This window comes from Xenopus laevis, chromosome 6S (genome assembly GCF_017654675.1).
Source record: "Xenopus laevis strain J_2021 chromosome 6S, Xenopus_laevis_v10.1, whole genome shotgun sequence".
In the NCBI taxonomy this organism is placed as follows: domain Eukaryota; kingdom Metazoa; phylum Chordata; class Amphibia; order Anura; family Pipidae; genus Xenopus; species Xenopus laevis.
In genome coordinates this window covers 133,910,685-134,487,400 of record NC_054382.1, presented here as the reverse complement: position 1 = coordinate 134,487,400, position 576,716 = coordinate 133,910,685, and the positions used below count along the sequence as shown (strand labels likewise).

General features: G+C 40.4%; 3 protein-coding genes and 1 pseudogene across 8 annotated transcripts; 3 read left to right on the top strand and 1 right to left on the bottom strand.

The window, feature by feature from the left end:
• The first annotated feature begins 64,411 nt into the window (after positions 1–64,411).
• LOC121395184 (activity-regulated cytoskeleton-associated protein-like) lies at positions 64,412–66,516 on the top strand. Its single transcript, XM_041568048.1, has one exon. The coding sequence runs from the start codon at positions 64,958–64,960 to the stop codon at positions 66,107–66,109; it is 1,152 nt and encodes a 383-aa protein (XP_041423982.1). The 5' UTR covers positions 64,412–64,957; the 3' UTR covers positions 66,110–66,516.
• A 10,377-nt stretch (positions 66,517–76,893) lies between these two features.
• Positions 76,894–80,907, top strand: LOC121395183 (activity-regulated cytoskeleton-associated protein-like). The gene is made up of 2 exons (XM_041568047.1): positions 76,894–80,365; positions 80,819–80,907. The coding sequence occupies exon 1, from the start codon at positions 77,444–77,446 to the stop codon at positions 78,593–78,595; it is 1,152 nt and encodes a 383-aa protein (XP_041423981.1). The 5' UTR covers positions 76,894–77,443; the 3' UTR covers positions 78,596–80,365; positions 80,819–80,907.
• A 37,334-nt stretch (positions 80,908–118,241) lies between these two features.
• On the top strand, positions 118,242–124,345 carry LOC108719770 (annotated as a pseudogene).
• A 112,513-nt stretch (positions 124,346–236,858) lies between these two features.
• LOC108695463 (adhesion G protein-coupled receptor B1) lies at positions 236,859–554,594 on the bottom strand. Of its 6 annotated transcripts, none has more exons than XM_041568042.1 (34): positions 553,578–554,594; positions 446,928–447,736; positions 386,932–387,090; positions 376,092–376,199; positions 371,300–371,485; positions 365,449–365,613; positions 365,062–365,238; positions 364,159–364,323; positions 361,694–361,795; positions 358,763–358,869; positions 355,634–355,828; positions 353,876–353,944; positions 348,057–348,165; positions 345,774–345,917; positions 341,180–341,249; positions 337,208–337,310; positions 336,562–336,605; positions 308,156–308,282; positions 291,144–291,247; positions 288,250–288,352; positions 287,603–287,753; positions 286,216–286,285; positions 277,151–277,217; positions 274,488–274,573; positions 271,004–271,102; positions 269,591–269,665; positions 254,550–254,721; positions 251,494–251,589; positions 249,814–249,879; positions 248,246–248,285; positions 242,793–243,442; positions 241,622–241,657; positions 241,006–241,104; positions 236,859–238,603 (listed from the first exon to the last, which is right to left on the bottom strand). In XM_041568042.1, the coding sequence occupies exons 2-34, from the start codon at positions 447,661–447,663 to the stop codon at positions 238,409–238,411; spliced, it is 4,875 nt and encodes a 1,624-aa protein (XP_041423976.1). In that variant the 5' UTR covers positions 447,664–447,736; positions 553,578–554,594; the 3' UTR covers positions 236,859–238,408. The 6 variants fall into 6 exon arrangements, with proteins under 6 accessions (XP_041423976.1, XP_041423975.1, XP_041423977.1 ...); XM_041568041.1 differs by having other exon boundaries at positions 271,004–271,123; positions 553,578–554,593; XM_041568043.1 differs by having other exon boundaries at positions 271,004–271,123; positions 371,300–371,461; positions 553,578–554,593.
• Positions 554,595–576,716: the final 22,122 nt, after the last annotated feature.

The window sequence follows — 576,716 nt, the reverse complement described above, 5'->3', positions numbered from 1 at the left end:
TAGTGATCATATCCCCCTTATGTATTTATATATAGTGATCATATCCCCCTTATATATTTATATATAGTGATCAGATCCCCTTATATATTATATATAGTGAACAGATCCCCTTATATATTTATATATAGTGATCATATCCCCTTATATATTTATATATAGTGATCATATCCCTCTTACATATTTATATATAGTGATCATATCCCCTTATATATTTATATATAGTGATCATATCCCCCTTATATATTTATGTATAGTGATCATATCCCCTTATATATTTATATATAGTGATCAGATCCCCTTATATATTTATATATAGTGATCAGATCCCCTTATATATTTATATATAGTGATCAGATCCCCTTATATATTTATATATAGTGATCAGATCCCCTTATATATTTATATATAGTGATCAGATCCCCTTATATATTTATATATAGTGATCATATCCCCTTATATATTTATATATAGTGATCATATCCCCTTATATATTTATATATAGTGATCATATCCCCCTTATATATTTATATATAGTGATCATATCCCCCTTATATATTTATATATAGTGATCATATCCCCTTATATATTTATATATAGTGATCATATCCCCTTATATATTTATATATAGTGATCATATCCCCTTATATATTTATATATAGTGATCATATCCCCCTTATATATTATATATAGTGATCATATCCCCTTATATATTTATATATAGTGATCATATCCCCTTATATATTTATATATAGTGATCATATCCCCTTATATATTTATATATAGTGATCATATCCCCTTATATTTATATATAGTGATCATATCCCTTATATATTTATATATAGTGATCAGATCCCCTTATATATTTATATATAGTGATCATATCCCCCTTATGTATTTATATATAGTGATCAAATCCCCCTTAACTGTCTCTTCTCCAGTGTAACCAATCCCAACTTGTCTTTCCCCATAACTGATCCCTTCCATTCCCTTTATCAGCAGTGATTGGCGAATTTGCGCCGTTTCGCTTCGCTGGAAAATTCTCGAATTTTGGGCGAAAGTCGCGAAACGGCGAAAAATTCGCAAAACGGTGTCGGACGCCGGTGTCAGTTTTTTCGTAAAAATTTTTTTTTTACGCCGGCGAATTTTTGCCGCGAATTTTCGTGGGCGTTTTGCAAATTTATTCGCTGGCCGCAAATCGCGCAAATTCACCGCAAATTCGCGCCTGGAGCATAAATTCGCCCATCACTATTTATCAGCTTAGTCGCTCTTCTCTGTACTTTATTTCAATATTGTCCATTCTAAGCATTTGAGATTATAACTAATATGTTTAATCAAGATGAGATGTTTCCATCATTTGATAAAGGGAAAGAAACATACGGAACATTTTGAATTGAAACTATAAAGAGCAAAACTATGACTCTACGTAGACAAACTTATCATGACGTTGCACAACACTAACATTGTATAGAATGGGAAACACTGGATGGCACCCAGGCACATAGGGGTTAAAGTTGGCTGCATATTTATCATCTGTATTTGGAATTGTTTCCTTCCACACTGGTTTGTAAATTAAAATTCCTTCAAACATAATAAAACTTTGCAGGCGGCATTGGATGCAATATTATCTTTTCCTGCGCTCAGCAAAAAAACGAATGTGATTACTTGTTTGCATTTACTATACTTTGCCAAACTGTTTTAATGGGGGAAATGGCCTCTTAATTCATTCGCACAAAATACATTTAAATGGATACCCACGAGATCATGAGATTTTCATTAACGTCGCATTCATTATTTTTATGCCTTTAGACACAACACGAGTAATACGTCGGGTAAATGAAGTGAGAAACATATTTATCAGCCTGTTTGTGTATGTCGGTGTATATTAATGTCGCCTGAATATTAATGAAGCCCGTTTGTGGCTACGGAGCGGGAATTCATCTCTATACCCACAGGGTTAAGCATCGTGTCCAACCACTGTCTCCATTTAACCCCAAATTCATCACGTCCAGGCCATTCTATTCTGAATTGTCAGCCTGTCGTTTTAATACATGCAACTAGTTTGTCCAAATGCATTAAAGTCAATGGACGTCCAAATAATTTTGATGCGAGATGATTTTTATGTGTGCAACAACTCTACGCTGGCGATTTTTTGATGCAGTTTCACGAAAACATTGGCGGATGACGAAACATGGAAATTTGCAGCGAATCCATGTCTGGTGAATAAATCCGCCCGTCACTTCTCTTTAGCTCATCTCCTAACGTGTATCTGAAGAAGTTTGCAGGCGCCTCAAAGGAACAACGGGCACCAGACGTGACACTCAGGAAGTTTCTGAATGTTGATGAAGAGAAAGACACTAGCGTTGCTTCTCACTCTAGCACCAGGCGAATTTTTGCTCTGGCGAATGGACGTTACTCCGCAAATTCACTAAGATGTGGATTTTACTGAACGTTCCCTCTTTTGCCAGACTTGTCTTCATCAACTCAGACCAGGAGAAGTGCATTGGAGTACATTGATATTCCTTAATCTTCTGTTACTTACATCATATTTTTATTGGAAAAAGTTTTGTCATGGCTGGCACCCAATACCAGAATAAAAGCCAAGGACCCTGGTCTCGGCTTCACCAGTAGTGTGACCACCTTTGGGCTTCGGGAGGAGCCCTCAGTTTAATTGGGTGCCACTTAGACTTAACAAGGGGTACAAGGCGAAGTGTTCTTGCTGGCAAAGGGGCACGACCAGATAGCAAGAGTCTTTGGGCAGAAGGTCAAGGACCAGGCGAATTTTTGCTCTGGCGAATGGACGTTACTCCGCAAATTCACTAAGATGTGGATTTTACTGAACGTTCCCTCTTTTGCCAGACTTGTCTTCATCAACTCAGACCAGGAGAAGTGCATTGGAGTACATTGATATTCCTTAATCTTCTGTTACTTACATCATATTTTTATTGGAAAAAGTTTTGTCATGGCTGGCACCCAATACCAGAATAAAAGCCAAGGACCCTGGTCTCGGCTCGGCTTCACCAGTAGTGTGACCACCTTTGGGCTTCGGGAGGAGCCCTCAGTTTAATTGGGTGCCACTTAGACTTAACAAGGGGTACAAGGCGAAGTGTTCTTGCTGGCAAAGGGGCACGACCAGATAGCAAGAGTCTTTGGGCAGAAGGTCAAGGACCAGGCGAATTTTTGCTCTGGCGAATGGACGTTACTCCGCAAATTCACTAAGATGTGGATTTTACTGAACGTTCCCTCTTTTGCCAGACTTGTCTTCATCAACTCAGACCAGGAGAAGTGCATTGGAGTACATTGATATTCCTTAATCTTCTGTTACTTACATCATATTTTTATTGGAAAAAGTTTTGTCATGGCTGGCACCCAATACCAGAATAAAAGCCAAGGACCCTGGTCTCGGCTCGGCTTCACCAGTAGTGTGACCACCTTTGGGCTTCGGGAGGAGCCCTCAGTTTAATTGGGTGCCACTTAGACTTAACAAGGGGTACAAGGCGAAGTGTTCTTGCTGGCAAAAGGGCACGACCAGATAGCAAGAGTCTTTGGGCAGAAGGTCAAGGACAGGGCGTCTGGCGTCTGGTGGAAATGGAACAGACTGGATCAGGACAGGCAGATAATAGAATCGTCAGGCCGGCAAGGGGTCAAAACCAGAAAATCAGACAGACTGGATAAGGCAGAAGGATGGTCAGACAGGCGGATATCAGAATCGTCAGGCAGGCAAGGGTCATACTGGGTTGTCAATCAAGGGGTTAGGATACAGAATGCAGAGTAGTCAGGAACAGGCAGAGTCAAACACGGATGATCAGTCAGGATAACAAATTCAGGAACAGGTAGCACAAAACTCAGGAAACAGGATATGATCCTATAACGGGCACTGGCTACAGGTCTGAATGGGCCTTAAATTGGGATTCAATTGGCGCCAAAACGTGCGCAATTTCATGCCGTTGCGTGCTGGCGCAATCACGCCAGCCCACCTGCGCCTTTAAGAGACGCGCAGGTGCGCCGCTCACCCTAGGAATCAAAGATGGCGCCGGCAAGGGCAGGACTGGATCAGCGCCTCAGGCGTCCATGCCAAGGACGCGGCATGGACCCCGCTGCCCACTAGACCACCAAAAACGCTGGTGTCTTCCTTTTTTCAGAGTGACAGGCTGCAAAAGTCCTTAACAATTTTTTTGGGTAACCGGGTTCCCGCATACATTTCCTAACATATGGAACATAAACTATACAGTGGGCTCATGTGTAGGGCAATATAACAACTCTATTGTCTTTATTAAGGTTCCCTGGACTTGTGTAATGTAATGTATTTGCTGCAACATATACGTCCATTCAACTTTATCATTTCCCGCCGTATGCAAATTAGCCTGAGCGAAGACCTCTAACGAAGTTGCGCTAGGCAGAATCGAACGCTAGCGCATCTTCTCTTTGATTGCCAAAGTAACGCTATCAAAAATTCGTCAGCATTCGGCACCCTGGACGCAACTACACATTTTGCTAAATTAGCGTTGTCTTAGCGAATTTTCGCCTGGTGAAGTGTTGCGATGACTGTGAAGCCATCACTGGCGAATTTTCGCCGCTTAGTAAATTTACCCCAAGGTCTGAACTGGTCCAGGCACTGGGAAATGAGAGGAATTTTCCTCCAAGAGCCTATATAAGTGGGTGGAGAAGAATAGAACTTCCATCTTGGCCTAGTAACATCAACAGCATCAACAGGCAGGACAGAAGAGAACATATGGGCACACCAAGTGGAAGATTGTAACCTTAATGGCTAGTGAGTGAAAAGCAATTTGGGGGTATATTTATCAAAGAGTTAAAGATCACCATAGTCCGCTAGAGTGAAATTTCCATGGGCTTTTTAAAGGCATATTTATCAATGGGTGATAGTGAAAGTTCACTATTTGATAAATATGCCTTTAAAAATCCCATAGAAAAGAATGGCGAGTTCGCTGACTTTGGCGTTCTCTAACTTCACTCTTTGAAAAATATACCCCTTAGTGTGAGCTCACTTAATGAATGAGAGGTAGAGAGGGTAGCAAGCAAGGTTGTGCTAACAAGGGAGTAGATTCACTAATGGGCGAATTTCCGCCAGCGTCGGCTTTGCACCTATCATACCACTTTGCCAGGCACAAATACATTACGAATATGCTAATTCACTAATATGCAAAGTTTCGTCCTGGGCGTTGAACCCTGGGGAGTTTTCGCTATCGTTACTTCGGCAGTGCGAGTAATTCATAGTGAAGATACGCTAGCGTTCATTTGTGCCTAGTGAAACTTCACGAGTGATCTTGCGCTTAGGTCAATTTGCATACGGCGGGTAATTTAAAGTTGTATGGGCATCTTTTTATTACACAAGTCCAGGGAAGCTTAATAAAGACCAGAGAGTTAATATAATGCCCACTGTAAAATTAATCTTCTATATGAAAACGTCTGGAAAAAAACGGCTACCCAAAAAAGTAAGTAAGGACTTTTGCAGGCAATCATGCTTAAAAAAGGAAAAGTCGCCAGCGTTTTTTGAACTTTGATGCATTTCTGACACACAGGATATGATGTAAGTGACAGAAGGTTGAGGAAGATCTTGCTGCTTTATAGCACTTCACTTGGTCTAAGTTGGTGAAGGCAACTCTAGCGAAAGAGCTAACGTTCAATACAATCTGCATATTAGTGAATTTGTAGAGTAACATCCGTTCACCAGAGCGAAAAGTCGCTTCGCGTTAGAGTGCGAATGACCGCTACCGGCGGTCTCTTTCACTAGCTAATTGGTGCCTTAACTCTCTTGTCTTTACTATGGTGAAAGAGGTAACGTTCAGTAAAATCCACATTTTCGTTAATTTGCGGAGTAACATCTGTTCGCCAGAGAGAAAAGCCTCCTGGTCATAGAGTGCGAATGGCCGCTAGCGGTGGTCTCTATCACTAGCGAATGCGTTCCTGCACCTGTTAGTGAATTGGCGATGTCCCTGCGGGTGGCAACACTGGTGATAAGTCGCTAGCCACTTTGCTCTTTAGTAAATCTGCCCCTAGGAGTTATATTTGGGTAGAGCCCTGGGCGATTGTGCGCCAGTTAGGGAATTGGGGCGTTCAAGCAAAGGTTAGAGAGGACTTACTGGAGCTTTAGTGAGGCAGCTCAGGAGAAGCTTGGACAATGTTGGACACATATATATATATACTAATACATGGCAGGCTTGAAAAAGAAATGTATTTCTATGGGTCAAAACAGAGAGAAGTGTTGCAAGTTTCATGCCAATGTGGGCCACTGACTCATAGGCTCTATTAGTATTTGTCCTGTGTAAATGTGCTTATGATTTGACCTACAGTTTAGAAATACATTTATTTTTTCAAACAAAGATAGATGTGCCCGCCTAACATGATTATATTAACTCTGCAGTTGAATAGGTACAGGTATGGGACCTGTTATCCTGAATACTCAGGGCCTGGGGTTTTCTGGATAAGGGCTCTTTCCATAATTTGGATCACCATATCTTAAGGGGCCGATTCATCAAGAGTCGAATATCGAGGGTTAATTAACCCTCGATATTCGACTAGGAACTAAAATCGTTCGACTTCGAATATCGAAGTCGAACGATTTAGCGCAAATCCTACGATCGTACGATCGAAGGATTATTCGTTCGATCGAACGATTAAATCCTTCGAATCGAACGATTCGAAGGATTTTAATCCAATGATCGAAGGAATATCCTTCGATCCAAAAAACTCAGGCAAGCCTATGGGGACCTTCCCCATAGACTTACATTGACTTCGGTAGCTTTTAGGTGGCGAAGTAGGGGGTCGAAGTTTTTCTTACAGAGACAGTACTTCGATTATCGAATGGTCGAATAGTCGAACGATTTTTAGTTCGAATCCTTCGATTCGAAGTCGTATGTCGAAGTAGCCCATTCGATGGTCGAAGTAGCCCAAAAAACACTTCGAAATTCGAAGTTTTTTTAATTCGAATCCTTCACTCGAGCTTTGTAAATGTGCCCCTAATTCTGCTAAAAATAATTTAAACATTAAACAAACCCAGTGTGGATTAATAATACAGGTATTGGACCTGTTATATAGAATGCTCAGGACCTGGGGTTTTCCAGATAAGGGATTTGAACATGAATTAAACCCAGTAGGACTGTTTTGCCTTCAGTAAGAATTAATTATACCTTAGTTTGGATCAATAGCAAAGTAAAATATTTGGATTTTTGGGATAAAATAGAGTCTATGGGAGATGGCCTTTCTGTAATTTGGTGTTTTCTGGATAATGGATACCATACCTGTATCTTAATTTGAATTAAAGGGTAAGTAAACCTTTAAAATAAGTGAATGTAAAATGGATGAGGGGGTTAGTTTAGGAAATTTTGCAATGTACATTCATTATTTTTTTTGTTTTTAGTCCAAGATATTTAGGGATACATGTACTGTTAATATGAATGAATTTTGTTACAACAGCGCCACCTGCTGGTCAGTTTCCCACCAGTCTGACCAGCAAGTAGTCAAGGAAGTTGTCAGGAGAAAGAAAGAGGCTGATGTTCTTCTGCTTAGGAATAAAAATAGAAACCTTTCTCACATCTTTCCTAAGCAGAAGAACATCAGAGCGGCCTCTTTTTTTTTCCTTACAACTTCTTTCAAATCTAAATAATTAAAATTGAGTCAATGGGAGACTGCCTTCCTGTAATTTGGAGCTTACTGGACAACAGGTTTCCAGATAATGGATCTTATACCTGTACTCTTTTTGTACAGATTATTTTTTTGTAGAAAATGTAAGTGAGCCTTTATTATACCAGGGACCACATTCATGTATTGGTAATTTACAGAATAATCATAATAAATGTGGTTAGTATTACCATTGTTGTTTATTATTATTATTATTATTATTATTATTATTATTATTATCATCAATAATAATACTTATAATAATTGTACATATAAAAATATAATACATTTATATAAATAATAAGCATAAGAATAACAATAATGTATTAATGGACTAATTATTCAGTGTTTCGTACTTTAAAACTTAACTTTGATTACTGTTCATTATGGGGGAGCTGCTCCACCATTAACATTTGAATTTTACTCTTGGCTATTGCTCGGCCTCCATTTATATTGGTCACACACAGACTAGTAAAAGAAAAGAAAAGCATGTGATGTAGGGGATCCCCAAACCTTAAACCCCAAACCTTAAATGGGACTTACCTTTATGTAGTAAAGGGAAAACCTGGGCCTCTCATAGGGGCAAATTCACTAAAGGGCGAAGTGACTAACGTGAAGTCATTTTGCAACTTCGCAAATTTACTATCAGTCACCCTGGCAAAAAAATCGCCAGCGATGATGATAGCCTAGTGCAAATTCGCACCCTAACGCTGGCGAAATTGCACTCTGGCGAAGGGGGCGAAAATACCCAAATTTACTAACATTGGTCTTTTTCTGAACGTGACCTCATTCGCCAGAGTTTACTTTGCCGGGTTAGAGCAGGCGAAGTGCAATAGAGTAGATAGGAGTTTTAAAAAAAAAAGTTGAAAAATTCCCAAAATAGTTGAAAAGTATCCAGCATGGTTAAAAATACTAAAATGTCCAGTGCTATAAGAAACAGTGTAACAATATTAACGTTATCAGTTTAAAAAAATGTGACTTATCAATAAACAATTTACATAGTATCCAAACATTTTAACCGGCACTAAGTAACACTGTTTCATAGTACACACAATCAGTTATGTTTGTAGCTTACCCTACCCGTATGGAGAGGAAAATCTTTCCCTGAAGCATATCAGCAAGCTCTTTATCTAGAAGAGAGAAGTTAAAGGGGTAAATAACAGTAGCAGTTACAAAAAACAACTCATATTAAATTCCTCATTTAACCCTTTTGGATGGCGTGTTTGTAAACGCCAAATCCAGTAGCATTCTCTTTGGAGCAATAGTTTCTTTTTATCCATGCCTGGTTTGGAAGAAACTTTTTCTAAAATCTGCCGGCGAAGTTGTGAAAGTTGGTGTGTCTGTGAGTGGAAGTGCTTTGCCAATAGCGTTTCGCTCTTTAACTTTTCTTTTGGCTTTTCGGTCATATTCATAATGAAATTCACTGGATTTATAGGTGGGGGTTGAAAGTTACGAACTACCGATTTATGCTCGTTTAACCATAACTTTATAGCCCTACTTGTGTTTCCTATATACAGTATAGCAATCCACAAGTAATGATGGGCGAATTTATTCGCCAGGCGCGAATAAATTCGCAAAACGCCCGCGAAAATTCGCGGCAAAAACGGGCGCCGGCGCCGGAAAAACGGGCGCTGGCGTCAAAAACGGGCGCCGGCGTCAAAAACGAGACGCCGGTGCCGTTTCGCGAATTTTTCGCCGTTTCGCGAATTTCGCGAATTTTTCGGCGAAGCGAAACGGCGCAAATTCGCCCATCACTATCCACAAGGACATTTAATGCTGTATATTACGTCCTTGGTATCACATGTGTGATACCCATGTATTGTATGTTTAGTGCCTTGATGGGGATGTGTTACATAAGCCCCTGGAATAATGGCATTACAGTGACCGCAATTCCTACAGGGGTAGGTGCCTTTACTGTGGGTCCCTAAGATTGTACCAACTCCTTTCTGTACAGTGGATTTTTTCTTTATAAGTTCTCCTATATTTTGACCCCTCCTTGCCCCATAGTCACCAGTGGCGATTTCCATTCTGGCTTTGGGTGATCATATTTTTTTTTAAATACATGAATTTGTCCTCGCAATAAATAATTGATTTGTACAACATATAACATTGTCTTATTTATTTATTTTTTGTTATTAATTAAATGATTTAAATATTTTGCCGTGTCAAAAGTCTCTTGAGATCCACTAATGATCCGACAAGGAAAACATCTCTCACTGTGATGATTGAATCCAATTAAAATCACTGATAATTGGTCATGACTATAGGATACATTTGCTGGGTTTATTCTTTTTTTCCTCTCTCCCTCCTTCTGTGAAAACGGCCTAAATCCAATTAGGGATACGGAATTGAGCCAAACGGCGTATTCATTTCATGCGGCGTCCCATTATTTTTTCTGTAACACTTTGTATGTGTTCCCCTTGCTGAATTATTCCGAATATGCCGCTTCCTACAGATGCCTTGATGTAAAGGTTATTCTGAGAAGAATTTTGTAGCCTAATTTAATTTCACTTTCCCCAAAGTGTTCCTTTTTCTTTAAAGGTGTAGGGATGTGTAAAATAGCCACCCCTAGTATTATGTGCAGGCAGTCCCTCAATGTAATTGGGTCCTAAAATACAGTTGGGAGGGGTACTGTTTGCTCTTCCTGCTCTAAGCTATACCCCTTGCTGCTATTCACAGTGACCAGCAGATGGCACTGTGCTGGGATATAAAGGCTCTGAAGCCATGCTTTCAGTGTCCATTTTGTGTTAGCTCTGACCTGAACAGGCAGGCAGAGCTCTGTGGAACCTAGACAGGTCAGGTCTAGTAAACCAGTTCATGTTTAAGTTATAAGAACCACTGGCGCCCAATTATTATACCCTGAATCCAGTTACAGTTGCACTACACCCTGCCTCCACACCGTTGCGAGGGCTCACTCCCTAAGATTACAGGTCTCATCCGGAGCACATTTATTGGGAGTGGAGCTCAATAGTGGTGAACAACACACATAATTTACTATAGCGCTACAAAGGGATAATACCTTCACCAGTATATGGTTACACGAAAAAGAGAAATGATTATAGTTTATTCCGTAGATTGAGACAGAAACTAGTGATGGGCGAATATTTGCTGCAAATTTCCCCGTTATGCCAGCACCGAATAAATTCACAAAACTCCCACAAAAATTCGCAGGCGTCAAAAAATTTTGGACTCGCATCCAAAAATTTGCTTGCCTCAAAATCGCCGCACGTCAACACTGTTTGGACGGCAATTGACTTTAACACCAGCGGCAAAGTTGACGAGAGTTTTACAAATTTTTGCTGAATTTTGCGGGAAATTCACGAATTTCGCGTCAAAGCGAAACGGGAGAAATTCGCCCATCACAAGACAGAACCATTTTAATTCTTCTTTTTATATTAAAGACATTGAGCCATTTGGTGCTTTAAGCTACTAAAATGCTCTCCCCTTTGAACAAAACAGGGATTGTTTGTCCGTATATTGCAATAATTTAAGATATCAACTACATCAAAGTCATCCCTGGTCTGGCCAGTTCTACACTCAACTTATTCTTATTCGTTAAAAATGATACCGCTTCATTCATATTCATTTTACACAAGGACTAAAGCTGGCCATAGATGTGCAATTTTTGCCTCGTATCCGCACTGTTCAATGTTCCAATTAAATAAAGTAGTAAAAGAACATATCAGAAAATGTTCTGGGTGTTACAGCAAACGTACGAAATTTATGTTCCACAAATAGAAGTGACAGTCACCTACTGATATCGTCAGACGGGCAATGTATGCAGAGATATTATCGTTAGCCAACATAAACCTTCTAGTCCAATCAACTAAACGACCAATCGCCATGGTACAAAAAATGTCTGGACAATCTACACATGGTCCGAAAAACATTAAAAATCGAAGGTTGGAAGTTTCTTAGAACTGATCATTCTATAACCTACTAAAAGTTAATTTAAGGGTGAACCACCCCTTAGAGGACAGCCTGACACACAACCGGCTCGCTGGTGCTTTAAGACTGTGAATGGGTCTCTGGAAGCACCGACTGTACAAAACACTGTACAAAACCCAGCACGGGTTAGTCAGACTGGTGGGATGTCAAAAATTCTCCTGCTGGTTTGCGCCAGCTTGAGTTTTACCTGCAACTCACTTGCTTTCAAGTTTAAAAACTCCCAAAACATGGTTGTCCTTTTATTGGCCACCTGTAAGGTTTACAAAGGGGAACCGCTGATACAATATTGCACTAGTGCAAAATAAAATTCCTCAGTTTCTAAAGATATGGGCGCCTTGGGATCTTCGTCTGCTTTAACTCCAGACAATGGGGCTATGGCTGGCGCTGCGGGAGTAGCGTGGGCTATCGGTAACAGTTTTACTACTTACACTTTATATTCTATTTTGCTATCCAGCGATACATGTCACCTTACAGAGTCTAACCTCAGTTTCTCTGATTTTTGTTTTTATTATTGTTTCTTTGAGATTTACGCAACTGTCTCCATTCGTGTCTATGCATTTATTGATGTATGTAATTGCGAAATACGTTATGTTAAGGCATTATGTGAGATATGTCGGTGAGATGTTTGACTGTGGACCTTTAATGCTGCTTTTGATGTAACCTTTGTACTTCATCTTGCCTGTAAATGCATCTTTTATTTTACTTTTTGAAAATAAAAATTTAAGTTACAAAAAAAACAAAGGGGAACCGCTGTAACCGAGGATAGATACTCCATGGGGAGTGGATATGGTGGAAGCCCAGGGGTGTAGCCATAGGTGATTGGAGGCAAAGACATGATGAAAGTACATTGTAGATTTAATGGCAGCCAGAACACAGAAAATAAAAATGCAGGAACAGGCAAAAAAGGCTAATCAGGGTATCCACAAGGTGAGGGAAAAATGGGGAACACAGGAACAAAAGGTACTCACTCAGGAACAAAGTACAAGGTATTCAAAGACAAGGTTTCCAAGAATGAAGGTTTCCAGGTTTCATATAACAAGGTTTTTAGGTAACAGGATTCAGGTAACAGGATTCAGGTAACAGGATTCAGGTAACAGGATTCAGGTAACAGGATTCAGATCAGGAACAAACAAATTACATTCAATGACTCCGCCCTGAGCAAAGAGTTTATGGGGCAAATTCACTAACGCGCGAAGCGCCGAACGCTAGCTTTAATTCGCTAGCGTTTGGCATTTTCGCTACTGCGCAAATTCACTAACGAACGCTGGCATAGTTTCGCTAGTGTTACTTCGCAACCTTACGCCAGGCGAATTTTTGCTAGCGACGAAACTACGCAAATTCACTAACTTGCGCAGTGTAGTGAACGCTACCTTTTACGCTAGACTTCCTTCGCCACCTCAGACCTGGCGAAGCGCAATAGAGTAGATAGGGATTGTTTCAAAAAAAGTCAAAATTTTTTCTAAGTCCCAAAAAACGCTGGCGTGTTTTCTACATGATGGCTGATAGGCTGAAAAAGATTGAAAAATTTTTGGGGCTCCCCTTCCTCCCCCCTACATTTCCTGACTCATGGCAACTTACCTAGACAGTGGGCACATGTGTAGGGCAAAATAAAAATTTTATTGGCTGATTTGAAGGTTTTCTAGGCATTTGTAGTGCAGATACGTATTCCTCCATTGAAATTTGAATTTCACGCCGTATGCAAATTAGCCTTCGCTAGCGCAACTTCGCTTTATATAGCGAATCAACGCTAGCGCAACTTCACAAACTTACGCTACCCCTATGCGCAACTTCGGATTTTAGTGAATTTGCGGAGCGCTGGCGAAAATTCGCCTGGCGAAGTGCGGCGAAGTGCGGCGAAGAGCGGCGGAGTTGCGCCTGGCACAACTTCGATTCTTAGTGAATTTGCCCCTATAAAGGGAAGGTGATTAGGAATGGGAGACACATGAGGGTAAAGGAGGTGGGTGGAAAACAGGGAGGAAACATACTGTGAACAGGCAGATAAACAGAAACATTAAACACAAGAATTCAGGATCAGCCCCCAGTGGCTCATGAGGCAAATGCAGCAAATGTCCAGAACCTCAAGAACAAGGGTTCTAGTCTCTGGCTGATCCTGACACCACCACTGGGATCCCCTGACCTGTAAAGGGTGGACGTTACAACATGGATCTGGCCACTGCTTTCGTATAATCTTTAACAAACAAGAGAAAGTTGTGCTCACCAATCATTTGAAAGCATTAAATGAGGGGTGCAATGAAGACACATGTGACTTCGTGATCTTTAAAATGTTGGCCAATAACTGATGTAACAAATGGATGTTCCTTGTGGTTTGTCTTTTGATCCAAAGATAAATAAGGCTACACAAGAAAACTGAAAAATATCTGAGAAATATGAAATGGCAAAGAAATATTCTCAGTGCACAAACCCGTAACTTATCTGAGGAGACCGACTGCCTGTCCATGAAACGATATCTGTGTATATGGCAGAACGCATTAGACTGCCCATTAAGAACAATTCGACTCGCTGATTCAATTTCTATCCCGACCACAAATCATTCAGTTGTTTTATTCACCTCCCTGTATCTGTTTATCCTTTTGTTTAATTACCCTTATTTAGAACTTGTTTGGATCATTAACTTTACGCTGGCAACTTTATTCCTTCTTCAGTTCAGGCTTTATTTATAGGTTTAGTCTTTCATTGCCACATTGTTATAATTACAGTATATTTGTCAGAGGTCTATTATATTTCTGACACCACGTTTCCATCAAGTTGTAGGTTCTAGAGTATAAGCAAATGTTGAGACTTGCATTCTGGTCATGGGCAAAAAAAGAAAGTGATCTCAAGTCAAGAAAAAAGGGGAAAACCAGGTTTAATGTAACATTTTGACACCACATGGCACATACTGTATGGCACAACATTAAACTAATTTCAAGGAAAAGTGTGTTGTCATTATCAACGGAAATAGTAGGACATGGTGAGACATCTAAGGCTCGTGTGCACATAAAGTTTGTCCAGTAGAGTGAAGCCTCAAAAAGTTAAAGGGATACTGTCATGGGAAAAATTTTTTTCCCCAAAATGAATCAGTTAATAGTGCTACTCCAGCAGAATTCTGCACTGAAATCCGTTTCTCAAAAGAGCAAACAGATTTTTTTATATTCAATTTTGAAATCCGACATGGGGCTAGACATTTTGTCAATTTCCCAGCTGCCCCAAGTCATGTGACTTGTGCCTGCACTTTAGGATGGAACTGCTTTCTGGCAGGCTGTTGTTTCTCCTACTCAATGTAACTGAATGTGTCTCAGTGGGACCTGGATTTTACTATTGAGTGTTGTTCTTAGATCTACCAGGCAGCTGTTATCTTGTGTTAGGGAGCTGCTATCTGGTTACCTTCCCATTGTTCTGTTGTTTGGCTGCTGGTGGGGGGGGGGATATCACTCCAACTTGCAGTACAACAGTAAAGAGTGACTGAAGTTTATCAGAGCACAGGTCACATGAATGGGGGCAACTGGGAAACTGACAATATGTCTAGCTCCATATCAAATTTCAAAATTAAATTAAAAAAATCTGTTTGCTCTTTTAAAAAACTGATTTCAGTGCAGAATTCTGCTGGACCAACACTAGTAACTGATGCATTTTGTAAAAAAAAAAACAGGTAACCAAAATCCCTTTAAGGTATTCTGGATAACAGGTCCCATACTTGTACTGTATATATCTTTTCACAAATTCTATCCAATTAGTCGTAGAAGAAGTATACAAGGCATCTTGTAGGTGTCCCCTGTGTTCTTCAGCTAAGCACAATAAAATCATAAACAAGTTCTAGGCCAGACACACTGGTGTCGGAAGAAATATTAATTCAGAAAAAGACAATTTCAATAGACTGAAGGTCAGAGGAGAAACACACAGGCAAAATGTAATATCTGATAAATAGAAAGCTGGACAGAAAGCTGGAAACATGTTATGGTTCTGCTGCACTAATAAAGCTACAGGGTTTGACATTTCCAACTGAAACAGTTTCACCTATAAAAGTTCTCCACTTTGAATTAAATTTCCCAAAGGGAAATCCATTCTTTATCATTCAGATCCGCCCTACTGAGGAGATCAGGACATTGGAAGTAGAACATCTTCTATTACAATGATCTGTGCACAGATAGGATCAGTTTATACAAAGTGCAAGGCCCTCTCCTGAGAATTCCTCATTGGCATTCCATGGCAATTTTTGAAAGGCAAGGAAAACTGCTTGTAGTATAGAAATGCTTCTCTTATTTCACCTTAAAGGGGGCCTGTCACACTAAACAATAATTCCTATTTTATCATGTTAGTCAAGCAATAAATAAACTCTACTTCCACTATATAAGTTATTTAAATCGTGTTCCCTTCAGTCTCGGAATTCACAATCACAGCAAGCAGGCAGGCGCCATTTTGTAAACACTATAACACTATAAGGCAAGTTTTATATCACCCCCAAAATCCTATTTATGTGCCAGAATGGGGGACCTGATGCCCATGTTGCAAAATTAGATGGTAAGGAAGGAGGGGGAATGTTTGGAGTGTAGTCAGGGGTGTAACTATAGAGGGGGGGGCCTAGGAGACATAGGGGGCCCCACGAGGCCCAAATAATGAGCGATTTCAATATTTATTGGTAAAACAGGGCAATCTCTGGATATGTTTGGGGGCCCTAAAGTTAATTTGCTCTGGGGCCCAGTAACATCTAGGGGGCAAATTCACTAAAGGACGAAGCACCTAACGCTAGCATTAATCCGCTAGCGTAGCGCATTTTCGTTAATTCGCCGATTCACTAACGGACGCTGGCGTAAATTCGCTAGTGTTACTTCGCACCCTTACGCCTGGCGAATTTGTGCAACGGACATAACTACGCAAATTCACTGACACGCGAATTATTCTGAACGCTACCTTTTACGCCAGATTTCCTTCGCCACCTCAGACCAGGCGAAGTGCAATAGAGTAGAAAGGGATTGCTTCAAAAAAAGTTAAAAATTTTTCCAAGTCCCAAAAAACGCTGGGTGATAGGCTAAAATATTGAAATTTTTTTTGGGGCTCCCCTCCTTCCCCCCTACATTTCCTGACTCATGGCACCTTAACTATACAGTGGGCACATGTGTAGGGCAAAATAAACATTTTATTTGCTGTTTTGAAGGTTTCAACCAGTTAAAAAGCATGGCTGAAGCCTTTTCAATATTTGGCCTCAAGGAACGTAAATATGGCAACCAATAACTTGGAAACCAACCCATGAATGATTATCTTGAATCCCATAATCTGGGCTGCTTATTGGTGCACATGTTTATCTGCCTTAATGGGTGACATGTTTCATGTTGGTACAACTATTGCCTGGCTTTCAGGTGCATCAGGGTTTCCTACACTGACACTCACTTCACCCATTTCTTTGCATTGTGCATTGCGGGTGTCATTTCTGGATGATACTATTTAATCTTCATAAATTGTATTTATAAGTATTGATAAAGTTGGACGTTTTGGTTGGCATTTATCTTTGACCAAATTATTGCATTGCAAAATTGACCGTGAAATTATTTTATTATTTATATGATTTTACACTATGGGAGTGTCCCGCTTTCTTTTTGTTTTATTATAGAATTTCTGGTTTTAACCAACACTCAAGGAGGCAGTGCCCTGGCAGCACTTCTGATATTCTATTGCTTCTGCTTATGGACTATTAGTATTCTAGGTAAATTTTTGTTTTCTGCTATTTTTTTCAATTGTGTTTTAATTTTATTTTTATGATGCAGCCATGTACCGGTATGGAATCCATTATCTGGAAACCCATTATTGAGAAAGCTCAGAATTACAAAAAGGCCATCTCCCATAGACTCCATTTTATCCATATAATCCACATTTTTTAAAATGATTCCCTTTTCCTCTGTAATAATAAAACAGTAAATTTTACTTGATTCAAACTAAGATATAATTAATATGTAATACTCTTTAATAAAATTAAGCCTATTGGGTTTATTTAATGTTTACATGATTTTCTAGTAGACTTAAAGGGATAAGCGATTTTTATGGTGTCGATTTATGTCTAAATGACACTGTTTACACTGCAAATAATTCACTGTACAATATATAATGTCATTCCTGAACCAGCAAGTGTATTTAGTTGTAATATTGGTGTGTAGGTGCATCTCAGGTCATTTTGCCTGGTCATGTGATTTCAGAAAGAGCCAGCACTTTAGGATGGAACTGCTTTCTGGCAGGCTGTTGTTTCTCCTACTCAATGTAACTGAATGTGTCACAGTGGGACCTGGATTTTACTATTGAGTGATGTTCTTAGATCTACCAGGCAGCTGTTATCTTGTGTTAGGGAGCTGCTATCTGGTTACCTTCCCATTGTTCTGTTGTTTGGCTGCTGGGGGGGGGAAGGGAGGGGGTGATATCACTCCAACTTGCAGTACAGCAGTAAAGAGTGATTGAAGTTTATCAGAGCACAGGTCACATGACTGGGGGCAGCTGGGAAACTGACAATATGTCTAGCTCCATATCAAATTTCAAAATTAAATATAAGAAAATCTGTTTGCTCTTTTGAGAAATGGATTTCAGTGCAGAATTCTGCTGGACCAACACTAGTAACTGATGCATTTTGGGAAAAAAAACAGGTTTTCCTGTGACCGAAATCCCTTTAAGGTATTCTGGATAACAGGTCGCATTCTATTTACAAATTCTATCCAATTAGTTGTAGAAGAAGTATACAAGGCATCTTGTAGGTGTCCCCTGTGTTCTTCAGCTAAGCACAATAAAATCATAAACAAGTTCTAGGCCAGACACACTGGTGTCGGAAGAAATATTAATTCAGAAAAAGACAATTTCAATAGACTGAAGGTCAGAGGAGAAACACACAGACAAAATGTAATATCTGATAAATAGAAAGCTGGACAGAAAGCTGGAAACATGTTATGGTTCTGCTGCACTAATAAAGCTACAGGTTTGACATTTCCAACTGAAACAGTTTCACCTATAAAAGTTCTCCACTTTGAATTAAATTTCCCAAAGGGAAATCCATTCTTTATCATTCAGATCCGCCCTACTGAGGAGATCAGGACATTGGAAGTAGAACCTCTTCTATAGCAATGATCTGTGCACAGATAGGATCAGTTTATACAAAGTGCAAGGCCCTCTCCTGAGAATTCCTCATTGGCATTCCATGACATTGCGCTCATGCAGAACTGCACATATGTCCCCATGTATTGACTATTGTCTATCATGAGATGTTCTTGGTTTGGCATTTTTTGAAAGGCAAGGAAAACTGCTTGTAGTATAGAAATGCTTCTCTTTTTCACCTTAAAGGGGGCCTGTCACACTAAAAAAATAATTCCAAATCCTATTTTATCATGTTAGTCAAGCAATAAATAAACTCTACTTCCACTATATAAGTTATTTAAATCATGTTCCCTTCAGTCTCGGAATTCACAATCACAGCAAGCAGGCAGGCGCCAGTATTAAAATAGGCCCTGGCATTTCAGGTACACAGAGGCCCAATCAGCCCACACAGAGGCCCAAACAGCCCCCACCAGCCCACTAAATACTGACTTTCTATGGGACCTTATAGCAGCCCCTCTGGCATTTGCCAGAACCCACAGATTGCCAGTCCGGGCCTGCTGATCACTACCACTGGCCTTATCCCTGAAACTAAATCAGAGAACTCTATTTAGATCATCTTTAGTCAATTTTTTCTAAATGCCACTAATTGTATTAAAGCCAAGGATTGAACAACAAAATCACATACAAATATTTTTTTCACAAGAATCTCAGCCTTCCCCACAATAAGTAGATATTTCATGATCCAGTAGTCTTTGAGTATTTTAAGGCATGATTGGGGTAACCAAGGATCTTATCATTAGTCACAAATAGAGAACATTGATTGTCTTGGCAGTGGGAGGTACAAAGCAACGCCAAGTTTATTATTTACTCAACAGTCGTGAGATGCACAGACATTGCCCCTTCTGTTATTTTCTTCATTTCGTGAACAAGATAATTGGAGAAGGTTGAACTGTAAACTGAAATGAACTGAGATTGTCACGCTCCGCACTGGAAACCAAGACGCCTGCTCGTTTTTTTCTCAATTATATATATATTTTAATTTTTTTATGGAGAAAGGTGTTTTCTTGGCAGACATCTGTTGTTTATCACAGTGACAAATGAGGAGCTCGTTATGTTTCTTAATAAAATTGATTTCTTCATAACCTCATGCAGGGTATGATTTTTGGATTTTTGATTTAAATAACCAGTTTGCTAATAGGCCAGATAGGACATAAAAGTGTGGAGACAAATAGCATCAGCTTCCCATTTGACCAATCAGATCTCGGCAAAGGGAATGGTGTGGCCTTTGTGATCTGCCTACATGTACATACATTGATTGCAAGGCTGGGCTTTTGGATTGGATGTAGCTCATATATAACGTTATGGTGAACAAAATTAGCTAAACCAATGACCGAATCGTTACTGTTGTTCAATCATTTTTGATCAGATAACCAATGATAAATAATTGCCTTTAGTGGCTGTTTTGAAATCTAAATTCTCTGTAATTCTAGAGGTATTTCATCATTGACTGTTTTTTTTGATGTAGGAGGGAGAAGAAAAGAGGATAAAGACCTTGACTTGGCCATATGATAGATGTTTACGAGAAAAGATCACCAAAACGCATTTGACCACCTCCTGTGGCTCATTGGTCAACACTATAGGTATAAACTCCAGCAATGTTGCTTCTTGTTTAATGTCTATGTGTGATACTCCTGTCTGGAGGATAATCAGATGGAGCATAATCCAAACTTGTGTTTGCAGCCTTCTAGTGGCATTTCATAAGACATTATATCTCCAAGCTCAGCAGGGGCATATATCTCTTGTATGCCCATGCTAAGCCTTTTCTGTAGAACACACTTTATACCCATTACCACCCTTGTTCTGAGCACCAAATTAAAACTTCTTCTGGGTCCTTCCAGCTCTGTATCACTCCTCATCAGCTTCCAGTTTCCCAGGCAAAACACATCTCTCCTTTACCTGGGGTCTGGGTTGCAAAGTGGAGGCCCATGCTTCTGCAAGGGATGTCTGAAGGACCACACAGATGAGAGTCAAGTAACCAGCATCCTTCATCAGGCAGCAATGATGGCAATATCAAGAAATGATCAGAATTTCTTGTCTGACCTCAGTGAAGCAATGAATGTTGTTGATATATTTTCCAGTTGCGCTGCCACAATAAAGCTTTAGTGTTCTTTTGATTTCACGTCCTTTCCCTGAGTACAGCTTCTGAGCTTAAGCCCCAGCATGCTATTGGATACAGAATCCAGAATTAGGTCTTGACTTTTCCCACTAGACTTGAGTCTTCTGTGCAAGGTAGACTTTACACCACCTCATTTCCTTATGGTTGTAGATTGTAAAAGTTTTTCTGTTCATTTTAATGTATAAACCAAGAAAAATCTGCCAGAGAAGATGTATTTGCACACAAGTATATGGACCAGTAATACAAAGCGTTTGCAGACCTGGAGCACATTTCAAAGATGTATATTTACAACGTTTCAACAAATTTACAAATGAAGATTTTTTTTTAACCCAACAGACTGCTGGTTATGCTTTCCTTGAGAATGTGCTTAGGTCAAAGAATAAACATACCCACGAGAGAATGTCTAGATATGACTCCTTGAAAGCAAAGCCCTGTGGAACCCGACCATATTACTGTGTGTGTGGCTGTATATGACATTGGGAGTAACAGTGACACAAGTTAATTACTACAGTAAGTATTTTGGCCCATAGGGTGATCAATAAGGACAATAAGTCCAGTGGTAGGAATTACTGGGTTTCAACTTCTGAACTCTATGTAGAATTACTCATGCATTTACCTGTTGTGCCACTGAAGGTTCTTAGTGTTGTCTTTCTCTGAATTCTTGTTGTACCTGTTGTACTCCTACCTTCTGCCTCATCTCTCTGCCAATCTTGTTATGTCCAATAACAATTTTGACCATATATAAGCCTGGCCCTGACCCTTGCTCAGTGCTTGGTTATTAAGATGTTTGCCATGATCTTGCCTCTGGTTCTTGTGACTCCAGATCTTGTGTTCCAGCATTTTTGTTCTCATATTCTTGCTCATGCCCAGTCCTGTTCCAGTTCCCTGTCTTGTTCCAGTGCTCCTGTGCCCCTCCTAGCCCTGCTTTTGGATTCCCTGGTTCTGACTCCTGGCCTGTCCCTCGTCTTCACTTGTCTTTTGCCAGTCTCAACTTTTGGCCTGATCCTAGATTGTATCTCTGCCTGCAGATTTCTATTATTCCAGTCTGTAAATCCATTGAAAGCACCGTTACTTGTGTAAGCACTTCTCTAGTTAATCAAAGTTCTCTTTCATCATTAATCATTTGCCTCTGACCTCTGTACTGCTGTATATGGTTACACCCTGGGTTAGCCAGTCTTTAGGCTTTCAACTTCTTGGATCTGGAAACCCATTATCCAGAAAGCTCCAAATTATGGAAAGGTTGTCTCCCATAGACTCAGTTGTATCTAAATAATCCACATTTTCTAATATGATTTTCTTTTTCTGTGTATTAATAGTTAGTTGATCCCAACCAATATATAATTGAGATCAAGCACAAGCTACTATAAGCAAAACTAGCCTATTGGGTTTATTTAGGGGGTTATTTATCAAAGTACGATTTTATCTCTCAACATTTTCTGCTACACTTCGATCAAATCCGCTCGGGTTTTCTACGCTTATTTATTATTACTTTTTCCCGAAAATTTGCTTTGCGGGAAAAAAAATCTGATTTTCATAATTTTTTGGGATTTTTCGTCCGAAAACTTGGATTTTTTATGGTTTTTGCCCGAAAACTCAGAAAACTTCAGGGTATTGCACGAAACCCAGCGCACATCAAAAAATCATTGGGACTTCTCCCATTGACTTATATGCAACCTCGACAGGTCTGAGATGCCGGATTTTCTGATTCTAACTTTTTCATCCTCGGGGTTTAATAAATTCCAAAAGATTCGTCATTTTTTAAAAGTCCGATTTAAATGAAAAAAAATCACAAATTTTTTGGGATTTTTGCATTTGGAGTTTAGTTAATAACCCCTTTAATGTTTACATGATTTTCTAGTAGACTTAAGGTATGAAGACCCACATTATGGAAAGATCCATTATCTGGAAACCCCTGGGTCCTGAGCATTCTGCATAACAGGTCCCATACGTCTCTTTTGGGTAAGACGTGCCATAAAGTTTGGCTTTCCCAGTTTAGCTCTCATTATAAGATAACTAATCTCTATTGGGGTTCCTTACACAAGCATGCACTCTATTCAAATATAATATATTTCAGCTTACATTGCAGCCTGTGAAAGTCACCATCTGTCCCACCCTCTCGTTATTTTTTCAGCAAAAAAACACCTGTCATTTAAAATATCTTTGCTTCACGCAATGCTTATGGCAAAGGAATATCCTTATATCTAGAAAACATTAGTTTTGCCTTAGGGTGGGAGTTAGGGGGTGCATCAGATGCACTTGGTTGGCCCTTGGGGTGAGCTTCTCTGGTGGGTGCCTGGTATCCCAGTTTGACACAGGGGTGATCTGAACTCTGTAGTATTCTACTAATGTAGTTAAATGAGCACAGAGAATTCCATTACGCTAAAGTATTTATTTACCAGGAGAGCATAACTAAATATGACGCTTATTCTGTTTTTTAACATTTTTCCCAGCATGTTTGATCTTGGCACTCAGCATCAGGTGTCAAACAAATTGAATGAAGAAATAAAAGAAGTCACAGAGTGACAAGGGCCAGTAAAACAATTTAATGGGCAGTTTTGGGTATCAGGGGGTTTGTGCCACGTTTGCCAGTGCATTAATACCATGAACATTAGGTTGATATCAGATACTGGGCCGCGCCTCTATACACTAGTATTAAGTGCATTTTTTGCCAGCATTTTGGAACTGGTACAAGCTTTAGAATCCATAAAAACAGTGTTCTCACTATGGGGGGAGCATAACTCAAGGCTGTGGGGAAAACCAGGGGGACAAGGGTTCCAATTATATGGAATGGGGTGACCTTTTATTTTGCTAGCAGTTTAACAGTGAATGGCTCAGACTGTAGAGTGAAGGCCCCCAAACTTTTTTTTTACCCATGAGCCACATTCAAATATAAAAAGAGTTGGGGAGCACACCAGCATCCATAACATTCCTGGAGGTACCAATTTAGGGCTGTGATTGGCTATTGGGAAGCCCCTATGTGGACTAGCAGCTAGTGATAAGCGAATCTGTTTCGCTTTGCAGAAAAATACGCGAAACTGTGAAAAAAAAAATCGCAAAATGGTGAGCATTGTAGTCAATGGGAGATTTTTACTTTATTTTTAATGAGAATTTTTACGCACGTGACAATTTTCTTGTTCCAAATCCATTAAAGTCAATGGGCGTTTTCCTTATGGGTATTTATTTTCTGCGGCAAATTTTTGCCACAGTTTTGCAAAAAAAATACGCAATTTCATCGCAAATCCATGGGTGGCAAATACATTGGCTCATCACTGCTGGCAGCCAATAGGAGACTCTGTTTGGTAGTGCACCTAATCAGGGCCAGACCTAGGAGTAGGCAGAAGAGGCACCTGCCTGGGGTGCAACGATAGTTAACTCTTAAATTATCTTCTGCCTACCCTTATTTCATTTTTTGCAGCCCTCTTTGGTTTTCTTCTCTCCCCCTCTGTCGCTCTCCCCTCCATCGCTTTCTCCCCTCTGTCTGTAAGAAGCGCCGTGTGATCCCCGGGACTGATTACCTCCCGGCGCGTCTCTCCTCGGACCTGCGGGCACCGGCGCTGACATCAGGAGGGAATTGACGCTGGTGTCGGGTTGCCGGCATGGACGCTGAACGTAATGACACTCACGTTTCGCCGCTGAGCATCATGATGTCATCATTCGGTGTGAAATTTGAAATATTAGCACCAAATTCCCTTTAAAAGTGCCTAAGCTGCCTTCTGTTTACAGATCCTGCCGAAGCCTTTATACTGTTTTTGAATTCCTGGTTTTTGACTTCTGCCTGATTATTGACTTTGATTCCTGCCACCTGCCTTGACCCTTTCGCCTGATCTTCAACTACGTTTTGTTTAATCCTTGCCGGTACCTCGTTTTTGGACCTGTTGTTAATTACGCACTTCTCCTTGCAGGTTCCACAGCAAAAAGGGCCCGAAATCCACAGGGTTGCCCTGTGCATCTGAGTGTACCCACTGCTTCTAAGTTTCCTAAACAGACGAGTATGTTACACCTTCGCTCTCCCCCCGCACTCCCCTCTGTCACTCGCCCCCTCCCTCGCTCTCCCCTATCACTCCCACCTCCACTCCATCAATCCCACCTGCCGTCAGTCGCTCTTCCACCTTTGTTGGCTAAGCACAAAGTTGCAGTCAATAGTGGGGTCGCCGGCCAGATTGCCTAGGATGCCCGGCCAGCTTGGCCCGGACCTGCTGGTTTTTATGCAACTTGCCTCCAAAACATGAATTCAGAAAGCAGCACCTGATTTAAAGTCACTGGGAGCAACATCCAAGGGGTTTGTGAGGGACATGTTGTCCATGAGTCATTGGTTGGGGATCACGGCTGTAGATTTGGGTGATTGCTAAAGGTAAGAGATCCAGAGGAAGTTGTCCATACTGTAGACCCCTTACATGTAGTGTAGTCATTTTAAGAATTATTAAGATTAAATGGAATTACCCAGCCAGGGTACTAAGTGTGGAATGATCTGAGTGTAACAGGGCTGTGATTGCCGAGATGACATTTATTGAGCTGTAACAGAAGGTATGTTTTTTGTGGCACGTGTTTTCTACTGAAGAATAAGGAACATGGAATATGAGCGGGTGGGGCAGATGGTGGCCTTTTTAGCCCAAAATGACAGCAGAAACAGATCCGAATGTCTTGCAATGAAAAATACAGCTTCAGTCAATTAACTGGCAGAACGATAATAAAGAAAAAGATGAAAAACAGTTAAGTGCAGTTGCAGGGTCAGTGGGAAGCCTGTGTGTTTGATACTTGATACTCGGTGATATTACAAGAGTTTCTCTTATTGGGAATAAAGTGTGAGCAGGTTTTCAGAAATGAAGACACATAAGAGAATGTCTATATAATTACGTATGGGCTATAGACACCAGACAGGAGGCAGAATCTAAAGGGCAAGTGAGAGCAGCTGAGAAGAGTAGGAAGGCAGAGCCTTATTAGATATCATGTGGAAGTCTCCGAAATAGGAATTGACATGTCTTCATTTATCAACATTTTCCCCTCTATAAAGCAGCCTCAACAAATTTTTATATATTAAAAAAAGGCTGCAAAGCCCTAATGGCGGATGAGAAGGTGTAGGCAGTAGATATGTGTTGCACATACAAGTTAAACAACTACACACTTTGCACCAGAAGCTCTTACTGCTAAACTTCAGCCTCACTGTATCTTATCTGCTTTTACTGCTAAACTGTCTCCTATCTACTCTTATTGCCTCACTCTACAATGAAAAAACGCCGGCAATAATCACACGCAGCAGTTCGTTTTCCGAAATCGCCCGAAGTTGCCTCACAAGAAAACTTTGGGCGACTTCGGAAAACGAATCGCCGAGTGTGGTTTTTTCATTTTTCATCTTGTTACTGATATCCTTAAGGGTCAGGCCACACTGGGCATTTTGGGGAGATTTGGTTGCCTGGCGACCAATCTCCCCAAACACCTTCCCTCACTCTGCGCCGGCTAAAATTAAAAAATGCCGGCGCAAATCACACTCGCCGATTCAGTTTCCGAAGTCGCCCAAAGTTTCCTCGTGAGGCAACTTTGGGCGACTTCGGAAAACGAACTGCTGCGTGTGATTAGTGCCGGCGTTTTTTCATTTTAGCCGGCGCAGAGTGAGGGAAGGGGTTTGGGGAGATTGGTCGCCCCAAAGATGAGACGATTAGTTGCCAGGCGACCAAATCTCCCCAAAACGCCCAGTGTGGACTTAACCTCACTGTCTCTTATCTGCTCTTACTGCTAAACTTGAGCCTTACTGTCTCCTATCTGCTTTTACTCCTAACCTTTACCTTGCTGTCCCCTATCTGCTCCTACTGCTTTTCTTCAGCCTCACTGTCTCTTATCTGCACTTACTGCTCACCTTTACCTTTGCTGTCTCGTGCTTGAGTTAACTGCTAACATTCAGCCTCATTGTCTTGTGGCATATGGTTGTATATTAAACATTTTCATTCTTACCCCTCCGTGTTCCTGCTGTGCTTCACCACTGAACCCTACTGTATTCTGTCTGCACTCGCAACAAACAACCTATCCCTCCCTCCCTTTTTACTGAAGTGTCTGTCCCTCCTGACTGGGCTCATAACCCTTATTCTTGCCAACCTTACCCCATATCTTACCCCATATCTTACCCCATATCTTACCCCATATCTTACCCCATATCTAGGATATCCCTCCTCCCACACACAAACAGGATTCCCTTGGATTTGCTTAACATACAGAATTTACAGTCAGACACTCGGTAGAAGTCCATTATGATTGGGGAATCGCCAGCGAGAGGGTTCGATTCTTAAGCTGAGTTGCTCAGAGAAAGACAGGGCAGGCGACTGTGCCTAAGTCCTACTAAGGGGCAGATTTATCAAGGGTCGAATTTCGAGTGTTAATAAACCCTCAAATTCGACCCTCGAAGTAAATATTGAATTTGAAGGATTTTAGCGCAAAAGCTTCGATTGAACGATCGAATAAAACGATAAAATCCTTTGAATTGAACGATTTTAAGCGATCAATCGAAGGATTTTTATTCGACCAAAAAAAGCTTAGAAAAGTGCTGGGGAAGGTCCCCATAGGCTAACATTGGACTTCGGTAGGTTTAAAGTGGCGAAGCATGAAGTCAAAGGTTTTTTTAAAGAGACAGTACTTCTATTATCGAATAGTCGAACGATTTTTACTTCGAATCGTTCGAATCATTCGATTCGATCGAATTTGACCAATTCGATGCTCGAATTACCCAAAAAATTACTTCAAAATTCGAATATTTTTTTATTTGAATTATTCACTCGAGCTTAGTAAATCTGCCCCTAAGTGTTGTAGATTTAGCAGCACCTAGACAGAGATACACCAGTAACCCCCTTCTCTCACACAACCTTGCATCGCTATACAAATATCATTTCCAAGTCCCTATTTTGCGTTAGGGAACCCCAAGTACTAACACTGAGGACTCGGAGATCTGAAGTGAGAGATTGTGAGAGGTGAGAGATTGTGAGAATTGAGAGATTGTGAGAGATTGTGAGAGGTGAGAGGTTGTGAGAGATGAGAGATTGTGAGAAGTGAGAGATTGTGAGAGCTGAGAGATTGTGAGAGATTGTGAGAGATTGTGAGAGATTGTGAGAGGTGAGAGATTGTGAGAGATGGTGAGAGGTTTCCTCTCTGTGTGAATCAATATTGTTGTTCAGCACCAGGGACAGCTCCCCAGTCGCCTGTAAGATGTAATAACAATTATCAGCTGTTCTTTCCCCCGACCCCCCTGTACTATACACACGGCAGCACCATCCCATCACTGTACCCCCTGGCACACAATTATTCACCCCTCTTTCCTGAGGCTATTTTGTCTTATTATGCACATGACCCCATTATCCTACACTATATAAACACTATCCCTTTCTCTAACACTCTCCTACATTACTACACACACTCTCTTCCAGATTTCCAGTCCCTGTCCAGGTGCAATTTTACCTGACTGTATTTATTGTCTTAGTTATCTTATTGCTTATTTCCCTGACACAATGTATTACTGTTATTATTATTACTTATTATATACACACTATGTTACCATATACAGTATATACCCAATCCCTACAGTTACCGTCTCTTTCCCTGACGCTCTCTTACTTACTATACCCACAAACTGACAATAAAATAATCATATTTGCATGACGGGTAATGGCTGGTATTCAGGACTACTAATATAAATTGAAGATCAAGACCCCTCGTCCTGGTACTTACAAAGGCCAGACCTAAGACAGATGGGGGGAAGGGAAGGCTGATGATAGGGGTCTCAGGTAATAATCATACAATGACATCAAGACCAAAGGTGAAGACTCTGCAGACAGAAGTGAAACAACAGTGAGATACACAAGTGTTGCTTCAGAACTGCAGACACCTATCCTGTCTCAGACATAGATTTGATGGTTTGTGTATGTTGGAATCAGGGAAACATTAAATGGTGTAACAGGTATTGCAATATTTCCTATAATAAGTTTACATGCCTTCTGATATAGGAGGAGGGCTTTTGACCATGGATGGTTTTTCCGTGTACCCTTTGCTCTTATGGTAAATACTCTGTACTAAAAATACCTTCAAAACACACACAATGTTCCAGTTACAGACCCTTTGCCTGACACCCTCTTGCCTCACTATTAGGAAAGCCCGACTCCAGGATTCAGTTCAGGATTCTGCCAGGATTCGGCCTTTTTCAGCAGTTTTCGGATTCGGCCCAATCCTTCTGCCCGGTCGAACCGTATCTGAATCCTAATTTGCATATGCAAATTAGTGGTGGGGAGGGAAATCACGTGACTTTTTGTCAGAAAACAAGGAAGTAAAAAATGATTTCCCCTTCCCAACCCTAATTTGCATATGTAAATTAGGATTCGGTTTTGGTTCAGTATTCGGCCAAATCTTTGGCAAAGGATCCAGGGGTTCAGCCGAATCCCAAATAGTAGATTTGGTGCATCCCTAATTACTATCCACACTTTCCCACAGTTGCAGCCCTTTCGTGTGCCTCACTATCCTATAAACCCTTCACAAAGGAATAGAGAGAGGTCGACCTATAACAACAGACCCATCAGCCCTTGCCTGGCCTTCCTCGCACACAAATCCATCATGTGACCTGAATACTGATTTAATTACAATACACAGTAAGCGGAATATTCAGGATGGATTCTCTTCCCATTCACAGACAGATGTCAGTAATAAATAAATGACACAGTCTCTTATATCCAATCACAACGTGTCAGACAATGCAGAAGAGAGAGAGAATATGGGGGGCAGCTGGAAGCTTGTGACGAGGGGTGACATCTATTTCATGAAAAGACACACAACGAGCCAGTAAAAAAGAGCAGCGATTATGACACCGTCTGCAGGAAGGAAGTTCCCCAGATCTGACCATATATGGACGCCTGCTTCCTGCTTCGCTCAGTGCCCAATATAGGAACGAGAGCAGTGGAGCTGTCAATCACATCTCGGCCATATCTCATATTCACACCATGGAATTTGGGGGGGGGGGATGAAAATGGACAATTCCACTAATTATTCCTGATAAGTATTCCTGATATTCTCACATTTACTACAGAAAAGAATGTAATGAATTAGGAAAGACTCAAAGAATGTAAATATGCTCACAGTGTATAGATTATTCATTTCATATTTTGGTTCTATTCCATCTTGTACAAACTGAGAAGGACAAAATCTTTTTTTATTAAGTGCAGCTGTAATACACTGAAATACGGGCACCTGATGTCCTCGGGTACATGCCACCCTCTTGTTCCGCCGGTGCCCTCGGGAATGATGGAGGAAAGGGTTACACAGCTGAACTGTAACTCACACTCATGGTATTAAAAGAAATGTGGGCTGTGCTGGTTCTTACACACAAACAACAGATTTTTGGATGATTAAGTGAAAGGAAAAAACAGAACCTCGCAGGACGCAGGGGTAATTGCTGTAGATCAGATGTCATGAGTGGGACCAGACAGATCCTTTACTCTAAGCCGAAACCCAAATGGAGGCAGAACTCAGAATTCTGTGCAGTTAAATCTCATCAGTACCAGTTTAATTAAATGGCTGCGTCATAGGGATTGAGTATTAACTTGGCCTTTCTGAAGGGTGTTGCCTTACCAACCCACACTGGCTCTTCCCAGTGGACCACATACTACCCACTCCTAGAGGATGCCATGACTACTACCACCCCCTAATTCATGGGGTCGCTGACCCTGATTTCCCTATGCTTACCATAGGGTTCCCAGCTTCTCCTCCATTACTGAGGCCTCCTCTTGCCTCAGGCCCCCATGCACATTCACCCCCTTTTAACCTGAAAGAGAGAAAACGATGGGATTCCCATCCTTTGATAGATTAGGCATTACCCATAATATTATTGGTAGGGTTTCCACTTTTCTGGGTTTGACCTGGGAGGGGTCTGGGTCAAAACTGCCTTCTCAGTTTTTCAGAACCGGCCAGAACCTGGCAATTAGGCTGTGACAATCTATTGCTATATCATAACCCTATCCTTGGTGTCACCAACTCCACCCCTTGACATCATCCACCCCTCCCTTTTTTACCCGTGAGCCACAATCAAATGTAAAAAGAGTTGAGGAGCAACACAAGCATGAAAAAGTCCCTTAGGTGCCACATAAGGGCTGTGATTGGCTATTGGGTAGCCCCTGGGTGGACTGGCAGCCTACAGGAGACTCTACTTAGCACTATACTTAGTGTTTATGCAATTAAAACTTGCCTCCAAGTCTGGAATTCGAAAATAAACCCCTGCTTTGAGGACACTGAGAGCAACATCCAAGGGGTTGGAAAGCAACATGTTGCTCACACTGCTCTAGACTAAAGCCTAAAGGTGGCAACCCTAATGCCTGGGTCAGTGGGTATACTGCCCACTCATAGAGCATAGATTAGGTCTTCTTCTGCTGAAACAAAATCTGGCTCATAGGAGGAGATGACGGCCCTGAAACCAAGAAAACATGGCATAAATTGTAATGCCAGCTGCAAGTTAAGCCAACCTTATGTATAAGATTGGAGGCCAATCCCCAGCAATGATGTTCCAACATCAAGTGGTAACCTTCCCAGAAGTGAAGAGGGTAAATGGAGGACCAGCTTCATATCAATGACCTTGGATTTATATTGAGATGCTCTACAGGCAGGTGTCCCCATACTTGTAGCCAGATAATGGGACACATATGAAAATATTTCAAATTTAGACTTAGCAAATTCAGAAATTCAATATATACTTACATAGAGCTAATTGTTCCTTTATTAGTGGCAGTCTATTTTAATTAGTTTCATAAGGAATAGTCTTGTGGTATTTCCGTTACTGAACAAGTAAAAGGCAGAGAAGTGTTCCGTCATGTGAGTTTGATCTGGGGGCGCTTGCTGTTCCTTTATAAACCATCTGGGTGACACAAATGGCACTTATAATACAAAACATGTTCTGGCAGAATTTTCAGAAGAACATGGAATTCCAATGGTAAAGTAAAGGGGGGAGCTATATAAAGTAGCGGGACATCAGGGTGCCTTTGGCAGCTCCCTCCAATTTCACTGCTCATAGAGAAGCCTGTACTGCGCTTTCCTCCGGGATGTGGGTGTCATTGAGAAAACTTGCCGGATTTCTAAGCCAGGGACTAATTGCTCGCTTGCATGTGCTCTTGGCATTCTATTCTGCACAGTTTTCTAATGATAGGGTGAGTTCTATAAATACATCCCAGGAATAACAGAAGGATGTGTTCTGAGCTTGTTTGGGAAGCTCCGGTGGCTCCACGGGTTTGTTTTTTTGTGCACAAGTCTCTGCTGAATGTTCAGAGATATAAAGACACAGTAATGACTATGTCGCTGCTCATACACTTTATAATATTCTCCATATCAATCTCAAGTGGTCCTAAATAAATGCCATCAGATTCCTGGTGCCACTGTGTTTTCAGGCTGATATTTTTAGTGTTTTATTTACATATTATCATCCTGTACTCTCCACCACAGTGTCGGACTGGCCCACCAGAATACCAGGAAAACTCCCGGTGGGCCCAAGTGTCAGTGGGCCCTCCTGCTTCTAACCATTTGACCTGTGACATGGTCATTACCTACTTCTATATGGGAATGAAGAAGCTAAAAAGATAGGATTATAGATTATTGAAAAGAAAGAAAAGAGACTTGGAGAACAAAGGTTGAGTAAGGAAAGGAAGAGGAGAAATAGTTTGGAGAGTGGCCCATGGTCTAAGGTTTTCTGGAGGGCCTCTGGCATCCCAGTCCCACACTGCTCCACCAGGTATTGAACAAGCAGGTTCAGGGGCCCATTTATATTCCATATTTATCCCAAGCTCTCCAGGCTCTTGCACATTCCTTGTTTTTCTCTTGAATTCTTTTCCATCGCTCTTCCCATCCTCAATGTAGATATTAAGTGGGACATTCACTAAGATTCGTAGTTGCGCCAGGCGTAACTTCGCCACACTTCGCCAGGCATAGTTTCGCCAGCGCTTCTCAAATTCTCTAAAATCAGGGGTAGCGCAAGGTTGCGAAGTTGCGCTAGCGTTTATTCGCGAAGCGAAGTTACTCTAGCGATGGTTAATTTGCATATGGCGCCAAATCCAAATTTCAATGGAGGAATATGTAGCAGCACTACAAATGCCTGGGAAACCTTCAAAACATCAAACAAAATGTTTATTTTTCCCTACACATGTGCCCACTGTATAGTTAAGTTGCCATGAGTTAGGAAATGTAGGGGGGAAGGAGGGGAGCCCCAAAAAAATTTCGATCTTTTTCAGCCTATCACCGATAATATAGAAAAAACGCCAGCGTTTTTTGGGACTTAGAAAAAAATGTAACTTTTTTTGAAGCAATCCCTATCTACTCTATTGCGCTTCGCCTGGTCTGAGGTGGCAAAGGAAGTCTGGCGTAAAAGGTAGCGTTCAGAACAATGCGCGCACTAGTGAATTTAAGTAGTTACGTCCGTTGCGCAAATTCGCCAGGCGTAAGGGTGCGAAGTAACACTAGCGAATTTACGCCAGCGTCCATTAGTGAATTTGCGAAGTAACGAAAATGCCCAACGCTAGCGAATTGACGCTAGCGGTAGGCGCTTCGGCGCTTAGTGAATTTGCCCCTAAGCCTTCCTTAAAGGGGTGGTTCACATTTAAGATCATTTTTAGTATGTCATAGAATGGCTAATGCTAAACAACTTTTCAATTTGTCTATATTATTTATCTTGTTTACTTTTTTTAATTACTTGCCTTCTTCTTCTTCTGAATCCTTTCAGCTTTCAAATGGGGGTCACTGACTCCATCTAAAAACAAATACTCTGTAAGGCTACAAATTGTTATTGCTACTTTCTATTACTCGTCTGTTTATTCCCTCCATCCCTCCCTTGAACTCTACCAACCAGATGGCTAAAATGGCAAACTGGAGAGCTGCTGGATAAAAAGCTAAATAACTTTATAAAAAGTGCTATTCTTTACCTTGCACCTCCTATTGTGATGTCTCCTGAGGACAATGTTCTATGGCTTCAGTGGAACATCTTAAGGTCACCCCACTATTGTTTTTAGATCAATCTGAGCATTTCACTGCTGAGCATTTCATAATTCCAGTAAACATATCTGTATAGCTAATAAGGGTTGAAGACAACTGTCTATCAAGTTCAGGGTCCATGGAGGGAGGAGCTCAAGGACCATAGAGCAGCCACCTCTTTCCTTTTGGTTTGGTGTGAATTTTGGATACATTTATGATTGTTTTATGCACCAAATAAACATTGCCATATGAAATACTGCCTAACATTTGTGTTTCTATTAACCGCCAACAGCTTTCTGGTCTCAGAGTATTATTGTAGCTTATATAGATATGTAATACACAGGCCTGGATTTGTGGAGGGGCCACCAAGGCCCGGGCCTAGGGCAGCAGGATTTTAGGGGAGCGGCAAGCTGCCCAACCACATTGCTTCAAAAACACTGGGGATGCGTTGGAGATACAATAATTTTTTAAATTTCCCCATTGATGATGAAAATTTGCACGAATAAAGGTGAGAAAACAGGGGCGACGAACGGCAGTGGATTTAGGGGCGCTCTCTATGTAAATCTGGCCCTGGTAATATGATTGACAAATGCATAATAGATCCTGTCTGACTATATCAAACAGCAGCAACATCAAACAGGGTACGACGTTATACAGGTTGAAGAACACGACAGGTGATAAGAATATAAAACACATGGCATTATATCTATATTTATTCCAAATTTTGTTAAGTGTACGCACTCTGTTTTATTGATTCTCGGGGTGCACGGTCAATCCATAGACATATCTTTCAATTAGGAATAATTCATCCCTGGGCCAGCACTTCCCTTTGTGAAATAATACATTTTTTATTTAATTACACATATCAGTGTTCCAATGTTTTGGTCCCTGTAGTCAGCTATTTAGCAACCCAATCCATCACTGGTGTTCTTGATTGGTTGCTATAGTTCTAGAGTACCCAGGGAACAAATAAGCAATCACCCAAATTCTCCCCCTACCTGGCTTTCAGACTGGGCCCCCTTAGCTCGTAACAAGGTTACAGATATATAGAAACATTGGGGTAACAGTCACCGTGCTATAGTTCCAGGGGTACCCAGGGCACAAATAAACACTCACCCCAAATCTCCCCCTAACTGACCTTCAGACTGGGCCCCCTTAGCTCATAACAAGGTTACAGATATATAGAAACATTGGGGTAACAGTCACCGTGCTATAGTTCCAGGGGTACCCAGGGTACAAATAAGCACTCACCCCAAATCTCCCCCTAACTGACCTTCAGACTGGGCCCCCTTAGCTCATAACAAGGTTACAGATATATAGAAACATGGGGGTAACAGTCACTCTGCCATAGTTCCAGGGGTACCCAGGGTACAAATAATCACTCACCCCAAATCTCCCCCTAACTGACCTTCAGACTGGGCCCCCTTAGCTCATAACAAGGTTACAGATATATAGAAACATTGGGATGTCACCCTGCTATAGTTCTAAGGGTACCCAGAGTACAAATAAACACTCACCCCAAATCTCCCCCTAACTGACCTTCAGACTGGGCCCCCTTAACTCATAACAAGGTTACAGATATATAGAAACATTGGGGTAACAGTCACCGTGCTATAGTTCCAGGGGTACCCAGGGTACAAATAAGCACTCACCCCAAATCTCCCCCTAACTGACCTTCAGACTGGGCCCCCTTAGCTCATAACAAGGTTACAGATATATAGAAACATGGGGGTAACAGTCACTCTGCCATAGTTCCAGGGATACCCAGGGCACAAATAAACACTCACCCCAAATCTCCGCCTAACTGGCCTTCAGACTGGCCCCCTTAGTTCATAACAAGGTTACAGATATATAGAAACATTGGGGTGTCACCCTGGTATAGTTCCAGGGGTACCCAGGGCACAAATAAGTACTCACCCCAAATCTCCCCCTAACTGACCTTCAGACTGGGCCCCCTTAGCTCATAACAAGGTTACAGATATATAGAAACATTGGGGTGTCACCCTGCTATAGTTCCAGGGGTACCCAGGGTACAAATAAACACTCACCCCAAATCTAACCCTAACTGACCTTCAGACTGGGCCCCATTAGCTCATAACAAGGTTACAGATATATAGAAACATTGGGGTAACAGTCACCTTGCTATAGTTCCAGGGGTACCCAGGGTACAAATAAACACACCTCAAATCTCCCCCTAACTGACCTTCAGAATGGGCCCCCTTAGCTCATAACAAGGTTACAGATATATAGAAAAATTGGGGTGTCACCCTGGTATAGTTCCAGGGGTACCCAGGGCACAAATAAGCACTCACCCCAAATCTCCCCCTAACTGGCCTTCAGGCTGGGCCCCTTAGCTCATAACAAGGTTACAGATATATAGAAACATTGGGGTGTCACCCTGGTATAGTTCCAGGGGTAACCAGGGCACAAATAAGCACTCACCCCAAATCTCCCCCTAACTGACCTTCAGACTGGGCCCCCTTAGCTCATAACAAGGTTACAGATATATAGAAACATTGGGGTGTCACCCTGCTATAGTTCCAGGGGTACCCAGGGTACAAATAAGCACTCACCCCAAATCTCCCCCTAACTGACCTTCAGACTGGCCCCCTTAGCTCATAACAAGGTTACAGATATATAGAAACATTGGGGTGTCACCCTGCTATAGTTCCAGGGGTACCCAGGGTACAAATAAACACTCACCCCAAATCTCCCCCTAACTGACCTTCAGACTGGGCCCCTTAGCTTATAACAAGGTTACAGATATATAGAAACATTGGGGTGTCACCCTGCTATAGTTCCAGGGGTACCCAGGGCACAAATAAGCACTCACCCCAAATCTCCCCCTAACTGACCTTCAGACTGGGCCCCCTTAGCTCATAACAAGGTTACAGATATATAGAATCATTGGGGTGTCACCCTGCTATAGTTCCAGGGGTACCCAGGGTACAAATAAGCACTCACCCCAAATCTCCCCCTAACTGACCTTCAGACTGGGCCCCCTTAGCTCACAACAAGGTTACAGATATATAGAAACATTGGGGTGTCACCCTGCTATAGTTCCAGGGGTACCTAGGGTTCAAATAAGCACTCACCCCAAATCTCTCCCTAACTGACCTTCAGACTGGGCCCCTTAGCTCATAACAAGGTTATAGATATATAGAAACAATGGGGTGTCACCCTGCTATAGTTCCAGGGTACCCTGGGTACAAATAAACACTCACCCCAAATATCCCCCTAACTGACCTTCAGACTGGGCCCCCTTAGCTAATAACAAGGTTACAGATATATAGAAACATTGGGGTGCCACCCTGCTATAGTTCCAGGGGTACCCAGGGTACAAATAAACACTCACCCCAAATCTCCCCCTAACTGACCTTCAGACTGGGCCCCTTAGCTCATAACAAGGTTACAGATATATAGAAACATTGGGGTGTCACCCTGCTATAGTTCCAGGGGTACCCAGGGTACAAATAAACACTCACCCCAAATCTCCCCCTAACTGACCTTCAGACTGGGCCCCTTAGCTCATAACAAGGTTACAGATATATAGAAACATTGGGGTGTCACCCTGCTATAGTTCCAGGGGTACCCAGGGCACAAATAAGCACTCACCCCAAATTTCCCCCTAACTGGCCTTCAGACTGGGCCCCCTTAGCTCATAACAAGGTTACAGATATATAGAAACATTGGGGTGTCACCCTGCTATAGTTCCAGGGGTACCCAGGGCACAAATAAACACTCACCCCAAATATCCCCCTAACTGACCTTCAGACTGGACCCCCTTAGCTCATAACAAGGTTACAGATATATAGAAACATTGGGGTAACAGTCACCCTGCTATAGTTCCAGGGGTACCCAGGGTACAAATAAACACTCACCCCAAATCTCTCCCTAACTGACCTTTAGACTGGGCCCCCTTAGCTCATAACAAGGTTACAGATATATAGAAACATTGGGGTGTCAACCTGCTATAGTTTCAGGGGTACCCAGGGTACAAATAAACTCAACCCAAATCTCCCCCTAAACTGACCTTCAGACTGGGCCCCCTTAGCTCATAACAAGGTTACAGATATATTGAAACATTGTGGTGTCAACCTGCTATAGTTCCAGGGGTACCCAGGGTACAAATAAACACTCACCCCAAATCTCCCCCTAACTGACCTTCAGACTGGGCCCCCTTAGCTCATAACAAGGTTACAGATATATAGAAACATTGGGGTGTCAACCTGCTATAGTTTCAGGGGTACCCAGGGTACAAATAAACACTCACCCCAAATCTCCCCCTAACTGACCTTCAGACTGGGCCCCCTTAGCTCATAACAAGGTTACAGATATATAGAAACATTGGGGTGTCACCCTGCTATAGTTCCAGGGGTACCCACCAGGGGTACCCAGGGTACAAATAAACACTCACCCAAAATCTCCCCCAACTGACCTTCAGACTGGGCCCCCTTATCTCATAACAAGGTTACAGATATATAGAAACATTGGGGTGTCTCCCTGCTATAGTTCCAGGGGTACCCAGAACACAAATAAGCACTCACCCCAAATCTCCCCCTAACTGACCTTCAGACTGGGCCCCCTTAGCTCATAACAAGGTTACAGATATATAGAAACATTGGGGTTTCTCCCTGCTATAGTTCCAGGGGTACCCAGAGCACAAATAAGCACTCACCCCAAATCTCCCCCTAACTGACCTTCAGACTGGGCCCCCTTAGCTCATAACAAGGTTACAGATATATAGAAACATTGGGGTGTCACCCTTCTATAGTTCCAGGGGTACCCAGTGTACAAATAAGCACTCACCCCAAATCTCCCCCTAACTGACCTTCAGACTGGGCCCCTAAGCTCATAACATGGTTACAGATATATAGAAACATTGGGGTGTCAACCTGCTATAGTTCCAGGGGTACCCAGGGTACTCACCCCAAATCTCCCCCTAACTGACCTTCAGACTGGGCCCCCTTAGCTCATAACAAGGTTACAGATATATAGAAACATTGGGGTGTCAACCTGCTATAGTTCCAGGGGTACCCACCAGGGGTACCCAGGGTACAAATAAACACTCACCCAAATCTCCCCCAACTGACCTTCAGACTGGGCCCCCTTATCTCATAACAAGGTTACAGATATATAGAAACATTGGGGTGTCTCCCTGCTATAGTTCCAGGGGTACCCAGAGCACAAATAAGCACTCACCCCAAATCTCCCCCTAACTGACCTTCAGACTGGGCCCCCTTAGCTCATAACAAGGTTACAGATATATAGAAACATTGGGGTTTCTCCCTGCTATAGTTCCAGGGGTACCCAGAGCACAAATAAGCACTCACCCCAAATCTCCCCCTAACTGACCTTCAGACTGGGCCCCCTTAGCTCATAACAAGGTTACAGATATATAGAAACATTGGGGTGTCAACCTGCTATAGTTCCAGTGGTACCCAGAGCACAAATAAGCACTCACCCCAAATCTCCCCCTAACTGACCTTCAGACTGGGCCCCCTTAGTTCATAACAAGGTTACAGATATATAGAAACATTGGGGTAACAGTCACCCTGCTATAGTTCCAGGGGTACCCAGGGTACAAATAAGCACTCACCCCAAATCTCCCCCTAACTGACCTTCAGACTGGGCCCCCTTAGCTCATAACAAGGTTACAGATATATAGAAACATTGGGGTGTCACCCTGCTATAGTTCCAGGGGTACCCAGTGTACAAATAAGCACTCACCCCAAATCTCCCCCTAACTGACCTTCAGACTGGGCCCCTAAGCTCATAACATGGTTACAGATATATAGAAACATTGGGGTGTCACCCTGCTATAGTTCCAGGGGTACCCAGTGTACAAATAAGCACTCACCCCAAATCTCCCCCTAACTGACCTTCAGACTGGGCCCCCTTAGCTCATAACAAGGTTACAGATATATAGAAACATTGGGGTGTCAACCTGCTATAGTTCCAGTGGTACCCAGAGCACAAATAAGCACTCACCCCAAATCTCCCCCTAACTGACCTTCAGACTGGGCCCCCTTAGTTCATAACAAGGTTACAGATATATAGAAACATTGGGGTAACAGTCACCCTGCTATAGTTCCAGGGGTACCCAGGGTACAAATAAGCACTCACCCCAAATCTCCCCCTAACTGACCTTCAGACTGGGCCCCCTTAGCTCATAACAAGGTTACAGATATATAGAAACATTGGGGTGTCACCCTGCTATAGTTCCAGGGGTACCCAGTGTACAAATAAGCACTCACCCCAAATCTCCCCCTAACTGACCTTCAGACTGGGCCCCTAAGCTCATAACATGGTTACAGATATATAGAAACATTGGGGTGTCACCCTGCTATAGTTCCAGGGGTACCCAGTGTACAAATAAGCACTCACCCCAAATCTCCCCCTAACTGACCTTCAGACTGGGCCCCCTTAGCTCATAACAAGGTTACAGATATATAGAAACATTGGGATGTCACCCTGCTATAGTTCTAAGGGTACCCAGAGTACAAATAAACACTCACCCCAAATCTCCCCCTAACTGACCTTCAGACTGGGCCCCCTTAGCTCATAACAAGGTTACAGATATATAGAAACATTGGGGTAACAGTCACCGTGCTATAGTTCCAGGGGTACCCAGGGTACAAATAAGCACTCACCCCAAATCTCCCCCTAACTGACCTTCAGACTGGGCCCCCTTAGCTCATAACAAGGTTACAGATATATAGAAACATGGGGGTAACAGTCACTCTGCCATAGTTCCAGGGATACCCAGGGCACAAATAAACACTCACCCCAAATCTCCGCCTAACTGGCCTTCAGACTGGCCCCCTTAGTTCATAACAAGGTTACAGATATATAGAAACATTGGGGTGTCACCCTGGTATAGTTCCAGGGGTACCCAGGGTACAAATAAACACTCACCCTAAATCTCCCCCTAACTGACCTTCAGACTGGGCCCCTTAGCTTATAACAAGGTTACAGATATATAGAAACATTGGGGTGTCACCCTGCTATAGTTCCAGGGGTACCCAGGGCACAAATAAGCACTCACCCCAAATCTCCCCCTAACTGACCTTCAGACTGGGCCCCCTTAGCTCATAACAAGGTTACAGATATATAGAATCATTGGGGTGTCACCCTGCTATAGTTCCAGGGGTACCCAGGGTACAAATAAGCACTCACCCCAAATCTCCCCCTAACTGACCTTCAGACTGGGCCCCCTTAGCTCACAACAAGGTTACAGATATATAGAAACATTGGGGTGTCACCCTGCTATAGTTCCAGGGGTACCTAGGGTTCAAATAAGCACTCACCCCAAATCTCTCCCTAACTGACCTTCAGACTGGGCCCCTTAGCTCATAACAAGGTTATAGATATATAGAAACAATGGGGTGTCACCCTGCTATAGTTCCAGGGGTACCCTGGGTACAAATAAACACTCACCCCAAATATCCCCCTAACTGACCTTCAGACTGGGCCCCCTTAGCTAATAACAAGGTTACAGATATATAGAAACATTGGGGTGCCACCCTGCTATAGTTCCAGGGGTACCCAGGGTACAAATAAACACTCACCCCAAATCTCCCCCTAACTGACCTTCAGACTGGGCCCCTTAGCTCATAACAAGGTTACAGATATATAGAAACATTGGGGTGTCACCCTGCTATAGTTCCAGGGGTACCCAGGGTACAAATAAACACTCACCCCAAATCTCCCCCTAACTGACCTTCAGACTGGGCCCCTTAGCTCATAACAAGGTTACAGATATATAGAAACATTGGGGTGTCACCCTGCTATAGTTCCAGGGGTACCCAGGGCACAAATAAGCACTCACCCCAAATTTCCCCCTAACTGGCCTTCAGACTGGGCCCCCTTAGCTCATAACAAGGTTACAGATATATAGAAACATTGGGGTGTCACCCTGCTATAGTTCCAGGGGTACCCAGGGCACAAATAAACACTCACCCCAAATATCCCCCTAACTGACCTTCAGACTGGACCCCCTTAGCTCATAACAAGGTTACAGATATATAGAAACATTGGGGTAACAGTCACCCTGCTATAGTTCCAGGGGTACCCAGGGTACAAATAAACACTCACCCCAAATCTCTCCCTAACTGACCTTTAGACTGGGCCCCCTTAGCTCATAACAAGGTTACAGATATATAGAAACATTGGGGTGTCAACCTGCTATAGTTTCAGGGGTACCCAGGGTACAAATAAACTCAACCCAAATCTCCCCCTAAACTGACCTTCAGACTGGGCCCCCTTAGCTCATAACAAGGTTACAGATATATTGAAACATTGTGGTGTCAACCTGCTATAGTTCCAGGGGTACCCAGGGTACAAATAAACACTCACCCCAAATCTCCCCCTAACTGACCTTCAGACTGGGCCCCCTTAGCTCATAACAAGGTTACAGATATATAGAAACATTGGGGTGTCAACCTGCTATAGTTTCAGGGGTACCCAGGGTACAAATAAACACTCACCCCAAATCTCCCCCTAACTGACCTTCAGACTGGGCCCCCTTAGCTCATAACAAGGTTACAGATATATAGAAACATTGGGGTGTCACCCTGCTATAGTTCCAGGGGTACCCACCAGGGGTACCCAGGGTACAAATAAACACTCACCCAAAATCTCCCCCAACTGACCTTCAGACTGGGCCCCCTTATCTCATAACAAGGTTACAGATATATAGAAACATTGGGGTGTCTCCCTGCTATAGTTCCAGGGGTACCCAGAACACAAATAAGCACTCACCCCAAATCTCCCCCTAACTGACCTTCAGACTGGGCCCCCTTAGCTCATAACAAGGTTACAGATATATAGAAACATTGGGGTTTCTCCCTGCTATAGTTCCAGGGGTACCCAGAGCACAAATAAGCACTCACCCCAAATCTCCCCCTAACTGACCTTCAGACTGGGCCCCCTTAGCTCATAACAAGGTTACAGATATATAGAAACATTGGGGTGTCACCCTTCTATAGTTCCAGGGGTACCCAGTGTACAAATAAGCACTCACCCCAAATCTCCCCCTAACTGACCTTCAGACTGGGCCCCTAAGCTCATAACATGGTTACAGATATATAGAAACATTGGGGTGTCAACCTGCTATAGTTCCAGGGGTACCCAGGGTACTCACCCCAAATCTCCCCCTAACTGACCTTCAGACTGGGCCCCCTTAGCTCATAACAAGGTTACAGATATATAGAAACATTGGGGTGTCAACCTGCTATAGTTCCAGGGGTACCCACCAGGGGTACCCAGGGTACAAATAAACACTCACCCAAATCTCCCCCAACTGACCTTCAGACTGGGCACCCTTATCTCATAACAAGGTTACAGATATATAGAAACATTGGGGTGTCTCCCTGCTATAGTTCCAGGGGTACCCAGAGCACAAATAAGCACTCACCCCAAATCTCCCCCTAACTGACCTTCAGACTGGGCCCCCTTAGCTCATAACAAGGTTACAGATATATAGAAACATTGGGGTTTCTCCCTGCTATAGTTCCAGGGGTACCCAGAGCACAAATAAGCACTCACCCCAAATCTCCCCCTAACTGACCTTCAGACTGGGCCCCCTTAGCTCATAACAAGGTTACAGATATATAGAAACATTGGGGTGTCAACCTGCTATAGTTCCAGTGGTACCCAGAGCACAAATAAGCACTCACCCCAAATCTCCCCCTAACTGACCTTCAGACTGGGCCCCCTTAGTTCATAACAAGGTTACAGATATATAGAAACATTGGGGTAACAGTCACCCTGCTATAGTTCCAGGGGTACCCAGGGTACAAATAAGCACTCACCCCAAATCTCCCCCTAACTGACCTTCAGACTGGGCCCCCTTAGCTCATAACAAGGTTACAGATATATAGAAACATTGGGGTGTCACCCTGCTATAGTTCCAGGGGTACCCAGTGTACAAATAAGCACTCACCCCAAATCTCCCCCTAACTGACCTTCAGACTGGGCCCCTAAGCTCATACATAGTTACAGATATATAGAAACATTGGGGTGTCACCCTGCTATAGTTCCAGGGGTACCCAGTGTACAAATAAGCACTCACCCCAAATCTCCCCCTAACTGACCTTCAGACTGGGCCCCCTTAGCTCATAACAAGGTTACAGATATATAGAAACATTGGGGTGTCAACCTGCTATAGTTCCAGTGGTACCCAGAGCACAAATAAGCACTCACCCCAAATCTCCCCCTAACTGACCTTCAGACTGGGCCCCCTTAGTTCATAACAAGGTTACAGATATATAGAAACATTGGGGTAACAGTCACCCTGCTATAGTTCCAGGGGTACCCAGGGTACAAATAAGCACTCACCCCAAATCTCCCCCTAACTGACCTTCAGACTGGGCCCCCTTAGCTCATAACAAGGTTACAGATATATAGAAACATTGGGGTGTCACCCTGCTATAGTTCCAGGGGTACCCAGTGTACAAATAAGCACTCACCCCAAATCTCCCCCTAACTGACCTTCAGACTGGGCCCCTAAGCTCATAACATGGTTACAGATATATAGAAACATTGGGGTGTCACCCTGCTATAGTTCCAGGGGTACCCAGTGTACAAATAAGCACTCACCCCAAATCTCCCCCTAACTGACCTTCAGACTGGGCCCCCTTAGCTCATAACAAGGTTACAGATATATAGAAACATTGGGGTAACAGTCACCCTGCTATAGTTCCAGGGGTACCCAGGGTACAAATAAGCACTCACCCCAAATCTCCCCCTAACTGACCTTCAGACTGGGCCCCCTTAGCTCATAACAAGGTTACAGATATATAGAAACATTGGGGTGTCACCCTGCTATAGTTCCAGGGGTACCCAGTGTACAAATAAGCACTCACCCCAAATCTCCCCCTAACTGACCTTCAGACTGGGCCCCCTTAGCTCATAACAAGGTTACAGATATATAGAAACATTGGGGTAACAGTCACCCTGCTATAGTTCCAGGGGTACCCAGGGTACAAATAAGCACTCACCCCAAATCTCCCCCTAACTGACCTTCAGACTGGGCCCCCTTAGCTCATAACAAGGTTACAGATATATAGAAACATTGGGGTAACAGTCACCCTGCTATAGTTCCAGGGGTACCCAGGGTACAAATAAGCACTCACCCCAAATCTCCCCCTAACTGACCTTCAGACTGGGCCCCCTTAGCTCATAACAAGGTTACAGATATATAGAAACATTGGGGTTTCTCCCTGCTATAGTTCCAGGGGTACCCAGAGCACAAATAAGCACTCACCCCAAATCTCCCCCTAACTGACCTTCAGACTGGGCCCCCTTAGCTCATAACAAGGTTACAGATATATAGAAACATTGGGGTGTCAACCTGCTATAGTTCCAGTGGTACCCAGAGCACAAATAAGCACTCACCCCAAATCTCCCCCTAACTGACCTTCAGACTGGGCCCCCTTAGTTCATAACAAGGTTACAGATATATAGAAACATTGGGGTAACAGTCACCCTGCTATAGTTCCAGGGGTACCCAGGGTACAAATAAGCACTCACCCCAAATCTCCCCCTAACTGACCTTCAGACTGGGCCCCCTTAGCTCATAACAAGGTTACAGATATATAGAAACATTGGGGTGTCACCCTGCTATAGTTCCAGGGGTACCCAGGGTACAAATAAGCACTCACCCCAAATCTCCCCCTAACTGACCTTCAGACTGGGCCCCTAAGCTCATAACAAGGTTACAGGACTTTATGAGGCTTTTAAACATTGAACCCCTTGGTCTTGAAACTGTTTGGAGAAAAGCAAAGGTGGACGTGTTCTGGCTCAATTTGTCCTGCATTTCACAGTGATTTAATACACAGTATTCAGTATACAGAGAAATCTATGTGGTGCAGGCTGGGATATTACATTGGGTTGGTTTTGGATCCATTCCTGGCCATTATCCTATAAGGGCGGTTGAGAAGGTCTCAGACAGATGAAATAAACAATGTTGGAAATCGACTTGCTTTCAACAACAGCTGCTGTGTGTGTGTGTTGTGCGTCTCATAGTGACCAATACAAAGTCACACATTTCTCACTGATACAGTTACTATACCGAGGGACGTAGGCAATCCACTCCCATCTATTGTACGTGGGCCCCACATACCTGCGTGGAATAACTTATGGCTCATCATCACTGAATCCTTGTCTGTCATCTTTGCTTATCCTAAAGCCTCCCACTCCTGACTGTGTCATTTGTGCCCACACTTATGTCTTACGTGTGATCTTTGCACATTCTCCCCTTCTCTTCAGATTTCACACTCGTTTGTCATCACTGATGAGACTTGTGTTCCAACGTCATGCGTCTGAGCCTCGGAGTGTTTGTTACGGTGGATTATGTGAATTAAGCATTTGCTTTATGTAACAGCCTCCTGAGTACAGTATTAGGCAATGAAATCATCAGCTTTAGACTCTATACACCACTAACCTGTCCTTCTGCTTCTCCTGCACAACACGGGGTACACTGGTTACCCACATGTGCACTTGCTGTAAACTGGAGGGGGAAATCACACACACAATAATCTGAGTGGCAGGGGTTCTTAAAGGGGAAATGCATCTTCGAGAGACGTTTTAATGTTAAAGAGAAACCTATTCAGGGGCGATCCTGGCCCCTCCGCCGCCTGAGGCAGCAGCAGTTGCTGCCGTCCCCCTCCCCCGTGCGCTTACCTTTTTGTACCTGAGGGGGTCCAGGAGGGCATCAGAGAGGGCCAGTACGCAGTGCAGAGAGCCGAACTGCGCTCTCTGTGCTAGAAGAGCCAAATTTCCAGTTTGAGAACTGGAAATTCGGCTCTTAAAGTACCAGGAGCGGCATTTTTGCTGCCCCTGGTACCTAGTGGGGCACTGCCACCCCAACTCGCCTCATTGGCAAAGCACCCCTGAACCTTTTCTAAGTAACCTTTCAGTTGGTCTACATTAATTATTAGCATCCTATTCTGCCAACTTCTAGCCTACAACTTATCCCATTAATGAATACAGTGCTGCAGAGCTGTATCCAAGAGCAGATACTGGAGGGGGGCACATAGGTGACCACCTTCCCATCCACTGCCTGTAACATAAATTAAGGAGCGCCAGAGTGAGGTGTCAGTTGCTGAGCTCAGTAAGACACAGGGTACAAGTACCTTTTGAATAATACACTACGGGGTTGTGATGTTGCTCCCCTGAAATTAACCCTTTAGTAAAAGTGGTCCTCCAAGGAGAACTTCATTATTGACCACATTGTACCTATACACTCTGCTTTACTAAAATACGTTGATCAGAAAGAAATTAATTATAGGATCAAGCCTATCATAAGCCTGTCTCTCTTACCCAAGTTCCACTGAGCTCCTCTGTTACCCCAAGAGTCTCTTTATGCCACCCAAAGGCCACACCTATACCTGACACAGACCGGCCATTCATCTACGGTTATTAAATAAAATGAGACCCCATAACAAAAGGATAAAACTTACATTTACCAATGCAAGTGCTAATGGCTTAAATGCAAGCAAAATCGTGCATGTTATTAGATTTATTCCCATACACACCTTGCTCTGAGCAACCATGCATCGGTTCAGTCTGCTTTAATGAATCCCACGTAACTGCACAAAGAGTGCAAAGCACAAGAGAGCACTTGTCTTGAGTAGAAGATTCTTCCTAACATGCTTCCAGCAAGCCACACTAACACATTTATTAAAGGGATACTGTCATGGGAAAATATGTTTTTTAATAGTGCCTCTCCAGCAGACTTCTGCACTGAAATCCATTTTTCAAAAGAGCAAACAGATTTTTTTTATATTTAATTTTGAAATCTTACATGGGGCTAGACATATTGTCAGTTTCCAGGTGCCCCCTGGTAACTTTACCTCAAAATGAATACTTAAGCAACAGATAGTTTATATCAAATTAAGTGTCATATTAAATAATCTTACTAAACTGGAATATATATTTAAGTAAATATTGCCCTTTTACATCTCTTGCCTTGAGCCTTGATTTAGTGATGGTCTGTGTGCTGCCTCAGAGATCACCTGACCAGAAATACTGCAGCTCTAACTGTAACAGGAAGAGATCACCTCACCAGAAATACTGCAGCTCTAACTGTAACAGGAAGAGATCACTTGACCAGAAATACTGCAGCTCTAACTGTAACAGGAAGAGATCACCTGACCAGAAATACTGCAGCTCTAACTGTAACAGGAAGAGATCACCTGACCAGAAATACTGCAGCTGTAACTGTAACAGGAAGAGATCACCTGACCAGAAATACTGCAGCTCTAACTGTAACAGGAAGAGATCACCTGACCAGAAATACTGCAGCTCTAATTGTAACAGGAAGAGATCACCTCACCAGAAATACTGCAGCTCTAACTGTAACAGGAAGAGATCACCTGACCAGAAATACTGCAGCTCTAACTGTAACAGGAAGAGATCACCTGACCAGAAATACTACAGCTCTAACTGTAACCGGAAGAGATCACCTGACCAGAAATACAGCAGCTCTAACTGTAACAGGAAGAGATCACCTGACCAGAAATGCTGCAGCTCTAACTGTAACAGGAAGAGATCACCTGACCAGAAATACTGCCGCTCTAACTGTAACAGGAAGAGATCCCCTGACCAGAAATACTACAGCTCTAACTGTAACAGGAAGAGATCACCTGACCAGAAATACTGCAGCTCTAACTGTAACAGGATGAGATCACCTGACCAGAAATACTGCAGCTCTAACTGTAACAGGAAGAGATCACCTGACCAGAAATGCTGCAGCTCTAACTGTAACAGGAAGAGATCACCTGACCAGAAATACTGCAGCTCTAACTGTAACAGGAAGAGATCACCTGACCAGAAATACTGCCGCTCTAACTGTAACAGAAAGAGATCACCTGACCAGAAATACTACAGCTCTAACTGAAACAGGAAGAGATCACCTGACCAGAAATACTGCAGCTCTAACTGTAACAGGAAGAGATCACCTGAGCAGAAATACGGAAGCTCTAACTGTAACAGGAAGAGATCACCTGAGCAGAAATACGGAAGCTCTAACTGTAACAGGAAGAGATCACCTGAGCAGAAATACTGCAGCTCTAACTGTAACAGGAAGAGATCACCTGACCAGAAATACTACAGCTCTAACTGTAACAGGAAGAGATCACCTGACCAGAAATACTGCAGCTCTAACTGTAACAGGAAGAGATCACCTGACTAGAAATATGGAAGCTCTAACTGTAACAGGAAGAGATCACCTGACCAGAAATACTGCAGCTCTAACTGTAACAGGAAGAGATCACCTGAGCAGAAATATGGAAGCTCTAATTGTAACAGGAAGAGATCACCTGAGCAGAAATACGGAAGCTCTAACTGTAACAGGAAGAGATCACCTGACCAGAAATACTACAGCTCTAACTGTAACAGGAAGAGATCACCTGACCAGAAATACTGCAGCTCTAACTGTAACAGGAAGAGATCACCTGACCAGAAATACTACAGCTCTAACTGTAACAGGAAGAGATCACCTGAGCAGAAATACCACAGCTCTAACTGTAACAGGAAGAGATCACCTGACCAGAAATACCGCAGCTCTAACTGTAACAGGAAGTGATCACCTGACCAGAAATACCGCAGCTCTAACTGTAACAGGAAGAGATCACCTGACCAGAAATACTACAGCTCTAACTGTAACAGGAAGAGATCACCTGACCAGAAATACGGAAGCTCTAACTGTAACAGGAAGAGATCACCTGACCAGAAATGCTGCAGCTCTAACTGTAACAGGAAGAGATCACCTGTCAGTATTTCTGGTCACAAAAGGATTTTTCTTTGATCATTTGATCGAAATAAATGCAGTAAAATCGAAGTCGAAAGATTTTACTTCGATGGTTGAATATCGAGGGTTAATTAACCCTCGATATTCGACCCTTCTTAAATGTGCCCCCAAATGTAGAGATAATACAATGAATTAGGGTGGGTTGTAAATAGTTCAGGAGTCTGGATTCAGTCAGGTAACATAGTGTGACATGAAACCTGACCCTAAATTAAGGCCCTGTCTTAATGTGTTAAATAACTCCAGACATTTGAATTCATAAATCTTACTTTCCTGTTCAGTTTTAAAGTTCCCTTTTAGAATTAAGACCTGCATGTCCTGAAGACTGTGATTTTGACTGCAGAAATGTTGCCCATGTCTGGGATGGTTCATCCCTGTGCCCAATTTTTGTCCTGTTTCACCAATGTATCTGCCTCCTGTAGAGCCCCCAGTACATGTAATCATGTAATCCACAAGGAAACCCAGGGCGACCCATCATCTCTGGTATTGGAACATTAACTGAGGACATATCTGGCTGGTTAGAAAACATCCTGAAGCCAATTGTAAGAAACAAGACACCACTGACCTTTTAAACAAACTGGCCAATATAGGTCCACTTCCAGAGGGCACCATCCTAGCTACCATGGATGTGGAGTCTCTGTATCCCAACATCCCACATGAAGACGTGTTGCAGTCTGCCAGCACTTCCTAGAAATAAATCATATACCCATAGTACCAACTGTACAACTGATCAGGTTTATACTGACACACAACTACTTCTCTTTAATGGATGCCATATACCTCCAACTGATGGGAAGTGCTATGGGAAGCAAAATGGCACCTCAGTATTCCAATATGTTAGAGGAAAATGACCTGGCTTCCTGAAACACCAGGCCCTTAACCTATTTACAGTATATAGATGACATACTTATCATATGGACAGCATCAGAAAAATAACTAATTAGCATTCCACCAAAGATTTAACCAATTCCACCCCACCATCAACCTTACCCTTAACCACTCTTACTCACACATCAACTTCATGGATACAACCATCTACATCAAAAATGGAACCATACAAACCTCCCTCTAACAAAAACCAACAGGCCGTCCTGCATATCTTATGCATAAAAAAATCAATTGTGTTTAGCCAGGCTCTGAGATACAACCAGATTTGCTCAAACCTCGATGACAGAAATAAACATCTCCATTCCTTACGGAAAACTTTTGTTAATCAGGGACAACATCCACAGGTTATTGATGATCAAATCCACAGAACAACTCAAATACCCAGAGACACACTCTTGGATTACAAAGAAAAGACAGAAAACAACAGGGTACCTATTGTACTTACCTACAACCCACAACTGAACATTATTAAAAAAATGACCTGCAACCCAAGCTCCATACAGATACCCGACTAAAACAAAGATTCCTGGAACTACCTCTCTTGTCGTATAGACAACCACCTAATCTAACCTAATCAAGTAGCAATTCTGAGTACACAAAAAGTCTACACATTCTGGACCACTATTCGTGTGCTTCATCCAATGTGGTATATATGATTACATGTACTGGAGGCTCTACAGGAGGCAGATACATTGGTGAAACAGGACTACAATTGGGCACAAGGATGAACCATCACAGACATGAAATCAACAGCAAATCATGTGAAACACCAGTGGGGCAACATTTCTGCAGTCAAAATCCCAGTCCTCAGGACATGCAGGTCTTAATTCTAAAAGGGAACTTTAAAACTGAACTGGAATGGAAGATTTATGAATTCAAATGTCTGGAGTTATTTAAAGGATAAGTAAACCTTTAAAATAAGTGAATGTAAACTTGATGAGGGGCTATTCTAAGAACCCTTGCAATGTAAGTTCATTATTTATTTTGTTTTTATTCCAAGATATTAAGGGATACATGTGCTGTTAATATGAATGAATTGTGTTACAACAGCGCCACCTGCTGCTCAGTTTCCCACCAGTCTGACCAGCAAGTAGTCAAGGAAGTTGTCAGGAGAAAGAAAGAGGCTGATGTTCTTCTGCTTAGGAATAAAATTATAAACCTTTCTCACATCTTTCCTAAGCAGAAGAACATCAGCCTCTTTCTTTCTCCTGACAACTTCCTTGACTACTTGCTGGTCAGACTGGTGGGAAACTGACCAGCAGGTGGCGCTGTTGTAACACAATTCATTCATATTAACAGTACATGTATCCCTTAATATCTTGGAATAAAACAAAATAAACAATGAATGTATGTTACAAAATTTCTTAGAATAGCCCCCTTATCCATTTTACATTCACTTATTTAAAGGTTTACTTATCCTTTAACATATTAAGACAGGGCCTTAATTTAGGGTCAGGTTTCATGTGACACTATGTGACCCGACTGAATCCAGACTCCTGAACTATTTACAACCCACCCTAATTCATTGTATTATCTCTATAATTGATCTCTATCTATCTGTAACGCCCTAATGAATTGCCCATGAATACCTGTCACTGATCTAACAGAATATATGCTGTACCTTTCTAGCTTTTATTTGTATTTTGCCTGACGAAGGGGCCTTGGTGCTCCGAAAGCTTGCAATCTATTTTTTTTTTATTGTTAGCCAATACTACTACAATACTACTACAATACTTTTTGTATGTATTTGTTTTTTTATTTGTTATTTTTGCTAATGGCTAACACGGTACCACAGATTTTGTTTTGTGCTTAAGAATATCTAGGACAGCAAACACATATTCACCCTAAATCTCAGCCTAACTGACCTTCAAGTTGGACATTCAGGTTCATCCAGAAAGCACTTGGTCATTCTCCCCAATTCTTGACTGGTTTTCAGGCTGAGCACCCCCTGCCACTGCTCCAAGACCATAAAGAGAGACTAGCCTCACATTTTGGAAACCACTGCAAGTCGCCCATATGCAAAAACACCACATCGATTAACAATCTGGCCATTTTTTGGCTTTGTGGTAAATTCTTTGAAGCCAGTATCAGGGACAAAGTAAAAACTGCTGATGTTAGTGTTTTGTTTTATATATATATATATATATATATATATATATATATATATATATATATATATATATATATGTATATTTGCACTTGAATTGTCTCAGTTCCTACATGATAAATACATAGTTGGAAATAAATGCACACGGGATACAAAGTAATTATATTTTTTTGCTGATGAGAGAAGCCATTCATCAGAGGAGCCCCCCATCTGTGCTTCCGGCTTGGGGAATCCATGCTCGAGAGCTAAATCAGAACATATTGCTGTGTCCTAGATAAAGTGTTTGCACCAAATAAGGACTTCCTTTCCTGCTGGTGACGTGGCTACTGCTGCTGCTGCTCTTGCCCATTCTCTCCTCACAAGCCTTTTATGTCCTTTCAGGCAAGAGGAGAGCCTGTGCCAAGCTTTAGTTCTGCCCTCCTCGTACACAGAGATGTCAATGCAGCATCACTCGATTGCTATTGAGATACAGACTCATCTCTATTCACGCTTTAATAAGCACTTGCATCCCACTGTGTGTCAGCATCCACTCAACACATACAGGTCACATCTCAGCAGGATTAAACTCACATTCACCGGCAGTCACACTCCACAATTCTGCATTGTACATTCATTCTATTCACATTATTATTATATTACATGTTGCAAATGAACACATCCACATTTCTATATGTCCAGCACTCAAAATATTCATCTACAGATGAGCAAAAGTTGTCACTATGTCCCACTTTATTACTGCTCCCCTCAGCCTAGGTGTTACCCCTGGTAAATGCCCCTACCTCTTTACTTACCCTTCGGTGCCGATTCTGTGCAGCGGAGTTTACGGGCGCCATCTTTTTCTCTTCGGTAATCATCGGGACTTCTTCCGTCACTTCCGCAATTTCTGTCCCTTTCGGCGCATGCACAGTTGTAGCGAAAACTATGCATGAACCGATACGCCGCTCTCTTCCCGAAGAGAAGAAGATGCTGCCCGTGAACTCTGCTGCACAGAATCTGCACTGAGTGGAAAGTAAAGAGCATTAACCTGGGGTAACACCTAGGCTGGGGGGAGTAGGGAGGGGGTCTATGTAGGGTTTAAATCTTGTACCCCTTTAACCAGTTTAGTTTCACTTAGTCTCTGCACTCTCTCCAGCTCATTTATATCCTTTTTAAGGACCTGATCCCACAACTGCACTAAATACTCCAGGTGAGGCCTTACCATGACCTACATCAACACATTCCCTTGAGTATTCAGACCCATACCAGACAAGTAAAATGTAAAGTCCTGGTTGTTAAGGGTTACTAGACTCAAGCCAACATAGGGAACATAAATAGTAACTATTGAAAGCTTATATGGTTCTGCACAGTTCCGTTTTGGAGAACTTTGGGTTGATGAATTAAGTGGATGTACTTCGCCGCAGAGTTCAATATGTCCTGAAAAAAATGATAACTGTCCTGATAAAGGTAACTGAGGGTACTGGGTGCTACCAAGGAGGGAGTTTGGACTCAATAACTAGAACATCTCCAGTAGATAATAAAAAAAGGCTTGGGATTTGTTATAGTTCAGTTGTCTTTATGTCTTTAAAAGTGATATTCACAGCAGTTTCGAGAAAATAATATGCCTGTTATCTAAATTCAAATGTTAATAAAGAGAAAAAGTGTTGCCTGGTGAGCCAGTCAATGTTTTTACTATTTTAATAAGCAGTTTCATATTTGTTGCCTGGGTCAAGAAGAAAAATTCTCTTGCTAGACAGATCTGGGATCAATATGATCACCAATAAGCCTTCTATCCTTTAGTGCTAAAACCATTATCCTCTTCCATAAGCCTATTGTCATGTCCTCCTCTATATTCCATGATTCCATTTTGCCTCCTGAACCCTTTTGTTAATCTCTCTTCTTGCTCCTTTGCCTGATGTTCAGACTTGTCTAAAGGGTCTACCAATGTTCTGAGCATTTTCAATATTATTTTACTTTTCTTTTCCACATCTGTATTAATAGGAGTGTTTTCAATAATGGCTCATGGTAATACTCTGATTAAGCCCAATAGCTCATTGCAATACTTTGCTACAGAACGTTATAAAACTATAACACAAAGAACTGTTCTACTGTTGAACCTGATGTCGTATGTTGAGCCCAATATAGTGTAAAAAAACAGCTTTATAATGTATAATTGTGTATAACAAAGCTTTGTATCATAGTATACAAGGCGGCTTTATAATCTGTAATCCTTTATAATGAAGCTTTGTGCAAGAGAAATCATGGGAACTTATCAGATCGATGAACTAATACTTGTTCTTTATTCTTATATATCATTATATATTTTCATATGTATTCTCTAATATGTGTATGATTTCTGAAGTCTTTATCAGACTCTTCTTTATTCTAGCTGGGGGCACAATATGCTATTCAGCTACCAGTTAGCCAAGATAAGATCTCTGCTTCGGATGTGCTTGTTGGGAGTCTGGCCAGATCCTGATGAGAGCATGGGAAGCAAGATCTGTTATTAACCAAATCATTATATCTTTTTACTAGATTACTATATTAGCTCATTGTTTGCTAAGCCTATATAAACTGGGGGTCTCCATTTGGTCAGTTGTGGAGTTTACGCGTGAAAACCACAAGGCCTATGGAATAGCCACAGGGTCTTTGGAGCCGTTTGAGCCTCGATCTGTGGACTGTTTTGTGGATCTCCCAGTCTTGAAGGCAGAGAGGTGCTGCTTGCATACATTGCTCACTCGGTAATGTATATCTTTTTCATTCTATGTATGTAATAAAAACCTTTGCTTATACCTAGCCAGTGTGTTTCAATTACTTCCGAGAGACTCAAAGAACCACAACTAAAACAACATCCCTCCTATCCTTATTCTCCAGTAGATCTTTCTAGATGACATGAGGACATCCCTACAGATTATAGGAAAGAGGGTTCATCTTAAATTATTAAATTATATTATATTTCAAACTTTTTTATTATTATCTTTATATTGAGTTTTACTCTACAAAATCATGCCCAACGTGGCTCAAATCTAAAATACAAAACAAAGAAAAGAAACAGGATTAAAAGCAAAAGGAATCTATTAACTTCCGGTAGCCAGAATATCCAAGATATACATCAAGAATCTATACGCCCTTTCTACAACAATAATGAACATAAATTAGTCAAAGTGAACAACATTAAATTGGCACTAAATCGTATTTCGGAAAAAATGACTTGTTGCAGAGGTAAATTACGTGTCCTTATCTTACCAGACTGAGGCCTGAGTTATTGTGCCGGAGTCTCTTGTCTGTTAGTAAGAACATTATCCACATAGTCCCATAGTATTATAGTATGTTGTCTTAGCCATAGGGTGTTCCATTGGGCAGATATATTGTATACTATCTAGTAATCGTTTCTGTGGGAGGTGTTGTGGATTTCCAGGCTTTTGTGATTGCCCCTCTGGGGACTGTAAGTATGCTATTGATTAAACAATGATTACAAAAATAATTTGTAACAGGGAGAGCTTTCATGTTCAGCAGTTGTCTCTCTGATCTGGTTGTACATTAGAAAGTTTCAAGGAAGTGTATCCAGAACTGGTTTAATTGAGCCAGGAAGGATTTTTGTTTCACCATATATCAGCTGGTTAGGCAGGATTCACTTGGACAAAGACATGAACTTTTTGAACCTAGTCTAATTTGTACAGTATTTAACTTCTCCTGCCACCTCTACTCAACCCAACTCAAATGTCTCCTCTATCCTGTCTGCAGATGCCCGGTATAATATTGTACTGTACCTCCTGTACAAGCCGGAGGGGATATATCGTGGAAGGCAGATATATATCCCCCTTCTTTAGGTTCTGAGCCATCCCTTTAAGAGTGGCCCTTTAAGAAATACCAGAGAGTAAACCACCAGCCGGTGTGTGGAGAGGTAGGAGCTACACGTGGGCACTGCCTGGGGTTTGACCTTCTGAATTGACAGAGACCAAGCCTGTTTAGTCTTTTCAGGTACATAAGTAAAGTAAGCTTTTTTGTTTATTGTTGGACTTTTTGTTGCTGAGTGAAGCTGTAGTTTCTATTGCCATTTATTGCTGCTTGAATCCTTTTGATTTTCCTTTCACTTTGGTGTGGACTGCATTTATTTTGCAAACCCTGCTGTAATCCCCCTAATCTTCACAGTCCGAATATCTATAAATTAGGACATGTGTTGTGTCATCTACATCACCTTTTTCTAGCCTACACTAATTTATGGTTTTCTCCCTATAAATACCCTGTCTTGCTGCAATTTCCCATTTTACATATCTATTCCCAGTTATTGTCTGTCTTCTAAGATCTTTCCTTTTTAGCTCTTTTCACCCTGGTACTTTTTTGTAATGTTTAATCATTATATTATCAGTGTATTTCCCAACTGAGAATACCGTACATGAGCCAACACTTATAGTAATCAGGCAGAAGAGAAAGCAGTAAAAGGTCAGATGTGCTCGTGGAACACAATGTTATTTAGCAAAATCACAAATCAAAGGGCTAATTTACGAATGTGGGTGCATAATAACTTGTATCAAGGGAGTGCACTTTTCTTGTGCTTTCTAACTGGGCCTTTACATTTCAGAGGTCCAATAGTTCCTCTGCCTTTTGTGCCTATTTCTTGTTTTCTGCCCACAAACCACTTTTAAGCAGGAATGTATAAGGTGTAACCATTTTTTAAATGTATGTGAAGTTTCTAATGAGCAACAATGTGTTAAAACAGATATGTTATATATTTAAATTTCACCCCCCAAAACAAAGATCTTCGTCCATGGCACTGCACCCCACTGTGCAAATTACAGCACATGGATTATGAGACAGCCTGACTATTCTATTCTAGCCTTTTCTATAAGACACCCACTCACAAATACTGTAAGTTCACAATGGAAAAAATGTTCAATTTTTTTGGTCAATTTGATGCTTACATTTCTCCATTAGTCTTTTAAAGTCTGCCATTTACTTGCAACCCAGGGTGTCTGACTCTTTCATGTTCTACCTTCCCACATGAAGTCTATGTTGTCTTTCTTTGTGGATCATATGCGTAAGCTCCCATTTACCACATTCATTCTTTTTGTACCAAGACTACGTCAGGGGATTTTTGTGTATCCTAAGATGTCAAGAATAATGTGTCTGGCATCTTAAGAGAAAAGAAACAAATATATTTTGTTATATATATATATGCCTCTACTACTGGACTATGATGCAACCCTGGTACTGTGTAGTGAATATACTTGGTCAATGTGGAGTACTGAAATCTTTGCTTTGAGGAAGCAAGAGACAAAAGGTTATAGGAAGAATTTCATACCAAGAGCAATGCTCCTCTTGGGTTTAGACTATATGACCTGGCTCCTAACGATTCATCCACCTATGCAGAATTTGTAATAGAGCTTCAGGGTGGGTAGAATCATGACTCATTGGGCTTCCCATTGCAGAAAAGACATCAAGCAATCATCATCATCATTTATTTATATAGCATGGACACGATACGCAGTGCTTAAGCAATCCATTCAGGACTTCAGTAAACACCATGCCCAAAACCTTTACTTGTCCATGATAAAGTCATGGCTCCTGGAATTCTAGGTTCACAGATGCTTCTTATTTCTTCTTATATTTCTGAAGCCACACCCTCCCTGGCCGAGTATCCTACCAGTCCTTCTTGATATTTTAGTAAGCTATCAGGTTGACCTTTGACAGTATGTTGTGCTTATTTGTTTTTATATCATCAAAAATGATCATGGCTACATCCTTCCCTTTTGTAGTTTTTTCCTTCTGAAAACCAATTTTCAATTCTAATTTGAAATTTTTCTCTAAATTTGGAAAGTGTTCCCTCGTTTGCTCCAGGGTTTTACATTGTTTCCTAATTCCCAAGTGTCTACTGTAAATGCAAAAGCAAAATAGACTCCATCATAGCAGGATGTGGATCTACAGGAGGGTCAGGTGAGGGTAGGCCTCAGTACAGGAGCCCAAGGTCAAGTACTAAGTCAATCCATAATGATGCCATGTTATTGAAACCTTGTGAATGAGGCTTTGCTAATCTTGGTTTTTAACCAAAATTAACGATGAAACTATTTATATCACACCGTAGGGTTAGTCAACAAGAGCAGTCCTGTGCTCCACCAATAAGAAATAGGGAGGGATTAGTATTGCCCAGATGACACCTGCTTTAGCATAGGGGCCACATTTCACTGTAAAATCCATCCAGTTGGGAAAACTACCCATTCATCCTATCTTGTCTCCATCCAGCTAGATTTGGGAGTACTTTATATGACCTGATATTGTATTGTTGGATCTATTGCCTCACAATTATTGTACCATAGGAGCAATGTAACAATGTTCTGCTGACTGGAAGCTACCAGGTTGGCTATTCCTTGTATATATACTGTAGCTTTTTCCATAAAGAAGCAGCACTTTCGTTCTGTATTTCTTCCTCTGTTATCAAGATATATTCCGTTGGTTCTTCCTTTACTACAAATGCTTTTTAGCCTAATCTTTGTTCATTCCCTTGACACAATGATGCAAATGTAACTTAGTTACAGTGTTCCAGAGTAAAGAATTTTAATGACTTTCCATTTTGCTTACTGCCGCCTTGTTAGTTTTGCCAATTTACTGCATGGCCAGAAATGAAGACCAATAAATGGGTCTAATGTATCAATTTTAGTATAACCGAGCATACATGTACAGATATTGTTGTTACATACAAGACTTCATATGATTTTTGGGCCGTGTGTGTCCAAGAACTGCACAGATTTTCTCATCCAGATTCTCTCATCCCATGGATATTGGTTGTTCCATGGACACATATTAATATCTGTTCATGTATATGGAGTCTGAGGGTAGTGACTGAGGATAGTGATAGAACGAGATGGGCAAAGGATGATATTCCTGGATGAAAGAAGGATTGTTATAGTTAGTGAGTTAGTTATTTGTTATACTTAGCTTTGTAATAAAGAAGCCAATGGAACACTAAGATATACTGTATAAGGTGCTTAAATATCTTATGCTGAGAACGATTTCTGGGGGGCTATGGATCCTTCTTCTATCTGAGGAAAATCTGAGTGGTACCCCTAGCCAATGTCTGTGTTTGGATTTAATGTCTTATATCAGGTGTGCAGTTTTAGAGTGTTGAACCATATGTGTAGACAATACATATCTCCATCAATACATCTGTGCACAGACTCCCTATTTCTTCTTGGCATGTTGTATGTTGGCCTATAATGTAGCATGTTGACCTTGCAACTGTAAAGAGATAGCACAGACATAGAGAGCTGCTGATGATAGCAGAGTCGGGAAACTTTTGCAGCTTTATGGCAGCTTTTGAAGCCCTCTTCTGTTAACACGATAACTTGAGGTCCTAGATATAGAGCTTCACGTTCACCCAGAGTAGGTGCTGAGTGACCATATCCTCCGCGCTGACCAACTTTTAGTTCTGTACAGGGCCCAGGAACTGTAAAATGGTGATGTCTTTTAACCCTAGGGCTAATCTCTATTACCCTCCTGTTAAAACCAGTATGTGCTGTAAAAGTTCCATTACTTCTATTTGCTTCTCTTTGAGCACATCTGGAGATCTGCTATATGTTGCTCTCTGAACTCTTGGCTAAACTTTATTGAGATACTGAAACCAAACAAGGCAGGTTTGTATTGAGAATAAAGTTTACTGTTCTTGAAAAGTAACGTGTGCGCAACATTTGAGTAGACTTTAAAGCAGACCATGTGATAAGTAAGAAAACACCTCCTGTGATACATACAAGGGCTCATGTATAGAGGGTCAGGGGTGTAACTTACACATTGCTGAAAAGTAATAAAGGAAAAAGTAGATCAAGAATTTTCAACAGCACTGAAGAGAATACGTTACCACAATATGATAGTGATTCCTGACCAGCCTAGGATAAGTGCTGCAGTGGCATAAAACTTTCCAGAGAGGCACCTCTGAATAAAGAGACCTTTGTTAAAGAGACCTTTCTTGTGTCAGCTACTGATCGATTCAAGGTTATATTGTATTAAATTATACTGAGAAATTCTTGAAGGACATCTAGACCCAGCAAATGATCATGTATTATCATTTGCTGATTGTGAAGATGCCTTTGGAAGAAAACCAAGCAAAGATATGATCTTAGATTACATAGTAGCTGTAACTGAAAAAAAAGGCACACCATTCCAATTCACCTTGATAATAAGAACTGCTGTGAGAAAAGATCCTTAATTGTGTGCCTGGTGTGCAGATGATCCCAAAATTCCATGCTATTAGAATGTTCCTCACTCATGCCAAGGACTTCACATACCAGTCATTGGAACTCAAGAAGCTGCTCGGATGAGTAGTGAAACGTCTTCAATAATTAATGAGCAAGTCCAGTTGTTTTAGATTGACCTATACTAGATATACCATGACCTGGATGAATGAAACTCTTCATAGTCATATTGCTCACTCATAGTGCTGTTATTTGGCTGGACAATGAAATTCCTAGAACTGTTACATTACTGCCATGACTCTAAGTGCTGAAAAGCACCAGAACCGGAGGTTTCACGATGAATTAAAGAAAGCTACATGAAGCTGTGTGTGTGTGGTGATTTCAGTCTAATTTCCCATGACAATTTTTTTTAAATGTTTGTTTTGGTTGTTCCTTAGCAGAGAAGGTAAGCATGTCTACATGAATGTCTCATATTCCTATCTATCTATCTATCTATCTATCTATCTATCTATCTATCTATCTATCTATCTATCTATCTATCTATCTATCTATATCTATCTATATCTATCTATATCTATATCTATCTATCTGCTATAGGTCTTTGTATATAAAGCTATCCATACAAGGGGCAGAAACTGCTGACTCACCAGACCAATTTGGCAGCTTATTGGTCTGTATATGGTGATGGCTCCGTCTACCCAAGCCCATACTGTATCTATTTGGCAGGTTTGAAAATCCAGTAGAAGGAAGACCACGTTGGGTCATTAACGCAGTCCTTTAACATTGGATCACCATTTCCCACCATATGATCCCATTGTTGGCCTGGGGGACAAATATTCAGGTTTGATTTGGCCCACCACATAGCTGGCCAAATTGGACAAAGATCATTTGGTGACCTCACCAAATAAGCAGATCCATCTATGTATGACTAGTTTGAGTTCATCTATCTGTCTATGTACATGTTCAATATATAAAGATGCTTATAGTATGTGCTGATAAAAGCATCTGCCTCAGATCATCAGTCCTCTATATGTTTGAGTTAAAAGTGACATTTTACAAAGAGAATTTGCAATTAAAATCAAATCATCTCTAAACGGTAATTGATTCTCCCATCAAAGCTTGCTGGGCTCGTTACAATGGAAACAGATGTGAAACAGAATTCCACGTCGCCTTCATCACAAGGAACCAGCCGCAATACAGGGTAATCCCCCTCTCCACCTTCCTACATCTAATGTGCCTCAGACGCTTAATTGACGTCCCACTCAGAATAATTGGAAGGCGGACTCTGTAATTTGTCACTTGTTTTGATAAAAAAAAAAGAAGAAAAAACTCACACCGTTCCCCTTTGCAGGGCATGGGGCGCTGGGATTCACAGTGAGCTGAGAGCAGAAGCCCAGCTTATAAGAATTCATGAGTCACTGGGAAAATGAATCAGTGTGTAGGAGTAGGGAGAGTGACTAAATAAGGCTAGAACTCTCCTTAGCGGGAGTAACGGAGTTCAGAAAAGAAAGAAAATGGCAAAAAAAAAGAGCTTGCTGGTTTGTTCTTTCTGACAGGCTCGTCAAACCCACACACTTCTGTCCAGAGAACGATTGAACTTCAGCTGCCAGGATCTCCAGCTCAATCAAAGGGTTCATATACCTTTATTTTTTAAACATCTATATTTTCATAATGTATAGAATAAATTGAAGGTACCACGTTTCTGGCTCATTCTAGTCTTTGACCACATACAAGATCCCAGCAGCGCTGTGGACTAGAAGCCCAAGGGACATGACAAGATATAACTGAGGACATGGTCGGTCAAACGTGGCTGGTAATGAATGTATGCAGCTGTAGCATAAGCAAAAACATACCCCCCTTATTCTTCTTTTATATGTGCAGAGAGAAACCATAAAACTAGGGCAGCATTTATATTCTCCTGTACTAAGCACAATTCAGCAGCTTTTATACTCTACAGAGAGATCCCATAAAACCATGTCAGCATAGGTATTCCCTTTTACTAAGCACAATTTAACAACACCAACCCCTTGAGTTTGCTCATAGCCTGTAGAGGAAAACATCATTAAACTATACCAACCATAGGTATTCCCTGTACTAAGCACAATTCAGCAGGAACAGTCCCTACGTTTGCTCATAGTCTGTACAGAGAGATCCCATAAAACTATGGCAGCATAGGTATTCCCCTGTACTAAGCAGAATTCAGCAGGAACAGTCCCTAAATTTGCTCATAGTCTTTACAGAGAGATCCCATAAAACTATGGCAGCATAGGTATTCCCTGTACTAAGCACAATTCAGCAGGAACAGTCCCTACGTTTGCTCATAGTCTGTATAGAGAGATCCCATAAAACTATGGCAGCATAGGTATCCCCTGTACTAAGCACAATTCAGCAGGAACAGTCCCTAAGTTTGCTCATAGTCTGTACAGAGAGATCCCATAAAACTATGGCAGCATAGGTATTCCCTGTACTAAGCACAATTCAGCAGGAACAGTCCCCTGTACAGAGAGATGAAAATGGTAGAGGTCTATTTTCATAATATAGACTAGTGCCTACAAAACCCAACAGTCAACAAAACTCATGCAATAACCTTGAGGTTTCATTTTGGAATATCCAAGTTGACCGACATGATAGATGCTCAAAGCATTTGCCTTTTCTCCAAAATGTAATTGGATATATCCTACAGACAAACCAAAGACAGAGCAGTTTATTCTCATATTACATTAGCTATGCCTATTGAAACATCCAGATACAAATGGAAATATTCCCCAAAATGAAGGTCGGTTGGGAATAAAACTTATTTGCTGTAGTTTTTCATGATACAATGACTTTATGTCCTTTTTATCATCTGTTATGGTTATTATCTGCGGGGAAGAGTGACCAAAGACTGTAACCTTGAGGGGTAACGTGAAATGTAAAAAGCCTGGCAACACAATGCAGCCCAAATATCCATGTGTAAGAGCATTGGGTTTAGATATTCATACTTGATACAACAAGGGGTTTAACTTTGCTTGTAGAAGCAGAATATCTAGAACAGCTAAACCTTAAAAAAGAAAAAGTAATAAAAAAAACCTTTGAATAACAGATGGCCTTTCACTGAGAGAAAATCTGTTCTCTAAAGGGCACATTGAAAGGCTGTCAGGTTTATTAGCCAATATCAGCATTAACCTCATAAAAATATTGAATCCACATTTATGCCCTTGGAGTGTAAGTTACTGGGAGCCTCCTCTCAAATGACGTGTGTTTGTGTTTATTTATTAGGTGGGTGTTGGTACAATGTGTGGGAGTCAATGAAGAGGAGGACATTGTCGCCCCCCCCCAGGTTCCCCTCAAGGGTAAAAAACCTTTTCTTTTGACAGTTCCAGGTTAGAGAAAATGTCTAATGTTCCGTGGGAGAAGTGTCTCCTGGCTTGTTCACAATTACGTGTTTCCTCATTTTCTCAGAGAGAGGGAATTACACATTCTTCCACAGCAGAATTGTTCAGAACTGTCAACGTGCGTTCGCTGAATCATAGGGAGGGGGGTACTGGAGTTGCATCCAAAGGCTGGTTGCCAGGGAGACGGCTCCTCCAACCAATCCGAGCCGAGCTCATAGTGTGGGTTTGCTGACTACTCACATGTACGGCAGAGTATAAATACTGCGGCTGGGAAACTATTCTCACAACTCACAACGCAAGCCGATAGAGAGTATCCCTTCAATTCCGAAGAGCCGCTTTCAAAGGGAATCTCCTCCGCCTGACTCTTCCTTTGCCTGGAATACTTGGGAATTTCCCTAGCTCAGAATTCGGACAGAAGTTCTTTGCCTGAAGACTTTGCATCATTTCAGTCTATTTTATGATCTCTGCCACTTCCATCTACTGACAGATCTGCAGGTGACAGACTCACTTTGCCCTTTCCAATTTCTGAAAGAACTTTTTGGTGATCTACTTTTTATTTCCTTCAATTACCTGATCTATTTCACTCTTTCAGAGCAGTTATTGTGTGTGCTGTAAGCTTTCCTGATATATGTGTATCTGAAGCCTTATTCTTTATTATATTGCATAAAAATGCTCTTAGCTTACTGATTTAGAAGCTAAATTTAAGTAGGGAGGTGAAACTGAAATACTTTTGATTGGAAATTTTTGACCGAAGTATAACAGTAATTGTCACCTTTTTGTGTCTTACATTGACACTTATTGCTAAACTTTTAAACTATTATCATGGCAATAACCATGGCTGCAAGTGGAATGCTTGTTCCTTCTCTAGCTGTCCCTGAGCAAACTGTGGCTCTTCAGATTGGAACATGCAGCCCAGCAGAAATGTTAGACCGGGTCAGAAAGACGCAGGTATATATCTTGTCTGGGATTTCTAGACAGGTTGAGAGTGAGCTTAAAGGTTTTAAAAAGTCAGTGATGAGGTTAAATTCCAACATGACTGAAGAAGCCGCAGCAGTGGGCATACAAAGATGGAAGCGTTCCATAAAGGCTTGTTTAATGAGGTGCCAGGATACCCTGGTGAATTTAGAAAGGTGGGTCAAGAGAGAAATGAATTCCTGGAGAGTGGTGTTTTCTAGTTTTGACAAAATGGCCAGCAAAACAGACCAGGCTGTATACAGGGCCAGTAAGGTGGAAGAAAAACCAAGAAGGTTTTTCCAAGGCTTTGGATTTTTAAGTGATAAAAAGAAGGAAGAAGAGTTATCCCAAGACATTGTAGACCCATATGCTCCCAGCCCAAAAAAGGAATGTGAACCACACCAATGGGTAGTGATCTCAGTTGACGTTCTCTCCCCTCCAGAGTTTGATGCCAAAATGTCAGAAGATCCCAGGGAGTTCATCGTAAACCTGGAGAAATATTTCAAGCGCAGTGGTTGGGATGAAAAGGTTTGGTTATCACAGGTTGATAATCACTTGAAAGGAGCAGCTAAGAAATGGTGGGAGTATAGAAAGGAGACCATAGACAGTTGGCATGATTTCAAAGTAGCATTCTTACAGTATTGTGAAAGGCTTTTGGTTAGAGAGGCCATCAAACGGGACTTAGATCTCCCTCAAAGACGCTGGGAGCCCTTAGAGCAGTTTGTATGGAAGAAAAGGGCCCTGTACCACAGGCTTTATGTAGATGCCAACGAGGAAGAGATGATTCGCTATATAATTAGCACCCTACACCCCGAGATCAGGCGTTTCTTGAAGCCCCCATTTCCCAAGACTGTGGATGAGTTAGTTCAGATGGGCAATGAAATTCAGTTTGAATTTGAACAGTCAGAGAAACAAACCCTCAAGGCAGCTTACTCAGATGAGCAAATTAGTACCAAGCTGAAGGTGATGGTCACAAAGGACCCTTATGATAGCAACAGTGTCTGTACTGAGAAAATGTAATTGAGGCGTATATGATCCAGAAACATGGAGGAACCTTCTAAAAGTTGAAACTTTATCAACTTTGAAAGAATCAATTCCCGGCAAGTGAGTGAAATTAAAGAAAAGTCTGAACTGAGTATAAGCTTCAGAACCGTAACTGAAGTTATAGGAGAGGGTAGAAAAAGCCGGAGTGTGTCTGTTTAAGGCAGAAGTTCATAGTAAAACCTAATAGCTTTAGGGAAAAAGTTACCGATTCAGTTTCTCTCGACCCATCTTTTTCATTCTGAAACTTTATTGCTGACAATCTATTTTCTCTGTTTTGCAGAAAGAGAAAGAAACAATGATGTGTATTAAAGCTAACCATCACTTACAGCTAAACAGAAATAATCAAACACGTCATTAGGACTCGTTAAATCTATTTTCTGCTTTGAAACAACCGGCTAAAGGGAAATAATAACTGTAGTTTGTCTTCAGAACCCAGTTTCATTCGACTTTGGGATAAAGCTATAAATGATATGATATAATTGATGGTTGGCTGTAAGTGACAGGTTGAACATGTGTTCACTTTTGAGAGCATTTTTATGATTTTGTAAATGAAAAAAACACACGTGTGATGTACCAAATAATGTAATAACTTAGATAATAAGCACTGAAGTTATTTTATTTTTACTGTATAATTTACACTGCAATATCTGTATTGTGCTATAAATAGCAATTCCTAGACTATATCTATGTGTATATAATAGTTGTTACAAGCAATAATGCACAACTATAACCTTATTTTCGTGCATGGCAAACCCATGGCCCTGAAGTTGTAATGACACTTTCAGTAAGAGTAATTTAATTGCAACTCAAAGGCCAACGGGGGTCGGAGACACCTGCCTTACTGATCAATGTTGTGATGAACTTGTATCTTGCATCTCAAACGAATGTGCGAATCAGTATTGTAGGGGTATTTTACATTCGCACGCGTGTTTTCTAAAAGCCATCCGTTAATACTGTACTGATGTGTATTTCTAAAAGTCTACAAAAAGTATTTTGATAAGTTGAATGTTATTAGGTACCAACAAAGAAATGATTTTTTTTTGGAATGTATAGAACTTATCAAATTGAATGTAATGTAGCATATATTTTTTTAACCGAACTAAAGATGTGATATTTAAGCACACGGAAGTGACTATGTTACAGAAGACACCACCATATCAGTTCCTGGGTGTCCTCCCTGAAGGCACCTGATGTTTCTTAGCATTGACTTTCTCAGTAGAAGAATAAGAGGCCTACAAGGCTGGACTTAATAACATTATCTCATTTGCTTCCACTTGATGAACTGCTCTGTAACTTGCATCTGAAGGAAAAAGTATTGGACTTTATCACGATTTGGAACCAAACAGAGACACATCAGGCATCTTCTGTACCTACCAAGTAGATATGTATGGCCTGCAATCAACGTTTTTGGCTATGCCAACTAATCATACTTTATAGAGTATAAAAGTAGGGGCTTTGTGGGATGTAGGAACAATGCTCAACTCAGGAATACCTGTGAATCTATTGAAATAATATGATGAAAGACCAACAAAGCTGCAGCTACAAAGACTAAAAGCTCAATCATATTGGACAAAGTCCTAGCAGGCACAATACAATCTGGAGAGAAGTGGACTGGCACCTACCTGAAAGACATTGACAATCAGCATCCTGAAATGAATTCCATGTTGGAAAGATATCGGATCTGGATGGTCAGATGTTTGGCTGCTACACAAGAGGCCTTCATAATACCACTGTAAGTTCATATAATAATGCATGTAACTATTAATTCAGAGCATACATGTAGATTAAGTTATAAGTTTAACCTATATCTATACATGTTTAGAGCTTTATTACATATTAAAAGTATCAATACATTCAGGATGGAGCCTTACTTTACTCTACTGCTTGTGCTGCATGACCCAAGTTGAGGTCTATTTGTATGATAGGTCTTATGATAGAAATGACTTTTTATCTCAGTAATGTGTTTAGGCATAATTCTCCCTGTGATGTTTATGAATCATACGACCCAATATGCCCTGACAGCCAGTAGCTCTACAATAATCTATCATGAACAGGTAGTCATTACAGGCAGTTGTTAATTTGCATGGCCAAGAGTTTGTAGAGTAGTTTGGAGTGTGTTAGCAATGCTACTATAAACAATAAGTATATAAATAAACTTATTTCCCATTGTTTCTTTATTTTGCAGATTTCCCATCAGTGGATAAAGGTGCATGGAGCTATTGGACACAGTCTTTGGAATCCATGGACTCTGGAAAGACCATGCAAAGTTGTTGGCTTCATCAGGATTAGATGTCAAGCATTCTCACATCCAAAATTTGCACTGATGGAAAAGAAACACATTTTCTGGAGCAGCAACAAAAAAAAACTGACTATGAAATATGAAAGCATCCCAAGAGTCTCTCCAGATATAAATAACAGTTGCACAGTCTTTCCATACCTTCCTACCTGGGTCATCGATTAGATGTCAAGTGACTTTGTGATGCCGTATTCCCTGCTGTCCTGGAAGCAGCTGAACTAAAAAGCCAACATTAAGAACATGTTAATTTCTCTTCTCTCTTTCCTACGTGGCAGTTGCATTGAGTATCAAAGACTGGTCCCGAAAATGCTGTGCTTATTGGGTTAAAAAGATACAGTTTAGCGTTGCTGCTGACTGAGCCGGTAATCTTGAGGTGGTTTTAGGGACCCCACAAAGGGATCGTCTGTCTGTATACATTGCATTTTATTCCAAAGAAAAACAATGACAGCATTAAATATTGAATGATGTATATTTATAAGGGAACAAAGTATTTGGTTAATAAAATATGAAACACATCCCTGTTTGATCTCTCTGTCTGTGTTGTGATGACAATGCAAGTATGGGGAGCAGAAATAGCACAAGTGCATGCTGGGAATACATGACATCATCACAATCGAATCCAATCGAGCCGCACAGGGAATCAGTCCCGTGTTTCCTGCAGAACCATATAAGGGAAGGATAAGAATAGGAGTCTCTGTATGGCACAGACAATACACTAGCCTTCTAAATTTAGCTCCAAAAAAAGGTTAGATGGTGCCTTCTGACTCCTTATCTGTTGGAATACTGGTCACAAAGGGCTTTAGAAAACATGACAAATAATTTGGCTAATGGGCTGGGGGGCTTCTTGCACACACTGTGCCATTGTAGCGGGACATTCTCTCTCATTATCCATCCAAAGGAACTTAAAGTCAATGGTCGAGTGCTGACATGTGAATGCAGGAAAGGGAAGGAGAGGAGGGGACACATATCTGAATCAGAGACCATTTAATTGCCCAGGCGATTGGACACTATTCATTGCTGCTTTATCAGAGCTGGACAACAAGTGGTTTTATTAGGAATTTTAATTTTAAGGATTCATTAAAATATTGACCATTGATCATGGCAACACTGTTGTCCCTGCTGCTTTTCATCTCCCGGCTTATTTTGTCAGCTAGTATTATTATACTGGTAATAGATAGCTGAGAATGCTGGGAATGGAAGTGTTGTTTACTATCAGCAGGGAAGCCATACGCTTAATGGATTTAGCTCAAAATGCACAGTTACTACATGAAAATCACACAGAATCTGCTGCTGACCTAGTTATGGTTATCAATGCAGACTATGGGAAAACGTAGGGGGCTGTTCCTGCTGAATTGTGCTTAGTACAAGAAATACCAATGCTGTCATAGTTTTATGGGATCTCTCTGTACAGACTATGAGCAAACTTAGGGGCTGTTCCTGCTGAATTGTGCTTAGTACAGGGAATACCTATGCTGCCATAGTTTTATGGGATCTCTCTGTACAGACTATGAGCAAACTTAGGGGACTGTTCCTACTGAATTGTGCTTAGTACCGGGGATACCTATGCTGCCATAGTTTTATGGGATCTCTCTGTACAGACTATGAGCAAACTTAGGGACTGTTCCTGCTGAATTGTGCTTAGTACAGGGAATACCTTTGCTGCCATAGTTTTATGGGATCTTTCTGTACAGACTATGAGCAAACTTAGGGACTGTTCCTGCTGAATTGTGCTTAGTACAGGGAATACCTATGTACCATAGTTTTATGGGATCTCTCTGTACAGACTATGAGCAAACTTAGGGACTGTTCCTGCTGAATTGTGCTTAGTACAGGGAATACCTATGTACCATAGTTTTATGGGATCTCTCTGTACAGACTATGAGCAAACTTAGGGGCTGTTCCTGCTGAATTGTGCTTAGTACAGGGAATACCTATGCTGCCATAGTTTTATGGGATCTCTCTGTACAGACTATGAGCAAACTTAGGGGACTGTTCCTGCTGAATTGTGCTTAGTACAGGGAATACCTATGCTGCCATAGTTTTATGGGATCTCTCTGTACAGACTATGAGCAAACTTAGGGACTGTTCCTGCTGAATTGTGCTTAGTACAGGGAATACCTATGCTGCCATAGTTTTATGGGATCTCTCTGTACAGACTATGAGTAAACTTAGGGGGGGAGGAGTGTTTGTTGGACTGTGCTTAGTGCAATGGAACGCCTATTCTGGTATGGTTTTATATCTTTAGAGAGGCTATTAGCATGCTGCCCAGTGGCTCCAAACTATTGGTTGCCCCCATAAGAAGGGTATGGAGGGTCTCAGCCTGCTCAGCCTAATTGGGGTAAGAAATCAGGAGAATGTCTATTTCCAGTCCTAGATACACCTGGACTTCCAGCTTAAGGGTCAGGGCACACCCGCCTCCTGCCGGCTAGAATGTAAATCGCTGCTTGATAGCACTCAGAGCAATTTGTTTTCCGAAGTTGGCTCACGAGGAAACTTCGGGCGACTAATCTCCCCGAATCTGAGCGTGTGCCCTGACCCTAAAGGTAAACTAGGGTGACATTTGGGAAGAAAAAGCAGCCAGGCCTCATATCCCACAATGCACTTCTCCAGCCATGTGACTAATGGAAGAGAGATTCTCCTCAGCAGTCTGAGCTTATATCCCACAATGCACTTCTCCAGCCATGTGACAAATGGCAGAGAAATTCTCCTCAGCAACCAGGCCTCATATCCCACAATGCACTTCTCCAACCATGTGACTAATGGCAGAGAAATTCTCCTCAGCAGCCAGACCTCATATCCCACAATGCACTTCTCCAGCCATGTGACAAATGACAGAGAGATTCTCCTCAGCAGCCAGGCCTCATATCCCACAATGCACTTCTCCAACCATGTGACTAATGGCAGAGAGATTCTCCTCAGCAGCCAGGCCTCATATCCCACAATGCACTTCTCCAACCATGTGACAAATGACAGAGAGATTCTCCTCAGCAGGCAGGCCTCATATCCCACAATGCACTTCTCCAACCATGTGACTAATGGCAGAGAAATTCTCCTCAGCAGCCAGGCCTCATATCCCACAATGCACTTCTCCAGCCATGTGACAAATGGCAGAGAAATTCTCCTCAGCAACCAGGCCTCATATCCCACAATGCACTTCTCCAACCATGTGACTAATGGCAGAGAAATTCTCCTCAGCAGCCAGACCTCATATCCCACAATGCACTTCTCCAGCCATGTGACAAATGACAGAGAGATTCTCCTCAGCAGCCAGGCCTCATATCCCACAATGCACTTCTCCAACCATGTGACTAATGGCAGAGAAATTCTCCTCAGCAGCCCGAGCTCATATCCCACAATGCACTTCTCCAACCATGTGACTAACGGCAGAGAGATTCTCCTCAGCAGCCAGGCCTCATATCCCACAATGCACTTCTCCAACCATGTGACTAATGACAGAGAGATTCTCCTCAGCAGCCAGGCCTCATATCCCACAATGCACTTCTCCAACCATGTGACTAATGGCAGAGAGATTCTCCTCAGCAGGCAGGCCTCATATCCCACAATCCACTTCTCCAACCATGTGACTAATGGCAGAGAGATTCTCCTCAGCAGCCAGGCCTCATATCCCACAATGCACTTCTCCAACCATGTGACTAATGGCAGAGAGATTCTCCTCAGCAGCCAGGCCTCATATCCCACAATGCACTTCTCCAACCATGTGACTAATGGCAGAGAGATTCTCCTCAGCAGCCAGGCCTCATATCCCACAATGCACTTCTCCAACCATGTGACTAATGGCAGAGAGATTCTCCTCAGCAGCCAGGCCTCATATCCCACAATGCACTTCTCCAACCATGTGACTAATGGCAGAGAGATTCTCCTCAGCAGCCAGGCCTCATATCCCACAATGCACTTCTCCAACCATGTGACTAATGGCAGAGAAATTCTCCTCAGCAGCCAGGCCTCATATCTGGTTATTTTATGTGAGGATGAGAAAGAGTTGACCCTGCAGCAAATGATCTCAGAACAGGTTAATAATTATACCCCCTAACCCTGATGTAGTGTTTCTGCCTGGCTGACATTTTCCAGTAATAATTGGGCTGATTTCAGAAAAGGTGGCAACCTTATACCTATATATTCAGCAATGCTGTATCATAACTCCCAACACTTTGGAAAAGAGGGGCAAAATGATTTGCCACGCCCATTCTGTGGCCACACCCCTAATTACCATCTCCATTTTACAAAATCTGGCAGGTTAAGAAAGTTTGAACACATTTCTGTGGTTTTTAACTGTAATTATAGTTTTGCTAATGAAAGTGAATTGCCCTTTAAGCTGCAACTGACAGTTTCCCCAAGAGATCTTGTTCTGTCCTCAGACGCCAGCGAGGACCATACACATATGAACTGTCTGATGGACGCATATGGAATGCAAGTCGTCTCGCTCCTGTTAGATATGACTTTGGAGAAGCTCCATTTGATGAAGGACATTTGCCTACTCCTGGGGGCACATTCACTAAGCTCGGGTGAATTAATAGAGGGGAAAAAGCTCGAATTTCGAGTAGGTTTTTTTGCTCCTCGACTATCGAATTGGTGTAAATTGCTTGCGTAGAATGATTCGAATAGATCGAGCGCAAAAACGCTGCGACTATTCACCCATTCGATAGTCGAAGTACTGTCTCTTTTTAAAATACTTTGACTGCCTACTTTGCCACCTAAAACCTACCGAATTGCTTTAAAAGCCTATGGGAAAGTCCCATAGGCTTGTTTTCCAAGTTTTTGATCGAATAAAAAGGCATTCGATCGAATGAAAATCCTTAGATCGAATATTCGATCGTGCGCCTATTCGCCTGGCGAATACTCGTCCATTCGACTATTCACCATCGCGTAAATTCGCCCGAATTGCCTATTCGATTCTATTCCCCAGTCGAATTTCGAGGTATTAAACCCCTCGAAATTCGAAACTTGATACATCTGCCCCCTGATGTCAACTGCAATATACCTGAAGAAAGCCAAGGACTATGTGATGTGAAGAATGCAAAATATTGCTTTAAGATCCATCCAAACTCCAAAAGGATGAATGACTAGTACATGTATCATTCAGAGATAGACAGATGATAGATAGATAGATAGATAGATAGATAGATAGATAGATAGATAGATAGATAGATAGATAGATAGATAGATGATAGATGATAGATAGATAGATAGATAGATAGATAGATAGATAGATAGATAGATACATAGATAGATGATAGATAGATAGATAGATAGATAGATAGATAGATAGATAGATAGATAGATAGATAGATAGATAGATCGATCGATAGTGAGAGATAGATAGATGATAGATAGATAGATAGATAGATAGATAGATAGATAGATAGATAGATAGATAGATAGATAGATAGATAGATAGATAGATAGATCGATAGTGAGAGATAGATAGATAGATAGATGATAGATAGATAGATAGATAGATAGATAGATAGATAGATAGATAGATAGATAGATAGATAGATAGATAGATAGATGATAGATAGAGAGATAGATAGATAGTGAGAGATAGATAGTAGATAGATAGAGATAACAGTTAGAGAAAGAGAGTGATAGATGAAAAATAGATAAACTGATAGATGATGGTGGATAGATCAATAGATATATAGATAGATAATAAATGATGAAAGAAGATACAGATGATAGATAATGGTGGATAGATAGATACTAGATAGAGAGAGAGAACAAGAGAAAGAGAGAGAGAGAGAGAGAGAGAGACAGAGAGAGATGAGAAATCGGTAGGTAAGACATTGATAATGGTGGATAGACAGATAGATGAACAGATAAACATGAATTTCTAAATTATTACTTAAAAAAAAACTTCTAAAATGATGCTTCTTGCAGTGTGAAACTATTTGGGGCAGAAGATCCGTCACACATATCTCACAATAACATCGCAATTGTATATTTAATGACAAAGCCATGATCGTATGTAAATACAGACATGAGGGATAGCCATTCACCTCTACAATAATCAAGAATGTGGATATAGAAATATAACTGAGTGGCAAAAAAACATTAATAATGGGTCACCTGATGCTGCACACTGGGGGCTCTTACACTAAGTACTGTGTGGGCTGGAGAGCTGAAACTCTTTCATTTCATATTGACAGACAGAGGAATGACCAGACACAGGGATTAATAAGAATGTTCGATTTATAGAAATTAGAAACAGACCAGGAACCGGCAGTACTTAGTCTGCAATCACCCTTTATTGGTGTATTATTGGTGTATTATTGGTGTATTATTGGTGTATTCTCACTCACGAAATGTTTCAGGAGCTAGTCCCTTTTTCAAGTGATGCATGACTACTGATCTGCTCAATAAATACTATACAATTAGTATGAGTATTAGTAAGAGAAAAGAGATTTACATTTGCTTTATTTAGATATTAATGCAATTTAACAAAAATATGTTTCTCTAGATTACAGAGAGATCCCATAAAACCATGTCAGCATAGGTATTCCCTTTTACTAAGCACAATTTAACAACACCAACCCCTTGAGTTTGCTCATAGCCTGTAGAGGGAAACATCATTAAACTATACCAACCATAGGTATTCCCCTGTACTAAGCACAAATCAGCAGGAACAGTCCCCTAAGTTTGCTCATAGTCTGTACAGAGAGATCCCATAAAACTATGGCAGCATAGGTATCCCCTGTAATAAGCACAATTCAGCAGGAACAGTCCCCTAAGTTTGCTCATAGTCTGTACAGAGAGATCCCATAAAACTATGGCAGCATAGGTATTCCCTGTACTAAGCACAATTCAGCAGGAACAATCCCTAAGTTTGCTCATAGTCTGTACAGAGAGATCCCATAAAACTATGGCAGCATAGGTATTCCCTGTACTAAGTACAATTCAGCAGGAACAGTCCCCTAAGTTTGCTCATAGTCTGTACAGAGAGATCCCATAAAACTATGGCAGCACAGGTATTCCCTGTACTAAGCACAATTCAGCAGGGACAGTCCCTAAGTTTGCTCATAGTCTGTACAGAGAGATCCCATAAAACTATGACAGCATAGGTATTCCCTGTACTAAGCACAATTCAGCAGGAACAGCCCCTAAGTTTGCTCTTTGTCTATACAGAGAGATCCCATAAAACTATGGCAGCATAGGTATTCCCCCTGTACTAAGCACAATTCAGCAGGAACAGTCCCTACGTTTGCTCATAGTCTGTACAGAGAGATCCCATAAAACTATGGCAGCATAGGTATTCCCTGTACTAAGCACAATTCAGCAGGAACAGTCCCCTGTACAGAGAGATGAAAATGGTAGTGGTATATTTTCATGATAAAGACTAGTGCCTACAAAACCCAACAGTCAACAAAACTCATGCAATAACCTTGATTTGAGATTTAATTTTGGAAGAGCCAAGTTGACCGACATGATAGATGCTCAAAGCATTGGCCTTTTCTCCAAAATGTAATTGGATATATCCTACAGACAAACCAAAGACAGAGCAGTTTATTCTCATATTACATTAGCTATGCCTATTGAAACATCCAGATACAAATGGAAATATTCCCCAAAATGAAGGTCGGTTGGGAATAAAACTTGTTTGCTGTAGTTTTTTCATGAAACAATGACTTTATGTCCTTTTTATCATCTGTTATGGTTATTATCTGCGGGGAAGAGTGACCAAAGACTGTAACCTTGAGGAGTAACGTGAAATGTAAAAAGCCTGGCAACACAATGCAGCCCAAATATCCATGTGTAAGAGCATTGGGTTTAGATATTCATACTTGATACAACAAGGGGTTTAGCTTTGCTTGTAGAAGCAGAATATCTAGAACAGCTAAACCTTAAAAAAGAAAAAGTAATAAAAAAACCCTTTGAATAACAGATGGCCTTTCACTGAGAGAAAATCTGTTCTCTAAAGGGCACATTGAAAGGCTGTCAGGTTTATTAGCCAAGATCAGCATTAACCTCATAAAAATATTGAATCCACATTTATGCCCTTGGAGTGTAAGTTACTGGGAGCCTCCTCTCAAATGACGTGTGTTTGTGTTTATTTATTAGGTGGGTGTTGGTACAATGTGTGGGAGTCAATGAAGAGGAGGACATTGTCGCCCCCCCCCCAGGTTCCCCTCAAGGGTAAAAAACCTTTTCTTTTGACAGTTCCAGGTTAGAGAAAATGTCTAATGTTCCGTGGGAGAAGTGTCTCCTGGCTTGTTCACAATTACGTGTTTCCTCATTTTCTCCGAGAGAGGGAATTACACATTCTTCCACAGCAGAATTGTTCAGAACTGTCAACGTGCGTTCGCTGAATCATAGGGAGGGGGGTACTGGAGTTGCATCCAAAGGCTGGTTGCCAGGGAGACGGCTCCTCCAACCAATCCGAGCCGAGCTCATAGTGTGGGTTTGCTGACTACTCACATGTACGGCAGAGTATAAATACTGCGGCTGGGAAACTATTCTCACAACTCACAACGCAAGCCGATAGAGAGTATCCCTTCAATTCCGAAGAGCCGCTTTCAAAGGGAATCTCCTCCGCCTGACTCTTCCTTTGCCTGGAATACTTGGGAATTTCCCTAGCTCAGAATTCGGACAGAAGTTCTTTGCCTGAAGACTTTGCATCATTTCAGTCTATTTTATGATCTCTGCCACTTCCATCTACTGACAGATCTGCAGGTGACAGACTCACTTTGCCCTTTCCAATTTCTGAAAGAACTTTTTGGTGATCTACTTTTATTTCCTTCAATTATCTGATCTATTTCACTCTTTCAGAGCAGTTATTGTGTGTGCTGTAAGCTTTCCTGATATATGTGTATCTGAAGCCTTATTGTTTATTATATTGCATAAAAATGCTCTTAGCTTACTGATTTAGAAGCTAAATTTAAGTAGGGAGGTGAAACTGAAATACTTTTGATTGGAAATTTTTGACCGAAGTATAACAGTAATTGTCACCTTTTTGTGTCTTAGATTGACACTTATTGGTAAACTTTTAAACTATTATCATGGCAATAACCATGGCTGCAAGTGGAATGCTTGTTCCTTCTCTAGCTGTCCCTGAGCAAACTGTGGCTCTTCAGATTGGAACATGCAGCCCAGCAGAAATGTTAGACCGGGTCAGAAAGACGCAGGTATATATCTTGTCTGGGATTTCTAGACAGGTTGAGAGTGAGCTTAAAGGTTTTAAAAAGTCAGTGATGAGGTTAAATTCCAACATGACTGAAGAAGCCGCAGCAGTGGGCATACAAAGATGGAAGCGTTCCATAAAGGCTTGTTTAATGAGGTGCCAGGATACCCTGGTGAATTTAGAAAGGTGGGTCAAGAGAGAAATGAATTCCTGGAGAGTGGTGTTTTCTAGTTTTGACAAAATGGCCAGCAAAACAGACCAGGCTGTATACAGGGCCAGTAAGGTGGAAGAAAAACCAAGAAGGTTTTTCCAAGGCTTTGGATTTTTAAGTGATAAAAAGAAGGAAGAAGAGTTATCCCAAGACATTGTAGACCCATATGCTCCCAGCCCAAAAAAGGAATGTGAACCACACCAATGGGTAGTGATCTCAGTTGACGTTCTCTCCCCTCCAGAGTTTGATGCCAAAATGTCAGAAGATCCCAGGGAGTTCATTGTAAACCTGGAGAAATATTTCAAGCGCAGTGGTTGGGATGAAAAGGTTTGGTTATCACAGGTTGATAATCACTTGAAAGGAGCAGCTAAGAAATGGTGGGAGTATAGAAAAGAGACCATAGACAGCTGGCATGATTTCAAAGTAGCATTCTTACAGTATTGTGAAAGGCTTTTGGTTAGGGAGGCCATCAAACGGGACTTAGATCTCCCTCAAAGACGCTGGGAGCCCTTAGAGCAGTTTGTATGGAAGAAAAGGGCCCTGTACCACAGGCTTTATGTAGATGCCAACGAGGAAGAGATGATTCGCTATATAATTAGCACCCTACACCCCGAGATCAGGCGTTTCTTGAAGCCCCCATTTCCCAAGACTGTGGATGAGTTAGTCCAGATGGGCAAACAAATTCAGTTTGAATTTGAACAGTCAGAGAAACAAACCCTCAAGGCAGCTTACTCAGATGAGCAAATTAGTACCAAGCTGAAGGTGATGGTCACAAAGGACCCTTATGATAGCAACAGTGTCTGTACTGAGAAAATGTAATTGAGGCGTATATGATCCAGAAACATGGAGGAACCTTCTAAAAGTTGAAACTTTATCAACTTTGAAAGAATCAATTCCCGGCAAGTGAGTGAAATTAAAGAAAAGTCTGAACTGAGTATAAGCTTCAGAACCGTAACTGAAGTTATAGGAGAGGGTAGAAAAAGCCGGAGTGTGTCTGTTTAAGGCAGAAGTTCATAGTAAAACCTAATAGCTTTAGGGAAAAAGTTACAGATTCAGTTTCTCTCGACCCATCTTTTTCATTCTGAAACTTTATTGCTGACAATCTATTTTCTCTGTTTTGCAGAAAGAGAAAGAAACACTGATGTGTGTTAAAACTAACCATCACTTACAGCTAAACAGAATGAATAATCAAACACGTCATTGGGACTCATTAAATCTATTTTTTGCTTTGAAACAACCGGCTAAACGGAAAAAATTTGTCTTCAGAACCCAGTGTCATTTGACTTTGGGATAAAGCTATAAATGATATGATATAATTGATTGATATGGTTGGCTGTAAGTGACAGGTTGAACATGTGTTCACTTTTAAGAGCATTTTTATGATTTCGTAAATGAAAAAAACACACGTGTGATGTACCAAATAATGTAATAACTTAGATAATAAGCACTGAAGTTATTTTATTTTTACTGTATAATTTACACTGCAATATCTGTATTGTGCTATAAATAGCAATTCCTAGACTATATCTATGTGTATATAATAGTTGTTACAAGCAATAATGCACAACTATAACCTTATTTTGTGCATGGCAAACCCATGGCCCTGAAGTTGTAATGACACTTTCAGTAAGAGTAATTTAATTGCAACTCAAAGGCCAACGTGGGTCGGAGACACCTGCCTTACTGATCAATGTTGTGATGAACTTGTAATCTTGCAACTAATTTGCGAATCAGTATTGTAGGGGTATTTTACATTCGCACGCGTGTTTTCTAAAAGCCATCCGTTAATACTGTACTGATGTGTATTTTTAAAAGTCTACAAAAAGTATTTTGATAAGTTGAATGTTATTAGCAACCAACAAAAAAAATGATTGTGATTTATTTTTGGAATGTATATAACTTATCTAATTGAATGCAATGTAGCATATTTTTTTTTAACCAAACTAAAGACGTGATATTAAAGCACACGGAGGTGACTATGTTACAGAAGATACCACCATATCAGTTCCTGGGTGTCCTCCCTGAAGGCACCTGATGTTTCTTAGCATTGACTTTCTCAGTAGAAAAATAAGAGGCCTACAAGGCTGGACTTAATAACGTTATCTCATTTGCTTCCACTTGATGAACTGCTCTGTAACTTGGATCTGAAGGCAAAAGTATTGGACTTTATCACGATTTTGAACCAAACAGAGACATATATATAAATCTCACCAGGCATCTTCTGTACCTACCAAGTAGATATGTATGGCCTGCAATCAACGTTTTTGGCTATGCCAACAAATCATACTTTATAGAGTATAAAAGTAGGGGCTTTGTGGGATGTAGGAACAATGCTCAACTCAGGAATACCTGTGAATCTATTGAAATAATATGATGAAAGACCAACAAAGCTGCAGCTACAAAGACTAAAAGCTCAATCATATTGGACAAAGTCCTAGCAGGCACAATACAATCAGGAGAGAAGTGGACTGGCACCTACCTGAAAGACATTGACAATCAGCATCTTGAAATGAATTCCATGTTGGAAAGATATCGGGTCTGGATGGTCAGATGTTTGGCTGCTACACAAGAGGCCTTCATAATACCACTGTAAGTTCATATAATAATGCATGTAACTATTAATTCCGAGCATACATGTAGATCAAGTTGTAAGTTTAACCTATATCTATACATGTTTAGAGCTTTATTACATATTAAATGTATCAATACATTCAGGATGGAGCCTTACTTTACTCTACTGCTTGTGCTGCATGACCCAAGTTGAGGTCTATTTGTATGATAGGTCTTATGATAGAAATTACTTTTTATCTCAGTAAGGTGTTTAGGCATAATTCTCCCTGTGATGTTTATGAATCATACGACCCAATATGCCCTGACAGCCAGTAGCTCTACAATAATCTATCATGAACAGGTAGTCATTACAGGCAGTTGTTAATTTGCATGGCCAAGAGTTTGTAGAGTAGTTTGGAGTGTGTTAGCAATGCTACTATAAACAATAAGTATATAAATAAACTTATTTCCCATTGTTTCTTTATTTTGCAGATTTCCCATCAGTGGATAAAGGTGCATGGAGCTATTGGACACAGTCTTTGGAATCCATGGACTCTGGAAAGACCATGCAAAGTTGTTGGCTTCATCAGGATTAGATGTCAAGCATTCTCACATCCAAAATTTGCACTGATGGAAAAGAAACACATTTTCTGGAGCAGCAACAAAAAAAAACTGACTATGAAATATGAAAGCATCCCAAGAGTCTCTCCAGATATAAATAACAGTTGCACAGTCTTTCCATACGTTCATACCTGGGTCATCGATTAGATGTCAAGTGACTTTGTGATGCCGCATTCCCTGCTGTCCTGGAAGCAGCTGAACTAAAAAGCCAACATTAAGAACATGTTAATTTCTCTTCTCTCTTTCCTACGTGGCAGTTGCATTGAGTATCAAAGACTGGTCCCAAAAATGCTGTGCTTATTGGGTTAAAAAGATACAGTTTAGCGTTGCTGCTGACTGAGCCGGTAATCTTGAGGTGGTTTTAGGGACCACACAAAGGGATCGTCTGTCTGTATACATTGCATTTTATTCCAAAGAAAAAAAATGACAGCATTAAATATTGAATGATGTATATTTATAAGGGAACAAAGTATTTGGTTAATAAAATATGAAACACATCCCTGTTTGATCTCTCTGTCTGTGTTGTGATGACAATGCAAGTATGGGGAGCAGAAATAGCACAAGTGCATGCTGGGAATACATGACATTATCACAATCGAATCCAATCGAGCCGCACAGGGAATCAGTCCCGTATTTCCTGCAGAACCATATAAGGGAAGGATAAGAATAGGAGTCTCTGTATAGCACAGACAATACACTAGCCTTCTAAATTTAGCTCCAAAAAAAGGTTAAATGGTTCCTTCTGACTCCTTATCTGTTGGAATACTGGTCACAAAGGGCTTTAGAAAACATGACAAATAATTTGGCTAATGGGCTGGGGGGCTTCTTGCACACACTGTGCCATTGTAGCGGGACATTCTCTCTCATTATCCATCCAAAGGAACTTAAAGTCAATGGTCGAGTGCTGACATGTGAATGCAGGAAAGGGAAGGAGAGGAGGGGACACATATCTGAATCAGAGACCATTTAATTGCCCAGGCGATTGGACACTATTCATTGCTGCTTTGCCAGAGCTGGACAACATGAAAGTGGTTTTATTAGGAATTTTAATTTTAAGGGATTCATTAAAATATTGACCATTGATCATGGCAACAATATTGTCCCTGCTGCTTTTCATCTCCCGGCTTATTTTGTCAGCTAGTATTATTATACTGTTAATAGAATGCTGGGAATGGAAGTCTTGTTTACTATCAGCAGGGGAATACCTATGCTGCCATAGTTTTATGGGATCTCTCTCTACAGACTATGAGCAAACTTAGGGACTGTTCCTGCTGAATTGTGCTTAGTACAGGGAATACCTATGCTGCCATAGTTTTATGGGATCTCTCTGTACAGACTATGAGCAAACTTAGGGACTGTTCCTGCTGAATTGTGCTTAGTACAGGGAATACCTATGCTGCCATAGTTTTATGGGATCTCTCTGTACAGACTATGAGCAAACTTAGGGGCTGTTCCTGCTGAATTGTGCTTAGTACAGGGAATACCTATGCTGCCATAGTTTTATGGAATCTCTCTGTACAGACTATGGGAAAACTTAGGGGGAGAGGTGTGTTTGTTGAACTGTGCTTAGTACAATGGAATACCTATTCTGGTATGGTTTTAAAGGAGAAGGAAAGGCTAAAACTAAGTAAGCTTTATTAGATAGGTCTATATTAATGCACCAGTAAACCCTCAAAGTAATGCTGCTCTGAGTCCTCTGTCAAAAGAAACAGCACATTTCTTTCCTTCTATTGTGTACTCATGGGCTTCTGTATCAGACTTCCTGTTTTCATCTTAAACCTCCAGGGCTAGGGCTTGAGCATGCTCAGTTTGTTCCTCTCTCCCCTCCCCTCCCTGCTGTAATCTGAGCCCAGAGCTGTGAGTGAGCAGGGAGAGACTAAGAAAGGAAGTGATGTCACACCAAGCCAATATGGCAGCTGCTATCCTAAACAACCAGAGAGCTTCTAGAGCTGTTTAGTCAAGTGTGGTAAAGCATTCTGCAGAATAAATATAGTGTTATAGCTTGCACTATTGTGGCTAATCTATTGGCAATAAACTGCTTCGGTAGCTTTCCTTGTCCTTTAAATCTTTAGAGAGGCTATTAGCCTGCAGCCCAGTGGCTCCAAACTATTGGTTGCCCCCATAAGAAGGGTATAAAGCAGAGGGGCTCAGCCTGAAGGCTAATTGGGATAAGAAATCAGGAGAATGTCTATTTTCAGTCCTAGATACACCTGGACTTCCAGCTTAAGGGTTGGGGCACACCCGCCTCCTGCTGGCTAAAATGTAAATCGCTGCTTGATAGCACTCAGAGCAATTTGTTTTCTGAAGTTTGCTCCCGAATCTGAGCGTTTTCCCTGACCCTAAAGGTAAACTAGGGTGACATTTGGGAAGAAAAAGCAGCCAGGCCTCATATCCCACAATACACTTCCCCACCATGTGACTAATGGCAGAGAGATTCTCCTCAGCAGCCCGAGCTCATATCCCACAATGCACTTCTCCAACCATGTGACTAATGGCAGATAGATTCTGCTCAGCAGCCAGGCCTCATATCCCACAATGCACTCCCCCCACCATGTGACTAATGGCAGAGAGATTTCCCTCAGCAGCCAGACCTTATAACCCACAATGCACTTTTAGGGATGTGTAAAATAGCCATCCCCAGTATTATTTAGCAGGCAGTTCCCTAGTGTTATAGACACCTAACTGGGTCCTAAAATACAGTTAGGAGGGGTAACTGTTTGCTATTCCTGCTTTAGGATATGCCCCATTGTGCTAGAGTATAAAAGGCTCTGAAGCCATGCTCGAGTGGAACCTAGACAGGTCAGGTCTAGTAAGAGTAGGCTACTCACCTTTATAGGTCACTTTAGGAGTGACAGACAGTCAGGATATTTAGCTGAGCAGCTTGAGGCTCCTCCGAGGATTGTGAGTGGGATTAAGATCCCGGTACTAATTGCCCAGAAGTAGGGACTAAGTGTACAGACCTAGGGTAGAGAGTATTCCCCTCAGGTTCCACTTAGGGAAAAAGCTGAAAGATGGCTGTACCTCCTCAAGGCTGCATACATTGTTCTGTTCACGAGGGAACTTATATTGATCAAAGGTGCTGTGAGTATTGCCTCTCCAATGTAATGTATGATCCTGTATGTTCTCTTTTATGTACACTCCACTGAGGATTGTATGCTCAATAAATCTGTTAAATGGTTAAATTATAAGAACCACTAGTGCCCAATTATTTGCTCCCTGAATACAGTTACACTACACCCTGCCTCCCCACCGCCGCGAGGGCTTACTCCCTAAGATTTTAAGGTCTCATCCGGAGCACATTTATTGGGAGTGGAGCTTATAGTAGAGTAAGGTGCACTCAATTTACTACAGCGCTACACACTTCTCCAACCATGTGACTAATGGCAGAGAGTCTCAGCAGCCAGGCCTCATATCCCACAGTGCTCAGTAAGGCTGTACAATACACCATAGTATAGAAAGTACATAAACAACATATACTACTACAAGGCTGGATGGGGTAGGATTACTGCAGATGGTGTTGTGCTAGCTTTGAACAGTATGAAGATGGCAGCTAGACTGATCATTTCTTGGTATTACACATGGTCACATGGTAAAGGTATGGTATCATAAAAAGGACATTTTTTTAACAATGCATAAACCAAACAACTAAATCACTAGATGTTACAACACAAACTATAAAACTAGAGGCATAACAGACCTGCTGATCTTAAATTGTTACAAATGTATCTGTGAACCTACCATGTATTCTGGGCTCTCTGTCAAAAGCCAATTAAGTTTTATAAAGGTATCTTTTTCTGGCTGTTCAGTGAAGGAGATCAAAGGGAAAGCCGGGAAGTTTCAGTAACAATCCTGGACTACGGACTGAGCTGTCAAAATCAGGACTGTCCCGTGAAAAATGGAACAGTTGGGAGTTATGCTGTACTTTATGGCAGTGCATCCAATAGGAATTCCATTCACACTGTTTGTTTTATTTTCTGCACTGGTGATTATAAGTACACACACAGCACTGACTGGGTAAAGTGATTGCATACCTCCAAACATTTTGTAAATAAAAAGAGGGACAAAAAAAAAGTTGGGGGCAAATGCAAATGGAGAAAATGAGTGAGAAAATGTGTGATTCAACAGAAGTCTGAAATGCAAGGCTTATATGGACAGAAACTTGGTGCAAGAAAAGTGCACTTTCAGTCTGGATCTTTAGTCAGAATTAAGAAACCAGGACTACTGAAACAAGGACAATCTAAATTTACTACACCACTTGAAGTGAGACGCCAGCGAGGACCATACACATATGAACTGTCTGATGGACGCATATGGAATGCAAATCGTCTTTCTCCTGTTATATATGACTTTGGAGAAGCTCCATTTGATGAAGGACATTTTCCTACTCCTGATGTCAACTGCAATAGGCCTGAAGAAAGTGAACCTATAAGGCATACTGAGAGAATCAGAAAACTACCTGCACAAACCAAGGACTATGTAATTTGAAGAATGCATAATATTGCTTTAAGATCCATCCAAACTCCAAAAGGATGAATGACTAGTACATGTATCATTCAGAGATAGAAAGACAGACAGGTAGATAGATGATAGATAGATAGATAATAAATGATAAAAGGTGATAGAAGATAGAGATGATAGATAATGGTGGATAGATAGATGCAAGATAGAGAGAGAGAGAACTAGAGAGAGAGATCGAGAGAGAGAGAGAGAGAGAGAGAGAAAGAGAGAGAGAGAGAGAGAGAGAGAGAGAGAGAGAGAGAGAGATTGGATAGAGAGAGAGAGAGAGAAAGAGAGAGAGAGAGAGAGAGAGAGAGAGAGAGAGATGAGAGATGAGAGATAGATAAGAAATAGGTAGATTAGACATTGATAATGGTGGATAGACAGATAGATGAACAGATAAACATGAATTTCTAAATTATTACTTAAAAAAAAAATCTTCTAAAATGATGCTTCTTGTAGTGTGAAACTATTTGGGGCAGAAGATCCGTCACACATATCTCACAATGACATCGCAATTGTATATTTAATGACAAAGCCATGATCGTATGTAAATACAGACATGATGAATAGCCATTCACCGCTACAATAATCAAGAATGTGGATATATAGTGAATAAAGTACCCCCTCTTGTAAAATATAAGGATATTATTAGTTACCGAGGAGTTTCATGACCATATAAAAGTACGAGGCCGAAGGCCGAGTGTTTTTATACAGGTCATGGAACTCCGAGGTAACTTCTAATATCCTCATATTTTACAACTGGGGGTACTTTATTTATTATAATACACAAATTTTAGTGAGTCATGTGACAGAAATGACATCACTACTCACCGTTTATAACTGATGACATCACTACTCACCGTTTATAAGGATATAATTTACAGGATATTCATGGCTTTTGTGTATTATAGAAATATAACTGAGTGGCAAAAAAACATTAATAATGGGTCACCTGATGCTGCACACTGGGGGCTCTTACACTAAGTACTGTGTGGGCTGGAGAGCTGAAACTCTTTCATTTCTGTAAGGGGCCCGAAGGCTCAGCAAGGAGTAGCGGACCAAGGAGGAAGCACCAGTCCAATAGTTCGAGGTACAGGCAAGGGTATAGAAAGAGAGTGGTCGAAGTCCAGGCAATAAGGTCAGTTCAGGCAGCAAAGGTTCAGAATACGAAATCAGGCAAAGGTCAATACACAGGATCAGGAATGATAATCACAGGAAGCGCACCCAGGAACTCACGAGGAAGAACCTATAGTAGGGCACAGTCTGCAGTGCTTCAGCATCTTTTATAGGCCTCCTTTGGTGCCAAAACAGACGCAGTGGCGTCATGACGCTGGCATCTTCGCGCTGGCGTCTTCACGTAGGCGTTTTGACGCCGGCGACCAATCTGATGCTGGCGGATATTCTGATGCTGGCGTGATGCCACAGAACTGCGACCAGAAGGAATCACATGGAGAACGCCGCCATCTTGGACTCCGCCATCTTGGGGCGCCAGGTAAGAACTCCTTAGGGCTGGGACACACTGGGCGATTTGGAGAGATTTAGTCGCCTGGCGACTAATCGCCGCGACTTTCCACAACCAATCTTCCCCGAATGCCTCCTCTCGCTCTGCGCCTGGCTAAAATGAAAAATCGCCTGCTCTAATCACACGCGGCGATTCGTTTTCCGAAGTCGCCCGAAGTTTCCTCGCGAGGAAATCTCCCCAAATCCCCCAGTGTGTCCCAGCCCTAAGAATGTATCAGACTCAGATACATGACTACTGATCTGCTCAATAAATACTATACAATTAGTAAAGAGATTTACATTTGCTTTTTTTTAGATATTAATGCAATTTAACAATATATAATAATATAATATGTTTCTCTAGAAGAAAAAAAATGCTGTAAAATCCGGGAAAACATAAAATCAGGGAAATTCATTATGCGTTATGTATTGATCGAACCTCAAAAAAAGGAGTAAAATTAAGGAAGACTTCAGAATGTAAAATTGAGGTTTCATGGTTCATGTATGGGACCCGTTATCCAGAATGCTCAGGGCCTGGGGTTTTCTGGATAGAGGATCTTTTTGTAATTTGAATCTTCATACCTTAAGTCTACTAGAAAATCATATAAATATTAAATAAACCCAATAGGCTGGTTTTGCTTCCAATAAGGATTAATTATATCTTAGTTGGGGTCAAGTACAAGTTACTGTTTTATTATTACACAGAAAAAAGGAATAATTTTAAAAATTTGGGATTTGCATTGGGAAATGGCCTTTCTGTAATTCTGAGCTTTCTGGATAAGGGGTTTCTGGATAACAGATCCCATACCTGTACATGATCATGATATTAACAACAATACGCATATAGTATTACAGGAATAATAATGAACATTCTCTGCTAGAAGAATAAAATCCCCATTGGCTCAGATACACCTTAAGTCTTTAGTAAATAAAAGTATCTCACTGTTTAACAATGGAGACTCAGAAGCTGTTGGGAGGGGGCACTGAACTATTAACCTGGTAAAATCATGACTAATGTGATGTTTTAATTAATGAGTGTTAAACGGGTCTTCGCCGACTGCAGGTGAAACACCAAGTTGCGGTAGATTCAGTGTAAAAGACCTGTAACCGCTGCTTCCGCTGTCCAATGAAGCATAATATCCAACATGAAAAGTTGTAGTTAATAATGGGTCCAATCGGCAAAATTCAAGTGCTTTATTGTGTCACATACAACACTTGAATTTTGCAGCAAAGTTCTGCCTATTCGCCTACTACATGTTGGGGTGATGTTGGGGCCCTCATTAGATTTTGTTGTGGGGTCCAGTAACTTGTACTTATTCCACTGTCAGTGGGTTATTGAGCCGTTCCTGCTGAATTCACTATCCTTCCATCCAGACTCTTGCTGCAGTTCTGCAACATCCCCTTCATCTGTCTGTCGTCCAGCAGCCAACGATCTGTCATCACAATTGCCTGACATGTAACTAGGCTTAACAGCTTGCACTCGCCTGGCAATTCACTTAGCTGCCAATTCAACTGCCCTTCAGCAAACTCTACAACTTTTAATAACACAAGTCAACAATATTAATCAAGCTCTCCCCTGCCTGCCCCTCTGCATACTAATATATAGTAATAATGTAATAATTTATACTTATATATACTAATAATATATACTAATACAGTATATACTAATAATATATACTAATGTATACTAATAATATATACTAATGTATACTAATAATATATACTAATGTATACTAATAATATATATTGATATATAGTAATAATGTATATTAATATATAGTAATAATTTATACTAATATATACTAATAATATAAACTAATACATATAGTAAAAATGTATACTAATACATATAGTAAAAATTTATACTAATATATATTAATGATATATACTAATATATAGTAATAATATACAGTAATAATATATACTATTATATACTAATGTATGATAATATATAGTAATAATATATACTAATAATATATATTAATACTATATACTAATATGTACTAATAATATACACTAATATATACTAATAATATATATTAATTTATATGAATAATATATACTAATATTTACTAATAATATATACTAATATATACTAATAATATATATGAATAATATATACAAATAATATATACTAATAATATATATTATATAGGCTGCAGGCTGAGTTATACAGGGAACTCTGAGTATCACTCATGTATTATAAGGGATAATGTACCCCCTACTGTAAATGATAAGGATATTAGAAGTCACTGAGGGGTTGTTCTGTGACCATATAAAGGCACAAGGCTGCAGGCTGAGTTATACAGGGAACTCTGAGTATCACTCATGTATTATAAGGGATAATGTACCCCCTACTGTAAATGATAAGGATATTAGAAGTCACTGAGGGGTTGTTCTGTGACCATATAAAGGCACAAGGCTGCAGGCTGAGTTATACAGGGAACTCTGAGTATCACTCATGTATTATAAGGGATAATGTACCCCCTACTGTAAATGATAAGGATATTAGAAGTCACTGAGGGGTTGTTCTGTGACCATATAAAGGCACAAGGCTGCAGGCTGAGTTATACAGGGAACTCTGAGTATCACTCATGTATTATAAGGGATAATGTACCCCCTACTGTAAATTATAAGGATATTAGAAGTCACTGAGGGGTTGTTCTGTGACCATATAAAGACACAAGGCTGCAGGCTGAGTTATACAGGGAACTCTGAGTATCACTCATGTATTATAAGGGATAATGTACCCCCTACTGTAAATTATAAGGCTGCTCTGATGTTCTTCTGCTTAGGAATAAAATTAGAAACCTTTCTCACATCTTTCCTAAGCAGAAGAACATCAGCCTCTTTCTTTCTCCTGACAACTTCCTTGACTACTTGCTGGTCAGACTGGTGGGAAACTGACCAGCAGGTGGCGCTGTTGTAACAAAATTCATTCATATTAACAGTACGTATATCCCTTAATATCTTGGAATAAAAAATAAATAAATAATGAATGTACATTGCAAAATTGCTTAAAATAGTCTCCTCATCCATTTTACATTCACTTATTTTAAAGATTTACGTATTCTTTAATTTACAGATTCCTATATAAAACATCCATGAATATATAAAACGCTTAGTGCAATTACAGCCGTCCATTCAAGGCATTAAGCTGCAAAGGGGTTTAAAAAGTTCAAGAGCCAAATGGCCTACACGGACCTGAAAGTCACATCACTTGTGGTTGCCATGGAAATCTTTAGAAAAGCTCAGAAATTACTGATGTTTGCCAGTTTAGTAAATTGCACTAACAAAAGATGAAGAAAAAAAATCCAGATTTCTGTCTGTGAAGTGGAAAATATTAAGGCGGTTTGTTGGGTTTATTGACGACTTGGTTTAAAGGCCAAGTAATATTGCCATTTGTGTAGTCTCACCCAAGCAGAGAGATCACACTCATGTTACAATGGTTAAAACACAGATAAAATACATGTTTTCTGTTTGATGGTTGGTGTTATTTAGCTTGGGTGTCTCTTTGTCCTGCTAATATAATAATGTCAACCTTGGTTAATACAGAACAATAGTTATATACAGTGAGCCAATGACTGGGGGGCCTGGGTGCACAAGCTTCAGACCCTCAGAAGCAGTAACAATAACATGCCTAACACTTACATATCCCATAATATGCATTTGGTAACAGGGATAGGCTCCCTTTTACTCAATGTTTCTGGATATTCAGTCACACTTCCTTCCTAGAGACTATTATCCACTGTTACTATAGGCACCATCTCTCCCTACTATACCTGCTATCCCACAGTCACACTCCCTTCCCAGAGACTATTATCCACTGTTACTATAGACACCATCTCTCCCTACTATACCTGCTATCCCACAGTCACACTCCCTTCCTAGAGACTATTATCCACTGTTACTATAGGTACCATCTCTCCCTACTATACCTGCTATCCCACAGTCACACTCCCTTCCCAGAGACTATTATCACTGTTACTATAGACACATCTCTCCCTACTATACCTGCTATCCCACAGTCACACTCCCTTCCCAGAGACTATTATCCACTGTTACTATAGACACATCTCTCCCTACTATACCTGCTATCCCACAGTCACACTCCCTTCCCAGAGACTATTATCCCACTGTTACTATAGACACATCTCTCCCTACTATACCTGCTATCCCACAGTCACACTCCCTTCCCAGAGACTATTATCCACTGTTACTATAGACACATCTCTCCCTACTATACCTGCTATCCCACAGTCACACTCCCTTCCCAGAGACTATTATCCACTGTTACTATAGGTACCATCTCTCCCTACTATACCTGCTATCCCACAGTCACACTCCCTTCCCAGAGACTATTATCCACTGTTACTATAGGACATCTCTCCCTACTATACCTGCTATCCCACAGTCACACTCCCTTCCCAGAGGACTATTATCCACTGTTACTATAGACACATCTCTCCCTACTATACCTGCTATCCCACAGTCCACACTCCCTTCCCAGAGACTATTATCCACTGTTACTATAGACACATCTCTCCCTACTTATACCTGCTATCCCACAGTCACACTCCCTTCCCAAGACTATTATCCCACTGTTACTATACACCATCTCTCCCTACTATACCTGCTATCCCACAGTCACACTCCCTTCCCAGAGACTATTATCCACTGTTACTATAGGCACCTCTCTCCCTACTATACCTGCTATCCCACAGTCACACTCCCTTCCCAGAGACTATTATCCACTGTTACTATAGGCACCATCTCTCCCTACTATACCTGCTATCCCACAGTCACACTCCCTTCCCAGAGACTATTGTCCACTGTTACTATAGACACCATCTCTCCCTACTATACCTGCTATCCCACAGTCACACTCCCTTCCCAGAGACTATTATCCACTGTTACTATAGACACATCTCTCCCTACTATACCTGCTATCCTACAGTCACACTCCCTTCCCAGAGACTATTATCCACTGTTACTATAGACACCATCTCTCCCTACTATACCTGCTATCCCACAGTCACACCCCCTTCCCAGAGGCCATTTTCTAATCACTACTGCTACTGTGAGGAGGTGTTTGGAGAGCTCTGTGGAGTTGTGGCTTTTTCCTAGGCCCGGCTGGGTCTGGGGGTTAGTATTGTAGACACTTCTGCTTTGTTTTTATTGCCTTTCCCCACTCCATGGGGAAGAAGGAGACTATGCCTGCAAGTTATTCAGTGAAGACCCGTTTAGGCAGTAGCAGGAGGGCTACTGATCCTAATATAGAGGTGACCGTGGAACGCACAACAAAGGGCAAGGTTTCCTGCTCCATTAAAGGAAAGAAAAAGAAAAGAAAAAGCTGTCCGAGAAGCGGCATGGAGAGTGACTCTGACTCTGTGGAACTGGAGGCTGGTGTTGGAGTGACTGCAGGGAGCTGCGGAGCTACAACAGAGGCAAGCCAGGAGGAGAGAGTGGAGTCTGATGGCTGCAAGATGGCTGCTGACAGTGAGGAGCCTAGGAGTAGTGTGGCCCTGGAGGTTGCAGAAAGTGCTCTGACCAACCAGGAGATGGCTACAGACAACATGGAGCCGGAGTGCAGTATGGCCCTGGAGGTTGCAGAAAGTGTTCTGGGTGACCTGGAAATGGCGGCTGCCAGTGAGGAACATGGAAACCGTGAGGCCCTGGACACTGAGCAGGTAATGACTGTGACCCCCATGGGGAAAGCAGAAGTGAGTGAAGGGAATTTTCCCAAAGTGACTGAGACTGTGATACAATATGACACTATTATTAAAGCATTGAAGGACTTGAGGAGTTTGGAAGATAAACAAAACTGTTTAAACAGAGACATTGATAATCTGATAGATGAACTGCAGTCGCTGAAAGGAGAGAGGAGAAACCAGGTTTTACGGGAGTTGACTTTCCTTGATAAGGATTTGAAGGAGACCGAGACTTACATTAAAGACATTCTGAATGTTATTGAGCCATGGAAGGAGCTTTATGGAAACCGGCAGAGGTTTAAGGAGATGCAGGAAGGCAAAGTGACTGCTGAGACTCTGCTTAAAGTTACTGAACTGCTTAATGAAACAGAGGGTTCAAAAACTGTTGCTGAATGTAGCAGTGCTACAGACATTACACAATATAATAGTGTTGGAAATAAACCTGATAACCATACTGATAATGTGTGTGCAGCTGCTGTGAGTGCTGGGGGCAGTGAGGTGCAGGTGAATGCAATAAATGCAATTAATACAATGCATGTGAGTGATGAGGCTGCTTTGGCTGAAGAGGGAGTGAGTGCAATGAATGCTGTGAGTGCTGGGGGCAGTGTGGAGCAAGTTGCAGAGAGAGGTGCAGCTGAGGTGCATGTGGTTGATGCAATGCAAGTGAGTGGGGGAGGGCAGGGAAAAAATGGTGTTTATTCTGCTGGGGAGAGCAATGTGCAAGGTGGGAGTGAGAGGGCTGCTGGGGGTAATGTTTGGGAAGGGAGGAGGTTCTTCGCACGTGAGAGGGAAGATGACTCTGATGATCAGAGAATAAATGTAGTTAAAATTAAGTGGGAGAATGAGAGAGAGGATTTCCCGGGGCGCAGGTTTGTTGCCAGAAACATAATTAAACAGTTGTTGGATTTCACCCCACAAGATATTTATGCTCTAACAAGTGTCACAGATATTGAATTTGACGTCAGTTTTAAATTATCCCAAGGGTTGGAGGAATTCTGGAGGAGGTATCATCTGAAGAAAGAGGCCAAGGAGTGGGAGGGGTTTAGGGTAATACCTGTTTCCAAACCTGAAACTAAAGTAGTGACTATAATGATGAAGAATGAGACGGTACATGAGCAGGACGTCCTCATATGGCTCAGGCGCCAGTGCACTGTCTTATCCCCCCTGGTGCGACTGTTTGATGAGGAGGGTTTCTGGACGGGGGGATATAAAGTCCAAGTTAAACTGCATGTAGAGAAAAATGTTCAGAGTCATCTCCCAAATTCGTTTTTCATTGGGAAAACAAGGGGTGTCTGCTTCTATGTGGGTCAGCCCAGACTATGCTATAAATGTGGGTCCAACAGGCATTATGCCATGAAATGTAATGTACAGAAATGTGCTTTGTGTGGGGAGACTGGGCACCCGAGCAAAGAATGTGTCCAGGCAATAAAGTGTAACCTGTGCATGAAGTCAGGCCATGCTTATAGATCATGCCCCGAAGCCTGGCGCAACATTCAGCGAGCTTGTCCCAATTTGGCACAGGAGATGAGCACCCCAATGCCAGGGGAGAACCTGCCACAGACTGAGACAAGGAGGGAAGAGAGAGCAGAAGGGGTAAGAGAAACAGCTAGAGGGCCCCAAACAGAGGTGAGAGGGAAGGAGGCAGAGAAAGATGGAAGGAAGAGTGACACAGGGAAGAGTGAAAAGACAAAGGTACTGATGTCCCATGAGAAGGGGAGACGAAGGGATGAGTGGAAAGTGGTGGGCAGCAAATCAAAGAAGAAAGTTAAAGAGAATAAGTGCCCTGGTGTAATTCCCATTGAAACTGAAAATAGGTTTGTTTTGCCAGGGGGGAAATCATGGGGGGAATTGGCAGAGGAAGAAGAGGCGAGAATAGAGGAAACACCTGAGAAAAGGAAAAGTCTCCCTTCCGTTATTTCCAGTAGGAAAAAGAGTAAGAGGGAAGAAATTTCTGAATCCCAGGAGGCAGATTGGGAGTCCCTTGAGGAGGAGGAGGAGGAGGAAGGAGGGATTGAGAGCCATGAGACAGGTATAAGGATTCAGGTGAAAAGATCAGGAAGCAAAAGTTTAGACAAGTCTTTAAATAAGAAACATAAAGATGGCTCCTGATATGCATTATATGAACATAACCAGAATGTTAAATCTTGTTTATGGGCTGATGGCGGAAACATGATGCTTTGTAGGAATGTTTATTTTCCTTTTTGATGTATTATTGATTTATTGCTTACTTCTGATCTGATTGAAATGTAATTGTATTTCTTTTGTAATTGTTTAATATTTTAATAAAATTCTCTCCCTACTATACCTGCTATCCCACAGTCACACTCCCTTCCCAGAGACTATTATCCACTGTTACTATAGGTACCATCTCTCCCTACTATACCTGCTATCCCACAGTCACACTCCCTTCCCAGAGACTATTATCCCACTGTTACTATAGACACCATCTCTCCCTACTATACCTGCTATCCCACAGTCACACTCCCTTCCCAGAGACTATTATCCACTGTTACTATAGGCACCATCTCTCCCTACTATACCTACTATCCCCACAGTCCAATTTTCTGTTACTAGTAATGACCCTGCAGTGTTAATCTGTTTGTTAATAGAGCCACTGATATACTAATTACTCTGTCAAAAGGTACATTTTTTATAACATCTTGAACATTCTCAACGTGTTCTAGACAGGGCTCTTGTTTTCCCAGATTCGGATCCTGCTTGCACTCAGTGTAGAGCTCTGGAATCTCATAATTAATGCATTGGCATTCGAGTTAAGATCACATTCAGACAGAAAGCTCTCTGACTCATTGCTACTCTATTATGTTGGAGAGAAAACACTTTACCTGTTCATGTTTATCATCAGCTTATTATCAACAGATGGTGCCTTAAATTCTTTTCTGAATTTGCTTCTCGGAGAGGCGTGAATATTCATTAGCAATTAGTCATGAGTTTGACTTTTCATGTTTCAACAAATTCAGATCAGCACGGAATGTGTAACTAAATAGATACAATTAGGAAAGGGCAAAAGAATCCACATACTGTAAAACTAAGGGTTATACATTAATCATTACTGCTGCTCTTATTTGTAATCTTCCTTAAATATATATATGGGATTGTTTCAACCTAATTAGGGTTGAGTTTACAATATAAATTTGTTGCCTGAACCTCGGGAAAACTCCAACAAACTCTTTAACACCAGGAACATTTTTCTTCCCCAAAATATACTCAGTATTTACTGTATACATTACACATAAACAACATCACAGGGGGTTGTTTACCAAGGTCCAAAATTTTCTCAAAATTGGCTGCTACAAACTCCGATCTAAGCCGCTCGGGTTTTTAACGCTTATATATTATTACAGTTTCCAGAAAATTTGCCTGAAACCTACTATTTTTCCCGAAAACTTCGGGCTATGGCACGAGACCCAGCGCACATCAATAAAATTATTGGGACTTCTCTCATTGACTTATATGCAACCTCAACAGGTCTGAGATTTTAGATTATGCATTTTCCAGCCTTAGGGTTTAATAAATTCAGAAAATTACGTGATTTTATAATATATATAAATTTTTCCTAATTTTTGCATTCGGGGCTTAGTAAATAACCCCCTTCATGTTCATAAGTAGTGATGAGTTTTGCTGCAAAAATGACACCCATAGACAATGGGTGAAAAAAATTTGACGCCCATAGACTTCAATTTTGGAGAATTTTTGCTGTTTCACAAATTTTTGTTAAAGTGAAACTGGTCAGATTCACCCATCACCATTCGTAAGATCTGTAAGAGGTTGTTGGTATTGGTTGTTACACAAAAAGTGGCTACTTGGATTATCTCTGCCAGTGAATAAAATTCCTATGCTCCTGATTTCTCCTGTGCCTGTTGCCAGTCAGGAAACATTGGCAAATATGACAGTTGTGACATTAGCTAAATAGTAATGTAATAGTGATGTGAGGGCCGGCCTGATATCCACGGGCAGGTTCGGGCCCACTTTGTGCACATTTTTCAATTGACTGCCCCTTTTGTGACATCATCAGAAAGGGCGAAGGAATGGTGTTGTGCAACTACACCTCACTTGTGCTGGTGACTAAATAAAACAATTAGACGCCAGAAGATTCTTGAAACAAACAAACAGCAACAGGCTTTATTCTCTTCAAGTGCAAATCAGGATTTTATACTCACAATCTATGAGGTTTATCACAGACATGTCAGATAACAACACAACAAATTCAGAGGCAGCATCTTGTGACACCCCTATGGAGGTAGCGTACCCCACGGATAGATGCACCATCAGGATCTCTGTACCATGACCTGGATCCCCACACATTGGATCAGGGAAAGCACTAACCCTCAATCTCTATCCCTACACTACTGGCCAGTGTTGCCTGAGGAGAGAGCTACCCCCTTGCTATCCCTCAAAGTTGGATCACAGGCCGCTCTTGCCTCATTTTAATTAAAAAAGTGCTGTTACAGAGAACTACCCTATCCTGACTGCACCTCATTCATGGGGTACCTGTATCCCCGACTTCACCAAAGGCTTCACCACCCTTAGGGTTTTGCCTTATTGAGACCTAAGTCGCAGGCTCCCAGCCCCATTCACTCCCAACCTGAAGTGGAAGGCAAAAGAAGAAGATCCACCCTCTGCCCAACACTATTCTGTGACAAGAAGAGGTCATCAGCCTCTGGGCCAGTAATACACACTATACTCATAACCCAAACTGGATAGATTTCCTTCTGCCCGGCAACTAACATGGAAGTAAAGACATTTAAAGCCATAGGGAGCATTAAAGGAATTGTTCAGTGTAAAAATAAAAACTGGGTAAATAGATAGGCTGTGCAAAATAAAACATGTTTCTAATATAGTTAGTTAGCCAAAAATGTAATGTATAAAGGTTGGAGTGATTTGATGTATAACATGTCAGTCAGAAACTACTTCCTGCTTTTCAGCTCTCTTGGTTTACACTGACTGGTTACCCTGGTTACCAGGCAGTGACCAATCAGAGACTTGAGGGGAGGTCACATGGGTCATATCTGTTGCTTTTGAATCTGAGCTGAATGCTGAGGATCAATTACAAACTCACTGAACAGAAATGTACCATGTGGCCCCCCTTATAGTCACTGACTAACTCAGAGTTATAGAGCTGAAAAGCAGGAAGTGGGATTCTGGCTGTTTTATTAGACATCTGTTCACTCAAGCCTTTATATATTACATTTTTGGCTAACTAACTATATTAGTAACATTTTTTATTTTTCACAGCCTATCTATTTACCCAGTTTTTAGTTTCACACTGAACTGTTCCTTTAAGCAGGGACGCCATCAGGGGGACACAGGGGGGACAGTTGTCCGGGGCCCGCAGGTTTTTGTGTATTCAGTGTGCTGCACAGCAGCTCTGTGCACGGAAGATTTTCTCCTATTAAGATTTGCTGTAACCTCATTGGTCCTTTTAGAATAAGTCCCGGTAAATCTGCATTGGGATTGGATCCCCTTATCCAATCCCTGTACAGCTTTACCGGGACTTATTCTTAAAGGACCACAAGGTTACAGGAGAAAATCTTCTGTGCACAGAGCTGCTGTGAAGCACGCTGAAGACAGGGGGGCCCGGATAATCAAGTAAGTGAAGCATGGCTGGGCCCCCCTTAGACACTAAACCCTGGCGAGCAATTTTTATTAAAAATTTGGGGGGATCTGGCCAATTTTTTTTTTTTTACTTGCAGATCACCAATGTTTTTTTTTTTTTTTTTTTTTAAAAACTTTTTTGGGTTCGGGGGGTCCTGGTAGCAAATGTTTTTTTAACTTATAGGGGGGGCCCTGATCACCAATTATTTTTTTAACTTGTAGGGGGGCCCTGGCACAACAGTTTTTTTTAACTTATAAGGGGGCCTGACCATTAATAGATTTTTTAGCACTGACGTCTATGTGGTCTTTTAACTGAAGTGTGGAGTGGGCGGTATCTGGGTTGGGCCCAGGGGGCCTTGAATATTTTGAATATTTCTAATGGTCGGCCCTGAGCATGTGTTCAGCAGAGTTGTTGAGGCAGGAGGGACATAAGCTCCTCCCACACCCTACTCATTATTCATTTAGACACCCAAGTTAGGGACTCATGGCCAGTACTTAATTCCTGCCCTATGGCTGCCACTAAGTAAGACTAGATTATTTTATGGAGCCAGTAGTGATGAGGGAATTTATTTGCCAGGCAAAAAAGTCGCCAAGACTAAATTGTCGCTGAGTCGAAATAGTCGCCATAAGAAAAAAAAAACGACCATTTACTTAGTTGCTGAGACAAAAACGTTGCCGAGAGAAAATTGTCGCTGAGACAAAAAAAACTCATTTTAAGAAAAAATGGCCATTGACTTTAAAGTATTTGGAGTGAGAAAAAATTGTTCCTCATGTAAGAAAGAAAGAGGCTGATGTTCTTCTGCTTAGGAAAGATGTGAGAAAGGTTTCTAATTTTATTCCTAAGCAGAAGAACATTAGCCTCTTTCTTTCTCCTGACAACTTCCTTGACTACTTGCTGGTCAGACTGGTGGGAAACTGACCAGCAGGTGGCGCTGTTGGAACACAATTCATTCATATTAACAGTACATGTATCCCTTAATATCTTGGAATAAAAACAAAATAAATAATGAATGTACATTGCAACATTTCTTAGACTAGCCCTCCTCATCCATTTTACATTCACTTATTTTAAAAGTTTACTTATCCTTTAAACACAGCCAGGGCGGGGGTCGTAGGCTGAACCTTTCCGATTTTTTGGTTATTTCAGCTGGGGACCCCTTATCACTTTTTTCCAGCGCTAATAATTGTAATATATATTGGCTTTAACCTTAATGTTCCTTCCCAGATATTGATGTTTATTAGCTAATTAATGTTGTCGTTAATTCAGAAGTCCGTCCATGCTAATGACAAAGTTATTGCTCCCTTTATATGTGCCGGCTCTTTGCTTAGTTGGCTGCTCTGCACCCCTGGTTCTCCCTGCGACTCCCAGACTCACTTTATACATGCAAACACAGCACAATTAAATATTATAGCGGAATCTTCATTAAGACTTTCTCATTAGCAGCCACTGCACTTGCCGGTGAATATCCCAGAGCCCCTCAGATTGTTAGGGAAGATTCAATAAATGTCAGTCCATTCCCTGCCTTTATTGAACTTTAAACAATATATTTTTATTGAATATAACTGAGCTCCCTACGGCTTCTCCCGCTCTCTGAATGGCCGTTTGTTTGAGAGGTATTACCTGATGCTATTTAAAGGGGATATAAACCCAAATACAATGTTGTAAAATGAAAGGAAATGTAAATGTAAAGCAACTTCCCAGCTGACACATTTTCTATGGGTTTAAAGGGGTTGTTCACCAAATTAACTGTTAGTAGGATGTAGAGAGGGATATTCTGAGACAATTTGCAATTGGTTTTCATTTTTTATTATTTGTGGTTTTTGACTTATTTAGTTTTTTATTCAGCAGCTCTTCAGTTTGCAATTTCAGCCATCTGGTTGCTAGAGACCAAATTCCCCTAGCAACCATGCACTGATTTGAATAAGAGACTGGAATATGAATAGGTGAGGCCTGAATAGAAAAGATAAGTAATGAAAAGAAAAATTAACACAATTTCTTTGACTGCTGACCACCATTTGACAGCTGGAAATCATCTGAAGGAGAAGGCAAATTTAAAACAATTAAAATGTATGCAAAATAAAAAATTAAGACCAATTGAAAAGTTGCTCAGAACTGGTCATTCTATAAAACACTAAAAAATAACTTAAAGGTGAACCGTCCCTTTAAACAGTGCTGAGGTTTATTATACATACGGCTGGCCATGTACAGGGATGAGTGGAATGTCCGGGATGCACCAAATTCAAAACTTTGGGATTTGGGACCCAATCCTGAATCTGTCATGAAAGATTTGGCCGATTCCAAAAAAAATTATGTAAATTAGGGCAAGGAAGTAGTGATGGCCAAATTTCTCCCATTTCGATTCTCCAAAATATTCACTAATTTCCTGCGAAATTCGCAAAATGGCAAAAAATCCTCAAAAAATTTGTGAAACTCGAAAATTGACGCCCGCGTCAGTTTTGGACGTGCATCTGAAAAGTTGTTTGCATCAAATTTGATGCCGGCGTTAAAGTCAATGGGCATCCGAAAAGTTTTAATGCGCTGCGATTTTGACATGAGCGACTTTTATAGGTCTCCTATTCTGTTATGTGTTATGTGTAAGGGGGGAATCTATAATAGACAAAGGGGTGTTGTTGACAGGCAGACTTTGACATGGATTGGAAAGTCAACTTTGACTCATATGGAAATGAAGAAGACTGGGTGGGTTGTTCTCTCCCTATGGTATTATGGGATAGGGAAGTCGAGGCTTACTAGGCACAGCTCAACACATGGTAATGTGTTGAATGTCAGACCTTATCATGATCGGGATTGGCTCATTTCAAATTGTCATAGAGTCTAGGCAAAGGGCTATGTGACTGACATTTCTTGTGATAGATGGGTGTGGGTCTTCCTATTCGTTTTTATGGAAGGGGCTAATCTATAATAGACAGAGGGCTATGTTGTTGACAGACAGTCTTTAACATGGATTGGAAAGTCCTCTTGTGATTGGTTAACTTTAACCAATATGGAAAAGAAGGAGACTTGGTGGTTTGTTCTCTCCCTATGGTTTTACAGGAAATCGGCGATGTCAAATTGTCATAGAGGCTAGGCAAAGGGCTGTGTTGTTGAAAGGCAGTCTTTGACATGGATTGGAAAGTCCTCTTGTGATTGGTCAATATTAACCGATATGGAAATATAGTTGGTTTGGTGGGTTGTTCTCTCCCTATGTTATTACGGATAGGGAATTTGAGGCTTACTTGGCACAGCTCAACACATGGTAATGTGTTGGAATGTCAGACCTTATCTTGAAAGGGATTGGGTGATGTCAAATTGACATAGAGTCTAGGCAAAGGGCTATGTGATTGACAGTTCTTGTGATAGATGGGTGTGGGTTTTCCTATTCTTTTGTATGGAAGGGGCTAATCTATAATAGGCAAAGGGCTATGTTGTTGACAGGCAGTCTTTGACATGGATTGGAAAGTTCTTTTGTGATTGGTCAACTTTGACCGATATGGAAAAGAAGGAGACTTGGTGGGTTGTTCTTTCCCTATGGTATTACGGGATTAGGGAAATTGAGGTTTACTTGGCACAGCTCAGCACATAGTAATGTGTTGAATGTCAGACCTTATCATGATAGGGATTTGGTGATGTCAAATTGTCATAGATTCTAGGCAAAGGGCTATGTGACTGACAGTTCTTGTGATAGATTGGTGTGGGTATTCCTATTCGTTTTTATGGAAGGGGCTAATCTATAATAGGCAAAGGGCTATGTTGTTGACAGGCAGTGTTTGACATGGATTGGAAAGTCCTCTTGTGATTGGTCAACTTTGACCGATATGGAAATGAAGGAGACTTGGTGGGTTGTTCTCTCCCTATGGTATTACGGGATAGGGAAGTTGAGGCTTACTTGGCACAGCTCAACATATGGTAAAGTGTTGGAATGTCAGACCTTATCGTGAGAGGGATCGGGTGATGTCAAATTGTCATAGAGTCTAGGCAAAGGGTTATGTGACTGACAGTTCTTGTCATAGATGGGTGTGGGTCTTCCTATTCTTTTGTATGGAAGGGGCTAATCTATAATAGGCAAAGGGCTATGTGACTGACAGTTCTTGTGATAGATGGGTGTGGGTTTTCCTATTCTTTTGTATGGAAGGGGCTAATCTATAATAGGCAAAGGGCTATGTTGTTGACAGGCAGTCTTTGACATGGATTAGAAAGTCCTCTTGTGATTGGTCAACTTTGACCGATATGGAAATGAAGGAGACTTGGTGGGTTGTTCTCTCCCTATGGTATTACGGGATAGGGAAGTTGAGGCTTACTTGGCACAGCTAAAAACAAGATAATGTGTTGAATGTCAGATCTTATCATGATAGGGATTGGGTGATGTCAAATTGTCATAGAGTCTAGGCAAAGGGCTATGTGACTGACAGTTCTTGTGATAAATGGGTGTGGGTCTTCCCATTCTTTTGTATGGAAGGGGTTAATCTATAATAGGCAAAGGGCTATGTTGTTGACAGGCAGTCTTTGACATGGATTGGAAAGACCTCTTGTGATTGGGCAACTTTGAGTGATATGGAAAAGAAGAAGACTGGGTGGGTTTTTCTTTCCCTATGGTATTACGGGATGGGGAAGTTGAGGCTTACTAGGCACAGCCCAAAACATGGTTATGTGTTGTAATGGCAGAAGTTATTGTCATGGAAGGTCTTGGCCGATTTTAATTTTCCATTGAGGCTAAGTAAAGGGCTATGGGACTGACTGTGCTCTTGTGACAGAAGCTTGTGGGTTTTCCTATTCTGTTATGTGTAAGGGCGTAATCAATAATAGGCAAAGTGCTGTGTTATTGACAGGCAGTGTTTGATATGGATTGGAAAGTCCTCTTGTGATTGGTCAACTCTGACCGATATGGAAATGAAGGAGACTTGGTGGGTTGTTCTCTCCCTATGGTATTACGGGATAGGGAAGTTGAGACTTACTTGGCACAGCTCAGCACGTGGTAATGTGTTGGAATGTCAGACCTTATCATGATCGGGATTGGGTGATGTCAAATTGTCATAGAGTCTAGGCAAAGCTCTATGTGACTGACAGTTCTTGTGATAGATGGGTGTGGGTCTTCCTGTTCTTTTGTATGGAAGGAGCTAATCTATAATAGGCAAAGGGCTATGTGACTGGCAGTTCTTGTGATAGATGGGTGTGGGTTTTCCTATTCTTTTGTATGCAAGGGGCTAATCTATAATAGGCAAAGGGCTATGTGACTGACAGTTCTTGTGATAGATGGGTGTGGGTCTTCCTATTCTTTTGCATGGAAGGGGCTAATCTATAATAGGCAAAGGGCTATGTTGTTGACAGGCAGTCTTTGACATGGATTGGAAAGTCCTCTTGTGATTGGTCAACTTTGACCGATATGGAAATGAAGGAGACTTGGTGGGTTGTTCTCTCCCTATGGTATTACGGGATAGGGAAGTTGAGGCTTACTTGGCACAGCTCAACACATGGTAAAGTGTTGGAATGTCAGACTTTATCATGTGAGGGATCGGGTGATGTCAAATTGTCATAGAGTCTAGGCAAAGGGTTATGTGACTGACAGTTCTTGTCATAGATGGGTGTTGGTCTTTCTGTTCTTTTGTATGGAAGGGGCTAATCTATAATAGGCAAAGGGCTATGTGACTGACAGTTCTTGTGATAGATGGGTGTGGGTTTTCCTATTCTTTTGTATGGAAGGGGCTAATCTATAATAGGCAAAGGGCTATGTTGTTGACAGGCAGTCTTTGACATGGATTTGATAGTCCTCTAGTGATTGTTCAACTTTGACTGATATGGAAATAAAGTTGACTTGGTGGGTTGTTCTCTCCCTATGGTATTACGGGATAGGGAAGTTGAGGCTTACTTGGCTAAGCTCAACACGTGGTAATGTGTTGGAATGTCAGACCTTATCATGATCGGGATTGGGTGATGTCAAATTGTCATAGAGTCTAGGCAAAGCTCTATGTGACTGACAGTTCTTGTGATAGATGGGTTTGGGTCTTCCTGTTCTTTTGTATGGAAGGGGCTAATCTATAATAGGCAAAAGGCTATGTGACTGACAGTTCTTGTGATAGATGGGTGTGGGTTTTCCTATTCTTTTGTATGGAAGGGGCTATGTGACTGACAGTTCTTGTCATAGAGGGATGTGGGTCTTCCTATTCTTTTGTATGGAAGGGGCTAATCTATAATAGGCAAAGGGCTATGTGACTGACAGTTCTTGTGATAGATGGGTGTGGGATTTCCTATTCTTTTGTATGGAAGGGGCTAATCTATAATAGGCAAAGGGCTATGTTGTTTACAGGCAGTCTTTGACATGGATTGGAAAGTCCTCTTGTGTAGGGATGTAGCGAACTGCCGTTTATGTGTTCGCGAACGCCGTTCGCGAACACCGGCAAAAAATGCGAACAGTTCGCGAACTGTTCGCGAACTTCGAACATTCGAAAATCGTTCGATTCGAACGATCGAAGGATTTTAATCGTTCGATCGAACGATTTTCGTTCGAATGGAACGATTGAAGCCATTCGATCGAATGATTTCATTCAATCCAATGGCTTCGATCGTTCGATTCGAACGAAAATCCTTCGATTTTAGCGATCGAAGGAATCGAATGGTCGAACGATTTTGACGCGAACGCCTATTGGCGAACGTCGCGCGACGTTCGCGAACTTGCGGCGGACGCGAACAGCCGATGTTCGCGCGAACAAGTTCGCCGCAGAACAGTTCGCTACATCCCTACTCTTGTGATTGGTCAATATTAACCGATATGGAAATAAAGTTGGTTTGGTGGGTTGTTCTCTCCCTATGTTATTACGGGATAGGGAAATTGAGGCTTACTTGGCACAGCTCAACACATGGTAATGTGTCGGAATGTCAGACCTTATCTTGAAAGGGATTGGGTGATGTCAAATTGACATAGAGTCTAGGCAAAGGGCTATGTGATTGACAGTTCTTGTGATAGATGGGTGTGGGTTTTCCTATTCTTTTATATGGAAGGGGCTAATCTATAATAGGCAAAGGGCTATGTTGTTGACAGGCAGTCTTTGACATGGATTGGAAAGTTCTTTTGTGATTGGTCAACTTTGACCGATATGGAAAAGAAGGAGACTTGGTGGGTTGTTCTTTCCCTATGGTATTACGGGATTAGGGAAGTTGAGGTTTACTTGGCACAGCTCAGCACATGGTAATGTGTTGAATGTCAGACCTTATCATGATAGGGATTTGGTGATGTCAAATTGTCATAGAGTCTAGGCAAAGGGTTATGTGACTGACAGTTCTTGTCATAGATGGGTGTGGGTCTTCCTATTCTTTTGTATGGAAGGGGCTAATCTATAATAGGCAAAGGGCTATGTGACTGACAGTTCTTGTGATAGATGGGTGTGGGTTTTCCTATTCTTTTGTATGGAAGGGGCTAATCTATAATAGGCAAAGGGCTATGTTGTTGACAGGCAGTCTTTGACATGGATTAGAAAGTCCTCTTGTGATTGGTCAACTTTGACCGATATGGAAATGTAGGAGACTTGGTGGGTTGTTCTCTCCCTATGGTATTACGGGATAGGGAAGTTGAGGCTTACTTGGCACAGCTAAAAACAAGGTAATGTGTTGAATGTCAGATCTTATCATGATAGGGATTGGGTGATGTCAAATTGTCATAGAGTCTAGGCAAAGGGCTATGTGACTGACAGTTCTTGTGATAGATGGGTGTGGGTCTTCCCATTCTTTTGTATGGAAGGGGTTAATCTATAATAGGCAAAGGGCTATGTTGTTGACAGGCAGTCTTTGACATGGATTGGAAAGACCTCTTTTGATTGGGCAACTTTGAGTGATATGGAAAAGAAGAAGACTGGGTGGGTTTTTCTCTCCCTATGGTATTACGGGATGGGGAAGTTGAGGCTTACTAGGCACAGCCCAAAACATGGTTATGTGTTGTAATGGCAGAAGTTATTGTCATGGAAGGTCTTGGCCGATTTTAATTTTCCATTGAGGCTAAGTAAAGGGCTATGGGACAGACTGTGCTCTTGTGACAGTAGCTTGTGGGTTTTCCTATTCTGTTATGTGTAAGGGCGTAATCAATAATAGGCAAAGTGCTGTGTTATTGACAGGCAGTGTTTGATATGGATTGGAAAGTCCTCTTGTGATTGGTCAACTTTGACCGATATGGAAATGTAGGAGACTTGGTGGGTTGTTCTCTCCCTATGGTATTACGGGATAGGGAAGTTGAGACTTACTTGGCACAGCTCAGCACGTGGTAATGTGTTGGAATGTCAGACCTTATCATGATCGGGATTGGGTGATGTCAAATTGTCATAGAGTCTAGGCAAAGCTCTATGTGACTGACAGTTCTTGTGATAGATGGGTGTGGGTCTTCCTGTTCTTTTGTATGGAAGGGGCTAATCTATAATAGGCAAAGGGCTATGTGACTGGCAGTTCTTGTGATAGATGGGTTTGGGTCTTCCTATTCTTTTGTATGGAAGGGGCAAATCTATAATAGGCAAAAGGCTATGTGACTGACAGTTCTTGTGATAGATGGGTGTGGGTTTTCCTATTCTTTTGTATGGAAGGGGCTATGTGACTGACAGTTCTTGTCATAGAGGGATGTGGGTCTTCCTATTCTTTTGTATGGAAGGGGCTAATCTATAATAGGCAAAGGGCTATGTGACTGACAGTTCTTGTGATAGATGGGTGTGGGTTTTCCTATTCTTTTGTATGGAAGGGGCTAATCTATAATAGGCAAAGGGCTATGTCGTTTACAGGCAGTCTTTGACATGGATTGGAAAGTCCTCTTGTGATTGGTCAACTTTGACCGATATGGAAATGAAGGAGACTTGGTGGGTTGTTCTCTCCCTATGGTATTACGGGATAGGGAAATTGAGGCATACTTGGCACAGCTCAATACATGGCAATGTGTTGAATGTCAGACCTTATCATGATCGGCATTGGCTCATTTCAAATTGTCATAGAGTCTAGGCAAAGGGCTATGTGACTGACAGTTCTTGTGATAGCTGGTAGTGGGTCTTCCTATTTGTTTTTATGGAAGGGGCTAATCTATATTAGACAAAGGGCTATGTTGTTGACAGGCAGTTTTTGACATGGATTGGAAAGTCCTCTTGTGATTGGTCAACTTTGACCGATATGGAAATGAAGGAGACTTGGTGGGTTGTTCTCTCCCTATGGTATTACGGGATAGGGAAGTTGAGGCTTACTTGGCACAGCTCAATACATGGTAATGTGTTGAATGTCAGACCTTATCATGATTGGGATTGGCTCATTTCAAATTGTCATAGAGTCTAGGCAAAGGGCTATGTGGCTGACAGTTCTTGTGATAGATGGGTGTGGGTTTTCCTATTCTTTTGTATGGAAGGGGCTAATCTATAATAGGCAAAGGGCTATGTTGTTGACAGGCAGTCTTTGACATGGATTGGAAAGTTCTCTTGTGATTGGTCATTTTTGACCGATATGGAAAAGAGGGAGACTTGGTGGGTTGTTCTCTCCCTATGGTATTATGGGATAGGGAAGTTGAGGCTTACTTGGCACAGCTCAACACATGGTAATGTGTTGAATGTCAGACCTTATTATGATAGGGATTTGGTGATGTCAAATTGTCATAGATTCTAGGCAAAGGGCTATGTGACTGACAGTTCTTGTGATAGATGGGTGTGGGTCTTCCTATTCTTTTGTATGGAAGGGGTTAATCTATAATAGGCAAAGGGCTATGTTGTTGACAGGCAGTCTTTGACATGGATTGGAAAGTCCTCTTGTGATTGGTCAACTTTGACCGATATGGAAATGAAGGAGACTTGGTGGGTTGTTCTATCCCTATGGTATTACGGGATAGGGAAGTTGAGGCTTACTTGGCACAGCTCAGCTCAGCACATGGTAATGTGTTGAATGTCAGACCTTGTCATGATAGGGATTGGGTGATGTCAAATTGTCATAGAGTCTAGGCAAAGGGCTATGTGACTGACAGTTCTTGTGATAGATTGGTGTGGGTATTCCTATTCGTTTTTATGGAAGGGGCTAATCTATAATAGGCAAAGGGCTATGTTGTTGACAGGCCGTATTTGACATGGATTGGAAAGTCCTCTAGTGATTGGTCAACTTTGACCGATATGGAAATGAAGGAGACTTGGTGGGTTGTTCTCTCCCTATTTTATTACGGGATAGGAAAGTTGAGGCTTACTTGGCACAGCCCATTACATGGCAATGTGTTGAATGTCAGACCTTATCATGATCGGGATTGTGTGATGTCAAATGGTCATAGAGTCTAGGCAAAGGCCTATGTGACTGACAGTTCTTGTGATAGATGGGTGTGGGTGTTCCTATTCATTTTTATGTAAGGGGCTAATCTATAATAGGCAAAGGGCTATGTTGTTGACAGGCAGTCTTTGACATGGATTGAAAAGTCCTCTTGTGATTGGTCAACTTTGACCGATATGGAAATGAAGGAGACTTGGTGGGTTGTTCTCTCCCTATGGTATTACGGGATAGGGAAGTTGAGGCTTACTTAGCACAGCTCAACACATGGTAATGTGTTGGAATTTCAGACTTTATCAGGATTGGGATTGGCTCATTTCAAATTGTCGTAGAGTCAAGGCAAAGTTCTATGTGACTGACAGTTCTTGTCATAGATGGGTGTGGGTCTTCCTATTCTTTTGTATGGAAGGGGTCCAATCTATAATAGGCAAAGGGCTATGTTGTTGACAGGCAGTCTTTGACATGGATTGGAAAGTCCTCTTGTGATTGGTCAACTTTGACCGATATGGAAATGAAGGAGACTTGGTATGTTGTTCTCTCCCTATGGTATTACGGGATAGTGGCGATGTCAAACTGTCATAGAGGCTAGGCTAAGGGCTATGTTGTTGACAGACAGTCTTTAACATGAATTGGAAAGTCCTCTTGTGAATGGTCAACTTTTAATATGGAAATAAAGTTGTTTTGGTGGGGTTTTCTCTCCCTATGGTATTACGGGATAGGGAAGTTGAATGAATGTGTTCGGGACTTTTAATGGGCAGAGAAGGTTCTGGGTAGAGTTAATTAGAGACAAAAATGGAATTGGTTGGACTATCTCATCCTCCCCAGTCCTTCTCAATTAGAAGCAACAAAGTGTACCTTTTTTACTCTGGTCAGCCTACTTTTTGTAGGAATTGTTACACTTTTGGACACACCAAAGATGAGTGTTCTACAGGGCTGTGCTGTCGGAACTGTTTTAAACCTGGACACAAAACCTCAGAGTGCCAAGTGTCAAGGAAATGCCATTTTTGTGGGTTTGATAAACATCTTGCCAGACAATGTACTAATGCTAAAACCTATGCAGATGTTGTTGCTAAACCTGTTCAATTGGCTCAAGATGCAGAAACTGAGTTTACAGTGGAGCAAATAATACACAGTGAACCTGCCTCTTTAAGCACTGTTGGAGTGGAAACACCTACCTCGTTAAGCACTGTTGGAGTGGAAACACCTGCCTCATTAAGTGCTGAAGGAGTGGAAACACCTGACTTGCTAAGTGCTGAAGGGGAGGATTCCATACAGACTCTGAGAGAGAAACCTGAAATCCCTCAGGAAATGGACATTGAAAAACAATCTCTTAAGCGCAAAAATGATCCAGAACAAGGGATTGAAATAGAAAGTGGTGCCTCTACTCCATGGAGTGAGCGAATCGATGACTTCTCCAGCTCAGAGGGAGTACCAGGGGGGATACTTCAGTGGCTTTTGATTCTGACTCATCAGCCCCCTCCTCATCTTTTTTGGACAAAGAAAAAGTAGATGAACTGACCCGAACTTTAGCCTTTCCTGAGACTGAGAACATTTTATCTAAGTCAAAAAAGAAAAAAGAGGAGCTCATGACTCCTAGTGCCAGATCCAAAGTTAAAGGGGTGGCAAAAAAGAAAAGTTAATTTTGATGTTTGGTTTTTTTTCTCCCTTTAATTTTTTCCTATGGTTCTTAAGATAGGCTCTATGAATGTTAGGAGCATCAGATCATTGCACAGAAGAACTGCATTCCTAAAAAAATCTGTTATCTTTCAATTTTGATGTTTTGTGTTTACAGGAGTGTTTCCTGACAGAAGAGACAAAAATTTCTGGATGGGAATCCGGATCATGTGTTTGGTCCACTAGAACAGAAAGAAACGCCGGAGTTGGTGTTCTGTTTAAAAATAAATAGTCCAAGGGAGAGCCCTATTAGTTAATTTTCTCTTTAATGACCAAGAATTTAAATTAATAAATGTGTATGCCCCTACAGATAAAAGGGAAAGATTTCAACTGTTTGAAAAACTAAAATATTTTCTCTGTGGTCGAGATAATTTTATACTAGTAGGCGATTTCAACTGTATAGTTAATCCTGGTGATAGAGAAGGTGGGAGGGATGGAAGTGGAGGCTTGGATAATTCTAGTAAAGAATTAAAAGATATCATAAGTACCTTTGGTTTCCAAGATGCCTATAAGGAATATGGTGTTGAAAATAAAGGGTTTACTTACTGATAGTGGAAATGTGTGTTCACAAAATTGATTTTTGTTTACTCAGATCAATCCAGGTCCAGCACTTTAATTTAAGAAGATTGCCTTTTTCGGATCATGCATGTTTAGAGTGTGTAGTAAGTATAAATGGTGAGAATGAATAAGGGAAGGGTGTATGGAAACTAAATGTTACTTTGTTGGATGATGTGGCTATTAAGAATGAGTATGAATTCATTTTCAAGAAATAGGAAGAGAAAAAAAATGATTTTGAAAATATTGTAAACTGGTGGGAATGGGTAAAGATAGAGACAAAGAGATTTTTTGTTAAAAAGGGGTGTGAGAAAGCAAAGAAAGAAAGGTATGAGTATGAAAGATGGCAATTAAGATTGGAATACTTGGAGGAGTTGAGACGGTTGGGGGAGGAGGTAAATGAGGAAATTAAAGAAGCTAGGCAAACTGTGAGAAAACTGTTAGAGGAAAATGGGAAGAAAATTATAGCTCAGGCTAAATTGACTGTTAAGGAGAATGATGAAAAATGTTCAAAATTTTTCTTTAAAAAAGTTTTTGGGAAAAGAATGGGTATGTTAAAGGTGTTGGATGAAAATGGGGAAGATGTAAAAGGGAAGAGTGAAATTCTCAAGACTGTTCAATGTTTTTATAAAAGTCTTTATTCTGAAAAAACACAAGACAAATCTCTTGAGAAAGATTGCTTGGGTGAAATTGTGGAATGTTTGGATGTTTTTAGATGCCATCATTTACAAGTGGGTAATCTCCACCCCCCACTTTCGACTGGACAGAGCACATTCCAAAGCAATTAGCTTTTAATTATAGTTTATATAGTCCTCCCCCACCCATTCCTCCTTGTTTTATAATTCAGCCACTTAGGGAGGGTCTTGTAAATGATGCCATCTATTAACCAGGAAAAGAAAATTTCGGTAAGTATGATATTAATTTTCTTTTTTCCCTGGTTAATATGGCATCCTTTACAAGTGGGATATATATAAGCAGTATCCAGGGTGGGTTGTAAGTATATAAATAACAGAAAACCATATTGCATTTGAACATGGAAAAAAATAATCTTTATTCTTTGTAAGATTGGACTGCTGACAGAACACTCTGTCCAAATTCCGTTTCCGCTGCCGATCTCACATCCAAACGGTAATGTTTCAAAAAAGTGGAGAAGGAACTCCATGTAGCAGCCTTACAGACCTCTTCTGGAGATATTTGTGCCTCCATAGCCCATGAAGCACTTACAGCTCTAGTGCAGTGTGCCTTAATCCCCTCCGGAATCTGTTTCCCCTTTGACCTGTAAACCTTCTGGATTTCTGTAATTATCCACCTACTTATGGTGGAGATGGCTGCCGCCTGTCCCCTCTTTACTCCAGAAGGGATAACAAACAATTGTTGAGACTTTCTCCAACCAGCTGTTCTCTTCAAGTAAACGGACAAGCATCTGACTAAATCTAAAGTGTTCCACTTTTCCTCCTGTTCACCTTGAGGTTTTGGAAAATATGCCGGAAGTACTACCTCCGCATCCAAATGGAACGATGTCAACACTTTCGGTAGAAACTCTGGATTTAATCTTAAAATAACCTTATCTTCCTGGATCACTGTGAAAGGTTCTTTAGATGACATAGCTCTTAATTCACTAACCCTTCTTGCTGATGTTATTGCTGTCAGCAAGACTGTCTTATGGGTTAGTATTGTGTCTGATACCTCTTGTAGAGGTTCGAAAGGATGTCCCGTCAATGCCTCCAATACTAGAGGTAGATTCCATGACGGGGAGATGTTTCTTCTAGGAGGTCTCATCCTGAATATAGCTGCCATAAATTGTATCATAGCTGGCTGTTGAGCCCAAGCTTTTCCCGTAAAAGCTGAAATTGCTGACACCTGAGACTTTAGGGTTCGTAAACTTAGACCCTTCTCCAGTCCCTTTTGTAAAAATTCCAAAATATTCGATATTGTCATTTCTTTTACCGAAATCTGTCTCTCTTTGAGATATTCCATGAAAACTTTCCATGTTCTTTGATATGCTTTATTTGTCGAGGATCTCCGTGAATTCATCATGGTCTCAACCACCGAAGATGGTAATCCCACTTCAACTAATCTGTCCCTCTCAAATACCATGCCTTGAGGGCTAGTGCATGGGCTTGTGGATGTCTCACTGGACCCTGTGTTAACAAATCAGGTATGTTTGCCAACTGCATTGGATTATCCACCACCATCCGCCTGAGTAATGGATACCATGGTCTCCTTGGCCAATCTGGGATAATCACCACAGCTTCTGCTTGGTCCTGTCTTATCTTCCTTAGTACTCTCGCGATTAATGGAATAGGTGGAAAGATATATAAAAGACCGGTGCTCCAATCCTGTGTCAATGCATCCGTTGCTATCGCTGCTGGATCGGGAAATCTCAAATAAAACTGATGTACCTTCCTGTTCTCTCTTGTCGCCATCAAGTCTATTACTGGTCTTCCCCACCTGTGTACAATCTTTTCGAAAGCTTGTTGACTGATCTGCCATTCGTGTCTATCTAACCGACTCCGACTCTAACTCTAACCGTCTGCTATATTGTTTTCTCTTCCAGGCAGATAGATCGCTGACAGATCTTGTAGATTGTTCTGTGCCCAAGTCATTACTGGTTCCAATTCCTTCATCAATTGTACACTTCTGGTTCCTCCTTGTTTCTCCAGATAACATCTTACTGTAGTGTTGTCCACTAGAACCATTAGCGATTTTCCTCTGAAGAAATGTCCAAAGTTCTGTAGGGCTAATGCTACTGCTCTCAGTTCTCGAACATTTGCTGGAAGTACACTCTTCTTCTGCGACCAAGTTTCTTGTGTTACTTCTGCTCTCCAATATGCTCCCCAACCTGTGGTACTAATTGACTTTTTTCCTGGTTGATGACCCAACCATGCTTTTCCAGAAATGTAATGACTAGATTTCGATGTATCTTCAGACTGTGAGGATCCTTTGCCAGGAGGAGAATGTCGTCTAAATAATGATAGACACTGATTCCTTGTCTTCTTAAATGTGCTATTAACGTAATAAGCACCTTCGAAAACACTCTTGGTGACGTTTCCAGGCCGAATGGCAGACAAGTGAATTGAAAATGTTGATTCTTTCCCACTGTGAAACGAAGAAATCTCTGGTGCGCTCTTGCCACTGGGATGTGTAAATACGCATCCTTCAAGTCTATTGACAACATCCAATCTCCTGGACTGATTTCCGGAATTATTGTGAACAATGATTCCATCTTGAATGGTTTCACCACCAGATGTTTGTTGAGTTCTCTCAGATCTAACACTGGCCTGAAATCTCCTGTTCTCTTTTTTAGCCTGAAAATGGGTGAATAGAATCCTGTTCCTTGCTGAGGCTCTGGTACTACTGTAATCGCCCCTTGCTTCTGCAACTGTTCCACATAATTGAAGAGAATTCTCTTCTTCTCCCTGTTGTGTGGAATCTCTGAAATAATTAATTGATCCTTCGGAGCAATCATCTTGAATTCTAGACAATATCCTTTTTTTATTGTACCTAACACCCACTGATCTGATATTGACTTTGCCCAAATCCCTATAAACTTCGATAATCTTCTGGGGATGTTTTGGATTTGGGCTGCCTCTATCTCAGAAATATCTTCTTGCGCCTCTTGTTGTTGAGCTTCTGCCTCTCTCAACCCTTGCAGATGTACTTTGACCTCTCTTCCAACTTTGTGGTTGATTATACTCTCTTCCCGTTCGATATGCCTTCTGATCCCTAAACGTTGCTCTACTCCGAAACGATTGTCTCTGTTTATCCAGAAAGGAATCAGTTGAAAAGTTCTGTCTGCGCTCCTGCGGCAAAAAGACGCTCTTACCTCCTGTTACCTTCTTTATGAGGTCTTCCAATCTAGCGCCAAAAAGCATATCACCTTCGAATGGTATATTGCATAGGTTTGCCTTAGAGGCTTTATCTGCATTCCATGACCTAAGCCACAATGCTCTTCTGGAGGCAACCGATAATGTTAGAGCCCTGGATGAGGTCTTTATTAAATCAATAGATGCCTCTGCTACAAAATCTGTAGCAATCTTGAGATCTGACATAGACTTGATCACAGTCTCTCTATCCACTCCGTGTTTAAGAAATCTCTCTATATTATGTATCCAGGACTGCATTGCTCTTGAAACTGAGGCTAATGCTATCGCTGGTCTGCAAGAAGCCGCTGTGGCTAAATAATTTCTTCAGCATAGTTTCCATTTTACGATCCATAGGATTAGCGAATGAAGAAACATCGTCCACTGGTAGCACTGTTCTCTTAGAGAGTCTAGCCACTGCTGCGTCCACTTTAGGGGTCTTTTCCCATATCTTCTCTTGATCTGAAGCAAATGGGTATAATCTCTGGATCTTATTCTGTATTGTAAACCTCGCATCTGCCTTCTCCCATTCTGCTGTGATTATCTCTTTTATTGTTTCATGTAGCGGAAAAGTTTGCCTTTCTTTTTTAAGGACCTTAAACGGGTTACTCGTAGAGGGTTGTGCCTCATGCTCCTCTGTTAGCTTTAATTCCTCTCTTACAGCCTTTATCAATGGCTCTACATAAATAAAGTCAAAGGTTGGGAATTGTTCCGTCACATCTTCCTCCTCTAACTCAGATAATTCTCCCTCAGAAGAGTCTCTTACAGGCGAGTCCTCTATAGCGAAACATTCTCTCTCCGCTACTCTCTTCCTTGTTTGTTTTATCTTCCCTGCAGTTGAGGCTTCTTTTATGCCTTGTGCTACTGCCTCCTTAATCCAGGACATAATGTCCACAGAATCCGCTGAAGTTTCTCCAGACAACTTCTTTGAGCATGCCAAACAAAATTTTGAATGTCTCACTGCTGGATTCTCACAAGCAGCACACCTTGGCTTTTCTCTTGTTCTTACTGGGGAAGACACACTGATGTAGTATCGAGAGAAGGCAAGAGAGGAGATGGATAGAGAGAGAAGAGAGAAAAAATTTTTTTACTTTGCTGACATTATACCCTTCTTTTTATTGTGAAAAAACAAAAATAATGGCCCACCTCCTTTCATCTCTGCAAGCTACCTCTGGGCTATGTGAGAGACGCGACTCCATGGCAAAACTGCTGAATAAATATATAAACGTGAGTATTCTCACCAAACACCATACCATTAGCTGGCTTCTATATCAAATGCATACCGCTTGAATATTCAGCCTCCTGTGCATCCGCTGCCAACCGCTTCGGTGAACAGCCACACGCCAACCTCCCAACTCAGGGTTAGTGCGCGTGGAATCCCTTTCCTGGTAACCGTCAGCGCGTCCGCAAGCCCCGCCTACTTTTTGACGTCACCGTTAACGTCACTGCGGGCTTCGCTACTCGCTCCGTTTAACCCTGTGTCAGGCGCCTTTTGCCTCTCAACCACCAGGTTTGAGATATAACTTGCGCGTCCCTGCTACCATTACCACTAGGTAAGGTATTTTGCATCCTTCGGATCACGCTCTCTATTACTTGCTTAACAAACCACCAGGCATGTATCGCAAGAGTCTATCAGTGGGAAAAGAAGGGTAAAAGAAAATTCCCCCACTGGATTTGGGAGCCAACCAGGGGTCCCGTGGGCCAAATAAAAAGTCAAAGAAATAAATAAATTAAAAACTCCGCCAGTTAAACTGTAGGACAGATGAAAAAAAGACAAGGAGGAATGGGTGGGGGAGGACTTATATAAACTATAATTAAAAGCTAATTGCTTTGGAATGTGCTCTGTCCAGTCGAAAGTGGGGGGTGGAGATTACCCACTTGTAAAGGATGCCATATTAACCAGGGAAAATTGCATTGAAGTACTAGGTGTCATTTTTGGAGATGATATGTATGGGAAAGAAAGTTGGGAACGTGTATATAAGAGAATAAAGAGAAAAACAGATTTTTGGTCTTTAAGATCTCTAACTATAGAGGGGAGGATTTTAGTAATTAAAGCTGTTTTGATTCCAATTTTACTGTATATCAGTAATGTTTTTCCAGCTCTAGACAAATGTTTAAAAAAAAATTTAAGATTCATTTTTGTATTTTTTTGGAAATCTAGGATGGAAAAGTTGAGAAGGATGAAAGTTACTAAGAGTAAGAGGAATGGTGCTAAAGGTCTGATGGATATTGAGAGATTTTTGGCAGTCAAGTATGTGAGTATATGTGTGAAGTTAAGTTTGAAAGAAGGTTTGTCAGGGTGTATGGTAAGATATGCAGCTGGAAATGTTTTGGGAAATATCGTTTGTGTGAAGTAAATTTGAGTAAACCTGTGTGTTTTAAGTCACCGTGGTTTTATGTAAGAGTGGATCGTTGTATTAGGAGAAATAATTTGGAGAACGTGGTAGTGAAAGATTGGTGTGAAAATAAGAATGTTTTGAAGTTGGTAGAAGAGAGAGAAGAAATGGAAAGAATTGGTGGCTTGACAGAAAATGAAAGTAAGAAAGTGTGGAAAGTTGATGAAAGAGTTAACAGTACAAATCCTAACTTTTAATATGATGTTATATGGGTTATGTAATATTGAAGGTAAACAAGCCAGAATTCTGTGGCTTTTGGTTAACTGTGTGAAAGAAGTTCTGTGGGATGTGCGAAACATTTTGATATTCAATAAAACTGTTATTGAAGTTAATGAATGTGTCAGTATGATCCGTGGGAAGTTATTTTTATATGTCTTATGTGACCAGAAAAGATTTGGAAAGATAGATGCAGAAGGGATATGGAAATTCAAAAAGTGGAAGTCCTGGATCCTGGATTGATAATTTCCTTCACGTACTAATTTCTTTTGAAATGTGTTTTTCAAAATGTTTTAATACATTTTGTACATGTATTGGAATATCCTGAATTATTTCTTGTTTTTGAAATATGCACTGAAATACTTTGGATTTTTTTTTTTTTTCTACAAATTGAAATGGAAATGTTTATTTTTTTTTGACAAATGTTTTTATGATTGAATTTTAATAAAAAATTAAAAAAAAAAAAGCTTGGGTGATATCAACTTGCTATAGATACTAGGCAAAGGGCTATGTGACTAACATGGTTCTTGTGTTCTTGTGACAGAATGGTGTAGGTCTGCCTAATCTGTTATGTCTAAGTGGGCAATCTATAATAGGCTAAGGACTGTGTTGTTGACAGGCAGTCTTTGACATGGATTGGTAAGTCCTCTTGTGATTGGTCAACTTTGACTGATATGGTATTATGGGATAGGGAAGTCGAGGCTTACTAGGCACAGCTCAACACATGGTAATGTGTTGTAATTTCAGATGTTATTATCATGGAAGGATTTGGGCTATGTGCCGGAATGTCTTATCATCGACTGACATTCCTGGATTGCTTCTCGGCCTTTGGCGAAGACCTAGTGTCTGAAGCTTAGATGTCCGAAGACATTGCCCTTTGGTCTTGTGGCATCGGTATTGCACCTTAAGCCACATGCTGCTTTTAGGGGGCTTTCTATTCTGGAAAACGAGCGGCGACCACCCCTTACTCCAGCGGAGACCTTCGTGGTGAAACTGGGAGTGCTGCGTTTTGTGACAATGGAGGAGAGCCTTGTTCTGGTTTATGCTCGGTTAAAGAACTTTGTTCGGATCATCGTTGAGGAGGACGTGAACGTGGAGAGTCATCTGCTTTACATCGCGGATATCATTCTTCGTGATGTTGGACGAGTCGGGAGAAAGGAGATCCTGGCGATTCAGGACTACCCCCAACAGGGGGTCTATGATATCACCTTCGATGGAGATGGTGTATACTCCAAATTTCTGAGTATTTGGAGAAACAACGCTGAAGATGAGCGACTGAAGGGATTCAAAATTCTTCCTCATTTCCCAGAAGAAGAGGTAACTTTTGTGCCTTTAAAGGAAATTGAGATGGTGCTGAAGAATCACTGCAAGAAGGTGTCGTTCACAGGGAAGGCTTTCAATGAAATAGGTGTCTGGGCCTCAAAATATAGGTTCTGGGTAAGTTTCAAAGAGAACTCTTTCCCACCTGCCAGGTTTCGCCTGGGAAATGCAAATTTGGATTGTTATTTTTGAGGAATGCCTGAATTTTGTAAAAAATGCAAGCTGTATGGACATGGAGCAGAGATGTGCAATACGTGTGCAAATTGTGGAAAGTCTGAACATCTGGCAAAAGACTGCACTGAACAAAAAAAGTGTAACTTGTGTCTAAGAGTGAGGCACTTATATGCTATGTGTCCCCAAAGAAAAACAAGAAAAGTAAGTATTGTATAAAAAAAAAAAAAAAAGAAAAAAAAAGAACAGTTGTTGAAAAAAATAGACTCATATGAAATGTTGGTGCAAAGTTCCCTTGAAGAAACCTATTCAGGTAATTTGGCTGAAGGTGTTGATGAAATTGGAAAACCTGCAGTTAAAAAGGAAGTGATTAATAGGAAAACTGAGCAAGAAAATCCCAAAGAGAAGAAAAGTCGTGCTCCAAAACAGGAAAAAGCACCTACAAAGGGTGAAGTACTTTTTGATTTCTGGAAAGAAAAATCTGATATAGAAATAAATAATTTTTTTCAGAGTTGGCCAGATGAAGAAAGAAGAGCTTTTCTAATGAGAAATGACTTTAAAAGAGTTTAAAAAGAAAATTCTAGAGTTCAAAATGGAAGTGATTAGTTTAAAAGTTTTAATTTGAAAAAATAAAGTAAAAAGTAAGAAATTAAGTTACTATGATGTTGTAGAGTGATTGTGGTTTATTCTGCAATTCCTTTATTACTGAGTCAAAAAAAAAAAAGGGTTTGGGCAATGTGACTGACAGGGCTCTTGTGACAGAAGGGTGTGGGTCTTCCAATTCTGTTATGTGTAAGGGGGCAATCTATAATAGGCAAAGGGTCGTGTTGTTGACAGTCTTTAACATGGATTGGAAAGTCCTCTTGTGATTGGTCAACATTGACTGATATGGAAATGAAGAAGACTGGGTTGTTTTTTCTCTCCCTATGGTATTACGGGATAGGGAAGATGAGGCTTACTAGGCACAGCTCCACACATGGTAATGTGTTGCAATGTCAGATGATATCATGGAAGGGCTTGGGTGATGTCTACTTGCCATAAAGACTAGGCACAGGGTTATGTGATTGATTGGGCTCTTGTTACAGAAGTGTGTGGGTCTTCCTATTCTGTTATATGTAAGCGGGCAATCTATAATAGGCAAAGGGCTGTGTTGTTGACAGGTAGTCTTTGACATGTATTGGAAAGTCTGCTTGTGATTGGTAAATTTTGACTCATATGGAAATGAAGAAGACTGGGTGGAGTTTTCTCTCCCTATGGTAAAACAGGAAAGGGAAGTCAAGGCTTTCTAGGCACAGCTCAACACTTGGGATTGTGTTGTAATGTCAGATGATGGCAACTTGTCTTAGAGGCTAGGTAATGTGACTGACAAGGGCTCTTGTGACAGATTGGTGTGGGTCTTCTATTCTGTTATGTGTAAGGGGGGCAATCTAAAATAGGCAAAGGTCTGTGTTGTTTGCAGGCGTTCTTTGACATTAATTGGAAAGTCCTCTTATGATTGGTTAACTTTAACCGATATGGAAAAGAAGAAGACTGGGTAGGTTTTTCTCTCCCTATGGTGTTACAGGATAGGGAAGACAAGGCATTCTAGGCACAGCCCAACACATGGGATTGTGTTGCAATGTCAGATGATATTATCAAAGAAGGACTTGCGTGATGTCAGCTTGCCATAGAGACTATGCAAAGGCTATGTGACTGACAGGGCTCTTGTGATAGAAGGGTGTATGTCTCCTATTCTGTTATGTGTAAGGGGGCAATCTATAGTAGGCAAAGGGCTGTTTTGTTGACAGGAAGGCTTTGACATGGATTGGAAAGTTATCTTGTGATTGGTTAACTTAGACTGATATGGAAATGAAGAAGATTGGGTGGGTTTTTCTCTCCCTTTGGTATTGCTGGATAGGGAAGTCGAGGCTAACTAGGCACAGCTCAACACATGGTCATGTGTTGCAATGTCCGGTATTATTATCATGGAAGTGCCTTGGCGATGTTAATTTGCCATAGAGACTAGGCAAAGGGCTATGTGACTGACAGGGCTCTTTTGACAGAAGGCTGTGTGTCGTCCTATTTTGTTATGAATAAGGGGGAAATCTATAATAGGCAAAGGTCTGTGTTGTTGACAGGCAGTCTTTGACATGGATTGGAAAGTCTTCTTTTGATTGGTCATCTTTGACTGATATGGAAATGAAGAAGACTGGTGGGTTTTTCTCTCCCTATTGTATTACGAGATAGGGAAGTCAAGGCTTACTAGGCACAGCTCAACACATGACAATATATTGTAATTTCAGATGTTATTATCATGGAATGGCTTGGGCAATGTAAACTTGCCATAGAGACTAGGCAAAGGGCTATGTGACTGACAGGCTCTTAGAAATTACCAGCAGCACACTGTTAGTCTTGCATAAGTGCTCAAGTGCAGATTTATTGTGTAGCCCATAGCATATAAAGGCAACGTTTCGGACCTCCCAGGTCCTTTGTCAAGGGGCTTGACAAAGGACCTGGGTGGTCCGAAACATTGCCTTTATATGCTATGGGCTACACAATAAATCTGCACTTGAGGACTTATGCAAGACTAACAGTGTGCTGCTGGTAATTTCTTGGAGTATTGATGTGACCCTTTGACAGGATTGGGGTCTTCCGGTTCAGCACCTGGCACAGCAACTGTGAGACGAGTTGGGAGGTGAGCGCTCCATATTTGTGACTGACAGGCTCTTGTGATAGAAGGGTGTGTGTCTTCCTGTTATGTGTAAGGGGCAATCAAATGGCTTTGTTGTTGACTGGCATGCTTTGACATGTTTGGAAAGTCCTCTTGTGATTGGTCAAATTTGACTGATATTGAAAAGAAGAATACTGGGTGGGTTTTTCTCTCTCCATAGTATTACGGGATGGGAAAGTCAAGGCTTACTAGGCACAGCTCACCATATGGTATGGTATTGTGTTGTAATGTCAGATTTTATTGTCATGGAATTGCTTGGGCTATGTTAACTTGCCATAGAGGCTAGGCAAAGGGCTGTGTGACTGACATGGCTCTTGTGACAGAAGGGTGTGGGTATTCCTCTTCTTTTATGTGTTATGTGTAAGGTGGCAATCTATAATAGGCAAATGGCTGTGTTGACAGGCAGTTTTTGACACGGATTGGAAAGTCCTCTTGTGATTGGTCAACTTGGACTGATATGGAAATGAAGAAGACTCGGTGGGTTTTTCTCTCCCTATGGTATTTCAGGATTGGGAAGTTGAGGCTTACTAGGCAAAGCGCAACACATGGTTATGTGTTGCAATGAGAGATGTTATTATCATGGAAAGGCTTTGGAATGTCAGCTTGCTATAGAGACCAGGCAAAGGGCTATGTGACTGACAGGCACTTGTGGCAGAAGGGTGTGCTTCATTCTATTATGTGTAAGGGGGCAATCTGTAATAGGCTGTGTTGTTGACAGACAGTCTTTGACATGTATTGGAAAGTTCTCTTATGATTTGTCAACTTTGACTGATATGGAAATTAAGAAGACGTGGTAGGTTTTTCTCTCCCTATGGTATCACGGGATAGGGAAGTTGAGGCTTACTAGGCACAGCTCAGCCCAAGGCAATGTGTTGCATTGTCAGATGTTAGAATCATGGAAGGGCTTGAGAAACTTTAATTTTTCATAGAGTCTAGGCAAAGGGCTATGTGACTGACAGGGCTTTTGTGACAGAAGGTAGTGGGTCTTCCTATTCTGTTAGGTGTAAGGGGGCAATCTATAATAGGCAAAGGTCTGTGTTGTTGACAGGCAGCCTTTGACATGGATTGGAAAGTCTTCTTTTGATTGGTCATCTTTGACTGATATGGAAATGAAGAAGACTGGGTGGGTTTTTCTCTCCCTATGGTGTTACAGTATAGGGAATACTAGGCTTACTAGGCACAGCTTAACATGCGGTAATGTGTTGGAATGTAAGATATTATCATAGACTGACAGTTGCAAGTTGGTTGCTGCTTGGCCTTTTGGCTAAGTGTGGTAGGTAGAAATACCGAAAACCTTGACTGAATACATGCTGCAATTGGAGAGGGGGCATTCCTCGGAGAAATGAGTGGCGATCCCTGTGTTCTGGTTTTGCTCCACACTGATGCTTAGCAAGTTGCAGAATTGTATTTTAGGCTTCATCTGCTTGCTGCTATTGGAGAAGGAGCATTCCTCTCATTAAACAAGCTAATTTTCCCAGTGAATTACACCTACTGCTGGAAGATTTGATTTCTGCCTGCCTTACATCATGGACGCAGATGCTTTTCCAGTCTACGCCAGGCTGAAGAACTCCGTGAGGGTCATCTTTAAATGGAGGTGCAGACAAGGGAGGTCTGAAATAAGTTGTGGAGGACAGCGGAGCGGAGATCCTGTGCATCCAAGATTACCCCCAAAACAGAAGTCTATGACATCACCTTCACCACCAATGGGATTTTCAGAGACTTTGTTTTCGCAAAGAAATCTGTTAAAGACGATCCTAAATTAACAGTTATTTCTGTCGTCGAACACTGCATCGACGAAAGCATAATCCTTGTGGTCAAGAAGATGTATTCCCCGTATGTTCCAGTACAGGTAATTACTTCAAGAACATAAAACTGTTGGGGAAAATAAACAATGAATTTGGTATCTGGATAATTAAATATAGATACCAAGTGACTGTTATTAGGGATCAAGATGGTTTTGCCAGCAAAAGACATCCTCCTTCCCGGTTTAAGCTTGGTACCATTAAATGAGACCTTTATTATGATGGGATGCCCATTTTTTGCAGGAAGTGTAAACAGCATGGGCATTTAAAAGACCAATGCAAAGCTAAATGCACAAACTGTGGGAGTAAAGACCATTTAGTGTCAGAATGTCGAGAGGCCTTTTGCAGACTGTGCCAAAAGGATGGACATACGTTTTGAAATTGCCCCCTTAGAGCCACTAAATACAACAAGCCTACTGTTTGTTCTGTTGTTCCTGTTGTTATTTCAGAGACATCTACACCTAAAGTTTCTGAGGAACCAGAGCCAGCTTTCCTGCCTCCAGCTAAACAAGCAATGGATGAGACACCACTTCAACCTGAACGCAAGTTGAATTCTAGACAACGCAGACGACTTAAGCGGAAACAAATGGTGGCCAGCGGGCAGCTGACAGGAATACTCCACCCTTTCAGGGGTTGCTGGAAAACTGAATGGAGCTGAACCAGCCACCACCACCCAAGTGAGTTAACCCCCAGTGAAGGAACCTGAAAGAAAGGCTGTTAAAAAGTGAAAAATTGAATGTCAGCAACTGGAGGTTTCTCTATCTTCTGTTGAAAATCCAGATGAAACCATCCATATACATGTGGTCCTGGCGACACCTGAAGACCAGCAACCGGCCATTCCCAGCAATGTTCCAGATCCTCAGCCCAATCCTGAAACCCCCTCGGAAGGGGGCCTGGAAGTTGGGGAGAAAGGTAATGTGATTATAATGCCTGTGGAAGAGGAGCCAGCTGTGTCTGTTTTTGATGTATCTGTTTTTGCTCCAGGTTCTTCTTATAAAGGCGGTGGCATGCTAAGTGAGGTTGATAGTTCTCCAACTTCTACACTTTTTACTGTAGGAGGCAGACTCGGAGGAGGCAGAAAATTCTTACGGCGACAATGCTTGTTTGGCCGGCTTTGATGATGACCTGTAATTCTTCTTCTTTTTTTCATGAAAATGTCATCTATTCATGGAATTTCTTTAAATGTAAGAAGTATAAGGTCAAAAGTACAGAGAGTGGCTTTTTTGAACTTTTTATCTACTTTTACGGCTACTGTTTTCTTTTTACAGGAATACGGCATCCCTCATAGTCTGTTTTATAAAAAAAAAACATGAGAAAGATTGGTCTTTTGGTCCCTCTGTGTGGTCAGGGTCCAATGAATCTTCCTCTGCTGGCGTTGCGATTCTTTTTAAGGGAAATGTTTTAATTGATTATAAGCAAGAAATTTTAGCAGGCAGGATTTTATTGGTTAAAGGTTTTATTGATGGTTTTTAATGCCAATTTTTTAACTTTTATGGGTCACCAGATAGGAATACAAGAGCTGAAATGTTAGAATTGTTACCTCTTTTTATCAATGACTCTTGTCCCTTGATTTTAGCTGGTGATTTTAATTATTCTTAAAGGTGAAAAACGGTTCTCTCAAGCAACAAGGCAAAACTATGATAAAGCTTCCTTTAATTGTCAAAACCAAATAAAATATTTCAAACTATAAAACTTCCTTTAAGCTTAAAAATAATGTTTTAGATTTTAATCTTTCTGATGTTTTTAAGTGTTGTTACAAAGATTTGTCAGAAGAAGAGGGGGTGACCTGGAGCAATTCATTGTGTAGCTCCAGGATCGATTTTATTTTCTCTTCTAAGCAATTTGAACCGTTTTCATGTGACCTTTTAACCAATGTTTTTTCTGATCATAAACTTTTATCCTTTTGTGTAAAAATTGGTTTTAAGAAAACAAAAGGGAAAGGTGCCTGGAAATTGAATGTTTCCCTTTTTGATGACCCTCAAGTTTTAACAGATTTTATTGATTTCTACAGGAATTTTAGAAAGAAAAGGAACCCCAACTATCCTTTTTGTGTGTGGTGGGAGCACATGAAGAAAAGGATAAAAGATTTAAGAAAGCTAAACAAAAATGTGAATTTTTTTCTTCCTTGCATTGTCGGTTACAAACCTTATATAAAATGAAAAGCTATGATATTGATGTTTGTAAAGAGATGGCTGAATGTAAAAAAGAAATCTCAAAATGTCGTGTGCAAAAAGGAAAAGAAATCATTTTCAATTCTAGGGTAAAGCACATTGAATAGAATGAAACATGCTCTAGATATGTCTTGAAAAAGATTCTGTAAAAGAAGTGAAACATGCTTTTAATGCAGAATCTCAAGAGTTTTTATCAAGACCTTTAAATGAACAAAAATTTGTGAAACTATTAAGAGTTTTAAAAATGGCAAAGTCCCTGGTTTAGATGGCATTCTTATTGAATTTTATATTACTTTTTATGATGTTTTAAAAGATGACCTATTTTTACTGTTTTCTGAGGGTTTTTTTTTTCAAAACAGTTACCAGGATCCTGGAAAAAAGGAGTGGTTTCGCTTTTACATAAAAAAGGCAACAAATCAGATCTACAAAATTGGAGACCGATTACTCTCCTAAACAGCGATTACAAAATTTTGGCCAAAATTTGCGTAAATCGCTTAAAAAAAAGCAATTCATTGTAACCAAGTTTGTGGGGTCCCAGGCAGAAGTATCTGGGATAGGGATGTACCGAATCCAGGATTCGGTTCGGGATTCGGCCAGGATTCGGCCTTTTTCAGCAGGATTCGGATTCGGCCGAATCCTTCTGCCCAGCCGAACCGAATCTGAATTTGCATATGCAAATTAGGGGCGGAGGGAAATTGCATGACTTTTTGTCAGAAAACAAGGACGTAAAAAATGTTTTCCCGTTCCCACCCCTAATTTGCATATTCAAATTGGGGTTCGGATTCGGTTCGGTATTCGGCCGAATCTTTTACGAAGGATTCGGGGGTTCGGCCGAATCCAAAAAAGTGGATTCGGTGCATCCCTAATCTGGGATAATCTGAATTTAATGAAAGACATTATTGAAGATGTAAACAATAGGTATTGTAAACTTGCTATTTTATCTGTGGACTTTAAAAAGGCATTTGACAGAGTGTCACATTTTTATCTTTTCAAAGTTTTAGAAACCATGGGTATACCCAGTTCATTTTTACTTTCACTTAAAGCATTTTTTGATAATTGTTCAAATAAGGTTTCAGTAAATGGTTTTATGACAAAAGATGTCTTTTTAAAATCAGGGGTAAAACAAGGTTGTCCACTTTCCCCTTTGCTTTTTATTTGTGCTGTGGAACCACTTCTGTGCGCTATCCATAAGGATAAACAGATACATGGTGTACCCCTCCCGGGAGAGGGTGGTAATCAGGCAAAGGTATGCGCATACATGTATGATTTGGTTTTTTTCTGTAAGGATACATTGTCTATACAAAAAGTTTTAAAGCTAATTGAATTTTATAATTGTGCCTCTGGTTTTAAAGTCAACCCTGACAAGAGTTCTATTTTAAATCTTGGTCATATGAATTTGAAAGATGTTCCTGTGTCTGAAATTGAAACTATAAAAATTCTGGGTGTAAATTTTAATCAAGCAAATGATGAGGTAGAAAGCTGGATTATGGTGGCAAACAAAATCAATCAAAAAATTGGTATGTGGAATATGAGGAAACTATCAATGGAGGGGAAAATATTGATCATAAAGATGCTTTTTACCTATTTTACTATATTTGAGTCTGGTGTTTCCTCCACCTAGTGATTTCTTAAGCAAAATGACAAAAACTTGCTTTACCTTTTTTTGGAGTTCCAAAGCTGAAAGACTCAAAAGAAAACATGTTATGAAACCTAGGGAAAGAGGAGGGAAAAATTTTACAGATTTTAAAGCTTTTATTTATATTAAGTTCTTTGTTTTATGTCTAAACTCCCTTTTTAAAAATCATGATTGGTCTTATTTTGTACGTTTTAATGCTGTTTTTTTATGAGGAAAAATGGGTGGTTCAAAACTGTTTTAAATTCACCCTATGATTTCAATTTGCCAGTAAACTACAAGATTTTGGAAATTTTTTTATAAAAATAATATGGAATTATGTCCTATTGGAAACTTAAATGAAGCCAAATGTAAAATTGTGTGGAAAATGGTTAATTTAAATTGTTTTAATACACAAAAAGATCTTGCTTGGAGTTGTGTTCATCAATGCCTCCCATCTAAAGCTTTCCAAGCTTAGTGAGCTCACCAACGTGCCCCCGGTAAGGATGTGCCGGAGATGAAACAGTAAAGCACAACCTATGGACTTGCAAATTTGCACAAAGCTTCTGGACTAAAATTTTACCTCTTTTACTTAAAATTACGGACTTAAAGGACTTGAACTATTTTACTGTTTTATATGGTTTTATAGAATGCCCTACAAAAGATCAAAAAGTAATTGGATGGAAAATAATTAACTGTGGACTATGGAAAGCAAGAAATATTTTACTGTTTAAAAAGGATGTATTATTAGTTAATGATGTTATTCATTTGGCTTTAAAAGAAATGTTTTTATATGTGAAAAATGTGATAATGTCAGACAAATGGTTGTTAAAACAATGGTCATTTGTATTATGAATATGATTATTATTGTCACCATATTTCTTTGTGGTTTTAATGTAAATTATTGTGACCATATATCTTTGTTTTTTGTCAAAACTACAATACAATAAATAGTGCTTACCTGAAAAGGTATAGCCATTTTAAAAAAACAAAAAAAAAAGGGCTTTGGCGATGTCAACTTGCTATAGAGACTAGGCAAAGGGCTATCTGACTGACAGGGCCTTCCTATTCTATTATGTGTAAGGGGGCAATCTAAAAGGGATGTGCTGTTGACATGGCAGTCTTTGACATGGATTGGAAAGTCCTGTTGTGATTGGTCAACTTTGACTGATATGGAAATGAAGAAGACTGGGTGGGTTTTTCTCTCCCTATGGTGTTATGGGATAGGAAAGTTGAGGCTTACTAGGCACAGCTTAACACATGGGCATGTGTTGTAATATCAGATATTGTCAAGAGCTTGGGTGATGTCAACTCGCTATAGAGACTAGGCAAAGGGCTATGTAAATGCCAGGGCTCTTGTGGCAGAAGGGTGTGGGTCTTCCTATTCTGTTATGTGTAAGGGGGCAATCTATAATAGGCAAAGGGCCGTGTTGTTGACAGGAAGGCTTTGACATGGATTTTAAAGTTATCATTTTATTTTTTTAGATGGGGTCAGTGACCTCCATTTGAAAGCTGGAAAGATTCAGAAGAAGAAGGTGAATAATTCAAAAACTATAAATAATAAATACTGAAGACCAGTTGAAAGGTTGCTTAGAATTAGTTATTCTATAACATAATTACATTTAACTTAAAGGTGAACCACCCCTTTAAAAGTGAACAACCCCTTTAAGACTGATATGTGGAGGTGGCTGTCCCAAGGGATTTCTGCTGGCCGCAAAGTAAAGGGAACCCAGTCTGGAAAATGACTCAGACAAGAAGCTATTCTGCTGGAGGGCATCTGGGCCACTAGCTGGTGTTGCATAACGGTGTATCTCAAGCCTAACAATGGAGAAAGTGGGGACATATCACCAGGAACTGAAATCGGAACAATTCAATTGAATTATGATTAAATTAGGACTAATAATGACACAAGTCATTGAAACCTACTGAAACCAATGAAAAGGGAAAATATCACCCCAGCTTAATTGGCTGATGCAGTTATTCAGGATATTGAAAAATATCTTAAAGGGATACTTGTCATGGGAAAATATTTTATTTTCATCAGCATCATGCATCAGTTAATAGTGCTGCTCCAGCAGAATTCTGCACTGAAATCCATTTCTCAAAAGAGCAAACAGATTTTTTTATATTTAATTTTAAAATCTGACATGGGGCTAGACATATTGTCAGTTTCCCAGCTGCCCCAGTCATGTGACTTGTGCTCTGATAAACTTCAGTCACTCTTTACTGCTGTACTGCAAGTTGGAGTGATATCACCCCCCTCCCTTCCCCCCCCCAGCAGCCAAACAACAGAACAATGGGAAGGTAACCAGATAGCAGCTCCCTAACACAAGATAACAGCTGCCTGGTAGATCTAAGAACAACACTCAATAGTAAAATCCAGGTCCCACTGAGACACATTCAGTTACATTGAGTAGGAGAAACAACAGCCTGCCAGAAAGCAGTTCCATCCTAAAGTGCTGGCTTTTTCTGAAAGCACATGACCAGGCAAAATGAGCTGAGATGCACCTACACACCAATATTACAACTAAATACACTTGCTGGTTCAGGAATGACATTTTATATTGTACAGTGAATTATTTGCAGTGTAAACAGTGTCATTTAGAAATAAAATCTACACCATAAAAATCCCTTTAAACTGATCATGTCAGAAACAAGGGTTTTAGGTCTTGGCAGCAGCTCCTGTTATAGTTTATGTATAATAAGTAGTATATAACATTTGGTTTCCCACTAAAACTTCCAGAACCAGCCAAATATTTACTTAACCCAAATGAAAAACTGGTTTTAGCTGACACAGCATAAGTGATACCTGCCAATAGGGATGAACTCTGAAAAGTCAACTAACATCTCCTCATTCTCATCAATTTCCAACTAATTAACTCACATTGGCTCTGATTTCATTGCAATAACTAATTACTTATACAGGTACTGTATGGGACTTGTTATCCAGAATGCTCGGGACCTGGGGTTTTCCGGATAATGGATCTTCCTTTAATGTGGATCTTCATGCCTTAAGTCTACTAGAAAATCATATAAACATTAAATAAACCCAATAGGTTGGTTTTGCCTCCAATAAGGATTAATTATATCTTAGTCGGGATCAAGTACAAGTTACTGTTTTATTATTACACAGAAAAAAGAAATTGTTTTGAAAAATTTTAATTATTTGGATCAAACAGGAGTCTATGGAGGACAGCCTTTTTTTGTAATTTCTGGATAAACAGGTTTCCCGATACCTGATCCTAAACCTCTTCTTTGTGCCTGGGGATGACAAGTGCAACACCAAGGGGTCTTAAAAGAGAAGGAAAGCTACAGAAGCAGTTTATTGGCAATAGATTATTATTAGATCATTCTATATTTATTCTATAATAATCAGCTCTAGAAGCTCTCTGTTTGTTTAGGATAGCAGCTGCCATATTAGCTTGGTGTGACATCACATCCTGCCTGAGTCTCTCCCTGCTCACTCATAGCTCTGGGCTCAGATTACAGCAGGGAGGGAGGGAGAGAGGAGCAAACTGAGCATGCTCAAGCCCTAGCCCTGGAGGTTTAAGATGAAAACAGTTAGTCTGATACAGAAGCCCATGAGTACACAATAGAAGGAAAGAAATGTGATGTTTCTTTTGAAAGAGGACTCAGAGCAGCGTTACTTTGAGGGTTTACTGGTATATTTATATAATTTTCTATATTACCCCCTAAATCACTTTCCCTTATAAAGCTGTTCAAAATCCTGCACATTTTTCAGATGAGAAATTATAATTTTCTCCTTTTTTACGTGCCTCTGACTTTTACTTTCAGTTCAATGCGTTCAAGCCAGGCAGCGCCAGTTGTCCAGACAATCAAATAGTAGTTGTGTTGAAAAATGTTATAATGTGATGCAGGACCTTATTTCCCCTTTCATCAGATACAAGTGTCCAATACATAGGCCTGTGCATAGAAAACTCAAGGCAATGGTCTGTGCAATTAGTAGCAGCAGATGGTAAGTACATGACATACAAATACGCAGATAATTAATGTCAGTCATGGGGTTACCACACACCTCACACCCTTGCCTTATCCTAATTAAAAACCAAGTTCATTACTCGGCTCTTAATCATCTTTATGGCACTGGTTCTCTAGTGAAATACAATATTGAGCACTAGGTGGCGTCTGAGCTCCGTCACGGAATTTGCCTGAATTTCCTTCCCTGATGATACAGATATTTAACTATCGCATGTGCAGATATGCTGTGTCTGTGCTTCTCTCATTCCATAGCTGCACTTTAGGTAGAAAACATAATGATTTTCATTTAAGTTGCTGTTATTATTTGTGCAGATGTGCAATAAACGTGCAATAAACGTGCAATAAACGTGCAATAATCGTGCAAAGTCAGGAGATGTGAAATAGATGGAATGTTTCCTGCGAGCCAGGGATGTTCATATTCATTAAGGACAATGAAACATCTCTGTTTTTGTACAACAACTCCGAGTAGTAACCTCAGGCAGCCATTGGAAATATTGTCCTGAGCATTCTGGATAACAGGTCCCACATCTATATAAATGCTATAAAACAGACTGAGTCACATGTACAGGTATTAAGGATCTAGAAGGACTCCTCTGGCACTGGTTCATCCCAAACACCCCAGAGAAGTTTCTCCTCTAACAATTGCTTTCACTAATGGAACCTCTTCTGCTCTGTGTTGTATTATATTTGTGCAATATTTCTATGAGCACATCATTAACTTGCAGGAATTTTGTCACATTCTGGTGTGAATGGAACCCTTTAGTTACAGAGTTCTGATCATAAGTTCCCATACCACGTCCCCTCTTTTGCATGTTTGTAGTAAAACTGTCCCCACACTTCCACACTTCCATTGTACTTTATTTGTATGTTGCTTAGCCTTGGAGTGCTCTCATAACCTACTTTGAGAATTAAACCCGGAACCTTGAGCTCTCTAGATGATTTTTATAACCACTGAACTATGAAGTCAGCCAGCCACGAGGTCTTTCATGAATCCAGAATTGTTTGTGGCTTTGCCATAGTAACACATAGTAAATTATGTTGAAAAAAGACACACATCCATCAAGTTCAACCTTAAGTCTTTATATAACCCATCTAACTGCCAGTTTATCCAGAGGAAGGGAAAAAAAACCATCTGAAGCCTCTCCAATTTGCCTCAGAGGGGGAAAGAATTCCTTCCTGAATCCAAGATGCAATGGGACCAGTCCCTGGATCAACTTGTACTATGAGCTACCCACCAGTAACTCCCATTTACAAGTCTATAGAAACTCTGTGATCTCTTCTGTTCAAGACTCTGACTCTTTGTGATTTCAGAATCAATGGAACTCATGTCTTTCACCTCAAATGATCTCCGGTAACTGAATTTCACCAACAGCACCAAACCCTGACCTGTATTTAATCCTGTTCTGACTTTCTTTGCTTCTCCTGGAATACCAGCTACTCTGAAGGAACCTTGGCCATGTGAGTAAGAGTCCAGTCTACTCAAGCAGGACTTTAGGGTGCTTTACCATCACCAGCTTCAGCTGGTTGGGTCAATTAACACTGAGCTATCTAATATAGGTCAATCTAAAAACAACTGGACTTGCTGAGTAATCAATGAAGACGTTATCTGGACAATGAATACCATGACCTGGATGAATGATTACTCAGCAAGTCCAGTTGTTTTTAGATTGACCTATACTAGATATACCATGACCTGGATGAATGAAAATCTTCATAGTCATATTAACACTGAGCTATTTAATCTATGATCTAAATTACAGAATAGAATAACAAGTGCTTGTTGTAGCCCATGTTGTAGCTTTGCTCAGTACTAGGAGTCTTACAGAGAATCTCACCTCAGGCAGCCAGGATAGCAAATATCAATACCCAGGAGAAATTACACGGCCTCTCAAAGAGTGCATGCAACGCCAAGACTGCTTAAAAAATAAAGTTCGACTCCTAGGTAATAGAGCACAAAGTTGTGTAAAAATTGAGTTCTTCACTTACTGCTTGACTGATCTTTGGGGAGTATGCCAGGGAAATGTTTCTTATAATTAACAGCAACACAGAGAAAGCTTCCTTAGAAAGCTGAGATGTGACCTATAAGAAATACGCTCAATGAAAAAAAAAAAGGTGATTTCTTGCAATAAATGAGCCTCGTTGATACTGTCTGATAGCTCTCAGGATTATGCCTGTTATATAAGAGCTGTCTAGATACCCATCTGTCAGGAAGAGGATAATTCTTCTCAGTACATCTCACAGCCAGTATTATTATAAGCATTACCTTCAGACAAACTACTCATGCAGAATTATTCTGGAGAAGAATGTTCCAAGCACAAACAGTAGGCTTCTACCTCCTGTAGTGGCTCTGTGCAAACACACAAATGATACCATTACTTTGCAGATGTAAAGTCTCCTTTTTTCTGTAAGAAAGTTTTCCTGCTTCAAACGATAAAGGCCCTGCTGCCTAATTGCCACCACTTTCTGCACGTGAGATTCAAAGGTCCGGGGCGAAAAAGTCCTTGTGGGCTGAAAATAGAGAGTCCCAGGGATCAATCAAGTCACGGAAGTATTAATTACTGCTGTGCTGAAACTCTGGTGGGAGTGAAAGGTGGATTGTTTGAATGCTAATTAAAATGGATAATAAAATAATTAGCAGGGTTTAATTGTTCTGTTCAGCAGCAGCTGACAATGTCATTATGCCACAATAAAATCTCTATTTGATGTAGCGATTAGAATGGAATCAAAACCAGCACCTGTTGTAATAAATAAAATATGGGGCATTGCTCACCGTAATATTTCAGTTACCCTTTGTATGTTGTTCAATTTCAAATCTGAGCATCCTCTGCTTCAACACTCTGTATTCTTGGTCGGCTACTGGTCACAAGATACTGTTTGGCTACACTTGAAAAGCTGTGACTATTAACTAATCATCACTGCACTACTTTTCAGGCTACTTGGGTTCAAGTCCATTTTCAACATTTGTTTAGGTTTCTTTGGCTGAGTTTTACACACTGTGCAACCAATGAAGGCCCAAAGTAGGGCACTAAGGCCAATGAATTTGACATTTAGGGTGATTGCCTTTTTTGCTGTCCTGGAAATTCCAGTAAGAACCTCAATGTTGGGCTTAAATACAGAGTTTAAATATTATTGTCCAGGGTCAGACCTGCTTCACTGTGGCTCCTCCTGTGCTGTCACTCCTGTGCTGCCCTGATTCTCCTGATTGCTGTGAAAAAACTATAAGGTACAAGCAATGAGGGCGAGAAGGGCCTGGAAGTGGGTGAGCAACCGGGGCCCCTAAGGTAGACCTCACACACCCTAGTCCAACCCTGCTACTGCCCAAGCACATTGAGCTACACACAATCTTGTTACAAAAGTTAGCTTGCAGTAGCATTACAAGAGTACCATGAACAGAAGTTTGGTAGATACCCAAAATACTATCATAAGTGAAGGTCATACTGGCCTCTCCTCCACTGCTTTTGGCCCCTTTGAGGGGGGGAATTTCTCTGTTACTGATATAGGGAGGAATGAAATACCTTATGATAATCTGTATGGATATCCAAGTGAGATTCACATTATGTGGTGCTATTGGTACTGCAAATGTTCTACGTGGTGGCTCTTCAAATTTGAGGTTCTAGATAATCTCTTGGATATACTTTTCCCATCTTATTAATGATCCTTATTAATTTGTTTGTCTTGACTTTAACCAAACTTGGTATAAATAGCAGGCTTCGTGGAGATGTCTGTCCTAGAAAGAAAATATCAGCAAAAGCCCAGGCCTACTATTGTCAAGTAATGGAAACTTCTATGAGTTCAGTCTACAAATATCATCTCTTTTACATGAAATTATCGTTCAAATTCACTTTTTCTTCTCTACCTTGGTTATTGCAGCTTTTTTGCACATTGGCTTTTCTACAGTCTATGCACAAACCAGCACCAGCCCTACAGTTTATTAGTCAATGGGGCCATGGGACCCCCCCCCCAAAACCTTGTGTTTCCACTTTTGACTATATAAATGTCTTCCCTTGTCATTCAAATACCTTCATTACAAGCATCTAGGAGCCTGTGCAGCATCTTCTTGTCTTTCCTTGGTGATGTCAACAAATTAGAGCCTTTGACTCTTCAGACCCTTGTAACCTGGAACACCTTGCCCCTCAATATTACTCAAGGAAGGAGTGGCCATACTTTTAGGAAACTTCTGAAACAGCACCTGGTCAGTCCAGCAACGACACTTCTGATGTCCACTGCAGCTAAAGGCTTTCAATAGATCTACCATGTAGACCTCTGGATTCTCTACCAATCTTTGTAGCCCATCATTAAAGCAATTGAAGGCTTTATTCGGACATCATGTTTTGTACCTTGATATGCTTAATTGTAAACTTTTCTTTAGAACTAGAATTGGGTGATATCTTTATTTATTGATCAGTTCATCAGATCGTCATTGTATATGACCTCTTGCAAGGAGGTCATCTTACCAACCCAAAAACCCTTCCTATATTGACTGTAAAATATCATTTCTACCAACCATAATGAATGTTCTATTGTCACCTACACCATCCAGCGAAAATAAGATAAAGTAGGATGATTATGAGCTGGACCTACATGTATACCAGCCTTGTACATATTTCTGTATGTTAAGCTGAGACTGGAAACACAACATCAAGTTCAAATTTTAGCTTACGGCTGATCAACTTTAAACATTATATTCGTATAAAAGTAAAAGCTGATAAAAGTAAAAGATGATAAGGCTTATAGATACAAGTAAAGTATGGGATATGTTATCCAGAATACGTGGGACATGGGGATAATGGATCTTTCTGTAATTTGGATCTTCATACCGTCAGTTTACTAGAAAATAATTTAAACATTAAGTAAACCCAATAGGCTGTTTCCCATAAGGATGAATCATATCTTAGTTTGTATCAAGTGATAACATAAGATACAATTGAGTCTATAGGAGACATTCAATGTTCCCTCTAAAGTGTGAGCTCATGCGTTCACACAACAAATGTTTGAGGCCAGCACACACAACAAAATGTGGGGCGCCCAAGGAATTTTGTTTTTGAAAACTGCACACACAAGTTTAACATGAGTGGATTTTCTTTGCGTATAGCTGAGAAAGAATTACAGGGAACATTGAAGATGGCCTTCCCGTAATTCAGAGCTTTCTTGATAACGAGTTTTCAGATAATGGATCTCATATCTGTACCCAGCAGGTAGGGTTAATATTCCCTCTCAGACAAGTTATTAAGTGACAGTTGAGAGAGGAGCTAGCTGGGAATGTAAAGGGGCTGTGTTCCTACACCTTAGGGCTTTCTGGACACCTCGTAGAGTGGAGGGAAGTGGGTGCTGCTGGGAGAGACAGTGCCTTACAGAAGGGCTCAGCAATGGAGTTCCAGAGACTGGTGAGCCTAAATCCCTGGAGGGGAGAAGAAAGGTTAAGAGACTAGTGGGGAGGGAAGAGTAAAAAGGGCTTAGTGAGAAGCCTGAATGTATGTGGAAGTCACTGTGTATGGGGAGATTCCCAGTGTGGGGAGAAGTTAGAATGAGTGAAGCTGCACCACTGATGAACTGATATGTTGGGAAAAGTCCTGAATAGTTATGGGCGAATTTGTCCCCTTTCGCGAAATTTCATGAAACAAGAATTTTGACGCCAGCGTCAATTTCAGTGCGTCAAAATTGACGCGCATTACAGTCAATGGCCATGCGTTTAATTGTCACAGGCATCGTAATTGTCACCAGCATCAGAATTGTCGCAGGCGGCAAAAAAAAAAATTTTCCCTGCAAATTCAAAAAATGTATTCGCAGCCAGCAAAACACGGAAATTCACCGTTAATTTGCGCCTATTGAATAAATTCGCCCCATCCCTAGTCCTGAATAAACCTGTGTTTTTGCCCCCTCGCTATGCTCCTGATTCTCTGCTTACCTGCCTACCATGTTTGAAAATCCGCTTAAAACTTTGAATAACTTTGAAAATACTAAAACTGCCACCTTGGCCGTAAAAACTATAATATACACAATCATTTAACTATAAGAATCTCTCTACCTTGTAAAAAATTATCTTTGTAGAAATATTTTTAAACTTTTAACATGCGGACTCAATGTATACCTCTGTATTCCTCGGCAACCCAATTATATATTTACTAACCCTTCTGATTGGCTTGTCCAAAGCACTTCTCTGATTGGTTTGCTCCCATTTAAATATCACTGTCTGTACAGAATACCCTCAGCCTATGACTAAGTGCCCACAAGGCACGAAACGCGTAAGGCTACCCCTTCAGATGTTCTTTTTTGTTACAATTGAATATAAATGTGCAACATTGCCTCCCCAAGCTGAAGGTCTGGGGCTTGAGCACCTGGACCCCCCTGTTAATATTGGTAAGTGAACTTTACTCCTTACAAGACAACATTACTAGATATTACTGATGGTGAATTTGCGCGAAATTCTCGAAAAGGCGAAAAATTCTCGAATGGCGAATTTTCACGGACGTTTCGCGAATTTATTCGCTGGCGGCGATTCGCGCTAATTCTCGTCTGGCGAATGAATTCGTCGATCACAACTAGATATCCATTTTTCCCTTTTTTTCCCTTTTTATTGTAACTAATAAATTTCCCTCAAAAAATTACATGCACATGCAGCCAGCTTGTCACAATATTTATATATATATATATATATATATATATATATATATATATATATATATATATATATATATATATATATATATATATATATATATATATATATTAAAGATTATTTGTTGGGGACATTTTTCAGCTCATTATAAAGAAAATGGTATAACGTATTACAAGAATTTTACTGCCAAAATATATCAGTTTTTCCCCCCTCAGGTCGTTTTGAATTTTCTCGTATGCAAATAACGAGTCGTTTCTAAAATTGAGAATTTTACTATATATTTCCTCATCTCTTGGATTAAGTGTCTCATAATAAGTGACACTGACACTTCCATTTATATTTCATTTCACACTTTGCATTGTCCTTTATAGTTATTCAAGTCTCGCCTTAGCTCAAGTAAAAGTCTGTAATGTGTGAAACAAACTCATTTATTGATAATTTATAGACTGAGGCTTAAACACGACTCGGTAACACATGAAGAATTCTCCAAGACTCACGGAAAAGTAATGTGTCTGCTTATTTATATGTAAATGAAACTCAAAAGGTCTTCGTTTGACGGAATGACTTTACACATGAAACAAGCACTTAATAATGAAGAACCTTCAATGCCCTTTACTGACATAGGTGAGTTTATTCAGAATATATACACGTATTTAAATATGATCTTTAGTCTTAGATACCGGATCCAAAGTAAGAAAAGTGCAAGTTTTCTTTAAAAGCCTAAGAAATAAATTATAATAAGATCAAAGACAGCAGAAGTAGCTCAGCAAAATGTATTTGTATTATTGTTTTTTATCCAGTTTAGAATATTGGAATTCTGTGACCATATAAAGGCACAAGGCTGCAGGCTGAGTTATACAGGGAACTCTGAGTATCACTCATGTATTATAAGGGATAATGTACCCCCTACTGTAAATGATAAGGATATTAGAAGTCACTGAGGGGTTGTTCTGTGACCATATAAAGGCACAAGGCTGCAGGCTGAGTTATACAGGGAACTGTGAGTATCACTCATGTATTATAAGGGATAATGTACCCCCTACTGTAAATGATAAGGATATTAGAAGTCACTGAGGGGTTGTTCTGTGACCATATAAAGGCACAAGGCTGCAGGCTGAGTTATACAGGGAACTCTGAGTATCACTCATGTATTATAAGGGATAATGTACCCCCTACTGTAAATGATAAGGATATTAGAAGTCACTGAGGGGTTGTTCTGTGACCATATAAAGGCACAAGGCTGCAGGCTGAGTTATACAGGGAACTGTGAGTATCACTCATGTATTATAAGGGATAATGTACCCCCTACTGTAAATGATAAGGATATTAGAAGTCACTGAGGGGCTGTTCTGTGACCATATAAAGGCACAAGGCTGCAGGCTGAGTTATACAGGGAACTCTGAGTATCACTCATGTATTATAAGGGATAATGTACCCCCTACTGTAAATGATAAGGATATTAGAAGTCACTGAGGGGTTGTTCTGTGACCATATAAAGGCACAAGGCTGCAGGCTGAGTTATACAGGGAACTGTGAGTATCACTCATGTATTATAAGGGATAATGTACCCCCTACTGTAAATGATAAGGATATTAGAAGTCACTGAGGGGTTGTTCTGTGACCATATAAAGACACAAGGCTGCAGGCTGAGTTATACAGGGAACTCTGAGTATCACTCATGTATTATAAGGGATAATGTACCCCCTGATTCCTCTATAGCTCGAGAGAAATCCCCCCAACCCTGGCCACCATCCAGACACAAGGGGAGGGATCCGACAGACAGGCGGAAAAGGTTGGTGAGGTGAGAGACATTGTGTTGCAGGGTCGGCCTGTTGTACTGTACTTACTCCACTGTTTAATACTTTGTTTTTATACCTGTGTTCTGTCACCTTCATCAGTCCAGAGAGTCTCCCTGCGCATGTGCAAATGCTTCATCAGTCCTGTCTGACAAGTTATTTGACTATTCAATACAAAATGAAATACAATAACACAACGTTTATTTTAATCATAGACTTGTTGTTGTTTGTGAAAAAATCACTTCAACCTTTTCACGTTCTAAAATATCGACCCGAAACCGCCTCTTTGTTCCTTTAAAAGACAAAAATGTTCCTGATGTGTCTCCAGATAAAGGAAGAATGAAAAAGAACTCGTCATTTTACCTCGCCGGTATCAATAAGTTTGTACAAAAGCGCCATGGTATACGAGATACAATTCTGGTATTACAAGGAACTATAATAACAAAATGGGATTTTCACAACTATTTCATCGACTCCAGAGGTGGTATTGACCAAAAAGCATCTGCTGAAACACAATCGAGCGTCTTGCAGTTTAACTGCTGCCAAGGTTCCATTTTTAGTTCCCATAAGTCCCTTGAACAAAAGTATCCAAGAGTATTGATGGGCGAATCTGTGCCAAAAAATTTGCAAATTTACAGCAAAATTCAGAAACGGCGAAAAACTTGCGAAACACATTGAAGTCAACAGGCGTCAAAATAATGTTGACTACAATTTTTATACCCACGGCTATTTGGTCCAAATACCTTAAAGTAAATGGGCATCCAAATAATTTTGTGGGGCAACAATTTTTACTTGTGCGCCAATTTTGACGTGTCAATATTTTTGGATATTGTGGATTTTTCGCAGGCGAATTGTCACTGCATTTTCATGGATTGTGGTGAAATGCGGAAATTGCCCACAAATTAGTGTCTGGCAAATTTATTCGCCCATCACTATCCAAGAGACTCTTTGTAAAATGGAAGGTAGACTTACAAGAACACTGAATTCTGTTTAAAATGTATGAGAACTGCCACTTGGGGGGAATGATAATAGATAGATCAAGAAAAAAAATCCCTTTAAAAGAGCTACATGAAACTGCTTAAACCATTATGGTGTCTACGAAGAAAAATTAAGTAATTTAGTGTAGCTACTGTATTATGATTTGGGATGTCCTTTTATTCCTTAACCAAGATTTTTTGTTCTACAAGAAAACTGCAAACATATTTATTTTGGCCAATGAATGTGGTCAGAATCTTTTTTCAAATTAGAATTAGAATCACTTTTTTGAACTTGGAAAAAAATAGCATTTATGAAGAAACTCAAAAACTCACTTAAAAACTAAAAAAAAAAACCTTGAACATGGTGAAATTACATTCCACTCTTAATTTCAATATGTCTACCAAATTTTCAATGAATCACAAAACGTCAAACTGAAAAATAGGTTGGATTTTGAAAAGACAACTTTAACATAATTTTGCCATTTTTTAAATGCCGGGCTTGAGTTTTTATAGGTTTTAAAAATAAATCTAGAACAGATTTAATCTATAACAATAAAGCTTCCTGAAACTTTAATTTGGCTTTTTAAAACTAAAATTACAGTAAAAACTTGAATTTGAAAGGTCCAAAACCTGCACCTAAATGGCACAAAAATGTGATTTCAAACTTTTCCACATTCAAGCTTTACAAACTCGTTTTTTTCCCATTTGTCCATCAAAATATTTGAAAAATTAGAATGAAAAAAAAAAACCCCTCAACCTGGCGAGCTTCAATAGAAGTCGGGTGTGCGGGTGGGATTTGGTGTATAATCTGCATTCAAGCTATTTTTTTTTTTTTTGAACAATTTTTTAATTGAATAATATTATTTTCAGTGCAATCTAATTTTTTGATAGCAAGTTTTTTTTTCCATAAATGATGAGAAACCACAATCATGGAAAAAAAATTTAAAGTAGTAGCTTTCCTTTTGTGTGTTTTGTTTTCCTTCTGTTTTATTAACTTTGAGAGTGGTCAGAAAATTTTCGTTTGAATTACCAGTGTATAGAATCATGAACCGTGAGAAGGTATTAAAAGTCAAATTCACTAATTATTTTTATTTTTCCATAGATAATTAAACTCGAAATTAAAACACTGACATTTTTTAATGAATGTATATTGAAAAACTGCTTAAATTTGCATTTTTTTTCATTGAACAAAAACCAGTTGTTGGTGGAGGTCCCCTTTAATCATAAAATAATGGAATGGAAACAATTCAGTTTCTCTGTGTTCTAAGTACTAGTGGACTTGCCAGACGCACAGACTCTTTGCAAGGATTTGCTTTTTCCATATTTTTTTAGATGGGGGATCAACTTCCCTTATTGAAGACCATCTATCCTTTAACCACTAGATGGCAGAAATGATAAATCAAAATAGAAGAATCTGTAAAATAATGAAAAGTTCAAATCTAATTTATTGCTACCAAGAGGAATAAAGCAAAATGCTGTGACCTTGGAAGGAAAATATTTTAAATCTGTAGAAATAAATCAAATCAACTGGACTTGTGGTTTTCTTGAAGACGTTTCACCAGTCATCCGACTGACTTTCTCAATTCAGAATAATTTAGAATTAAGATCTTTCTGGAATAAATACTCTGGATTGTTGATTCAAAAGGTGTCAAAGAAGAGATATATGTAAAAACGGAAAAACCAAATGTAAGACACAGCGGGAGTTCATCCAGCGTTCTTACCTCTAGGCGCATCTTTTCCGGGTTGCGGCGAAGCATCCGGTGATAATGTCACAAATCTTCCAACTGATGCTGGCATCACTGCAAGCATCATGACGCCATCATTCGGCACAAAATTAGAATTTTGGCGCCAAAGATTCCCTTTAAAAAGCCAAATCGCATTTTTAACAGTGCCCAAGCTGGCTTCTGTTTACAGATCCTGCCCAAGGGTTTCTACTGACTTTGACTTTGCCTGTTCTTTGACTCTGATTCTAGCCACCTGCCTAGACCCATTTGCTTGTTCTTTGTCTACGTTTTGCCTAATCCTTGCCGGTACCTTGCTTACCGACTTGTTAATTGGCACCTCTCCCTGGAAGGTTTGATAACACCTCAAAGCTCCAATCTTGCTAATATAATCAGCACCTAACCAGGGATGGGCGAATTTGACCCGTTTCGTTTCGCCAAAAATTCGCCGAAATGTCGCAGACGCCCATTAAAGTCTATGGGCGTCAAAAACAATTTGTTGCACGGCGAAATTATTCGCGCGTCTTTTTTTTTTTGACGCACGTCTCCATACAAGTGTATGGGGGTAATTTTTCCTGCGAAACGAGGCAAAAAAATTCACCCATCCCTACACCTAACTTCATGACATCCTTGCTGATTATGATGAACAGATTATGTTGAATGGAGCAACATTCCATTCCTTTATTTCTGAAAGATCTTATTTACAAGTTATTCTGAATTAAGAAAGCCGGTTGGATGACTGGTGAAACGTCTTCACGAAAAACACAGCATGTCCAGTTGATTAGACTTGTTTCTTCAGATATACCATGACCTGAATGAATGAGAATCGTCACAAACAAATTATTTTAAAGATAGTTAGATCCATTAACATATGATACGTTTAATCAAACAGTGAACATCAACACTCAAATGCAAATCAGTGATCCAATAATGGCAAGTATTTATTGGATTGGTATATTGAGAATCATCTCTTATCTCTCTCCAGGCAACACCTGCAAAGTCTCTTCAAGAGAAAAGGATCTGTAACCAGTATCGTACCCAAACATGTACAGTTATAGCTCGGCCTTGACACTGCGTAACTGGTTGAGGTAATTCCCCCAACATGGAATGTCTTCTCTCTCTCGATTGCTTTTAAACAAAGAGATTGCTTTTCTGTTGTACAAGACGTTCAGTCTGGTTACAAGCAATGAAATCTTGTCTTTTCTTGTCCCACTTTAGGCCCATGAGTATTGTTAGAGAGTTAATTTTGACATATAACTCCAAATATTGTGAGAATATCTTTTTTTTTTTGTTTAAAAAAATCTTACTTCTGACAGGGGAGATAGTGAAATACAACTTGATTATTTTAAATACGTCTGCTACAGGATTTATTAATTCATTATATTTAGAAAGTTTCTTGTATCCATAAGCTGAAATTTATATTAAAATTTAATTTTCCCAATAGATTTTTTTGTAATGTTTCAGAGAGTATTACAAGACTTACAAGAATAATCGTATTTTTGCATTTTGTGGGAGATTTCTTTCTTTGAATGTTCACCATAAACTTGCTCATTGCTTCATTACTACTTTACATGTCCAGTCACTTATGAGGTTGGTGCTTATGTTTAGGGATGAGTGAAATTTTCACCATAAAAATTATGCCTATAGACTCCAATGGGTTAAAAAAATTGTCATGAGACAAAAAAGAAAATTCAATGCCCATAGACTTTAAAGCATTTTGTCAAATATTTGCCGTTTCGCGATTTTTTGGTGAATCCAAACAGGTCAGATTCACCCATCATTACTTATGACAGTAACGATTCTACATCTCCAAAACCAAGAAAGAACAGAAACTGTTTGTTACTAGTAATGGGCGTATTTATTTGCCAGGTGCGAATTCGCGGCGAATTTCTGCATTTCGCATGGGCGATTAAATTTGCGAAATTGACGCAAAAATTCACCAGCGAAAATTCGCCAGCGTCCAGATATTTTTGACGCCGATGAGAATTCTAGGTGCCCATTGACTTTAATGGGCGTCAGAATTGTCGCCAGTGTCGGAAATCAAAATTCGGCAAAGCGAAACGGGAAAAATTCACCCACCACTTTTTGTTATGTTGGTTGAAATTTTTTTCTTTGAATTTTGCAGCACAAAAAAAGACTTTTCACATGGTTCTCACCCCTTTGCAGAGCCATGATGACAATGAACACCACCAAATCCCAATTGACTATACAAATTAAAATATTCTAAACGCATGTAGCGTAATTACACTGATCATTAGAACAATTCCGGCCTCAGCCATTCAGTCAAAAGCAAGTCCTTCAAAAACTTACTGTATGTCAAGGAAGGCAGATGTTTTTTTTTCTGCAATGCTCAATCCATAAAGACTTGGAGATGAATAAGACATATTCAAGACTTGGTATCAAAGCATAATTATATGACATGAAGTATTCCATTTTATATTCATCAGCATATTAACAAATCCCCGGATGTGCATTTCTAAAGAAAATAAGTTAAACCATTTGCTGATTGTTCCTACATTTCCTACAAGTAAAGCCAAATCCAGGCCAAATTACAGGTTAGGGAAGGAAGAGCCGCAGATCAGTAGATGTGCTAATGAGTCTAGTCATATCATTCTGCTTGAGTTCTCCTCTTTGATTGAAATGTTTGAGCTTCTTTACAGTCCATTGAGCAGAGCAACGTCAGTGCCCTTTCCATGTGTGATTTCTGATGGAACAACTGATTAGACTGTCATCTAGAAACTGCCCTTTCTTTTTTTTCTGACACACAACTTGTTCTAGCTTGTGGATATTTGATTTCTAAACTCTTTCTTGCAGATAGGCGCTCACACACAAACAATAAATCATTTCTTCAGAGCACATTATGTTTTATTTCTCCGGAATGATCCATTTCAAATTATTTCAGGGGCCGATTCACTAAATTCGAGTGAAGGATTCGAAGTAAAAAAACTTCGAATTTCGAAGTATTTTTTGGGCTACTTCGACCATCGAATGGGCTACTTCGACCTTCGACTACGACTACGACTTCGAATCGAAGGATTCAAAGTAAAAATCGTTCGACTATTCGACCATTCGATAGTCGAAGTACTGTCTCTTTAAAAAAAACTTCGACCCCCTAGTACGGCAGCTAAAAGCTACCGAAGTCAATGTTAGCCTATGGGGAAGGTCCCCATAGGCTTGCCTAACTTTTTGTTGATCGAAGGATATTCCTTCGATCATTGGATTTAAATCCTTCGAATCGTTCGATTTGAAGGATTTAATCGTTCGATCGAAGGAATAATCCTTCGATCGTACGATCGTAGCATTTGCGCTAAATCCTTTGACTTCGATATTCGAAGTCGAAGGATTTCAATTCCTAGTCGAATATCGAGGGTTAATTAACCCTCGATATTCGACCCATAGTGAATCAGCCCCTAAGTGTTACGCAAAAATATTGTCCTTTTTCTTAATCAAGTCTGATATCTCAGTGAAATATACTGAGCTTTGATTCAAAGAATTCTCTTGCCAACACAGAGTTTCTCTTGATACCGCATTAGTCTTTAATTGCAGGATCAAGGACCCTCCTTCTTTGAAAGTCTCTTTGAAAGTCTATTTTCATTCTAGAGTAGAATATCAAATAGTAAGAAATATAATATGTAGACCAGACTAAAACAGTGGCCAACAAGCCATTAATCAAAACTAAGATACAGTCTTTCAAATTCACTATTTAATATCAATGAATCCATTAATTATGTTTCAGGAATTCAAATTTTTACTTTTATATATAAAGTAAACGGACTATAAAACAATAAATAAAGCTTGTTGATGAATTAATCTAAAAATGTTGATTTCAGAGCAGTAGATGTTTTTGTGTAGGGCGTGTAGGTAATGTATAGAGATACATGGCAGTATCAGTTTAAGTAATAGTAATCACTAGTTTAGACTAATCCTATTTGAGATCAAGCCACCGCCTGCACATTGCAAGACTGCCTGCCTTACAGATATGTGGTAAAAAATCAGACAGATTTTTAACCCATTGGGTGAGCCCAGTCTAATGTGGCCCCATGCATAGTTGGCCAAAATGGTCAAAGATCCGCTAATCTTCATGGAATAAAATTAGAAACCTTTCTCACATCTTTCCTAAGCAGAAGAACATCAGCCTCTTTCTTTCTCCTGACAACTTCCTTGACTACTTGCTGGTCAGACTGGTGGGAAACTGACCAGCAGGTGGCGCTGTTGTAACTAAGTTCATTCACATTAACAGTACATGTATCCCTTAATATCTTGGGATAAAAACAAAATAAATGATACAAAAATGAATATGAAGGTATAGATAAGAAGTACTGACAGTACTGAACAGTACTGAACTTCCGCGTTTCACCGCCAGTGAATAAATTCACGAAATTGCAGCAACCCAACCACTGACCCACCAACTATTATTAATGCCCACCCCAAAAATTCCTACTCACAAAATACCTACTTTTTCTGACTAACCTGTGGGTATCTGACCCGTTATGGCACTCTACCTTTAGCCCTTACTTAACTCTATTCCAGTCTGCCTTATAATATTTATATAAATATATTTGTATGATGTAAGCGTCTTCCCCTGGAAACATTAAGGCCCAATAGTGTCTCTATGTCCTTTGTTCTTCAGCACAAATCAATTGCATAAGTTTCAAACCAGGGCTGAAAAAGCTAATTATTCATCTTGCCTTTGAATAATTTGAAATTCTTCTATTAATATGAGAAAAACAAGAACATTTGAATGTAACTCAAGTTGTTGCTTAAGACAATATTGGTTTAATAACTTGAGCTGCCCCAGATTTAATATTTCATTTCATTTCTTGGCGCTAATCATAATGTTAAATATTTGTGACATATGTTCTCAGGCATCAATTAATTAACAGGAACCCTTGGAGATTTCTGAGCGTAAAAGCCGATTGTGGAAAGAGCCCGAATAACAAACCGTTTTATTTTTGTTCCTTCTAAATGGGCTGCAAATTAAATTTCAATTGATAGGCTTGTGAGATTGAGCAATGTGAAAGTGACTGCGAGCCAGCGTAATGCAAGTCTCAGCCGATTCTGAACGGGTCGTAAAAGCCTACAACAAATATTTGCTGCAATTTGTTGCTTTTATTTATTTTCATTTATTTGTTTTTGTACGGTTGTGTGTGGAATGTGATTGGAGAGTCAATAAGCGCATATTACTCTTAATATCACAGAATAGCGGATAGTTGGAATTCCCAGAGGTGGTACAATTTTTAATAATATACAGTACAGAAGAATGACTTTACTTGCTTAAAGGACTTTTATAATTTTTTTTTTTACCAGGAACTTAGTTATAGATGCAATAGAATTGGCCAATGAGACAGCAGCTTGCTAGCACTGGTTATTATCCAACATAGGGAGAGTATTGTGTAATTTTAGCTTCCTTATATGAGGTTGGAATTAAACATCAGGCTGGAGGACAGACAGTCATTATTATGTGCAGTGTCAGACTTGGGGGCCCAGGTCCCACCAGGCCTGCTGCTTCAGGGGCCCCCGCACCACCTCAGGGGCCCCCGCACCACCCCCAGGCCCCCCCCAGCCCCAAATTGGCCCCACTGCACTTACCAATTCTTCACTGCAGTGAACAGGACAGGGAGAGAGGTCGGGCAGCAACAGCCTGGTCACGGAGGGATATAAAGAGAGAAACATTAGGGAGTGTGTCTGGTCTGGCGGGGCCCACAAGAGCCGGTTGCAGGAACAAACAACATGGAGACATATTTATACTGGAATTCTCATTGGAGCATTTGTTTGCATGTTAATGTTATAATTAGTCCTGGAGAGCTGGAGAAAAGGTTTATTGTGCAGAATTGCTTTAAGCCAGTGATCCCCACTCAGTGGCTCATGAGTAACATGTTGCTCACCAACCCCTTGGATGTTGCTCCCAGTGGCCTCAAAGCAAGAGCTGATTTTTGAATTCCTGATTTGGCATAAAAACTATGGGAACTGCCAAACAAAGCCTCCTGTAGGCTGCCAATCCAAATAGCCAATTACAGCATGTATTTGGCACCCCCAGAGACTTTTCATACTCTTGTTGCTCCCCAACTCTTTTTACATTTGAATATTGCTTACTTTAAGCATACTGTAAAACCAGATGATGCTGGACTACAACTTTCAACAAGCTTTAACCATCTACAATGCAATATACAGTACTTTGGCTGACCCAACCATGTTTAGACCCCATTTTAAAAACTATACCACTACAGGTATACAATTCAGAGTATTTAAGTGTATAGTAACTCTTGAACCCTTTTTTATTGTCAAATGGCCATACCATTCTGGGTCAGTGCTTTTCTAGTAGACACAACAGCCACTAAACTCTTACCCGGATATATCCCATCTCATTTTTACATGACCAGATACAGTAGCTAAGAGTAGAGTTGGGGTGTCAGGAGTCTGGTTAGTAGGGTAGACTTGCTTCCTACTGAATCCAAGGCATTAAAAATGAATTTGTTAAAAAAAATACATGCTAAAAAAAGATAATCTAATTTCAAGTAGGAGACTGGTTCCTGAGCGTTGTACCTGGCAGGCTGCTATTTCCTGGTTTAATGGAGATATTTTGGAAATTAAGGCAGAATCCACTGTCTGGATGACATATCTGTGTCCTGATTGCATTTAAGTACTACCAACAATATGTATTTCTCTCTCTTTAAAACATAGCTTAAAGGATAAGTTAAACTTTTAAATAAGTGAATTAAAAATGGTTAAGGAAGTTGTCAGGAGAAAGAAAGAGGCTGCTCTGATGTTCTTCTGCTTAGGAATAAAATTAGAAACCTTTCTCACATCTTTCCTAAGCAGAAGAACATCAGCCTCTTTCTTTCTCCTGACAACTTCCTTGACTACTTGCTGGTCAGACTGGTGGGAAACTGACCAGCAGGTGGCGCTGTTGTAACACAATTCATTCATTCATATTAACAGTACATGTATCCCTTAATATCTTGGAATTAAAACAAAAATAGATGTACATTGCAAAAGTTCTTAGAATAGCCCCATCATCCATTTTACATTCTCTTATTTTGAAGGTTTAAGTATCCTTTAAGGCCAGAGGGAGGTGTTGCATTCTCCCTCAGTATATATCATGAGAACTGCATAAATATGTCCCTCTGGGCCCATCAAAAATAATAAAGGTGAGTCTCCTTTAGTCTTCAATCATCTTGACTCTACATGATGGAGACAATACAACTGTTATAAGTGCTACTTCATGCTAAGTCAGCAGCATTGGCTCCTTAAAGGGGTTGTTCACCTATGAGATAACCGTTAGTATGAATTATAGAGAGATTCTCTGAGACAATTTGCAATTGGTTTTAATTTTTTATTATTGAAAGTTTTGAGTTATTTGGTGAAACATTTTGCTCATCACTATCTACCAGCCCTTCTCTATAGAAAGGAATCTAAAGATGCCAAAGTCTCTGATAATAAATTACTTGTTCCAACAGACTGAAGTCTTATATACACTAGGGAGGACCCATAAAACTCAGAGGCTAATAGTAACCTCCCCCGTTCCACAGGGCTTGCCGCCTACACTCACCAAGGGACTTCCCACAGCAGGAGAGGTTATAGAATACATTTCATACCATTACCATGTTTTATATTTTTTTTTTTGAGAGTTTATTCTTTGCATTGATGTAACATAGTAACATGTTAAGTTAGGTTGAAAAATGCCACATATCCATCAAGTTGAATCTTTTTAGTCTAAATATAACCTGCCTAACTGCCAGTTGATCCAGTGGAAGGCAAAAAAAAACCCATTTAAAGCCTCTCCAATTTGCCTCAGAGGGGAAAAAATTCCATCCTGACCCCAAAATGCAATGGGACCAGTCCCTGGATCAACTTGTACTATGAGCTATCTTCCATGTGAGCAGGTTGCATAGTAAACACGTATTATGGGAACCTAATTCCTATTTTCAAACCAGACATTGGAATGAGAAAGAGCCATCGATTCCTGATTATTTTATAAAACTGTGTCAGTGACTTCCATCGCGCACTGAAAAACAATTCATTTTCAGCACCTTGGGGACATTCAGGAACAGGTGAAGTTGTTATTTTACAATCCAGTTATGTAAATACCACATTATCTGCTTATTTTTCCACTTCAGAAGGCACAGTGCCTGATATTGATTGTCTGCCGTTTAAGATGTAACCGTTATTGTCAGCTCGAGTGTAATAAGTCAGATAACATACTAAACTAGTTCAATACGTTGATGCTTCTTCAGAAAACGGTATTATTAATTCATGTTTACTAAAACCTGGACTAGAAAACAAACTCCTTTGTGTGACATGTGTTCTGATGAGGAGAAATCAAGGGATTCCTACGAGGTGCTCTTATACATATAGCGGCACGGATATATCGTATTATGTGTAGGTCAATGAGCTAAGTGTCATTGGCACAGTCCACTATGTTTCTTTGTTCATTGTGCTCTTCCCTGTACAAAAGTATTGCTGTAGGGTCTTTTAGACCACAGATACCTACAGTAGGTGACCCCCACATGTGAATACAGAGGTTCCTGCTTTGGCTGCTCTGTGGTCATGGGAGGCAGACATGGTGAAAACTATGGCAGTTGGTAAGTAAAATGCCAGAAAAAGCAAGTAGCAGGTCAGCTTTTGGGTAAAAAATACAGGTTCCAGGACCTGTATCACTGGATAAGAATTTGGATACAGGTCCACTCAGTAACATCTGCCCAGGTAACTATCATTTGGTTGTAAGACCTCAAGCCAACTTTGTTTTGCATTCCTGTTGCATTTGGCTGATTCTTGCAGCATGAGAATTATATTATCCAATTAAGGTAAATATGCAGGTTCCAGGCTAAGTTGTGAGTCACTGGATAAGAATTTGGATACAGGTCCGCCTAGTAACATCCAACAGCCAGACCTTAAGAGGTCTTAAGATCTTTTGATCTTAAGACCTCAAGCCCAACCGTGTTTTGCTTTCCTGTTGCATTTGGCTGATTCTTGCAGCATGAGAATGATATCATCCAATTAAAGCATTACTGACTGTCATATTTTGCTTGGGACAGATTTTTATAAGAAAACCCTACACAACCCTACACAAGGAGTGGCATCTCAAACTTAAAAAAACAAGAATACCCCAAGATTTGGGGGTAGGGGAGAAAGAACAATGAAGATTAATATCAGTTATTGGCCAGAGTTTTGGTAATATTAGTTGGGTGGTGTTTGTTCCATTTGGCTTGATGAACCAAAATCCTTGTAACCCTCCACATAAGGTACTGCAAAGGCTAGGAGACCACACAAAAGTAACTGAATTGGTCCCCTTTATTGCTATTGCCAACCCTCTATAGTCTGTCAAGGAATGATGAAGTTTAAGTTCAACAGTAAACAGTATGTCAGTCGCTTACCTCGGGTGGCACCCCTGTTCTCCCTCCTGATAGTTTAGCTGTTATTGTGGCTGAGAAATCAACAACATGCGCTGTCTCTCTCGGGAGGTAGGGGAACCCAGGCAAATGTGTCGGTCGTGCTCTAAAACAGAACTTGAGTACGTAATAGTAGTTTGATAATTGTGTCCCAATTAATCGTGTTAACCAAGAGGAGCCACCCCCTCACTTTGTTTATCCCTTTCTATCCTCAAATGCTTCTGTTCTTTGGTGAGTAATGAGGAGAGCGTCTGGCACAGTTCTGCTGCCAACCCTCCAACAAGTACATCAGGCCTCTGTGTATTTCTCCTGTTCATAAAATGTATTAAGTAAGATCTTGAGAATGTCCACCCTGTCGTTCTTAATTGGCTTTGTTTAATTATAACGAAAGCTGCTAATTAGTTTGTTCTTATTAATAGCCTATAATACATCTTTGTATGTTTTTTTTTAGAAGCCTCCTGTACACCCACAGTGTTGTTTTTTAGTCATAATTCCTCTGTCAAGTTACAACCCAGTTGAGATCATTGACTCTGAGTAGTCCTTATAAAATAAAGGTGAACTGAGTTGTAACACTGATTTATAATTATTACGTTAGGTTATTATGCCGCCTACTGTTGTTTAAGAAATGTTTGGATTATTCATGCTAAAGGAAGGGTTGAGAGTATTGTGTGTCAAAATGTGGTCAAGCTACTCTTGGTAAAATAGCATGGCTACTGTTTAATGAGAAGAAATTACTCACCAAAGACTTTTTAGAATGGGCTACTCTTTCCATTGCACTGGGTTACCCTAGGGAACCAACCCCAAAGCAACCACTGCAATATGATTTAAAGGCAAGTAGACTCTTCTAGGAAGTCAGCACCTAGGTGCTAGAATGTAATGTCTATACAGTGTGCAGAATACAGTGCGTCTCTTTCATTCTGCAGGTAGTGCGAGGGCTTTATGGTTAAGGCAGTGGTTATCTGGCTTTTTTTGGTTCAAGTACTCCTTGGAGTTTGTATAATTCTATTATAGTAACATAGTAAGTTAGGTTGAAAAAAGACAAGTCCATCAAGTTCAACCTTTTAAATCTATATATTTAACCTGCCTAACTGCCAGTTGATCCAGAGGAAGGCAAAAACCCCCATCTGAAGCCTCACCAATTTGCCTCAGAGGGGGAAAAATTCCTTCCTGACTCCACAATGGCAATGGGACCAGTCCCTGGATCAACTTGTACTATGAACTATCTCCCATATCCCTGTATTCCCTCACTTGCTAAACACCATCCAACACCTTCTTATACCTATCTAATGTATCAGCCTGTACCCCTGATTCACTTCCCAGCTCTCCCTGTAAAACCCCTTTCCCTCCTCTAATCTCATTGGCTCCCTCCTGTCTGCTGGGAGGAGCTACTGGTGAATAAAGCATCCGACCCTTCCTTGTACCTATCTAATATATCAGCCTGTACCACTGATTCACTTCCCAGCTCTCCCTGTAACACCCCTTTCCCTCCTCTAATCTCATTGGCTCCCTCCTGTCTGCTGGGAGGAGCTACTGGTGAATAAAGCATCCAAACCTTCCTTGTACCTATCTAATGTATCAGCCTGTACCACTGATTCACTTCCCAGCCCTCCCTGTAACACCCCTTTCCCTCCTCTAATCTCATTGGCTCCCTCCTGTCTGCTGGGAGGAGCTACTGGTGAATAAAGCATCCGACCCTTACTTGTACCTATCTAATGTATCAGCCTGTACCCCTGATTCACTTCCCAGCTCTCCCTGTAACACCCCTTTCCCTCCTCTAATCTCATTGGCTCCCTCCTGTCTGCTGGGAGAAGCTACTGGTGAATAAAGCATCCGACCCTTCCTTGTACCTATCTAATGTATCAGCCTGTACCCCTGATTCAGGGAGACAATTCCACATCTTCACAGCTCTCACTATAACAAACCCCTTCCCAATATTTAGCTGGAACCTCTTTTCTTCTAATCGGAATGGGTGACCTTGTGTCAGCTGGAAAGACCTACTGGTAAATAAATCATTAGAGAGATTATTATATGATCCCCTTATATATTTATACATAGTTATCATATCTCCCCTTAAGCGCCTCTTCTCCAGCGTGAACATTGCTAATTTGGCCAGTCTTTCCTCATAATTAAGATTTCCATACCTTTATGATATACTGTACACCTGTTTCCATACATTTCTATAGCAGGATAGTGTACAAATAATTTATGTTCTCAGCGACTATAAAGCAGGAAAGTGAAATATATTAAATTGTTTCCTGTTTTGGGTTCTGTAGGGCAGGGTTATACATTTGTGGATCAAATAATTCATTATATTACATTACAAATACTAAGCTATAAGCTATCTATGTCATTCTCTCATGATTTCTTTACCAGTGTCCCTTTCAAAGGCTGATTGATGCAGAGATTGATCTCTCTACCACTGGCAGCTGACTTTTCCCTCTTCTCATCATTAGAGAAGTTCTGGTCACAAGTAAAGGCATTATTTCAATAAGCAAATGTGACACATTGAAAATGACAGAGGAAACATGAGTGCCAAACAAATTGAGTCAGAAAAACTGTATCGATGGCCAACTTTGCCTTGGCTAATGAGACTCATTCGCTCGCTGGAGAAAAATGACCTCCTTCTTCTACCACAAGGCCAGTTAATGATTTTATAGGTAAGTAGATTGTCGTACAAACTCAATGATAGTCTTGCGGTTTAGACTAATGGATTAGCTGAATGGACTGTAGTTTAGACAAATGCACGACATTCCGTATAAACCAATGTTGTCTCTGAAGTGCAGCCGAAGCCAAAGGTATGTCTATCACAGGCTACCCTATGTTGTGTTCATATTAAGCAGCATATCTAGGTATCAATGGGGGCTAGTCTAAAAGGGTTGTTCATCTTTGAGGTGATGTTTAGTATAGGTATGGGATATGTTAGCCTGAAATCTGTTATCCAGAAAGCTCAGAATTACGGAAAGGCCGTCTCCCATAGACTACATTTTATACAAATAATCCAAAAATATCCCTTTTCTGTGTAATAATAAAACAGTAGTTTGTACTTGATCCCAACTAAGATATAATTAATCCTTATTGGAAGCAAAACCAGCCTATTGGGTTTATTTAATGGTTATATGACTTTCAAATAGACTTAAGGTATGAAGATCCAAATTATGGAAATATCCATTATCAGGAAAATCCCAGGTCCTATGCATTCTGGATATCAGTTCCCATAACTGTATGATGTAGACTGTGTTATCTAAGACAATGTGTAATTGGCTTTCATTTTTTATTATTTGTGGTTTTTGAGCTATTTATCTTTTTATTTAACAGGGTCTAGGGTCCAAATTCCCCTAGCAACCATGTATTGATTTAAATACGAGACTGGAATATGAATAGAAGAGGTCTAAATAGAAATATGAGCAATAAAAAGTAGGAATAACAATACATGTGTAGCCTTACAGGGCATTTGGTTTTAGATGGGGTCAGTGACCCTCATTTGAAAGCTGGAAAGGGTCAGAAGAAAAAGGCAAATAACTGAAAAACTATAAAATACAAAAATTAAAGACCAATTTCGAAGTTACTAGGAATTGGACATTCAATAACATACTAAAAGATATTTCAAAGGTGAACCATCCCTTTAAGTAACCCTTAGTGGTCAAGTGGCTGCATCTAGAAATGATTTTGAGTCCAAATGTTGATATAGCATGCTAGAAAAATAGAAAAGACCCACACATACAAAGTACTATACTTGGTAATACATGGGGCCATATAATGTATCATAAAATGCTGCTCAACCTTAGGCAATCTAAAGAGCCTAATGATAGGGCAATGTCATGCTCATAGCATTGAAAAGCCTAGATATAGTTTTCAAAAGTTCTTAGGGATACCTTCTCAGTGAGGTGAAAAAGTGTCATATAAGATATTTATTTGGAAACACATATTCCTAGTAGCATTTGCCAGTGAAGAAACACTGTCCTCTTTACCACCACTGTTGGCCATACAGTATGTAAGAGATAAAGAGTGGCCAGACTGATTGTATCAGCAGCAATAGATAGTGACGGGCAAATGTCTTCGCAAAAAATCGTGAAATCGGAAAGTTCATGAAAAAAACGTGAAATTTGAACGTTTTCGCGAAAAAAACGTGAAATTCGAACATTTTCATGAAAAAAAACGAGACAATCTGAAAAATCTTGATAATTGGAAATTGACGCAGTGAAAAGTGTAAATTTGCTGCAAATTTGTGCCAGGCGAATTTATTCGCCCATCACTAGCAATAGTTATTAATGTAATGCAGCCTAGGAATAGAAACCTCTCAGGGATGCAGACTATGCGTAACTTTGCCGCACTTCACCGCACTTTGCCAGACGTAGTTTCGCCAGCGATTCGCAAATTCACTAAAATCCGAAGTTGCGCTCAGGGGTAGCGTAAGGTTGCGAAGTTGCGCTAGCGTTGATTCGCTAATCTAAGCGAAGTTACGCTAGCGATGGTTAATTTGCATACGGCGCGAAATTCTGATTTCGATGGAGGAATACGTAGAATCACTACAAATGCCTGGGAAACCTTCAAAACATCAAATAAAATGTTTATTTTGCCCTACACATGTGCCCACTGTATAGTTAAGTTGCCATGAGTCAGGAAATGTAGGGAGGAAGGAGGGGAGCCCCAAAAACTATTTCGATCTTTTTCAGCCTATCACCCATAATATAGAAAAAACGCCAGCGTTTTTTGGGACTTAGAAAAAATTGTAACTTTTTTTTTTAAGAAATCCCTATCTACTCTATTGCGCTTCGCCTGGTCTGAGGTGGCGAAGGAAGTCTAGCGTAAAAGGTAGCGTTCAGAACAATGCGCGAGTTAGTGAATTTGCGTAGTTACGTCCATTGCGCAAATTCGCCAGGCGTAAGGGTGCAAAGTTACACTAGCGAAGTTACGCCAGCGTCCGTTAGTGAATTTGTGAAGTAACGAAAATGCCCAACGCTAGCGAATTGACGCTAGCGTTAGGCGCTTCGGCGCATAGTGAATTTGCCCCATATGGCTCTTGCCAACATAATACACAACATAGCAATAGTTATAGTATTATTCTTGGTTTAGGTGCTGACATTGTATAACTCAGGTGTATACATTATGTGATACAGTTCCTTCAGGATAGTTGACTTTATGATACAGTCTGAAGAGTAATAGTCACATCTTCTCTCTTGCTTTTCTCTTGGAGAGCTACACATGAGTCTGTTGGTGCCATTTAGCATCAGAACTTTCAATAATCAAGTTCTCCTGATGTTAGGATATTCACCCTATACTAAAGCCTCTCTTCCTTTCCCTTTAATTAATCCATCAACCTGTAGGCAGTATGTAGCTTTGCCTTTTTAATGGGGTTTTAAACCGACATATGACCACTCTTGCTGGACACAACATTGCAGGCAGTAAGACATCAAAAAGTCAATTGAGTTTGCCATCCAAGATGCCATTACATGCAAAACATCTACAAAGAGTTATAAAATCACTTTCTTTAACATTAAAAATTAATGTTAAACATTATACCATCGAGATCAATTGAAAATTGCAACAGTTAAACACCCAAACATTGACTACAGTAACAATGTCTACTATTATTACTATGTTGTGTTACCATGGTACCTACCATAACTACAGCATATACTGTAAGCTAAGCCCTAATTATACGTCAGAACATACAAAATGAGCAGGAAGCTGATGGATCCACCAAGCCTTTGTTGGACTATAAATACCACAACCTCTACTGATAATGGTTGAGGAGCTCATAAGCTGAACTAGAGTTTAATGATGCATCATGGGTCACTTTAGAGCTGCATGTTGCAGATGAAAGCTAGTTGCTACAATGGATGCAAAGATGGGTTAAGTTGAGTAGATGCACCTTTGCATGATTGAGTTAAAAAGAGGAATTCATGGTGGACATAGTGGACATTAACAATAAAATCAACCATTATAGTGAACTTTGCCTTGCCAAATGGCTTTCCTTGAGCATCCACAGGATGATATACAGTAAGTTGCCAAGTCAGAAGTGTATTGGCCAGTGTATGTGTCTTGTCTAACTGCTATCAGACTGGTTAGAAAGTCTTGTTGGGCAAGGACCACACTGGGCAATAGATGAGGTCCATTTCTGATGCGCCCCACGTTATGAGTCAGTCATTGGCCAGGGACCAAATTATGGGATAATTCTTATTTGTTAAGTGCACAGGAAATATTTTTATAGAGCAGAAAAGGATGTTTCTACCAGAAAATTAAATTCAACAAGCGTTGAGCGGTAACATATACTGTAACCTCACCTGAGGCAGGGTCATCCTGGAGAATCTTTGTTGGCTCCGTGTTAGGAGAAAATTGGTCCTTTAAAGTGAGGTTAGTTTGGGCTGTCTTGGCACAAACAGAAGATTTCAGCCTCCAGGATTATATTTTAATCAATATTCTCAAGTGCTCTTCTCCTGCTTCCGGAACACTGTGTGATTGCAAAAGAGGCTGAAGTTAAGGGGGAAAACGCCAATTAGGAATAATAAACTTTATAATATTATTGACAGTCAACAAGTTGTTCTTTGGCAGAGAGAGCACTAATGCAGGAAAGGTATTGTTTTATTTTTCTTGAATTAAATTCCCTTTCAGTTTGTTTAAAACTAAACTAATTGCTTATCAAACAGATTCAAAATGAGGAGCCTTTGGCAATGTACATACAGAGTGTGGGGTATTCAGTGGATTCTCCAGCTAAAGATTGTGATTACTTTGAGATAAACAGAACTCTTGGCCAAACATTGTGTATTCCAGATGCTTCAGTTAGCCCTACTTCATATGCACATTGGCAATTTATTAGATTATGTTTGTATTGGCCATTTCTCTCCCTCTGACTTTTCATTATAATCCCTCACAAGGTTTGTAAGAATTAGGAACTCATGTTTGATTTGATCCTCATACTTACTTCAATCTCTGTTTCTAATTAGGTCCCTTTCTCTGAATCCAAGATATTGCTGCCCTTTTTCAATATCATAACTATTTGTAAGGATTGACCGACAGGAGCCAATGTGCTGTGTAACTTTTAGTTGTAATGAGAAAAAAAGTGCACACACACCTCTGCAGAGGGGTATAACAAGGCAGCAAAAACAAGTCCAAGGTCAGGTCAAAGATCAAGGGCAGGCGGCAAACAAACATATCAGGGACAGGTCAAAGGTCGGGACAGGCAGAGTACATACAGAGTCGATAAACAAGCCAAGGCCAATACCGGGAGATCAAAAATCAGAGGGAACAAGGATCAGACAGGAACGGAACAGGACAGGACATGAACAGGGAAAGATTACTGGAACAGGATCAGGAGCAGGATCAGGAACACAACTTCCAGATCAGGAACACGACTTCCAGATCAGGAACACGACTTCCAGATCAGGAACAAGGTCAGAAACAACACAACTAGAGGCTTGGAATAGGCGGTAAGGCCAATAATCCAGCACAGAGTAGTCTGGGATACAGGCTTAAATATTCCTTAAACAAGGAATTGCTCGCACCTGGATAGAGGGCATATATTCCTGGAAGATGGAGTTTCACAGAAGATTTTATATTTCAAGCTGTCACCACGCTGCCTCCTGTGGTACAAGAAGGAGGAGCAGAGCCTGGAATGCAACAGGTCCTTAGTTCAAAAAAATGTTTTTTTTTAACTATGGCAGTAAGATACTACAATTCTTGACATCACCTTCAAGCCATCCCTCTGACTGATGAAGTTGCAATACTGTTGTTTTTGTCCCATGCTGCCACCCTTTCCCTTGATGTTTTCCAATCATTGCAATCCTACTTCTTTCTTAATCAAACCCATTTGTTTAACATTACATTTCAAAAGAGACAGTGAGCTTCAAACTAAAACATACACTAAGGGGCCCATTTACTTAGCTCGAGTGAAGGAATGAATAAAAAAATAATCGAATTTCGAATGGTTTTTTTTGGCTGCTTCGACCATCGAATGGGCACCTTCGACTACTACTTCGATTTCGAATCGAAAGATTCGAACTAAAAATCGTTCGTCTATTCGACCATTCGATAGTCGAAGTACTGTCTCTTTAAGAAAAAACTTCGACCCCCTAGTTCGCCACCTAAAAGCTACCGAAGTCAACTATTGAACTATTTGCGCTAAATCCTTCGACTTTGATATTCGAAGTCGATGGATTTAACTTCAATGGTCGAATATCCCTCGATATTCGACCCTATGTAAATCTGCCCCTAATTATCAAAAAACTGAAGAAGCCTCTATCTGATCCACCCATATGTTTTATGTGCAGTTGAGAACCTGGCATCTTCATATATATAAACATTGACTGGTTGAAACTGAAGTTCTTCCAGCTACAGACCCAAGTCAGCAAAAGGCTGTCCTAACAGATCATTGTCTCTCTTATATTTATTAACAACAATTAATTCTCTTAGCCAGTAGCTCCCAAACCATTGTGGGCCTGATTAGTGATTAGGTAGACAAAGCCTACAGGCCACTTTGACTGATATTTGGGGAGATTACCTATTTGTAATTTAAGATGCATGTTGGATTATCATTAGGTACGGTATAGGACTGATTACATGATAGGTTGGACAAATAACAACAGACCTCAAGTAAGAGTATCATCAGCACTGAGGGGTATTGGAAGTTGTTATTAGTTATAGATTAATCAAGTTAAAAAAAATATAAATTATCAGGCACCTCCTAGACCAGTGATCATAAAGGTAACATGTTACTCGCCAACAGGGGCGATCCTGGCCCCTCTGCCGCCTGAGGCAGCAGCAGTTGCTGCTGCCCCCCCTCCCCCGTAAATTCGCTCTTAAAGGGGAAGGAAACCTAGTCGGCGCAAACCCCCCACCCCGCCACCCGTTTGTTGCCCACCCTCCCTCCTCCCCCTGGCCTACCCGTCCCGCTGGGCAAATGCCCCTAACTTGTTACTTACCTTTCTGCGCAGGTCCAATCCAGAGAGTTCACCGACGACATCTTCTTCCACGCGATCTTCTTCCTGCTTTGACCGGTGTTTTGGCGGGTAGGCCAGGGGGGAGGAGGGAGGGTGGGCAACAAACGGGAGGGGCGGTGGGGGGTTTGTGCCGACTAGGTTTCCTTCCCCTTTAAAGTACCAGGAGCAGCATTTTTGCTGCCCCTGGTACCTAGTGGGGCGCTGCCGCCTGAGACGACAGCCTCAACTCGCCTCATTGGCGAAGCAACCCTGCTCGCCAACCCCTTGGCTGTTGCTCTCAGTGGCCTCAAAGCAGGGGCTTATCTTTGAATTCCTCGCCTAGAGATTTGGTTTCATAAAAACCAGGTGAGCTGCCAAGTATGGCCCCCTTTAGGCTGCCAGTCCACATAGGGGCAACTAAACATACAGAACAAGCAATCATAACACTTATTTGGGTCTTTTTTCATACTTGTCATCAGTAGATGTTTAGAATTGAGAAGAATGGGAATCTAGGAGTATTTGGTGATATGTTTCTTTAAAGCAATGACTTATAAAGTGATCTCAGAAGTGACCTTCCATGTTTTAGCAGCCATATAAATAGTTTCATAAATCTACATTTTTATAAAATTCAGAAAAAACTTCTGTCCGCTCATAATTACTCTCAACAAATATTTCATTTGCAGCTCATAGTATGCGTACTATCAGATATACCCGTGGTGTAGTGGCATTTCTGAGCCACTCTCTGGCACCCGCTCAGCACGGCAGTTAATTGTATTCAGGCAGAAGTAATCATTAGCACAAAGGGCCTTTTTATCAGAATTAATTAGACCTAATAACCACGTCTGGAAAGGCTGGTTCCAGTCTAATCTCCAACAGCAGGTTCTTCAGTTCTACAAGAATGAATGCCACCTCACCTGTATCAATGTTTCCCATTCTGTGCGTCTATTGGAAAACATTACTCACTCGTTAGAACAGCCATGATAATTATTCTCTTTCTGATTAAATGTTTTACACAGTCTTACTGTAAAAATTCAGGCAAAATATTTTTTCCAGAATAAATTTGGTGTTTGGATCATTACTTTGGTAATAATGTATACAGGTATCTTTATCCTGGCTTTTCTCCAGGATCCGTTATCTGGAAACCCGCTATCCAGAGAGCTCCAAATTATGGAAAGGCATTTTTTTTCCAAATAATCCAAATTTGGAAAATGATTTCCCTTTTGTGTAATAATAAAACAGTCGCTTGTACTTGATCCCAACTAAGATATAATTAATCCTTATTGGAGGCAAAACCAGCCTGTTGGGTTTATTTAATGTTTACATAGACTATGGGGCAGATTTGCTAAGGTTCGAATGGTGATTTAGAATTTTAGAATTTTTTGGGGGGTCAAAATTCACAATTTAGATTTTAAAACCACCAACTTGAATTTGAATGTGAAATTTATGAAACCTCGACCCTGGAAACAGTTCTAATTAGAACATTTGCCGCCTAAAACCTGCCGAGTTCATGTAGAAGTCAATGACAAAGGTCTGTTGACCCTTTGAAGATGTTAATAGCCTTCCTGACATTCAAGTTTTTTTCGGAGTAAAACTTGATCTGAATTTCGTTCATATTCGATTTGAATACAAATCGAATTTTCAGGTTGTTCCCATTTAAGCTAATTCTACACGTTCAAGTTTTTTCATAATTAGCCTCCCTTTCAAGTTGTGAGTACATTCAAATTTATTATTTATAAGTATTATAAATTAACATAACTTCAACCTTTGATAAAGAACCCCCTTAAAGAAGAAGGAAAGCTTCAGAGGCTGTGCATTGCCAATAGAGAAGCCACAACTCTGCAATCTAGAACACCATTTGTATTCCCTTTTAAATCCTTTTCCATACCTGAGTAATCAGTTCTAGACACTGTCACTGTTTGTTTAGGATAGCAGCTGCCATATTAGCTTGGTGTGACATCACTTCCTGCCTGAGTCTCTCCCTGCTCACTCATAGCTCTGGGCTCAGATTACAGCAGGGAGGGAGAGAGGAACAAACTGAGCATGCTCAAGCCCTAGCCCTGGAGGTTTAAGCTAAAAATATATAGAAGCCCATGTGTACACAAAAAAAGGAGAAGGAACGGTTAAAAGTAAGTAAGCCTTATCAGAAAGGTCTATATAAATATACCAGTAACCCCTCAAAGTAATGTTGCTCTGAGTCCTCTGTCAAAAGAAACAGCACATTTCTTTCATTCTATTGTGTACTCATGGGCTTCTGTATCAGACTAACTGTTTTCAGCTTAAACCTCCAGGACTTGGGCTTGAGCATGCTCAGTTTGCTTCTCTCCCCTCCCTTTTGTAATCTGAACTCAGAGCTATGTGTTAGTAGGGAAAATACTATAACACAAAAAGTAGTGATACACAATCAATCTCACCACTTTTTGTAGAGTCAGGTGCCGACTGTGACTCTGCCCAGGTCCAATCCGAACTCCAAAACATATTTCAGCAGCACTCCAATACAGTGGAATGTTTTTATGAGTGAACAGGGAGAGGCTCAGGCAGGAAGTGATGTCACACCAAGCTAATATGGCAGCTGCTATCCTAAACAAACAGAGAGAACTGCTAGAGCTTTTTACTCAGGTATGGTAAAGAATTCTGCAGAATAAATATAGCATTCTAACTTCCTTTATTGCAGCTAATCTATTGCCAATAAAATGCCTCCGTAGATTTCCTTCTCCTTTAAGGAAGATCCAAATTACAGAAAGATCTCTTATCCAGAAAACCCCAGGTCCCGAGCACTCTGCATAATAGGTCCTATACCTGTATAGAAAGCTCCGAATTAGGGAAAGGCCGTCTCCCATAGACTCCATTTCTATCTAAATAATCCAAATGTTTAAAAATGATTTCCTTTTTCTGTGTAATAAGAAAACAGTATCTTGTACTTGATCCCGACTAAGATATAATTAATCCTTATTGGAAGCAAAACCAGCCTATTGGCTTTATTTCATTGGATTTATTCAATGTTTGAATTTTCAAAACCCCAGGTCCCAAGCATTCTGGATAAAATTTCCCACAGCTGTAGTTATAAATAATCTAATATAATTGAAACATTCTTAATTATCATATAGAGGATAACTGATCAAAAAATACATTTCAAATATGCAAATTACCAGTCACCTGTATATTAGAAGTGTTAATATGTAGGGTTACACAAAGGGTTACAGCACATTAATACTAAAGCACAGCATTAAATCAACCACAATATAGTTTAACTTTAAACGACCAAGAAATCCCCTGCAAAATTGGAAATCCGCGGCGATACCCCAAGATCAGCCATTTGTCTCAATTAATATTCCTTAATGCCGCATAATTGTAAATTCAATATCAGTCAATATCAGTCATATGCAGACAAATGGGGATTTTAGCTGAGTTCATTTCTTGGTTTTTATTAAAAAAGGGGAAAAGGAAACCTTATGATACAATTTATTGAAGCAATATGTTACAGGCCTTTGGCAATATTACTTATAAATAATTAGAAATGTTCCCTTACTGCTTGTCTTTCTCTCCCTCCAGCTTTAAGCAGTGACAATATATCATAAAACAAATTGTATTCAGCCTTTTACTTTACATCTCCCCCATGATAGAATTTATATCACCACTTTTAACCTTTCTTAAATGTGTGAAACTGGGGCTTTTTTTTTCCTTCTATGTTTAAAAGATTATTGTTATTATTAACATGTATTTATTAGGGATGTAGCGAACGTCGGAAAAAAAGTTCGCGAACATATTCGCGAACTTGCGCAAAAATGCGAGAGGTTCGCGAACGGTTCGCGAACCCCATAGACTTCAATGGGAAGGCGAACTTTAACATCTAGAAAAGACATTTCTGGCCAGAAAAATGATTTTAAAGTTGTTTAAAGGGTGCAACGACCTGGACAGTGGCATGCCAGAGGGGGATCAAGGGCAAAAATGTATCTGAAAAATCTGCCTGTGTGTGCTTGGAAGAGATAGTGTAGGGGGAGAGCTGTTAGTGATTTCAGGGACAGATGATAGTAAGTTTGCTGGCTAGTAATCTGCTTGATACTGCTCTGTATTGGAGGGACAGAAGTCTGCAGGGATTTGAGGGACATTTTAGCTTAGGTAGCTTTGCTGGCTAGTAATCTACTGTTCTCTTTAAACAACTGCCATACGTTGACCTTGTAGGCATTGTTTGCCCAGTTTTTTTGGCCACAGCCACTGAAGCACAGAGGCCAGAAAAAATATGCCATATAAATGCTGAAAATAGTCATTTTTTTGGTCGCAGCCACTGAAGCACAGTTGCCAGAAAAATTATGCCATATAAATGCTGAAAATATAAATTTTTTTTGGTTGCAGCCACTGAAGCACAGAGGCCAGAAAAATTATGCCATATAAATGCAGAAAATATGCATTTTTTTGGTCGCAGCCACTGAAGCACAGTTGACAGAAAAATTATGCCATATAAATGCTGAAAATATAAATTTTTTTGGTTGCAGCCACTGAAGCACAGAGGCCAGAAAAATTATGCCATATAAATGCAGAAAATATGCATTTTTTTTGGTCGCAGCCACTGAAGCACAGTTGCCAGAAAAATTATGCCATATAAATGCTGAAAATAGTAATTTTTTTGGTTGCAGCCACTGAAGCACAGAGGCCAGAAAAATTATGCCATATAAATGCTGAAAATATGCATTTGTTTGGTCGCAGCCACTGAAGCACAGTTGACAGAAAAATTATGCCATATAAATGCTGAAAATATAAATTTTTTTGGTTGCAGCCACTGAAGCACAGAGGCCAGAAAAATTATGCCATATAAATGCAGAAAATAGGCATTTTTTTGGTCGCAGCCACTGAAGCACAGAGGCCAGAAAAAATTAAACCAGTAGGGTTTGCACCCTAGTTTGTAACGGTGGCGGAGGGAGGAGGAGGACGCTAAAGGACAGCTGTGTGTGGAGTCATGAGGCTTGAAGAGAAGGACAGCTGCATAGAAGTCAGAACAAGTCTTCCGGCGTGCAGTAACCCTCCGAGATCCACCCCTCATTCATTTTAATAAAGGTCAGGTAATCGACACTTTTGTGACCTAGGCGAGTTCTCTTCTCAGTTACAATCCCTCCTGCTGCACTGAAGGTCCTTTCTGAGAGCACACTTGAGGCTGGGCAAGACAAGAGGTTCATGGCAAATTGTGACAGCTCTGGCCACAGATCAAGCCTGCGCACCCAGTAGTCCAGGGGTTCATCGCTCCTCAGAGTGTCGATATCTGCAGTTAATGCCAGGTAGTCCGCTACCTGCCGGTCGAGGCGTTCTTTGAGGGTGGATCCAGAAGGGTTGTGGCGCTGCCTTGGACAGAAAAACATTTGCATGTCTGACGTTACAGACTGGCCAAAGGGCTTTGTCCTTGCAGGTGTGCTCGTGGCAGGATTACTGGCACCTCTGCCCCTGGAATGTTGATGAGTTCCTGAAGTGACATCACCCTTAAAAGCATTGTACAACATGTTTTGCAGGCTGGTTTGTAAATGCCGCATCTTTTCGGACTTGTGGTATGTTGGTAACATTTCTGACACTTTATGCTTGTACCGAGGGTCTAGTAGCGTTGCGACCCAGTACAGGTCCTTCTCCTTAAGCCTCTTGATACGGGGGTCCTTCAACAGGCATGACAGCATGAAAGACCCCATTCTCACAAGGTTGGATGCAGAGCTATCCATCTCCGCTTCCTCATTATCAAGGACTGCATCATCCACGGTCTCCTCCCCCCAGCCACGTACAAGACCAGGGGTCCCCAAAAGGTCACCACTAGCCCCCTGGGAAGCCTGCTCCTGTTGGTCCTCCTCCTCCTCCTCCACAAAGCCACCTTCCTCCTCTGACTCCACTTCTGGCACCTCTCCCTGCGTTGCAGCAGGTGCCTGGGTTCGTTCTGGTGATTCCGACCAGAAATCGTGCGCTTCCAGCTCCTCGTCACGCTGGTCTACAGCCTCATCTGTCACTCGTCGCACGGCACGCTCCAGGAAGAAAGCGAAGGGTATTAGGTCGCTGATGGTGCCTTCGGTGCGACTGACCATATTTGTCACCTCTTCAAAAGGTCGCATGAGCCTGCAGGCATCGCGCATAAGCACCCAGTAACGGGGGAAAAAAATCCCCAGCTGTGCAGATCCAGTCCTACCACCCAGTTCAAAAAGGTACTCGTTGACGGCCCTTTGTTGTTGCAGCAGACGTTCCAACATAAGGAGCGTTGAATTCCAGCGAGTCTGGCTGTCAGAAATCAAACGCCTGACTGGCATGTTGTAGCGCTGCTGAATGTCAGCAAGGCGTGCCATGGCTGTGTAGGAACGTCTGAAATGGGCCGACACCTTTCTGGACTGGGTGAGAACGTCCTGGAATCCTGGGTACTTGGAGACAAAACGTTGGACTATTAAATTTAACACATGTGCCATGCAGGGCACATGTGTTAAATTGCCTAGTCTCAACGCTGCCAACAGATTGCTTCCATTGTCACACACCACTTTTCCGATCTGCAGTTGGTGTGGGGTCAGCCACCGATCGGCCTGTGACTGCAGAGATGACAGGAGTACAGATCCGGTATGGTTTTTGCTTTCCAGGCACGTCATCCCCAAGACAGCGTGACAACGGCGTACCTGGCACGTCGAATAGCCTAGGGGGAGCTGGGGGTGCACAGGTGTGGAGGAGGAGAAGGAGGACCCAGCAGCAGAGTAAGAAGAAGAAGAAGACGAGGTAGAGAGCGATGGAGGAGTAGAGGTGGTGGCAGAACCGCGTGCAATCCGTGGCGGTGACACCAACTCCACTGTTGTTGTTGAGCTACCCATTCCCTGCTTCCCAGCCATTACCAAGTTCACCCAGTGGGCAGTGTAGGTGACATACCTGCCCTGACCATGCTTGGAGGACCATGCGTCAGTAGTCATATGGACCTTTGGCCCAACACTAAGTGACAGAGATGCGGTAACTTGGCTCTGCACATGTTGGTACAGGTGTGGTATTCCCTTTTTAGAAAAAAAATTGCGGCTGGGTACAGTACCTTCCACTGCGGTGTCCCAATTGCTACAAATTTGCGGAAGGCCTCAGAGTCCACCAGCTGGTATGGTAAAAGCTGGCGGGCTAAGAGTGCAGACAAGCCAGCTGTCAGACGCCGGGCAAGGGGGTGACAGTCAGACATTGGCTTCTTACGCTCAAACATGGCCTTCACAGAAACTTGGCTGGTGGCAGATGACTGGGAATGGGAACAGGTGGTCAAGGTGGAAGGCGGAGTGGAGGGTGGTTCAGACGGGTCAAGGAGAGCAGAGGTAGAGCAGTAAGATGCTGGACCAGAAGGAGTGTGGCTTTTAGTTTGCCTGTTGCCTTTGAGGTGTTGCTCCCAAAGTGCTTTGTGCTTGCCGCTCATGTGCCTTCGCATAGAAGTTGTACCTATGTGGCTGTTGGGCTTACCAAGGCTCAGTTTCTGACTGCACTCATTGCAAATTACAATGCTTTTGTCAGAGGCACACACATTAAAAAAATCCCACACTGCTGACTTTTTGGAAGTGTGCGATCTGGCGGTAACAGTAGAAGTTGGCGGAGTTGGCGGTATTGGCGGCAATGGCGGGTGCGTTGGCCGGCTGAACACAGGTGCCGATACATGTTGTTGCCCTACTGATCCCTGCGGGCTGTCCTCCCTGCTTCTTCTAAGTCTTATTCTCCTACTGCCTCTCTGACTCTCCGTCTCTCCATCTGAACTACCCTCCTCTTGCTCTCTTCTACTAGGCACCCACAAAACATCAATCTCCTCATCATCATTCTCCTCAGATGCATCAATTTCTTCTGACACATCACAGAAGGAAGCAGCAGCGGGGACCTCCTCCTCATCACTCATTATGTCCATCTCTATCGTGTTCTCTGCCAGAATTAAATCTGGTGTAAGGTCCTCATCTCCTTCATCTTCTTCTGGCAATAATGGTTGCGCATTACTCAGTTCAAGAAACTCATTGGAAAATAACTCCTCTGACCCCAGTGAAGAAGGGGCACCGGTGGTGGAGGAAGTGTTACGTGGGGTGGCCATAGCAGTGGAGGATGAGGAGGATGTTGTGGTAAAGTTAGAAACGGTAGAGGATGGGGTGTGCTGTGTAAGCCAGTCAACTACCTCTTCAGCATTTTGGGAGTTCAGGGTCATTGGCTTTTTAAAACTGGGCAATTTGCTAGGGCCACAGGATTGCATAGCAGCACGGCCCCTAGCACGGCCTCTGCGTGGCGGCCTGCCTTTGCCTGGCATTATTTTTAAAAAAACAACAACAACAACAAAAACTCAGTTGGTTTTTCTGGAAACGATAATACACACAGCTAGATGGCGGGTTGAAGAAAACACTGTGCAAATAATGCCTACAAAGTCAACGTATACACTACTACAGCGGTGGATACGGATTACGTAAAATATATGAATGCTGCTTGAAAAAAAGTAACTCAAGTGGTTTTTCTAGAGACGATAATATTATCAATATTTAGACAAAATGTGAACAAGGTCACACAGCTCGATGGCGGGTTGAAGAAAACAGTGTGCAAATAATGCCTACAAGGTCAACGTATACACTACTACAGCGGTGGATACGGATTACGTAAAATATATGAATGCTGCTTGAAAAAAAGTAACTCAAGTGGTTTTTCTAGAGACGATAATATTATCAATATTTAGACAAAATGTGAACAAGGTCACACAGCTCGATGGCGGGTTGAAGAAAACAGTGTGCAAATAATGCCTACAAGGCCAACGTATACACTACTACAGCGGTGGATACGGATTACGTAAAATATATGAATGCTGCTTGAAAAAAGTGACTCCGGTGTTTTTTCTGGAGACGGTAATATTATGGATATTTAGACAGAATGGGAACAAGGTCACACAGCTCGATGGCGGGTTGAAGAAAACAGTGTGCAAATAATGCCTACAGGGCAAATAATGCCTAAAAGGTCAACTTATACACTACTACAGCGGTAGTAAAATAAAAAAAAGTAAAATAAAAAAAAATGAATATTAAAAAAAAAAAATTAAAGTTGGTGCTGCTGAACTACTAGGAGCAGCAGATTAGCACACCAGTCCCACTCCCCAACACTGCTAGACTAATAGCACTGGGCTCTTATAGTAGTAGTAGTAGTAGTAGTAGTAGTAAAACAACAAAAAAATAAATAAAAGCAGTCCTTACAAGGACTACTGTTATTGCAGCAGTCAGCAGATGAGATCAGAAGCAGGACAGCTGCCCACTGCAGCTACATACAGAGCACTGCAGTAGAAGGTAGATTACTAGCCAGCAAAGCTACCTAAGCTAAAATGTCCCTCAAACCCCTGCAGACTTCTGTCCCTCCAATAACAGAGCAGTATCAAAAACGATTACTAGCCAGCAAACTTTCAACTGTCCCTGAAATCACTAACAGGCAGCAGCTCTCTCCCTACACTATCTCTTCAGCACACACAGGCAGAGTGAAAAACGCTGCAGGGCTTCGGTTTTATAGGGAAGGGGAGTGGTCCAGGGGAGAGCTTCCTGATTGGCTGCCATGTACCTGCTGGTCTGGGGTGAGAGGGCAAAAAAAAGCGCCAACAATGGCGAACCCAAAATGGCGAACGTCGCGCGACGTTCGCGAACTTCCGGCGAGCGCGAACACCCGATGTTCGCGCGAACAAGTTCGCCGGCGAACAGTTCGCGACATCTCTAGTATTTATATAGCGCCAACATATTTCACAGCACTGTAAAGTAAATGTGTTTATACAACTAAATCACATGAATTACATACATAGAACATATGGAGTTACATACATCACAACCAATACCGGTACAAAAGGTGAGGAAGGCCCTATGCAAAAGAGCTTACAGTCTAAATGGAAGGGAAAGGACACAAGTTGTAGGAATGGGCAAGATCAGAATAAAGTGAGTGATGTTGTACTGTATGTGATATTGCTATGGTAGTTAAGCAGAGTGAGGGTAGGCTTCTTTAACTATGTGCGTTCTAAGAGATCTTTTGAAAGCAGAGAAGTTGGGAGAAAGTCGGACAGACCCTGGGAGAGAGTTCCAGAGGAGGGGTGCAGCCCTTGCAAAGTCTTGAATGTGAGCATGTGAGGAGGTAATGAGAGAAGAGTTGAGTAGCAGGTCAGTAGAGGAGCGTAGTAAGCGGTTGGGTGAGTATATAGAGATGAGTTCAGAGATGTAGGGTGGGGCAGAGTTATGAAGTGCTTTGAATGTCAGGGTCATTAATTTGAATTTGATTCTGAAAGGTAACGGAAGCCAGTGCAGGGATTGACAGAATGGCGAGGCAGAGGAGGAGCGGTTGCTGAGGTGTATGAGCATCGCAGCAGTTTTCATTATGGACTGGAGAGGTGACAGTCTCTGGAGGGGAGGCCAATTAAAAGAGAGTTACAGTAGTCTAGACGTGATATGATGAGAGAGTGAATAAGAATTTTGGCAGCATCTTGGGTGATAAATAGGGATGTAGCGAACGTCGGAAAAAAAGTTCGCGAACATATTCGCGAACTTGCGCAAAAACGCGAGCGGTTCGCGAACGGTTCGCGAACCCCATAGACTTCAATGGGAAGGCGAACTTTAACATCTAGAAAAGACATTTCTGGCCAGAAAAATGATTTTAAAGTTGTTTAAAGGGTGCAACGACCTGGACAGTGGCATGCCAGAGGGGGATCAAGGGCAAAAATGTATCTGAAAAATCTGCCTGTGTGTGCTTGGAAGAGATAGTGTAGGGGGAGAGCTGTTAGTGATTTCAGGGACAGATGATAGTAAGTTTGCTGGCTAGTAATCTGCTTGATACTGCTCTGTATTGGAGGGACAGAAGTCTGCAGGGATTTGAGGGACATTTTAGCTTAGGTAGCTTTGCTGGCTAGTAATCTACTGTTCTCTTTAAACAACTGCCATACGTTGACCTTGTAGGCATTGTTTGCCCAGTTTTTTTGGACGCAGCCACTGAAGCACAGTTGCCATAAAAAATATGCCATATAAATGCTGAAAATAGTCATTTTTCGCCATACGTTGACCTTGTAGACATTGTTTGCCCAGTTTTTTTGGTTGCAGCCACTGAAGCACAGTTGCCAGAAAAAATATGCCATATAAATGCTGAAAATAGTCATTTTTCGCCATACGTTGACCTTGTAGACATTGTTTGCCCAGTTTTTTGGTTGCAGCCACTGAAGCACAGTTGCCAGAAAAAATATGCCATATAAATGCTGAAAATAGTCATTTTTTGCCATACGTTGACCTTGTAGGCATTGTTTGCCCAGTTTTTTGGTCGCAGCCACTGAAGCACAGTTGCCAGAAAAAATATGCCATATAAATGCTGAAAATAGTCATTTTTTGCCATATACGTTGAGTCAACGTATGGCAAAAAATGACTATTTTCAGCATTTATATGGCATATTTTTTCTGGCCTCTGTGCTTCAGTGGCTGCGGCCAAAAAAACTGGGCAAACAATGCCTACAAGGTCAACGTCGTTGACCTTGTAGGCATTGTTTGCCCAGTTTTTTGGCCGCAGCCACTGAAGCACAGAGGCCAGAAAAAATATGCCATATAAATGCTGAAAATAGTCATTTTTTTGGTCGCAGCCACTGAAGCACAGTTGCCAGAAAAATTATGCCATATAAATGCTGAAAATATGCATTTTTTTGGTTGCAGCCACTGAAGCACAGAGGCCAGAAAAATTATGCCATATAAATGCTGAAAATATAAATTTTTTTGGTTGCAGCCACTGAAGCACAGAGGCCAGAAAAATTATGCCATATAAATGCTGAAAATATGCATTTTTTTGGTCGCAGCCACTGAAGCACAGTTGCCAGAAAAATTATGCCATATAAATGCTGAAAATATAAATTTTTTTGGTTGCAGCCACTGAAGCACAGAGGCCAGAAAAATTATGCCATATAAATGCTGAAAATATGCATTTTTTTGGTTGCAGCCACTGAAGCACAGAGGCCAGAAAAATTATGCCATATAAATGCAGAAAATATGCATTTTTTTGGACGCAGCCACTGAAGCACAGTTGCCAGAAAAAATATGCCATATAAATGCTGAAAATAGTCATTTTTTGCCATACGTTGACCTTGTAGACATTGTTTGCCCAGTTTTTTTGGTTGCAGCCACTGAAGCACAGAGGCCAGAAAAAATTAAACCAGTAGGGTTTGCACCCTAGTTTGTAACGGTGGCGGAGGGAGGAGGAGGACGCTAAAGGACAGCTGTGTGTGGAGTCATGAGGCTTGAAGAGAAGGACAGCTGCATAGAAGTCAGAACAAGTCTTCCGGCGTGCAGTAACCCTCCGAGATCCACCCCTCATTCATTTTAATAAAGGTCAGGTAATCGACACTTTTGTGACCTAGGCGAGTTCTCTTCTCAGTTACAATCCCTCCTGCTGCACTGAAGGTCCTTTCTGAGAGCACACTTGAGGCTGGGCAAGACAAGAGGTTCATGGCAAATTGTGACAGCTCTGGCCACAGATCAAGCCTGCGCACCCAGTAGTCCAGGGGTTCATCGCTCCTCAGAGTGTCGATATCTGCAGTTAATGCCAGGTAGTCCGCTACCTGCCGGTCGAGGCGTTCTTTGAGGGTGGATCCAGAAGGGTTGTGGCGCTGCCTTGGACAGAAAAACATTTGCATGTCTGACGTTACAGACTGGCCAAAGGGCTTTGTCCTTGCAGGTGTGGTCGTGGCAGGATTACTGGCACCTCTGCCCCTGGAATGTTGATGAGTTCCTGAAGTGACATCACCCTTAAAAGCATTGTACAACATGTTTTGCAGGCTGGTTTGTAAATGCCGCATCTTTTCGGACTTGTGGTACTGTATGTTGGTAACATTTCTGACACTTTATGCTTGTACCGAGGGTCTAGTAGCGTTGCGACCCAGTACAGGTCCTTCTCCTTAAGCCTCTTGATACGGGGGTCCTTCAACAGGCATGACAGCATGAAAGACCCCATTCTCACAAGGTTGGATGCAGAGCTATCCATCTCCGCTTCCTCATTATCAAGGACTGCATCATCCACGGTCTCCTCCCCCCAGCCACGTACAAGACCAGGGGTCCCCAAAAGGTCACCACTAGCCCCCTGGGAAGCTTGCTCCTGTTGGTCCTCCTCCTCCTCCTCCACAAAGCCACCTTCCTCCTCTGACTCCACTTCTGGCACCTCTCCCTGCGTTGCAGCAGGTGCCTGGGTTCGTTCTGGTGATTCCGACCAGAAATCGTGCGCTTCCAGCTCCTCGTCACGCTGGTCTACAGCCTCATCTGTCACTCGTCGCACGGCACGCTCCAGGAAGAAAGCGAAGGGTATTAGGTCGCTGATGGTGCCTTCGGTGCGACTGACCATATTTGTCACCTCTTCAAAAGGTCGCATGAGCCTGCAGGCATCGCGCATAAGCACCCAGTAACGGGGGAAAAAAATCCCCAGCTGTGCAGATCCAGTCCTACCACCCAGTTCAAAAAGGTACTCGTTGACGGCCCTTTGTTGTTGCAGCAGACGTTCCAACATAAGGAGCGTTGAATTCCAGCGAGTCTGGCTGTCAGAAATCAAACGCCTGACTGGCATGTTGTAGCGCTGCTGAATGTCAGCAAGGCGTGCCATGGCTGTGTAGGAACGTCTGAAATGGGCCGACACCTTTCTGGACTGGGTGAGAACGTCCTGGAATCCTGGGTACTTGGAGACAAAACGTTGGACTATTAAATTTAACACATGTGCCATGCAGGGCACATGTGTTAAATTGCCTAGTCTCAACGCTGCCAACAGATTGCTTCCATTGTCACACACCACTTTTCCGATCTGCAGTTGGTGTGGGGTCAGCCACCGATCGGCCTGTGACTGCAGAGATGACAGGAGTACAGATCCGGTATGGTTTTTGCTTTCCAGGCACGTCATCCCCAAGACAGCGTGACAACGGCGTACCTGGCACGTCGAATAGCCTAGGGGGAGCTGGGGGTGCACAGGTGTGGAGGAGGAGAAGGAGGACCCAGCAGCAGAGTAAGAAGAAGAAGAAGACGAGGTAGAGAGCGATGGAGGAGTAGAGGTGGTGGCAGAACCGCGTGCAATCCGTGGCGGTGACACCAACTCCACTGTTGTTGTTGAGCTACCCATTCCCTGCTTCCCAGCCATTACCAAGTTCACCCAGTGGGCAGTGTAGGTGACATACCTGCCCTGACCATGCTTGGAGGACCATGCGTCAGTAGTCATATGGACCTTTGGCCCAACACTAAGTGACAGAGATGCGGTAACTTGGCTCTGCACATGTTGGTACAGGTGTGGTATTCCCTTTTTAGAAAAAAAATTGCGGCTGGGTACCTTCCACTGCGGTGTCCCAATTGCTACAAATTTGCGGAAGGCCTCAGAGTCCACCAGCTGGTATGGTAAAAGCTGGCGGGCTAAGAGTGCAGACAAGCCAGCTGTCAGACGCCGGGCAAGGGGGTGACAGTCAGACATTGGCTTCTTACGCTCAAACATGGCCTTCACAGAAACTTGGCTGGTGGCAGATGACTGGGAATGGGAACAGGTGGTCAAGGTGGAAGGCGGAGTGGAGGGTGGTTCAGACGGGTCAAGGAGAGCAGAGGTAGAGCAGTAAGATGCTGGACCAGAAGGAGTGTGGCTTTTAGTTTGCCTGTTGCCTTTGAGGTGTTGCTCCCAAAGTGCTTTGTGCTTGCCGCTCATGTGCCTTCGCATAGAAGTTGTACCTATGTGGCTGTTGGGCTTACCAAGGCTCAGTTTCTGACTGCACTCATTGCAAATTACAATGCTTTTGTCAGAGGCACACACATTAAAAAAAATCCCACACTGCTGACTTTTTGGAAGTGTGCGATCTGGCGGTAACAGTAGAAGTTGGCGGCATTGGCGGCAATGGCGGGTGCGTTGGCCGGCTGAACACAGGTGCCGATACATGTTGTTGCCCTACTGATCCCTGCGGGCTGTCCTCCCTGCTTCTTCTAAGTCTTATTCTCCTACTGCCTCTCTGACTCTCCGTCTCTCCATCTGAACTACCCTCCTCTTGCTCTCTTCTACTAGGCACCCACAAAACATCAATCTCCTCATCATCATTCTCCTCAGATGCATCAATTTCTTCTGACACATCACAGAAGGAAGCAGCAGCGGGGACCTCCTCCTCATCACTCATTATGTCCATCTCTATCGTGTTCTCTGCCAGAATTAAATCTGGTGTAAGGTCCTCATCTCCTTCATCTTCTTCTGGCAATAATGGTTGCGCATTACTCAGTTCAAGAAACTCATGGGAAAATAACTCCTCTGACCCCAGTGAAGAAGGGGCACCGGTGGTGGAGGAAGTGTTACGTGGGGTGGCCATAGCAGTGGAGGATGAGGAGGATGTTGTGGTAAAGTTAGAAACGGTAGAGGATGGGGTGTGCTGTGTAAGCCAGTCAACTACCTCTTCAGCATTTTGGGAGTTCAGGGTCATTGGCTTTTTAAAACTGGGCAATTTGCTAGGGCCACAGGATTGGCATAGCAGCACGGCCCCTAGCACGGCCTCTGCGTGGCGGCCTGCCTTTGCCTGGCATTATTTTTAAAAAAAACAACAACAACAACAAAAACTCAGTTGGTTTTTCTGGAAACGATAATACACACAGCTAGATGGCGGGTTGAAGAAAACAGTGTGCAAATAATGCCTACAAGGTCAACGTATACACTACTACAGCGGTGGATACGGATTACGTAAAATATATGAATGCTGCTTGAAAAAAGTAACTCAAGTGGTTTTTCTAGAGACGATAATATTATCAATATTTAGACAAAATGTGAACAAGGTCACACAGCTAGATGGCGGGTTGAAGAAAACAGTGTGCAAATAATGCCTACAAGGTCAACGTATACACTACTACAGCGGTGGATACGGATTACGTAAAATATATTATGGCTGCTTGAAAAAAGTCACTCCGGTGTTTTTTCTGGAGACGGTAATATTATGGATATTTAGACAGAATGTGAACAAGGTCACACAGCTAGATGGCGGGTTGAAGAAAACACTGTGCAAATAATGCCTACAAGGTCAACGTATACACTACTACAGCGGTGGATACGGATTACGTAAAATATATTATGGCTGCTTGAAAAAAGTCACTCCGGTGTTTTTTCTGGAGACGGTAATATTATGGATATTTAGACAGAATGTGAACAAGGTCACACAGCTAGATGGCGGGTTGAAGAAAACACTGTGCAAATAATGCCTACAAGGTCAACGTATACACTACTACAGCGGTGGATACGGATTACGTAAAATATATTATGGCTGCTTGAAAAAAGTCACTCCGGTGTTTTTTCTGGAGACGGTAATATTATGGATATTTAGACAGAATGTGAACAAGGTCACACAGCTAGATGGCGGGTTGAAGAAAACAGTGTGCAAATAATGCCTACAAGGTCAACGTATACACTACTACAGCGGTGGATACGGATTACGTAAAATATATGAATGCTGCTTGAAAAAAGTAACTCAAGTGGTTTTTCTAGAGACGATAATATTATCAATATTTAGACAAAATGTGAACAAGCTCACACAGCTAGATGGCGGGTTGAAGAAAACAGTGTGCAAATAATGCCTACAAGGTCAACGTATACACTACTACAGCGGTGGATACGGATTACGTAAAATATATTATGGCTGCTTGAAAAAAGTCACTCCGGTGTTTTTTCTGGAGACGGTAATATTATGGATATTTAGACAGAATGTGAACAAGGTCACACAGCTAGATGGCGGGTTGAAGAAAACAGTGTGCAAATAATGCCTACAAGGTCAACGTATACACTACTACAGCGGTGGATACGGATTACGTAAAATATATTATGGCTGCTTGAAAAAAGTCACTCCGGTGTTTTTTCTGGAGACGGTAATATTATGGATATTTAGACAGAATGTGAACAAGGTCACACAGCTAGATGGCGGGTTGAAGAAAACACTGTGCAAATAATGCCTACAAGGTCAACGTATACACTACTACAGCGGTGGATACGGATTACGTAAAATATATTATGGCTGCTTGAAAAAAGTCCCTCCGGTGTTTTTTCTGGAGACGGTAATATTATGGATATTTAGACAGAATGTGAACAAGGTCACACAGCTAGATGGCGGGTTGAAGAAAACAGTGTGCAAATAATGCCTACAAGGTCAACGTATACACTACTACAGCGGTGGATACGGATTACGTAAAATATATGAATGCTGCTTGAAAAAAAGTAACTCAAGTGGTTTTTCTAGAGACGATAATATTATCAATATTTAGACAAAATGTGAACAAGGTCACACAGCTAGATGGCGGGTTGAAGAAAACAGTGTGCAAATAATGCCTACAAGGTCAACGTATACACTACTACAGCGGTGGATACGGATTACGTAAAATATATTATGGCTGCTTGAAAAAAGTCACTCCGGTGTTTTTTCTGGAGACGGTAATATTATGGATATTTAGACAGAATGTGAACAAGGTCACACAGCTAGATGGCGGGTTGAAGAAAACAGTGTGCAAATAATGCCTACAGGGCAAATAATGCCTAAAAGGTCAACTTATACACTACTACAGCGGTAGTAAAATAAAAAAAAGTAAAATAAAAAAAAAATGAATATTAAAAAAAAAAATTAAAGTTGGTGCTGCTGAACTACTAGGAGCAGCAGATTAGCACACCAGTCCCACTCCCCAACACTGCTAGACTAATAGCACTGGGCTCTTATAGTAGTAGTAGTAGTAGTAGTAGTAAAACAACAAAAAAATAAATAAAAGCAGTCCTTACAAGGACTACTGTTATTGCAGCAGTCAGCAGATGAGATCAGAAGCAGGACAGCTGCCCACTGCAGCTACATACAGAGCACTGCAGTAGAAGGTAGATTACTAGCCAGCAAAGCTAGCTTAAATGTCCCTCAAACCCCTGCAGACTTCTGTCCCTCCAATAACAGAGCAGTATCAAAACGATTACTAGCCAGCAAACTTTCAACTGTCCCTGAAATCACTAACAGGCAGCAGCTCTCTCCCTACACTATCTCTTCAGCACACACAGGCAGAGTGAAAAAACGCTGCAGGGCTTCGGTTTTTATAGGGAAGGGGAGTGGTCCAGGGGAGAGCTTCCTGATTGGCTGCCATGTACCTGCTGGTCTGGGGTGAGAGGGCAAAAAAAGCGCCAACAATGGCGAACCCAAAATGGCGAACGTCGCGCGACGTTCGCGAACTTCCGGCGAGCGCGAACACCCGATGTTCGCGCGAACAAGTTCGCCGGCGAACAGTTCGCGACATCTCTAGTGATAAATGATCGTATTTTGGATATGTTCCTTAGGTGGAAGTGACATGATTTAATAAGTGACTGGATATGAGGAGTGAATGACAGGGCAGAATCTAGGATAACCCCAAGGCACCGGGCCTGGGGAGAGGGGGTGATAGTGGAATTGTTAACTATGATGGATACTTCTGGGATGTTAATGATGTTAGTTGGAGGGAAGAGAACAATTTCAGTTTTAGAGAGGTTTAATTTAAGGTAGGTTTGTGACATCCAAGTAGAGATAGCGGACAGGCAGGAGGAGACTGGAGTTCTGGGATGAGATCAGGAGAGGAGAGATCGATCTGAGTATCGTCAGCATAGAGGTGGTAGTGGAAACCATAAGATTTGATTAGTTTGCCAAAGGAGTAAGTATAGAGGGAGAATAATAAGGGGCCCAGGACAGAGCCTTGAGGAACCCCAACAGGAAGAGGAAGGGATGAAGATGCTACTCCGTTGTAGGAGATGAAAGTCATCTGATGGAATCTCAAGTAGTCTGCTACGGTGCATGTAGGAGGTATGTAATTGTATATATATACACCCAATGAGGGAATTTATAATGATCCATGGGTTGTAGAATTTTGTTCAGGACATTCACCCATTAAACAGAGTATTTGGGTGGGAATGGCACCTTGGGTTGGAGCCAAGTCCTGACTGAGTAGATGTAACTTGGCCAGTGTTCGACTAGCCCAGTGGGCTCCAGCCCTCATGGGCCCTGCCAGCCCAGACCCGCTCCATTAAGCCTGATTTCCTCCCTCTCCACCCGCCAGATTGCATAAAGATGAGTAGGAACAGTATGTTCCGGCAAGGGGGGTAAGAGAGGGACAGAGGGGGTGTGTGACTAGGGAGGGGGGGGTTGTGACTCGGGAGGTGGGCCCTTGGGGGGTGTGGGGGCCCTGATGTGGCAACCCCGGTGGGCCCTGACCCCCCCCCCCAGTCCGACCCTGAACTTGGCCATCGGCATCTGCAAATTATTTTTCGCCAAGACAAAAAGGTCTTAAGAAAAAACTCCCTGTTACTTTAATGCATTTGGACAAAAAAGACGCTAAGACAAAAAAGTCACCACAACAAAAACACCCATTGACTTTAATGGTTGGTGTGTGTGTGTGTGTAAAAACATTTTGACTCCAGGATCAACCACTTGGATGGCAAAGACATGGGCAAAGATCTGGATGCTTGGTGCTTGTACACTGTAACAATTCATCATTTTCACTGTTGCACATTGGTGAGCAAAGATTCAATGTACTACCACCCCAGAAATACATTCAGCTGCTCAAAGCTGTCAAATACTGTATGTTCTGCCAAATGGACAGGTGTTGGCTTTAAAATCACTTAAAATCTTCCTATTCTAAATTATGTGTAAATAAAATGGTCATGAAAAAATACACATACTAAAATCAGTCAGATGAGAAAAAAAGATCAAAAAACATAAAATAACAAAAAAAAAAACTAAAATGTATTTCATCATATGGATGTCACCAGTCCCCTGGGTTTACGTGATGATTATATATATAGCTATAAACTCAGAATGATGTGACTATTGGCGCAATTCATTGCATTTACTAATGACAGAAGTGAGGCCTCCTTCCCATACTCCTTGCTTGTGAGGACCATACATTGATACAAGACTTCACTGAAGTTGTTTGTTGCATATTCACCTTATTGCACCTTCAATTATAGACTACTATAGACTGTCAGCTGACTAAACACAATAAGAATTGTGAACTGAGTCATCGTCTTCATCCCCAACATATACACTGACGTGGCACATGATAAAAAGTTTATAGACTCAAGTAGAGTCCTGCAGCAGGTCGGGAACCCGCGGGTTGTGGGTAGAAGTTCTGGGTATATATGCGGGTTGGCGGTTCTGCGGGTTTGCGGGTTGGACCACGGGTCTTTTTTCTGAGCACACCTACTTCCAATGATGTCACTTCCGGTTTACAATGACAGCACTTCCTGTTTTACTCCATTTTTTCTGATTATGCCTACTTCTGATGATGTCACTTCCAGTTTACAATGACAGCACTTCCTGATTCTTGATGGTCAGCGGGTCGCGGGTCTGGGTTGCGGATAAGGTACTTGTGGGTCGGGTAGCGGGTCCAAGCAAGTAAGAATGCGGTAAGGTTGCGGGTCTGGGTTGCGAATTGCAGGTTGCGGGTAAAATGGACCCGCGCACGACACATGTCCCATGAACAGCTCACACCACATCATTGCACCAAATGGCGTAAATGTTATCCTATATCCACCACAGTTCCCAGAAGTAATTATTTGCTCTTCAGGATTCAAACCATAAAAACTTCATGAGAAATAAAGTCCTGCCTCGATCCACTGGGTTTCCAGATACAAGTAGTACAGTATTTATGCAAAGGTGAAGTGATCACACTTGGTATAAATCAGGTCTGATTTATTAAAATTTGAGTTAAACATTTTTCAATTAAAGAAAATCAAGCCAAAAAACTCAAGCTTTAAAAAAAAATGTATATGGCAGCCATAGAGGGGTTATACAATTGTGGGATTATTAAATTGCCTTATAATATGAATTAAAAATGATGTAAACCTGTCCAAATATCTGAAATATCCAAATTATCTGCAATTTGACGTATCTCGGCATTGTCCTAGACATGATCCAATCCTAAAACAAATGTGACATGACCCTCAAATGGTAAAAAAAATTATAAAACAAAAATATTTAATAGTTACAACTTTTAAAGGCAATCCTGCTTTAAAATATGAAAAAACGCCAGTGTTTTTTGTTTTTTTTTTAATAATTATTATGACTTTTCGGCATACAGGATGTGATGTCACTGAGATGAGATTAAGGAGGATGTAGCTTCATTTTATCAGTTCCCCAGGAAAGGGAGGTATGTCTGTAAAATTCACACTTTAGTAACGAACATTCGACTGGCGATACGATTCAAAACTGCGCTAGTGATGGTCTTTTCCATAAGTGAATAGTGATGAGCAAATAAATTTGCCTGGCACGGATTTGCGCTGAATTTTCATGTTTCACCACCGGCGAATACATTCGTGAGTCTCCTGCAAAATTTCGCCAGCGTCTAAAAAAATTTCTGGACACCCATTGTCTTTAACACCAGCTTTAAAATTGATGTGATTGACTTTTTCGTCAATTTCCGATTTTCACGATTTTTCCGTGAAACTTTCAGATTTTTACGATTTTGTGAAACTTTTCCATTGAATTTTTAGCCGTTTTGCGAATTTCGAGAATTTCTCGGGAAATTTGCAAATTTTTCAAATTCACCCATCACTATTAGTGAATTGCCCTCTACGACTGTAAATTGGCGATGTCCCTGCGGATGGGATTTCTGGCGAATTTTCGCTGGTGACTTCTGTCTTTAGTAAATCTGTCCCAATGAATTTGAAAATACAGGTATAGGATCCCTTATCCGGAAACCCGATATCCAGAAAGCTCGAATTACGAAATGGCTGTCTCCCATAGACTCCATTTTATCCAAATAATCCAAATTTTTAAAAATGATTTCCTTTTTCTCTGTAATAGTGATGGGCGAATTTGCGCCATTTCGCTTCTCCGAAAAAACGGCGCGAAATTTGCGAAACGGCCCGTTTTTCAGACGCCGGCGCCCGTTTTTGACGCCGGCGTCCGTTTTTCGGAAAAAATTTTGACGCCGACGAATTTTTTCCGCAAATTTTCGCAGGAGTTACGCGAATTTATTCGCTGGCGGCGAATCGCGCAAATTTGCCGCGAATTCGCGCCTGGCGAATAAATTCGCCCATCACTACTCTGTAATCATAAAACAGTAACTTGTACTGGATCCCAACTAAGATATAATTAATCCCTATTTAAAGCAAAACCAGCCTATTGGGTTTATTTAATGTTTAAATAAATTTTTAGTAGACTGAAGGCATGAAGACCAAAATTACGGAAAGATCCGTTATCCGGAAAACCCCAGGTCCCAAGCATTCTGGATAACAGGTCCCATACCTGTACATTTGGCAAGAAAAAAAATTCAATGGCGTAAAAAAAAATGAATAAAAAAGTTACTAAATTAGCCCCATAATTTTAATCTTTCTGCAAATACAAAATAATTGCCTTTGTAAATGTAAATTGTTACAAGGTTAACCCAAGAGGAAAGTCAAGTTATAGCCCAAGACGTGGGAATTAATAATCTTTCATTATAAAGTATTTCTGCCCCTCTGGTGTCACCCCTGCACCCATAAAATCCCAATCACCTTCACTTGTCTGTTAGATATTTTTCTTTATTAGCGAAGCCAAAAGAAAAGTTTCTTCCAATCAAAGTTGAATGAGATGCTCCAGTTATCTCTCAGGCAGGAAGAAAGTGGAAAGATATATAAGAATTAGTGTAAGTAGCACTTGGTTGAGCTTATTAAATTGTCAGATTGGGCAGCAAAGAGCAATAAATCTTATGTATAAGTAGTCAGAGCCTGAACTGCTTCGCTTACTTTTTATTTTATTGGGGTTTTTTGCCAGACGTTCCAAAGAGCCGCTAGTTGTTCTATCCTTTGATTTTATCAATCTTTTGAAGAATAAAAAAAAAAAATAGAGAATTCTGTCACAGGGAAACCAAGTCAAAGGCTGAATGTCTAATTCTGGCCCAAACTTCAGAGGAAACCCAACAACTTCACAATATTTAAATACAGGAATGGATCCATTATCTGGAAGCCCATTATCCACAATGCTCCGAATTACTCCCATAGACTCCATTTTATCCAAATAATTAAAATGTTTATGTCTCTGAATCATTGATCACATTTCTTCCTGCTCTGTCTGCAAAAGCCAAGATGTCACTGCAATTGTTACTCTGCACCCATTTCGGTGCCCCTTGTAGTGTGTGTATTACTAGTGATGGGCGAATAAATTCAGCCGGCATGGATTTCTGGCAAATTTCTGCATTTCGCTGCCCACAAATGTTTTCGCGAAACTGTGTTGATAAATTCGCCAACGAAAAATCAGGCACAAAAAATTATTTAGACGTCCATTGATTTTAATGCATTTGGACAAAATAGTCGCACATATAATAAATTTCACAAATTGTTGAGCGTCAAAATTATTTTGACTCCGATCGACTTTTCACAAATTTTCGCACTTTCGCTAATTTTGAGACAGATTCGCCCATCACTATGTTTTACACATCAGAGTGTGTGGGATCACTGGGTGCATTGTCTTAAACTCTTAATAATATTGTTACTTACTTGGGATATTCACATCTATCAATATTCTTGATTTTTCTTTTGATTTTTTTTTCTTTATTTTCTTCTTGTGTTTTTAGTTAGAATTAATTTTCTTCAAGATGTCCCCTTACATTTTTTGCTGCGTTACTCAAGGTTCCTGTAGCTTATTGGTAAAGCAACTCAAACATCTTGGAGAGCCATTGCTTCATATGGATCTGCGCTCGCCAATTTCTTTTGGCAGAGAGAAAATGCAAGGGACGCTGATATGGTAAATGTTTTCATAGATCTCTGTCTGCAGGAGAACCTTTTTGCTCTTTAAAACAAACAAAAATTTAATCTCAACGCCAGGGACATCTCAAATGTCACGCCATTCAGAAAATTGTCTCACAGTTTGACATCAATGCATTTGGCGACTTATTTCCCATTTTGCAAATTTTTATTGAAGTGAAATAGATCATATTTGCCCATCACTAAGCTCATGAATAGGGTACAAGCTACTGTAAATTCTTGTTATTTTAAGTAGGAAATGTGATTTTTAAAAATTATTTATTACACTAAGGAACAGATTTACTAAGGTTCAAATGGTCAATTCGAATTCAAATTTTCAAATTTTTTTTGGTCAAAACTCACAAATTCCAATTTAAAATTACCAACTCGATTTGAATTAGAATGGGAATGGGAGATTTATCACACCTCAACCATGAAAACAGTCTAAATTCAACTATTCCCCACCTAAAACCTGCCAAGTTCATGTAGAAGTCAATGTCAGAGGCCCCTTAAACTATTTGAAAATGTTAGTAGTGATATGCCAAATTTGATGCCCCATCTACAAAAAAATATTGTGCGGCAAAAAAAAATATTGCGCGTAAAAAAAATTGAACTCGCAAAAGTTGAGTTTTTTCAGGGGAAAACTTTGATTCGAATTTTCGGGTCAGGACTATTTGATTGAATTTTCGATATTCTAATTTTTTCATAAATAACATACCATTCGAATAGTGAATAAAATTGAATTTATATGAGTTTAAAAAAATCACCATTAAACTAAAATAAATAACCCACTTCATTGGGCAAAATCTGAATTGAAAGTAAATTCACATTCTACTTCTTTTTGACAAAGAACCACAATCACAACAAATAGGCAGTCCATTGTATAATGAGTTGCTCCTTATCTTAAAGCCTAATAGGCTGCAGCTGGGGGAAGAGTTTCTCTTTACAAAAAAATTTAGGAAATATAATTATGAAATGCACTATGATGGGATATTTTGGGGTTTTAAAATTAATAATAAACAAATCAATTTTTTTAAATAAATGGTACTTTTCGGACCTATGGCAGCTGCAATAATCTTGGTGCATTAATCGGAGTCAGAGATGTATCACTTGAAATGTAACAGAGCCCAAGGGAAAGGAATTTACTGTAGGGGCAGAGCTCTTCGATTCAGTAAGGAATAGCACCTTATTGGAAATTAAAAAGCTTTAATTATTCCATGGCTTAGACAAAAAAAAAAACAAAGTTTCGAGTTATTCCCTGGCTCTTTTTCAAAAAAGTTTGAAATAGAGCTGTAGAATGGCTTGAAACATTGCTGCAAGAAGTATGCGCCAGCTTTTTGAAGGAGTGTTGTGCTCAGCATCAGACTGGGGGGGGGGGTCATAGGGCCCACTGGGCCTGCAGCCTCAGGGGGCCCCCACACCAACCCCTGGGACCCCCAGCCATAAAGTCCTTTCTGACACTGTCCCCTCACAAAATATCTTTTTTTTTTGGGTCAGCGCAAATGGGGGAGGTAAGGAGAGGGAGTGAAGGGAGCAGGTCTTGGCTATAGGGGCCCAAAAGAGCCGGGGCCCACCAAGTTTTTTCCTTGTGTCCTGCTGGCCCAGTCCGACCCTGGTTGTGACCAGCACTTTTTGGGGCAGGGGCCCTTGGCATAAAATGTTACTTGAATCAAATGATAATTATTAAATAAAAGAGAATAATTTCCCCTTTCTGGAAATAAATCTCACTCACATGTCGGCACAATCGTGTGTCATTGGGAGTAACATAAAAATACATATGAACAAATCAATGGAAAAATGCAGAATGGAATATTAACAGATTTGTACAGAATCGTTAGTATTCATGGCACAGAGAAACATATATTTTTCTTTATCTCTTATTCCTCCAGAGAAGGCAGATTTGGAGAATATTATTCTACATGTTTCCTGTGATATGATTCCCACCCCAGGCTGCCACTGATTAGAATAATCTTCAAAGAGGAATCACAAAGCAGCAGTTAACCAGTAGTTTCAGGGAGACACGAGGCCTTGGTCATGTCACAACAAGGCAGCGTTTAGCCCACTGCTGTCACAGGTAATATTGGATGTTGGAAACAATTGGCCAACCGCTGACATCCTTATAGGTATTGCAAAAATGAGTATATTGATTTTAGATAATAAAAGCATAGTGAAAGAAAACCTTACATTGGTGGTCCAGTGGCCTTCCCTGGGGGTCTAGTGGTTAGCGGCATAGAAGGAGATAGGGCGCACACGGCGGGTGTCCACGCCAGAGCTGCGGCATGAGTCCTATCTCCTTCTATGCCTGTTCCTCTATGGCACGCTTCCGGGTTTATGAGGACAATGGCGTGAAATTTAAACTATTTAAAGGGGCCTTTCATGGAAATTCACTGCCCGTTGTTAGGTTCTATTTGTAAAGTTTCTAGGTGTCTATTTCTATCTGTTATTACTGGTTTTGATCCTTGCCTGCCTTTTTGACTATTCTGATCCTCTCCAGTCCTGACCTTTGCCTGCCTGATTACTCCGACCTGCTTGTGACTACTCTGATGTCTCCAATCCGACCTTGGCCTGTCCACTGATTTCTCTACGTTCTCCAATCCTGATCTCGGCCTGTCTGATGGTTCTCTGCTTGTGTTGGCCCGGCCTGCCTGTTCCTGGTGTTGTTCTTCCTTCCAGTATCCTGGTGAGACGATCGTGCCCCTTTGCTCGTCCAGAGAGAGCCGTGACCAGGGAGCTTAGCTTGGGTTCTAGATATAGGGTGCCGAACGTGACACATAGAATATATTTAAAAGTGATGTCATTTAAGAGAAAGATTCTCCTTATGTTTTTTTTTATGTTCTAGCTCCATATGCAATGTCCCCACCCCAGTCATGTCAGCAACTGAGGAAACGAGACAAATGACTTATACTCAGTGGACAAATGCAGAGTCGTTCGGGGGATAGGGGCCCTCATGTCACTTAAGGTCCCAGGTTTGAGGCAGAGATATCAAAGTAGGAGCTTTAACATTGGAAGCTGGGTCAACAGGCTTGGCCCCCTTAGCTCATAACAAGGTTACAGATACAGTATATAGAAACATTGGGGTGTCACCCTGCTATAGTTCTAGGGGAACCCAGGGTACAGATAAACACTCACCCCAAATCTCCCCATAACTAGCCTTCAGACTGGGCCCCCTTAGCTCATAACAAGGTTACAGATATATAGAAACATTTGGGTAACAGTCACCCTGCTATAGTTCCAGGGGTACCCAGGGCACAAATAAACACTCACCCCAAATCTCCCCCTAACTGACCTTCAGGCTGGGCCCCCTTAGCTCATAACAAGGTTACAGATATATAGAAACATTGGGGTGTCACCCTGCTGTAGTTCCAGGGGTACCCAGGGCACAAATAAACACTCACCCCAAATCTCCCCCTTACTGGGCTTCAGACTGGGCCCCCTTATCTCATAACAAGGTTACAGATATAAAGAAACATTGGGGTAACAGTCACCCTGCTATAGTTCCAGGGGTACCCAGGGTACAAATAAGCACTCACCCCAAATCTCCCCCTAACTGACCTTCAGGCTGGGCCCCCTTAGCTCATAACAAGGTTACAGATATATAGAAACATTGGGGTAACAGTCACCCTGCTATAGTTCCAGGGGTACCCAGGGTACAAATAAGCACTCACCCCAAATCTCCCCCAACTGATCTTCAGACTGGGCCACCTTAGCTCATAACAAGGTTACAGATATATAGAAACATTGGGATGTCACCCTGCTATAATTCCAAGGGTACCCAGGGTACAAATAAACATTTACCCCAAATCTCCCCCTAACTGACCTTCAGACTGGGCCCCCTTAGCTCATAACAAGGTTACAGTTATAGAAACATTGGGGTAACAGTCACCCTGCTTTAGTTCCAGGGGTAACCAGGGTACAAATAAACACTCACCCCAAATCTCCCCCTAACTGACCTTCAGACTGGGCCCCCTTAGCTCATAACAAGGTTACAGATATATAGAAACATTGGGGTGTCACCCTGCTATAGTTTCAAGGGTACCCAGGGTACAAATAAACACTCACCCCAAATCTCCCCCTAACTGACCTTCAGACTGGGCCCCCTTAGCTCATAACAAGGTTACAGATATATAGAAACATTGGGGTGTCACCCTGCTATAGTTTCAAGGGTACCCAGGGTACAAATAAACACTCACCCCAAATCTCCCCCTAACTGACCTTCAGGCTGGGCCCCCTTAGCTCATAACAAGGTTACAGATATATAGAAACATTGGGGTAACAGTTACGGTATAGTTCCAGGGGTACCCAAGACAAGAAACTCTCAAGAAAAAAATGGATCAGTTCAAGAGTTTGGCAGCCACTTGGCCACTATGGAAATATAAAGGGAAAAAAACTCAAAGGAGAGGAACCCTTAACTGTTTGTAGTCAATCTATGGAAAATAAAAGGACATCATAAGGACAGAGGAGGATGACCAGAAATGCTCAAAGTTGCAAAGGGATCCTCTAGGTTTGTTATGGAAATGGAAAAGGTAAGGGTTTATACAATAAATAATAATAGTGGGGTGAAACTGGGGGGTAGAGGGAACTGGAAAAAAGGGGAAGATGAGAAATGGAATAGAATTTAAGATTAAAGAGAAAAGACAGAAGGAAAGACTAGTTCAGGTTCTTTTACTTAAAACCCAGATCATTCAAAAGCAGTGTGAATCCTGTCGGCTCTATATAAATAATGATGATGATGATGATTCACTGAGAGCAAGTGGAAGCCACATCCCTAAATCTACTTGTCAAGATCTCAAACCTGAGGTCCGTCAATGGGAAAGAATATGTGTGCGTGAACCTGACCCCAAGAGGTACATTTCTCAGACAAAAACGTGGGTCGGGGCCAAGAGTAGCAGTAAACACAAGCTAATTGGTGCAATTAATTCATTTGCTCTGAGACATTTTGGCATAGTAGCACTGATCCTGTCAAAAGCTTAAAAGGGTGAAAGATCTTTTGGTACCTTCTAAAGGAATTTTCTTTATTTTTCTAGGGAAACAGATTCTTTGTGTCATTTAAATTTTTTTACTCACATCACATTTATAATTCATATAAGAAGATGGGTAGGACTGTAATTTAACAGTGAGATAGTCTGCAGTTGGAACATATGGGATGGGGGATTAATCAGATCATCAGAGTGAATATTGAATATTATAAGAGCAGGAGGCTAAGCACTAGGGGTGCCACCTTTTGGCATGGTTGAAGCCGGGCAGGGGCATGGCCGTGACCCAATGGGGGCAGGGCTGTGAGGCTGGGGGTGTGTTGTGACATCAGGGGTGGGGCTATGGAGTGGCCGATCACTGCTTTAATCATAGGGGATCCTGCCTGGTTTTCCTAATTTTGAAAACTGGGCAAGGAATTTTGACCCGGGCAACCCTTCAAAAAGGTGGCAACCCTACTGAGCACCTGTTAAAGCCTGACAGCATTTGTAGGGTAAGAGTGGGGACCAAGGAGGAAGCTGCAATGGAGACAGAGATAAAAGTCCAGTTTGTGGAACACAAGGGGTTAAACAGATCCAGGGTGAAATCCAGGTGATAAGTCAAGGGCAGGCAGCAATCAGCATAGTCAAGATGAGAGCAAGAAGGTCAAATTCAAGGAATCAGTCAGTAACTAATTGTAGAGCACCCAGGAACTCTCAGGAGTAGAACCTATATTTGGGCATTGAATCTAGTCCTGATATCCATTTATTTTGAATTTTTATACTGAAACACAGAGCAAGGATGTCACATGCTGCCGTGTCATAATACAGAGCACCACTAATATCACTAAGCGGCCATGGGCGGTACCATCGTACTCTCCACAACAAAGCGCTACTGACAGCACCTCCAAAATGGACAAAACACATTTTGGCACTTGTGGGTCTATAGCAGATACCATTGTATATTGCTTTTGTTTTTCTGCCTGTGTAATGAAAACAAGGCTTTTAAAAAAAAAATAACTCTGATCTTGGATGGGGACAAATGATAAGCAAGAAAATTTTGTTGCTCAGGAAGTCCTGGTTCTGTTACCTAAACCCTCTGAAAGTGAGGTTTCCATAGTTGGCCCATGGGTCTAGTAACAAGTTCCTAGTTTATGTAATGGAAGGGCACTTCCACTTTGGTCTTCACCTAGTAGCAGAGGTTGATGTGCAGGGAACCAGCAGTTTAAGGGCCAAGTATCAACCTTTGGATCTTAAGAAGACCAGCAACCTTGGAAAATTTAGGGATCAGGGACCCCTTTTAACAAAGTAACATCAGTGGACAGCAGTTTCTATAACAGGAGTTGTAAGTTAGACAGACCAACTTGGCAAGAGCAGTGCTTGACTTCAGTACGAGTAGTTGTTTGGCATTAATACTCATGGACAACCTAAGTGTATGGACCAAAGGAAATAGTCCCTGATTATATAGCCCCGAGAAGCTTCCACTGGGTGCTGAGAATAAGCCTTCACAAGTTCTGTCTCCTAAGAGTACTGGTTCTAGGTCTTAGTCATCCAGGTCATGGTAGAAATAAGTCAAATCAACTGGAATTGATGTGTTTTTCTTGAAGACATTTCACGTCATCCAACTGGATTTCTCAATTTCTTCTTTAAGCTTTCGGTGCATAATGTATACCTGTTTTTCCACTGAAATTAATTGTGGGCCAAGGCAGGAACAAAAAAATCTTAGAGTGGGTTGAACGTTGCTGCAGACCCTGGTTCACTTGTAACAACAGGGGGAAGTGTGTCTAGCATACATTTTACCCTTTTGTTTCAATTCAGATATAGAGATAGTGAAATATGAAAGAAGTGGATGCCTCCAACTAGTTGTGTTAACACGTAGAAGAGTCTCAGTGGCAAAGAAGCTAAGTATTAGAGTTGCACTGATTTAATTAAAGATAGAATCAAATCCCATTCATATTTTCCACAATCTTATGGAAAGCTCAGCACTGCACAGAGCTCTAACAACCCTTATAATAGAGTACTATATGTTTTCTCCAAGCACCTGTGCCGTCTTTGATAAATGTGTTTATTTGTTAATTTCCTTTCATGACATTAAGGACTGTTTTAATAAATGTGGAAAATATTGAACTGCTGGCAATCCTTGAGCATTTGTAAAGACACAAAAAGAGAAAAATCTTTATTTACAACATGATCTCTATAGCCTTATGCATTTCATGCTTGAGAAACAGGGAAGGCCAGAAAGTCTTATTTGAAGTATTTGGAGCACAAAATGAAGGATTTAGAGCACATAACACTTAAGGCTACAGAGAAAATGTCTTAAAGGATTTTGAGCACAAAATGCGTAAGGCTACAGAGATTATGTCTTAAATAAAAGACTTTGAGCACAAAATGCATAAGGCTACACAGACCATGTCTTAAATAAAAGCCTTTGAGCACAAAATGTGTACGGCTACCAAGATGATGTCTTCAATGAAGGATCTGAAGGCCGAAATGCATTAGGTTACAGAGCTGATGTTTCAAATAAAATACATAAGAGTAAGAAACATATAAAGCTACAGAGCTGATGTTTTAAATGAAAGATCCGAAGCACCAAAATGCAAAAGACTAGAGAGATGAATGTTGTACTTTTATGAGGACTTGGTGGATTTGTTGAGTCTATATAGATTTCTGCTTCCCTAGCTCAGGGTCTTGGGCTGGAGCACATGGACCACTTCTCCTTTTTCATGAGTTTCTGGGTTTTTGGGATATGTTCCTGTGTCTTGTTCTTTGGCATAATCAATATCTGCCCCTGAATCTGGGGCACCACCAAAACTGTAGTTGCCCTTAGACGAGGATGATTGTATATTGTTGGACAATCTACATATATTTTATTAATAGATCATGTGCATGTATGCTTATCTTAAGACTTTTCCTGAAGCAACCACAATAGTCATGATGATGATGATGATGACAGGGGAGAATTTCTAAAGACTGACCACTTGAATCCATTGGTTGCACCAAGGAAATCAATAAGTGTTGCCTGTCAGGCCTGTTGCTAATGGTCACAACATAAGCGAGGGGTCTGCACAGAAAAAGGGAACAATACGGGGAGTATCTCAGCAACTAAAGAAAACGAATAGTAAAGACTATTTTTGTGACAGTTTACAGTACAAGTTGGCAGATTTGCTTTTATCACAATAAGAATTCTCCATTAAACTCTGACTGTCTCAAGAGCCAGAACAATTCATTGGCTTCAGAAGACAAGAAAATTACCCAAAAGACACAATATTTTTGCTTGAACTTTCCCAGTACTTACACTGAGTTTGGTTTAAGTATCAGCACTGATTTGCCATTACAGATGCGCTATTTCTGTTATTACTGCTTCCGAAATTGCTGAGACACATCTAAATTTTATTGTATTACTGTAATGGCAGATTTAAGGGAGATTTATGAACGGAGATCAATTGAGAAGTTCCAGGTTTGTAAAGTTCACCTTTTTTATTGATTGTCTCAGCAGATTCCCTCAGCACTGCTTTATTTACTGTAATAGGGGTTGAAGACTTTCCAAGCTCAAAGAGACAAAGTCAGCTAAGTGAGTACATTGTGGCACTTGAGAAGCTCTGTCTGTCCTTAGTAGATCACATCTCCGTGTGTTTTCATTTTTACGGATTCAGTTATACCATGTGAGTCAGAGAAAGAAAAAAGTATCCGAGACAAAAAAGTCACCAAGACAAAAAAATCATAGAGATAAAAAAGTTGCAGAGACGAAAAAGTTGCGTGCACAAAAATTTGTCAAGTGTAAGAAATTTTGACACCTATTGACTTGTGTTTCACAAATTTTTCACTGTTTTGTGAATTTTTTTTGCAATTTTTTGGCAAAGCTAAACCGGACAGATTCACTAATCACTACATGCAATATTTAGGGGGTTATTTATCAAAATCCAAAATGTTCGCAATATTTTCTGAAAACCACCCAAATTCACTTTTCCCCCTTTTTATCAATACATTTTCCCAAAAATTTCTTGTGCAGGAAAAAAATTGTGAAAAAATTAGAATCCTATGTTTTTTTCGGATTTGTCTCCAAGAACTGCAACTTTTTCGGATTTGAAGCCTGAAAACTGCGACTTTTTCAGATTTGACACCCAAAAACTGTGACTTTTTTAGATTATCGCCTGAATTATTATTGAATTATTGAATGAACTAAAGCGCAGATCATGATATTTTCTAATTGTAAACAGAACATCTGCCATTGACGTTTGTCTACATGACCTCGGCAGGTTTGAGATTACTTTTTTAATCGGTCTTTAAGCAGCATTGGGGTTTAATAAATCATGAAAAAAAATCAAGTTTTCCCCTTTAATAGTCTGACCAAAAAAAAATCGGACTTCAATAAATAACCCCCATAGTGATGGTTGAATCTGACCCGTTTTCGAGAAATTGTGAAAATTTGCCGAAATGCATTGTTCAGTCAATTTTTTTTGATGCATGACAAATTATGCAACAAATTTTTGATGTGTGACAATTTTTTTCACCCATTAGAGTTTATGATTTTTTTGCTGCGACACTTGGCGAAAAATTTTGCTCCTTACTAGTGATATATAATAATAATATTGTGTCATAGATACAATATTAATATTAACACTATGGGTATATGTCATGAACTGTCTGGCTTAGAACCAGTAATCTGCTGCTCCTCCTTCTTGACCTATATGAGGTGTTGTGGACCTGAGATATTCTATTCCTGTATCCTGCCCATCCTTGCTCCACCTGTGATCCATTTTCTGACTTATCTGTTTTGGCCCTTGGCCTGTTACTTGGACTTTTGATTCTGCCTTCATCAACCTTGTGCCTGAATTTGAACTTGTTTGCTTGGCTCCTGCCCCGACCTTTGTCTGTATTTGTTTTTTCTTGTTTTTCTATCCACTTTTTTGCTCACTAGGGTCCTTGTTTTTCAGTTATTTTGATTATTAAATCTTTTTGTTTAAACAGGCAGTTTCAGTTCAGCTAACACCCCCTAAGAGTAAGTGGGTGAACCCTGCAATAAGTAGTTTTATGTATATGCTATATGGCCAAAAGTATGTGGACAGCCCTTCAAATTACTGGAATTTAAGCCGTATCTGCCATGTCATCATTCATTGACATGACTGTTTATTGCTTCCTACTTTGTGGAACAGCTCGGGAAAGGCTCTTTCCTGTTTCAGTAACCTGGTCCATACACGGTTTGCTGAGATGGGAAGAACCAACTCAGACCAACTGAACTACTGCAGGTTGAACTGGAACCCTGAATGTGAGCCAGACTTGATCCCCAACATCAGTGCCCAACCTTCCTAAAGCACTTGTGGCTGAATGGAAGCAACTCCAACATCTAATGGGAACCTTCCCAGAAGAGTAGGGGCTGTTATAGCAGCAAATGGAGGGTCAACCTAACTGAACCCCTGTGGGATGAATTGGAACCCCCATGAACTTGATCCCCAACATCAGTGCCCAACCTCCCTAAAGCACTTGTGGCTGAATGGAATCAACTCCAACATCTAGTGGGAACCTTCCCAGAAGAAATGGGGCAGTTATAGCAGCAAATGGAGGGTCAACCTAACTGAACCCCTGTGGAATGAATTGAAACCACAACTGTGAGACTGATCCCCAACATCAATGCCCAACCTCACTAATGCTCTTGTGGCTGAATGGAAGCAACTCCCAGTAACAATGTTCCAACGTCTAGTGGGAACCTTTCCAGAAGAGAAGGGGCAGCTATAGCAGCAAAGGGAGGGGCAACTCAACTGAACCCCCGTGGGATGTATTGGAACCCTAACTCTGAGCTTTATCCCCAACATCAGTGCCCAACCTCACTAATGCTCTTGTCGCTGAATGGAAGCAACTCCCAGCAACAATGTTTCAGCGTCTAATGGAAGGTGTCCTCATCCAATATAAAATATTACAAATATTACTGACCATAATGTGGTGTTCTTGACATATAATCAGTGAGATTAGATTCATGCCATCCTGGCAGGGTACAGTCAAGTAAAAAAAAATGTGCTTTGTTGTTTCTCTTGAAGGATACTTTATAGATTTAAGTACTAAGAAAATCACTGATTTTATGAGCATATTTAATAACAGAGCCATAAACTGACTAATTGTAGTGTCTGGTTGCAAATCAGTTTTAATGGCACTTAAAATAAATTTAGCTGATTTTGAGAACATGGATTCTAACACTCGGTCATCATAAAACAGGTCCATCTGCAAATCCGTCACATTTATATCATCCGCCTGACATCCCACCCTCTTCCTCCCGCCGGCATTTATACATCCGCCAGTTTGAAAGACAACACAAATAGCAGCTCTGTTCTGACACAAATTAATCAGAATTCATCGTGCTGGTCAGTCGTACCCCGGGCCTCTCGCATGAATTGTGACTCATTGCCATAATAATAACTGAGAGAATTATAGGACTCGGGGGGGGAGTTAGAAGTCTCATAGACTTGTGTTCTATTCACCAATCTGACTACCTCGTGGATAGATTATTTGACTGCTTATTGCCGAGATGGAGGCTCACCCTTCTCTCCTTCTCCCTCCTACACACACAATAGCAAGTGCCAATATACTGTATATTCAAAGGGCTTTTGCTTTTGTTAATGGTTTATAATGTGCGCACTTTGTTCTGTCAATCCGACAGTTTCCATAGCTCAACTGCCAGCGCCTACTCTTTCAAATGCATTATATAGTGAGAGCTAAGTTGTGAGCTGGAGGCCATTGTGTCTAGTGGTGGTGGGTGATTTTGTTACCCAAAATGTTTTTTTAGGGAATATTTTTAAAACAAAGCAAAAATCTTTTAAAGCCTCCCCTCTCAACTTTTAAACCTTGTAAGGTTTGTAATAGAAATTAATTTGAAATTGAAAACACTAGTGATTGGCGAATTTGGGGCGTTTCGCCCATCACTAGAAAACACCATTATAAAACGTGCACCATAAGTGACACAATCCCCTGGACAAAAGTCTGCTCCAAAGGTAAATTGCATTTCAAGGGTCAAAAAATTAGGAAAAGTCAGCAGCATGTGGTCTCTGTCTATGGGTTGCCAATAATAATCAGACTATTATTAGGATGTTAAGACCATCAAAAAGTGGAAACAGTAATAATAATAATAATTCTTAAGTTAAAACTTATTTATTAGGACACTGATATCCTTATGCGTGCCTCATGGGGGCACTTACTCATAGGCTTACTCATCAGTGGTTGCGAGCACCCATCCTGAAAGGGGTGGTTCACCTTTAAGTTAACTTTTAGTATGTTACAGAACATACTTTTCAATTGGACTTAATTTTTTATTTATTTATTTTATTTATAGTCTTCTGACTCTTTCAAATAGTTGTCACTGATATGAAGTTTATATGACACAAGCTCTGTAGATGCTGAACTCACAAAGAGTCTGAGAGTTTTTATAGGCTTGGGATTTGGAAAATATTGGATGAGAACATACAAGTACAGGCATGAAAGGGAGTTACAGGTGGGAGATATTTCTCCACAGCACAAAAAACAAAGCTGTTACAGCCAAGCATGTGGCTCTGCCCTCAAGGCCAGGGTACTAGTGACTAAGGCAACTGCTCCTACAGCCAGGCAGGTGGCTCTGTCCTCAGTGCCAGGGTACTAGTGACCAAGGCAATTGCTCTTACAGCCAAGCAGGGGGCTCTGCCCTCAAGGCCATGGTACTAATGACCAAGGCAACTGCTCCTACAGCCAGGCAGGTGGCTCTCCACGCAAGGCCAAGGTACTAGTGACCAAGGCAATTGCTCTTACAGCCAATCAGGTGGGTTTGCCCTCAGGAACAGGGTACCAGTGACCAAGGCCTGCTTGTGAAGATAATCCATCTCAGCTCACAGGCAAACCTTCATGCATAGAATTTTATTCTCTATCATTATCATCCTTTAGGGTCCAAATGTTGCCTCTGCAAGGGAAAACCTCTGCCTTATGGGGAACTAACATAAGGGGCACAGACTATGTAGGTCTTGCTATGCACACACAGAGTTAATTCATTATCCTTAATACCTGTAAGAAAACGAGAAAGCCGGGAATGTATTTTTACCAAATGAAGGGAGACAAATAATTTGTGTGAAACCTGGAGAGGAAGTGGATTATAAGATTATGGGAAGCAAATGAGCAGCCTCCCTCCAGCTAACAACACATAAAATGATATTCTCCCACAACCAGATGTGGCTCAAACCATTCCAGCCGAGAACAAATTAAAATATGGTTAATCACAAAATTATTCCTGCTTTTTTTTTACAGCGGCTGAAAGAAATAATCATCCTCGTAATTTATTCCAAAAGGTAAAAATCGGCGCTGAGAATCATTGAGCGCTCTGTGCAGTATCTGCAATTTCATCTCCTGTTCATTTGTAATGCTTAATGCAATGTACAAGGACTGTAATAAATGAAAATTCAAAATATTGTTCTTTCTTTGTCATTTTAGCTGCTTGTACAGGTAATGCGTCTGAAATGCGGGAAGACAGAGCTTCCGTATAGGAGGGGTTTCTCTGATGCAGACATCCAAGTGTTAAGCCTACTGAAACACGTCGTAACAAAAAATAGCTACAGCTAATGTATACTTTATCCAGAAACCCGTTATTCAGAAAGTCCATCTCCCATACACTCAATTTCATCCAAATAATCCAAATTTTTAAAAATGATTTCCCTTTTCTGTGTAATAATAAAACAGTAACTTGTACTTGATCCCTACTGAGATATAATTGATCCTGGAAACAAAACCAGCCTATTGTGTTTAAATGATTTTCTAGTATCTTAAAGTATGAGGATCCCTTATCCAGAAAGCATTCTGGAAAACAGATCCCATACCTGTATAAATATATGATTGTGGATAAGGAGGTGTTATTATATATTTTCTCCTATTGTCAATTCATAATGACTAAATTGCAGGATTTTTTTAAGATCATGGGCGGAGTTATTGCCTTTTAGTATCCACCCACGAGGATCCATGCTGCAATCAACGCAGTATTAAAGTCAGCTGAATGGGGCACTTTTATTTCCTGATGTTAGTGACCCTTCATATACAATCAAATATTATATCCACCATGTAAATCCTTATATTTAAACCTCCAATGTGACAGTTTCCATCCGGCTGTAATACAGGGTTTTAATAACAGAACAATTATTTAATTATTAATTTTAAGTTTAAGCTTTTTACTGATTAGATTTACGTTTATGAGACTGACACGTTTGCAGTATACTTAAGAGTAACCTACTGTTTCATTTGCAGAATGACAAATCAATAGCGTCTTACTGTGGCAATTATGGTAATGTTCAATTTACTCTCCATGCCTTTCAGCTGGAGCCAAAATCTCCTCAAATGAAGCAAATCGTAGCTATGCCCGTCATTTTTATTTGTAGACATTGAAAGCAGATGTAACTCGGAGCTCAGTTATGATTACAATTATTTGAGGGCTGAAACTAGGCGTAGGCAAAAGAGGCAGCTGCCTTAGGCACATTAATAGGGGTGCACTGGGCAGCTATCTCTAAAATTGTTTTCTGCCTACCCCTAGTCCGCACCTCTCAGTTGTACTCCCCTTCCTTCCCTCTTGACACCCTCCCCTCTGTGTCTCACCCCTCCTCTCCGTTCCTCCCCTCCATCATTCAGTCCTCCCTCCATTGATACGCGCACAGGGGGCGAGGCTTGCCGGCCGAGTTGCCTGGGGCGCCTGACCGCCCTGGCCCGACCCTGGTATGGGTTAAAAACATGGTGATTTGCATCTGACATTGCAGTTGCTTTCATGAGTAATCTTGAGTGATCTTTAGGGTGGTGGCAGATGGGGAGACAAATCTCTTCTACTCACGAGGACATTTTGGGCGACTTTGGAAATTTGAAGCGTTTCGTATGCAATCCCACCAGCAATGGGAAGGCATTTCGGGAGTGTTAGTCACCCGAAGTAAAGAAGATTTGTTGTTGGGCGACTAATCTCCCCGTCTGCCACTATCCTTAGTTGTGTGTAGCATAGTGTGTAACCAGGGCTATTTCTGTTTGTATTGTGCCACGGACCCACCTGTACCTCCCCCACTCCCCACAACTCCCGGTACCTTGGATGCTCCCCTTTGCATCAAAAGATCCAGATCCAGAATTTAGTGTAATAATAGCAGAATCCCTGCCAGAGGTGAAATAAGCAAGATATACAGATGAAGCCACTTGGATTTGTGAGATAAATGCGTCATGACTCATGGTTAATTGAAGAAACTGCGTTATCTAAAGTCATCTTAACTCATTAAATGCATTTAACCTTTCCATTAGCATACCAAAGCACCATTGTGAACAATGGTGAATGCTTTAATTAGATGGGATGTTGTGACGCAGTTTTCTGTGTTAAATGAGATAAATGGGATATCTGTGTTTAGTTATTCTGTGTCAAACAGACAAACCAAAGTGGCTGCATCTGTAGTTGACCATACTCCTTGGGCCATTCCTCCCATAGAGTAGAACTCACCCACCGAAGTCCCTGCACTACTGGTTGATTCACCACAGGGTCCTAACCACACTATTCATCCTCATTGGAAGAAGCTGCTCACTATCTTCCCTGAGCTTTCCTCTTGCTCCTAGAGCAACTATAGCAAAACTAACTATGACTAGATAATCCTATATAAATTTTCACCAGACTGTAGCCCTTGGCCTGTAACAACCTCCCAGAGAGGTGAGGTCCCAGGAAAGACATTGAACACATGGGACTACACCCCTTTATATTTTTAAATGCTGCCACCTAGAGGGAAAACCTTGAAATAATAATGACCCAGGAAAAAGGACATAGCTGTCTGGGTTATTAAAGGACCACCTAGGTGTCCAACTACTATTTTGTCCAAATGCATTAAAGTCAATGACAGTCCGAATAATTTTGACGTGTGTCAATTTTTTTTTGAGATGGCAGATTTTTCACCGACGAATTGTCGCTGCAGTTTCGCAAATTAATTTGCTTGTGGCAAAACACTGTAATTCACTTCAAAATTTACGATACAGCATAAAATTTTCAAAGCACATTTAAGTCAATGGGCATCAAAATAATTTTTATGCACATCAATTTTGATGCAAGCGACAATTTTTATTAGGGATGCACCAAATCCAGGATTCGGTTCAGGATTCGGCCAGGATTCAGCCAGGATTCAGCCTTTTGCAGCAGGATTCAGATTCGGCCGAATCCTTCTGCCCGGCCGAACCGAATCCGAACCATAATTTACATATGCAAATTACGGGAGGGGAGGGAAACCACATGACTTTTTGTCAGAAAACAAGGAAGTAAAAAATGGTTTACCCTTCCCACCCCTAATTTGCATATTGTAAATGCAAAATCGCATGCATTTTTCACTGTTATACACATGCCCTACAACATTGTTAGAGGACCTCCTATCCACTATGATACAATTGTTTTTTTACAGAAAATTCTTCATGAGCTTCATCCTTTCACTGTAGGACAGCTTCGACTGCTTCCAACGCTGTACTTTAACATTTCCAGCATCCAACTTGTCTTCCCAGTTTTGCCTACCATCATCTCTCTTACCAAATTTAATCCCTAAAATTCTAATCTGAGTTTGGGCTGTTGAAAATTCCTGGAGTGGAAAAGCCGGCTCCTCATCGAAAGACCAAAAAGCTTGAGACTTATCCATGTTGACCAGAGACCCCGAGGCCTCTGAGTAACTTCTGATTGTCTCAGACAGCATCTCGCATCTTCCGGAGAAGAGACTGCTACTGTGACATCATCTGCATAGGCTACTGACCTGAGGGGCTGACTATGAGGAACAGAAAGACCCCTAATTCCACTAGCCTGCAAACACCTTAGAAAAGGATTGATTGCAAAAACATACAGCAGAGGGCTTAAGGGACACCCCTGTCTCACCCTGGCCCGACCTCAAAGTTTTCACCACGCCACCCATTGATAAGTGGAAAGCTTACTGCCCCTTTGTACAAAGCTGAGAGCCATCTAATGAATGTTCCCGGGATGCCATACTTTGCCAAATAGCCCACAGATACTCATGATCCACTCGATCAAAGGCCTTAGCCTGGTCCAGAGACAGAAAGTAACACCCAGTATTTTGGACTTTGCATAGCTCCAAGGCTTCCCTAATAGTAAGGATCGCCCCAAATATGCTCCTCCCTTTCCCCGTGCAGAACTGGACAGGAGATAAAGTGTCTGATAATTAACTCAATCTAGTAAAAAGTATCCGTGTGAGAAGCTTCCCATCAGTGTTGAGAAGGGCAATTAGCCTCCAATTCTCAACATGCTTTGGATCCTTGCCTTTTGACAGCAGGATCAAGGAGGATTCTCTCATAGAGGGGTGGTAAGATACCCCCTTCCAGGCAGTCTCTAAAAACCGCTATGAGAACCGGAGCCAGCTGATCTTTAAATTTTTTATAAAATTTGGCTTTAAGGCTGTCCAGTCCTGGAGCCTTCTTTTTAGTGAGGCAGTCGATGGCAGCTTTGACTTCATCCTCAGTGATCTCAGCTGTCAAAGGCTCTAAGTTCAAATTAGTTACATCAGGCCCTGGGGTTGCCTCCAGGAAGTATGAAGTCCTCCCCTTATCCAAAGGATCCACACTAAGCTGCCAAAGACCATTACCCCTTGCCGGAATATGTGAGGTCCCAACTGTAAAAGAAAGTGGGTATTCTACCACTCCTTCTCTCACATCAGTGAATTCTTCACCTGCCTTGACATAAGCCATGTCCAGATGGCTAGTCCTTTCTGCACATCTGTAGGTATGTATCGCCCTCTGGTCATCCCGGATGGCTACATCAACCAGGCCAACTTTCTGAATAAGCATGTTCAAATAATAGCTTTCAGATGTCCTCATTCTTCCAGAGCGATCTTCTGGTCTAAAAACCTGGTTAAAATTACCAGCCAGAATGACCGGGAGCTATGTGTGCAGAAAAGAAAAAGTAATGCCCCTCCTACCTGACATGGCCCATAAATGTTTTTGAGACAAAATTGTCTTCCATTTAAGGTGACATCTAACAATAAACAACGGCCAACCTGGATCTCAAGTAGTCTATGTACTTTAATATTGAGACCATCTCAAAACAATATCCCTACTCCTCCACATGGCTCCTCCGCTATGGACCAAAAAGAAGGCCCATGCTGCCAGTCAATCTCTGCCTTTCTTATATCTGCCTAAGTAGTAAGTCGGGTTTCCTGAAGGAAAAACACCTCTGCGCTTGAGTTTGCCAGACTTTCAAAATCCAGAAACCTAGACCTCTGGACTTTAATGCTACAAACATTTGAGGTAAGAAATCTAACTGGAGACAACCAGGCCCGGATTTGTGGAAAGGCCACCTAGGCCCAGGCCTAGGGCAGCAGGATTTTAGGGGGACGGCATGCTGCCCAACAACACCCACATTGGTTCAAAAACACCGGGGATGCGCTGGAGACAGTCATTTTTTAAATTTCCTGTGCACCAATCCCCAATGCTTCGGTCCAGATGATGAAAATTTGCACAAATAAAGGGGGTGGGGACATGGGTGATGAACAGCAGTGGGCCTAGGGGCCCCCACTATGTAAATCCGGCCCTGGAGATAACACCATCATGAACTTTTGACAAAATGTTATTCCTTCTTTCTTTTGCTGAAGAAACAGCCTTGTCTCCATATCTTTTTACCTGGGCCCAAAGGGAAACTGTCCCTCATCTGCATCACCAGCTAAACTTTCCACTGGATTTTGGGAAATATCTGCAGTGCCTCCTATACCTTTTTTTACTCACTGGCTGTTCACCACCTTCTCTAGTTCTCTTTTTTGAAACTAGTTGGATTTCCATAAGCTCAGGCTCCAACTCTCTTTGCTCTCTGAGAATTTATTCCCAGTACTGAGTGAGAATGTAAGTACCTCTGAGCCACCTTCCCCTGGATCAAGCTGATCAAGCGTATTTTTTTGTTTTTTTCTTTTGATTTTCCAACCTTCTCCTTCCACATTCTCTTCATTTGCAGCCTTAACTTCATACCCTCTTACCTTCTTTTCTGGCCTCTTTCCTCTTTTCTGACTATTTACAGGTCTTTGCTTTTTGGAAACACCTTCCTGTGATAGGGGGGGCTCTGTGTCCTGTTCCTTTTCTCTTTCTCCTCCCACCGGCTGCATTTCCCTTCTCATTTCCCGATCTATCTCAGGGAACAGTTTGACAATATTGTGGTAGGCTTCAGGGCACCTTCAATAGGAATGGTCCATTCTGTTGCACAAATTGCACCTGACTCGGTCCCAGCTTTCTGCCTCATGGCCTGTCTCATTACAAAGTGCACATTTTAGAACTTTACAGGATCTTGCCAAATGGTTTCCAGACCTACATTTAAAGCATTGGCGAGGCTGGCCAACATAAAAGCATGTACCTTTCTCCTTGCCTATGAAGAAAGAATTGGGCAGATGAGTTGGTACATTGCCTACTACTTCTAACTTCACCTGCGTGCGCCAAGCACCTGCCCAGACATTGTCTTCATCATATATTTTAACTAAAGGAGTCAAAACAGTGCACTGGTGCCCTAACCAAACCAAAATGTCCTCCAGGGGAATTGCATCATTTTTCATGACTATTGTTATATTTTTGGTTTCTGGCTTGGTCATCGGTATGACCACTAAATCATCCCAGTTTTGATGACCTGCTCTCTTTTGTACATTGTATATCTTCCAGAAATGGTCTAATGCTTGTGGCAATTATAATGCAATATCAAAATTAATCTGAATGTAGGATTGATTTGCTTCACTTAGGAAGTCTGGAACTGGGAACAACCTTCTTTTCGCCCAAAAGGATGCAGGGTTTCTTTGTACACTATCACCACCTACTTGGATTCTACTTCTACAGAAGCTGCCTCTGTCTGATCCACCTGAACTTGCCTATTACCTGCTAATTCCACAGCCAGTGTTGGGCCAGTCGCGGCACCTGTGCGCATGCGCGAATATGCGCTCGAGTGCGCATGCACAAATTCCTGCTCGCACGCATGCCCAGAAGCGCTGAGAAGCGCAAAGAGAAAAGAAGGGAACCGGACTTGGGGTAGGAGATAGAGAAGGTACGTGCCTGACACCCTCCCAGCTTTGCGCCCTAGGCACGTGCCTACTCTGCCTACCCTTAGTTCCGGCCCTGTCCCCAGCAGAAGGGTTACCTGCATTCCCACTCACTTGCACTTCCACTCTTTCATTCTTACAGCTCCTTTCTTGCACCCCTTCACCCATCACACCATTCAAACCACTCTCCACTGCACCACTCTCAATTGCGCTGATCTCCACTGTGCCTCTCTCTATTGCACCGCTCTCCATTGTGCTCTCCACTCTCTTTTACATTTGGAGATGATTTTTTTGAACCTTCCATTTCACTTTCTTCTCCTGCTTCTAGGGCTCCTTCATGCTGTTTCTCACTTCTCACAGAAGCAGACTTGCATGGTGACTTCACATTAAAGATGGCCATACACGGGCCGATAAAAGCTGCCAACAGACCGTGTCGGCAGCTTATTGGCTGTGTATGGGGCCTCCCGACGGGCTTCCCCGATCGAGATCTGGCCAAAAGTCGGCCAGATCTTGATCGGATGGGACTAAAAATCCCGTTGGATCGCGGCCGCATCTGTTCGTTGATGGGGTCCCGCGATCCATTACCATTCATTAGGATCCCTAGGTCCCAACGATCCGATCAGCCCGATATTGCCCACCTCAAGGTGGGCATATCGGGGAGAGATCCGCTCATTTGGCAACATCGCCAAAGGAGCGGATCTCTCCATGTATGGCCACATTAAGTTTGCCTTTAACCTTTGGTAAATCTGGAAAATCTTGATCCGATGATAACTCAAAAGTTCTTTCAGTCTGCAGATCTTGTTTCTGTTTATTTACTTTAAAGGTTTTAATTACAGATTTGCTCTTTTCCGGATTATCCACATCTTGCTGATCAAAAGCCATGTTTTGCCAGTTTACCTTTCCTCTGTCCCTTTGCATTTTTGGGGGTAACGGTTTGATAAACTCCGTTTCACTCTCGGATGAGCCGGGGCTATTGGATGTTCTTGGTGGGATTTCTGCAGAACAGGCTTTGATCCAGAACCACAGACATTAGATCCCATTGTTTCAAGTCGTTGTTTATTTTGGTAGATCTCTTTCCATGGACCGACATCTTTATACAGCTCACTTATTTGAAAATCAATCTCAGCAAGTTCACCCCTTAACTCATCTCTCTTCCATGTGTTTAATTGTTTCATTTTGCCTTCAGAATCTGCTAACACATTCGTTAGAGATTTGATTGACAACTGTAGTTTTTTCTTTTTATTTTGCAAGGTGGCTAGTTCCTTTAAGGCTTCAGCTATTTTTTCAGCAGTTAGCGTTTCTTTAACTTTGCCTGTAATTTTGGGTTCTTTTGTGTCTGTACCTTTAAGAGACAGTACCTTCTCTTCAGTCAACTCCAGTCTGTGAGCTTTGCCGAGTTTGCATAAACCGTGCTCCTTTTTCTGGCTCTTGTGCTTTACATAAAACTCCTTTACTGGTGTTATTATCAATGCTGGTACCAGGGCTCCCACCAGGGCTGCTGCCTTCTGAGCTCAGGGGATACAATGGTGCAATGGTGGAAACTGCACTTCTCCTCCCTCCACTGCTACAGGCGCTGTCTGCTCCATGGTCTGGAGATGTGGGGGCACCAGTGGAAGGTCTGACAGCTGTATCTGGGGTCCCAGTCACTTGGCAAGTCTGCTGTAACACATGCACTGAAGGGTTAATTGCTGCACCTGACTCCTCCCCTACCTGGCCAACTGATTCCAGCTCACACAGTGGAGCCTCTGCTTGTTTCTCAGCACAGCCCTGGATTCCCTGCTGCTCACAGGCCCCAGTCTTCTGCACAGTTTCCTTATTCTTTCCATTAATATCAGTTTGTGATACAGACACAGGTTGTTTCCCAGACACATCCACACTCACTATTGGCAGTTCATTTACAATTAAAGGTACAGATTGTGTTTCCATCCACAGAAGCTCAGTCTTTGCTGCTCCAGGGGGATTGATCCTTCCCTGTGGGGCACCTTCCACCTCCTGAGCACGAGCTGCTGCTGCGCTTCTTTGCTTCTGCCTCCTGCTCTCAGCCACAAACTTCTCCACCTCCATCTCACTCTCACTGCTGGTTTTCCCCCTGAGATGTTGTTGGGGTCCCAGCAGATGAGGATCTCAGTCTTGGCCTTGAAAGTTCAGCCACATGTCTAGGCCCCAAAACCTGGGCCTCAGTTTTCCTGGTAGCCCGTCTAGCCCTAGCAGGGCCTGGGCTTGTTCCAGACATTTACAAAGCTCACTGATACACCACCGCTTCCACTGGGGATCAGATAGGATCTGTGCAGCCACTGGGACAAAAGAAATTAGAAATATCTATTTCCCTGTTTATTGTAAATATTAGAAATCTAAATACAGTCATTTTTTCAAGAAAACCCCTGTTCCACTATTTCAGTTGAAGGGCTACAGATATGAATGACTAATCTCTGCTGTAGTTTCCAGTCGGACACATAAAACGGTTTAGCAAGGACTGAGATAAATATTCTGTTAAAAAGAAATCTCTGTGATCTTAAAACTTTGATCTAATGTAAGGTAACTGTAAAACCTAAAATAAAAAACATCAATTTGGAAGACAAATCCCATGAAAAGGATTAGATGAAATGCGGCTGTTTCATCAGAGCCATAAAAAAGCAGCACTTCTTAAAAGTAGTTTTGTGTGAGACTTGATGAGATATGGCTCTTTCCCCTGAGTAAATGAATTTTGGTAAATATGTTGTAAATAGAGCTGGTTATGTGCTTTCTGCTGACTCCAGACTGAGTTACCAAATTGTTGGCCAAGTGACCAATGTCTGGATAGTGGCCAGAACTCTAGAAACACAGTGACCCATTGATGATCCAACTTTCCTGCATAGTAAGATGAGATTTTTGTTCAGGAGGCCAATCAATTGGATTAGTCCAATTAGGCCCATTACCTGGTCAAACTAAGGTCCCTATTAACAATGTAAAACCATTTTTCCATATCTAATTGAGCCCTTTTTTTAATTTGGATTTTATTGATCAACAATATGATAATTGCCCTTTTTGGGACTGAGAACATGGAAGAGAACTATAATTGTGATAATAGTTCTGTTAATATCTGTTATGTATATGGCACTGGCACATTTACACATCTCTTTACACCCTATTGCAGTGCAGCTTACAATCTAAGGTCCCTATCGTATTCCCATAAATTCCTACCCATATGGAGCTTGCAATCTAAGGCCCCTTTGATATCCCCTCAGGCCCTGCCCCAGTGGAGCTTGCATTCTAAGGTACCTATCATATTCCCATCAGTTTCTACCCATATGGAGCTTGCAATCTAAGGTCCCTATGACATTCACATCAGTCCCTGCCCCAGTGGAGCTTGCATTTTAACGTCCCTGTCATATTCCAATCAGTTTGTGCCACAGTGGAGCTTGCATTCTAAGGTCCCTATCATATTCCAAACAGTTTCTGTCCACATGGAGCTTGCAATATAAAGTCCCTATGACATTCACATCAGTCCCTGCCGCAGTGGAGCTTACACTTTAAGGTCCCAATCACATTCTTAACTGTACAGCCAGTTTCACAGGATTGGATTCAATAGAGAAACAATAGTGCAATAGAGGGCCACCATACAATTTGACAGACTTCCTTTGGTTAGATAAGTCCTTTTAAATATGGGCATTGGTTTGGGCAATCTCTCTCTTTTAAAAGCCGCTTACTGGCGGGGGAGGATTCAGCCTTCAGACTGAAACCAATGTTCAGCACACACTGAATACAGGTAATGGTATTATGCAGAGAACCAAGTCTTTTTATACTATGACCTGAGATAAACAAGTTAGGGACCGCCATATGGGGTTTACCTTGACGTGGTATGGTGGCTTTTCAACTTTATGATCATAACTTTGTAATTAAAAACCCCTGTTTTATAAACATATACACTTGCATTTATATTGAATTATTTATGAGACAGGGGACCAGGGAAGTGCATTGTAAGTAGCACTTCCATTATACTGAAATGTACTTCAATTTAGCCTTTAGAGTGCTTCCACAACCCCCCGAAATTTGTATATTAGATAAGTCCTGTCAGAGCTTCCTTGATTTTTTTTTATTTTTAGTTGTAGGACCCAGACTTTAAGCATTTCCTGGATTCCCTCTTGGTGCTTCATGGAGATTTCACAAGGAACTCTTGAGAAGTTTCTGAACTTGTTAATCTGATCTTTGAGCGGTTTCCACCCAATGCTCCTGACATCTAGTTATCCCCATCTGAAAAGCAATTTGGGTTACGTTGAGATTTCTCAAGTAATTATTCTATAACTGCAGCTCAGCCAATGGGTGGAGAAAGTGAAAGTTGTGAATCTCTACTGACAATGAACACTGTCCAAGGTGCTGAACATAAAGCAGATGCTCCTTAAAGAGTTTACATTTAGTTAAGTTTAGTACAAGTGTAGTTGCATGTTCACATAGACAGTTAAAAGGGATTTAAACACAATATGCTCAACTGAACATTACCCAGATTTTGCTGGATTACTCATCCCATCTCTGGACCAGTAATATCAGGATTGTAACCTTACAGCAACATTACTCAATAAAATGTTCTCCAAATCTCCAGAGCCATCAACCCAATGCAAGAGAATCTTCTAATGAGAATCCCACCAGATCACTCACCTTCAATGGTAAACTGTATGGTGTCAACTCTTCTTATATGTAATTATAGTATAATATGGGCAACCACGGTAACAGTAATATGATAATAACAAAGTGAACGACCTAGTGCTGAACATGATTGCCAGGTGCATCCTGGGTCACTTATTTCAGAAAGATTAGGAGTACAGTGGTACAATTTTATGAAGGGCTTAAACCCCTTTAAATAATTAAGAAAGATAAATCTACAATACCAATTAGCAACGTATTGGAACCCCCTTGACCCCATTTTTGCAGTTCTTGTAATTTGTAATGCCCCACTGGTCTGCAACTCCTGTAGCTGACCATGCTGCCATGTTTGCAGGGCAGGTATGGTGAAGACTGGATCATTCAGGCATTTCAGGGCATTTCATGGACCTGGCTTGCAAAGATGATGGTTTGTCAGAACAGGCTCCAAAAAATCTGGTGGGGAATTACAGCCTAGAGGGACAAAAAAAAGAAGTTGGTGACTGGGTCCAAGAGGTGCCAGTCTACATATCCAATAGCTATTAGAGACTTCACTTTCCTTGCCTTTTAACCACTGTTTACAAAACAACCTAATGGCTCCATTGTGTTCTGAATGGGTGGCAAGTCAACATGCTTCATGTTGTTTTAAATACATTTTTTTATCAAATTTGCCCACAAACAGGGGCGAGTTGGTTATGAAAATTAAGTATCAAGTAATCCAATTAAACATTTTTTTTTAATGACAAATGGTCTATTTCAATGGATAACAATGGATTCAATGGAATTTTCTAACCTGTCCGATCGACCAAATGACCGATCTCCGCCGGACGAAAAATGTCGGGACTCTCCACACACGGTCTGAAAATCGTACAAATCCACGATTCGTATGATCGGATCGTTGCGTCTATGGCCAGCTTTACTCAATTATTCCAGACTATTAAAGTTACATAAACTCTACTGAAGAAGAGCATCACAACTAGCTCAAACAAATGACTGGCTGCTATGGTAACCGGCAACTCGTATGCCAACTTTCTCCGGAAAATGGTGCAAGACCTGTAATTGTCACAAAGACCCCGGACCCCCGTTTTTGCATGAATTTCACTGAATGGGTTACTAAGGCAACATTCAATGCAATGGCACAATAACCTGTAGTCTAAATAGCATTTTAAAAAGGTCACACTTGTTGGATAGATTTAATAACAGTTGAAGTTCAGTTAAAGTTCAGTTGTGCTTTATTGTAAATCTTTGCCTTTGACACAAGACACAGTTAGTGGATCTGCTTTGAAGACAATGAGAGATATTTTGCAGTGTGTTTTCTTACTTAGTAATAAACATTTAGAATTCTCTGAAGCCTCTTTCCAAGTGTGTCCTCGATGCCCAATGTACTCTGGCAGCTATCAGTAAGGTAATAAATACACAAACAGAGGCAATGAAGCATTAATGGTTCCTACAGGTAAATTGGCAGTTAACAGAAAGGCAATAAACACAGTTGGGCAGTTAAGCATCCACAATACACTCAGGCAATTTACAGTTATGAATTAAATTAACAGATTTCTCTAAGGTACATCCATGTTGTCCTTCAGCCATTGTGGGAATTCATATTGCAGCCTGTGCCCCCCCGTATGAGATATGGGGGTGTAGTTTAGCAACATGAATCAGATCAAGGCTTGGAAAATGGGGTTCCCTGAATATTTTCCCATTGCAGTGCTTTCCAAACAGTCAAGCTGCCCCTCCTAGATTGGTCTCGACCAGTGGATGGTGGGCTCAACCTGAAGGTCAATTAACATTAAAATGTCTAGTTTGCTCGGTTTAAAGTTAATACCTATATGTGTAAAAATGAGGGTGACTAGGGTGATTATTTGCAATTCTACATATTATGTGTAATTTTCCTATGAGCTTAGGGGTACCTTGAGCAAATGGTGGACCTAATGTGAAGTGAACAATACAGCGCAGTTGATCATGGGCCTATGAAGGCCAAGGTTGAACAAGAAATAAAATGCAATAGGGTAGGAGTAATGATACTTCCATTCATAAATACTAATTCCTGTGTAATTGACCAAATTTCACGAGACGGATATAGTGCATACAGTAACTGAGTACAAAGGAATGGTCCTCATTGGAAGTGCAGAACTTCTGTCTGGTTTGAAGATCTTCTGAAGGACTCTAGTTGGTGAAAAAAACCTGAGAGGTGGATGAATCCCTGAATGAGCCCACTGCAAAATATATGAATGATTGGTGCCCTCAAGACCGGTTTTAGAGTATCATCTCAAGGTACCCCTTGGGAGGTGTTTTCAGAATATGAATAGTGTTCAATTCAGAAGATGTGAGAATTGTATTCAACTTAGATTCTTGATTCACATCTACATCTCTAAGGCAACTTAAGTATTCTTGAAATGAATCACACCATCTTTTTTTTATTTTTTATTCGATAGATTTCCATGTATTTACGAAGTCAATATTCCGCTGCATGCTTGTGTAGTCAGAACAGGGTCGCTTGTGCAAATGATCAATGGAAAGTTAGGTTTAGATGCATGATCCATTGCGACGTGGAGTACTTTGATGTGTATTTGTGATATACGATTCTAAAGGTTCTTTGATGTTGTTTTGTATGTTGAATCCTTGATGTCAATAAGAAAAAACAAATTGTGTCACTGTCCCTCCAATCTCTCCCTCCTGACAGTGGTGCAGTGGTGTAATTAGAAGTTACTGGGCCCAACAGCAAAGCCATAAACCTTTGGAAAATGACATATTTTCAATAACTTTTATTTATTATTTGAAATGTTTATTAATTTTTCAAGGTACATTTAATCAACATTATGATCAACATTGAGATTTTAACAGAAATAACTGAGAAAGAGGAAGAACAGTAGGAAAAGGAAAGGAGGGAAGAGGTTAAGTATTTAGGGGTAGTTGGAAGGATAAACGTTTTTACTGCTTGGAAGGTCTCTGCTGCCATTGTCCTCCTGTTGTCTTGGCTATGTGTATTTCATGGTAGCTATGCATTTGGAGAGTTTGAGGGTGTTGTTTCCAGGTTTTCCATGCTTGGCGAGTGAGTCTTTGTGTGTTGGAGGGTGGTGAGTGAAGGACCACTGAGTTCTCATAGGATAGATTTGAGTCTGTTAGATTAATCAGTTCTTCTATGTTTGGGACGTGGTTGGATCTCCACCTTTTGGAAATTAGGATCCTGGCCGAGGTATGTATGTGGAAAACTACCTTCTGAAAGTGATAATGGTTCTGAAGTCCAAAGTTAAGTAGAGCTGGGGGGGGGGAGTTAGTAAGGTGGTTATTCCAGTGACTTGTTTTAAAAGTTGTGAGACCTCATTCTAGAAGAGTGCTAATGTTGGGCATGCCCACCAAATATGGAATAATGTTCCTTCTTCCTGATTACATCTCCAGCAGGTTGTGGGCACTGATGGGAACATGCAGAGAAGTACTGTAGGTGTGTTATACCATTTGCAGAGTATTTCCTTTGATTTTCCACATGGTTTGTACATTTGGAATATTTTAAGGATTAATTAGCTGCTTGGATTCATTGGGTATGTTGACCATGAATCTTGCTCCCATCTCAAGATGTAGTTTGTTTTATCCATGCGTAGGATCTTGTATATTTTTGAGAGGCCCTTCCTCTGCCCAGCTGCATAGAGTTTTAAAGGCCATTTAACCTGTATTTTTCAAAAGCATATACCAGTGCCCCATCGGAACTAGCTGGATCTTCATCCTCTATTCTTACCCCCCCTCAGCGCAGGTGTTTTAGTTACAACATCTAGATCTAGATAAAATAAATATTGAAATACTGTCTACCATACCAAAGCAAAAGTGCAGCTGTAGACTTAGTGGCTAATAAAGGGTCCTAGAAACATAGAAGCACCTTGCAACAATTATTTGGGTACGTTTTGCAGACTGTACTGACTAATTTTACAGGTGTACACTTGTGGTCCCTCTATTCCTTTTATTCACCCTAAAAGGAGTTATTTTGCACATTAGCACACCAGCATCAAAATCTTATGAGAAATACTGAATATTGAGGAGGGGACTGAGACTAACTGGCTTTACAGAAGGTGGGAAGGATAGTAGACACGTTTAATCCATAGGAACTACTCTACAGCTAAGAGTTTTAGACCTTGACCTTAACCTTGTCACTGACACTTCTTCTACTGTTACTACTATTGCTACTATCAGTAAAATCTCCTCATTTCAATAGGATTGTAATTGGTTTGCTAATCCTGGGATATCAAGTCTGCTGTAGACCTGCAAAGAGGAAACCCTTTCCTTGGATATCATATTCTATGTATTTTAATGTATTTTAAATACATTTGCTATCATGGATCCATCAGAAGGCCAATTGTTAAATGTCTTTCCCTTTAATGTATACCATTAACCACTGTTGATGTCCATTAGCCAAATTGTATCCATTGCAGGACCACCAAGTCCAATGCTAAACCTGCAACTTCCAAATCAACTTATTGTGCAGTGTGTTATCAAAAGCCTAAAGAGATATCAATTTACTGTATTCACCTTGGACTTCCACTTTGGGCAGCAAGTTGATAAGGTTTTCTGGCATGATCTTCCAGATGTAAATCCATTATGGATTGTCCTTAGAGATTCTATACCTGTCAATGTGGTACAACATTAGCTTTTAACCAGTCATTTAGTGACCAGTTACAGTCCTCAATTGTGACTACTTGCCTGAAGACCTAGAAATAAGGACTTCATGGGCAGCAGCTGGTAATTTCTGCCATCAGGTCCCTTTTATATATATTTCTAACTTCCCTTCTGCAAGACTTACAGATACATTTTAAATGATTTGAGGTGTATACAATACCTTGGATTGTTGGATGATGCCCCCTTTTTAATTAGTAAAGATTCCAGCCAACTGATATTAGTTATGCTAAGACCCTCAATCCCGAATCCTACAATGTGCCAACTATAATATTATGGGAAGTGTAAAGAAGCACCTCCCACAATAACATTTAATTAATACAGGTACAGATGTTTTAATGGCATCTTGGAGATAATAAGATTGTTTTCTTGGCCCATTCTGAATAAAACAAAAGCAGAATTATGATTTATGCCAGCCATTAAAAAAGTACGACTCGCTGTTTTGCCTTGTTCCATTCCTTAGTGTCTGCACTTGTCTCTAAATATTTACTGCCATCTGTATGATTTGGCAGTTATTAAAGAAATTGCATATATTCTGAAAAGTATAACAAATTGTTGTTGACAAAACTCAGTAACACAATTGGAAAAGATTATGTATGTACAACATATTTTGTATTTTGGAAAATGCAGTAGGTCTGGGAAGTCATCAGTTAATCAGTTTTATTTGTCAAAGGAACAGATTTATTTTTGGATAATCATTTAGTTTCATTGTTTTTTCCATATACTGTACATTTCTAACTATTCTTATATCAGTTACATATGCAGGAACATTTTTAGCTCCTTACCTAGAGGCTGGTTTCCAGAAGACAAGTCATGTTGCATATTTTCAAAACAAAGCCTCCTCTAGACTAAATCAGCAGCTTATTGGCCCATGTTTGGGGTCTGTCCAACCAATATCTGGCTGGAAATCACGTATCTATGAAATAGGTCAGTAAATCCATGGGGCAAGTACTGCATCGACTCAATGATGGGGTTCTCTTCTTGTGGGTCTATAAAGGCCCACAATATGATCCAGCCATTGACTTGGATGACTAAACAAGCAGATTAGGCCTATTCGTTCCACCACTAGGTGGCAAAACTAAGCAAAGATCTACAACCACACCAAATTAGTGGATCTTTACATGTATAACTAGCTTAGTTAGGAGATCCCTCAAACTTCAATTACAGAATTGTCTCCCACTTCAACATGTTAGAGGTAGATTTATCAAGGGTCGAAGTGAATTTGAGGGAATTTTTGAAGTAAAAAAATTTAAAATTCGAGGTAATTTTTTGGATAATTCGACCATCGATTAGGATACTACGACTTCGATTAAATTCAAAGTAAAATTGTTCGAAAATTAGACCATTCGATAATCAAAGTATTGTCTCTTTAAAAAAACTTAGACTTCAATAGTTTGCCAAATGAAACCTGCCAAAGTGCTATGTTAGCCTATGGGGATCTTCTAGAGCAATTTTCTAGAGCAATTTTCAGTTTTTGGAAGTTGAAGTAAAATCGATCGATCGATGAAATCCTTCGAATCGTTTCAACGATTTTACTTCGACCGCAAGTGGCCAAATTCGATGTATAAAAACTTTGACTTCGATATTTGAAGTATTCCAATTCGATGGTCGAATTTCAAAGCTTTTTCTACTTCGAAATTCAACCCTTGATAAATCTGCCCCCAGGTGTACCCAATCATGTAAGTTATGAAATTTTGAGAGAGGGAGTCCGTGGATGACAGAACTAAATATTATGCTTTGGATATTTTCTGCAATTTACCAAAAAAAAAATAAAAAAAATTAAAATGAAAGGTATAAATCAAACAACCCAAAACCTGTAGCTATGCCATGGAAGCCAATGGTCAGCATGGGAAGTGCATTTTCAACATTTTGGTAAGTTTTAAATTACATTTTCTGTATGGCTTCACCAGTTGAGATTTTTGCAGAATGCTTGAACATGTATGAATGATTCATGATTTGTTTCTGTGATTTGTTTTTGTTTCATAAATATGCAGAAACTCTGGGAAATGTCACAATATAGTGCATTGGTCTAATTCATATCATTACCCAATCACAAACTTGAGGTTATTGGAAGAGATTGCTCTACTGTGATGTGCAATATATCAATGTCCTATCTCTGATTCTTCTACCAAATTATCTGCTGTGTCTATAATTGAAAATAATGATTAATTAGTGATTTATCCTAAAGATTTTCTCATACCTTCCTGCAAATCTATGGTTTAACTCATTTCTCAGAGATTAAAATGCTCTTGGTTCCATGAAATGTTATATCAGCTAAGTCCTCGTGTGGGTGGAGAGGTTCTGAGTTTCATTACATCGGAGTTTTTCTTGACGAATAAATAAGAATGGCGGAAAGTCGATGAGAAGAAGGTTAGAGTTGATGGTGAGTTTAATAGAGAGATAATTATCTAGTTATTTACCTTATAATAATTAGATTTGACTTATTTTCTTTTAACTGGAGAGAAAATAGAGAAATAGAAATGTGATAGTGGCTCAGGAAGTTGAGTGATGTAAACTTCCTTTGGGCAGAGGACATCTCTGTCTTTGGTAAAACTCCACAGCCTCTCAGGATATCAATTCAAGATGGTATAATACAATCAGTCATTAAATAGCTCACAAGTAAGATATCTTGTTGGTATTGGATGAGTCAGGCTATTAGTAACCAGCAGCAAATAGTGCTTATTCAAAAATGACCAATCCCAAAGTACAAGGCCCTTGTATCTGTATCCTTCAGTCTGTACACTAGAGCACTAATTCTTCTACTCTGCTCGTTAGTGTCCCAGGCTGCACTGCTAACCACCTTTAGTCTCACTCACACTCCTAAAGGGAGCTATAATAAGATCTAACCTTACACTAGCTAATCCTGTATTCTCCTACTGAGACCTCTTACTTCATGTTCTCCAGCACCATCCACCCCTACCCTCCAGGACATGGGGTCCTAAGAGACAGAACTACACGAGGAATCTCCTTAAAGTGATCTTGTCATCGGAAAACTACTTCTGCTACTCCAGCAGAATTCTGCACTGAAATCCATTTCTCAAAAGAGCAAACAGATTTTTTTATATTCAATTTTGAAATCTGACATGGCGCTAGACATTTTGTCAATTTCCCAGCTGCCCCTGGTCATGTGACTTGTGCCTGCACTATAGGAGAGAAATGCTTTCTGGCAGGCTGCTGTTTTTCCTTCTCAATGTAACTGAATGTGTCTCAGTGGGACCTGGATTTTACTATTGAGTGCTGTTCTTAGATCTACCAGGCAGCTGTTATCTTGTGTTAGGGAGCTGTTATCTGGTTACCTTCCCATTGTGCTTTTGTTTGGCTGCTGAGGGGGAAAAGGGAGGGGGTGATATCACTCCAACTTGCAGTACAGCAGTAAAGAGTGACTGAAGTTTATCAGAGCACAAGTCACATGACTTGGGGCAGCTGGAAAATTGACAATATGTCTAGCCCCATGTCAGATTTCAAAACTGAATATAAAAAAATCTGTTTGCTCTTTTGAGAAAGGGATTTCAGCACAAAATTCTGCTGGAGCAGCACTATTAACCGATTCATTTTGAAAAAAGTGTTTTTTCCCATGACAGTATCCCTTTAAAGACTAGGGACACCACTGGCCAATAGAGGAACTATCAGAGAAATTTTGACTTGGAAATGGAAACAGCCCCTCCCAGCTGTCAACAGTCTCAACCCATTGAGGTTATCCTGTATCAAGACCATCTTAACTATAGGGAACCAGAACTATTTCATATTCCTAAACTGGTAACATTTGTTTTTAGTACAAGATGCACAGTACTTTAGCATTGGCAATGAACACAATGTTTTGAAAAAACTTATAATCTGGGGTACATCCAAGTCACTTATATCTTCATTAAGATTTAGTGCTCATAATACATATAGGTTTCCACACCTGCTGGGGTGCTGTTTTAATTGGAGGGAGAGAGTGACGTACACTTTTGTAGCTGAGAGATGTACTTCCATCTTCTTCTCTGAGAGACAAGAGTGACTTTTATAGGAAGAGGAATTTGGTGAAAGTTTATTACGGGAAGCGCATACAGCCCTTTTGACTTATATCTTCATGATCTCCCACTCCCATGGGTTTGATTTATAAGGGTCCAGCAGATTTTGATTTGACTTTTTGATAGCCAATCTGGTCAAACGCCAAAATCATGCCATGATCTTGATCTCAGAGGGATTATTTGCTTTGCTGGAACTTTAAACTGTTCATTCGATGAAAGTGTTGAAATCTAACTCTATTACCCACCTTTAACAGATTTAAGGGGGTAACTCTATTCTAATAAAGGTTTCATAATATATTTATTAAATATTTTAAATACAGTATAGTAATTTGTAAATGGAATTGCTTCTGAGTGCATTATCTATTTTTTCTTTATTATTCATTGTACTTCAGGTCCTGACTACATGTACCATTGGCTCTATGTAGCCTTTATCAACTTCCCTCCTGCCAAGACTCCCATTCCCAGAATTTTTTGCATGTTCTTTGGTTGATAAACATGTAAGGAAGGAGAATCACAGAAGTGCACAAGTCATTGTTGAAGTTCTGGGTGGAGGAGACATGACTATGGTAGAGCATGCTATGGCGCAACATGTCACAACATTCAGTTTAATATAAATACGAGTGATAATGATTGTTTTTATCTGGAGATGTATGGTGGGGCCTGATGTGTCTGGATCAGTGGATCGGGGGGCTTAAAAACTCAGGGCCACTTCAACTTCAACTTATCTCCTGCTTTTTAAGTTCAAATAATGCATTTGAGCTTATAAAATGAAGACCATGTTGCCTTGGCATTGAGTGGGAGATCTGAAAAACGCTATCTTGGTTCAACTAGAGAAGCTGGGGAACTTTCTTACTGTCTGTGGATAGGGGGCATTGAGACATTACTTGCACTAGAGTGTGCTAAACCTTGCAAACACCATACAGCACTTGTATAGAGGATCAACAGTAGTGCCATAGTGGATGTCACTATGATGGACACAACTATAATCCCATTTTAGTAACCACCAATTGGCAATTTGTATATGGAGGTATCTTTGCATTATCATACAGCTGCCTTTACCCATGCAGTATTTGGACTTAAATAATAGTTTTGAAAACATGGTTCAAGTTCAAATAATGAATTAGAGCCTATAAAATAAGGACCATTTTCCCATGGAATTGAGTAGGACTTCTGAAGAATGCTGTCTTGGTTCAACTGGAGAAGCTGGGAGACTTTATTACTCTCTGTGGATGGGGCATAGAGACATTCCTTGTACCAGAGTGAGCTAAATCTTGCAGGTGTCATACAGCATTTGTATTGTCAGGGATAGGTAGGGGGTGCTGAGGAGGCAGAGGTTGGGATGGTGGGTCTTTAAGGCAGGGGCTCATGCTGTGCAGACAGGGTGACAAGGGTGAAGAGGGAGGACAGGATGGAACGGGCTTAGAGACAGGACTAGAATAGGACAGAACAGGATGGTGCTGACATAAAGACAGGACTAGAACAGATCAAGACAGACAGGGCTGGATCAGGAACATGATAGAAACTGGAAGAGGCAAGGCAAGGAGCAGACAAGGGCAAGGGCAGGGAATGAGAGCCAGGGACATTGTCACGGTGCTCAAGTTAGGCCAATGCTCAGGCAATGGTGGTGAGGAGGGCTGGTCTTATATAGGGCAGTATCATCCCCGACTGGATATCACTACGATGGGCATAGCTATAATTCCATTTAGTAACCAACCATGGTAAATGTGAATATGGAGCAATTTTGTAGTATCATACAGCTGCCAGTACCCATGGAGTATTGTAACATTATTTGGAATGAACAGTGTTCTGACATATTGCTGTAAGAGCATAACATAAATGCATAACATACCTGGCAGAGTTCCTATCCAGCAATTACCAGTAAGTGTACGAATGTTGCGGCACGCGGTGCCCTATACTTAGCTCATATACGTTATACCATCTCAGTCTATAGCATGTAAGTAAAAATATGTAAAACACCAACTAAAAGCCTTCATTAACTAAAATGGAGAAAATGACTGCGTAGCAATCAAGGAGAGACATTCAGACGCTAATAGACGCACTTCTACGAGTGGATTTGTCCCCGTGCCAGAGCAGAGAGGGCCGCACTCCATTTACAGGTTGTGAGATTGCAGGTTGCAGAAGCTCATAATGATGTACAGAGTGATAGATTGCTAGTTTAGTAACGTTCCTGTGCAGAATTCGTTTGGTTAAGCCGTTCCACAGTCACAGCATGGCCTTTCCCTCTCAGTACATGTCCCTTCAGGGACCCACACTGTCTTATAAAACAGATGCTCAAGATATGCCATGGAATTTTAAAGGAACAGTGAAGAGTAAAGAGTTTAGGGCTCCTTTACCAAAGCAATGCTTTGTGCAAATCACACAATTGCCATTTTATTTACCAATAATAAAATGTTTTCCCAAAAAATTGGGGGTGAATAGTGGCAACTTTTATCAATTCAACAATATGGCGCAAACTGGCACCCTATAGGTGCTTAGGGACCCCTGGAATTATCAACAGCTCAAGGCATGCATCCATAATGCCTACTTAGAACTTGCATTATTGTGTAGCACAACTTATGATATTCAATGATGTCATCAGCGCTTATGATGTCACTTCTGTCACATTTCTGTTGGCGTTCCATGACCTGTATAAAGGCATAATTGGTCCAGGAATATCATTATATTTTACAATGGGGAGTACATTATTCAGTTCATAATTAAAGGTATATACATTTTGTCACCTGAACAATGTATTCAGTGGTTTTTTTAAGCCGGAATTATGGTCCTTAGCTTGACCTACTTAGAAAACAAAATGGCACAACAAATGCCTGCTGCTCAGGAATGCAATCTGCTTGCGTCTATTGGTGTAATCATCCACAGACTCACATTTACTGAAATTCAATCAGGTTTCCAGAATGGAACTAAAGATTGAGCTTAACTTATTAACCAAAGCTTGAGCCGCCATGTTCTTTACTGGCAGCCCAAGTTATTTCTAAGATCTTGTGTAATGGACGTCCTATTTATATGTTCCATTTTGTTCTTGGCACTGATGTGATATAACTAGAGTAGGGGTCCCCGATCTTTTTTTACCCATGAGCCACATTCAAATGTAAAAAGAGTTGGGGAGCAACACAAGCATCCAACACATTCCTGGGGGTACCAAATAAGGGCTGTGATGAAGGTTCTGTTTGGCGTTACACCAATGCCACCAAAAGCATGCCTCCAAGCCAAGAATTCAAATATAAGAACCTGCTTTGAGGCCACTGGGAGCAACAGCCATGGGGTTGGTGAGTAACATGTTACTCAATGAGCCACTGGTTTGGGATCTTTGGCCTAGAGTATCCCATTACCAGCCATCTTGGCTTACTCCCATCTCCCTCTCTGCAAGATTACACCCCCTTATTATAACGCTATATGAATGCATTCGAAGACAATTAGAAAGGTTGTAGAGCAACATAATTATAGAGTTCAATAAGAAAAAGTAAAAGCGGAACATACAAAATGAAGATGTAGAGACCATTTAACATTGAAATACATTGTCCACTGGTTCAAACAAATCAAAATGATGTTGCACTTGCCTGTTTGGTATTTGTTTAGGTGACACTCCATTGTTAAACAGCCGTCACCTGTCTGAGCGATTGATTTTATCTGCCTATTATTCATCCGTACCGATATTCACACTGTGTAGGTATAGACAGAATCATTGTCGTCCCTGGTGAAACCACACCAATAAAAAGAGAAAGATTGAGATACTTAATCATGCCTTCCATGGAGCTGCTGCAGAAGAATGGCTGGCGGGAGAAGGGATGTTTTTTTATGATCCAAACGCATCTGAAATGACAACAAAAAAAAATGAGAATTTTAAAGACTCACGGATGGAAATGAAACAATTGGCAGAGAAATTCGGAGAAGATTGAATATTATCAGTTTGACAATATCTGTAAATCATGTGATATGTCTGGAATCCTACATTTACTGAATTACAATCAGCCAATGTTAAGGTTACAGACAGGAATGCCACAATATTACAAAGAAGATTTGTCAGGTCAACTCAAGTTTCAATTCATTTTATTAGCCAGTATCTTAAATACTCATGAAACTGATCTCACAAGAGGCCTCAGTTACTGTCACATGATGTTATGGATGCCTTCTTATGTTCTTCAACCCTTCTATTCTTCAACCCATAAACAAATCTGAAAAGTCACCTTAAAGAAAAGGGGAAAACTATGCACCCAAAGTAAAACAAAAACTGTAGGGAAATGGCATTAATCCAAGGGGTATACTTGGTACACATTTGAAAATCAGATGCTGAACATAAACCCTCGCCTTGAGTAGAATTCATCTCAACACAAAGTAGATGTTGCATAAACATTAAAAACTGCTATGCGTTAAAAGATAATTGGCCTACAAATTGTGCATAAGATGGATATCTTAGAGTCTAATCCTTTGTTAGGCTTCAACTCTATATTTAAAAAAGGAGCCCATAGTTGCATATTAGAATTTAAGCCAACATGTTCTCAAGCAGTGGTATTAGACCAAAATAGCTTAGTTAAGGGACACCAGCCATCACGCATTGTCAAGGTTCCTCTTGTTGGTAACCAAACCAAACTACACTTGGGACAAAGATCATGGGCTACTTTTGGTAGAACTAAGAGGATACATCTGACTTATTGTTTCTATAGGGCAAAATATTTCAAAATAGCTCTTTGGTCATAATAATGACATCAAAGGTTGCTACTGCTCATTTTTCTGCCCTTTAGCAATAGTGCCACGTTCCTTGAACCAACCAAAAGGAATGCAAATTCTATAAGATGGTGGCCAATGACCATTGGTATGGACATGGTGATAGAAATCTTCTGTACTGAAGAGGTTGTAAAAATAACTAGTATTAAACCTGGCATGGATGCACAAGGGTTCCAACTGGGATTATTATTTTATGGGAACTGAATATATTAAACATATAAATAAGTTGGATCTTCAATCACTTGGTGCCTCCTACAATCTTGAGATGAAGAACAGAACCAAAATTAGAATGAATTTGACCCAGGGGTAACTGTATTTCTTGGGGAATTTCCATTCCTGACCAGTTCCTGCTTACTTACCCCACTGGGAGCTCCATAAAGGTGCATAACAAAGTGACAGTTTATTACATCCTTGATAAATGGCCCACATGGTCCCAATGGAAACAATTCCGGCAGGTACTTGAGTGTACAGCCTATTGAAGGAACTTTCTTCTATATATCTGTGAGTCGCCTACTTTTACATTATAAAATGGAACATGTACCAATTTTATAACTTTTTTAAGGATCAATGAGAAGGCACAGTGGAGATGACAGGGCCATCTGTTTCACCACAGTAAATACTCCCAAATTAAAGTCTTATTTTTGTCCCGGATTGGGTAATTTATCATACAGTTTATGCAAGGCGTTCGCCATGGGACTGACAAATGCTTCAATAAAATAAAGCTTGCTAGTAAAAACCATAATCTAAGTGGGAATTTAAGGCTATTTTAGATGGAGTTGAATATAAATCAAATAGAACTCTTATAAGCAAAAAATGGAAAATATCGGTTATTCGTTATGCCACAAAGATGCAGAATATTTTTTCAAGGATGTGGGTAGGTTTTGAAATGAGATGCATGGAAATTGTTACTAGAATTTAAATGGGTATTGTTGGAAGCCAAATAACAATATGATCAATAATCTGTGTCTTTTGGTTAATAGAAGACATAAGCGTATTGCAAGGCCACATTTCCTTAAAGGGATCCTGTTATCAGAAAACATGTTTTTTTCAAAACGCATCAGTTAATAGTGCTACTCCAGCAGAATTCTGCACTGAAATCCATTTCTCAAAAGAGCAAACAGATTTTTTTATATTCGATTTTGAAATCTGACATGGGGCTAGACATTTTGTCAATTTCCCAGCTGCCCCCAGTCATGTGACTTGTGCCTGCACTTTAGGAGAGAAATGCTTTCTGGCAGGCTGCTGTTTTTCCTTCTCAATGTAACTGAATGTGTCTCAGTGGGACCTGGATTTTACTATTGAGTGCTGTTCTTAGATCTACCAGGCAGCTGTTATCTTGTGTTAGGGAGCTGCTATCTGGTTACCTTCCCATTGTTCTTTTGTTTGGCTGCTGGGGGGGGAAAGGGAGGGGGATGATATCACTCCAACTTGCAGTACAGCAGTAAAGAGTGATTGAAGTTTATCAGAGCACAAGTCACATGACTTGGGGCAGCTGGGAAATTGACAATATGTCTAGCCCCATGTCAGATTTCAAAATTGAATATAAAAAAATCTGTTTGCTCTTTTGAGAAATGGATTTCAGTGCAGAATTCAGCTGGAGCAGCACTATTAACTGATTCATTTTGATTTTTTTTTTCCCATGACAGTATCCCTTTAACTTCATTTATATCCAGATGCTCAGGAGGAAGATTCACTTCATCTACTGGACATGCTCTTCTTCCTATAACAGGTACCTTTGTCTTTTCACTTTGTGTAAGCTACGCAGGTTTCAACATGGTTCCTTCAAGATGACTGCGCAAGATTCAGAGACTTCCACTGGGGCAAGATAGAGAGCCAATGCAAAACTCTGAGAAGGAGCTGATAAGGACAACACATAGGGTTACCTAATGACCAGGTAACAACTACACATCAAATAATTGTGAAGGAAACTCCTAAACAGGAATACACTGGGATCAAAATCATGAGATCAATCAAAGGACAGGACCAGGGCAGGAATTAGGAGCCATAATAATGTGACCTACAATGGGCAGTGAGTATTCTCTGAGTTGGGGATTCTATAAGGAAGCTGATGGAAAACTCAATGCACCTGTTGTCAGATTCGTAACAGCTGAGCAGACTTCACCTCCCCAAAACTCCCAAAATGATAACATTAGGAATAGCTGATGATTAAACTGATAGGAGTCAATGTTCTGAGCAACTATACAGGTTTAATAAAGAAACCTGCCTAGAAGGATAAGGGGTTGTACCAAGGCCAAATAAGCTGGATCAAGAAGGTGAATACTGTCTCAAAGTGAGTCACTTGCATATTCAACATTATACAAGAATACTGTACATGGGTCCAGATTCAATTCAGTGAGAAAAAGGTTTATTACGTGAAAACTCAGGGACAAAATTAAAAAATGAGATGCAATTCAGTTCAGAAAAACTCATCTCACTGTTTATCACATGAAAACTCTATTGACGTCTATAGGGAAAAAACTGGAACTGAATTAGGATAAAGTTCTCAAATTGAATCTCGTCCATGAGTTTTTACATGATAACTTTTTCTCACTGAACTAAATCTGACCCATTGTTGGAAGTGTTGGTTCTATCAGTAATATTTCTGTAATACTAATGCTTTTCTGGTCGGACTTTTAAAGGGAAAACTTTTATTTTTTTGAGATTTATCAAAATTCTGAATTAAAAAATACTCCAACTCAGACCTGCCGCGTTCATTTAGAGGTAAATGGCATATTTCCTGTTGACATTAGTGATGGGCAAATTTATTCGACAGGTGCGAATTTGCGGCAAATTTGCGCGATTCGCCGCCGGTGATTCGCAAAACGCCCACAAAAATTCACGGCAAAAATTTGCGCCGTTTCGCGAAATTCGCAAATTTATTGGCGAATCGAAACAGCGCAAATTCGCTCATCACTAGTTGACATTTTGAAGATATCCTGATCTGTTTTGGGTTTTGTTCAATAATCCAAAGATTTCATGGTTTTGGGCGTCAAATCCCAAAAAGTTGCAGGTTTCAGGTGCCAGGTCCAAATAAGTCGCAGTTCTAATTCGAAAAAATAGTTTTTGGGTTTTTTTTTGATTTTTTTCCAGTACAAGACTAATAGGGGGGGGGGAGTCTGTGAACATTTGGTAGGAGTGGTTTTCAGAAAATAGTGAGAACATTTCAGATTTTGATAAATAACCCCCTTAATGTTAGAAGCGAAGGGGTTGCTATATAAACAGTAGGCACTGAGTTCTGGTCCAATCCACTGAGTTGAGGAGCTCTGGTCACTAAGCCTGTAAGCCACCATCAAATTGTTCTAGTACAACCTACTGCTTGAGATACAAACACCATGATCATCTCCTTGTAAGCCACCATCAAAGTGATCTCATCCAACTTACTTCTTGAGTATTTGAGTACATGAGATAAGACGAGATATGGTGACTGGTAGGAGAGTTTTTGATCATGTTATGAGTTGAATAACTCATATCATAATGAAGACTTAAACTCATGAATCAGTGATTAGTATCTTTGCAAAAGAATCTCATAATGTTTTCCATCCTGTTGACCCTGAGAAGATACAACTGAACATTTTTTTTTCTTCTAACTCAGAAGAGATTATTTCCCAGTTCTATCCAAATTTATACATTTAGTAGAACAAAACACAGAAGAAAAGAATATTCTCTGCAAGCTCTCGCAGGTTGAGGGCACCATCATGCACTTATCTCAATTCTCCAAGAAAAGAAAGAAAAGGACAGTCATTACCATGTTTATCATATCAAATCACAGTTCAACGAAGACTTGCGGCTGCAAAACATTTTAGGGTTGCAATTCAATTTAAGCATAATTTAGAGGAATGACCTCCACCAAGGAACACATTATGTTGAAATCCATATGCATTTTGTGCCTTGACATTCAGAGTGCTGCTCATTATTCCCTGTTCTCTAGATGAGCATGGTTCTCACCGAGTAAATTTCTAAGAAATAGGCAAAGATGACATTGTTTCACAAACAAAGCTGATTAGCATATAAATTGATTACATTTGTAAACCAGATAGGTACGAGGAGGGGACGGAGCTGCAAAGCAATTTCAAGAAGTGAGTGCAGTGATTTCCTCTTCTTTCTCCTTCCCAAAGACTTTATTTTCTCCTCTTTCAGCATTGGGTGTTTAACATTATTCATTTCACCCCAGTTAAAGGATGATGGGTTTGTAAGCAGAGAATAAAACATTTTGTTTGGACTGTTTGGCGCATAAAACTCAGAATATCACTCCTACCTGTTGTCAACTACAACTAAGATCTTTGACAAGGGGAAGAGGTAAATGGGGTAAGTGATGACATTAAGGACATGTAGGTGTATCTATTGGGAGAACCAGAAGAGTTATGGGGAGCAACGGCTTAGTGCAGGGCCATTAATAATATGTTTGTACTTGTAATGCATCTTCTGTGGCTTTGGTCATTGATTTCCCAGAAGTATACCACCTGTACAAGTATGAGACCTGTTATTCAGAATGCTCGGGACCTGGGGTATTTCATCTTTCCATAATTTGGATCGTCATACCTTAAAGGATAAGCAAACATTTAAAATAAGTGGATGTAAAATGGATGAGGGGGCTATTCTAAGAAATTTCGCAATGTACATTCATTATTTATTTTGTTTTTATTCCAAGATATTAAGGGATACATGTACTGTTCATATGAATGAATTTTGTTACAACAGCGCCACCTGCTGGTCCTTTTCCCACCAGTCTGACCAACAAGTAGTCAAGGAAGTTGTCAGGAGAAAGAGAGAAGCTGCTCTGCTCATTTTTTTAAATTTGGATTATTTGAATAAAATGGAGTCTATAGGAGACGTCCTTTCCGTAATTCAGAGCTTTCTGAACAATGGGTTTCCAGATAAAGTATCCCATACCTGTACTAAGTGGCTGCTTACTGGACACTGGGGCATGCAAAGCCCACCGGAGCTGCTACGCCAGGGGCTCCCACACCCCCTACAGGGCCCTCGCCACCCCCCCACGCCCATTCACCCATCACCAGGCCGGCCCAAGTCCACTCCCTATCTTTATTACTCACCTTTTTGATGAGATCGGGGAGGGTGAGCAGCAGGAGAGGGACAGGGAGGCCACAATCAGGTCTGGATTGAGGGAGGCCAGTGGGGGAGGCCAGAATCGAGGGATGGGGGGCAGCAGGGGAGGCCAGAATTTAGAAAGGGAGGGCCCCCATGGGTGAGAAGTGAGGGGCAGAAGCAATAGAGCAATAGAAAGAAGGGGCTGTGTGGAGAAGGGACAGAAAGGCTGAGCTTCCAAACCAAGAGGAAAATATTGTCACTAGGTGGCGCCTGAGAGACAAACTGAGAGTCAGGAGCAAAGAGACAGTTCCTAATTGGCAGCAAATGTGCCAAGTGTATGTTTTAACCCTTTAAGATCTCTTTCACATCTAATCTGGGGCTCTCAGTTGTTGCTGAACTACAATTCTCAGCATGCTGGTGTCAATATTAACTGGAGTTTCTGACACCCCCTGACGCAGCATTCAGAATAAGGAGGGGGCAGTAGAAGGGACTGAACATCTCAATACCCTGAACATCTGCTCAGAATATCAACATTTCAGCAAATATTGAGAATTACATTTTTAATTAGACACCTGGGACTGAACATGAGAACTTTTATTACTGGGCTGATGTTAAGGCTAAGTTTAATGTGGCCATATTCCTTCCTTTTATGGGGGGGAGTATGAATTAGAAATGAGGCATTCTTTAAAGGTCATGATAGCACTTGCATTTCCTGTAGAAACTATAGAAAAACTATAGAATTTTTAGGGAATTTCTGAAAAAGCTATAAGAGAACTTAGGGGCTGTTCCTGCTGAATTGTGCTTAGTACAGGGAATACCTATGCTGCCATAGTTTTATGGGATCTCTCTGTACAGACTATGAGCAAACTTAGGGACTGTTCCTGCTGAATTGTGCTTAGTACAGGGAATACCTATGTACCATAGTTTTATGGGATCTCTCTGTACAGACTATGAGCAAACTTAGGGACTGTTCCTGCTGAATTGTGCTTAGTACAGGGGAATACCTATGCTGCCATAGTTTTATGGGATCTCTCTGTACAGACTATGAGCAAACTTAGGGGACTGTTCCTACTGAATTGTGCTTAGTACAGGGAATACCTATGCTGCCATAGTTTTATGGGATCTCTCTGTACAGACTATGAGCAAACTTAGGGACTGTTCCTGCTGAATTGTGCTTAGTACAGGGAATACCTATGCTGACATAGTTTTATGGGATCTCTCTGTACAGACTATGAGCAAACTTAGGGACTGTTCCTGCTGAATTGTGCTTAGTACAGGGAATACTTTTGCTGCCATAGTTTTATGGGATCTCTCTGTACAGACTATGAGCAAACTTAGGGACTGTTCCTGCTGAATTTTGCTTAGTACAGGGAATACCTATGCTGCCATAGTTTTATGGGATCTCTCTGTACAGACTATGAGCAAATTTAGGGACTGTTCCTGCTGAATTGTGCTTAGTACAGGGAATACCTATACTGCCATCGTTTTATGGGATCTCTCTGTACAGACTATGAGCAAACTTAGGGACTGTTCCTGCTGAATTGTGCTTAGTACAGGGGATACCTATGCTGCCATAGTTTTATGGGATCTCTCTGTACAGACTATGAGCAAACTTAGGGGACTGTTCCTGCTGAATTGTGCTTAGTACAGAGGAATACCTATACTGCCATAGTTTTATGGGATCTCTCTGTACAGACTATAAGCAAACTTAGGGGACTGTTCCTGCTGAATTGTGCTTAGTACAGGGAATACCTATACTGCCATAGTTTTATGGGATCTCTCTGTACAGACTATGAGCAAATTTAGGGACTGTTCCTGCTGAATTGTGCTTAGTACAGGGAATACCTATACTGCCATAGTTTTATGGGATCTCTCTGTACAGACTATGAGCAAACTTAGGGGACTGTTCCTGCTGAATTGTGCTTAGTACAGAGGAATACCTATACTGCCATAGTTTTATGGGATCTCTCTGTACAGACTATGAGCGAACTTAGGGACTGTTCCTGCTGAATTGTGCTTAGTACAGGGAATACCTATGTGCCATAGTTTTATGGGATCTCTCTGTACAGACTATGAGCAAACTTAGGGACTGTTCCTGCTGAATTGTGCTTAGTACAGGGGAATACCTATGCTGCCATAGTTTTATGGGATCTCTCTGTACAGACTATGAGCAAACTTAGGGGATGTTCCTGCTGAATTGTGCTTAGTACAGTGAATACCTATGCTGCCATAGTTTTATGGGATCTCTCTGTACAGACTATGAGCAAACTTAGGGGACTGTTCCTGCTGAATTGTGCTTAGTACAGGGAATACCTATGCTGCCATAGTTTTATGGGATCTCTCTGTACAGACTATGAACAAACTTAGGGGGCTGTTCCTGCTGAATTGTGCTTAGTACAGGGAATACCTATGCTGCCATAGTTTTATGGGATCTCTCTGTACAGACTATGAGCAAACTTAGGGGCTGTTCCTGCTGAATTGTGCTTAGTACAGGGGAATACCTATGCTGCCATAGTTTTATGGGATCTCTCTGTACAGACTATGAGCAAACTTAGGGGATGTTCCTGCTGAATTGTGCTTAGTACAGTCCAGTATCTAATTATTACTGGTTTAAAATTCCCAGTTACCTTCCCCCTATAATAACTGTAGCTAACTTTGTGGCTTAAAAGATTTAGTTGTTGCCCAATAACTTTGTGTTCCTGTATGTCAATGACACCAGCAATGCACTATGGGAAGTAGTGTGTCTCAGCGTCCGTGCGCAGAACGTTTCACGTAAAGTTCACAAGAGGCCCCAGGAGAAGCGACTCACAAGGTGTGAATACGTGTCCGGCTCTGTTAATCTCTAAATGTCTGAGGAGCCGCCTGTCCTTGCCTGACCTTGGTAAAGGGAAAGTATCGGAAATGTTCCACATGAAATAGCGGCCGAGGGACCAATAGGAATAATAATAATGCTGCAGCCGCGGTGTAAATTCTCCTTAAGGAATATATTCAGGTTCCCTTTAATAGTATTCAAACTTCAGAAGTCAGAACACAGAACAGCAGATCAGTTTGTTTAGAATATTTCTTTTTCCCAATTCTTAATGATTCTTTCCATTTCTAAAACGTACTTTTCTTTTTCTGTGGTTTTTCCGTGGGTCTGAAAATATCGTTCGACTCACAATGAGATCATGGGACCGAACTTTTCTGACTGTTCTGACGGTACCGAGATACACTTCCCTCACACTCTTCATAAACAGAACAATTGCCTCAAAACTTGTCCAAATTGTCCAAATGTCTCAAACCAGTAGTATTTAAAGCAACTCATTCTTCTACTTGAGATTGTTGAGAGGTTCAGCCTCAGAATAAGTGCATTGTACTCTACACTGGGTATTAATATAGATGCCGCTTGCAGTTCTCAGGGTCAGACTGGGCTGGCGGGACACCTGGAAAAAAACAGTGGGCCCTGGCCCTCGTGGGCCATGTTGGGCCAGGCCATGGTGGAGAGGAGATAAGCGGTGCCCAACATGATGTCATGATGCATCACACATGGGGGGGAGAGTTTGGATGTTGGGACGATGGGTCCTGGTTACTAAGAGGAGGGCCCTTGGTTTCACATCCCTGGTGGGTGCCAATGCCCCAGTCCGACACTGCCAGTGCTCATGGGAGGTCAACAGTTTTGATCATTTTTACTTTTTTACTTGGGCAACGGTAAACAGACAGGTACAGAATTTAAAGGGGAAGCCAAAACAAGTCTTGATTGATCGATTCAGCAGCCAATTGAAACTAGGGTGTATGAATACTACCCATGGTTGTTATTGTTATTGTTGTTGATTGTGCCTGTTTCTATTTAGAAGTCAATGTGTGCTCTTAATAAAGTCCTGATTAGCAATAATGTTACATTTTTTCTTTTTTAGAACCACTGGCCCCTAAGATATTATAAAGAACTGGGAGGCATGGGAGTCTATCAGCTTGGAACCCCTCTATTTTCATGCTACAGTGAGGGTCCATCAGAATGAGCATTATTATGATATGGGGATGGATCTATACAAATTAAAACATACAGAATGAATCACATGCGACATGCACATGAGCAGCAGCAAATAATCCCCTTTCCAAAGAAGAAGAATCAGTAGGGCAACGGGTTAAGATGAGTGACTTTACAAATGTGCTCCCACTTCTCAGAATTGCAAACAGGAGAGTTGAGTAACTATCAGTCAATGAAGCTGACATTAGAATCGGGTAAATCGATGGAAACATGTTTAGAATAATGGTTGAATGTCTAAAGTGCAATTACCTAGAAGCCAAGGACAGCACTTATGTGCGGAGAAATATCAATCTGACCAGGTACTGTAAATAATAGAATAAGTCACAAGGATTAGATGCCTGTAGATCTTATTGCACCAAGAATGGATAAGGTGGTGTATTAGCCAAATCATAAAAGATGATTGTGATGGAGCAATGAGCAGGTAATGACTATTTATTATCCGGCACAGTTCTACCAGGACCAGCATCCTACCAATGTGATTGAACATCATAATGTATGAAACATACCTACTGCTGTTATTCCCATCCCTAGACCGTTATCTCCCTAAATTCACTGCCCCTTGAGCCCTCCACTGTTCTGTTTCCTAGTTTTCTTGATAACATCCAAACATAATACATTTTGCCAAATGAAGGGCCAGACACCTAAAAATCTCTTTTGTGAGGTCACCAAACAAGTGGATTTTCCTGATCAGGGCACCCTGGGCTCAACTGGACTGATTCAATCATTTATCTCCATGGATTCTAATGCTTATGGTCACCTATCAGTGTGCCAATGACATCCTTATCAAACTTGCCTGATATACATGTGGCCAATTTTTGGTCAGATATTGTTCAGAAAGCCTGTCAGGAGGTCCCCACACATGGGTCCATACGCTTCTGTTTGTGAGGGTCCCGGATCTTCAGGATTTAAGACATGCAAAGAGCCAATATATGTTGAAAAGTAATGAGGTAGTGGGGCAAATGGAACCTGTGATTGGCCTTTATTTCGTGTACCTTTTAAAAAGTGAGAAATGATCCATTTAAAAATTGTAAAGCACAGATTTTCCAAAAAAGCAAAATGCCCTGAGGTGTGTCATGTTCTCTTTATCTCAGCTCACTCGCAGACAAACAGCACAGAGTTCCGTATTGTTGTCAGGTTTCTCCCTAATTAACTGCTGTAGAACAAACCTTTTATCTCCTGCTACGAGATGTTCCCCTGTCACCCAGGAATATCATTACACACTTGAGCATATTCTCCTTATATTGTTTAGATGCTGAAACGATTATGAATCACAGCAGGTGTGTTTTGTGCAACCTCAGGGGTGTGGGTGCTCTATAGTTTGGACAGAACATTTATTTAAACCTGTTCAATCATTTAGATGTGAAGGTTTGGAGTGCAGGCGGATTGGTTGGATAAACCCAAGTATGGTCAGTTTTGGCCACTCCAATGTTGCTGATTTTTATATTTAATACAGTTATCTTTTGTGATAATTGTGACAATTGTGAAGTCACTATATTAGTGCACCAGAGGCAACCAAGACACCACAATCCACATTGGCTCAGTCTTTGGCTGCTGGCGCCTCATTGTCACTGTGTTTTGCATTTGGCCACCGCAAGTTGCTTTTTGTCAAAGTTCAGAAGCTGATTGAAGATCTTCTTGTAAAGATTTTTTTGTTTCTTACATTTTCAACTGCTGCTTGTTATTTGTCTATTTGCTATCTGCCAGGGGAGGAACTAGATGTTACGGGGCCCACAACAAACTCATTTTAGGGCCCCCGACATGTCCAGAGATTGTCCTGTTTTATCAATATATTGTGAAATTGCTCATTGTTTGGGCGTCATGGGGCCCACTATACCTCTTCGCGCCCCCCCCCTGCAGCTGCAGGATCTGCTTCCTCTGTAGTTACGCTCCGGCTATCTGGCCGCACTCCCTGCTTTTTTCCTGGATCCAAGTCCAATTCAAGTGCAGTGAAATTTCAGATACAAAATCTCCATGTTTTGTTTTGTCCATAATAAAACAAAAAAGAAAGAGGCTGATGTTCTTCTGCTTAGGAATAAAACTAGAAACCTTTCTCACATCTTTCCTAAGCAGAAGAACATCAGTCTCTTTCTTTCTCCTGACAACTTCCTTGACTACTTGCTGGTCAGACTGGTGGGAAACTGACCAGCAGGTGGCGCTGTTGTAACAAAATTCATTCATATTAACAGTACATGTATCCCTTAATATCTTGGAATAAAAACAAAATAAATAATGAATTTATATTGCCAAATTTCTTAGAATAGCCCCCTCATACATTTTACTTTCACTTATTTTAAAGGTTTACTTATCCTTTAATGTAGAGCTTTCTTGATAACCTCTTTCCAGATAGGGGATCCCATACCCGTATATCAATAACTGTCTATCAAACAATGAGCTGCTTTCCATAAAAACTCAAAAAACAAATATAAATGGCAACACGTTTATAAAGTTCCTCTAAGTCTAGAAAAGTTGGAAAATGCTAAAGGTCAACACAAAGAGACAGAGATACATGAACATAAATCTGTGATTTCCAGTGCAACATCCAGTCCAATAAATACAAATATATTGTCTGGATAGTTACAGCAAACCAAAAATTCAGACATCTATTATTCTACTGATACTTCAATTACTATTAAAATGATTTGTGTGTAACTTTAATCCTAGAGTTAATTATAGTATTGTTTCATTAATAGAGAAAATTGTCATTGTTACACTGTCACTGCTAATAATATTCAATATTAGTGTGATTATTAGTGTGATACTGTTACTAGAAAATAATATAATAATCATGTGCAAAGTTATGCTCATGGGTGTAGATAGACATATCCACAATTTTTCCTCCCCTCAGATACCAATATTCTCATTCCCCGTAAAGCTTCTATTTCTATTTGCAACTCTTTTGATGGTATATCTGAGCTGAAAGTCTCTAAACATCTCCTGTCCTCTCCATCAACAACTTGCTCACTTGACCCCATCACCTCTACTAAAACAATGTGCTCCTGTCCTCACTCCAGTACTTTCTCATATATTCAATTCCTCACTAACTTCTGTTACTTTCCCCTCATTATTCAAACAGGCCTGTGTCAAGCCCATTCTGAAAAATTCTACACTGGACCCGTCCTGTTTGTCTGACTACCGTCCTGTCTCTCTCTTACCGCTTGCCTCTAAACTGCTGGAACGTCTCGTCTTCTCCCGTATCACTAACTTTCTCTGCACCAATAATCTGCTTGAGCCCATGCAGTCTGGCTTTGGACCTGCTCACTCCACTGAGACTCCTTATGTAGAGTTGCAAATGATCTCCAGACTGCTAAGGCCAAAGGGCATTACTCTATCCTCATTCTCCTGGACTTATCTTCTGCTTTTGATACTGTTAACCATTCTGTTCTACTGCAAGTTCTCCATCCAATTGATATCTGTGATAAAGCTGCAACCTGGTTCTCCTTTCTGACCTCTCCTTCTCTGTTACTTTTGCAAACAAATCCTCTCCTTCTGTTCATCTTAATGTGGAGGTGCCTCAGGATTCTGTACTTGGTCCTCTGTTGTTCTCCTTATACACTCTCTCTTTAGGAGACCTTATATCTTCATTTGGCCTTAAATATCACCTCTATGCCTCTGACATTCAGATATATTTAGACACTCCCTCACTAACTGCTGAAGTTCAAACCCAGATCACAGACTGCTTAGTAGTTATCTCTTCCTGGATGAACCAACGCCAACTCAAGCCCAACTTGGCCAAGACTGAGCTCATGGTCTTTCCACCCAAACCGAGCCCTTCTCTTCCTTTCACCATTACTATTGATGGCATGACTATTAACCCGGTTAACTCAGCACACTGCTTAGGGGTCATCTTTGACCAGTCCCTCTCCTTCTCTAACCATATTAATAATACTGCCAAAACCTGTCGTTTCTTCCTCCGCAATATAGCCAAGCTACGTCCGTTTCTTTCACAAACAACAGCCAAAACACTAATCCATGCATTTATCTTTTCCCGTTTAGACTATTGCAATCTCCTCCTCACCGGTCTTCCAGACTCCCATCTATCTCTCCTCCAATCAATCAAACTCTGCTACCAGGATCCTTCTCATCTCTCCTAAAAGGGAAACTGCTCAACCCCAACTAAAATCTTTAGCATGGCTGCCTGTTAAGCAAAGGATAACATATAGAACCCTTCTACTAACATTCAAAGCCCTTCACTTTTCTGCTCCTCAATACATTTCTTCTCTTGTCTATACGTTGAACTATACGTTCCTGGTCGTCTTCTCCGCTCGTCTCAGAGTCACCTTCTCTTCACACCATCCACATCCACTGCCACCTCTCATCTCAAACCCTTCTATCTTGCTGCTCCTTACCTCTGGAATTCCATCCCTGAATTCCTCCATAAGGAATCCTCTCTTAATCTCTTCAAGAAAAAAAACTAAGAGCCTACATTTTGGAGCACTAGAACATTAGCCTAGTCCTGTCCCTACTGACTATGCCTTACCTTGTGCACTTTTTTATCTCCAATTTGTACCTGTATGTTAGCATCCCATCTACTTAGACTGTAAGCTCTACGGGGCAGGGACCTCCTTCCAAAGATGTATCTTACCACATAGCACTTAAGCTCTTTGTCCTGATATGATTCTGTATATATATATATATATATATATATATATATATATATATATATATATATATATATATATATATATATATATATATATATATATATATATATATATATATATATATATACTGTAGAGCACTGCTGCTCCTTAACAGCGCTTTGCAAATAAAGTTATACATACATACATATTCACTACAGGTATGGGACTTGATATACAGCATGCTCAGGACCTGAGGTTTTCTGGATAAACAGTCCTTTATAGGGATTCTGTCATGGAAATACATGGGTTGTTTTTCCAAACACATCAGTTAATAGTGCTGCTCCAGCAGAATTCTGCACTGAAATCCATTTCTCAAAAGAGCAAACAGAATTTTTTATATTTAATTTTGAAATCTGACATGGAGCTAGACATATTGTCAGTTTCCCAGGTGACTTGTCATGTGACTTGTGCTCTGATAAACTTCAGTCACTCTTTACTGCTGTACTGCAAGTTGGAGTGATATTACACCCCTCCCTTTCCCCCCAGCAGCCAAACAAAAGAACAATAGGAAGGTAACCAGATAACAGCTCCCTAACACAAGATAACAGCTGCCTGGTAGATCTAAGAACAACACTCAATAGTAAAATCCAGGTCCCACTGAGACACATTCAGTTACATTGAGTAGGAGAAACAACAGCCTGCCAGAAAGCATTTCTCTCCTAAAGTGCTGGCTCTTTCTGAAAGCACATGACCAGGCAAAATTACCTGAGATGCACCTACTTAAGTCTACTAGAAAATCATAAAAACATCAAATAAACCCAATATGCTGGTTCTGTTTCCAATAACTATTAAATATATCTTAGTTGGCATCAAGTTCAAGCTACTGTTTCATTATTACACAGAAAATGGGAATCATTTGATTTGGATTATTTGATTATAATGGAGTTAATGGGAAGCAGCCTTTCCGTAATTTGGAGCTTTCTGGATAACAGGTTCCAGATAATGAATTCCATACCTGTATTTGTACCAGTTACTACAAAGTCTTTCCTCCTAGACCTGTATAGAGGCATCTGCCCCTCCAATAAGGGCATAGCGTGTGCAGTTTCATGGAGCAGGAATCATGCACATCATTGTTTATACTTTCTTTTTATTAGAAATAAAACACATTCATTTGTGCTCTGAAAACTGTACAGAAAAAACGGACAAACACAGAAAAGAAAGAAAAAATTGAAAAGAAAAAAAAAATCTGAGGATTTGGGAAAAATTAAAAAAAAAAGTAAATCCCAACAGGTATTAAACGAATGCGGAGTTGAGTTATTACTTAACATCGCCGGCTTTCTTTAACGGGAAATGGCTTTGGACGCCGAACGTTAAAAAAAATGAATATAATCAAAAATAAAATTCAAAAGGAAAAATAATGAAAACACAGTATAAAGATATTTATATGCTAAAATTCATAGTGTGTAATTATAATAATTACATTATTATACAACACGGCACCGGAGGCCTTGTGCTTTCTTATCATTTATATATATTCTAAAATCGGACAATTACATCACAGTTTTAAGTAAACTTTCCTCTCTTTATTTACTATTTTGGATTGGAGACGGTCTGTAACATTTATCGGTTTATTTCATACACAGCTAATGACAACATAAATGTCATCTTGGTTTAAAACATGGGCGCAATAAAATGCTTGCATATCAAGCAACCTTCATCGAGGTTAATCTATTTGAACTCTTTTCCCATTGAAACGTTGACCAGTCGATTTCTTCTCCACTCGTTGGACTTCCACGGTCACTGAATGAATTCTGGCGGAACACACACGGCAATGGCTAAACAAATTCTGCTGGATCCCTGGTCCAATGGAAAATATTCTCAAAAAAAAATGTCAGGAGCAAAATAAACAAGTGCTCTTAGGTTTCAGAACACTTTATTATATCTTCATAGTGTACGTTTCTAGGCAGTCTGTTAAGTCCGAAGCCAGGTTACAAAACTATATAAACATTTCTGTAGGTAACAATCTTCTTATGACAAATATCTGCTGAACTGAGCAGAGGATGAAGATAAAGTAATCAGAAGGTATCTGGACGGGTTCTTCATAACAGTCAAAGACTTTCTGTCAATGAGTAAAGCCTAACCTGCTATATCTAGGAATCCTCCCTTAGGCTGGGTTATTTGGCGAGTATCCTAGTAAAAGGGATCAGGTACGTGTGGTTCCCTCACATCTGCTTTATGGTCTCCTCTCTGGGCCAGCACTAGAGAAGCCAGTGATTTGGCCATATTGTATTACGTACATGTTGTATTAAAATGGCTGAATGCAAGAACTTGGCGATGACTGGCCACCTTGCTTTTCTACTGCTATGTTTTTCTCCTATGTCTAGGAGTAATTATAATTGTCAGCCAACCACACTGCTTCATTTCGATGTCTTTGTAACCATTACTTTTTCATGGAAGATGACCCTAATAAAGTCCTTTTATATCCCCTTCCACTGAGCCTCATCTCTTGCCTTCTATTCCTCTGCCGTACCTGGGAGAGATCGTGTTGTAGCTAGCTCTAAGAGTCTAACGGAGTTTTCCCTTCTGAGAACGATGCAAAAAAGTATTTTAACAAGGTTTCAAAAGAAACCAAACTTCTCTCCTTTTTATATGGAAACATAAAACAAGTCTTTCTGTGAAGTTTCAGACTTCAGTCTGAAGGTCAATTATGTCTTGTCCAACCAGAGGTATCGTTGCTCCCATTTTCTCCCACTCCACAGTCTTTAGCTCTAGGGGAGAAGGGGACACAGGTTCCAGGTCTTTTGTAACCCAAGGTGGTGACTGGATTGTTCTCACACCTTCCCATGGCCTCTTATTTGGCGTCTGTTGCTTTTCTAACTGTAAAGGAAAAGGTGGAAAAAAATAAAGTCAACAAAAAGTGAAAAGTCATGAATATAAGATTTATAACATCAATAAAACTGGTTGTACAGGTATGGGATCCGTTATCTGGAAACTTATTATCTATAAAGCTCTGAACTACGGAAAAGCCATCTCCCATAGACTCCATTTTATCCAAATAATCCAAATTTTTAAAAATGATTTTTTTCTCTGCAATAATAAAACAGTAGCTTGTACTTGATCCCAACTAAGATATAATTAATCCTTATTGGAAGCAAAACCAGCCTATTGGCTTTATTTCATGTTTATATGATTTTCTAGTAGACAAGATATGAAGTTCCAAATTACAGAAAGATCTACAGTATTATCCAGAAAGCCCCAGGTCCCGAGCATAACAGGGTGATAACAGGTCTCATACCTGTACATAATAAGTGATCACATAGGGGGTAGATTTACTAAAGGGCAAATTGTCGCTAGCGACCAATTCACATACTTCGCACCACTTCACCAAGTGCAAATTCTTTACCACTACACTTAGGGGCACATTTACTCATGGTTGAATATCGAGGGTTAATTAACCCTCAATATTCGACCCTCGAAGGTAAATCCTTCAACTTCGAATATCGAAGGATTTAGCGCTATTCATTCGATCGAACGATCGAAGGAATAATCTTTGATCGAACGATTAAATCCTTCGAATCGACCTTCCCCATAGGCTAACATTGATGCTCGGTAGGTTTTAGGTGGCGAAGTAGGAGGTCGAAGTTTTGTTTAAAGAGACAGTACTTCGACTATCGAATGGTCGAATAGTTGAACGATTTTTAGTTCGAATTGTTCGATTCGAAGTCGTAGTTGAAGGCCGAAGTAGCCAATTCGATGGTTGAAGTAGCCAAAAAAATTCAAAGTATTTTTTATTCTATTCCTTCACTCGAGTTAAGTAAATGTGCCCCTTAGTGACTAAAATGCGAAGTTGCGTCCTGGGTGCCGAATGCTGGTGACTTTTCGCTAGTGACAATTCTTCAGTGTGAGCATTTCATAGCGAAGATTCGCTAGCGTTTGTTTATGCCTAGCAAAAAGTCGTTATTTATCTTACGCTTAGGTCAGTTTGAATACAGTGGGTACATTTAAGTCGTATGGACGTCTTTATTAGAGATGTTGGTGCAAATGCTTGAAGTGGCCACTTTTTATTATAAATGTCCATTATTAACCTTAATACAAGACAAAATAGATCCTCTAATGTCCTAGACATGAGCCCACTGTAAAATTAATGTTGGCCCTCAAATATCTGGGGAAAAAGTTTAATTTATGACTTTATGCAGGCAATCCCACTTAAAAAAGGAAAAGTCGCCAGCGTTTTTCAACTCAAATGCATTTTCGGCAGACAGGATATGATGTAAGTGACATAAGATTAAGGAGGATGAAGCTTCATTTGCTTCAATTTGGCTGGTCTGAGGGGCGAAGTTAACTCTGGTGGAAGAGGTAACGTTCAGTAAAATCTGCACTTCAGTGAATTTGCAGAGCAAGAGAAAAGTCGCCTGGCGATAGAGTGCGAACGCTAACGCTAGTGACGGTCTCTTTCGCTAGAGAATTGTTGTCTGCACCTGTTAGTGAATAGGCAATGTCCCTGCAGATGTGATTTCTGGCAAAAAGTCGCTAGCATTAGCCACATCGCTCTTTAGTAAATCTGCCCCATAATTCTAACCTCTCTCTCCATAATTGTACCAAATAATCTAAAATATTTGGTACCAACAAAAAGCTTCATATTTCTATGTTCTGCTGTTATTTGGATGGTGTGCTTTCTTAGTTAATGGGCTAACTGGTATTTTCTGGGATCCAAGAACTAACAGTAAGAGATCTAAACAAAGAATTAGTTTAGGGTTTAATGGGTTTTAGGAGTGGGATTACCAAGATTAACACAACATTGTCAAATCAAGAATAGCTGATTTCCCAGTTCTAACCTGTCTCCTTGATTTTAGTATGGACTAACCTAAAAAACATGGCAGCAGTAAGAACCTTCATGTATGCATCAACCACCCTCATTTGAATGACCAACTTTGTTGGTTACAGGGCAAATTGGTGGAACCCAATACCTCTGCTTCTAACCTAATATTATACAGTATGTTTATTAAGAAGGGGCAACAGTTATAAACATTTTTTGACCATGATGTCAATAGCAGATATATTGTAGGTCAGATTTACTTAATACATGGCAAATTGGTGGAACTCAAGACCTCTGCTTCTAAACAGAGTCTTTGCTTAGAGTTTAAAGCATGTTGGTGTGGGTTTTTTTCCAGCTTGACCTAACATTATACAGTATGTTTATGAAGAATAAATTATTTGACTATGATGTCCATAGCAGATATATTGGAGGCCAGATTACTTAATTAGAAGGCACTGAATACCTTGCTCTCTGCAGTAGGGGATTCTGTCTCTGCATGTTGTAGTTTTCTGTTTAAGTCTTGAAACATATCCTGGTGGCGTTTCCTGGTGTGCATAATTTTCTAACAACGACAATAAAACAGTTAGACATTAGAATAAGGAGCTAGTTTAATGCACAGTTATTCCTGAATTGTAACCATCAGTTCTTTATCCAAATCAAATAATGGCAAGATGACCTTGGACAAGTATGGAAGCAAAAAAAAACCCTCCCCAGCCGCTCTGCGGGGAGAAGGGGGCCCAAGTCGTCATGGGGGGGAGTGGGCGGAGGCAGGATGTGGGTGGGAGGATGGGAGGATGGGAGGATGGGAATCAGATTGCGCTAGGCCCCTCTGAAGATTTTTTGCAGGGGGGCCCGGTGCCACTGCTGGACATACTGTAGAGGATTGGCCAGTGTAAAGTCACCTTAAGAAGATTATTAAGAATCGTTCAGGGTTATCAAGCACAGTCTGTCAACTAGTATAACAAACTGTTGGTTTTGCTTAGAAGGTGACCCAGTACACTTGAATCTTCTGGATCTCCCATTGATCTAAATATTCTGATTGATGATGGATTGATATACAAATAAAGTAATCACCTTACCTCAAAATCTAACTCTGCGTAGCGTGATTTTCTTCTCTGTAAATGTAATAAAATAACTCAATATTAATGGGGTTGTCCCATACTCATTCAAAGTGAATGTTATTACTGGTATCTTAGAATGTAATGGCCCCCATGCACATAAACCCCAATGAGAAATAATAATGAATTGAATGTTTTCTGGTCAAATTTTTAAAATTGCCTGTTTCTTCTCTTTAACAATGTGTCCAAGGGTTCCCCCTAAATCCATGATTCCCATATTCAGGAAGATGAACTGAATCTGATATCTGAAGCCTCACAAGGACTTTAATGACAACTGAAGGTGACATTTTATTGCATTCAGCCATATTTTTTACATGGGACTCAATATAAGTACAACATATAGACTTTTAGCCTCCACACACACCTGCATGCAACCTGCTCTTTATTTTTTATCGTCACATGGTCACTGTACTATGTTTGCTGGAAAACGTCTACCTAAAGATACTTTCTCCATCTTCTGTACTTTAACTCCCACATTTCTATTGCACAGCACACTTGCTTCCACCTACTGTCCTTGTACGTGGTGCAGGATTCTAGCGTTCACGTGTGAATATCAATGAAGGTATGGGCATGATGACACAAGGTGAGAACATGGGGTTAGAACTTAATCTAAATCTACCCTTCAGGATTAACTGGAAACCAGTTGTCGAACACACTGACTTTAATTATACATATATATATATATATATATATATATATAGCCCAGAGACAAGGGACAGGGGAAAATTAGCTCAGTGGTCTTATTCATATTTTGTACTTTGCACACCACCTTCCTGAAATGTAATTTCCACCGCTTTGTTTTGGAGCACAGAGACCCCCATCCCTCCCATGAATATAACAATCATAGATCTGAGTAGACTTCAGCTTTATTTTAAGGGTAAGTACAGCCTTATGTCACAGGACATTGATTCATGGAAGACAGACCTAAGTTCACGGGACAGGGACTCACTTTGTCTGGAAAATTTTATAATAGGTAGTTTTAACTAAGAATAATGATAATTATTACATGACCATCCACTTTATGTTCCGTTAAACGTGTTTTCCTAATTCTGTAATGTACTGTCCAATAATAATGGAGCATACCTCACCCATCTAGTAGATACAAATAATGTAGACAAATAGTTCTGCTCACCTCCAAGGAGCTCATTGAAAGTGCAGAGATGGATTCGCCCTTTGTTACAATTCCTGATATCCCTGAGTCTCCTTTATCACAAAGGCCAAGTGGAATCTGTGCCTCACTGGGATAAATTTGATGTTTTTGCATTGGTGACCCCTGCTCAGGACACTGCATGCCAATTCGTTCTCTTGGTGGACTTTTTAGCATGTAGCTAGGATCAGCCATATTAAGGTGTATGAGCCTGGTTTGCGGCATCTGATCAATGTTCATACTGTATTTGTTTTCTTCTTTTGGCTTTGCTCTCAGCGTTGATGTGTTGCTGGGTAATATAACATAGCTCGGGTCCATGGACTGCTCCTGAGCGCGTGTGAGTTCTGAATCTAACTTCTTAAAGATGTCCCCTTCACACATATACATAGGCTTGGAGGACTGGCTTTTGTCCTTTTTAAGTGTGAGTGTATGGTTGTTGAACTCATTCAGGTTTATACCTCCTAGGTAGTGTGGAGAGCCTTGATGGTGAATTTTTGACGCATTGGATGGAAGACTATTGAAGTTGGAACCTTTCTGGTGGTTCATCTTCATTTTTTCTTCATCCTGAAGAGATGGTCGCTTTAGTGTTCCTGTGATTGTAGATGTTCGAAGTGTGGAGCTGTCCTTGTTTAGCACTGGAAGAAAAAAAAAAATCCAAAAGAGAAATTTCAGTCTTTGTGATTTCAACCTTCTCTTGATGGAGTCAACAATATGAAGAAGTCTGATGGAGTGCTAATTTTTTGTACAATGGGAAAAGTTTACATTATATCCCTTTATCCAGAATACAAAAAAAACACCAAAAATGCATCTAGTCCATGATTCATATTCTTGTTAGTAACTGTTTTTAAAAACAAGATAATTAAAGAAATAATACACACAACTATAATATTAAGGTTGTCTAAATGACAAAAACAAAAAACACTACATTTTAAAATGAAGTGCATGTTTAACTTAGCTAAAGAACATAATGATAAGACATTTAAGTACAAGTTTCAATTTAACTGAATAACTATTCATGTGGAAATTCTGCATAAAATTGGGATTTTGGTCCTCCAGGTGGCATTAAACTACAATTCACAATGTCCATGGACAGGCTTAAATCCTAGGTTCAATGGCAGGAAGAAACCACTGTTGTACCCTGTTGTATCCCATAACTAATATATACATGATATTTGTAAAGTTGGGGCTGCCTTTGGGGTGACTGTAGAAGACGCCACACATACACTGTAGTGGTACTCTTCAAAGCAGCATTTGCATTTAGAAGATTGAAGGATAATGGGTGTACGAGGTCCAGGTTGTAGAACAAGAGAGTGACCATAGGCAAGATGGGACCAGAAGGGCACAATGGCAATAAAAGTGCAAGATCGAAAGTAGAGTAAGACTGAGACAGAAAGAGAAAGCTGTGGATCAAGATGGCAAAAGTAAGGCAAGATAAAGACATTAAGACAAGCTGTGGGTCAACAGAGTTGCAATGCAACTGTTGGGAAAATGGATACAGTAGGCAAAGAGGCCATAGATAAGGCAAATTGTAGACATTCAATCAGATTGTCCTTTATATAAATAATGAGGAACCCTTTTCTTTTACCCCTTCTCCTGTCACCAATAAAGTCAGTCCTGCATGAAGTCCAATCATGTTCTGCAACACTTGTTCTCCAAATAAGTACATTCAAGTTAATCAAACTGTTCCAAATAAGGCTAAGTTCATTTTTAATGAATAGTCAATTGTTTGTGGGGACAGGAATTGTCTGTAAATCCCATTCATTGTTATTAAAGTGTGATTAGGGAAACATATGTGTTTTTTTTTTAGTAAGTCTTTATTTTCAATTTCAAAGAAAATTGAAGGGTACAGAAGGAAAAAGGGAAGGGGAACGAGTAATAAAATACAGTTATGTTTTTCAGATATATATATACAACAACATAGTACATTTCCACACATAGTATAACTAAGTCCCAACTATTATCATTAGGATCACTTTAATACATAGGATCTACCTTTGTTTAGTACTAAGTTATCGTATTTTATTTTATAGAGGGGGTGGGAGATGAACAGATAGAAGAGGGGTGGGTGATAGAGGGACAAGAGAGAGAGAGGGGGGAAGCAGATTAAATCTTCTTTTCTTTTATTTCCAGCAAGATTGTTCCAGTTCGAGACTACTCGATACGTAAGAGTAAAGGTAAGTAGTCTTGTATTTAATGAATTCTTGTAGTTCGGTTTCTTTTGGTTTTTATTGTTTCTTCCAGTCTTAGAGTATCATTATTCCACCTGTCTTTGGCTTGTATGGTTTCCACGTCTGTATTCATTCCATGGCTCCCATAATTTTTCAAAACGTTTCATTGTTCCTTGTTTTAAAGCTATAAGTTCTTCCATTGTTTTAACTTCTTCCAGGGCTCTAATCCAATCTATTTTACTTGGTGGCTCTGCTATTTTCCATTTTCTTGGGATTTGGTTTCTGGCTGCTTGTATGATCTGTAGTATCAATTTGTCTTTTATTACTTCTTCAGTATGTTTATTGACGGTAAGGATTACTGTTTCTATACAATTCTGATAAGTTCCTGGTCTTAGGGTTTCTATTATTTTGAATACTTCCTTCCAGTATGTAGAGAGTTTAGCACACTTGTACCAGAGGTGGCTATATGATCCTAGTTCAAGGTGGCATCTCCAACACTTCTCTGAAACATTGTCGTAAATTTTGTTTAAGAATACTGGTGTTCTATACCATCTACTGAGCAGTTTGTAGTTGGCTTCTTGTGTTTTTGTCGTTCTCGATCCTTTATGTGCTGTCAGCATTATAGTTTCCCACGTTTTCCCCCCAATTTTAATGTTCAGTTCTCGTTCCCATTTCTCTTTGGTTTTCTGGTTACTAGTTTTATCTTCCTCTGATAGTTTCTTATAAAATTTAGCTATAGGGTGGGTAATTACGGGTTGATTCAACAACACCTCCCAGTCTGACAATGGTCTGGTGATGTTCTTGGGATCTAACGAGCTTAAATAATGATAGATTTGACGATAGTTCCACTGGTCCCTGGGGTGGCATCCCCATCTAGATTGGATTTTATTTAATGGAATAATTCGTCCTCGTTTAATAAATTGTTTGAGTTTAGTAGGTTTACCCTGTATGCAGGCCCACCTATCAATTTGGCCTCTATCACAACTCGGTGGAAAGTCCGGGTTGTTTAATAGCTCAGTCTCTGGAGACGGATATGGAGAGATATCATGTTTCTTCTGTAAACCATGCCAAACTGCCAACGTTGCTCCTATAGTGGGATGTGTTTTGAGTGAAATTGGTATATTGTCATAATGTATATTCATGATGTTGCTTATATTAATTTGCATCTCATTCTGCTCTATTTCTTTCCACAGCTTAAAAGATCCTTCTCGTTTCCAAGTCCAGATTCTCTGGAGGTGAGTGGCAAAATAGTAATTTTCAACATTTGGTATAGAGAGTCCTCCTTTAGGTTTTGTTGTCATAAGAATAGATAGTTTAAGTCTAGGCCTTTTCATAGCCCATATGAATTGTGAGAAAAGAGAGTTAATTTTTAAAAAAAATTGAACATATGTGTTTTATTAGCGAATCCTGAGATCCAAATTCAGAGGCAGTTTAAAGCTGTCGTCCCTGTATGTGCATTATGGGAAATGCTAATGTTCCAGCTCAACTGGTCACAATGAGTTATGATTGCCTCGGAGCTACTAAAGCACAGATTGGAAAATGACCCAATCACATTAAGCAGGATGGGATTTTCTTTCTTTAGAAGCTAGCTAACGCAAGAAAATGGAACCTTTGGGCATATTGAAAGGGACACTGTCAGAGCTAAAATAAAAAATGCATCAATATTATAGGGAATTGTTCATGAATCTTCTTTATAGGTTTTATTATTACGTTTTTCTAGCATATTTTGAATAGTTTATTTGTACGCTCCTTCAGTTATACATTAGAAATAATTTACTATCACCCCCTTGAGATGGAGCACTAGGCACTTAGTCCTTATACTTTTGTCTGGGGTCTGACGGCACTCCTTACCCCTTCACAGGTAAAACAAATCAGGTTTGAGGTGCAGAGTGCAGTATTAGCAGTCATGTCCTAATTGTCCAGGAATCATTAGGCCTCATTATAACCTGTGTCCTATGACATTCCCAACTTTGCATGTCTGAAAGAGTTACAATTTAGGGGACAAGGAGGGGGGGATGTCTACTTGCCTCCTACCACCAACTATATATTGAATGCAGTGCTGGTAAATGCATTACTTTGGGGAATACAGATCTCTGTGCTCTATTTAGGAGACCTGTGGTTTTCCAACATGCAAAAAACATGATGGAGTGCTCCCACTATTTGCACCCTGCTCTGCAGCTGTAAATGACCCCCTTGTGTTCTTGTTCAACCAGCTCCCACCACAATGATAAGTGACTATCCCCCCTATGAAATGTATCCCTATAATGAGTTAACATCCTTAGTAAGATGGGTGTCCCAGTGAGTACCAAGTAGGACTGGACTGTAGGACTTTGAGATAAGTGCCAAGCCAAGATGACTCTTTGGATGTGGATCATCCACATTGTTGGACAGGAATCAGTCAGACAAGGGATTCAATCCTACATTGATCCTACAAGGAATCGCTCAAGCAACCAAAGACAAAGGTCACCAGTGAATAAATATTCTGAGGTTCTAATATGGGGTGCAATTGGGATAGCACCCTTGGTGTGCTTGCCCAGTGGAGAGACTCAGTTGTGAAGACTCAAGGTAAAGAAGAATGCCTTGGTAGTTCCACTTTTGAAGGACCCTAAAGGTGCTGTGTTTAAAGTCTGAAGGTTGAATATGTGAGTATGAAGAGTCACTGTAACACAGATACAACCCATGTTCTGTCCAGAGTGAGCTAGGATGGGGTTTGGATGCCTCAAAATATGTTCCATTAGAAGTTTCAAATGAGATTTAGTTGCCAGGGTCAGAGCCGCATGATAACAAAAACAACACAAAGTAATGCATTATTTCTGATACTCATACTTTAGTCTGTTCAATCTATTGGAGAATAGTGAGTTGGGACTCTAATAACCAGGTAACAATTGGTGGGGGAAGCTAATGAACAAACTCTAGAATAAAGATTCTGCTGCACCTTGGAGCACAATGGAGTGTTACTGAGGACAAGGCAGCCCTGTCCTTACTGACTGCCATAGGGTAGCCATTTAGTACTGGGCATGCTGCAAAGGAGCCCTATACTTACTATCTACCTTATTGCAGGCAATAAGAACAGGACTGCACTTATCTCCAGTCAAAAATCATGTAAAAACCATGGCAGACTATGTCAATTTTTGCAACTTGCCCTGCAATTAGTAATTGACCCTCAATGTTATTTCAATTGAAGGTTACAGATGCATTATATACAACTCTACATTTGGACAAAGGAAATTCTATATATTTTTATACCAGGATCTTGGGTCGGGTACTCACCTGATCTACATGCAAAATCCACGTCTTTCTCAAAATCCGACTGAAGAAAAAAAAGATAAAAACATGAAATTTACACCGAAATACAATCTATATTCTAAAATAAATAGAATAAATCAGAGCAGCCTGGGTCATGCCAATTTAGCCACCTGTGATACAGGTTCATTAAGCCAGTTGGACTTATGAGAATTTCCATATGAGTTGGTAGATCAGGCACAAGTTGTGTTTGGGTTTTTCTGGTGTTGGAGTGTGAATTGCATAATTTCGACTGCAAAGATGCAATGGCGTCAGCATTGGATTCATTATGTGCAAATCAAAGCGCTAGCACTTAGTAACAAGTTTGATAAGTCTAAAGGGCTCATTTGCCAGTGTAAGTCAATCTGCAAGGCAAACACATGTAAGCAATATTTGCCATATTTGATACCCACAATGCAGCGGTTTTTCCCAAAAACTTGAAATGTGGTGTGAGATTTCCAAAAAAAATCAAAACAAAGGAAGTAGTTAAAATAACAAAATCATTTATTGGGAAAGGGGGCTGACGTGTTTTTTGTCTTTTGGGGCACTTGCTCGTTTTCTACAACCTCAGACTGGGGTGAACTGCGAACTATTTTGGCTGAATTTATGAATATACGTATTTGGTGTGGTGGCCTCACTTTTTACTAATGTTCCCCCCTACAATTCAAGTGTCATGGTGGTCCCCAGGAGGTACAATTGATGCAGTTGCAATTGCACTTTGAATCAGAAGCAATTTTGTTAAATTTGGTTGACGTAATTTCCAAATTTTGGCATGGGAGTGGGTGTGTGCCTGATTCTTTTGGTTCAATTGAATGGTGACCAACGCAGGCCACTGTGAAAAACTTTGGAGCTACAGCTTGGATTGGAACTGGCAGTTGGTTTAGGGGTCCCACAGTGGGCTGGACGAATATATAGGCACAGCTGTGCTCAGTTCAGAACAGGAGGAAGGTAGCGGCACCGATGATTCAGAAGTACAAGGAGCGCATCTTGATGCTTTAATGAATGGGATTTTACATGCACCAAGGATAGGCAACAATCTCTGTATGATCCCATGGAGAGCCAATGAATGAGCTATTGTTTAGTTAGCAGAATCTTCTCTTCAATATAACAACAACGTTAAGGTGGTGCCGGAGAATTGCACATCCGTTAATATAAAGCCGCCCATAAGCCAATATAAATAATTACACCCATAATGACATCTTCAGTTATTGAGTTGAAATCATAAAGAGAATATCCGGCATCTCATCAGCAAACAATGAATTGATTTCATAAAAATGACCCTGCAAACACTGCACATCAGCAACTAGACAACAGCCACCTACATTGTGTTTAATATCTGATCTGGAATTGGGGGATTTGGAATCCAAGTAAATGGTAAACAGCTCAGCTTTTATTTCCCCTATAGAAATGGAGATTAGGGCAACTAGAATTGGTGGGGCCAATAGCGTGGGCTGGAGCCGCTCTTAGATGTGATTAAAATGTCCTGCATTTTCATTTGGAAACACAAGAAAGCGTTGAAAGGATAAATGTTAAGTTGAAAGGAGGAATTTAATTACCGGTATTTTCTTGTCCTTGAGACCAACCATGGCCGTGCAGATGTATGGGTTGTTGGCTTCTTCCAGCTGAGAATAAGATAGAAAGAAAAGGAGTTCTATAAACAAGGAATCACTGCAGAAAATTATCAAATTATTAATGCCCAGTAACAGCACAGGTCTCATTTGCAACGGGCTCTATAGCCCTATTTCACCTCCGATCACTGCCCCATGGCACCATAATCTACACTTTCTGGATCAAACACACATCTTGTATCAGTGAGCATTCACAGGACATTTCAACACAATGCGCAAACCTTCTATTGGCTCATTGCATTGTAATTGGGTAATTAGTTGCACAAACAAGTGTGGTTTAAGCACAGTACATGGGGCTATTGTGTTCAACCATCTGCTGTGGGAATCTTCACAAGTTCTGATAAAGAAAATGTGTTGATTGGCTCTGGTTTAGCTCTGATGGCATCTTACACGTACAACATTAGCGAAGGTGCAATTTTGTCAGATAATTATGCAAAGTTTATTACTTGTTATGCAGGAAGAAAATGGAAATCAAAATGGAAAGAAAAACACTATGAGCAATGTGATCTGTTTCCCGCAATGGTTAAAGGAGAGGAAGACAACGCAGTAATGGAGCAATCGAATGTTAAATAGGCTAACTGGACTCCATTGGCAAAAGGGAGAATATGGACACTCAGAGGCATGAGACGGGTGCTCGTTAGAGGCATGAGACAAGCACTCGTTAGAGGCATCAGATGGGCATTTATTAGAGGCATAAGATGGGGACTCATTGAAGGTATGAGACGGGCACTCATAAGAGGCATAAGCCAGGCACTCGTTAGAGGCTTGAGACAAGCACTCATTGGAGGCATGAGACAGGCACTCATTAGAGACATGAAATGGGCACTTATTAGAAATATGCAACAACCACTCAATAGAGGCACGAGACGGGCACTGATTTGGAGCAAAAGGCAGGCACTCATTAGAGGCATGAGGTGGGCACTCAACTGGGGCAAAAGACAAGCACTCATTAGCGGCATGAGACAGGCACTAATTAAAGGAATTAAGCAGGCACTCATGAGGTGGGAAATCATTTGGGGCACAATACATGGCACTCATTAAATACATGAGATGGACACTCAGAGACATGAGACAAGCACTGATTGAACTCATGAGATTGGCACTCATTTGGGAGGCACTCATTAAAGGCATGAGACAGACATATATTAGAGGCATGAAATGTGCACTTATTGGAGACATGAGACAGGCACTCATTAGAGGCACAAGGTGGGCACTCAAGTGGGGCATAAGACAGGCACTCAGCGGCATGAGACGGTTACTCAGTAGAGACACGAGACAGGACTGAGGGATGAAATGAACATTTCTGCTACACTGCATTGAGTTAATTAGCAGTGAACTAGTGGTCCTTGACTGCAGCCATGAGTACAGGGCAAAGTAATAGCTGGGATACCATGAATCAAGACAAATCAATCCATTCAAATAAAGAAACTACTGGACCAGTTGAGATTGCAGGACTTACTGTAGGGTTCCATATAGTGGATTTTTATATTACTGGTGACTCCCTTTTAATTCTAGACATTAGACTATGATGTTACTGGGATTCCATGATTGATTTTTACTTGAGGCATGTCAGGATTTTGCATTAAATATATTCTATCAATGATTTACCATTAGCTGAGCGTGTCCATTTTGAAAGGACCCCCCAGAGTCACCGTTTCCTTCTTCTTGTTGATCAACAACTCGACATTTCACAGCATCCTGCACCTGGAATAAAACACAAAATAAAAATCTTCTCACAACATGAAATACAGAGCAAGTACCTCTTACTGCTTAAATGACATTTCAAAGGTAAATCTCTGTGGTTTTTACCAATAATTTTAAAGGATTGGCAACTGCTCTCCATGTTACGTTGACCACACATCAGCATGCTGCATTAAACTGGACGCAATTGCACTTGCATTTTGACATAAAGCGGGTGAAAGTTATTTTGTGTTTTTATTTGAAAAACATCTGCTGTGGGAACCCTAGGGCTGCCACCGAGGTCAAGTGTGTTGCTAGCTCTATGGTATCAGGGGGTAGGATAGCTCTAATCCTTTGACCTTGCAGTCTAAAGTTACTTTATAATTGTTGGTTTGGGATTGAGTGGGATCAGGAATAAGATGTGGCACTGTATTGTGGAGGTATTGTCCTTAGCAGGCAGCAGTAGCATACAGTGTATAGTGAAGGAAAACCAGGCTATGTCAATAAATGTAAAGTCATGCACTTGGGATGTAAAAATATCCACTTGTACAATTAATGGGCAAATCCTTAATGGAGACGGAGCTTGGAGTCCTTGTAGATGATAAACTTGTCTGTAGCAAGCAATGCCAGTCAGCAGCATCAAGGGCAAATAAGGTCTTGACTTGTATTAAATGGGGTAGAGAGTCACGGGAGGAGGGGGTCCCACTGTATAGAGCACTGGTAAGGCCCCATCTAGAATATGCCCTACAGTTTTGGTCTCCATCACTCAAACAGGACATTATTGTATTAGAGAGGGGACAGAGAAGGGCAACTAAGCTGGTAAAGGGAAAATCTTAGCTATGAGGAAAGACTGGCTAAATTGGGGATGTTCACTCTGGAGAAGAGGCGCTTAAGGGGAGATATGATAACTATGTATAAATATATAAGGGGATCATATAATAATCTCTCTAATGATTTATTTACCAGTAGGTCTTTCCAGCTGACACAAGGTCACCCATTCCGATTAGAAGAGGTTCCGCCTAAAAATTGGGAAGGGGTTTTTTACAGTGAGGGGTTTGTGAAGATGTGGAATTGTCTCCCTGAATCAGTGGTACAGGCTGATACATTAGATAGGTACAAGGAAGGGTCGGATGCTTTATTTACCAGTAGCTCCTCCCAGCAGACAGGAGGGAGCCAATGAGATTAGAGGAGGGAAAGGGGTGTTACAGGGAGAGCTGGGAAGTGAATCAGTGGTACAGGCTGATACATTAGATAGGTATAAGAAGGGGTTGGATGGTGTTTAGCAAGTGAGGGAATACAGGGATATGGGAGATAGCTCATAGTATAAGTTGATCCAGGGACTGGTCCCATTGCATTTTGGAGACAGGAAGGAATTTTTCCCCCTCTGAGGCAAATTGGAGAGGCTTCAGATGGGTTTTTTGCCTTCCCCTGGATGAATGTGCAGTTAGGCAAGTTATATATAGACCTACATGGTTTAACTTGATGGATGAGCATCTTTTTTCAACCTAACTTACTATACTAATATGTTACATGAGAGCAGGTTATATAGAGTATACTGAAAGAATGCCAAGCTAGATGAGGGGAAAGTTTCTATAAAGAAATGTGCTTTTATAACCCATTTATAGGCTGAAAGATTGGAACCCAAATTTAGCATGTAACTCTGTTCATGAAAGTGAAATGGTAATGAGTAAGGAAAGTACTTGGTGATGGCAGTTTGGAGATGGCAGATACATTAGATAACTTCAAGAAGGGGATTGGATGGCTTTTTAGCAAGTGAGGAAACACAGGTTTATTAAAAAATAGTTCAGAAATTGGTCCAATTGCCATCTTGGTGCCAGAAAGGAATCCCCCCCCCCCCCCGAGGCAAATTATAGAGGCTTTTTACCTTTCTCTTGCTCAACTAGCAATAAGCCAAGATTTATATCAACATAAAAGGTTGAACTTGAAGGTTGTTTATCTTTTTTTGAAAGAACTTGAACTTAAAGGGATTGATTGATATGACCTAATGAAAGAGTCAATTGGAATTTTGGTTAAATCTTGTGTAGCAAATGGACATATTTTTGAAAGTAAAAGTGACATCTTTTAGAAAGGGAATAGATGGCAGACAAACATGAAAATAACTAAGACAAGAAATCTGGGTTAAGGTTGGGAGAGTAGAGATACATTAATGGGTCATTAACAAAGAGGTTGCCACTGTATGAAATGATTAGTTGCCCAAAGCAGAAAGTATACAAAGAATACAAAGTATACAAAAAACAGGTAATATCTATCCATCCATCCATCTCTCTCTCTCTCTCTCTCTCTCTCTCTCTCTCTCTCTCTCTCTCTCTCTCTCTCTCTCTCTCTGTGTGTGCTGGCAAGAGCAAGCTTGGTATTCACTAGAATGGACTAACAGAGTAAAAGACGATGCTTTTATTAGCATGGAAGTGATAACGAGGCATTTTGTGCATTGCTCTGCAGTAGAGACTGTTTTGGCATTGGAAACTAACTGCTAAAAGCCCATAAAATGGGCAGATGTTGAAATGAATTGCTTTATGTGTGTAATCAGTGCTCTCATCTCTCTGATCATCCAAATCTTTTCACTGTTGTCTGTCATAAAAGTAATAGCTTAATTTCTACAAACCAACCAAGGGGATAACTACATACTGAATACTCAATGGTGTACGTTCCCTCTATGTGAGAGGGAATTTTGGGGCAGAAAGAGGATGCAAGGTATTCAGAGCTTGTGTTGTGCATAAATCCTTAAGAGGGCAACCTTAGAATGAACTAATAGCACAATAAAGATATTATAATATAGATAAATAATTTGAAAACCAAGAATATGAAATAAAGCTCAACTCTTGCAATAGTACTTTTTGTCTATGTTATATATAACTAAATTTCAAGTTGTACTTCTTCTTTTAAGGCAAGAGCCACATGGGAAGTTCAGGGCTGAATTTATCAATGGTGGATTTTAATTATTTAAATACAAAATATCTGCCTACCTCTCTTCTGAGGATACAGTGCACCATGACAATAACAAATCCTTCCAGTGAATCAAAGACAGCAAAAAGGATCTGGAAGAGAGCAGACCGCCTGTCCGTGATGGCCAAAACCGCCGACATCCACGTGAGCGCCAAGAGCGGTAACACCACACATGAACTCCATAATGAGGCCCTGCCAACACAAAAGTAGAACAATTCCACTTGGTTTTACTGTTCTTTCAGCAAAGCACTTATAAATGATTGAAAGGTTCTGAAAATGACCAGATATGACAGATGTGATTAAAAAAAAATCTAATAAACATTTATTGAGAGTTACAATCCCTTTTGTACCTGTGTTAAGTAAATAAAGTGAGAGTATGACAAGGAAACAAGTTGTTCTTAAAACATTACCTTAGAGAAAGGCAGAGAAAGGGGAGAATGAAAGAACTTCAGGATGGCTTCTTTGAGGAATTAACTTCATATTGATACTTCTTTCCATAATGTTTCAAACCTGATAAGATACTCATAGTGCAAACCTGCTAGAATGGTTAATTGGGTTAGACTAACTCATGGGATTGAACTAGAGAGAGCATAGAGATTTAAATGTTGGTAGGACTTTTAGGCTCCCAAGGGACTCCATTTCTATGGTTCAGTCAGTGCAGCCTTTTCTCAAGGCAATGGGTAAAGTCACTTAGCACTTTAAGAGACACATGTTTCCTGGCTATAGCTTCCCACTTATTTAATTAACAGAAATGGAGAATGCTTGATGTAATTTTCCAATGATGTTGTCCTCCTATTTTATTGTAAACAGCCTTATTACTAATGAATGTGGCCAAAAACGACCTATGGGATATAATGGGATAGTATAACAGCAATGTAGAAAGTCTGGAACCCCCAAATAGATAAGGGGAAATTATGATTGTCGCAGCCATTGTTCTTCAGCTATCCCAGATGCCTGTGAATAGGCAGAGTAAGCAAGCATTATAATTTAGCACTTATTGGCTCATCATAGATGGAAAATTCCTGCTAAATATCTAACAGTAATATGAAATTTATATTTAAAACCCTTGCTCAAACATAGGGATCGAACAGGATCAAATATTGATATCCATGAAAGACAGTGTGTGCCAAAGAAATATTCCCAAAAGCTTTTTTTATATTTAGGTAGAAATGGAGTGCTAGCTATTCTAGGATATCCCAGATAGATATGGAATCACAGGCAATCATTGAAATAAAAATTAAGCCCAAGTGGCCTAATCAACTGAATTTAATCAACAGGATCAGGGTGGACTAAAGCAAATTGATCCGATCTGAAGGCACATCACCGAAGACGTCAATGCACCAAAGCAAATTTAGAGCAGTTTTTTTTTAATAAACAGGCTGTATAAAATAAAATAGGCAAGGTTGGTATTTCTCAACAATTTTTAAATTTATCTGTCAAATGTCATTATATATACAACAGCATAATATATATCCCAACAGCATGCTGAGAAGTTTCTCTTCTAGTGCCATTTTTTTTGTTTTTAATCATTAAAAACAGGTACCAAATTCTTCAATAAAATCCAAACCCAACTGAATGTTATAACCTGATCCAAAATGAAACAGGTTCAGATGATGTGATCTGGTAAAATACTGTTTCTTGTTCCACTCAGATTTGGAATAAATAACTGCATGGTACAAGAAGAATTTGTACAAGTTTTAAATACAATTCCCAATATATATTTTTAATAGGATAAACATTTTGAAGGTAAAACAGTATAAAACAAAAAAAAAATCTTAATTTGCCAATTTCTTTTAAGATTTAGACCCGATTTGATAGTATAGAACATTAGGAAACTAAGAGTGGCCAAAGCCACCAAATCTACGTAAGAAGTCTATTATAAGTTCACTTTATGGACACAAATATTCTTTGTGTTGACCTAATAATACTAACCATGCCAGTGAACCAATGGCTTGAAAAACGAAACTCAATTTTTTAAGGCAAAATTTCTCTCCATATAAAGGTTTATTTCTCTTCACTTTGATCTATATTCTAATTTTTTTCCTTTTTGTTTTTTACAATCCAATTTCTGTGAAAAGATCATTGTGCTTGGAGCATCTGTTTCTAACCCCATCACATTCTTTGGGTCTTGATGATGACAGATTTAATCTAACATTTCAGTGGGATTAAACTTTTTTTTAGTCTGAAAAGTCTTTTATTTAGCCCAACGGCAGACATTTCCTGAGAAAAATCTGCCATAGTCACCGTTTCTGTCACAAAATTAAGTTAATAAAAGCAACATACATGCGCATGCAGGGACAAAAAAAAAAACACAAAAAAAAGAAAGAAAATAGCGGAGATGATGGATGTGAAGAGCTGTTAATGGCAAAGACGTAGAGCTTGACCTGCTTCTTATGCCTTGTGGGGCACTTTAATAACCAGCCCATTTAATGCCCATAGATAGCAAAATTATTACCCTGCTCAATTCAACCTGTCCCTTTGTTTTGGAAGGTCATTTGGGACCAATTTTACATGTTGCCATCCTTTTTTCAAATGAATGAGAAATATACAACAATCTACACTTTATACCAAGGATCTTCAGGCGGTAGTTCTCCAGTAAAATTGAATGAACCCTTTTGAAGAAGTCAGTGATGTGAATGAATCTTATATTCACAGAATAATCATTGACTTATGTGCAGGTTTTCTAAATATCTGTCACCATAGATATGACATCAAAACAGCAGTCACCTAAAAAAAACACACCGTTCAAGGTGGCCATCACACTGACAAAATAATCTATGCAATCAAAACTTGTCCATTCCATTTGAAAAAGCCAGTCATAAAATAGTACCTTCTTTCAAAAAGTAATCTACTTTGGAAATGGGACTCTTTGCTTACCTAGTGCAAATGTCTTCAACGTTCAAGTGTGTGGGTGACAACTACCAGAGTAGAAGAGGTGTTTGAATTTCCCTATGCCAAGACTTAAGTCCTTCTTTATAAAATAGTACCAATTTGTATCATAAAGTGTCTCTGGAATTTTGTTCATTTATCCCTATTATGTAGTTCTTTGAACCACGGTGCATCTAGATGGACTACAGTTTCCAGAATTCCCTTTCATGGAGCACATTTTTCCTCTGCTGAAACCAAGAAACAAGGCCTTCAAAGTAAGTAATAATGGAAACCCAACCTGTATTAAAATCAAAAAAACATGAATACATTTTTGTCTAATATTCCTCATGTAATAAAGCCCAGCTGTTAACCTAACAAAAACATCTAGCATATAGAACAACACAATGATGGGACTTGTGTACCAAGTGACTAGATATTTTTACTAGATCTGAATCTGTGTCAGAGTACTTACAATTTGTTACCATTCAGGATATTATCGATGACGCATAACTGGGTTTCACCATGAAAAAGATGCCCATAGACTCCAATGGGTGAGAAAAATTGTTGCCCATCAAAATATGTTGCTAATAGACTTCAATGGATTTGGTGAATTTTGTGCCATTTCGCAAATTTTTGGCAAAGCAAAACAGGTCAGATTTGCCCATCACTACTAAGGTACAATACCAATATAACATATAATAACTTGTTCATTTACTCTATGAAGGTACAAAGAAACCACAATCTCTTCCATAGCATTGGGGTTATAAATAAACAATCAGCCCCTGGGCAGTAGCTCTTGACAAAGAATAAATGTTGTTGCTGGGGACACTGGTAACTCACGTATAGATCAGACCAAAGTTTTGTAGATAAAAATAGATACTTTATTTAAACAATCATCTCTTGCCTGACGCGTTTCATGCCCCAAAGGACACTAAAGGTCCCCATAGACGCGACGATTCTTCTTGCCGAACGACCGATTTTAGGGAAGTCCGACCAATCCTTCGAAATTATCGTGCGGTTAGTGGTATTCGAACGATCGTACATCTTACGATTTTTCGGCCGACATCTGTCGGGAAATTGATAGGCCAGGTCAAAAAATCTTTGTCGGCCCCAGTGCAATCTCTCTATGTTTGCAGGGCCAAGCAGGCAGCTCCCCTTTGTTTTCCTGCCAAATTGGTCTTTTTAGTTGATGGTAAATTCGTACGATCGTTCTGAGAAGATATTGGTCTCACGATCAGGATCTGATCTTTTAAAAATCTCAACATCTATGGCCAGCTTTAAACACTCAGCACATCTGCCCCTGGGCAGTAGCCCTTGACAACCAATTAGATATTTGCTTTCATTGTTCTAGTTGCTAGCTGAATCACTGATTGGTTTGCTGTTGACCACTGTTGAGATGCAAATTGATAAGCCCAGAGTATTCTAAAATTTCTGGGAGATGTTTCATTCAAAAGTAATTGTAGTTGAAATTCATTGACTAAAAGAAAAAAAATTGTAAAGCTCATTGGCAAAAAGAATTACAGTTGCCTCATAATCTCTTGTCTACATGAAGCTCTTCTCTGATCATTCTGAAATGGTAGAATTTTAAAATTGTGAAAATGTAGTGCCCCTCATTAGTTTATACAATCCACTGATATGGCTCCATCTTTGAAGTCTCCATTTTTAGTACATGTTCTTGAGTCCTAATGACAAAACAAGCAGGGAGCATGTTTGCTTGCCAGGAACCAAGAAGTATCACAGGTGCTAGTGCAAAAGAAGATCAGTGAAGATGCCTCACGATTGACCCTCATAATGCCCAGTAGATGGACCAAATTGCCAATAGGGCTGCAACAAAACAGCACCAAATATTTGTGTGGTAGTTAAGATTTACAGGAGAAGGAACTCCCCCCCAATAAGAAAAGTCCCATTTACTACCCTAGATAGTCCCCTCTCCCTGCTTCCTACCCACATAGTACATTATTTCAGAACTGGTCCCTGGACGGCATGCTCACTTATTTATGAAGAGTAACGCAGTGGAGCTCATGGACGCCATATTCTGTAAGGGAATGCTGAATTTTTTGTGCATGTGCAGTTGGAGGAGTCAGGTATTCATACCAACTGTGCATGTGTTGAAAAGTTTCATGAATTGCCGATGGGAAGAGGATCCAAAGAAGATCAAAGATTGGAAGATGGTGCCCATGAGCTCTGCTGTGCTACTCTGCATAAATTAGTGGGCATGCTGTCTTGGGAGCCTTTCTGGAATAATGCAGATGTGGGTAAGAAGCAGGGAGGGGTATTAGATTGGACTTTTCTTATTGGGGGAGTTCAGTTTTCATTTAAGGTTTGAAATGAAGAAACTTTTGAATGACAAATCTCGCACACAAGGCATTCAAATAAGCTTGAACAGATTGACAACACATCATTTTTTTCTTGAACAAAGTGGCACAACCCTTTGAAAACTGTATAAAAAAAAGCAGAATAGTGGAAAAGGTTTTGTCAGTATAAAAGATGACTACATTCCGAGCAGCAGCCTAAAAGCTTTACGTTGAAAAACTTTAATATATAATGGTATATTATGAATTCCTAGAGCATTACATTCAGTTGGATTATAAATATTTGCTGCTACCTCTTCTCAAATGTGTCCCAATAAGTGAAACCTTTTTGAATTTCTTTTTTTTTTGTATTCAAAGTGCCTGGTTATTCTATTGTCCCCAAAACAGAATATTAGGGGCAGATTTACATAGTTATATAGTTACATAGTTAAATTGGGTTGAAAAAAGACAAAGTCCATCAAGTTCAACCCCTCCAAATGAAAACCCAGCATACATAGAGTTGATACTGTATATATTCGACTGCCGAATGTAAATCCTTCGACTTTGAATATCGTAGTCGAAGGATTTACCGCAAAAAGTTCGATGGAACGATTAAATCCTTCGAATTGTTCGATTCAAAGGATTTTAATCCATCGATCGAACGATTTTTCTAAAAAACATTAGAAAGCCTATGGGGACCTTCCCCATAGGCTAACATTGCACTTCGTTAGGTTTTAGGTGGCGAAGTAGGGGACGAAGTTTTTTTTAAAGAGACAGTACTTTGACTATCGAATGGTCAAATAGTCGAACAATTTTTAGTTCGAATCGTTCAATTCGAAGTCGAAGTCGTAGTCGAAGGTTGAAGTAGCCAATTCGATGGTCAAAGTAGCCAAAAAAAATAATTAGAAGTTCAAAGGTTTTTTTATTCTATTCCTTCATTCGAGCTAAGTAAATGGGCCCCTTAGAGTCAAACTATTAATGTTTCTTTAATGTTAAGATTTTATCTTTTCCAAACTAAAAGGTAAATTCTGATCTACCAAAAATACCTTGAAGTCGGCACCCAAGGATAGAATTTCTGGGCTGGGAACGCAACGAATACTTGCAGAGAGCAACGAACAGAGAAGAGTCTTAAGTCATTAGGTACACAAATCCCTACCTAATTTATGTCTCTGAATCATCACATAAATACATGATAATAAGGCACCACTAAAATATGAAAATGATTGATAATTCTATACATTTGTATAGCTCACTGGTTTCAGGGGTCATACCAAGTGGTTGACAACCCAATACCCAGAATGCACTGCTCCTCACATGTTGGAAAATGCCACCGCAGTTGGATATTCTTGCTAAGGGACTGGTTTTATTTAAATATCAATAGCATACAATTGTGTCTTTTCCTGTGTCATTTAACTCTGCTAGACATCATTACATCTTTTGACTAGTGATGGGCAAATTTGCGCAGTTTCGCTTCACCGAAAAATTCACGAAACGAAGAAAAATTTGCAACACGGCGCAGGCGTCTCGTTTTTGACTCCGGTGTCTGTTGTTTTGTGAAAATGCGCCGGCGTCCCTTTTTTTGGTGAAAATGCGCAGGTGTCCATTTTTTACGCCGGTGAATTTTCGCCAACTAATTTTTGTGGTCGCCACGAATTTGCAACTGGCGAATAAATTCGCCCATCACTACTCTTGACTTGTATCTTACACCTTTAAGCTACTGTAAGTTCTAGAATTTTATAGAATAGCTTATTTTAAGCAACTTTTCAATCTGCCTATTGTTTTTATGGTTTTTGTATTATGTGGCTTTTGTTCTTCTGCCTCTGTCCAGCCTTCAAATGGGGGTCATTGACCCCATTAAAAAACAAATGCTATTTAAGGCTACGAATGTATTATTGTTGTTTATTACTCATCTTTTTATTGAGGCCCTTTGCTATTCATATTCCAGTCTCTTAATTAAATCAGGGCATGGCTGCTAAAGTCATTTGGACCCTAAAAAGTGAAATAACTCAAAAGCCACAAATATTAAAAATGAAGACCAACTAACAATTGTCTTAAGAGATCACTTTCTTTCATTTAAAGGTGAATGATCTAGAACATCTTTTTTCATATCTCTAAGAGCCACCATCGAGCCACAATCTGGAGAAAACCCTACGAAAAAATATCAGGAAAATCATTAATGTGGGAATAAAATGCAACAACACATTTGCATTTTTTTAACCCAGAACAATTGCATGTTCAAGGAAAAACTTAAACAGAATAATTAATTACGTTTGTTGGGGGAAATAAGACACTTGCAAGGGTAAATTGCACTGTTCCGTTCTTTTTCGATAAGGTTTTAAAATCTGAAATGTTTTAATAAACTTGATAATAAACTTGAAATCTTCAGTTATATTTCCAATGACTTCTGAAGAAACTCAGCAGCTATATGTTGTTGAGTTGTTGTTTTTTAAATCAGGTTTTACATTTTCTGTTTTCTTATACAAATTATTGATGGATCTTATTTATTGTTTGGATCTTCATACCTTAAAGGAGAAGGAAAGCTAGGAAGGCATTTTATTGCCAATAGATTAGCTGCAATAGTGCAAGCTAGAATGCTATATTTATTCTGTAGAATATTTTACTATACCTGAGTAAAAAGCTCTAGAAGCTCTCTGTTTGTTTAGGATAGGAGCTGCAGTATTAATGTGGTGTGACATCACTTCCTGCCTGAGTCTCTCCCTGCTCTGGGCTCAGATTACAGTAGAGAAGGGAGGGGTGGGGGGAGAGGAGTAAACTGGGCATGCTCTTGCCCAGGGCAATGAGGTTTAAGCTGAAGGCAGGAAGTCTGATACAGAAGCCCATGTGTACACAATAGAAGGAACGAAATGCAGTGTTTCTTTTGACAGGGGACCAGAGCAACATTACTTTTGGGGGTTACTGGTATATTTAGATGGACCTTTCTGATAAGGCTTACTTAGTTTTAACCTTTCCTTCTCCTTTAAGTCTACTAGAAATTCATATAAACATTAAATAAACCCAATAGGCTGGTTTTGCCTCCAATAAGGATTAATTATATCTTAGTTGGGATCAAATACAAGATACTGTTTTATTATTACACAGAAAAAGGTAAAAAATTGGATTAAAATTGAGTCTATGGGAGATGGACTTTCTGTAATTCAGATGTTTCTGGATAACAGATTTACAGGTAACATATCCCTTACCCATACAACGTCCAACATTTCAAATTTTAATTATCATTTCTGACTGTATTTGTGATTGTTTTTTCCACTGTTTTTTGAAAATGCATTTAAAGTTGTGATCATATTCTGTGATTCCAGAAACATTTTGAAAAAAAACAAAAGCTTCAGCTAAACTTACCACTGAGTTCTATAGAATCTCACTGGTTTTTTTTCCAATTTTAAAATTTTTCATCTCTTGTCTTGATTACAATTGAATGTATTTATTTTAATTTTTGTATGGGCTATTACTGTACCGAAAGAAAATGACAGATCCTTAAAATAACCACAATAAGAATAAATATCCATCCATTCCTCAATACAGAAGTTTTTTCCGCTTTGCTTGTTTACTGCTGTATTAATAATTGAATTTTAGAATGTACCTTCTCGTCCTTTTTTATTTAAGCAAATCAATTATTTAATAGTTCATATCAATGAATTGATTGTTCTCTCAGCTCACTGATTTCCCAAGTGATAGAAAAGCACTAAAATCGACCTTCAATTTTTTAGACCATCAGATTTACAGTATTGTTATGGCCTTGTGCTGCCAAGTAAAGAATAGCCTCACTTTTTAAGTGGAGATATTTTATATATTTTATAAAGCGATTTCTGCTAATATTTTGGGCCTCAAATTTCTCCTTCCGTCAGAACTTGGTTTGAGGGCACCTGCTCTGCACTGTGAACAGGGCTACAAGTATTAAGCGGCAGATTTATCAAGGGTCGAATTTCGAAGTTGAAAATACTTCGAAATTCGACCATCTAATTGAATTACTTCGACTTCCAATATCGAAGTCGAAGTTTTTTTCATCGAATTTGGCCATTTGTGGTCGAAGTAAAATCTAACAATTCGAAGGATTTCATCGATCGATCGAACGATTTTTCTTCGACTTCAAAAAACTTTGGCAGGTTTAATTTGGCGAAGTATTGAATTCGACGTTTTTTTTAAAGAGACAGTACTTCGATTATCGAATGGTCGAATATTCAAACTATTTTACTTCGAATTGAAGTCGAAGTCGTAGTATCCTATTCAATGGTCGAAGTATCCAAAAAAATTACTTCGAATTTTGATTTTTTTTTTTTACTTCAAAAATTCCCCCGAATTCACTTCAACCCTTGATAAATCTGCCCCTAAGTGTTAGAGAATTTGAGGGAGGAAAGGGATGAGGAATTTTGAGAAGACAAGTATTTGAAGAAGATGAGAGATTAAAAATATGGCCATTTGTGGTCGAAGTAAAATCTAACAATTCGAAGGATTTCATCGATCGATCGAACGATTTTTCTTCGACTTCAAAAAACTTTGGCAGGTTTAATTTGGCGAAGTATTGAATTCGACGGTTTTTTTAAAGAGACAGTACTTCGATTATCGAATGGTCGAATATTCAAACTATTTTACTTCGAATTGAAGTCGAAGTCGTAGTATCCTATTCGATGGTCGAAGTATCCAAAAAAATTACTTCGAATTTTGATTTTTTTTTTTTCACTTCAAAAATTCCCCGGAATTCACTTCAACCCTTGATAAATCTGCCCCTAAGTGTTAGAGAATTTGAGGGAGGAAAGGGATGAGGAATTTTGAGAAGACAAGTATTTGAAGAAGATGAGAGATTAAAAATATGGCGACAACTTTACACTTGGCGAAATTGGTGCAAACCTTGCTTCCTATCCAGTAACCAATATAAATCAATCAGCAGGTAGCGTTTATATGTCTTTTGAAAGCAAACATCTGACTGGTTGTTATGGGTTACCAGATGTGGGGCAAACAGGTCACTAGATGCAGAGCAAACTTAGTGCCTGTTAATACAAGAAACAATTGAAATCAACGTCCCTCAATCCTGGCATCATGGTAGAGCTGGAAGTCTGGAAACCTCAACCAAACATTTAACAATTAAATGTCTCATTAAGTCTGAACATTTTAGGAAACACAATGGATTACAGTAAATTGTTCAAATAATGGTTCTGCATTAAAAAATGTGTATCATGCCTTTGCTTTCCCCCCAAACATTCCCATCTTAGTTGTTCTAGTTCAATATTTTCTCCATTGGCTTCAATTGCAATAATCAAAAACTTCCTCCTGGCAGACTCTTCTGAAATCACTTTCCCAACCCACCACCCCAATCTAGGTTCAGATCTTTAATCTCTGCACCCTCCCTCCTTCGTCATCCTTTCACCTTCATCATTTCTCTTCATCATCATCTCATCATGTTCCAAAAGAACAAAATTTAACTCAAGGTTTCTGTGTTGCACAACTTTGAATAGAAAAAGTCTATATAGTCTCTGACCAGTAGTATAAAAGTACAATCCATGGGGGTTATTTAATAAAATCAGATTTTTTTCTCGGCGGATTTTTAAATGGAATTAACACAATTTTACCATAGAGAAAAAACCTCAAAGTTTTTGAGATTTATTAAATCCTGTGTTAAAAGCTGAAATAAAAAAGTACTTAAAACTCAGACCTGCCGAGTTCTTATAGAAGTCAAAGGCAGATGTTCCATTGGCATTTTGATGATATCTTGATCTGCACTTGGTTTCCTTCAAAAATCCGAAGATTTTATGGTTTTAGAGCGGCAAATCCGAAAAAAGTGCAGGTTTCAGGCGTCAAATGTGAAATGTTTTCAGTGACAAATCTGAAAAAATTGTAGGATTAGGATTTTTCCAATGAGTTTTCCGAAGTCGCCCGAAGTTTCCTCACTTCCGGCGACTATAGAAAATGCAGCGCCGCGTGTGCTTTAGCGCTGGCGACTTTTCATTATAGCCTATGGGAAGACACACTGAGGCAGTTCGGAGAGATTGTCGGCTAGAAGACAAGGCGATTAGTTGCCAGGCGACAAAATCTCCCCGAATCTCCTCGTGTGAACTAACCCTTACTGCTGTTAAACCAATTTTACATTTGCTCAGTGCGAAGTGATAACCAGGATGTGCTTATTGTAATGTGTTTGTTCGTCTTTATTCGCTTAATGAGTTGCCACTATTATCTTGTATTATCATGGTTGGTATAATGAATGTAAGGGGCACATTTACTTAGCTCGAGTGAAGGATTAGAAGGAAAAAAACTTCGAATTTCAAAGGTTTTTTTTGGCTACTTCGACCTTCGACTACGACTTCGACTTTGAATCAAACGATTCAAACTAAAAATCGTTCGACTATTTGACCATTCGATAGTTGAAGCACTGTCTCTTTAAAAAAAACTTCAACCACCTACTTCGCTACCTAAAACCTACCGAGCACCAATGTTAGCCTATGGGGAAGGTTCCACTAGACTTTCTTAGTATTTTTTTAGCGAAGGAAAATTGTTCGATCGATGAATTAAAATCCTTCGAATCGTTCAATTCGAAGGATTTAATCGAACAATTTTTCCTACGATCGTTCGAACGAATTGCGGTAAATCCTTCATCTTCGATATTCGAAGTCGAAGGATTTTACTTCGACGGTCGAATATTGAGGGTTAATTAACCCTCGATATTCGACCAATAGTAAATGTGCCCCCAAGTGTTCCCATAAAAGCTTTCCTTATATATTGTCATTTAAGGGATTTTAAATAAAACACTAATACTAAATCTCACTCTGTTCTTGAAACTATAGAGGAATGTGCCATTATTGGATGTGACAATTTAACCTAAACAAAAGTCATTCTGTCAGAAGCATTACTGGAGAGAGTGTTATTTCCCTGTATGTTACGGTCGATTATCGTAGACGCAGCGCTCAAGTGATTCTCAAAGAAGGATTTTCCTGACAATGTTCAGTTACATTTCCTCTATTATACCTACAGAGTAGCAGGAAATATATTAACTCTAAACTGATATTCCAAACAGATTCTATTCTAAACCCTAAACTGAGAGGCTTTAAGTGTTATTCTCAAAAATGTGAAAAAAAGAAAATAGTACCATTTCCCCATACAAAGTCTTATTTAAAGAGACACATACACTTTTATTTAAAATTAAATCTATCATTTATTATTATTATTATTGTTATTATTATTTACATTATGTATGGCTTTAAATAAAATACTGCATCTATTTGATTTATTTACTACAAGCAGGTCTCATATGATTAATAACAAATTTACATTCATTAGAATATTGCTCTTGCCTAGGGTAGAATTTGTATTTATTTATTATATTTTGGTTTTGTTTAATATAATAATATATTTGAATAAATTAATTACAAATCATTATTATTACCAACAATAATAATCACCATCATCATCATAATATTGTTTTTAGGCTTTTTATATTATGATGATTATTAATTATTATACTTATTATTGAAATTATTACTATCATTCTTCTTCTAATTATTATTATTATTATTATTATAACTAGTGATGAGCACATTTTTTACAGCAGGCACAGACTTGCGTCAAAATTCCACATTTCTCCACCTGCAAATTCACCATGAAAAATTTGCTGAGACAAAACAGTCACCAAAACAAAATTGTCACCAAGACAAAATTGCCACCGAGACAAAATTGTCGCTGAGACAGATAAGTCAACACAAGAAAAAAAACTCCCGCTGTCTTTGATGCATTTTGGAGTAAGAAAAGACAAAAAAAACTGCACATTTGAAAAAATTTTGCCTATTAACTTGAAAGCTTTTTTTGTGAATTTTTCCCAGTTTCTAAAAATTTTTAACAGTTTTGCAAATTTATCAGTAAAGAGAAATGGGACAGATTCTCTCAATACTAATTATAACCTCTGGTAAATGAATTTCCTAAGATGTTTTGAGATTTCATAGGATTTTACTATCATTCTTCTTCTAATTATTATTATTATAACTAGTGATGAGCACATTTTTTACGGCAGTCACGGACTTGCGTCGAAATTCCACATTTCTCCACCTGCAAATGTTTTTTTGAAACTGCAGCAAAATTCATCATGAAAAAATTTGCTGAGACAAAATTGTCACCAAGAAAAAATTGTCACCAAGACAAAATTGTGGCTGAGACAGATAAGTCACCACAAGAAAAAAAACTCCCACTGTCTTTAATGCATCTTGGAGTAAGAGAAGAAAGAAAAACTGCACACTTGAAAAAACGTTGCCTATTAACTTGAAAGCGTTTCGTGAATTTTTCTAAAACATTTTAACAGTTCTGCAAATTTATCAGTAAAGAGAAATGGGGCAGATTCTCTCAATACTAATTATAACCTCTGGTAAATGAATTTCCTAAGATGTTTTGAGATTTCATAGGATAGGGGTTTTTCTATACTGTGAATAACACAGTAACACAGTATTCTAAATTTTGGATTTCAGGATACAAAATATCTGGTGCAATTTAGATGTAGACAAATAAAAAATCTTCCTGCTTCACGTTGGCTCCATTTCAGAAAATACTGTTTAAGTCACCAATATATTTAATTTAGGACAGTGAATCATTGTGACACCTTCTCTCTGAAACAAATGATTTATTCTCTTAATTCCTTATATACATTATATATATTCCTAAAGAAGGTCTGAACTTCATGGTAAATTACCTTGTTTTCAACCTACATTAGGTATTACCTAAGTAACATCTTAAACAAATTTCTAGATTATCTGTGAAACACTATCCTCCCAGTATCCAGCAATCTAATAACCAAAGTCCTGGTTATAAAACTTGATGACCCACTAAGACAACCAACTTGCAACCATGCAGGTCCTTAATTATCAAAATTGCCAGAGTAGACATGAATTTTAGACCAAATGTTTATAAATCATTATCCTCTAGTGTAAAAATGTGAGGAACTGTGCACTCTTAGCTAGCACCGACAGACACATAATAAAAGGACCAAAAAGCAAACAGACGTTAATCCCACACACAGAGTTGAACAGAAAACATTATATGGGATTGTAATGGCCAAGCAAACATAGTGGGCAAACATAGGGCATGCCACAAGAGAAGCTTTGGCTAATGGGTTATTTTATTTTGTTCTGTTAACAAACCCAAATGTCACCATCATCAGTGTACAGTAGTTAGCATCCTTCTGTGTTTTGATGTATTGGAAATCACTGATTTATCAATTAATTATAGGGCACATTTAACTTGATTATTTGTAGGCTGATGAAATTCATGACTTTTATCATTTTACAATTTCTTGTAAATGATTTCACATTATTTTCATATTTTATAAAGCACATTCATATCTAGGGCAAAATATGCAAATATTGTGATGCAGTTATAGAAAAAGATGACTGAGCTGATATTTAATGATGGTTCCTTTAGTTTGTGCCTGGGTATAAAATGTACTTGACAATTTAAGACTACGTGTCAATTTCAAAATCCATTAATCTTTAAAATCTGAACATTTTTTGAATGTTTGTCATTTTATAGTTTGTGATCCTTCATAATGCATGAAGGGGTCGTACAATAATCATCTAAGGCTGACTGCCAGTCTTCAAACAGTCAACTGATTATATACTGTAGACCCTCAATATTAAGTGAGATATTAAGATGCGTAAACTGGCCATTATTTGACTAAGAACCCAATTTGGGTCAAATTTAATAACTCACAGTATTTGCTTTTTGAACCATTTTAAAGAGTAGAACCTGGGAGTTTTGTAAGAAATCCTTTACAAATCTGTTGAAACGGTTTCCCTGGAGACTTTATAAGCATTTATGTGACCACATGAAAACATGATCACTACCCTCATAGAGTCTCACATATCTGCAACCATTTGCATTCATATCACAAGCCTTTCTGGGTAAAGAACGCATACCTTCTGCATCGATAAGTCAATTTATGCACTTCAGCTAGTGGTTTCCCCCTTTTTGAACTATCCAATTGTAGAGCGCTGTAAAAAACAACACCACTCTATAAAAATGAATAATCATTACGATATCAATACTTCTGTGTTCCCTAGTGTCTAGCTGACATATATGAGAAAAAATTTCCATTTTGTGTTAGAGTGGAAAGTCTTTTTTTTTTTTTTTTATAAAATCCACCCTCTGGACCTACAAAGGATCATTTGCTTCTATTAGAATTAGAACTTTTAGCACTATATCAATTATTAAAGATGTATTATGTGTTTTCTGCATTATGTACCATATAGTAAGCTAAATTGTATAAAAATGTTAAATCAACAACTCAAAACGTTATGCCACTATAAGAATCTTACAATCCAAATTGATACAATCCATCCAGTCATTTCAATATGAGCTTCCCTTCAGATATGCTTAAAGGAACATCGCAAATTAAAAAAAAATCGTTAGTATACATCAAAAATAAACTGTCAGTACACCATGAGAGAGAGCCAGGGGGGAGAGAGCCAGGGAGGAGAAATCCAGCGCCGCACAATGGATTGTCGCCATATCACCTTTTCTGAACAGGAACGGAAGTGGAGTTTCGGTAAGTTATTTCTTAATAAAGGCTTATTTATTTTAAAGTTTTATTTGTCTTGGTGTTTATTTTTTGATGTATACTAACAAAATTAATTTTTTAAATTTTTTTTTTGATGTTACTGTTCCTTTAACACCCATTTTTGCTATGTGAAGATGAAATATTAGCATACTATAAGGTTATAAATCAAACATCAAAAGTTTTAATGACAATGCCAATGAAATATTCCTCTCTGTGATGCTTAGAATAAACTAACATATCTACAGATTTTATGAAATGACCGATGCAATGTATTTGTATATCAATTCACTTCACATTTAGTCAAGCAATTTTACTCAATAAAATATCAACAACAAACACAGAATGGCTGGAGAATACAACTGTATAATGCAAATGAAATAAATGTTCACAAAAAAATATCTATTAAAAAATAATAATCTGGGTGACATTACTAGACCTTAAAACGTCATCCAACCAAGCAAGTTCAAAGCCATTGATAATCCCTGGAAATCATTTCAAATATTGTATTGCATATTTATTTGATGAAGCCCATAAAAACCTCAAAAACCAAGTTTGCCAATTAGATTTTTTTTTCTCCAACAGTAGATGATAGTGCTGCTAAGCTTTCAACTTGGCATGGCTGAGGTTAAAAAGCAGACCAAAAAAAAAAATGAAAAATGTAATACATAAAACAGGGAAAAAACAAGAGAAATCAAAGTTGAAATTAAAAAAAAAACAAAAACTAAGGGAAAAAGGAATAAGAAAAAGGAAGACTGAAATTAGAAGGACTAACATGGCATTACTGGTGGCTGTGGCGGATACTTCTGCTGAAGATACTATTCCACACTTGGAACATTTGAGCGTCATGCCGTATAGGGGCATTGTCATCTGACTGCAATTAAAATCACAAATACTGAAACAAAAACAAAGAATACTTTGCTTTTAAAACAGAAAAGGGAAAAAAACAATTCACCAGCACAATTAAATCATAACAAACCTTTTTTTTCCCAAAAGGAAAACCAGATCTTATTTTCTTTAGAGAAACCAATGGTTTAATAGTGAATAGACTAAGCTACAACTGCTTTGGATCTATGTCAGGCTTTAATATGTGCATACAATTATTTTGATTTGTTTTTGTTAAATACATGGTCATTTCAAAATTCTGATAAAACCCAAAATTAAAAAAATACATAAAACCCCCCAAACAGCACTGCAGTCACTAGTAGCTCTAGGTTAGTCTTTTCTGTATTAAACTTTCTTTTCATCAGGGTTAGTGATGGGTGAATTTATTTGCCAGGTGCGAAGTTGCGGTGAATTACCGCTGCGGTGAAACGCTGGCGAAAAATTTGCAAAATTATTCAAAACTAATTTGTCTGCGTCAAAATGTTTCATCGACAAATAATAGGCGCCTTTCGCAGATTTTCCGCCGTTTCACAAATTTCAGTAAAGCGAAATGGGAGAAATTCACCCATCACTGATCAGGATACCTAAACAGATAACTTTGAGCAAATAAATGTATAAATATGTTAAGATTACCTCTTCACCTCTGAGATAGTCTTATCTATCTAGTGCATCAGTATTTAGAAGTGGGTAATAATTGCCTTATACTTCTCTGAATTTTGTACAAGCTAAGGTTCTTTTCACATGCAGAGTCCCAGAGCAAAATCTAAACTTTAATTAATGGCTCAGGCAATAAACTAAATGGAGTTCACTGGTGGGTACGGCAGCGAAATGGAAAGTGCACAGAGACTAGTGATGAGCAAATCTGTCCCATTTCTCTACACCGGAAAATTAGCGAAACTTTAAAAAAATTTGCATGAAAGTCAATGGGCATTTTCACAGGCGACAATTGTTACATGCGCAACAATTTTTCTCGCTCCAAATTTATTAAAGTCAATGGACATTTTTTCTTATGGTGATTTTTTTGTCCAAAAGCATTAAACTCAATGGGTGTTTTTTCTTATGGGTGTTCTTTCTCTGCAAATTTTTCCGTGGCAAATTTTTGTGAAAAAATTCTCACATGGCAAATCCTTGGCTGGCGAATACATTTGCTCATCACTAACCTCAACAAATCTTAATGAGTCAGAATGAGAAGGAACATCGATTCGTCAATGTATATACTGTATCCTCCATGTTTGCTTAGGCTCTAAACAAAACTTGAAGAATTCTCTCAGGAGTGAAGAGGTTAAAAGAATTCCAACACTTTTGTGGCCAAATGTTCTGATTTTCCCAAAGTCAACACATCATTTGTATGAATTCAGGGGGTACAAAGTTGGCACTACTTCACAATATGAAAACCAGCACCATTTCTCAATATTTGTTTGTACAAAGTTAATATTTACAGTTCAAAAACTATGGGAATCAGTTTAACCCTTCACATCATTAAAATTTCTCCTAACTGATTCCCATAGTTTTTGAACTGTAAATATTAACTTTGTACTAACAAATATTGAGAAATGGTTGCTGATTTTGTGTATAGACTAAAAATGATATGTTTACAATGGTCAATGTTGCTGAAAGTGAAAAATTGTATTTCTGTGTAATATTTACAATTACAAACAGGAGAAATTTAAATGATGTGAAGGGGGAAAAGTTACATTCATAATTCTTATAAAGAATCCCTAAAGAACAAACAATTTAATCATGTTGGAAGACAGTGTGGCTTTTTAAACCTTTTCCAATGTGAAGCTTTTTAACCATTATTTTCTTAAATTTTTTTTAACTAAAACGGTCTATTTCTCAGAAATGTATGTTGAGTTAACGAGTGTGATTACTTTCTTTAACACAAAAATTCCTTCCAATGCCAGTATCAATCAAAGAAATTGATTCTGTAAACCAGCTAAATTATATATCAATATAACTTTTAACTTTTTCATACAGTTTCAAGATGAAATTTTCAAGCAGATTAAGAACAAGGAGTTGCCTAAGCAATGACACCTATAAGGGCTAGCTTGTTTTGGAAAATCACTTATGGACGTCATATGAGCCTACATCTCAACAGAACATCAGCAGGCTAGTTAGGACAGCAATGATTGCTTATTTTTCTTGAAAAGCATGATCTGCCACTAAACAAGGCAATGTTCCTCAAGTGGTGACATCTGTTATATACGCCAACAATGTGATTAAGGGAAAAACAGAATTTTTGTTTTTATCATAGGTTCTGGTCCCTAAGGTGATCTCTACTCTGTGTCACACACAAATAAAATATTGATAGCCGTATTTGTATTAAATCACTTTTTTTAGTTGACACTAAATAAGTGACATGGCTGGTCATGAGAGTTTTTAAATACAGGACCTGTTATCCAATATTAATGTTATTTTCGGAATCAATGGCCAAAAAGTCTACATTTTTAGTGAAATCTGAGAAATTGCCAGGGAGACCATATCTTAAATTGCAAATAGAACCTCTGTCATTGACTTCTACAGGACCTCCACAGGTTGAAGATGGAGTATTTTTGGATTTTGACTTCTTGTGTCCTCAGGGTATAATAAATCTTGAAAAAAAGTTTAAAAAAGTTTTTTTTTAGTACGAAAAATTCAGATTTTATAGTAAAACAACTAAAAAATTTTGAGTTTTTGGCATTTAGACTTTAATAAATAATCCCCTAAGTCTATATAAAATCATGTAAACATTAAATAAACCCAATAGGCTGGTTTTGCTTCCAATAAGGATTAATTATATCTTAATTGGGATCAAGTACAAGTTACTGTTTTATTATTACAGAGAAAAAGGAAATCATGTTTAAACATTTGGATTATTTGGATAAAGTGGAGTCTATGGGAGATAACCTTTCTGTAATTCAGAGCTTTGTGGATAACAGATTTCTGGATAACGGATCCTATACCTGTACTGTACAATTCTAGGTCAATTAAGAACCACACTGTGTTCCAACATGGTTGAACATCCTGCAATAAAGTGGCTTTAAAAGTGGCATTTAGATTAAATTCATTGTATCACAATCACATCCAACTAATATGATCAATAGCCAGATGAAAGTGCAATGGAAAAGCAATGCCTATCTGGTAGGTTTATGTTCAATATCTGTAAGATAAAGTAAATTCAGTATTAAAGTAGCCTGATGTTCTTCACTCACTAATCTAATTTCTGACCTTTTCTTAGCAAATGGAAATTCAGCTGATTTTCAAGAACATCCAATTAATTTATGTGATATTTATTTTTTAATATATGCTCTTGTATCCATCCATTGAATACTCATCGTCATAATCTGGCTATTGATCACAATGTTTCACATAAATTAAAATGTAAGTCAACTTACCCAGCCCGTTCCTTGAGCTTCTTGTCTGCAATGCCATCTTTGGATACAAGCTTGTTGAATACGAGGATGCCTATAACCATATTCACCTGGTGGAGAAAAAAATACATAATTTCAGAGATTTTAGAGAGAACTATATTGCCTTTTAGACTTATGTCAGCTTATAAGTGGTTGCATATACCCAGCATTTCAAAAAGTTAAAAGTGTCTCTGGAGAAGAGAGGTTTACAAATGTTCTCTTCATAGGACCCCAAATTCCAAGTCTTCCTTTCCATAGGAACCTTAGTTCCAAGTTTTTCTTTCCATAAGAACCTTAGTTCCATGTTTTCCTATTCATAGAAACCCTACTTCCAAGTTTTTCTTTTCATGGGACCCTTAGTTCCAAGTTTTCCTATTCATAGAAACCCCACTTCCAAGTTTTTCTTTTCATAGGACCCTTAGTTCCAAGTTTTCCTTTTCATAGGAACCACAGTTCCAAGTTTTCCTTTTCATAAGAACCTAAGTTCCTCGGTTTTCCTTTCCATAGGACCCTCAGTTACAAGTTTTCCTTTCATATGATCCTCAGTTCCAAGTTTTCCTTTTTATAGGAACCTTAGTTCCAAGTTTTCCTTCTCATAGGACCCTTAGTTCCAAGTTTTCCTATTCATTGGAACTTAGTTCCAAGTTTTCCTTTCCATAGGACCCTTAGTTCCAAGTTTTCCTTTCTATAGGACCCTCAGTTACAAGTTTTCCTTTTTATAGGAACCTCAGTTACAAGTTTTCCTTTCTATAGGACCCTCATTTCCAAGTTTTCCTTTTCATAGGACCCTTAATTCCAAGTTTTCCTTTCTATAGGACCCTCAGTTACAAGTTTTCCTTTTTATAGGAACCTTAGCTCCAAGTTTTCCTTTCTATAGGACCCTTAGTTCCAAGTTTTCCTTTTCATAGGACCCTTAGTTCCAAGTGCCAATTAAAGTGGCTGGCAACTTTGAGTTAACGGTTAGTATGATGTAGAGAGTGATATTCTCACACAATTTGCAATTGGTTTTCATTTTTTTATTATTTGTGTTTTGTTGAGTTATTTAACTTTTTATTCAGCAGCTCCCCAGTTTGTAATTACAGACATCTGGCTGCTAAGGTCCAAATTCCCCTAGCAACCATGCATTGATTTGAATAAGAGACTGGAATATGAATAGGAGAGGCCTGAATAGAAAGATGAGTAAAAGAGTAAAAAAAAAGTAGCAATAACAATAAGGGGGGTATTTATAAAAAAAATAATGAAGACCAAGTGAAAAGTTGCTTAGAACTGGTCATTCTATAATGTACTAAAAGTTAACTTGAAGGTAAACCACCCTTTTAACAATATGATGTGGGTCAATGATGACAATGTTGAAGAAAAGAAAAGCACATTTTAGACACCACACAATCGAAACCACATGTATTTTGGCACTCATAAGATTTGAAGGTAAGAAAGAGATGCCGGAACCAACACTATTGGAATAAACTTTCAAGAAACCATGAGTATTTATATATATATATATATATATATATATATATATATATATATATATATATATATATATATAAATATATATATAATAACAGCATAATGTATACAGTATATATAGCTCATAGATAAGAACTAATTATAAACAATATCTTTTTTTATCTGTATTTTGATCTATATTATTTTGTTTTTGGATTTAATGTTTGGTATTTAGCCAAAGTATTATGTTCCACCCACCTGCAGAATTAAGTCCAATGCTAACAACATTAATGTATGCTCATAGGACTTGTGCTTTGTAAAGCATGAATGATATGAGGATGAGCAGAGACAACGCATCGTAATTCATCTCACTAATGAGAACAGTTAGAAATTCATGTAGAAAATGCATGGGGGGGGGGAAGTAATTATTTTTCTAAACATAGAATGAGATTATCCCTCCAGAAACTATAATCCCATGATTTCTGTCATTCTGGAATAGCGGATTAAAGTATTTCTGGAGAAAATGAATCCCTTGATGGCTCAAGGTCTCTCTATGCTTTTATTTGCTTCCGAAGTACCGAAAATTAAATTATCACAGAATTAACGGAGTTCAAGGGGGTCATTTATCAAAATCTAATTTTTTTTCCAATTTTTGTAAATAAAAAAGTCAGACAAAACTAGAATGTGCCCACCATGTGACCTTATTTAGATTAAAAAAGCACGACTTAACAAGATCAGGGACAAACTCGATAAAACCACGCGAAAACCCGAATCCTATGATTTTTTCGGTCTTATTCACAAAAAGCGAAATTTTTTGGATTTTTGCCTGAAAAGTCCAACATTTTTGGGCTAATTCCAGAGCAGACCACAGAAACTTCCAAACAGGATAGGGAACTCTCCCATTTACTTATATACAACCTTGGCAGGTCTGAGGTGCCGGATTTTCGAATTCAGACTTTTTTCCTCCTCGGGTATAATAAATCTAAAAAAAATAGTGTTTTTTTTCCACAAAAAAATTCTGATTGTATAGTAAAAAAACAATTTTGTCAAGTTTTTGGCATTTGGACTTTAATAAATAATCCCCAAGTGTCCCTGTAGCAAATACCAAATACAGGCCTTTTATAAAGGACAATGGATACAACCAGATTATGAATAAAGAAATACAAATAAATAAATAAATAAATAGATATATATAAAAATACCAAGACGACGGCAGCTGCTGGTCCGACAAATGCATAAAGGAGCCCTCCTTCAAGTGATAGCCAACAGCTGAAATATAGGGAGAAAATGAAAATTATTTATATAAAATGGTAGACATGTCCATCTTTCAAGATTTCATATATATTTATTCCTCTTTTTTGTGTTTCTCATGTAAAAGTGTTGAATGTTGTCCTGATGGGGCCCATTGGGAACAACATCTTAAGGTGGCCATACACAGGCAGATTTAAGCTGTAGATTTGAATCTACAACTTACCAAATGAGCAAATCTTTACAGTGATTGGCCACCTTTAGACATTGCTTGGTAACACTGCAAAAGTAACACTTGCCTATGGATTGAGGAAACTTTATCCCATGGCTGTAAAGTGTTTACTCTAAACCAGAGCTATTTACATCATATTGGACAATTTGACCAACTGAACCTTATGAGTAAGTGCCCACCATTGGCACAAAATGCATCAGGCTTGAATATGTCCTAATAAAAATGTTCTATGCTTTTACATGTATATATCATCTGGATACCTTACCCTACCCTTGAGTGGTTATGGCCTTACTATCAAGTTAACAACCGGATATACAGGTATGGGACCTGTTATCTTGAATGCTCAGGACCTGGGGTTTTCCGGATAATGGATCTTTTTGTCATTTGAATCTTTATACCTTACGTTTACTAGAAAATCACATATACATTAAATAAACCCAATAGGCTGGTTCTGCTTCCAATAAGGATTAATTATATCTTAGTTGGGATCAAGTACAAGCTACTGTTTTATTATTACACAGAAAAAGGAAATCAGTTTTAAAAAAATTGGATTATTTGAATAAAATGGAGTCTATGGGGTGTATTTATCAAAGAGTGAAGTTAGAGGTCGCCACAGTCCTCTAGAGTGAAATTCCACCACTCTCTATTTATTTTCACGGAATTTTGAAAGGCATATTTATCAAAGGATGAACTTTCACTTTCACCCATTGCTAAAAACTCTTTGAAAAAACCCATAGAAATGAATGGAGAGTGGCGGAATTTCACTCCAGAGGACTGTGGCGACCTCTAACGTCCCTCTTAGATAAATAAACCCTAATAGGAGATGGCCTTTCCATAATACAGAACTTTCTGGATAAAGGGTTTCCAGATAAAGTACTCCATACATGTATTGAAAATGTTTAGCAGTGCACTGTAACATATTAAAACAGAAAGTTTCTAATCACATTTAAATATCCTTTAGGTGCGACTGGACTGGAAATGGTATATTTCTTGATTACATTTCAGGGCAAATTCAAAAAACCTTCAGTATGAATTCCATTCTAAGTTGGTCACCAAGTGATGCAAGAATAACAAATTCATAACAGTTACTATGGATATGTTGTAACACCAACCAATATTTTTAAAAAATGTTTTATGAACTGTAAAAAATGGTTATTTTGCTAGAAATGTTTGTGCTCCAAATATTCTTCTCTATGACATTTTTCACAGGGGTGGAGACATTTTGGCAAAATAAATTTTACAGTTATTACAATATTAATAGACAACATTTTTATTTCGCCACCACTTTTCGGAACGGAACCCAATTAAGGTCAGTAACATAATATATTATATTTAACATAAAAATTGAAGGTTAAAGGTGAAATAATAAAACTTCAGAGATTTCCCGTGAATTCACCTGAAAGCAATGACTACCGACCGGATATTCAACAGGGAATTTATAGAAAGTAATACCGACATATCAATGTAAACATCTTTGCAGGTGATGTGGCTTAAACATAATTTGAAAAACCACCTCCACCAGCTCAAACAGACAGGACAAGAATATAAAGCAACGCAACACTATAGTCTGACAAGGAAATAACTAACTCTGAGCAGCTCTGACACCGGGCTGAAAAGATTTCAAACTTGATGCCAAAATCCAGACTTTACTGCTTGAATGTTAATGAGACCTCAGTGAGCCGACACTGGGAAATTGTTTGTGCTTCAGGACAAAGTTAATACTGCGGTGACAGATGTCTGCATAGGGTAAAGAATTCTACACCTTACTGTGACAGCAGAGGGCAAAGTTGGGCACGATAGGAAGGCTTATACATTGCATGCAATGGGAATAAACTTTATTTATTTAGTTATTTATAGGTGTAACTTGGAAGCAGGAATTCAGTTATGTATCAATTCATGGAAATTGGTTATTTTTTAATGCATAAGGATAAGAAGGCACATATAGAGTTGGTTGTATTGCCCCAAGTGTGAGGAATCAGATGTTAGTTTATTCCATTATCTTTTGTCTTGTCCAAAGATTAGTCTTTTTTGGAGGGAAATCACTTTTTTTTAATTCTAAATTAAGAACAAACATTAAACATGCCCCTTGTTTTGCACTACTGCATTTTGATAATAATAACTAAGTCATTGATAACTTTGTTTATGGCTGCCTCCAAAAAAGCGTCATTTAACTACTGGCTAAAGAGTTGAGGTTTGTACATGGAGAGGTGGTGTAGGCACCTGGAGAGTTGGTGTGGGAACATGGAGAGTTGATGTTTGTACATGGAGAGTTAATGTAGGCACATGGTGGGCACATGGAGAGTTGGTGTAGGCACATGGAGAGTTGGTGTGGGCACATGGAGAGTTGGTGTGAGCACATGGAGAGTTGGTGAGGGCACATGGAGAGTTGGTGTGGGCACATGGAGAGTTGATGTTTGTACATGGAGATTTGGGGTAGGCACATGGATAGTTGGTGTAGGCACCTGAAGAGTTGGTGTGGGCACATGGAGAGTTGGTGTGGGCACATGGAGAGTTGGCATGGGCACATGGAGAGTTGATGTTTGTACATGGAGAATTGGTGTAGGCACATGGAGAGTTGGTGTTTGTACATGGAGAATTAGAATAGGCACATGGAGAGTTGGTGTAGGCACCTGGAGAGTTGGTGTTTGTACATGGAGAATTAGTATAGGCACATGGAGAGTTGGTGTAGGCACCTGGAGAGTTGGTGTAGGCACCTGGAGAGTTGATGTTTTTACATGGAGAATTGGTGTAGGCACATGGAGAGTTGGTGTTTGTACATGGAGAATTGGTATAGGCACACTGAGAGTTGGTGTAGGCGCCTGGAAATTTGACGTTTGTACATGGAGAGTTGGTGTGAGCACATGGAGAGTTGGCGTGGGCACATGGAGAGTTGGTGGAGCAACTTATTATCTGATGCAATATTTAATAAACTTTGAACTAAAACTCTGCTATCCGCCCTATAATTGTCAAGGATCCGTAGTCACCATTGTACCATTATTATTTGCGTATTGATATTCTGAATGCTGGTATGAATCATGTACCTAAGTTCATATTTTATTTATTTTTTACTTTTCCTTATTCCAGTACATGAATGGGGTTATCTCTAATTGAAATTAAAAAAAACTAGAATGTTTGATTATTTATTAAAAAATCAGAATATAATAAACTTGATTGAATACAATTGTGGGAATAAAAATGAATAACTTGAGTTTGTACAGGTTTAAAAAGCTCGAATTGTACATTTACAAGCTCAAAAGCTCGAATTTGTATGTTTATAAGCTCAAAAGCTCGAAAAAATTGAAAAGCTTGAATTAAAAAAATGTATTTAATCTAGGACAACTCCCATTGGCTTCTACATGAACTCACAAGTTTTTACATGCCAAAGTTTTACATTCAAGTTTTTTGTGCTTAATAAATACCAATCACTCAAATTTTTGAAAAATGTTTTAATCATGACAAAAATGTTCATTCTCACATTGACGAACAACCTTTGAAGTGTTATCCAAGAAAGAGAAGCTGAATCTTGAATTTGCACACACACTACCCAAAATTAAGGGCCACCTTATCCTCTGGATGAGGCCGACCTTCTTATCAAGGTGAGGTCTATTTATATACAGTATTTTAATGTATATGTAGGTCTATATGTATATATTTCTCCATCTGTCTACCTATTAATGTCCCTCATGCTCCTTTTAGCTCTCTCTCTGAATGTTATAAGAAATTTTTGTTGAGTTGTATTCTGGTCACAAATGCCAAAATATTTGGGATAATGTTAATCTTTTAGATCTGCAAACAACAATCATGTTGACATCTTAAAAACAATCCATTATTATATTTGCTTGTAAGAGGGCACGGAGCATCGATTTACTTGTAAGCGCCCAGCAGGACATGCTTAAGAGAAAAACTCAAGTAAAAGTAGCAATACAATCTGAAAGCTAATGAAAACAAAGAAATTAGGTATATTATACCAGACTGCTTTGTTGGTATAGAATGCCCATTTCCTACTCTGTTAGCGTTTGGACAATATTAGGCATTTCCTGTGGGTTAGTTGGGAATTCTATTTCTTTGGCCTTCCAGTTCACCTATGAAGAGTGATGGAAGGTTGAAGAAAGGGACGTTTCTGTAAAATAAATTCTATAGGCTAGGCCTGTGCTCTGAAAGGTTTAAAATTTGGTGGCAATGGTCATATGGTCTTCAAGATATTCCATGAAAAACTTACCTCAGAAGCAAGGGGCACACAGGATAAATTTGATACAATTTAGACCCAGTGGTGTGAAGTGGGGCTAGATAAACGTCCTGTATAATTAAGTTAATACACAATACCTAGCTTAAAGGATAAGTAAACCTTTAAGATAAGTGAAATCTGACACCAAGTTGTCAAGGAAGTTGTCAGGAGAAAGGAGGTGGCTGATGTTCTTCTGCTTAGGAAAGATGTGAGAAAGGTTTCTAATTTTATTCCTAAGCAGAAGAACATCAGCCTCTTTCTTTCTCCTGACAACTTCCTTGACTACTTGCTGGTCAGACTGGTGGGAAACTGACCAGCAGGTGGCGCTGTTGGAACAAAATTCATTCATATTAACAGTACATGTCTCCTTTAATATCTTGGAATAAAAACAAAATAAATAATGAATGTACATTGCAAAATTTCTTAGAATGGCCCCTCATCCATTTTACATTCACTTATTTTAAAACTTGACATGTTTTTTATACTCAGCCTCATATGGTTCGTCCACCAAATCTTTACAACCTAATTTTGATTCTTACTGTAATGTTGGCCTGTCATAATGTTATAATATATGTTGCTTGTTTGTTTAGTAAAACTGATAAAAGTAGTGATGGGCGAATAAATTCACCAGGCATGGATTTGCGACGAATTTCCACGTTTCGCCACCCATGAATAAATTAGCAAAACTGCAGCAAAAGTTCACCGGCAAAAAATCCACCAAAAAATTGCATAAAAAATGTCGCATGTCAAAGCTATTTTTACGTCCATTGACTTCAATACATTTTGCAAATTATTCACCGCTTCGCAATTTTTTTCACCGTTTCACAATTTTCTTTGCTGTTTCGCAAATGTTTTGACAAAGCAAAACGGGACAGATTCGCCCATCACTAAATAAAAGCTTTCCTATTCAAAAAAAGATATTCCTTGAAGCATGGCCTGAAGATAAGTTTGGTTGGATAAGGGGTAGACTTGTTGCATATTCAAAGAACTACTACAAAAAGACATATGGCAGTGTTTTGTAAATCTATAGAACTATTATGGGTTTAATGATCCTGCAAAAAACAAGACTCCACCCCATGCCATACATTTGGAAAATGTGGATATTGGGAAACTTTTTAATTCAAATTCAAATTTTATTTAATTCATTGTACCATCTCTGGACATATATAATTTACAGCTTATTTTACTGCTTAGACAAATCAGAAGTTAAAAATTCGAATTATAGTAATGAGCAAAATGTTTCAATGCCAAGTTTCGCTGTGAAAATGATTCATAATGGGGACCCGTTTCTCATAATAGGTACAAAAAACTTGTTATGCGTTTTGCAAATTTTCAGCAAAGCGAAACGGGTCGGATCCACCCATGACTATTTTTTTATAGAACGACTGGAAAGATCTAAAATGGTTGAGATTAAAATAGAAATAGAAATCTTTTAGCCATATTCACATTTGCAAAAACACTTTCCTAAATATAATATTAAGTCCCTGCAAACCAGGCACAATCCACGATAGAAAGACTGAATGCTCCAAAGCATATCTTTAAGAACATTTGTGATTAATGACCATGTTGGAAGGCGCTGTGGCTCTCGCTTCAATTTGACAACAGGTTCTTCGTGCCCAAAGTTAAAATATGTAAAATCGAAGTGCCTGCCAGTGGCACGTTCCTCTGCAATTTTCCACAGAATGAGCATGTTAACAAAACCATGATTGGCCTTCACCTTCTATGTGCTGGATCAGTATACCTTGAAGACAGCTAATAAATTCATTCAGCCACCCATGCTGTTTTCAGCTCTCATATTAAGATTAATGCAGTGCATTCTCTACACCTAAATAAGGTGTTCTGAGCAATTTGCCAAACGCTCTAGTTGAAAGGGTTGACACCGTGGCACTATGGGGTATGGAGCAAGTTATTACTCAGTGTCATGGCCACCGGTTCCCTGCACAGTGTGAAATACTAAATATTATGCTCTCAGGGTTGTTCAAGGTACCCAGTGACATTGAGAAATGCCCTTTTAATGAAAATGATCAGGGATAAATAACTACAATAAAACCCATCGGCTGAATCACTAGCATACATACATGTCTGGTGAAGGGTGCATGAAAGTGCATTGCAAAGGTAAAGATATTCTAAAAACGTCTATAATAGCTTGACGTTTATTTTGCTGTTTTTGAATAAGGAGATTTTTTTTTGTTCTGTAGCTTTTAAATTTGGAAATGGAAATGGCTACCTGGTTATTGGGGTTATTTATCCGAACACATTTTATTATTGAACACAAAAAGTCAATTTTCCAAACAAAACACAACGCTATTTTAATGAAGACCATCTCATATCTCAGTGTGGTTTGCCTTAACTTATTTAGATATACTATATAACACAAATCTATCAGTCCTAAGGTCACACAAACAGAGAACCTCAAATGCTCATCCATTTATTTTTTTTGTTTGACACGAAAAGATGACTTGGTCTTTGTGAGTGATAAGATATTAATAGCTTGGAGCTTCCGAGGAAATGCCAAGGTAGAAACACTTCCCACAGAGCAGGAAAGGACAATTTAACATTCTGACCCACTGACTACTGGGACTTTGGAATAAGCAAACCTTTTGGGAGCCACATTGATCTGCATTGATGTCTTATACAAGATTCTTGTTTACCTATACAGACTAAATCTCAGGGAGGGGGTCTATGTACGGTAGGGGGGGTAGGGTTTTTTTCATTAAGGGTTTAGTTCTCCTTGACCACAATAGCCTTGGATATTATTTTTGTCCAAGAAATCCAAGCTCCTCTTACATTAAAAAAATCTACCATAACAACATCACAACATGAAGGTATAGCAGCCACACTGGAAGGGATGGAAACCAACTTTGGCTTCCCAATTCTGCAATTAAACAACCATAAGGACATGAAGAACAATAAGAAATATCTGCGCTTTCCAGGAGAGTACAGAATGCAGCAAGTACTGCGCTGCTCTGTGATTAAATGTCACTGCAGTCTTGCAGGATCCTGGCAGAAATACAGGGGGGGAGAAAAGACTGTAAACAGAAATTAATTCAGAACTAATCTCTCAGAACGGAGGAGAATAAAAAGGAACTGTGATTCCTGGAATTCCAACGGCTAATCAATGCATGGTAAAAGGAATGAGCAGTAATAGAAGTAGACATACAGATAATGCTCTTTACAGAACCAAGCCAAGTGCTATATACAATATAATGCCTATGGCTGGTCCCCTCCACTCTGCCAAACACACACATGCACATCATTCATCATTTGGTCAGTTTTGAAACTTATCCGTATGGCCTTCAATATGTAATTAACCCCATGCCTTCAAAATCCCGGGTGATTACACCAAGCCTTGATCAGCTCAAATGGAAAAATAATAATGGACCAATAACCACGTGTTCCATTTCAGCACTAACCCTAATGCCCTTGGCTTTCAATAGACGATATTACATGAATAATTATAGTCTACTCATTCTTTATGGGGTGGTGTAATTTACAGAGTTACAGAACATATATATGAAATGTCATTTTTCTTTACCCAACCAAATGTTCATGCCTCTCAAGTGAATATGAAGTAAAGTTTTAATGAATATCATGAGATGAGTAAATTGCATGGAGATCCCTGGTGTGAAATGTACCGATGACTGCTTCTGGTAAATGAGGGTTGGGAACATGCTGCAACAAGAAAGAACTAGCTGGAATGGAACAAGCTAACAGTCAAGGGACTATAAGAATGATTTTACTACATTTATTTAAATTACGGAAATAAATATTTATATAGCCAATATTTTGCGCCCATCGAATAATGAATATCTGTTCCACCTTTACGCAGAATAGCAATGAGAATCACTGGAGATATGTCTTCTTTTCAAACCACACAGCTTATTCTTGAGGTTGAGGTCCCTACCTCAAGTCCTGCTGCACCACAATAGCAGCTGCATTAGTATATCATTTGTCCAAGGCTACCAAAAGTTTGCATTAGAACCAACCCAAGTCTTTAGCTTCTCAGCTCCATGTCATTTTGATTTTGGGTCATATGGGTGCAAGTTGGAACTGATTACTGGTTTAGTAGGGATGTCCCGTTTGCTGCTTCCTAACAGTTGTTGGACTACTCACCCTTCAGCTGTTGAGGGTGAGGAACATCTTGCTTCAATAACTGTTGCAGGAATTGCATTGAATCATATTCTTTTTGTATGTAGAATCATGATTGATGTTGGTTGCACCTCTAAAGGACATACTACTGTATGTATTTAAAGATCTGCTTTTCTAGCCATGTCACCAGATGAGAAGACATTTACACTACTTGACCACATAAGTCATGGGCTAGTTGGGTACTATTCAGCCCTAGGGCCAAAATGGAATTTTATAGACAGTACTGCAATTGACCATGGACTTTCATTGATATCTGAAGAAGCCCAATGAGATAATGATCAGGAAAATCAAGCACTGTGGCCCCATACACAGTCACCAAGATGTGAATCAGCACCAGATATCTTTATACCCTTTACCACTGATATTGTTTAATCTTAATAAGTGCTAATGAAGAAGTCATAACAGATACTTACTAATTGGCAGATCCATACCCCTTTGCCTTGGTAAAACCGACAGAAATCGCCACTACCAGAGCTGGAAGCCCTGCAATAAAAAGTGTCACAATATAATTAAATAGGCTAATATTGACTTGCATTGCCTTAGTCTTCATTTTGTACAATATACTGTAAGTACAAACCCCAAATAAAAAACAAAAAAAAAAATCCAGAATTTTGCAGGCAGAGGACAGTAATGATCTCCAGACCAGAGAGAACATCAGAGCTTCACTACACTCACTAACAAACATCCCATTCAAATCTGATTTCTAGGTGTTTATTCCACTAATGACTGCGAAGGTCAATGAGCTTGTTGACGATTCCCCCTTTCTGATTGCATTGCAAATAGTGACCAATTAAATATCTGGCACGGCCGCTTTGTGCTAACAAACTGATTCCACTGCAATTATTGCCTTTGATTCTATGCACTTCTCTCTATCCCATATTCACAGTACTTAGAACAAAAGGCTTTTTAGGTCACGGGGAAAAATAATCTGTTTACTTTATTAGCACCACTAAAGTCCAATACAAGGGATACAGAAATGAATCAGTGTTATTAACATGCACTTATTAGATTACAAAGACGGCAATGAAGCCAAATGTGCTGCATTGAGCTTTTACTACATCCTCACTGACCAATGATGAGTTGATGAGATCAATAGCAACTGTCTAGTTGCCAAAATAACTATAAGACCCTATTACAAATAAAGAATGATCCATTGATCAATTATGTCATAACTTGAATTCTGAAGTACCTTGTTGACTTACGTTTAGGGCATTGTTTTGCCTATTATGTACTTGTCTGTCTTTCTACGCCCCTGTTGGACCTCATACTGGCTCCAACATATGACACAGGGTATCTAACACAGGGTATCTAGCATATGACATATAGAAAATTCAAGATTATGTAATGAGGTCCTGCACTGCCTGTAAGAGCACAAGTGATACATGAGGTACAGGTTTAGGGCAGGACAAGACACTTCGTTTGAAGGCCATTGGTGCATTTCACATGGGGCAGGTGGAGCCGACTGTCTGTAAGCAGGTAAAGAGAAGAAGAGTCTTAGGGAAACAGGGGACTTCTCTGAAGAAGTGGTAGAGTTCAGCATCAAAGGTTTTATGATGGGGTTTAAAAATATCATGGTTGGTACAAAGATGATGGTTGGGGTAGTATGCCCTATACATGACAGACCAATACATTTTAAATAATGTGTAAGAAGATCTACCCCTTAGTCCCTGCTCACAAACTAGAATGATGTTCTACCACAACAGTGACTTTGCTCACTAGGAGGCACATCCTCACCCATGTTTATTACTAAATATATTTATGACCTTCAGCTTACACATAATATGGTTGTCAAAGACTCACCCCATCCGAGGCAGAGGAAACGCTTGCGGATGATCCGGTTTCTCAGTCGCCCCGTGACAGCCATGTACGACTGCCAGGCTTCCGTCAGCACCCAACAAAATGAGGAAAGGAAGAAGAAATGAAGAAAGGCAGCCACGAGAGTGCATATTACCTGAGGTGAGTTGGAAGAAAAAAGTTTTTGTTTTTTTTTTTTTTGTTTTTTTTGAGATCACAGGAAAAACAAAAACACTGGTCTAGAGAAGAACCTTCAACATTTGATATAACCACCCAATCTGAAAGGAACGTTGTGGACTTTGTTACCTTATGGAAATTAAAGCCCAATATCATTACATAGACCAAATTAAACATCACAGCTCTCAAAACGACCTTTGATAAGATGAATCAGTTTGAAATCCCCAGCATGAAGAAAGTCTAACGTTTAAAGGAGAACTATAGTCTAACACAGCTATACAATGCCTGGTGGTACAAGATGGTAGAGCAGCACCTGGTATTTTGCCATTTTGAAGATCTTTTAAAGGAGATGATATGAGGTACTAATCACCAACAGAAAAAGGATAAATAATTATTATTGTCTGACCATGGCTCCTGTAATAATCATTAGGACATTTACCCAGCATGCATTTCTTCTGAATCCCCCTCTACTGTACCTTATTTCGTGTCTGCGTTTGTCCAATGAGTATTAAGGCATTTGAAGATATAATGGACAAGCAGAAGTTAATGAGTATGACAGATCGTTCAGAGCGGATGTACCTGCAATGAAAGGAACACAAAAACATGCAGTTTAGAAAAAATGAAGGGGGGGTCATGTAAGAAATGAGCACAACTTTCTCCACAGGTCTTGTCATCTGTACCATCAGCAGAAAGCATTTACTCGTTATCTGTTCCAAAACAAAGATCTTACAGCTGGTTGCTATGGTTTACTAGATCTGGGTAAACTTTGTATTCATTATTATATCACCCCAATTGATTTTTGCACACTGATGCATGGACACACACACTTTTCATTTGTGGAGGATTGACAGTGTCCTTATTATTTGGACACAAAAATTGCAAATGTCCCCATTGTTGGATAGAAATAGAGTTGGTAGGGTATGCTGCCACTACAAACCATGTGACATACATAAACAGATTGATTGGTACATTGGTGCGGCCTGAAGAGAGTGGTGTATAATAGTATACTAGATATTCATCCTATCTAGATACTCCAGAACAACTATTTATGGAAGGGTTAAGCATTTGAGTTTTGTTTGCACTGTAGGCAGATATGTTGCTTTTTTATTTAGTGTAGGTGTTTTCAAGAAAAACAAATGGTTTTCTGTAAATTCAAAAAGCTGGAACGCTGCCCTGATATACTGAATCCTATCAGGTCCGCTAGACATCCCTGCTTGGTTTTTCTGATGACAATACATATTCCGGCACAAACCAAAGCAGCACTGGGACCGTTTCCTATTTACTGGCACCATAAATGGATCAACATGGGATTTAGATGTTAATAAAATTAATATTTTGCCCCGAAGGAGAAAACGCTGGCCCAGGGAATCAGTTAAATAGCAGAACTGCACCTTGGCAGCTGTATAACTGCACTGGAACTAGAAAGTTTCTAGATAAGTTTCCATGGCATGGTCTTCTTTCCTACACCTCCACAATCTACTGTATTGTATTGAAGCCCTCATTTAACCACCCTGGAGGACCTACTACGGGCACCTCGAGCGCATCCAACAATATAAGCAACACTGTCTTTAATGCTCGTCATCAGTTGCTTCTCAGCTCTGTCGTCCTTATAACTTGAATGCCAACAGCAGCTGCCAGTTACATGGCGTTCAGGGAACTGCAACATAGAGCAGTTCCAACATCAAACTTTGATACCATTGGCTCAAATGTAACATTAAACTATGGGATCACCTTCCAAAGTATTTTATCTTCTCTCCACTAGTCTGTAGCTCTCCGTTACATTCTCATGTCCCCTATTTATTTTTTCCCATTTTCGTTTATTACTTCATTCTTCCCTTTTCATTTGCTCATTCATTTCTGTTCTCTCCCATTTTCTCTTTCTCTAAGTTTCTTCACAACAAGATGGCGAATACCAATGGTATGGGCATAGAAGGTCAAGTTGGTTTCATTGGGTGACTAATTGGGTAGATGTGCATCAAACCCAAGCCTACACATTTTAATCCCTTCTGCCTACCCAACTACCCATCCTATTTCTTGCATAATAAATCATAAATCGATGTAATATGAGGGTGGGCAGAAAGCTGCACAAAAACAAATGACCCGGTGATTTGTTCTCAACCTGACCCAGTGATTTGTTCCCAACCTGCCCCAGTATTTAACTACCTGGTTAACACTCACTTTGCATTGCAGGTACTTGATGCTCTGCAGAACTTTTTTTTACAACAGGCTGGTTGCCATTTGCTAGGTGTGAAGGGTACCAGGTAGCCGGGTACAGGTATTACCTAGATGCTCAGTGCCACCTACTGAAGGCACTAATTTGCTGTGCAGTGGTGTTGGCCATAGCAGTTTAGCAAATCTCTACCCATATCAAGTAAATAGATGTCTTGGGTCTTTAAAAGCAGCTCCCAATAAACCGTTTCTAAAACTTTAAAACAGGTAATAATTTGGCTGTGATGAAAGTAATATATTCCTGCAAATTTTATCATCTTAAATATGTGCAAGCTGCACTACTTGAATTAAAAATATTACTTTTTTTTCACATAAAATGTGAGTTTTTATGACAATAAGTGATTATGTTTCCTAACAGTTAAATCAGGGGTGACAAGGAGTCTATTCTTATTACTTAAGTATCTTCAATTGCACAAATTAGAGCTTTAAAGTTCTTCTGTGGCCCCGGAGTGTGCTTGCCAATGAGGAGGATTAAGAAGCGGGATGAGCAATAAATGGCAGCTCAGTGTGACAATGTTTTTTACGGAATACTGAAACATTGAAAGGGTAAATTGAAAAATAATTGATGACAGGAATATGGCTGTGTTTTCCATGTATGTGTCACATAATTTCAGTCAAACTAAATTGATCTAATCAATCTACTCCCAAGAAGATTATGTAGACTTGTCAGGAGGGAACTGGGCCTTGACCAATGGAATTTTCCAAGCTGTTGTACAGATATTGGTCAAACAAACCTTTAGGTCAATAAACTGCCATCTTACTATGGAGTGGCCAAACTGACAGCCAGTTTTGGCCTGTAAATAGGCAACATTTGTTTCCCTGTTGACATTTGCGGATATTGGTTTGTAAGCCGGAATTGGTTTGAAATGCACAAGCTCAACAATTTGGTCCTGATGCGGTCAACTCTTTCTGCTTTCGTTCTTTGTAATACCAAATCCTATTTCAATTCAATGAAAGGCGGATCTCAATGTTATTTTTAAAGGGTAATTCATTCTTATTTTCTATAAGTGCCAGTGTCAATTACCTGCTGTGTTATTACTGCATATGAGCACGTGGCAAGAATTTTGGGAAAAACAACAAATTTTGGTGCACAATAGTACAAAATACGGTTATTTTAGCATGAATAAGTGAAGTAACTCACCTCCAGACAGAGACATATATGATGATCAGAAGAAGGAGTGTGAGTGAAGAGACCCCACAGCCGACAATTAGTGTGACGGAAGGAATGAGCACCTTTTCCAAATTCTGTAACATAAAAGCCCTTCATTAAGATTTGGCCATGGCTGAAAAACGGCACTGAGGGATCAAAGATATGAAGTTGTTTTCACACATCTCTTTTAACTATTAAGGCAATATACTTTTGAAACATTATCAATATCAAAACAAAATATGCCATTAATTAATATGTTTCAACATTTCAATAAAAAAGCAAAAGAGATCTGTAAGTTTCTAGTGGCCATCATGAGGCAAATATGCATTTTGGGGAGGATAAATCCTATTAACCAAAATCAGTTTGGAAGAATAAGAAAGCTAAATAAAACAAAAATCACTCAACAAGAGGCCTTGGTAGAACAGAAACCCTACTAAAACAGATTAAAGCAAGAACCTCAAGAACCCTGGTTTGAATAAAATGCTAACTTAAGATGGAGCACAAAGTATAATTAAAACAAAAGTCAGGTTTAGAACAAAATCCCCAGTTACAGCAAAATGCTGCCCTAGAACAAGAAACCAGTATAAGCATTTATGATGGTTTATCAATATTAATATGATGGTTTATCAATACACTATTATAACAGTTATGGACAGCCGATTTGCACACCCACTGCAATCCAAGGCCAAAATGTCCTGTAATACAAGCTGTTGGGTTAGAACAAGAACCCTACTTAACCAGATACTTAGAACGAGAACTGTAGTTAGAACTGTGACATTAAGCTGTAATTAGAAAAAGAGGTAAGCTTACAATGAGAATCATATTTAAAACAAGTGGTTGACATAGAACTTATGTCCAGTTCTACTACTTATTATATTCTAACAAAGGTTCTTATTCTAATCAACTTGGATCATAGCTAGAAATCTACTTAGAACTCTTAAGATACTGGCTAACAATAAGAACCAACAAGATGGACACTTTGAACCCTACATACAGTAGAACCAGATAATACCTTTGAACAGAGATCCCCAACCCCAAATTCAAATGTTAAAAAAGTTGGGGAGCAACACAAGCATGCAAAAAGTCCCAGAGGATGCCAAATAAGGGCTGTGATTGGCTACTTGGTAGCCCTATATGGACTGGCAGCCTACAGGAGTCTCTGTTTGGCAGTACACTTGCCCCCACGTGTAATAAAATGCACTTCGTTTGCCCAGGAGCAGTAACCAGTAGCAACCAATAAGATGTTCGCTTTTAAACATGTGACCAGGAAATTCTACCTGCTGATTGGTTGCTATAGGTTGCTTAGTGCCTTTAATTACATTACCCCATTGGTTTTAATGAATGTAAATGTTGCCTGGAATTCCAAAATAAGCAACTGCTTTGAGGCCACAGGGAGCAACATCCATGGGGTTGGGGACCACTGCCTTAGAACATGATGTTGGATTACAGAGAGAACCTTGATAAGTGACATACTAAATTCAATTAACAGTAAGTACCCAGTAAGTTAGTAAACCATCAGTGTGCATGAAATGCTTACTTATACTAAGAGCACATAACCAAGCAAACCATAAAAGAACAATACAAGTGGGGGTTCCTTGCTTGCAGAAAATAATGACTAGAGGAATCAGTCATAAAAATCCTCCATAAAATCTCACCATTGTGGACACTGGCCCAAGGTGCTCAAGTCCTGGACCATCAACAAAAGGAGAAGAATATTTCCATATGGCCATGGCACAATCTCAAATCTGAAGTATAAGTTGTGGGTTAAAAGTCATAAAACAATTATCTTACAACCCCCCCTGTGGAGCAGCTAAATGTAAAAAGGACATGGCCCCAATAATGGCAAATGTCTACAAACTTTTCACTTTCACAAGTTGAGGGAAACGCATTGAACAGAAAGCAAGATAATGTAGAAGCCAGTACAACATTATATAATATCCACTGAGCAGCAAAAGCCATGATGGAGAATTTGCACATGAACACTCCGGCACACACACAATATAACTGACACTTGCTCAGTCTCCATCAATATTACTCGCGGAGATGACAGGACATCTCTACATATCTGTAAAATTGATTTTTATTTTGCATAAATCTGCATAATTGCAACAGCACAGAATGCAGTCATTCTAGAGGCATGAGAGCAAAATCAGGTATCTCCAGCTCCGGTCCTGAAGGAGTCTCACGAGAACCAACTGCTGCACATGAACTGTCATGGCTTCATTGTCATAATTAGAACTTCTATTTATAAAATGCTGCTGATTCCACCTCTCTGTACTGTAAGGAGTGGGAATGTGGTAACGCTTCACTAAACACAAAATAATGATGTTGTCACAGGAACATCAAGGGAAAGTGTTCCATATTTAAAATAAATATTTATCTCCAACTTATCTGAACTTATTTGAGGACACAATCAAGACTGTAGACATCCCTTCTTTTTGTAATCAAAATATTTGTATTATACAAGTTGGAACTGCCATGTTGATTTTCTTGACTAAGGTTAAATATCTTAGCAAAGGGTATAGCTGTGAAACCCTAAAGTGAATCAAAACCAATTGGTAGTTTTATCATCAGGTCTATTCCTCCAGCCATCTTGCTTTTCCATTTGAGGAGAATAATGTCTAGATTCCCAGGGGTTAGAGCTTTTCTCCCATTGGACTCAAAGCACTTTTACAACAAGCAAGTCACCCATTATTGGCACACTAAGTAGCCGGGTCACAAGGAAGTAACTTCTCAGGGTCACAAAGAGTTGCCACAATGAATCCAACCAGGGTCTTTGGCATGAGATCCCATATCAATCGCTTAACCTCTAGGCCTGTTCCACCACCAGTAGGGAAGCGGAAGGCCATTAATACACTCTCGACCCGAGACAGAGTCTTATTTGCCAGCCTGAGTATGCCCAAAAGGAGAACTCCATAACTTAATTTAAAGTAAGTGTTAAGAAGTTGGCCTGATGGATACAATAGAAAAGTAATCCCCAACCAGTGGCTCATGTTACTCATTTCGGATGTTGCTCCCAGTTGCCTCAAAGCATGTGATCATTTTTGAATCCCTGGCTTGGAGGCAAGTTTTAGTAGGATAAAAAACAGGTGTATTGTCAAATGGAGCCTCTAGTTGGCTGCCAGTCCACATAGGGACTACCAAATGGCCAATCACAGGCCTTATTTGGCACCCCAGGAACTTTTTGCATGCATGTGTTGCTCCCCAACTCTTTTACAATTAAATAGGGTTCACCTTAACTATAAAATACTTATAGTTACAAAGCTTGAAGAAATATCAGTGTCTCTGCTCTAAAAAACCTATTAACTAGAAGCTTGGATGCCCGGCCTTTCCTACATTAGTTCTGCCATGAGGTTTCAGCCTAGAATAGAACATTAAATTAGAATGAGATGGGAGACGATTATTTTCATTTCTAATAGAAAAAACAGAAAACTAAATGTGGTGTAACCCACCCCTGAAACCCCTTTTGGTACATTTTCTACTTGTTTTTCCTTACAATGTGTGCTTTCTCTTGCCTAATCTAGTGGAAAGTGAAGGTGGATCCCGGCACCCCAGGCACAGATAATGCAGTATTAATGCTGCAGGAACCAGACGAGGAGGCTCAAGCCTTAAATCACAGCCACTTTATTATATGTTGTTCTCTGACAGGACATAACATCTCCGCTGCATTTATCATTTTTTCCTTATAGCTCTATTTATTATCTCATATCCATCCGCTGCTGCCTCTTGGCTTCCATCCCTTCTATCCCTATTAAGGAGTAACATCTGGCCGTCTTCCTAACAATCACTCACAAGTATCTATCTCTGCCATGAAACAGATGTAACAGCTGCACATTTGTCTTGTAAGAAACAATTTTTAGCTTCTGATATCTACAACTATCGCCGTGATACTTTACTTTATATTCTTTCAGTATGTGAGTGGGTATTCTATGCACATACAAATTAGTGGACAAAAAAGTTAAATACAGTAACGGATTTTTACTTTTAAAAGCTAAATTATAAAAGAGAGTCGCACAATTCGGTAGGAACAGCCCCTTCATTTGTACTTAGGCTGCAGAGAGGCCAGTGGGGTTCCTGACTGATGTACAATATCAATATATGTGTGAGATACAGATCATTATCCCAAGGTTTGGGGGTGCAGGAGTATAGAGGGACAGTGGGTTTCCTGACTGATGTACAATATCAATATATATGTGTGAGATACAGATCATTATCCCAAGGTTTGGGGGTGCAGGAGTATAGAGGGACAGTGGGGTTCCTGACTGATGTACAATATCAATATATGTGTGAGATACAGATCATTATCCCAAGGTCTGGGGGTGCAGGAGTATAGAGGGACAGTGGGGTTCCTGACTCATATACAATATCAATATATGTGTGAGATACAGATCATTATCCCCAAGTTTTGGGGGTGCAGTAGTATAGAGGGACAGCGGGGTTCCCGACTGATGCACAATATCAATATATGTGGAGATACAGATCTTTATCCCCAAGGTTTGGGGGTGCAGGAGTATAGAGGGACAGTGGGGTTCCTGACTGATGTACAATATCAATATATATGTGTGAGATACAGATCATTATCCCAAGGTTTGGGGGTGCAGGAGTATAGAGGGACAGTGGGGTTCCTGACTCATGTACAATATCAATATATGTGTGAGATACAGATTATTATCCCAAGGTTTGGGGGTGCAGGAGTATAGAGGGACAGTGGGGTTCCTGACTGATGTACAAAATCAATATATGTGTGAGATACAGATCATTATCCCAAGGTTTGGGGGTGCAGGAGTATAGAGGGACAGTGGGGTTCCTGAGTCATGTACAATATCAATATATGTGTGAGATACAGATCACTATCCCAAGGTTTGGGGGTGCAGGAGTATAGAGGGACAGTGGGGTTCCTGACTGATGTACAATATCAATATATGTGTGAGATACAGATCATTATCCCAAGGTTTGGGGGTGCAGGAGTATAGAGGGACAGTGGGGTTCCTGACTGATGTACAATATCAATATATGGTTGAGAAGCTGTTGGAGGGTAGGGGGACAAGAGTATAAAGGTACTAAGTAGTTTTCTGGATGATCTACAGTATCTATATATTTCAGAAAAATATATTCTCAAAGTTTTAGTTGGTTTAGGACCCCCAAATAACTGTCTTTCCAGGATTTTACCCTGTGGACCATTCCATGAGAAACCCCTATAGGGTAACAGCAACTCCAGCATTGTCGTTTTACCCCTACAAGTTTCCTATTTTAATGTTTATTTGTGTCCGGTAAGAAATCTCTTCCAGACACTAATTTATTTACATGGATTCAGCTCTATCCACAACATACATTTGCTTGTGGATCTCCAGAGAGAAGAGGATACAGATAAAATCTTTATATTAGCATCTCATTTTCACTGAGCATGTGCTTGAGATGAGTCAATCTAAAGTGAAAATGAGATGTGGGACGTGTTACCTCTCAGCTCTCTCCATACCTGAGACTGCCACGTGAAAGGGAGAAGATGGAAGCAAAGCAGAGCAGATGCCATGAGCAGACAGAAGCCCTTCACTATATGTGATATATCATTATATATGCAATGCTATTTTGGGCCACCTCTTACTGTTTCCAGATAAGCAAGCACATGTTCACTGTGTTATTTCTACTTCTATTAAGGAAAGCCCAGCCTGAAGCTCTACTAGGGGGAGGTTTGGGATGAACACTTATTTAATGTATGAACCATAACTTGATTGACTGATAGGTCAATGTTTTCCTATAACTGTAAGCCTAGGGGGGAGGGCATGGCATAGTTACATAGTTAAATTGGGTTGAAAAAAGACCTATGCCCATCAAGTTCAACCCCTCCAAATAAAAACCAGTACATAAGCATACACACATACATAAGCATACTCATACCTATCAATACACTCACATTTACTTACGTTAAGTCTACTAGAAATTCATATAAACATTAAATGGTTCTGCTTCCAATAAGGATTAATTATGTCTTAGTTGGGATCAAGTACAAGCTACTGTTTTATTATTACGCAGAAAAAGGAAGTCATTAAAAAAATTTGGATTATTTTGATAAATTGGAGTCTATGGTAGACAGCATTTCTATAATTCGGAGCTTTCTGGATAATGGGTTTCAGTATACCAGACCCCATACCTGTACTGACTATAGATCTTAAGATCATATTACCCTTGGATATTTTGCTTGTCCAAAAAAACATCTACGCCTGCTTAAAAGCATCAATAGAATCTGCAATCATAATATCACCCAGCAGGGCATTCTCCAGTCTCACAAATTCTGGTAACAATAGATGGAGACAGTAGGAACAGATGGAGAGAGTAGGACAAGATGGAGACAGTAGAACAAGATGGAGATAGTAAGACAATATGGAGACAGTATGGCAAAATTAAAGCAGTAGGGGGAAATAGAAACAGTAGGACAAGATGGAGACAGTAGGGCAAGATGGAGACAGTAGGACAAGATGGAGACAGTAGGACAAGATGGAGACAATAGGACACGATGGAGACAGTAGGGCAAGTTGGAGATAGTAGGACAAGATGGAGACTTTCGGGCAAGATTGAGACAGTAGTAAACAATGAAGACAGTAGGGCAAGATGGAGACTGTAGGACAAGATGGAGACAGTAGGACAAGATGGAGACAATAGGACACGATGGAGACAGTAGGGCAAGTTGGAGATAGTAGGACAAGATGGAGACTTTCGGGCAAGATGGAGACAGTAGTAAACAATGAGGACAGTAGGGCAAGATGGAGACTGTAGGATAAGATGGAGACAGTAGGGCAAGATATTATAGTAGGCCAAGATGGCACTAGTAGGACAAAAAGGTAACAATACAGTTTACAACTGTTCAGCTCAGGACACTGAATGAGAATGTGCTTTATGATATCGATATTTATAGCTCTTTCAGAAACCTGAGCAGCTGCCAAGTGACTACAAGGCATGGCTCCATGTGCATATTATCCCATATACATATATTGCCATAAAAATAAAAATACTAGGGTGCATCAACTCTTTTCTCACAATGCACTGTTTTTCCCCAGAATTCAGGCATCATTGCCACAACACAAACGTGCGATTCTCTTGACACAATTGCTCAGCCCCTACCACAATTGCCTTAGGTTCACCAAAATGGATACAACTATGTGTGCACCTTATTGCAAATTGGGAACAGTCTCACTAAACATTTTCAAAGTCTGCTTGGTGTAATTTCCCATTTGCTGTGTTTAAAGTACGAGTAACACTTACACCCTTTCGCCATAACTGAACTAAGCTGATTGATGTTGAGGGAACTTCAACCATCTGGTCCTAAGGTAGAGCGGTAGCTCCAGGGTTCACCTGCGTCAATAAGCACAACATCTCTTGATTTGGAACCAAAGGCAGGAAGGACTGAGCAGAACTGAGCGGAACTATACAGAAGTGCAAGGAACATATTTTGGCACAAGTACCTTTAACAAAAGTGGTTTTAGGCACAACTCACTTTGGGGTAAAGCGCACATTGTCCACTGCACTTGCAGATGTAAATGAGCCCCACTGTGTATTTGCAGTAACACTGGCAGTACATAGCAGAGCAGCACACGCCTACAGATGGTACAGTATCTCTCTATAAAATCAATGCAACCCAACTGAACAAACATCAGAACAAGATAAAACAGAAAATGTTATCAGATTTGCATTGATGATCAACAAAGCTTGTCCGCTGCGTGAACTGATTAAATGTAGGCGGTTGATACAACGTGACATTTTACATTGTTTAAACTGACATTTCTCACAATTTTAAAAGATATTTTGTAAGCGAAATTGACTATTTCTATTTATAAGCACTAGTGTATGTGCCACGTACACACAGTTGCCATGTTGCCAATGACAAATAAGCCCCGATGGTATCATTAGACATTATACTGTATTCTCATGTCATGCCTCCATAGGAGTGATTTCCAAAATGTGGATCTGGTTCCCTCTTGGACATGGAGCAGTGGGGAGTACTCATCCTAAAAGTGAGGGGGACCTGGCCATAGGTTGGATTTTTTTAAAGAGGGATTTTGATCAAATGTTGGCCTTCAAGTGAGACTTGTCCTGAAAAGGTTTGACAATGACTGCTCTGTAGAATACTTTATTTCCTTGTTTGATTGGTTGACCTTGGCAAGACAGGAGCAGGAAACTGCATTTATTTTACTATGGCACCTTCTCCTTTAATCTGAGCTCCCTGCAGCAGCCACAATATCAGGAGCAGCTCCCTAACACATGCAAATGACTTGGAATTAGCAATGCAAATTGCTGCAGCTTTGGTGGGGGCAGGAATACATAACCGGCTGCATGAGAAACTAGAAAAAGTGATGTGGGTCAGGTTTGCTTGAATTTGGAGAATGGGGAATGAAATGAAAGACTGATTTTAAACCCCGTCCCCTGCAGAAAAATGGGGGCACAATATGATAGTATAGGTAGTAGGAGACTATTCCAAGCAAGATCAAATTGTACATAACAGAGACCCAAGGGCGCACAGTATTAAAGTTCCGGCAACCACATGTTGACTTTCTATATGTTGAGGTTCACTGATCCTGACCAAAGAAACACAGGGCCTTGTTCTGAGTTCTTATCCACTAGAAGGAAATTAAGGGGAAACTACAATTTACCCAAAATAAAATGGGAGACCCTCCTGAAATTATTGATCGGATACCCTGGTTTCTGCAAACTAGCCAAAACTTAGTTTACTGAGCCAGGTGTCACTAACATTAAGAACCACAAAGCCTCTTGATATACATTAAAGCCAGGTGTTTCTGGTATTGAGATCTCCACTCTAAAATAATAACCAGACCAGAGAAATTATAACCCAATACAAATATTTCCAATTTTATAGTAATTATAATAATTTCCATTTTAGTAATCAATCGGATAGTAATCAACTGCCTCCCAACATTTGCAAATAAGAATTTAGATCAATTTAGGCTTTACAGCCAGGCCCCATTATGCACGTCTTATAGTAATCTCTTCCCCCTTTATGTGTCTAACAGGGCATTTCAAAATTGCATGGATCTCCTATGTTAATAATAAGGTACTGATTGTCCTGCAGACCAGTCTATAAGACCATCAATCTGACAATCCATATGAGTAACCGACGATTGCAATTACTGGATAACTTAGTTATTTGCCATTAGCTTTATATATATATCTGAACAAATGAGTAGAGCTTTAAACCAAGAATCAGTCAAAGAAAAAACTAGAAACATGGCTACTGGTCTCTAAATCAAGTCAAATCATTTAGAATTAATGGAAATTGTGGCATGAACAAAAATCTAACAAAATAAATGGTGCCAAACATGAAATGTATAACATATAGCAATTTACTTACCCTAGTAAAGATATAATGAATCTACAAAATCATCTTTAGGTGTTGATGGTGGCACTAGGGCAAGATGGAGAAAAAAGAACAAAATAGAGACAGTAGGGACAGATGGAGACAGTAGGGACAGATAGTGACAGTTAGACAAGATGGAGACAGTAGGGAACGATGGAGACAGTAGGGCAAGATGGTGATATACAAGATAGTGACAGTAGGGAAAGATGAACACAGTAGGGCAAGATGGTGACAGACAAAATAGTGACAGTAGGGAATGATGGAGACAGTAGGGTAAGATGGTGACAGTAGGGTAAGATGGAGACTGTAGGGCAGGGTGGTTGCAGTAATGCTGGATGTTGACTTTAAGGAATGTTGATTACAGGAGGACATTGTAAAGCAATGTAACAATATGATGGGAAAATATCAACAGTAGGCCAAGAACGAGACAGCAGACAATATGGTGATAGTAGGGAAAGATGGAGACAGTAGAACAGATGAATGCAGAAGGAATATAAGGTGACAAGTGAAAGTTAGAAAATGTGGTGACATTGAGGCAATAATGACAGGAGCATCATTTGCTATAAGTGTGGACCAAGCTGTGAGTAGGGGTTTATAGGAGATATAGTTCAACAACAGCTAAACTGCCATAAGATTTTGACCCCAGCTCTCCAAGAACAAACAATGACCTTGATCATATTGTATAATCTTGGTCTTAGCAAAAATTGAATCTGACATCAGACATGAGCGGAATGGATCATCCAACCTGCCCTTCGCCTGCCCAATCATTTCATAATCAGGATGAAGCTGAATTCTCAGCAGTTCTGTTTGTGCCTGAAATAGAATCTGCTCTGTCAAAATGCCTTTTTAGTAATGAAGTTCTCAAGCTAACCACATGTAATAGGCAGGGTTGTGTTTAAATTCACCAATTAACATATACTTCAACAACAGCTCCATGAATAGTTTTTAGACGCTGCTGCCTTCTTGCCCTACTCTCTCCATCTTGCCCTGCTCTCTCCAACTTGCTCTACTCTCTCTCTTTTTCCTTACTCTCTCCATCTTGATATCTCCTTTCCTCCCCTCCTTACTGTCTCAATCTTGTCCTACAGTCTCCATCTTGGCCTACTGTGTCAATTTACCCCTACACTCTTCATCGTGCCATACAGTCTACTATCTCCATCTTGCCCTACTGTCTCTTTCTTGCTCTACTGTCTCCATCTTGCCCTACTGTCACAATCTTGCCCTACTGTCACCATTTTGCCCTAATGTCACCATTTTGTCCTACTGTCTCCATCTTGTGGTAAAGTCTCCATCTTGTTCTACTGTCTCCATTATGTCCTACTGTCTCCATTTTGTTCTACTGTCTCCATTATGTCCTACAGTCTCCATATTGTCCTACTGACTCCATCTTGTCCTGCTATCTCTGTATCCTGTCCTATAGTTGTCTTCATACTTTGCTATTCCTACCTACAACTGCTTCTGTGGTGATCCCCTAATATATATACTAATATCCCTTTTTTCAGCTCCCCTGTATTCAGTCCTGGCAATGGAACTGTCATAAATTAGACTGGAATTAACTTTAGACTAGGGCTCCAATATAGTAGCGGCTGCCATGCAAGGCATAACCCATAACTGATAAGCAATATGTAATTCTACTATTGAGGTGGTGGTAACATAAGATATCATAACATGACATCGGACGTCTGCTCCCGAGAAATATTTGAATTGTTTGGTTGATTGGACAAGGACGTGGCTGATGAAATTCATTGTACATAAATGTCAGGTTATCTGTACCTTGACAGCAGCACCAACTGGAGAGCTCTGATTTCTGAACAATAGCAGAGAGAGACTTATTTTCTCTGAAACATTTGCTTTAGAAAATGAAATATTTTATACTTCCTTATAAAGGGAAAATGTTACCATGCTTAAAAGAAAGGGAAGGATACAAGGGAGACCAGCACAATTCTGCTAGTTCTAGACAATATATAGATATATAGTGAATAATTTATAATATGAGGATATTTGACCATATAAAGACCAAGTGATTCTTTATAGTCATGGTCACTTCTAACATGTAAGGGCAGTCAGGTTATGGGATTCCCTACCAATAGAGGGGGGATGAGTGATTCATTGGTGGGGAGGAAAGGAGATCTAACCATCAGTATAGGAAGGGGTTCTTTACTGTAAGGGCAGTCAGGTTATGGGATTCCCTACCAAGAGAGGGAGATGAGTGATTCCTCAGTGTGGAGGAAAGAGATGTTGCAACCAGCAAAGGATATATCTAGCATTTATAAAAGAGCAACTTTACTGAAAGTCCCATGGCTCCCAGTTCTGTAGCCACAAAGGAATTCACCCCATTCGGTTACACTAAGAGCTGGAGGGTTGTTTGTTTGCCTTTGCCTGAACTGAAATTCAAATATTAATATCATTAAAATGGATTAGAACATACAGAGAGGGCCGAGCAAAGGGGAAATTAATGGGCTACATATATGAACATGAAGTATTCCCATTCGCTAATGAACCATTAATTAGATGGCCTTATACCCTGTCTTTCCTAGTATTAATGGTGAGTATTTTATAGCAGTTGGGTTGACTCTGAAACAAGACTGGTGGGCATGGTGATCCATTCAAACTCACCAGCACCATAAACCCAGTAATTATTTGTTTCTGTGTGCATAATGGCTTCCTATGAGGTACATCCATACAAATGTACAATAAACTGATGTAATGTGTTGTCTGCTTTCATATAGTCTATGATATTTCATTCTTTACCATTGTCCTCCCTCAGCTTCACAATGGGGCCCCTGGTGCCAGTAAATGACTCCTGCTGATTATGCCTTACAGACAGTACCAACAGGTGATTGGAACCCCAGCTGTTTTATAATCAGTGGCTCAATGAGACAGGACAAGGGATTTCTTGCAGCAGAATAAAAGAATCGTTCAGTCGAGAGAGCAGAGTAATGAAGGCTTTCTGGGAAATTGCCTTATACAAATCCACAGTACATATATTTACAGAAATATTCATATTGTTATATCATGTTACTCGTCCTTCTGTAACTTATTCTGTATGCTTCTGTTGAGTGATCTATTGACTTCCAGTTTATTCTTGCTGACCAATAAAGGGGTGGCTGGTATACCGAGGTGGAAATGCTGGTGTTAAATGCTGGTCCACCACCAGTGACTTATTTAACACAACAATAATTGCAGCCTTTATGGAAACTTAGAGTAGGAAATGTTAGAGTAGCAGCAAAACAAATTATGGTGGAATATTGTCCAACATGGGGTCTACATAACTTAGTCTACTGGGGACAACACACATGCCATAATAGAGACCTTTAATAGCCTTGCTGGCCTTGATGTGAGCTGGAAGTCGGTAGATGGAGGGCTGCATCATAGAGATTCTAGAGTTGGGTCTTGTCATGTCATAGTAGAAGGCCACTGAATATAGCGGCTAGGATCAGTGAGGACATATCTAGGGATGTGTTTAACAAAATAAAAACATCCCTGTGTGTGCTTGATTTACACTAAGAGGAACATGGAACTTAAGAGAGGTAGAGATAGCACTTTGTGTTGTTCCTCTAAATTCTGTATGGGAAAGGGTCTGGTGGCTTCTGTCAACCAAGTTTGTAGACTGAGGAACCAATGAGTACTTGGGGGGGTTGGTTCCCTCTAACAGGATTTTGGAACTGGGAGCACACCATACCTTCTGGTGGTGCAACTCTTGATGTACAACCATTTCAGTAAATACTGTTTATGTGGAAAAGGGGCACAGCATTCACCAAGGTTCACTTCTGTGTGAGCGTTATTGTACCATACCCAACTCATTGGATATAGTTCACAGAAACTCACAGTGAACCTTGGTGAGTGTTGGTGCCCTTTAGACATTGAGGCAAGTAGCACAATGCAGGGAATGTTGTTACAGTGAAGTAGGGTCAAGAGGGCCCAGCAGGGTAAATACTATGAAAAGGGTAGCAAGTAGGGTAGCAAGTAACCTTTGGGGACCAGGTAGTGCTTAAACCAAAGAATCAGCGCAAGAAAGAATGAAAATAAGGGAACATTTGTTCTAATTCTGAGGAGCAGAAATCACACAAGGAACATTTAGGAGAAGTGACAGAAGCTCCTGACGGAATGACACAAAAGCTGGGCTGGTTGAGCAGTGGGTGCACATATCTCCCTTCCAGCCAACGCATTATCCACTTGACTGTGTCGGAGTTGACATCTACATGGCGTCGTCTGTCTCACTATGGCAGAATGTCAAGCACTTTACAGCAATCCGACTTAACTCCTTGTTCTTTCGCCCCATCTATCAAATTAGCTGCCCACTTAAATGGTCTTGTAGATTTGTCTGACACCATCCCAGAGCAAGAGACCCCTACTGCCTCACAGCTCCCCATGCCTGACCCCTGCATAACAAACTCTTCATTTACATGGAAAATGATAAAATTTAATTTTCTTTTTACCCCTGGCAAAAGATCATATCAGAGCTGCTCAGCAAACTTCATAAGACTTCACAAGACACACGTCCAACATGTCATGTTTCAGTGGGGGTTTTATATAATATTATATAATATTTATATAATATTATATAATATTAAATCACTGCCAATGGAAACTCTGAACCCCTGTGTTGTTTGCAAAACCCCAGGTCCTGAGCATTCTGGATAACAGGTCCCACACCTGTATAACAAACATGGGGATCAGTATGGCCCCCTAACAACCATCTGTATTTCTGCCCCTAATACTGTGTCCTCAATTCAACTGAACCTGCTCATTAAACAATGTAGGACTTTTAAAGTCTCAGATAAATATTTTTCTCATTATCAAATTCCTTTTTTTTTTGTTGTTTTATCCTGAGACCTCCAGATACTTATTATTATTTTTTATTATCGCTTATCTTTCTGTTCAGCCCCTCACCTATTTCCCTTCTGTCCAACAGGCTTTTTTTTACTATAAAATCTGAATTTTTAGTGGGAAAAAAAACTTGAATTTTCCCGAGATTTATTATAACTCGAGAATGAAAAAAGTCTAAATCTGAAAATCCGGCATCTCAAACCTACCGAGGTTTTGTATAAGTCAGTGGGAGAGATCCCTAACCTATGTGGAAGTTTCTGTGGTCTGCACTGGAATGAGCCTGAAAATCTGAAGTATTCAGACTTTTTGGGAAAAAGTAGAAAAAAATGAGTGATTCTGGAAAAAGCTCTTTGGATTAGAATTTTTGCTAGATTTTTTCATGTTTGTCCCTGATCCGATTAAATTGTGCTTTTTTATTAATAAATAAGGTCCAAACGTGGTTTCTAGATTGGTGTGACTTTTTTAATTAAAATACTCTGATTCTAATTCTGATTTTTATAAGTATGCCCCTTCCTGAATCGGTCGGGTAACCACGGAATTCCCGCTAGGTTGTCAGGTTTTGGGAGGAAAGGTCGCTGTCCCCAACAATGCGGGTTGTCCGCAGGTGGGAACTCAGGCCCATTGCAGACTACATTCCCCCACCTCCTGTTGTTAAATATAAGGATTTCCCCCTGGCCTGGTTAATATGCGTTCCAGAGTGATGTCACTTCCGCCCACCAGTGACATCACTGGTTGGGTCTAAGATTGGAGCCGGAAGGCTCCAGCAGTGGGAAGAGGAGGGTTTATAGAGGGCCAGCAGTTTAGTTTTGATTCTCACCTAGCGGGACTGGGTTGGGCATGGGTCTGCCCAACTGGACCAGCGCAGGACTCTTACAGCACATGGGGATTTTGTCCCTGCCACCGCCTTTCACCAGATAAACATTTACATTGCAATAAATGCCATTGCCTTCATCATTCTACCAGCTTATACTTTTATTATTTAACATAACGGCGCAACAAAATTGAAATAGAACTTTACAAACTATTTTTGAGGCTTTAAGGCCAATGAAATAATGCAGCCCTAGCAGGACAATAAAGGCATTCAAATGCAAAGCCAGTTTCACCAAAATGTCCAAAAGTGCTTTTGAGACACCATTATAATACGATACGATAAAATAAATAAATAAACAATGGCACACTTGTTCCCCAGGTGACACTGAAGAGGAGCGCCAAACCTTTAAGGAGGCCAAATTCTCCGAGATGAAAAATCCAATCAACCAAAATAATTCTCTAATAAGAGACTTGTGGAAAACGATGAGGCCTAACCTAAATCCTCTCAAGCACTGTTCCTTTAAACCCAAGTGCCGATGCAGTCTCCATGGCAACAAGAGGACCAGATGAATGTGAGCATCTAATAATAGGTAACCTTCATTTTTTTAAAACAGCTCCTTTTGAGATGTTTAGGGAGGTTTCTGGGCCAAAAAAACAATGACAACGAACAAGCTAAAGCCATCGATAAGGTTGAATGCACCGCTAATTTCTGGCTCAGCCAATGGCTCAGCATTTGGTTAAATTTGGTGCTTTCAGCAGATAATAAAATCTAAAACATCTGCCACATACACATATATATATACACACAATATACACAGACAATCTGACTAGATTTTCATATAAAATATCCAAAAACAACAAAAATATGGACAAATGCCTTGAACTAATATTTTTCAACCTGTACAAAGTTCATTTATGATGAACAAAAAAACCTTTACTCATCAGCCCAGTCTGAGTCAATAAAAAAAAGTCATTGCTTGGGCCTCCTGCTGTGAAGAACTACAGCTCCCATCATACCTCAGCTTCCTTTGGTCCTCGTGGCATGCTGGGAGTTGTAGTTTTTAAATAAGCAAGATGGCTGCAATGTTGAGACCCTTCTACTAGAGGGATGAACAAATCTCCTTGTCCTAAAAAAAATCACTATAAATTTTTTTTTTTTACATTTTTCATAGATTCAAGCATAATTCCAATTAAACTAAAATTATCGTTTAGTTCCGTCCGAAACTATTTTGCATACGGGATTATGTCCAAATTTATAAACCAACATTGTATCAGTTTTATATTCCAATTAGCACCTTTCAGTATATTAGAAATAAAAAGAAACAGAAAATACCATAATCGTTAATAGCAACAACAATAATAACAACAAAAAAGCGGAATCGATTCGGATTCTTGAGCATGTGAAAAAAAGAAATCCCACATTTTCTTAAAAAAATATTCTTGAAAAGTCAAAGTGAAAGACAAAAAAGGGACTTGGGGCAGAAAGAGAGAAAATAAAAATCAATGTTTCCAGAAACAAATCAATTTTGGTTTCCAATCTTCAGAGAATCTTTTGAAAAGGCGGCGGAGGAGGCGGAGGGGGGAATCTTGGGAGAAACCGGTGGCATTTACTGATCCCCCCCCCTTTTCTTAATATTTAAGTTTCCGACACTCACATATTTCTGTGGATTTTGAAAAACAACTTCACACCCACACACATCCGTACACAACCTTTCACCTCATTCTGCCTTCGGAAATTGCTCTAGACGTGAGCACGACAGCGCCGGGGAAATTTGGAATTTCAGAATTTGCAAATTATTGGCTAAATTGTGACAAGAAATGGCAGAAGAGTTTCCCGGCCGTCACAAGCAACATGGGTGCAGGGATTGTAGGAAGGGGCGGGAGGGGTAAATGGGGCAGTGGAGATGGAGGTGCAGATATATAATAAGGATTGAGCCCAGAGGTGCAGGGGATGATGGAGGTGCAAGTTATAGAGGTTGATAGAGACAGAGGGACTTACCATGTCAGAAGTAAGGTTGGCTAAAATGGCGAAACTGGATAAACGATCACAAGAGCATTTAGTGTGAGAGGAATCCACGGACACCGTGCGACAGCCTTTCAGGGACCAGGCGCCCACATTAGATGATCTAGAAGGGGAAGGGGGGGGGGGTAAAATAAAAAAGGAAGAAGAAGAAGATGAGAATCAGTATCAGTGATAAATAGAGCAATGGGGGAGGGGAGAGAAAGGCAAAATAAACCTCTGCAGTGGAATTTACATCAGGACGAGTAGAACGAGGGAGGAAAAGAGAAGAATTAGTGGAAAATAACAAAGAAATCATCACATACCGGATTGTTTTGGAGGCTGTGGGGGGTGCGTCACACAGGAGCTCACACTCACACACACACAGTGGGGATACTGGAGCAGGAGGATGGGGGGCAAGGGATTACGCTCAACTAAAGGGGCATGGAGGTTACAGGCTGGGGGGTATTAAATGGACCAAAATATAACAAATAAAAGGTGGGGGTGAGATGTGAAAGGGTGTCCAGAATGGAAGGGGTGGGGGCTGGAATGGACGCATGCAAATCGATCAGATCAAGCTGAATGGTGATGTCTGGACGTGGAGGCAGGGAGGGTGGCTGGAGCGGAGATGGAGGGGGGGGGAGCTGACAGTCACAGGGAGAGAGAGAGGAGCTTACACACAACTTTCACATGAGAAACTGGGGGGGGAGGGAACAGCGGATTAGAGGGGGGCAAAACTGGGGAGATTAAAGCCAAGGGAATTAGATGTTGAGATTCCTTAACCTCTAGTCTCCTGCTGCACTGTGCCATGATGCTGCTGCTACATGTGGGTGCCATGATGCTGCTCTGGTGCATGTGGGTGCCATGATGGTGCTGGTACATGTGGGTGCCATGATGGTGCTGGTACATGTGGGTGCCATGATGGTGCTGGTACATGTGGGTGCCATGATGGTGCTGGTACATGTGGGTGCCATGATGGTGCTGGTGTATGTGGGTGCCCTGATGCTGCTAGAGCGGGTGGGGCCCCTAATTCTGTTCTAACACTAAGGCAATCAATGCAGGGCTGGCATCATTATTACCCACAGGTCCTGTAAGGAGAGGGGTGTGTGTGTAACAATGGCTGAATGCTCATAAGGAATTAAGTGGTGCTAAATACCCAAGCATCAATAAAGTACATTTTGATATGAGGTTTAATTTATGAGCAACTTTCTTGGACCAGACTGAACATTGGTCTATGAATATTGGGACCTCAGGGAGTCCCCAGTGACCCAGCATTCGGGAGTGTGAGCTCATGAGCCCATGCCATGCTGTACAATGACAGGATTCACTGCAGTGCAGTCAGGCAAGGATGGGATTTGCACAGGAAGACAAAGTGCAAAATTCTTATACAAATAAAACCTTTACCCAGAATGCAGCACTGGCGTTCACTGCAAGTTGCAAAGGAGCAGCTCAGATTTTACCAGCGCTCTCCTGACTTGCGGTGGCCACAGACCTGGGCCCAATCACTGTCTAATCAATTTGATAAGGTAAAAGGATCATTTTGGTCACATACACAGTCAGCCAATCAGCTGTCAGTTGGTCAAGACAGTTTGAAAGAGCAGCCAATGGCTGGAGGGTGGGACTCGAGATTGACTGTTGGGGGGAATGGGCGGGTTTATGAGATGAGAAGGCGGAGCATCACCAAATGAAAGTGATTCCAAGCCAACATGGGTATTATGGGATGTGGGATCCCTTGTTATTAACTTATGGGGCTAATTTCACCAATAAACAGCAAAACAACTAATGAGATGTTAATTAAACATACAGCAGGGGAGGATCATCTTAGTGCCCAGCAGCCCGCTAGCATGTGCCTCATTTATTATTATTTTATTATTAACATGTATTTATATAGCGCCAACATATTGTGTAGCACTGTAAAGTAAATGTGATTATACAACTACATCACATGAATTACATACATAGAATATATGGAGTAACAAACATCACAATCAATACAGGTACAAAGAGGTGAGGAAGGCCCTATGCAATAGAGCTTACACTCTAAAGGGAAGGGAGTAATACACAAGGTGTGGGAGTGGGCAAGATCGAATTGAGTGGGTGAGAAATGTGGTACTGTATGTGGTGTTGCGTTTGGTAGTTAAGCAGAGTGAGGGGAGGCTTCTCGAAAGAAGTGCGTTTTCAGAGATTTCTTGAAAGTAGAAAGGTTGGGAGAAAGTCGGACAGACCGTGGGAGAGCGTTCCAGAGGATGTGCCTCCGCTAATTACAACAGGGTTTCTCATTAGTGACCCTCCGCCTCTCCTAATTAATAAATCAAAGCACTGACAATCTCACTCAGTTCCAGTTTTCTTTCCATCTCTGGTGAAAAATTAATGAATCCTGGAACAGTCTTCTGCCCACAGCAGTGTAAATACAATTATCTCCCAGGGATGTCTGCTAGGGGATGCTGGGAAATGTAGTACAATTACAGTTGGAGATGATACCCATTCAATTCATAAGGAGTCTTCAAAATTACCCCTAGTGTGTGTGTGTGTGTATATATATATATATATATATATATATATATATATATATGCACACATGTGTTTATTAACCACTCAGAGCTAATTGCATAAATAGTGTAAATGTTCAGCAAATAATGAGAGTGGAGGCAGCTCACAGCTTGTATAATATCCAGACATAGAACACACGGTTATTTGCCAAGAGAGAGATCTCAGAGCCAGTAAAAGTGGATTATTAAGTGATCATGAATTATTAAATCATTAGTTCTATAGGAGGATAGAGGCCAGACACATATCAGTGGCCTCTTTAGGATTAACAGTTATTCTTATGGCTACTTTAAAAGGGGAACTCCACCAAAAACATACATGAAATACAATATTTTTAAGCAGTTTTCCAATACACATTAATTCAACATATTCATTGTTTATAGAATAAAATGTAGACAGTAGTACAAGATAGAGACAGTAGGAGACAGCAGGGCAAGATGGAGACAGTAGGACAAACTGGAGACAGTAGGGCAAGATGGAGACAGTAGGACAAATTGGAGACAGTAGGGCAAAATGGAGACAGTAGGGCAAGATGGAGACAGTAGAGCAAGATGGAGACAGTAGAGCAAGATGGAGACAGAACAAGAAGGGGACAGTAGGGCAAGATGGAGACAGTAAGACAAGATAGAGAAATCAGAACAAGGTGGAGCCAGTAGGGCAAGTTGGAGACAGTAGAACAAGATGGGGACAGTAGGGCAAGATGGAGACAGTAGAATAAGATGGATACAGTAGGGCAAGATGGATAAAGTAGGGCACAGGGCCGGAACTAGGGGTAGGCAGAAGAGGCACATGCCTAGGGTGCAAAGTTGAAGGGGCGCCAGGCACGATACCTCTTCTGTCGGATTCCCCCTAGTTCGGACCCCTGTGTCCCTAAATGCGGCAGCAATTCCAGCCGCTCATTCTACTTTATGTACGTGCGTGCGCTGGTTTGCGCATGTGCGCACGCTGGTTTGCGCATGTGCGCGTGCCTGTTCGCGCGCACACTCGTGGAGGAGGGCAACATAGTTGGCTGGGTTGCCTAGGGCGCCCGCCGACTTGGCCCGGCACTTGTAGGGCAAGATGGAGAAAGTAGAACAAGATGGAGACAGTAGGGCAAGATGGAGACAGTAGGGCAAGATAGAGACAGTAGGGCAAGGTGGAGAAAGCAGAAGAAAGTGGAGTCAGTAGGACAAGATGGAGACAGTAAGACAAGATGGAGACAGTAGAGCAACATGGATTCAGTAGGCCAAGATGGAGACAATAGGACAAGATGGAGACAGTACAGCAACATGGAGGCAGTAGGACAAGATGGAGACAGTAGGACAAGATGGAGACAGTAGGGCAAAATGGAGACAGTTGGGCAAGGTAGAGACAGTAGGGCAAGATGGTGGTAGTAGGACAAAATGGAGAAAGCAGAACAAGGTGAGGTCAGTAGGACAAGATGGAGACAGTAGGACAAGATGGAGACAGTTGGGAAAATGGAGACAGTAGGGCAAGATGGTGGTAGTAGGTCAAGATGGAGAAAGCAGAACAAGGTGAGGTCAGTAGGACAAGATGGAGACAGTAGGACAAGATGGGGACAGTAGGGCAAAATGGAGACAGTTGGGCAAGATGGAGACAGTAGGGCAAGATGGTGGTAGTAGGACAAGATGGAGAAAGCAGAACAAGGTGAGGTCAGTAGGACAAGATGGAGACAGTAGGACAAGATGGGGACAGTAGGGCAAAATGGAGACAGTTGGGCAAGATGGAGACAGTAGGGCAAGATGGTGGTAGTAGGACAAGATGGAGAAAGCAGAACAAGGTGAGGTCAGAAGGACAAGATGGAGACAGTAGGACAAGATGGGGACAGTAGGACAAGATGGGGACAGTAGGGCAAAATTGAGACAGTTGGGCAAGATGGAGACAGTAGGGCAAGATGGCGGTAGTAGGACTAGATGGAGAAAGCAGAACAAGGTGAGGTCAGTAGGGCGAGATGGAGACAGTACGGCAAGATGTAGAAAATAGGACAAGATGGAGAAAGTTGAACAAGGTGGAGTTAGTAGGACAAGATGGAGACAGTAGGACAAGATTGAGAAAGTATGACAAGATGGAGAAAGTATGACAAGATGGAGATAGTAGAACAAGATGGAGACAGTAGAACAAGATGCCAGTCAGAGCTACTTGGCAGTAAAAGAACAAGTTGTGGGAATACTTCATAGCTGTGTTGTGCAACCTAAGCAAAATCTCTTCTGACAACGGCTATACTACATTTCCCAGCATTCTCAGATCAAAAATCAAATCTCAGTGGCAGCTACAGAGAGGCAAGCTAAGCTTAGACCCAGCAACCTCTTTCTCTCTTATTGCGAAACATAATGAGTCACATTCCGGTGGCCATTTAGCTCCTGTACAAAGTTTCTACGTGTGTAATGTTTCCAATGACTGAACTTTGCCATTGATAGATTTTTTGACCAACCCCATTCAGTTCTATAGTCGCCCCTCCCTCTCTGCTCCCTCCCAGGGGTTTCTATTGATGAGAAAGAAGATGTCAAGTATGAATGGAAGGGGCAGCCCAAACAAGACAATGAATAACCACCTCCCCCCTTCCCTTGCTCAACACAAAAACAAGAGATATGGCCTAACAAATACCAACCTTCATTCAAATTGCAGTCACCTCAGTTCAATTAAACCTTCCCCACTGAGCACTTTCATTGAAGAGCTTTCCAACAGCCATTCAGCAGAAAGGAAGTACTGTCCCTTTAATCCAAAAACATGACCTAATAGGTACATCCCAAAGGGTCTTCCAACTAATTCAGTTGCGCCTTTAGCACCTTTATTCCCTCCAATACTCCCTTGTTTTTGTCCCTATTAGGGAGGGGCGAATTTGTCCCGTTTCGTCAAAAATTTGCCGCCGTTAAAGTCTATGGGCGTCAAAAAAATGTTGTCGTACGACGATTTTTTTTTGACGCACGTCTTTTTATTTTGACGCACAACGCCATACAAGTCTATGGGCATCATTTTTTCAGCGAAACAAGGCGAAAAAAATCGCACATCCCTAGTCCTTATATATTAGGTACCTATCTAGTTCTACCAATCCCTATTTATGTAGGTAAATGAGAGAGAGCAGGCAGTAACCCTTCCAACACTTTCCTCTTGTCTCTATATATTAGGTACCTATCTAGTGCTACCAATCCCTATTTCTGTAGGGAAATGAGAGCAGAGCAGACAGTAACCCTTCCAACACTTTCCTCTTGTCTCTATATATTAGGTACCTATCTAGTGTTACCAATCCCTATTTCTGTAGGGAAATGAGAGAGAGCAGACAGTAACCCTTCCAACACTTTCCTCTTGTCTCTATATATTAGGTACCTATCTAGTGTTACCAATCCCTATTTCTGTAGGGAAATGAGAGAGAGCAGACAGTAACCCTTCCAACACTTTCCTCTTGTCTCTATATATTAGGTACCTATCTAGTGTTACCAATCCCTATTTCTGTAGGGAAATGAGAGAGAGCAGACAGTAACCCTTCCAACACTTTCCTCTTGTCTCTATATATTAGGTACCTATCTAGTGTTACCAATCCCTATTTCTGTAGGGAAATGAGAGAGAGCAGACAGTAACCCTTCCAACACTTTCCTCTTGTCTCTATATATTAGGTACCTATCTAGTGCTACCAATCCCTATTTCTGTAGGGAAATGAGAGAGAGCAGACATTAACCCTTCCATCACTTTCCTCTAGTCTCTGTCTATCTGTCTCTCCATATATTAGGTACTGTACCTTAGGGATGTAGCGAACCGCCGATAATGTGTTTGCGAACGCCGTTCGCGAACACCGGCAAAAAATGCGAACAGTTCGCGAACAGTTCGCGAACTTCGAACATCCGAAAATCGTTTGATTCGAACGATCGAAGGATTTTAATCGTTCGATCGAACGATTTTCGTTCGAATCGAACGAAAATCGTTCGATTTTAGCGATCGAATGGTCGAATGGTCGAACGATTTTGACGCGAACGCCTATTGGCGAACGTCGCACGAACAGTCCGCGACATCCCTACTGTACCTATGTAGTGCTACCAATCCCTATCATTTCTGACGGCAGCCTTATGTAAAGAACAGGGTTCTCGGTGTACATTGCACCAATGCCACTAGTTTTCTGCAGCATAAAACAGAAGCTCCCCTTGTCCGAACTTCCTCCGTAATTACTCAGATATGATTAAAGCAAATCCACTTTGCATGGATATCACTTGCCCCTAGAGAGAGGATCAGAATTTGGCTTTGACTTTTAGCAACCATAAATTTATAACCATAAGTCTACCCCCTGGGTAACCAGGGAGCTGTGAGTTTTTCCCCTTTATACATTCCCTTAGAAGCAATTAATTGGCTAGGATTCCCAGGGTCCCATTCCCAAATCCCACTTATAAAGATCCCATTGTAGGTAACAAGTTCAGGAGGAAGGATTCATTGAGCGGCATTTTTATTATCTGTCATAAGAAAATTGAAGTATAGTTGAAATGAATCCGAATTTAGAGAATGCGCCTTAAATCACAAGTATAAATCACTCCACTTAGTTAATAAAAAGCTTTTAGAGAGACGGGCCTGGCCCTCGGGAGACAGGGATCTTACCAATTTATAAAGAAATACTAAATTTACAAAAAAAAACCCTTGACATTCATTATTGATTTTTTTAATTAAAAATAGCTGATCTTGCTGAACTGTTTTTAATTCCATAATAAAAGAAAATTAGCTTTTCGGACAGCGGTGACAAACTCTAGTAATCGGTTTCCATGAGACATGGCCGGTAATGTATCTGTTGGCTGGGAATGCACTGGTGCTGTATACTTGAGGCCCGTGGAGCTCTGAGCTTCTGCCATAGAGAAGAACTAGAGCTCTCAGGAAACTCTTTAGACCTAGGAGGTTATATGGGTAACTTCTAAGAGGTTCATAGCCCTAATCCCATCTGAAAATGATGATCTCCTGGGGGCCTCAGGTTTATCAGATTTGTTGCTTGTAGACTCAAGAATAATGCTGTGATTTTGAGAACCCACTGTAACTCCAAAAGGGAAGCAGAAGGACAACCATCCCGGCGTATCACCTTCTAAGTCTTCTGTTGTCTTCCTAAAGGGGTTGTTCACCTTGCAAGACTTTTTCAGTTGCTTTCAGATTGTTCACCAGAAATAAAGGCTTTTTTCAATTACTTTCTGTTTTCTATTTGTGACAATTTTTCTAACATTGAAGTTTAAACTTTCATTTTTCACCTTCTTGTGTCTTCCTGAAGCAGCTCTGGTTGGAGGTAATTTAGGATCCATTTCTTATCTGTGTCCCTGCTGAGCAGAATCCCTGAGTTCCATTAAAGGCAGCTGTTGGAATTGATACAATAGTTGATAATATTCCCCCACAGACGTTGCTACTGAGAAATGGATCAACTAAATGGAGCAAATGGAACTGTTAAGAATTTGCACCTGGATGTGCCAGACTCAAACTTCAAAAACTCAAATTTTGGAAAAACAGCAAAACAATAAAAATGCAAAGCAATTGAAAGAAGTCTTGATTTCTGGTGAACAATCTGACAAATTGGATTATTGCCCCAGACTGATATCTCTGTAACCAAATTCCAATCTTTTATCCATCATTCAACCACAACAGACACTTCAAAAAGTATCATTCTGTAACTGTACATTGCAAAAATGAGTTATTCAGTTGATTTCTAGTTTCTTTTTCTTCTATTTTTGGAATGTACATTTTTAAAATGAATTTAACTCATATTGCCCCTCTCGAGGCCCGCATGATGGATCACCCGATTGCTTTCTGAAGGGGAGCGCAAGCAGAGTTTCGGTAAGTTATTTCTTAAGAAAGACTTTGCTATTTTGAAGTTTAATTTGTCTTGGGTTTTTTTTTTTTCAATGTTTACAAACGAATTTTTTTAAAAAAAATATATGATGTTACTGGTCCTTTAACATGCTACAATTATGATCTTTCATATAACCATTGGTCATATAAAAGTTCTTTTGTCTGAATCGTCAGATCTGCATGTAAAAACAATTCTTTAGCTCTATCTGATGATTCAGCATTAATGTTACGATGTTCGGGAACCTTCAAAGATGTCTGATCAAAATTTTCAGTCCTGCATGATCGATGAGACGACCCATGTCCAAGGCTTTATACTGATATTGGTTGCCCTGTCTACCACCATAAACCCACTGATTATTGTACAAAAGACCTTTCGTGTGAATATTATCGATGCATCTATGACCACCTTTATACATTATTTGATCCATATCTCCACAGCAGAAGCTTCATCGCTACTGAGCATGGTCCATGAGCTAGACCAACGCTTGACACAGAGTAACTCTTATAGTTGATACATTATTTGATCCATCTCTCCACAGCAGAAGCTTCAGCCCCTACTGAGTATGCTCCATTAACTAGACCAACACCTGACACAGAGTAACTCTTATATTTGATACATTATTTGATCCATATCTCCACAGCAGAAGCTTCATCGCTACTGAGCATGGTCCATGAGCTAGACCAACGCTTGACACAGAGTAACTCTTATAGTTGATACATTATTTGATCTATCTCTCCACAGCAGAAGATTCAGCCCCTACTGAGCATGCTTCACGAGCTAGACCAACGCCTGACACAGAATAACTCTTATACTTGATACATTATTTGATCCATCGCTCTACAGATAGGCTTCAGCCCCTACTGAGCATGCTCCATTAACTAGACCAACGCCTGACACAGAGTAACTAGGGATGTCGCGGACTGTTCGCCCGCGAACTAATTCTCGTGAACATCGGCTGTTCGCGTCCGCCGAATGTTCGCGAACGTCGCGCGATGTTCGCCAATTGGGTTCGCCTTAGCTGGCGCTTATTTTTTAACTCTCACCCCAGACCAGCAGATACATGGCAGCCAATCAGGAAGCTCTCCCTCCTGGGCCACCCCCACACCCCCTGGACCACTCCCCTTCCATATATAAACTGAAGCCCTGCAGAGTTTTTTCATTCTGCCTGTGTGTGCTTGGAAGAGCTAGTGTAGGGAGAGAGCTGTTAGTGATTTGAGGGACAGTTGATAGTAACTTTGCTGGCTAGTAATCTACTTGATACTGCTCTGTATTGTAGGGACAGAACTCTGCAGGGATTTGAGGGACAGTGAGTTTAGGTTAGTTAGCTTTGCTGACTAGTAATCTACCTTCTACTGCAGTGCTCTGTATGTAGCTGCTGTGGGCACTGCTTCTGATCTCATCTGCTGACTGCTGCCTGTAACCCAATAGTCCTTGTAAGGACTGCTTTTATTTTCTTTTTTGTTTTTTTTACTTTGCTACTGTAAGAGCCCAGTGCTATTAGTCTAGCTGTGTTGGGGAGTGGGACTGGTGTGCTGCTCCTCCTAGTAGTTCACCACTACCAGCACCAACCAGAGTCAAAATTGTTACAAAGTATCTTATTTGCACCTGTTAGCTGTTCTGAGCTCTCTGCCAAAAGCTAATTAAGTTAGAAACTGTTTTTTTCTGGCTGTTCAGTTCAGAGAAAAGAGGGACTGGTGTGCTGCTCCTCCTAGTAGTTCACCACCACCAGCACCAACCAGAGTCAAAATTGTTACAAAGTATCTTATTTGCACCTGTTAGCTGTTCTGAGCTCTCTGCCAAAAGCTAATTAAGTTAGAAACTGTTTTTTTTCTGGCTGTTCAGTGCAGAGAAAAGAGGGACTTTCCAGTACAAAAGAGGGACAGGGGGTTGAGTGGTCAAAAGAGGGACAGTTGGGAGGTATGCAAGTGCCACCTAGCTGTGTGAGCTTTTTCACATTCTGTCTAAATAATAACAATAATAATTCCGTGTCCGTAAACATCACCTGAGTGATGTTTTTACAGCAGCAATAATATATTCCGTACCCACTACTGTATACGTTGCCCTTGCAGGCATTGTTTGCCCAGTCTTTAACCAAGTGCCACCTAGCTGTGTGAGCTTTTTCACATTCCGTGTCCAGAAACATCACCTGAGTGACGTAGTGTGATTTCTGCCCTTTACAGCACAAAATGCAGCGCTGTGTCAACAATGTATTTTTCAGATACATTTTTGCCCTTGATCCCCCTCTGACATGCCACTGTCCAGGTCGTTGCACCCTTTAAACAACTTTAAAATCATTTTTCTGGCCAGAAATGTCTTTTCTAGCTTTTAAAATTCGCCTTCCCATTGAAGTCTATGGGGTTCGCGACGTTCGCGAACCGTTCGCATTTTTGACGCAAGTTCGCGAATATGTTCGCGAACATTTTTTCTGCCGTTCGCTACATCCCTAAGAGTAACTCTTATACTTGATACATTATTTGATCCATCGCTCTACAGATACTGTAGGCTTCAGCCCCTACTGAGCATGTTCCATTAACTAGACCAACGCCTGATACAGAATAACTCTTATACTTGATACATTATTTGATCCATCTCTCCACAGCAGAAGCTTCAGCCCCTACTGAGTATGCTCCATGAGCTAGACCAACACCTGACACAGAGTAACTCTTATACTTGATACATTATTTGATCCATCTCTCTACAGCAGAAGCTTCAGCCCCTACTGAGCATGCTCCATGAGCTAGACCAACACCTGACACAGAATAACTCTTATACTTGATACATTATTTGATCCATCTCTCTACAGCAGAAGCTTCAGCCCCTACTGAGCATGCTCCATGAGCTAGACCAACACCTGACACAGAGTAACTTTTCTACTTGATATAATAGTTGCTGGGATTTCTCTGAAGCTGCTGAGATATATATCAACTAATGGAACACATTTTTCTCAGGTTAGAAGGCCTCAGATTACATCAAAGGAAAATTAAACTAATGGATTTTTTTCACCGAAACATTAGAAACACAGTAATAGATAGAAATCAAGTGAACAGAGCCATTATTTCAAATGTACAGAATAGAAATGTTTTTATACCCAGTGTTTCCAGAGCCAATATCCAGCCCAATCGAGTGCTAATAGAAAACCACGTGCAGAGCAATGATTCTATTCCAGAGCAATATTTAATGTTGGAACAAGGCTCAGCGACGGTGCCGCTTGGTTTAATGTCCCTTTCTGAGCTTCTCTTGATATTAATGGAAACAGATGTCACAACAACGCTTGTAGCAATCTCCCTTATTTATTAGCACTTTTCATGGTTTCTGTCTCTCTCGCTCCCGTCACAATGGAATTAGCAATTCATAGGGCAGAATTCAGTGAATGACACGTTCGGCTGTTTGCTGTAATTAGTAAATGGGATTAGAGTGTATTTACTTCCCAAGCACCTGCAAACGTACTGACGCTGCATAATGTGCCCCCACCCCGACTCCCTTAATGTTTCCAGCCTTTAACATGGGGCCTTTGTGTATTGTCTGATTGATTGGAAATATTAACATTATTATTAATAGCAAAGTGCTCGTTAATGTATAACAAGTGCTGCTTGTGTGTTTTATACTCTTCTCCTCAAATTCTCTTCTTTTTATTGACCTCAAATAAGCTCTGTTGTTATGGCAACACTTTCCCTTTTTTCATTCTGTGACTTTTTTGTTTATATAAACTATAGTAGTAATTATCTGTTATATACTGTGTATCCTGTGCTTGAATGGCTGCCCCCATGGCTACACAGCAGTTTGTTTATATAAACTATAGTAGTACTTATCTGTTATCTACTGTGTATCCTGTGCTTGAATGGCTGCCCCCATGGCTACACAGCAGCTTGTTTATATAAACTATAGTAGTACTTATCTGTTATCTACTGTGTATCCTGTGCTTGAATGGCGGCCCCCATGGCTACACAGCAGCTTGTTTATATAAACTATAGTAGTACTTATCTGTTATGTACTGTGTATCCTGTGCTTGAATGGCGGCCCCCATGGCTACACAGCAGCTTGTTTATATAAACTATAGTAGTGTTTCTGAAGCAAACACACCAGTTTTACCAATGCAGGGCACTTGTTCCTTTAATTATAATATACAGTGTGTATCTCTCTCTATAAAAACCCATCTGACCCCCTGTACAAATAACAATAAGATGGTAGGGTGACCCATCAGTCACTGTCAGGCATCAGAGCTACAACCTGCCAAAATTCCCTTTCCCCCATCAACAGTTAGTAGTATGTAATAAACTCATCATATTACACTGGATTATACTATCACTGGCAACAGCAACATCACCTAAATCCTGTTCTATTGATTGATAAAATAACCCCCTTTCTTCATCAGAAGAAAAACTCTGGAGTCTATGGAGGCAAATCTGGCCCAGAGAATTGAAAGTCAGTGATGCCTGGAGCCTTTGCAGCAGTGCCAGCTTCCAAGGATGCGAGCAGAAAGATTTCTCTGCAGAATGAAGAATCTCTTGCTAAATAGAGATAAAGTATTTGTTGGGTTAAAATATACAAATAGATCAAAGAAACTCTAATATATTTTTTGCAGTGTAGGATTTTCACTTTTCATGTCAGATTATATCAGGATACATTCGGGCTGGGTTTCCTATTAGATGTGCAGAGATGCTGAACTCACACTTGCCTGGGGGCCACTTTGGCACAAATACCACTGACTGGCTCAGTAAGATCCCTCTTCCCATGGCGGGCTATTAAACTAATTGGATGACTTTATAAAGCCTCTCTGGCTTAGAGTACAGTTTGGAAAGTCATTGTGTGCAGCGTTTACTCTGTTTGTAGGACCCAATGCAGTTTTTGGTGTTTCCCACTTGACTATAACAATCCCATAGATAGAAAGGAAGATCTTGGATCAGGACATGGGAGCTGTCCCTTCAGCACCAAACTCTCGTTCCACCTCTGGTTCAGATTTTGATGAATCCAACAAAAATGTTCCTCTAAACTACAACTCCTTTAATTTCCTGCATTCTCCCTGCCAAACTAGGAAGATGAATTTGATGTAAGGGGCTGGGTCCCAACTGATATACTAATACCCTCTACTCACAAAGAACACAACAGTCTTTAGCCTGCATGAGACTTACAGTTGCCGTGAGGTCACACCATGTTTTGGTATATCACTAGGGAGGCACCGAATCCAGGATTCGGTTTGGGATCCGGCCTTTTTCAGCAGGATTCGGATTTGGCCGAATTTTTCTGCCCGGCCGAACCGAATCCTAATTTGCATATGCAAATTAGGATCGAGGAGGGAATATCTTTGTTTTTGACACAAAACAAGGAAGTAAAAAAAGCTTTCCCCTTCCCACCCTTAATTTACATTAGGGTTCGGATTCGGTTCGGTATTCAGCCAAATCTTTTAACAATACGTACAATACGTCAAAGGAAGCCTGCGGTTTTCTAGATGTTTTGGCCAATGAGCCTTTTAAAATGCCTGTTTAGCTGGTTTGTTTTGTGACTTCTCCACATGTGACAAAGGCCTATAATCCACCCCAACAGAAAATAGGACCGACAGGAAGAACCTGGCAGAGTTTGATCCAAAAGTTTGGTATAGACAAGGGTTAAACAGAATCAGGGTCAAGGCAGGCAAAGAGTCAGGGCACGCAGGACTCCGTAACCATGAGATCGAACAGGAACAAAAGGCAAAGACAACTATGAAAGGTCTTTTAAATCCAAATTTGGCACCAAACTGAGGTCAACATTTGTCAGAGTATGTGTGTGTTCAGATATATGGCTGTATTAGGATGCACACCAAATAGTAAGCATGCACAAGTGGACCTGGAAACTGACGAGCTGAGACGTAGGGAGACCAATTAGTCTCCCAGGCCATTTCTCATGTATCCAGGGAACAGATAATAAGCACTTACCCCAAATCTCCCCTTAACTGGCCTTCAGGCTGGGCCCCCTTAGCTCATAACAATGTTACAGATATATAGAAACATTGGGGTGTCACCCTGCTATAGTTCCAGGGGTACCCAGGGTACAAATAAACACTCACCCCAAATCTCCCCCTAACTGACCTTCAGACTGGGCCCCCTTAGCTCATAACAAGGTTACAGATATATAGAAACATTGGGGTATCAGTCACTCTGCTATAGTTCCAGGGGTACCCAGGGTACAAATAAGCACTCACCCCAAATCTCCCCCTAACTGACCTTCAGACTGGGCCCCCTTAGCTCATAACAAGGTTACAGATATATAGAAACATTGGGGTGTCACCCTGCTATAGTTCCAGGGGTACCCAGGGTACAAATAATCACTCACCCCAAATATCCCCCTAACTGGCCTTCAGACTGGGCCCCCTTAGCTCATAACAAGGTTACAGATATATAGAAACATTGGGGTAACAGTCACCCTGCTATAGTTCCAGGGGTACCCAGGACACAAATAGACACTCACCCCAAATCTCCCCCTAACTGACCTTCAGACTGGGCCCCCTTAGCTCATAACAAGGTTACAGATATATAGAAACATTGGGGTAACAGTCACCCTGCTATAGTTCCAGGGGTACCCAGGACACAAATAGACACTCACCCCAAATCTCATCCTAAATTGACTTTAGACTTAACCATAACCAGACCCAGAGACACTACCTGGTTGGACACAAACACAATGAATGACAAAACTTATTTTTCCTATAATTAAACCTCATCATATTTGTACATCATTTGCACAGGCATAAATGTCTCCAGGCAGTGGGGACCAAATCAACACACACCGTGGGTCCTTTATACGGAAACAACAGTAAATTAATTTTTTTGTCAGACTCTAAGTAGTGTGAGTACAGTAAATAATAGCTGTGCATGGATGGCTGGGTATTTCTCTGAACACACAACCCGAGGCCACAAACAGCAGGTTCCTTCCTTCTACCATTGCCATAATTAGTTCTAAGTAAATTGTCTTTACAAGGAATCTCTGAACCACAGATCAGAGTTAATGCATTGATTCAGCTCTGGTTAATGGGGGTATCATATCACACACCTTGTCTACATTATAAATAAATATATATATATATATATATATATATATATATATATATATATATATATATATATATATATATATATATATATATATATATATTTATACTGTATATTTTATTTTATTATTATTTTTTTTTAATTAATTAATTTATTTTATTAATACATAAACAGTTCAATCTACCTATTTTATTCCTGCTGCAAACAACAAAATCCTGCTGCCTGACTGTTGGACAAAAACCTGGTCAAAGCCAAGTCAGGATCAGTTACATTTGCAATAGGGTTTGATGGTCTAAAAAAATGATTCCACCAAGATTCAAGGGGAAGTGTAACAAAATTAGTAACAGCGTGTGACCGCAGAACATCCGTGTGACAAGATTTCGCTGCAGCGCTGAGCAAGTCTGGGACTCACTGCCATTATATCATGGAATGGGAACACTGACTCCTTCCAAGTGATTACACTCTCAGTATGTTTGGTTAATGAGTCTCAATCTTTACTGCCAGTAGCCCAGCGGCTTGACAAATATTTACTGAACTGATTATGCCTCATGTAATACATGGCTACGGATTGCTACCAAGATGCCTGGACTGATATCTGGTCTACCTTCACAGGAGGTGCCACAGTAGAATAAGGTGCTACCTGCAGAGGGGAGTCCCAGATGTAGAATAAGGTGGTACATGCAATTGGGAGGGTGGGGAACAAGAGGCTGGAAATTATCAACCTTGGGGATGAAATGGGAGAGGGGTCGTTGGCTAGCTATATGCCTAGCATGGGATGGGCGACAGCAGCAGAGGTGGGTGTGTAGGTTATAGTGGGCCCTAGAGGTTCAGTTCTATGGTGGGCCTCAGAGAGGTCCTAGTCAAATTTGTTGTATTTTTGGAGCTGCAGTAGCTCAGAAATACAGACCAGACTGTTCACTGTACTTATTGCCTATGCTACCGACCCTACTTGTGATGCTCTGTGAGGATTCAGGTCTGTATTTTCAATCTGCTGTAGCTTCCAAAACACTGTGATTTCTGCAAAACAAAGTTCCATCTCCAGGATACCAGGTCCTAAGCAGAGCACTTCTGCAGCAGTTACAAAACAGAATCCGCTGTGTCAGTATCACTTTAATAGCAGTGATGATAATTACAGTAATTATGTTATTTCAGCTATTTACTTCTGGATGGTTCTCAGAATTTGCTATGAATCATGAAGCTTGAACTGCAAAACAATCTTCAGTCTCTTCACCCATTTGAACATCTTCTTAAAACTGGCAGCAGCCTCAAACTATCTATTGGGAGCCCAAATATGCACGGCTACCCAGGACCGGGGAAAGAAAACAATGACATTTCAAGAGGGAGACAGTAGGGCAAGGTGGTGACAGTCAAGCAATAAGGGGACATCAATAAACGTTGACTATCCTGCAGCCTTAAGTTATATTATGGAATGACTAAGCAATTGGTAACAATCAAGGGTATGGTGATTATTGCTCGTCTCTGTGGTACCTTGATCTGAACTGACCAAAAGACTTCATGAATGGTAGTTATAGGAAAGAGAGACAGAGAAGTTTTACTGCAATCCCTGCCTCTTCATTAAGAGAATGCATTGGAACAACCTTGACTAGATGTAGGCAGAAGCAGCAATCTTAACCACAAAATAGGTAGGCAGATAAAGGGTGAATTACCTCTCAATTTGCCAGAAAAAGGGGATGCTGAAAAATGAGTTCTGCAGTAACCTGAGGAACTGACTGGAATTGAATTGAGTGTGTGCCAGCATGGATTTATGCGTAATAGATCTTGCCAGACTGACTTAATTTCTTTTTATGAGAAGGTGAGCAGGGACCTCGATTCTGGGATGGCAGTGGATGTGATTTACTTAGACTTTGCTAAAGCATTTGATACAGTGCCACACAGAAGGTTACTGGTTAAATGAAGGAATGTTGGCCTGGAACATAGTATTTGTACCTGGATAGAGAACTGGCTAAAAGATAGACTACAAAGAGTGGTGGTAAATGGAACATTTTCTAATTGGACCAGTGTTGTTAGTGGAGTACCGCAGGGTCTGTACTAGGTCCCTTGCTTTTCAACTTGTTTATTAATGACCTGGAGGTGGCCATTGAAAGTACTGTTTCTATTTGTGCAGATGAGACTAAATTGTGCAGAACTATAGGTTCCATGCAGGATGCTGCCACTTTGCACAGTGATTTGTCTAAACTGGAAAACTGGGCAGCAAACTGGAAAATGAGGTTCAATGTTGATAAATGCAGGTTATGCACTTTGGCAAAAATAATATAAATGCAAGTTATACACTAAATGGCAATGTGTTGGGAGTTTCCTTAAATGAGAAGGATCTTGGGGTCTTTGTAGATAACACGTTGTCTAATTCTGGGCAGTGTCATTCTGTGGCTACTAAAGCAAATAAAGTTCTTGTATAAAAAAGGGCATTAACTCAAGGGATGAAACATAATTATGTCTCTTTATAGGTCCCTGGTGAGGCCTCATCTGGAGTATGGGGGCAGTTTTGGACTCCAGTCCTTAAGAGGGATATAAATGAGCTGGAGAGAGTGCAGAGACTAAGTGCAACTAAACTGGTTAGAGGGAGGGAAGAGTTAAATTATGAGGGGAGACTGACAAGGTTGGGGTTGTTTTCTCTGGGGGAAAAAAGGCGCTTGTGAGGGGACATGATTAGACTTTACAAGTACATTAGAGGACATTATAGACAAATAGCAGGGGACCTTTTTACCCATAAAGAGAATCACGTACCAGAGGCCTCCCCTTCAGACTAGAAGAAAAGAAGTTTCATTTAAAGGAACAGAGTAGGGGGTTCATCACAGTGAGGACAGTGAGGTTGGGGAATGCACTGCCGGGTGATGATTCAGTTAATGACTATAAGAGGGACTTGGATGATTTCTTGGACAGACATAATACAAAGGCTATTGTGATACTAAACTCTATAGTTAGTATAGATATGGGTATATATCATTTATGTGACAGTAGGGAGGGGTGTGTGTATGGGGCTGGGTTTTTATTTGGAGGGGTTGAACTTGATGGACTTTGTCTTTTTTTCAACCAGATTTAACTATGTAACTATGTAACTATGTAACTATAACTATGTAAGTCTGAGCAGAGCAGGAAGAAACCCCAGTTTAAGGATTAGCAAAGAGTCCACCATAGTAACTATGGGTACTGTTGCATTAAGACAATTTTAGGGTTGTGTATCAAGTGATGCTAACCAAATGCTGAACAATGTTCAGCATTGGCTAGGACCAATTACCCTCAAGAAATAATATGGTGGGTTCTCAGGGGATTTCAGCATAGACATTCATCACTGGCTTCTTCAGCTGAGGTCAACAGCACATCCCACTGTCCTTAGCTAGCCAATGGTCAGATGAGGAGGAGGATGGTATTTGTGGTCTGCAGGAGCTGTAGGCCATGTACATGAATGCATTTATTCTCCTTATATTTGCATTTGTACATATAGGCAAGAGCTGCCATAGAGTTACACTGTGTTGTTGTGCAACATCTTAGATTGTTGAATCCACATACACAAAAAAAGCCTATTTGGAATGGGGACTAGCTCATTAAGAACAACTGGTTCAATCTGGGATCAATAGTACTTGGGCTCTAAATGGGAGATAAATCCTATCATGGATTCAGGATTAGGGATGTCGCGGACTGTTCGCCCGCGAACTAATTCGCGCGAACATCGACTATTCGCGTTCGGCGAATGTTCGCGAACGTCGCGCGACGTTCGCCAATTTGGGTTCGCCTTAGCTGGCGCTTATTTTTGCCCTCTCACCCCAGACCAGCAGATACATGGCAGCCAATCAGGAAGCTCTCCCTCCTGGACCACCCCCACACCCCCTGGACCACTCCCCTTCCATATATAAACTGAAGCCCTGCAGCGTTTTTTCATTCTGCCTGTGTGTGCTTGGAAGAGCTAGTGTAGGGAGAGAGCTGTTAGTGATTTGAGGGACAGTTGATAGTAAGTTTGCTGGCTAGTAATCTACTTGATACTGCTCTGTATTGTAGGGACAGAACTCTGCAGGGATTTGAGGGACATTTTAGGTTAGGTAGCTTTGCTGGCTAGTAATCTACCTTCTACTGCAGTGCTCTGTATGTAGCTGCTGTGGGCAGCTGTCTGTCCTGCTGCTGATCTCTCATCTGCATCTGTTCTTCAAACAACTGCCACCTAGCTGTCTAAATATCAATAATAATACCGTCTCCAGAAACACCACCCGAGTGACGTTTTTCAAGCAGCAATAATATATTCCGTATCCAACGGCTGTAGTGTATACGTTGCCCTTGCAGGCATTATTTGCTCAGTCTTTAACCAAGTGCCACCTAGCTGTGTGAGCTTTTTCACATTCCGTGTCCAGAAACATCACCTGAGTGACGTAGTGTGATTTCTGCCCTTTACAGCACAAAACGCAGCGCTGTGTCAACAATGGATTTTTCAGATACATTTTTGCCCTTGATCCCCCTCTGGCATGCCACTGTCCAGGTCGTTGCACCCTTTAAACAACTTTAAAATCATTTTTCTGGCCAGAAATGTCTTTTCTAGCTTTTAAAATTCGCCTTCCCATTGAAGTCTATGGGGTTCGCGACGTTCGCGAACTATTCGCATGTTTTGTCGCAAGTTCGCGAATATGTTCGCGAACATTTTTTCCGCCGTTCGCTACATCCCTATTCAGGATCAATCATAAAACATCAATGTATGGTATAAGGACGACAGGGAAAGGGCATAGCTTGAGTTTTAAAGTAGGGCTTATGTTGACCAAGACCTGGCAGAGCTATTCCAGAATGCACTTAGTGTAAGAAAAATGAAAATACAGCCCCCCCATGCATGCATATTGGTGGTACAGTGGTGGCCCTGGCATCCTAACACATTACACATCATCATTATGGGGTAATCTGACCCAACACTGCAAACTACCTTTGGGGCCTTTGAAAACCAATAAGAAACAAGGAACAAAAACTGCCCCTGAGTCATGATTTAATACCCCCACAGCCACCTATGATTACTGTGTCCCATCCAGGGTTTCCCTGACTGTGCCTGAAAATGACAATTTCCCCAATGCTACTGTATCTATCAGAAGCTCTAAGCCAGAATAAACTATATAATAATATATGTATGAGAACACCAGCGGCACATTATTATAAACGGGTAATGAAGCAAAACCTAAAGCAGTGCTGCTGGATTGAGCTGGTGTGGTGCTGGGACCAATAAATAAATTGAATATTATAACACAGAGATTCATATTATATTTATGTCCATAAATCAGCAAGCAACAAAGCAGGACATTAATCGCCCCTACTTTTGCCAGTGATACATAATCAACGGCTACCCATAAACTGGTGCCTGGAGACAAGGAAGGGCTGAGCGCACAAGCAGAGTCTCAGCCAGGCTCTGCCTAAGGAAGGATGGGATAATGGGGTTTCATAGTTACACCCTAAGACGTGCAGTCTAGTGCAGTCTAGTGCAGTCTCGTTTAGGAACACTGGGCTGAATCAGGTGCAATGTCATTGGGTGCTAGTGCAAAAACCTGCACTTGTGAACCCACAGGAAAGAGGACAGCTTGACAAACAAGCCAGTTGTAGACAAAGCCCAGATAGGAATTATTTAATCAAGAGTCTGAACTTCCAGTTCAAAAGAGGAAAGCTGAAAATCCAAACCAAAGCAGAGAGAGCTTAGTTTGTCATAAATAGTGATGGGCGAATTTGCGCCGTTTCGCTTCACCGAAAAATTCTCGAATTTCGCGAAACGGCGAAAAATTCGCCAGTTTTTTGCGAATTTATTAGCTGGCGGCGAATCGCGCAAATTCGCCGCAAATTCGCGCCTGGCGAATAAATTCGCCCATCACTAGTCATAAACCCCAGACCTTGGAAAGCTTACATTCACACAACTTATAAGATTTTAATAATCATATTGGTGGGCACCATCATTGGTACGAATGAAACAAAGTTGATCACGAGTCACAATTCATCAATCCTATAAGCAAATGGTTCTTGTTACTTGAAACCAAAAGACAAGTCTCTGGCTCCTGTATCCTCTTTAAAGGGTTACTGTCATGGGAAAAAATGTTTTTTTCAAAATGAATCAGTTAATAGTGCTACTCCAGCAGAATTCTGCACTGAAATCCATTTCTCAAAAGAGCAAACAGATTTTTTTATATTCAATTTTGAAATCTGACATGGGGCTAGACATATTGTCAATTTCCCAGCTGCCCCCAGTCATGTGACTTGTGCTCTGATAAACTTCAATCACTCTTTACTGCTGTACTGCAAGTTGGAGTGATATCACCCCCTCCCTTTCCCCCCCAGCAGCCAAACAAAAGAACAATGGGAAGGTAACCAGATAACAGCTCCCTAACACAAGATAACAGCTGCCTGGTAGATCTAAGAACAGCACTCAATAGTAAAATCCAGGTCCCACTGAGACACATTCAGTTACATTGAGAAGGAAAAACAGCAGTCTGCCAGAAAGCATTTCTCTCCTAAAGTGCAGGCACAAGTCACATGACTGGGGGCAGCTGGGAAATTGACAAAATATCTAGCCCCATGTCAGATTTCAAAATTGCATATAAAAAAATCTGTTTGCTCTTTTGAGAAATGGATTTCAGTGCAGAATTCTGCTGGAGTAGCACTATTAACTGGTGCGTTTTGAAAAAAACATGTTTTCTGATGACAGGATTCTTTAACCTACTGAAATCTACAATAAAATAATTGCTTAATGATACCGGGGAAGCCATGTTCTTACTACTTCCTACCTGCAGTTAGATATAAACCAAGAGGAGGCCTATGATCCAATACAGAGAGACAAGGGCTGCATGGGCAGCTCACATTGATATCAATACAATAGTTAATTAGCACACACATTAGATGGTTCCATGTGGGCATGTATTTGTGCCTATAGCTCCAGGTCACTAGCATAAAAAGTTGACCATCTACATGGAAATACTGATATTGATGCAATATTAGTTCCCTTTTACAACAGGTCAGTACTGAACTCATTTATTATCACAAGTTTCAGCTCTTGGGGCAAAAATTGGGATAAAAATACTACAGGAAAACCCTCTGACAAATGTGCTTGTACCTATCAATCCTTTTTTGTGTATGCAATTATACTGGGAAAAACTCTGCATTGTGGGTAAGGTGAAGGTGAAGATGGGTCACCATAGTATCCCCATGTCTCAGGAACCACATTTAGACTGTAAGCTCCATGGGTCAATAAATGTTCTTACATCACATTTATTATACACACAAGACAATAAATGCTATTGTCAATGATTAAAACATGTTCATGCACAGAAGATATAGTACATCCAGTGGAAAGGCACAGTCACCAATGACCTAAAACAACGTCCTCCTGTTTATCAAATGTCAGACAGGTTTTCAGGTCAAATCACAAGCTCTTCAGATGAGACAATTAACAAATTAAAGAACAATAGCTTTTGTGTCTTCAATACTCACCATCTTTAGAAGCTCTACACCTGCCAGTGGTTCCAATTTGTGGCCCTAACCAGCTCTTTTGCAGCCTAAATACCAGCTTTGTCCTTAGGATGTACAGGCACAGGGTCGATAGACAAAGATCAGTGAGACACTGGGTGGCCCAGTTTTGGGGAATATGATCCAGGTTCAAAGTAATATCTGCTGACAGTTATCCATACAAATTATACTCCTAATATTTTTGGATAAACTGGTGTAGTTCTTTATGAGTAAAGCTCAATCCAACCCAATTATTTCTTCTGCACTGTCGCTCTTGTTGTGTATCTGCTCCTCATCCTTAGTGGAGGTCCACACCCTACTGATGGTGCTTCCAAAACAATACAATCAGAGGTCAATAGAGATGAGCCCACCTACAGCAATCTAGTTGATGGATGAGGAAGGCAGGGCAGATCCTTCACCAGAGTCTTTCATTTATTTGGGATGGATTGAAAGGATATCAATCCTTATATGCCTCCAGAGACCAACAATAACAGTCCATTCAGACATGTAAAGGAAGCAGGCATTCTTTTTTTGGGTTGTTTTATTATTTTTAGTCAATGACAAATATGGTGAAGCAGAAATCCATCATCGATGAGAGAGTTTTGCAGAATGTTGGATTGTCACAAACACTTCCTGACTTTTCATTCACCCATAATCCCATGAAAGTAATGAAACAAAATGAGGGATTTAATGTGTGGTGTGTCGGGAAAGCAGAAGGGAGCTGATTTAATGGGCCTCAGCTGGGGCAGCGTTATCAGCCAGTGATAAATGTCATTTCACATGAAAATGACTGTGCAGACATTTTATTTAAACATGGTTCAGTGCCTTGTCACTTATACTCCTCTGAGGAACATAACTGGGCCTCCATCTGCCGTCATTACATCCAAATATTAGAAATAATAACATTGTCAAGGAAGATAAAGCAAGGGTGGCAATCTTTCCATCATTTAGGGCAAATGGTCAAGTATGTGGGTTAATTAAAGCCTAAAGAACGGTAGTGGTTTGAACTGTGCTGTGTTCTGTTCAGCCAATAAGGAGAAAGTGGTCTGATTAGCGGATTCCTTTTATGCTCCATAATCACGGGGTCTTCGAATAAAGACACAAAATGTTGTGCAAGGGAGGAGCAAGTCATTTGCCTAGATGTTGCCTTTAGGCACATTTGTTTTTGATAAATAATGGTTCATAAATCTGGAGTTTTATATAGGTGGGGTAGCTAATAAGAGCAGATTTGTGCTCCATTGAGAAGACTTAGGGTCAGATTTATCTACGTGTGAAACTACGACTCACCACAGAAAATATCACTCACCCAAAGGTGACACTCGCCATGTGTAAGGAATGGGTAGGACTCAGGGACATCTTAGTGTAACCCCTTAAAGCAACATTCAAGGAAACTGGTCCACTGAGGCCAGGCACCCATGGTGTGGCTACTACACATTGTGAACTCCGTAAATATGATATTGAACATTTGGTGTATAAAGAAAGCACCTCTCTTCTATGTTTATTCATAAATCTACTGATCCTGGTTAAGGACCACTGGCACCCAAGTTTCTGTATTAAAGCAATTCCCTTGTTTAAGAAATTCCCTTCTTCCAATACTTCAGTGAGAGCCCATCTGAGTTGAGGAATCACATGTAGCAGTGCTTTACTCTTGAGAGTAGCTGGAAAAGGCTCCAGCAAGTATCTATTAAGATAAGCTTATTTTTGTATGGAGAATTTTTTGGATGTAAACCCAACTGGTGCAACAAAGTGACTCAAGGCTGTCCCCAGTATATAACATCAGTCGGCTGAATCAGGGGATAACTGATTAAGGGAGTTTGTATTAGTCAGTTCTTTCTGTGGAAGCAGAAACTGGTTTCTGCTGTTGGATGACTTTATAGTCAGTGACCTTGAAGTCAGGGAGAATATAAAATACTGTGGGTGTAATTTGTCACTGTCCTAAGTTCAGCTTGGGGTCTAAAAAGGTTCATATACTGCTCAATACCTATTATTATCTGACCAATTGTCCACAGGCTGAATGAACAAATACCTTACGAGTGGTCATACTGTACATGACAATATGGACTGATTGATCCTGGTAGATCAGAAGAGAGCTATGGCTTATCTTCATTTACTTGATTCCCAATGCCCAATAGACTGGTCAACATGATTTATGGGCAGAAAAAAATGATAAAATCTGCCCAAACAAACCCATATCATACTCTGTTTCATGAGATTTTATCAGGTTGTGCATTACCAGCCAAAAAGAACCAAAAAGAAAAGATCTGCCCACCAGCTCAGATATTCCCTGAATTTTGGCAGTTACATTTGAGGATGATCAAATCAGATAGACTTTGCAGTGTCAGGAAAATGGTATACTCTCTCCAAAGAGTGCAAACATTGTAACCTTTTTTACTTCAATTCCCCAAGTCATATCTCTTTAGCCCCAAAAGGACCCCATGAGAAGACGGAGAACAGAAATCCCACATAATGGAGACAAAACCTTTTCGTTCAGTTCCCAAGTTCCGGCAACGCACGCGCACACAAAAAGATCTGCCGAATTCCAATGCAATGAGGTTTTGAGCAGCTAATTAATTCTGCTGAAGTCTCTGCTGGGCCAAGAATCATTGCAGGACTTCAACTTTAAGTGCTCCAAGTCAATAATCATTCATGGGTATCAAATCCAGGAGAGAGAACCATTACAAATGAGCGGACGTAGCTCGTCTCCTATTTTGTTTTTGTCCTTTTTTCCAAAGTCTGGGGGTTTGTATGTAGAACAATCCTTCCCCACATTCCCTGCGGCAGTCTAGGAGACCACTTGGTATGGCTCATAATAATGTTTCCCTCCATCTGCTTCTTCCAAAAAGCCTCCAATTCAATTTGTCTCTGTGCATTTTTAATGCCGCTCTCTCCGCTTTATGTTTCTGTGGTTACCAAGAGCACATGCAAAGCTCCAGAATACAAGATCTTTTGCTTTTAGGTACAGTGGCCGCTCTCAGAACATTCTGTGACCTTTTGACATGATTTGTTTTCCTCCGAGAATCTTTTTTTTGAAAGGGAAACCCTTGTTGATTGTCCGACCTCCCTGAACTTTTAACACCATGGGGAGATCAATGTGTGAAATGGAGCAGAAAAAAAACAGATAACAAGCAAGATCACTTGTGTCTGTGTGCGCTCATGGGCCGAGCTGTCCTTACGTGGGACAGTGAGGGATAAAAGGAACAGCAGGGCATGATGGAGACAGTAGGGCAAGGAGGCCACAACAGGTCACGACGGAAACAATAGGACAAAAATGGACCTACTGGGCAAAATAAAAACAAATATATAACCAGTATATGCTACATCTAGATACATTGAATGAGCTTAACAATATATATGGTGGGCCTGGGTGCACACGCCCCAGACCTTCAGCAGGAGGAGCAAACACCAGGAAACTTCAAAAGAGACTGGCACAAGTCTGGACCCACAAAGTAGTAAAGCCAGAGTCAGATTTGTGAAAGGGTTAAAAAAATTAAATTTGTTTAATTAAATTTTTCTTAATTATGGAAAATAAAATATAAGATTTTTTAACCCTTTTACAAATCTGACTCCCGCTTTACTACTTTGTGGGTCCAGACTTGTGCCAGTCTCTTTTGAAGTTTTCTGGGCAAAATGAAGACAGTGAAGTAAAATGGCAGTAACAGGGCAAGATGGAGACAGAAGGGCAACATGGAGAATGCAGGACAATATGGCAACAGCAGGACAAAATTGTGACAGAAGGGCCAAACTGCAACAGGACATGATGGTGACTGGGGCAAGAAGGAGATAGTAGGGCCAGATGGTGACTGTTGGACAATATTGAGACCATAGAGCAAAATGGCAAAAACAGGGCAAAACTGAAATTTTAGGGCAGAATGGAGACAGTTGAACATGATTGAGAAAGTTGGGAACATTAAGGTAAGATGGCAACAACAGGGAAAAATGATGACAGTAGGACAGGACTGCAACAACAAGGAATGATGGTGACTTGGGGCAAGTTGGCGATGGTAAGACAAAATGGTGACAATAAAACAAGATGGGAACTATAGGGTGACATGGCCACAACAGGTCAAGATGAAGACAATAGAACTAAAATGCAAAATCGCGACTATACGGCAAAAGGGAAACTATTTGTCAAGCTAGCAGCGGCAAGGTAGAGTAGTTAATATAGGGTAAGACTGCAACAGGGCATGGAGATGTCCTACCAATGCGATAAAGGTAGGGGAATGTGGAGAGTGTAGGGTAAGTTAGCAACAACAGGGAAAGATGAAGACTTAGGGCATGATGGAGACAACGAGTAGGACAAGTTAGGAAGAGTAGGTCAAGCTGGCGACAACAGGTCATAATGGAGATAATAAGGTAAGATTGTAGCTACGGGGCAGCATGGAGGCAGGAGAGATGTTAACAACAGAGCAAGATGACAACAATAGGAAAAGATGGAGACAGTAGGGAAAGATGGAGTCATTAAGCCAAGACAGAGACATTCCTCTTTGGGTGAGTTTATCTGGGGGAACATGGTTTAGATGGAAAGAGTTAGGTGAAAATGGTCTCAATTATAATATCACAGGTGCAGTTTATTAAAAAATTATTGGACTTTGCAATTGCTCTAAGATTTGCCTTCAATAAGGCAGTAGGTCAGTTGCACTCAATAGGTCAGTTCTGTAGTATTGCAGGGCACATGTTCATAGTAGTAAATGTGCTAGAAATGTGTTGTGGAAAAGGAACGGGAAATTCTTGTACCAAAGCTGAATGATTATATACATGTCCCAAAAAGTCTGTCCTTTCTAAGGGAAACAATATGTTAACAGCCACCAGATATAAATAAATACATATGTACAGTACAGTGAAGGAATGCTTTGTCCATGACTTAAAATATACTGCCATGTTGTACGGTTCAAATTACACAGTATGGCAGCTCCGACCTTGTGCAGAAATTTCATACTTTCTAAGAGTAACAATAGACATCCAAGTGAAAACCAGCTGAGCATCGAGGAGAACTTAGGGTGGATCCCCTCTCACTGATCTGGGTGCAATATAGTGTGACACAAACAAATTCTTTTGTATGGGGAGTTATAGTTCAACATCTATGTGTTCATTTAATCAGTTTCATATCAATAAAAGCCATGGCACACAAAATATATTTAAGCAAAAAAAGGTCCACAGTTTGCACCAGGTCTAGTAACCTATAGCAACCAAGCAGTTTGATTTCAAGCATTATTTCCCCGACCTCCTTACTAAATACAATGGACACAAATACATGCCAGCTCCACCTTGAACCAGAGACAATAAGTTTCAGATAATAAAAATTTCCAAAATGAGATCTCGTAACCCATAGCAACCAATCCAACAGATGACCTACCTGCTGATTGGTAGCCACAGGTTACTATGGGACTTTTATTCCATGTACCTTTTAAGCCACTTGAATCAAGACGGACCAATTGCAATTACTGTCAAAGCTACATTGTAACAACCACAAGCATTCTCATTACATATTTATACTATATAGGCGAAACAGTGATACTAAATGGCAGTTAACCATACGCCAGTTGTGAGTAGAACATTTAACTTACATGTCAGTTTCATCCCATACGATGCACGTCTGATTGGTGGTTCCCTGGAAAGAACACAACATGGAGAGGTTACTAATGATGTTACTTAAATACCTGAACGAGACCTTAGAATGAAGCAGCCAGCATCAATGCAGTTGGGCGACATTTAACTCAATCCCGGGAGGAGGAGATTTCTCATTCCATGAGAGAGAACTAAATCATGGATGTATTGCTTTTCCACTTAATATATTTTGTGTGCTCGGGGCAAGGTAGGGACCAGTGAACCATGCGGGAATTGTACTTGGCGAAGTTACCGCTAAAAACACATTGATTTTTGTCATGACAAAGAGAAGCTCGGAATCTGTGACCTTGAGCCCAAATCTTTATCACTTTAATAAAGCCCAGTAGGACAAGTGAGTCCTGGCTGCTGGAGAGACAGTAGTTACACATAAGCTACTCATGAGGTATCAGCCTTTTAATAATATTGTTGCATCATGTTCAACCTTTTCTCCGAGTGCATCTGATTAAATTCTAGATAATCCATAGGAAGGTTAGAAAAAAAAACCCCATCATGCTTGGGATTATTAGAAAAATAGGTCATTTGTTAACATATCGCCATGTTTAAGAAGCGTCACAGAAACGGAAGCCAATATTTCAAGTGACTTACATTGTACATGTGGGAGAACTCGATATCCAGAGGAACGGGAATAGATCTGGGCGACGGTTTCACCGTAACGGAGATAATCTTAGAATTCAACACGGTGGTGTTTCTAGAAAGGAAGGGGGAAAAAAGTACTAGAAATACGACGATGAAATTCTTTCATACTGTAATTATTCTCAGCTATAAATTCTCTGATGTAATTGGAAAATCGTTGAGTTTAATTATGATCTAGCTGAGGTGGCAGTGGCCATGGCGTTTATTGGCGTAACAGTGGAAGGATCCTCGGAGCTTGAGAACAAACACTGGGGGCTGGGAGAATAGGCCTTGGTGCAGGTGGCAAGTAATAAAATCAACTTCAGAATAACCATGATTAAGGTTGGACCTGAATATTAAGGGAAAGATTTATCAAGGGTCGAAAAATAAATTTGAATTCGAATTTCCGAGTGTCAAAATTCACACATTAAAATATTAATCCCCCTGTTCGAATGTAAATTTGAATGTGAGATTTATCACACCATGACCATGGAAAGAGTCATAATTTGAATATTTGCCACTTAAAACCTGCCGAGTTCATGTCCAAGTCAAGGGCAGAGGTCCGTTGGGCCATATGGAGATGTTGATAGCCTTCCTGACATTCGATTTTTTTTCTTTGGAGGAAAAACTTTATTCATATGAATCAAATATGAATTGAATATGAATCAAATACGATTAGAATTTTGGGGTTGGAACATTCGATTGAATATTAGACATTCACAATTTTTATTAAAAACCCAATTCGAAATTGTGAGTATATTCGAATTAAAAAAAATTCACATGAGTTCAAAATTCGACCTTTGATAAATGGGCCTCTAAGTGTATCATGGAGGTCAATACCATGCATTGCTGTTGCTCTCATCATAAACAGACTGAAATCCCTACAGACATTAATCTTAGACCCCCTAAGCCTCCTCATTGGGTTCATAACCTAAGATTTCCTAAGTTCTCCTCCTGTCCTCTACATTTATTATCCAAACACTGTTCTTCCAGTCTTACTCCAACTCTTACATCAATACTGAATTTAGATTCCACAGTTTTCCCTTCTTCATTCCAATAGGTCCATGCTAAGCCATGTCCAAGCTTAAGATCCAGTTACTTATTCATCAAAACTCCCCCAATTCATCGATTGATAATTGTCAAGGCCACATATATTGAACTTGGGATAGTCCAATGAAAACTCACTAGAAATTCAAATTAGAATTTTGAAGGATAATATTCCAACAAATGTCATGGGGGGAATTTTTGATAAGGGTATTTAATTGTTAACAATAAAACATTTATTTTTGGAACAGTGGAGGGATGGATGCTGTATCTGCATTTATTTGCTTTGGGATCTTTCAGAATATATTTCAAAAGAAATGGTCTTGGAATTGAACAGAGATATGGAACAGAGATATGGAACAGAGATATGGAAAAGAGATGTGCCCATGTTTATCGGCACAGAACAGATTTAGAAGGTGCCTCAGGATGCTTCACTTGCTGCCCCAATGCCTGTCTAAATGAAGAGAAAAAAGAAAGCCCTTTCCCTATCAAAGCTCACAGCCTAAAGCTTCTTTCAGAAACCGACAACACTGCAATGTGTGCACCCAGCCATACAGAGATAGTACAGAAATCCTTACTCTCCTTACTGCGTTCATTAAACTCTTTACTGCTCGAGGGATCAGCAGGCCCCTTTGGCGCTTAAGGAACTTGATTCCAAGCACTGCAATGCAGAATAGGGAATGTGGTGTTCTGTAGGCTCCTAGAGACAAGATACTGGATACTGGAGATTTCTGCCACTTTGTTAAATACCACACAGCCTGGGAAATGTTTAACAGATCTGTTGTAAGATGTCAAAAAAATATTATGTCTGATAGTTCTCTGTTCTCTGCGGTACCTGACAGTTCCCCATGATATAAGGCAAAAGGTGAAGACAGATTCAAATTAAATTAAGAGATTGATTTTTGTTCTTCCCTTCTTCCCTTGTCCATGACAAGAACACAGAAAACTGAAACAAATGAGGGCCCCAGAATAAACCAGGAGGACACTGTTCGCAGAGATGGTTCCAACTAAAGATTGTTGGGAGAAGAGTCAATATGACCAAAGTTGGACTGTGGTGTCAGGAGCCCACTAAAAAAAACCCTATGAGGCCTAGACCATGGGCCCATTCTCAAAACTATTCTTCTTCCTCCCTCTCACTTATTCTCTTTATTCTTCTCTTTACATATATTCTCTCTGCATGCTTGAATGTATTGGAGGTGTCTGATAGATTTCAGTAGGGAACTTTAGAGTCCAGTGGAAACACAAGAGAAATCTTGTAGTTGGGCATCTTATTGTCTTATCATAGCATGATGGCATGTGTTTGAAGATGGTTGTATAGGCAGGGATGAAACAGAGACTGGGTGCATTTTTAAGGACGTTACACTAAAGGCACACACGAGTGACATTTCCACAAACCCCGGATCCCTGGTAGAATCCCATTCCAAGGTCAATGTGAACACGAAAATCAGCTATTCCAAGATGCCATTGTGCATTAATTGCCATAAAATGAGTCCCAAAATTCCCAAAGGAAAATAAAAACTTTAGCTTGACTTCTTTTAATAGACATTTTTCAGCAATTGTCATCACTTTCCTCCATATTTTCCAGACACTTGTTTAACTTTAAAGTGTTAGCATCATCCAGACACATCACTTTTGGGCAAGTTTTTCTCAAATGCAGAAGACTGGGGTAGTTATAAAATGAGGCAGGTCTTTCTGTCTGTAGTAATTTCCCTTCATTTTGCTTTCCTCTCTTTCAACATTAGGTTAATTATGCAAACTTTACATCACTGTGTCTATTTTTGCTCATGCTTACTATGTAACTATGGAAACACATGGCACTGCATAATATATATGGAGGAGAATTACTACTGAATATGTGCCAACTGTCTGTTATTCCCAGGACAGCCTTCATTTAAAGCTGTAAATGTGTGGGTGGGCAGGCAGGGATTCATGAGAAAGTGAGAGGGGGGTTGCAGATAGTTGGGGGCATGGGCTGGAGAATACTTGGCATTGGGTATGTGTATAATAGGCATCAATAACATTACAGGGCAGTTTAAACACATATATGAGATACTTCCATTCAATGTGTATGGGATCTGATCAAATATGACCACTACAGCTTCAGTACCATAACTGCCATAAACCCGACTATGAACATTTCCATTCATCCAGGTCATGGGATATCGAGTATAAGTAATTCTAGAGCAACTGGACTTGCTGAGTAATCATTGAAGACGTTTCACTACTCATCTTCTTCAGTTCAATTGACTGGTATGGGAAGTCCTTGGCATATAAATTCTTCCACTAATCCAATCACAATGGCACATTAGAACTCTTCAGACAGATGACAGTTGAAACTAACAGAGGTGTGAATGCTGTGTAGTTACTGTGATAAGAAACTGCCCGGATGAGTAGTGAAACATCTTTAATGATTACTCAGCAACTCCAGTTGTTTTAGAAATACTAGATACTACCATAAACAGTTTAGCCTTAATTTCAAGAATATCCATAAGAATAAATAGGTGTTTGCCCCGAACCTTACTCTAAATCACGTTCAACTGGATCATTTAGGAGAGTAAAATTGTATTCTTGCCAAAGCTGACCAATGGACTTCAGGTTAGGTCCCACCCATTGACTGTTTTGGACTGTCCACACAGGACCAGCCTCATAGTTTGGAAGCTATTCCTTAATCCTCCTGGTGCAACCAAATTCTTTCAGTGCAGAGGGCTCTCCACTGGAGGACCACAAAGTGCAAAGGGCTAGGAATTGGTACAACATAATGTTAAACCAGAATTTGAATGTAGCTGTAGTGAGCATAGCTCCTCATAACATAACTCCTCATAACATAGCTTCTCATTCACCATGAAATACCTCTTCAAACAAACATCCACTACAGTGTAGGTATCAGGTACCAAAACTTACCTCTGCAAGGACAGAATGCTTCCCAGGTTCCTGTAGAGCACTGTTCCAATAATGAAGATGGACGAGTCATCTGTATCACGATGGAAACAGAAAAGATGAATCAGTGAGGAACCTGAACCAAGCTGCTAAATGCCATCGGCCTATCCACATACTAACAAGCTTCTACTCAGCTGATTTAGGATTTTTTTTTAGGGGCATATAAATAATTCATTTGAAAAGGTTAAAACCAAGAGCACACATTGTGAATTCTGCACTACACAACTCAGTGGGACTCTCCATTTTTGCAGATTCCTTGTGTTGTGCCTGAGCTAACAGACCATCATATTAAGCTGACAAATAAAATATCAGGTTATATCTCTATTTACTGTCTTAGAGTAATAGTCCTTTCAGTAGGCTTGTATTTTCTCACATGATTAAAGGGCACATCACCCATTCAAGAAACTATTTAACGGTGACGGCACATGATTAGATTTGTCAGCCGCAGTTAAATATGGGACACTACAGGCGACAAATCTCCCAAAAAGTGCAAAATATAAAGATCTCGGCAAATAACACCTATAAATGGTGCAAATCTGACTTATTCATGGGAAAATGTGAAGGGAGGCAATTTCCAGCTGGATCACCATGAGCAATAGGTTTGTTGTTTTTTTTTGCAGCAATCTTAATTTTATACTATGGAAGGTCTTTTTGAGGAGATTTCCAGAGAGATGATGGATAAGTGTGATGGCATAGGGTAAGGTTTAAAGTTCGAGGTTAAATCTGTGCTACTGCACGTGACAAGTCTAAAGGCGACCATACACAGGCCGATGAAATTTGCGGACAGACAAAGGCGGCAGCTTATTGGGCAGTGTATGGGGCCCTCTGTTAGGCTTCCTCAAATGATATCTGGCTGAAAAACCAGGCACATGTTGATTGGAGAGGTTTAAAAATCCTGTAGGATCAAGGACTTCATCGGTTAGGTTAATTGTTGGGCCCTAGGGCCCATGATCAGATCAGCCAATATCGTCCCACTCAAAGTGGCCATATCTTGCATATCTTGTCAATATTGGCTTGATTGGTGACCTCTCCAAATGAGCGGATTTGCCCATGTATGGCCACTTTTACAGTGTGCCATTACCCTTATCTATCATCCTAGCTACTTCCACAACTTTCATATTAAAGAGAGCTCTCAACTGATGTCCATGTGTCCTCTAGAAACATCTCTTGTTGAATGAGGAGCTAGAGATGTTATATTAGGTTTCCCTTGTGTATTTGTAAATAGAAATCATATCCCCCTAAAGCGCCCATCGCCGTTATTAGCTTAAAGGAACAGTAACATTATAAAATGAAATTGTTTTAAAGTAATACAAATATAATGCAGTGTTGCCCTGCATTGGTAAAACTGCTGTGTTTGCTTCAGAAACACTACTATAGTTTATATAAATAAGCTGCTGTGTAGCCATGGGGGCAGCCATTCAAATGAGAAATGGCTCAGGTTACAAATAGATGGCAGTTAAGCTCTGTAGAACATAATGGTGTTATTCACTATTTAGCCTGTACCAAATAGCCTTTTTTCAATTTCTGCCATTGCTACACAAGCAGCTTGTTTATATTACTATAGTAGTGTTTATGGAGCAAACAAAAAATCAGTTTACCAGTGCAGAGCAACAGTACATGATATTTTCATTACTTTAAAACACTTATTATTTGGTGTTACTGTTCCTTTAATTAACTTTTCCCATAATGTCCTTTCGGAACATAGGCGGCACTGTATTTACAATTTTTCAAAGTGCAGAGGTTGTGGCAGATTGTACCAATTTTTTTGCACTTTGTACCCTGGTCTTGACTATTTAAACGACTCCTATTGATCTGTAGTTCAGTTCAGTGTCTTAAGACACTTTTTATATATAAAATTGGCCACTAGAGGTCCCTGATTCTTTAGAGTCTTTGGAAGAGGCTACCTCATCAGAACAATCATGGCTGCTCCCATATTTAGAAATAAACACATATATCTGTAAATAGATAAGGCTCACTGTAATGTTGAACCTATATGAATATTCAGAGGAAATAAAATAGAAGCCTACGGGCTTATATGCTGTTTATAAACAGTACGTATATAGTTATTTTAAGTGAAGGCGTTTTGGGAAGTGCGTTCTTACAGCCAAAAATAAAAAGATACATTTTTCTGAAAATCTGGAATGAGAAAATATCTTTATGAAAATATATTCTGCGATAAAGTATACGTCTAAATTGCAAACATGTTGATGTATCTTTTTATGACTTGGCAATAAACGGGCAATACAGAGCGATATTATATGGTGTCTGCTGCAGAAGTAGTAGAGTGCCTGTGCAGTGAGGCTCACGTCTATGTACAAAGCAGAGAGAGAGAGATAAATCCTAATCTGAATGTGCCACCCATAAATACTGACATTATATAAAGGGACATAAATCAAAGGGCTCTCTTTAAGTGTCGTTGCCCATAAATTGTGCCCTTCTGCCTGCTCTTAGTAATGGCAAAGATTAACTCTTGTAATTTGCAGGCAGACCTGGGTTGTTTTTATCCAGATATGGAGCATTAGACACAAGAAAGGAAAACATTATAGAAGCGGCAGTTAAAAAAAAATAAGCAGCTGGCATTTAGCTAGCAGAAAATCTGGCCCAGCAGCAAAGATAGTGGAGCTAATCACCCAGGACATTGTGTTCCCGTCACACAACTAATAGCGACCTTTGCAGTCCCTCCTAAGCTTTCTTTTCCACTGATTTCACTCTCAAAGCTCATTCTGCTCAGAATTTAGAGTTGGTCATTCTGGCAGGTTCTGTACTTTCATAGAGCCCAAGTTCCAATAAATTATCCTGCAGATATGGGGCCTGGCTAAATGATATGAAGCTTGAAGGGAGGAATTAAGAATAGTCCAGTCTCCATCTGTAGGAGGACAAACATTAGGTGGGTCAGGAGCAAGAATTTTATCATAGAGGCGCCTCTGGGTCAATTCCACTGCAAATAGAAACCTTCCATCTCAGAATAAAAACAGAGTGCTAATAGAGCACTATGAATAAATAAAGTAACAAAATAGTAATAAATAATGCACTGTAAGGAATTTACTACTGAGCAGCATATTAAGTTAGAACGTTGAGAGCCTCAAGTGTTTTGGTTGAAGAAAGTGGATTTATCTCTGGTCATTCTGGTTATTTTTACTTTATAATAAGCTTTACAAATATCTGTCTCTTTTTTAATAAAATAATATATTTTTTATATATATTAAGCCTGGCTCTGCCCACACTCATTCATCTTTCATCATTCATGTTCTGAGACACTGATAAGAACATAGCCTGGAGAGCTTTTTAGTCCATCAGAAATCACAGTTATGTCCCCCTTAATAATTCTCAATAATAATCCTAGAGTGGAAGGTTACTAATTTGTCTGCACTTTTACTTAAAATTATTCAGGGAGTGTTCCACCCTTACTGTGAGAGCAAACTGGCTATTGAACACACCATAAACAGAAGGATAAATTCTACTTAAGTCTGGTCCAGAGAGAAACCAGGATGGATTTCAAGAAGTTCAGGCTTTACCTACCAGCAACATGGCTCTCCTTCCTTGCCCTAGTCTTTATCATTGTATTAAAGATGGACCTCCTGTCCAATTATGGAAGGTATAAGATTCAGACGAAAAATGAAGAAAGAAAATTGCAGTAGGAAGTAAAGGGGAAAATGGAGAGAAGATCATAAATAAAGAAGAGCAAAGAGCAGGGAGGATGAAACAGGGCAAGGCCATAGAGTTTGGGGAGAAGAGAAGGGAGATTAATGCAGAAAAGAGGGTGAAGAAATGAAAGACAGAAGAGGAATGAAGTAGAGCACAGACAAGACATGATATTATTATGATAAAACAAGGTGAGAAGGTGAATATAGAGATGAGAAGAGTAGTTAGCAAACAAGGCATCCACATTTTCCCTTGTAGGTCTCTAGGTTGGTACCACTGTAGGTCAATATCCTTCGATAACACCTGCCCCTCAGAAGCTATACTGTGTGTTCAATTCTTGCAACGTAGTTTGTCTGCAAAATGGCACAGTCAAATAAGTCTAATCTACTCCATACTAAGTGTTAATTGTCTTATTCCTTATTCCAGCCTATGCCCCAGTTAATTCTGGGAAAATAAAAAGGCCTGGGCAGTGCTGACTTTAAGGTATAGCACAGAAAATACAGATGGACTATATGTTATCTAGACATATACTGTAGCTCACCATGTCCCACCACTAATACATCACTATTACATCTTGTTCCATTGAGATGAATGATGTTGGGGTGCACTACGGTCTGCTGTATGACCTCAAATCAAAGTTTGCTCCATCTGTATTTATGCTGGTCCCCTTTCATATGATACAGATATTTGGAAACCCCTTGTCAGTATTAAACCATTATTCACCCTCACCCAACCTTATTCCATTCATGGCTCTAAGCATTTGCTTTCCTTAACATTGGGCTTAACCCCCTTATGAGAATTGAGCTGAGCACTGCCCAAGATAATCTTGGAATTATAGCTGATACAATGTTTTCATCTCAATAGGGAACGTGGCCCAAAATAAAACATAGACAACAGTTGTGAATAGTAAACGTACCTGTATCCCCAGTAGATAGCAAGCTCTTGGAAACGGAGACTTTATCTTCTGAGTTCTTGGCCCAGTCCGCCATCCCTCTCCAGCCTTTCATTGGGAAGTTGATGTCGGTTGCACTGTTGGCTGGACGCTTGAAGATACTTAGAACTTTGTTTAAAACAAAAACAAAGTTAGAAAAAAAATCAATGTTATTACTTTTAAAAAACTACAAAGGTGTGAGTATTTATTTCAAAGTGTGAAGGTCGTAAGAGGAAGATTAAGTTTAGAATAAGAAATGTGTCTTACGTGGATCAAATTCGACCAAATGTTGATTCTGGCCAGAAAAAATTGGCTCAATCTGCTTCTTTTAACCCTGTGTTCTAGTCTAACAGAATCACCACATGTCTCTGCTTTGGGCTTCAGAGAAGAGTTACCTCTGCCCGTGTTTATCAGATATGTTATTATGAGGCATAACCCCTTCCCACACCCTACCCAGCCCATAATTTACTCCAATGGGACCCTGTACCTGCTTTATGGCAGACTAGTGTCTACTACTGCTGCACTCTGGACTTACACAAGATACAGAGTGTAGCTAGACCCCTGACATAATATCACTGAACCTTCCTCAAATGGGATAAAACTGCAGATGGAGCGACATTTGCTTTGAAATCAGGCAGGTGTTATAGAGGTGTGATTATCATCCATACTTGCAGATGGAAAACCTCCATAACCAGATGGCGGGCTAACATTTGCTCCATCTGTATGTTCTGTAGAAGAATCTCTTAAATGTCTCACTATGTTACAAGACTGTTCTATGGGCACCAAAAATAGTTGGGGCTTAAGTCTGTTGCACATACTTTCACTATAACTCAGGCTGAGTGGGCAGCTGGCTGAGTGGCATATGAGCCATAAGTAAGACAATTTAGCAAATACATGTATGGGACCTGTTATCCAGAACGGGACCTGGGGTTTTCCAGATAGAGTATCTTTCGATAATTTGCATCTTCGTACCTTAAAGGAGAAGGAAAGGCTTTCAACACTTGGGGGTGCCAAATGTTAGGTACCCCCAAGTGATTGTATTGACGTACCTGAAACTCCGGGCTGGTGCTCCTATCAGCAGAAAACTACACTGCCCAGGGTTATACCAGTGAGCCCCACGGAGAGATCCACTTCTGTCTTCTTATTTCTTCAAATTATCCAGGGCAAACACATGGGCAATAGAACGAAATAGCGACTTTTTAGTTAAAGTTCAGCTTTTTACTCTAAAGCGCATGAGCAGCCACGCGAATAAGGAGGAAGACAGAAGAAGATTGATCCGTGGGGCTCACTGGTATAACCCCGGGTTGGTGCAGTTTTCTACTGATAGGAGCACCAGCCCGGGGTTTCAGGTAGATCAATACAATCACTTGGGGGTGCCTAGAATTTGGCACCCCAAGTGTTGCAAGCCTTTCCTTCTCCTTTAAGTCTAAATCATATAAACATTAAATAAACCCAGTAGGCTGATTTTGCTTCCAATAAGGATTAATTATATCTTAGTTGGAATCAAGTACAAGCGACTGTTTTATTTTTACACAGAAAAAAGAAATTGTTTTTAAAAAATTGGATTTTCTAGATAAAATGGAGTCTATCCCGTAATTCTGAACTTTCTGGATAACGGGTTTCAGATTAATGGACCCCATACCTTTAACTGCAGCAACAGACACGGATAAAGAAGAGAAAAATGCATCTGGCCTTTTGAACACAGGATGAGGGCTTTATGTCAAATTATGTTTAATAATGAAAAAGATTGGGTCTCTTTACTTGTGCCCACCACTAGGCTGTCCCCCCCGGTATGCCCTTATTGCCAGTCTAATCACGTTAAACCATTTTGCTGACATGCAGAGGCTGGTTCACACTGGTTACAATCTGTAGCACAACAATAATATTCATACTTGGTATTTTATCTGAAATTCCCCCATATGAAGTGTTTAGAGGTATTTCAGCCTCCTCCGGTGCATCGAGCAAGAGAACGTGTGAAAGAGGACAAATAATGGCTCAGACAAGATGAGGGATGTGCCAGAACGCTGCGTTTGAGTCTCTGCCAAGCAGTTCAATGGGATAATGCAGTAAACTCAATCACAGCTCAGCTGCAGGAAGGGACTTGTGAGGCTCCTTCCCACCGAGTGCCTACAAAGAGCTTATAAGCAGCCAGTGCAACCTAGTGGCTGAACAGGAGACATGATGAAAGGCACAGAAATATTTGTGTTTGTGCAGACGGCAGCCAGACGTAGTATTGAATCAGGCCGTGCATCAGCCAAAAAAACCTACCCAGGTTGTCCGTCACTTGATAGGAGTCCTTGAAGTCTTTCATTCGGAATCCAATGACTTCGATGAAATCTTCAATCAGTTTGAACAGATCTTTAACGCTCAGTCCCACCTGCGGGACACAAAGGGTTGAGATTCAGACCTCAAAACTGGCACCGTTTCTTCCCTACTTGAGATTATTTTAGTTTTTTTTTTTAATGAGATTCCCCTTATGTAAATTTGGCCAATTAAATATAAAATAAGAATAAATCCCCCCACCAAAAATTCTAATCCAACTCAAAGCCATATTCCGAGACTTCCAGTTGCCCAACGCTAATCTGTCACCCCATTTTCTGTTCTGTATTATAAACTAATTACAATTCTTGAATACATAATCCTGTGTATAATCACTGCAGATTCCATTAAACATCACATTGCTTGAAAATGCTCCATATTTGAATGAATTGTGAAATTACCTTTGTTGTGTGGATAAATAATTCCATTATCAAGGAGCCCTCTCTATTCAATGGACCAGCACCTCCTACTATTCAAATGTGTCTTTTATTATAATTTACATCATGGTACAGTTGGGTTCAACATGTACACCACGTACTAAGATGAATCATGTAATAAAAGGGTTGTTTGAATGAGGGGAGGGTACTGATCCATTGAATATGATATATGAAATTTGGTAGTGAGCTCCAGACTATTAAATTTCTGCTATAAGCAATACATTTATAAGTGAGGAAAAGGGCTATTTTTTTTATATAAAAGTGGTGGAAGGGACATATATGTGTTTGTCATGTATCAGTACAGCAACGATCTTGAAGTATGAAGAACTACAGCCCCTCTGTAGCGCCCTCTGCTGGTGTAAAGTTATCAGATTAATATTTCATGTTTGGACATTGGTGCTGAACTGCATCAAATGTGTATTTGCATTTTTCTGCTTGGTTTAGACACCTACATATTAACAATCACTAGTGTTCTAGTTCAACCTGCTCCTTGGGTTAAGAACTTTGTGGTCCTCCCCCTATAAGCTGCCATTAGAGTGTTTGTGACACACCCACGGCTTCAGAGATAGACTCCTTGGCCTTTCCATAATAGCTTCCATAAAAGAGTTCTAGTCCAGTCTACTGCATGAGGACTGATGAGGATGAGTGATAAGGATTTCTGTTCTTCTCATATAAACTTCAATCAAAGGGATCTAGTCTAGACTACTTCTTGAGTTTAGGCCTTCCTGCCTCTCACAAGATTTAGGTAGAGGGTTTAGAGTGACAGACTCCCTTGCCCCACCCATGCATATAGAGTGTTCTAGTCTAGCCCATTACTTGAGTTAAAGCATCGCTGGCTTTCCCATAATAGCTTCTAGTAGAGGGTTCCAGCCTAGCACACTACTTGAGTTAAAGCCTCTCTGGCCTTCCCATGATAGCTTCTAGTAGAGTGTTAAAGCCTAATCCACTACTTGAGTTAAAGCCTCTCTGGCCTTCCCATGATAGCTTCTAGTAGAGGGTTCTAACCTAGCACACTATTTGAGTTAAATCCTATCTGGTCTTACCATAATAGCTTCTAGTAGAGTGTTCTAGTCAAGTCCACTACCTGAGTTAAATCCTGTCTGGTCTTACCATAATAGCTTCTAGTAGAGTGTTCTAGCCTAGCCTACTACTTGAGTTAAAGCCTCTCTGGCTTTCCCATGATAACTTCTAGTAGAGTGTTCTAGTCTAGCCCACTATTTGAGTTAAAGCCTCTCTGGCTTCCCCATGATAGCTTCTAGTAGAGTGTTCTAGTCCAACCCACCTGAAGTCCTTTTAGGCTTACTGGATGACGATAGTTGTAATCCAACAACAGCTAGCAGATCACATGCAATGCATACATGCATAGTAATTAAACGGAGGTTAATAAAAGACACATATCCATAAATTTCACTTAAATATTTTCTTCATGACTTCTATTTTTTGTACTTTGATGATAGACCTCTAAGGTCTAAAAGTGTAATATACAGGGTACTTAGTGGGAACCTTTTTCTTGGCTCTATCTGGTGGGTTAGAAATGAGAAATCTGCAGAGAAACCAAGTTTTACCATGTAGGAGAAGTCATGTCAGATAGTATTCACTCCATTGATATTTAGGGTTTTTTTTTATCAAGGTCCAAGTATTTCTAAGTTAGAAATCTGAGCAACTCCGACTGCCCGAATGGACCTTATTTATGAAGAAAAAAACCCGAAAAATAGGTTCAGGCAAATTTCGGAGCTTTCCCCGAAAATTCTGCGCGAAAAAACTCAGAAACCACAAACTCATCGGATATCGGTAGCGACATCAGCACAGACACTGGGACCTTCCCCCACTGACTTATACAGGACCTCGAGAGCTTTTAGATGCCAGGGTTTCTAAGTTTTTAGACCATCGGAAAAGAGAGTTGGATGTGCTCAAACCCCTCAACCTCTAATTTTAAAGAGTGAAGCAACACATTTTTTTACTTATTCATACAATCTCTCACCCTGTTACTGGGTGGGTCCAGGAGCAAATGCATTTTCAGGTTAGTCACCGCTTGAAGTCCCTGGCCTGGTGCAACACCCCAAACCCATAGCTTAGGGAGGCCTGAACGACAATGTACTTCCAATGTTGTGTACACTTCCACAAACCAGAGATCAGCGGTGATTTTAAGAATATCTTTATTTCCCCAACACTCCTCCTAACGCGTTTCGTGTGGCAACACACGTAATCATAGGCATTGTTGCCACATGAAACGCGTTAGGAGGAGTGTTGGGGAAATAAAGATATCCTTAAAATCACCTCTGATCTTTGGTTTGTGGAAGTGCACGCAACATTTGAAGTACATTGTCGTTTAGACCATCGGACTTTATAAATCATGAAAAGAAATTTAGTTTTTTTTTTCTCTGAAAACCACAAATTATTCGAGGTTCTGATATTCGGACCTTGATAAATAACCCCCTTAGTATTGAGTTAAATATATGAGAAGTCTCCATGATTGTACACCCTGTGCCTTTCATATTTTACATATTTTATATTGGGGAAGTAGCAAGTTCAAGTACTTAAGTATAAAGAAATAAAAGTTAATTCAGAGATGGAAATAAAGACAAAGACTGGTCTAAAAGATTCTGATTGGAAGCCAAAGGAAGGTGGAAATATGAGCATGAAACAAACTTGATTAGGATAAGGATCATAAAGGATTTAGTCCAAAAATGATAAGTCTGGTTGTACGTACAACGCAGGAGGCATAGGAGCCCTCTGACAATAAAGATCCATCTCTCAAACATTGTTCCCTAAACTCCAGAGTATTATGAGTCCAAATATTTGCAGTTTGTAAGACTAGATTGGAGAAGACCAACCAAAGGTACCTTCATCCAAATCACATAAATGTAATGAGAAATATACAAAGCTACTTAAAAATATAGCAAAAATCTTGCTTTTATTTGTTGATAATTGAAAAGTGAACATTTCCCACAGACCCTACGTGTTTCATGCCATTACTGCACTTAGTCAAGCCCATGACTAAGTGCTATAATGGCCAGAAAAGTGTAGGACCTGTGGGAAATGTTCACATTTCAATTATGTGCTCTATTTTTGAGGCCCCATGGTTTCAATTATCAATTATGTGCTTTATTTTTAAAGGCCACGTGGTTTCTCGGAGTGCCTGGATCCCCCATACACAACTGCTTTCAGTCTGTTCTGCTCCCTAAGCTGAGGGTCTGGGGCAGGCAGGGGGTATGAGGCTGGTACAGGGACAGGTCTGATTAGGAATGAAGAAGGATGGTTCTCTAATTTGAGTTTTTTTTGTTCCCTAGTGAGATGTTGGGATTAAATTAAGCAAAAGGTTGAACATGGTGCTTAAGTGTCCTTTTTAACTGGTGTAACAGTCTACTATGCAGGTAATTTGTGTGACCCATCAACCAGAAGTTATAGCCTTCTTGTACCAAGGACTTCACCTTACAACAAGATCCTCTCTGTTGTGCTCAAGCAAGTTTATAGTTCCAGCCTTTACATATCTGCTCCATGCCTTTGATTTACAATAAATTTACTTATATTCAAGTCAACTGCAGATATTGTCTGGGCTCACAAGATTTAGTCTGCACCTCTAGCAGCATTGTAATGGACTCATAATTACATGTATGTCAGTTTATCTCCTGTTGCTTGTCTGGCCTCAGGCACCAGTTAATCAATAACCTTGCCTGGAGCATGTGCTGGTGACTGGATATTGTGATGAGGTACATCAAGGTTGGTGCGCACGTTGCAAGACACCCTAGAATTCCTGGCTCAATACAATAGTGAGGGGGTTCTGCTCTGCCATTAGGAATCAACATTTACCATTTACCACTTTTATGTCTAATGTTTTTCTCCAATCATCATTATACAGTTTGTTGATGCATCTGAGATGGGGGCCCCTGAGGTGGCAGTGCCGTTCGGACCTGGACAACCCAGTCCAACTCTCTACAGATATATAGAAAAATTGGGGTAACAGTCACACTGCTATAGTTTTAGGGTACCCAGGGCACAAATAAGCACTCACCCCAAATCTCCCTCTAACTGACCTTCAGACTGGGCCCCCTTAGCTCATAACAAGGTTACAGATATATAGAAACATTGGGGTGTCACCCTGCTATAGTTCCAGGGGTACCCAGGGTACAAATAAGCACTCACCCCAAATCTCCCTCTAACTGACCTTCAGACTGGGCCCCCTTAGCTCATAACAAGGTTATAGATATATAGAAACATTGGGGTAACAATCATCCTGCTATAGTTCCAGGGGTACCCAGGGCACAAATAAACACTCACCCCAAATCTCCCCCTAACTGGCCTTCAGACTGGGCCCCCTTAGCTCATAACAAGGTTACAGATATATAGAAACATTGGGGCGTCACACTGCTATAGTTCCAGGGGTACCCAGGGCACAAATAAGCACTCACCCCAAATCTCCCCCTAACTGGCCTTCAGGCTGGGAACCCTTAGCTCATAACAAGGTTACAGATATATAGAAACATTGGGGTAACAGTCACCCTGCTATAGTTCCAGGGGTACCCAAGACACAAATAAGCACTCACCCCAAATCTCCCCCTAACTGGCCTTCAGGCCGGGCCCCCTTAGCTCATAACAAGGTTACAGATATATAGAAACATTGCGGTAACAGTCACCCTGCTATAGTTCCAGGGGTACCCAGGGTACAAATAAACACTCACCCCAAATCTCCCACTAACTGACCTTCAGGCTGGGTCCCCTTAGCTCATAACAAGGTTACAGATATATAGAAACATTGGGGTGTCACCCTGCTATAGTTGCAGGGGTACCCAGGGTACAAATAAACACTCACCCCAAATCTCCCCCTAACTGACCTTCAGACTGGGCCCCCTTAGCTCATAACAAGGTTACAGATATATAGAAACATTGGGGTGTCACCCTGCTATAGTTGCAGGGGTACCCAGGGTACAAATAAACACTCACCCCAAATCTCCCCGTAACTGACCTTCAGACTGGGCCCCCTTAGCTCATAAGAAGGTTACAGATATATAGAAACATTGGGGTGTCACCCTGCTATAGTTCCAGGGGTACCCTGGGTACAAATAAGCACTCACCCCAAATCTCCCCTTCTGGCCCTTAGCTCATAACAAGGCATTGGGGTCACAGTCACCCTGCTATAGTTCCAGAGGTCCCAGAGTAGCAAATCTCACAGTTGCCCCAGATTTATCTCAACCAAAGATCAAGTGGAAGTAATAACAAGATTAAACTCCTTCCTGACTCCAAACAAGTTCACTGTTGAGCATTTGGTTCCAATGGATTTCTACCTAAAGTTCCAAGGAAACCTATCAGAGAAAAAACAAGATGAGAACATACCATTTGGGCTTCTTCCCACTTGTCTCTGTTTTCTTCTGACAGCAAGTTGCTGATGATCTGTACAAAATTCTTCAGGGAGAGAATAATCACAGTCAGGATTTGTAAGGCAATTAACATATGGACAGATTGGTACCTACATGAGTGCGGAGGTTTAGAAGAACATTTTGCTCTTTATCTAACTGCTCCCATCTTCTCATGTTGTTCAACACCTTCCTGCTTAGCTTTCACGCTATAGCAGATTTAACATTTAATATAAAGATAAATAAACACCGGTTCAGCAGTCTTGGCATGAAGATCTCTCCATATTTTATGTTCATGCTCTTCGTTTTTAGCTTAATTACCTCTTTAATAACCATTTGCTTTACTAGTGCCTACACCACATACGTATGTCTGCATCTTGGTGTCTTTTCAAACCTATTTATGGTCTGGTGAACTTGCAGAGGTATGGAGCCAGAGGTACACTATCTGAAAGTGATACCCCAGGAAGACACTACTGTGCTAAGCTCTAAAAGCTTTCTAGTAAACCATAAACCAACCAAGCAAGTTGAAGTCTTCTTCTCAAATCATGATGAGATGCCAATGTTTTGAGGGAATGTTTTAAATATCATGTTCTATCTGTAAAGTTTTTAGCAAGACTATAAGGAAATTGCTTACCCTTTGGGAATACTGTACCTCAGTACTTCACATTTGCCCAATGCTCACATAAATATCTCAGCTAGCTTGGAACAGTCTACAGAGAACTGGTCTATCAGTGTGGATAGATAGTGATGGGCGAATTTGCGAAAATTGCGAAAATTCGCGAAAAATTCGCGAAACGGCGCCGGCATCTAGTTTTTGACGCCGGCAAATTTTTTGCCGCGAATTTTCGCGGGCGTTTCGCGAATCGCGCAAATTCGCCGCGAATTTGCGCCTGGCGAATAAATTCGCCCATCACTATAGAATCATTTGATGGTTGATGAGAATATTTTTTGTTCTTATACATGTTTTTTAAATTTCCAGAGTGCATATTTCTGGTATGGGGTGTCATAGGCAAGAAATACAATTATATGAAAAACAAAAAAACCCTTCTGCAAGAACGGAATAAATACATTCAGCCTTTTTCAGCAGGATTCGGATTTGGCCGAATCCTTGTTCCTGGCCGAACCAAATCCAAACTTTGCATTTGCAAATTAGGATTCAGATTCAGTTCAGCATTCGGCAAAATCTTTCATAAAGGATTCGGGGATTCGGCCAAATCCCAAATAGTGGATTTGGTGCATCCCTAGTGCATAAAATCCCATCTACCCCACACAGAAATTCAGCCTTGATACCCGATTTGACACCAATCTTTCCTTATTGCCCATGATGTGCCTATAACATATGTTTCCAACATTAGAGTGATAAGACTTAAGAATAATGACCATGTCTAAAGAGGCCATGAACTTGCAAGTGTGCTGGTAGGAATAGCAACATGGTGGCTGAGGGGCTGCCACCAGACCACATCTGTTGCCCTTTTAACCGTTATTCAAAAGAAGGCTACAAAGAAAGGGTCTATGTTAGTGTCTTTGGTGATGTAGTTAGCTTGGTTGGGTGCACATAATATGTCTCTCCCATAACATTCATTCCTGTAACTCTACAGTAGGGCTCAGCCGTGGGATTCCTCACCTAAACTCAATTTGACTTACCCTCTCTAAACTAAGCTTTGTCCTTAAAGCATATAGTGCACCAACTGCACAGATTCAATGACATTTATAACAAAAACCCATTCATCTGATTTACCTGTATGTCGCCACTAGTCGGACTGTGATAAGCACGGCGAAATATTTCCGTAATGTTCCTCAAAGAGTCAACGGTGGACCAGACATCTCCACTGTAGCTGGATCCTTCCTGTGTTACATCCACTAGATGCTGAATTACTCCGGATACTCCTTCTCCAACGAGGCCCCGCTGTGCTTTAGCAAGGTGCTCCCTTATCTGCAAGGAATGTAACAGGGAAAGTCTATGAGTAAGTGCCCCAACAGGCACGAAATGTGTTAGGCCCTTGGGGATTCTTGGAAATCTTAAACCACATTTTCATGTTGCAATTGAAATCATTTCCCCTTATCTCTATTTTTCTAGTTGGGCTGCTGTACATTCAGTTTGGCGCCTTTATATCTGGCATCCTGCACTGCTCAACGTTTTTCTGACGCAGTCTTTTGTATTGCGCTTGCCCTTGAGATAGGGAGAGAGATGCTCAACAGCAGAGGTCTTCAGACTTGCCCAGTCTCCCTTTGGAACTTTAAAGGGATTGTGTCATGATTTTTATGGTTTAGTTTTTATTTCTAAATGACACTGTTTACACTGCAAATAATTCACTCTACTGTGTCAAATTTTAGTCCTGAACCAGCAAGTGTATTTATTTTAGTTGTAATATTGGTGTGTAGGTGCATCGCAGGTCATTTTGCCTGGTCATGTGATTTTAGAAAGAGCCAGCACTTTAGGATGGAACTGCTTTCTGGCAGCATGTTGTTTCTCCTACTCAATGTAACTGAATGTGTCTCAGTGGGACCTGATTTTTACTATTGAGTGCTGTTCTTAGATCTACCAGGGAGCTCTTATCTGGTTACCTTCTCATTGTTCTGCTGATGGGCTGCTGGGGGGAGGAGGGGGTGAAATTTACCTATACAGGTATTGGACCTATTATCCGGAATCATCGGGACCTGGGGCTTTCCGGATAAAGGGTATTACCGTAATTTGGATCTTCACACCTTTAGACTACTAGAAAATCATATAAACATTAAATAAACCCAATAGGCTGGTTCTTCTCCCAATAAGGATTGATTATATCTTAGTTGGGATCAAGTACAAGCAACTGTTCTCTTACTACAGAGAAAAAGGAAATCATTTTTAAAATTTTGGATTATTTGATTATAATGGAGTCTATGGGAGACGGCCTGTCCGTAATTCGGAACTTTCTGAATAACGTGTTTCCGGATAACGGATCCCATACCTGTACTAGATATCACTCTAACTTGCAGTACAGCAGTAAAGAGTGACTGAAGTTTATCAGAGCACAAGTCACATGACTGGAGGCACCCGGGAAACTGACAATATGTCTAGCCCAGAGGTCCCCGACCTTTTTTTACCCGTGAGCCACATTCAAATGTGAAAAGAGTTGGAGAGCAACACAAGCATAAAATAGTCCCTTGGGTGCCAAATAAGGGCTGTGGTGGCTATTTGGTTGCCCCTATGTGGACTAGCAGCCTACAAGAGGCTGTATTTGGTACTATACTTAGTTTTTATGCAATTAAAACTTGCTTCCAAGCTTGGAATTCAAAAATAAGCATCTGCTTTGAGGACACAGAGAGCAACTTCCAAGGGGTTGGAGAGCAACATGTTACTCGCGAGCTACTGGTTGGGGATCACTGGTCTAGCCTAATGTCAAATTTCAAAATTAAATACAAAAAAATATTTTTAAATGTCTCTTTTTAAAAACTGTCTCTTTTTAAAAACAGATTTGAGTGCAGAATTCTGCTGGAGCAGCACTATTAAGTAATGCATTTTGGGAAAAAAAATGTTTTCCCATGACATTGCCAAGACTTTTTGGCCTTCGTTTTATCCCTCTACCACCAACCAACAACAACTATGGTCCAACAGTCCTCAGTATATTGCAGACATCAAGACCCATTTATAAAGGCAACTTCAAGTACAAAGCTCTAAAAATGGTGCAAAATGATACACAACTAGCTCCTTAGGCGTGCAATTCACTGGCTCCAACTCATTTGTATCCGTAGGGACATACAACTACGGGAACCTTGGAATTACCAGTGTTGCACTTTCAACTTTACATTGGCAGAGCAGGCTGAATGGATGTGTTGATGCTATGCGCAATCGCTAAGGAGCTAGTAATGTATCATTCTACACCATTTTCAGAGCTTGCCCATGACAGTATCCCTTTAAGGCATTTCCAAGACTTTTTGTCCTCCTACCACCACCAACAACTATGGTCCAACAGTCCTCAGTAGATTGTAGACTTCAAGGCCCATTTATAAAGGCAACTTCAAGTACAAAGCTCTGAAAATGGTGCAACATGATACACAACTAGCTCTGTAGAGCTTATGCATAGAATCTACACATCCATTCAGCCTGCTCTGCCAATGCAAAGTTCAGAGTGTAAGGATGGTCATTTCAGGAAAATTTCTTTCCAGAAAAGATAGTTCTTTCAAAACACAGATGTAACTCAGTTGTCAGATATTCACATAGAAACAATAGAATTCTACCTTTATCTGACGATTCAGCTCTAACAGTGGCCATTGTTTGGTTGCCTTCAAAGGCGCCCGATCAAAATTTTCCACCTGGGCAGATCGATGAGCTGACCAACATCCAAGCCTTCTGCTGATATCAGTCAGCTCATATCCCACCATACACGCACCGAATATCATACGGAAATTAATTTTGTACGATATTATCGGTGCGTCTATGGTCTATACAAAACCACTAAGGGTGTTTGCCTTTCAGAGTGCAGCTGCAACATCTCAACAGACACAAAAACCATCTCTGTGTTTATTCCTCTTCACCAGTTCAGACACTCAGATTAAAAAATGCACAAGTGCTCCCCAATGCTTCACGTTAACACCCTATTTAAGAGCTTAAATCCCATTTTGGACAAGTGCTACAAGGAGGTACATTGTGAGCTGAGTGGGATTCAGGGGGGAACATGAGAGCGGCTTGCTGTGCAGATAATAATAACACAAATCACAATCTATATGCTCCAGGCCGTTCCCCAGAAGACTTTGTGCCGGGGAAAAAAATCTTTAAAGATACCGGCGACTTCCATTATTAAAATCTGAACGAGCCCAATGTTTCGGAGGACAGAAACAAATCAGATGAAGCAACGAAATTAGTAAAATGCCAAGCGTCTTCTCTTACCATCTGCTGAATATTGCGGTAGTCAAGGGAAACACATTTGATGTATGTCGGGGGCTCCCAGTAAGCGTCGCCTTCGTCATCTAAAATGCAGGTTCGGAGAATAAGCCCTGCAAGGAACAAATAGGGCATCAGAATTATGGGCAATGAGTGTTGAATCTGTATCTTTCAGTTCTGCATCAGCTTCAACTCTTTCTATGATACTCCCCATCCAACCCCATGGAACGTGTCTACAAAGAGTCCTGCAAATACGCAAGTGCGGCCCTTTTGTGCGCTCACAATCGACTCCGCGTCAGGTGTCAGAGACGACTTTCTTCTGCTGAAAGGGATAAGTAAATAGATTGCTCTTTGTTCAGCCGCAGCTTTCACTTCCACATCAGGAAAGATCACACTGTTTATATATTGCCCATGGATTTTTTTTTTTTTAAAAAATGCCATTTTGTTGAAAATTAAAAAGGTTGAAAATTGGATTTAGACAATCAAACTCTCAAAAAGATCCCTATGTGTCTATATATATATATATATATATATATATATATATATATATATATATATATATATATATATATATATATATATATATTTATATTTGTATTTATTGTAGCTCCCACCCCCTCCAACTATAGTCAGGTGATCCCACTGGTGTCTAATAAAAGGGCAGCCAAGTTTGGGAGTTTTACTTTGAAAGCAGCAAGTAAGTTGCAGGTAAAACGCATTCGTCCCTTTTATAAAATGTATAATGAAACCATAGAATTCTTAATGAATCAAATGAAAATTGAGCATAGGACTGGCCAGATATGGGATGACTTTGACGTAGTTGTTCAGCTTAAATATATTGCAATATATGGACAAACAATCCCTGTGTTGTTTAAAGGGTAAGGCATTTTTCAGTAGCAGTATGCACAAAATGTCTCTGTCTTAAATATATTGATAATGGGTTGAGTGCAGAGGAATCTTGTATTTGTCTATATATATATATATATATATATATATATATATATATATATATATATATATATATATATATATATATATATATATATATATATATATATATATATATTTATATACACACAGGACCAAGGACAGCACTGCTAGGATTTAAAGAACTGACAAACAATAAAGTGAATGCACAAAAAGAAAGGTTTATTACTGAGTAATAAAAGTGTTGCCCTTGACCCTAAGTATTTGTTTTTGTACTAGCACCCAGGTTTTACTGCTGCATGTGGTGTGCAGTTGTGCACCCTTTGGACTATAATATAGTGCTACCAATCCCTATTTCTGTAGGGAAATGAGAGAGAGCAGACAGTAACCCTTCCAACACTTTCCTCTTGTCTCTATATATTAGGTACCTATCTAGTGCTACCAATCCCTATTTCTGTAGGGAAATGAGAGAGAGCAGACAGTAACCCTTCCAACACTTTCCTCTTGTCTCTATATATTAGGTACCTATCTAGTGTTACCAATCCCTATTTCTGTAGGGAAATGAGAGAGAGCAGACAGTAACCCTTCCAACACTTTCCTCTTGTCTCTATATATTAGGTACCTATCTAGTGCTACCAATCCCTATTTCTGTAGGGAAATGAGAGAGAGCAGACAGTAACCCTTCCAACACTTTCCTCTTGTCTCTATATATTAGGTACCTATCTAGTGTTACCAATCCCTATTTCTGTAGGGAAATGAGAGAGAGCAGACAGTAACCCTTCCAACACTTTCCTCTTGTCTCTATATATTAGGTACCTATCTAGTGTTACCAATCCCTATTTCTGTAGGGAAATGAGAGAGAGCAGACAGTAACCCTTCCAACACTTTCCTCTTGTCTCTATATATTAGGTACCTATCTAGTGTTACCAATCCCTATTTCTGTAGGGAAATGAGAGAGAGCAGACAGTAACCCTTCCAACACTTTCCTCTTGTCTCTATATATTAGGTACCTATCTAGTGTTACCAATCCCTATTTCTGTAGGGAAATGAGAGAGAGCAGACAGTAACCCTTCCAACACTTTCCTCTTGTCTCTATATATTAGGTACCTATCTAGTGCTACCAATCCCTATTTCTGTAGGGAAATGAGAGAGAGCAGACAGTAACCCTTCCAACACTTTCCTCTTGTCTCTATATATTAGGTACCTATCTAGTGTAACCAGTCCCTATTTCTGTAGGGAAATGAGAGAGAGCAGACATTAACCCTTCCAACACTCTCCTCTTGTCTCTATATATTAGGTACCTATCTAGTGTTACCAATCCCTATTTCTGTAGGGAAATGAGAGAGAGCAGACAGTAAGCCTTCCAACACTTTCCTCTTGTCTCTATATATTAGGTACCTATCTAGTGTTACCAATCCCTATTTCTGTAGGGAAATGAGAGAGAGCAGACAGTAACCCTTCCAACACTTTCCTCTTGTCTCTATATATTAGGTACCTATCTAGTGTTACCAATCCCTATTTCTGTAGGGAAATGAGAGAGAGCAGACAGTAACCCTTCCAACACTTTCCTCTTCTGTCTGTCTCTATATATTAGGTACCTTTTAAGTGCTGCATCTTAAAAAATTAGCAGTTCTAATGATTTCCCATGAACCCTAAGTTAAACTTGGCAGCAGCAGCCCAGAGCCCACTGAGCATGTGCAGTGCCACTGACACACACAAAATGCAATATCCAAGATGGGGAGCTGCTGGGGACAACTTTAAAGACCTTGATCATTACTGTTATAGGGCTGCTGTACCTCTGGGCTGGGACAGTACATTCAATATATAAAATACAAATTATGCCACCAGATTCTTATTTAGAAAAAAATGAGAATTTGCATGAATATAACTTTATTGACTTGCACATACTAACAAGGAGCAATACAGTAAACACATATTAATAGTATATATTTCAAGCTCTGTACTGAAAGGGAATGAATTTAGAAAGGCATAGCTGTGCCTTGATTTTACCGGTAGAATTCCGAGGACATCGGAGCGTGGCCATCTCTCCTGCCGGGGTTTCTTGCCAAGTGACAGAAGCAGAAGTTTCCTCAGGGCAAATCTCATGCGGTTCTGAAAAAAAGAAACATTGATATCTCTTGTTAAAGGTCATATCTGTTTACCACTGCGTTTTCTTTGAAGAATTCTGGCATCTCGCTGTTGTCTAGGAGTAATGTAGGAGTCATGATTAACGGATTATTGGCAAAGATCTTGCCCAGAAGGAAGATACAAAGAAAACAGAAAGGTGGGATAACGCCAGATTGTGTCATCTGCTCGTGATAAACCATGTCTGGGAACCTAAGAAATAAAAATATCACTTTCTGTGGGGATAATTAAGACATTTGATTTGTTTAAGCATGGGACACAGCAATAACTGAATTCAGACAGTAGAAGAACCATCTTGTAGGGCAAAATTGACTCTAAGTCGCCCCTTATTTCTAAAAAGAACTATTGAAACCTAGTGTGCATGCTTAGAGAAACTTTCAAGAATTACGTCATACTGAATTTGCCAATCATTTTGATGTAAACTTGGCTTAGACATAGGTGTTAGAGGGCCTCCGCTTCACCCAATCATTTGGCTTTCTTTTCTAATACCATGTCAAGGCCTCTTTCCTATATAAGAAGACATGAAGGAAAAGAACAAAATATAATGATGATAAAAGAATATGGGAAAATAAAGATGGAACTGGAAAGGATCAGAGAGTGGGTAAAAGGTAAATGGAAAGAAGAAGAGTGAAGAAATGAAATTATATCAGATGAAGGCAAAAAAACAGGAGAATGAAGAAAGAATTCTGAATGGTGGGTTCCATGATCTTATGTCTTTTGTTTGGCACTTGATACCCTAACCGGATTCAATCTGGTTCATATTACATCTGGGTAATTAGGGAACAGCCCACCTGCCTCTACTGAGGCTGAAAACCCTCTATAAGGAAAATGGCCAATGGATGCATTGGTTGCTTATTTTGCACACATTTCTACTAAATGAGAATCTACATTTCTGCGGCCGAACCCAACTGTCACAGAAAAATGCCCACCAACAACCAAAGGCAACAAGTTGGTCAGTATTACAGGTATGACATCCGTTATCCGTAATCCCATTATCCCATAGACTCCATTTTATCCAAATAATCCAAATTTCTTAAAATGATTTCATTTTTCTCTGTATTAAAAAAAAAACAGTAGTTTGCACGTGATCCCAACTAATTAATACTTACTGGAAGCAAATCCATTATATTGGGTTTGTTTAATGTTTATATGATTTTTTAGTAGACTTAAGGCATGAAGATGCAACTTATGGAAAGATTCATTATGTGGAAAGCCCAAGGTCCCAAACATTCTGGATAACAGGTCCCATTCTTGTACTTTAGATGAATAGTGGGGTCCCACAAAGTCTGTGCCACCTCAAGGCCAAACACAACTAGAAGCTAATTAATGGACAACTTTATGAGTTTATTTCCAAGCAGCTGCTCAGTAAACCAACTCCCCAAAATGTTACAAATTCATACATTAGTTGGTGGCATTTCTTGGCATCTTTAGCCCCTACTGAGCAGTTCCCTAAGTTTAATAAGCTCAGTCCTATGATAACTGTTAAAATTTGATGCTTTGGTTGCTGGCATGGCTTACTGCTTGCAAAAAATATGTGTTCTGAAGGTAGATTGCCCATTTTAATAACCCCCTGAATTTCACTTATGTTGGTTGTATGAAGTGGAAACTCTCTATTAGTTGCCATTGAACAACAAACAAAGGCAACACCTTGAACCATGTAATTGTTACTTTCCCCAGATAAACACAAGGATGCAATTAGCATTTAATACATTGATGCTAAGCTCATAAGTAAGAAGCACTCTCATTTCTCCGCTCTCCCGTAATTAATTGGACTCAGAATCTCAGATCTATTGTTCTGTCTCCCTTGTAATCTGAATTAGAAAATAAAGGCATTATCCCTTGTATTAAAACCTATTAAAGGAGAAGACATTGTTACTTGTTTTCTTGTAATATGGCCAAGCTGATTAAACTCATTATCAAGATTATAATTATGTCATTAAAGCAGTCACTGAGACCGCTATCTCGGTACTTTTATTAGAAAGGTGATTCCTCATATTAACCACATTGGACCTTAATTGCACGCATATCGCCACCTGGTTCCAGCCTAATGCCGTCATTTCAATATAGATTTCTACACATCAGTGACAGAGAACTTAAGATAAAAGGTGATGAAGTGATTCATTTGATTTAGGGGAGGAAAATAGGTTCTCAGAGCTAGCAGCATTATGCTTTATATCTGTCTATGGTGCATGATGTACTGGGAGAATTTTGCTCTATATAAGTTTATCAGCTATTGGGTTGCTTCAGGGAGGTCTGTGGGTGTATTTAAAAGAAGTGCCCCGTCTTTATTAAACCCAGATATACCCAATACATAACAATTTAGATGTTACCTGGACACTTTTTTTCATTACATGGCTTGGATTCTTCCATGGATCCTGGGCAAGGTTCCCCTCCATAAAAGGGGCCATAACATGTACGTTCCCTTTTCTGTATGCCTCCTCCACAGGTGCTGGTGCACGCTGCCCACGACCCCCAATTCTGCCAATTTCCATCAACTGAAAGAGGAGAGAGATGTTTAGGTTGACATTGGTTTGTGGATCAGGTTACATGTTTCCAGTTGGCTCCTCCTGTCAATTTTGTAATCAGTCAGCAATTCCCTGATGATGGCACTCACCCATTAATAAATCAGTACAAGTCATTTTCGTCTAAATATTCTGGATAGTGGGTCCAATGATCCTAAATCCCCAGGTTGTTCGGTAATTTTTACCGCTTGATAGTGAACCACAAACATACTTGACTCTACAGAGTCTGATAAACCTCTCTATGGGCAATGGATGGATGGGTTCTCTATTCTGAGCACATCACGCCTTCCTATTAAATGACAATCTACATTTGTGTAGCCAAACCTGTAACAGTTGTTGAAGAACCACACCTGACACCTAATGACAACCAAGGGTAATAAATTGGCCAGTATTACTTTATATGAATTGCCAGGCCCCATAAACTCTATGCTGTCCCAAGGCCAAACATTTTCTCATATTCTAAAAAACAAAGCAACGCTGATATTATACATTCATAGGCTAGGTTTGGTTTGAAAGTTCTTATGCCTTTGCCTTTGCCTGGTTACACATTGGTGTTGTTGTGCTTAACGTGCTTGTGTCGAATAGCTTGGGTCCAGTAAGTATGGGAAGAAGATGTTGGCATTTTCTCCTACTTTGAATCTCAGAATATTACATTTTTTAAGCCAATGTAGTATGATCCATGGCAAGAATCTCATAGTAAAAATGATGTACCTGGACACTGTGTTAAAAAGCAGTCTCTTGTGTCAGACCATTGGCCATAACATTCAGATCCACCATAGGATGGTCCATTGCACTCCCGAGTCCTTTTCTGAGTACCATTGGAACAAGACGCAGAACAAGCACTCCAGCTTGACCAATCATTCCAGTTTCCATCCACTAGAGATAAATCTAAGGAGATCATATGATTGAAAGGGCACACAAATCAATGCCATTTGTATTGATTTATTTAGAGATGTCACGATTAGAACATTGAACTGTGCTGCACCATTTTCTCCTATAACTCATCTAATGATACAGCTGTGATCTTAGTAATGTCTTGTTCATTTAAACATCTGAATATAAGGGCATGTTAATTATTATAAAGTAACTGTTCTTTACCTGGGCATGAGGCGATGTTACAGAACTTGGTTTGCTTTTCTGGTCCATCACAGTTGTTGCCACCAAACTGAGGAGGGGTACAAGTTCGAGTTCTTTCCCTGAACCCCCGGCCACATGTAGACGAACAAAGGCTCCAGGGTGACCATTCAGCCCATATTCCATCCACTGTTTGGAAAGAAAAAAGAAAATACATATGTAAAAATCTACCTCTCCAGTCTACAAATGGACCTCTCATAAATATATATACATCTTTTAAATTTAGGTTAAGCTGACCCCTGGTTTTATAGGAGAAAGGATGTGGTTCTGTGTCAAATACTTCAGTTAAAGAGATTAATTAATTAATTATAAGTATGATATAGACATTGAAATCTGATGGAGACAATAAAACACAAGATATTTTGTTCACCTGGCCTCCATGTTTTGTACAACCTAAAATATAACACCAATTACAAAGCTGCTGTAAGTACTTTCAGGTGCAACCCACTAAAGTCAATTTAAAGGTCAACCCTTTATCCTTCAGTCCTTCAAATGGATAGAAAACAGGGAAGAGTAATATCTATTTATTTTTAGAACCATCAACAATCTCTCCTACTGCTTCATATGTGTTTAAAGGATTTAAAAGAAAAACCGTATGGGAGGAGGACGACCCCTGAATGGTTATTGGGATGATCAGTCAGTAGCTAAAAAGGTGCAGAAAAGCAGAGGTAAGATAAGGCAACAAAAGTCACTTCAGCGCTACGTAGAGTTTTCCCATAGTTGTATATTCAGGCGATTACAGATCGTTACCTCTGCATTGATTTAAGCGCAGTCCCATGTGTCATTAGTGCATAAATGGCTCAAAATAACCTAAATACCTTTTGGCATGAAGGTGGGTGAATCTGTATTTCACACCCCACCTTGACTTTCCTCATGGTTGATTGGTACATTAATGCCTTACAGAGGTCATTCTTGGCACTGGCAGCCCATCAGGGGCAGTAGGAAAAAGGTTTATTTTGCATTTCATCTAACCAGACCTTTCTGTGAGCCGCGCGACAGACTTCAGATAACTGAGTTGTTTTTTTGTTTTTTAGCAAAATGAGACAGAAAAGCACTTTAGAAGTGGCCAGGGATGAGAGCGTCATTATGTCACTTTAGGGCAATTTTGTCAGTTATTTAGGAACACTACAGAGAGCAGCTGAAGTTCTAAGTTTGACAGCTGCTGAGCAAAAAGTGTAAATATATTTTAAAAAGAAACACAAAAAATTAAAAAATAAGGACAAATTGCCTTAGAGTTCTGGTGTCTGCATCAAACTAAAAGTTGATATTAAGGTGAGGTACACATGAATAGAATTGAGTTCCATTGCCCTACCATGCTGATGCTCTGCTTGGCTTCAGGTTAGTATAGCCCTTGCTTTAACTTGTTATGGATTGGTCGAGCTTTGGAAAGTTCTAATGAGTAGTTGGCTACAGTTTGCTATAGATCTTTAGATGTTCACATAGGCCAAGGTTGGTCTAGTCTTGTGAACAGCCTAACGCTCTAACTGGTTACAGGTCAGTCTAGTCATGTGAACATTCTGATTGTCCAAGGTTGATGTAGTCATTTGAATATCATAATGCTCTCACTGGTTACAAGTTGTTCTAGTTACTGATAGGTTGCTCTACCATGTGGAAGTTTGAATGTTCTAATACGTTACAGGTCATTCTGTCCAACCAACCAACATCCTCATTGGTTACAGATAGGTCTTGCCTTACAAATATTCTACTGCTCTAATTGCCTCTAGGTTTGTGTTATCTTTCCCTCATTGAAGTTGAGGACACAGCAAGAAAACACTGCCCCTGCTGGAACTTTGTTGATTATTAAAGCCAATGGGGTTCTGGCAGAGGCAGTTGGCTGGCAAAAATATTACCGACCGTGTCCATAGACTAAACCAAGTCATAGCACAACTGATTATCTGCAAGGCCCAGCCCCTGGGGGTTCACTGACTAAAGATTCTGTTATTTGATTCCTATTGAATAGTGTTAATTAATACCCAATGGCTGGGACATGGCATGAGCTCAATGTCTTCTATTTCTGTCCATTTATTAATTACAGAGTGATCTTTGGGATTAATATTGATAATATTCCTGTGCTTTGGCCAATTAGAGGATCAAGCGAGAAAATAAACTGTGGAATTTGTGCTTGGGGAGGTGCAGCTTAAGCTCCATATTAAGGAGTCTGCATTGTAAAATGGCAAACCTTCCACCGAGCCATCCCACATTGACCGGTCTGCCGCTGTAATGTCGCCATGGCAACCAGCCTCGGAAACGGCTATAAAAATACAGACCTTGCGATAGCTCTGTGCCACACGAAGTTAAGCCAGTAAGGAGTAAATGACTGGCTTATTAAATATTCACAATATTCATATATTTATTGCTTATGCTACTTAATGCAAAGCGGAGTTGCCCTCATAATTAGGGGATTGAATGGAATTTCCGAGTTTTATAACAGACCACAGGCAGCTTCTCCATGGCAGCCCAATGTGAAAGGAAAGCGGAAACGAAAGGGTGGAATAGGAGAGTATGCGAAAATTGGGACAATCTCTATTGCCCTCTACATTCACAGCCATTTTATTGTGCACAGTAGGTCCCATCATGAAACACGTGGGATATTTTTAACTTCCATGATGAAGGTTCTGGCCATAGAACCATAATAACAAAGTTGGACTCATAGAAAAGTTAACATGACCAGAGGTGGATTTGGGTTTGAACCACCATCAAACACTCTGCTTCCCTCTGCTACCAAGTGTCTGTAAAAGCTCTCCGTTGGATCAATAGGCTTCTCAATGCTTGATAAATCCAAGTCTCTGAGCCTTTGTTTTATTTCCTGCGCTACCGATTGGCCACACAGAAATCCTGTCGACAGGAAAAATAATATCTCTTCTCTTAAAGAGGGTAAGGGATGAAAGAACCGGGCCTTTGTTTATTTAAAATCCAATTAGTCACCAGAGCTGAATCAAAAGACAATAAAAAAAAGCCTTTAGTGGCCATAACAAAATGATTCTTGAATGTCATTGAGTCAGAAAAACCATGTCCAAAATTCGAATTTGTAGAAATTATTCTTAGGATGAAAAACAGAAGCCAATGAGGATTTTTCTAAAGCAATTTGAAGGCTTCATTTAGGATGATTTTCAGTGGAATTTTTCATGGAGCTCAATTTATTTATCATAAAGTATTCGGCAGAAGAACTTATGTATTTCATGTTAGATTTCCATTGCCTTTGTCATAGCCTGCACCGATGGAGAATAAATAAAGGTGGCCATACACGGGCCGATAAAAGCTGCCGACAGACCGAGTCTGCAGCTTATTGGCCCGTGTATGGGGGCCCCCGACGGGCTTCCCCGATCGAGATCTGGCCGAAAGTCGGCCAGATCTCGATCAAATGGGATTAAAAATCCCGTCGGATCGCGGCCACATCTGTTCGTTGATGCGGTCCCGCGATCCGACCGCCCGTTTGCGAACGCTAGGATCCGATCGTTGGGCCCTAGGGCCCACGATCGGATCAGCCCGATATTGCCCACCTCAAGGTGGGCATATCGGAGGGAGATCCGCGACATCGCCAAAAGAGCGGATCTCTCCATGTATGGGGACCTTAAGGCACCAGAGATTTTATTGCAGGATCCCCTTATATATTCATCCCTCTTATGCACCATTATAAACAACCACTACTGGGCCAGCCTTTCTATGTTACTGAGATCCTACATTGCCTTAATGGTCACACTCTCTGGATTCTCCTTCTCCATGAAGGATTAACTTCTCTTATTCATATGAAGGGTATCATAAGCCTACAAATTTTTACAATCACAGAACAAGGACAATAGGGAGTAACCACAATAAAGATCCTGAAAGACACATAACACCTAATACCAAGTAACAAATACAGACCCTAAAGAACACTTTTGAACACTTTTGACGAGGAAAAAAATGCACCATTGATATTACCATCGATAGCCCCTAAAAGTCAAGAAAGAAAAAGGAACCCCAATACTGATCCTGAAGGACACTTAACACTTTGATGAGGTAGAACATGCACCATGAGCACTATAATTAGTTCACAATCTTTCAGCCAGTCTTCTTGGAGCTAACGTGATGATATCCAGTCACGCACCTCGATACCCACCTTACTGAATTGATCTGACTCCTTTATAGACCATTAGTAGATGTCACTTACTCAGAAATATATTCAATTACTAGTGTTTTGTTTCTGAAACTGGCTGATATTACACAACATTTCATATTTATTTTGCTTCTTATTCTAGCTAGAGTATCCCATTAAAACCAGGAGGCACATTGTGGGGTCAGAAGATCAGATCAACCAGTCAAAAATAAAAGTCTCCAATTTGTGCATTTTCCCTTCCAGTGAATATATCAGTGTCGGAAGCACTTTAACAAGCCCCCAGCAAGGGTTTTACAAGAATCATCATCTTTCACCGGGAAGAAGCAAACAGCATGCACCCCCGCTGTGACATCCCTCTGGAGACATCTAGATAAACGAAGCCATGAGATCCACATGAAACCAGTAGAAAGAGAGAGCGGAGGAGGAAAATGATTTAACCTTGACTATCCATAGACCTCATATAAACTGCTTATAACTGCTGGCTTTTTTTTTTCCTTTTAATAAAGGTCAACCAGGACTGTTCAACATATATCAAATAGATATTTCCTTGATGGATGACCACCTGAATGACACATTAGGTATGTGTCCCTTGTGAGATCACAAAACGAAGGTCACAAAACTTGAAGGAAAAAGGAGTCACTTTCCCATTTCACTAGATGTTATATTGTATCATGAGTAACATGAATGATGACCAGGGAACCCCCCAAAATACTGTGTAACAGAGAATAATGAGCTTAAGTGTAACTGGCTATGGGGGTAAATAGTTAGACCCATAACTAAGCAGAATAGGAAAGAATATATTGTTCAAGGTGGGAAGGGGATTGGAGGTGTATCCGCTCCTTGTAGATGTCTTGCTTGCTATGTTTAATTAATGGGTGGTAGATATTGTATACTGTTATTTGATGTTTTGTACAAATTATGCCATTTGTTCTATGGCATTGATCATGTGAATTTTTCTACATAAAAGTAAAACAAAATTTTTTTTTATACCACTCGTGTTCTCTAAATTGTATTTTTTTTGAGTGTGCGAACCTATAGACAAATTACTAACTATAGTAACCAACCAATCATGTTTATGTTTATAAGCAAATATTTTATTGGTTTTTAGAGGTTCCTGCTTGTGTCGCCATGGATAGGGAATGCAACTTGAGGATGTTTTTTAACCCTGCAATGAAAACAATAAATGCACAGTGCAGCCCCATGATCCATGGAAGGGAACCTGCATGGCAGATATTCATTGGTTTTAATTATCATTTTAATATATTAACTGCTCCTTGTTAGTCATTAGTCTTTAATGATACAACTCCTGCTCTCACCATACATGCACCCCATCTTACTGTTCTGACTCCTGACCGAGAGAGAGATGGATGGATAGAGAGAGAGAGAGAGAGAGAGAGAGAGAGAGAGAGAGAGAGAGGATCGATGGATAGAGAGAGAGCGCACAAGAGAGAGGATAGATAGAGAGAGAGAGAGAGAGAGAGAGAGAGAGAGTGTGAGAGAGAGAGAGAGAGAGAGAGAGAGAGAGAGAGAGAGAGAGAGAGAGAGAGAGAGAGAGAGGATCGATGGATAGAGAGAGAGGATTGATGGATAGAGAGAGAGAGAGAGAGAGAGAGAGAGAGAGAATGATAAAGATAGATAGATAGATGATAGATAGAGAGACAGAGAGATAATGGAGAGATAGACAATAGAGAGAGGGAAATAGACTGATCACTGAGTTACCTGGACAGGCAGAGTTATTACATTGCTTGTGCTCCTTGAGTGGGCCGCTGCAGTGAGTACTGTATGAGGAGGAGACGCAGAATCTGGTTCTGGATTTGAGTCCCTCTCCGCAGGTAGCGGAACAAATGCTCCAAGGAGACCATTCCTCTGCCGCTGGGTCACCTGTTGGGATGAGGGGAAACAAAGCTGTTGCACTGTAATAAAAGCAGGTAAAATATACAATACAACATGTCACAGTCAGGCGCATCTTGACACTATCTATATCTCGCTTCTGTTCTTAGCAGTGCCAGTAGCAGCATCACAGTAAGGGCAGCCCAATTATTGGGGTACTTATGTTTGTTATGCCAAATGAAATGTGCTGGTGGACCAAACTGACAGTGGACTCAGGGGAAGAGACATGAGAACTAGTGATGGGCGAATTTGCGCCTTTTTGCTTCGCCGAAAAATTTGCAAATTTCCCGCAAAATTCGCGAAACGGCAAAAAATTCCCGAAACGTCGCCGGCATCTCGTTTTTGACACCGGCGCCCGTTTTTTGACGCCGGCGCCCGTTTTTGCCACGAATTTTCGCGGGCATTTTGCGAATTTATTCGCTGGCGGCGAATTGTGCAAATTCGCTGCAAATTCCCGCCTGGTGAATAAATTCGCCCATCACTAATGAGAACCTTTTTTTTCCTCCCTTTTTGTCCATGAAACTGTTTTGGAACATATGGTTGAAAGAAAGTTCCTACTACACCAATCTTCTTCTCTTCCTTCTTATTCATGGTACAGAAGCAGTCATTTTCTTCCATCACCACGGCGCTCTTGCTAATTACCTATGCTAATGAACAACTACATTTCTTTTTAATAAAGCCACATAAGAAAAATATCCCACCATAAACACACACAAGAGGAATCCATAAACTTCATGCCAGATACGGAAAAATAGCAGCACCTTTGGCTACAAGAAGTAAAACAATAAGCCAAAAGTGGAATTTTTTTTTCAATTTACTTAATTATCCAAAGTGAGGAAGGCAATATACCCGAGCATGTTTTTTATTGCCTCATTATATAAAAGGAAGGGAAAAAAAACAGTTGGATTTTAATGGAGTCACTCATTAACTCCAGTCCCAGTAAAGATGCATTGGCCTTTAAATTCCCAGAGTAATAGAGCACATGGCTAGACCCCGGCACCTAACCAGCGAGTGCCACTGCCGAGATGCTAACACAGCTGTTTACAAGATGTCTGGAGGAGTAATTGTCTCTGGTTCCATACTCACAGCTGTGCTCACTTTGCTGAAATATAGGACACGGTTAGATACCCACTGGGATGGAAGATAAAGATTTTCTTCACAAAAAAAGGGCAACAGCAGGTGCCAGCCTCTCGGGATAGAAATGGACAGAATGGGAAGATGGGAAAATACAGCACATTTCCAGCCCATTTTATGAGCAGAGTGTCAAGACTAGAAGTCGTTGCTATGGCCAAACAATTCAATATTTGTATTTTCAAGTCTAAATTCAGATATAAGGCCTTTATTAAATTATGCTGGAGCTGCCAGCTGCTCAACATTGATATTAAGTGCAACTGTCACCATCTTGCCCTACTTGAAATATTCTGGTGGTCCAAGCAAACAGTGGACTCAGGAGACAAGTTAGACATGATGACCTCTTTAAGTCTATTGTTGTCCATGAAAATGTTTTGGAACAGTTGAAAGAAAGTTCCTGTATAAATCTCCTTCTTCCCATCCTCCCCTCCATAATGAGACCTATGTGCTGTTCCCATCTTGTCCTAATTTTGCCGTGTTGAGTTAAGTCGCCACCTTGCCCTACTTTCCACAATTTACTCTACTGTCCCAATGTTGTCCTACTATATACAATTGTCTTTGCTGTCTCTATTTTGCTGCACAATCCATCTTGCACTTCTGTCTACATCTTGCCCTACTGTCTCCATCTTGTGCTACTGTCTGCATCTTGCACTACTGTCTCCATCTTGTGCTACTGTCTCCATCTTGTGCTACTGTCTCCATCTTGTCCTACTGTCTCCATCTTGTCCTACTGTCTTCATCTTGTACTACTGTTTCCATCTTGTCCTACTGTCTCCATCTTGCCCAACTGTCACTATTTTGTCCTATTGTCTCCATCATGTCCAACTGTCACTATCTTGTCATACTATAACCATCTAGCCATACTGTCTTCATTCTGTGCTACTGTCAGGCCATCATTCTATTGTAGGACCTGGCAAGTGTAACAGCCATTGAGATCTTCTTGAAAAAAAGCTGTCACTTGAAAATACTGATATTTGTTGATGATGATGATGGTCTGCACTCCCTGTGAAAAGAGGCTCTGTAGCAGCAAGGCCAACGTAGGGTGGCTCAGTAAAGGATGGTGTAGCTGGATGTTTATTATTTTGTTTAGGTCATGGGTGCTATATTGCCTTTGCAATAAACCTCCCTGAAGTATTGTGGATTCTGTTGGTTCCGTGCAGACTATTTAATGCCCTTTATTGATAGTATTGTAACTGATTAGGGCTCTGCACAAAATGATGTAATGGACACTATGGATAATGTTATGTACTTTACAGGAGGTACTATGTATATTGATTCTGAGTGTCATCCAAGCTTATTGGAGGTGGGTAATATAGAGTAACCTCCATACTATCCTTTGAGTAATGACTAGTGAAGCATATAATAGCAGTGACCAGGCGATTGGTGGCAGAACTGATTAATGGAAAGTAGTTTGCGCAAAAGCTAGAGGCTGGTAAATATATCTTGGAAAGCAGCTTGTCTAGAATATGTGTGTTTCAATTAGGTGGAGGCTCTGCATTTGGACTTAATTAGGGCAAAACCAGAAACAAGAGTGTTGGAGGGGGTTACAGTAGAAATAAACCATCAGCATTAAGAGAAGAGGCATCAAATAGCAGATGGGTCTTCGAAGGTTAAATTATACCAATTCAAACCAGAACTCTTTAAACCTTTGTTTTTTTCCCCTTAAGTTCTGAAAAGTTCCTTCAAGGCAAATAAAACTACAGAACAGGAGCTTAACTATATATTTGTCCACATCTCCTCTGCAGTACTGTGATCAGAGGCATTGATTCTGTAATCAAATAACGGCGCAATTCTCCACCTGAAACCAAAGCTCAATGCAGCCTCGTCTTAATTCAAGTCGTAACTCCGGGTCTTTGATTTAAGAGATTTCAACTGACTGACTATGCATATAAATTGAAGGGGAAAAAAATCTTAGAAATGAGATGAGGCCTTTCTCAGAGGCACTGGATACAAATAAAGATACAGCGTCATTTTGTAGATGGAAACATAGATTTATATTGGGATTTTGTTAGAATTTCTCAAGTTCCATACCTCTCTGTTCTTTGGTAAAATGGTTTATGTTTGTGCCCCTAGAGCTGTTTCTGAACTTTTTTCGGTCAACGTGGCTGGGACCCTCTTAGCTCCTTGTTAGCCATTCAGCTATAATTTTATGAATTAGGACAGCAAACAAGTACTTATTGCTTAATTTCACATAAATCCATCTTTTTAATGTGCCTTCCAAGATCTTCTAGGCAGCAATTAGGCCTCCTATGCATTTGCCTCCTAACTGGCATTTAGCCTGAGCTTCCCAGCCAAGACTCTATGACCACCTAGTGTGGAGGGAACCACAATTTGGGACACACTGCAATGGGGAGTAAGTAATAAACTGATATTACCTGCAGGAGAGATTTTAAAGCAGCCCAAAAAGTGCTGAAAAGTGAGTTGGGAACTCACATAAGATAAGATTAGATAAGATAGCATTTACCTAGTGATATATGTTGATAGTCCCAATGCCCAATGAGGAGCATGTGTAGGGTCTGTTCCAACCCTACCTCCAGTACATGGATCCCGAATTGGTAGAGATATATATGAACACATTATTATATGGGGCACATCTTGAGAGTAACTCTCCACTGTAGAATATTAGAAGGAGCCCTGATCTTTCCATAGACGTCAACGACATTTCGTCTGCGGTGAATTTTTGGCAAAATGAAACGGGTCGAAATCGCCCAAGCCTACTATTGAGTGCTGTTCTTATATCTTCCAGGGAGCTGTTACCTTGTTACCGTCCCATTGTTCTGTTGTTAGGCTGCTAGGGGGAAAGGGAGGGGGTGATATCACTCCAACTTGCAGTACAGCAGTAAAGAGAGACTGAAGTTTATCTGAGCACAAGTCGCATGGCTGGGGGCACCTGGGAAACTGACAATATGTCTGGCCCCATGTCAGATTTCAAAATTAAATACAAAAACATCTGTTTTCTCTTTTGAAAAACTGATTTCAGTGCATAAGTCTGCTGGACCAGCACTATTAACTAATGCATTTTCCCATGTTTTCCCATGACAAAATCCCTTTAAGGAACTACAATGGGGTTTCTTACATGGTGGAACAATTTATTCCTTTAATCCTGGTACACAGAAGAATATCACTTTCAGGCACAGACTTGGTGGAAATGATTGTCAGATTAGATGTTAACTGGGGTAATGAGGTTTATGTACCTACCTCCCGTTTAGTGTGTCCCAATAACAATAATGTACAATGTTCCCAACACAGATGAAGATGGAGAATGTGTAATCCAATATGGATGCAGTTACCTATAACCACCAATCAGTAATTAGTTAAAACTACTACTACGCATAAAAAGCAAAGATCTGATTGGTGGCTATGGTTAGCTGCACAATAGAGCTAGTCAATAAACCCCAGTGCTGAGGACAATAGAAGATGGAGTTGGGCATTGAAATGAAAATAATCAAGGCCAAATCCTCTGACTTGTTATGTCATTTGTCTGCCTTACCTATTTGAGGTGCCGGGTAGCCCATCTGGTATTGGTCTTCTGCGTCTTCTTTTTTCTTGTTGTCTATGGATCTCAGCGACTGGCTTTTAGAGTCATAATGCCCGTCAGCTGAAAGTGAAAAATTTGACCAGAGTTAAAAATCACCATTGAGGGTAATAACATTTTTAGGCAATCTTTGGTTTTTTACATGATTAAAAATGGAGCAAGGGTCTCACAGCAGAACTTACCTACGTAATACAGACACCACACAAACAGACCTACATTTCTTACATGGGACAACTTGCTGCAAGTACAATAGTTGGGAATACATTTCATTGTTCTAAATACATGTTCGGCATTAAATTTGCAATGGTCAACAGACAATCTAAACTGTAGTTCCCCTGTCTATTGTCTATGAGAAAAACAGGTCTCCATTCCTGCTAAATTGTGTTCAGTACAAGCAGGGTCAGACTGGGCTAGCGGGACACCAGACAATGGCCTGGCCCTCATGCAAGAAGCACTCGCACACCCTGGCCCTCCCGAAAGGTAGAGATCCCTGGTGCACAGCAAAATGGAGGAAACGGCAACCTCATGATCCAATGGCAACAAGAATTCACCGGCACACAGGTAATGCAAGCAGGTTATACCTTGCTAAGTGTTTATTGCAAGCTTGATAAAGGGGGTAACCCCGAAACGTTGCACGCTGCAATAAACACTTAGCAAGGTATAACCTGCTTGCATTACCTGTGTGCCGGTGAATTCTTGTTGCCACTGGCCCTCATGGGCCCTGCAGACCCAGACCTGATATCCATCTACCCTCCAATGTCACTCCCACAATGACCTCCCTCCCCAAGTTGAGGCAAAAGTAAGTTAAGTTGTGTGCAGGGGGAGGGGCTGGCAGTAGTTGAGCGGGCAGCAAGTGTTCCAGAGGGGGTGGGGGCCCCTGGGGTAGCAGCACTGGTGGGCCTCACACATCCCAGACCTGGAGTACAATGCTGGTTCATTCTTAGGAGGGCAGGGTGTGATGCAACTCTGAAATTATTTCCAGGTCAAGGCTGCGGGTAATTACAGGGACCCTACTGTCCATGTGCCCAATGGTGCCCAAGTCATCAGCACTTTTAAAGGAAAACTATACCCCCAAAATGAACACTTAAGCAACAGATAGTTCATATCATATTAAGTGGCATATTAAAGAATCTTACCAAACTGGAATATATATTTGAGTAAATATTGCCCTTTTACATCTCTTGCCGTGAGCCACCATTTCCTGATGGTCTGTGTGCTGCCTCAGAGATCACCTGACCAGAAATACTGCAGCTCTAACTGTAACAGGAACAGATCACCTGGCCAGAAATACTGCAGCTCTAACTGTAACAGGAAGAGATCAGCTGACCAGAAATACTGCAGCTCTAACTGTAACAGGAAGAGATCACCTGACCAGAAATACTGCAGCTCTAACTGTAACAGGAAGAGATCACCTGACCAGAAATACTGCAGCTCTAACTGTAACAGGAAGAGATCAGCTGACCAGAAATCCTGCAGCTCTAACTGTAACAGGAAGAGATCACCTGACCAGAAATACTGCAGCTCTAACTGTAACAGGAAGAGATCACCTGACCAGAAATACTGCAGCTCTAACTGTAACAGGAAGAAGTGTGGAAGCAAAAGACACAACTCTGTCTGTTAATTGGCTCATGTGACCTAACATACAGTACAGTGAATCCTATGATCCCAGGGGGCGGCCCTTATTTTTAAAATGGCAATTTTCTATTTATGATTACCCAATGGCACATACTACTAGAAAAGTATATTATTATGAAAATGGTTTATTTACATGAAGCAGGATTTTACATATGAGCTGTTTTATGCAATATCTTTTTATAGAGACCTACATTGTTTGGGGGGTATAGTTTTCCTTTATGTTGCTCTTGCTTATATAAATAAGTCTTCAATTCTGTAATTTGGTGTTAATTACAGTGACTTCTGCATCATAGAAATCCATTTATAGCACCAGTTCCACCCACTGCTCTAATTATTCACAGATAAGAAGCCCCGACTCTACCCAACGGGCACAAGAGAACCTTATTCTGAACCAGGTCATTCTAGAACCAAGAGGCCTAGTTAAGGATAATTCCTTATATAATTCCTTTATAGAAGGGGAGAGGAGAGCCTGGTCGATTGCTGGACTTAGAACATACTGATCGGGAGTTTCAAAGCTGTAATTGGACACAAGGATAATTCCTTCCCTGACAGATGCTTCGTTCACATATTATTGCATAGGAAACCCAAGATTCTGCCATGTTTCATCTTATTTGTCCCCTAGGGGGCACTTTCTTAATAAGCTCAATGGCTGTGCTAACCTCAAACATCATGGGGATTCCCAAGAATAAGGGACAAATATTTAGCGTAATAAGCCTCTCTGTTTGTGTTGTTGTGTTTTAAGAACATTTACAGCTCAATGAGCTTGCCCTTAAATTGTCTTTACAGGCTGATTAACTGTTTGTCTTGGTGGTTCTGTGAAGCTCTACCTTCACTTCCCCTTTAAGGGCTACAGAAAATGGATAATGGAGAGCAGATGTTGCCATGGGTCACCAAGCAAGTCCCTCACATGCAGCGTCCCAGCATTAAGGTGCATCTTTATATAAGGCATCTTGGTTCTTTCAGTGACACAAAGTCAATACATAGATGTTACCTTCCCGAGCCATAGTCTTCTCTGCCCGAGGTGAAGGGAAGGCATTTAAAGGAGCAGCACTGGTGCATCCCAAGGATTGGTTTCTGCAAATGAGAGTTTTTATATCTGGGAACATTGAAGCTAATAGGAATATATTTATATGTAGGTGTTACCTAGAAGTCAATGGTATTGACACTGTTATATCTAAGGAGCCAATATGGTGCTGCCATCAATAAATATCCATAACAAGAAGTATTCGTTATTAACAACCAGTTTGGGATTTTATTCATGGGCTGACTTTCAGATGAAATTCTGAGCCCACTGGAAAGTGTTTGTTGGTACGACAGAATCAATTATCAATTATCAATAATGCAAAGTACAAAGAAACATATTAGTGACATTCTACCACTTTAACTGGTTATTATGGACTTTTTTCTGAAGAGTTTTGTACTCATTTTGTCAAGGGAAAAAAAAAGAAATAAGCACTTGACACTCCGACGTGAAATAAAGGGGTTTGGTTTGCCAGAATTAGAGCGGAAATTAAATTTAATCGAAATTGCACTAAAACTCCTTTGGGATGATGAATCGAATTGAAAACATTTAGAATACAGACATATTTAAATAAATCCTTGAGATAAGTAAAATATCTAAATTCCTTTTTTCTCCCCCTTTTGATTTTGTGAGCACTGCTATGGGCACCGCATGGGCCCCATTTCCCAGAGGCAGAGAGTACTTCAGTATCATTTATCGTAGGATTAGTGATGGGCGAATTTATTCGGCAGGCGCAAATTCGTGGCGAATTTGCGCGATTCGCACCGGCGAAAAAATTCGCGAAACGCCCATCAAAAAAATTTCGGGAAAAAAACGGATGCTGGTGTAGAAAACGGACGCCGGCGTCGAAAAATTTCGCCCATCGCTACTTAGGATATCATTTCAACAGGGGCAATTCTAGCCATTATGCCGCCTGAGACGGCCTTCTTTTGCCGCCCATGCCCCTCCCCACGGCACTCACCTTTAGAGCGCCGGAGAGGGCAGGGGCAATTGCACTCTCTGCACTAGAAGAGCCTAATTTTTGGGTTGAAAACCGGAAATTTGGCTCTTAGTTACCAGGAGCGGCATTTTTGCTGCCCCTGGCAACCAGGGGGGGGCGCTGCTGCCTGAGGCGAGTAGACTCGCCTCATTGATGGAGCGCCCCTGCATTTCAATTACATTCAGATGCAGAACCCAAAGGGTGATGCCAGTAGATAAAGCTCATGTTCATCTAATGATATTGATCTTAGTGTTACATAGTTACATAGTTACATAGTTACATAGTTAAATTGGGTTGAAAAAAGACAAAGTCCATCAAGTTCAACCCCTCCAAACGAAAACCCAGCATCCACACACACACCCCTCCCCACTTTCAACTAAAACCCCATATACCCATACCTATATTAACTATAGAGTTTAGTATCACAATAGCCTTTAATATTATGTCTGTCCAAAAAATCATCCAAGCCATTCTTAAAGGCATTAACTGAATCAGCCATCACAACATCACCCGGCAGTGCATTCCACAACCTCACTGTCCTGACTGTGAAGAACCCCCTACGTTGCTTCAAATGAAAGTTCTTTTCTTCTAGTCTAAAGGGGAGGCCTCTGGTACGGTGATCCACTTTATGGGTGAAAAGGTCCCCTGCTATTTGTCTATAATGTCCTCTAATGTACTTGTAAAGTCTAATCATGTCCCCTCACAAGCGCCTTTTTTCCAGAGAAAACAACCCCAACCTTGACAGTCTCCCCTCATAATTTAACTCTTCCCTCCCTCTAACCAGTTTAGTTGCACTTAGTCTCTGCACTCTCTCCAGCTCATTTATATCCCTCTTAAGGACTGGAGTCCAAAACTGCCCCCATACTCCAGATGAGGCCTCACCAGGGACCTATAAAGAGACACAATTATGTTTTCATCCCTTGAGTTAATGCCCTTTTTTATACAAGAACTTTATTTGCTTTAGTAGCCACAGAATGACACTGCCCAGAATTAGACAACTTGTTATCTACAAAGACCCCAAGATCCTTCTCATTTAAGGAAACTCCCAACACACTGCCATTTAGTGTATAACTTGCATTTATATTATTTTTGCCAAAGTGCATAACCTGCATTTATCAACTTTGAACCTCATTTTCCAGTTTGCTGCCCAGTTTTCCAGTTTAGACAAATCACTGTGCAAAGTGGCAGCATCCTGCATGGAATCTATAGTTCTGCACAATTTAGTCTCATCTGCACAAATAGAAACAGTACTTTCAATGGCCACCTCCAGGTCATTAATAAACAAGTTGAAAAGCAAGGGACCTAGTACAGAGCCCTGCGGTACTCCACTAACAACACTGGTCCAATTAGAAAATGTTCCATTTACCACCACTCTTTGTAGTCTATCTTTTAGCCAGTTCTCTATCCAGGTACAAATACTATGTTCCAGGCCAACATTCCTTAATTTAACCAGTAACCTTTTGTGTGGCACTGTATCAAATGCTTTAGCAAAGTCTAAGTAAATCACATCCACTGCCATCCCAGAATCGAGGTCTCTACTTACATTCTCGTAAAAAGAAATTAAGTTAGTCTGGCAAGATCTATTACGCATAAAACCATGCTGGTACATGTGTGTGATTACAACAGGGACCTTAGATTGTAAGCTCCACTGGGGCAGGGACTGATGTCGATGATGGAAAAAAAATCCTTTATGAGCACTTTGTGGGTTACAGGTGGCTCCTCTATTCACCAGTTATGTCCACTGTTTATGCCAAACACCACTCAATGCGGCCATAGTGCATTGTGGGAAAAAATTGTGGGAAAAAAACATGGTGGCTGGCACCTTGTCCCCTTAAATAAGTAATATATTTAACATTTTTCTCCATTCTGTGCCAAGCTGTTACAATTTTAACAGTATAATTTGGTTCTAGATTTTATGGTCTTTAATCAACCCAACGTTCTAATTGTATAACACATAGCCTGAAATTCCCACTGCATTAAAACTCCGACGTCCAGGGTCGTCTTTTCGAAAAACGAGTCCCAAGCCCTTAACAATTTCATTGAAATACCAGGATTTCAATTAAGCCCAGCAGTGTAATACTTTGCATAGCAGCGCTGCTGAGATCAATAAGCACACGAGATGCTAACAGAATGACCCACGCTAAGGACCTCCCAGGGTGATGCATTGGCTATAGGGTCTCTGATCGCCTATAAACTTTCACAGGATTCAACTTCATTCTCGCTATGTATTCGTTAGGCCAATTTATCAATAATGATGGCTGCAGCCACCACTCCTGCGATGGTGTTTATATAAAGTGCTTTCCAACTGGTCTCATCATTTATAATGTCTTTATTGAGGTGCTACATCTGCTAGTTCTCGCCGAGTCCAACAGATGGTGGAAATCTCCTTGACTCTGCAGTAAGAAAGATCTCATTTCGTTTGTTGCCTGAAGCAGGGAATGAAGATCATTAAAATGTAACACTGAGCGTGCCACTGACAATATATTTAGGAGCGGATGTGCACTGCTGCTGGGAGAAAGCAACTTAAATCAAACGTCTCAATGTTCACTTAATGTTTCCATTCATTGTCTGTTTGGTAAAACCTTCTCCACTGCAACCCTACAGGAACAACAAGTAGGGCAACCCTGAAATTCAGTTCTCTGCTTGATGGTTGTTTGGTCTTAGAATTGTCCTGTGAAATCTAAGATATTCTTAGGAGATGTTCAATCAGGTCTATGGGCTGAGCAAAAAGTGCAGCTATGGAGATCAACAGTTGTTGCTAGAAAGGGTGTGGGATACCAGGTATTATAGAAAAGATGCAGCTGTAGGGCATGATGGTGTAAGTCATTAATAAATACATTGGAACCACAATTTTACATCCCCTGTTTTTAAGTTCCCCTCATTACATTGTTTTGTGGTCCCACCTAAATATTATGCATAACACATTTCCCTGATTATACATTTTCCTGGATTTGACACCATTTTTTCTGGATGGATGGATACTGTAAGACAAGTTGGTAACAGCAGGGCAAGATGGTGACTATAGTAGAAGATGATGGAAGGGGAATAACCTGACAGTAAAGATGTAGAGGAAGACGGGAACATTAGGACTTGATTTAATTGTAGGGCAAGATGGCAACAATAGAACAAAATGGCACCATTAGAATAAGACATCAGCAGTAAGACCACAGTAGGCGTCAATGTGACCGTAGGTCAAAATGACAACAGTAGTGGCAGAACAAGATGGCGACAGTAGATCAAGATGGCAATGGTAGGAATGAGTGTGACGGAAGGGAAGATGGCAACAGTAGGAATTAATGTGACATTAGGTCAAGATAACAAAATTAAGATGACAACAATAGTAGCAGAACAAGATGACGACAGTAGACCAAGATGGCAATGGTAGGAATTAGTGTGACAGAAGTAAAGATTGTCAGATTGTGCCCATTGTTTTCTTTTTGCACCCCTATAGCATACTGGACAAATTGAAGGCCAAACTCCTTAACAAGGGTTTCCCCCATTCATGACTTCCTTGTAATTTCTCATGATCTCTGGTGACATAACTAGAGAACCCCAAATAAAAACATTGGTGGCATAAGTACATGGCGAGGGGCAAGATCAGGTTGAAACCCCCTCTCAGCCTTGAGCAAGTTTTGGACTGGATTGAGAAGAAGTAGGTTAAGGACGGGTGCTGATAGGAAAAAGCCTGACTAGAGCATCACTATTGACTAGAACTGCACATAAATTTTGCCCATTATTATATTAACCCAAAAGTTGAGTGATATCCACGATTATGTCCAGATGAGCAGGAAGATACTTTAGCCCTTGTTCTAAAAATGTTTACCCAGTCAGATTTAAGTCTTCTTTTAAGTTTTATTTGTGTTTGTTAGAATTCAGTTAATATTTCATAAGCCGTAAAGCTGAGGGTCCCCGTGGATACAAAGTGCTCCATGAGTCAATCATTATGATCTGTTCAACAAACTGCTAAAAGGCTGGGGGAAGAGTCAGGCCGAGTATCAGTCATGTTCTATTACTGAGAGTATTTCACCTGCCCCTTTGTGTATTCAGATCCATATCTCACTGATACTGAATATAAACAAGTACTTGTGCTTTGCTTAAAGAATAATCATCCCTAAACTCCCCCTATTTGTAACATTTATTTTGTTATGCCATTGTACATAATGTCAGGCAGTTCTCTGTTTTCTAATACATCAGCTGCATTAATATTATATAGTTTTAAGCTACAGTGGCATTGTTTTGTTTTCTTCTAAGACATCTTAGGGCTCCTTAACAAGGTGAGGGAAGGTATCAGTTGTTAATTATGAGAGAATGCTCTGTTATACAGATAGCTAGAATCTCAGCTGCCATAAAGCAGGACAGGACTGCTGCTTACAATGGGGATCAGATAGGATCTGTGCAGCCACTGGGACAGAATGTTCTGTTATACAGATAGCTAGAATCTCAGCTGCCATAAAGCAGGGCAGGACTGCTGCTTACAATGGGGATCAGATAGGATCTGTGCAGCCACTGGGACAGAATGCTCTGTTATACAGATAGCTAGAATCTCAGCTGCCATAAAGCAGGACAGGACTGCTGCTTACAATGGGGATCAGATAGGATCTGTGCAGCCACTGGGACAGAATGTTCTGTTATACAGATAGCTAGAATCTCAGCTGCCATAAAGCAGGGCAGGACTGCTGCTTACAATGGGGATCAGATAGGATCTGTGCAGCCACTGGGACAGAATGCTCTGTTATACAGATAGCTAGAATCTCAGCTGCCATAAAGCAGGGCAGGACTGCTGCTTACAATGGGGATCAGATAGGATCTGTGCAGCCACTGGGACAGAATGTTCTGTTATACAGATAGCTAGAATCTCAGCTGCCATAAAGCAGGACAGGACTGCTGCTTACAATGGGGATCAGATAGGATCTGTGCAGCCACTGGGACAGAATGTTCTGTTATACAGATAGCTAGAATCTCAGCTGCCATAAAGCAGGACAGGACTGCTGCTTACAATGGGGATCAGATAGGATCTGTGCAGCCACTGGGACAGAATGTTCTGTTATACAGATAGCTAGAATCTCAGCTGCCATAAAGCAGGGCAGGACTGCTGCTTACAATGGGGATCAGATAGGATCTGTGCAGCCACTGGGACAGAATGATCTGTTATACAGATAGCTAGAATCTCAGCTGCCATAAAGCAGGACAGGACTGTTGCTTACAATGGGGATCAGATAAGATCTGTGCAGCCACTGGGACAGAATGTTCTGTTATACAGATAGCTAGAATCTCAGCTGCCATAAAGCAGGACAGGACTGCTGCTTGCAATGGGGATCAGATATTAAATCTTTGGTATACAGATTCACCATTTAAAGTGAATACATATTATTATAAAAACATATAAAAACATATACAGTATATCTCCTTCTACAACACTGCTCTACAGTTTTTTGGATTTATGATTTTGGGGCTGGTGAATGATACCTGGAGCCCAGAGGCAACCTTCTACATCCGGCTGATTAGTAAAATAATTAGAAATGATGGAAGAGCTAAAAAATGCATGAAGTAATTTCACCCAATATTGCCCAAATCAATTTCCAGGTGAATAGCCAGACTTTCATTCCGGTCATTAATCCCTTAACAAGGTGTCGTGTGTTTTGTCGAGCTCCGCTTTTAATCCGGGAGCCACCGCCTGACAATCTAATCAAAAAATATATACAGTATCAATTCTCAAAATGTGAATAATTATAATCAAAACTGGTCTTGCGTCAGCTAAAATTATTTTCCCTCTTCATATATAAAGCCATGCTAAATTAAAAATCGGGCTGGTCGGAACCTCAGGCGCCTCGGGAGGTTTGATTAATCATTCAATGCCTTTTCCTTTTCTACCTACATCCTGACTCCAGCAACGAGAAATCAGTGATGGGGAGTTCATGTGAAAGAACGGGAAATAAATTCATTGTTAAAAATGACTTGTTATAAAAAATACAAGATTACAGGCAACATTCGTCACCGATGCGGATTATCATCTCAATGGCCCTCAGAAGCAAGTTTGATGGTAACTTCTTGCATTTGCAAGACCATCTGTTGCCCCAGAACCTCAGGGTAGGTGTGAGCAAGAAGAACCACTACATACCCCCAATATTCCTATCTACTTTCTCTAAGGACAATCCCAAGGCCTCAACTAAATCAAGAAATCCCACCAAAAAGTCCTGTAACTGTAAAAAAAAGTGCAGAGATGCTCAGGTTTTTCTGCAGACTTCTATTTGTTGCACCCAAGGAGAACCCTAACACATCATGAATGGACCTTTGTGAAGACACAAACCTAAATCCCAGCTGCTTGTGTTACCATCAGCTTGAGCTTTGGTGGTGGTGGGGTAATAAACTATCATTTACAATAATGTTGATGCTCCCCGTCATTCTTATATAAAAAAATGGTGTTTCCAGCTCAAGCAATAGAGTGACGCCTCCCTTGTTGAAGGACTTTAATGAAGTTCAACGGCAAATGCACATCCAACCTCACCACAATGGACCCATGTAGGTTCCTCATGAAAGGATCATTTTTTTTTAAACATATTTTAAAAACATATGGGCAGGGAGAGGCTAAGGCTTAACTCGTTTTGGGGCTTAATGATGCTTAATCTGAACACTTTTATTCTGTTATGGTTTTATAGTAGTATCTAACCAACCAGTTATATGAGCCAAATGATTGTGTCAGGGTTAATATAGAAGCCTAGATTGTGTTGAGTCGCTTGTCCAATGTTGACCTTTCTGCTTTACCACCAGGGCATCTATGTGACCCATGGTTTCAACAGACCGTCATGTAATCCTACCTGATTGCAATTAGTCTGTTTGAACTGGAAACTTCATTTACAAATGCCCCTTCTCAACAGAAGAATAAGAACAAGTTGCAGCTTCTCCTGCTTCTTCTCATACAACAGTGCTTCGGCCATTGCCTAAATGTTGTACATGGATGGCCAAATCTCAGAGTATTCAATCTTTTGCTGTTGGAAGATTGGTTGGATAACTGCGGTGCCCAGAGAGAGATCTGTGCATGATCTACTTTTTCCATTCAAGTTACAGCTTTTCATATGGGAATCCCTTGATCTAGATAGTTACGTGTCTTAGTCATATAACCAATACCCCCTGCAGAAAATGTAATGAAGACCAATAATTACCATTGCACGCCTTCCTATTGCACAGTCGACCCTCCTCCAGAACTCCTTCACAGATATTCCCCTCCTCTGGCAAAGAAAGACATGTCCTTGTTCGGGTTTGCAGACCACCCCCACAGTCCCTGTTACAATCTCCCCAAGAAGTCCAAGAGGTCCAACCACCTTGAAGAAAGAAAAGAGAAGTTCATAATTAACACTGAGGCTTTTAGTGTCAGAATAAAATTATGGAGCAAATGTCTCCTTAATCAACAAGGCCAGTGCCACTTAGACAAACAGTCAATGTAATTTACACAAGTCAAATCTTCAAAACGTATTGCTAATTACAACCCATCATTCTGCCAGCGACATCTTGTTGTCCTACTATTGTCCTCTTCCCCTCCTGTTACCATCCTGACTCACTATTCTGCCCTACTTTTGCCATCGTATAGTAATATACGTATTGCCTCATCAACAAAATACTGTATGGCTCTTCAGATTCAAGAATAGTCACCCCTTGATTGCCAACCCACCCACAAAGACAGCACCCATGAGGTGCACAGATGGCTACGTTCAGAGACATATTTCAGAATTATATATGCGGAGTGTCTACATAATAAGGAAAAGTATCCCACAGTCACACTCTCTTCCCAGAGACTATTATCCACTGTTACTATAGGCGCCATCTCTCCCTACTATACCTGCTATCCCACAGTCACACTCCCTTCCCAGAAACTATTATCCACTGTTACTATAGGCACCATCTCTCCCTACTATACCTGCTATCCCACAGTCACACTCCCTTCCCAGAGACTATTATCCCACTGTTACTATAGGCACCATCTCTTCCTACTATACCTGCTATCCCACAGTCACACTCCCTTCCCAGAGACTATTATCCCACTGTTACTATAGACACCATCTCTCCCTACTCTACCTGCTATCCCACAGTCACACTCACTTCCCAGAGACTATTATCCCACTGTTACTATAGACACCATCTCTCCCTACTATACCTGCTATCCCACAGTCACACTCCCTTCCCAGAGACTATTATCCCACTGTTACTATAGACACCATCTCTCCCTACTCTACCTGCTATCCCACAGTCACACTCACTTCCCAGAGACTATTATCCCACTGTTACTATAGACACCATCTCTCCCTACTATACCTGCTATCCCACAGTCACATTCCCTTCCCAGAGACTATTATCCACTGTTACTATAGACACCATCTCTCCCTACTATACCCGCTATCCCACAGTCACAGTCCCTTCCCAGAGACTATTATCCCACTGTTACTATAGACACCATCTCTCCCTACTATACCTGCTATCCCACAGTCACACTCCCTTCCCAGAGACTATTATCCCTTCGTTACTATAGGCGCCATCTCTCCCTACTATAGCTGCTATCCCACAGTTACACTCCCTTCCCAGAGACTATTATCCAATGTTACTATAGACAACATCTCTCCCTACTATACCTGCTATCCCACAGTCACACTCCCTTCCCAGAGACTATCTACTGTTACTATAGGCACCATCTCTCCCTACTATACCTGCTATCCCACAGTCACACTCCCTTCCCAGAGACTATTATCCACTGTTACTATAGGCACCATCTCTCCCTACTATACCTGCTATCCCACAGTCACACTCCCTTCCCAGAGACTATCTACTGTTACTATAGGCACCATCTCTCCCTACTATACCTGCTATCCCACAGTCACACTCCCTTCCCAGAGACTATTATCCCACTGTTACTATAGACACCATCTCTCCCTACTATACCTGCTATCCCACAGTCACACTCCCTTCCCAGAGACTATTATCCACTGTTACTATAGACACCATCTCTCCCTACTATACCTGCTATCCCACAGTCATACTCCCTTCCCAGAGACTATTATCCACTGTTACTATAGACACATCTCTCCCTACTATACCTGCTATCCCACAGTCACACTCCCTTCCCAGAGACTATTATCCACTGTTACTATAGGCACATCTCTCCCTACTATACCTGCTATCCCACAGTCACACTCCCTTCCCAGAGACTATTATCCCACTGTTACTATAGGCACCATCTCTCCCTACTATACCTGCTATCCTACAGCCACACAGTAAAAATGAAGGAAGAATTGGTATTTCTTACATATAATGTGTATAACATTAGACTATAATGTTAATAACTGACATTAATATAACACTTGAAAATTACAATCACAGTACATTTGTGGCCCAACAATACCTTGCTTTCTGCAATGTTGAGAATAATTTAGATTAAGTCTCCAAAAGTAAAATATGCATCTAAGAAGAATTTGGGAGCATAATAAATCCTGCCAGAGAGGACAAACATGAAGTTCTATTCTTGATGCCCCAGGCCTTGCACAGATAAAGTAATTTAGATTTATCCATGCCCCTGATCACAGCAAGTTCTGCCTGATTCTGGCCCCTGCGCCAAGACACAAATGTTAATAATTAGTGATGAACGACTCGCTCCTTGAATGAAAAACATTAAAGAAAATGATTTATTTTTCATGAAAACTCACTTATTCCAAGCAGAGAGATCTCAGTAGATAGTTTCATACAATCCAGCCAATCGCCCCTAAATGCTCAAATATATAAACAGCTCTTTCCTTGGGTAGCAAGTAATTCTAATTCATTTCATTCTTTTTGGAAATATTGAGACATGTTCTAATCTTTACCAAGCTGATGGGGCTCAGAGTAAAACTGACTTTTTTTGGGAGCCCTTTAATAACATAGGACAGATGCAATTGAACTGTTATACATTAACACCAGCTGGAAAATACTGACATAAGCTTCTACTGTCAACTCCTTGTCATACTGGGCCCACTTGACCTGTTTTTGAAATCTTGCCCAACTGTCACCATCTTCCCCAACTGTCATCACCTTTTCCTACTGTCACCCTCTTCCCCGGCTGTTGCTATCCCTCCTTACTGTCTACATCAAAGGCAACTGCTGACACTTTAACCTACTGCCAGCCACTTACCCATCAGTCTTGAAGTCACCATTAGTGATGTGCAGGTCAGAAAAAACTCAACCTGCACCCGACACTAACCTGCAAATTTGTGCTACCGTAGGACCCGTCCCCTTGTTTTCTCATCCTGTACACAACTTCTGTGCAACACTCTAGATCCAATACAGGAAATATTTGGGACTAGTGGAGGAGAGTGCTCCCCCAGTCTGACCTGCACCCAACCCTAACCCGCAATTGTTGGCCAAAGTTCAACCCAAACCCACACAACCAGAAGTCAACCCATACATCACTAGTCACCATCCTTCTACATTATGACTATTTTATCCTACTGTCTGTATCACTACTGCTTATATCTTGCCCTACAGTCTCCATTTTAATCTACTGTTGTGGTATAGCCTTATTGTAACTAATTTTGTTCTACAACATTTTGTCTTACTGTCTCCATCTTGCTCCAATCTCACCATCTTATCCTACTTTGTGAAGCTTTCGTTGCCATCTATGTCTTGACCTACTGTCTTTATCTTTCGCTGTTGTTGACTTAATGCCTTACTGTCATCATCTCCCCCTACCATCACCATCTTGTTCTATTGCCTTCATCTCACCCTACTTTTTATATCCTGCCCTACTGTCTCCATCTTGCCCTACTGTCTCCATATTGTCTCCATTTTGTTCTACTGTCTCCATCTTGCCCTACTTTTTATATCCTGCCCTACTATCTCTATCTTGCTCTACTGCCTCCATCTTGTCCTACTTTTTATATCCTGTCCTACTGTCTCCATCTTGCCCTACTGTCTCCATATTATCTCTATTTTGCTCTACTGTCTCCATCTTGCCCTACTGGCTGTATCTTGCCCTACTGTCTCCATCTTGCTCTACTGTCTCCATCTTGCCATACTTTTTATATCCTGCCCTACTGTCTCTATCTTGTTCTACTGTCTTCATTTTGCCCTACTTTTTTATCCTTCCTTACTGTCGCCTTCTTGCTCTATGGTCTCCAACTTTCCCTACTGTCTTTAACTTGCCCTACTGTCTCCATCTTGCCCTACTGTCTACATCTTGTTCTATTGTCTCCATCTTGCCCTACTGTCTCCAATCTGTCTCTACTGTCTCCGTCTTGCCCTACGGCCGGGTGATGTTGTGATGCTGATTCAGTTAATGCCTTTAAGAATGGCTTGGATGATTTTTTGGACAGACATAATATCAAAGGCTATTGTGATACTAAACTCTATAGTTAGTATAGCTATGGGTATATAAAATGTAATTAAAAGTAGGGAGGGGTGTGTGTATGGATGCTGGGTTTTCATTTGGAGGGGTTGGACTTGATGGACTTTGTCTTTTCTCAACCCAATTTAACTATGTAACTAACTATGTAATACTGCCTCTATCTTGCTCCACCATTTACTGATGTCATCTTATACTCACAGGTTAAGTTCTTTACCTAATGTCACTATTGTGCATTCCTATCACAATCTTGCTCCACTGTCTCTATTTTATCCGACTGTGTCCATCTTTCTCTATCTATGTTTTGCTCTGCTGTGTCCATCTTGCTCTGTGGTTGAGTTTGTGCCTTATGTTTACCACCAAGCCAACTGTCTATATCTTGCTCTACTGTAGTCCTCTTGTCCTGCTTATATCATTGTACCCTCATGGCCTCCATCTTTCTTCCATTTAAAACACTGGCAACAGGCATCATCATTCAGCCACTGAATTTGGCAAAATCCTGAACTAAATCCCTAATATAAGACAGCCCTTCTGTATACACAGAATCCTTCCCCAATAAGACGGAAGCTGAACATACACATCATTTTGGTGCGACCAGGAGGACGGTGGAGCAGATGAGAGAAAAGACAGCAATTTAATGTGTTTTGCGATCTCTGGAAATAACGTGTGACCTTTTAGTTGGTGTCAAGAATTCAGTGCATAACATACAGGTTTTATTGATCTTGAACTCAACCTTTCCCCTGACACTTCCCAGTTATAAAACAGTCTGTTTCTATTATGTCCTTTCTGAATGGAAAGGAAAGAGTTTTCACAATTGCCCATCGATCTTCTCCGCGGTCTCGAAATGCCACAATTTCCACTATTTTATCTGCGTTTCTCTTGCAAAGTAGCAAATAGAAGGGATTTATGGTTCTGCCTGAACAACAGACAATGGCTTTTAGTTGCTGTTCTAGTGGGATATAGTTCAGCGCACAAAGAAGAGATGTAATGTGTCTATTGACCAGCCCAATATGGATACACTCACCATTACCCAAGGGATTCAGGTTCACTCCCTGTTGTTACACCAAGGCAAGTTGCTGGCAAGATATCTATTATACAGAAATAGACATTGGATCTGTGATATATCGACATAGCGATGCCATACAGGTGTGGGACCTGTTATCCAGAATGCTTGAGGCTTGGGGTTTTCCGGATACACAGATCTTTCTGTAATTTGGATCTTCATACCTTAAGTCTACTAGAAAATCATATAAACATGAAATAAAGCCAATAGGCTGGTTTTGCTTCCAATAAGGATTAATTATATCTTAGTTGGGATCAAGTACAAGCGACTGTTTTATTATTACACAGAAAAAGGAAATCATTTTTTTTTTTAAATTTGGATTATTTGTAAATGGAAGTCTATGGGAAGCGGCCTTTCTGTAATTCAAAGCTTCAGGATAACATATCCCACACCTGTAATCCAATGACTCTCCCACAAGCTCTGCAAATTCAAAGACCCAATAAGAGAAGAACATGAGAAGTGACAGCTCAGTAAGAGACAGCACTAGATTGGGCAGCTCAGTAAGAGACAACACTAGAGTGGGCAGTTCAGTAAGAGACAGCACTAGAGAAGGCAGTTTAGTAAGAGACAGCACTAGAGTGGGCAGTTTAGTGAGAGACAACACTAGAGTGGGCAGATCAGTAAGAGACCGCACTGGAGTGAGCAGTTCAGTAAGAGACAGCACTAGAGTGAGCAGTTCAGTAAGAGACAGCACTAGAGTGAGCAGTTCAGTAAGAGACAGCACTAGAGTGAGCAGTTCAGTAAGAGACAGCACTAGAGTGAGCAGTTCAGTAAGAGACAGCACTAGAGTGAGCAGTTCAGTAAGAGACAACACTAGAGTGGGCAGTTTAGTAAGAGACAGCACTAGAGTGGGCAGCTTAGTGAGAGACAACACTTAGAGTGGGCAGTTCAGTAAGAGACAGGGCTATGCCAAGTGCAGTCTCACTGGGGCCAACCTTGATCCAGTCTCCAAGGGCAACGAGCCATTTAATATAAAGCCTTTGGGTTCAGCCAATGGATTTTTTATCCATTTCCCACAATAATTCGTATTCGCTTTCAAATGGACCAGAGGCTATTGACATATTTTCAGGAGCCGGGGAGAGTACTTAGTGCAATCAATACTGTATCTATAACCAGCCAAGTGCAACTGCCAGTTACCTGCGTATCCCCCACAATCCCTGCCCCCGGGGGCCACGCGAGGTGAGATTGTGACCCCCCATTATCATTAATGAATTGGAAATCTGACAGAATTAAAAGACTAAGAGTTGACTTAATGCAGATCATTAGGAGCAAATAATCACTGGAATTGACAAACGTTCCCTTTAGGTGGTTCATCATAATTCACTTATTGAGACTTTCAGGCCATTTTTTTTGCATGATAAGAAATAACGTTACCTGAAACCTTAACAGGACTGGAATGTGATATTTAATTAGAAATCATAATCTCTCTGCCCCCAAAAATATACATTCCAGTTTCTCATATTGTGCTGCATTATTGTGTATTATTGTGTATTATTGTGTATTATTGTGTATTATTGTGTATTATTGTGTATTATTGTGTATTATTGTGTATTATTGTGTATTATTGTGTATTATTGTGTATTATTGTGTATTCTGCTGCAGTGAAACAACTTTGACACAGAAACAAAACGCAACACACGGCACTTGTCTTCTATTGGACCCCCGCCCTGATACTGGAACATTGTCTCAAATATATATGACAGTTTGTAGGGACCGATTTATCTAAAATATTCTCCCCCTCACTCACCTTCAGACTGGGCCCCCTTAGCTCATAACAAGGTTACAGATATAGAAACATTGGGGTGTCACCCTGCTATAGTTCCAGGGGTACCCAGGGTACAAATAAACACTCACCTCAAATCTCCCCCTAACTGGCCTTCAGGCTGGGCCCCCTTAGCTTATAACAAGGTTACAGATATATAGAAACATTGGGGTGTCACCCTGTTATAGTTCCAGGGGTACCCAGGGCACAAATAAACACTCACCCCAAATCTCCCCCTAACTGACCTTCAGGCTGGGCCCCCTCAGCTCATAACAAGGTTACAGATATATAGAAACATTGGGGTGTCACCCTGCTATAGTTCCAGGGGTACCCAGGGTACAAATAAGCACTCACCCCAAATCTCCCCCTAACTGACCTTCAGACTGGGCCCCCTTAGCTCATAACAAGGTTACAGATATATAGAAACATTGGGGTAACAGTCACCCTGCTATAGTTCCAGGGGTACCCAGGGTACAAATAAGCACTCACCCCAAATCTCCCCCTAACTGACCTTCAGGCTGGGCCCCCTTAGCTCATAACAAGGTTACAGATATATAGAAACATTGGGGTGTCACCCTGCTATAGTTCCAGGGGTACCCAGGGTACAAATAAACACTCACCCCAAATCTCCCCCTAACTGACCTTCAGGCTGGGCCCCCTCAGCTCATAACAAGGTTACAGATATATAGAAACATTGGGGTGTCACCCTGCTATAGTTCCAGGGGTACCCAGGGTACAAATAAGCACTCACCCCAAATCTCCCCCTAACTGACCTTCAGACTGGGCCCCCTTAGCTCATAACAAGGTTACAGATATATAGAAACATTGGGGTAACAGTCACCCTGCTATAGTTCCAGGGGTACCCAGGGTACAAATAAGCACTCACCCCAAATCTCCCCCTAACTGACCTTCAGGCTGGGCCCCCTTAGCTCATAACAAGGTTACAGATATATAGAAACATTGGGGTGTCACCCTGCTATAGTTCCAGGGGTACCCAGGGTACAAATAAGCACTCACCCCAAATCTCCCCCTAACTGACCTTCAGACTGGGCCCCCTTAGCTGATAACAAGGTTACAGAGATATAGAAACATTGGGGTGTCACCCTGCTATAGTTCCAGGGGTACCCAGGGCACAAATAAACACTCACCCCAAATTTCCCCCTAACTGACCTTCAGACTGGGCCCCTTAGCTCATAACAAGGTTACAGATATATAGAAACATTGGGGTGTCACCCTGCTATAGTTCCAGGGGTACCCAGGGTACAAATAAGCACTCACCCCAAATTTCCCCCTAACTGACCTTCAGACTGGGCCCCTTAGCTCATAACAAGGTTACAGATATATAGAAACATTGGGGTGTCACCCTTCTATAGTTCCAGGGGTACCCAGGGTACAGACAATACAGTATCGGGGCAGACACAAAATAACCCCTTCATACAGACTCACGGGAAGGGGAGGAAGTGGAAGCTGCCATATAGCAATTGTGCAAAAGAGAGTGCACTCTAGAAATCACAATGCTGTATCACAGTGCACAACCACATGGCAGCTCCTGATCACCTTTCCCGGCACCTTTTTCAGGCACAAAGTACAGGATCTCCCAGAGACAAGCAAGGGTTAACTGCTCAGGCCATTACGAGTAGAAGCTGATGAATCAGTTGCTCAGACTCTTTGTTCCCCTCGCAGAACTCAATGCCCTGAAATACTATTTTCCAAAAAGCCTGTTTGGCTAATTAACCTTATTACTCGCCATTGTAACGATTGGACTGTATCCGGCACACAACTCACATTATGTTAATTATGTATCATCCTTAATTACCCACCTCTGCTCGTCTGCTGCTCCTCGGCTGTTTGAGAATGACTGACGGACGTTATAGAGAGCAACCCCCACCCCTTTATATTACTAGACTTAAAGGAGAACTAAACCCTAAAAATGAATGCGGCTAAAAATGTCCTATTTTATATAGTGAACTCATTGCACGAGGCTAAAGTTTGAGCTTGTCAATAGCAGCAATGATCCAGGACTTCAAACTTGTCACAGGGGGTCACCATCTTGGAAAGTGTCTGTGACACTCACATGCTCAGTGGGCTCTGATTGGCTGTTGAGAAGCTAAGCTTAGGGCTCGTCACTAATTATCCAGCAGAAAATGAGCTTCCCTGGCTGTAATATAAGCTGATGCTACAGGTTTGCTGATTATTCAATTCTGATGCTAATTGCACTGCAGTGCAGTGAATCTGCAGAAAAGAAGATGGGGAGCTACTGGGGCATCTTTGGAGACACAGATCTTTACTGCTAAAGGGCTGTGGTTGCCTTGGGCTGGTACAGAAGCACAAAACATCATGTACAACATTTCCACCTACTTCGTTAGTTAAGCTTTAGTTCTCCTTTAAATCCTCAAATCACCCCCCAGTAAAGACAGAAAGAGAATAATAGGCGATTCACCCACTCACACAATCTCCCACTGCCCCCCATTTATATCATTGACCCTCACAGTCAAGGTGATCACAGGAAAACAAAGAAGGCGACAAAATGTTTGATTTCTTGGCGACATTATTTGTGTCAATCTGGGGAGTTTATTTCCTGATGCTCATGTGATTGTCTCTACTTCCTGTCTGGGAATTTACAGCAGCCCTCTCTTGCTTTACGGCAGGGATTGTAGATGTATCTTGAGAAGCACAGAAATGGACAAAAAAGAATCCCCATTTAATTGCAGGCGCCTGATTAGTGCACGTAAATAAACTTTTATTTGGGACAACAGCCGGGCATGTTACATGTTCCCTCCCCGCATTTGTGTTTGAATGGCATTTAGTGTTGTGCGAATAAATTCGCCTGGCACGAATTTGCAGCAAATTTCAGTGTTTCATGCCGGTGAATACATTTGCAAATCTCCCTGAAAATTCGGTGGTGAAAATTCGCCGTCATCAAATTCCGATTTTTTCCCGTGAAACCGTTCGAATTGCTCGATTTTTTGGTGAAAACATTCGAATTGCTCGATTTTTTGGTGAAAATGTTGGAATTGCTCGATTTTTTTCGTGAAAACTTTCGAATTTCGTGATTTTTGTCGTGAAAACATACGAATTTCACGATTTTTTGTGAACTTTCTGATTTCACGATCTTTAGAACATTTTTCACCGTTTCGCAAATTTTGGGGGAAATTCGCAAATTTTTCGCCGAAATGGGAGAAATTCGCCCATCACTATTGCCATCACCTCCGCCAGGCAGCATTAATCATGGGAACATAAGGGAACATTACACTGGGCAGAAGTTTATAACCTGCTGTTGGGACACAGGGATACAAACAAGAGTTTCAGATATGTTTTTCTCTTTGTTGCTAGGCAACTGGCGTCACAAAGGGATTGTGTCATCACTATTACAATAAACTCAAAAAAAGTCTCTATATTCATGCTAATTTAAAAAATATATATTTATTGTATCATATTAAAATGATAATGACCCCACATGGAGCCTAATGCGTTTCATGCTGACCCAGCGCATAATCATAGACAATCCTGCTCTCACATTATCACTATAACAATGTCAATTTGATTTATTGTCTCCTCATTGACCCATAGCAACCAATCAGATTGGTGCTTTCATTTTTCTACTTGCAACTGTATTTAAAAAGCTAATCACTGATTGGTTGCTATAGGTAACTGCCCATGGGCACATTTGCCCGGTGTTGATAAATGAGTCCCAGTGAAATTTACAGTTTAGGAAAACTTTCAGTATGTTATAGAATGTTTTATTCTTAGCAACTGTCACATTTTTAATTTGTGTACAATTATTTGCCTTCTTCTGAATCTTTCCAGCTTTTTAAATGGGGGTCAGTGACCCCTGCAGCCAGAAACTATTGCCCTGTAAGCTACAATTTTATATTTTCTATTCAGGTCCCTCCTATTCATATTCATATTCCAGTCTCTTATTCAAAGCACTGGTTTCACAGTTATACTGGACCCTAGCAACCAGACCGATGCTTAAAGGGTTTGTTCCCCTTTAAATTAACTGTTAGTATGATGTAGAGAGGGATATTCTGAGAAATAGCCTTAGAATATGAACGTCTATATCATACTAACAGTTAATTTAAAGGTGAACGCCCCTAATTCACTGCTCAGGGGAGTTGGCCTTATGGGGGATCTGTGTGGCCACATACAGAGAGGGCTCTAGACTGACCTTTATCCTTCTCTATAAACATTAAAAACAAAAATGACAGGAAACTGATATTTGCAGAACTCTGAATAGTCTTATAGGGGTTCATTTACCAAAAAGGGGTGCAAAACTGAGCCCCTATGGACAGGGAGAGCTTTGCTGCACTCTGCAACTTGCACTACTTGTAGGCAGTAGTGACGGGCGAATAAATTAGAATGGCGTGAACCGAATCCAAATCCTAATTTGCATATGCAAATTAGGGGCGGGAAGGGGAAAACATTATCTACTTCCTTGTTTTGTAACAAAAAAAGTCTTCGGTGCATCCCTACTAGGTACGGTGCCACCAGATTGTAGAGCGCCCCCCAATGTGCACGATGATGTCATGGGTACGGTGTGCATGACATCATTTCCAGCGCCCCAACACTGGGCCCTGTACCCCTTGTGCTGCATCACTGGATTTCAGCGTTAAGTCTTTCGGATGACTGGGGGGGATTTTTTAAATTTTATTTTTAAAAAGAAAATTCAAATATATAGGCACCCGAGGGCCACTCCCCCAAAAGCTGCCCCCCTAAAAACAAGCCCTTAGGTGCCTATATATCAAAACAGTTTTGCTTGCAGCCAGTAAGCACCTCCAATGGACACTCCCAAATTAATTGCACCCCATTCCAAAGATTAAGGGAGCGGCCCATGGGACAGGGCTCCAGGATTAATCCATTGCATCAATTTATTTGTCCCCCTCATTAGTAAAGGAACCCTAAAGTGCAGCTTTTACACAAGACAATATATTTAATGAAAATGTAGTTGCTGCCAATGGAAATGCCAACGTTTCTATACAGTTTATATACAGTTTATCTACAGTTTATATACAGTTTATATACAGTTTCTATACAGTTTATATACAGTTTATATACAGTTTATATAAAGTTTATATACAGTCTATATACAGTTTATATACAGATAATGGAAATTAAGCCCTAAAATGTGCCCTAGTGCATTTGCTAAGAGATTTTGTCTCGCGGGGGACCCTCTGATCATCGCTCTGACAATAAATGTTACAGCTGGAAATAATCCGCTGGGAGGGGGTTTATGGAATAGAAATCATTGGCCCCGGCCAGGGGCCCCGTCGCTGCGTGAGGTTGAATAATTAACATGCACTTTGGTTAATGCGGTTGCATGTAATGCGCTCAGACATAATGGGGACAAGTCTCAGGGAGGCGACGTTGGTTTCATCTCATCAGCCGGAGCAGGACATTATTTATGTGCCAATCACGGGCCCCGGGTGAGAGGAAATAAAATCTAGTAGGAAATTTCACCACCGGCTACTGGAAGTGAATCTAATGTGCCCAACCAGGCGGTGGCATGAGAACACAAGCGCATACCTCACAACTGACCCGGTTTTCGCAGGATAGTCCCAATTTTGACAGCTTAACCCGCAGTCCCCCAGATTTGTTTTAAAATGTCCAGACTTTCTCTGCACTGAACAGCCACAAAAAGATACAAAGTTTCTAACTTTGGCTTTCGACAGAGAGCCCAAAATACGTGGCAGGTGCACTTAGATACATTTGTAACGATTGAAGATAAGCAAAGAAACAATTTGTAACAATTAAAGATAAGCAAAGAAACAATTATAACAATTTAAGATAAGCAAAGAAACAATTGTAACAATTTAAGATAAGCAAAGAAACAATTGTAACAATTTAAGATAAGCAGGTCTCTTGGTGAAACAATTTACCTTCATTAGCAAAACTGTAATAACACATAAAAACCGCAGGAATATGTTCAAACTTTCATAACCTGCCAAATTTTGTAAAATGAACATGGTAATTAGGAGGTGTGGCCACAAAATGGGCGTGGTCAAAACAGTGTTTTGTCCTTTCTATTTCCAAAGTTTTGGGAGGTATGCAAGTTTTGTATGGAGGGGAATCCGTAGGGGGACATAGTTAACTGAAGGGGTAACCGTATGGCAGCTCCAGGGACCCTTGCTTGCTCAGGAGCAGTAACTCATGACAACCAATAGAATGCTTACATTTCAACAGGTGACTAGTAAATCCTATCAGCTGATTGGTTGCTATGGGTTACTGCCCCTGGGCAAACTTAGTGCCTTTTATTAAATAAGCCCCTAATTAGCATGTTACAGAAAGGCTAATTCTCAGCAACTTTTCAATTAGCCTTTATTATTTATTTTTCATGTTTTTTTAATTATCTTCTGACTCTTTACATCTTTCAAATATGGGTCGCTGACCCCATCTAAAAAAAACAAATGCTCTGTAACACTTTTAATATATTGTTATTGCTACTGTTTATTAATCATCTTTCTATTCAGGCCTCTCCTATTCAGTCTCTTATTCAAATCAATGCATGGTTGCTAGGGGAATTTGGACCCTAGCAACTAGATGGCTGAATGGCACACTGGAGAGCTGCTGAATAAAAAGCTAAAAAAAAAACAAAAAATGAAAACCAATTGCAAATTATGTCAGAATATCCCTCTCTACATCATAATAACAGTTAACTCAAAGTTGAACAACCCCATTAACTTGGGATAAAATCACATTTTGAATGCATCAATTTGGGTGCAATAAGGAAGAAACTTTGTGATCAGCAATTGGCCTCACTTTGCACTGTATTTGCACTGTATTTGCACTGTATGTCACATCTGTAACTGAGCCTTTCATAGAATTAACACCTTGGTACTTGCATTTTCTCACATGCTATAAAGGCATCCGACCCTTTCCTGAACATATCTCTGTATCTGCCATCACAAGCGTTTCTGAGAGCTCAGCTTTGCCCCTAGTGGTGACTCTGGGAAAGACATTGATTCAGCCTGAGTCTCGTTCCATTTGGAAAGCAGATACACATTCCCCTGCAATCCCGGAGCATCGGCACAGATTAACATTGTAATAATCATAGAGAGCAGCGGGGATCTGCCGGCTTGCCGCTCTGTTATTGGCAATGAGACGCTTAATTGGCCAATTACGTGTATTTTTATCCCATGCTCCAATAAGGCAGCGCTGAATAAAGAATGGGAAGATGAGTTGCACCATCCAGAGCCTCAGGTCATGTGCTAAACCCAAAGCAAAACCGCTTCTTGGTGTGTTATATATATATGAGTCAATGTATTATTCATTCATGTTCATTTGCGAATCAAGAACAGTATGAACCTGACTCCGACACAAAATATATAAATATATTGATAGACTTCAGTACTTTGTTAGACCTCATCTAAAAAGGGATCCTGGCTCAGTGTTTCTATTAGTGCAAATAAATGCTCTTTTATATTTACCAATACAGAGGAGTCTGTAACAAGCTATAAAGGGCAACTAAATAATATTGTTCCCTGCTGAATTGTGCTTAGTACAGGGAATACCTATGTGCCATAGTTTTATGGGATCTCTCTGTACAGACTATGAGCAAACTTAGGGACTGTTCCTGCTGAATTGTGCTTAGTACAGGGAATACCTATGCTGCCATAGTTTTATGGGATCTCTCTGTACAGACTATGAGCAAACTTAGGGACTGTTCCTGCTGAATTGTGCTTAGTACAGGGAATACCTATGCTGCCATAGTTTTATGGGATCTCTCTGTACAGACTATGAGCAAACTTAGGGACTGTTCCTGCTGAATTGTGCTTAGTACAGGGAATACCTATGCTGCCATAGTTAGGCTATGGACAAATTTAGGGGGCTGTTCCTGGTAAACAATGCACAACACAGGGGATTCTATACAATATCTGTGTAGGTATAATATTTGTAGTATCTCTTTGCACATGTCATTACAGGGTGCGTTTGTCAGTTATGCCCATAGTTACATATATATTGGATTCTAGGTCACTTTGTCATTTTGCCTTGCCATTTTGAGCTAGAGTCTCCATTTTGATCTACTGTCCCCATCTTGACCTACTGTCTCCATCTGTTCCCATTGTCTCTACCTTGCCCTACTTTCTCCATATTGACCTTTTGTCTCCATCTTTGCCTACTGTCTCCAATCAGACCTGCTGGCCCCATCTCAGCCTATTGTCTTCATCTTGCCCCACTGTCTCTATTTTGATCTACTGTCCCGATCTTGACTTATTGTCTCCATCTTGTCAAAATGTCTCCAATTTGACCTGCTGTCTCTATCTTGTCCTGCTGTCTCCTTCCTGGCATACTGTCTCCATCTTGCCCTACTTTCTCCATCTTGTCCTACTGTCTCCATTTTGTCCTATTTTCTCTGTCTTGACTTGTAGTTGCCACCTTGTCTTGATATATCTTTTTTTGTCTTCATCATGCTCTACTGTCTCCATCTTGCCCTACATTCTCTATCTTGACGCCCTGTCTCCATCTTGCCCTGCATTCTCAACATATACATGAATTAACTATAACACAATCTATACCTCGCCCAGCAGAACTGGATGCCCATGATTTTGATGTTTTGCTTTTAGTGATATCATTAAAGATATATTGAAGATAATTCAGTTTTCTTTATTTTATTTAGGAGCCTCAATCATTTGCATGGGTCGCTCTAGGTCTTCATAACACAGTAAAAGAGTAATTGGAAGCAAGAAAGCAGCTGAGTGTATTGATCCGAGCCCCCGGCTATAAACTCACTTGCTTCTACTTTATCGATGCAGGAATTATAGAAATGCCAACTATGACTTTAATCTAATGAGCAGCGCAGTAAGTAAGGGAAGGTGCAGGCAGATGTCTATGTCTTGCCCCCAGATTATCCCTTACAGGACAGAAATGGGCATTATTCACTCCCGGCACAAATATTCACTCCCGGCACAAATATTCACTCCCGGCACAAATATTCACTCCCGGCACAAATATTCACTCCCGGCACAAATATTCACTCCAGGCACAAGTCTCCTGTGCCCGGGTACAGATTAGACCTGGGTTGGCAATTATGGTGAAATTGTGGGTAGGAAGAACATGAGAATTTTATGGGTGAATGAATGGAAATGAGAACAGGGATATCTCTCATGTTTCCAGCCCTGCCTGTCTCATTGTGTTGATATACAGTAACTGTTGCCAGGCTTCTCATCTCCATGCCACACTCTCACATGCCATCCTTATATAACGCTGAGTATTCTCCCTCTCACCAGACTCCCACAATACCTTCCCTCACACAAGGTTCAGGCACCACTGACACAACAAAGTGATTTCTCTTTATCCAGTTATTCCCTGTGCCCGGCTCTGCCGCTGTCTATAAAGCACAATCACTGAACTGCGGGCACTGCCTAAACATGAACGTATGGGCACAGTCGTTTGTAGTGTTCCGAAGGTCACCCTGTCTCATCCATATACACAGAATTCCACTGGAAATGAGCTTTTATTGGACAGAGGATTCAGGTTTCTATGTACAGAGGTAATAGCTGATAAACACACACATCCATCAAGTGAGTCTGCCCAACTTCTAACTGATCCAGATGAAGGGAAAACGGATTGTTGTAACTATAGCAGGGTGACACCCCAATGTTTCTATATATCTGTAACCTTGTTATGAGCTAAGGGGGCCCAGTCTGAAGGTCAGTTAGGGGGAGATTTGGGGTGAGTGTTTATTTGTACCCTGGGTACCCCTGGAACTATAGCAGGGTGACACCCCAATGTTTCTATATATCTGTAACCTTGTTATGAGCTAAGGGGGCCCAGTCTGAAGGTCAGTTAGGGGGAGATTTGGGGTGAGTGTTTATTTGTGCTCTGGGTACCCCTGGAACTATAGCAGGGTGACTGTTACCCCAATGTTTCTATATATCTGTAACCTTGTTATGAGCTAAGGGGGCCCAGTCTGAAGGTCAGTTAGGGGGAGATTTGGGTGAGTGTTTATTTGTGCCCTGGGTACCCCTGGAACTATAGCAGGGTGACACCCCAATGTTTCTATATATCTGTAACCTTGTTATGAGCTAAGGGGGCCCAGTCTGAAGGTAGGTTAGGGGGAGATTTGGGGTGAGTGTTTATTTGTGCCCTGGGTACCCCTGGAACTATAGCAGGGTGACACCCCAATGTTTCTATATATCTGTAACCTTGTTATGAGCTAAGGGGGCCCAGTCTGAAGGCCAGTTAGGGGGAGATTTGGGGTGAGTGTTTATTTGTACCCTGGGTACCCCTGGAACTACAGTATAGCAGGGTGACACCCCAATGTTTCTATATATCTGTAACCTTGTTATGAGCTAAGGGGGCCCAGCCTGAAGGTCAGTTAGGGGGAGATTTGGGGTGAGTGTTTATTTGTACCCTGGGTACCCCTGGAACTATAGTAGGGTGACTGTTACCCCAATGTTTCTATATATCTGTAACCTTGTTATGAGCTAAGGGGGCCCAGTCTGAAGGTCAGTTAGGGGGAGATTTGGGGTGAGTGCTTATTTGTGCCCTGGGTACCCCTGGAACTATAGCAGGGTGACACCCCAATGTTTCTATATATCTGTAACCTTGTTATGAGCTAAGGGGGCCCAGTCTGAAGGTAGGTTAGGGGGAGATTTGGGGTGAGTGTTTATTTGTGCCCTGGGTACCCCTGGAACTATAGCAGGGTGACACCCCAATGTTTCTATATATCTGTAACCTCGTTATGAGCTAAGGGGGCCCAGTCTGAAGGCCAGTTAGGGGGAGATTTGGGGTGAGTGCTTATTTGTGCCCTGGGTACCCCTGGAACTATAGCAGGGTGACACCCCAATGTTTCTATATATCTGTAACCTTGTTATGAGCTAAGGGGGCCCAGTCTGAAGGTCAGTTAGGGGGAGATTTGGGGTGAGTGATTATTTGTGCCCTGGGTACCCCTGGAACTATAGCAGGGTGACACCCCAATGTTTCTATATATCTGTAACCTTGTTATGAGCTAAGGGGGCCCAGTCTGAAGGTCAGTTAGGGGGAGATTTGGGGTGAGTGTTTATTTGTACCCTGGGTACCCCTGGAACTATAGCAGGGTGACACCCCAATGTTTCTATATATCTGTAACCTTGTTATGAGCTAAGGGGGCCCAGTCTGAAGGTCAGTTAGGGGGAGATTTGGGGTGAGTGCTTATTTGTACCCTGGGTACCCCTGGAACTATAGCAGGTGACACCCCAATGTTTCTATATATCTGTAACCTTGTTATGAGCTAAGGGGTCCTAGTCTGAAGGTCAGTTAGGGGGAGGTTTGGGGTGAGTGCTTATTTGTACCCTGGGTCCTCTGGAACATTCTTGGAGTTTTAATAATGATGAATGGATGAGACAATGTACAAGAGCAGGACATCTATAAAGTCAGTGCAATGAAGCTTTCAGTTCATCAGTTTAATAAAGTCATTTAGAGTCATATCTCTTGGCTGTATTTATATTAATGTAAAAGTTTTCCTTTCCAGGTAATTTCCTAGTGAACGTTAGACTAATGAAACCCTGTGCCACTCGGATCCCTGCCCAATACACAGCGGGATAGGGATATATTTGCCATCAAGGTTATGTAGAACAGTTTCATTAATCACCACGGCCTGTTTATTATCACGGTTTAGACACTTTATGATCTGGCCGGCGTTCGCCTTATAGAAGTTCTGTCATTTGTCATTTGTGGAGGTCAGAGATATCAGTGGAAAATAGAAAGAAGTGATTTGCCCTCGTGCTGCCGGATACAGGGATATACTTTATAATGTGAGTGTCCTAAAAACTGGAGTTTATGAAGCGTTTAAAGGGATCCTGTCATCTGAAAACATGTTTTTTTTTCAAAACGCATCAGTTAATAGTGCTGCTCCAGCAGAATTCTGCACTGAAAACCATTTCTCAAAAGAGCAAACAGATTTTTTTATATTCCATTTTGAAATCTGACATGGGGCTAGACATTTTGTCAATTTCCCAGCTGCCCCTGGTCATGTGACTTGTGCCTGCACTTTAGGAGAGAAATGCTTTCTGGCAGGCTGCTGTTTTTCCTTCTCAATATAACTGAATGTGTCTCAGTGGGACCTGGATTTTACTATTGAGTGTTGTTCTTAGATCTACCAGGCAGCTGTTATCTTGTGTTAGGGAGCTGCTATCTGGTTACCTTCCCATTGTTCTGTTGTTTGGCTGCTGGGGGGGAAAGGGAGGGGGTGATATCACTCCAACTTGCAGTATAGCAGTAAAGAGTGACTGAAGTTTATCAGAGCACAAGTCACATGACTTGGGGTAGCTGGGAAATTGACAAAATGTCTAGCCCCATGTCAGATTTCAAAATTGAATATAAAAAAATCTGTTTGCTCATTTGAGAAATGGATTTCAGTGCAGAATTCTGCTGGAGCAGCACTATTAACTGATTCAAACATTTTTTTCCCATGACAGTATGCCTTTAAATACAGTAAAGGGATACCACTTAAGGCATGAGACCTGATATCCAGAATGCTCAGGACCTAGGGCTTTCTGGATAATTGGTTTCTGTATTTTGGATTTTCATTCTTTAAGTCTACTAGAAAATCATATAAACATGAAATAAACCCAATAGGCTGGTTTTGCTTCCAATAAGGATTAATTATATCTTAGTTGGGATCAAGTACAAGCGACTGTTTTATTATTACACAGAAAATGGAAATCATTTTTAAAATTTTTTGATTATTTGGATAAAATGGAGCCTATGGGAGATGGCCGTTCCATAATCTAGAGCTCTCTGGATAACAGGTTTCTGCATAACAGATCCTGTAGGGCAAAGTATGTGGGGAGAAGTATCAACCGTAATTGATGTTTCTAGAGATATCTGTATTGGGGCAGAAGTTGGGGTGCCAAAGGGCTGTGGTATTGGGTGTGACCACAAATAATCCAAACTTGAGTCTCAAGAGGTTGACAACTCTGGTGATGTGTCTGGACACCATTGGAAGCTGGTGACGCTACTGGGGTGAAAAGACGGTTTAATTTTCTTTAAGACATTGCTTTTCTGAGCAGAATCAAGCTAAATCTACATCAACTAATTTTTTTTCGGCAACTGGCACATGTCACTGCATTTACTAGAATGGTGTTGTACATCCATGACCAGTGGTGGGATCTTCTCTTATCAGCTCCTTGGAACTTTATGGATTTCTGCAGCCTGCATACTCTGTTACAAAAGTTTTTTATTTTATTGGTTCAAGTTTACTTTTTGAGCTCATTACAAGACTAGAGACATATAAAACATTCTGTCATAATTCTATGATATATCTAAGAGCAAGCGTTGAACCCACATCTCATCTCACGTCTTTTGGTTGGGCTCCTGGAAACAAATTCTCTATTATTTGACCCTAGATATTTAATACTATTATGACCATGACTTTGGGTTCATATTGACATTATAATGGTTCATAAATGACCACCATATGTTGATTGTCCATGCACTTCATTTAGGATGATGGTTTGATTTACTGTATAATATTGGTGGTTAATTAGTCTCTGGGGATCATTTATAGAGACCTTGGTCTCAAGTGAAAGGGGCACAGAAGTAGACCCCTCAATGAGCACTTGCACCTGGAGTCTGGCCCAGTTCCTCACCTCACACTTCTCAACTGATGCATCTCACCAGCATGTGGTTAGGAGAAAGGAAGTTTTGAGCAGAGGGTGGAACTTGTTTAAAGTATCAAGTGTCTTGATTTGGGTTCAGCTGCCATGTTACACTTTACTTTTTCCACTTAAACCAGTAAAAAGAGAAGTGCCTGGGAGAGAAGTGGTCAGAAGAAACTTACGGCAATATTGTTATGATCTGTTTTATTTATCTACACAAAAGATATATTAGCTATTTACTAAAGGGAATGGCCAATCACAATGGTACCATGGGGTGAAGGGTCTTGCTGCCTCTATCCCTGTCCAACTTAAGGGAACAGCCAGCACTGTACTATATAAGAAGAGAAAATAGAAATAGACTTATTTACTGTGTGTATAGATAGAAAATGAATGGGTGGGGGTTAAGGTTGGCATGAGATGTCAGGATAGATCTACGTCTGTTATCCGGGGGCCCATTTCATGGAACATTTGACCTTTTTCCCTGCTCAGATGTCAGTTCGCCCGCAGATGCATCGCTGTCTGGGAAGGGAGAGGAGCCCGCGCTGCCTCTGAGTCATGAGTTCAGATCTGGTCTGACAAAGTCAAGCCAATACCAAATTGCACTCAACTTAAATTGCCCACCAAGGAGAGAGAAGGTTACAATAAGATTATCTCCCCGAGACGTCTCATCAGAAGAGTGCAGAATCACTGAAGCATGAGATTCCCATATATATCTCTCTATATCTGTGTCTCCAAATCTTTATTGTCCCGATCCACTGTCTACATTGATTCATATCTCACCAAAAGGAATTCAAGGGGAACCTAACCCTAGAGGTATTTGTTTTATCCTACATACAAGTGTTTCACTCTATAATCACTAGGCCCTTGGGCAGGGGGGAGAATGCAAGAAGCACTACTTCCAAATCTTTCATTATGGCGCTATTTCTTGGATAAAATGTGCATATTAACATGCTTGTGTGATGCTGTGGAACATTATGAAGGGCTTTCAAGCCGGCAGCATCATTTCTCCAGAGCCAATATTCTCAGCTGCAGAGGAGAACATAAGAGAGAGAGAGGCACTTACGTTATAGAAACAGCCGGAACAGCAACACCTACACAAACATGCCGGCCTATTGTGTGCCGTGAAGGACGAATCTCAGCCGCAGATCGCTGGTAAATAAATGGCGACTATTACACCATGACTTGTCAATTGTTTAATTCCACATTGTTGTTTTAACTCCCGTGTATTGAGATTCTGTGTCATTTGTTGGAAAATTAAATGCGACTTCCCTTCCCATGAAGAGTTTGGATTTGTGGGGATTCATGTTGTTGAATACAGGGATATGGGAGATGGAAGCTCATAGTACAAGTTGATCCAGGGACTGGTCCCATTGCATCTTGGAAGGCATGGGGTTCAGATGTTTTTTTTTTGCCTTCCTCTGTATCAACTGTCAGTTAGGCAGGTTATATATAGAATTAAATGGTTGAACTTAATGGATGTGTGTCTTTTGTCAACCAAACTTACTATGTTACTATGTCTAAGTCTGATTAGGTTGGTGAGGGTACAACAGGTAACTTCAGGTAAAAACCCACTAAGCACTGCCTCCCTCTCTCCATTCACCTGTTCTTTACAGTCCTGCTATAGTTGTATCCACTGCCAGCTCCCTTCTTTCACTCTCCTCTCCTCTCTGCCTTTCCATTTCTCCAATTCATTAAATTGTCATTCACTGTCCATTTTTTTATTATTCTCCGCATCCTTTAGTCTCTCTATTTCCTAACCCCATCACCTCTTTTTTATCTTCCCTTTTTTGCTCCCTTCATTGTTTTTTCTCAAATTCCACCTATTTATTTCTTTACCCCACCTTATTTTTCTACCATTGAAGTCCCCCAGGTGGTTGATATTATTAACAAACTAAGTCGGATGGGAAAGCTGAATAAGTCACTTCTTCAAAAGGGACAATTAAACTCTCCTTCAAAACTGGACTCATAAAATCCACATTTAACCCTGGTATCTCTATTTTATACTAGTTACCCTTTTCCATACTTTTGCCACCTAGACCTGCTGTTTCTATCATGCCCTACAGTTGCCACCTTGGCCTACAATCTCTATCTTCTCCTAATTCCACTTTATCTCCTGTTTGTTGCTTATTTTACAATGTTCCATGCTTTTGCCGCCTTGCCCTACAGTCACCATCATAAAAGGGACAATTAAACTCTCCTTCAAAACAGGACTCATATAATTCACATTTTTACCCTGCTATCTCCATTTTATACTAGTTACAATCTTGCCCAATTGTCACCATCTTTCCATACTGTTGCCACCTTGTCCCACTGTCTTCATCTTATCATTATCTCCAATATATTTTATATCTCCAATCGTCTACCCTACTGTCACCTCCTTGCCCTACTGTCTCCATCTTGTTCTTATGTCCCAACCTTTATCATTTTGTCATGTTGCCCAACTTCCATCATCTTTGATAGTATTGCCAACATGCCCCACTGCCATCATCTTATCAATTCCAATAAGTCAAAAGAGTGCTAAATGGGTGCTGGATGAATGGGTAGCAAAATCCTCCTGTGGCCTACAGCAATAAGGGCTGCCAGTAATGGTCAGCTGATGAATGAAAGGCAGGGTTGACAGTGTGATCTCCTGAAATACTTTTATTGGCCAAAGGGCAGCATCTTCAGATTTTGCTAACCCCAGACAACCAAAGGCTGACAGTTGTCTTTCACCTGTCCCTTGGATGCACATCATTGCCCCAATAGTTCTGAAATGTATTAAATGAGCTGAATGACGGATCAGTACCTAAAGCCATTCTTCGTTAAGAGACATTGTATATAATTAGTGCATGTTGACAGTAAAGAGATTGTTAAATGGATTTCCCATGCGCTATAATAAAGGCTATGCTTGGCCCTTAGTATGAAATCTCCACCTTTTCCTCCCCATTATAAGCACTTAAAAACATGCCCCTTGGCTCCTTTGTGAGTATGAATTGGAATCACCACAAAAGGAACCTTAATCCACTTTCCGCTCTTGAGAAAGTGCTTTCCGGAATATCCTGAGTTTGGAAAGATCCTGCGTTTAACTCATTTATGTGCCTAATTGTTGGGTCCAATAACCATTGAACTGAAAAACCAAAGATGTTGTAATTTAGGGTGGAATGTGTTCCAGTCTCATCAGGTCTGTAAAGGAGCCTCTTAAGTGAGGCTGCTGGCTTCTCAGTTTGGGAAAAGTTTGAATAGTCCCGGGGGGGGGGGTTTATAGACATCATTCAGCTTACATACTCTCCCCCCCCCATGCTGAACTGCAACTTGTTGTCCTTCTACCTTCTTCTCAGGCTTCATGCATTGCTGTTGCTTGGTAACCGTCTAATGGAGTGTGTGGGAGCAAGAAAAACATGAGTGTTGTCGGATTAGCCATTAAATCTGGAATCCCGGAGGGATAATTCTCCAGGGGCGGCAAAGAACATTTACAGAGGTAGCACAATAGGTCACAAATGGCGCTCAGAATGACACACAAGCTGTTTATTCTATGTCAATGACAGTGCTCACATACCATACACAGTGTCTTACTCTCTAAGGTACTGCTGAATGTATCCAACCTAATCATAATGCAACCTGATGGGCTTAGGGCTTTTTAGTTAGCAAAGACCCAACAGGAGATTGAGCCTGGTCTGATCTTCATTCATGGTGAGCCTCATTCTGCCTTAATGTTCTTTTACCTGTCTCAACCAGTGAGTGGAAGCGTAATTCCTCCTTCAATATTGAAGGTGATGCAATCGAACGATTATTTCCTTATATACTATCTATGAAAGTCATGTGGTCTGTTGGTCCTTTTGAAAATTGGACCCTACCAAGCTGGATAGTATCGCTAATTGGGATGTCCCACCTATTCCTCCTTATGTCTAATGCAACCATTCAGTAGGTATACCCAGTTTAATGCAAACCCCGTTTAAGGAACCTACTAGAAGATTCTAATTCCAATGGAAGATGGAAATCAGTTTTCATGATACAAGTGTCAGCTTTAGCTCTGGACCATAAGCTCTGACCACATGTTAGACCAGGGGTCCCCAACCTTTTTTACCCGTGAGCCACATTGGAAAATAAAAAGAGTTGGGGAGCAACAAAGGCATGCAAAAACTTCCTGGGGTGTCAAATAAGGGCTGTGATTGGATATTTGTTAGCCCCTATGTGGACAGTCAGATACAAGAGACCATACAACCAAAACTTGCCTCCAAGCCTGAAATTCAGAAATAATCACCTGCTTTGAGGCCACTGGGAGCAACATCCAAGGGGTTGGTGAGCAACATGTTGCTCGCGAGCTACTGGTTGGGGATCACTGTGTTAGACCATTAAGAAGGTCTGAAACCCACTGAATTATCAATGATTGCAACAGAAGGAATATATAAGAGGGCTGCAAATACGAGACAAATGTAATCATTCTGATTTAGAGTTTAGAGAACTCAATTTAAACTGTTAGTGTGGTGATTTTGTGGATTTACGCTGTACTAAAATGCTAAATTAATGGAATCTAAACTATAATTATAAATCTGTGTTTACCTTTTAAACTGTAACACTAGTATATAAGGAGAAATTTCTCTTTTAATAGAAATTGGAAAATACTTTGTAAGTTTACCGAGTCAGATAATCAAAGTTTCCTTAATGACTCACTGCTCGGTGACTGCTCCATGAAAAGAAATTCCCTGGCTCATTTAATCAACCACGTTGAGCGCCAAGATTGTTGCCTCCTCTCCCGTTTCCACAGTATATGGGTCTCAGGGGCAATAAAGCAATAAAGCTCAACCTAGTTTTTAGTAGATTAGTTTGATTGTTGCTTTGACTGGCACCATTTTTGATAGACCTGCAAAGGAAGAGTAATAAGAAGGATTTTGTGTCCCTTCCAGGATTTCTGAGGCTGACGTGTGAGAAGAACTGTCTTTGTATCACAAAGACTTATTAAAAGCTCACCTAAAGCAAAACAGAAGCAGACAGAAGTGTTAATAGAAGTTTCAGGTGCTACAAACAAAACTTAGGTCACTTTTACAACAAAGATATTTCTCAAAAAAACTGGGGCATCATATTTCATTAGCTACAGTATATGGAAGAAAAGCCAGAGGTAGGAGACATTGTATGGTCGAGTTGAACACAGTACACCAAGAGGGCAATAGTAGAGCCTGACTTAGACATTGGAAAAAAATAATGTCAGTTGGTCATGAATAAGACAGTAGGGCATGTTGGTTCCATTAGGACTAGATAATAGTAGGACAACATGTTGACAGTAGGGCAAGTTGCCAATAATGTCAGTAGGGCAACATCACAAAGGTCTGGAGATAAGGGGACAGCAGGGCAATATGGAGACATAGGGCAAGGTGATAACAGTAGTAAAAAAAATGGTGACAGTAGAGTAAAAATGAAAAGGGTTGAAGATAATGAGACAAGAAAAAATGGAAACAGTAACAACAGTAAGTTATGATGGAACAGTGGGGCAAGTTGGGTAAGATGGTGATAGTAAGACAAAGTGGTTATAGAAGGACAAGTTGGCGATAGTATGGAAACATCATGACAGTAGAAAATGTGGCAAAAGTATTGAGATTAGGGGACATTAGAAGATTGTAGGCCAATGGGGCAACAGTAGTGAAGAGGAGGTGGCAGTAGGACAAGAAGGTGACAGTAGGAAGAGGGGGTAAGAGTAAGCTAGAATGTCAAAGGTATAGAAAGATGGAAACATTAGTACAAAATAGAAATAGTAGTGCAAAATGAGGTATAAGGCTAATAAATGCTATTGTTTTAGTGTCCCTCTAGATTCCCTATCACTGTATGTATCTCTGTCCAAAAGAACAATTGATTCAGTTTTCCCACCAGGGCACATAAAGGGTTCATGTTATTTTCTTACATTATCCATAGTAGCCTGTCAGGGTCGGTAATAGAAAAGAATTGTCCCGCAGAGCCGAACGTGCACAAAAATCAGGCCGGCTACTTCATCTTGCCTCCCCGGAATTCAATTATTTAATCACTAAATGCATGTATTATCCCCATCTGACAATAGATGTTCATTTATGGCTCCTCAATAAAACAGGTAGGGGATGAGCGGAATTTTAATTAAACGTTTGTCATGACTCACTCGTTTGTGTGAAATATGCAAAAAACGTGCAGGGGAGATTTGCAATGAAGGAAAAAAAATCCTAATTAAAGAAAAATCGAATTGGCGCGCGACACAGCCGGGGACATTGTGTTACGCAAATTAAAGGCGCACGGTCACCCACATTCTTACAGCTAAAAACAAATGAAGACATTATGGAAATTGGTGACGTTTGCGAAAAATTGGCATGTTTAATTAAATGAAAAGTTGTAGTTGTATCTCCTGGTACTCACGTGGAAATACTGCATTGTGGGTATTAAGTGTGGCATATTGCACCTGAAATTGCACTTTGCACACTGCACTTAATCATCTATGTTCAGCTTCAGACTGGCCTGGGACCCCCCAGGGCTGCTGCCTCATGCGGCCCCACACCTCCCCGCCCCAGCCACAACCTCCTTTGGTTCCAAAGGTACCCTTTTTGGGCAGAGCCACGGCAGGAGTTTGAGATGGCAGGGCCCACAATGGCCACGGTCAACTGGGTTTTTTCCCAATGTCCCGCTAGCCCAGTCCAACCCTATCTGTGTTAGCAAATTAGCTAGTATGGCTCACATGGCTCATTAGTAGTGATGAGGGGTGGTGGGGCACTCCAAGCGGGGACGCCCGCAAGGATCTTCTGCGCCTAGGGCGCGCACGCCACGTCTGTCTGCGTCTTAAAGGCGCAGGTGCGCTGATGTATGACGTCAGCACGCAATGACGCGAATTTTGAATTTATTTAAAGGGACAGTTTTGATTTGTTCATTGCCCGTGATAGGATTAGTTTTCCTGGTGCCTTTGAGCCTTTGTGCATCTGTTCCTGTTTGTTATTGATCTCCTGTTGTGACCTTGCCTGTTTTGGACCATCCTGATATCCGTACTCCGACCCAGCCTGTATTTTGACTACTCCTTCTGCCTGATCCTATTCTGACTGATTACCCGGTGGGACCCTTTGCCTTCCTGACAATCCTAGTTATCTGCCTGCCTTGACCCAGCCTGCCTGACTACGATTCTGTCTTATCCTGTTGTACCGCGACCTTCGGCCCAAAAGACTCTGCTAACAGTCGTGCCCCTTCGCCAGCCAGAACATCTCGCCTTGTACCCCTTGTTAAGCCCAGGTGGCACCCAAGTAAGCTGAGGGCTCCTCCCGAAGCCCAACGGTGGTCACACTACTGGTGAAGCGGAGCCGAGACCAAGGTACTTGGCACTTGTTCTGGTATTGGGTGCCGGCCGTGACACCAGGTTTTGCCTTGTAGCTGACGGCTATAGACTGTAATAGGTGGAAAAAAATTGTTGCATGTCAAAAAAAATTTGGAGAATTTTCACCATTTTGCAAATTTTCACTAAGTGAAACTGGTCAGATTTGCCCATCACTACTGATTGGGATCAGTTGCATAACTCTCTGTATTAAGAGAAAACATAATTACAGTATGGCAGCTCCTCATTGTACTTTACTAATATGGCAGCTCCCACAAATAAATACTATTATAAAGAAGTAGAAAGCAGTTATGGGCAAATTGTCCTGTTTCGGTTCGCCGAAAATTTTGTGAATCTCCAGCGAAATTCACGAGATGGCAAAAAAATCACGAATCGCAAATTTTGACGCCCACGTCAATTCACTTAAATTTTGACACCTGCATTCAAGTGAATGGGTGTTCGGATAGTGTTGTTGCGCAACAGTTTTGACACGAGTGACTACTCCGATGTGCATCCAAATTTTTTTTGATGCTGTCGAATGTTTGCCACAGTTTTGTGAATGTATTCGCCAGTGGCGAAACGCGGAAATTTGCCGTTAATTAGCGCCTGCCAAATTTATTCGCCAATCACTAGTAGAAAGCACAAAAATCAGTGAACCCTACTCATAATCCCAGTGTATCTCCCTTTAAAACATAGTCCTGCCTCACACAGCAACATATTGGCGATTATATAAGTTTGGCACTTTTTATTTCAATCTAGTTTTTTGTCTTTATAAAAAGGAAATGGCTTCATCGGAACAAGCTTTTCTGCGGCAGAACTCTGCTCCATCAGGCGGGCTTGTGTGCGAGGGATTCTATTTAGACAGGAAAGAAATAATTCATTTTTATTGCAAATTTGCATACAAATAAAAGGCCTTCTGCAAATTCTGTAAGAATCTGTTTTTCCATATAATAAGTTTTTTTTCTGCAGACAAGGACATGATATTATGTTTGTCATCATTTCTCCGCATTTCCCCTCTATTTATTCGAACCAACAACAGCCTCCCCACAATGCACCGGAGCAAGGATAGGGTGAATGGATATCAATCAATGCAAGATGGTACAGCAATCACTAATTGCAAATATAATCATTTACTGATGCAGATCTAAACGAGATTCTTAAAGGGGTTGTAAATCCAAAAAAGAAAAGGTTGCCAGATGAAAGAAAATAAAATTCTAAGCAAATTCCCTATATATATTCATTACACATGTTTAATTGTTTTAAAGTTATTTGTAAATGTAAATGCTATTGAGATCAGTATCTGTTCTGGCCATTTTTGTTCTCTACTCTGTTGTTCTAATACAATGTAGCACCTAATCTAGAGGAAAACTATCTTGTAACATTGTTTCAAGAGATAGAACCAGAGAAAAGAAAATGGCCATGCAGATTCTGCCTGCAATAACAAATATATCTATACATAACTCTATAGCCCCTAACAATTTCTAATAAATGTATATTGGAAAGTTGCTTAAAATTAAATTTCTTTTCAATTATACAAAATGTTATTTTAGGGTTTCCATCCCCTTTAATTTTTTTTTTGGGATTGTGGCTTTATATTCTATGTTTAATTGGATAGACAGAACTGCAAGAAGAAATGCTGCAAATTCGGTGCATTAGATGATAAGTTGAGTTTAGTTGTTCATAGTGATAAGCAAATCTGTCCCATTTCGCTTTGCTGAAAAATTTACACAACTGTGAAAAAATGCGTGCAATGGCAAAAATTTTTCGAAACACATTAAAGTCAACGGACTTCACAATTTTTATGTGTGCGACAATTTTTTCTCACTCCAAATAAATTAAAATCAATGGGAATTTTTCTTATACCAATTGTTTTGTCTTTCATTCTCTACGTCATACTAAAAGCTTATTTAAAGGTGAACAACCCCTTTAACACTGTTACATGTTGATCCTTAACTTGTTGGTAACTTATTGTTATTTATTCAGAATGTACAGTAAGGGGCAGATTTATCAAGGGTTGAATTTTAAAGTAATGGGAGTTTTTTTGAACTCCCACAACAAAATTTATGAAAAAATCAAATGTTTTTTTGGGGCAAATAGATCAGTTTTCGATTGAATTAGAATCGTACGAATCGAAGTAACATCGCATTCGAAGAATTTTTTCCAAAAAAAGCTTTGATTGACACCAAATAGGTTCTAGGAGGCCCCCCATGTTCTAAAACAGCAATTCGGCAGGTTTTAAATGGTGAATGGTTGAAGTTGAATTTTTAAAGAGACAATACATGATAAATTTCGATATTCAAATTTTCAATTTTTTTTCAAATTCGGATCGAATTTGGAGTACACAAAAAATAGCTCAAAATTAATTTTTTTTTATACATTTTGAAAACTCTGCCCCTAAATGACTGTCACAACTTATAGGTTGATTTCAAAGCTGATTGATTGGTGTCTGTGTCCAAATTGACCTCATCAATGGAATCAATTCCCAATTTTCATTCATTTTGGTTTTCAGAGTCGGGCCTGTAAGTGAAGCTCTAGCTCTGAGATCAGAAATGACAGCAGTTATGTTATCTATCTCACCATTAACCTTTTGATGAATATATGTATTAAAGTAAAAACTGTAGGCAGATTTTATTAAGAATCTTCATTTATTTAAATGTTTTTGCTGAGATCTGTGAGTTCAGACAGCAGAGTGGGGTGGGCACGACTGTGTCTATAGAAAATCTCGGGGGCGCGCTTACATTGGCAATCTCACATCACAGCAGGCCTGCTAATAAGATCCTCTATTTTTTAATTTGCAAGCGTCACTCTGTGAATTTCAATGAACTGTTTGTTCCGTGCTCGTAGCCCTGGGAAGAAAAAGACGTAACCACCAAATGAAACAAAGCTGGGAAGTGGGGCAACCTGAGATTCACCTCTTAGAGCAGAACGGCACCTCGGTGCATGCAAACCCACAAATTGGTCTTTCTCCTGCCAATCGGCTACACAAACCAAAGTATTAATATCGGCCTCCGCCAGTCCTTTTTCTTTCATTAAAGGGATCCTGTCATCGGAAAACAAGTTTTTTTAAAAACGCATCAGTTAATAGTGCTACTCCAGCAGAATTCTGCACTGAAATCCATTTCTCAAAAGAGCAAACTGGTTTTTTTATATTCAATTTTGAAATGTGACATGGGGCTAGACATATTGTCAATTTCCCAGCTGCCCCTGGTCATGTGACGTGTGCCTGCACTTTAGGAGAGAAATGCTTTCTGGCAGGCTGTTGTTTCTCCTACTCAATGTAACTGGATGTGTCTCAGTGGGACCTGGATTTTACTATTGAGTGTTGTTCTTAGATCTACCAGGCAGCTGTTATCTTGTGTTAGGGAGCTGCTATCTGGTTACCTTCCCATTGTTCTGTTGTTAGGCTGCTTGGGGGTTGGGGGGTGATATCAGCCCAACTTGTAGTATAGCTGTAAAGAGTGACTGAAGTTTATCAGAGAACAAGTCACATGACTGGGGGCAGCTGGGAAATTGACAAAATGTCTAGCCCCATGTCAGATTTCAAAATTAAATATAAAAAAATCTGTTTGCTCTTTTGAGAAATGGATTTCAGTGAAGAATTCTGCTGGAGCAGCACTATTAACTGATTCATTTTGAAAAAAAAGTTTTTTCCCATGACAGTATCCTTTTAAACTGTTCAGATTTTTATTTCTGTTGTGTTCTCAGTGCTGTGGAAATTTCTGCTTCACTGACTTAGATAAAAAAAATCATCCGAGAAGTCTTGTTTTTCAGGGAGTCTTACCCTACTGGTAACCTCCCCATACTAAAATTATGTGGCTCCTTCTCTCTATAGATCATCAGAAACAAGAAATTTTTTCCAAAACTTTTAAATGTTCTTGAATTTCTACAATACCATGTGATCACCCTCTCTACTGGCCCTGAAAGCTGGACCATCCATAACCAAGATGGTGACTCTATGAATTGCAAACAGAAGGAATACATAATTGGGCAGCATTCACTCTATAGACTTAGGAGCCATTAAAATGATTATGTTTAGGCTTTTGTTTTAAAGGAGAACTAAACCTTAACTAAAGAAGTAGGTAGAAATGTTGTACATGATGTTTTTTGCTTCTGTACCAGCCCAAGGCAACCACAGCCCTTTATGGGGGGGTTTGTGGATGCACACCTAAGGCCAATTTCAAAAAGTATAATTTCAAAAAGTATAAAGCCCTGTCTAAGTAATTCAAGTAAATATGCCAGTGCATGTAATTTTGAAACAGGGTTTTTTTGTTACAAAGTTATGATCATAATATTGATAAGCCACCATACCACGTCAAGGTAACCACAGCCCTTTAGCAGTAAAGATCTGTGTCTCCAAAGATGCCCCAGTAGCTCCCCATCTTCTTTTCTGCTGATTCACTGCACATGCTCTGTGCTGCTGTCACTTACTGAGCTTAGGGAGCCACTCACAATATACAGTACACATAGAATAGAAATGTCACAATATAAGGCTGATTAGTAATTAATACACATAATTACTACATGGCAGCACAGAAACCAGTGCAATTAGCATCAGAATTGAATAATCAGCAAACCTGTAGCATCAGCTTATATTACAGCCAGGGAAGCTCATTTTCTGCTGGATAATTAGTGACGAGCCCTAAGCTTAGCTTCTCAACAGCCAATCAGAGCCCACTGAGCATGTGAGTGTCACAGACACTTTCCAAGATGGTGACCCCCTGTGACAAGTTTGAAGTCCTGGATCATTGCTGCTATTGACAAGCTCAAACTTTAGCCCCGTGCAATAAGTTCACTATATAAAATATGCAATTTGTAGTCACATTCATTTATAGGGTTTAGTTCTCCTTTAAAGCTGCCAATACATGTCTATAGTTGGCCAGGCAGTGTGGCCATTGTTTGACATTTTACATTAGGAAATGTTTGTCCAGTCTTGGGGTTGCTCAGACTGATAATACTAGAGTACTAGTTGATTGATTCAGTTATTGCTGTTTTGATCATTTAGGTGGTCAACCATGAATGTGTATGACCCCCTACTAGGGTATCCATCCCTTCAGCCTGCAGGTTGTATGTATCTTGGGTCCATGTATGGCTACATCAGTTAAGGACAAACTGTATTAAACACCCTTTAAGGAGGCATCTGTTCCAGCTGTTCCCTAATCCAGAGATATTTGGTTGGAGCCTTGGGAAAAACAGGGTTGTCCAATTTGAAACTTCATAAAGATCTTTCCCATCATGCCTTCCACCACCTGTACTGTATTCATCTTGTCCTATGGTCTTTAACATGCCCATCTTGCTCTACAGTCACCATCATGTCCTACTGACTCGATCATGTTCTACTGTCTCCATCATGTCCTTTGTTTCCATCATATCCAAATGTCTCCATATTGCTCTATTTTACCAGCTAACACTTACTCTTTCTGTCTACAAACTCTGCTCTGTAGTAGCCCACTACTTCTGGACCTAAATCACTTGTTCCTCTCTGTTTGCCCCAAGAATTCTTGCTCCCCTAGAAAGCAGATCTTTATATTACATTAAATTGCTCATTCAATCTCAGGATATGGAGTCGGCTGAGTAAACACCCGTTTTTGTATCATTCTATTCAGCCTGTGGGTAAGTCCAGTACAATACACCATGACTGCACCGGAACATGGACAGGAAGAAGTTAAGATTTGCCTGGCTGTAAAAGTAAAAGTGTTAATTATCCAAATACTGTCACTAGCAATGGAAAGACTAATTAGTCCAGCACCAGAAGAAGCAAACTGTTAATTATCCATGTACTAGAATAGAATACAAGGACCTTTATACGCTCCAATGTAATTTCCTTCTTGGTCTAAATAAACTTCATATGAACAGATGCACATTCTCCTCCTCTCCCATGAGAAGATTTTTATTTACATTATTGGAAATTATTATTAGATTACTCAATTGGACTGGGGGTGTGGGAAAAGCAACTGCCAGTTTGGATCTTGGTTAGGTTAGTAACATAGAATGTCTTCACTTATTGTATTAAATTTTTTTTTATCTTATTACTAATATTCAATAAAAAAAAACCCTAGGAAAATTCCTAGGACAAGATATAGACAGTAGGGCAAGATGGTAACAGTAGGACAAGATGGAAACAGTAAGACAAGATGGAGACAGTAGGACAAGATGGAGACAGTAGGGCAAGATGGAGACTGTAGGACAAGATGGAGACAGTAGGGCAAGATGGTAACAATAGGACAAGATGGTGACAATAGGCCAAAATAGAGACAGTAAGGCAAAGTGGTAACAGTAGGACAAGATAGAGAAAGTAGGATAAGATGAAGACAGTAGGCAAAATGGAAACAATAGAATAAAATGTCAACATTAGAATGAGATGGCTACAGCATGGTGAGTTGGAGACAGTAGGGCAAGATGGGGACAGTAGAACAAGACTGAAACAATATCCACATGAGAAAGAGATGGACACAGCATGGAGACAGGGCAAGATGGAGACAATAGAGCAAGATGGAAACAGTAGGAAATAGAATGTCCCTTCACTTATTGTATTGAGACTTTTTTCTCTTATAACTAATATTCAATAAAAAAAAACCCAACCCAATTCCTTTGACCAAATGCCCCATGAGAAAAAACTCAACCCAATTCCCTTGACCAAATGGCCCATGAGAAAAAACTCGATCCAATTCTTCTACCCAAATAATCAATACAAATGATTTGCCTCATTGACTGGGGCAACCACCAGTAATGAGTGAAATTTTTCGCCAGGTTACCCCACAAGAAAGACTTCCATAGACTACATTTTTGTTGCACGTCAAAAAATTGTCACCCGCAGACTTCAATGCCTTTGGTGAATTATCGCCATTTCGCTAATTTTCGGTGTTGCGAAACGGTTCAGATTCCACTAGTAACCTCTCATGTCCATTGCAGAACAGTTTCATCCGAATTATTCTTTTCTCATTAATGCCAAAGAAAAACACTAGGCTTGATTTTTTGAGACGTTTCAGTCAAATAAAAATATCTTATACGCTTGAATGGAAACTTTCAGCAGCTAAAAACTATAAAAGTCAATAGCAGATGGTTTGTGATTTTTCTGCAATATGAGAGAATTGCTGCAAAGAACTCAAAACTGAGTTTTCTGAAATCCAAAATTATACATTTATCAATCCAAAAAATCTTGGAGAACTTGAATATATAGAAATTCAGCAACCAAAACCTGTTGAGTTTCAATATTAATCAATGGGATGGGATGTATTATCAACTTTCAAGCTATTTTATAATTCAGTTTTTTGTGTTGTTGTTTTTTAAACAGTCGCAATTTCTTAAAAGTGATGGAATATTGAATTTTCAGAGTATTGGGTCTAATTTACTACTTTTTTTGAAATTTTTAGTTTTGAGAATTTTTCTGGACAAGGTAGATTTCTAGGAGCGCATTTTATTAATTTCTAATAATTGCAACTTTGACCACAGTTAGAGAATGAGACCCTCAATGAATTACACGATTTTAGGTGTATGTAGAGGTTTATCTAATCCCAAGCTAAAAGTATGATCCAGCACTAGTAACCTGCACCAAACAATCATCAGTTAACATTTAATAATCTGATTGGTTTCACTTGCTATGGGTTACTAGCTGCTAATGTAAAAAATGAGTAAAGATGGCCACTGTAGGAAAATACTGAGATATAACATGATGGAGACAGAATGGCATGATGGAGACAGTAGGACAAGATGGAGACAGTAGGACAAGATGGAGACAGTAGAGCAAGATGGTAACCATAGGACAAGATGGAGACAATAGCCGAAGATGGAGACAGTAAGACAAGATGGTACAATAGGACAATATGGAGACCATAGGAAAAGATAGAGACAGTATGGCAAGATGGAAACAATAGGACAAGATGAAGACAGTAGGACAAGATAGAGACAGTATGGCAAGATGGAAACAGTAGGACAAGATGGAGACAGTAGGACAAGATGGAGACAGTAGGGCAAGATGGTAACAATAGGACAAGATGGTGACAATAGGCCAAAATAGAGACAGTAAGTCAAAGCAGTAACAGTAGGACAAGACAGAGACAGTAGGATAAGATGAAGACAGTAGGCAAGATGGAAACAATAGAATAAAATGTCCACATTAGAATGAGATGGCTACAGCATGGTAAGTTGGAGACAGTAGGGCGAGATGGGGACAGTAGGACAAGACTGAAACAATATCCACATGAGAAAGAGATGGACACATCATGGAGACAGTAGAGCAAGATGGAGACAATAGAGCAAGATGGAAACAGTAGGACAGATGGAGAGAGTAGCTCAAGATGGAGACAGCAAGACAAGATGGACATGGTATGACAAGATGGAGGCCTAGGTAGGGCAAGATTGTCAAATTATGAAAAAAAGGGTGACATTTTCCCATTATATAATCAGTGTCCCTTCATTTGTTTTTTGCAGCACAGCCAAAGGCTTTCAGGGAGTTGTGCTAGGAGTTGTCTTCCTATGCTGTGGGGCTGCTGGTTTCACAATTCTACTTTGTATAAAGTCAGACTTGGTTTCACAATACAGCCCCTTCTGCAACAGTCCTACTGCCCATTAACAAAAAGCCTTAGACCCTCAGATGCTCCTTTTGAAGACACCGGTGTAGCCGAGTGGCTGAGCTATGGCTCGTCATGATTAGAGCTAAACACATGTTATTCCAGATGTGCCAACAATGTGCCAAAACAATGCCATCTGTTCTTTCATGTTACTTGGCCCTCTCTCTCTTTCAGCTTCTCCTCACTAAGATCCTTGGGTAACAACCCTGTAGGTCCCAACCTGGGCATCAGTGCAGGAACCCCCACCCGTCACCTAAAAGATATGGAATTTGCTTTTCTTGATTATACTCGGCGCCTCTGATTGCAACTTAATTAGCTCACTCTGTCCAGGTTCCATTGTCTGATTAAACTTTTTTTTTCCATTTAATTATGAGACTTAATAAGAGTCAGGATAAATGTTCTGGTTAATGACAAAAGGTTTATGAAGCAAATTCCCATCAAGGTTTTTCATTGTTTATATATATATATAAATACAGTGCCAGTCTGTGGGAAGCACCCACCACTTTGTGTCCATTTAACTTCTATAAATACATTTCATGTTATTATTTAATCCTACCATCATCATCATATTTTGAACAGTGATGGGCGAATTTGCGCAAATTCGCGAAACGGCGCCGGCCGAATAAATTCGCCCATCACTAATTTTGAACATATCACCAGTATCTCCCTAGACTTCATTTGTGGTTTCAGCCATTTTCTCATGTTGTCAACATTTCTTATCATCTCCCCAAGTATCCTATTGTGTTACAATTCTCCTACCAGGTGTCAGTACAGGCCTATGGCCAAGTGTGCCTCATAGATATGGTATGGGCAGTTAGACACGGTCAGAAAAAGAATTTGCAGGTTCTGCAAAATGTATAGACAGCACAATTCAGCAGGAACAGTCCCCTAAGTTTGCTCATAGTCTGTACAGAAAGATCCCATAAAACTATGGCAGCATAGGTATTCCTCTGTACTAAGCACAATTCAGCAGGAACAGTCCCTAAGTTTGCTCATAGTCTGTACAGAGAGATCTCATAAAACTATAGCAGCATAGGTATTCCCCTGTACTAAGCACAATTCAGCAGGAACAGTCCCTAAGTTTGCTCATAGTCTGTACAGAGAGATCCCATAAAACTATGGCAGCATAGGTATTCAATGTACTAAACACAATTCAGCAGGAACAGCCCCTAAGTTTGCTCATAGACTGTACAGAGAGATCCCATAAAACTATGGCAGCATAGGTATTCCCTGTACTAAGCACAATTCAGCAGGAACAGTCCCCTAAGTTTGCTCATAGTCTGTACAGAGAGATCCCATAAAACTATGGCAGCATAGGTATTCCCTGTACTAAGCACAATTCAGCAGGAACAGTCCCCTAAGTTTGCTCATAGTCTGTACAGAGAGATCCCATAAAACTATGGCAGCATAGGTATTCAATGTACTAAACACAAGTCAGCAGGAACAGCCCCTAAATTTGCTCATAGACTGTACAGAGAGATACCATAAAACTATGGCAGCATAGGTATTCCCTGTACTAAGCACAATTCAGCAGGAACAGTCCCTAAGTTTGTTCATAGTCTGTACAGAGAGATCCCATAAAACTATGGCAGCATAGGTATTCCCTGTACTAAGCACAATTCAGCAGGAACAGTCCCCTAAGTTTGCTCATGGTCTGTACAGAGAGATCCCATAAATCTATGGCAGCATAGGTATTCCCTGTACTAAGCACAATTCAGCAGGAACAGTCCCCTACGTTTGCTCATAGTCTGTACAGAGAGATCCCATAAAACTATGGCAGCATAGGTATTCCCTGTACTAAGCACAATTCAGCAGGAACAGTCCCCTACGTTTGCTCATAGTCTGTACAGAGAGATCCCATAAAACTATGGCAGCATAGATATTCCCTCTACTAAGCACAATTCAGCAGGAACAGTCCCTAAGTTTGCTCATAGTCTGTACAGAGAGATCCCATAAAACTATGGCAGCATAGGTATTCAATGTACTAAACACAATTCAGCAGGAACAGCCCCTAAATTTGCTCATAGACTGTACAGAGAGATCCCATAAAACTATGGCAGCATAGGTATTCAATGTACTAAACACAATTCAGCAGGAACAGCCCCTAAATTTGCTCATAGACTGTACAGAGAGATACCATAAAACTATGGCAGCATAGGTATTCAATGTACTAAACACAATTCAGCAGGAACAGCCCCTAAATTTGCTCATAGACTGTACAGAGAGATACCATAAAACTATGGCAGCATAGATATTCCCTGTACTAAGCACAATTCAGCAGGAACAGTCCCTAAGTTTGCTCATAGTCTGTACAGAGAGATCCCATAAAACTATGGCAGCATAGGTATTCCCCTGTACTAAGCACAATTCAGCAGGAACAGTCCCCTAAGTTTGCTCATAGTCTGTACAGAGAGATCCCATAAAACTATGGCAGCATAGGTATTCCATGTACTAAGCACAATTCAGCAGGAACAGTCCCCTAAGTTTGCTCATAGTCTGTACAGAGATCCCATAAAGCTATGGCAGAATAGGTATTCCCCTGTACTAAGCACAATTTTGTAGGAACAGGTAACCCTAATTCAGCAGAAACAGCCCATAAGTTAACTCATATATATTAAAAGGCTACACATACACAAGTATTATGCAGGTATTAAGTTCTGCCCTGCATTCTGTTGGAATGTTTCCCATTATATTACAATGCCCTACATCTTTACATTCTTAAAGCAGATCAAAAATTGGGGAAACCCTATCATTGGTGGCTGCTTCCAAATTCAAATGTGACCCCTCTTGTCGCACAGCATACAATCTTTCAGCTTTGTAGACACTGAGGTCCCTTTGAATGATAAAGGTAAATTGTGACTTTAATCCAGTTGCAGTAAAATGAAACGACTGCTGAGAAATCCTTGTCCCTAATTCATCCCAAACTGGCCGAGTCTCTGATCCGTGAGCTCCGTCTGCCTCGTGCCCTAGAGCTACAGCGGAAGGATCAGGACACGAGCGGCTTCTCACTTCTCGTTAGTTTTAGCTTGAGAAGAGAAAGTGCAACTGTCATTGTACAGAGTCGCCAGTTACATCAGAGTATTCAGGGACAACTTAACTTCTCCCCCATCTGTTCCGGCTGAGAAATTCAGGCAGAAAAGACAAAACCACAACTAGGAATAACTGACACCCCCCAGGGATTCTTATTGCCTTGGCCAAGAGCTCACAGCATTATTATTATTATTATTATTAACCTTATTCAGCTTCTTCATCATTGTCACCAGTCTCTGCTCCAGCAGAGCTTACAATCTAACAGATCAATTACCTATATATCCATTTACATGTAGGCAGAACAAAAAGTGAAAAAACACATTGCGGATGGATTGTACCTGTTTATTTGCACTTTGCACCCTGTCCTGTATGTAGCAAATCTCATGATCATCTATCTATCTTTCTTTCAATTATCTATCTATATCTATCTATCTATCTATCTGTCTGTCTGTCTGTCTGTCTGTCTGTCTGTCTGTCTGTCTGTCTGTCTGTCTATCTATCTATCTATCTATCATCTCTATCTATCTCACTATCTGTCTGTCTGTCTGTCTATCTACCATCTATATATCTCTATCTACCTACCAATCTGGAAGTTATTACAGAGACTTTGGTAGGTTCCCCTGTTTTGGCTACAGGGTTTTTTCTTTCTTGTGAATTGGGTACAAGTTGTCTACAACTGAAACTGAGGCTCAACATCTTAGTCCAACCTGCAGGTAAACGAACTGCTCCAGGGGGCTTTGGGAGAACCAGCTCATCATTACTCTCACCCACATCTTCTGGACTCAGATCAGGACCAGAGGAAGTCGGATCCCAGAGCAGAACAGGCTGTTGTGTTCTGATACATTGGACAATAAAATATCTAGTTAAACTCTACCATAATAGACAAGTGAGTTTAGCTTGACCAACTGACCACAGATGTAGGTGGGTGGCATTTATGTCTATAAATAGGAGCGACGTTATACACACAGCTAGTATATACAGTATATATATATATATGCACCATCCCTATAAATGGCGCCTCCTTTGCTGCTTTTATTAAGGATGGCAGTAGTTGCACCTTGGCAAGTCTACAGAAATATTGTTGAAATTCATCCTGTCTGTTGTTTTAGGAACAAACACACAGTTCATGCTCTGTGGTGAATAAATGACAGGTTGTGTAGAACATTCCGGCTTTATGTTTGTTCTCCCACTGTCAGCAAATTCTCCTCGTTTCCATCATCCTTCTTGGGAGATAATCGAGCCACGCAGCGCCGCACGCCGAACTAGGGAATTGTCTCGTACATAACCGGCTTGGAGACCAGCAATTAATCTGTGCCACCAGAATTTGTAATTAAATTAAATAAGAAACTAGAGCTTTGTACATTTTTGGACAGGCGGCCATTTTCATTTGATTTTATTTCTTCTTTTGTCAAAGTTTCTGTTGTTGGGGTAATTCCTAAGTATGGGCAAATTTGCACTATTGGCAATTGTATTATTCTCCCTGCAGCTGGTTTGTTGGTTGGGCAGCTATTGTAGGAGATGAGCCCAATTATTCTCACCAACACCACAGTGGCGGTATATGCTGATAATGGACTGAAGGGCCACATTGGACTGAAGAACCCTTTTATTCCTAGCCTTTGTTGGTATTACAGAACATTATAAAGTAATGGTGCCTCCCTGCAAGTCACGCTCATAGTACTGCACATAGGGGACACCTCACCCATAGTCTGTGCAAGTTCACCCACACAAGGTGTCCTGTTGACCACAAAGAATTTACTTGCTCTGACCCTATCACTGGCACTAGTCCTACACTGGTAAAGCGCTTACTAGGGTACTTATGTCATTTATATTTTTAGTGGAGGCAAGATGCTCAGCCAGCTGATCTATTCCTGTCTTTCACCAACTTTCTCCAAGGGCCTTCATAATGCTAGGTTGCCTTATCACTCAATAACAACCCAATGGTGAGCCTGATTGGATCACTCAATAACAACCCAATGGTGAACCTGATTGGATCACTCAATAACAACCCAATGATGAACCTGACAGGATCATTCAATAATACCCCGAAGGTAAACCTGATTAGATCACTCAATAACAACCCAATGGTGAACCTGATTGAATCACTCAATAACAACCTGATAGTGAACCTGATTGATTCACTCAATAACAACCCGATGGTGAGCCTGATTGGATCATGCAATAACAACCCAATGATGAACCTGACTGGATCACTCAATAATACCCCAATGGTAAACCTGATTAGATCACTCAAGAACAACTCAATGGTGAACTTGATTGAATCACTCAATAACAACCCAATGGTGAACCTGATTGTATCACTCAATAACAACTCAGTGGTGAACCTGCTTAGATCATTCAATTACAACCCAATGGTGAACCTGATTGAATCACTTAATAACAACTCAATGGTGAACTTGATTGAATCACTCAATAACAACCCAATGGTGAACTTGATTGAATCACTCAATAGCAACCCAATGGTGAACCCGATTGAATCACTCGATAACAACCCAATGGTGAACCCGATTGAATCACTCAATAACAACTCAATGGTGAACGTGATGAGATCACTCAATAACAACCCAATGGTGAACCTGATTAGATCATTCGATAACAATCCAATGGCGAACCTGATTGGATCACTCAAAAACAACCCAATGGTAAACCTGTCCCATTTCACCGAAAAATTCTCTTTACTGTGAAAAAATTTGCAAAACAGCAAAAACATTTTTACTGCAGCTTCACAAAAATATTTGCAGAAATTCTCTCTGGCAAAAAAAACCGCTCATCGCTAATGGCGAACGGGAGCACCAAAAATAAGTATTTGCTGGGAAGACGCTTGGAACTGTTTTGGAACAGAGTTACTTAATCCTAGGGAGTCTCATTAGTTGGCAATTTTAGCACCATGTCTGCATAATTCATGGCCCACCACCTGCCCATATTTGTTCTGTTTCTGTTTAATATGATAATTTATTTACAAATCATCGACAATTCTCTCAAAAACTTTACAGCACTAAACGAAAAAAAGGATAAAAGAACCAGCGTTAGAAGCAGCAATGAACTGGAAAAAAACATTCCGAACATGAAGATCTTTCCATTGCTTCCCTCTGTGTAAAGACAACAGACTCCTTATGGCTTGTCTGTGCTAAAACTCGTGAAATGAGATGCTCGGAAAGGGATTGTTTTTCTTTTCACACATCACATTTCTAACTGATGAAGTAGCAATAGTTATTCCCCAGCTCTCAGATACAGTGAGACGCGTTGCATTATAAAATTACGTGGTTTGCTTCATTATTGGCACAGCAGGGCTTTTACGTCTCCCAAGACACTTTCATCTTCAAGAAATGCTCTTCGAAGCATTTAGAAGACTTTCTCCTGCTCTCAAATGTAATACTACACCCACTCTCTTACTAACAATGTGCACCCATTGCCTACCCCTCCCCTCCGGTGTAACAGCCCCTCGGCACACGTAAACTTCAATAATATACTTCTAGCCGTTTTTTCTGAGGATCAGAACAAGATGTTCACTGTCTTGTTAGTCCTGAGGAAAAGCGGTGGAGTCAGAGGAATAAGCCTTATATTAAATTAATAAACAAATCAATTCTTCATGAAGTCGTTATCAGGTGTAAAGCTCAAAGAGAGAGAATTTGTAGGAGGTTGAATTAAAGATAAAGAAGAACATGATACACGGAAAGCCCAAACTCTGTTTTTACGTCGGTTGAGTAAAAGGTGCAATTTCTCCAGTATTAGAGTATTAGCCAAGCTTCAGCAAACCCTTCAGTGACTTCTAATATCCTTATTATTTACAGTAGGGGGTACATTATCCCTTATAATACATGAGTGATACTCAGAGTTCCCTGTATAACTCAGCCTGCAGCCTTGTGTCTTTATATGGTCACAGAACAACCCCTCAGTGACTTCTAATATCCTTATCATTTACAGTAGGGGGTACATTATCCCTTATAATACATGAGTGATACTCAGAGTTCCCTGTATAACTCAGCCTGCAGCCTTGTGCCTTTATATGGTCACAGAACAACCCCTCAGTGACTTCTAATATCCTTATAATTTACAGTAGGGGGTACATTATCCCTTATAATACATGAGTGATACTCAGAGTTCCCTGTATAACTCAGCCTGCAGCCTTGTGCCTTTATATGGTCACAGAACAACCCCTCAGTGACTTCTAATATCTTTATAAGGTACAGTATCTCGTTTATAAAGTGCCAAATGTGTTATATAATACAATACAGTTTATTGCATAAAGCTGAGACCAAATGAGAACAGTCAGTCAGTAGTGTGAGAATAAAGTAGGATGAAATAGCTGGAGGGCAGTACAGCACAGGAGCTCGTCAGACTGTTTGATAGTTCTGAAGACAGTGATCAAAGGTTCCAACCTAAGGGGCATCGTACAATTACACACATTTCTCTCCGTATTAAAGACACAAATGTTTCCAACACCAGTCGCACTCATGGAACTTTAACATCTTACAAAGTGTCAGTTTTTGTGTTTTGTTTCCTAAGAAGAAGAGTGAAACGATTCCCAAAGGCTCATTTTTCATTCCAATGAATTTCAACCCAGAAGAACAACGACTTTTGTGGGAAAAAGGAATTTATGGGCCGCTTCCAACTGGCAGATCTGATGTCGTGGGGGTATAGAAAGGGGAAGTCATACGAAAAGCCTTCTGGCTTTGGACATTTTCAGCCTACTTCCACCAGCTTTTGCTTCTCAACGGGTAGTGAAAATTTAAATTTATTAGGAATTCATGAAACATAAGTTTGGCATAGTTCATTTTTTTAAAAATGTCTTCTACCCCCTTAATAAGCAGAGAGAATGACTTACCATTATCTTCAGAAAGACCAGGGCCCAGGTTTAGACTTAATTTGTAGGGAACCATTAAGGATACACGGATGTAATGCATTACTGGTCGGGGCAAATTTTGGCCATAAATTTATAGAAACAAAAATATATTTGTGTTCTGCAGATTATCTCACTTACCCAACTTTGTAACGATACTTGGCTTGTACTTATAGTAGCCTGCCTTCAAAATAACTCAACTAACCGGAGCAGTTATTAAAATTCAAATTTGAATTTGTTGACATAATTCAAGAAAATTATTCAAAATTGACGAATTTAAATATTTTCACATTTGGGTTTTGCAAAATTCGAGATTTTATTGAACAGAATATTGAAAATACAAATGAAACATTTAAATCCCAGTGAGCGTCTAATGAAGTCAACCCGAAGTGACTTTTTTAAAATTCAAGATAATTTGAGTAATTTTCAATAAATTAATAGAACAATGTGATTTTGTTTTTTGACAATTGAGTTTTAAGTCTTTTTGCAAATATGCTAGCGTTTGAGAAAGAAACTTTGCAAATTGATAAATCACCCTCACAACTAATCACTTAATTACCAATTACTAAAATATTAGAAATAAACTTATATTATACAATAAAATCTGGAAGGTTTTTCAACTTTATAGTCAAAATCGTAATAAATGAATGTAAAAATTTGGTTTTATTTTGACGATTGAGTTTTTCCAATTTCAGGTTTTTTGTGCAAATATTCTAGCTTTTGAGAAAAAAAAATTTCAGTTAAAACATTGAACCATTGGAAATTGATAAGTTACCCTCAAAACTAAGTTTTTATTGCTGAAATATTAGAATTAAATTAAAATTCTAAAATAAAATCTGGAATGTTTCTCAACTTTAAATATATTCAAAATCTTAATAAATGAATGTAAAAATGTTTTTTTGAATGGTTTTTTTTTGCAAATATGCTAGCATTTGAGAAAAATATTTTTTTTGAAGTTAAAACTTTGAACTATAGGAAATTAATAAGTCACCATCTAAACTAATAATTTTATAACTAATATATTAAAAAATGTCCAAGTTAAAACTTTGAACCATTGGAAATTGATAAGTTACCCTCAAAACTAAGGTTTTATTGCTGAAATATTAGAAATAAACTAATATTATAAATAAAATCTGGAAGTTCTTTCACTTTACATGTAGTCAAAAATAACTTACAAATGTAAGTAATTTGCCACAAAAAAATTTTTCCAACTGTTTAATATTTAAATGTATTGAAAAAAACATACACATAAGCTCAATTTTTACAAGACTGAAAAATAATGAGGTGTTTAGGTTTGGATATAGAAATTGTAATTAAAAATTGATCACATTTCTAATTTCTAATTATAAAAATGATCAAAATCAGATAATTAGAAAAACATTTGAATGTCTAGGAAACGTTTTTATTCCATGGTATTTTCTTGGTTTCTGTAGAAAATATTCAGTAGAGCATTTCTATTGAGCTTCCTGTGGGATATTATTTTTTATTATTGATTTGTCTATTTTTATCTTCTGTATTTTCCCAAGGTGGGTTGAGAGGAAAGTGAATCCCCACAGAAAGTTCCTGTGACCGGGTCGCTGCACAGCTATTGATAAAGAATATAAAAACACAAGGAGCGCAGTAAAGGCAGGGCTTTCTACCTCACACTTGACTCCTTCACATGTACAGTGGAGTCATTTCTTCAGCTCAAGCCAAGAAGCAATTTTCCAGAGACCAAATTTCCACGGACCTAATTGAATGATCTTTTCTGGGCATTTTTAATGTGTGGCTACAGGTAAAAAGAAAATGAAATGACCAGAAATGAGCTAAACACAAATCAGTAGCTGATAGGCACCACATCATTCGACTCATTAGGTTCTTCTCTATAAATGTTCTTCAACAGCTACTTATAGCTGAATACAGCAATCTATTATTTTATACTAAGAGGACACTATGGCAGCTCTAATCAATAGCAACAAAGACAAATATTTACCTAAGGAATGTTCTGGGCACACAATAAGCTATACCCTCATACTGTACTGTCTAAGGGAATCAATATGGCACCTCCTCCTTCCATATGTATAAATACAAATATACAGAGAAGGAATGTTCTGGGCACACAATAAGCTATACCCTCATACTGTACTGTCTAAGGGAATCAATATGGCAATTCCTCCCATATGTATAAATACAAATATACAGAGAAGGAATGTTCTGGGCACACCAATAAGCTATACCCTCATACTGTACTGTCTAAGGGAATCAATATGGCACCTCCTCCTTCCATATGTATAAATACAAATATACAGAGAAGGAATGTTCTGGGCACACAATAAGCTATACCCTCATACTGTACTGTCTAAGGGAATCAATATGGCAATTCCTCCCATATGTATAAATACAAATATACAGAGAAGGAATGTTCTGGGCACACAATAAGCTATACCCTCATACTGTACTGTCTAAGGGAATCAATATGGCACCTCCTCCTTCCATATGTATAAATACAAATATACAGAGAAGGAATGTTCTGGGCACACAATAAGCTATACCCTCATACTGTACTGTCTAAGGGAATCAATATGGCACCTCCTCCCATATGTATAAATACAAATATACAGAGAAGGAATGTTCTGGGCACACAATAAGTTATACCCTCATACTGTACTGTCTAAGGGAATCAATATGGCACCTCCTCCCATATGTATAAATACAAATATACAGAGAAGGAATGTTCTGGGCACACAATAAGCTATACCCTCATACTGTACTGTCTAAGGGAATCGATATGGCACCTCCTCCCATATGTATAAATACAAATATACAGAGAAGGAATGTTCTGGGCACACAATAAGCTATACCCTCATACTGTACTGTCTAAGGGAATCAATATGGCACCTCCTTCCTCCCATATGTATAAATACAAATATACAGAGAAGGAATGTTCTGGGCACACAATAAGCTATACCCTCATACTGTACTGTCTAAGGGAATCAATATGGCACCTCCTCCTCCCATATGTATAAATACAAATATACAGAGAAGGAATGTTCTGGGCACACAATAAGCTATACCCTCATACTGTACTGTCTAAGGGAATCAATATGGCACCTCCTTCCTCCCATATGTATAAATACAAATATACAGAGAAGGAATGTTCTGGGCACACAATAAGCTATACCCTCATACTGTACTGTCTAAGGGAATCAATATGGCACCTCCTCCTCCCATATGTATAAATACAAATATACAGAGAAGGAATGTTCTGGGCACACAATAAGCTATACCCTCATACTGTACTGTCTAAGGGAATCAATATGGCACCTCCTCCTCCCATATGTATAAATACAAATGTACAGAAAAGGAATGTTCTGGGTGCACAGTAAGTTATACCCTCATACTGTACTGTCTAAGGGAATCGATATGGCACCCCCTCCCATATGTATAAATACAAATATACAGAGAAGGAATGTTCTGGGCACACAATAAGCTATACCCTCATACTGTACTGTCTAAGGGAATCGATATGGCACCTCCTCCCATATGTATAAATACAAATATACAGAGAAGGAATGTTCTGGGCACACAATAAGCTATACCCTCATACTGTACTGTCTAAGGGAATCAATATGGCACCTCCTTCCTCCCATATGTATAAATACAAATATACAGAGAAGGAATGTTCTGGGCACACAATAAGCTATACCCTCATACTGTACTGTCTAAGGGAATCAATATGGCACCTCCTCCTCCCATATGTATAAATACAAATATACAGAGAAGGAATGTTCTGGGCACACAATAAGCTATACCCTCATACTGTACTGTCTAAGGGAATCAATATGGCACCTCCTTCCTCCCATATGTATAAATACAAATATACAGAGAAGGAATGTTCTGGGCACACAATAAGCTATACCCTCATACTGTACTGTCTAAGGGAATCAATATGGCACCTCCTCCTCCCATATGTATAAATACAAATATACAGAGAAGGAATGTTCTGGGCACACAATAAGCTATACCCTCATACTGTACTGTCTAAGGGAATCAATATGGCACCTCCTCCTCCCATATGTATAAATACAAATGTACAGAAAAGGAATGTTCTGGGTGCACAGTAAGTTATACCCTCATACTGTACTGTCTAAGGGAATCGATATGGCACCCCCTCCCATATGTATAAATACAAATATACAGAGAAGGAATGTTCTGGGCACACAATAAGCTATACCCTCATACTGTACTGTCTAAGGGAATCGATATGGCACCTCCTCCCATATGTATAAATACAAATATACAGAGAAGGAATGTTCTGGGCACACAATAAGCTATACCCTCATACTGTACTGTCTAAGGGAATCAATATGGCACCTCCTTCCTCCCATATGTATAAATACAAATATACAGAGAAGGAATGTTCTGGGCACACAATAAGCTATACCCTCATACTGTACTGTCTAAGGGAATCAATATGGCACCTCCTCCTCCCATATGTATAAATACAAATATACAGAGAAGGAATGTTCTGGGCACACAATAAGCTATACCCTCATACTGTACTGTCTAAGGGAATCAATATGGCACCTCCTTCCTCCCATATGTATAAATACAAATATACAGAGAAGGAATGTTCTGGGCACACAATAAGCTATACCCTCATACTGTACTGTCTAAGGGAATCAATATGGCACCTCCTCCTCCCATATGTATAAATACAAATATACAGAGAAGGAATGTTCTGGGCACACAATAAGCTATACCCTCATACTGTACTGTCTAAGGGAATCAATATGGCACCTCCTCCTCCCATATGTATAAATACAAATATACAGAGAAGGAATGTTCTGGGCACACAATAAGCTATACCCTCATACTGTACTGTCTAAGGGAATCAATATGGCACCTCCTCCTCCCATATGTATAAATACAAATATACAGAGAAGGAATGTTCTGGGCACACAATAAGCTATACCCTCATACTGTACTGTCTAAGGGAATCAATATGGCACCTCCTCCTCCCATATGTATAAATACAAATATACAGAGAAGGAATGTTCTGGGCACACAATAAGCTATACCCTCATAATGTACTGTCTTAGGGAATCAATATGGCACCTCCCTCCTCCCATATGTATAAATACAAATATACAGAGAAGGAATGTTCTGGGCACACAATAAGCTATACCCTCATACTGTACTGTCTAAGGGAATCAATATGGTAGCTCTATCCACTACCTATAAATAAAATATACAGAAAAAGTACAAAAGCCATATTCTCATATTTTATTTCCATTTAAACAAAATTCTTTCTTATACCATGGACCCGAGCCTTAGAAACATTTCTTTAACGGGAACTTACTCCGTTGTCATTATTGTGCTTTTTATAAACTGCATCCAAAATGAAAAACAATCGAAGAAAGCTGAGTGTTTGTGTGGCAAAGTAGAAGCTTTTAAAAAAATCGCACACATCTCACAATTTATGTCAAAAGCTGGGGAACAAAATGAGCACATTGAATTGTTTGCCTTCTCCTCCAGCTCCCAGAGTGGCTTATAAAGCATTTCACATATTAACAATCAGCAATAAACAAGAACTCGCAGATATATACGTTCATTTAAAAACACTCAGGAAAGCAAAATAATAGAAATCAAAAACAGAACTTCCAAAATATTATACCCTTGATAAAGCAAACGCATTTATGTATGTTACAAAGACTGTATGTTCTTGTACTGTCAATAGACTTTCAGTTGCGTGAACAAGGAACACTGTATCATACACATTTTATAAAGTGCTTTATATTTCATTTTATGGCAAAGAGCAGAAAAAAATAACTGTGTCCAGAGGTACATTTGTGGGGTCCTGTAAACAGGATTAGCTACTCTAGGCTTTGCATGTACTGTCATAGGTTATGGTGGTAACAGTTCAGCAAGATGCTGCCAGTAGAGAAGAATAACAGTAGAGGGAGATGGTGACCATAGAGCAAGATGGAGACTATAGGACAATATGATCACAGTATGGAAGGATAATAACAGTAAGGCAAGATGGTGGCAATAAGGCAAAGTGGACACAAAAGGAGAAGATGGAGACAGATGGAGATAGTAGGACAAAGTAGACATAGTAGGTCAAGATCAAGACAGTTATAAGATAATTAATGTGCAGAAAGACAGTAGGGAAAGATAAGAAGCTTGACATAGCTAGACCAAGCATCAGTCAGCTTGATAATTAGAAATTTGACATACTTGGACCAAACTTTAGCCTATTAAAGACTTAAAAGTTTAACATTGATAGACCAAACTTTAGCCATTTGGAGAGTTAGAAACTTGACCTAGCTACACAAAACTTTGGCCAATGAAAGGATTAGAAGGTTAACATTACTAGACCAAACTTTAGTCACTGACAGGATTAGAAACGTGATATAGCAATTCAAAACCTTAGCCAATTAGAGGATCAGACTAAAGCAATGTTTAGCCAATTGGAACATATCAAGACCAAGACCAAGACGATTGACATAGACCAAACTTTAGCCAACTGGAGGATTAGAAGGTTAACATTACTAGACCAAACTTTAGTCACTGACAGGATTAGAAACTTGATATAGCAATTCTAAACTTTAGCCAATTGGAGGATCCGACTAAAGCAATGTTTAGCCAATTGGAACATATCAAGACCAAGACCAAGACGATTGACATAGACCAAACTTTAGCCAACTGGAGGATTATAAGGTTAACAATGCTAGACCAAACTTTAGCCAATGAAAGGATTTAAAACTTGATATAGCAAGACCAAACCATAGCCAATTAGAGTGTGAGAAGACTGACATAGTAAATTAGCAAATTTGAGGATTACAAGATTGACGTTGCTAGACCAAACGTTAAAATATTAAGAAAGAAACATTATTAAATTGGAGAGTTAGAAGCTTGACATAGCTAGACCAAATTTTGGCAAATGAAAGTATTAGAAGGTTAACATCACTAGACCAAACTTTAATCACTGACAGGATTAGAAATTTACCTTTGGATTAGACTAGAAACATTGTTATCCATCTGAAGCATGAGAAGCTTGACATAGTGATACTACACTTTAGCCAAAGGATTAGAAGATTGACATTGTTATACCAAATTTAGCCATCTGGAGGATTATAAGGTTAACAATGCTAGAACAACAAAAGCATTAGAAACTTGATATAGCAAGACCCAACCATAGCCAGTTGGAGGACTAGAAGATTATCATTGCTAGATGAAATTTAGACAGTCACAGTATTAGAAAAGTTTGACATAACTAGATCAAACTTTAGCAAATTAGAGGATTAGATGACTGATATTGCTAGACCAAACCTTAGCCAATGAGAAAATTCCCATAGCTAGACCAAACTTTAGCAAATCGGAATATTGGGAGATCAACAATTTTGACTAAACGTTAGCCAATGAAAGATTACAAGTTTAACAATGCTAGACCAAACTTTACCGACAAAAACATTAGAAACTTGATATAGCAAGACCAAACCATTGCCAATTAAATTAAATATGAAATGTTTGACATACCTAGATCAAACTTTAACAAAATAAAGGATTAGAAGATTGACATACTTAGACCAAACCCTAGCCAATGAGAAAACTAGAAAATTGACATAGCTAGACCAAACTTTAGCAAATCGAAGGATTGGAAGATTAAAAAGTTTGACTAAACTTTAGCCAATAGAAGGAATAGAATCTTGATAGCATGGCCAAACCATAGCCAGTTGGAAGATTAGAAGATTGTCATTGCTAGATGAAATTTAGAAGGTTGGCAAGATTAGGGTAGCAGAGCATTTGTAGGTAGCCCATTTAAGTTTTGCTTTTGAGCTTATATGTTGAAGATAAGAACCTTACACATGTTACTGCCACATAATGTTTGTAGAAATCAGTTCTTGTCTGTTGCAGAACAGATTAAAGAGTTTTCTAAATAATATCTTATTTCCACAAACCCAAGGAGATTCAGAGGAACAGCAGGTGGTTGCGAGTGAGTTAATCTTCCTAAGATGATGTTTATCATATCCCTACAGAAGTAACAAGCCCTGGGGTGATCCGCTGTACCCGCTGATACCAAATGGAAGCTGACAACCATGGTGACCTTTTATTCCATTTCAACGTGGGCCTTTCCAGACCCCACTGATTAACTTTCTGAGGCAGGAAATTAAAACCTACAGTATTGTAAGACAAAACAGAAAAAAATACTAAAATAAAAGGACATTGATGCATTCAGGCTTTTTAGGCAGTGTGATCGCTGGTCTGTCGCTTGCCCCAAGTGTAGCCCTAAAAGCTGTAAGCAACCCCAGTATTTAACACCTGCCATGAGTAGACATGATCCCTAGCAACGGGTGTGTGGGGGACAATCTCTTATGCAGCAGCACATATATAGAGTTCAGCGCTTTGCACTCAGAGCTAGGACTACAAAGTGCTGCACTTTGGGGAATAAGGTGCAACCTGTATCTTGCACTTTTCACATTGCAGCCCATTGGCACCAGTCCTATTCAAACAGTAGAATTGCAACATAAATACTCTGTGGGATATTCACTAAGATTCGTAGTTGCGCCAGGTGTAACTTCACCTCAATGGAGGAATATGTAGCAGCATTGCAAATGCCTGGGAAACCTTCAAAACATCAAATACAATTTTTATTTTGCCCTACACATGTGCCCACTGTATAGTTGCCATGAGTTAGGAAATGTAGGGGGGAAGGAGGGGAGCCCCAAAAAATTTTTTCGATCTTTTTCAGCCTATCACCCATAATATAGAAAAAACGTCAGCGTTTTTTGGGACTTAGAAAAATTTTTAACTTTTTTTGTAGAAATCCCTATCTACTCTATTGCACTTCGCCTGGTCTGAGGTGGTGAAGGAAGTCTAGCGTAAAAGGTAGCGTTCAGAACAATGCGCGAGTTAGTGAATTTGCGTAGTTACGTCTGTTGCGCAAATTCACCAGGCGTAAGGGTGCGAAGTAACACTAGTGAAGTTACGCCAGCGTCCGTTGAATTTGCGAAGTAACGAAAATGCCCAACGCTAGCGAATTGACGCTAGCGTTAGGCGCTTCGGCGCATAGTGAATTTGCCCCTCTATGTCCAAATGTGCCAAAGGGCAGTAGGGTAACTGCAAGTGACTAGCTACCAAAGCAAAAATGTCTGAGCCCATCTTACCTCCACGGAGGAGCCGTCACAAATTTGACAAGCGATCTGTTTGCCAATATATGATATGTTCTATATTTTGATTTTAATTTAATGAATGAAATATTCTAAGATCCCTTCTCAGAGATATAGACTATAGTTATAGTATTATGTGTGACCTGTTATTTGCATATAAAATGTTAGGGTCAGGTTTTGTGTTATCGTGTGAAGGTAAGTTCCAAATGGCACGCTGGTGATATCATTCAAGACAATATATCATTTGCATCACTAAGGTGTTGGTTCCAAAGGTCATGTTAATGATATTATACAAAACCATAAATAACTGTGCCTTCAACATGGCAGTGACTTCCAAAGGGAATACAATGGTCATTATGGTTTATAATTGTGTTATCAACACGGTGGTAACTTCAAAGAGCTCATTGGTGACATCACTCAAAACAATATATAATTTATGTCATCAACATGACATTAACTTCAAAAGGACTTTTTGATGACATCACTTAAGCTGATGTATAATTTAAGTCACCAACATCATAGTAACTTCCAAATGGCTTGTTGATGACATCACTCAATACAGTGCAATGGCTTAGACCACTCAAACCAATTTTTAATTTGTGTCATCAACATGGCAGCAACTTCCAAAGGGTTTGTTGATGACAACACTCAAGACAATATGTAACTGTGTCATTAACATGGTGGAAATTTCTAAAGAGCTTGTTGATGACATCGCCTAAGAAAATATATCATTTGAGTCATTGATATCTTAATAACTTTTGAATGGTTTGTTGATGACATCACACAATACAATGCAATGGTCTAATGATGCTATCATTTAAACCAATATATAACATGGTTCAGGTATGGGACAGCTATCCAGAATGCTTGGGACCTGGGATTTTCTGGATATTTCCGTAATTTGGATCTTCATACTAGAAAATGATTTAAACATTAAATAACCACAACAGGCTGGTTTTGCTTCCAATAAGGATTAATTATATCTTAGTTGGAATCAAGTACAACCTATTGTTTTATTATTACAGAGAAAAAAAAATACTTTTGAAAAAAAATTGAATATTTTAATAAAATGGAGTCTATGGGTGACGGCCTTTCAGTAATTCAGAGCCAGTTTCCAGATAACGGGTCCCATACCTGTAGTAACTTCCAAGACTAAGACTCACCAGGACTCACCAGGACTTGCAATTGCAAGTAGTTTGTTTAGCTTTACATCAGAAGAGATAATTATCTAAAAAAAACAACTTTGTCTGATATTTAACATTGTGTTCATTCATTTGAAGCAGAGCGTGGTTTCCTTACTTGAAATGAATTTCTAATTATACTCACAAATGAATACACCGTGTACCCAGCAATAAAGAAATGCTGAGCTATAACAAGGTCCCTTTCCAGGTGCTCCATGTTCTGGTCCCACATTAACACAATATGTCATGTATCCAAAATGTACAGAGAAAAGAGCGCCTTTTGCTAACATATAAGGACCTTTGGGGCTGAGACAGTTAAACCAAGATCACTAATGTTTTTGGTGAGATTGGGAAGCTTCTCTGTATGGGTTTGATAGCTCTTCTCTAAAAATTGTCCTGGCAAGGACACATGTCCCTAATTATGGTAAGCAAAATTCCATCAGCTTGATTCCATTAGAATTCCAGATCAGAACAATTATTTTAATAGGCCCAAATATAAGTCAAAACATGAGCTTGCTGCTCCAAAACAATTCACAATAAAACCTTTAGGTGAGCAGAGATAATATGCAACGTGCCACCCACAGACTTGGGAAAAGCTTTTAGCCCATTTTGGCCACCGCTTGGCAAATATGAATCATTTTCCTTCCACTAAAAAAATAATGATACACGATTGGTAAAAGCCATTGAGAAATAGGCGATAGTAACCCCGTAGCCCAGTGAAGGTAAATGGATATACAGCTGTCAAGCTGTTTAATATGTTGTAGAACCCAGATCCATTGGCTCCCCATAGAGACTAAGCGGGATGCTTTCTAGAGGAACATTAGGAAACTCACTGAATTGTAAAATATGAAATGTATGTTTTAGGGCTCATGTATGATCAGATGGTGAAAATGGATGCAGAATTCCAGCCATTAATATGGCTTACACACTTATACCTACTTGTAGTCATCTTTAGTGCCATCATGTGTCAATCTGGCAGTTGAGCCTACTATAGTGTTAAAAGTACTCAAGGGAGTTGCTCTATGTAACAAATGCCTCCCCTTTCACAGGCACAAGTTCCATCTATTTGGGTGCTGAGAGAAAGAGAATGTCAGCCTTCCTATCCCTGGGCCTCCCTATTAATAAAACTGGCACCATGTTACATTTTTAGTGGTTGAGTAGCTAATGAACCAGCTGGAAGGCAATCCTACTGTAGAGCTGCGGCAAGGGCAGGTCTGAAAGTGCAGCTGGCTCATTATTTACGTGACACCGGACAGACTTGTAGCTTGTGCCAGTGAGTAGTTTTGAAAAACACAGCAGCCTCCATATAAAAAGCCTTTTCTGTAAAGAGCAGAAAATCTCATTTCCCCTTTCATTGTTCTTTATCGTTATAGATTTTCGGATGAGTCTAAGATTTATGACTATAAAATGTCAAAGAATTTTTCAGCTCATTACGAAATTCCAGAGAATTTGTGTCTTTTTAAATTCACGGTATCTGTTCTCTATCTGTAATTGTGGGAAGGCAGAAGAGGCTCCTGTAGAAAAGGCAAATAACCACTTATTAAGTGCTATCATGCTGCGTGCAACCACATCCACCAGTCTGTAAAATGCACATAAAGCAGCATCACACCTTGGGAATGGAAGGCAGCCAATAAGGGAGCCATTTCAATCCTCAACAAGAATTTCCATAAATTGGCCCCTTCCCCCTACAGAAGAGTTACATAGTTTTTATATATCCTTCTGTTTTTTTGGACGTCGTCGTCTGTTTTTGGCGAAATTGCACCGGTGTCCATTTTTTTTTACGCCGGTGAATTTCCGCGGCAGTTTCCAAATTTATTCACCGGCAGCGAATCACGGGAATTCACTAATCCTTAATCTCTCAACATTAAGTGAGATAATGGACTGGTTTTTCAGGCAGAAATGTTATGTTTGTCCAGGGCCTGAGAGGGTAGTATAATGGGTGTATTGGGGATGTCCAGTCTACAGCATTCAAACTTGGTAACTTTGGTAATCTCTTATTCTTTCATTTCATTCATTAGTAACATCAACACCATGATCAAAGCCTGTCTCATTCTCTCTACCCCTTCATAATCTTATCCTTTCCCTGCTACTCTTCTGCAACCTTCTACTAACCAGCATTCCAGCTCTCTATATTCCTGCTGTCTACAATGAACCCTGCTAAATTCATCCTCTGTTCATCTGTGAAGATCAGCTTCTATGGGGTTGCCACCTGAGGCCATCATGACCTTCCCTCAAATCCAAGCCTGTGCAGACCTTCTTCCTAAAGTGTAACACCAACTTGAAATTCTGATGAGATATTCTGATAAATTAGTCAATGGGAAATTTATAGAAGTTCAATGGATGACTATTTAGTGCCAAAGCAAACAAAAACAAGGCCTTCACAAAACTAGATTGAGGCTCCTGTAAACAAGACCATTTTTCCTAGATGTTTAACCAAACCAGATATGCCAACTAAACCATTAGAATGGCATGATCTAGTCCTGGGTCATTTCTAAACTAATTCCTCATGACACCAAACATGAAGATGAAGTAAGGTCTCAAAAAGCACCCAGAGAGGATCATTATCACCCTAATGGCATAGGTTAGTTGATGTTACTGATGAACACAGAGGAGCCATGTAGAGATTGCGTGTATAAGACAAGTTTGCACAGTAGAGGTCTGCTCAGTTAATTCTATTCCTGAATGCTTTAGGAAATGAAAACATTGATGGAATAAGAATGTGGACTCTGGAGGCCTCTCTCTACAGAGGAACATCAGGGTGTAGTATGGAAGTGCAGTAGATAATGATTATCCCAGTATCTGGAAACCTCTATAGTGCACACTGAATAGATGTCCACTAACCCCATGTAATTAGGGAAGGGGTGCCCAAGCTATGGGGTTGTCCCCCCTGGAGGGGATGGGATTTGGGGAGAACCTATTTACTCACTATGATACACCTGCAAATCCATCTAAAAATTCAATATGTGTAAGATTTGGGGTGGAGACCTATTTACTGCTCTAGATATTCTGGAATCTATGGCTGAGTGAATAATGTGCCAATATTTTCCTAGATCTTTAACCTTGTAGTGAGTAAAAAGGGTCCTGACCAAAGGTTGAACCTCCCAGGGGGCCCTGAACAAAAAGAAAAGAAAAATCACTGTATTATTTTGACAACCTCATTTCTCTTCACAAAGGATGGGGAAAACAAGGCGAATGGAATGATGGCCAAAAATGCTAAATCATATTTTGGGAGAGGTTATTGGTATTGAAGGTGTAGAGTGTTACTACATGTGCCATATGCATAAATCCCATGGATATAAGTAGTTCATGACATTCCAAGTTGTTGTTTAATTCAAGGGCATCAATGTAGTAAACATTTAAAGGAGAACTAAAGGCATAATCATGGGTATAATGTGGGTGGCATAATGTGGGTGGCATAATGTGGGTGCAAATCCTTGCCCTATGAAAAAAGCAGATGGTGGAGCATGTACATGGTGGATCTCCCACCCCCTATAAGCAGATGCAGGGTACCATTTGCCCTACGATAGGGTTACCTTGCACCCATTGGTTCTGTGCTCTGCTCTGCACCTCAGACTGGATCTGGAATCTGGAGAGAAGTGCAGAATGCAGATATGCCTGGATGCAAGTGCTTAATGCATAATGGGAGTGATTTTGCACCCCCTAGAGCTCTAACACTTGGATCTGGGCCATTAATAAATGCAGCACTTAATTCTGAAATGTATCATAGTTTTCACTTTTTTTTTTTTTTTGCTCCCTGACTGCTAAACCATCATGCATGGACAGGTAACAGTTAACTTAGATGACTGCTGCAGACTGCACTGATTTCTATGTACTGCTGCAGAATGTATTTAGATACTGTAAATGGTGCAAACTTGCCATTCAGCCCATAGATTATGTATGTGTCTGGTTTGGAGTTGGAGGTGGTCAACTGACTTGAGTATCATGGTGTGCTCCCAAGATACCAGCCATGAACTCAACTTGTTACATGCCCATTCTATACAGGTATGGGACCTGTTATCCAAAATGCTCGGGACCTGGGGTTTTCCAGATAATGAATCTTTCCGTATTTCGGTAATAAGTCTTGTAATTCATGTAAACATGAAATAAACCCAACAGGCTGGTTTTGCTTCCAATAAGGATTAATTATATCTTAGTTGGGATCAAGTACAAGCTACTGTTTTATTATTACACAGAAAAAGGGAATCATTTTTAAAAAATTTAATTATCTGGATAAAATGGGGTCTATGGGAGACGGCCTTTCCGTAATTCGGAGCTTGATAGCGAGTTTCGGGAGAAGGATCCCATATCATAATTATTCTCTGCATCATGCTACAAGTTAAGTGTGGGGTTCTATTATATATTTGTGTTGGGGAATGTGCCATTGGAGTTATGGAGGCACCTCACACATTGTATAATGCAGTCATCTGGAATTCATTCAGTTTTGCACTAGAAAACCAGAATCCAACACAGTTGCACTGGTCTGATTCGCTGAAAAGCAGATACTCAACAACCAGCCAAGTGCTCGAGCTCCTTTTATGATGAACTACATATCCCAGGATGCACAGCTGGAAGTGGCAGCAGCTGGCGGCAGAGCAGTTTGATTTCCATCATGCATGCATTCCAGTTGTACATACATCAGCAATTTGCTTGCCCTTTATTGAGATAATTACACAATGAGTGGGAGTGACAATACATTCCAGTTCGTAGCAATGCAAATCCTTTCCAGAGTCGCAATCCATTGTGCCCAGGACACCTGTGGCACCCACACATTATCCCTGGGAAGAAATCTGCCCATATAGTAATGCCATGGTATTCCATCCGTCACACACACTCACAGCATAATTGCATTTGGAGTGCAAGCTTTGCAGCTGATGCATCCCAATCTCCCGTTGATACCCTATGTCTCCCCCCAGGGAAGGACCTAATTGGCTCTGCAGTTCCTGGGCAACTGTCGGAATTTTCAGTGCCAGTGTTAGCAGAACAATGTGACTTAATATTCAGCGATGGATTCAGCATTTTCAGCTGCAAAAAACAACAAAAATGACATAAAATCAACCCATTAACCATCTGATGTACCTGAACTCATCCTTCCCTCTATAACAGATGATTTTTGGAAACCTGTATTTTATCATCTGGACTGGAGCCTTGTGCCCAGCAGCAAATCCTAGTCCAGAGATGCCAATAGGACCCCATTCTCTGACACAGACAAGAAGCAGCCGGATTCAGAGCTAGATAATGCAAGGGGGTCACTTAAGTCTTATTATCACATTAAGCACAGAAAAAAAGAGGAGAAAAAGTTGCATGCACTTCTGGACTTACCCTCCAGTGCTCCATCTCTTGAGTTGCTTATGCAGTTTTCCAGATAAATCCCATTTTTAACGCACTCCTCCTTTTTCTTGGTTAACCCTGTGATTTCGCCATGAGGCACCTGTGCTTCCCCATCGTGGCACGAGCATGGTGTCTGCATGATGCCACAGGGGTGCAGGCTGCTACTGCTGCTTAGACAAGTGTCCAACCATTTGCAGAGCATCTGGCAAGCAGCCTTGCTGGGATTCCTGTTCCCCAGAACAAGATATTCCAAGGAGAAGTCGGTCTCCTGAGGTTGGATAGACTTCCACTGCAACTGGGACCCCTCATGTCTAGGTAGGGTCTGCTTCATCTGAAGGAACTGCTTGTTGGACTGCAGGAAGGCGTAAGGGACAGAGCTATCACACAGTTTGAGAACCTCATCAAAACTCTCCATCCCCAAGTAGGTCCTGGTAGACTCCAGGAATGAGTCAAACTGAGAGGTTCGTATCTGCTGGTGATCACATATGCCTGAAGGCTTGGACACCTTCATGTACAGAGTGTACCTCCTGGGATCAGGGTTTTGTATAATCCAAGAGCAGAAAGACGAGTTCAAGGGGAAGACAGACAAAGAGGAGAAATAGCCAAAGAATTTCCCCTGGACAAGGGTAGTGCAAGGATTCTGCCCCAAGTCAAGGTGAGCTGCAGACCACACAAAGAAAAGTGGCAATACGAAAAGTAGGCTGTGGGGGAATACAACGCTCCTCATCCTAGGTCTCTGGTCCTTTGAAATCCCAAATAATTGTCAGGCAGAGGCCAGGTCTTGGACATAACAGGTGCAGCTGTAGGAAAAAAGAGACAGTTTATGAGGCTTGTGCGAAAATGAAGCAGCTTTGGAACGTTGGGCTCAAGCTCCCCCCTGTGGCCAAACACCAAACCTGGAAATGTACCCAAAAAAAGGGAAAAAAGATTAACCCTAAATGTCTCGAGCTGCTTATATTTTTTCAAACAAAATAATGCTGAAGTCAATATTATATTTCTATTTTTTCATGAAATGCTAGTTCAGTGGCAAATATCTCCATTAAAAAAATAGAGTTGGAAGCTTCATTACCTGCAGCTAAGTAGGGCTGTATTTAGCTGGGCAGAGGATAGTGCCAGACAGACCAGCCTTTGTGTTATTTATATCAAGTAGGACTCTATGATCCAGAATCTTAAGCTCTGGGAGTTATATTTCAACAAAAGTTGAAGAGTCACAAATTGGGTTCTTTCCTACTGTCAACATCTTTTCCTACTGCCTCCATCTTGTCCTAGTTTGTCCATTTTGCCCTATTGTCTTTTTTTTTGATTTTTACTACTGTCTACGTCTTGCCCTACTTGCTCCAACTGCTGCTCTCATGCCCTACCAGTAGGGGAACTACGTATATAGCAGATCCTGTAACCACAGGGTGCCCATACACTGTGTGTCCGCTGTATGTTAGTTTGTCATGCCAAAATACTTCTGAAGATTAAACTTTGCAGTCTTCATTTTTTGCTGAGGCCTCCAGACGGGCGTCTATATTAACATATTGCCATTGCCGCCATCTTTTACTATTGCCACCATCTTGTCCTGCTGTTGCCTTCTTACCCTGCTATCATGATCTTTTCCAGCTGTTTCACCTTTCCTTACAACTGCGATCATGTGCTACTGTCTTACCTTTTCTTACAACTGTCACCTTGTGCTACTGTCTCACCTCTCCTTACAACTGTCACCTTGTCCAACTGTCTTACCTATCCTTACAACTGCCACATTGCCCTACTGTCTGACCTTTCCTTACAACTGTCACCTTGTCCAACTGTCTCACCTCTCCTTACAACTGTCACCTTGTCCTACTGTCTCACCTTTCCTTACAACTGTCACCTTGTCTAACTGTCTTACCTATCCTTACAACTGTCACCTTGTCCAACTGTCTCACCTTTCCTTACAACTGTCACCTTGCCCTACTGTCTGACCTTTCCTTACAACTGCCACCTTGTCCTACTGATGCCATCTCTTCCTAATGATATTTACTATCCCCATACTTTTATCTGCTGCTGCACTGTTCCCTAATTAGGCTCTGTCTAGGGTTGTACCATATAAATAGCAATTAAAATAAAGTACACTGTAAGAATAACTTATGATTATTACAGAAAACACTTAATTAAAGTTATTGATTTTCACTTTTACCAAGGTCAATTTCTAACTAATGGACCAAAAGGGCCATTGGAATTCCATAAGGATATGAAGCCACGTGTGCTTGTGAGAAAACCTTAAGACCCTAAAGAGTGTTTAAAATAGTTTAAATTTTCAGTGAATGTGGTGCCCCTAGACAAACACTACTACAGTATGTCTATGTCTGTGAATAAGGGGCCTGTGTTCCATGCAATTGGTTGTATTTAGTGTGTCTGATAACTCATTGGCTACTGCCCGCTCAGCATTTAATCCATAAAGCCCCACCCACAAGGAGCTCTGAACATACTTAAAAACACACACGCCCAAGTGCTCACCTAAATGCTCATGGGTATGAAATATAAAATCACTACATTGAAAATATTCTGTTTGAGGTTCATTTAGATTCCAAACAATGATTTAACGATTTTACTGAATTCTTTGCCTGAGCGGAAGCAAAAGTGTAGCACTATTCATTCATATCACTGCTCCTGTACCCTATATGTTCAATAACAGATTGAGTGTCCACTCACCCTCATATTAGATCTCCTTTTACTAGCAGTGCACAGAAGCTCAACAAAATAGTCCAGTGCACCATGCATATATAAACACTGATTGATTGTGCACAAGAGCTTGCAATCTAAATTATAAATAAAACGTGACCCTAAAGGCAAAAATGTGTCCAACCCCCCCTCCGAGCAGTTCCAATCCGATCCTGAGCATTTCTCAGCCGGTGCTAAAGCCCATGTCTTCCTCGCAGAGGAAGGTTCCGCTTACTGCAATCAATAAAAGAGGCTCTGCTTTTTCTACAGCAGTCTCACCACCATTAATTGAAAGCTAAAGACCTTAACTCCTTCAGGGCTGCCACAGCATTGCAGGCAGTGGTGCGGCCACAGAAAAGGCTTATCATGGACGAAGATTAATAAAAAGCCATTAAAGTGAAAAAGGTTTGGCGTTTGTGCTCACTTCACTCTCCCAAGTGTCTCCGGAAGAGACAGGCATTCATTATGCCGCCGGCAAATTAATTGTCTTTTTTTTTCCCCCTGCAGTAACAAAATTGATTGACCGAATCCATTTAAAGCCTTTACAGAAGGCAATTGGGGAAGTCAGCACAGCAAGAGTTAAAGGGGATATTATCCTTCCAAAAAAAATGACAATTGGCAAATGACTCCACTGGGGGATAAATGATACCCTGGCACAGAAATCTGTCACTTACATGATACAGTACAATTCAAATCTGGGTGTTTAGCCAAGAGGCAAGTAAGGAAATTAGAAGGAATTGATTAATTAGCTGCACAATGGACAAGGCTCTGAGTGTCTATAAGTCCCAGCATCTCCCTGATAGCCCTCAGCATCTGAAAGCGTCTCACCCTACTATACCTGCCCCCCAGGTACCTGCCCTTCCATCCGTGCACTAATGGGCTGCATTGTTACACCTCAAATGTGCCCCATGTCAGGGATAAGGGGCAATGTGTGGTCAGTCCATAATAAGGCATGTCTGGGGCACACCGTAGGCATAACCAAAAAAAATCACCTGAATTCTGATCCTCTGGGGTTGTCCTTATAATTAGTGATGGGCGAATAAATTTGCCAGATTAATTTACAAAACTGCAGCGACAATTAGACGGTGAAAAATCCGCCGCGTCAAAATTGATGCGTAAAAATTATTTTGACGCCCACAGCCCGATTTTTTCCTGCGAATCAAATGGCACAGACTCAACTGCCACTACTTATTTTCCTTTCTATCTGACCACCTCCCCCGGCCACCAATTAATTTCTGCCTTAATTATGAAATGTATCTGGTTTTTATTAATATGCTATGACCTTCCTTTATCCTAAATAACACATATATATGGGACCTGTCATCCAGAATTCTCAGGACCTGGGTTTTTCCAGATAACGGATCTTTCCGTAATTTGGATCTTCATACCTTAAGCCTACTAGAAAAACATTTAGGGGCCGATTCACTAACTTCGAGTGAAGGATTCGAAGGTAAAAAACTTCGAAGTTTTTTTGGGGCTACTTCGACCATCGAATGGGCTACTTCGACCTTCGACTACGACTTCGAATCGAAGGATTCAAAGTAAAAATCGTTCGACTATTCGACCATTCGATAGTCGAAGTACTGTCTCTTTAAAAAAAACTTCGACCACCTAGTTCGCCATCTAAAAGCTACTGAAGTCAATGTTAGCCTATGGGGAAGGTCCCCATAGGCTTGGCTAACTTTTTTGGATCGAAGGATATTCCTTCGATCGTTGGATTTAAATCCTTCGAATCGTTCGATTCGAAGGATTTTATCGTTCGATCGAAGGAAGTATCCTTCGATCGTTCGATCGAACTATCTGCGCTAAATCCTTCGACTTCGATATTCGAAGTCGAAGGATTTTAATTCCTAGTCGAATATCGAGGGTTAATTACCCCTCAATATTCGACCCTTAGTGAATCGGCCCATAAATAAACCCAAATAATCTGGTTTTGCTTCCAATGTAAGTATATATTGGCTTGGATCAAGTAAAATTTACTGTTTTATCATTACAGACAAAAAGAAAATAATTTTTAAAAATTTGTATTAATTTTGTAAAATGGAGTCATGGGGATGGCTTTCTTAATTCAGAGCTTTCTGGATAATGGGTTTCCTGATAATGGATCCCACGCCTGTACCTCATTAATTGCTTAACACCCATAGACCACTGGACTTCTGCCTAAAGACCACTAAGTGTATTTTAAAAAAAATATTAACATTTCCAGAAATTCCTGAAAAATTTGTACCAGAAGCAAAATGGAATGAAACTTTCTTGGAATCACATTTCACCCCAGAACGATTTAGATTTATAAATAAATTTTAGGCTGGTGGAGTTCTTAATGTCCTACAGGCAGAGACTGGTGGGTTCTGGGATGGCTCTAAGATATATGTCAAATGAAAAGTAAATAGAGAAGTGGGGAACATAAAGGATCGGAGTAGATGAGCAAACGTCATTAAGAGACTGTGAATTATATTCTGAGAGACATGAGAATTGAGTGGTAGATGAGAACCACCAAGCCATCAAGGAATGAACAGAGAAGGTCCATCTTGTATCAATCAGTCTTGTAACAATTATGCTCCTTGGGGTGAGTCAATATAATTAAATATTAAACACCTAGAATACATCGTGAGGCACAAAACAAATTCACAGGAAATCTAATTTTATTAATGAAAAGAAACCTCCATTAACGAAGCAGAGAATTATCTGACAATAATCAAGCCACACGTGTGAATAGAGAGATATTCTTAATGAGATGAAACTCCCATATAACTGACGATGTTCTCTTAGTGCTAGTGAATGGCAACACACCCTAGAGATAAGTAGGATTAGGAGAGCTGGACTATGTGGGTAATTAACAAATTGTATTTGAATGATAATTTATTTTTTTATATTTGTTGGCTTGGGTGGTAATATAATAAAGGTTTCCAAGGTCTAGCAACCAATCCCATGTTTGCTTTCAAACAGGTGACCAGTCATTGCATTTCAGTGACGATTCTGATGAAAATACCTACGTCCTCCCCCAGAGCTCGCAAAAGTAAAAAGTTATTTTTGACAAAAGAAGAGGGGAAACTAACCTCTAAATCTCTAAAATTCTAGGCAAGGAATGGGATTATTATTTCAGGGGAATTTTCATTTAAACACCTCCATTTGGTGGAAAGAAAAAAACAACACACTAAATAGATCAAAAGGGTAGATAAAGGCCCCCTTACTGCACCTAATAACCTTCTTACAGTATGTCCACCAAAGTCCATCAAAATGTTCATTTCCTTCTTCTTCTTCTTGATGAAGATCTATTTATATGGGGCCACCATGGCAGTAGCAACCCCCTATATCCACACCTGCAAACATCCCCACTTAAACTATGTAGAAGTAGGACTTAGAATTAAGGAACCACATGTGACATACAGTAATTTTGTAAAATGATGCTTTGATGGCCTTGGAAAAATTGTATCTCTATCTTCGTGACACTGAATAGGAATTGACATGGGTAACACATGAATCAAGTACTTGTGCCTAGTTGCATTGATATACAGTACTATTGTGTGTGATTCTCAATAGAAAGTTATATTGGGTGATTTGTTGCCCCTGGGGAGGTGATTACCCGCCCCCTATGTGCTACCATGCTTATAAATAACAAAATACTACATCTATAAACAAAATCTACCATGGGCACATATTGCGTGATTAGACCCGACCGGTGATGGACAAATAAAATTGTTCCATTTAATTGGACTGAATGTCTCAATAAGATCAAGGATGAGTTCCATCTTCTCTAATTTCCTCATCTGCTGATGACCCTGACCAAAACTTGGCCTGCATGGCCACCATTACCCAAGAGCCAACAACAGCAACCTTCTCATGACAGAGGAGCTTACTGAACACATCAGCTCAAGTAAATATTCATGCATTGAGGGAGATATAATGTAACGATAAGATCTGGAAAACTAAAGTACATTTCAGTAGAGTGCAATTTATGGCTACATTTAAACTCTAGTAATTGGTCAGTGGCTGGAAGCTGAATACATTCTATGACATTCCAAGGAGTCTGCCTATCAAATGCCTTAATAAGTTCTCTGCTTGATAATGAAACACTATACGATGGCCCAGGAATCCCTCACCTCTTGATAAAGAGCAGCCTTTATCATACCAGCCTTGTACAGAGTTCATAAGACCTGTGTTGCAATAGTCACACTATTTAACTGTTAAACTGGTAGTATTTACTAAGTGAATTATTTTCTGGGATTCCCAGAGCTTCTCCCAGATGAAACGTAACCAATTAGCCTGACATTCCTCTGTTAGATAGGAACAAGGTCAACAAATGTATTTTTTTTGTGTTTGACTCTTATTGTTTGTGTTTCTTCTACATCCCACCTGTGTAAAGTGAGAGTGTGCACTTGCTATACCAGCTGTGATCTTTCTTGCCTACACAGGTATCAAGAATAGGCACCTTATGTTGTAGCCAAAAGCTTTCCCCTCCATATTATTTGGATCTTTCCAATCAATATTAAGTCAATGTTCTCAATGGGATCCTGGTGAAGTCCAACATGACTACACCCAGCAGAGCTTTGACTTTCTTCAACTTAAATGCTCAACCTTGAACTATATTACTCATGACACTTTGATGGTACCGTTATACATTGTGACTTTGTTAATATGATGCAAACACTACCTCCACTGGCACCATGTCTAATACCAAGTTGACAGAGCAAATGTGATTTTTTAGCAAATCCCTTAAAACTGAGGGCAATTTCAGGGTAAGTAATACTGTAAGTTGAAATGAAAATCAAGAGTGCTGGGTTATTGCAGAACTTGTCAGCAGTCATTTGCTGTCAGTACTGATTTAATGACTTTCATTATTCATTCACCGACTGTCAGCAGTCAGCACCTATTCACTGTCTGCACTCACTGTCAGTACTTGTTTATTGACTGTCAGCACTCATTCACCAACTGTCAGTGGTCAGTACCTAGTCGCTATTTGTTAGCACTTTTTCACAAAAAAGTCAGCAGTCACTGTCAGCAATCATAGTAAATAGGAGTGCTCTACCTTCATTAGAACCCATGTAGATTTCCGGTGCTAAACTGGAAGACCCTCGTCTGCTTTTTGGGTCAACTGCTCCATCCAAAGGGTCCATTGGGATCCAAAATGTTGCCTTTGTCTGTTCATATATGGGCTAAATAAATCACCATGGATTTTCCATCAATTAAAGTGTGCGACTCAATTTCTTTCTTCACTGTCAGCAATCGGCATTCATTCACTAGCTAGAAAGCAACTGAATAATGCTGTTCCTCTCTGACCTGATGGACCCTCTACAATCTTGCTTTAGGCAAGAACATTCCACAGAGCCTGCTCTAACCTGACTAACTCACAACAAAACTTCAACCAAACACCACTTCTCACTACTAATACTCCTAAATTTCTCTGCTGTTCTTGATAGTGTTCTTCACCCACTTCTCCTCCAGTACCTTCTTTCTCTTGGCATTCGTGACAAGATTTTCCTCTTATCTCTCAAAACAATCCTTAAATGTCTACTCCAATGGAAAATTATCTTCTCCCTTAACTCCTGCTGTTTGGGGTTCCTCGAGATTCTTTCCTAGGGCCCTTATCATTCTGTATACTTCCTCCTGTGGTAAACTAATTGACTCATATGGTCCCCCTGTGCTGGTGATACTCAAATCTATTTATCCTTTCCTAATCTCAACCCAGAGTTTAAAAATGTATGATCTTTTAATGTTTTGTCTGCTATCTCTGACTGGATGTCTCAATGTTTCCTTAAATTAAACCATACCAAAACAGAAATTATTCTCTTTCCCCCATCCAACACCCATAAGACAACCTAGAAGTCCTATTTTCCCATTATCACCCCATCTTCTCAAGCTCGGTGCTTACAAAAACATGCCACTTTCATCTAAGACATATTTCCAAAATACAATATACCTTAGATGCCATCAAAAGTTGAATTCACACATCTCATAACAAGCATTGACTACTCTAAGTCTCCATAAAGGAGTCTTCTCCTCCAGAGACTTTCACCCCTCCAGTCCATAATGAATACTGTTGCAAGGCTCATACACCTCAGCAACTGCTCTTTCTCTGTCATTCTACTCTGCCAGTCTCTGCAATAGCTTCCACTATGTTCAAGAATAACATTCAAACTAATGACCCTGACATGTAAAACAAGGTATAACCCTGCCCCATCCTACATCTCTCTACTGACTCAATCCTCAACTCCCTTCTCATTCTCTTCTCACATACTTACATTCAAGACTTTGCTTGAGCTGCACCCCTTCACTGGAATTCACTCCCGTGTTATTTTTACCCTAATGTAGCTCAGAATTTCGTTGGTGTGCACTATTTGCTGCAAAAATGCAATGCTCAGGCAGCCTATGTCAATGCTCCATGTCACCACTGTCAGCCGTCTTTCACTGGCACACTAATGCAGAATCTCATAGCATTTTTGGTTAACTGAGCTAATGTCCTTTTTGAAATGAAGCAGCCATTTGAATGGTTGCCATGGATTATTACATTAGAGGAAAGTTACACCAACATTAGAGATAAGTGCAGTACTAGAACACAAGACAACTTTGGAGATGCTTGGCGCAGTCATGTTCTATATCAACTGACACCCCAACAACACCCTGTGGAGAAACTGAGGATTTTCACAATGGCAGGTTAGTAAAACGGGCTTCAGTGCACATTTTAGCTCATTCTGAGTATTTAAAAGGAAAAACAAGTCTACACAAATCAAAATAAATTTCCTGTGACTGCAGTTTAGTAGTTAATTGACCCATTAAACCACTGAAGCCTCAATTTAATGCAACGGTAGGGAATCATTCTTGTTTAGTCAACGCTAAATTAAATATTTTCACATCCCTAAAAATTCAATTGTAGATTGTCCCTAGTGATAAGAAGGAGGGCACTTACATTTATCCCTTGGGCACTTTTACCTTCTCATTGTTAAGGAGATGATTTTAAAGCACCTGTACATTGGTTTTCAGCCTGTGACTATTGCAGATATCCCAGTGTTTAGATGCTACAAAGTTGCACATCTAGAAATGGAGTCTTGTGTCTTGGGAAGAGCTGTACAGTTGACACTTTGGCCCAAGATCTTTTTTCATAACTTTCCATTGTATCAGGCACTCCAGGCACAGAGAATGCCACAAGGAATATCATTCTCAGTGGGAATCTCATGGAAACTGGCCTGTTCATCTAGTATGGTAAATATTACACATACTGTATCATCTTTGAACAAATCTGTGTTCAATCAGTAAATCAACTTTGAGTCCCACTGATAATCTGTCAACAAGCCACATCATGTAGAGACCCAAATGGTTTGGAAGCTTGAACTCTCATTATCCACAAGACAACCTTAAAAAAATATAGATTTACTGTTTATACTTGTAAAGGACACAAAGTCCCCCATATAGTATGAACTGACAATAGTATACAGTTGTGGTTGGGCATTTTATAGAAGTTGCATACTTCTGGTAGAAGAAATGGGTAAGAAGTTTTGCTGAAGGGGCCACAGGAGAAAATGGTATTTCAACATTTGCTCTCTTACCCAAGATCCTCTAAGAAGGTTTGATGTTCTTTAGACAGAACTTCTGAAATAAACTTCATATTAAAATTAAGATGAAATCTTGTCTCCCTTCAGCTTAACCTTACCAGTAGGATCTCTAGAATGTAAGTTCTCAATTCCTATTCCTAAGAATATCTAGATCTGCCATGCTCTTTGTCTTCTACAGAATGGATCCCAGTGTCATGTGTCATGTATAGTGACAAGTGAAGCTAATTATGGGTGTTTTAATGCTTAAAAACAGGAAATGAATACGTGTTCCAAAGGTCTATGGCAGCGCTTCACAAACAATGTGGCTCAGACCTTTGGTTGGGTGTCCCTTGGTTGGTGGGCACCCTATCCTGAAAGCCAGATAAGGACAGAATTAGCAGAATGCCTATTTGATCCTTGAAGCCTATTTGGTGATTGATGTTCCTGGAAGGCCATTTGAAGTTTGATGCTTTTGGAAGCTCAGCTTGGAAGTCAAGAAGAACATGAACACGTCTGTGGTGTCCTAGGTTTTCTTTAAAGTACAGGATGATTCAGCAAGTTTGAGGTCTCAAAATATTGGACCGTAAATGTTAACTTGAACTGTATACATCTGAAAACGGCTGCCTGAGAGGATTTAATGCAACCCATGTTGTTGAGTGAGTGGCCTGGGTGCTGGTGCCAGGAAGGGTTAACAGTAAAATTACCAGACATTTAGAGTGATATAATTCCTCAATTTTGCTTTTAACTGAGAAAAAAATAGCAAAATCTGGATTCTCATAAAGTACATTAGAAAGATCTAAAAGTAATTATCCGTGGCTGATGAATGGTCTATGCCAAAAATAATACATTCCTTTTCAAAATATGAATCTTCACGCCAAGGCTAAAGAGAGAAAGCAAACAAACTCTACCGGTAATGATTTAAAGTGCCACCTAAAAGGATTTTGTGATTTCTCTTTTTTTTTCCCCACTCATCTAAGTGTCTATTTTCCTTACATCTATGGGGAAAGAATAGAGGCGGAGCAGATAGACAAAACGTTCTGCTAATAAAGAGTATGTAAATGGACTCGTACAAACAGAAGATCTGACAGAGTTGTGGGAGCATATGGTTTACATAACTGCACATTTACTGACTGCCGGATAATGTCTCCAATATGTATCTGAACACGTAACACATTAGAGATGCAACATGAGGGACTAATGTATTACATTTACCTAAATAACTATATATAAATAAATCCAACATATGTCAATACCCTGGAGGCACAAATGGAGGGAAACAAATTAAAATGCTACTGAAAAGAATAAATACTTGAGGGGGATATAGATTATTAGAAGGGAAAATGTAATAGATTATTATTAGGTACTTTTATTGAACTTAATGGGCATCTGTGGACAGGGGTACTTGATATACCACCATGATGGGAAATGAGGGAATGATATGGCTTTGTAGACTTCTGGAGAACTGGTCATTTTTGGAAATTTATTCAAAGTTCAGTGTGCAAAGTTTTTACCCCAAACTCAGCATTTCCTGCACCACAATTACAAGTTACTGTGCCCAATATATCCAAACATGTATTTGTTCTTTGGGCTGAACATTGCTTAAGTTGGGATGGAGCCACTTCTAGAACTTGGGGGCAAATTTACTTAAGGTCGAATATCGAGGGTTAATTAACCCTCGATATTCGACTGCCGAATTGAAATCCTTTGACTTCGAATATCGAAGTCGAAGGATTTACCGCAATTCGTTTGTTTGATCGAATGATTAAATCCTTCGAATCGAACGATTTTTCTTCGACCTAAAAAAGCTAGCAAAGCCTATGGGGACCTTCCCCATAGGCTAACATTGACTTCAGTAGGCAAACTAGGGGGTCGAAGTTTTTTTTTTAAAGAGACAGTACTTCGACTATCGAAGTGTCAAACGATTTTTAGTTCGAATCGTTCGTTTCGAAGTCAAACCTAGTCGAAGGTGGAAGTAGCCCATTCGATGGTCGAAGTAGCCAAAAAAAACATTCGAAATTCAAAGTTTTTTTTCTTCTATTCCTTCACTCGAGCTAAGTAAATGGGCCCCTTGGTGTGATTCTTTAGGCACAAGTCCAATGCATTTGTGGGAACTATGGAATTGCCACCTATTGGGTTGGTAGCACCAACCAAAGAACTTCAGGACTGCCCTGCATTAAAGACACACCTACATGAGATTTGGGACAGGTGGTGAGATGGACACATAACATCTTTAGACCCAGCTACCTATAATGAATTATATCAAAAGACTGGCAACGACTGCATCCATTTTCCCATGGCCACACCTATCTATCCATATATATATTTCAGGGTCAGCCAATTATCAGATTTCAATAACCAATCACAAATTATTATGATAATCAACATTTTTCGTCATCCAACGTTCTCCAGTTGTCTTCAATATGTCAATTTTATATTGTTTCCTTTCTCCTCTTCAGAATCTCCATTAACCCAAACCCATATTCACATGAATGTGCATGAAACAATATACACGGAGGCATCATAATGTACTTGGCTTCCAGGGGGAATTGTAGATGAGCTGCCTCTATACGTGCCCCTAAATCACTCATGGTTCCATAGTTCAACGAGCAGCAGGCTACATCTTTTCCTTTTCTTTGCTGGTATTTTCCAGTGAATGCAACTCCAGCTTGTCTTCTAATTTGCCATCATGCATAAGGACAGCATGGAATACGGAGAGGGTCTAGCAATGAGTTGGTGCCTGTGATATAGCTTTCATTCCAAGAAGGTGTATAGCAATTAACATATTGATTCACTTTTGTAAATTGCACATGAAGCTCAGAATCTGGTTGGAGAGCGCATCGGCATGGAGAGAGACATGTTCTGTGCGAGTGAATCTGTGATTTCTTTTTAATTAATTCTTTCCTCTACCATTCCTCTGCATGGAATTGTGGAAGAACAGACAGTTATACAAAAATTAAATTAAAAAAGGAAAATACAAGGGGCTAGCTCTTATAACTGGATATCAGCAGGGGCTCACCTTTCATGTGAATATTTGCTTTTTCTTATTTCACAAATGTCTATAAGCTTATTAATAGAGAATTATCACCCCACTATTGAAATGTTTACCATGGCACCCCATTAAGCAAAGATCAATATGCACACATGAGATTGAAAGCTCCTGATATGTCTCCATACATTTCTTAAAGAACAGAGATAGGTTTGATCACTGAGGGGTGCCAAAATGTTTCTCTCCTCAAGGCAAGCACAATTCCTAAATCCTGAGCCTAAAGCCTTCTTTCATGGGATGGCACCTCACTTCTATAAATACAATCAAGTGCAGCACCACCATCTTCCTTTAATCCTAGGTAGTCCTTGCATGATGACTAGTCCTTGGCTAGATGCACCCACCAATTCAAACAAGTCAGGGAAATAGTATTTTTTTTTTAATTTTAGAATTTGAGTTTTTCAAAATCAAAATCAAATGAAACTCATCAAATTGCAATATTTTATGGGCATTCTCCCATAATCCACAACCTCATCAAAAAGAAAGCACTTTGAGCACAATCATGGAATTAATTCTGTCATGCCACTGTGAAAATGGTCATACATCTTGCTGAGGTCTACATTTCATTGAGTAGCTACACTATCTGCCACCCCTGGAAAAGTGATTTCTGAGGTAAGGTTAAAACCTACATTCACAATTAATACATGTATGTGATTTTGTGAAATGAAATGGACCCAGCTCAATGACTCCTAGCAACCTCTTACTGCTCTTCTGTCCGGTCTGTGCAGCCTCACCTCTGATCTTCTAGTATTGACTTCACCCTAATTTCTGACCTTCCTTGTACTTGGAAACTTTTCCATGGGATCTTGCTTTACTCCTCTTTCAGCTTCACCCAGTCTCATGTTGTTTCTCTTGTTGAAGCTTTGGGTATATAAAGACCTGGTGGCTTTTCCCAAAGCCAACCAGAAGCTGGTACTTCCCAAAGGCACGTCTAGACTATAATTTTAATTTCCAATGGACATGGCACATGCATGTTCCATCTTCCAGCTAAACTTGAGAGTCTATTTGGTCTGACCTCTTTTCCTAAACTTGCCTGCCCTTCAGACACCACCTGATCTTCTGTTATAAAATATCAACACAGAGATGTCAATTCCAACGATGAACCTTTCATGATCACGACATCAACTCAGATCTTTCCTCCATCTCCCTTTCATAATGGCTTGGGATCTGGTCATGCTTCACCATATAGACCAACAAAAGAAATGCTCATCACAAGCAGAACATGAAATCAACAGATAAATAATTTCGCTTTGCACTTATTTGTTATATTTTTTTTTTTTGAATCCACAAAAGCTCCAGTGCATATAGAAACAAGAAGAAAAGCAATGGCACAAAATATACTGCAGATTGTTTGACCCGATGAACCTCAGCAGTTGAGGACGAACATCTCTCTCTTTGTCTCTCCTGCCGCAGTGACACTAGTCCAGACAAGCGGATAGTGCAGCAAATGCTAAACTCTGTAGAAATGAAAAAGCCTTTTCTTCTCCCCAGAATCTGTTGCCATGGCTTTACCATTGAGCAGTAGCAATTCAGCAAACACCAATGGGTGTTTCGTGGCAGAGAAATACATTGTTCAAGTATTTTATTTTTGTAAGGGAAAATAATTCCCTGTCTCTTGACATGCAGATATATGGGAACTATCTAGAATTTGGGAAATTTTCGGGGTTTTTGAAGCTTTCAATCCTTTATCTGATGACAATTAATAGGAAATCATTTTCATTGTGAGCGGAAGCATCTGATGTAGCTGTGCAAAATATACAGATAATTCAGAAAATTACCCTAAAGGCTGTTTATTTGGGAAGGGAAAACGTGTCCCTTATCCCCAGGATTAGACATTCTCAGGTCCCCAGCATTGGACAGTCCCATGCTCCCAGGATTAGACATTCTCTGGTCCACAGCATTAGACAGTCCCATGTTCCCAGGATTAGACATTCTCTGGTCCCCAGCATTAAACAGTCCCATGTCCCCAGTATAAGACATTCTCTGGTCCCCAGCATTAAACAGTCTCAAGTCCCCAGGATTAGACATTCTCAGGTCCCCAGCATTGGACAGTCCCATGCTCCCAGGATTAGACATTCTCTGGTCCACAGCATTAGACAGTCCCATGTTCCCAGGATTAGACATTCTCTGGTCCCCAGCATTAAACAGTCCCATGTCCCCAGTATAAGACATTCTCTGGTCCCCAGCATTAAACAGTCTCAAGTCCCCAGGATAAGACAGTCTCAGGTCCCCAGCATTAGACAGTCCCATGTCCCCAGGATAAGACAGTCCCAGGTCCCCAGCATTAGGAAGTTCCCCTGTAGAGATTAGGTAGGAGAAAGTAAAGGTTGTAGGGATGAATGATGAAGATTCTTGATTTATGTAATTGCCAACAACAGATGGTTTCTATCATTGACAAGGGCTCTGCAGCCCCAACTACATTTCTTACATTGACTTATAGCACATTATTAGTATTGCACAATATAATGTAAGGTACAAGCATGTATCTCCAAGATTACTTCCAAGTATCTACAAGCCTCAGTAAATAAACCCCTTTCTGAATGTCCATCAGGTGATTTTATTGACAGAACAATCATGGGGCTGGAAAATTAAATCACATCAACCCAATCAGATTATTTTCTAGGACGTTGAAATACAAAGAACAAGAAAGGGTCATGCCAATTGTGAGCTGGTTAATTTGCGTTATATGATATTTAATAGGTTTGCTGGCATGTCCTGCTCAAGAGAATTGAATTTCCTCACTACGGAGAGCGCAAATGCAGAGCCAAACGGAGAGGAGCTGATTAGCTGGGAGGGTGAGACTTTATTGCTGGGAATTAGTGGCATTTTTAATTTTCAGATGTGATTCTGAGCGGGTGCCATGGAACATTATTAAATCCTTTGTAGGTTCTCATGGGAAGCCCTGGGTGACATTGATCATTGTGCAGGAATAATCAGTGGGTGGATGTGCCTTCTGCTCAGCTATGTTCCAACTAAAAGCTAAGCCTAACTAACATCCACACATCATGGTAGAGGGACATTGGGGGCTCAATTAAAGTGATATTTATATATTTAGCCTAATTATGTGCCTGATACCCTCAGTTCTAGACTAGTAGGTTCTATCAATGACTCTACCAACAATTGCTATCAAGGACTGTTCAATAATTTCCTCTGCAGTGAGCAAGTTGTGGTGCAACGGGGTGGACCCCTGGCTCAAGTCTGTCCCCTTCTTTCAGAGAATGGTACAATACATCACACATGGCACACGTTGTATCATGTCATGATGGCTCTGTTGTGAAGGCAATTGTTTGAATAAAATAAAGTTAATTTACTAAAATAGAACTATACCGCCACCAGTGAAGTTACCCATAGCAACCAGTCAGATATTTGCCTTGATGTTCTAACTTGCAATAGACCGAACAATACTAATTGCAGACTGGTTGCTATGGGTAACTGCACTTATTTGATTTAGCACTAATGTATGTCTATAATAACTGAAGGCTCTACTCAGGTGTAAGCAAAACAAAGTGGGTAGAGCTTTATACACATGACTTATATAGCCCCGTAAAATATATACAAGTACAACTTAGGCTTCCCTATGCCACACACACAAACACCCACGATAGGCGCCTAATGCATCTGAGCTAGTTACCATGACAGATTCCATTTCTAAGGAAAGGAATTACTTACATTTATATGATAAAGCTGATGGGTTTAATGGACATGAAACATACACATGCAGATGGATTCACGGTTATTCCACATTCATTCTCTTTATTGTGTGCAACGAGGTAAAGTCTCCAAAGAAACACATCTTAACCCATCATCATCTCATGTGTCATCAGAAAACTGAAAGCCTATGGTTCCTGAGAGACCGACTGGAGAAAACTAACAATAATATATATCTAATAGAGACTACATGTTGTAGAGATTTTATCATGCACATCCGTCCGTGCCCGGTGGAGCTTACAGTCTAATTTTTCTACAAAAACACACACACACATAGAGCTCTAAGGTCCATTTCATCAGGAGCCAATTATCTGCCTATAGGTTTTGGTATTGTGTGGGGCAGGATTGGATTACTCAGCGGAAACCTGCACAGGTATGGAGAGAAAATAAAGGCTCCATGGATATTGGCCAGATTCAAACCCCGGACACTTGAGCTGCAGGACACCATTTGGTCACTACTCCTAGTGGGTGTCATTAGAGCTTGGCAAGGGTGGTCCAATTATTAGATGTATGGATTGAGTAAAGGAATCAGCAAACCTTATGGACTCCAGTCCTTAAGAGGGATATAAATGAGCTGGAGAGAGTGCAGAGACTAAGTGCAACTAAACTGGTTAGAGGGAGGGAAGAGTTAAATTATGAGGGGAGACTGACAAGGTTGGAGTTGTTTTCTCTGGAAAAAAGGTGCTTGTGAGGGGACATGATTAGACTTTACAAGTACATTAGAGGACATTATAGACAAATAGCAGGGGACCTTTTTACCCATAAAGAGAATCACGTACCAGAGGCCTCCCCTTCAGACTAGAAGAAAAGAAGTTTCATTTAAAGGAACAGAGTAGGGGGTTCATCACAGTGAGGACAGTGAGGTTGGGGAATGCACTGCCGGGTGATGATTCAGTTAATGACTATAAGAGGGACTTGGATGATTTCTTGGACAGACATAATACAAAGGCTATTGTGATACTAAACTCTATAGTTAGTATAGATATGGGTATATATCATTTATGTGACAGTAGGGAGTGGTGTGTGTATGGGGCTGGGTTTTCATTTGGAGGGGTTGAACTTGATGGACTTTGTCTTTTTTCAACCCAATCTAACTATGTAACTATGTAACCTTAAATCTCGCAAGATCAGATAAATCAGCCAACTTCTCAGTAGGGTTCTAACTTGCTTACCAAATCTGAATTTGGAGGTGGGGCACTTGTAGAAGCTTCTGTTCCTTATTTCCATAGCTGTTATAGAGGCTGTGTTTTTTAGAGTGAAATATCTTTCTATACATCTCTTTTTGGAGGATATTCTTGATGGTTCCTCTTCTTCATTTCGTGGCTAATATACTTTAGGCTCTCTAAAGCAAGAATGCTTTCATACACTGGTTCATACACTGTTAAATGGGCCACCTATGTTTGTAAAACAGACCCCTTGTCCTGTTTAATGTGAGTGAACTATCTGGGAAAAGGTGGAGACCTCTTTATTAAATCCCATCCAACAAGTGCAGCCCTGTATAGTGTAGGGTGATAGTAGTTGGTTGCCAGTGTACCTGCTAGACCTGACCTCAAACATCTCAACTGAGAATATTCAAAATTATTATATACATTGAATTCTTGGCATTTGCCTGTGTATCAAACTGCTGAATTCCAAAAATGTGTGTCCCGATCCTACCTCTGCATTGGCTTTTATTTACTGCATAAATTGCCTATTGAGCACTGGCAGTAATTAAACTGATTTTCCTCATTTTACTATTCATGAATGTGCTGAGTTTGTGCAACGAATGAACTGGTTCTCAAAAGTTACACCTTGTTTGATTTCATGCAGATTTTGTCATTAGAGGCCAAATCAATGAAAGTTAACAATTAGTCCCTTAATTGATCCTTTCAATGATATGCCATGTCATCAATGTCAGCTCTTATGCTTTTTTTCCCTCAATCTATACTGCACTATGTCTGCTGGGGACCCGCTCACTTGTATTCAATTACTGTAGATGAATAAATCCATCAAACCGCTGTTGTGTACTCTCACAGGCTCTTCTGCAGGAAGTAGAGTTTCGCTGTTGGGAGCAATGCCCTTGTAGATAAGGTAGAACATACCTTATTCTTTGAAGAGTAAAAGTTGGTCAGACTCCCTTAGCTAATAGCAAAGCTACTGATGTATAAATAGCAAGGCAGTTGCTCAGCAGAATATTAATTTCGGACTTTATGTTGGAGAAAAGTAATATTCAACCCAAGCCTCATCCTCAATGACCTCCAAGTACAGGACAGGCAGAACCACTACCCTCGACCAGCCCTAGAGTTTGAGAACCAGAATCACTTATTTCCCTCTTTGGATGTTGAACCAAGTCTCTTGCAAATATGCAGATTGTTAAGGTTCTGCTAGAACTTTGTCAGCTGTTTTACTACGTGCCCAACTAGTGGGGACCACCTGAACATTCAGAAACCAGTCTAATGGCATGTTGTGCCTTTGGTGCTAATCAAGACCCAAAATAGTTTTATTTCTCATTCATTCTAGAATATAGAGTTGAGTCCTCTAATGTTCCAATTTTATTCTATGACCTTTGCTCTTATAAATGCTCTTACTCTTCTTTGTAAAGCACTGTGTAACCTGTTGGTCTATAGATAATTACTGGATATGACTTAAACCCATTTGTAGGTCTTTGGTGACCTGCCTTATGCTGAGACTCTAGACTGGCAGAGAGGAAGGCTCCGTGCATAAGCCATACTCCATATAGAGGTGTTGGGAAATCGTGTGACAACTTGAGCAATAAATGTCCTAATGGATAGAATAATGTCACAGAGAGCTTTTAAAATCTCTGATTATTCTTTCCATTTGTCAGGCTAACAGTCGTAGGCAGGGAAAATGCATCACATTTAAAGACAAAAAAAGCACCATTACAAGAAACGAGATGATCCTTGTTTTCACTTCTGAATAAAGAAGCAACTTATTTACCCTAAAATGTAAAAGGATGAAATGAAATTGTCAATACAGTGTTGTGCTACGAGCCAAAACAATATGTCCCTTCCCAACAAAGAGCAAATGAATGGTGTTTCAAGTTACACAATGTTTTCCTTATTGAGTAGAGCTTTGTTTGCAGGTGCACACACAAACATATTTCTACTAAACATACAAAGTTTCTTCACATAATAATGAAACACAAATAAATGTGTCCCTTTCTCTCTCTCCATTCCTGATTATATTACTTAATCCTACAGGCACCAAACAGACTCACATGCACCCAATCCCTGCCTCATAGGCTTTCTGGTTTAAATTTGGGTCCTGATTGGGAGAATAAACTTCTTCACTATGTATTTGTTTAATTTTTATCTAATTAAAATTCACAGTCTAGATGTTGTGTTTAATTATTATATAATATTATTATATCTCGATGTTTAGTATATATTGAATGTACCTGGAAGTACCAGAACAGTTCCAAATTCAGGTGGATTACATGGGTCAGTGCTTACTGATTGCAGCCTCCCTTCAACAGCCCAACTAATCCCATAAATATCTCCCATGTGGTGTTGCTTGCACTTTGGTTGGGCAGACACATTAACACCACCACCATGTGTGGCTTCTGGGTAAACCATCAGAGTGTAATGGGATTCTACAGTGACCCATTGGGAGAGAACTGCTTCAAGGCACAGGGCGAAGATGGGCTCAGACCTGGCCAATAGATCTTTGACTCATTTTCATTGACATATCAGACAATTGCAAGGGCCCCATATACAACAGAATAAGCTGATGACTTTGGCTAAAGAAAGTACTTAGTTGGCAGTTTTTATCAGATGGCCATCTCTACATGAATAAATCAATGATTCTGTTGAAGACAATCTTCAACGATCAGAGTAATTTCTGCCTTTGTTCAGGTACCTCAAGGTACTGAGAAGCGATGCTCAGGTCAACCCTAAATCCACCCACTGCCAATCTGAAAACCACCCAACCCAGTATTCCATCTTTATTTAGTAGACACAAAAGAAGGGGTGCAGTCAAGGACGACCTCAAGTGGGTTGAGATGTGATGGAACAAATGCATACCTTGCAAGCATTCTAGCTTTTTTTTTACATCTAACTGGTTGGGGGTTTTTTTTTTGTTATAGAGAGTCTAAAGAGTTCATTTTAGTATTAGTTGAGTTTTGAACTTAGAATGTTCTTGTCAGGGAGTCTGGGACACCTTCATTGAAGGTAGAGAAAAGTGGAAGAGAGATATACTGTAACTCCACATTCACCTTCTATCCAGAATTATTGGGACCTGGGGTTTTCTGAAAAAGGGGTCTCTGTAATTTGGAACTTCATACCATAAAATAATTTAAACCGTAAAACTGAATAGGCCAGTTTTTCTACCAATAATGATTAATTATATCTTATTTGGGATCAAGTACGGGGTGACTGTTTTATTATTACTGAGAAAAAAAAAAATATGTCTTAAAAATTTGAATCATTTAAAGAAAATGGAGTCTATAGTGAAAGACAACCTTCCCATTAGTTGAAGATTTCTGGATAATGGGTTCCAGCCAGTGGATCCTATGCCTGTAATCTCACTAGAAACAAAAACGGAATGTACAGTTTCTCTTTAATAATGAATTCCTGTTACATCCCATGAATAAATCTTGTATGTCAGTATAAGGGAGAAGATATGAAGAGTAGCAGTTGTCTGGCACACACATCTGGCTACTGCTCAGCCTGGAGCTAATTATAAGGTACTATTGATGGGTCAGCTGAATGGGATATTGGTGGAGTGTTTATTTATGCTTGGATAGTACAGGCATATTGTAGGAAGTTAATTGAGGTCTACGGAACATCATTAATCAAGATAGTTTACAGGACATTTTACTGCAACTTGTAACATTCTTTCCATTCCATAGAACAGAAGCTGTGTGTCGGATATAAATCCATCAGGAACACTGGAAAAGTGTATCTAATGTAGTGTACAGCAATCCTCGTTACATCTGATGAATTGGCAGCTAATTACATTCACTCTGTGTCTGAAAAACAGTATAAGTAGCACAGCCTGTAGCAATAATGTAGTCTCATATACCAAAACCTAGCATGCTTGCTTTTTTGCTAGAGGTTGCATAGATGAGAAACACAGAGCGTCCAATGGAGTATCAGGAGGGAGTTGCCACACCAAGAAAACATCGAAATCGGTATTTAAAGGATATGTAGAATCCTCTTGTAAGCTCTTTTGCAACTGTCAATTTTTATTTTGGCTGACTGTCTAGAGCAATGATCTCTAACCAGTGGCTCACGAGCAACATGTTGCCCCCAAAACCCTTGGATGTTGCTCACAGTTTCCTCAAAGCAGTGCTTATTTTTGAATTCCTGGTTTGGAATCAAGTTTTGGTTGCATAAAAAACATATTTATGGCCAAACAGAGCCTCATGTAGGCTGCCAGTCCAATCATATGGAATCATATGCTTTATTTGACACCAAGAGAACCTTTTTACATGCTTGTGTTGCTCCATGACCCTTTTACATGAATGTGGCTCATAGGTAAAAAAAAGGTTGGGTCTAGAGACAGGACTGGTTATTTCTGTCTAGAGTCAGTCACTGCACCAGTGAATTTAGCAAGGCTCTACTGAATCAAAGTAGACCCCTAAGAACCCTATTTATAAAGCCAATATTGACACCATACTCAACAATTCCTAGCTCAGATTTCTCTGTAATACATAATACCCAAATGAACAGCTGCAAGAGATTATTTGCCCAAACAATGTTTCATATGGGATTCCTGGTACCAAGTATATTTCATTTTCTTAAAACCTTGACCCACAACGGTCTTTTGGTGGCCTGGTCAATTTCATTTTTTATTTGACCAAGACATGAATCATAAATGGCTCCAACTAGCCTATAGCTCTCTGTTCATTTGTCCAATAAATCATGCTTCTTCCTTCAATGCAGTTCAATAAAGAGTGCTTTCATTATCTGGAGTTGCTCTCATAATAAATGTCTTCTCCCAACTAACTCTATAACAGAACCATTAGCCATTTGTACAATCCTCAGGAATTTCTCCCTTTTTTGAGTTTTGGTTAATGCACTGTAAAGTTGTAGATACTATATTTTGAAACCTCCCACTCTAAAAGAAAAAAGCTTCTATCAGAAGAATTTATTTTCCAATAAAGATAAAGTGATACATTGAGATATAAGTTTCTCTCATGAAATTGATTTCTGTGGTTTCTCTGCAACAAATATGAGAACACTTCCCCTATCTAGCCAATGGGAAGCTACAAGAGATGTGACTAGTTAAAGTAGCGGCAATATCCAGACTGGTAGTAATGTTATGTGAGACTTAAATATATCAACTTAATAAAAATACTTTTTTTTAAACTTGGGTAAATAAGATACAGTTGGAGTTGGGTTTCAATTGGTACCCACACAACAGTGAGGCATGAGGGACTAGTCCACACATTGTATCCCTATTTACCTTAAGGTAAACTATATTAAAGGCAAACTTATGAGAGAAACTTATATCTCAATGTATCACTTTATCTTTATTGGAAAATAAATTCTACTGCTTTTTTCTAGGAGGTTTCAAAATATAAGTTACATGTTGCATTTCTAGCCTAATTCATAAGGCTAGAAATGCAACATGTAACTTATATTTTAGGTTCTGTACCAGCTGAAGGCCACCACAACCCTTTAGCAGGCAAGATCTGTGCCTCTGAAGATGTCTCCAGTAGCTCTTTATCTTTTTCGCTGTTTCTGAGCACATGGTTTGGGCTGCTGTCACTTACCAGACCTAAGTGACCCACTCTAATGATTAAATGTCAGGAAAAACTCAATCCGCACCCAACCCCTACCCCACAAAACCTTGACCTCCACCCAACCCTAAACTGAAAAATGTTGGCATTGTAGTACCTGACCTGTACCGATGTCATCTTGCTCTGTACATGACTGTGAGCTCTTGCGGTTCCAAGACATTAATATTCAGAGCAGTGTAAAAGTGCAATTTCAACCTGAACCTGCCAAAACAGTTGTCAACCCACACATCACTAACCCACTCACAATATTTAGTATACATACAATAATACAATATACAATCTACAATACAAGGCTGATCACCTATTGGTTAGGGTGGAGAAACACAATCTGTTTAACCAGTAAGCCACATCCAAATTTAAAAAAAAGTTGGGAGCAACACAAGCATGTAAAAATTCGGTAGCGCCCACGTGAACTGGAAGCCTACATGAGCTTCTGTTTGGTAGGACACCTGGCTTTTATGCAACAAAAACTTGCCTCCAAGGCAAGAATTCCAAGAAGCATCATCCAAGGTGAGCAACATGCTGCTCAGGAGCCATTGGTTGGAGATCACTGGGTTAGGGTAACAACAGAAGTATCCTGACTGGCTGTTGGTTGAAGTGTCTGGCTTCAAAGAACCAATCACAGTAGGACAGTGTCTTTGAAGAGACAAACAAGATAATGGATGTGGAAATTGAATCTCAGTTGCACAGGAGAATGCTGTGCTTGAATTTCAAATGGATATTCCTATTGGCAGCACAAGCGATTGTATTAAGTATATTCTTGGCAGTAGTAGAACATAATGCAGGCCGTGATAAAATAGTTTTCCATTTACAATGAGACAGTTCTAAAAATTGTGTAATTAATTATACAGTGGTTTTTAATCATCACTTTCAGCTAAATTACAAGTCCTAGGCCTGTAATGAAACTGTGCTGCATAGGAACAAAAATGACTCCTTTTGTCCTTAAATATTTTATTGCAGCAGATTTTATGGCTAAATCTCAGCTGAGCCGCCCCTTCTAAGGAACTGACAGTTTCTCCCCTGCTTTAACACCCATCTTTTCAACAAAAACAGAGAGAGAGTAAGTTTCAAAAAGGCCCACGACAATTAATGATCCTACAAAGTAACCAATGGACTTAGTGACCCATTAAGAGCCATTATCAAGGGTTTATATTATTAGTGATTTTTTCCAAATTTTTCTGAGTTCGGCATCTACACTGGGAAATTCCGTCACATTTCTGGTCAATAAAAACTTAAGGCTTCTGGAATTTGAGGTGATAAATTGACAGGGTCAATAAATCTGCAGCCATGAGTGTTTTTCAGCAAATAATGAGAGAGCTCGGAAGCATTAATGGCACCTGCAATCTCTTTCCTTATCCAAACTTATAAATAGTTCTAACGCTTAAATATACAGTATACTGTATATTCATTTTATTCATTTGTTGAATTGCAAGCTTTGGGGTAATGCTTTGGGGAAGACTAATGTCTTTGGTCTTCTTCTGAGCCCCAAAGCTTGCAATTCAACAAACATAAAATTAATGTATATCTAACCATCAGAACAGTTATCAGTAAAAGTCTATTTTCCATTCAGCAGGTGGAGCTATGGCATTACCTAGCACAGATGTCTCTGTAGGCCTTACTTTATTGCATTAATGAATACTGATGAGCTGAAGGTGAAACAGAATAAGCATCACTCCAGCAAATGAGATCCATTGATCGGAGAATGGAGAATATGCTAATACAACCTGGTTTTTCTTTTGTCTTTTTGTACTTTTTTTTTGTAAAAATCTAGTTCTAGTTTGCATCTTTCACTTTAGTTTGTTTGGACCTTTCCCTTTTATTCTTTGTGTTCTCTTGTCCACCTTTGGTTTCACCTTCAAAGGAGAATGAAGCCCCCCTCCACCGGAAATTGCCCTTTTTCGTTCTACCCAACCACAAATAATGCTTCAACCAAAGCAGCTACCTTGGAATGGGACACTTTCTGGTGGAGTCTCTTCTCTGCTTCTTTCCCTTCCACCTATTTGTCTAGTTGTTGGTTCTAGTTCTAATTCCCCACTCTATTTCCTCATCTTGTCATCTATCTATTGCTCTTTTATTATCCATTCCTTTCCATTTTCTAACTTCCTAATTTTTCTCTAATCTTTTTTTAACCAAAAGCATTGAGTATTTGCAGCTCAAGAATTTAGTCTTGTGGTGGCATTGAGGATAACTTTATAAGGGTTGTAGGACACATCATCCAATTTTAAATGCTTCTTCTTTCCGTCACTCTCTCTGTTTCCTATTCATAAGCTCCATTTTGTCAATTATTTTTAATTTGAAGGTTACTTTATATGCTTAGATCATGTTAGAATTCATGGGTACTATTCAGATTTTTTGTATTATTTAAGTCTCTGGAACCTTTAGAAGATCAGTCATAACATAAGCTCTAGCCCAAACATTGCTTCAGGCAGACAGGCACCCTCTTAAGAACATCATTAACTCACAGGTTGCCTTTTACCTTGGAAGTTGACAGATTCCTGTTCCAGACCTTTCAATATCTATATTTCACAGAAACATTATTATGAACCTTGTTTTAATATCGTCCAAGCCCAGAAATTTATTTTGCTCAATCTTAAATTACTTACACGAGGACTTTGTTTTATATACAATCTCTTGAATTAGGACAGTGGGTATAAAGTTCTCTGATTGAAGATCTGGTTGAAGATCAATTTTTATGGTAACATACTTCAATGTTCTCTTGAGAACTACCTTGTGGTGGGAACAGAACCCACTAAGAGTGCTAATTAAATACAGAGCTCAAATACCAAATGGCAGACCAGAAGCAAACTACTGGGATCAATTATTAAAGGAAGGCACAGAGTAGTTGTTATTCTTCTTTCAGGGATTGCATCATTGCCGACAATACAGTAAAAAAGCAGAATTATTGTATTTTAAATTGCCGTCTTTTACTGATATTTCAATTGAAAACAAGTTAAAGGATTGTTTCTGCTTTCCATGTCAAGATGAGAAAATCAATCAGAAATTGATCACGCTGTATTTTATTATTACAAGTTGACGCCGTGTTCTTAAATACCATCTTCACTTTGTCTTTTTTTATTAATTACCGGTCGTTGGGTCTCATTGCTCGTTCTGTATTGATCAGAATGATCTGGGAAATTCTATCTGCAGATGGTCTTTCCAGGATGGTTTGATAAAGACCCTACATGGGAAGGTCCTATTTTTAACTTTAAATACTGTCAATATTACCATAAAAAAGATAAGTTTCTATGATTAAAAAAAAGGATTAAAAAAAAAAGACTCCAAACTGCTCAAATTCTGGTTTCCTTTGTTCTAAGACAAGTAATTCAATACCATAGCCAGCAGGAGAGATGAGTAAATTAGGCTCAAATTGTGAAGGGAAGTGACTCGGGTCAATAAATCACTGGAAATATCAAGGATAGAGACATGCTATGCATGCAGAAATAGCAAGAGAATTCACCCAGAAGGTAACTATGGATCCCTCTTTGAAGTAAGTTGCTTCCCAAAGTGTCAAGACAAATACTTTTTAGGAATCATTTCAGCTTCATTGACATATGCACAAAATGTTTACCCAGCCCAGTTTTTAGTAGCCCTTCTAGTCTATCCAATGCTCACTATTTAAGCAAAGCCAACATTCGGTACTAGCACAGCAGCTCATTGCATTACAAAGGTCATCTTTTGTGGAATTTAGGGTTGAAGAAACAATGGGAATGTGACCAATATAACATTAGTCTATCATAACAATATATCCTAAATAAATAAACTGTACATACGTATTAGTCATCATGTTGCTCAATATTGTCTCTTTGCATAAAGATTTCTAAATCTATAATTATTAATTATAATCTTGTAAAGGAAATAATTTGGTTAGCTATCTCATAAACTGCAAAGTATTCTGTTATCTCTGTATCTTATTATGCTTCTCTGTTCTTCAAGGAAGCATTAGATTGTAAGCTCTTCAAAATGAGGGTTAAAGTACCTCTATGTACAGAGCTTTGTAGAATAACCAGTTAAATTAATCCCCTATCCAAAATTAATTCTAACCTAATCTGAAAAAGATTGGTTTGTCAAGTGGGTATCTCTTTCTCTAGGTCTATATTCAGAAGAAAATGGATAGCACACCCGATTTGAAAAGCAAAATTAATTTATTGCAAAAAAGAAGAAAAAAATAAACAAAGAAAATACACAAGACATAAACAAAATCAAAAATGAGCCCAACGCGTTTCGACCTTAAGGGTCTTCATCAGGGGCACAAGATAAACAAAAAATCAATCCTGCCTTTTTGATTTTTTGTTTATTTTTTTTGTTTATTTTGTGCCCCTGATGAAGACCCTTACGGTTGAAACGCGTTGGGCTCATTTTTGATTTTGATTATGTCTTGTGTATTTTCTTTGCTTATTTTTTTCTTCTTCTTTGCAATAAATTAATTTTGCTTTTCAAATCGGGTGTGCTATCCTTTATCTGCAGTAGTTGTATTTCATTATGGAAACCCTTATGGGGAGTCACCTATGGATTAGCACCCTGTAATTCAATTTAAAGGGTGTGCGCCTTCTCCTTCTATTTTTGGTACCGTATATACTCGCGTATAAGCCGAGTTTTTCAGCACCCAAAATGTGCTGAAAAACTCTACCTCGGCTTATACGTGGGTCAGCTAAAAAGGTTGACGCTTACTCAGTGTGCAGTGACTCCTCCGTGCTGCCCATACTTCTCCCCGCTCATGGCTTCCTCAGCCCCTCCCCTCTAAGCTCTCGTCACACAGTACTCCTCAGCCCTTCCCCTTTTTGCGCAGGAGATGTGGGACAATGTGTGCGCATTACCGTATTGCGCGCAGGAGCGCACAAGAGTTTAGAAGAGGAGCGCTCGAGACGGGATGAGGTGCGCGCTCACTCTGTGATACTAGCACGCACCTGTACAGGGAGTCTCTGACGCTGCCCTGGGACGCTGAAGCCTCGTAATAGGGGGAAAGGAGGAGGACATTCCGTTCGTATCCTGCGCTTCCCTGTAGCCTGATTTCAGTTGCGGGAGGGGCTGCAGCTCTGGAGTTATACGGTACTTTTTAAATACTTTATGGTGCCTGTCAGAAAGAAGAGCTACCATTGTCATTTGAGCACGGAGGGGAAGGGCTGAAGAGGGAGGACTGATTGACAAGAGCTGAGAGGGGAGGGGCTGGAGCAGAATTAAGCGAGGAGGGGGGAGAAGTATGTGCAGCAGCATGGAGTTAATGCATGCTTCAGATCAGTGAGTAAGCAGCAACGTTAAAGCTTTAAATTGGCCATGTCCTAAAATAATTTCTCACCCCTAGGCTTATACACGAGTCAATAAATTTTTCCAGTTTTCTTAGGTAAATTAGGTACCTCGGCTTATACACGGGTCGGCTTATACACGAGTATATACGGTATATTCAGAAGAAGACTGAACATTTTTATCAAACTCTTGCGGACTAGAAATACCTTTTTCTTTTGGTTTCTTTCTACTACTTTAATTTTCATGCATTTTCTCTGTATTTGTTAGATGAGCGTGTTCTATTTTAGTCCGCTACCCACAGCTCCTGCACTACAAGCTGAGCTCAGTCAGGCTTCCCAAGTCAATGACTTGAGATCCAATGAGCTTAAAACACATGGTAAATCCAAAAAAATCATTACATGAGGCTCCAAAGGCTTAACCTGTGATACAACTGAATGCTTTAGTACATTTGTCACCAGTTTCAGTTGCAATAGAATGAGAAAAGCAGTTTTCTTTTGAAACTAAGACAGGTTTGAAACTTTGTATAGCAGAGAGGTTCTATCTACTATCTGCTGCTCTAGATGAGTGTGATCATAGTGTCAATTGCCCTGATCTACTGTAAAAGTTGAGCTGGTTTAGTGTAGGAAGATGAATGAGAGTTTTGATACTGCACTATAGAAAACAGGAGACCTTTGAATGTTACTTGATCTACCTCAAGATGATTTCCACTCACAAACACCGACTTGCCCATTTCAATCAACAGTTGCCTTAGCTACTAGTGCCTGTGGGTCCAGCTGATTTCCATTGAAGTCAATGGCAAATTATTCTGGGTGTTTTGTTTCCCATTTGGGGAGCTACTAAACTCTCATGATGCAACATGTTGGAAACCACGGCATGTGCTGTTCTCCTTAAGGATCCCCATTTATTGGAAATAGGCCAGAGTACCTTTATTTTATTGGAGTGGCACCATTCCCCAATTAGGAGGCTTAGCTGGATTAGTACATTGGGGTCCATAAGAGTCCCCCTGCTGTACTGTAGCTCTTTGGTGCTAGCAAACTGTATCTAATTTACTACATGTACACTCTCATGAGTTCCTAATGTCCAAGGTATCCATGGAAGCCCATGACCTGCAAGTTTCTCCTGGAAGTCCATATAAGAGCCTGGAGCCCAAATTAATCAAATGTTACCACTTATAACTGATAGACTGTGTCAACCTGCTTGACAGATTTGCAAAATACTTCAAAGAGCATGATCTGGGAAGTTTTCTAGGTGTTTTGGTGAAGCTCAGACACCAATTGTTTTGCCAAGATGTGCAAACTGTTTATCCTTCTCCAGCCTATGTCAACAAAAGTTAACAACAAAAATATGACTTATTCTGAAGTCCTTGTAATGTGAAGGGTCCTGCAGTATGCATATGTCCGCACAGTCATAAATAAAAGTTTTGCTCAGCAGAACCACATATCGTATAAGAGCTCATATGATGAGTTAATGAGTTCATGTTTGGTGGCGTAAACTTCTCCTACCACAACCTTCTCCAGAAAATGTCTCCGCTCTACAGATGTAGCCAGTGGTGTTCCACCATGATATCCAGTATCAGCCAATAGGCTGATAGATCTGATCTGAAGATACATTAATGTGGGATTGGATCTGTTCACTTACTACAACACAAAAAGCAAATTGTGTTCAAAAACATTGGGGGTTCTCGTAGAATCTTCTACTACAAAAAAGCACTACGGTTTTTGGTTTTTTTCGGTTTTTGCCAGTCGGATAACCACATAATAATATTACAATTTTGTTGTTTACTTGAAATATAGTTTATAAATGAACGACTGCTCTTTATCAGCATTTGCACCATTAAAAAAATACAAACAGAGAGAGAAGTTGGAGATTCAACTGCCTTATAAATCAATAGTCCCCTCTCAAGCATTAGCCTTTTACAGAGAACAGTGGCACTAATTATTTATTGCATCATTTATCAGCTGAGACATGGTATTTTTCATTTCCGACATTGTCCTGGGCTACAACAGGCCTATTGAGCAGAACTTCTGCAATAATCCGCTGGTTATTGATTGGGCACATTAATAATAACCCCTTCATTGTAAAGTGGACTTGTGTGATGCGCGATTGGATTGACGCTGCTAAGAAATGGAAAATAAAGATGGATATGCGCTGGGAGAAACATAATTAATTTAACGCACAGTTTCAAGGTGTTATCACGGATTATTAGGTCTTCTTTGGATCTCATGAGCTATTTTGTAGTTCTAATCAATGGCATCATTTTTTAAAAGTAAAAAAAAAAGAACCACTAATGTGATGAGCGATTAGGGGTCTAATTCAAGGTGTTCCAGTGACTCCTCTGTTGCCATGCTGTCCTGCTGCCTCCATCTTTCTCTACTGTCACCATCTTTTTATACAGTAGTCTGATGGACAAACATCATGGGGAATCTTACTAGCTGGTGCAACCTTTGCTCCATCTATAGTAACCCATAGTAACCAAAAGGTATTGTTAAGCTGCCATCTAGTAACATAGTAAGTAACATAGTAAGTAAGTTTGAAAAAAGACACATGTCCATCGAGTTCAACCTTTTTTTTTTTTTTTTTATTAACTACCTATCTGCCAGTTGATCCAGATGAAGGCAAAAAAACCCATCTGAAGCCTCTCCAATTTGCCTTAGAGGGGGAAAAATTCCTTCCTGACTCCAAAATGGCAATCGGACCAGTCCCTGGATCAACTTGGACTATGAGCTATTTCCCATAACCCTGTATTCCCTTACTTTCTAAAAAGCCATCCAACCCCTTCTTAAAGCTATCTAATGTATCAGCCTGTACAAATGATTCAGGGAGAGAATTCCACATCTTCACAGCTCTCACTGTAACAAACCCCTTCTGAATATTTAGGCGGAACCTCTTTTCTTCTAATCGGAATGGGTGACCTCGTGTCAGCTGGAAAGTCCTACTGGTAAATAAATCATTAGAGAGATTATTATATGATCCCCTTATATATTTATACATAGTTATCATATCTCCCCTTAAGCGCCTCTTCTCCAGCGTGAACATCCCCAATTTGGCCAGTCTTTCCTCATAGCTAAGATTTTCCCTTTACCAGCTTAGTTGCCCTTCTCTGTCCCCTCTCTAATACAATAATGTCCTGTTTGAGTGATGGAGACCAAAACTGTACGGCATATTCTAGATGGGGCCTTACCAGTGCTCTATACAGTGGGACCCCCTCCTCCCGTGACTCTCTGCCCCATTTAATACAAGTCAAGACCTTATTTGCCCTTGATGCTGCTGACTGGCATTGCTTGCTACAGCCAAGTTTATCATCTACAAGGACTCCAAGGTCCTTTTCCATAATGGATTTGCCTAGGGCAGTCCCATTAAGGGTATAAGTGGCTTGGATATATTTACATCCCAGGTGCATGACTTTACATTTATCAACATTGAATCTCATTTGCCACTTAGCTGCCCAGATTGCCAGTTTGTCAAGATCCTGTTGCAAGTGCCACATCCTGGATGGAATTAATTGGGCTGATAGTTTTGTCTCATCTGCAAACACTGATACATTACTTACAACACCCTCCCCTAAGTCATTAATGAACAAGTTAAATAAAAGTGGACCCAATACTGAGCCCTGGGGGACCCCACTAAGAACCTTACTCCAAGTAGAGAATGTCCCATTAACAACCACCCTCTGTACCTGATCCTGTAGCCAGTTTCCTATCCATGTGCAAACGACTTCATTAAGCCCAACAGACCTTAGTTTAGAAAGCAGTCGTTTGTGGGGCACAGTATCAAACGCTTTGGCAAAATCCAAATAGTTCACATCTACTGCCCCCCCCCCACTATCCAGAATCTTACTTACCACATCATAAATTCGTCTGACATGACCTGTCCTTCATAAAGCCATGCTGATTGTTGCTCATAATGCCATTCATTAGGACAAAATTTTGAATGTGATCCCTTAACAAGCCTTCAAATAATTTGCCCACCACAGATGTCAAGCTTACTGGCCTATAATTGCCAGGCTGAGATCATAATCCCTTTTTAAATATTGGGATAACATCAGCTTTTCTCCAATCCATAGGCACCATACCAGATGACAGTGAATCTGAGAAAATCAGAAATAAGGGCTGGTCTAAAACTGAACTAAGCTCTCTTAGAACCCGGGGGTGTATGCCATCAGACCCTGGAGCCCTGTTTACATTAATTTGTATTAAAGCTTTTTGAATCATATCCTGAGTCAGTCACTGACTAGATTGAGCTGAACCATTCGTGCAGCTATAAAGTGAGCCTGTGAACCCAGACTCCTCTATTGTATACACTGAAGAAAAGAACTGATTTAACACATTTGCCTTATCTGTATCTGCTACAACCATACTGGTACCATTATTTAATGGAGCAACACTCTCAACCTGCATCTTTTTACTATTAATATATTTAAAAAACTTTTTAGGGTTAGTTTTCACCTCCACCGCAATTAACTCTTCATTTCTTTTCTTAGCCTTCCGGATTGCTGATTTACAACATTTATTATAGTGTTTATATTCATTAAATGCAGCTTCTGTCCCTACAGATTTGTAGTTTTTAAATGTCTTTCTCTTCTTTCCTATTAACTTCTTTACTTCTGTATTAAGCCACACAGGATGATTCTTAGAGCTTCTACGTTTAGTCCTTAAGGGAATAAATTGAGAACAGTAATGATTTAATATCATTTTAAAGGACAACCATTTCTGTTCTGTGTTTTTAGCTGAAAACCTAATGCCCCAATCAATGCTCTGTAGGGCAGCCCTCAAGGCACTAAAATTAGCTTTTGCAAAATTCATGGTTTTTGTTGCCCCAGTATATTTTTGTTTTTTGCACCAGACATTAAAAGATATAACATTATGGTCACTATTACCCAGGGGTTCAATGACTTGCACATTTGCTATAAGTTCTGGGTCATTTGAGATCACTAGATCAAGAATAGCATTTTTTCTGGTAGGCTCCTCAACAACCTGTGCTAAAAAACTGTCGTGCAATAAGTTTATAAACTTGTTCCCATTAACTGATCTAGCAGTACCGTTGCTCCAGTCAATATCTGGGTAATTAAAATCCCCCATTATCATTACTTTACCTAAACTAGCAGCCTTTTCTATTTGCATTAGGAGCTTTGTCTCTTCCTCGTCACTTACATTAGGGGGTCTATAGCGACTCCTACAATTAATTTGCTGGATTCTTTACAATTGGTGAACTCCACCCATACGACTTCTGGCCCCTCATTTTCTAACACAACCTCCTCCTTTATATGAGCTTTTAAATCCTGCCTAACATACAGACATACCCCTCCTCCTTTTCTATTGCCTCTGTCCCTCCGATACAAAGTATAGCCACTGATATTTACTGCCCAGTCATGCGACTCATTCAGCCACGATTCGGCCACACCAATCACATCATATTTTCCTTCCATCACCAGCAGCTCCAGTTCTCCCATTTTACCAGTCAGACTTCTTGCATTTGTAAACATACATTTAATACTGGTACCATATTGAACATATGACATATGGTCCTCCCTATCCTTAACAGTATCCCCAGCCAAAATCTCCTCCCCCATTTTCCCTTTCTTTGCCCACTTTCTCATCTAACCTGTCTACCACTGAATCTTTTACTGAACCCCCCCCCCACACCTAGTTTAAAATCTCCTCCAACCCTCTAGCCATCTTCTCTCCCAAAACAGCTGCCCCATCATCATTGAGGTGCAGCCCATCCCTAGCAAAGAGCCTGTAGCCGACTGAGAAATCAGCCCAGTTCTCCAAAAACCCAAAACCCTCCTCCCTACACCAATCTTTCAGCCACGCATTAATCTCCCTACGCTCCCGCTGTCTCCTTAGCGTTGCTCGTGGCTCAGGTAATATCTCTGAGAAAATTACCTTGGAAGTCCTCGCCCTCAGCTTTGAACCTAGTTTTTTAAAATCATTTTTGAGGACTTCACCACCTCCTCTAACTTTGTCATTGGTACCTATGTGTACCAAGACCGCTGGGTCTTCCCCAGCCCCTCCCAATAATCTGTCCATTCGTTCCACCACATGCAGAACCCTAGCAGCAGACTGTTCGGCATGTAGGGGCCTTGCGACAGATTACCCTATCCACCTTTCTAATAATTGAATCCCCTATAACTAGAACCTGCCTTTCCTTCCTTGCACTCCCCCCACCACCCGTATTAGAGCCACTGCCTCCCGGGGTGCTCCGAGAGTCAGTCTGCTCCATACACGCCAGTTCGGAGTTTTCCTCCCCAGCATCTTCAGCCAAAACGGCGAATTTGCTGTTTACTGTGGACCAGCCCCCCTACTCTTCTGTTCCCTACTTCCCCTCTTGACTGTCACAAACCTTCCTCCCTCATTAGCCTCCTTCTCCTCCCCCCACTCCACTAGCCCCTGCCAGTGGTTGCTCTGCGAGCCTCCTATTCCTCCCGTTCTGTCTTCCCAACAACATGAAAGCAGATCTGGCCCTAACAGTGTTGGTAAGGTATCCGATTTTGGGTACTGTTTGTTGGTAGGAAGAGCAATATAAAGTTAAGTGATTGAGCACCTTCCAGCAGTCTACATTATTATGCCTTAGGTGGGTTTTCTAGGTCATCTGCTTTATTTTGCCAAGTTTGTACCACTGCCTGAATGTCCCACATCTGTGCTGGAAGTGGTGGTCTGCTGGCGTCTTACAGATAACTCACGTGTTGTTCCATTGCTACAGCCCATTCACACATCTCTCACCATCTTTTTATACAGGTGTACGAGGGACAAACATCATGAGGGATTGTACTAGCTAGTGCAACCTTTGCTCCATCTGTAGTAATCCATAATAACCAAAAGGTATTTCCTTTTAAACAGCAGACCAGTAAATACGTCCTACTGATTGGGTTACTGGAACTAGAGCAAACATTTCACTTATTACCAAGAATTGCAAAATGACACAAATTTCACTCCTATGTACATCATTTAACATGAGAAAAATGTTTTAACAAAGGTCAGAAGTGGAATAAGGAGAGCAAGATCCAATCAGGCCTCCCCAAAATTAAAAGTACCCCTTCAAGTGTTAGGTTGGCCTTTCCTGAAAGATCTGCCATTTTTCTGCTTGTGATACTGCATTCCCTTGTGTTATGAGATTGCAAGCTCCTCTTAGGAAAGTGCTCTGTAGTTTTAATCTAATTAAATATGATGAGTGTCCTTGAGAAAAGTCATCTATGATGACCTATCAATGACAGCATGGTTATGGCTATAACAGCTCATTTATAAATGATGGACACAATACAATGTACCTAGAGGTTGCAAACTTGCACCCATAAGTGTGTAATATACATAGTACTTGTGCAGAACACTTGTTCTGCCTGTATGGGGTTTATTTTACCCCAATGTAGATTCCACTGCAGGATTCAGGGTGTAATAGCCAATGGCACAAGGGAGCCTTGTAATTAACACCATGGAAACTAAGGGCATCTATACGAGCTTTGTCCTTGCATGCCCTCCTAATTTTTTTCTTAGGCACCAACATTATGCGCCCAAAATAAGATTATTGTCCTGTAAATTGAAAATTGAATAGTCTTATTTATTGTAGTCAATCAAGTGGAACAAGGCAACCATAAAGTATTTTGTGCATAAGCTCTTAAACCCCCCCTCCTCTTGCCTTTCCTTGGAATCAAGAATTTGATGTATAATGCTGAGGAATAAATCTAGCCTTTAGGTGACCCAAGGCAATCACAAGATAAGAGTTTCATTATCTGGAGCTTAAAACAACTTACAAGACATTCCCTGATGCAATTCATCTCTTTAATGCAAAAGCCAAGGTGGTAGAGAGCTGAGGATGAATGGTGCCATGTTCACTGGCAAAATAACTTCTATCTCTCAGAAAACCCAAAGATCCAGGTTCCACCAAGATTAGATTTATCTCTATCACATCCCTGTGAGATCTGTGTCCTATTGATCCGTCCTGCCTTATAACCCTTAACCCAACCGTGACTCATTCTGATAGATAATCCATCCCTGCTAAAGCCAAACCCCTAGAAGAAGTGCTCAGGTCTCTTTATAAATGACAAAAGGTCAATGCTTTACATTTGTGACAGTGATTGCCTTTGTGTAAAGAATTGGCCTTATCTCAAGTGATCAGTGTAATGAATTTCGTCTTTAATGTGTATCTTCCTTCTTTTATTCTGCTTTCAACATATTGCTTTGTGGATCGTTGGGTTTCCAGATAACAGATCTCACACCTGTATAACATTCCTGTCTTCGATAAGAGAGAGAATTATCATTAAGGTCTTTTCAATGGGAATGTGAGAGAGAGACAGAAGTCCCTGTGTAATCAATGTGTACAGTATGTTAGATGCTTGAAGAGTCCCAGAAATACAGAGTAATTGGTTCTGTAAAGCAAACATGTTTCCTTTCCTCCCACTGAGAAAATGACTCTCTAACGTTTATTCTCTGAAACATTAACAGGAACTTGGAATAAAGAGCTGGTAAAATGATGTATTCCTTCGTTAAGAGCTTTGCTTCCTCTCAGTGTATAATCCTCATTAAACACTTATTTTCATTGAGTATGAGCTGGATCAGTTATCCGGGAAGCTTGGGCCCATGGGTGTTTCACTAATAGGTAGCACCTTGCCTTAAAGCTACTAAGGTTTTAGTGGATATAAAGGACCTCTGCCAGAATTAGAGCTGCCCCTCGGGTAACTGAAAAGGGGGAAAGCTCCGATTCTATTCTCAGTATATTCATGAGGGACATTCTGGCGGCTGTTGGACAGCAACTACTTCAGGGATGTTGTTGGGAATTTGTAGATAAACAACATCTGGTGGAACCACAGGGGAAACCCATGATTTATGCATTTAATCAAGTGCCTTGACTTGATAGGGCTCACTTCTAAAGACCCTGAAGACAAGGGCAAGAACACAACAGGGTACAAAAGCCTGGCCCTTAGTGCTAATGCAGAGAATACTTCTGTCTGGCTACACCCCATGGCAAATTACAAATCTGTTGCAAAGGGCAGAGCAGACCTGTTCTTGGGCAGGTGACAAATATAGGACCACGTTGCAGCCTGGACCCCCTGGTGCTCCTTAGGAGGACATGCAGGAGGGTAGTCACTTCTTCCTCTCTCCACTGTCCTCTATTAAAATATCACTGCAAGTGATGGGCGAATTTATTCGCCAGGCGCGAATTTGCGGCGAATTTGCGTGATTCGCCGCCAGCGAATAAATTCGCGAAACGCCCGCGAAAATTCGCGGCAAAAATTCGCCGGCGGCAAAAAAAATTTTTCAGAAAAAACGGACGCCGGCGTCAAAAACGGGCGCAGGCGCCAAAAACGGGCACCGGCGTCGAAAAAACGGGCGCCGGCGTCAAAAACGGGCGCCGGCATCAAAAACGAGACGCCGGCACCGAATTTTTCGCCGTTTCACGAATTTCACGCGAAATTCGTGAATTTTCGGCGAAGCGAAACGGCGCAAATTCGCCCATCACTAATCACTGCCAATTCAGTCAATCAATATTGGTAAGATATTGGTAATATATTACAAACGTATGTAAAACTGTGATGAATTTGGTATTATAAAAGGAAAATAAAGTACATTATAATCTCCATTCCATGTTACCATTGTAAAATTGCGGCTCTCACCTTCCACAAATGTTCATGTTCCAAGTCTATAGAATAATTACAAGGACAAGTCAATAGCGTTTATATTAGTGGGAAGCTTGGTGTCCCGCAAGCTCAAGGCCGTAGAACATACAACAGTTATAATTAAATTGGGAGCAAAATCACTTCATTTGCAGGTTGATTTTGTTTTCCCATTGGGATAAAGTTCAGGCATTGACCTTTAATCATCAGACATCCCTAAAGAGCGCGTGATTCCCCCCCACAATGCCCAGGGGTGGGTCTTGCAGTACACGGTTAGAGCGTTTGAATCAAAGGGCACTCAAACCTCGGTTCCTATATTAAAGCCATTCTTGCTGCTGTTTCGGCTTCCCATGAAAATGGACTCCCACCTAGAGATGAACCACGGGGGATGCATTTATCAAAGAATCAAGCGTCAGCTCTCCGGAAGAAGCTCTTGAATAAATGAATTTGCCATCTGTGCTTATTTATGACTAGAGGTTGGGATTTCTGACAAATCATTTTTGTTTACATAATCCAGAGATCACATGAGCCTTCAAATTGGGGTTATATTTTGCTAAAAAAAAGAAGCAGAAATTCTCTCTCTGTATTTTTAAATGGATTAAGGGAAAATCTACTCCAGTTCCCCAAATCCCAGTTCCATTGCATAGGGTTCTGGAGCATTTTTAGGGCACTTCATTGCATAATCTGATGGCACGCTTGGTGCTTTCAGTCAGATCCTTCAGATCAGGTTGGATGGAGTAACAAGGATGGAGTTACCCTGTTCTCCCAAAAAGTCTTGTGTGTGTGTCATTTTACTGGTCTACTTGACAGCCTGGCATGTAAACCAATCTCTCACTGGCAAAAACATTTTTTTTGCCCTTGGCATTGGGTTTGGATTTCATTTGTCTGAAACAAGAGATCCTACATAGATTATACCCAGTGGAGCTTACAATTTAAGGCCCCCATCACATTCTCACACAGTAGGGGCAGTTTTCTCAGGAGCCCATTAGCATGCCTGTATGTGGAGAGTGGAAAGAAGCAGGAGAAATCTAAGGTAGGCACAGGGAGAACATACATACTGCTTGCTGGCTGGAGATAAACACAGTGTTGCACCAATTTTACACTCCTATATAAATCGTTATCTCCGTGTGAGCTACCATATTGACTGAGCTACACAGTCATTGACTTTCCCTTCATTGTACCAATGGTCCCAGTGTTATTCAATGGGAACAACCTTATTGCTAAGCAGTTTTATGCTTTATTTATCACTCTACAAACAATTCTTTGCTAACCCTTCTTGTGCTGCTTATTTACCCTTCTCTCTGTCCCAAATAAATTCTATAATAGTGAAACATCTTGTTTCCCCTACTGAATAGAGAATATGATTTAGCCTCCCTATGTCCAGTGTCTGAATAACCTCTTAGAGAATAGGTTTTATTTGATTTTTGTTACGAATGTGTCAACAATCACAAATTGTTCCTCAGTTCTCTTCAATCGGGTGGTCTTTTATGTTCTGATCTCCAACAAACTTGTTTTCTATTGTGCTGGGAAGTTTTTGACTTTTTATTCTTTTTGTAGTGTTGTCTCCAATGGCATCAACTTGATAAACAATATTTTATGATTGGTCGATAGCCGAAAACATTATATTCCCTGGCAAGATATTGTGCAAGATAAGGTGCATAAAGGTATTCCAGCTTCCCATTCACAGTCGGAGTGCTAAAAGGCTGAGTTCTTAATTATCCACATTATCTAACTGATAAATTGTCCCCAACAACCTTTTGAAAAGCCTTGGAAATGCAACATGTTCTTTTCTCTCCCGATGGGGGCCCAAGCACATCATGAGACTTGATACAAAAGCATTGCTGTCAGTTGAGTTCTTTCAACACTAACAGCGCTCAATGCAGCGGGGGCTCCCCGGCACGTGAATCCGTGTGATCTTCTTCTGAAAGGCTACAGACGAGCCATAAACACTTTTTGAAAGGGAAGCTTTGAAGACAGACATAATTGGATAATAGAGTCCAAATGTCTATGGAATATGTAGGTGCAGCCTCGTCTACTTGGAAACAGTTCAGGTTTTGTGAATAAATGGAGACGTATTTATGGACAAAGAGCCGGTTTGGACCAACCAAGGAGAATTGTGATGGATTAACTTTTTAAGAAGAGTCGGAAGTTTCCACAATGATTCATTCATCATGTAGAACCTTGTTCCAGGCTTCCTGCTCAGGGATTTTTCAAAAACTCCTAATGAAGTTGTCTGATTGGAAATCTGTCAGACCAATGACACTTTTGCCTCTGATTTTGAATTAGATTTATACTAGCAATTGATTCCAGTGAGGCTAAGGCTAGTCAGCCTGCACACATGTCCCAGTTCTTGTCTTATCTCCATAGTCAATGAACAGGAGACATCTCTAAACATGACATTACTTAGATATCATTGTTAAAAGTGGGGCCTAATTCCTGCAGGCTCCCTCTGGAAGCAGTACAAGGTTGGGTGCCTAGAGGATGGCCCTCAAAGTTGCACTCCCGGTGGGCTCCAGACACCCAAGTCCGACCCTATCGCATGTAAATCGATTGCAGCTAATATCTGTTTACTTAACGACGTAACGGAACTACATGAACCCCACAGCAAATCCACTTCTTCAACTGAATTATTTTAGAATGTTTTAAGACAACTTCTACTTCATTTTTAGTTTTAACCCCAGATGAAATCTAAAGTATCCAGAACAACAGTCAAAGCTGTTCCAAGACATAAGCCAACGACCCCTCATTTCTTATGACTTACACACCTATGGAATTCACATTGGGAATTGTTTTTAGTTTTAGATCCAGAGAAAATGCAAAATCATTTGAAAGTATCCAAAATGACAACCAGCCCCTCTTCAAAAGTCTTTGCAGTGAAGATATCCATCCAAATTTTATAGGGTGCCTTGTGTTTTTTTTTTTTAGAACAATCTACTGGTAAATAATGCACCAAAGAGTTTATTGAATAAAACATTCACTAAATGTAAATCTATCCAATGTTTTGGAGGCATATAGACCTTTGTATAACAACCAGGTACACGGATAGAAAACTCTATCTTTATAGCTCTGTTTGTCAATAAATTTTTTGCTATTTAGACAAACGGACAAATCACGTATTAGTCATTTTATGAGCTTCCATGGTAATTACACTGCTTAGAATGGAAATTTTACATTCCTTGCAATAGTCTTCCTACTTACTGCAATATAATAAGTGTAGGCAGCTTGGGAATTATAATATAGTATCACCAGTTTGTGTAATTAGTTACAGAGCAAAGCTGTGTGGCGCCTTCCCTAGTTTTATATCCATTTCTTCCTTTTTTCTCTTTAATACTGAAATAATAGTAATTTGCCAGTGATTGCAGAGGTGAGAGGATTAGAATGAGCCTTATAATGTCACTACGTCTTTTCTCCTCCTGTCTGGCTAAATTAATCAATGAGAAAATCTTCTTTAATCCCAGGTTTATTCTGCCGGCCCGGCTTTTATCACAGTGTCTAATGCAGTCATTAAAGATGGTGAGATATTGTTCCACGGCCTAATATGAACCATAAAGTAACTGCTCGGAGAGATTAGTGTCTCACGCTCAGTGATCCACATTCAACTGACAGGGTTAAGAGATTATTGGACTTCAGTGGAGAGAAGTTCTGCCCAACTGACTAGGAAAAGTCAGAAATGAGAGTCAGTCAACTCCATACTTGAACACAAGAAAGACAAAGGCACCGCTCAAAAACTCAAGCTCCCGTAGCTGCTCTCCTTTAGAAATCCAGGTGCTCTGTCCACAGCGTCCCTACTGTCCACACAATTTCCACGATCAAAAAAAGGAACGGCACTCCGGAATTAAGCAGGTTTATTGCAGTCAAACGCCTTATACGTTTCAGGAGTAGATCCCTTAATCATAGGCTTATGGTGGATGAAGCCTATGATTAAGGGATCTACTCCCAAACGTGACACTGCAATATACCTGCTTTTTTCTGGAGTGCCGTCCCTTTTTTTGATCGTGGAACTCCATACTTGACCCTACTCACCCATTCAGCCAATATTGGTCCAATTAATTGGCATTGCCCCTATAGGAATATGGAGCACTAGATAGGTGCCTAATATATAGGGACAGAGACAAGGGGCCTACTTTTATCACTTTGATTGAGTTTTGCCCCTACATAGTCTTTTATACATAGTCATGTCGAGAAGTCATCAATAAGAGATATAATACATCTTGGGTGTGATCCTATGTGAGGGTTCAGAGCATATAGAAATGGCTGGACTCTGCACCCTGCTTCTATTTATCTGTGAAATGTGCAATCAGGATAAAGGACACATTCATTCGCTATTGACTATAATTAGGAGCATAATTGCAAAGTTAATTGTTTAGCAGGATGAATAAAAAACAAACAGCTGGGGTTGGAAAGGGTGCCACGAAATGCAGTCTGCAAATAACACGCTAGCAAAGAGAAATACCAATTAGACTGTGTCTGCCTAGCACTGCCATGTGTGCTCAATCCAAGCGTCTTTTTCTTTTATTTGTAATAAATGATCATGCATCCCCCTTCTGTGACCCCTATATCCCTCCTCAAGAAAACAAGACAATGGATGCATAGCCATCACTTAATTTCCAGGGCCCTCAAAAACATTGATTGTAGGTAGGTTGAGTGGGACATAAGAAGAAGAATAGAATTGGCAGGTAAAGTAAGATGGTAATTGTAGGGAAAGGTGGCACAGCAAGCAGGAGGAGATAGTGACAGTAGAGTAAGTGAGGGTCAGTCAATCAGTCAAGATGATGACAGTAGGGCAGATAGTGATGGTATGACAAGTGACAACAGGGAAGAACAATGGTGAGAGTAGGATATTATGGTGGGGCAAAGTCGTAGCAGAACACTATTAAAGCAAAATTAGGGCATGATGGCTACAGAAGACTAAGATGGTGAGAGAAGGTCAAGATGACTGCACCAAAGCAAGATGGAGACAATAAGACCGGATGGTATAAGCAAAGTAAGATGGTGACAGTAGGGCAGATAGAGATGATAGGGCATGGTGACAACAACCAAGAACAATGAAGAGAGTATGATGTGATGGTGGGGAACAGCGACAACAGAAGAATAAGAAGGCAAAAGAAGGGCATGATGGCTACAGTAGACTAAGATGGTGAGAGAAGTTCAAGATGACTTCATCAAAGCAAGATGGAGACAATAAGACAGGATGGTATCAGCAAAGAAAGATGGTGACAATAGGGCAGAAAGAGATGGTAAGGAAGGGTGACACCAACCAAGAACGATGGTGAGAGTAGGGCCAGATGTCAACAGTAAAGCAAGATGACAGCAGTAGAGTAAGAGCCTGACAGTTATTTAAGTAAATTGTGGCAGTAGGGAAAGGTGGCACCAACATAGCATGCAGGTGTCTGCAGGGTAAGGCAATGACTGTGGGGCACAATTGCAGCTGGAGGGTAAGATGGGAACAGAAACAAAACAAAATGTTCTGTACAAGTGCTTTGAGTTGAGCTTCAACAGCTTCAAGGCTATGGCTTAGCAGTCCTTCTCTATATAAATGATGTCCCCTCAGAATGTGTTTTGTCCCCGCACAACAAGAGGCAGATCTGTAAGCTGAAGGGGGAATAATAAGAAATGTGTGGGAGAATTCACCTGACAGGCTCCTCCTGCCAATTGCAATATATATTTGTTAGAAATTAGAGGCGGATTCGGTCCTCTGTGGTACAATAAACATGACTTTCAATTACAGAGGACTGCCAACTAGCGCTGCTGCTACTAATATCACTCTTGATGTGAATGTCCTTGTTAATTCAATTCCCATGGCGCTCTAACACTTGGCTCATTCCAATCTTCATTGCCAATAAAGTAACAGGACGCCAAATATTAATGAATCATTGAAATCAGCAAATAAACAAAATACTCAGCCTACACCCTGCACCCCTCATTTGTATTTAAGGGGTAATTATTCATTACTAAAAATAAGGCCTATGCTGCCATAGTTTTATGGGATCTCTCTGTACAGACTATGAGCAAACTTAGGGACTGTTCCTGCTGAATTGTGCTTAGTACAGGGGAATACCTATGCTGCCATAGTTTTATGGGATCTCTCTGTACAGACTATGAGCAAACTTAGGGACTGTTCCTGCTGAATTGTGCTTAGTACAGGGAATACCTATGCTGCCATAGTTTTATGGGATCTCTCTTACAGACTATGAGCAAACTTAGGGACTGTTCCTGCTGAATTGTGCTTAGTACAGGGAATACCTATGCTGCCATAGTTTTATGGGATCTCTCTTACAGACTATGAGCAAACTTAGGGACTGTTCCTGCTGAATTGTGCTTAGTACAGGGAATACCTATGCTGCCATAGTTTTATGGGATCTCTCTTACAGACTATGAGCAAACTTAGGGACTGTTCCTGCTGAATTGTGCTTAGTACAGGGAATACCTATGCTGCCATAGTTTTATGGTATCTCTCTTACAGACTATGAGCAAACTTAGGGACTGTTCCTGCTGAATTGTGCTTAGTACAGGGAATACCTATGCTGCCATAGTTTTATGGGATCTCTCTGTACAGACTATGAGCAAACTTAGGGGCTGTTCCTGCTGAATTGTGCTTAGTACAGGGAATACCTATGCTGCCATAGTTTTATGGGATCTCTCTGTACAGACTATGAGCAAACTTAGGGGTTGTTCCTGCTGAATTGTGCTTAGTACAGGGGATACCTATGCTGTCAAAGTTTTATGGTATTATCAGAGGACTTTAGTTAAAATTTTATAATTTCCATGTCATGATCCTTCAGGATATATTCCTTTGGGTGGTGCCTGAAGCTGACTGACCAGCATGTGGCCCCAGATGATCTATAGAGACATACGCGCTGCTTTCACTTATCTGACGTCTATTGTTTCAACTCTGCATGAGCCATTCCTACAGAATGAGAAGCTTTATTTATTTAAGAAAAAAAATAACAGTGTATGTGTGTGTGTGTGTGTTTGGGGGGGGGGTTCTTTGTGTCTTCTTTATTTTTCTGTTATTTATGTGTTATTATTATTGTTGTGAACAAAGATATTTCAGCTATCACTCTCCCCCCCCCCCATTAAAATGGAACAATGCAAAAAAAAAAAAAAAGAAACATTTCCATTTAAAAGTGATTGGCAAATTGATGATACCAAGTCAATCAGTCAGAGGTGTTAGAGTTGCAACACTCTTCCCTCTTCCAACTTACAAAGTACTTGTAGGAAGTAGAACAAAATGAAAACAGAAAGGAAGGATGGAAACAGTAGGACAAGATGGAGACATAAGGACAAGATGGTGAGAGTTGGGCAAGATATTGATAGTAAGATGGGATGGAGACAGTATGGAAAGATGATGATAGTAGGACAAGATGGAGACAGTGGGGCAAGATGGAGATATTAGGGAAAGATGAAGACTGTAGGACAAGATGGAGACAGTAGGGCAAGATAATGACATTAGGGCAAAATAATGATAGTAATAGGGATGTCACGGACTGATCGCCCGCGAACTAATTCGCGCGAACATCGGCCATTCACGTCCGCCGAATGTTCGCGAACGTCGCGCGACGTTCGCCAATTTGGGTTCGCCTTAGCTGGCGCTTATTTTTGCCCTCTCACCCCAGACCAGCAGATACATGGCAGCCAATCAGGAAGCTCTCCCTCCTGGACCACCCCCACACCCCCTGGACCACTCCCCTTCCATATATAAACTGAAGCCCTGCAGCGTTTTTTCATTCTGCCTGTGTGTGCTTGGAAGAGCTAGTGTAGGGAGAGAGCTGTTAGTGATTTGAGGGACAGTTGATAGTAAGTTTGCTGGCTAGTAATCTACTTGATACTGCTCTGTATTGTAGGGACAGAACTCTGCAGGGATTTGAGGGACATTTTAGGTTAGGTAGCTTTGCTGGCTAGTAATCTACCTTCTACTGCAGTGCTCTGTATGTAGCTGCTGTGGGCACTGATCTCTTCTGATCTCATCTGCTGACTGCTGTAATAGCCCAATAGTCCTTGTAAGGACTGCTTTTATTTTCTTTTTTGTTTTTTTACTTTGCTACTGTAAGAGTCCAGTGCTATTAGTCTAGCTGTGTTGGGGAGTGGCACTGGTGTGCTGCTCCTCCTAGTAGTTCACCACTACCAGCACCAACCAGAGTCAAAATTGTTACAAAGTATCTTATTTGCACCTGTTAGCTGTTCTGAGCTCTCTGCCAAAAGCTAATTAAGTTAGAAACTGTTTTTTTTCTGGCTGTTCAGTGCAGAGAAAAGAGGGACTGGTGTGCTGCTCCTCCTAGTAGTTCACCACCACCAGCACCAACCAGAGTCAAAATTGTTACAAAGTATCTTATTTGCACCTGTTAGCTGTTCTGAGCTCTCTGGCAAAAGCTAATTAAGTTAGAAACTGTTTTTTTTTCTGGCTGTTCAGTTCAGAGAAAAGAGGGACTGGTGTGCTGCTCCTCCTAGTAGTTCACCACCACCAGCACCAACCAGAGTCAAAATTGTTACAAAGTATCTTATTTGCACCTGTTAGCTGTTCTGAGCTCTCTGCCAAAAGCCAATTAAGTTAGAAACTGTTTTTTTTCTGGCTGTTCAGTGCAGAGAAAAGAGGGACTTTCCAGTACAAAAGAGGGACAGGGGGTTGAGTGGTCAAAAGAGGGACAGTTGGGAGGTATGCAAGTGCCACCTAGCTGTGTGAGCTTTTTCACATTCTGTCTAAATAACAATAATAATTCCGTGTCCGTAAACATCACCTGAGTGATGTTTTTACAGCAGCAATAATATATTCCGTATCCACTACTGTATACGTTGCCCTTGCAGGCATTGTTTGCCCAGTCTTTAACCAAGTGCCACCTAGCTGTGTGAGCTTTTTCACATTCCGTGTCCAGAAACATCACCTGAGTGACGTAGTGTGATTTCTGCCCTTTACAGCACAAAACGCAGCGCTGTGTCAACAATGGATTTTTCAGATACATTTTTGCCCTTGATCCCCCTCTGGCATGCCACTGTCCAGGTCGTTGCACCCTTTAAACAACTTTAAAATCATTTTTCTGGCCAGAAATGTCTTTTCTAGCTTTTAAAATTCGCCTTCCCATTGAAGTCTATGGGGTTTGCGACGTTCGCGAACCGTTCACATTTTTGGACGCAAGTTCGCGAATATGTTCGCGAACATTTTTTCCGCCGTTCGCTACATCCCTAGATAGTAATACTCGAGGCAGTAGGGCAAGATGGAGACATTACGGTAAGATGATTATAGTAGGACAAGAGGGAGAGAGTAGGGCAAGATGGAGACATTAGGACAAGATGGACACAGTAGGGCAAGATAAAAACAGTAGGACAAGATGGAGACAGTAGGGCAAGATGGAGACAGTAGGGCATGATGGAGACAGTAGGATAAGATGGAGAAAGTAGGGCAAGATGGAGACAGTAGGGCAAGATAGAGACATTAGGGCATGATGGAGACATTATGGCAAGATGGAGACAGTAGGTCAAGATGGAGACAGTAGGACAAGATGGAGACAGTAGGACAAGATGGTGACAGTAGGACAAGATAATAATAGTAGGGCGAGATAATGATATTAAGATGGGATGGAGACAGTAGGGCAAGTTGGAGACAGTATGGCAAGATGATGATAGTAGGACAAGATGGAGACAGTAAGACAAGATGCAGACAGTAGGGCAAGATGGAGCCATTAGGGCAAGATGGAGACATTAGGGCAAGATGGAGACAGTAGGGCAAGATGGAGACAGTAGGACATGTTAGAGACAGTAGGACAAGATGGAGACAGTAGGACATGTTAGAGACAGTAGGACAAGATGGAGACAGAAGGGCAGTTTTCCCCAACCAGAGGCCGTGAGCAACATGTTGCTCTCCAATCCCTTGAATGTTGCTCCCAATGGCCTAAAGGCAGGTGCCTATTTTTTAATTAAGATGGAGACAGTAGAAAAACATAGAGACAGTAGGACAAGATGGAGACAGTAGGACAAGATGGAGACAGTAGGACAAAATAGAAGGAGTAGAGTGAAATGGTGACAGAAGGGCAAGATGGAGATCGTAGGGAAATATTGTAGAACAATATAGAAAAAGTAGGACACACTTACAACAGAAAGGAAGGATGGGAACAATAGTGCAGGAATATAACAATATGATAATATTGTGAAAATAAGTCAGGATGGTGATAATGACAAGTTAGAGACAAGAGGAGATGGTGGCAAGATTAGGCCAAGATGGCGTAGACAGTAAGGACAATAAAGTGTTACTGGTTGTGATGGTGACAGTAGAGTAGGATGGCAAGACTTGCTGTCATGAATTTAACTGGAACTATTGCAGTGGGACAATTATAAGAATATTTTTATATTATTTTATCCACCTGAACTAAGAATAAACAACTTGAGTCTTTTTCTGCCCTCGCAAATGTCTTGGGGCAGGTGGCAGTCACAGTTCCTCAACATCTCCCATTAATAGAATGGAAAACCCTAATTGGCTTGTTGCTCAGCAAAATGGAAGAGCCAGCGTATCCCTCCCTATTTATGTCTACAGATCTTGACTTTACTCACACCGAGATCCCCCACCCACTGGGCATGAATATGAACAGGCAGCTCCACTTTCAAATAAATTCCCAATTTAAATGCAAATTTCAAAGATTTTCCAACTTGTGTTCTTGGCAGAGAGAAGCCTCACACTGGGAGAGGTATCAGTTCTTTCAGATTGGTCTTCTCATGTTCCTCTGATGTTTAATCCACTACTAGACGGACACGCGAAGGACAGCTGTGTTTTTCTTCAGGAAAATTGAGTTACTGTGATGTGTTGTAATGGCTCAGCTCAAACATGTACTTCCCTGAGCTTAAACTACTGGACAATAAGAAGCTATTCCTTCTACTGAATATCCAATACTAAGTATTATATATATATATAAATAGCAAATAGATATGAACCCATTCCTGCCTAGATCTATAGCAGCAGGTCTGAGTTTATTGATGTGGGACTCGTAAGATGGCTATTATATCTCCCTACTATACCTGCTACTATAGGCACCATCTCTCCCTACTATACCTGTTATCCCACAGTCACACTCCCTTCCCAGAGACTATTATCCACTGTTACTATAGGCGCCATCTCTCCCTACTATACAGATGCAGCCACTTTGGTTTGTCTGTTTGACACAGAATAACTAAACACAGATATCCCATTTATCTCATTTAACACAGAAAACTGTGTCACAACAACCCATCTAATTAAAGCATTCACCATTGTGAACAATGGAGCTTTGGTATGCTAATGAAAAGGTTAAATGCATTAAATGAGTTAAGATGACTTAAGATAACACAGTTTCTTCAATTACCCCTGAGTCATGACGCATTTAACTCACAAATCCAAGTGGCTTCATCTGTACCTGCTATCCCACACTCACACTCTCTTCCCAGAGACTATTATCCACTGTTACTATAGGCACCATCTCTCCCTACTATACCTGCTATCCCACAGTCACACTCCCTTCCCAGAGACTATTATCCACTGTTACTATAGACACCATCTCTCCCTACTATACCTGCTATCCCACAGTCACACTCCCTTCCCAGAGACTATTATCCACTGTTACTATAGACACATCTCTCCCTACTATACCTGCTATCCCACAGTCACACTCCCTTCCCAGAGACTATTATCCACTGTTACTATAGGCACCATCTCTCCCTACTATACCTGCTATCCCACAATCACACTCCCTTCCCAGAGACTATTATCCCACTGTTACTATAGGCACCATCTCTCCCTACTATACTGCTATCCACAGTCACACTCCCTTCCCAGAGACTATTATCCACTGTTACTATAGACACCATCTCTCCCTACTATACCTACTATCCCACAATCACACTCCATTCCCAGAGACTATTATCCACTGTTACTATAGGCACCATCTCTCCCTACTATACCTGCTATCCCACAGTCACACTCCCTTCCCAGAGACTATTATCCACTGTTACTATAGGCACCATCTCTCCCTACTATACCTGCTATCCCACAGTCACACTCCCTTCTCAGAGACTATTATCCACTGTTACTATAGACACCATCTCTCCCTACTATACCTGCTATCCCACACTCACACTCCCTTCCCAGAGACTATTATCCACTGTTACTATAGGACACATCTCTCCCTACTATACCTGCTATCCCACACTCACACTCCTTCCCAGAGACTATTATCCACTGTTTACTATAGACACCATTCTCCCTACTATACCTGCTATCCCACAGTCACACTCCCTTCCCAGAGACTATTATCCACTGTTACTATAGGCACCATCTCTCCCTACTATACCTGCTATCCCACAGTCACACTCCCTTCCCAGAGACTATTATCCACTGTTACTATAGACACCATCTCTCCCTACTATACCTGCTATCCCACAGTCACACTCCCTTCCCAGAGACTATTATCCACTGTTACTATAGACACCATCTCTCCCTACTATACCTGCTATCCACAGTCACACTCCCTTCCCAGAGACTATTATCCCACTGTTACTATAGGCACCATCTCTCCTACTATACCTGCTATCCCACAGTCACACTCCCTTCCCAGAGACTATTATCCACTGTTACTATAGACACCATCTCTCCCTACTATACCTGCTATCCCACAGTCACACTCCCTTCCCAGAGACTATTATCCACTGTTACTATAGACACCATCTCTCCCTACTATACCTGCTCTTCTAAGCAACTATTCAATTGGTCTTCTTTTATAGTTTTTGAATTATTTGACTTCTTATTACTCTTCCCAGCTTTAAAATGGGGGGTCACCCCATCTATAAAAACAAATGTTCTGTAAGGCTACAAATATATTGTTATTGCTACTTTTTATTCCTTATCTTTCTATTCAGGCCTCTCCTATTCATATTCCAATCTCTTACTCAAATCAGTGCATGGTTGCTAGGGGAATTTGGATCCTAGAAATCTGACATTACAAACTGGAGAGCTGTTGAATAAAAAGAAAACCACAAATAATAAAAAATGAAAACCAATAGCAAATTATCTCAGAATTTCCCTCTCTACATCCTACTGACAGTTAACCCCTTTAATAAATAAACCCCTTTGACTTTAAGTGTCTGGCAGTTGAAGCAAAGCCACTAAGTTTTGAAGTGAAAAACAAAAATATGTAAATATTGAATAAAAAGAGTGAGAATAGCAGGGGATACATTAAGCCAAGAGTCTCTGCGTTATGGTCAGTAAAGGTCCCAGCAGCAGAATCATCTCCCAGTAAAACCATTAGGAACCGCATATAATTATACTGAAACCCCTTTTTACGACATTCCCGTGAATCTGTCTGTGACGCTTATGAGCCCTACACCCTCTGTTCTGATTGGACAGCACACAATCCCTATAAATAAATCTCCCAATGACTTTGTGTTTCCTGCAGAGCCGCTGCCCAACCTTTAGCCGAGCGCTCGGTGTCTCCATCACATTCCAGTGAATCCCGAGCGCTCTCAGCTCCACGCAGCTCTCTCCTTTCTTTCCACTTTCCTCTATTCCCCCGTGATCTTCTGAAGCAGAATCCAACACCGACCAATCAATACCGCCTGCTAAAGCTTCTACTGAGTGTAACGATCTTATAAGTGCCATGTAAATTATTACTTCATATGGATTTGGTTAATCGAGCCTCCCAGAACTTCTTTATTTAACCCATTTACAGGAGGAACATCACCTGGTAGGAAAATGGGTGATTATATGAGCACCAGAGCCTGCAACAGACTATGAGCAAACTTAAGGGCTGTTCCTGCTGAATTGTGCTTAGTACAGGGAATACCTATGCTGACATAGTTTTATGGGATCTCTCTGTACAGACTATGAGCAAACTTAGGGGACTGTTCCTGCTGAATTGTGCTTAGTACAGGGAATACCTATGCTGCCATAGTTTTATGGGATCTCTCTGTACAGACTATGAGCAAACTTAGGGGACTGTTCCTGCTGAATTGTGCTTAGTACAGGGAATACCTATGCTGCCATAGTTTTATGGGATCTCTCTGTACAGACTATGAGCAAATTTAGGGGACTGTTCCTGCTGAATTGTGCTTAGTACAGGGAATACCTATGCTGCCATAGTTTTATGGGATCTCTCTGTACAGACTATTTGTATCCAGAGTTTCCCTTTAATCAGCACAGGCTTTAATAACTACCATTAAAACTGGAATCTGTCTGCCAAAAATACCCCCCCCCCCCGAGCAATCAGACAGCAGCCAAGAGGGGAGCAGAACTTATATGAGGGTCTGTCTGGAAATTAATGACTGATCGGAATTATGGAAAACTGACGTTTCCTGGGGAGAGTGAATATGTATGAGGGAAGATCAGTGCGGAACAAACTCACTTGGATACGTCGCCTCAGACTTCGCCTGCAGTGGGTTTCGCTGCATTTCAATCTGACAAGTGACACTTATAAAGACATTTTCTCTCATGTGTCAGACAAAGCTTCTGACTTGACAGATATTTGCCCTTCGCGAAGCCCCCGGCATCAACTCTGATCTAGTGATGTACAGAAGCCCCTGTCACACGACCATCAGCAACACATTCACTGACTGTCAGCTGCCTCTGTCTAACTGTCACTTACTGTAGGACAATGTGGCCCCATAACATTCCATGTACAGCACAGGCACCCCTCACCCACCCTCATGGGACTGGGAAACATCATCTCACTCTGAGTATCACTCATGTATTATAAGGGATAATGTACCCCCTACTGTAAATGATAAGGATATTAGAAGTCACTGAGGGGTTGTTCTGTGACCATATAAAGGCACAAGGCTGCAGGCTGAGTTATACAGGGAACTCTGAGTATCACTCATGTATTATAAGGAATAATATACCCCCTACTGTAAATGATAAGGATATTAGAAGTCACTGAGGGGTTGTTCTGTGACCATATAAAGGCACAAGGCTGCAGGCTGAGTTATACAGGGAACTCTGAGTATCACTCATGTATTATAAGGGATAATGTACCCCCTACTGTAAATGATAAGGATATTAGAAGTCACTGAGGGGTTGTTCTGTGACCATATAAAGGCACAAGGCTGCAGGCTGAGTTATACAGGGAACTCTGAGTATCACTCATGTATTATAAGGAATAATATACCCCCTACTGTAAATGATAAGGATATTAGAAGTCACTGAGGGGTTGTTCTGTGACCATATAAAGGCACAAGGCTGCAGGCTGAGTTATACAGGGAACTCTGAGTATCACTCATGTATTATAAGGGATAATGTACCCCCTACTGTAAATGATAAGGATATTAGAAGTCACTGAGGGATTGTTCTGTGACCATATAAAGACACAAGGCTGCAGGCTGAGTTATACAGGGAACTCTGAGTATCACTCATGTATTATAAGGGATAATGTACCCCCTACTGTAAATGATAAGGATATTAGAAGTCACTGAGGGGTTGTTCTGTGACCATATAAAGGCACAAGGCTGCAGGCTGAGTTATACAGGGAACTCTGAGTATCACTCATGTATTATAAGGGATAATGTACCCCCTACTGTAAATGATAAGGATATTAGAAGTCACTGAGGGGTTGTTCTGTGACCATATAAAGGCACAAGGCTGCAGGCTGAGTTATACAGGGAACTCTGAGTATCACTCATGTATTATAAGGGATAATGTACCCCCTACTATAAATGATAAGGATATTAGAAGTCACTGAGGGGTTGTTCTGTGACCATATAAAGACACAAGGCTGCAGGCTGAGTTATACAGGGAACTCTGAGTATCACTCATGTATTATAAGGGATAATGTACCCCCTACTGTAAATGATAAGGATATTAGAAGTCACTGAGGGGTTGTTCTGTGACCATATAAAGGCACAAGGCTGCAGGCTGAGTTATACAGGGAACTCTGAGTATCACTCATGTATTATAAGGGATAATGTACCCCCTACTGTAAATGATAAGGATATTAGAAGTCACTGAGGGGTTGTTCTGTGACCATATAAAGACATAAGGCTGCAGGCTGAGTTATACAGGGAACTCTGAGTATCACTCATGTATTATAAGGGATAATGTACCCCCTACTGTAAATGATAAGGATATCAGAAGTCACTGAGGGGTTGTTCTGTGACCATATAAAGGCACAAGGCTGCAGGCTGAGTTATACAGGGAACTCTGAGTATCACTCATGTATTATAAGGGATAATGTACCCCCTACTGTAAATGATAAGGATATTAGAAGTCACTGAGGGGTTGTTCTGTGACCATATAAAGACACAAGGCTGCAGGCTGAGTTATACAGGGAACTCTGAGTATCACTCATGTATTATAAGGGATAATGTACCCCCTACTGTAAATGATAAGGATATTAGAAGTCACTGAGGGGTTGTTCTGTGACCATATAAAGGCACAAGGCTGCAGGCTGAGTTATACAGGGAACTCTGAGTATCACTCATGTATTATAAGGGATAATGTACCCCTACTGTAAATGATAAGGATATTAGAAGTCACTGAGGGGTTGTTCTGTGACCATATAAAGGCACAAGGCTGCAGGCTGAGTTATACAGGGAACTGTGAGTATCACTCATGTATTATAAGGGATAATGTACCCCCTACTGTAAATGATAAGGATATTAGAAGTCACTGAGGGGTTGTTCTGTGACCATATAAATACACAAGGCTGCAGGCTGAGTTATACAGGGAACTCTGAGTATCACTCATGTATTATAAGGGATAATGTACCCCCTACTGTAAATGATAAGGATATTAGAAGTCACTGAGGGGTTGTTCTGTGACCATATAAAGACACAAGGCTGCAGGCTGAGTTATACAGGGAACTCTGAGTATCACTCATGTATTATAAGGGATAATGTACCCCCTACTGTAAATGATAAGGATATTAGAAGTCACCAAGGAAATCTGCAAGAATTTAAAGGCTACAACATGGGCCAAACTTACATGTTTATAGTATAAAGTGGGGCTGATTAGAGCTGATAGTCTATATAAGCAGATCTATAAGGATATAATATAGTTCAATGGCTGTTACATACTCTAGTGTAGAACTGAAAGCTCCTATTGATAATAAAATGTACTTTATTTGGGAGAATTAGACATATTTCTTTCAGAACCAGTGAAATCCACTGAATCACCTTTTGTGATGAGCGAAACTTTTCACCAAGTTTCTCTTTAAAAATGACGCTCATAGGGGTATATTTATCAAAGAGTGAAGTTAATAGTGAAGTTCCGCCACTAGAGTGAAATTCCGCCACTCTCCATTCATTTCTATGGGATTTTTATAGGCGTATTTTTCAAAGGGTGAACTTTCACTTTCACCCATTGATAAATACGCCTTTCAAAATCCCATAGAAATGAATTGTGAGCTGCGGAATTTCACTCTAGTGGTGGAACTTCACTCTTTGATAAATTTGTCGGGCGTCAAAAAAAATGTTATCGGCCACAGATATTTTGACAAATTTTCACAGTTTTACAAATTTTCATCGTAAACGGGTCCCATTCACCCATCACTACTCATCTCTGTCAATGGAATTTGTGTTAAACAGCTGAAATGTCCCTGCAGTTAATTAGAATTGGACTAATTGCGTCTCATGCAACAGTGAACTCATTGGAAAATAACAGGGAGTTGTTGACCTTTCCTTCCCGACTCCCTGCACTTCACTGAACCTCCACTGAGTCTCCCCCTCCCCGCGGCTACTGCTCCCATGATCCTCGGCCGGAGCTGCTACAGCTCAACGTGACCTGACTCCTCAGTCTGATATAATTAATATTTCTAACGATTGTTTTGTGTGAGATAAAGGGAGAGCAGCCGCCTGTGACATATTCTGGGGGCTGAATGTTCGACCCACAAACAAGAAGATCTCCGCCGGGTGACCCGGATGTCAGAAAACGATGTTGGATTAAATATGCAAATGAATTGGTCGAAAATTGTCAAACTAAATATAAATATTGAATGGACAATACCTCGGCTAATAAGGGGAATAAATTAATCCCATTTAAAGATTTCCCGGTTACATCTCAGGTTCTGCTCTTGGGAGCCCTGGGGAAATCCGGCACAGGTGCTCGGCCGCGTACAGAAGCCAGAGAATAGATTGTAAGCTCTTATGGACAGATACCCCCTACTGTGTTCCTCTTTACTAAATAATGGTCTTTATTAGCTTGTGCATTTTATCTGCATGACCCGATGCAAATATACAAATGTATTTAAGCCATTGTAGCAAGAGTTAATATTGTTACTCCCTCCAGCACAATAACAGCAATGAATTTGCTCCTTATTGGAACTCCCTTATTAACGCTTTCTTCCCCGGCAGCAACTCCAATCTATATTTCCAACCTTTATTCTCTCCCCCATTAATGTAATTTTAAACATGCTGCTAGCGATTAATTATAGCCTGAGTTCTGCAGTCATTAAAATATCCTTGTCTCCTGTGAGGTGGTGGAGTGGCGCCCAGGTTTCTCTGCTAGTTGTGCGGCTCAGCCTTGCCCCGGTGTTGCACAGAGCTGGAAGGGCCAGAAATGACAGAATTTTGGCTTCCGGCCTGGTTTGTGCTGCTGCCTCATGCTATCACTACAAGTATCACAAAAAGAAGCTGTAAGGTAAACGGAAAGAAGGAAGGGAAAGCAGACAAGGATGCACCGCTAAACTAGTGCTCACCATTGCCATCTCCTTAGCCAAGATGGAGACACTAGGACAATTTGGAGAAAGTGGGACAAGATGGAGACAGTGGGACAAGATGACGACAGTGGGACAAGATGGAGACAGTGGGACAAGATGGAGACAGTAGGACAAGTTGGAGATAGTAGGACAAGTTGGAGACAGTGGGACAAGATGAATATAGTGGGACAAGATGGAGACAATAGGACAAGATGGAGACAGTAGAACAAGATGGAGACAGTAGGACAAGTTGGAGACAATAGGACAAGATGGAGACAGTAGAACAAGATGGAGACAATAGGACAAGTTGGAGACAATAGGACAAGTTGGAGACAGTAGGATAGATGAAGACAGGGGAACAAGATGAAGACAGTGGCACAAGATGGAGATAGTAGGACAAATTGGAGACAATAGGACAGGGTGGAGTCAATGGGACAACATTAAGACAGTAGGACAAGATGGAGACAGTAGGACAAGATGGAGACAGTGGGACAAGATGGAGACAGTAGGACAAGATGGAGACAGTAAGGCAACATGGAGAGAACATGTCAAGATGCAGACAGTAAGAGAAGATGGAAACAGTAGGGCAAGATGAATACAGTGGGGGGAAACATAGAGACAGTAGGAAAAGATGGTGGAAGTAGGACAAGGTAGAAAGAGAATGACAAAATAAAAAACAGTAGTGCATGATGGTCACAGAATAACAAAGTAGAGCAAAATGGAGAGAGAAGGATAAGTTGGAGACATAAAGATGGCAACAGTAGGGCAAGATGTTGACGAGAGAATCAGGATTGAGATAATAGGCAAAGATGGAGCTAGTCTGCCAACATGGTAACAATAGGTCAGTATGTAGACAGTAGAGCCAGACTGAGGCAAAAGGACAGATTAAAGCAAAATATAAATAGTAGGACAAGGTGAAGACAGCAGGGCAAGATAGAGACCATAGGCATAATGGAGAAAGAAGGGCTAATGGAGGACAGCAGGACAAGATGGAAACAGTCGAGAAAGATGACACAGTAACAATCTACATTATTGTTGGCCAAGCTACGATCTTTTAGGCATAGTTGAAGAGCAGGTCCCAGCAAATGGTAGCAGGTTAGATAATTCTTTATAAAATGAATGGACTCAGGAAAACAACTGTCACTAAAGACAGTCTTATTAAAGGCAGATCCTATCTCGCAAATTGAAGGAGGTATGCGAGACCCATTTCAACACATCCTCTTGAGACACCTCATGGTGGCAGGAGAAAGCAAATGCATTCAGCTTATCACAATCCAACAGCTTGTCAACCAAAATTCTCTAAGGCCTCAGACTTGCACATGAAGGGGTTTAGAGCAGTTCAGCCTGCCGAATGGTCAGGAATTCAAATTGAAGTTGCCAGAGGTCATGCTACCATTTAACCTCTATGCACCATTTATTTATAACCCATGAAGGTTATTTGAACCCAAGCAGTGAATATGTCTTGATGTATTTTGAAGTTCACTGCACTGCTGCACATGACTCCATATAAAGGATGGGTGATCTGCTGACTGGTGGGAAAGCTTAATGGGAAGGACTGTCATGCAGGCACTACGTGAGTATATAGTGTGTTGTCTGTAGCTAGATTTAACTCTATGGGGTCACTGATAAAATAGAAATACAGGTCTTTGATTTCTTTAAACAAATGTGAGAATATACCTATGGGTGAGGCTGCCATATTGTGTCCCTTAGACAGTACAGTATGAGGGTATATCTTATTGTGTGCCCAGAACATTCCTTCTCTGTATATTTGTATTTATACATATGGGAGGGGGAGGTGCCATATTGATTCCCTTAGACAGTACAGTATGAGGGTATATCTTATTTTGTGCCCAGAACATTCCTTCTCTGTATATTTGTATTTATACATATGGGAGGGGGAGGTGCCATATTGATTCCCTTAGACAGTACAGTATGAGGGTATAGCTTATTGTGTGCCCAGAACATTCCTTCTCTGTATATTTGTATTTATACATATGGGAGGAGGAGGTGCCATATTGATTCCCTTAGACAGTACAGTATGAGGGTATAGCTTATTGTGTGCCCAGAACATTAATTCTCTGTATATTTGTATTTATACATGTGGGAGGAGGAGGTGCCATATTGATTCCCTTAGACAGTACAGTATGAGGGTATAGCTTATTGTGTGCCCAGAACATTCCTTCTCTGTATATTTGTATTTATACATATGGGAGGAGGAGGTGCCATATTGATTCCCTTAGACAGTACAGTATGAGGGTTTAGCTTATTGTGTGCCCAGAACATTAATTCTCTGTATATTTGTATTTATACATGTGGGAGGAGGAGGTGCCATATTGATTCCCTTAGACAGTACAGTATGAGGGTATAGCTTATTGTGTGCCCAGAACATTCCTTCTCTGTATATTTGTATTTATACATATGGGAGGAGGAGGTGCCATATTGATTCCCTTAGACAGTACAGTATGAGGGTATAGCTTATTGTGTGCCCAGAACATTCCTTCTCTGTATATTTGTATTTATACATATGGGAGGAGGAGGTGCCATATTGATTCCCTTAGACAGTACAGTATGGGGATATAACTTATTGTGTGCCCAGAACATTCCTTCCCTGTATATTTTTATTTCTACGTAAGGGTAAATCATTTTAAAGGAAACACACTTAACAAGTTGCATTTTCAATGTGCTAGAGCCAAATGTAGATGGGTAATCTTCTATGAATTCCGCATCTCTCTGCCTTGGAGTCAATAGGTCTCAACAGTGTCTTGAATTCTGGTTACATTTGTTACTTTTTTTATCCCTTGTGTAATTGGAATGACATGTCAATTGTACGGAGGACAAAGGCAACGGAGGCTGGATTTGATGTGACGAACTCATTGTGTGGGATGTTGTAAAGAAAAACGGGAGAGACATACAGAATGGGTCTATAGTTAATGGCTGTCCAAAGTAATTATGGGTTCCTCCCCGAAAATGTCATGCTAATGGCTGATGTAGAAAGCTCGGTGATGACCATGTTTGGCCAAGCCATTGTTTGTTAGTTGCAAAACAGATCTAAAGAAGAAGGCAAATGTGTGGCTACCTCTGTCACCATGCAATTTTATTTTCCTTTGCCCTTGCCATTGCTAAAGTGATATTGACCTATAATTCTATAAGCTCTTTTGGTTTGGGTCCAATAAAAAAAATGGGCGTATCTGCTATCAAGCAGTACATTGATCATGTATGGTCCATCGGAGAAAAGAGGTTTTGGTAGGCTTAGAGGCCTGGGGCCTATCAGCTAAGGTTGACATTAGGTCAAATAGTTCAACATGTCAAGGATTAAGCTGATAACACACATCAAGAGATATTGATTTGGTCACATTGCCATTTGAGCACTGATAGTTGCCCATTTAGGCCATCAAAGTTAAAACAGACCATTGTCTGGCCCACAGGTCAATGATCACACCAATGGAAAGTAGTTGGTCTGTTGGCCACCAGAGGCTTGATATGTGACCAACCTCTGATAAGACCTTGGTCAGGACAACACAAATGTCAAAGCTGCCAAATCAAGTCAGGAGTATTCAAGTTGGCACTCAAAATCATGATGCAACTTTGAGGTGGCCACATGTGTAGAGATACAGTCAGTTACTTTACAGCTACTTCATGATCACTTTCCACCCCTGGTGGATTTTTCAAAAGCAAATATGAAAAACATTTTCTAATATTAGAGCTGTCTGCATGATGCTACAAATACAGCACTGGGTCCTGAGTTTGATTCCATCAGATTATTAATAACTTTCTCTTCACCTCCATTGTTGCTTCTGAAATATGAAATTATTTAACACCGTGGGCCATATTCATATCAATGAGAAATTTTTATTTTACTGTTTATCATGTAAAAACCTAAGGGTCAGATGCAAATTGACTAGAAAAAGATTTTCTTCTTATTCCGTTCCAGTTTTTCCCATAGACTTCAACAGAGTGAGATAAGATCTTCTCATTGAATTACATCTGGTTCTATGGGAAATCTGGAAATGAATTAGGAGATAAGATTTTCTCCTCAGATTTTCAATATGAGAAACATCATGGCGGAGCCCAAGCTGAATGCAATAAATGGAATAATTATGATATGAACCAAAGGATTGGGGGGAGGCAGAAGACTTGAAAGACATTTGTCTTTGAGATCCAGGAGGTTGGGGGGGGGAGTTGTAAGAAATTTAAGGTTCAATAAAAAATGGTGACTCCAGGCTCTTTGCTGGAATGAGTTACAGCCGCTTCCCTGGCACAAAACAAACAATTAATAGAGTCCGAGGAGAACATTCCTGGGCACAGACAAAGCTGCCAGTTTCAGCCGCCGCCAACCACAGAAATAGATGAGATGTAAAACACAAGGGGGCTTTTCTTTTTCTAATCCAACAGTGACTGGTTCACTAAATAGGGTTCCTAGGAGTTCTCAGACATGGGGATTAGGGGAGATTGATCCATCAAAGTCCTGTCCATTAGATAACAAGCGTTACTACACCCCCCTCCCATCTAAATGCTTCCGACGGCTGAGATAGGGGCTGTCATTTCGTATCAAATCAAAGATCCTTGTAGGATAAAGCTCAACTTAGCACATTCAGCCTCAGATAGAGCCCAGCGGCACCGACATAACTAATGAATGTGAACAGCAGTGGGATCGACAGATATTTCCTGTTACAGCTGATTAGAAAACAATAACACAACAGAAATAGCAGCATAGGTATTCCCTGTACTAAGCACAATTCAGCAGGAACAGTCCCTAAGTTTGCTCATAGTCTGTACAGAGAGATCCCATAAAACTATGGCAGCATAGGTATTCCCCTGTACTAAGCACAATTCAGCAGGAACAGCCCCTAAGTTTGCTCATAGTCTGTACAGAGAGATCCCATAAAACTATGGCAGCATAGGTATTCCCTGTACTAAGCACAATTCAGCAGGAACAGTCCCTAAGTTTGCTCATAGTCTGTACAGAGAGATCCCATAAAACTATGGCAGCATAGGTATTCCCTGTACTCAGGACCGCCATCAGAAATCACTGGGCCCCATACGACAAAATTTCCTGGGCCCCCTGGGCTGCGCCCACCACAAGCCACGCCTACAGGTCCTCCCTCCCCACCCCACAGGTCCACCCCCCATCACAAAGTAAAAAAACAAAAAAAATATTGGTGGCTAGGGTTCCCACATGTTAATAAAAAGATATTGGTGGTCAGGGCCCAACATAAAAAAACATTTGTGGCCAGGGCCCCCCCATTAAAAAATATTGGTGGCTAGGACCCCACATGAGAAAAAAAAAATTGGTGGCAGCCCCCCCACCACATTATAAGAAAATTGGTGGCCAGGGCCCCTTAAATGTCCTTGCCTTCCCGAAGTCAGCAGCTCTCAGAAAGATTGGGGGCCTGGTTAATCAAGTAAGTGTGGCATGGCCGGGCCCCCCTTACCCTCGGGGCCCCCTACAACACTCCCCCCTGTCCCCCCCCTGATGGCTGCCCTGCCTGTACTAAGCACAATTCAGCAGGAACAGCCCCTAAGTTTGCTCATAGTCTGTACAGAGAGATCCCATAAAACTATGGCAGCATAGGTATTCCCTGTACTAAGCACAATTCAGCAGGAACAGTCCCCTAAGTTTGTTCATAGTCTGTACAGAGAGATCCCATAAAACTATGGCAGCATAGGTATTCCCTGTACTAAACACAATTCAGCAGGAACAGTCCCTAAGTTTGCTCATAGTCTGTACAGAGAGAGATCCCATAAAACTATGGCAGCATAGGTATCCTCTGTACTAAGCACAATTCAGCAGGAACAGCCCCTAAGTTTGCTCATAGTCTGTACAGAGAGATCCCATAAAACTATGGCAGCATAGGTATTCCCCTGTACTAAGCACAATTCAGCAGGAACAGTCCCTAAGTTTGCTCATAGTCTGTACAGAGAGATCCCATAAAACTATGGCAGCATAGGTATTCCCTGCACTAAACACAATTCAGCAGGAACAGTCCCTAAGTTTGCTCATAGTCTGTACAGAGAGAGATCCCATAAAACTATGGCAGCATAGGTATCCTCTGTACTAAGCACAATTCAGCAGGAACAGCCCCTAAGTTTGCTCATAGTCTGTACAGAGAGATCCCATAAAACTATGACAGCATAGGTATTCCCTGTACTAAGCACAATCCAGCAGGAACAGCCCCTAAGTTTGCTCATAGCTTGTACAGAGAGATCCCATAAAACTATGGCAGCATAGGTATTCCTCTGTACTAAGCACAATTCAGCAGGAACAGTCCCTAAGTTTGCTCATAGTCTGTACAGAGAGATCCCATAAAACTATGCAGATTTGAGCAATGGTTCCAGCTTTTGCCCAACCCCTCTATGAGACGTGTATGATGCAGCCAATTCAGACTGCAGTTTAGTAAATGTCTTTTCTCTAATGCAAAGCAACAGAAAACAATGAAGGTGTTTCTATGGCTACAATTAGTGAGAATGCAGCTCTGTAGAGAAACGCTGGATATTCGCAGGTTAAGGATAAGTAGCTGTTATACATGGAATTATAAACAAGGGTAACTCCTCCCAGGAACTGATTTTGCACAATGAGAGAAAATTGAGTTGTGGGCAAATTTCCAGTATTAATTAATTAAACATTTTCAGTGAGTTTTATTGTTATTTGTAAATATAATTGAAGCTGAAAGCTGACTTCATGCCTATGAATCTTGAAGCAATATAACAAAAGCCAGTTTTCCTCCAGGTATGTTAATGTATTGTTTCAGCAGTCAGAACCAACAGTGCAACATTAGGCATTATTTAATTTGGAGTATTTCCTCCCTTTTATTACGCAGATTTAAATTTTTGGGTGGAGTGCTCCTTTAAATGAACAATCTGGCACACTATAGGGTGTGTCCGTTGCATTGTGTGTGCCAGATGCATCACATGTATAAGTGTAAATTTGCACATAAACAGAAGTTCAAATGCCCTCATATCACTAACACAAGTCACAACAGCAGAGGGACCCACAGTTGGTTGGTTGCAGTATCTCAGACACCCCCTTTCCTCCCCTTACAGAACTATATCAATCTCCAAACACTGTCATTTAGGGCGACAATGTTAATGAGGTAGATTCGGGAAGATATATCATTACTGACTAATCTGCAAATCTTTTAATCCGATGAGAAAAGACTGGGTTGGAGGTGAGTGAGGTTGGAGTCCAGGAGAAATCAATGCATTTTCACTCATGGCTAAGCTCTAACAAGATCTCCTGGCCCTGCAGTTCTGATGCGCAGTCGTTGGATTAAGAAGCTGATTAGATAATGAAAGAAATATCTGCACATTAGAGATGCTCATAAATCAAAGAATTGCCGCAAAAGGGGAAAGAAAAGAGAAATCACACAATGAGAACAAAGCCAGAAGCTCTCAATGCTCAACGTGGCCTCCACCCTGGGACAAACAAAGGCCAATACATCAGAGCTTCTTGCTTGACAGACAATGATTGCCCTATGTATCCCCTTAAAGGTGTCCGACATCTACATTTTTTACAACTGCATGTACTGTTCCAGTGGTCCTTGGAAGTTCCCTTGAATGCCCGACATTCGGCCAAGGTTCCTCCTTAGTTCATAGATATAAAAACATTGTTGTACCAGCATCCAACCATAGTTTGAAGAATATTGGTGGCAACAAATTGGTGGCACTCACTTCATGTTTCACCCAAACTGACATAGTGACAGGTATATGATCTGTTATCCAGAATTCTTAGGTCCTTCCATAATTTGGATCTCCATACAAATAATTTAAACATGAATTAAACCCAATAGGATTGTTTTGCTTCCAATCAGGATTAATTATATCTTTGATGGGATCAAGTACAAGCAACTGTTTTATTATTACCCAGAAAAACGAAATTGTTTTTAAAAATTTGAATTATTTGATAAAAAAACTGGTCTATGGGTGATGTAATTCTGAGCTTTCTGGATAATGGTTTTCCAGATAACGGATCCCATACCTATACAAGGAAATACAACTATTGTACATTGCATATTATATGGCACTTAGGTTTCAGCTACAATGGCTCACTTTTCCTCTTTTTCCTTCAAATTAAGAAATCAGATAATGGAAAATATAATTACAATAACTATCGAGGTGTTCATCATCAGTTAGGACATGTAGAGTCCACACCGACACTGAACTGGCTGATTATAATCATAACAATGTTACTATTATATTTGCACCAAAAATCCAATGAATGGAGATCTCAAAGGTAAAGAGAGCAGGAATGGGAAAAGGTGTTGATCCACCAGTACAGACATTGGATTACACATTGGATTACACATTGGATTACACATTGGATTACACATTGGATTACACATTGGATTACACACAGACATGATTGTCCTCAAGAAGCAATTCAGGGATGCCTAATGAAACGGTGCTGGCAGAAAACACATCTATATTAATCTACAAACCCAAAACCCCAAGAGTGAATTCCCTTCCCCCCACCCCCAGCCCATCAGACCCATCAGTTTCATCTTTATTAACAAATCTCTCCACTAATTGCATTTTATTTCTGCTTGATTTCTTGGTTATGCTTCAATTCATGCTGGCGACCACACCATGTAAATGTATAGGAAGTTTCCTAATTATTTGTTATTAAACTGCATCACAATAGCCTTGGGCAAAGAAGCCCCAATCACAAAGAGCTGACCATCATTCCTGGGAGATTAAGTCAATCAGTGGATAAACTTAGGTCACCTCTGAAATTCAAGGTAAAGTGGTGGAGGTGGAAAATTCTCAGGATTCTATGAGGAATGACTTAAATGTCACCAGTTTTACTCAGTCTGCCCTACTTTGCCATCCAATGAAACTATAATAGGAATTGAATTCCTAGTCCTTCTCAGACCTGGGATTCTACCAAATGATGAAGGAGAAGAAGTGGAATTATGGGAATTTAACAGCATTTCACAACAAGAATAACATTTCCATATCTACTTCTAAACCAACTTTAATTATCTCCAACTTTATAAAAAAAAAGTTGAATCTTTATAAATAGAAATGCAATAGAACTCATGTGAAATGGCTTCATGCCCCCAAAATGGCATTAAAACCAATCTCATTTTACAAAATTACAACAAACTTATCTTGAAAGAAGGTAAATGGTGCAAAGGCATTGTTGACTAATATATCTTTTACAATTCTGATCCCTCTCTTGGCCCAATGGGTCTTCTAGGAGTTTGCGTCAGGTATTAGTTGTCTCGTAATTGCTGGTAAGCAATGGAAACAGGGCTTTTAAATGGTTGTTGTTAGACCGTCCCAGACAACCTACTAGTAGGAAGAGCAGTAAATAAGTGCCAGATCTTATGTAGTGGTGCAAGCCCCTTTCAAGAAATCCAGTCTTTGAATAACAAAAACAAAACATTGATTTGTTACAAGGTGTCTTATTTGACATTGTCCAGTGTATCTGCCAATGGGACTGGGATTACCATCAATGTCATATTAATGATCAGTAAATGTGCTCCAGTTACCAGCAAATCCAGGAACGAAAATGGGCAAAAAGAATACAGGGATGGAACTGCCCCTATCTTGACCAGTGATCCCCAACCAGTGGTTCGCGAGCAACACGTTCTCCAACCCATTGGATGTTGCTCCCAGTGACCTCAAAACAGGCAATTGTTTTACAATTCCTGGCTTGAACGCAAGGTTAAGTTGCATTAAAACCATGTCAAACAGAGCCTCCTGTATGCTGCCAGTGCACATAAGGGCCTTCAAATGGCCAATCTTCTCCTTACTTGGCAACCCCAAGAAATTTGTGCATGCTTGTGTTACTCTCCAAATATTTTTACATTCAAATTTGGCTCATGGGTAAAAAAATGGTTGGAGACCCCTTATCTAGACCTTAAAACCTGAAAAAGCAGCTAAAGAGTTTAAAAGAGTTGAATCATTTATTTCCCTAAAACTAATGTTGAAGAGCCCATTCAGCTCATTACACCAAGTCCTCTGTTCATAGAAGCTTCAATAAGGATATGTTTCTTCATCGATATGTGCAATAAATAGATGCACTACCTGCCACTAGTTTGGTCCAACTGCAACTAGAGATGCAACTGCAGGTCAAATGTTGATTCTTGAAATGAATCAAAGAAATAGCATTTCAATCAGAGGAACCATAAGGGATTCTCCTAAATGACAGAAGAGTAGGGATGGGCAAATTTTTTCATCTTGTTTCGACAAAAAAATGGCGCCCATTGACTTGTATGGGCGTCAGCGACATTTCGTCGACGGCAAATTTGTGGCAAAATTAAACGGGTCAAATTCGCCCATCCCTACATAGGAGTTGAATTTTCAGCCAACAAAATATTGTAATAATGAATAAATTGATTGTGAGCTCTTCAGGGAAGGGCACTTTGAGCCCCACTGTTTCCTTTACCCAGCAGCAGTTTCGTGCATCTGTAGATCTGGACATCATATTGTTTTCATCCAGTTCTTCCATGCAGAGAATTCAACAGAACCAAAAAGAATACAATGGATGAATTGCACTCGCCTGACAAAAGCTGTGAAATTGGTCTTTGCACCTCAGCAGCTCCCATACTTGGCAGGACACAGAGTGCAATTTCCATCTTTTTTTTCAGATGATTGAAGTCTTGTTGTGATTGAGAGAAGACATTGGCCCAGGGGGCCTGTGGATGGGTTTCCAACACAACCATAAAATCAGCGACATCTAATTTATGTGCATTCTAAGTGAGAGGGATTTTATAGGTTATTGTCAGAAATATAACTTTTTTTCAAAATCGATTGTCACAAATATAATTTTTTTCTTTCAAATTGATTTGGCGCAGAGCTCAGTTTATTCAAATGAAATGTGTGACATTTCTGGGAGATGATCAGTCTAAGAATAGTTGTAATTTGTTTTTGGTTCATTGGTTGCAGTACCAACTGCTGCGTTCAGTTATGGTGAACCCCAGGGGCCTAACACATTTGACAGGACTTTGACGTCTATGGCCTTTTAGTCAACTCCCACCTCATCCCAACAGACCTTAGTTGCCAGTGGGTACTGAAAAATAATTGAAAGGCCACAAGCTGAGCAGCTCTGTCAAAAGTTTGTTTGTCACAAATTTGCCCTATTGTTGCCATATTGTCCAACTGTCACTATTTTGGCTTTTTGTCACCGCTTGCCCAACTGTCATTCTCTTGGCCTACTCTCACCATGATGACCTACAGTCACTAACTTACTGTTGAAAACGTTCCTTTCACATCTTGCCCAACTGTCACTATCCTGTCCAACTGTCTCCATGTTGCCTTACTGCCATCATCTTGCCCTACTATCACCATCTTGCCTTACTGTCACCAACTTTCCCTACTGTCTCCATATTTCTCTACTGTCTCCATCTTGTACTACTGTCACCATCTTTCCCTACTGTCTCCATCTTTCTCTACTGTCCCCATCTTGTACTACTGTCACCATCTTGCCCTAATGTCTCCATCTTGTCCTACTGTCACCATCTTTCAGTACTGTCTCCATCTTTCTCTACTGTCTCCATCTTGTACTACTGTCACCATCTTTCCCTATTGTCTCCATCTTTCTCTACTGTCTCCATCTTGTACTACTGTCACCATCTTGCCCTACTGTCTCCAGCTGTTGCCATCCTGCCCTAATGATTCTATTTTGCCCTACTGAGGCTCATTTTCATTCCAGGACATTTAATTATACCAGGGCAATTGCCAATAACAACCAGTCAGCAATTATATTTAATCAATGCACTAAAAGTTAGAAAATTGATTGAGTAAATTTAGCACCTATGTTAATAAAAGTGTGTGTCTTGGAACTTTCCAAACCTTGGCCATCCATAGGGTGTTCAATTGATGTTTGCTATTCACTTCTGATATCTTTATTTCTAACCCTTCTGGTTCTTTTGTATCAATGACTAGAGCTGGGGGCTTGGCAGCTGAATAAAGTTACAGTGTCTAATGCCAGAATGGAATGGGTTCCTTGGTAGCAAGAAGCTACAATCCAGCCCTGAACCTTTAGTGAACTGGTGAGATGTCTCCATATAAAGTATGTCTGTCCGGCCCTTTTCATGTGAGATTCAGCAACACAAATAGAACCGTGGCCTTTCCCTCTCAATGACCAAGAGGTTTGTTGTCTGGGAGACGAGTTTGCAATAGCAAATGAGCCCTGAATGGCATTATTCACATCACACAAAGCTAAATCCTTTTCTATAACAATGTTTTTTCTCTACCCCTCTGCTGACATTTTTTTTGAGTGGGAATGAACTCCACCGGCATGGCTTATAGTTTCCCAGCACACTGACCCCTCTGTGGTTTCCAATAATCATTGACTTTAAAGGACAGATAAAATGCACTAGTCACATGGAAGACGTGTCATTTAGTGATTGCAAATGGACTTGGGCAGCAATGTCTATGTTAAACATAATACAAAAACTAAAACCAAAGTACCAGAAGTGTAAGACATTATGGAAAAACAAAAACGCGATGTGATTTATTTGGATGGATAAACACAAAACCAAGGATAAATAAGGCTCTCTGAGTAGACTAATCTATGCCAATATATTTGCCTTAATTTTTATAGGATAATAGAGTGATGCCAACCCTAAATGTAAGTAAGGTATATTGTTCCTTTAAAAGTCAAGTTCATCTAACTAGATCATATAACTCAACCCTTTCCTGGGCAATCTTTGGTGATACTATCTTACTTATCTGCAGTTCTTAATTCAGGTTTGTTAACATTTTCTACGTTCAGACAGTTCTTATTTGTATTTATACCCAGGTGTATGTGGTTTGTGTAAGTGGTGACTAGTTAATGTATAAACAGATACAGTATTGGCTATGGCTTTCTCATTATATCAAGAAAATTACATTTTCTTATTTGATTCAGATGGCTGAAGATGGAAGGAACTATTATCCCCAAAGAGTTTAACATTTTCAGCTGTTTAATCCCCTAGGCATTCGCTTTTGTAAGTTCAAGGGCTAATCTACTAAATATGGTGACCCATTGACTTTGGCAGAAGGTTCAAGGCTGGCCACTAGTGATGAGCAAATTATTTCGCCAAGTTTCGCCATGAAAATGATGCCCATAGACTCTAATTAGTGAAAAAATATATTGCGCATTAAAAATTCGAAAAAAATTTGTTGTGCATCAAAAAGCAATTTGAAAATGTAGTTTCAATGCATTTTGCTGAATTTTCGCCATTTTGTAAAAAAAAATGCAAACATTTATGCCACTTATATGGCGCTCCTTTTCTCACATATTGCACAAAGAGTAAACTTGGAGGCCCAATTATAAATATTTGAATTTTAGTGTTTTTTCTGGGCTTTTTTAAAACTACATTTAGGGGGTTATTTACTAAACTCTGAATGCAAAAATACAGAAAAATGTATGATTTTTTTTTTATAAAATCTTACTTTTAAAGAAATCTCAAACTTTTCGGAATTTATTAAACCCCGAGGATGGAAAAGTCTGAATCGGAAAATCCGGCATCTCAGACCTGTTGAGGTTGCATATAAGTCAATGGGAGCAGTCCCAATGATTTTTTTGATGTGTGCTGGGTTTCATGCAATACCCCAAAGTTTTCTGAGTTTTCGAGTGAAAAATAGTGAAAATCGGATAAAAATTCCCCAAAAATTGTGAAAATCTGATTTTTTTGCTGCAAAGCAATTTTTCAGCAAATGTAATATAAAATAAGAGTAAAGCGGATTTGATCACAGTTTGTAGCAGAAAATATTGATATAAATTCAGACTTTCATAAATAACCCCCTTAAACTATGAGGCTAGTTTATGAATGTTCATGGAACGTTTGTTCTACTGAGCAATAATTTTTTAGCACAAACAAACTAATTTTTTGTATAGTTAATATACAATTTCTTTTTGCTGTTTATGAAATGTAAAAACAATAAAATCTACGAACACAAAACTACAGCAAGAAAAAGCCGTCAAGGCCACGTAGAAGTCAATGGAAGTTCCCTTTCTTTTCTTGCAAAGACCAGCCTTTCATTTGTGGATTTTTTAGGCGGCTATTTTCGTTGGTACTTTTTGTATTCGGATCTTTCAAAACTTTCATGGCATTTGTGGTTATTAGAGAAACAGAGTTTAATCGTGGTATCAAAAACCTCTAAAACCACTAAAATTCTACCTTTAATAATACATAATTACTGAAATCACAAGCGTTGTTAAAAATGCCTTGTTTTTCTTGAAATGTTTTGCAATGTAAAATTGTTCACTAGGAACTATTACATCGCTCATTATCACTAAGCAACGGTTAGATTTAACGCCTGCCCTGGAGTTTCACTGAAAATTTATCATCATGGCCATTAATGTTCACGATGGTCTTTGCAATTGTTTTTTTGTGCCGATGAAGCATAATACATTGACCCATATTTCTCTAAAATCACGATCTTAATAGAAAAATTCCAAATAATAAAAAAAAGTTGAACAATGTGCTAAAAAATGAGTTTTCAGTTTTTCAATCACTAGTGGAAAAAAAATTGAAAAACCTCTGAAAGTCTGGATGCCAAAAAAAAGATCCAATAGGCTCAACGCAACTCCCATTGACTTTTATAGGACCTTGATTGCTTTTACTTGTCAACGTTTTCTGTTAGCAGTTTCCTGGTTTTTACACTTTAGAAATCTCAAATGTTTAAAGTTTTAGAGACATTTTAAAAAAAAAACACAAATTTTTGGAGAAAAAACTGTTGACAAAATAGAAATTCCAATATTAGTAATAGACACCTAAGAGCAGAACTGTTGATTCCTTCCATGAATAAGTGCTTTCAAGTTGAACACTACCCCATACAATTCCCACTTCATGCTAAACAGCTGACTGGTCCTCATTTGTCTTCTGTAGGATGCTGGGAAAATCCATTTGGAAACAGCTGGGCAAACACAGGTTGCAGATCGTTGCCCTCCAGGCTGCAGAGTTATTAGATTATCACTTACTCCCACCTCTTTGGAACGGAAAAAAAATGGTGCAACTTGTAAGTCAATTTTTATTACTAGAGTTCCTTCTAGTAATCTCATGAGAGCACCTCGGGCATCATCCAGGCAGGAGTTAAACTACTGGTTCCGTATGGATTTCAAAGCATTTGAAGAGTATCCGATCATAAAGCAACATTATAAGTGAGTGGCTAAAGCATCCCCGGGGGGCAATCCACACGCAGCAAAGTAAGCTTCTAAAGAACTCTTTCATTTCTCATCAGCCAGGGCTCCATTAATTACCGGCAGGGGAAAAATCTGTTTTCTTGTAACACTGCTGCTGCTTTTCTATTTTTCTGCCGCAGAAATGATAGGAAAATTCTCATTTATCCACAGTTTTGTGGACCTGCAGCTTTCTCCCCACAATGCCACGTGATTGCCGCCTTGTACCGTCACAGACAGAAGGACGGGATAGGAAACATATTTAGATTGCAAAGGAAACAAAAAAAATAAATACCAATTGGTTCCTAAATATCCAGCTGCGTAATGTTTTCTGCTAGAAAATATCCCAAATTCAATGTGTTTGTGCGCTTAATGTGTGAGCATTTGCAGGCCTCAGTAAACAAGAAGGAGATTTAATTGCTTTGGTACCAGACCATCGTGATTTAACAGATTCATTCCCCTCTTTTATTGTATTTTGTTATATCTAGGTCTGGTGTTCATAGTATCAATATTCATGAGGAAGTTTTGAACATTGGGCTTTATTGATTAAAAGCCAATTTACTTCTAAATTTTGTAATACGTATTGAGCGAGAAGAACTGTGGCTTTTAGATAGTTTCCATAATAAAGGGAACAAGTGGAGCTAAATTAAAGGGTGCAACGTGGGTGTGATTCCTCTAGCTCTAAGCAGGATTTTTTTTAGGTACAATACGTTGGAAATATGAAGTATAACAGAAACCAGAGAGTCTTCAAGTGTGAATGGATTTTATTAGAGCACTACATGTTTCGGACCTCTAGGGTCCTTCCTCTGGTGCAAGTGACCCGAGAGGTCCAAAACATGTAGTGCGCTAATAAAATCCATTCACACTTGAAGACTCTCCGGTTTCTGTTATACTTCATGTTATTGCAGTGGAGATGGCTACTCCACCAACCTGTTGAAGAGTCAGACTATCAAGTCATTTGGAGGATCCAGTGGGAATAGAAACTTGAATACGTTGGAAATATTAGGTATGAAAAAGCAAGGTGGCAACATTACAACAGGATTGTAACAATAAAGAGACAGAAGGACAAGTTGGAAACAGTATGTCAAGAGGGAAACAGTAGGGCAAGATGGAGACAGTAGAGCAAGATGGTGACAGTAAGACAAGATGGAGACAGTGGGTAAACATGCAAACAGTAGGGCAAAATGGAGATAGAATGTCCATATGTAGACAGTAAGAGAAAATGGAGACAGTAGGAAAAGAAAGAAACGGTAAGAGAAGATGCAGACGGTAGGAGAAGATGAAGACAGCAAGACAAGATGAATACACCAGCAGGACAAGATACAGGCAGTAAGGCAAGAAGGTGACAGTTGGACAATATCAGTATCGGACTGGGACACCAGGGGCCCAACAAAAAACCTTAGACCAGGGGCCCACTCTCAATACTTTTATTCTTCCTCTCCTCACTCAACCTCTATTCTCCTAGTCTCTTTTCTTTACATACTATAATCTATTATTCCATCTATTTAGCCTCTTTGTTCTCAAAGAAATAGGGAATGGCCATAAAATAGGCCAAATGTTTAGCAGAATGAGGGGCCACTGACACCTGGGCCCACTGGGAGTTTTCCTGGTATCCCGGTGGGCCAGTCCAACACTGGACAATATATTGACAAATGTTGAAGCTGACAAGATAAAACAAAATAACATGGTAACAACATGGCAAATGTTGACAGTGACCAAAAGTGGTTCACCCAAAAGTGAGTAAATCTACACAAATTTGCATCCCTGCTGGTTGTTGCATTGTCTTTTTTTGACCAAAATGGGTGGGAATTGTGTCAGTAATGATGCCAACATAATTAGTATTTATTTCACAAGATGCAAATGATATGTGCACGGAGACTCAAGACACTTATTGAGTTATGGGAATAATATCTTGTGGCAGGTGTTAAACTCAGGGCTCCCTTGCACCTGTAGATTTGTACTTTGCACCTTGTGTTTGAGCAGGTTGGAGTAATGCATTGACATAGTCATAACTTGTAAGGAGTGAGTATAGGAGCAATAACCAATTGAAGTATGCGCAGGGTTACTCACATTCTTGTTACATTCCCACATGAGCCCTTGTATCTTGACCTTCATGGAGACATAGAGTTATGTTCCGAAACAATATTCAAAACTGATGCTGTATTTCTAATCATATATGTTATAGTAGAAAAAAAGCAAAGGTTTTTTTTAACATTCAAAAAGCCTAACAGATTTGTGTGGGTTTAATCACAGAGATCAGTTAGATCACCTGAAAGTAATCAATTACAGTAAAATCAATTACAAGGTGTAATTAAGTATATTAGTTATATTACCATTACATTTTATGAAGTCATGAAAAAAAAAAACCAGCTTTGATTAAAGAGTTAAAGCTGCCAGCTTCTGCCAATTAGCCAAGTTTTGCAATACATCTCATTCGTAATGTTCTCATTCATATCGTTCTTCGAGGCTATATATAACCACTATCCACGAATGGGAAATGGGGAGAAATAAGACTTTATTGAGCAATCTACACATTATGTAGTAAACAAACGTTTTTAAATGAAGGCTGGTTCATTAACTATAATGTTGGGGCCTGGTGTAGTAACTAGGGATGCACCGAATACAGAATTCGGTTCGGGGTTCGGCCTTTTTCAGCAGTATTTGGATTCGGACAAATACTTCTGCCCAGCCGAACCGAATTCAAATCCTAATTTGCATATGCAAATTGGGGCGGGGAGGGAAATCACGTGACTTTTTGTCACAAAACAAGGAAGTAAAAAAAGTCTCCTTCCCACGCCTAATTAGCATATGCAAATTAGGGTTTGGATTCGGTTCCGTATTCCACTGAATCTTTCGCAAAGGATTCGGGGGTTTGGCCGAATCCAAAATAGTGGATTCGGTGCATCCCTAGTAGTAACCTTTGAGTAGGTATATTTCTGGTCACCTCTTTGCAAAAAACGTAAAGGATACTCATTATAACATTCTAAGCCTTTTATTTTATCATCCATGGGAGGCTTTAGTTAGATTGTTCCCTCCCAGTTAATTCCTCCTTATCTACTTTGACTGACACAAAGTTAGGACAAAATGGATGGACGTGCTCTGATGGTATTTTTAGTAGTACCATTTTTTGACCTTGTGTAAGACAAAACTCAGTAAAGGAAAACCTTTAGAAATAGTTAGGCAATTTATTCTTACATAATACAACATAACAGTTTTGTCTGGGTAAGCTGTTGGAGTGACACACAGAATGTCAGCCAAGGACTTACCAAAGACCCACCTCTTGGTCCAGGCATTATATAGCTATCAGAAGGCTTTTACAATAAGTGTGACAAGGGTTTCACGGAAATACCATACATAGTCTGTCTCCTCCTTGTACAATTAATGTCTAAATGATTTACTTAGTCTTACATGTTATCAAAGGAATGTTGTAACATACTGTGCCTAGCTCCAACAGTCCACAGCCTCGCAATCAGCTATGGCTAACCAAGGCCATTGTGGGATTTCCAGTAATCTGAGCAGCACTTCAGCAGTAAGGGGCCCCAATCAGACAGACTGGCGTTATGCTGATACTCTGGAATTTAAGAAACAGAGTGATGATCTTTTATTTGTATGGCCTAGTATAAACTATATGATTGACCATTGTCCACAGTAGACCATTAGTCCATCCTGCCTTGGGCCATATAGCGTTATGGCGTCATAGAGGGTGGGGGTGACAACTATCAACCCTCTGACACTAGCCATTCGTCCGTCATAGGAATTGGACCGTTCCAGATATTTTTATATTTACAGCTCATATCAGAAATGTACATATAGATGGTGATTTTACTGGAACAAAAACCAACCAATAGTTCATTACCCTCCCAATCTATTAGAGTCCATGAAATCCATCATTGCAAATTGTTGATCCCACAAAGTTGCACAAAAAACAGGTCAAAATATGACGTATTCAGCTAGTTGTATTACTCAACATTCCATTGACCTATTCCAAGTCTTCTTTAGCTTGCTTCTACTCGGGCATCTGTGGAAGAGATAATGACCCATGCTACTCAAAACTAGAAGACCCTCTTCTTTACGGTATTCTCTTTTTAGAAAGGATTATTAATGAAGCAAATTTGAGATACATTGGGAGTCCACAAAGTCCAAACTGTAACCTACACCCTCAAGATCCATCTCCAACAAATTTCAGCTATGGATCTACAGGATGGATGTAGTGTAGTCTGATTTTTCAGTAATGGGATTTTCTGGAGGTGATACCATGGCAATGATTGGATTGCACTGAAATGTGTTTTTAGTTAATGCACAGTAAAAATCATATTTGTGATGAGCACTTGTGATGAGGAGGTGGGCTACTTAAAGAACCCCAAATGGTAAGATGAGAAATTAAAAGTCACATGTATATTGGCCACAGCAGGATTATACCATCATAATCATAAAATAAGAATATATTTTCTATGGTCTCTACTAGCCTTTTAGCTAAGGGTCTTGACACAAAACTATACAGTTGCTCACAGATAATAACTGTCTGAAGTGAGTAATGCAAAGACAGAACTGTCCTTCAGACTCTTCTTTAATGACCTTGTAAAATGTAGCCTCTAGGTAAAATAAGAAGACCAATGTGGCAAGCTTTCTTTTCTGTTGGGTGAATATTAGCTACACAAGCAATGGCTACTTATGTATTCTTTCTCATTTTTCATTGCCATGTTCAGGAAACAGGTCTCTGCCATTTTTAACATCACAATTAGGTTGTATCAACAAAAATTACGATTATTTTACCTTTTTGCGTTGCCTTTAGGGGAAATTACTAAACCAGAATAACTGTATTCAATATTTTGAATATTTTGGATCTCTATGTAGAAGCAGCAGTGCTACTGTATGTATGAAGAGCAATGAGTTGATTTGACCCTCACCAAACTTGCAAGTGTGCCCCACAGAAAGAAAAATACTCTCAGAGTGTACAAATGTCATGAAGACCCAAGAGAAAAAAAAAAATTCCTTATTGGACCTTGGTAAATGGACCTTGGATGTGATGAGCAATTTTGGGCCCCAGTTCATGAAGAAGTTATTGAACTGGAAATGGAGCAAAGTCAAACAGCCACATTGATAAGTGGAACTGAACAAATATGTTATGAAAAAATGCTGCAATAATAGGATTTTGTTCTCCCTAGAGAAGAGGTAATTTGGGAACGTTTTACAAACATGTTAGAGGTCAATAGAGAAATATCTCTGGGGGCTTCCTTCCTTCCAGAAATGTACAAAGAATCAGAGGTCACACCTTCAGCTTGGAAGAAAGGCATTTTCACCTTTAGGAATGTAGGGTGTGAGGAAGGAACTATAGAAAGCTCTGTTATGTGGTGGTTAAAGTTTCCAGAAAAGACATACAGATCTTCACAGAAAAACTAATTATTCAGTTATACAATAATTAATTTAAAGGTGTTTAAGCCCATTTTTGGCAAGCCTAGGTGACATCTAACTGCTAAACACTAACAATAAAAATAAAAAAGAATCAAACACTCACATAACCCAATGTTTTCTAATGTTAAACCAACACACAATACCCCTCAACCCATTCTTCCATTGTTAATTTATAAGTCCACATAAAAGGCTTTATGCATAGTTCTTACAAAAAATTCCCGGTATAGTACATTACAGAAAAGATCCCCGGGACCTATTATCTCTCAGTTTTTTTTTTCAGATCTTGGTCTTATTAGAGTGGCCTTCAAAAATTTAATTTTCACTCCTTTTCTGTTGATATAATTAACATGTCTTCTTAAATGATACACATGGAGGTCTCCATACTCTTCAGTACCAAGCAGTGTGAGAGAAAGGAGAGAGGGCGTGGTTAAGGGAAGAACAGGGACTGTTTAAATGGGATACTGTCATGGGAAAACATGTTTTTTTTTTCAAAATGCATCAATTTTGCTCCAGCAGAATTCTGCACTGAAATCCATTTTTTAAAAGAGCAAATGGATTTTTTTATTTTTAATTATGACATTATTATGACATATTGTCAGTTTTCCAGGTGCCCCCAGTCATGTGACTTGTACTCTGATAAACTTCAGTTACTCTTTACTGCTGCACTGAGTGATAACAACCCTTCACTCCCCCCCCCCCACAATAGACCATCAGCAGAACAATGGGAAGGTAACTAGATAACAGCTCCCTGGTAGATATAAAAACAGCACAAAATAGTAAAAATCCATGTCCCACTGAGACACATTCAGTTACATTGAGTAGGAAAAACAATAGCCTGTGAGAGAGCAGTTCCATCCTAAAGTGCTGGCTCTTTTTGAAAGCACATGTCCAGGCAAAATGACCTGAGATGCACCTACACACCAATATTACTAAACTAAATACACTTGTTGGGTAAGGAATGAAATTTTTTTTGGTAGAGTGAATTATTTGCAGTGTCATTTAGAAATAAAAACTACACCATAAAAATCATGACAAAATCCCTTTGAGTTTTTGACAAATAAAAGTTTTTGCCATAAAGTATGGTGCTGAGAAACACAAGTGGCAATGTGCAAGAGGTAATGTAGATGACAAAGCCTAATATTAAGGTTGGGAAAAATAGAAAAAGCAAATAAATTTGTTGTCAGAAAGAGGAAGGAATGTACCAAGGTGAATAAGAATAAGTGAGGAACAGAGAAGGCAAAATTAAGTACTATGCCTGTTTGTGTCAAGGAACATTCCTGTCTTAAAATCCAAACTGCCCGTTTTGCCTATCCATGACCCATAAAAACAATATACATTTCTTATTTATTTACATTTTCTACATTCAGGAGAATATTAAGCCAAACTAGTTTGTAAATCTTCCTTGAACTGAACTGTCGACCTTGGAAGAAACAATACTTTATTCGAAAAAGTCAAAGTCGATTTTCTTCTGCTTGATGATATCCTTGGCTCTAGTAATACTAGGTATAGAGTTGGCCACTGCTTCTGAATCTCAATAATCAGCTGTACATGGAACAAACCATGGAAAAAGCAATCGCTCCATACTGACCACCACTATGATACAGACACAAATCTCCAGCCATGTTTTTTTTTTTTTTGATTAAATCACCAAAAGGGAAAGGATTAAGTAATATCTTGGAGGTAATCGAATTAATTTATTAAAAATTATTAACATTTGCATTTTTATCAATTTTGTATCTGCGTGTCTGTCGGAGATGGAAGGTGACCTCTAAATTGAAACTATATCAGAACTTACTGTGATCTGATATGGTTAGGGCTCTTCAACTGCACACATATCTATCTCATCCTTCAGCGAGGAAATGCAATAACCCACACATGCCTTTTGGGAAACAGAATATTATTTGAACTGTCAAGAAACTTCATATAAAATCATTAGAATGATACAGTATTTTTTTTAAAAAAAAAAAAAAACTATTTCCAGTTCCAAAGCTGCCACCCAATCTTAAACTTTTGCAGACCTACCATGGCTTCAGCTTGGACTTACTAACTAATAAAGCTATAAAACATTAAAAGATATAGATGTAGTGCCCATGGAAGTATCAATCTCTTCTTGGCATGACAGGGGTCTTCAAGATTCAACAAAATGGACAGCAAAGAATTTAATGTAAGATGAGCAGAGACAACGTTTTATCGTTCCAAAACAAAATACCCCCTACAATGATGAAATTCCAGAGAAAATCCTCAATACAACAGTAAAACAACTGTAACAACCAAGTACCTCCTGTCCACGCACTCAAGTTTGTTTTTGAGAACCGTGGCAAACATTGCTCTTCACTGTGCCTCATTATATTCCAAATTTATCTCCGGCCCACACAAACCTGCTGTCATTTTACTTTCCACTGCTTCATATTATGTAAGAGTTTAGGAAAAAATGACATGCATGAATGAGTGATAGATACACTTCCCACTTGCCCAATAATAAATGCAGAAAAAAAGAAATGAATGAGAATATTTTGAGAAAAAGAAAAGAATGCAGAATAAAAAAAAATGCTAATAAGTAGCGGCAGAGCAGGGCCTAATTATTTTTTTTTTTTCATTCTGAAAGCCAATTATGCAATGATTTCTGGCAATAGAAAGTGACAGTTATCCTTTTTTTCCATCTTCTTTGGAAAGTGACAAGTTGTTATTTTGGGAGTTGCGAATGACAGTTGTCAATGATAAGAAGAGATGAGGTCACCAAAACCATTATAAGACTAGAAGTCTTTATTTAAGAATTTAGGGAGGCAGATATTTTATCACAAGAAAGGCTGCATCTGGGATACAGAGATCTTATTATAATTGGTTCAAAAAAAAAAAATGAAAAGAAAATGTGTCCAATTTTTTGCATTTCTTCTAAGATCTGAAGTTTATAAATCAGCAATTTCATTCAAATGGTGAAACAATCTATTTCCCCATAGAATTTGTGGCAAATGAATTTAAATTGAGCAAAATGAGACTCACTCAAGAGCTTTCCATATATTACCGCCCACCACCATGATCAATGATATATTCTGAGTAACAAATGTACACGTGCAGAGCTATGCTTCATTGATATGTAAAAATTGGGCAAACAGGAATTAATTCAGAGAAGGGAAGATTTATTTTAGTTCTTAGTGGGTGAAAAAAATGCATTTCAATTGAATATTGGTTCAACAAATTGAATTTGTGAACAGTGGTGAAACTTTTAAAATCAGTTTCCTGAATAGCTTAAAATTACAAAGATTTCAATTTAAATTATTCACATTAACAAAATGACGTAATTATTATTAATGCTCTTACACTCAAGGGGGACTTTTGCAAGTAAAAATTTTTTTTATTTAAATCAACGTTTTGACTCTCACTTGAGTCTTTATCTGACTCTAGTGAGAGTCGAAAAGTCGATTTAAAAAACAATTTTTTTTTTGCTTGAAAAAATTCCTTGAATGCAAGTGCATTTTTCTACGTTTTATGCTCTAACTGTTAGGGGCAGATTTATCAAGGGTCGAAGTGAATTCGAGGGAATTTTCTAAGTAAAAAAATTTGAAATTCAAAGTAATTTTTTGGATACTTCGACCATCGAATAGGATACTACGACTTCAAATTTAGTTCGACTTCGATTCGAAGTAAAAACCGTTCGAATATTCGAATATTTGATAATCGAGGTACTGTCTCTTTAAAAAAAAATTGGACTTCAATTCTTCGCCAAATGAAACCTGCCGAATTGCTATGTTAGCCTATGGGGACCTTCTACAACCATTTTCATCTTCATACATCAAAGTAAAATAGTTCGATCGTATGTTAAAATCGTCCGAATCGTTCGATTTCATAGTTCGATCGAACGATTTTACTTTGATCGTTAGATGGCCAAATTTGGTGAAAAATCCTTCGACTTCGATATTCGAAGTTGAAGTATTTTATATATTTATATATTTTAATTCGATGGTCGAATTTCAAAAGTATTTTTTACTTCGAAATTCGACCCTTGATAAATCTGCCCCTTACTGTTAGCACCAGGGCATTATCCCCTTTTAAGGTGTGTACAGCAGTCTAAAGGACTTTATTTATAAATATATATTTATATTAAAAATCCTTAAAAAAAGCCCCCAATGGGGGCCGAAACGTTGGATTTAGTGATGGGCGAATTTGCGCCGTTTTTCTCGAAATTCTCGAATTTCGTGCAAAATTCGCGAAACGGCGAAAAATTAGCTAAACGGTGCAGACGGCCTGTTTTTTCGGAAAAATTTTTGCCGCGAATTTTCATGGGCGTTTCGCGAGTTTATTCGCTGGCGGGAAAACACGCAAATTCGCCGCGAATTAGCCCATCACTAGTCGGATTTATGTAGACAATAAAAGAAGTTTGAATTTTGCACAAAATGGAGTGCGGGTCTATTCAATAATTGTACGTACAAAACTTTGGACCCTGCACCCGAATTGAACTAAGAGATTCCAGATGTGAGTGCGGCTGCTACAAGTTGACTATATATATATTTATATTTATTTATATTGTGTATTAATGAAAACCATTTTAATTTAAGGACATCATTTATCAATTACAATCAATGTATTTTTACTTTGATTATAATTGATAAATTATGTCATTCAATTAATTTTTTTTTTAATTGAATTAATAATGTTATTATTGTAAATCAATTTAGTTTTAAAATATTGTTTAATCAATTCATTTTAATATGTTTTGACTATCGATTTAATTTTAAAATATTGTTTAATCAATTTATGTTTAAAATGTTTTAAAAAAATTAATTTATTTTTGATTCTTGGCATTGATTTTTGACATTCAAACACATTAATCTTGTTACCTAGTTATTTCACTTCTTGATCCATTTATTAATTTCAGTACATAACCTTACAGTGCACTTAGATAAGGAGCACTATGAATGATACAATAAATTGTGTTATCAACAATATTCTCTCCTCCCTCAATGCTTTGTTTAAGCGCTGGTGACATTTCAGATTTTTCCGATTTCAGCTTTTGTTACAGGCTGACTCCTTTTATTGTATAAAATATCATTATCAGAGATTCGAGAAGAGACATAAAAAAGCAGCTTCTGTGGAAAAACAGAGAGGCAGAACAAGTTCACATCACCCAGCCAACTCTGGAATTTAATAAAGCTGCTTCCTTACATTATAGAGCTGCAAAAAAATTGGATTTGTTTATAACAAAAAAAAAATCAGTTTCTTCTCAAAGTTTTTCTCATTCTTCAAAAGGAAGATGTTTTACTATTACCTATTATTTACTATCCAACCTTTGAACTCCATACAATGATTGTTTTTTAATTCAAACTGTAATAAAATGATCAATACTTTTTGCTATTAGTTAAAATAAAACTAAAAAATACTGTAAAACTTCAAATTTTTCTGCCGCTTTAGGGGAAAAAATGAGTTTCAGCTGAATACCACAACATATTCAGGCCAATACCGAGCCAAATCCAAATACTACTATTCATATCCAAATCTGGGAATTCTTCTTCTGTTTGTTTAAAATTAGTGATGGCCGAATAAATTTGCCAGACGCGAATGTGTGGCGAATTTCTGCATTTTGCCACAGGCAAATTAACTTGTGAAATGACAGCGTCAATCCGCCTGCAAAAGATCCGCCACGTAAAAAAAAAATTGACGCGCATCAAAATAGTCGCGCACATAAAAATTGCCGCATGTATAAAAATTGTTGTGCGTCAAAATTATTCCAACGCCCATTGGGGCAAATTCACTGAGATTCGTAGTTGCGCCAGGCGCAACTTCGCCGCACTTCGCCAGGCGTAGTTTCGCCAGCGCTCCGCAAATTCACTAAAATCCGAAGTTGCGCACAGGGGTAGCGTAAGGTTGCGAAGTTGCGCTAGCGTTGATTCACTAAGCGAAGCGAAGTTACGCTAGCGATGGTTAATTTGCATACGGCGCCAAATTCAAATTTCAGTGGAGGAATACGTAGAATCACTACAAATGCCTGGGAAACCTTCAAAACATCAAATAAAATTGTTATTTTGCCCTACACATGTGCCCACAGTATAGTTAAGTTGCCATGAGTCAGGAAATGTAGGGGGGAAGGAGGGGAGCCCCCAAAAAAATTTCAATCGTTTTCAGCCTATCACCCATGATATAGAAAAAACGCCAGCGTTTTTTGGGACTTAGAAAAAATTTGAACTTTTTTTGAAGCAATCCCTATCTACTCTATTGCGCTTCACCTGGTCTGAGGTGGCGAAGGAAGTCTAGCGTAAAAGGTAGCGTTCAGTACACTGCGCGCGTTAGTGAATTTGCGTAGTTACGTCCGTAGCGAAAATTCGCCTGGCGTAAGGGTGCAAAGTAACACTAGCGAATTTACACCAGCGTTCATTAGTGAATTTGCGAAGTAACGAAAATGCCCAATAGACGCTAGCGTTCGGCGCTTCTGCACTTAGTGAATTTGCCCCATTGACTTTAATGCATTAGGACCAAATAGTCACGCATATGAAAAATTGTTTCCCCTGGCAAAATTGTTGCTTGCATCAAAATTATTTTGGCACTAATCATGGGCGAATAAATTTGGCAAGCGCAAATTCGCAGCATACTGTATGTCATTTCACTGTGCATCGGAAACATTGCTTGCGTCAAACCATTGTGCATCAACACTATTCGGACACCCATTGACTTTAACGCTGTTCTCAAAATTGACTCGAGCGTCAGAATTCGAGTTTCACAAATTTTTCACTGTTTCGGGAATTATGTGGGGAATTCGTGAATTTTTCAGCGAATTGAAATGGGAGAAATTTGCCCATCACTATTTGGCGCCCATTGACTTCAATGTGTTTTGTGACAGATTCACCCATCACTAATAAAAATGCATTGAAACAAACAATAAACCAAAAACAATTAGTCAGTTTTACAAATTATTTTTATAAATTGAATAAAATCATTAAAATCATTTTATTGCCAATGAATACCTTTATTCTGAAATGTTCCCATTGCCTTCATACAAAAATAAAACCAAGCCAGTGTCACTATGAATTCGGTTGCATTGCGCCCGTTGATGTTATTGGAAAGGGGATTTCTAAGCAATTTTCCTTGTCTTTGGAAGAAATCTCCGCGGAAATTATTTAGTCTTGATACTGGGAACATCAATACGGCATAAATGCATTAAGGAATGGTAAAGTCATATTCTCGTTTTTTTTTTTTTAATACACAATCCAGCAATGTGTGATGTGATCATGACTATTTAATAATGAAGCATCGTGGGAAATAAAAAGAGATGAATATTTTACCTTTTCTACCCAAGGAGGTTGGGTTTTGATCTTGATTAGAATTAAATAATAAAAAATTTTGCTAAATTTAAGAATATTTTGTTTTTTTCTGCAGTTCCACCTAGATATAGTGGAAAGAATATTCTAATATTAGACATTTCATTATTTGTTGTCAAGAGGCCATACACAAAGCAATTGTTACGTTCACACTGTAGCCTTCCATGTGCAACAGAACTAAGTCATTGCACCATTGTTTATTTCTATACTTCCCCCAGGTAACGTGCTGTACAATAATATTATAGCAGACAGTCTTCTTATAATAAATGGATAAACCAGGGTTACAGAATTAGAACTGGAGGTCCCTGTTTAGGAGATTTTACAATCCAATGGTTGAGGAACAATTGGGTTTTCAAAATAACAAGCTTTATGGTACTATATATGGACATTTGATAATTCAGGGTGCATCTATTGGGAATCTAGGAAGGTCTTTAAGAATTATTTTAAGGTTTGTAGGGAAGAGGAGAGTCTGCTTGAGATAAGTCTAGCTGTCAGGATTGGGATGAGATTATGACAGAGAGGAAGGACATGAGAACCCTCAAGTAGTGGATTTGGACTGATATCGGATGAGGATGTAAATCATATAAATAACAGTTTGAATTTAATAGAATAGAATATCAAGAGCCAGTAAAAGGATATGCCTAGTGCCCTACTGCTTACAGGACTTACTACCAACTTTCCACTGCTATTCCAATGGAAGGCTCATAAGGAGTAGGGTGCAGTAGTCAAGTTGAGTGAATAATTGTTTTTGTTGTTTCTGAGCTAAAATAAAAGCAACGTTAAAACAATATTGAGCAGACCAAACTGTCAGAATCAGCATCACAAACTATTCCAGGGCATTGAGCCTTGAAACTAGCATGAAGGGTAACACTTCTACAGTAACAAATTGGTACCTACAATGTGTACCCTCATAGTTTCAGACAATCTAATGCTGATGAATCATGGCTGAAGATTAAATATTGTAAGCGATAGATCTTCTCACGTCACTGTGGTCTATGGTCATGACAAGACGTCCATGGTGTCTAGGGGGTTAACTCTTGCAGATCCATCGTTTCCTAATTCCTTCAGAAAGCAGTTATAATCCACGTAGACATTCACTTATTTGTGCCGTAAAACTAAGAAACAGCGCTTTGTAGAACTTCTGAATCTCAGGTCTGCTATAGTTGGAATGCAAACAATTGCAGTTGTAAGTGATACATGATAGTCTATGTTTTTAATTCAGAAATGTCCTATTGTGAGAATCAGATATGTAAGATGGACAGAGAAGATCCAAATGTAGCGATGGGTGAATCTCACCTGTTTCGCTTTACCGAAAATTTGCGAAACAACGATTAATTCACCAAATGCATTGATGCTTACATGCAACAATTTTTTTCACCCATTGGATTCTAGGGGTGTCTTGTGTCTTGTAGATTTATGTCACTAGTTTATCCCAGAGAAGAATTATTGGAATGAAGGCAACAGCATAGTAGATCCCATACAAAAGTCGCCTGTTCCTGTTATTTATTAGCCTGAGCTCAGCATTTTCTCCAACATTTGCTTAATCCATTCTCAGATCATCCCCATGGAGCCCTTTTCATACAGAAATGTTGAACAGAAATACACTGGAGCTATGGCAAAAGTTTATTGCTCTTATTGATTTTCTGATCTTCAGCTCGTTTGTACAGCACTGTGTCCATATATCCAACTTGACTGTGTATTAAAAGGCCACCAATCCCAAACTTTCTGACACTGAGCCGTAAATGGTTGCAGCCAGTGGGTAAAAAACTGCATGGCAAGTAGTGTACAGGAGTATGGGAAATAAACCTGGGGTTGGCTTGACGTATGGCATCCGATACTGTTTTCAACGCCAAAAATAAAAACGAGAATTCTTTTCCAAATGACTTAATAATCATTGGCACCAAAAGGTAAGTCTGAATTAAGGAGTCCTCCTAACTGCTCACTGGTTACATTTGTTGGTTCGGGTGCACACCGCCAAAGAGGTGAAACAGTCTCTGCACAGGTAAAGGAATTAGATAATGCACAATAGATACTTTTCTTACCAAATCGGTGTCATGACCTGGGTGCAGCCGCCCAAAGTCCATCGCCAAGAAAATAACATTTTCACCAGTAGTCAGTCTTTGCAAAAGCGCACTCCGGACCTCACTCCTAACTTAACTTGAGTTCTGACTTTGGAGGTTTTCCTGTGAGGTCCGGAGTGCATTGTCACAAAGACTGACTAGAGTTGGCTTGATGTAGCATTGATCCTATGGTGAGAACACCTGGAATGGCAAGCTCACTCAATCACTATCTATAAATAGTGTATTTATCAAGCAGAAATGTAGGCTCCTGTCATCCATTTCCAAGATGCAAGCTGATTTATTGTGGCAATATTGTGAACATAAGGACAAGCAATCATTAATACAAATATGTGGGACTGTGTGTTCTCTTCTCCAGGTGTTCCAGTGCTTCCAAGTCGGACCCCTTTTATTTACTGCGTGTTCTATATTGAACATGCAGAAAATGAAAGGGATAACTAAAAGGTACATCTATATACTGTATGTAGGGAGGAACGTGAAAGGAGACTGAAAGGTAGCAATCAATCCTTTAGTCATTGTATTTCTAATGCATGTGTGTAACTACAAGACATTTATGTATGTAAGAGGAACGTCCCTTCAATTCATAGTGCTTTGTTGCACTTAGCAATGCTATATAATCTTCATTATACTTCAGTTATCACATTATTACCCCCATTTATAATATTGTTACATTCAAGGTTGAGCTTTTATGTATTTATATAGTTTCTGTAGTTTCTGCATCTAACCCTTGTTGTCTCCTTAATTCTATTTGACTCTCCTTTATGGGACGATGACTCTGATGATGGAAATATCTCAAAATTCCAAGTTAAAGTGCAAAATTTGTGAGATCCCCACAGATAAGCACGTTCGTGTCAAGCTTCATGGCTGTTTCTCCACTGAAATACACCACTGGAGAAACTCAATGTTGGTAAGAGAGTTTCCCTATTCCTACTTCAGATGAAAGATGAAAAACATCTCACAGGTCTTGGAACTTTGGAGTTGAATGATGGCTCAGTTGGTGTCAAGGGGGCCTAGCGGCTCCCAAAGAGAGTAGTATGGACCAAGGAGGAAGCCAGAAACAAGAGTCCAAGATAGAGGTAACCCGAAGGGTTAAAAAAGAGAAGAGTCCAGTCACAGGCAAAGTTCTTCAGGCAGCAAAGGGTCAAAGTCCAGAACAAGCAAAGATCAAGATCAGGGAACAAACAGGAAATCTTCACAGGAAACATCCAGGTACAAGGCAAGAATACCTATAATTGGGCAGGGTTTCAGTGTCCAGGGCGCCCTTTTATGACAAAATTCCGGCACCAGTGATGACATCATCATGCAGCAACTCTGCACCCATGTGTTCAACATGGGTGCCGCCATCTTGGATTTTCATTGCGACTTCTGGCAGTCCTGACAGTTGGCATTTTAACTGTAAACAATGTATCACTTTTTGTTTTCGGACTGTGAGTGACCTAATCTCTGATTGGCTAAATGTTCTAACCCTGCCCACTTGAAACCTAAAGACACAAAGAAAGGACCAAGGTATTGAAGGCTGTAATACGAGGCTTGAGGTCAGAGAATAGTCTATAATGTGTTTTGATGGCCAAGTGTTCTGTTTTCTAAGTGTTTTTATTTATCTTTTTTTTTCTAGGAACCGTCTTTTGCTCGAAAAGGGCAACATTAATACCCTATAACTCTGTTAAATCCCTAGTTCAAGGCACACAGTTTGGGTTCCAAAATTCAAATCCTGCCAAAATGTCTTTTCTTCTTTCTTCCACTTCAGAACCACCTTGAACAGAGTTTAACTGTAGTTACACAACTGGAAATGGTCTTTATATATTTTGTGGTAGAGGCAAGGGGCACAGGCCTCTAATTATAGTACAGATGAGTTTTTTGTTTTATCAGAACATCTCCTGCAGATAGGACACGTATGACTTATTTATATCAGGTGGCTAAGATTGTTAAATAATAAATATTTAAACACTCATCTGCATATTCCCCGGTTCTGTTATTGTATTTAGAAACAATAACGGAGAGAACTAAAGAAGCCAAGTGCGCTATTGATTCCTGTCTTTGGGTTGATTGGTTTGTAAAGAACATAAATTTAATTGCTGCTGTGACAAAGCCGCACAAAAAAATCACTAACCCCTTGGGTTCCAGAGCCAGTTAATAGCACTGAGGACAGAGCTTTAATTTGTTATTGGAGTTCTGATTACATTTCTTACTTTTTTCTGAGCCTTGAGCTAGTTCACAAAACGTTATCTTAAACAGGTTCAATAGACCCATTTCTTAGAGTAGTTTAATAGATATTTAATGATATATTTGTGAGTTCTTCAAACTTTTTTTTTTTTTTGCATACAAATTATCAACTCATACGGTAGCTCCCTGATGAATTTCTCCAGCTCCAATTGGCTGATTCCAGTATGAGGAACTACTGACAATGACAGACTGAGGAAGAACACTGCTCAATTCTCATTGTTATGACTAGGGGCCAGATTGAGCCATCTTGACTACCTGGAGGACACAATGATGTTTCAGGAGCCACTGGTCTTAGTCTTTGGAATTGAGACCTTTGAGGCACCTGGAGTGGAAACAGGCAGGAACATAGAACACTGTTAAGCACACACCTTGAGTGAAACTGGCACTAGAACAACAGACTACAGAAGGGAAGTGGATCAGACACCAGAACATCCATCCTAAGCACTATTGAACATTTGGTGGGCTAGCAGCCTCTTGGAAAATTCTTCCACATGTGCCTTCAAACTTTTCAGATGTTTTCCTAGATTAGGAAGTGTCACATCAGTGGATTAAATGGCCAGTTTGTTTTGTCTTGGCTAGTGGTCAAAAAATAATATGGCGTGTTAGGGGCCAATCTACAAAGAGTGGCTCCTGAGTAGAGACATATGGTGGTTAGCTGGGAATCAGGCGGCCAGGTGAAACACAGGAACAAGGAATAAAGGTTTGATTTTCACACCATCTACAGCTTCCAGGTGTGAAGTGATGACACTGATATTCTGTTCTTTCTAGAGAGGACATTTAAAAAGTAATGCTTTGAGTATTGATGTATTGAGTATTGACAGTTGGTAAAATGGTCTCTGAATTATGCCAATCAATGTTCAATATATTCTATAACGTTTGAGGTCATCAGTTTCTTTTTGAGTCTCCTGAGGAAAAGGCACAGCACAGTCTGGCGAGGTGATAAGTACCAAGCTACGTTTGCTCACTAGTGATGGGCTAATTTAGGGCGTTTCACTTTGGCGAAAAATTCGTGAAAAGTCACCGCCGTCTAGTGATGGGCGAATTTATTCGCTAGGCGAGAATTCGCGTTGAATTTGCGCGATTCGCCACCGGCGAATAAATTCGCGAAATGGCAGCGAAAATTCGCTGACGAAAGTCAAAAACGGACATTGGCATCGAAAAACGGGCATCATTTTTGCGCCGGTGTCAAAAAAGAGACGCCAGCACAGTTTCGTGAATTTTTTGCAGTTTCTCAAATTTCGTGGGAAATTCGCAAATTTTTCGGTGAAGCATAACGGCGCAAATTCGCCTATCACTACCGGCGTCTCATTTTTTATGCCCGCGTCTGTTTTTGACACTGGGGAATTTTCGCAGCTGCTTTGCCGGCAAATCACAGGAATTCACTGCAAATTCGTGCCTGGTGAATAAATTCGCCCATCACTATTGCTCACTAGTGATGGGCGAATTTATTCACCAGGCGCGAATTTGCGATGAATTCGCGCCACCAGCAAATAAATTTGTGAAACGCCCGTGAAAATGCGTGGCAAAAAAAAAATGGGCGCCGGCGTCAAAAACGAGACGCTGTCGCCGTTTCGCGCGAAATTCGCAAATTTTCACAATTTTTCCGGCGAAGCAAAATGGCGCAAATTCGCCCATCACTATTGCTCACGACTTAAACCTCACTTAACGGAAGCAAGTGCAAGTATAGTCCAGTATCCAAGCCACCATTGCAGGCAATTCACTCCCCCTCCAATTATTGTGACCCTGAAACTACAAATTCAAAGCATTATAAACATCCAAAACAGCTCTGCTTGTAAAGACTCCAGTACCATTCATTTAACGCATCACAGATTTGGGTTAATGTGGAAGCATTACTGGAATGGGTTCATGATGAGCTGAAGTTTGAGGCAAACATTAGAATGCAGATACTCTGAGTGATTGAAATCATTTGTGCTGTGACCTGAAGTGCAATTTTACCAAAAATTAAATTGTTGTGCACTTGGAGAAATATGTGTGAAATAAATCTAAAGAGGTCAAGATTTGGGGCATTGTGCCAGCCTTCCACTCCATATTTAAGATATATATGTCCTACATAGCAAATATATGACAGTTGGGAGGTCAGAATGTCATGTCATTTACATATGCATGACGGACGAATAAAGAGTCCAGCTTGAAAGGAATCAATTAACATGGCCGTATCACTTCAGAAAATGTTGTGCCAATTGAAATGATTTGCTTCAATGCATTTGAGTAAAGAAAATGGAAGAAGAAATACTATGCCCGGCCTGTCACCAATTACGTACAGCTCTCTAATTGACTTTTTTGCCTTCGGGAAAATCTCATTAAATGAAACATCATCATGTGACTTTACAATTAAAAGTGTCAAGTTACATTTTATTTTTCATATAAATGGAAATATCCAGAATCATCTAGAAGAGTCAACGCCTAACCAGGACCGGTTCTTTTTCTTACTTGGGCCACTGTCCCAAACCGTTAAAGAAACCATAAATCACCAGGAAGACATAACGCTGTCAGAGATGATGGGCAACAGATGTTTAGTGGCTGTCACTCGCAAACAGCCAGAAGATTGATATGGGAATCAAAGAAGTGACTACTCAGAAGAAGCAGAAGGAGTTGGAGACAAATAAACAGAAAATAATGAGAGGTTATTTGGGAAAATGCAGAATAAGGCGAGGAAACTGTAGTAAATTACCAGTTCTGTTCAAGTCAACAGGCTTGTAAAATTGATCTTTGGATGTGATTTGCGGCGTTGGCCGTAAATCTGCTTTTTAAGTGGATTGAGAAAATTGTAATAGATGTGGACAAAGCTGTTTAGATGCCTCCAAACCTAAACTGGTCACGTTCATACCTTTTCCACTAATTCATTGCAATCCCTTGAAAGAAATATGATTGTTGCTTAGGTGACAGTAGCTTGTAGTTCCCAAAATGTATGGTATATTAATAGAGTATTAACAAACCTTCTCCATTTAATATCTAGTATAGGTAAATCTAAAAACAACTGGACTTGCTGAGTAATCAATGAAGACGTTTCACTACTCATCCGAGCAGCTTCTTCAGTTCAACTGACTTTGCTATGTAGCACATATATAGCTTAAATATGGAGTGGAAGGCTGGCACAAGATCTTGACCTCTTAAGATTTATTTCACACATATTTCTCCAACTGCACAGCAATTTAATCTTTGTCAAAACATCAGCAACCAAGCCCAACAGGAACACCAATAGAAATAACCACCCGGAGACACATAGTAGGCGAAACATAGTCATCCCATATGTAGCTGGAGTGTCAGAGAAACTCAGGAGGATTTTTAACAAACACCACGTCCCTGTGTTTTTCAAACCTAGCAACACACTGAGACAAAAATTGGTACACCCAAAGGATCCAACCCCTAAAGAAAAAAAAAGCAATGTGGTATATGGAGTCCAGTGTAGCGAGGAGAGCTCAGATCTATACATTGGGGAGACAAAACAACTGCTCACCAAGCGAATGGCTCAGCATAGGAGGGTGAACTCTACAGGGCAAAACTCAGCTGTCTTTCTACACCTAAAAGACAAGGGACACTCCTTTGAAGATAGCAAGGTCCAAATCTTGGATAAAGAAGACACTGGTTTGAATGAGGCGTGAAAGAGGCAATTCATGTCAAGGTGGAGAAACCATCCCTGAACAGAGGCGGGGGCCTTCGAGACCACCTGTCTGCTACATACAATGCTGTTCTAACATCTGTACCCCGACGGATTCAGAACACTTCACACATCCATTCATGCAACTCTCACAAGTAACAGCTGTATCTAGGAGTCACATGAAACATTGGATAATCCTATCACAACTACACAGAATCAACACCTCTGTGAGTTTCTTCAGATGTCCCCTCTTTGAAGAGTTACAATGTGCCATTGTGATTGGATTAGTGGAAGAGTTTATATGCCGAGAATTTCCCACACCAGTCAGTTGTACTGAAGAAGCTGCTCGGATGAGTAGTGAAACGTCTTCATTGATTACTCAGTAAGTCCACTTGTTTTTAGATTTTTAGATTGACCTATACTAGATATACCATGACCTGGATGAATGAAAATCTTCATAGTCATACTTCTCCATTTAAGTGAGTCACATAATGAAGTGTGTAGAACTCCTGATTCCATACATCTTAATGATTCATCTTATGTGTGTTTCAAACATACCTTATATTTTTAATTATTTTTTTTTCTTTAAGGAGAATGTTGAGGAGCTGAGACCTTGCTCTCCACCACGTTGCTGTATGCTATTTAAAATAAATATATGCACTACTTAGTAAGGCCACTGACTACCAAGGAGATTGTTATCTCCTATAGCTCCGGCGACTAATCTCTACCAAATGTTTTCCCACCAGCAATAAATTGAATTGCCAGTGAGAAAACATACATGTCACTTTGGCTTTCCAAAGTTGTCCCCAAGTTTCCCATCGAGGCAACTCCCATCGAGGTATGTTTTCCCACCGGCTAATCATATTTGCTGGAGGGAAAGCATTTTGGAGAACACTAGTTGTCATCAGTGGAGGAGATTAATCACAGGGAGCTTAATCACATCATTTGGCAGGGCCATAAAGTGTGGACAATCTGCCTATGCAATATATTTAGGGTATAAAAATATTGCACTGGTGTAAAGGCAGCCTTACATGGGCCTTCCACCTGATTGTCTCATAGACTGAACAGATGGAAATTGTGCAAAGGGCCACACACAGTATGGTCATCTTCCTACACATTGCACACACACTAATAAGAGGAGTAAGTGAATAGGATCTGCTGCTCCTCTCCATTTCCACCTCTGATGATGCACCATGATGCAAACACAGGCTTATAGTTCTGTTTTAGTCCATAAAACACAATGTGCAGTCATTGTTTCCCCCGTTTGTTTAATACATGAATATAAGGGATCCATAATTACAATAATAACACGTAGCAAACAGGCTGATTGAAACCAATTGTGAGTTTTAAGTAGACTATTACACAATGAGGTCCATCAACGCAGCCCCAGCCTTGTATCGGTTGAGCTAGGACTGCGGCGGCTCCCATCTGACAAATGGCATTTCATACTGACTCAGATTCACTGCGTCTGCCTGGAGCCCAGTTTATCAAGATGCAATCAAAACACAAGCATTGCTTTCAATCATGAACATATTTAGCTCTGGTTTGGAGTCACAAATATCTTAACCTGCCATGTAATGAATCACGGCACTGCAGTCACCATACTCCTGTAGTAAGATTTAAATACCTCAATTATCTGCATTATCTTCAGCGCTGATGACGGTCTAGGCAATAAAAGAGCTCAATAGTCAATTTCAGTGCAGTTGATCAACCCTTGATCTGCAGCCTCCTAGTCAAGCACAGACCAAGCTCCTTACTCATTTTTATCTGTTAACAGAAGGAAAAAGCCAATCTCCGTCCAACAAAATGTCAACAAAAGCCTATCTTGTCTTCCCAGGCAGGTGAAAGCAATTTAAATCTTCATAAAGAATGCAATAAATAGCGAGCATCTCTCCGATAGTGACTCACTAATTCGCAAAGCCAAAAGCTTGCTGATAAAAAGCCATTAACACTTATTTCCTATTCAGGCTGAGGTTTAGAAGAGCAAACTGACAGCGTGTATCTCATGGGGAACCTACTACAAAACCCTCATTCCTTATTTATTCTACATTTATTTGCAGACAACTTTCTTGTGGTGGAAAGTCAATTATGAACCCAATAGGCGCCATATGGAGTCACGTAGAGACAGGCGGATTCCTTGGCTTGATTTCGGAGAGGTTCTGTTGCCTCAGCAAATCTCCTCGTACATTGCTCATAAAACACATAGTGACATAATTAAAACATACATTGTGAAAATACCCTGAGAAAAAAATTACAAGCACACTATATTAACACAAAAGATATTGTTGGCAGTTGCGTCTCGTAATGGTTCCCATGGCACTTAAAGGAAATCTAATTTGTTCAACGCTTTCAGATTCTCTGCCCAGAGGGCACTTAATTGGCCTTCTGAACTCACTCGCTCTTGGGTTTTAACATCTTTCTAGTTAACAATATATTAACTAACTAACTCGTTTCTACAGTAGAGTAGAAACAAGTGACCTTTTATTTTCTGCAGCTTATATTATGAAATTGTGTTGTTAACACTATAACATAGTGCCATAGTCATTCCACCACCGAGGCACAAGTGGGAGTACATAGTGCCTCCAAAGTGGACTTCCAAGGACTCAGTGAAACATCCATGGGCTGGTACTCACTCTAACAGGCAGAGGTTGCAGTATATAGTGTCTTCGTTATAGTGGGAATGCCAACAGTCATTGTGGTATCAGTGGGCTGGCACTCACTCTGAGCATACAGCTACAGAGGGCACTTACCAATTTTAAGATATAACTTTCATATTCTGTGGTTGGTACATGTTTTCACCTAGAATTTATTTACAACGTAACCAGAAGGAACATCATATCTGCTGGATGTAACTCCATGCTGCCATTTTGTTTCCGAACTAGAAGACAGTGGGAATGTTGCCACCATAGAAAGTAGAGGTTTCACATTTTAATCCTTTCCTTCTACACCCCACGATGATACAGATACTGTACATCACATAGTTATCCAGCAAATGATACAGCAAATTATATAGTCAGCCCAAATCTTATCCAAGACAACATTCAACATGGACCTCAATTCATTGCTTTGGGCCTCTTCATGTTCTCCACTTGTGTTTTAGGGTAAGATCCTAACATATGAATTGTCTGCACTCCATGTTAGTTTTATTTCAGGCTCATTACTAGAGCCATAACTCAGAAAATCATCATGGAATGCTCTCCATCACAATTGAAGGCAAAGGCCAAACAGATACATATTCAAGGGAGAGTTGTTGGACAAACTGTAGTTAAAGGTGTTTCTCATTGCTTATTATTTTGGAAGTTCCCAATACTGTTTGAAAAAAGGTGCTGAGATCTCTCTCTCTCTCGATTGTCTCACCAGGATAGTGGAAGGAAGAACACCACCAGGAACAGGCAGGCCGGGCCAGCACAAGCAGATAGAATGGTCAGACAGGCCAAAATCAGGATTAGAGATCGTAGAATAGTCGGAGGACAAGCAAAAGTTCAGGATTGGAGAGATCAACGTAGACAGGCAAGGTCAGGATTGGCGAGGTCAGAGTAGTCAAACAGGCAGTCAGGGGTCAAAACACAGTAGATCAATCAGAATAATAACACACCCAGGAACAAGGCAAATAGAACCTAACGACGGGTAAAGTTCTGTAATCCAATTGGGCTTTAAATACATTTGAATTTCTCGCCAAATGTGCTCTGGCGTCATCACGCAAGCGCAACTGCGCCTTTAAATGAAGAACGTGAGCGTGGCGCGCGCCTTTAGAGGAAGCCGGCACAGGAGGAGGAAGCAGCGGGCGTCCACGCCGAGAACGCGGCGATGGTCCCCGCTGCCCACTAGGCCACCAGGGTAAGGCTTCCTTACTCTCTCTCTCTCTCTCTCTCTCTCTCTCTCTCAATATATATATAAAACACAATAGTTGTAGCTATGAACTGGAGAAGACATCAAGTTAGCCCTGCTTCATGACTATTTCTGCAAAACAGGGCATTTAGTTGACTTAGGTATAACCAGAAAACAACAAATAAGCTGCTCCATGAAACAGTTAGTCCTCCAAAATGTCGTTAATATGATACCATCTTATTTATTTTTATATCTCTGAATCAAACATGTATCCCTCATACATATCAAGTTTTATCAGGTGACCCATCCAAAAAATAAATGTAAGGTGTGTAGGACCTGGGTTGAGGGGAAAGGTTCCTCATATCTAGATATCATTGCTTTCATTAATTATGTGTCACATTGAAATACTCTGGTGGGTGAGCAGAAGGTCTCATGGGTTCTATATATTTGTGATTTATCTTCACTTGAATGCAATTCTAAGTGCATTGGGACACTGTTTGGTTTTTAACCATTTAGAAGAAAAAACCGTGGGTGAACTGATGCATAGCTCAATAATAAAAGGAACAAGACACATCTAAGAAAGATGAACATCTAAGTGAGTAACCAGGTTTAAGAGGCAAGAAGCAGTAAGAGTTTAAATATTATATTCTAATTTTAAATTGCCTTCAGGATTTCTGAAGGAAAGAGTCAACAAAGAACATTAAATGATATGTTTCTCCTTCTATCCAGCAAAGAGTCAACATATTTACTCTTTCCGCTGATATAATTCGGCACAACATCCGCCTTCCCACCCAAGGGCATTTAGCATTGTGCAAAATGGAGTGTTATTAATGCAAAGGGACCTTTCTAGGCTTCTATTCCATGATGGAACATCAGAAACTGTCACTTGGTCCTGCTTCACATCATCCAATGTAATATTCAATGAGAGGAACAGCCTGACACCTTAAAATGAGAATGTTGTGCAGTGTTCATTGTAAATAGGTACATAATGGCGTCTTCCAGCCAAATGCTTTCTGACTTCTATCTGTCCCCCTCTCCGGTTCCTAGAAACCTCACTGCAAGCCCAGCGTAAATAATTGTTTAAACCAAATCAATGGTGCATAAGCTTCAAATGTATCCAATCTGCTGCTAATTCTCTTTACTTTCCCTCACTGAAAGCAAGCCCCGGGGATTCAGCACAGTATCCATTCAACAAATGCCAGGTAAAAGGCTCACGCGCTTCATGCACTCAGAACCTTTCCTGAATTATTGTGTTCCATGTGCCAAGAGGTAAAATATATAAGAAGTATGTTTTCTCAAAGACACATGAAGGAATTTGACAAACTCATTTTATAAAAAAAGGGATCAAGTCTGAAATGAGTTCAATGCTGATTTATTTGGGGTGTAGTGAGGTACAAACACGACTTGGTATGTCCTTCCTAAGCTTTACCCTCACTTCAGACACCATACTTATTTTCCCTTCCCAGAGACTATTATCCCACTGTTACTATAGGCACCATCTCTCCCTACTATACCTGCTATCCCACAGTCACACTCCCTTCCCAGAGACTATTATCCACTGTTACTATAGACACCATCTCTTCCCTACTATACCTGCTATCCCACAGTCATACTCCCTTCCCAGAGACTATTATCCACTGTTACTATAGGCACCATCTCTCCCTACTATACCTGCTATCCCACAGTCACACTCCCTTCCCAGAGACTATTATCCACTGTTACTATAGGCACCATCTCTCCCTACTATACCTGCTATCCCACAGTCACACTCCCTTCCCAGAGACTATTATCCACTGTTACTATAGGCACCATCTCTCCCTACTATACCTGCTATCCCACAGTCACACTCCCTTCCCAGAGACTATTATCCACTGTTACTATAGGCACCATCTCTCCCTACTATACCTGCTATCCCACAGTCCACACTCCCTTCCCAGAGACTATTATCCACTGTTACTATAGGCACCATCTCTCCCCTACTATACCTGCTATCCCACAGTCACACTCCCTTCCCAGAGACTATTATCCACTGTTACTATAGGCACCATCTCTCCCTACTATACCTGTTATCCCACAGTCACACTCCCTTCCCAGAGACTATTATCCCACTGTTACTATAGGCACCATCTCTCCCTACTATACCTGCTATCCCCACAGTCACACTCCCTTCCCAGAGACTATTATCCACTGTTACTATAGGCACCATCTCTCCCTACTATACCTGCTATCCCACAGTCACACTCCCTTCCCAGAGACTATTATCCACTGTTACTATAGGCACCATCTCTCCCTACTATACCTGCTATCCCACAGTCACACTCCCTTCCCAGAGACTATTATCCACTGTTACTATAGGCACCATCTCTCCCTACTATACCTGCTATCCCACAGTCACACTCCCTTCCCAGAGACTATTATCCACTGTTACTATAGGCACCATCTCTCCCTACTATACCTGCTATCCCACAGTCACACTCCCTTCCCAGAGACTATTATCCCACTGTTACTATAGACACCATCTCTCCCTACTATACCTGCTATCCCACAGTCACACTCCCTTCCCAGAGACTATTATCCACTGTTACTATAGACACCATCTCTCCCTACTATACCTGCTATCCCACAGTCACACTCCCTTCCCAGAGACTATTATCCACTGTTACTATAGGCACCATCTCTCCCTACTATACCTGCTATCCCACAGTCACACTCCCTTCCCAGAGACTATTATCCACTGTTACTATAGACACCATCTCTCCCTACTATACCTGCTATCCCACAGTCACACTCCCTTCCCAGAGACTATTATCCCACTGTTACTATAGACACCATCTCTCCCTACTATACCTGCTATCCCACAGTCACACTCCCTTCCCAGAGACTATTATCCACTGTTACTATAGGCACCATCTCTCCCTACTATACCTGCTATCCCACAGTCACACTCCCTTCCCAGAGACTATTATCCACTGTTACTATAGACACATCTCTCCCTACTATACCTGCTATCCCACAGTCACACTCCCTTCCCAGAGACTATTATCCACTGTTACTATAGACACCATCTCTCCCTACTATACATGCTATCCCACAGTCACACTGCCTTTCCCAGAGGCTACTATAGACATTGCCTTTGTATTGATAATATGAACATGTAGCGTTGCCTCTACATGAAACCCCATCACCCCTCCCAATTTATCTATTTCAGTCCAGTTTATTAATTGGGTGCTGAATAATTTACACAGATCCCTCTCCCTTTCAATGTGACCATATTCTTGAATTGTCCTCTCCCTTCTTTATATTTTACCACAAATGATTTCTTCTCAGGGGTATACAGACCATAAATGAGTTCATCCCTGAGCAGTCTGTAAGTGCAGTGAGAGAATACAGAATGATTTAGCCCTTTCATGGTTGGACAGGTTGACCAAGGCAGCGTTACATGGCTTGGCTTCTCATATCTCAGGGCTTCTGACTAAGATTTATGATCCCTGCCTTTACACATGTATTTATTGCATGGAGTACAGTGCAGCCTGTTACAGTAACTTATCGTATTACGATTGCTTATCTGGATAACTGTATATTATTGCCAAAATCTGAAAAATCCTTGCTGCACTAAATATTTCCATTAACGCTCCTCATCTGAAGCATTAGAGATTTTGAAATGGCCCAGAAGATGCTTTCGATGAGAGCAAATTGACCTTCATTCATGAGCATGGAGAATAATTGGCACTAATAATTTAAAAGAAAAGCACTTATTAGAATAAAGGTCTTACCTAAAGAGGTTCTCTATATGATGGGTAAATGTAGGCATGCTGGAAATTGCTCGAAAATGGATCCTTAAAGGGCTTCGCTTTGTTGATCATACAGAGTCCTAGTGGTATAACTGGGTTCTGTGAAGCTTCTCAGGGTGTTGATGTTTAGTCAATGTCTCTTATATAATAAAAGTGTCATCAACAAATCTATGATCCTATGAGTAAGTGCCCATTTCTGGCACGAAACGTGTCAGGCCAACACATGTCCTAGTAAAGACTTTTTTCTTATTTTTACAAAGATTAGCTCCTCTGTGATAAATTGTGAGATAGCTCTTCATGCCTCTAGAGATCTGAAATGATGTGTGAGACTACGTTGGGCTGTTCACGAGCTTCTGATGAATGGATAGTGACCTTTCTTTGAAGATCAGTCTTGTTGCTTTCAGCCATCAAAACCCCAAGCTCTTCAAGCCTACCACAAATGATCAAGGACCTCCCAGCAGATGTTTTGACCTCCATGTCCCAGCACCTAAACCAGATCTACTGAAACCTTCTTTCAAAGATATCATAGGCTGAAAGAATTGAAAAAAAATAGCTTGGATGGAGATTTAAAGCAAAAAACTCCATTACCATAGAAATGACCAAGGACATCTTTTTGCCACACCACCAAGTCACCATTCTTTCAATATCTGAGTATAGTGGATACTTGGCCCAGTAGGTGGATATCAGCACCTTGGAGAATACATAGAGTATCATAAAGCTTCTCCTCCACAGGCGCTTGGTGAGCAATAAGCTGACGGGAGAATAAATCTGTGCTGAGCGATCTACAGAACAATCACTCCAGTTTTGCTCTCCGTTGGAGGTTAAGCAAAGAGCAAGGCTGTGAGGATATTCCTAATGCATTCATGTTTGGCTGTTAGGGGGTGAATGGGAAATAACATTTCTAAATAAGAAAAAAAGCTCTTTCAATGAAATATTAAAGGGACCTGCCTTTCAGGGACTGGAGCCTAAACAGGACAGGTTTACCACCAAGCGAGGAGGTTCTTATACCCAAACTTGAGAGAAAAGCAACTGATTAATGATTTATCTAAGAGATAACAGGAAGCAGAAGATCTGCTCCCATGTAAAATAATAGCTACTGCTATAAATCTCTATATCTGGTCCTTCCTTTGTCTGTCCTAAATATTTAGAGGTAAATGAAAAATTATTCACAATTGCATTGTCTCTCCTCCGGTAGAATTCTCCATAACCTTCCTATTCTGTCATAATCCCTTATAATAACATGGATAGGGGCAGGGATTCATGAGTCTGGACAAAGTACGACATTAAACAATTTCTCAGCATTTGAAGAAATAACCTATTAATCGCCCCTGGAAATGGATGCCTAAAATTTATTACAGAATATGTAACATATGTAACATGTATTCCCCTGTACTAAGCACAATTCAGCAGGAACAGCCCCTAAATTTGCTCATAGTCTGTACAGAGAGATCCCATAAAACTATGGCAGCATAGGTATTCCCTGTACTAAGCACAATTCAGCAGGAACAGTCCCTAAGTTTGCTCATAGTCTGTACAGAGAGATCTCATAAAACTATGGCAGCATAGGTATCCTCTGTACTAAGCACAATTCAGCAGGAACAGTCCCCTAAGTTTGCTCATAGTCTGTACAGAGAGATCCCATAAAACTATGGCAGCATAGGTATTCCCTTTACTAAGCACAATTCAGCAGGAACAGCCCCTAAGTTTGCTCATAGTCTGTACAGAGAGATCTCATAAAACTATGGCAGCATAGGTATCCTCTGTACTAAGCACAATTCAGCAGGAACAGCCTCTAATTTTGCTAATATTATTACATATTTTGCAGATAACTGCCTTTTTACAATAATCTTTACTATTGGACTATAAATCCAGTGATTTCCCCGTTGCTGAGCCAAAAGAAGCTCCTATGGAAATCAGTGCTCGGTTATTGTGTCACTAGCGCTGTGATTGTCAGCTCTGCAGCTGCATTGAATTCCCTCCCGCGTGGAGCTTTATTGCAGGCAAATGATTTAATACATTGCAATAAGCCCAGAGTCGACTGGTCAGACAGAGCAGCCTGTGATGGAATTGTGCACTGCTGATGTGATTATGTACATGGAATTAGCAGTCTCTTTGTGTTAATACAAGGCGAGGTGCACATTTAATAATATCGTACCATGTCGTACCATCTCCCCTCACCCACAACACTGCCCAGGGAAAATAATGCAGATAACTCTGGTCTCTGCGGTATTTAACCACATCTTCTCTCCCTTTTCATGGATTTACTTATTTAATTCTGTAAATCCAGCCCAAAACTGCCCACGACCCAACAGCCTGGCAAATTCTCTCTCACTATATATATATATATATATATATACAGTATATATACACACAAAACTTCCATCAATACATAATAAACAGGTTCTATGCTGATAAATGATTGGATGTCGGAGTCTTTAGTGGATTGAGATGGTCACAGGGTTAACCGTTTCCATCCCAGGATGCTGATTGCCATAGAGCGGAGCTGATAGTGAATGCAGCATGGCAGCTCCGCTATTAGAGTAACTAAAGGCAATGTGTGAGCTCAATGGTCTTGTTTGTCTGCAGTGTTATCAGGGCAGTTGCACAGACATAAAGCTTCCTTGTGCCCCTATTCTGCTTCATGGGCAGATGTATAAGAAAGAAATAGCTCTCTGGCTCCCTCTAGGCTCAACCTTTGGTATAGCGCAGCTTCACGCTTGATAAAATGGTTAATCCTACAGGGAACAGGTTAATAATAACGACTGGAGGGAACCACCGGGAACAAATACTCCCTCTTTCTCTTGCTCCGTTGCTTTGCAGAATAATGAAACAGGGAAAAATAAAAGTCATTTGAGAATTTGGTTTTAATGAACTAATTTCTAGGACTGTTAACTCCTTCCTGGGCACAAGGGAGCCCCACTCCAGGGTGTATCCCAAAACCAGACAACAGATACTTCTCGCTACAGTATTTTGCTTATGACTGATTTTTGATGTAAAAAGTAACTCCCAGCAATATTTCTATGAAACCCACCTCCCTGAAATGATCTGTCTGTATCTCTCTCTCTGTAACCCAATCCTTACAACCGCTGGTTGCTATGGCCAGTTATCCTAGCAACCACACAGCGACAGTGAATATAAAGCTTTATTCTTAGTATCAGACAATCTCCTATTTTCAAGCTACTACCAGGTTGCTACAACTGCTAGCAGCAGGTTTTTTTTTTTTTGCGTTGGGAACTACAATTCCCAGAAAACCGCTGTTGACAGCCTTGGCAGTTGTAGTTCAACAACAGATAAAGGCTCAGTGTTAGTTAAAACTTTCCACAATTTAATCAGTAATGTAACTTTCCTCTATGATAAAATTCTACAGTACATAAATGCAGTATAAAACTGCAGCATTGATTGACCTAAGGAAAGGACTGATTCGGTTGATTGTTGCAATAACATAATAAGGGAATGGGTGTCATTGGGAGACATTGGTGCAGTATAGAATCTGATGTAGGCACATGCCTTGTTGCTCAGGACTGGGCAGAACGGTGTGAATTCAGACCATTTTATTGTACAACTACAACTAAACAGAATCTCAATGCAGTAGGGAAAGACCAGTGGCATTTAGGTCCAATATTGAGTCATTCCATTGAATGAGGTCTGAGCAAAATTACTATTTTGATTGAAATTTTGCTTTCAAATTATTATTTATCCACTTCATTAGGTCTCTGGCTAGAAACAGAAGCTTGGAAATATTACCTTTACTCCCCCCCCCCACACACAAGACAAACAAAGACAAATGTTGAAATGACATGATCCCCTCACCAGTAAGCATACAACCCTAAACTGGGCTTGAGCTGGCACCTCCACCCCTTGAGTCATCAACAGAACCACAGAGGAACGGTCATGCCGAGTGCTAAGGTCAAAGGCAGCTGGGATTGAGTCCAGTAGAGCTCTCTTCCCCCTCAAATTTTACTTAATTACACTTAATGTTGCCAAAAAGCCTGAAATGTCTAATTTTAGGACCCTCGTGTAGGACCAGCACCCACTGTACTGATATAAGACTTGTTTTATCTGAATTGGAACCCTAGTGAGGTGCCTCCTTCCTGCGGCTGAAGGAATCTCAGAAACAACATGGACAAACACTTACACCTATGTCAAGGGAAAGGTCTTCTCTAAGAATCAATCTCCTTTCTGCACTGAACTATGGCTAAATGGTGCCTAATGACCTCTGCATTTCCTACTGTTCCCTCAATGAGCAGCAATTTATCCCAATGCTCCTACTGAAACGTCCCCATATTATTTGTCAACAAGTAGATGAAGCTGTTAATATAAAGACACTCCATCAGACATTGGGCAAAACCAGTCATCCCCCCTCAGTTCAGCTCAGCCTTGGAGGAACGTTTCTTTGAAGGCATTATTTAGTATAAAGCATTGCTTGTTAGTTCTCCCAACCACTTTCCCTCTAATGTGTTATATCACTGAACATGAACCCACGACGGAGTCAAAATCATCACTACAGCTGGTGGCTCTTTGTAGTCAAGGGCACATTAACCCTAACAAAGCCAATCAGCACAATCTTTTGGGATGGAACTTAGTCTCTCTCTCAACTAAAAATAGAGATGAGTTTCCCGGGGTAATTAGAAACCTTATTAACATCATTTTCCTGCGGATGGAGGTGTTATTCTCACAAGCTGGGAATTTCTCACATCTAAGGAGGCTTTTTCTCTTGGGTTAGTCACGGAGATGGTATGTCTGATCATGTGCCCACCAAGCATTGTGCATTTAGCCAGGCTGGTAGGTAACTGCTAAACACACAGGAGCATTTGGAGGGGGGTGTAGGTTAAGTGAGGGATTATGTAGCCTGTGTAGTAGAAACAAGGAACAAGCTCAACAAGTCTAGAGGCATCTGCATGCACCATCCACCCTGCAGGGACTACTGACATGGTTATAAAGCAGATGAGCACCCATCACCCCAGCAGATCATGCACAAATCCAGATTGGAAGTGTATGGGGGTGCCTGGAGCTGCAGCAGTTCCCCAAGTGCTAATGATGCCTGAGCTCACATAATGGGTTTGGGTTCCTATGTAGGAGACAGTGCTCTAATAATCATCTCCAGCCATGGGTGAGCGTCTCACCTCGGAGCAATAGTCTCGTTCCTGCCCGTTGTATTTGCATTTTAATAACTAAATGACAAAGTCTGCATTTCAGAGCATGATCACAAGAGGCTGGGGGAAGAATGACTTGGAGATGAGGCAATGTGATATTAACTCCTACATGCACTCCCTGCACACTCTAATTAACACACACACACAATAATCACTAGCAATGTCTCATTCAGCCAGAGGAGAGGAAGGGTCCCTGACCGGCTGGAGGAGACACCACAATATACAACACTGGGGACTTGTGTTGAGTAGGACACTCAGACCATTCAATCGCCCAAGTCTGAACTTCAAGCCCAGGGTTCCCTGGTGTCTAATGGAATAATCTATGGATGGGAATCTATCCAACGCAATGAACCGACTGGATATTCACTAGCAGATATCACATGTTGCAGGTGAAACCTTTCAATGCACCGCTGCATCCACTCGCAGCGTAAGCGGATACAATATTGCAGGGCAAATGCAGATGGGAGAATGCCACATGTGGTGGTGACTAGGGCAAGAAGGGGGCACAATTAGCAATGGCCTGAGTGCCTGAACACCTAATAACCCCCATTAGTATCATCTTTATTATAACTGACCTCCTAAAGTGCCATGCAGACATGATATATATCATTATGTGAATGTCTTGTTAATGCTCATGCAGATATACCCGGGGCTGCTGTATAGTCACACTACACACTGTGTATAAACACAAGCACATCCCCCTCTATTTCTTTATCCATTAAATATGACAATATTTCCATAATCTTTCCATAATATCCCCCCATTATATTTCCTGGCCAACGATATGGGGATATAAAAGTTGAATCCACCCAGAAAGCTGCAATTATCATGCAAAACAAAACAACGGACCCCCCCCCCCCCAATCTCTTGACACCAGTCTCCCCAAAATTCCCCCCCTCATTCCCATAAAAATAACTTTCCTTACCTTCAACTCTTTCACTTTAAACAAGCTCCTCTGGTGCAAAAAAAAGACATTCCAGGGATTAAATATTCAGCCCCCCACCCCAGCACAAGCCCCTTTTTTTTTATTTTCCAACACCAAAAATACAACAGGCTGAAATGCGCAAAGTCCTCCCGGAGTGATAATGATGAGGATTGCGTTCTTGTCTCAACTTCACATGCAGTCGAGAGCTACGGAGAGGAGCCTCGGATAAACGAGACACATTCAGCCTTTAGGAGGAGGAAAGAGGAATCAGGAAAAAAAATCCCTTGGAAACCTTCCGTTAAAAGCCAATAAATGATTAGATCCAATGAGACAATCAAAGTCTTCTTCAGAATCATTCACTGGTGCCTTTCCCACAACACAAGGGCTTCCCAGAGATATTTTGGTTAAAATCCAATGGTATTTGCTGCTTCCCTTTCTCCTGCTGCTTTTTTGTGGTTCCTGCTACTCGGTGCAACTACATCCAGTCTTTGTAGCCAGGGGCTGCATTAAGAATTACATCAGGCTTTATAAGCTTTCCAGATCACACATTAGAGTGAGAGAGAGAGAGAGTGAGAGGAGAAGGGAAGAGAAAATAGAAAGAGAGAGAGAAGGGGTGGGAGGGAGGGGAGAGCAGTGAGCAAGAGACAGCAGCAAGAATAAAACACACAGACAGAACTAGAAAGAGACAACTCTGCTGCTTCTTCCTCTGAGAGCTCTGCTTCCCTGCACGGTGCATCCCGGGCTCTGCTGCTGCTGCTGGGCTCTGCTGGGCTCTGCACAACACAAGGGAGCAGGGCTTTTCTTTACTTTTTGCTGCCAATAGGCTAAACAAGTTTGCATCTGCAGGGAGAGGGGACAAACTCAATGTCCATTTAAAGGCAACTGAAGAAATTTGAAGCATTTAGCTAAGGATGAAGGCAGATCTCCCAATATATGGATTGTTTGGGGGGATGAGGGGTTGGTATGGGTGCTGGGCTTGTCTTGGAACAGAGGAAAAGGGGGAGTCTGAATGAGTACATTGAAACAAGTGATTCACCTTCTGCTGCCCCAGAGCTTCCCAAGAAAAAGAAGAAGAGTTAGAAGAAGAAGAAGAAGAGGAAGAAGAACAAGAAGAAGAGGAAGAAGAGTTAGAAGAAGAAGAAGAGGAAGAAGAAGAAGACAAAGAAGAAGAAGACGAAGAAGAGGAACAAGAAGAAGAGGAAGAAGTAGAAGAGGAAGAATAGGAAGAAGAAGAAGGAGCAGTGATGGAATGAAGCCTGAGACCTCCTAGCGCTGTCACCTTTTCTGGTGCTGAAATGTGCTCTGGGCTCTGTGTCTGATCCTGGATATTGGGAGGGAAAAGAAATGGAGGAATTCAAGGAAAGGGGCTTGGATGGTGCCCCCTCCACTCTCTCTCTCTCTCTCTCTCTCTCTCTCTCTCTCTCTCTCTGCAGGATCCTAAATTGTGCCTCTTACTCTTGTCATGCTGAGGGTTTCCATGACGACTGAATATGTGCAGACATGTTGTGTGTATGTGCTCTGCTCCTGGCACCCCAACTGGAGGGCTTCCTGCTGACACATGATGATGATGATGCCTGAGTGCAGGTTAAATAGAGACCTCGGGGCTTTGCCCTTCCATTGGCTGAAGAGAGAAGTATTATTGGGGCTGGTGTATAATAACTGCAACTGGGGGGGTGAGGCATATCTGCTCTTTACCTGTTGTGTAATTATTTATATTGTGTAGAGGCAGAAGCTCTGGATTCACCGGGCAGGACTGGTCCCTTTCTATTGAACTGCTGGAGGGTTTGTAATAAGGGTGGGGGTGTATAGAATACGATACAGATCAATTGTGGGGGGTCATTGGGTGAACGGCTGGTGCTTTATTTAGAGATGGGTGTAAAGACAATACAAATCACATGGGAAACATTCAGTGTCTTGTTTGGGGTGAAGTAAATTGTCGGATGATTTTATGGGGGAGGGGGGCCAAGGGATAAAATTCCAGACAGCTGTGGGGGGGTTGGATTCTTGTAATCATGGATTAGTTTGCAGTGGGGCTCCTGCACCTAGGAGTAGTGCTGCTAGTAGTAATAGTGCAGCTAGGAGGCAGCAGTTGTAGTGCAGTTAGTAGCAGTAGTGCAGCTGGTATTAGCAGTACAGTAAGTAGTAGTGCAGAAAAGGGTAACACAATTGCAGCTAGTAATAGTGCAACAAGGAGCTTAATAGTTGTAGGAGCAATGAGACAGCACTACAGCAGATAGTATTATTGCAGATAGTAGTAGTTACAGTGCTGCTTACTTTAGCACAGCTTGGTGAGAGCAGTACTGTAGTAGTTGTAGTAGTAGCACAGCTAGGGGTGAAAGTAGCGCCAGTGCATTTAGTTGTAAGAACAGAGCACCTAGTAGACAGCATTAGTGCAGCTAGTAAAAGGAGTAGTTCAGTTTAGAGACTACTAGCAGTTATAGTACAGCTAGTAGTAGTGCAGCTTTGTGACAGCAGTAGTAAATATAGTTATAATTGTAGTGCGGATATGACAGAGTAGCAGTGTAGATAGTTGTAGTAGTGCAGATAGTATTTAGTGATGTGTAACTAGGAAACAGCAGTGTTGCATCCAGTTGTAGCAGTTGTGCAGCTAGGAGACAGCATTAGTGCAGAGAGTATTAGGAGTAGTGCAGACAGGAGTAGTGCAACTATCAGGAGTGCAGTTAGTAGTAGTTCAGTTAGGAGACAGCAGTGGTGCAGGTGCAGTGCCAGAGGCAGCAGAGGGTTAAGTGCACAGCTGGTTCAGGCTCAGGACAGATGTCCCTTTATAGCCGCGGGTGTAGAAGTCGGAATCAATGCGAGTCCCTACAGGGGCCCATACAGTAGCTCTGTGTGTGAGTCACAGGGGGCCATGGGGGGGCACAGGCAGTGCCTGGGACAGATTAAAAGCTACAATTGATCGCTGGTATCTCTGCTGCGCTGTCGCACTCTGCTGACCCCTGATAAACAGAAAGGTGATCATTTATTTATCCTTTAACCTTAACCCTCTTCTTCCCAGCTGCCAGTAATGATTGGCAGCAAAACAAAAGACGCCTTATACAGCGATGTCGCCAAACGAGCGGATCTCTCCTCGATTTGCTCACATTGAGGTGGGCGATATCGGGCTGATCCGATCGTGGGCCCTAGGGCCCGACAATCGGATCAGAGTGGAGGCAATACGGGCTGTCAGATTGCGGGAACACATAAACAGATGCGGCCGTGATATGACGGGATTGATCACCCTGCCGACTTTCAACCGGATATCAATCGTAAAGCCCTTCGTAGGGCCCCACACATGGGCCGATAATCTGCCGTCTCGGTCTTTCTGCAGCTTTAATCGACCCGTGTACAGAGCAGGATTTACATAGAGGGCACCCCTAGGCCGCTGTCATTCGTCGCCCCATCCCCTCCCTTTTATTCGCTCAAACTTTCACCGGAACCGGCAGGGGGCGATTCTTGCCATTATGCCGCCTGAGACAGCCTTCTTTTGCCGCCCCCATCCCTCCCCACAGCACTCACCTTTACAGCGCCGGAGAGGGCAGGGGCGGTCCATGTCGCTTAGTGCAGAGAGCACAATTGCGGTCTCTGCACTAGAAGAGCCGAATTTCCGGGTTGAAAACCGGAAATTTGGCTCTTAGTTACCAGGAGCGGCATTTTTGCCGCCCCTGGCAACCAGGCGGGCGCTGCCGCCTGACGCGAGTGTCTCAACTCTTGTTGGGGGAGTGCCCCTGGGAACCGGAGCAATGGGGACTGGCACACGGGAGATTTAATGAATTATTAGATCTTCTGCACATCCCCAGTGTTTCTGTAATAGTGGTTGGACAACATGCCGCCCCCTAAAATCCTGCCGCCCTAGGCCCGGGCCCTGGTGGCCTCTTCACAAATCCAGGCCTACCCATGTATGGGGGCCTTTAGGATCAGGCACCACTAAAAATATATCGAGGCTCTTTCAGCGTCTGCGATTTACTGCGTCTCCCGTGGCTTCTGCACATTTGTGCGTATGATAACCACTCCTAAAGCTCGAGCCCCAACCTGCCCGGTGTCATTCCTATATGGTAACTGCCCCTCTTCTGCCTTATAACTACCCCTTCCCTGCTGTTTAACTGCCCCTCTTATGCTTCTGGTAATTGCCCCCTCCTCTGCCTGCCCTTCCCTGCCTGGTAACTGCCTCTCTTGTGCATAGTAACAGCCACTTCTAGACGTGGAGTCAAAATAGGCCCTGGCATTCCAAGTACACCAGCCCACTAAATAGAGACTATGGGACCTTACAGCAGCCCCTCTGGCATTTGCCACAACCCACAGATTGTCAGTCCTGGTCTGGTAACTACACCTTTCCTTCCTGGTAACTGCCCCGCTCATCCCTTACCCGTACAAAGAAAATCAAGGCATCTGTTCTGTCCAGTCCCAATTTTTATCCATAAAATACAAAGCTGAGTTTTTCAGTCTCTGCCCTTTCCCTGCCTCTGTCTGTCTGATCTTTCCTCCATCTTTCCACAGACTCCCCCTGTAGCTTCACTGCCCCTTCCTTCTTTACTTGCACTGGTTCTCTCACCCTCTGCTGCCTTGAGCCTGGCACTTACTGACTGGCACTGAATCCTGCCCTGGTGCCCAGTTTATGGTTTAGCCCCAGCTCATGGTTTAGCCCCAGCTCATGGTTTAGCCCTAGTTTATGGTTTAGTCCCAGCTCATGGTTTAGCCCCAGCTCATGGTTTAGTCCCAGTTTATGGTTTAGCCCCAGCTCATGGTTTAGTCCCAGTTTATGGTTTAGCCCCAGCTCATGGTTTTGCCCCAGTTTATGGTTTAGTCCCAGCTCATGGTTTAGCCCCAGCTCATGGTTTAGCCCCAGCTCATGGTTTAGTCCCAGTTTATGGTTTAGTCCCAGCTCATGGTTTAGCCCCAGCTCATGGTTTAGCCCCAGCTCATGGTTTAGCCCCAGCTCATGGTTTAGTCCCAGCTCATGGTTTAGTCCCAGCTCATGGTTTAGCCCCAGCTCATGGTTTAGTCCCAGCTCATGGTTTAGTCCCAGCTCATGGTTTAGCCCCAGCTCATGGTTTAGCCCCAGCTCATGGTTTAGCACCAGCTCATGGTTTAGCCCCAGCTCATAGTTTAGCCACAGCTCATAGTTTAGCCCCAGCTCATGGTTTAGCCCCAGCTCATGGTTTAGCCCCAGCTCATTGTTTAGCCCCAGCTCATGGTTTAGCCCCAGCTCATGGTTTAGTCCCAGCTCATGGTTTAGCCCCAGCTCATGGTTTAGCCCCAGTTCATGGTTTAGCCCCAGCTCATGGTTTAGTCCAAGTTCATGGTTTAGCCACAGCTCATAGTCCCAGCTCATGGTTTAGTCCCAGCTCATTGTTTAGTCCCAGCTCATGGTTTAGCCCCAGCTCATGGTTTAGCTGCAGTTCATGGTTTAGCCCCAGCTAATAGTTTAGCCCAAGCTCATGGTTTAGTCCCAGCTCATGGTTTAGCCCCAGCTCATAGTTTAGCCCCAGTTCATGGTTTAGCCCCAGCTCATGGTTTAGTCCAAGTTCATGGTTTAGCCCCAGCTCATAGTCCCAGCTCATGGTTTAGTCCCAGCTCATTGTTTAGTCCCAGCTCATGGTTTAGCCCCAGCTCATGGTTTAGCCGCAGTTCATGGTTTAGCCCCAGCTAATAGTTTAGCCCAAGCTCATGGTTTAGTCCCAGCTCATGGTTTAGCCCCAGCTCATGGTTTAGCCCCAGCTCATGGTTTAGTCCCAGCTCATGGTTTAGCCCCAGCTCATGGTTTAGTCCCAGCTCATGGTTTAGTCCCAGCTCATGGTTTAGTCCCAGCTCATGGTTTAGCCCCAGCTCATGGTTTAGCTCATGGTTTAGCCCACTCATGGTTTAGCGTTTAGCTCATGGTTTAGTCCAGCTCATGGTTTGGTTTAATCCCAGTTCCCAGCTCATGGTTTAGTCCCAGCTCATGGTTTAGCCCCAGCTCATGGTTTAGCCCCAGCTCATGGTTTAGCCAGCTAGGTTTAGCCCAGTCATGTTTATCATGGTTTAGCCCAGCTCAAGGTTTAGTCCAGTTTAGTCAGTTTAGCCCCAGCTTCATGGTTTAGCCCAGCTCATGGTTTAGCCCCAGCTCATGGTTTAGCCCCAGCTCATGTTTAGCCCAGCTCATGGTTTAGCCCAGCTTCCCAGCTCATGGTTTAGCCCCAGCATGGTTTAGCTCATGGTTTAGCCCCAGCTCATGGTTTTCCCAGCTCATGGTTTAGTCCAGCTCAGCCAGTCATGGTTTAGTCCCAGCTCATGGTTTAGTCCCAGCTCATGGTTTAGCCCCAGCTCATGGTTTAGCCCCAGCTCATGGTTTAGCCCCAGCTCATGGTTTAGCCCCAGCTCATGGTTTAGCCCCAGCTCATGGTTTAGCCCCAGCTCATGGTTTAGTCCCAGCTCATGGTTTAGCCCCAGCTCATGGTTTAGCCCCAGCTCATGGTTTAGTCCCAGCTCATGGACCCTGAGGAGCATCAGACTGGGAGCTGGTGAATGGGGAATCCTGGAGGAAGCTGATACAAAAGGAACTTGGTACCTCTCTCTGGCATAGGTTTCTCTCTTCACCAACTCAGTGGCCAATTGTCCTAATGAAATCTGTACCTTCTGTTCCACCCACCCACCAAATTCCAGTCAGACATTAAAAAAAGGTCATATTATCGGGTTCCACACTGACTAATGTCTCTACCAGTCAGTACTACTAATGCTAGTGCCTCAGGCTGCAACAGGACTAGGATATGCCCCCTGCTATATTATTATAAGGAGATGATAACACAATGGGAGGGCTATGGGAGTGTCAGAGAAAGCCTGGGCAGAGCTAAGCCTGGGTCAGTATCATCTTCACAGCGAGACAGAGATGTTTATAGATGAGCCGAGTATTAGACAAGAGCAAAGGGAGGATTCCGTTCCACCTAATCTACAAAAACAGGACAGGCCCTGGGACAATTACTTAAGATATTCAGTAAATAGACTCAGAGGACGTCGTTCATCACTTTTCATTTGGATCAGACAGGCAGGTATTAATAAGTCATATGGGCTTTATACAACATCAGCCTCAGGAGTGAGTGGTTTCTGCACCGCCAAAGCCATAAATAATAATTAGCAATTAAATCTACTAAAAGTAACCCGTCCAATCGAAATGAAGGAGCCCTAATATTCTACTGACGCATGTGCTGCACCCCTGTTTTATAACGTTAGCGGCCAAAATGCTGTTTCATTCCATTACTCATTACCTCTCCCCCTAAATCATATGTGTTGTATGAGTGCTGGGAGTTGTATTTCAGCAACATCCAGGAGCCTAGGAACTCTATAGCATTAGATCTAAGACACCATCCAATCCCCTCTCTGGACCAGGGCAAATTCACCCACTGTTCCCACTCCATGGAAATACTACGGCAACCTTCTCCTCCGTGAGTCTGCGTAGGGTTAAACACAGAACAATAACAGTGACGGGCGAATTTGTCCCATTTCGCTTGGCAAAAAAATTTGTGAATTTTCCATGGAATTCGCGAAACAGCAAAAGATTTTTGAAGTCAATGGACGTCACAATTAGTTTGATGCGTGTCAATTTAAACGCCTGCGCCAATTCTTATACGCGTGGCTATTTCTCCAAATCCATTAAAGTCAATGGGCATCTGAATAATTATGACACGCCAATTTTTATGCGCGCAACTATTCTGATGCGCGCCCACATTTTTTAGATTTTTCGCGGTTGAATTTTCTCAACAATTTCGTGAATTTATTTTATTATTTCTTTTTTATTCGCCCATCACTAAACAATAATGATTATTCTATAGAAGTTCATTCTGCTGACTTATAGGGAAAGAAAGAGATAAAAGAGAACAGGAGCATCAGGAAATAATAAAATCACTGATGACGAAGAAGAAGAGCAGCACAGGGAGTGTCTCTGTCACTTTAAGCAGAGAAAGAGCCACAAAGAATAGGCAGAATATTGAAGGTTTGACTCTGATGTGACAAGTGATGCCAAACTGTGCCGTGTCTGCAGCGCTGCTCATGGAAATATTCAGCTCAGGTTGAGATAGTGAAATGCAGTCTCAGCTCAATAATCTGCAACTGTGATTATTCCAGGGAAAGAGGGGAATATTGTAAGAAAATATATATACAGTATACTGTATATCTCATTTGTGCAGTTGCGTTGCCTCGGCTTAGTATTAAGTGTAGAACAAAAAAACTCTGAGAATGTGAAGCCCAACTCATCAGGACAACTGATTGCTCTGTTATACAGAATCTCAGCTGCCATAAAGCAGGACAGGACTGCTGCTTACAATGGGGATCAGATAGGATCTGTGCAGCCACTGGGACAGAATGTTCTGTTATACAGTAGCTAGAATCTCAGCTGCCATAAAGCAGGACAGGACTGCTGCTTACAATGGGGATCAGATAGGATCTGTGCAGCCACTGGGACAGAATGTTCTGTTATACAGATAGCTAGAATCTCAGCTGCCATAAAGCAGGACAGGACTGCTGCTTACAATGGGGATCAGATAGGGATTTTTATTAAATAATTTAAATAAAAACATTAGCAAAAACAAAATACACTAACGTTCAAATTTTCAAATCATAGACAGATTATGAATGAACAATTTTTACATAAAGCAAATTAAATATCATCAAAAGAAATTTCCCATGTAAAGTTAATTCCCCTCCACCAATTTATATTTTCTTTATTTTTACTAATTTATTTAAATCCTTGAGAATTTTCTTAACAGTCAAATCCATGGTTCCTTCCTCCCTCCCAAAGGTTTTGCCACACCTACTCATCCATAAGTGATACCGAATTACAGAAAAAATAATAAAAAGTGTTTCTTTCTCCAATGAATGTTTTCTGCTAATGATACCATAGGCCCTTTCCTCATAAGTTCCCCTACAAAGGCCCTTAATACCCAGTATTGTCAGGACATGGTCATAAAGATTACGGGAAACGGAGCAGTTTATCAAAAAATGGTCTGTAGTTTCTTCTTCTCCACATCCCCAAGGACAGAATCTTTCAACAATATTGAGATAGCTCACGTTTCCTCTCAAGAAAAGTTTTCCCTGTAACGCCAGCCATGCATTGTCGAAAAGCTTCCCAGGTAGCCTGTGGCCATTCAAAAATTTAATGCAATCCCCCATACTTATCGTAGGGCAATCTTTCAAAATCGGTGCAGAAGTAAAAAAGGAATTAAGCACCAATCTATATAATTCCTTTCTAGGGAGATTTTCCATGTCCCTAAAACTCAAGTTCCATTTCTTAAGAAGTTTTAACCCCAGAAGAATGTGCTGCGGAAACCCACCCTCCCTTATCCGGACCCCCTTCACTCTACCGCCCTCCATCCAGTCTCTGATAAAAGGCGAAACCCAGGACCTGACACAGTTTTCCCACAGAGAACACGTCCTTTGACCCAGGTTACCAAAGTTGAATTTCAGGAAAATGGTGCCAAAGAAAGCGATTGGACAAACCATCCCTAAACCTCCTTCTTTCCTCTGCAGGAATGTTACCCCTCTTTTTACTGGGTTCAGTCTGTTCCCCCAAAGCATCTGGAAGAACAGACTGTAGACCCGAGCATAGAGAGATTCTGGCAAGGGAAACACATAAGCAATAAAAAGAAACAACGGGATCAAAAAGGTCTTGATCAGATTAACCCTTTCTCTATAGGTCAACTTCCAAGATCTCCAACGCTGAACTTTCGCTAAACCAGCATCCACTTTCTCTTCCCAATTTAGTCTGCTATTATCATCCCTTCCAAATTTCACTCCCAAGATTTTAACCTGCTCTGGGGCCACTGGGAAATTTCCGGCCTGAAAATCCGGTTCCCCTCCTAGAGTCCAAAAAGCTTCCGACTTTTCATGATTAACTGAGGATCCAGAGGCCCTTGAGTAGCTTCTGATGCAATCAGTGATCACCTCAACCTCCGCCTGCTTAGAAATGACCACTGACACATCATCCGCGTAGGCTACAAACCTGAGTGGCTGCCCGCCGGGCACACAGACCCCCTCCATGCCCTTCTCCTCCAGCATCCTCAGGAAGGGATCCAGAGCAAATACATAGAGAAGAGGACTCAGAGGGCAGCCCTGCCGCACCCCAGCCCCAACATCAAAGTTTTCACCTTGCCAGCCATTAATCAGTGGGAAGCTTTTTGCCCCTTCATACAAATTCCTTAACCATCTAATAAATTTACCCGGGATGCCGTATTTAGACAAAACAGCCCATAGATAGTCATGGTTAACCTTATCAAAAGCTTTCGTTTGATCCAAAGACAACAGGTATTTGCCCCAACCATGAGCTTTGCATGACTCCAAGGCTTCCCTTAAAGTAAGGAGGGCCCCAAAGATGCTCCGCCCCTTCACCGTGCAGAACTGACAGGACGATAATAAAGTTCCAGAAAACAAAATCAAACGTGAAAAAAGAATCCTTGCCAGAATCTTTCTGTCAGAATTGAGAAGGGCAATCGGCCTCCAGTTCTCAACCTTCTCATCATCCTTCCCCTTTGACAGCAAAATTAAAGAAGAACACCTCATTGACTCAGGCATACCCCCCTCCAAACATTCATTAAAGATCTTAACTAACACCGGGACTAACAGCGATTTAAAGGTCTTATAAAACTCTGCTGTTAGCCCATCAGGCCCTGGAGCTTTTTTGTTGTGCATTTTATCAATCGCACCCGCCACCTCTTCTTCCTCAATATTTGCTGTCAATGGGGAAAAGTCCAAATTTACTGTATCAGGTCCTGGGGTCGCCTTTAAAAAGTTTTCAGTCCTTTCCCTCTCCAAAGTTTTACTTCTGAACAGATCAGCATAGTACGACCTTACAACCCCGAGGATTCCCTCCCTGGATTTCTGTATAACTCCCTCGGAGTCAATAAGGCCAGTCACCTGCTTTTTCTTAAAGGTCTCTCTACAATTCTGAAAAGGATCAGGGGAGTTTTTTGCCCCAAAATCTCTCTCCAGAATCATAGAGTCCTTGCGACTGTACTGATGCTGTCTAATCAGATATTTCAACCGGGCAATTTTCTCCCCCACCACCCCGGCCGAAATTAAGGTTTCCAACTTCTTCCTCAGAGACTGGTATGTTTTAGATCTTAAACCCTCCCGTTTAACAGATAGTTTTGTGAAGAAGGTTCGGATTTCTTTTTTTGCTTCCTCCCACCAGTGTACCACAGAATCAAAAAAATCCAACTTAGACCATTGGGCCTCAAAAAATCTTTTGAAGGAACCATTCTCAGCTGCATCTTTTAAGGAATTAATTCCTAGTCTCCACAAACCCCTCCCCCTCCTAGGAAGGTTTGACAGTCCCAATTTACAAGAAACCATGAGATGATCTGAAAATTCTACTACAGATTCTTTAACTTCAGAAAAAGTCTCTTTTTCTTTAACAAAAATTAAATCTATACGGCTGCTCCTATTTGCACAGAAATATGTATGTATGCCCTTCCTTCCTCCCCACACTGCTACATCGATTAATCCAGCCTGTTTAATCATGTTTGATAAAAAGACTCCTTCATATTTATTAAATTTCCCAGTCCTATCACCTGGATTTAATGTCTGGTTGAAGTCTCCAGCTAACACCACTGGGTAAGAAACATAAAGGTACTGCTTTATCTCTTCTAACAAATCTTTTCTTTCTGCAATTGTGTGAGGGGCATAAACATTTATGAATCTGAAAATGTCCCCTTTAATATCCACATCAAGTAGAATACACCTCCCAAAACTAATGTCCAAACGTCTCTTTATCTTAAGATTAGAAAAGCCTTTAAAAAGGATTCCTATTCCCCCTGCTGATTCCTCTGCAATTGACCAAAAAGATGGTCCTAATTGCCAGTTCCTTTTTGCATTAAATACATCCACTTTGTTTGATAATCTGGTTTCTTGTAAAAAAATAAATGTCTGATTCTGTTTTACTTAAGAAATCATAAACCTCCCTTCTCTTATTTACATTCTTTATGCTGCACACATTAATGGTGCTAATTGAAATTATTTGTTCAGGCATCTTGGGGATTTAGCCAGCCTTCCCATTTTAACTTCTCCGTGCCTTTTAGATTGAGGCTTCTCTGAAGCACCCAAAAAATTGTCCTCAACAAACAAATCCTCTTCATCCACTGACTCCCACTCCTCCTCACTATCATTCCTTCCTTTCCTCTTTTTCCCTTGTTCTTCCATTATCTCTGTCTCCATAGGGGAAGGATTTAAAATTTCTGAGACCTTTCCTTTTTCTCTTCCTTCTTTTGATTTTTTTAGTGGTAATGGTTCATTCTTTTTTAAAATACTTTTCCCTTTTTTTTTAACCTCCTTTTTATTTTTATCATTCTTACCATCTTCCTTTCTTATCCTTCTCACTTCCTCTTCTTCCTCTGCCAAATCTCTCCAAGACTTCCCAGAAGGTAATTCAAATCTATTTGAAATTGTTATGTTACTTCCCACAACCATTTTCCCCACAACCTTACCGGACCTTTTTCCCACCACCTTCCAATCCTCCTTCCTTCCTTTTGAAGTCCCTTCATCATTTCCCCCATTCCCATGTGCAGCCTGAGAAGCACAGTCCTCTCCACCTCCTTCTCCCACCTGCTTTTTTCCTATATCCTGGCCCACCTCTATAGTCATGTCTTCTTGCAAAAAGAGGAAAATCTTATCATACTTACCGTGATTTTCTTTTCCTGGACTGTAACATGGCAGTGGGCACTAACGGGTTAACCCCCCTCGTCATGTGACGGACAGGAAATACCTCATCAATAAAAGCCTCCCTAGTCCCTGATACGGCCTCCAATTTTTTTCTGTACCGATGATCTCCCCTTAAGGGCTGGGAAGTGTTGCCCACTGCCATGTTACAGTCCAGGAAAAGAAAATCACGGTAAGTATGATAAGATTTTCCTCTTTCCTGTCCTTCACATGGCAGTGGGCACTAACGGGACCTTACTAAGCAGTAAAGGATAACACTTGGGCGGGCTAATGCAAATATATTTATTCATTTAAGGTAGCTGCTTGAAGAATGGATCTTCCAAATTTTGAACGACTTTCTGCCCAGACGTCTAATTTGTAGAATTTTATAAAAGTGTTGACACTGGACCAAACTGCCGCTCTGCATAAATCCTCTGTCGAAACTTGGGCATGGAAAGCCCAGGATGTCGCAACCGCTCTGGTGGAATGAGCCTTAATGTTTAATGGGACTTGCACTGCACTAGTTTTGTAAGCCTCTGAGATACAAGACTTTATCCATCTGGCTATTGTAGACTTTGAAGCTTTGCAGCCGGCCTTCGAGCCTGAAGGGATGAGAAGGATATTATCGTCCTTTCGGATGTCTTTTATTCTGTTAAGGTAAATTTTTAGGCATCTCACTATGTCAAGGTTATGCCATCGAGCTTCTTCCTCTGTTTGGGGTGAAGGAAAGAAAGTAGGTAGTACAATGTCCTGATTCATGTGGAACTCTGATACTACTTTTGAGATGAAATTTTGTGGAGTTTTCATGATAACACAATCATCCATGAATCTGAGGTGACTGTCCAAGGCTATTAGAGCCTGAATTTCACCTACTCTTCTAGCTGATGTTATTGCTAGAAGAAAAGCCATCTTCCAAGTTGTGTATTTTAGCTGAACTGTGTCAAAAGGTTCAAAAGGTTCTTGTGTTAGAGCTTGTAGCACCAGAGACAAATCCCAAGGCGGAACTCTTTCTTTAATTTTGGGCTTTATTCTTCTTAAAGCTTGAAAGAAACGGGATACTAGGGGTTTTGATGCCCAAGACTCTCCATGTAAGGCTGATAAAGCTGAAATTTGCCCTTTTAATGAGGAGACACTCAGATCTTTGTCTAAGCCGGATTGCAAGAATTCCACAACCTGCTCCTGAGATGCTGCTTCACTGGATTTATTGTTGCTGACACACCAGTTTATGTAAACTTCCCATATTTTGTAATATTTTTGGGAAGTAGATGGCTTTCTGGCTGCTAGGAGTGTGTTTATAGTCCTATGAGATAGACCTAGGTTTTCCATGTTTAACCTTTCAGTCGCCATGCCGTCAATTTCCAACTTCTCGGGTTTGGATGCAGAAGAGGCCCCTGTCTTAATAAATTCTGATGTACTGGGATTTTGAGTGGGGGAGCTTGTGCCATATTGAATAATTGGGGGAACCAGATCCTTCTGGGCCACCAAGGTAAAATTGCTATTACCTCTGCTTTGTCCTCCTTGATTTTCCTGAGAAGCTTGGGAATCAAGGGGATTGGCGGGAACACATAAGCAAGTTTGAAGTTCCATGGAATTCTGAAGCAGTCTTGGTACCGGGCTTGATTGTCTTTGAACCTGGAATAAAACAGGGGAACCTTCCTGTTCATTGATGTGGCCATCAGATCGATTTCTGGTAGACCCAAAATCTCCGTTATCTGGATAAAAATATTTTGATCTAGTTCCCCATTCTCCTGGGTGAGGGTTCCGACTGAGCCAATCTGCCCATACATTCATTTTCCCTGGTATGTGGAGGGCAGCAAGATCTGATATATGAGCTTCCGCCCACTGGAAGATAAGTTGAGCAATTTGAAGTAAGGATCGGCTCCTTGTGCCTCCTTGTTTCATCAGATATCTCACTGTGGTCATGTTGTCGGAGTTCACCATAATCGCCTTTCCTTTGATGTCTTTTTTGAACTTCAGGAGAGCTAGTCGGACTGCCATAAGCTCTTTCCAGTTCGATGAATACTTTATTTGATAAGATTTCCATCTTCCCCAAACCGACTTGTGTTCTATGTGAGCTCCCCATCCGTGTTTGCTCGCATCTGTGGTCAGGTGTAGCCACTGAGGAGATAAGAGAGATTTCCCCTTTAACAAATTCTGCTGAATTTTCCACCAGGTTAGGCTGATTCTGACTGCCCGGCTGATTTGAATGACTTGAGAATCTTGAGTTTTGTTCCATTGCTTCAAGAATTCTGATTGAAGGGGTCTGATATGGGATAGAGCCCATTTTACAGCATCTCTTGTAGCCACTAACTTTCCTAGGAGTTGTTGGCATATTAAGGCTGTAGAGACTGGGAACTTTGTGAATTTGGTTATGAGATGATGAATCTCTTCTGCTTTCTCTGTCGGAAGAAAAATCTTGAATTTCACTGTGTCTAGGTAAAACCCTAGATATTTTAAGTTTTGAGTTGGTATTAGACAAGATTTTTCGGTATTTAGTATCCATCCATGATCTTGAAGGATCTTTGTTACGGTTCGAGTGTGATGATTTAGAATCAAAGGACAAGAGGCCTTGATCATAATGTCGTCTAAATAGGCAAATATCTCTATTCCCAAAGTTCTGATGTGTGCCAGTAGTGGAGCAAGAACCTTCGTAAAAGTCCTTGCGCGGTGGCTAGGCCGAACGGGAGAGCCGCATATTGGAAATGTTTTCCTCGAATGCAAAACCTTAGAAATTTCTGATGAGCTGGAAACACAGGTATGTGTAAATAAGCATCCTTTAGATCTATTCTCACCATCCAATCTCCTGGTTTCAGCATTTGAGATATTGAGGAAGTTGTCTCCATACGAAATTTCTTTATTGTCAGATATTTGTTCAATTCTTTTAAGTTCAGAATGATTCTGAAGTCTCCCGATGTCTTTCTTCTTAGGAAGATTGATGAATAATTGCCTTTTCCCCTTTCTTGTATTGGAACTGGAAGAATAACTTTTTCTTCTAGTAGTCGTAAAAATGCCTATCTTTAGGGCTGTATTCGCTTCTTCGGTTTTTGGTTCTCTTGAACTTTTGAATTTTGGAGGAGGGAAATTTTTGAATTCTAGGCAATAACCATTGGAAACGATTTGTGTTACCCATTCGTCCGAAATTGTGTGAGCCCAAACAGAATGAAAGTCGAGAAGTCTTCCGCCAACCTGATGCTGTAGGGCTCGCAAACCATCATAAGTTTTTTGGATTTCCCTGCTTCTTGTCTTCTTTACGTTGAAAAAACTGACTTTTGCCTTTCCAGTAATTTTGCCCGGAGAAATTTCTGCCCGGTCTATAAGATCTAGCTTGTCTGAAAGCTCCCCTTGATGGTCTTGAAGGTTGTCTTTTGTCTCCCTGTCCTCTTCTATCCTGGGGCAGGAAAGAGGATTTCCCTGCCGAAGCTTTAGAAATTATGCTATCCAGCTTTTGACCGAATAAGAGATTTCCTTCAAAAGGGAGGGAGCAAAGGTTGTGTTTTGATGGTGTGTCCGCCATCCAATGTCTTAACCACAATGATCTTCTAGCTGCAACTGCAAGGCTCATGCCTTTTGCAGCCAGCATAACTCCATCTAAGGAAGCCTCGGAGACAAAGTCGTTTACTGCTTTTACTTTTTCCAACATTTTTAAGATTACATCCCTGCTGATTTTTTCATTTAAAGCTTCTTCAATCTCTCGGATCCAAATGTTGTTTGCTCTTGCCAAGGATGTAATGGCTATAGCCGGTTTACAGGAGGCGCCTGCCACCAGGTAAGCTTTTTTAACGTGTAATCCTGCCTTCTTTCCATAGCATCACGTAGAGATACACCTTCATCTACTGGTAAAGTGGTTTTTCTAGCGACCCTAGTAATAGCAGCATCGACTTTGGGAGCTGTGTTCCACTCTTTAATCTCCTCATCTTTGAAAGGGTACATTTTCTTTATTCTTTTGTTAGTGTAAAATTTTTTATCTGGAGTGTTCCATTCTTTATTTATCATATCATTAATTACCTTATGAACTGGAAAAACAGCTGATTTTTTTGAGGCTGTATGAAACATTAGGTCTTTATCTTCTGTTGTTTTAGCGGATGTATCTAGTTTTAATGTTTCCCTCATGGCTGTGATTAGAGGTTCCACAAGCTCAATGTTGAAAGAAAATTCTTCCCTGTCTTCGGCTTCATTCTGAGATAACTCTGTGTCACTTGAAATGGGGGAATCCGATAAGGACACATTCTGTCTGCCATCCAAACTTGTTATGGTCAAAGATCTTCTTTCCAAAGCGTGAGAGGAAACTTTTGATAAAACGTTTTCGGTAACTTTGTTAACCATATCGTTCATGGTTTGATCTACTTTCTCTTTCATCCAATCCATGAATGATGAGACCTCTTGTGAGGTAGATGGGCTTGCTAATTGATTCAGGCATTCTTGACACAGCTTTTGTTTAAAAGTGCTGGGTTTTCACAAGAGAGACACTCTTTCCTTGAGGATTTACTTCTCCCTTCGCTTCTTTCTCTGCCCTGATCATATCTTCTTCTGTCAGGGGAATGCCTGTGAAAAAACAGTGCCCATAATATTAATAACATATAAAATAATGCTTTCTTCGGCTCAATCACTGTCCACTCACCCCCTTGAACTTGAGTGCGATCGCCTCCCAGAGCTCATAGCTGTATTAGGGAAAAGGTAACAATTATCCATAAGCAAGTAGGTAGAAAAAGAAAACCTTACTGCCAATGTTCCCTGTGGATGCACTTACTGCAGTGTCTTAATCCCAGTTGGAGGCTTAGAAAGTTGTCCTTGGTTGATGATCCAAATCTCACCTTGGTTGTTATATAATTTATGCGGGGAGACCCGCGGAGCACGCCAGTTTTTTATCCGTGCTTGAATTCCGCCAGAAATGACGTCATCCGTCTGGCTGCGCTCCAGATGATCCGGCGTCTTACTGCGCATGCGCCCCAAGCGGAGCATTGCGGCTTATGGCGCCGGCTGGCAACAAGGCCACGGCCCCGGAGGAAGGGGCCCTGCAGGGACTCACTAAAGGCATGATGCATTGTCCCGCAGCATCAGTGGATGGAGCCAGGATCCACCGGGTTCGAGGGTGAGCCACAAATGACGAGGGACAGGAAAAAATTAAGAGGCCGTATCAGGGGCTAGGGAGGCTTTTATTGATGAGGTATTTCCTGTCCGTCACATGACGAGGGGGGTTAACCCGTTAGTGCCCACTGCCATGTGAAGGACAGGAAACTCCTGCTCCACCCTAGGACAACTTCTGACAATATTATGCCAGGCCTCAGGACAGTCACGATGTGTATGGCCCAGTTCTGCACAAAGGTTACATCTTACCTTATCACATTCTTTGCTAAGATGCCCCTGGGCCCCACACAACGCACACAGTTTCACTGTACAATCTCCTGCCAAATGTCTTCTTGAGCCGCACTTGTAACACTGACGGGGCTGCCCTGGATAAAAACAAACCCCCCTCTCTTTCCCAATGAAAAAGGAATTTGGGAGATGCTGAGTCACATTGTTATCAACATTCAATTTAACTTGAACCTTCCATCCCACCACCCAAAATCCCTCTTCATTATAAATTGGTTTTAAAGGTGTTTGGACAGTGCATTGTCTTCTTAACCAAACCAGAACATCCTCAGGAGGTATAGATTCATTTTTAAAAAATATAGTCACCGTCTTAACATCAGGTTTTGAAACTGGGATTGCTGTGAAACCTTCCCACACTGAGGATGTTCTCTTTTCCTGATATAGATTCCAAAATCTGTCCAAACCTTGCGACAACTTGAAACTAAACTCAAATTCCACATCTGAAACCCCAATAAAGGCATTCACATCAACAGGAGTAAACCCCATAGATTCCTTTATCAGATTTCTACAGACAAATCTACTGCCTGGGCACTTTTCCTTTTCTCCTTCCCATTTAATTTTAACAACATTCCTTCGTTTAAACACAGTGCCATCATACATGGGTTCCTCCTGCCTCACAAAAAATCTTCTCTTCTCCCAAAAACTTTTGCTTCCCTGTTGCACATCACCTGCATCATTTACCTGTGCAGCCCTTTGATTTTGCTCAGCAGAATTAACTCCCGCACCTCCCCCACTCACTGCATTAACCATTCCATTGCCAGAAGGTATAAGCTGAGCAATCCCACCAGTAGCAGAACATTAGAATTTAAGTTGGAAAAGTTGGTGTTTTTAGCAATAGAATTAGAAGCACCTTGATTAGAAGCAACAAGGTTAGAGTCAGAGCAATTAGGGTTGGAAACAGAAGGGACAGGTGTAGAAACAACAACAATAGTTTGTGTTTTCTCTGCTCCCTCCCCCTCCCCCATATGCACAGAGTCCAAATGCGCAGCTGCAACAGATTTCACTTTTTCTGCAGTTCTTTTCATTTCATCAAAACGATCTTTATTTTGAAAAGTCTCTTCCCAGGGTTTAATAATTGGCATAATTTTTCCTATTTCTTCATTAATCTCCTCCAACTCTTTATTTTTCTCTGCCAGCTTTCTTATTCGTAATGTCCTTAACAATCCTTTAGTAAATGCAAGGTTTTGCAATTTCCAGCTCAATGTCTTTTTCTAGTTTACTTTTCTCTTTCTAAGCGAGTCCATAGCTTTTAAAGCTGCAACAATCCGTGTGGAATCAACACAAGAATCAATGTCTTTACTCTCTGCAGTAACACAGTCTCCATGTATTTGCTCAGCACCCTTTGCCCCTACCTTAACTCTGGGCTCCTCTGCACAGTCCAAGGCCCCCTCAGCCATTTGCACAGCAAGGCTTCCACAGGCACAATCCGCAGCATTCTCTGCAGCCACTTCCGCATCACGTGTTCCCTTCTCCGGGTCCTCTCTCCCAGCATGCACTGCTAGCCTTGCAATGCTTTAGGGACTCACTGGTAAGCGCCGCACTCACATCACAGGTCTGCTCTGTCTCACCTGCCGCCATTACTGCCGCCTTCTCCACACCAACACTGAAAGTCCCGCTCCTCTCATGGCTCTCACATTCTCCACTGTCTCCCACCAACGCTGTCTCAGAGGAAACTTCCACAGGGACATCAGTAACAGGCATCAAACTGTTAGGGGCATTCTGAGAGGTTCCGCAGCCAGATAAAAGTAAAGGGGGCATGCTTAAAGGGATACTTGTGCTTGTTTGTGAAACATCCATATCAGACAATAAAACTGGAGTTCTTTCCAAATCATCTGACATGGCTTGAGAGTTTGTTTCCATCAGTTCCTCTTCCACACTACTTTCACTGTCTCTCTTGTATTCCACCTTATTCCTGCTGCTTTTAGCTTTGCTTGTACTTTTCTCCACCTCCATTTTCTGTCTCAATCCTTTCCTTCTTTCTGCAACTACTTTTTCTTTCTTCACACGGGATGAAACTCTTCTTTCCATTTTATAAAAAAGTAGGAAAGGGCTGGAAATAAGTTCCCAAAAACAGGGAAAAAGCTGCCCCCCAGACCCTTAGAGGGCCAGGGGAAATTGCACCACACAGGAGCTCCACAAAACACGTCTGCTCACTTTGGGGATCAGATAGGATCTGTGCAGCCACTGGGACAGAATGTTCTGTTATACAGATAGCTAGAATCTCAGCTGCCATAAAGCAGGACAGGACTGCTGCTTACAATGGGGATCAGATAGGATCTGTGCAGCCACTGGGACAGAATGTTCTGTTATACAGATAGCTAGAATCTCAGCTGCCATAAAGCAGGACAGGACTGCTGCTTACAATGGGGATCAGATAGGATCTGTGCAGCCACTGGGACAGAATGCTCTGTTATACAGATAGCTAGAATCTTAGCTGCCATAAAGCAGGACAGGACTGCTGCTTACAATGGGGATCAGATAGGATCTGTGCAGCCACTGGGACAGAATGTTCTGTTATACAGATAGCTAGAATCTCAGCTGCCATAAAGCAGGACAGGACTGCTGCTTACAATGGGGATCAGATAGGATCTGTGCAGCCACTGGGACAGAATGTTCTGTTATACAGATAGCTAGAATCTCAGCTGCCATAAAGCAGGGCAGAACTGCTGCTTACAATGGGGATCAGATAGGATCTGTGCAGCCACTGGGACAGAATGTTCTGTTATACAGATAGCTAGAATCTCAGCTGCCATAAAGCAGGACAGGACTGTTGCTTACAATGGGGATCAGATAGGATCTGTGCAGCCACTGGGACAGAATGTTCTATTATACAGATAGCTAGAATCTCAGCTGCCATAAAGCAGGGCAGGACTGCTGCTTACAATGGGGATCAGATAGGATCTGTGCAGCCACTGGGACAGAATGTTCTGTTATACAGATAGCTAGAATCTCAGCTGCCATAAAGCAGGACAGGACTGCTGCTTACAATGGGGATCAGATAGGATCTGTGCAGCCACTGGGACAGAATGCTCTGTTATACAGATAGCTAGAATCTCAGCTGCCATAAAGCAGGACAGGACTGCTGTTTACAATGGGGATCAGATAGGATCTGTGCAGCCACTGGACAGAATGCTCTGTTATACAGATAGCTAGAATCTCAGCTGCCATAAAGCAGGACAGGACTGTTGCTTACAATGGGGATCAGATAGGATCTGTGCAGCCACTGGGACAGAATGTTCTGTTATACAGATAGCTAGAATCTCAGCTGCCATAAAGCAGGGACAGGACTGCTGCTTACAATGGGGATCAGATAGGATCTGTGCAGCCACTGGGACAGAATGCTCTGTTATACAGATAGCTAGAATCTCAGCTGCCATAAAGCAGGACAGGACTGCTGCTTACAATGGGGATCAGATAGGATCTGTGCAGCCACTGGGACAGAATGTTCTGTATACAGATAGCTAGAATCTCAGCTGCCATAAAGCAGGACAGGACTGCTGCTTACAATGGGGATCAGATAGGATCTGTGCAGCCACTGGGACAGAATGTTCTGTTATACAAGATAGCTAGAATCTCAGCTGCCATAAAGCAGGACAGGACTGCTGCTTACAATGGGGATCAGATAGGATCTGTGCAGCCACTGGGACAGAATGTTCTGTTATACAGATAGCTAGAATCTCAGCTGCCATAAAGCAGGACAGGACTGCTGCTTACAATGGGGATCAGATAGGATCTGTGCAGCCACTGGGACAGGAATGCTCTGTTATACAGATAGCTAGAATCTCAGCTGCCCATAAAGCAGGACAGGACTGCTGCTTACAATGGGGATCAGATAGGATCTGTGCAGCCACTGGGACAGAATGTTCTGTTATACAGATAGCTAGAATCTCAGCTGCCATAAAGCAGGACAGGGACTGTTGCTTACAATGGGGATCAGATAGGATCTGTGGAGCCACTGGGACAGAATGTTCTGTTATACAGATAGCTAGAATCTCAGCTGCCATAAAGCAGGACAGGACTGCTGCTTACAATGTGGATCAGATAGGATCTGTGCAGCCACTGGGACAGAATGTTCTGTTATACAGATAGCTAGAATCTCAGCTGCCATAAAGCAGGACAGGACTGCTGCTTACAATGGGATCAGATAGGATCTGGTGCAGCCACTGGGACAGAATGTTCTGTTATACAGATAGCTAGAATCTCAGCTGCCCATAAAGCAGGGCAGAACTGCTGCTTACAATGGGGATCAGATAGGATCTGTGCAGCCACTGGGACAGAATGTTCTGTTATACAGGATAGCTAGAATCTCAGCTGGCCATAAAGCAAGGACAGGACTGTTGCTTACAATGGGGATCAGATAGGATCTGTGCAAGCCACTGGGACAGAATGTTCTATATACGATAGCTAGAATCTCAGCTGCCATAAAGCAGGGCAGGACTGCTGCTTACAATGGGGATCAGATAGGATCTGTGCAGCCACTGGGACAGAATGTTCTGTTATACAGATAGCTAGAATCTCAGCTGCCATAAAGCAGGACAGGACTGCTGCTTACAATGGGGATCAGATAGGGATTTTTATTAAAAAATATGAACAATAACAATAAACAAAATCAAAATGTCATAACAAACAAATCAAAAACATACAACAGATACATATTCAAAAATCCATAGTTTTTCCCATGAAAAATCTATCCCCCCTCCACAATTTATTGTTTTCTTTATTGATATTTATTTCTTTCAATTTATCAGGTATATTCTTTCAAAATCTTTTTGGTTGTCAAATCTATAGATCCTTCTTCTCGCCCAAAAGTTTTACCACATCTCCTCATCCATAAGAAATATCGAACAACTGAAAAATAACAAAGAGGGTCTCTTTATCCAGAGGATGGTCATTAGTTACAATTCCATAGGCTCTTTCCCCGTAAGTGTTTCTACAGAAATTATTGATTCCCAAAGTTGTTAAAACTTGATCCATAAAGGGCTTTTGAGACTGAACTTCTAATAAAAAATGATCTACTGTTTCTTCTTTTCCACAGTCCCAGGGAATCTCAGCTGCCATAAAGCAGGACAGGACTGCTGCTTACAATGGGGATCAGATAGGGATTTTTATTAA

Bases quoted from the DNA above. Each gene is read 5' to 3' on its own strand.
- LOC121395184 (XM_041568048.1), top strand. From the start codon at position 64,958: ATGGCAATAACCATGGCTGCAAGTGGAATGCTTGTTCCTTCTCTAGCT.
- LOC121395183 (XM_041568047.1), top strand. From the start codon at position 77,444: ATGGCAATAACCATGGCTGCAAGTGGAATGCTTGTTCCTTCTCTAGCT.
- LOC108695463 (XM_041568041.1), bottom strand. From the start codon at position 447,663: ATGAGGAGCGTTGTATTCCCCCACAGCCTACTTTTCGTATTGCCACTT. The intron at 376,200-386,931 runs GTAATTATTGGT...TTTCACTTTCAG, and splicing joins CAATAGGAAGGCGTGCAATG to CTGACGGGCATTATGACTCT. The intron at 291,248-308,155 runs GTAAGTCCCTCT...TTTATGTTACAG, and splicing joins CCAACCTTACTTCTGACATG to AATTTGGAAAAGGTGCTCAT.